General features: G+C 45.2%; 1 protein-coding gene across 1 annotated transcript; it reads left to right on the top strand.

Moving 5' to 3' along the window:
- Window positions 1-227,330: 227,330 nt before the first annotated feature.
- Window positions 227,331-537,833, top strand: LOC147709477 (cysteine-rich secretory protein 2-like). The gene is made up of 7 exons (XM_086925500.1): window positions 227,331-227,390; window positions 229,620-229,733; window positions 289,224-289,314; window positions 381,266-381,414; window positions 484,726-484,811; window positions 495,433-495,521; window positions 537,724-537,833. Exons 1-7 carry the CDS (start codon window positions 227,331-227,333, stop codon window positions 537,831-537,833), a joined length of 699 nt encoding a protein of 232 aa, XP_086781626.1.
- Window positions 537,834-576,716: the final 38,883 nt, after the last annotated feature.

Genomic DNA, 576,716 nt, shown 5'->3' with positions numbered 1-576,716 from the left:
CCTGTTCTATTCTGTTGGCACCTGCACTATTGGGGGTCCTGTCTTTTATCCCAGCCCGTGGTCAGGGTTGGTCTTCACACCATTTAGGTAAATATAAAAGTTGCGGGGGTATGTCATTGTATTGTTTCCCTTTTTTACCCTTCCTATGTTTCAATGCTTAAAGAAAGTTTCGTAATATTATCACATCATCTTGCCTTGATTATATTCCCTCTAACTGAATGCTCTGTAATCAAATTGGTATGGACTCTGATGTTTAAGAATTTACATAGAGAAAGTGCTAAAACTTTCCAGAGTCTGTGGTTATTTTATGAGTGCAAATGTTACTGACTACCTATTTTCTTGCTAACTTCCTTGATCCCTTAACCCCTTCCATGCTCATGACGAGCTCAGCTCGTCATGCAGTACATTTCTCATGTGCTCATGATGAGCTGAGCTCGTCTTGAACAATGGGATTCAAGGGAGGTCAGCATCTGGGATGAATTGCCTTAGCATTAAAGGTTTTAAGACTCTAGGTACCAGTGAGTAGGATTGGTAAGTAAAAGGTATAGGTCCTAAAGAAATTAAAATTCAATCATTGTTTAAGCGTATGTTTACCTGTTTAAAGTGTGTATGTTTTAATGGGCCCAGGTGAGTATGGAAAATCACAAGCAGGTAAGCCCGCGCTTTATCACCCTTCTGCATGTCTCTCAGTGAATGAGCAACCCTGTTCGGCAAAGAAATGTGTAAACTTCGTCCGCATAGCGGTTTCCAAGTGACTCGAAATCTGTCCCCTTTCCATGAGCCATGCACTTTACAACCACAATCTCTTTAAGGCACTGTAAGGCCTCTGAAAGCAACCTCATAAACTCTCCATTCCGGATAGGTGATCCAGACGATGTCATGTAACCTCTCTGGGACACTGTCCGAAGTCATGAACCACACTAAACTTGTACTGGCTGTCAGTGTAAATGGTAATTCGAATCTGGTCTCCTGCTAAGCAGGCACGAGTCAAAGCAATGATCTCAGCCACCTGAGCAGAGTATACTCCTTCCAGGCATACCGCTTCAACTACTCCCATAACGGTACATACAGCAAATGCTGTTCTCAACTGACCAACACTGTCTCTTAAGAATGAACCATCAACAAAGAATATTTCATCGGGGTCAAGCAATGGTTCATCAACAATGTCAGTTCTTGGTTTGGTGCAAAGCTCAGTCACGTCAAGACAATCATGGGCCGCACAATCTTCATCAAGTGTGTTTGGCAACAGCATCAATGTGGCAGGATTCAAAACAGAACACATGCTAAGGGCCACATTCTCACCAGCAATTATAACCTGCTCGTAGCGTGTGAGCCTATTATTGGTCAGATGCTGTGTCTTGGTCCAGGTCATCAATAATTCAACAGTCAATTGGTGACCCATGACAATACTTTCACATCTTTCAATGCAGACACCGTTGCAGCAACGGATTTGAGACATCCGGGCAACGCTGAAGCTACTGGGTCTAAAGTAGTTGAAAAGTAGGCAAATGGTCTACGGACACCTCCATGATCCTGAACCAAAACTGATAGCGCACAACCTTCTTGTTCACAACAGAATAATGAAAAAGGTTTGTTGTAGTCAGGCATCCCCAGTGGTGGACCACTGCAAAGGTCCTCTCGCAACTCCAAGAATGCCTTCATACAGTCATTGTCCCATGGTATCGGATCACTTACATCCTTGTGCGTCAGTCTCTGTAAAGGCTTTGCCTTCAACAAGAAGTTGGCAATCCACAGACGACAGTAGCCAACCATCCCTATAAAAATCCTGAGTTCTTTCTGCTTAGAAGGCACCATCATGCCCATAATTGCCTCAATCTTGTCAGGTGACACCTTCCTCTTGCCTTTTTCTATCCGATGACCCAAATACTGCACCTCATTTAAGCAGTACTGTGGCTTATTTGGCGACACGTTGTGCCCATTCTCTGCCAAATGATTCAGTAAGGCGATGGTATCAACCCTGCATGCATCTTAAGACTCTGATGCAACAAGGAGATCATCTATGTACTGGACGAGAACAGAGTTCTGCGGCAGTACAAGACTCTCAAAGTTCTTTTTCAGGATCTGATTAAAGAAAGTAAAAAAAACAGTTTTCCAGCTTGAAAGCAAAAAGAAATTGGCTCTCCTGGTGCAATGGAATCAAGAAGTACGTCTGACAGAGATCAATCACAGTAAACCACGCTTGACATGGGATCTGAAACAGTATCACAGATGGATTTGGTACCACTGGACAACATGGAACAACTATGTTGTTTACCTTCCTCGGGTCCTGCACAATTCTGAATTTCCCGCTCGGTTTCTGCAAACCCATAATAGGCGAGTTACATGGTCTGCCCATTACCTCCTTCAGAATTCCCTGCTTAATCATGGACTCAATCACAGGTTTTATTCCTGCCACTGTTTCTGGTGTCAAATTGTACTGGTGTGTTCTTGGGAACTCAACATTGTGTTTGATCTGAATCTTAACTGGCTCAACTTCTTTGATCAAGCCTATATCTTCACCAGTAAAGTCCGACACTTCCTGTGAGACAGAATCTCTCAAATTAAGTGGTAGCTCTTCCACTGTCACAACGGGGTACATTTCAATACACAAAGGCTGATTTGTGACCTTAAAAGTAGCATCACCATCATTGGTCTGCAGTTCCACTCCTTTCGGGGTACAGTAGATGGTACAATTAAGTTTACACAGGAGTTCCCTCCCTAGTAAACAAACAGGGCTCGAATCGCACACTACAAACTGATGTCTATCTCTAAACGTTCCTATTTTCACAGGAATCGGCTCAGTCAAAGGGTTTGTCATTTTCTTATTTGCAACACCTACAACTTGGATACATTGTCCCGAGAGGAGTAGGTTGGGTACTACTGCAGATCTCACAGTAGAACGGGTAGCACCAGTATCAACCAGAAAAGTGGTAGGGTGACCATCGACATCAACTTCCACAAATGGTCTACCTCCAAGACTGCCCCAAGAGTGCAGTCTTCCTCCCCCCTTAGGTACCATCATGCCAACGGGTCTAAGTAACAGTCATCACCTTCCTCAAAAAGAGGCATCTGCTGGTAAGTCAGAGTCCCTGTTGGGATCCTCGGAGGCTGGGGAACCTGTACTGGCGGAGCCGAAGTCCCTCTTTTCATTGACCTTGGCCTCATTACTGTCGTTGTCACCTCAGGCGCCTGTACCTGCACTACCTCTTCCTGCTGCTGTATCTGATTTGCAGGATCCAAGGGACACTCGCGTCCCCAGTGTCCGATCTGGTGACAAAGGGGACACGCTGTGGTCTTTTTCAAAGTTGCCAGATCTACTCGTGGTTTGTAATCTTCTGGGTTTCCCTTTCCATTATTCTGACCATTCTGTTTCCTTCCCAGCATTCCTCCACCTGACTGTACTTGGCATCCCTTGTCAGCCGCTTGCATCTGGACCAGCATTAGCTTGTCCTTAAGCTTCTTATTTTTCGAATCTACTTTGTCACTACAGTATCTAGCATACCTCAGTATTTCATCTAGCAGCTTGTTCTGCCGACACATCAAGTGTTGCCTGATCATAAGAAAAATCTCAGGTCTCAACCCTAGAACAAACTGTCCCATATCCTTAAGGTCCATCACATCCAACCCACTGTATTGCTTAAAGACTTGCAACAACCTTTCGTAATACTCATGCACCGTTTCCTTTGGTTCCTGAACAGTCCGATCTATTTTGACCCAATCGATATCTTGTGGTGATATCTTGGATTTCAACCACGTGATCACCTGTTCGTACTTCTCATAACAAGAGGTGACAGACCATTAGAGACAGGGTCTAGAGGTGGGCCATTCAACAGCAACTTTACAAGCTACCCACAAATCACCTGGAACCACAATGTCAAATAATGTATTCAAGTCAATCCACAACACCTTAAAGATCTTGACAAACCTCTCAACCTGTTTGTACTATTCAACTGGGCTTACCCTTAGCTTTGGGAAGTCATTTGTAAATGCAGCCTAATCTCCTTGACTCCAAGGCACGTGCACATTCCCTCTGCTAGGCACCTCTCATAAAGGGTAGTTCCCAATTCCTTGTACCCTCCTCCCAGAGGAGGCGTCTCTGCCACATTTCTCTAGACACTCTTTTTCTTGGACCATCTTTCTTCCCACTTGTCAAGCTTGTTCCATGCTCATATCCTTATCATCAGTTCTCTAATGTGAGTCTTTAGCCCAATGACTCTTTTTTTCGTCCAAACCTTGATCAGTATACTGTACCCTGCAACATTTTTTTTAGACAGATCCACCTCATATCTGTTTGCCAATTCAGTTTGTTTCTTATGTGCCGACCTTGCTTTGTGAGTCACATCCTTCGCTACAAACAGCAACTCATCTGGTTCATAGAGTTCCACTCTCTCTAAAGGCAAATTTCCCTCAACTATCTCATCAAATTCTGCTTTTAACCGCATCACATCCAGCCTTTTTGCCCTTATTGCTGTCTTCAGGGTACCTTGACTAGATGCACCACTACACTCTCTACAGTCACTGTCCTGTTCTCGGCACCTGTTCACTTGAGGTGTTTCTCTGGAAGCCATCCTATTCTCAACACTCCCATTGTCCCAGTCTTCCCTTGGCCTGTCACTCTGGGTCCCTTCAACCGATTCCCATGTTCTCAAATCTGACCTCAATTCTCCCAAACACTTCGGTCTCGGTCATTTCAGATCCATCGGTCCTTTTGACGAATCTGCTGTAGCCGGCAACGGTGTGCTCGACTCTACAGGCCACTGTAATGGAACCAACCCATTCACTACACTGTTCCCTCCAAAGCTGAATTCTCTCCTTCTGACTCTGGATTGTACGGAAGTGGTCTCTCAGATAGCAGCCTTTCTATCAAACTATCATCAGTATCTCTGTCATCATCCTCGGCATCCTTTTTCTACGTTTCCACTGTCTTGACAAACAGTGGGTACAATTTATCCCCCTTGATCATTTGCACTCTCTATCTCTTTTCCAATGCATCCCACCTCTCATCCCGGAATGCCCTAAATTACCTCTTCACTCTTTCCTGTCTCCTGACCCCGTTTCTTTTGTGTGCTGCCCCAATCCACACATGCAATGCCTCGAACTCCGTCAGTCTAGGAAAAGGTCGCAAGGAAGCCTTAATCGATTTCAACTGATATAACACTTCCAATCTGAATGTTCCATAACGGGGAAAGGTCAACTCTTCGTTGCCTTTAGTAATTTTACACCAATTTTCAAGCCAAAGTATGGTATGCAACCCCACATTCGTAGTCATGTAATGAGCAGAAGTATCTTTGGGCGGAGCCTCTTCTCCCCCCAAGATTCTAATTTCTTTTCTCGTTTGAATATATCTCGCAAAACTCTAAAACATTTCATGATGAAACCAACATTTCTCTCTTCGCGGTGCTTTCCTATTTCCAGCGCGGCTTCACACCAACTGCCCTATCACAGCGCGGCACCATCTGATGTCACTCGCCTCATAGTTCCCCTCCTTTACAATTTAACTCTCACTGATTCACACCTCCCATTCACACACTGAAATAATCGCTTGTACATCCAAGCAATCACTTCGCTGACTGTACGTCCCTAGTCGTGTAATTGCCTACCTCAAGTGACAATGGTCTGTCCACGAAACGACCGGACAATCACCTCAACTGATAGGTTATAAACACTCAGCAACCCATGACCAGCGTCAGTAACTCAGGCACTCACACATTCGATCCCGCTATCTCGGTGCAGTGGGCCATCGATGGTACCTCACGATCCCCTTAACAATGGTCGACAATTACTCTGGGTGTCTGCCACACCCTAACTGCTAAAGCTACTCCTTAAACCTAAAACTTTCCCAAACTCTGCACGCTCGCGGCCTGATCTCCTTTCATACAACAGGCATTCCAACTCCGCAAGACATCACAACACAAACACCACAATCTAACAACATATAACCCTGTTCATACTCACTCCCCCACGAACTGCTGCTTTTGCCACACCCTCACTCACAGTCAGTTTCCATGAAATGCTGTCTGCCGCCAATAATCCACTGCGCAATCATCACCTGAATTCTATGGGCCTTGGGAAATGTCTTATCCTACTCTAGATCTCCCCTCCCTCAGAGACAACCATCCTCGGTTGCTACCAACTGGGAACGGCTGGGATTTGGAACTAGATTTTATTTTACCAATCCCTAGAATACACGGTCGACTAAATCTTTTTGTCTGCTAAGAAGTGTAAAGGAAAGATCACTAATTTCATACCTATGACAAATTTCAAATGAATGACTCAATCCAATTTCAAAGGACCACTGACTATGAAATGAATTTTTAAAAAGATTTATTACAAAGCCAAAATTAACTGGACATACAAGCACCTCAGTAAGAGGTTCAGGAAATAAACCGGCACTAATACAAACATGATCCTCCGCAAGAGTCTCAGACAACTCAAGATAAAAATCAACGTAAGTACAAGCATTATTAGGCACACAATTACAGTTCCTGCTTGAATTCTCGACTGCATTTAATCAAAGGAAAGAAAAGGTTAGTCAGTCCCTACACTAACTCTAAGGTGACATCCCTACTTAGTATCCCTCCCACACAAGAATAAAAGGTGTCAACAGTGAAAACTTCCTAAGAAGTACACTCAATTTTCATAGGTAAGTAGCCTAAGCCACAGAGCTCGTTCTCAGATGCTCCTTCCTACACCCCCTCTCCTGCCTGTCTTACTCCAAGCCTACATTCTGTCTCAAGATCTACTCTAAAGTCCGCTCTTCTCTTCTAAGGACTGCTCTCAATCTGCTCTCTGTCTCATCTCTCCTCTACCCTTGGGGCACTATCCCTAATACAAAATCCCGAAAACAGTAAACACGCCCAAAACACACCCCTCTGGGCAGGTGCTTCATCCTAGGTTTTTACCAGCAAGACTTCTATTCCATCCAAAAACTGTTGCTGTGTCCTTGGGTCCCAGGCACCTTCTCTGCCAAATGTTGCATCTCTGCATTCCAGTCAACTCCCTTCTTTCTCACTCCTACCAACCTAACTCCTAAACAATGGATTATTCTACCTAACAAGCTTTGTGTCCTTGCACCTGCAACAGAAACGTATGAGAACAACCTTGCATACACTCCAAGTTACAATCTGAGTTTCAACTGCGAACAGGAGCCTTTTCCAAGGTAAAATTACACATTTCAGTTCTACATTATTAGCTAAGCTAAGAAAAATACAGTTAGGCCTCTGCTGGCTTTTTCATGTCTCAGGCCTTTACACGTTTAAATGCATTTCTAATACTACAACAAAAACATTTAGTTAATCATTCCAAAGCATTACATTTCATTATATTTCTAAGGCATTTTCCTTCTCATGTTAGAGCATCACATGTTTTCATTAATGAGCAACTTACACGTGCAACTTCTAATATGGCACGTTACTCCTAATGCAACATTTTAAACACAAAGCAATAATTGCTGCATTACTTAAAGCATATTCTCGGTTAAAGCATTACTTTAGTGTTCAAATATTATGAGCACATTACTACATATTGCAACAATCTCGGCCTAGTACTACATTTCTAATAATCACATATTAACATGGTCCTCTAAATATGTGGTTGCTGACCCCTACAATGCACCCCTACAATTTTCAGAATAACATGGCGCTCTATCAATCAACTGTCAATCCACCAGCCAGTGATTCTTAGATGTTTATGAATGAACCAGCTATTAAAAAGGTGATGGCATTTTTAAAGTTAATTTTCCAAGTTGAGAGGTCACCCACATTGTAATAGACAATGGTGTCCAGTTCACATCTCATGAGATAGGAATTGTTTATTAAATGAATGGGTATGGAGCACTTAACTGTGGCTTTAGATAGCTCACAAGCAATGAAGCAGTTGAGTAGTCGATCACTTGATGAAGGAGATGATACAACTGCTGCAGACTTCAGGTTTTGATGTCTGCCCAGCACATAGTGACACCATCCGGATGTACCTAACAACAGGGGTCACTAATAGGCCTAGGAGAAATATGAATTACCTAAATGAAATTTGCGTAATTTTGTGAATTACACTTGATACACAAATGTGCCATTTGCAGTAAACATTTACCACAAACTAATGAGAACAATCACACAAGACTGGATGTTGTTCAGGGAGATTTTGTGTTTTACACTTTCTTTGTGCAAAAATCTTTCTTGCATCAAAAAATGATTTACTGATGCATTTAAGGGCCTATTAGGATGGCGGGCCGACTTAGATCCATCCGCCATCATAGTGGGAACGGGACCGCCCGCGAGCCATTCGGCAGTCCCACACCCCTTATCATAATGCGACCGCCGCGGTGGCATTTTAACATTGCAGCATATGTTCTGGCTGCAGCATCCCCCGCAATCGTAAAATGCAATGTTGTGCATTCCCATGCACAACATGGCAGGCACTGGGCGGTGCCTGCCACCTTTTGTATGGACATGTAACAAGTGCACCCTCCCACTCCCCCACCCAGGGGGCCCACATCCGGCCCCCAAAGCAAATTCCAGCTAGCCTTAAAATCGCCACATCCTAATATGGCTGTCGGTGCCAGCTAGGCACTGCCACCATATGTGAGCCCCTGCTCCACCTGGACATCAATCTGGACGATTGCTGACCGGTGGAAAAGTGGCGGATAACCTTTCCGCCAGCCGCGATACCCACCGCCATTGTAATAGGGCATTAGGTAATTCACGTTATGATGGCTTAACGGTCGCCACCGCTGGCCCGTCAGTGGCGATCTTTACACCACCATAATGGGCCCCTTTGTGTTAATATACAGAGCAAAATAACAGCTTTGAATTTTGCACAATTATGTGTAAATTTCACATACTCCTAGTCACAGCATACTTCTTGTTGCTTGGTGAGAGACAGTGTTGTAAACTTTCAACTGGGTGAGGGACTGAAAGGGTACGATCAAATGAATGGTTCACAAATTTATTTAGGTAAAGCCAATGAATATGAAAGTCATAGACAAACTGAGATATGATAAGTTACTTTGCACTTAGAAGGTAGGCTTTGAAATTGTAGACTTCATAAAAAGTGAAGAGGCTATTTACAGTTAGCAAAAGGGTCTTCAAAGTGCCATCCAAGCTCTGTCATTCAGATGTGCAAACATGTTCTGAAAGTGGTGTAAACATATTTCTAATTAATCAAATATATGTTTGTAGTTCTGAATAATTTTACACACTACTGTTTTTCTTTAAATTGGCCACACTTGGCTCAAACTATGCCTCAGCTCCAATTTGAAATTCTGAACAAGACAGTGGGTCCAATTTTAATGTCTGGCGGACTTCCTTCTGCCCGACACAGACTCAGTTCTGTGACCGACCGACACCCGGTCAGCAGTCACGACCGCCTCATTAGGGTGTGACAGAACACGGTTTGGTCGCATTCCTACATTTCCCTATGTGTGTAAACCGGTCATAATGCATGCTCCTGTGGTGAAATGGGAGATGCGGTTCATCCCTACACCCTGTGGCAAGTACCTCAGGGCGACTGCCACAGAGTGCAGGGATCAACAGGCCACCAACCGGAGGCCACACACCCACGGGGGCCCTGCTGGGAGCCCCCAAACATGCTCTATAACACGGTTTCTATGTCGGACAGGTCGGCATGGAAACCATGCCAGAAACTGTGCATCTTAATCTCAAGGGTGGAAAGGCCCGCCCTGGAGATTACAGGCCGCCTTCCGACTGGCTGACAGCAGAAGCAAGACGGAATGACCGGCCAGTTTACTTTCCGACCACCTCCATCACAATGAGGCAATCGGAAAGTAAACTGAGAGGCCCATTACAATGTAGCCCTAAAGGCTTCGACCGTCGGGCGTACCCTTTACGGGCTGCTTCATAATCAGCCCCTGTGTGCTTTTATTTCTTCTTTCTCCAAACGCATCCCACTGTGCACAATTCTTCCTGCCTGAAGCTCTGTGAGGCTACTCATTTCATATGCTTGTCACTGTTTTGTGTATCGACATTTGTACTGTCAGATATTGTTAATTTATGGCATGGTGTTAGGCTTTGTTTACCCTAAGTTGGCAGAGTATGCCCAGACATGGTTTCAGAAGTGGATCCTTTGCTAACGTTTGCCACTGGATTCACGCTAGCCTGCCTGATGAGGGGTGTTACCCCAAAACTGGTGTGAGGATGCTTGTTTCCGGTCCTGGAAAGACCTGGCTTGGCAGTTTGTGCTGGATTGTTCCGGTGAGGAACAGGGTCAAGACTGATTGGCATATGGCTGGGTCTGACCAGGGTTGGTGAAGTGAGCTAAAGAATGATGATGGATTCATCCCAGATCTGTGACTGGGGGTGAGTGTCTGAAAAGTTCCATCGCTCCGTCCATCATCTCCTTATGTTTGATTGTTCACACTAAGTTGGCAGGGGATCCCCAAACATGGGTCCCTTGCTCACTTTGCCACTGGAATCAAACTAGCTAGCTGATGAGGGTTGTTACCCTGAAACCGGTCCCTGGATGCTTGTTTCCGATCCAGGGAAGACCTGGCTTGGAATTTCGGGCTGGACTGTTCCCATAAGGTACAGGGTCAAGACTGATTTGCATTTACTGGGTCTGAACAGGGGTCGCGAAGTGAGCTAAAGAACGATGATTGATTCAACCTATGATTTGTGACAGGAGTGAGTGTCTGAAAAATTTCAGCATCCGTCCATCATCTCCTTGCGTTTGCGTTTTTGCATTTCATTCTGTATTGCGATTTTCTGAGACTATGCAACATTTTGCTCAACTCATGATGACTGTGTGTATTTTACTATATTAGAGGGCTCACTTTGGCAATCAGTTTTTCTTTTATTTTTGGGGAGAAGATCCACATTCTCCAATTGTATTGATGAAAGGCTTAAAGTCTTTTCATACCGCATCCTCCCAATTGACTGAGCTGTTCCTGATTGACTAACTATATTTTTGTCTTCTGCAATCATTGAGGACGTTTAATAAAACTCCTTGGTTTTAAATTTGTTTTTCACTTGAGAAGGCTTATTTCTTTGACTATGCAATCAATTGCACTTTTAGAAGCACATTCCTTATATATTCTTGACGATAGCACTGCCCACAGCCCTGCATAGGTGCTTTATCTTAGATTATCTAATGAGATAGCATTAACAGTTTTGGTGGAGAATGTGGGTAGATCAGCTTTCTTACAAAATAAGATTTACCACCTGATTTAAGATGCACAGTGAAAGAAGAGGCATGGAATTTTACCGGAAAAGAAACTAGATTGATTAAAAGTGCAGTGTCAGTGGGAATGAAAGTGGCACAAAATGCAGTTTGCCATTGTACTCCTCAGTACAATCTTACACAACAAGCAAAGGATGGACTGAAGCCTGTTTTTGAAAAGATGATTGAACGTGTCAGTTTAAGAGATGTACAAGGAAGCCATTTGAACTCCCCATCATTGGCATAACAAATGCTGGTAGAAAATGGAAGGGAGCCCAAAACCTGCATAAAATTAATAATATTGTAGTCCAATGTTGCCCAGTGATACCATATCCTGCTGTGATTTTGTTTCAGATTCTGGCTGATGCAGAATTGTACACAGTCAGTGACTTGTGCCAAGTATTCTTTTCCATTCCTTTTCACTTTTTTTTTTGCATTCAGGTTTTTAAATAAAGTTCTTGTGTGGTAATGTATACCACAGGGGTATACAGAAAGTCCCTCAATTATTAGTCAAATCCTAAAGAAATATAGAAAAATGTGCAGCTGCCCTATAACTCAGTGCTTGTCCAGCATATAGATGATGTGATGATAGCCTCTAAAATAAAAGAAGATTGCAAGTTCGATACAATTGAGGTCGTGAACCATCTTGACAATAATGGGCATAAAGTATCATCTACAAAATTTCAGTATTGTATGAAATAGATTATCTGTGAAGGACATCATGTTGAAGAGGGCAAGAACAGCATTTGAAGAATGCTTTTCTGCACTCCTAAAAATGAATCCACCAAATACCCAATGAGAAGTGATAACGTTTCTGGGAACGGTTGGCTATGGTATACCGTGTATTCCAAACTTTTCCCTTATTGCAAAGCCTTTACTGATACTTACTCACATGGATTTAAGTGATCTGGTGCCCTGGGTTAATGAAAACATGATTGCCTTCCTGAAGCGCAGCAAGAAAACTCTGTTTCTGACTCACTTCATAAATGTCAAATTATGAAAAATATATTTATTTGTTCTGGTGTACATGGTGAAATAAATGGTTTCTGACCTACTTCTCTGCTAAACTGGATAATGTAGCTTCAGCCCTTCTTTGTTGTTTGAAACTCAGCGGAGTGAAGGGATTGTGATGAGTTATGCGTTTATTGTGTTCGTCCATCATTCAGTTGGGATTTTTCTGACTCTTACTCAAACTCAGCATTTGGCAAATCCTGCCTAAAAAATACCAACAAGTGATACTAGCATCTCAGAACATTTCAATCACAAGATGCAACACCCTGAACCCTGCAATACTTTTGCCAATTATAAACAAAGATGATGATGAGGATTAGACTGCGACCATGACTGCATGAATGTGACTGAATTGTGCACCAAACCAAGACCAGCCATACAAGAGGTACCACTGGAACTGGTTGATCTGATTTTGTTTGTAAATGATTCTTGTCTGAGAGATAATCAAGGAATAATAAGGGCAGAGCATGCAGTCTGCACCATATGAAATATTTAGAAAGCATCATACTTATGTAATGTAACTGCAGCACAAATAGAAGAACTGATTGATTTAACAAGAGCATGTTCAGGTGCACTACCGGTGGAAACACACAATCGTTAGTCCACTGCTGAAGAAGCCTTCCTTATACCCCGACAAAACAGAAAACTATAAACCTATTTCTCTGCTTCCGTGTGTACGCAAAATTCTAGAAAAGACGGTCAATAGCCAGCTGCCCAAATTATTGAAATCTCATGATTGGCTACATCCAACACGAACAGGATTTAGATCAGGATACGGGACAAGACAGCCCTTCTAGCAGCCACCAAAGATCTCACAAGAACTTTGGATCAGGGAGCTCAGCTGTGCTCATACATTTAGATCTGAGTGCAGCCTTTGACACTGTTTCCCACTCGATTCTGCAAAGCAGGTCAGAGATGTTAGGATTCAAGGACAAAACACTGAGCTGGTTGGCCTCCTTTCGGTAAAACAGAAGCTTCCAGGTCAGGGTGGGACACTGATTGTGAGAAGTACATCAGCCATCAGCTTAAATACGGAGTTCCCCCGGTCTCATCTCTGAGCCCTACTCCTTCTGATGTATCTATGAGCCCCTTAGCTGACATCATCTGTCTAGCAGGATTTGCAGCAGTCTCATATGCCAACGACACTCAGATTATAGTCTACCTTGCTACAAATATCAGAAAAACTGTTGCCAAGATGATGGAATGCATGAAGGAGGTACAAATGTGGATGTACAGCAGCAACCTTAAATTCGATGGTGATAAAACAGAAGTTTTGTTGGTGGGAAATAACCCCTCCCTCTGGAATAATTTCTCATGGCCTATATGCTTGCGCGATCGTACCACTCCAAAAGATGAGGTTAAAAGCCTGGGAGCATTAGTTGACCACAACCTCACCATGGCAGCACAAGCCAAGAAATTGGCAGGATCATGCTTTGGTCACTTAAGAGCCCTTAGGAAGACTACTAAATGGCTTTGCATCGCCATCCGTTGAATAGTCATTGAAGGACTTATGTCACGTCTAGACTACGTAATTCACCAGAAAACTTCAGGTCACACAAAATGCTGCAGCCAGAGTCCTAAATCTCATTTGGCACGACCGGTGCTGGCAAGCCTTTATTGGCTGCCTGTAAGGCAGAGATTTGAGTTTAAGTCTCTCTGTATAGTCCTTAAAGTAAAGCATGCTCAAAGACAACACATTCTGAAGCATTTTATTGTGTCTTATAAGAATGCACAGGACTTATGATTCAACAATCAATCTCTGCTGGCTATACCAAGAATAAAAGGAGCCGGAAGAGGGGCGCTCCTTTGCCTATCTTACTCCCAGGCACTGGAACTCACTTACAGTTGACTTAAGATCTAACAATAATTTGCACAGCTTTAGGAAGCAGCAGAACAATTATATGCTCCCCTGAATTTTATGCTTGTTCATCTCTCAGGTTGCCTGCTAGCAATATGAAGCCTGTGTTTGGGTAGCCATGTGCTTTATAAGACCCACAAAATGAAATATAATGAAATGCTCTTTAGCTAATGGATTGAGTGTTACGATTTGCACTGACAGCCAATATGATTTTAGTGTGGTCCATGATTTTGGACAATTGTGATCACGAAGGAGTTTTATGACATCTTCAAGTACCCCAAACAGGAATAGCACACACATTTTAGAATTGATGGACGTATTGCAGTTACCCAGTGACATTTCAGTAGTCAAGTGTGCTGCTCCTAATGGTTTAGGTGACATGGTCACTTTAGGAAATAGCTTCACAGATGGGCATTGCAAAGTACTTGTTTGAGTCACAATACATTCAATAGAGCAATATAAATTAAAAAATTAAATTGACAGTGTCATTTGTATCTTGTATAAAAATTTTCAAATATTGAGTGAGCTCAGAGAACTCCAGAATGGTGCGCCTGAAGGTGAGTAAAATGTGGGAAAGAACAGGTATTAGAAAAGAACACAATGATGTGATGCTATTAATAAGTGCTAGTTCAATCCACACTTTAGTACTGTAGCTGACAGTCTGTGTTAACTATGTATTACTTTTCCACAAATTATTGCTGGGAAAAAGACATTAGTAACAATGAGCTACTTAGGGAAGTCTCAGGTCCCATTCACCATAATACCAGATTTCATTCAAATGGTTGTCTGCAATAATCTGAGAAACATTTTAGCCACTCTATGTTTATTCTCAAAGTGGGTTGAGGCTTACCCACCAAGGCGATGTTTATGAAGGGAGTTGATTCCCATATTCAGCATGCAAACTTCCTTACAATCAGATAAACATAGCCACTTTAAGAGTAAGTTAATAAATATGCAGAGACTTACAAAGTGAGCAGAGATTCTATTACAGTTACAGACAGACGCATCAGAAGTAGTGGGGCGAAACAATGGAACATTGAAATCAAAATTAGCAAATGCATGTACCTCAAAATCACTGGGTCTGGTGGCTCAGTGGACTAATGCTCCCATTGCAGGGGCCTGTGTTCGACTTCATGGTCACAAGTTTAAATCCTGGCGGGTCCACTCAGCCTTTCATACATCTGAGGTTGATAAAAGGAGTACCATTGAGTTGGGCAACATTGAACATCTGTTGTTCAGCGCCAAGAGAACTCTGGGTAAACGTGCGCTTTACAAGTACACATGTTATTTTATGAAATGGCCAGAAGCGCTTCTGCCTGTACTGATGAGCCTCATAAATACTTCAAATAAAAAAGTAGGACTTTATCCTCATAAAGTGCTATGGGAGAGCGATGATAATCCCTTATCTACCTTCAGCAACACTTGTGCCTTCAGGAGATGGCATTGTGTTGGACTAGTGTGAGGGCCTGGCAGATATCATACGTTCCATCAGGTGACCTTGGTAACATCATCAACAAAAGAAGAATTGTATTACACTCCTCTGCCTGGTGATTGGGAGCTGGTAACTAAGTATATGAAAACAAGTTACTTACCTGTAACTTTGGTTCCCCAGTGTTGGTAACTTTCATAGATTCCCATGCTTTTGTATCATTCCCCATCGTCGGAATGGGAGTCTCGGTAACAAAAATACCATAGCTGTAGGTACAAAAGAGAAAGGAAAAAGGCCTAGGCCTCATTCCCTTTTGTAGCATATCACCCTCTTTTTTTAAAAGAGGCCAAACTTAGGCATCAGCCAATCAGAAGTGCCTCACCCCTTATAACCCTCCTGAAGGAACCTCAGAGCCTCAGATTTTTGTTGCCGGTGTGTACTTAGACACCATACCTGTTGTAGGCTGAGCTTTCCTCAGGGAGGTGGGTGGGCGCATGGGAATCTATGAAAGTGACCAATACTGGGGAACCAAAGTTACAGGTAAGTAACTTGTTTTCTTACCCCAGTATTGAGACTTTCATAGATTCCCATGCTTTTGGGAAGAGTAGCAAGCAGTTAGCAACAAAACCACATTTTGTGTCCTAAAATTATTGCAATAGCCAACATGACATGAAGATACAAAATGTGTAATATGGTAGGTGGGATAGAAAGGAAAGCTCACCAATTATTGGAAGAGGTTCCTCAGGACAGCCTGTCCTACTGCCGCATCATCTTGTTGTAAGGACTCCAAGCAGTAATGTTTGGTAAAGGTGTGAACGCTGCTCCAGGTAGCAGCTCTGCTAATGTCTTTAATCTGCACCCCCGCGAAGAGGGCTGTTGAAGTTGCCACAGAATTTGTGGAATGTGCTCGAATCCTACCAGTCAGAGGTTTTCCTGCTGCAGTGTGACAATGCAGAATGGCACTTGTGATCCATCTTGAAATACCCTGTTTGGATAGCGGAACGCCCTTGCGTGGACCCCCAAAGGCAACAAATAACTGTGAGGATTTCTGAAATCCCTTAGTACATTCCAAATAGAATTTCAAGCATCGTTGTACATCCAACGAATGCAATGTTCTCTCTGCTGGTGTAGCCGGTTGAGGAAAGAACGCCTTCATGACCGGCTCATTCAAGTGGAAGTCCGAGGGAACCTTAGGCATCAACCTAGGGTTAGTTCTCATGATTACAGTGTTTCTTTTGAATTGGAGGAAAGGTTCTTGGATAGTCAAGTCCTGCAATTCTCCAACATTCCTGGCCGACGTGAGAGCGAGGAGGAGAGCCAATTTCCATGAAAGTTATTTCATGTCAGAACGATGGATTGGTTCAAATGGGCCTTTCATGAGCTGATAAAGGACTAGATTTAAATGCCAAGTAGGAGGAGGCGGTCTCACTGGTGGATAGACTCTGAACAAGCCCTTAAGAAACTGCTTGACAATCCTGGAAGACCACAAAGAAGGCCCAGACCCAGACCTTCTGTACCTCGAAATCGCCGCCAAATGGACTTTAATTGATGAATGGGCTACTCCTGACTTAGCCAAGGACAGCAGATAAGGTAGGAGCTGATGAGGCTTTGAAGCAAAAGGATCAATCTTTTCTCTCCTACACCAGCAACAACATCTTTTCCACTTAAGATGGTAAGTCCTGTTTGTTGGAGGGGCTCTTGCCTGGGAAAGGACTTCCTTAATTTCTCTTGATATGGGGAGATTCATAAACTCTCGCTGCTCAGGAGCCATGCTGTCAGGTGTAATGACTGTGAATCTGGGTGCCAAACTTGTCCTTTGGACATTGTGAGGAGATCTGGTAGAACCCTCAAAGGAAGAGGAGGAGCTAGCGACAACAGATGGAGTTCCATGTACCAGAAATGTCTCGGCCACGCAGGGGCTATCAGGATCATCCTGCACGGCTCCACCTTGATCTTCCTGATGAGCCATGGGATCAGAGGTATGGGGGGAAAGGCGTAGACAAATGTCCTTGACCATGCTATTGAAAGCACATTCCCCAGAGAACCTCGATGGTGAAATCTGCTTGCGTAAGACCGGCATTTCTTGTTGGTCGGTGTGGCAAAGAGAACCACCTCCGGTCTGCCCCACTGGCTGAAGACCTCCTCCAGAACTTGCTGATTCAATTCCCATTTGTGGCTGACTGAGGATGACCTGCTCAGTCTGTCGGCGCTCTTGTTTAGAACCCCTGGCAAGTGTTCTGCCTTCAGCGATATTCCCTGCAGAATCGCCCATTCCTAGATCTGTTGAGCTTCTTGCGACAATGGACGAGATCAGGTTCCTCATTCCTTGTTCACATAGTACATGGCTGTGGTATTGTTCGTCCTGATAAGCACTTGCGAACCTTCCAGGCGAGGAAGAAAAGCTTGCAGATCCAGTCTTATTGCCCTTAGCTATAAAAGGTTGATGTGGAGATGTTTCTCCTGGGGCCACCAATGACCGCTGACATGCAGGTCTTGTATCACTGCTCCCCAACCCTCCAATGATACGTCCGTTGTTACTACTTGTGGGGACGGGTCGCTTACGAAGGATAGACCTTAGGGCAAGTTGTTTTGATCTGTCCACCATAAGGCCGCTTCCCTCATCGTTGGAGTGATGGTCACCTTGTCCTCGAATGAACCGTGGACCTGCTTCCACTGATTGTCTAGTTGTTCCTGCAGAGGACACATTCTTAGTCTGCAATGAGGAATTAGGGGAATACATTATGAAATCACCCCCAGTAGACATTGTAGCGGCGTACGGAAAGACACCTTCTTTCTTGTAGGTCCTGAGCCAAGGTCCGTAATTTCTCCCTCCTTTCCGGAGTAGGGAAGGCTCTTGAGAGCTTTAAATCCAGGGTGGCTCCCAGAAAATGAGCCTTTCTGGACGGGACCAGGAATGACTTTTCGTTGGTTAGAGTGAGTCCCAGATTCTAAAACAAGTTTGTACATGCCTGAACAGCGCCCAGCGCTGCCTCCCTGGACTGAGCTTTCAGCAACCAGTCGTCCAGGTAGGGGAATACTTGGAAATGGTTCCTTCGCAGAAATGCTGCTACTGGCGCCAGCACCTTTGGAAAAATTCTTGGGGCTGAGCGGATTCCAAAGGGTAAAACCCTGAACTGAAAATGGCTCTTGGCTACTGTGAATAGTAGAAACCTTCTGTGTTCTGGGTGAATTGGGACAAAGAAGTACCCATCCTTGAGATTGAGCGTGGCCATGAAATCCCCCGGGCTGATAAGCTTCAAGATGTCCTGGAGAGACACCATCCGGAAGGACAGGGAGATGAGATAGGTGTTGAGCTCCCTGAGGTCTAAAATGGGGGGCCATTTCTCTAGCGTCTTCCTTACCAGGAAGAACCTGGAATAGAATCCTTGTCCCTTTTGATTTGAGGGGACCGGCTCTATCGCTCCCTCCCGGAGCATCTGTCGGACCTCGAGCCGCAGGAGACGCTGGTGTTTCGATGGAATGGCTGCCGGGGGCTTGGGTGGAGGGACTTGCGTACATTCAAGGTATGCTCTTTCCGAATGATGTTGAGCACCCAACGGTCCGATGTTATCCTGGACCCGTTTTGAAGGTATTTGGTTACCCTGCCTCCAACTGATGATTTCTTGGAGGAGGATCCAGTAGGAAGAGCCAGGAGGCAGCTATTGGCGCTTGGACGAATCTCGTCCTCGTCCAGCCTGTTTCCCCTCATTGTAAGGCCTGGAGTAGTTTTTAGACTGTCCCTGTCTCTGCTGGTAAGGCTGACGGTATAGCTGGGAACCTGAGCCCGTGGAGGAATAGCGCTGCTGTTGATAGGATCCCCTGTAATCATTACCTCTGCCTCTGGATCCCTTAAAAGGAGACTTGCGGTATTGAAGGGTCCCCAAGGACCTGGCAGTCTCCGTGTCCTTTTTTATTTCCTGAAGAGTGTCATCAATCAGTTTTCCGAATAATGCTTCACCATCAAAGGGAAGCTCCAGAACCTTGTTTTGGATCTAAGGCCGAAACCATGTAGCCTTCAGCCATCCTTGGCGACGGAGTACTGCCGCCCCAGCGAAGAAACGAAACACTGTTGTTGCAATGTCCATTGCACAGTCAATGATCTCCACTGACGTCGCTTCTCTCTCTTGCAAGATCTTTTTCACCTCTGATATTGACTCCGGAGGTATCTGGTCTAGGTACGGGGTGACATCACACTAAAGCTGGCGGTCGTATCTACCCAAGATCGCCAGGGCATTTGCAGCTCGCACTAGAAGACTCGCCATCGATGAGAATCTTTTCCCCGCATTATCCAATCTCCGCCCTTCCTTGTCCGGAGGAGTTGTTAGGTGGGCAGAGGGGTTAAGGGATTTCCTCTGCACTTCCTGTGAGATAACTGAGTCTGGTCTTGGATGACCCGTCAAGACCGCCGGTCCATCATCGGGTGCCCTGTATTTGTTATCCAGACGCGGTAGCACAGGGACCACCGTCGCTGGGTTCTTCATTGCCTTTAGGCCCTCCTTCCACAGATGATCTACAATAGGAATTGACCTAGTTGTTTTCCTAAAGGGTTCCTTGAAATCATATAGGAAACAATCCGTAGCCACAGCAGGCATGGCCAACTTGAACCTGCCAGCTGCTCTTTCCATCAGCTGATGGAAACCTCCAATGTCCGCAGGCGGGGAATCAACTGGATCTGGAACTGGTGATGAGGGATCTGGAATTATATATTCGTCATATTCAGTAGTATGAACAGAGTCATGATCCGACTGTTGATCCTCATCCGAGGAATCATCATGGGCATCTGCCAGCCCGGAGGAGTCCTGTGAAAAGGATGCTTGAGGCTGAGAAGAAACCTGAGCAGGTAAACCTGGCATCACCGTTGAGGCAGAAATCACTGCAGACGCAGCAGGTGCCGTCGGGGCCAGAATTGGCCTATTCGCCTTAGATTTGTAGTCCTGCAGCATCGTATGCAGATCGTGAAGAAAAGAAGATGGCACTGTAACCATATCCTGCCCAGAATGGTGTTGCGACTGGGCCGTCTGATTATGATCACCATCCTCTTGGTCGTATTCTCCTTCAGAGTCCGTCTCCTGGCATTTGACTAGAAGTTGAGAGGGACTATTGGCATAGCTGTACAAGTCCTGGTCATCCTCCTCTGACTCCCCTTCCTGAAAGAGCAAGTTTGGTAGCAGGGGGGTCACCTCCGGCGAAATTCTTGTTAAAGAAATCGTAATTCTCTTTTCCGAGGACAATACCGTTGACGGTTCCGTCGTTGACGGTTGTACACACGTCGACAAGATCGGGGTCGTCGATGTGGTCGACGATGAAACTGTCGATGATCCAGCTGTCGTCATTGTCAAAGTCGTCGTCGTCGATGCCCTCGTGGACAAGACTGTCGTCGTCGAGGCCGTCGTCACCTTTATCGTCGGCTACGCTGTAACCTTCTGGCATTCCAGCCGTCTTCAGCCCGGCTTGCTTGAATCCAGTGGCAAAGTGAGCAAGGAACTCACGTCTGAGCATACCCTGCCACACTTATGGCGGCCAAAAGTGGTACAAAAGGGGGTGGTGATGGACGGAGCATCTGAATCAATCAAACACTCACACCCAGTCAAATGATCTGGGTTTAATCCATCACCGTTCTTTAGCCCACTCTGCCACCCCAGGTCAGACATGGCTATATGCAAATCAGTCTGACCCTGTGCCTCATGGGAACAGTCCAGCCCGAACTGCCAAGCCATGTCTTCCCTGGACCGGAAACAAGCTTCCGAGGACCGGTTTCTGGCATTCCAGCCGTCTTCAGCCCGGCTTGCTTGAATTCAGTGGCAAAGTGAGCAAGGGACTCACGTCTGTCCTTTTTGAACAACAAGGGACCCCAAAACAATCAGCCAGGGACCTCGGGGAGCAGTTTTCTTAAACAACAATGATCCCGTGCATAGAAGAATTACCAAACAATAAATATAGACGAAATCAAATCCATATTTTAGAAAGACTTATCCAGCCGGACAGGGGTCCTTCAAGTTTACTGAATAAACAATAATTAACAAAGTGAAACAAGGATACCTTCCACAGAACCCCTGTGTGGTACACAAGCCTGTGCCCAACACTCGCGGGGTAATTATCGTTGGTGAAGATAGGAAAGGTTTGAAGGCAAAAACAAACGTTTTTCTGCTTACGAATACAATGCACAGAAAATATCAATAAGCACCATTACACCAATCTATACAATCAAAACATCTGTATATGGTGCATGAGCAGGTCGACGGCGTTTCGGTTCCCCTTAAAGGATTATCGGAACCATCATCAGGACAGACAATAATATTGCCTTTTACAATAAACCTTAATTTGCCTAAAAGAAGGAAAAATACATACTTTTAGAATTGAAGCACTAAGAAACAGTAAAAACAAGGAAAAGTTGTGACTTCTAGTGCACCGTGTAAGATTTGGTGTGCCAGGCGGTTACCGCGAAAGGTAGTGAAGGTTGGACAATAGCCCTCAATATTAACAGGATTCACAATCCTAAATACATAGCATCTTAGCCAGGAATAACAAACAGTGACGGGTGCCGCGTTGTGATTGCGCGATGGGAGGTCTTATGTTAAAGCCGGTTTCTAGTGGGTCTAAATACCGCCTAATAGACAGTGACCATTGCGCTTAATATCCCGCGTGGACTGGTGGTCTAATGGTGTGGTGGTGCCCGTGAGCTCAATTATATATCCAGCGTGTAGAACGGTGGTGGGCTTACCAATGCAATGAAAGGCATATCATTGCGTGAGAGTAGTTACTCAAGTAATTGAGTTCTGCAGCCCTATATAAGGAGAAAAGCTGCATTTTAGAGAAGAGATTCAAAGTGACGCTCTGAGTTACGAGCAGCATGCACAAACTCTTACCTAATGTGGGCGGTAGTTGCCGTGTTACAGAATCGTAACAGGTCGACGCCAGGGGAAGCCTATGTTCAAATAAAAGCACGATTCAGGGATTTCAATTCCACAATCACTATCCCGGGATACTAGTTTAACAGGGCAGTACACTTACCGAGAAATGCGGTCGATATGATCTTCCCTGGCGTGCTGGGGCGCTGTAACCAGGAAGTAGAAAAAGGGGAGGGTGTGTATGTGATTGGGCAGTGCCGGTGAAGGGTTAGGGCATAGAAATAAACAAGGGGCGCATGTTAACGTAGTCATCTTGAATGATGTTATAAGGTGACTTACATGCAAGGTGACAATTTTAAAAAAACATTTTCCATATATTTAGGAAAAGCAGAGTTACAGCCACACATATTTACAAAAAACCAGTTATAAATCAGGACACTCAGTTCACAGATTCCAGGCTCATTATAAATTCTCAGATTAAAGCAGTCCACTCCTCCTGCAGGTTCAAACCTGAGTTCAGGCTGTCTGTCTTCAAGATCCATTTTAGTTCCTCTCTATTAAGCAACCGGGATAAGTCGCCTCCTCTTGGTGGTATGATGACTTGAGTGATGACAGTCCATCAGATCTCATTCTCAGTGTGTCCTTTATTAAGAAAATGTTCAACCAAGGGTGCATTTGGAGTTTGGCACCTAATCCGGCTCCGATGCTGTGATATTCGCAGTTTAATTTTTTGCTTTGTTTGACCAACATATATGAAATTGCATGGGCAAAAGATTGCATAAACAAGATTACTACTATTACAGTTAGTAAAAGTATGTAATACATTCCTTACATTCTTGTATACAAATTCTTTGCTTTCAATTGCAAAGTCACAGACCACACATGAACCGCATTTCGAATGTCCCCGAAGAGGTGGTAGTGACCAGTGGTCGTGTAGTGTGACATTTCTACTAACCGTGGGTGGCAACGCTGCCCTGACCAGTTGGTCTTTGAGGTTTTTACTTTTCTTAAAAGCAAAGAGAGGGGTCTGCCAATTTAGGGGACCGGAATTCAGAATGTGCCAGTTTTTATTTATGCACTGTTTGACACGATTGGATACAGTAGTGAAAGTAGTCACACACACTATTTTATCATTTGTCTGTTTTGGCTTTGGCTCTAGAAGAGTGTCACGGGGACAGTACCAGGCTCTCTTCATAGAGTTTTTTATTAGGCGTTTGGGATAGCCTCTTGACCTTAGCTTTTCGGAGAGGGTGTTCGCCTCAAAGAAGTAATCTACTTTCTTAAAACAGTTCCTCCTAAGTCTGAGGAACTGTGAGTAGGGAAGGCTGTCCCTCAATGCCCTTGGGTGACAGCTATTGTAGCTCAGAAGGGTATTCCTTTCAGTTGGCTTTCGAAACAGTGATGTATATAGGGTTCCCTCATCGTGTTGAATGGATAGGTCTAGGAAGGGAATACTATCCTTACTGTGGGCTAAAGTAAATGTAAGCCCATTACAATTATTATTGAGCCAATGTATTAGTCCTGGAAAATCCTCAACGGAGCCGCCCCAAATCAGGAAGATATCATCTATGTAGCGCCTCCAAGCGTGTATACCCTGATGGAATGGGTTACTACTGGACAAGATAATGTGAGTTTCCAACCAGTCCATGTATAGAATCGACAGGGTAGGGGCGAAAATAGCTCCCATGGAACAACCCCGAGTTTGTTGGTAATATTCTGTATCAAAAAGGAAAAAGTTTTGAGTAAGACAGATCTCTAATAGTTGTGTTATGAACAGAGTGGGTACCCTATGGGGACGTGTCCTGGTGTCTAGTATATTTTTCATTACAAGTAGTGAGTCTTTCTGGGGTATATTTGTATATAAAGACTCTACGTCTAATGTACACAGAGTCTCATGTTCAGGGTCAAAAGCACGGTTCTCAATTAGACTAATCATATGCATGCTATCCCTGATATAGCAGGCAGTGGAAGGCACAAAATCCTTTAGAAAAAAGTTAACGTAGTGGCCCAGAGGTTCTAAAACTGAGCCACAACCCGACAATATTGGTCTACCAGGGGGATTAACCAACCTTTTATGGATCTTGGGTAACGTATAAAGAACAGGAGTTCTAGGGTTAGTGACATTCAAGAAATTGAACTCATGTTGACTTATAATACCATTCTCCTGAGCTTCCATGGTGATGGTTTTAATAAGGGTCTGAATATCTTTGGTGGGGTTGCACAATAATTAACAAAGTTAATTATTGTTTATTCAGTAAACTTGAAGGACCCCTGTCCGGCTGGATAAGTCTTTCTAAAATATGGATTTGATTTCGTCTATATTTATTGTTTGGTAATTCTTCTATGCACGGGATCATTGTTGTTTAAGAAAACTGCTCCCCGAGGTCCCTGGCTGATTGTTTTGGGGTCCCTTGTTGTTCAAAAAGAATATTGTGCGCAATCGATTGATTGCAAGGGCTTTGTCCTCCTTCCCACTTCTCCTAAGTGGTCGCTGGCTTCCCTACCTGTACACAAGCGGTTCTTTACTGCTTCTCACATTTTCTCGCACATCTCTCTATCACTGTGATGTCTGACACAGCCCCTTTGTATTCCCTTGAATACATTAATAAAATCTGTGCAGGACCCTCCTTGTTCACTGACCAGGAAGACATTAATACTACAGGCAGTACCAATCTCTCTGATGAATTAGAAAAGCAAAAGAAGAAATATGTCAGACTAGAACTGATGACTTTAATGCTTACTCAATATTTGAAATCCAATACAATCCCACTTGGCCTTCAGGTCAGAAATATACCAGGAGTGTTTACAGACAATCCGAAATATATAACAGGCTTTAGCAGCATAGGCACTACCTGCTCTAGGCATTGGTTAGTCCTAGGGATAGAAACTGCAAGTGAGGAACTTAAAAAACTCACAGATACGATCAAAGACTTGGAAAGACAGATAGCTGATGATAAGGCAATCACTGATGCAAAGGCCTTACTAGAAAAGATTGATAAAACAGTTGCAGAATTCAACCGTATAGAGCAAAATAAAAAATCTAATAAGGTTAAAAAAGATATCAAACTCTTTACTCTTGAACGTACATACCCATATTTACAGAAAGATTTCTATACGAACCGCAACTTTCATCAACATCAACAAGCCCCTAGACCCTGGGGGCGTTTCAATAATAGAAACACTGTTGTCGGTTTCACTGACTCCTCGGCAGAATCCTCTGATAGCTCTGATCCAGGCGAAGGAGGAAGTGGACCAACACGTAACCAGACTCCTTTTTTATCCAGGGGCAATCCAGAACCCCAAAAGAGAGGGAAAACCAAGCAACAAAAACGATGGCACAACCCCCCGGGGGAGCGCCAGACCAGGCAGAAGTTCTATCAGTGGTAACAAACAATACCAGTCTAGATACAATCCCTATCTTTAACATTTCTAACCACATTTTAACTCCAGATGAGCTATCCATATTGAGCAAGGGTTTATCTTTTGTCCCGACTACCTACCCAAACTTCTTGAATCTGCAATCGGAGTTACTAGGCTTCTTCAGGAAGCTGAGATTGCGTGCATTCTTTGAATTAAATCCATCTGAACCAAAGGATGTCACAACCCCATTTCGCCCACCATCTACCTTTTCCCCTACTTCAAGTATGATCCCAAAAGAAATTATAACTTTTGAGAAGGTCATTCTTAAAGAAGTCACCAATATAGAGAAATCTCACCTCTATGTACCTTACAACATCTCTTTGGACGAAAAGTCAGCAATCAATTCCCTTAGAAATAATACCAACTTGATTATTAAGTCGGCTGACAAGGGAGGCGGGATAGTTCTACAAGACATTGAGAATTACAAAAAAGAGCTCCTACGTCAAGTTACTAATACTGACCATTACTGTAAACTTCCCTGCAACCCCACCAAAGATATTCAGACCCTTATTAAAACCATCACCATGGAAGCTCAGGAGAATGGTATTATAAGTCAACATGAGTTCAATTTCTTGAATGTCACTAACCCTAGAACTCCTGTTCTTTATACGTTACCCAAGATCCATAAAAGGTTGGTTAATCCCCCTGGTAGACCAATATTGTCGGGTTGTGGCTCAGTTTTAGAACCTCTGGGCCACTACGTTAACTTTTTTCTAAAGGATTTTGTGCCTTCCACTGCCTGCTATATCAGGGATAGCATGCATATGATTAGTCTAATTGAGAACCGTGCTTTTGACCCTGAACATGAGACTCTGTGTACATTAGACGTAGAGTCTTTATATACAAATATACCCCAGAAAGACTCACTACTTGTAATGAAAAATATACTAGACACCAGGACACGTCCCCATAGGGTACCCACTCTGTTCATAACACAACTATTAGAGATCTGTCTTACTCAAAACTTTTTCCTTTTTGATACAGAATATTACCAACAAACTCGGGGTTGTTCCATGGGAGCTATTTTCGCCCCTACCCTGGCGATTCTATACATGGACTGGTTGGAAACTCACATTATCTTGTCCAGTAGTAACCCATTCCATCAGGGTATACACGCTTGGAGGCGCTACATAGATGATATCTTCCTGATTTGGGGCGGCTCCGTTGAGGATTTTCCAGGACTAATACATTGGCTCAATAATAATTGTAATGGGCTTACATTTACTTTAGCCCACAGTAAGGATAGTATTCCCTTCCTAGACCTATCCATTCAACACGATGAGGGAACCCTATATACATCACTGTTTCGAAAGCCAACTGAAAGGAATACCCTTCTGAGCTACAATAGCTGTCACCCAAGGGCATTGAGGGACAGCCTTCCCTACTCACAGTTCCTCAGACTTAGGAGGAACTGTTTTAAGAAAGTAGATTACTTCTTTGAGGCGAACACCCTCTCCGAAAAGCTAAGGTCAAGAGGCTATCCCAAACGCCTAATAAAAAACTCTATGAAGAGAGCCTGGTACTGTCCCCGTGACACTCTTCTAGAGCCAAAGCCAAAACAGACAAATGATAAAATAGTGTGTGTGACTACTTTCACTACTGTATCCAATCGTGTCAAACAGTGCATAAATAAAAACTGGCACATTCTGAATTCCGGTCCCCTAAATTGGCAGACCCCTCTCTTTGCTTTTAAGAAAAGTAAAAACCTCAAAGACCAACTGGTCAGGGCAGCGTTGCCACCCACGGTTAGTAGAAATGTCACACTACACGACCACTGGTCACTACCACCTCTTCGGGGACATTCGAAATGCGGTTCATGTGTGGTCTGTGACTTTGCAATTGAAAGCAAAGAATTTGTATACAAGAATGTAAGGAATGTATTACATACTTTTACTAACTGTAATAGTAGTAATCTTGTTTATGCAATCTTTTGCCCATGCAATTTCATATATGTTGGTCAAACAAAGCAAAAAATTAAACTGCGAATATCACAGCATCGGAGCCGGATTAGGTGCCAAACTCCAAATGCACCCTTGGTTGAACATTTTCTTAATAAAGGACACACTGAGAATGAGATCTGATGGACTGTCATCACTCAAGTCATCATACCACCAAGAGGAGGCGACTTATCCCGGTTGCTTAATAGAGAGGAACTAAAATGGATCTTGAAGACAGACAGCCTGAACTCAGGTTTGAACCTGCAGGAGGAGTGGACTGCTTTAATCTGAGAATTTATAATGAGCCTGGAATCTGTGAACTGAGTGTCCTGATTTATAACTGGTTTTTTGTAAATATGTGTGGCTGTAACTCTGCTTTTCCTAAATATATGGAAAATGTTTTTTTAAAATTGTCACCTTGCATGTAAGTCACCTTATAACATCATTCAAGATGACTACGTTAACATGCGCCCCTTGTTTATTTCTATGCCCTAACCCTTCACCGGCACTGCCCAATCACATACACACCCTCCCCTTTTTCTACTTCCTGGTTACAGCGCCCCAGCACGCCAGGGAAGATCATATCGACCGCATTTCTCGGTAAGTGTACTGCCCTGTTAAAGTGAGCAAGGAACTCACGTCTGAGCATACCCTGCCACACTTATGGCAGCCAAAAGCGGTACAAAAGGGGGTGGTGATGGACGGAGCATCTGAATCAATCAAACACTCACACCCAGTCAAATGATCTGGGTTTAATCTATCACCGTTCTTTCGGTAGTTTGGTCTGCCCTGTTCCCATGATGCACTGGGCCAGGGACAGACTAATTTGCATATAGCCAGGTTCTGAGCTGGGATGGTGCAGTGAGCAAAAAAACGGTGTTGGATCAAGCCCTGATCTCTTGACTGGGTGAGAGTATTCTGCTTAATTCAGAAACTCTGTCCATCACCACCCCCTTTTGTTTAATTGTTTCGTCCACCATAAGCGTGGAAGGGTATACTCAGACGTGAGTCCCTTGCTCATTGCACCATCAGGATTCAAGCAATCATGGCCGAAGACGGCTGTAATGCCAGAAACCGGTCCCCGGAAGCTTGTTTCCTTTCCAGTGAAGGAATTGGCTTGGTAGTTTGGTCTGCCCTGTTCCCATGATGCACTGGGCCAGGGACAGACTAATTTGCATATAGCCAGGTTCTGAGCTGGGATGGTGCGGTGAGGAAAAAAACGGTGTTGGATCAAGCCCTGATCTCTTGACTGGGTGAGAGTATTCTGCTTAATTCAGAAACTCTGTCCATCACCAGCCCCTTTTGTTTAATTGTTTTGTCCACCATAAGCGTGGAAGGGTATACTCAGACGTGAGTCCCTTGCTCATTGCACCATCAGGATTCAAGCAAGCCGGGCCGAAGACGGCTGTAATGCCAGAAACCGGTCCCCGGAAGCTTGTTTCCTTTCCAGTGAAGGAATTGGCTTGATAGTTTGGTCTGCCCTGTTCCCATGATGCACTGGGCCAGGGACAGACTAATTTGCATATAGCCAGGTTCTGAGCTGGGATGGTGCAGTGAGCAAAAAAACGGTGTTCGATCAAGCCCTGATCTCTTGACTGGGTGAGAGTATTCTGCTTAATTCAGAAACTCTGTCCATCACCACCCCCTTTTGTTTAATTGTTTTGTCCACCATAAGCGTGGAAGGGTATACTCAGACGTTAGTCCCTTGCTCATTGCACCATGAGGATTCAAGCCGGGCTGAAGACGGCTGTAATGCCAGAAACCGGTCCCCGGAAGCTTGTTTCCTTTCCAGTGAAGGAATTGGCTTGGTAGTTTGGTCTGCTCTGTTCCCATGATGCACTGGGCCAGGGACCGGTCCCCGGAAGCTTGTTTCCTTTCCAGTGAAGGAATTGGCTTGATAGTTTGGTCTGCCCTGTTCCCATGATGCACTGGGCCAGGGACAGACTAATTTGCATATAGCCAGGTTCTGAGCTGGGATGGTGCACTGAGCAAAAAAACGGTGTTGGTTCAAGCCCTGATCTCTTGACTGGGTGAGAGTATTCTGCTTAATTCAGAAACTCTGTCCATCACCACCCCCTTTTGTTTAATTGTAACCTTCGTCGTCGACACCTTCGTCGTCGACACCTTCGTCTTCGGCGCCTTCGTCGTCGACACCTTTGGCGGCAAACCTCCCGTCGACGCTGATGGGCCTGCCGTCGCCGCTTCTTTCATCGACGACGGTTCCTTCGTCAACGAATCCCCGTCGACGAGTTCGTCTGCGATATCAATTTTGATTTTGATTTCTTCGTCGGCGGAACTTCCGCCGTCGACGTCTTTGTCGTCGAGGACTTAGAACACCTTTCAGAAGACTGGGAAGAAGGTTTCTTGAAGGCTGAGGCAGTCTTCTCACCCTTGGAAGGCATAACTGGTCCTACCCTCTCCTTTTTACCTCGGTGAGGAGATTTGCTGGGACCCTGGTTCTCAGACTCACTGGGGGTCTTTTTTGAGGCCTTAGTAGATCGCTCCACAGAAGGAGAAGGGGAACCCCTACCCCTCTTTACTGACCTTCTTGAGGAAGACATCGACGCTGCATCCTCACTGTCACTAGAGACAGTATCCTTCCTGGATTTCACCTTCTGGAGCCATGTCAAAAGTCTACCCTCATGGTCCCGGAGGGTCTTGGTCGAAAAGGTGCAACAGATCTTGCAGCCTTGTGGTCAGGATAGAGGCAATAGATGCAGTCTTTATGCTTATCCTCCACAAAAATCAGACATCCTGGAAGGCAGCTAACAATCCTGAAGAGAATCTGAAAAGATTCTGAAGAAAAAATCCTGAAGAAATTCCTTGAAGAGTAGAAGTTGTGCAAGGCTCAAAGTAGACTCCCTAAGCACAACATGCGGTAGAAAATCTTCAGGAGGGTTCTAAGGGGTGAGGCACTTCTGATTGGCTGATGCCTAAGTTTGGTCTCTTTTACAAAAAGAGGGTGATATGCTACAAAAGGGAATGAGGCATAGGCCTTTTTCCTTTCTCTTTTGTACCTACAGCTATGGTATTTTTGTTACCGAGACTCCCATCCAGATGATGGGGAATGATACAAAAGCATGGGAATCTATGAAAGTTCCAATACTGGGGTAATCATAAGTTGTGTCTGCAGCAATGATGGGAAGCTCTACATCAAGTGATCCTAATGATGAAAACTGCTGTGAAATGTGCAGGCTTGCCACAGTATCCATGCATCTCACACAAGGAGAGTGTAGACTGAAGAGGAAGAAGTAGTAACCGTAACCGCTAACTCATAGTGTCAAACATGAGTTTACAGCATGTATCCAGAATCAGCCGTTGTCGGTAATGGGTGCACCTGCAGGGCGGTGACGTGGGGAGGGGCAGGGTGGGGGGTAGTAATCTATGGATTACGGAGCTTTACAGGTAAGTAAGCATTTAAATAAATAAAATGAATTTCGTTGCCGCACTGCATCGCATATGGGGATGCAGTGCGTGCAACGAAATTCATTGTATTTATTTAATTGTTTACTTACCTGTAAAGCTCCATAATCCATAGTTTACTAGCCCCACCCTGCCCCTCCCCCTCCCCACGTCACCGCCCTGCAGGTAAACCCATTACCGATCGCGGCTGTCCAGAAGGGAGTGTTCAAGAACAGGGAATTTGAGTTCAAGATGATGGGGTGTAACTGAAAATTCGAATTTCAAAAAACACCCCTGAATGCAATCAGTTTGCAGTGAATCAAGCTGTTTCAGCCAATAATGAGAACCAGGTTGCAAGTGAAGACGAATATCCAGTAGTAGTTATAGGGGATTCAAAGATAAAAGTGTGGATTGAGTAGACATGTGGTCTGAGACTGTGAAAGGTAGAAAAAGAGTGCTACAAAGAGTTCAAAGAGCAGTGCCAAACTGAATATATGCAGCTACAGAATGGGCATATCGAACTAACGTTGAACGTATAGTTTTTTTGTGGATTTTATATTCATGTGCATTATTTGCAACGTGCAAAATGTAGATTTGCCACCTAATTCACATGTACAGACTGACATGGTGCTTTTGAATATGAAATACATTTGTTATGACTTATAAAAGTGTGTTTCTTTGGCTTATGTTAACTAGACCGCAATTTAGGGCCTGACGCCATCTTGTTCAAAATGGATGTCATTTCCTTGAATGTTCACTGTTAATCTTTTCTGCAGCAGACGTTGTTCTTGCTGTTCTTGAAGAGAATTTCCAACACTGTCACAGTTGTATTGCATTTTCTAAGGCCCTTCCACTAGCACACTCTACAACATTCATTCACAATAGTTAACTGTTGTTCTAGTTACTGATTTGTCTGGTCATCTCCGGATGACATTAGTATGGAGTAGGAAGGGTCAATATTCATGTAGTGCTTAGATACTTAACTGTAACTACGGTTATCCAGTATTGGTATCTTTCATAGATTCACATGCCTGAATCATTCCCTGTCACCGAGGCGGGAGTCCCACGGTCATAATATATACAAAAGCAGTGCCTTAGAAAATTTTTGTAGTAGGCTGACAACACTATAGGCCTCAAAAGCCCAAAACTTAGCAGCCTATCTACCTCATTATATGAAAAAAACTGAAAAAGGAGTTCCAACCAATCAGCTGTCGGCACCCTCTAGAACCTTCCCAGCAGAGGCAGTTCTCCTCATATATTCCCAGCACAAGTGAGAAGTATGTATCCCTAATAAAGAACTGCTCTGCCAGGGAGGAGAGTGGGTGCATGTGAATCTATGAAAGATACCAATACTGGATAACCGTACTTACAGGTAAGTAACTTGTTTTCTTTTCCAGTATTGGGGTATCTTTCATAGATTCACATGCCTGAATCAGAATAGCAAGTAAAACCATATCTGTTGTTTGCGGAATGAGGGAGACAAAGCGTAATTCTAGATATCCCCCACTCAACCGGAAGGTTATAGAGCACTAGAAATGTAACTATACATATATGCAGAAACCTTCTGAAAGAAAATAATTATATTCAGATAACATAGTTCATATGAAAGACAGAATTTGACAAGCAAAACATTAAAGTATATCATGCATATTCTTATGTCATGAATATAATGTGAGAGATCTTGTAAAAGTCTAACCTTAATGAAGTAGATGCTGCAGCACCGCTGGTCCCAATGCTGTATCATCCTGTGATGCCGACTGCAAGCAGTAATGCTTTGTAAATGTATGGACACTCTTCCATGTAGCAGCTCAGCAAATGTCCTCCAGCGTGACTCCAGCAAATAAGGATGTCGACGCCGACATCATTCTGGTGGAATGTGATTTAACCTATCTGACTAAAGGTCTGTTAGCTTTTTCGTGACAGAACTGTATTCGGGAGGATAACCATCTTGCTATTGTTTCTTTCGTCATGGCCTGTCCCAGCGTGACCTGACCATAAGCAATAAATAACTGGTTAGATATTCTTATGTCTTTAGTATTTTGAAGGTAGAACTTTAGACATCGTTTCACATCAAGAGAGTGCAGGGCCTTTTCTGCCGGTGTGACAGGATCAGGGAAAAAAGTCTTTTACTTTACCGGCTGGATTATATGAAATTGAGATGGTACCTTAGGGATGAACTTCGGATTGGTTCTCAGGGTGACATAGTCCTTAGAGAAATGAAGGAAAGGCTCTGAAATCTTGAAAGCTTGAATCTCACTAACTCTTCAGGCTGAAGTGAGAGCTAGTAAAATAGCCACTTTCCAGGTTAAAAACTTTAGTTCAGCTCTGTGAATAGGTTTGAAGGGCCTCCTCATTAACTGGGACAAAACGATATTGAGATCCCATTCAGGAGGTGGAGGTCAGATTGGAGGAAAAGCCCGAAGTAATCCTTTGAGAAATTGCTTTATCAATGAGGAAGAGCATAGTGATGGCTTGTTTGAACTTTTTCTGAATCTGGATATAGCGGCCAGATGTACTTTGATAGAAGAGAATACTAGACCTGCTTTGGCTAGCGATAGCAAGTAAGGAAGGATATCCTCAGGTGGAGCCTGGAGCGGATGAATATTATTTGCTTCACACCAACCACAGAATCGTCTCCATTTAAAACGGTATGTTCTGATAGTACTCTGAGCACGGGCTTGAGACAGAATCTCTCAACAGTCTGCAGAAATCTTGAGATCCTTAAACTCTAAGAAGTCAGGAGCCAGGCGTGCAAGTGAAGCGATTGAGGATCCGGGTGTAAAATCTGACCGCCTTCCCTTGTCAACATTGAATTTGTCGGTCTGAGAAGAATTGGAGGCTGCTGAGATAGCAGGAGCAGTTCTTGGAACCAGTACTGCCTTGGCCAGCGAGGAGCAATTAGGAGAAGAGTGCAATGTTCCCTCTTCATTTTTTGCAGTATCCTCGGTATTAAAGGAATCGGGGGAAAAGCGTATGCATAGATTCCTGACCATCTCATGGACAGGGCATTTCCTCTTGACCCCCGTTGAGGAAATTTGCTGGCATAGTACAGGCATTTGCTGTTCTGTCACGTCGCAAACAGATCTAGCGTTAGCGTGCCCCATCTCCGAAAGATCCTGTTCACCTGATCCTGTTCTGCTGAGGTTGTCAGCTAGAGAGTTTTGAACCCCCATCACATGCTCCGCTCTGAGGGTTATGCGGTGTTGTATAACCCACTCCCACATTTCCCGAGCCTCCTGCGAGAGGGAAATAGATCTCATCCCCCCTTGCTTGTTGATGTAGAAAATGCTGGTGGCATTGTCCGTACGCACCAGCACTGAGGAATTTGCAATTCTCTGCAGGAACGCCTGCAGAGACAGGAAAATGGCTCTTAACTCTAGACTGTTGAGGTGTCTCTGCTGAAATTAATGAGACCATCGTCCTTCAATCTGGAGGTCCTGGAGATGACGTCTCCAACCCTCCATAGATGCGTCCGTGGTCAGGATGAACTCTGGAAGGGTTTGGAGAAACGTGAGGCCCGGTGACAGATTGTTTTCATTTGACCACCATTGAAGAGCTTACCTCATTCTGGATGTCATCTTTATGCGATCTTCGAAAGACCCTCCTATTTGTCGCCATTGTTGGTGCAATTCTTCTTGCAGTGGCCTCATCCTGAGTCTTGCCAATGGGACCAGACTGATCGCTGAAGAGCACATCCCCAGAAGAGACGCATATGTTCGGACAGAAAGTGACTTTTTTGTTGAGATTAGTTTTGCTAGTTTTTGAAGTTTGTTCTTTCGTTCCTGAGACAAGAACGCCTTGCACTGTTGGGTGTCTAGTGAAGCTCCCAGAAAGGTTAACAGTTGAAGGAGTTGCAGTTGTGATTTCTTTGCATTGAGGGTGAGCCCAAGGTTTGAGAATATATGGAGGGAGCTTTTGACCGCTTGTCTTGTAGCCTGTTTTGATGGTCCTTTAAGCAGCCAGTCGTCGAGGTATGGGAAGACTTGTATTCCCTGCGACCTCAGTGCTGCAGAAACTGGGGCTAAACATTTAGTAAATATTCTTGGTGCCGATTTCAGCCCGAATGGGAGCACCTTGAATTGAAAGTGGATGCCAGCCACTGTGAATCGCAGGTATTTGCGATGTTTGGGGTGTATAGGGAAATGGAAATAAACGTCTTCCAAGTCCAGAGAAGCCATAAAATCTCCTTCGTTGAGACAATTGAGCACAACCGCCAACGTCACAATGCGAAAACTTTGTTTCTTCAAGTATTTGTTGAGTTTACGCAGATCCAAAATCGGGCGCCACTCTCCCGATTTCTTGTTTATGAGGAAGAAGCGAGAGTAGAATCCCTTTCCTTTTTGCGAGATGGGAACATTCTCTATCGCATTCTTGCGAAATATGATTAAGGCTTCTTTGAACAGTAAGTGAAGATGAGGGGGAGGGGGACCCTTGGGGTTGTAGGCGGTTTCTTTAAGAACTCCAGAGTGTGTCCTTTTTCTACTAGGTCGAGGACCCACTGACCTGATGTAATGGTCCGCCATTGCTGGTAAAAGGCAGAGATCTTTGCACCCACAGGGAGGGGAGGATGTTGGACTGGCATCCGGCATAGCTCATTGACATTTGTTGGAATCTCGTTCCTGATTATTTGATCTTCGTCTTCCCCCCTGATGAGAGAAATTGCTGGAGGTAGATTGCCTGTATGAAGACTGGTAATACGGCTGTTTGTACTGAGAGTGGTATTGCCTGTTCTGTTGGTTGTGGTAATTTCCCCTAGAAGAAAAACCACGACCCCTTGCCCCTCTAAAAGAGCCTCTCTTATATTTCAGGATACCAAGTGATTTTGCGGTGTCGGTATCCGTCTTGATGGTAAGTAAGGCGTCATCTATGTGCTTACCGAAGAGTGAATCCCCGTCGTAAGCCATATCTAGGATCTTTGTTTGCACTTCCAGTCTGAAGGAGGTTGCTCTGACCCAGCCTTGTCGTCTGAGGACCGCAGCACCTGATAACTGTCTAAAGTTAGTGTTAGAGATGTCTAGGCCGCAGTCTAATATTTCGGATGCCGCCCTCTCTCCTTCCTTTTTTCAAAACAACAGCGGTCCCATGCAAGGAATTATATGCGAAGCAATAAATAAAGACAAAATCAATTCTATATTTGGAGCGACATGTCTAGCCGGACAGAGGTCTTGAGTTTTTTACTCAATTGAAAGTTACATAAACAGAAAATACCTTCAAAAAATCACCAGTGTGGGGCACAATCAGATCAGTACAGAAGGTTAACAAGAGACAAAACAAGGCTTTTTAGGCAAAAGCAGCGATTTCTGTGTTTATCCAAATGTACAGAAAAATCAGGCAAGCACCATTACATACACATAACATATAAATCAAGTTTTTTGTATAAGGTGCACAACAGGTAGACGGCGTTTCGGTCCCACTACTTAATCATGGGGACCATCATCAGGACATTTATTAAATGCCTTAAGGTTGAAAGCCTCTAATGCCTAAGGAGGGGAAGAAGGGAGAAGGCATATATACATTTAGTTTGGACGTACACATTGCATGGTATATTTGGTGACTTGTGTGAGAACACACTGATTGTGAGAGGTGATTTTAGCTAGAGTCAAAAATCTGCGTAATGAAGGGTGTTTGGTGCCGTGTTGGACAAATTATTTGTGAGTTGGTGGTGTATCTCAGGTACAGAGTGGTTTATGAAGGGTACCAGAGATGTCTACTGTAAGCTTAGAAGTAGCTACTCATTTGTGACTAGATTAGTGCGGTGGCTGCTGATTAGGAAGGGAAAAGTGAGGACATGTGTCTTGTTTGCTTATAAAGACGGTGAATTCTAAGGTCAAGGTGACCATACCGGCGAGTTTACAGGATTCCAGGTAGTGGCAGTAGCGTGTAGTACAACCGGTGCATAAAAGCGGGTTCCGGAGTGCCAAGGAAATAGACAGTGAGGTCGGCGAATTTAATTGGAGAAGGTGTGGTCAGCGAATATAGGAGCAAGCACTAGAGAGGATTCCAGGCCCAGTGAGAAACTCAAAGGAAGGTAGGTTATCCAGGCCTTTGTGCACCTTGGGCAAGGTGTAGATGGTCGCAAGGCGAGGGTGACTTTGATTAAGAAATTTGAACTCCTGCTCAGAGAGGAAACCTTCATCCAGACCTCTCTGAGTTACTTGTAAAATTGCCAGAGCAAGTTCTTTTGAGGGTCACTGTTGATTTTTTTATAGCTAATACCATCTCTTAACTGTCTATAGATTTCTTCTTTATAGGTGTTAACATCCTGAATCACAATTGCCCCGCCTTTATCGGCGGGCTTGATGACTACATCCACGCCCTCCTGTGCGAGAGGTGCGTGGCGTATTTTCTTTAAAAGATTGCCCCATCTGAAAATATGTGTTTTATGTTTCTAAATGACACGGTACCAATAATAGCTAAGACATTGTGCTTTTCAAATCTAATTAATGATATGTCACGAGTCCATCTTTGTCACTTAGTATGAATGATTCTAATCGAATGGAGTTACTATCCCCTGTACCTTTACTATGCCTTGAGGCCCGCGTTAGTCCGCTTTCTATGGCGATTGCTTTAGGACCGTCAACAGAGTTGCCATTAGAAACGACCCGGAACTTCTTTAGTGGTACTCTTTCTTTATATTATTAGCAGGTTTTCCCTACAGCGCGACTACAGAGTGCTTTCTCCCGCGATTGAGAAGCGGATCCCGAGTTAGACGGAATACCTCTACCAGGTATGATACAGTTGCGTATAGTCTATGGTCCAGGGGAGGCTATATTACATTGGGTTAATAATGTTTTCCCCGATGTAGGAAACCACCCGTTTTGGAATGCGACCGAGCACGACTCGGCAACCCGCCCTGATTAGGTATGTGTTTCTTTGACAATGGGTGCGGAGCGGCGGTGGTGATTGGTACTCTCTCGCATTTGGACTCCGAAGAGATTAGTAACTCTCCGCATTTCTGTTTCTCAGGTCTTGCGTTTGTGATAGACCGCAGCTCCATAACTACTATAAGATTATACGCACTTACGTTCTACCTTTTCCAGGTAGGAACCCTGCCATAATATGATCGAATTTAGGGTTTGAATGCACTATAGATTCTTTCCACTTCTGATATAGTGTATTATAGAGTTATCTACAAGAAGATACACTATACTGGTTACACGTGGGATTCTGGTCTTGTGTCACAATATGTATGAGACTTCAGAACTTGTTTCTTAACACTATGTTCAACTGTGAGATGCTGTTTAGAGTCGAAATTTCTGATCTACTATTATGTCAGGAGTGACATATGTATACTAATATAGTTCAACACATGTTGGTGGGTGGTTTGGTATACCTTGGTCTTTTTGGAGAGTCTTCAAGGTATACACGAGCGGCTTTTTGTAATTAATTGGCAATAGTCGACTAGTAATTCATTTACCCTGTTTATAGTTATATTTTTCCAATTTTATGGATGACGATTAAGTGGCATAATACAGCCAATCTGGAACTTTATTTTTATTGTTTCAGATATCGACGATTGGGAAAAGAAAGAAATCATTCCAATAATTTACCACTGTGTGAAATTAATTTCTCCACGCACCATGGTAACATTTTAATTCTTTTGCGGTTTGGATGATGTCATCTCAATTTCTCCCATTTTGATGGAGAACATTGTACTAATATATTATTATTTATTTATATTTCTATAGAAGTCATAGTGAACCCTTGGTTTTACGCTTCTTGTCCTGATGAAGACCCCGATGTAAGGCCTTAAGTACGCCTACAGTTGTAGCGTGGGGTCGAAACGTCGACAGCTCCTCCTTTTCATCTCAGTTGACGCCGCCCCTAATTTTTGGATATAGAATGCCAGCGTCAAATACATGATTCTTGACTAATGTTTGGAAATCTGTGTTTCCTTGTTTTGGCTCAGGGATCTGAAGCCAACTTAGTTTGCAAATGATTAATGATTTTGAAATAATTCCTTGTCACAACTACTATCATTTCATACTTATTTCGTTCTTTCTCACAGCATCACGCTCATTTCCCTCCTTCCCTCCTGTCTTGGGGCACTGTTATCGTATTGCATGTATTGTAGATCTTGCCCATTGTGATTAATTTACAGTGTTTTTTGCTTTAATGTCTTTATTACTGTCGTTGTAAATAAATATGACTAATGTCTAAACGGTTCACTGGTACCCTTTCCTCATATATCATATAGCACCCAGGTCCCCAGTGACTTATTTGGGTAAACCCCCCTCTTCATTTATCTAATCTGAGCAGGTGCATACTTGCGAGGTTTTGTTTAACTTAAAATTGTTCTTAGATTCTATCTGTTTAGACCATGGTGGAAAGTGAACTACTTTCCTATACCGAAGACTATATTAACACACTAATACAGGACCAATCTAACCAATTCTTATCCAACACAGTTTTACACGTTGATGTCACTTTGAATGATAAGGTCACTAGATTAGAGAGGCTTGAGAAGAAACTTATCAGGACACGCCTACATGTATATTTACTAACAAAATATCTACAAGAAAATATTATTCCAGTGGGTTTGCAAATTAAAATTGAACCAGCCATATTCGTTGATGTGCCGAAGTTTAAGGAGGGCTTCAGCTACGTTGCAAACAATTGCTCTCGGCACTGGATGGTGCTGGGGGTGGAAACGGCAGCTGAACAGGTTCAATCCCTCACAAAAGAAATTGCTGCATTAAGAGCTTAAATCCTTGGAGATAATACTCTAACCAATGCTAAATCTGCACTAGAGACCCTGGATGCCACATTAAAAGATGTTGATGTTACTACACGAACTAAGAAACTTGAGAAATTGGCTAAAGATTTGCGAGCATTCGATAAGAAGAACGTCTACCCCTACCTCCAACCGGACTACTACAAACAGGCAATCAGGGTCGTTTTTCGAATCGTGGCAGAGGAGGTTTTAGAGGTAGAAGAACATATACCCCCTTTTCGGATACTTCATATAGCTCGGGAAGCGAATAGGAACAAACTACGCCAGGACCATCATACAATTACCAATACCAAGATTTTGGCTATCCGCAGTATCCACCACCACCTCATTTTTTGGGCCGAGGCTATTGGGCCAAGACTATTATGTCAGGAGTGACATATGTATACTAATATAGTTCAACACGTGTTGGTGGGAGGTTTGGTCTACCTTGGTCTTTTTGGAGGTGCTTTTTATGAGTCTTCAAGGTATACACCAGCGGCTTTTTGTAATTAATTGGCAATAGTCGACTAGTAATTCATTTACCCTGTTTATAGTTATCTTTTTCCAATTTTATGGATGACGATTAAGTGGCATAATACAGCCAATCTGGAACTTTATTTTTATTGTTTCAGATATCGACGATTGGGAAAAGAAAGAAATCATTCCAATAATTTACCACTGTGTGAAATTAATTTCTCCACGCACCATGGTAACATTTTAATTCTTTTGCGGTTTGGATGATGTCATCTCAATTTCTCCCATTTTGATGGAGAACATTGTACTAATATATTATTATTTATTTATATTTCTATAGAATTCATAGTGTACCTTGGTTTAACGCTTCTTGTCCTGATGAAGACCCCGATGTAAGGCCTTAAGTACGCCTACAGTTGTAGAGTGGGGTCGAAACGTCGATGGCTACTCCTTTTCATCTCAGTTGACGCCGCCCCTAATTTTTGGATATAGAATGCCAGCGTCAAATACATGATTCTTGACTAATGTTTGGAAATCTGTGATTCCATGTTTTGGATCAGGGATCTGAAGCTAACTTATTTTGCAAATGATTAATGATTTTGAAATAATTCCTTGTTACAACTACTATCATTTCTTACTTATTTCTTTCTTTCTCACAGCGTCACGCTAATTTCCCTCCTTCCCTCCTGTCTTGGGGCACTGTTATCGTATTTCATGTATTGTAGATCTTGCCCATTTTGATTCATTTACAGTGTTTTTTTCTTTAATGTCTTTATTACTGTTGTTGTAAATAAATATGACTAATGTCTAAACGGTTCACTGGGACCGTTACCGAAGGCACAGCTGGCGTGGATGGTGTAGGCGGGAACCTTTGGCGATAGTCTGCCAACATGGCCTGTAAGTCCTGAACGAAAGAAGGAGGGAGATGACTTATCTCCTTCGAATGTGGAGCTCTTTATGGTTGCCTATAGAAAGGTGTGGACAAATTCTCCTGATAGGAATGCACCTGCTTATCCTCCTCTCTATCCTCTTCCTGATATTTTATTCGTAATTCTGATGGATGGCGTGCAATCCCAAAGGGACCTTCTTCGTCTCCATCATCCTCATCTGATTCCTCCTCCTCTACATATGTTTCCAAAATGTGTGATGGTAGTAGCGGGGAAATATTAGAGTAGTCCTGCCTATGATAGGTCTTCAACTGAAAGTGAGTGTATGCCACTCTTGCAGGTGGCGTCTTGGTAATAACTAGACTCTTCATTGATTCAGACATCTTGATAAGATGCGCTGGAGGCGGCTGGCTCATTGACGGAATTGCCGTAGACGAGCTCGTCGTCGACGAACTCGTTTTCGAGGGGATCGTCGTCGACGGTGGTACTGTCGACGGGACCGCCGTTGACGGGGCTGACGTCGATGGATTCTTCCTCGACGGGACCGTCGCCGACGGGGCTGTCGTCGACGGGGCTGCCGTCGACAGGGCTCTTCATCGACAAGATCTTCGTCGTCGACGGGCTCTTCGTCAACGATGACTTCAACGTCGATGGGGCTTTCATCGACGATGACTTCGACATCGATGGGGCTTTCGTCGACGACAATGAAGTCGTCGTCAATGGAATAGTCGTCAACGATGATTTTGAGGAAATTGAAGAAATGTCCTTAGCCCCAGAAGATTTCTTCGAGGAAACCTTGGATGACACAATAGATGAGGTGATAGAAGACGTAGACACCGTAGCAGAAGAGCTTGAGGTGGTAGAAGTCACAGATACTGTGTGAGAAGACACCAGAGAGACAGTTTTTGCCTGGGCTTTACTCACAATTTTAGATGAAGTACCTGAGGGCAGAGAAGATGGAGATCCAAGAGGAGGAGACGATGACCTCCTTATGGGTTCTGTAGCTCTATGAGAGGATTTGATTTGTTTTTTCCTCTCAGGAGAAGAGCTATCTCTGGATCTGGCCCTTTTAGCTGGAAGTAGAAGCTCTGTCCTCATCATCTGTAGAAGATGATTTGAGCCATAGAAGAACCCTTGCCTCCCTGTCCCTGGTGGTCTTAGCCGGGAAGGTGCAGCAAATCCTGCAATCCTTCACAATGTGAGTGGGATGCAGTCTAAGTGCTGATCATCTATATGGACCCTCTTTGTATTGCAGGTCCTGCAGGCCTTGAAAAGGGCTTTCTTCTCAGACATTCTGAAGAGAGAAGTAGAAAACTGAGTAGGCACTCAGGGAGACTCCCATCCATACGACATGCGGTGAAAATCTGAAGAGAACTGCCTCTGCTGGGAAGGTTCTAGAGGGTGCTGACAGCTGATTAGTTGGAACTCCTTTTTCAGTTTTTTCATATAATGAGGTAGATAGGCTGCTAAGTTTTGGGCCTTTTGAGGCCTATAGTCTTGTCAGCCTACTACAAAATGTTTCTAAGGTGCTTTTGTATATATTATTACCGTGGGACTCACGCCTCGGCGACGGGGAATGATTCAGGCATGTGAATCTATGAAAGATACCCCAATACTGGATAATATGAAGTTTCTTAGAGCTATGCTCTGATTTGCTGGGAGCTAAATTGATTTTCTTATAAGGATGATTTAACAGAAACAGATGATTTCCTATGCAAAAAACTGTGTATAAGACCCCAATTTTGGGGATGAGTCTAGAACTTTTCTGAAGAATTTCCAATAATGCTAGGGATGCTGTCAATTAACTTATTGCTTTTGCTGCTGACTTGGGACCTGGAATTATTCAGATTTTACACATTAATCTGTATGCCCTACCCAATTAGAGCTTTTGGAAAAGTCTTTACGCATTTACATGTATGGTTTCTATACCATACATTTTGAATTGTTAGAATACATCTTTAAACTATATTTCTGTCCTAGAACTCAATTATTGAGTCTGTCCTTAATTAATTGGCTGAGTGTTTTATGTGTTGTAGGGTGCCTTATCTCTTGGACACACTGCTTACTGAAACTGAGGTTTGATACTTTCTCCAGTTCATCCACTCCTAGGCCTGCTGTTAAGGTAATATTTTGGGGTGTCAAATCTTTGGGCTTCTCTACGCACACAACATGTTTGGAATCCGAGGAGGGTTGTGAGATAAGAGTACCTACTTTCTGCTTTAGGGATCTGTGTTTTCTCTGCACTTAGTGTTAGTGGCTTTTCAACTGTGGATATTCCTGTTGGAATACTTGCCTAGTTCCTGACTTGATTTGCTCTTTTCTGAGTAAAAAAGATTGTAAGCATAAATAGGGCAGAATGATTCTTGTTGTTAAGAGTGCTCTGGTGTGTTATTGAGGTATTGTGATAGTGTTGTGTGATGGGCTGTCATGCTGCTTTAGAGGTTTTTGGTTGTGCGATGCTGATTCTTGATTTAATTGGTGGTTTAATCACTGTGGTATTGATGTACTTGTCTTACTTGTAATTTGCTTTAAATATTTTTTTATTTTATTATTGGTTGATTTGGTAATGGGAGATGATGAATTCCAAGATCTCCAGATGTTGTTGAACTTGTCTGCAAAAAAGGTAGTGTGTTTTGCGAGGTGACACATTAATAAAGATAGGAATATTTCAGAATTAATGAGTTTCCTTTCTATGATTGAGTGTCTAATTAGGTTGGTTTTATTTGCTTTTAAGTTCATGGGGTAAATACAATAGCAGGATGTGGACTGGCACTGGCCAAAGTCTACTTTAATGTGAATTGCATTCACTAGTGCTGCTGAGGTACTAGTCTTGTTTCTATTGTTTGAGACAAGATTATTTTGTTTATTAGTGGTTGTTCTTTCAGAAAGGTTGTGCATTTATTTCCCTTTTCATGGTGAATCTGCGTTGTGATTTGTTACTTCGCTGAGGAGTTGTGCTGGGACTGGTGAGACATCACCAGAGAGTTGCGCTGTCATTGGTTGGTTGCTGTCAAAGGCACACTGTGAATGCTTGGTTTTCCGCATAGCAGCATTGGGATTTGTTGTGTTCTACAGTTCTTGGATTATTTTGAAACAGTTAATCCCCTAGCATATCTGCTGTGGAGAAACAAAGTACCTGCAGAGGGTACACCTGCATACGAGATATTAACAGATGTTGGGGCATATATGTGCACATTTATTAATGATTGGCATGAATACAACTCTGGTGACAAGGACTTTCAAATTCCTTTAGAGAGTACATTAACATTAGGAAGCTTGGGGCCCGATGTAGGTGGCCCAATACCGATTGGTAACGGCCGAAAATACCGATTTTCGGCCCTGACCGAGCGGTATGGAGCCATCGGGATGTAGGAGCCAGAAATCCGTCCGAATCGGTATTTTTACCGATTCAGTATAGATACCGAATCGGTAAAAAACCGATTTGGAAATACACCGAATCAGTAAATTAACGAATTGCTAACAAACCGAATCGGACCATTTACCGATTCGGTAGTGTTACCGATTCGGTAAATATTCCGATTCGGACCATCTACCGATTCGGACAGGCTAAAACTCAGATAGAGATGTAGGGAAGCACAGAAATACCGATTTAGGCTCAAAATCGGTATTTCAAAATCGGTATTTACCATGGATTGGAATCAGGTGGTAACCAACTGCAACCTATAAAATTAGACCCAAAATGCAATGCAACTTGCAGGATGGCGGCATTTTATGTCATTGCAAGGCGGCTACGGCTACAGCAGGAAGGAGAGAGGGAATGGCAAAGAGAGGAGCAGGTCTACAGACAGAGGATCACCCTGTTCATGCTCACAGAGGCAGAGATCCTACAGAGATACAGGCTGGACTCAGACACCATTCTGGAGCTCATAAGGGACCTAAAACCACTGTTGGACCAACCCACCCCAAGGGCACACGCCATCCCACCGCACGTGCAGGTGCTATGCAGCCTACACCTGCTTGCGTCTGGCAGCTATCAAAGTGCAGTTGCTGCGGTAGGAGGGGTGACCCAGAGCAGCCTGTCAAGGTTTTTCCACAAATTCCTAGACGCCATGATACAGAGGATGGACCAATACATTTCTTTCCCTGCAACCCATGCGGAACTGGTACAAACAAAAGCAGACTTTTACCAGATGGCACGATTCCCCCACATCATTGGCTGCATTGATGGCACGCACATTCCGATTTGACCCCCTGCTGACACAGAATACATATACCGCAATAGGAAGTCAACGCACACCATCAATGTGCAGGTGATTTGCAATGCTAAGTGCGCCATCACAGACCTGGTTGCAAAATTCCCAGGGAGTACCCACGACTCCTACATTTTCCAAAACAGCGGCATCTATGCACGGCTGACAGCAGGGGAATTTGGTGAAGGATACCTCCTAGGAGAGACACATCATCAGACCCCCATTACAAAAATAGCACAGTGAAGTACATGTATGCATGTGAGTAATGTATTCCCTTTTCCTTCTAGGCGACAGTGCATATGCCCTCCGCTCATTCATACTCACCCCCTACCTCAACCCCTCAACACCCAGTCAAAGGAGGTATAACCAGGCCCACAAAAGCACAAGGAATGTAGTAGAACGGACCTTTGGCATCTGGAAAAGCAGGTTCAGATGCTTGCACAAGAGTGGAGGTGCAAGGCAGTATACCCCATCACCTGCTGTAAGATAATAGCTGTCTGTGCAATGTTGCACAACCTTGCGGTGAAGAAGGGCACTGAGGTGGAGGTGTCAGACTACGAGGACAATGACGACGACGTTGCTGTGCCACAAACACAACCTGCTGGGGTGTCTACACCAAGTGATGGCAGATACAGACGTGAGGAGATAACAGAAAACTATTTCTGAGTGAGTACAGATGCACAGGCAGGTTATGGATGTGAACATTTTTTTTATAATGTTGGCACAACGTTAAAGCACTGATGTGCAACAAATGAAATAATCAAATGAATGGTGGGGACTGGAAATGGGCCGGGTTGCCTCACCCACACTGGCAGAGTCATTTCCTGCTGCGCTTTGCAGAGCCACTGTGATGCTGCTCCCCCCCTTCTGCATGGCCGGCTGCCTCTGCGGAGCGCCTGGTGCTCCGGCGCGGCTCTGACACAGCGCTGGCCGGGCTGCTGCGGCTGCTGCTGTCCCCAGCCTCGGCCACGTCCAGGGCATGATTAACCACTGTGTTAGAAATGATGAGGGCCTCCATGGCACTGGTGATCCTGGCCATGCCCCTGGTCACCGTCCGCAGTGTTTTGTGTGAGGCACTCTTGCATATTTGCCCCTCGGCGGCATAGCTGGGACGTCGCGGCGGCAAGCCGGTTAATTGCCCGGTTTTGGACACAGGCATCCCTGCGCCTTGTGTGCTCATTATTTTACATCTTGGCACACAGCTGTGTGATGGCGGTTGTCATGCGACCCAGTCCTGTGGCAATGTCTCTGTTTGTTTGTGCCACCTCCTTGTTACTTGCCACAAACTCACCAAAGCCCTTTGCCATTTCTACCATCTGCAGGTTGTGTGCACGCAATTGGCGGTGGCATGCCAGGATTGATTTGGCCTGCATCCGCTGGATTCGCACCATGCTCCCCTCAAGCCCTTGGAAGGCGCTGTCCTCTCGTGATGGACATGCACTGCTGGGAGTGCGTGGGCGGCGGCGATTGGTGCTGGCCTGCTGGGTGGACTGCTGTTCCACAGGTGTCGCTGGTGTGGGTGCTGGTGCCTGACACGCAGCTCCCTCCATGATAGTAATTGGGGCCACAATACTCCTCCTGGCTGGAGATGTGGCAGGTGCTGGCTGGGACCGTATGGGGGAGTTCTCTGGTGAGAACTGCAATGGGGGGGATTGTGACAGTTGGGGGAGTGGGGAAATAAGAGGGCATGTACTGGGTCGTCCTCATTGACCATGGCACTGCTGTCCTCCTCCTCCTGCGAGGCATCCATGGTGCTTGGCCCTGCCACCACACTGTCCGCTGTCGCTGGAGCTGTTGCTTGTGCAGCTGATGCTCCACTGCCTGATGGTGCCCCTAGGTATAAAGAAGCATTTGTGAACTGAGTGCAAATGTCTTACAGTCACTACAATAAAAGCATTGCACATGTCACTTTCATTACTCTGATTATTTTTTAAAGTGCATTGCAGATTAATGTGCACTGACATTTGTTCCTACATTAGCTGACTACCTTTCCCATAATGCATTGCTCATGTATGGTGCTAGCAGTACTGGACTGGGATTTGGCTGTACATTGAGGCTAAAGGTGAGGTGTCTGGTTGGGTGTGTCATGCTGCGCATGCTTCTTACCTTTTGCTGTAGCTCTGGCTGAGCTGTCCATGTCCCCTACTCCCACCACACTCTCCGTCTCGATGGTTGTGGCCACCAGTTCCTCCAGGTCAGTCAGGGGGGGGCGCAGGGTTCCTGCCTCCACCGGTAAGACCTGCCTGCTTGTGGAGCTGTGACAATTTCCTCTTGGTGAGGCTCCAGATATCATAAAACCTCTTCTTGAGGTCCTCCAGGCTCCTGGGGGTCACACCAACAGCATTGACCCTCTCACTGATGGCACTCCACAGTTTCATCTTGTTGGACTCAGGGACTGTGAGGGACAACCTCCCAAAGAGCTGCCTGTGGACCCTCACCACCTCCTCCACCAGTACTTGCAGCTCCATGCTGCCGAACTTCACTTTGCGCTTTCTCTCAGCCTTCTGGCTCTCTGAGCTGCTGGCCATTTCCACTGTCTGCAAAATCAGCTACCACTCTCTCTGCTGCTCACTCTCACTGCTCAGCTCTGGCTGCATATCCGGAAAATTCTAATGAGTTGCACCTGCCTGGGTAGCCACTCCCTGCTAGGGTGGGGGAGGGTGGTTCCACCTCATTGGCTGTTTTCATTGGTTTCACTTTTACTTGCTTGCCGATTCCATATTTACCGATTCGGTATTTACCGATTCGGTATTTTCCGAATCGGTATTTGCCGAATCGGTAAATACCGATTCGGTTTTTCCAATGCATTCCTATGTGCCTTTTGGCCCATAGGGTTGTATTGCCATTACCGATTCGGTAATTACCGATTCGGTAATTACCGATTCGGTAAGTATCGAAACACGATACCGATTTTTACCGAATCGGTATTTTACCGATTTTTTTTCTCTACATCTCATTTTCCGATTTCAGAATACCGATTCGGTAAAAATCGGTATTTTAAAATCGGTAAATGACTTATACCTACATCGGGCCCTTGATCTCTAGAGTCAGACATTGAATGAGAAAAAACCATTACCTATGCTTAAATAGTTTGAGGCATTGAATGAATGGGTTTGGGTGGCCACTGCCACAGAGGAGAAGAAGAAAAGGAAAAAAACAGGTGAAGGGTTCTTATAGACAATGTTTAGAAAACAATTGCATTAATAAGAAGAGTTGCTTTAGAGAGATATATTAGAAGGAGTGAGAGTTTTCCCTGTGATAGTATAAGAATCAGCAGATATAAAAAAAGTTGATAAGAGAGGTGGAGAGAATCTGATCCAAGAACAGGATTTGGATGAGAAGGATACGTTTTAAAAAGATCTTTTGAATTACAGGCCTCCTCCTTACACTACCGGGATGCAGAGACAAGTGCAGTTTTCAATGGTACCTGAAATAAGTGCAGCAGGAGATGTCACAAGTAAACAGTCACAGGGATTGAATGCAGTTGCAGTAGTAGGTGCATGAACGAGTGCCCCATCTGAGAATACATTGGTAAACTTGCCAAGAGTTAGCAGAGACACTACTAATGTCTGTCAATTTTCTAATGACATGTCTGCTAAAAGAGGGAAATTAATATTGGATTTCTAAAGACTGAATTTGGAGAAATGATACAAGCAGCAGTTGATCTAAATAGAATGATGTCTTATAATGTGAAATTTGATCTGAGAAAAAGTGAGGTGAGTGAATGAAGCACATAAACTTGCGAAATTAACTGAGGAATGCAAGATGTAAAGAGAAATTATAAAACTGATTTGAGTAAAGAGGAGATGAAAGAATTGAATTTGGTGACTTTATAAAAGACTAACGTCTGAAGAGATTTATAAAGGAAAAAGTGGAATAAGCAAGTCCCAGTCAAGATGGCGGCTGCGTGAACGCTGCTGAAAGCCACTCATCATTGCTCCATGGCTTTAATGGTTTAAACCCTGACTTTTTGAATGATGATCCCCCTGAATACAGATGGTGGAGGGTGCATGTACAAAGGGAGGTCAACGGATGAAATAAGGAGTTTTACTTATCTGCCTGGGTTGCTCTAAGCCGTGGTGAAATCACTACTCCATTTGTGCAGCGGGTGGCTGTGAGCGTGCTCTTCATGGAACGGGATGCCTCCTAAACCTCCGCAGGACCGAGCGGAGAGCGGTGCAGTGGCGGGGAATGTTGTGCGGAATGCGCTCGGGAGTCTATGGGGCCCGCTGGCTCTGCGGAAGACTACGGCCAGAAGAAAGACAGGAGATGTTATTTCCCTAGCTGTCAGCAAGGAGGCGGAGGCAGGCAAAACTCTAACCAAGGATCAGCGCCCAGGGGAAGAGGTGGAACCTGTGAGACAACACAGGATAATTCTTTGGATGTTTGCCAGCCAAGGGAGAGCAAAGGAAAAAGTGGCTGTTGTGGAGAAAGGAGAGATGCCTGTTTTGAATGGAGCGACTTCGACAGCAGTGTCTGAGGAGAACACTGGTCTTGCAGTGGCCAGTGTGAGTACTAGTTTGACAGTATTGGGGGCGTATGATCCTGTGCAGGAGGGTAGCCGGGCACTAGAAGCAGCAATTCCCAATACAGGGGACAATCAATACAGAAGGGAGATAATGATGGCCGGCAGCCCATCAAAAATAAAAAAACTCCCCAAGTTTACTGGTATTATGGGGAAGGCTAGAGGGACCCCCGAATATGGAGAACATTTTTCTCCCTAAATGAGGACTCTGAATTATATAGTACCAGTGAAGGGGAGACCTCAGAATTGGAGAATACAGGCACGGAGACGGATAGTGCCCTCTCTAACCCTAGCACCAAGAAATGCCTGCCCTCACTGACCAAGAGGAGAAGGAGAACTCACAGTGGGAAACAACAGGAAGTCGGGCAATCGGGTTCATATAACAGTAGCTCCATTCAATTAAAATGGGACTACTCGACTACTCAGCCTCTAACTGATGACGCAGATCTGGTAGAAGGCCCCAAGAATCAATCTGACCCCCCTCTCAATGGAGGTAGCATCTTCCCCTTTGATGAGCCTGATATATTCAACTCTAAAACAGATGCAGGGGGAAGCAAGACAAGAACATAAGAAGGCTCACCTTGCTACAAAGAAGCTCCAAGGGGACATCAGAAATGTAAATAAATCATGTACTAAGATCGCTGAGAAAACTACAGCTCTGGAAGAGCCGGTGGTTGTTTTAGAAGCTCAAACAGAAAACTCAGCCCGACAAGCCACAATCAAATGAAACACGGATGGTGGACTTGATGTGGAAGATAGAAGATTTCGAAAATAGCCAGAGGCGTAACAATTTAAGATTACTTGGCATTCTCGAAAATGCGCAGGGGGATATTTGAGGTTATTTTTGCGCCTACGGAAGGGTGGTTTTCCTGAACTTTCGAATTTGGTCTGTGATACTGAGGTGCAACACATACATCGCTTTCCTCTTATGCTCAAGAAAAGGCAGGGACAAAATGAGGCAATGGAAAAACCTAGAGCTATACTGATTTTCTTTGGAAATTTCCTCCTCAGACAATCGGTGTTTGATAAAGCCCGACCTGAATCAATTAATTTCACTGTTTCAAAAGAAAGGCTGGGAAGCCTATATACTCAGTCCAGCATGACTCAAAATCATTTGGAAGGGAAATACCAAAGTATTCTCTTCAGAGATACAGGCTCAAGACTTTCTGTGCGAAATCTCAGAAAACTATGGGTGTAATTGGACTTGAGGGATAACCAGAGATAGTAGCAGGAGGAATAAGGGCTCTTTAGCTTGTTTGTTCTGGTTTTTATTATCACTTGGGGGGTTTACATTTCATTTTGTATGGTGGAATGAGATGAGGGGTGTTGGGAGGCAGCTTTATGTTGGAGACATCACAAGGGTCTATGGACCTTTTCTGCCTAGGGAAAGAGGATAGGGGAGGGGTGGGATAAGGTGTGGGGTGGGGGAGGTGGGGGGAGGGGGATCCAGCCAATTAAATATGATGATTTTGTATTAGTAGGTAACAGGAATTGGAACAGTCAGGATTTGTTGTGGTCTCTGAATGGCATCGATAGCCTCAGTTAATATATGTGGCTTGAATAATCCCTCAAAAAAACGAAGGAATAATGAGAATATGAAATACCTAAAGGCAGATATAGCATGTCTCCAAGAGACCCACCTTGAAGCTGGTAGACAAAAGATTGCTGAGTTAGAGGTATACCAACTGATTTCTGCTACGACCCTGGGGACACGTACAAGAAGGGTTGCGATTATGGCTCGTAAAAAAGGTTTAAAGTTTCTGCGCTCAAAGTCAGACCAGTATGGGAGATGGGTTATCACTCACTGTTGTTTGGATAATTACTCCTTCAGTTTATGTTCTGTTTATGGATCAGTTTTAGATGACCTGGCCTTATTTGACTGTCTGAATGTTGAACTGGTTGGCTGGCCACTACCTATAATCGTGTGTGGGGATCTGAATGTCAATTTAAATAATGAGAATTTAAAACTAGGTGCGTGGTTATATCAGGGCTGTAAACCTAAAATGTTCAGTGCCTTGATTAATATCAGCAATACACATGGTCTTTTCGATGTTTGGACTACATTAGAACCTCAAGATGCAGGATACACATTTTCCTCTGCTCCTCACCAAGCTCATGCAAGGTTAGACTATTTTCTAGTGTCTCAGGAGGTGCTAACAACATTATTAAATTCCCATGGGTAATGTTGGATCACAATCCGCTAGTTTTAGAGATCTCAGTCCATACAATAATCTGCTATGCTCGTGGAGTGGTGTGGCTCACTGGTTAGAGGCGGCAGACCTGGAAGCAGAGGACGGCCCGGGACCAGGGTTCAATTCCCGACGTGGCAGGGTCGTGAACCAGGGTCAGCGGACTCGATAATTCTTGCCTCGGTGCCTACTCTAACCAGGGATCACACTCGGCAACTCTGGGCATTAGCTTGCCTCATCTCCACAACGGCCCCCCACATACGCCGGGGATGCCTGGTTTCACCTTGGAGATACCCAGAAGGGAACATCTCACAGGGAAAGCCAGGACGGGTTCCCCAGCGGTCTATAGCGCCAGGACGCCTCCGGGTAGCAGTGCGCTTTACAAGACACACACATTTACATTTACACATTGGACCTTCAATAGAGCACTTATATGAGGAAGATTATGTCCAGCATATGACGGAATGGATCCCCAAATTCCTAGAGGAGAATAAAGTCAGTGCACCAATAGGTAAAAAATGGGACACACTTAAAGTGGGGATAAGAGGTGAAACATTGAGATACGGTTGGGCCTCACAGGAAAAAGAAAAAAGACATCTCCAAGAACAATACCTGGCATTGAGCGAAGCAGAAACAAAATTAATACAGGCTATTGCAAATAAAGAAGAGGTTGAGCAGGCACAAATTAAGGTGGCTTAGTTAAATCTGCAATTATGGATTTATTGGCCAACCAGGCGGCAGGTAAATACGGCGCGTGGCCATCAAAAATATACAAATGTAATGAGAGGGTGGGCCACCTTTTAGCGGTACGGAGTAGAAAGCGAATAACGCAGGGAGGGATATTAGAAATCGATGACCCCGAGCTAGGGTTAGTCAATCAGCCTTTCAGAAATTTGAGCTGCTTTTCAGCCATTTTATCAGAAGCTTTATATGGAGGATGGCCCCAGTGGGGAGGAAGCTATACAGAGGTATTTAACTTGGGAGTTCGTATGAGAGTCTGTAAATAGAGGAGAGGGATGCGCTCGAATTACCTATAACAGGGATGAAATTCAGGAAGCTATTAGATCTTTAGTAAATGGCAAGGCGTTTGGTAAGGATGCCACACCCGGTGAATTTTATAAAATCTTTGCTTCTCCATTGCAGGAGCTAATAAAAAGGGGTTGTTCTGGAAGCTCAGGTGGGGAGAGATGCTCCTGGATCTTGAGGGTCTGCTAATATTGTTATTTTCCCTAAAAAAGGTAAACCGGTGAAAGAGATGGGGTCTTATCTTCCCATCACTTTAATTAATAACAATGTCAAAATATACGCTAAAATTCTGGCTAACCGACTGATGACAACTATTAAGAAATTGGTCTCCCCAACCCAGCATGGGTTTGTACCCAGTCGAAGTACGACAGATCACATCCAGAGGGTTATCGCTCTGTTTGATGAAGCAGGATTTACAGGGGACCCTATGGGCTCATCCTTCTTGATGCAGAGAAAGCCTTCAATAGGGTCTCCTGGCCATTTTTATGAGCAACCCTAAAAAACAGAGGGTTTGGTGAGGGCTTTATCCCCGCCATTGAAATAATGTATAGAGACCCTGTGACAAGAAACGTTGGATCAGGGTTTGATTAGCAGGGGTACTCATCAGGGATGCTTGTGTTCCCCCTTATTGTTCGGACTATATATAGATCCGCTAGTCAAAAAGATCAAATATAATAATCGGATTTTAGGAGTGCAGAGTAATGGGTGGAGCACCAAGATACTGGCATATGCCGATGATCTGGCAATTATTACTCCAAATCCCATGACGGCATTAACCGAGATTGAAAAAGAAGCTGATATCTTCGGATAATCTCTGGCTCCCGCCTGAATTCAACTAAAACCCAAGTTGTTGTTGGTAAAGGGATACAGATGAATGACTTTTGAGTGCAATTTACTTATGTATAGAAATTTCGGCAGATGTTGCGTAGATTACAGGAGATAGTCTGAATCCGCTGCTCGATAAATTTAAAATGGAGTTCAATAGATTAGAAAGACTCAAACTTACGGTGATAGGGAGATGCAACATTATTAAAATGCTTTTTTGCACAAGATTTTGTATTTTTTAGGGCCATTCCCCTGAATGTATGTAACTCCTGGTTTGTTGCTATGAATCATTTATTTTCTAGGTTTATTTGGGATAATTGCCACCATCGTAGAGCACTAAAATTTTTAACATTACCAAGAGGGGGGTGGGCAGTACCCAATCTTCAGTTTTATCACTGGGCTTCTGTGCTGCATAAGGCAGGGATATTACTTAATGAAAAGGCAGAGGTTACACAGACTGGGCCACCTGAGTCTTTTTTTTGAATTATTAATGGGTGATGAGGCTCGGTGGGGTCTTTTACGACATTAAGTTAAAATGTAACTTTACTCTGTGCTTATAAGGTTTGGACCGCAGTTCACAAAAAGCTTGGCGTCGGGCGCATAAATGACTATACCCCCATATTTAGGAATAGTTATTTCCCAAGAATTTTTTAAAGACAGATACATGAGACAGGTACATGAGGTATTGGTAGATTAAAGTGAGGGTGGTGGGCGATGTTACAAATGGGGCTGAGGTAGAGCTTTTTGAGACAATTAGAAATCGATTTGGGGGTAGATAACCGGCAGTTCTTCAAATATCAACAAATGAGAGATTTTTTAGTCAAGAAAATGGGGGGTGCCGGTGGTTTTTCTGGGATGAAGCTGATGGAGGGATTACTGAATGGTTCTATTACATTGGGAGGGATATATAAAACACTAAATGAGCTCACAGTGGATGATCTGAATAAACATGTTGAGTGTTGGCAGAGTCTTCAGCAGGCGGGACCGGAAGAAATAGAAGACGCATTACACCTAGCCCAGACATCATTTATTGCTGCTAATCTTCAGCTCCAATGCTTTAAAACATGGTTTAATCTTTATATTACACCTGCCAAAATGTTTTAATGGGGTCGGGTAGCAGGTTCAACATGTCCCCGGTGCAATTATCATGCGGCAGATATCATTCATATGTTCGCTGAGTGTCCTGGATTGGATAACTTGAAACAGAATATTAGCAATATGTTGAGAAATATGATGGGTTGTGAAATTGTTTTATCATCTCAACAGATTGTAGTGGGAGTGGAACAACCTGCATCTTCACATCTAAGCCAGACCTTTCTTTTCATTGCCATGACAGTATTGAGGCTATGTCTGGCCACTTATTGGCTGGATCCCACTCCTCCGTCAAGTCAATACTGGCTTGAAAGATTTCTTGCAGTATATAGAATGGAAATTGCTGTTAGTTCTAGAAGAAGTCATAGGGCAAAAGCTAAAGGGCTTGCTATTTGGGCCCCTCTAAGGAATTGGTCTAACTTGAATAGCAAATTGGAATAAGCTAATAGGATACATAAAAGTTTGTGAATTATTTAGCCAATAGATAAAATGGACAAAATATGTGGGCTGGATCTAGGGCAGAGAGGGGGGGAGTGGGGGAGGGACGGGTGGTGGAACAGTTATGACTTCATGATTTGATTGTGCTTCTTACCATGCTGTACAAAAAAAATTGAATAAAGACCTATTTTTAAAAAAAAGAAGGAAGAAGAAAGTCACTACTAACTAAAAAGATACAGCGGTTGGAAAGAAAGCAAAGGTGATTGTTAGTGATTCAGGACCAAAGACAATATAAAGTTTTCCTCTGAGAGTAGTGCATAGATTATCTTAGACTAGAGGTGATCTTTATGCATTTATGACAAATTTCTCAAAATTGCTTGAGGAACCTGATGGTAAACTACCATTACAACGCAACTACTACTTCGACTTACCTTTACAACACATCTTTTTCATCGCAGGTCTCTTTATTATGCATGCTTTTACTACACAAATGCTGTTACAACGACATCGACATTTGTGTGCTCTCTTCTAATTTCCTGGTGCATTAGGGATATTAAAGAATATAAGAAAGAAGGCCAGGAAGTGCACATTCAGGCACAGCAGCACAACCGGGTTGCGGCCAAAACGTGTACTCTTTCCCATCAGGAGCCCAAAGATTCCGCCACTTAATATTTCTCCAATGCCAATGAAGATGCCAGAGAGGCAGATGAGGCTCTTTTCATTAGCCCAAAATCTGTTTGTGGCACTGATGCAGATGCCATACACACCAGATTTGCTCATCACGGGTACATAAACACACTGCTGGCATCCATGCTTCGGCTGACCTCCGAGACTTCATCTTCTGCAGCTGGGCGGAACGAGTCAGGATTTCTGATGATGAAGAGCAGCACCGTCCCCACAAGGCTGATCACAGTTAGTGCAACGAAAAGAGGTTTATACTATGTAGCCGTTAATCAATCAATCAATCAACCAGAATACTTGTAAAGCGCACTACTTACCTGTGAGGGTCTCAAAGCGCTAGGGGAGGTGGGTGCCGCTACTGCTGGAAGAGCCAGGTCTTGAGGAGTCTTCTGAAGGAGAGTAGGTCTTGGGTCTGCCGTAGGTGGGTAGGGAGGGTGTTCCAGGTCTTGGCAGCGAGGTAGGAGAAGGATCTGCCGAGGAGAAGGATCTGCCGCCGGAGGTCGTTCGTTGTTAAAATAACATTGCATGCTTGAACTACGCAAGGAAACGTAGGTAAGTTATGAGTGCACAAATATTATTTCTAATGTTAAAATGGAAATACATAAAAAATGTCAATCCTGTGTCAGTCCTGTGTCCTTTTATTGGGTGGTATGTTCGTTTTGGAAAGAAAGAGTGAGAAGTGAAAGGTTTGGAAGACATGCAGATTTAAAACTCACAAAAAATGTAAAAAAAAGTGTTTGTATATTGACTAATAAAGTAGTAAGGTTAATCAATTTTTTACATGGTAAAATCTGTCTTTTTTCAGGGGTTCATGAAAAAAAAGACGCATGAACGTCAAAACGTAAAAAGGAGGATCGGCGCACACAAGGAGAAGTGGGAAATGAAGACAAGTATACAGGTAAGATGAAATGTTTAATAATTTATATTAATGTACGATGTATAGAAAAATGAAAGTCGAAAAGAGGAGGTAAGTTGAAATGTATATGTAATTATAAAAAGTCACAGTGCAAATTAAAAGTGAGTGTTGATGAAAAAAGAAAGGAAATGAGAAAAGAAACTGTAAAGATATGCGTAAATGTAAGAGAATTGAAAAAGGAAATAAGAAGAGTAATTTAAAAGCGAAATGCAGAAGGAATTTCAGCACTAGCTAAGGAGTAGGTACACATATTTATACTCCCCCAGCCAAATACCCCTATTTCCTATAGATCTTGTCCCAGGAGTTTAGCTTAATTTTTATATTAATATTTAAATATTATCCCAAAATATATATATGTGTAATTGTATACGATGTGTTGAAATATGAAGTAAAAGCATTTTCAATGCATTTCTATTGATTTGCGTAGTAACAGTATGCAAACAAAAAAATCGCGCTGTAATGGTATTTGCGAAATAAATACTTCTTTGTAAAACAATGTGAAGTATTGCTTTTCGTTGTAACATCCTACATTCAACCTGATAAGTGGTACAAGGAGGTTCATCAATTGTTAATTATTTTGAAAATACTTTGGACTGATTTAGATGCATTATTTGAGAATATTCTTCCTAATGATCTATAGGCTGAGTGTAAGGCTACTGTTGCTTGGCTGACAGAAGAACCGGCTGGAGTTGCATCTAACCATTCTCCATCAGAGGTAGTTGCTGACAGATATTGAGCTATGATAGATCATTTAAAAATAAGGTGCCAGAGAAGAAAGTGAGCTGGGCAAAGATCTTGAGAGCTACATAAGAGCCAAAGGAGTCAGTGCATGCATACTATGAGATTTATTGAAAACACAGCTGAGTTGAAGATCCCAGGAAAAAAAGTGTTAGAGGCTTTGTAAGGCTTCTGTTTTAGGTCTGCCTCATAAGCTTAGTCAGATATTCAGCAGAATGTGATTGTGAGAAGCTGGGTGCCTATTTCTGTACCTCCCTAAGTATTGCCTGGTTTTTAATGGAACTTTGACCTATGTGTACTGGGTCACTGCTAACCAAGTTCCCCGTAATAGTGTTCTTTTTCTAAATATTTACCACAATTGGCACCCCTTCAGCTACCTCTGTAAGTCCCTAGTAAATGGTACCCCTGGTACCTAGGACATTAGTACTAAAGAAGATCCTCTGGGGCTGCAGCCCCAGTTGTGCCATTTCAGGGACCCCTCACCAAGGCGATGCCATTGCAGTGTGCGTGTCTTGGTGCAAGAAAATTCGAAAAGTCGACATGGCACACACACTGTGTGCCATGCCTTCCATACACTGCATAAGATACAGATAGGTCGCTCCTACTGCAGGCCTTTAGCCATAAGGCAGTGTGCACTGTATGATATGAGTAGGAAAATCAGCATGAGTTTATATGCCCCTACAATTTCTAGTCTATTCTGGGATGTTGTAAGCGAACAGGGAAGCCATAAAGAGTGCATGGGCTGGATACTTGTCAACACGAGTTTCCTAGCTCCATCATGGCTTCACTGATTTCTAAGGTGATTGGTACCAAACATCTTGCCTTAATAATTCCTCACTGATGTCTGTGTTGGATGTATTAATATATTCACATAGGGGACACTTTTAGAGGATCCCCTTAAAACCTACTAAACACTGGTGTGATTCCTGGCTTGTTTTTGCCAGCCTGCCACTACCAGACATGTTTCTCTACCTCACACAGTGCGAGACAGTGCTCTCAGAGGACAGAAACAAAGCCTGCTCTGGGCAGAGGTGCTTCACACCTCCTCCAGGATAGGATTACCTTCCTGGTTGGGAAGCTTCAAAGGTGATGCAGATTTTGAATTCCAACCCAGGAATTTGCAGATAGTTGGGGAATCCAAACCTCCTATCCTGCTCCATGTTTGGCGGGAGGAAAAGCGAGAACATTTGTTATATTAGGAGGAGGGTCCCCACTTGACCCACACCACCCCTAGGGTGGGGCAGGCAATATGAACTCATCTCCTGAATTTCTACCATCTTGAAATGGTGGAGAAACGTCCAATCAGGACTAAGGTAGTACCCCGTCCCACTGGAAAGGGTCACTAAAGGGTGTAGACACCCTCAGGGCAAGCAGCTCATTGGCTACTACCTGGCTCCCCTTGTAATGCCCCAAAATGTTGTATTCAGGTGATACCCCAAGACCTGAACATCAGCTTCGACAGACAAACGAAGACCAGGACATATAAGACCTGCTGCTGGAGAACTGACGCCCTGTTGCAGGAGTAACTGGTGCCAAACCCGGCCTGCTGCTCCCAGGACTCGACAATTGCTGCTGCTGTATCTTCCCCGGAGCACCGCCAGCCTTCATGAAATTGCCAAGAAGGTCACTTGGAGTGGAGGTATCACTACCCTGCACACCGCAATCACTGATCCCAAGGAGTCCCATTTGTCAAATTAATGCTCCTCAATGATCTTGATGCAGCACCTAAGCAAGAAGAGGTATAGTAGCTCAAGAGGGTCAGATCAGTCTCCTCAAGATGTTTGGAGACACCAGGACCTACCAGAGCCACTGCATACAAATACCTGGGATACCGGACCCCCAACGCCAAACACCAAGAAGAAGAGTCCACTCTGGACTCCCAAAGCACCAAAAGCAAGCACCGTTGAGCGATATTGAGACGCCCAAGATCCACTTACTGAGTGCCCTAACTGTTTCAAGATCACTTCTCAAAGTTGCCTGCTCCTGACCGCAAGGACCTAAAGATGCACAACACCCAGCTGACCTCTTCGCTCTGCATCCGGCCCCACCAGCCCTGGCATCATCTAACTGGCTGTGCTCCCATGGCCCCCAGGCCCTTGCAACCCCCCTCTCAAAGTAGTCCCACAGACTTACCTGTAAGTTCATCTGTGCATTGAGTTTTCAAGTGGCCACCTTCGTCTTTATGCCACAGTTTCAAAGACCTTCAGCACTCTGCTCCCGCCCCATCCGGGATGCTCCCGAACTTCTCCTGCTGGAACTTTGGACCTGGACCCAACATCAACCTAAAACGAGAAGGTAAAATTCTATGCATTTTTTTGTTTTTTTCTCCATTACATCCTATGATGCGCATTTACCCATAAATGTGATACATTTCCAGAACTTGGAAAAATTGTAACTGCAAAAAATGTACCTTAGAACTTAGAACTTCTTTGCCTTAAAATTCTATACAAATCGTTATTATTTTTATAAATTGGTCTTGGATATATTTTTCAGTGTGTGGCTCATTTGTTGCCTCTGTGGAGTGCAAGAAATGCTTAGCCGTACCGTCTTATAAGCTAACTGCTTGCCCACACTACCACAAAAAGAGCATTAGAATTATCTGCTTTTACCACTGTGTACAATTTGAGGATTCACTGGACTCTCTGCACAGTGTACTTCTTTTTAGTGCACTATATAGAGAGCCAGCTTCCAACAGTGAAGTGTTGGCAAACTAAGAGAATCAATGATATCCTGAAATATGCCAAGCATACCAGTGTTTATTTTGATCCATAGCAGAAAAGCATTAAAGAAATGTTGATGAATACAGAAACAAAGCAGATTCAGAGAAATGGTAAAAATTAGATGATGAATTCTCATTTGCTCTTCGTGCGACCTGATAATTTGGAAATGAATGGTACTCATGCAAGGTGAGAGAATGGGAAATGAGACATGCAGGTGCAAGGTCGTGGTAGAGAAGTTGTGAATAATGTTGGAGTGAAAGCAAATATCAGTTCACTGAAGAAGAGCACTGCTTGTTATTTCTGCTGTAAAATCGGGCAATGGAAGAGGGCGTAAAGATCTGAACAGAATCCAGAATGATTTTGTTCCCCATATGCAGCAAAAAGCGATGGTTATGCTATTTTATGCAGTTTTCTCAAGTGCACTATCACCCGGGATGGTATCCTGGTGCTGAGCAGGTGTTATTCGAGGCACACCTAGGGCCCAGTGGTGTTGTGTAGTTCCTACAAATCAATATAGTATCTGCACATTTAGACAACAAAAACTAAGGGATTGGTGTCCAGACTGATTCCAGACACCCCCAAAGGATGTTAGTCTGTGGACCAGCTACCTCACAGTGCCGCTGTGAGCCCCTCTTACCAAGGAGCGAATAGTTTCTGGCAACTACAGAACATGACAACTCTGACCCCTCATGACTCGTGAAAACAGTACAGTACTATTCTCTCAGTCACTCATGCTCACGTGTTCTCAGAGAGATATGCAGAATAAACTATGGGGACGTTTTCAATAAGTATTTATTGACCCGGTATCATTATAGTAAAAAGTATGTGTGCTGGAACAACCAGTACACAGAAACAGATGTATACGGTTATAAGCACAAACAGAGTAAATAAAAGGTAGAATTCTACCATAGTGCTAAAACAGTGAATAAATGCAGATATATAGATACATGACAGTAATAAAGGTGTACTCCAGCGATGCAACCCTAGCTAGATGTACCTAAATGTACCTAGCATGTATGTGTGTGGAAAGCCAAGAATCCCCCTAGGAAAGAGCCATCCCTATTACCGGAGATGAGAGAACAAGGGACCCCATGTTGTTCTCGAGTTGGACACCCCGCGAGGGATATCAGACCACTGCGTGCTGGAGTGTCTGTGTGCAGGAACCTCAGCTTCTCATGTATATGTGTCAGCATGTTAGCTTCTCCTCTGGTTTGCCCAGTGAAGTGGTGATATTTATGTACCCAAAAAGGTACACTCAGGTGCTTTCCATACTGTGGTCATGTCGGCCAAGGATGACGATAGTGATGACCCTTATACAGAGTTATTATGCAGAACATGGTAATCCTGCTGTTATACTAAGAATCCTCATGCATAATAAATGAAGTTAGTTTTTTAGAGAAAACCAAACAGCATTTATTGAGCACTTAATTAGGTAAAAGGTCAGTGCCAGAACCGTTATGTAGAGCAAGGTATTACATATGTAGGTAAAAGTTTGTGAAACTACCTAGGCCTATATTGAGGTACATTTGGGCTCATAACAGTCGGACTACTCAAAAAGTCAAATCTTTAGCATCTTGTGGAATCAAGAAGTGAGGAGGCTCCTATGTGTAGCTTCAAGTAATTTGTTGATGTAGGAGCAATGTATGAGAAGGCCTGACCGCCAGATTTTCCGCATTTGTGGGATTTGCACAAGAGTCCAGACAAGTAGAGGTGTCTGGAAGGTTTGTTAAAGCAGATGCAATTTCAATGGTATGCTGGGCCAGTGTAATTTCGTGTCTTGAAATTGTGGATAAGCAGTTGATCATGCGAAACCAGTTAGTGACCCCAGACCCACCCAGCTCCTGTACACAATGTGCAAAATCAAGGGCATTCGTATGAATATGCCTATAGCTCCAGTGAAGCAGTAAATATGCACATCAAAATGCTTCTCAGTTTAGGATACCAGCATAGTCTATTGATTTGAATAATGATTTTCCTCTGTTTTCCCAATGATGGAGCTTGAGGGTGAGGAGGATGATTGTAGGCTTGGTACAGTCCTAGAGGTAGACCATAGTGGTCTTTATATAGATGGTGAGGAGAATGGACTTCACCACAGTGGCAAGGGAGGTTGGCTGGTCCATCTACTATAAGGGAAGGGAGGTCTTTATGTTAGACAAAGGAAGAAACATGATAAATTCTCCTAGAACTCAAATTACAAGATCAATAAGGGTATACCTCTGCCTAAAACAGCTATGGTGCTCTTCTTGAATAGACACAACCTCTGCACGAGATGGGAACAAGGAAAAATATAAATTATTAGGTTGAGCCCAAACAGTGCTTGCGCTGTCAGGTGATCTGTTGTAGGTATATTTTTGGGTCTGACCCATCCCACCGGTTTGGATTGGCTTAGGTCTATGCCATTCCACAATCATAGCCTGCAAAGGGCTAATGGTCGGTACATGCAAAACCTTTTCATAGAAGTTAATTCCCATTAATTATTGCCTCGGGAATGAGTAGCCACGTGCACACTGCTTGCGTGCCTTTATCTTGTATTTCTAAACTATTCCCAGAGATCGCATTTTTTTGTTGGTTGTGTGGCCTAGATGTTTTTTTTTTTTTTTTTTTTTTTTTTTTTTTTTGTTCCTCATCTCAACCATGGCTGGCCCGTCTGTATCGTGGACAGGGGAAAAAAGAGATGTGGAGAGTAGACATGCTGCCTCAGTGCAGGACTGGTTGGGGTGCGATCGTATTGCGGAACCGACAAGACCCTACAGCTATGCCGTTATCTCACTCAATCTCTGGCCCCTATGCACCCATCGACAGGTGAATGCCATTAACCAGATTCCACTATTGCTGTTACCGCTGATTCGCCTTAAACCAAGGACGACAGTGATATAGCGAAGAGAGTGTGTCATGGTTTCGTAATCATTGGAACTGGGGAAAAAAAAAAAAAAAAAAAAACCCCAGCTCGAGTTATTGGGACCAATCAAGTTTCGACCAAAAAGCTCTTTTATCTGATTTTCCAGCCCTGGAAAGATCCATTTTAGATATTTGTAGCATGGAGGAACACCAGTCATATAAGGTCGGGGAAGAAGCCTCTTTCCAGCGCCTGCAAATCTCACGTCGCGCCGCCAACATTGAGTAGAACAAAAAATTATTGTTAGCATTACGTTTCGTGTCCACTACACCAAAAATTACTAAGCGGAGATCTATGTTCACGATGGAGCCTATTGAAGATGTTAATCTGGTGCCTATTGATTGCCAGTAAGATGTCAGACGTGGGCATTCGTAAAACATATGCGCATCCGAGGCTGCCTCTTGGCCACATCGGGGACAAGCCACTGGTATACCTGGAGAAAATTTAGACAGCCTCAGAGGCGAATAATAAGCCCTGTGGAGAGTAAAAAGGTGATTTCTACGAAGCCAGGCAGGTTTAACGATATCCCAGAGGACATTGCAGGAGGTTAGCCAAAGTTCATGCACGTTTATTGTAGGCAATAGGGAGCCCCAGAGCTGGTCTGGAAGATGGAATTCTCCGTCGATCTCTTCTAAGATTAAATTATAAAAGAAGGAGACCTCCTTAGGTGCTGGTGGCCTATCGAGTAGAGAAGATTCCAGATGGCTGCTTCCTCCTAGAGGTGGTTGTTGTCGAAAAGGTGGCCCTATTTTTTGTGCTTGTGCCCAACTTGAAATTTGTAGGAATTTTAATCTAGAGAGATTGGGACCTACCAGACTGACTAGGTGCTCCCAGGAGAACATATCCCCTTCAAAAAATAAATCTCCCCATGATGATATACCAGCGTCTTTCAGTGGGCTAATCAATGTGTCATTGGTCCAGCCAGGGGGAGCAGGAAGATCCCATATAGGAGATCTGTTAGAATGGTAGCCTATTTTGGTAGCAACTCGAAGGTTATACCAAGTTCTTGCAAGGTCCTGCAATACCTTCAGTTTGATCTTCTTAAAAAATTTAGGATCTCCAAACTTAAATAAAAAACCTGACTGGTTTAGACCCTCACACTGCAATAATGCTGTGAACATGAGCCCGATGCCTTGATGTGCTGGAGTTTTGAGTAACATACGGGCGTGTGTCAACTGAAAGGCCCAAGCATAAATCTGGAGGTCAGGACCAGCCAAACCACCCTTCTCCCTACGTCGCCTCAGTTTGGTCCAAGCAATTCTGGCAGTCTTATTCCTCCAAACAAATGAAGTAATGTCACTCTGCATCTTTGCTATCAGTGTTTTCTCAAAATAAAGTGGCAAACTATTTAAAATAAAAGTCAACCTTGGTAGTATAGACATCTTAACTAAGTTTGACCGACCCAGGAGCGATAAAGGAAGATGTGCCCAGGAGCTCATTAGTTTCCTACATTCTTTAGCCACTAAAGTAAAATTTGTGGAGGCAATCAACTTTATATCCTTTATGATCTTTATGCCGAGATATCTCATATTATCACAGGGTTGCACAGGAAGCCCCACTGCTATGCCATTCCACACCATGACCTCAGTCTTCGTGGCATTAATTTCGTAGCCAGAGACATTGCCAAATTGTTGTGCTAATTTTATGGCTCTCGGAAATGCGGAATTAATGTCAGAGGTAATGATCATAATATCATCCGCATACAGGGATACTTTTTTTGTCCAATCTCTATATCTAAAGGGTGTGATTTTAGTATCTTCCCGTATTTTTTGAGCAAATGGCTCAATATATAGATCGAACAGGAGGGGTGAAAGCGGGCACCCCTGCCGGGTGCCCCTTGTGATGGTAAATGGTTCCGACAGACCCCCATTAACCAGTACCGAGGCCGAAGGGCTATGGTATAGCAATTCCACCGCTCTACGAAAGGCCTGTCCCACGCCGAATTTTTCCAAGGCCCCCGACAGGTATACCCAATTGACCCTGTCAAAGGCCTTGGCTGCGTCCAACGTGAGAATAGCCAGAGGCAACGATGAACTAGTTGCCATGTCGATCGCTCCTATTAGGTCATAAGTCAGCTCAAAGAGCTGGCGGCCTTTAACAAAGCCCTTTTGATTTGAATGTAGGACTGAAGGGGCGACCTGGCCCAACCTTTTAGCTAATAGTGAGGCGAAGATCTTGTAGTCTGCGTTGAGTATTGAGATAGGGCGATACGAGCCGCATGCGGTGGATGCCTTTCCTGGTTTCAATATTAGCGTAATTGATGCTTTATTCCAGGTTATGGGTGGTATATCGCCAACTATCAGGACTTGATTAAATAACCTGGTAAGAAAAGGGGCAATGTCAGGTACAAGATGTTTATAAATCTCTGCCGGGAGACCGTCAGGCCCCGCCGCCTTCCCGTTACTGCTTTTGAGTATGGCTTCTGATACCTCTTCTACCGTTATAGGCTGGTCCAAAGAGGCCGCTTGTTCAATAGTTAATGATGGGAGTGAGATTTTGTTAAGCCAGTTTCTTACATTATCAAAGGAAATGTTGTTGTCTTCACGGTAGATGGCTTGAAAAAAGTCTTTAAAAGCTGACCTAATCTCTGGGTCAGATGATACTGTTCCCAGGCCAGTAGATATCGACTCAATATTGTTACGGGTCTGGTCTGTTCTTGACTTCCAGGCTAAGAGTTTACCCGCCCCTTCGCCAAATTCAAAATTAGCTAACTTGCTAGCTTCCCACCTTTGCAAGATGCGTTGGTTTAGAAGAGAAGCTAACCGCCCTTTAAGCTTTGACAACTCCTCCTGTTTAGCCAAAATGACATGTTCAGGAGCAATGTCAAGACTGTCTAACTCAGTTTGGACAATCGATATATCTGCCTCTATCAGCGCGACCCCTTGGGTATACTGTTTTTTACGAAACGAAGTTTTGTTCTTGATAACACCTCTCAAAAAACATTTGAAGGCGTCCCATACTGTACTAGAGCAAGCGGAACCAATGTTGACTTTAAGGAACTCTTGTGTTTCCACTCTAATATGTTCCAAGTCCTCGGGAGATGTGAGGAGAGACCTATCGATTGCCCATGATCTAATGATGGGTTGGGATTGAAACTGAAGGTCAAGGAGCGCCGCCGAGTGATCCGACAGATGAGATGGTACATAAATGATACTCCTTACTGATTTTTCAAGAGCTCTGGTTATTAGGAAAAAGTCTATCCTTGACCTGTGGCGATACTTATAATTTCGAAAGGAGAAGCCGATTTTCTGCCCTGATCTCGCTCTCCATATATCAATAAATCCATACTGATGCATAGATTTTAGCAAGAACTCTCTGGATTTTGAGAGAGCGAGTTGTCGGGCAGAAGTGGACTTATCCAGTAAAGGGTCAAGCACAATATTAAAATCTCCCGCTATTATCATTGGTTCTGGAAAGTGCAAGAGCTCGGAAAATAGAGAGGCCAGGGCCAGGGCAGAAGGGTCATCCCGATTAGGCCCGTAATATCCAACCAAGGTGATGCGTACACTACCTAACATAACAGCCACAATTACCCATCTACCCAAGGGATCAACCTTCTGTTTCAAGAGTCTCGATGTAATAGTTTTTTTAAATAAGATGGCTACCCCTCTAGTGTTAGTTATTTGAGAGGTGGCAACAATAAAGTCTATCCACCTGTTTTTTTTCACCAAGTCTGATACTTCAGTGTCTACTAAGTGTGTCTCCTGGAGTATAATGACCTGCGCATCAAAATCACGGATGTATTGTAAAATTGTATTAGATCTAGGTTTGGTGCGCAGGCCATTAACATTCCAGGAGAGGAGTTTAATGGTACTCATATTTAATATATCTAATGGAGCAAGGCCCTGCTGACTTACACACCTTAATATTACTTGAAGATACACAATTCGTCCATTTTTCACTTATACAGTTATTAGCCGCCTGTTTAGAGATGAGAAACTTTTTAATTTTTGTAACCCTAACCCTTACCCACAAACCACCCCCCCCCCCACCCATGAGGAACCCCATGTGGATCAACCGGAGTGAACCGGTGTGTGATACCCCTGACCCAGTCTAAGCTAAAGCAAAGCGTTGGTGAAAATAATGTTTAAGGGCTAAATAGATCCGATAGCAATTAGACCTATTATAGTCATAAACTGTGTTAGATTGAGTTACATTGGCTGTAGCTCTAAGAGGGTTTTTAGAGGTATATGTAAAATTTTGAGCACCCTGTGTTATATTTCTCGTGATTTTATTTTATGAAGTTTATATATTTTTTTCATTTTTATCTTTCTTTTTTTTTTTTGTTTTCTTCTTTCCCCTTTTCTCCCACTTTCTGTTCATTTATCTTTTTTCCTTCTTCTTTTTTTTTTTTTTTTACTTTATCTTATCATTATTCCTTTCGATCACCTCCCATTATTTTCCACATTCTTGTGCTTATTTATTTATTTATTTGTTTTTTGTTATTCTAGGATAACTTATTTTCTACTCTACTTCACTTCTGCTACTGAGGTTTATGTCAGCACTCAAACAGCAATAAAATGAAGGGTTATGCAGAAAACACTCGAGGTTATTGGTTACAGCTTAGACTATGATCATTTTTTTTTTTTTGAAGTGCCAATGGTCATTAATAGCTCATCTGCGGCCTGAACTGTGCGGACATTAAACATTTTATTGTTAAGCATGATCTTCAGTGCAGCAGTTTATCTTCGCAATGCCTTCATGCTTTCTCCTGGCACAGCTTTGATGGCTCCACCTCCCCAGTTCAAAGTCGGTAGCTTTCCATCAATCCAGGGTTCAGAAGCCAATGAAAATCAGACAGGCATCTTATACTTGTACTTCTTCCTAGTGCACAGTCTCATATTGCCAGAGTGGGCTGTTTCCTGCACAAATGGGAGACATTTTCCCAATCATGCAGGAAAAAACGACCCCTGGTGGGTTGTGTAAAGTTGGGCGACATTTACCCTTCTGTGCGCAATATTCGTGGTATTGGCGACGCCTGACTCCTTAGGCTCTGCACATCCCACAGTTTCAAATCAGGGTCGTCAATCATTCATAGCGAGAACTCGCTACTTATGATGGCCCTGCTTCATGTTGTTGGCCCGTTCCCATAGAGAATGGACCAATGATGTTGCAAGGGGAAGGCCTGTCATCATTTTATTTTTTTGTTTTGAATAATTGATTACCTCTTGGTGCAGCGGACTCAGAGTGCTGTTGAGTTTGAGAGCGGAGGTGTCAGGAGTGTCAAGAGAAGGCAAGGGCTGGTTGGCCTAACCTGCTTCCTTTGCGTGCGAGTCCATAGGAGCCCAGCAGGTTTATTAAGGTAAGATTAGTATCGACGTATCCACTTCTCCTGCTCTGCCGCTGTCCTCTTATTACCTCTCTTTGTGACGTTCCTGAGATGATAGGGACTTGCAAACATGCCAGTAAGTTTGCAAACTTCATGGTCTCTCTGCTTCATGCACAAGCAACTTTAGAATGTGCTGCCTGCTTTGGGGCCACTCGAATTATGCAGCAATGGAGGACAAGTGTTGACTAAATCATACAGCAAAAAAAGACTGCAGTATTTTGCAGTACATTTCCTGATACTTTATTATTTTGATATTTTTACAAGTATTAACAGTATCTGCAAAGATTTTGCCTCATTAGTACCAGCGTAACATACAAATGCAGCCGTGACAAAGGTGACCAGTCACCCTTTGCATAGGCCTCCCCACTTCGGAGCAACACAAGCCACACCTTTTTTGTAATATTCCATCCATTTGATCGACACTGGGTATGATAAGATTAGTTATCTTGCCATTAAGATCTTTCTATCTTTTGTCAAAAAACGTGAAATATAGTCTCTGACTATTGCGAAGTTCTTGCTCTTTTGTCTTGGAACAAGCTTCACACTATGTAAAACTGCCAAGGTAAAACATTGACTACTGTCAATATGAGATTAGACTTTACTGGTTATTTGTGTTCTCTAATCTCCTACTCCTAGAGTTAAAGCAAATTGTTAAGGTTTGATGTTCAAAAAATATATACCAATCTAGTGGTCTATTGCTGCTTGATCAAATTGTAGGATGCTGGGCAAGTACTGTATTTCACTGAACCTCATGTATTTTAGTTCATTGTCACATACACATGTGCAGGATGTACGCTGTTCAAAGACCTACTGTTTAATTTAATTGCCTATAATGTTGTGCTATATATAGTAAGGATTTATGCTACATATATGTTCCACATGCCTCTTAATTCATTAACAGCATATTTCATCAAGGTGTGGTCAGGAATCTTTCTCAGTTCATGTTTAAAAACATTCAAATTTAATAAATACATCCTGATGCAGTGGTGGTATCAGTATATGTGCTAAAAAAAATGCTTTCACATGTTAAAAAGCACTTTTTGAATTGTCAAAACACCATATCTTATTCTAACATGCTTTGTGTTGCATGATGTATATTGCAAATATTTTCATTGCCTGTTTCTAGCTGGGGTTTCCCGCCTCTATTGTATTGTACGTATATCACTCAGTAAGTTACTGCTTTTAACTAACAGAAGCCTGTCCGCATAGGCTGAGGGGCCACGCCCCCACCTTCTTCCAGGCAAGAAGAGTGTCTATGAGGTTGAATAAAGGCCATAAAGGCCAGCCTGACAGACGCTCTTCATGTTCAGGTCAGGCAGGCAGAAGCTGAACCAAATTCCTCAGTCTGGCAACAGTGCCTCAAGGTCCTCTCCGTTGTGATGTCCTTTTATCTCCTTTTGCTTCGGACCTGGTCGCTTCAATTTTAAGCCCCAAAGTGGCCGGGCAAAGTGTCAATCAGTGGCACCTAGTAACTGAGTGAGGTGGGGTCAGCAGTCTCACAGACCCCATCCCTCTCTGTGACGAGGTTGGGACTGCTGCCTTCCAATCAGCCAATGAGGGACGGCAGTAGTCCTAACCCTCATGGGACCTCTGAGGCTTCCCTCCCATAGAGATCTGCAGTTAAGGTGCATTGATGCGTTTTTTATGTTTCTTGCGTGTATGTACGAATGTATGTGTATCTAGCGAGCGCTATATAAAACTCTCATATAAATAAATGCATACATTTGTTAGTGCTTTGGATGGATGGGTGTGTGTGCGTGCGTGTATGAATGCACAGGTCTGAGTGATGTGTATCTGTGCATGTGTGACTAGCACCCCCTCCCTGGTAAAATGACAGGCTGCCACTGCTTTTAACTCAGAGATCCTTTTGTTGTGTGCTGCTAATATCTCACAATCCTAATATAGCACAGTGAGGTATGACCTGACATCAAGGAGCCGCATGCAAACTGAAAGGCATTACTTTAAAACCTTGTTTTTATTCTCAATATTTTGTAATTCCAATGTTGTTAAAAAGGGTTACTTTGGATAATAAAGATGTATTAACTCACTCAACAACTGCATAGCATTTTAATCCTGACTGTGTGTTTCTGCAGACGAAGTGCTCGCTCCTAATATATAATGCCTACCAGTGTGCATGATATGACTCTCACACGTTGTAGCCCTCATTGTGCACATGCATAGTAGTGTTTTAATTTACAATTGGCATATATACAGCTAACGCTTCATGCGCTCTTTTGGATGTGCATTCAGTCTGAACACCTTAATGACCCAGTGGCAGGCACTATGATAAACCAGTACTGTCTTCAGCCTTGGGACTCTCAATCGTGCCCATCATAAATGTCTACTTGCAATCTGAACTCACCCAGACCTGAAGGTGACTCACTTCACAGTTTGTTCTATAAAAGTATGTTTTTTGAAAATGAAACTAGAGAAACACATCCTCTGGATAAAGGAAATACTCTAGAGAACACTGCATGAAGTAAAACACATGAAAGGTAAACATGGCCTGCTTTACTGACATGGATTACCTTAGGGTGTTTACAGTCATTGCTGAGAATTTGAAGTTAAGAGCATGGATAATTAAAGCCCTGGCTGGGTGATAGGAGTAAAGGAGCCTCATGAGAGGGCCCAAGCCAATGGTGGCATGGGAGTGGGACAGTGCTCATGATGAAGGGATATAGAGTGGGATGGAACACGAACAGCGACGACAGTATCATAGAGTTGACGGAATGTCAGTGTTGAGGGTGTTGCCAGATGTTTTGGGAAAAGAGGTAATTTTCCTTTGTGCTCCAAATGCCTTGCATTCATCTGTACCCCAAACAAACCCATCTGCTGTTTGAAAAGACTAGGGGCCCTATTTATGAAGGCCTTGCGTCAGTTTTGCGCCGCCGGTGCGTCACTTTTTGTGACGCACCAGCGGTGTAAAAAATGCGCCTTGTTGCGCCATATTTAAAAAGTGACGCATCTAGGTAGATGCGTCACTTTTTAAACCCCTGCGCCACATTATACCTGAGTCAGGTATAATGTATGCAGAGGGGGCGTTCCCCCGCAAAAAGCCTCGTAATAGTGACGCAGTGAAATCTATGAGATTTCACTGCGTCACTTTTAGGAAGCTGTTGCGTCAAAATCTTGCGCCTGCCTCACAGCAGGCGTAACACTGACGCAAGCCCTTTCACATGGGGCTTTCCCCATGTGAAAGGACGCATTGCTGGAGTTGCGTCACTTTTGTGACACACTCCAGCAATGCGTCACTTTTGCGCTTACAGATATGTCAGAAATACTGACGTATCTGTAACTCCTTGCGACATGATGCGTCATACATTAAATATGACGCATCAGGAATGTCGTAAGGAGTGCGCACTGAAAAGTGACGCATCGCTGCTTTCACGCAGCGATGCGTCATTTCTCATAAATGAGGCCCTAGGAGCTTTAGTCGAGCGCTTGCTGCAATACAATGGAAACAAAAATTTCCTCTATCCTTTTTAGTGCAGGAGAGTACGTGGAATCAGTCAGGGTAGGTGTTTCTTTTCTGGCCCCTCCTTACATTTCAACGGGAAAAGGTTGGAACTCTTGCCTTACTGCAGCAACCCTCTGTTTTCACACTGTAGCTTCACATTTACGTGCACTTGTTTTGCACGATAGCTGCATGTCAGACTTGCCTGCTGCAATGTTTATTTTTGATGTTGTCCCATTCTGTCATTGTAATGGAGTTCTTTTTGTTGAATATCTTCAGACAAGTACATAAAATGTAAGCCATGCCAAACAGTTGTGCTGCAATGACTTTAATCCAAGGGGATTTTTTTTAACGTGTTGATTACTGTGTGGTGTTAATTCTGCATAACCTCTTCAGTATTTTGTTTTAGAGCTACATTGTTGAAATAGCATTGACATTTCATATATTCATTGACATAAAGGAGTTTACAATCTGCTTTTGTAGAGCTAATTATGTTCGGGTTTTGGCTTTTTTTGTGACAAAACTACAAGATGAAAAGTCAAACTGGGCATTGGTCTTGAATATGAGTAGTTATTAACACAGGTGCCCAGTTAACCTCCTTCCACTATCTGTATATTGAATAGAATTTAAATTCATCCTTAAAATGTTTTCTGAAGACTACTTCAGCAAAAGTTTCGACTTTGGGCTGGTTTTTGGGCTGACACTGTCCTGCGTTGGGCTAAATTTGGGCTTATACTTGAGGTCTTTGGGCTTGGTACAGGTCTCAAAATCTGGCAACACTGACAATGCATTATTGGAAGCTTGCTAAGATTTTGCAAGCTTCTACAGACTAATTACCTACTGTCATAGCTCTGCTAACGTTAAACATTGATGTATTCATACAAGGTGATTGTTATTTACGTAATGTGTTTTCTTTATCAATTCAGGGGGCCACCATCTCGTCCTCCATTCGGTCCCCCCGGAGCATGTCAAGTCTGTTCTGCCAGCAGCCCATCACGTGCTGTGAGCCATGTTTCGCCAGTGCAGCTTCAGGAAATGCTGGCTGGGTTTCGTGAGGCCGTCATTGAACGGGACTAACTGCTTATGGTAGCACTCAGGACACCTGTAGCCAAATCCTTCATTTCGAAACTCGTATTTTCTTTCATGCTTCGAGATTTATATGCAGATGTACTAGTATTGTTAACTGTTCCTATGAATGATGGATTTGCATTCCATTACTTTCATTCGCCCCACCTCCCATTCCTTCTCTAAACAAATGACATTCAGGTGGGCGGTGAGATGCCAGTCACACCTTGTTTGAGGAGAGCCGCCTCATAAATACTCTTCTGTGCTTTTCAAGAGCTGGAATTTTAGGTCATGTTGCGCAATTCTACCTGACTGCACTCTGGCCTATGTGGGTTCACCCTTAGAGTTCACAGAGCCACAGCCTTCCCTCTTGCAGAATAGCAGAAGGCCCCCAGCAGCGGCCAGGCACTTGCACTGATGGTGAGTATGCCCAGCTTTTCGTGTCAGCGATCTGCTTATCTCTGCTACCTACCCACGCCTCCTCTGGGTATAGTGCCTTCTTTTCAGGGCTAGAAATTGCGTTTACATGAGAGATCTGTGGGTGTTAGTCACAGGTGTGTCTTGTCATTAAATGATATAGTGGGTTAAATATGCAGGGGCATAATACAGACTCCAGCTCTACATAGGGCACCCTTCAGATGCCCCCAGAACACCTAAGGCTATATATATATATAACAACAAAATATGGAAGCAGGTTAGGGGGATTCTGTAATGTTGCTTTACAGTAGTTTTAATGCACCTGCTGCAAAGTATGAAGCATACATGAAGCAGGGTTGTGTTATCTGTAAACTGGTCAGTGGGTTACTGTTTTCGTTGTGAATTCCGTGGTGTTACCTTCAGGACACAAATCCCTTTTCTTTGTAATATGAATTATGAACTGGAACTAAGAAGTGGCCTGCATACTACAGGTTTATGTCTACGAACTTCCTCTTCTTTTTCTTAATTATTCATTAAGTGAAGGTTAGACAAAACGATTCCTTTGGGTATTAATATATAATTATTGTAGGTGCTAGGTAAGTGATTATTGGTATAATAATTACTCGTGCATTCAGATATATCTGACATTCTTAGATTGTATGTGTATTTAGATTTACAGTCTATTGAGCAATTGTACAATCATAAAACAAATCATTAGAAGATTAACCATCACTGCTGGAATGCCAATAAAGCTTAACATACTTTGAACAGCTGTTTTACAGTGGCTAATTACAGAAGGTCTAAGCCTCACTGGTGGGGTTGGTTATTAAAGATTAGAATATGATACTGCTCAACTATAGAAAGCATTACTATTCAAATGCAGCACCTAAAAGTTAGATACAACTAAGCATTCATAAAAACTTTACAATTGCAACCATGATTGACTGCTGCGAACTTGATGTTAAAAACTGGAACATAATACTATTAACTTTTAGAAATCATTGTGACCGACCTAAACATGTGTAAAAACTTTACAGTAACAAATATGGTTGAACATGTACAGTTTAAAACTTTACGACCGACAAACAAACCCATCATGGCATAAGATTTAAGATTAGGGAAGGATGTACTTAGAGCTCCGTTGCTCAAATGCTTTATTGGCTGATCATTTTTTTATTGGAAACTTTACACTAGTAGCTAAAATTGGTCATGTGTTCATATGCAACTCAACATTTGCACTGTATTCCTTTTGTTATTTTTTATCATTCTTTTGATGATTGAAAACACGGAAGTAAGCAACTATTATTAACGATACAATGTTGCATTACATGTCAATCATCTTCACATTGCACGCTATGCTTCAAATACAATAAATACGGAATTATCAATAGCATGTGTTGTAATGTCCAATCTCATTGTTCCCGATGCAAAGGCGAATCATCAAATGGCAAGCATACCATTCCTCTGCTTTTATTCCAAGTCCCCCAGATCTTGGTCAACTTTTGGGGACAGCCTCTTCCCTCATACATCACTCTTTCCGCCTGCATGCACCAATCCGTGGCATCTTCCCACTCTCGAAGTCTCCAGGCCAGGCCACCCCCCTTCACGACTTTGCAATGGTAATTTTTGGCACGATAAACCCCAGTGCGATCCAGGTTGTGTCTTTGGATATAAAGTCATTGCTGTCCCAGATATTAAGGAGACATCATCGGGGAGGAACCGTTACTTGTTTACCACACAGTGGTCTAGGTCCACTCTCTCCACGCAGCTCCAGTGTACCGTCTCTTGCCTCCAGACCCTGACCTCCTCCTTGGGAGGTTTGAGATTGCTGCAGCTCCTGCACCTGCTGCCAGGTCCAACTGGGACCAGACTGCCTGCAACCACTGTACCCTTTCTCAGCCGTTTTGTTTCTTAACTTTTCCCTGTTGTGCCACTGTTATTGCGCCACTGCTATTATGCTCATCTGTGTCTTGCTCTAATTCCACCACAGTTTTTATTTTCTCGTGCCTGCCTTTTTCTTTCACCTGTCGGTGCTGCTGCGCCAGCGGGCCCTCCCCCCGGAATTCCCCACCTTCCGCCTCCCAGCCTCTCCTCCCTCCCACCTCCCCTACTTAATGGCGGCCGCACACCACAGTCGCGCAGCAGCACGCCAAAGGCAAGCCCGTCCGTGCCCGCCCGTGACCCACCCACGGCCAGCACCAGGAACCCTGGACTTCCCACTACCCATTGCTACGAAACCACCACCCTCCTTGCACTCTACCATGGGAGACTTAGAGAATGCCAACAGGCCTTGCCGAACATGACCCACGGCCAGTTCTTCTGCCTCCAACACCGCCAACACCAGCACCAGCGACACCCTAAAATGCATCCTCCTCAACGTTCGCTTTGTACAAAAACACGCCATGGAAATCTGTAACTTACTTGACTCTCTCTCGCCGACATCGCCTTCTTTACAGAGACCTGGACCAACGCATCCTCTGCCCCGACATCAGTACCACCATCCCAGATAAATACAAGATCCAGAGGAAAGACCACCCAGGAGGGGGCCTGGCAATCACCCACAAGGACACCCTCTGCCTCACCACCTCCAGTGAAACCTTCCCCTCCGTTGAACACCTGCACTTGCAGATCCAGACCACCCTAAAACCACACTCTGAGGAACCCTCGTCTACAGACCCGATGGCCCCCGAACACCCTTCGCCATCACCATAACAGACTTCAACACACCCTACGCCATCGCCTCAACAAACTACATACTCATTGGAGACCTGAACTTCCACCTCGACAACCCCAGCGTCCCCAAATCCACTATCCTTTGTGACAACCTCGCCAGCATCGGACTTAAACAACTTGTCAACACACCAATCCACAGAGCAGGACACACCCTCAACCCCATCTTCGCGGCAGAAAACAGCATCCAATTGAGCCACACAACGCAGCCAAGGACCGACCACCACTGCATAAACTTCGCCATCAACAAACCCAAGCCACTCAAACCAGCCCCACACCCACCACGAAGGAACTTGAGCAAGGTTACCGACGAGCAACATAACTCCACCCTCACCCGAGACAACCCCACTTGGGCACCTGACGCAAATGACGCAGCAAGATAACTCCACACCTGGTTACCAAATGCGCTGACAAGCTCACCCCGCTACGCAACCCCGACAGACAACACCCCAGGAAAGATGCCTGGTTCACCACCGCTCTCCATGAAGCCAGACGCACCTGCAGATGCCTGGAGAATAACTGGAGAAACACCAAGACAAACAAAAACCACACCACCTACAAGGAAGCCATGACGGACTACCACAGCCCGCTCAGAGCCACCAAGAGGAACTTCATCCAAAACAAAATCTTGGCCAACTCCACAAACTCCAAGGAACCTTTCTGTGTCATTCAAGAATTCACCAATCCACGCAGCAAAGCTACAGACATCACCCCATCCCAAGACCTCTGTGACAAGCTTGGAACCTATTTTCACCACAAGATCAAAAAGCTCTACAACAACTTCATCGACCATCCACCAGGTGCAACAGATGGCTTCCCGCCCCACAGAAACACCAGCCAGCCCACTATCTCCAACTGGACAATGCTCACGGCCAAAGACACCACCTTGACCATGAAACACATCCACTTGGGGGCCCCCACTGACCCCTGCTCCCTTCACATCTACCACAGAGCTGCGTCCACCTTCGCACCCGAACTACAATGCACCATCAACACCACCTTCAAAACAGGCACCTTTCCAGATGACTGGAAGCGGGCAGAAGTCAGACCCCTGCTCAAGAAGCCCAGAGCTGACCCCACTGACCTCAAGAATTATTGGCCCATCTCGCTCCTCCCCTTCACACCCAAAGTTGCAGAAAAAACAGTCAATAGGAACCTGACACCATTCATTGAAGAGAACGCCGTCCTCGACCCGTCCCAATCCGGAATTCAAAGCAACCACAGCACAGAGACCACCCTATTTGCTGCCAAAGATGACATCCACACCCTCCTGGACCAAGGCCACTCTGCAGCCCACATCCTACTTGACCTATAAGCGGCCTTCAACACCGTCTCCCATCACACACTAGTCGCCAGACTACAAGACGCAGACATACAAGGAACAGCCCTGGACTGGATCCGATGATTCCTCAACAGAAGAAGCCAAAGGATCTGACTCCCAACTTTCCTCTCCGACCCCACAAAAATCACCTGCAGAGTCCCACAGGGTTCATCACCGAGCTCCATCCTCTCCAACATCTACATGGCTCTCCTCTCAGCCATCGTCCGACAACATAGCCTCAATATTGTAACCTACGCTGATGACACCCAGCTCATCCTCTCCCTCACCAGAAACCTCACCACTGCCAAACTCAGCTTCCATAAAGGAATGCAAGACGTCACAGTCTAGATGACCAGCAGCTGCCTGAAGCTCAATGCCGAGAAGACAGAAGTCCTCATCCTTGGTACCTCCCCTTCTGCTTTTGACAGCACCTGGTGGCCGACTGCCCGCAGAAGCCCAACTACCCCCTCAGACCACGCCAAGAATCTCGGCATCGGACTAGACTCTTCACTCACAATGAACCGACAGGTCAATGCCGTCACATCCAGCTGCTTCAACACCCTCAGCATCCTCCGCAAGACCTTCAAGTGGATCCCCCCTGAGTCCAGGAAAACAGTCACCCACGCACTGATCACCAGCAAACTTGACTATGGAAACGCACTCTACGTCGGCATCAACAAGTCCCTACTCCAAAAAACTCCAGACAATACAGAACACCGCCCCCAGACTCGTCCTCAGCATCCCCCAACACGAACACATCAGCCAGCACCTAACAAAGTCTCCACTTGCTCCTCGTGGAGAAAAAAGTCACATATAAAATCCTGTGCAGTGAGGGGGACAGGTGAGTTAAGTGTCATGAGTGCAGGTTGAGTAGTGTGCTCGTGTGAATTCGGGGTGAGGTACAGAGTGAACAGCGCTAGTGCACTGTGAGTGCAGAGTGATCACTGTGAGTGGAGGGTAAGTGGGTGAATGGAATGAGTGCCTGGTGATCAGGGTGAGCGGGTGAATTGTGTGCATGCATGGTGATAAGTGTGAGCGCATTGTGATTGCTGTGAGTGCAAAGTGATCACTGTGAGTGGAGGGTAAGTGGGTGAATGGTGTGAGTGCATTGCGATCGCTGTGAGTGGAGTGATTGCTGTGAGTGCAGAGTGATCACTGAGTGCAGAGTGATCACTGTGAGTGGTGGGTAAGTGGGTGAATGGTGTGAGTGCATGGTGATCAGTGTGAGCGCATTGTGATCGCTGTGAGTGCAGAGTGATCACTGTGAGTGGAGGGTAAGTGGGTGAATGCCGCTCTGTGCACGCAAATTCAGGGGGGTACCATAGGTACCCCCCATGTGCACCCCCAACCCCCCCTTCACCCCTGGGTGCCCGCAACGGGCCCCCAAAAAAGAATCCTTATGCCTTTGCACGGCGGACATTCCACCGTGTAAAGGCATTGAAATTCAGACATCGTAATATGGCTGGCGGTGTCTGAGAGACACCGCCACCATATTAGGCCTTTTCCACCGCGGTTGTAAGCCAACCGCGGCGGAAAAGCAGCGGACCTAAACCAGGACCCACCAGCCATCCTAATGTGGCAGTGGATCTTTGGTGGGTCCGCAGAGGATTTTCCGTATCCGCCGGGCCGGAGGTGGCTTCCGCCGGCCCGGAGGATGGGGAAAATCCTCCATCATAATGTGCCCCTAAATGTGTGTACATCTAATATTCAGGAATAGTGATGTGTGTTTTCAGTATGTAACACAACAGCAGTTCACTAATATTACTACAAATAATCTCTGTCACACCCTCCCATTTCTCATATGTGAGGTCCTCTATTGAGCTAAAATAAACTTTTTTAATGGCTGTCGCATGACACAAACACATTTTGTCTGCAAAATGTCTATAATATACTCTTCCACATTAAAAATAAATGATAGTAAAACGTTATTTACAATTTGTGTTTACAAATTATTCAAGATAATGAGGGCATGACTCTGTAGAACAGAGCTGGTTCTTTCTACCCCCCCCCCCCCTTGAAAGGCTGGGGCCCTGGCCTAGAGCCCGCTTTGCCAATGCCTTAGAATTTCTATGGAAACTTTGTCTCCTTTCCGGGAGGAGCTAACTCTCCCACGAGGGGGTTAATTCATACAGCTGAAATGATTCAGCTGCAGTGGGAGGCAAGGGGCCTCCTCTGCTAAAACTGAAAGCATGTCTGTATGTTTGTTTTCTTTCGGTTTTAGTAGAGGAAACTCCTTGCCTCCCACTGCAGCTCGAGCATGTCAGCTACGAATTAGCCCCCTCCTGGGAGAGTTATCAAGACAAAAGAATGGGCCGATTTCCCTCCTCCCCCCTCCAACCATACCGGAGTAAACTCTAAGAAGGCTTGCGACAGATGCAGGAAACAAAGATAAGATGGGAGTAGAGTGCACTCCCCCCTGGGATGGTGTTGCCCGCCTCCCCCCCCACAGATTAAAGAACTCTGCCCTAGATCCATGTCTCCAAGGGTTCTAGCACCAGTGCAAATAATAATGGTGAGAGTAGATATCCCTGGTTCGTCCCCTTTGGAGCTTGAAGATCGTAGATCTTACTCCATTTACTGTAACCTGTGCTAGGGGCCCAGTGTAAAGAAGCCTTACCCGTGACACATATTTCTAACCAAATCCAAGTCTCTCCAAGACTGCAAATAAGAAATGCCATTCAATACTATCAAATGCCTTTTGGGCATCTAGTGATATTATTACTGCTTCTGCGTCAATGTTCCGGGACCTGCCTAGCACTCCGTAGAGTTGCCGTAGGTTGTGCACAGTATTGTACCTGGCATGAAGCCAGATTGATCAGGGTGGATCAACTTGTTTACTTTAGAATGCTTTCTTGAAATTATATAAGTACAGCAATTAGACAAAATGTACAAACACTTCAATTCAATGCCTCCATTAATCAGAGGTGGGCAAAAGTAAAATCTGAATATACAGCCAACAAGGGATAACCATGCATGAACTAATGGATTAAAATAAGCCTTTTACCAACGTAAATGCATTTTAAATTTTCATAAGAAGAAAAGAGAGAGAAAGATGAAGAAGGAAAAACCGCGGGGAAGCGAGGGGAAAAGAGAGAAAACATGTATTAAGCAACAGCAACAATTCTTAAAAAAATAAAATAACGTAAAGAACAGTATTAACCTGTTAAAGTTTATAACATTTATGGTGGTTCATAATTGGTGAAAATGGATGTGGATTGAGCAGACTGTCTGGATAGGAAAGAAGTAAGTGATGACCATAGTAGATACTTTTTAATTAATAAAGAAATAGAGGTGGCATATGCACTATCCAGTTTATGATGATGTCATATTAAATTCCACGAACCAGTAAAATACATTTTCGTGGAATCTTTCCAATTTGTAGTGATAATCTGGAGGGATGGAAAAGGAAAACATATGTAAGAGATCACACATGCGAAAAAGACCAACATTTTGCATTATCTGTCAACTTAAATTTGTGAAGATCTGCAGGGGTGAGAAAAAGCCTATTGTAAAAATAATATAGTGTTTGTGTTGTGCTTGATGAGCAAAATGAGGTATAGATTTTAACCCAAATGGATTCCCATGTCTGGAGAGAGAGCTCCTGATTAAGATTAGTTTCCCATGCATGCTCCACCTTGATTTTAAACCTCAAATCTGAGGGATGAGACGAAATCCTGTAAACACCAGAAGCTTTCATATGAGCGGCAAAATCTAAATAAAGGGCTGGGTATTGGCCTACTGGTACAAGGAGAGAAGCCTAACTGAGGAGAGGAAGAAGAAGAGTCCTAAATCTAAGGTAATGTGTAGAATGAAACAAAGAGATGTCATACTTTTCCTGAATGTCATTAAAATCCTTAAGAGAGCCATCATTAAGTATATGGCCAATGGTAATAATACCTTTGTTAATCCATTCTTTCCAAGAGAGAGCTCAGTTATATAATTTCAAGTGTTTATTGTACCAAATGGGAGTTTGCAAGAAAATATCCACACAGGAGTTAGAAGGGACAATCAGAGGTTTAGCAACAGAGAAAAAAGTCTTAGGAGGTTGAGAGAGTAGAACAGCCTTCTTTAATGAAAATGGTGTACATTGACCAGTTGGCCCCAATAAGTCAATTTTTTTGAGGGGTTAGCCCAAAGGAGGTCCAAAGGCTAAAAAAGATAGTCTAAGATTGGGAACATTGACCCTTCCACTTTCTTTTGACTCTTGCAGACAAACTAATGAGATTTTGGGCTTGCAATTGTTCTATAAGAATTTGATGAGAGAGCAATTATTAATTTTGTATAAAGAAAGTGAGAGGGAAACTGTCAACATAGATAAATAAAAATTAACTATATGTAGCAACATCATCTTAATTGTGGCCAGTCTACCCCACCAGGACAAAATAACGGGGACCAGCTCTGTATCAAAGCTAAGACTTTAGTAATGATTTCATTTAGATTAATTTTAATAGTATCTTTAATGTTATTTGAATATAAAATACCTAAGCATTTTATACTTTTTGAATTCCATTTAAACCCTGTATCTTTGAACATGTCTGGGAGGCAATATTTATTAAGAGGTAGGACCTCTGATTTGTTTACATTACGTTTATACCCAGAAACTATAGAGTACTCCTGTAATAGTGAGAGAAATTCCGGAATAGATATGCTTGGGTTGGTAAGGATAATGAAATATCATCCTCATAAGCAGTGAATTGAATGTCTATGGGGCATATATGCACGGTATAAACAATTAACATAACATAACATATGGGCCAGATGTAGTTAAATTATTTTTTCCGACTCTTAAATACCCACTCATACCGAATCGGTATTTCAGAATCGGAAAACGTGATGTAGGTTAAAAAAAAAAAAAAAAAAACGGTAAAATTTACCAATTCGGTATCACTCGGAATTCAAAATTGTTATTTACCGATTCGGTATTTTCCGAATCGGTAAATACAGATTTGGTAATACCCATTCTTTTCTATGGTCCTTCTGGGCCATAGGAATGAATGGGATTTACCGAATCGGTATTTACCGATTCGGTAAATACCGAATCGGTAAATATCAAATCGGAAATTTGAAAAAAAACATGTGAGCCTGTAAACCAATCAGGAACAGCCACCACACCCCACAACAAAGGTACAGAGGAACCAACCAATCAGATTCAAGCACCCCTCCCCAGTACCTGGGAGTGGCCCCAGACACGCAGGTGCAGAGTAACTGAACAATTTGGAGAGCAGGTGCAAAAACAGAGGAGCAGGCTTCCCTGAGTATACCTGAGCAGCAGAATGGAGACCCAGGATGGCCAGAAGGATGCAGCAGAGCGTAGGAGGAAAATCAAATTCAGACCAGCAGAACTGCAGGTGCTGGTTGAGGAGGTAGTTAAACACCACACCCACATTTTTGGAAAACAGTCTCTGCATGTTGCAGAGTCTGTGAAAGGTACTACCTGGCTTGACATCCAAGCCAAGGTCAATGTCATTGGGGTTACCCACAGGGACATAGATGACCTCAAAAAAAGATGGTACGATCTGCGGATCATCTCTAAGAAAAAAATTGCTGCACACAGAAAAGAAGCTGCAGCCACAGGTGGAGAAAAAAACAGAGCACCACGACTGAAAGACCTTGAGGAGCTGGTTGAATCCACCCTGGAGCCGGAAAGTATCCATGGCATTGGGGATGCTGATCGCTCTGCCAGAGCTGCAAGGAAACAAGGTAAGAAGCATGGACATTAATTCCCTCCCATTTCCCTATCCCCCTTCCCCACTGTGTGTGCCTGCATCACACTCCAGAACAGGTTTTACTTATGTCCAGCAATGCATCATGGGAGACTTAGTCAAAGGTAGATACATCAATGCAGTCACCATATAATTGAGCAAGGCATGCCACACACTACTTCCAGAGGCTGATGAAGACCAGGTAAATGTGTGATAGAAATGTGATTTAATCATGACACACAGGTGAACTACAACACTGACCCGAATGTCCATATCTGTTCACAGGAGAGTCATCGCGCAATACAGCACAGGAGAGGGAGGAGAGGACACCGACAATAGAGAGGAGGGAGAAGACAAGAAAAAGAGCAGGTCACAGCGCTGTTCAACAAGGGAAAAACACAGCGCAGGCAGCCACTACACCTGAGCGACCCACCACACCACAGCCTCAGTCACCTCTGTTGTTTTGGACTCAAGAGGCAGAACCAACAGCACTTTTCCCCACACCAACATCACAGTCACCTGTGCAGGGAAGGGCAAGGAGGCTTGATGTGCCCCCTCTCCAAATTCTTGAAACATCAGAGGAGGAAGATGAGGAGGGTGACATGCCAACCAATCCACCTGTGTCAGACAACGCTGGGCAGCAGCCTACTTCAAGACCTGTGCGGTCCAGTGTCCGAGGCGGAAGGGCACGGGAGAGAGGTGAAGGCCAGGATGGTGAGGGGATCTTCTGCGGTCTTGAGGCCACCATGGTGAAGGTACAGCGCCTGCAGGCAAAGGCAATGTTGGCAGTTCCCAGGCAGGTGCGCAGTATGAATTGCAAGATGGCAAACATCGACCAGGGCATAGGCAACATGACAGTGAGCATGCAGTTGATGGCAAAGGGGATGACAGACATGACCCAGTGCATGAGTGCTCTATGTGACAAATTAGATAGGGACCACTTAGGGAGGCGCAGGGATTGTCTGTGTATGCAGCAACAGACAAAAGCATTGAACCGCTTTGTCACTGCAACCTCCCTGCTGTGCTGCCGTTCTGTTGCTATGCAGGATGCAATTGTGCACTGTTGCACCGATTTGTCAAGGGGGATGGGTAGAGTTACCTCTGCCATGGAGCTGATGCTCACGCAACAGGCAGCCACTGCTGGGGACACAGGTGTGGGGCAAACGGATGAATCCACCAGCAGGAGTGGCTCGAGCACTCCTGTCCCTGAAATGCGTAGGAGCAGCAGGTGCCAATCTGCTGAGCCAGGCACCACCAAAAGCCTTGAGAACCAGCCTTGTGCATCCTGCACTGTACTGCGTGGACGCAAACATTGAAAATGCCCTCAACCCACAGGACAGGTCACTGTGAGGTTAAGTGTGACCTGACCACCCAGTCATTATAATAGACATTATAATACCATGGTGTGGTATAATTTGAATGCCGTAGTGACAATTAAACTACATACTTCATATACTAAGCCTGTCTGTGTCTCATTACTTACTTAGAAATATTGGCGTGTGATGTCTGCCGGTCTGAGTCTCCCATCTGTTGCTGGTGCTGCTCCTGTTGCATAGCGCTCTGCCTGTTCTGTGTCATCATCAATGTCCTCATGATGTGTAATCTCCACTTCTGTGCCTTCCTTGGTGGCAAGATTGTGCAACAAGGCACAGGTCGCTATAATTTTGCAGCACAGGATTGGAGTATACTGGCGTGCACCTCCGCTCTTGTGGAGGCAGCGGAACCTGCTCTTGAGGAGTCCAAATGTGCGTTCCACAATGTTGCGAGTAGATCTGTGAGCCACATTGTAACACCTCTCACTCCTGGTAGATGGATTGAAGTAGGGGATGAGCACAAAGGACCGCAGGGCTTATGCGCTATTGCCTAGGTGGAAAAGAGAATGCCATTAGTTACATAATCATGATACATTCATGTGCTATAACTGTCAGGGTGTGTCAAAGTCATTTACCTAGCAGGTATCCGTCCCCAAAATCTCCAGCGACTAGGCGTGTGTATATCCCACTGTTCTGGAATATGTACGAGTCATGGATACTCCCAGGGAATTTAGCTACAATGTCTGTAATGATGTTGCCAGCGTTGCATATCACCTGCACATTGATGGAGTGCCTTGACTTCCAGTTCCTGTATATGTGTTCTGTGGCTGCCATCTATGCAGCCTATCATGTGTGGGAAGTGTGCCAGTTGATATCAATCTGTCTTGGTCTTTGCAAGTTCCGCAGGTGTGTCAGGGAAACAAATATAGTGATGCATACGCTGCATCATGGCCTCAAGGAACTTCCTAAAGAAACGGGACAGGCAGCTCTGGGACACACCACCTACTGCAGCAATCACACTTTGGTAACTCCCAAAGGCAAGCAGGTGTAGGCTACACAGCACCTGCACATGGGGTGGGATGGCGTGCGCCATTGGTTTTGGGTGCTCCAGGAGTGGGTGCAGGCCCCTGATCAGGTCCATTATGGTTTGGGGGTGTTGCCTGTACCTTTGCAGTATCTCTGGCTCAGTCACTTGGAAAAGTGTTATCATCTGCCTGTACACTTGCTCCTCCCTTATCCATTCTCTCTCTCCTGCTGTCTGTATCCGTTGCTGCCTTGCTATGACATAGAAAGCCACCATTCTGGTTACACTGTTGCATTTTGGGGCCTTATTTTATAGCCTGCACCTGGTTACCACCTGCTTTCAATCCATGGTAAACACCGACTCTTAAATACCGAATTTCATTGAATTCAGTATTTTTTTGGTTTCCTACATTTCCATTGGCATTTTTTACCATTTCTTATTTACCGATTCGGTAAATAAGAATTCGGTAACTGAGGATTCGGTATATTCCGATTCGGGAAAATACCGACTCATTTTCCGATTCTGTAACATTTTTACTCCTACATCTCATTTTCTACATACCGGTCGGTAATGGCCAAAATTACCAATTTTTGGCTGTTACCGACCGGTATTGGGCTACCTACATCTGGCCCTATATCTTTTAATTGGAAACCTGTGAATTGTGAGGAATGACAATTCTTTTCCAAAAAGGGTTCTAGAGATAAAAAAAACAATAATGGGGATAAAGGACAACCTTGTCTAGTCCCCCTGTGGAGAGAGAAGCAACTGGATTGTTGACCATTAATCCAAATCAAAGTAGAAGGTTCTGAATATAATAACTTAATATATTGAAGAATATGGATACTAAAGCCGTTCCATGTTAATGCTCCAAAAATGTATTTTCTGCATCGAGTGTAAAAGCTGCCACAGGGGAATTGAACTTGGATGCCAGATGACTTATGTTAACAAAATTTCTAGAGTTGTCTGTGGTAGAGCGACCCTTGACAAACCCCGATCGAGTGCTAATAGCTTAGCAACACTCTTACAGTCTGTGTTAATCAATTAAATAGATCTGTAGCTGCTGCATTGAGAGGGATCCTTGTCTTTCTTAGGGATCAAACAATCCATGGTTTGAGTGAAAGAGACTTGTGTCCTTCCCATGGTTAAATAATTTGTAATAAGAAGCAACAAATTAGGAATCAGTAATTGTTTGAAATGAAAAAAATAGTTCACAAATCCATCAGGCCCAGGAATTTTGTCCTTTGGAAGATGAATCAAAAAGGATAAATCAATATTATTTTCAAGTGACTTAGGAATAGATTTAAAGAAAGCATCTATCTGGTCCTGTGAAGGGCAGGAGGCCTCAGGGGTATTTAAATTGTTGTACAAATCTGTGAAGCATTCAAGTATTTTAGAGTCACTAACATGCCTAACCCTAGCATTGTCTGTTATAGCAACAATTTTAGTCTTTGCTTTTTAATTTGAAGGTGATTAGCTAGAGATTTTCCAGCCTTATTCCAACCTCCACACATCTTAGCATTTAACTTAAGCAAACATTCACAGGCGTCATCCCAAAACTGCTTGTTGTAGTGCACTTTTGCCTTAACAAGTTTAGACAGTGTCAGTGTGATTTGAAAAAAGTATTTGTGTTTTAAGGATTTGATTTCATCTATATATAGTGATGACTCCTTCCGTCTTTTCCTCTTTTTTTGCAACATATTCTATAATGAATTCCTTGGCCGTTGCTTTAAATGCATCCCAGATAAAATTAATCTATGAGTCTGAGGGGAGGTTATTATAAAAAAATCATGTGCAAATGATGTAAACGTCTCTGTGAATAGATTGTCCAGCAAAATAATATAATTAAATCTCCATCAACGTGAAGTGGGCATATGAGTGGGGTAGTTGATGTCTACTATGACAGTGGCATGATCGGAAATAAGTATTGAACCCATCTCGGCATGCGTCAGAAATTGCAGAGTAGGTTGTGTGAAAAAATATAGTCTATTCTAGAGTGGAATCTATGCACAGGAGAGAAATAGTAGAACTCCAGACCATATGGGTGAGAGGTTCTCCAAACAATCTATAAGCCCTCTAGAGGTGATAGCTTTATGAAAGGTCTTATGCATTTCATTTGGAATAAACTTAGTTTGGGATTTCCGATCTAAAAACGTGTCCATAAATTGGTTATAGTCACCACCTGTAATGGCAGAGTTTTTGGCTCTATTTAGCAGTGATATAGATCTTAGTCTTGCTCACATCTAGGATAGGTATTCTTAGCTTGTGTTGGCCCTTTTAAGCCCTTTCTTCCAGACCTAGAAGAGGATAGCTGCTTAATATGATGATAGATCCCTTATTCTTGACTCTAACCTGTCTATTGCCTATTGGCTTTGACATACTAGACACATTGGTATGGTTTATGTAGGTATTCTGACAGAGCTAAGGGGTATTTCATCCCTTTCAGGCCTACAGGCCTAGAACTAAAGGGACTCCATCTTGAGGGAGCTGAGAGGCTTTTTAGAGTAAAGGTAAAGTTTATAGTTAAAGCTGTTGTTCGCCCTAAGCGAACCGGAGAGAACCGGCCAGAGCTGAATCTAATCAGGAATTGTTCCCGGGCTCAGGTCTCTAGACGAAACAAGCTGACTGGTCACTCTGGGAGCGTCTAGCGCAAGGAGCCTGGTGCATGGGATTGGTGGGAGGAAGCTGCTGGCTGGAACTTTCCATGAGGAAACAGCATTCTATATCAGTGAAGTGCAGAGGCGGAGTCAGGCAGTCGTGTTGAGGTGGAGGAGTGGTAAGCAGTCGAGTGGAGTTGGCAGAGAGAGAGGGTTCAAGCTGGAGAGAGCTGAGTTGAATAGTGAGCTGGAACTGAAGGAAGCAGTCAGAAGCAGTTACTTATCAGGAGGAGGTGTGAATAGCTGGAGTCTGAAGTAATGCCTTTTAGAAGAGACGGAGGAGAGATCGTGGACTAACCTGTGGGAGCAGCTGGAGTTATTTGGACATTGGCACAGAGATCGTACCCAGAATGAACAAGCTAGTGGAATGAACGGTGATCAGAGCGGCAGAAACCATTAGATTGAAGTTGGCAGGTGGAGACAGTTCGTGGGGGAGAGGAGTCCAGTGCAAAGTGATCAGCGCAGAGGTGTATCCAAGAGTGCAGGAGAGAGCGAGAGTCTGAGATGAGCCAAGGCACAGACGAGAGAGGAACCCTGATGACAGCCAGAGCAAGACTTCACACTCCCAAGGTGATTTCGTTCCTTAATCTTGTTCTTATTCCCTAGGCTATTGTATGTCTAATCTTTTCCCTTTCAGCGGTGTGTTAAAGTTACTGCTAGTTATAGAGACCCCATAGTTTTGTATATGTGTACTTTATTATTGTTACAATAAACAACCCCCAGTTTATAGTAAACTGAAATGCGCCTTGTATTCTTGTTCAATCCAGGTAAATGTATCTCCTAGGTGTTTATTATTTACATGAATGGATGAGTAACCCCAATCAGGTAAGTGGTGATCACATAAATAGGGAGCGAGTGGACCTATGATGCCAAGAATAAGAGGTACATTATATTAATTGGCTAACTCCTAATATTGTAGTAGCAAGCCCTTAGTGAATAGGGAGAGAGAGACTTCCCAACATATAACTGAAGGTGTTCATAGGAATGTGGTCGTCGTTGATATACGGCGTTAGTGAGAGCGCTGGGGAGGATGACCAGCGTGTATACCCACAGGATTGTGGCTTGTGTAAGTGAGAGCGCCAGGGGGGATACTGGCGTGTAGGTTTGCCGGATTGTAAACCGTTTGGAAAAGAGAGCATTGGGTTCTGCAGGCCCATGTGTAGACGCACCGGATTGTGTGTCATATCTGCCCTGGGGTAGATTAGTCTGGGTCTGAGTGGCCGCGAGACTATAAGGTATCCTTAGTAATCAGTGAGTATTCTTAGTATCCCTATAGATTTAGTGGTGTTTCTAATAATATGAGCTTGTATATTGCGAGTTCCCATCCTCAGGTAGGTACCCAGGTGCCTGGATAGATGGTCCTGAGGAGGGAGGTGGTTACGTTCTGGCTGGGTTGGAGGGGCCCCTAGGGGCTGATCCCATCTAATCAGAAAACCCGACCATTACACCACCTACAATGAGATTTTCAGATGCATAGGGGGAAAAAAGAGTGGAGAATGGGTTCCAAAATACTAAATCAACACCATTAGAAGCATAAACATTACAGATAAAGAACTGAGCATTATTTATCTTAATCTCTAATAGAAGCCATCTACCGCTGTCATCTTTGGCCTTATTTAGCAAATGAATACATAACGATTTATGAAATAATAATACAACACCTTTCTTATTATTAACAGCAGGGAAACTAAAAACCTTCCCAACCTATTGTTGATGCAAGGAGTTTAAGTCTTGTTCTTTAAGATGTGTTTCTTGTAATAAAAGCTACTTGACATTTCAACCTTGATAAATGAGACAATACTCTTTGTTTTTTGACGGAGTTATGAATAAAATTGTAGAAAAGAATTTAAAATAGAACTTAAGTGTTAATGTGAAAAAACATAGACATCCCCTCCCAGCCATCTAAAAGGGGTAGGGCACCAACAAGACAATGAGTCAAAAAAGTAATACCCTCTTTGGGCAACTTCACAATTCAGCTATCACACATTTATACCAAGGACCAACCAATACACCAATACCACCAAAATCTAAGATCAAATGTAAATATATATATGTGAAGCACTTTGCTATAATTTCTTTTCTAGCGTCATCTCGCCTTTAGACTGATTTGAAATATCCACTTTCATGCTTGGTTTGTTTCATTGTTCACCCGTGCGTCCTGTTTCTTTAGGCGCATGGGCTTTTATTTCTCATAAAATTGCTCTGCCTACTCCTGACGCGTCATGTGACCAAGCTCCGTTTTGCGGAGCAAAACGTGTCAGGGAGGGCACTTGCTCTAACACCAACAAAATAAACTTCTGCACTGCTGGCACTATAATGGTGTATTGGCGTTTTGATTTATTTGTGGAGAGGAGGTCTGCGCCGGCTCATGACCGCAGCAAGAGGCGGTCGGGATTTTCGTGATTATATATATATATATATATATATATATATATATATATATATATATATATATATATATATATGTATGTGTATTTCAGCTGCCCACTCGTCAATGCGTGATTGCCAAACGCGTTTTGAGCTGGTAAGCTCTTGATTGCTGGCTCTCTCCAATGTAGCACAGACAGCGGGTTTGAGTGTTAGCAACTTTATTTAAATGATGATAGTTCCGCCCACATGGGCATCAGCTGAGCGAGGCATGCTGGTATGTGTAATAAGGCCCATCGCAGCTAGACCACAGTTCCATACAAAACCAGGTTGGGTACCACTTGCCTGATTGAAAAGTTCACAAATGTCTGCCCAAGTGGGCTTGAAGAAGCCCTTTTTGAGTTCTACACGTTTGTTTTTCTGCTTTCCTGTGCCTCAGTCTACCGAGGCACAAGATGGCTGCCAACAATTTCTGTTTTGGAGTGTTTACAGACATTGGCAGCCAATCAGCATGCAGCTCGCGCACGCTAAGGTCCACGCACGTGCAAGGACAGTGCAAGAACGGTGCGTGCACGGGCGCGCGCCGTGTCCTGCCTATAGATATATAATTTGAAAAAAGTCAATTTTCTCAACAATTACTGAAGGGATTTTCACCAAATATACAAAAGGCACTTCTGCATACCAGGCTCTACCATTTTGCCAAGTTTGCAGTAATTCCATTCAGCCGTTCGGGCTGTAGCTGTGTCTAAAGGTCCTATGGAAAATTGCATTGGACTCAATTTCACATTCAGTTTTCTCATAAACTACTGGAGGGATTTACACCAAACATACAAAAGGCACTGCTCCATACCAGTCCCTACCATTTTGCCAAATCTGGTGTAATTACGTTCAGCCGTTCGAGCTGTAGCCTTGTCAGAATGTCCCTATAGAAATTAACATGGGGAAAACACGTTTTGGGACCCCCCCCCCCTGTTTTCTCAGCCCCCGCTTGACGAATCCCCCCGAACCTTTCAGGGAAGGAGCGGAGTGGAGCTGGCCAAAATTCTGGAAAATTACACACAGATTCCTCAATCAGCGCCAACGTTATTTCCAATAGAATGTTGAGCGCATATAGATATATAATTTGCTCAAATCAATTTTCTCAACAAGTACTGGAGGGATATTCACTGAATAAAGAAAAGGCACTACTTCATACCTGTCCCTACCAATTTGCCAAATTTGGTGTAATTCTGTTCAGCCGTTCGGGCTGTAGCCGTGTCTAAAGGTCCCATAGAAAATGCCATTTGAAAAATTTCAAATTCAATTTTTTAAAGAACTACTGGAGGGATTTACACCAAACATACAAAAGGCACTGCTGCATACCAGTCCCTACCATTTTGCCAAATCTGGTGTAATTCCGTTCAGCCGTTCGAGCTGTAGCCTTGTCAGAATGTCCCTATGGAAATTAACATGGGGAAAACACGTTTTGGGACCCCCCTTTTTTCTTGGCCCCCACTTGACGAATCCCCCCGAAACTTTCAGGGTAGGAGCGGAGCGCAGCGAGGCAAATTTAAGGAAAATTACAGGCAGATCCCTCAATAGGCGCTAAAGTTATCCCCAATAGAATGTTCAGAATTTCCTATGGTAACTAGGTCCTAACTATATATACCTACAGGCGACCGCCAATAGGTAATATATGTGTGTGTGTGTATATATATATATATATATATATATATATATATATATATATATATATATATATATATACATATATATATATATATATGATGCCTTTTTAATCCCTGGAGCTGTGTCACGCTTTTTCCTTTGGAGAAAGACTGGTTGGATGTTGTTGCCAGCTACCAGAGGCTGGCTCGTGACCGCCTTCTCAGATTAGAGGAATGCGTTTTGCCTGCACCTTTGGTTTTCGCGCAAAAATGCCACGCGTAGCCCCCCCCAGGTGCCCCACATGGTGAAATTTATGCACTGGGGAGAGAGGAGGCAAAATTGGGTTTGCCTGTAGATGGGGAACAGAGAGGCAGACTTTACCTTCTCCAGTGCTGCGGCGTCGAGGGAGTGCAGGCCAACATTGTTTGGTGGTATCACAAGGTGCAATAGTGATCCTGTCACTGAATTGGGCGTTATCGGGACTCCAACGCCCAGAATGCAGTGCAGGAGCAGGACAAGCGCGAGGTGCCTTACAGGAGTGAGGCAGAGGAGGGGTCAGTGATCATGTGATGATGTGATCACGATTTAAACAACAAAGACACTGAAATGGGCACTGAGGAAAGCTGATTTAAGCTGAAACGCTTCTGCCCTGCGTTTCAAGGACCCTTGGATTACCAGTGCTGTTCACATAATTAAAGCTGCCTTTTTGATCCCCAGGAGCTGTGCCATGCTTTTTCCTTTGGAGAAAGACTGGTTGGAGGTGGTTGCCAGCTAGCAGAGGCTGGCTCGTGACCGCCTTCTCAGTTTGGAGCAACGCGTTTTGCCTGCACCTTTGGTTTTCGCACAAAAATGCCGGACGTAGACCCCCTGGTGCCGCACCTGGTGAAATGTATGCACTGGGGAGAGAGGAGGCAAAATTGGGTTTGCTTGTAGAAGGGGGACAGAGAGGCAGACTTTACCTTTTCCAGTGCAGCGGTGACGAGGGAGTGCCGGCCAACATTGTTTGGTGGTATCACATGGTGCAATAGCAATCCAGTCACTGAATTGGGTGCTATCGGGACGTCAACGCCCAGAATGCAGTGCAGGAGCAGGACAAGCATGAGGTACCTTACAGGAGCAAGGGAGAGGAGGGGCCAGTGATCACGTGATGATGTGATCACGATTTAAACAACAAAGTCACTAACCCCTGGGAACAACAAGGCACTGAAATGGGCACTGAGGAAAACTGATTTAGGCTGAAACGTGATTGTCTGCGTTTCAGGGTCCCATGGATTACCAGCACTGTTCACATCATTAAAGCAGCCTTTTTGATCCCCCGGAGCTGTGTCACGCTTTTTCCTTTGGAGAAAGACTGGTTGGATATATAAGAGCCTCTCCTCATTCATATTGGACACTGGCGACTTGTTAGTGAAATTGAAGGGCATACAATGGCAAACTGATTATCTTAAAATTTCCTTAGATGTATCTGCCTTGTATACCAGCATCCACCACCGGGATGGATTGCGAGCAATCAAATATTTTCTCAACAGGAGACTGATGAAATTTCATGAACATAAAAAGATTATTACTGTCAATGATCAGATAGTGTTTGGAGAATAACTTTTTTTATTTTCTAATCAAGTGTTTCAGCAGGTCAGGGGTGTGGCTATAGGGGCCTGTTTCCCCCCAAGTTATGCCTGTTTTCATATGGGTTATTGGGAGGAACAGGTCATCATACCGACATTTCCGTACATTATGTCCAACAACATTGTGAAGTGGTACAGGTTTATTGATTACCTTTTTATTATCTGGAAAGGGACCATGGGGGATGCCATGCTATTCATTAATAACTTAAATGATAATGATTTAAACCTGGAGTTCACTAGTGAGATTAATAATAATGCAATATGTTTTCTCGATGTTGAGATTTTCATTCACGACAATGTACTAAGAACTAGAATGTATCGCAAACCTACCATGGGCAATGCTATACTGCATGCTTCTAGTCACCATCCCGCACTCCTAATCAGGAGCATCCCTTACGGAGAAATGCTCCACATCAGAAGAATTTGAAGCGATGATCAAGATTGTGCAGAGGCCCAGTTTGACTGTAGGGCGAGATTGTTGAGAAGAGGCTATCAACCAGGACTGGTGGATGAGGCAATAAGGAAAGCTAACAAACCTAGAAGAGCTTTGACAAGGGTGAATTCAAAGAACACAAGAGTATTCGTAAAATTGTCAACAAGTATTGGCCTTTAATGGCCAGTGATCTCATTCTGGGACAACAAATGGCACACTCTCCCAGTATTGCATACAAAAAGGCAAAGTCCCTGACCAACCACCTTGTGTCCAGTAGCCCAGAGGTTAGGATTAACAGTTCCTGGCTCAATAGCAGCAAGGGATTCATAAAATGCTCTGTTTGTAAAGCCTGTAGGTTTGGAATAAACCAAACAGAATACATGACCCCCCTTGGTAGCAAACCTACTAACATACAAAGTACACTGGCCTGCAAGACTGAGTATGTGGTATATGTGCTGGAGTGTCCTTGTGGCCGGCGCTATGTGGGAAGCACTAAGCTGCAGGTCCAGAAAAGGATCCTCCAGCACATACGGGCCATTACCAACGGCGATGCCGCATACCCAGTTGCTAGGCATTTTGGGGAACTGCACAACAGAAACACGCCAGGTCTTAAATACTTTGTAATTGATACAGTCCCACCACAGAGAAGGGGTGGTGACCGTGAAGCTCAGCTAAGAAAACTTGAAACTAGGCATATAATTTTGTTGGACTGCAAGGTTCTGAATGGATTGAACACTAGTGAAGATACCTACATTAGATCGTCATTGTTTAACAAAACCGACTAGTTGTTCCCAGTCCTCCTGAGACTAAAATAAATTAATTGTTTTAAAAGTATGTTAAGGAATGTCCTTTTTATATACTTTTTACACAGGGTTCACACTATTTTGCACAATGATACTTTTCATTTATTCCAGATGCTATTTATACATGGCTAAAAGAACCTAATTGGTCAGATTAACATAGGCCCACATGGGCAAAATGTGCTGTGTAACTTGGATAGACCAGCGGAATGCTGGTGGATCGATACAGATACCTAATGGCAGCTTGCTTCACAACATAAAAGGTTCTTATTAAGATTATATTAAATATTTTCTTTTAAAGACTGCTTGTCAACTAGGTGTATTTTAAACAGTAACAGGATTGAAATCACCATGTACCATCTTTATTTTAAAAAAGACAGCAGAACAATGAGTATGAATTTATTGAATCATATTTATTTATTTATATATTTAAATGTGCATGTAAATTATTCCAATATGTATAATATTTATATTATTTATTGTATGAAATGCTGTGTTTACCTATGTGGCATATTAACATAGGAATATAGTATGGCTATTGCATATTATTGTATTTTACAAATATATATGTGAACTCATGTTGGTAACCAATCGATGCTGTTTACACTGTAGTATTTCTTCCATGTTTACTAGCAAAAAGGGAAGTACGTCAGGCACGAGCACTTTAAATACCTGTAACTTCTTTGCACATGTCATGTGATCAAGGCCCCACTCGGGCTGAAATGCATCATGGCGGTGGTGTCGGGCATTTAATTCAATAAAGATTTGCACCATTCATCTGGGTTCGCCTCGTCTACTTACAGAGCGAGATTGTGGCTGGAGGACAAATTTTCTTCATATATATATACATATATATATATATATATATATATAAAAATTATTACCTACCAGTAGCTAGTTATAGTTAGCACCTAGTTATCATAGGAAAATCGCAACATTCTATTCCCAATACCTTTTGCACCGATTGACGGATCGGGGTGATTTGTCAACGGGGGGGGGGGGTAGCGAGAAAAAATGGGGGTCCCAAACGTGTTCTCCCCTTTTCCATAGCAAACGTTAGACACGGCTACAGCCCGAACTGCTGAACGGAATCGCACCACATTTGGCAAAAATGTAGCCCTTGGTTCAGAAAGAGCCCTTTTTGTTAAATGGTGTAAATCCCTTCAGTAGTTTTTTAAATATTAATGGAAAAAGAAATATATATATCTGGGGGGAGCCTAACCACTCTCGTGAGATCTGATTGGCTGTCAGCACTTCATCCAAGAAGTGTTGGCAGCCATCTTGGGACCAATATACATGATAGCACCTCATTAAAAAGCATTGCAGTTAATAGAATGTTTTAAGACTTTAGTTACATTATAAATCATTTGTTGATGGTACCATACTCATTTTAGGAATTGTGGTGTGTTCTAAGGTGATTTTACCATGTGAAAAATCCTTCTGCTGGGATATCATGAATCATGTTTGAGAGAAAACTATTTTCTCATGCTTTTCCCACAGAGGATTGGAAGTTGATCTATAAGCTAAACTGAGAGCATATTTTCAGTAAATTCACATTATCTTATCCTTTATGTTCTACTGCAGCTTCCCAGAATGTTCTAAAGAACAACTAGAGCGCTAACAGTCCTACTTATGACAAATGTATTGCACACCTGAAGCCATCTTGTTTAGAAAGTGGCAACTCTTAAAACATTTAATTTAAAAAGAAACAAAATTAGGGGGTTCATTTAGCCATATGAAGTATAATCAGTGCTGCAGAAAGAACAATTAAGGCACATTTTGAGTGACTTCTTAAAATCCTGTTCTATTTCATTAAAATATTCTGACATGCAGACTGAAACATGCACTTTCAATACCAGCAGCAGACTTCCCTGCTGAGCAGTAGCTTTACTACAGTGATCTAATGAGCAACTAGAGTGCTAACATTTAGAATTTATGGCAAATGTGTGAGACATCCGAATACCTTCTTGATGGAACCAAAGTAAAACACTGAAAGTATTTCCTACTAAGGAGACTGCAGTAAATGAGGAAATTAGGAATCTTCATAACAAATATGTCTCCCAAGATGGCCACCAGAGACAAAAGACCCCAAATGTAGCATAAATATCATCCAGATGTAGTTCACATATAGCTCAATGACAGAATGTCCCAGAGTGTTCTTAAGAACAACTAGAGCGCTTGCTGTCTTACTTATGACAAAAGTATGGCACACCTGAAGCCATCTTGATTGGAATAAACTGGTAACACTTAAAACATTTAATTTAAAAAGGAACTCAATGAGGAGGTTCATTTTGCCATAGGTATTATGATTAGTGCTGAAGAATAACAAATGAGGGCACATTTTGAGTGACTTCTTAAATCCGCTTCTATTTCATTAAAAAATTCAGACATGACGGCTGAAACATGCACGTTTAATACCAGCAGCAGACTTCAGTGGTGAGCAGTAGTTTTACTACAGTTATCTAATGAGCAACTAGAGTGCTAACATTCAGAATTTATGGCAAATGTGTGACATATCTGAATACCTTCTTGATGGAATCAAAGTAAAAAACTGAAAGCATTTCCTACTACTGAGACAGCAGTAAATGAAGAAATTAGGAAAATTCATAACAAATAAATCTCCCAAGATGGCCACCAGAGACAAAAGAGCCCAAATGTAGCACAAATATTACCCAGATGTAGCCCACATGTAGCCCAATGACAGAAGTGGGCAAAATACTTTTTATTTTTTGTGTTTTTGCAGTTTTATATGGTGCAGCCTTGTCAGGTATTCAAGTGCTTTACATGAGCATTGGTTACATCACACAAGCACAAATTCATTTTGGTTGTAGACATGGGGAGATTAAGTGATTTGACCAGAATCACAGAATGCCGAGCTGAAGCAGAAACTCCAACCTGGTTCCCCAGTTGCAAAGTCTGCAGCTCTGGAAGTAACATCACATCCTCCCCCCTAAGTGCAACATTTAATCAAGTGGCCAAGTGGATAATAAAACAAATAGATAACAAATCATTTAAAAGTGCTTTGTCGCTATTTGAAAACTCAGAAAATAGGTCCTCATTTTAGTTTTTTAGAGCGCTAACCATAATGTTGATGCTAATAAGACCCTCTAATATATGTAATTTCTAAAGGAAATGCTCTAGGTATTACAGTTTTGATAACATCAAGATGACGTCAGGCGTTCCACACTTTTGTAATAAATAAAGAATGTTAGCAATCTAGTTGTTCATTGGGATACTGTTGAGAGGCAGAGGCCAGGGGCATGGACTCTGAAAATTGAAGGGTCCAGAGGCAACAATTTGACTACACTGGGCGGGCAGGAAGGGCAGTGACAGCACAACACTGCCCTACAGCACCACAGACTATGGAGGGCAGTAGAGGGCAGTGGAAAGGGGGGCAGGGGCAACAAACCAACAATACAGGACTGGCAAGAGAGGCTGTTGCAATATAATAGACCATTGTGGGCAGAAGGAACAGGCAGTGGTAGTACAACCATACATGCCAGCAGACCCTATTCAGCCAGGAAAAGAACAATGTTTGTAAGCCCAAATGGGCTTTATTTGAACTTTCTCCTGTCTACAATTTCCTCTTTTTCAATGTAAGTCAAAGGGGAAAATCAATACCCGAGGTGTTTTTCAAAATCTCCCTCTTACTAAGTTCAAAATGTTAGCAAGTATGCTACATTGGATCATGCAAGGCAGGAGGAATTGGGGTAGGGACATGCACTCGGATAACAGAGGATAGGAGGGACATGGAGAGGTGCACCAAACTGACCCTACAAGGCAGGCATCAGGGTTTGCAGCAGCACACTACACCACAAAGGGCATGCGGGACGGGAGTGCAGCCCAACAATCCATGGAAAGTAATAGGGAGAGGACAGGACCATGCACATGGACAACAGAGAACAGAGTGGAAAGAGGCAGTGGTAGCTAGCTGACCATAATGGACAGACAGGAGAGAAAGCTGCAGCATAACGGACCATAAAGGGTAGGAGGGACGGAGCAGGGGCATTACAATGGAACAGACAAGCCAGGAGGGAGGGAATAGGGGTCTGCACATGGAAACAGAAGGCTGGGGGCAAGGGGGCAGGGCAGGAGCAGCAAGATGACCATGTAGGTCAGGCAGGATGGGCACTAGAAGCAAGACACACCATGGAGAGCAACAGTGAGACTATAATGGCATAGACACAGACCATAGAGGGAAGGTGGGAGAGGTCAGGGGCAGCTAGCTGACCACACAGGGAAAGTGGGAGGGGCCATGGCAGCACAGAAGACCATGCATGGCAAGCAGGAGGGTTAGTGGCAGCACAATGGCTATGCTGGGCAAGAAGGAGGGTGCAGGGGCATTCACAAAGGACCATGGAGGATAGAAGGGTGGGTCAGGACCTGGGCACAGACAGAGTTTAGGGAAGGGGCCTCACAACAGACCACATTGGGCAGGCAGGAGGAGCAGTTGCAGCACAACAGACCAGGGAGGGCAGAAGGGTGTGGCTGTAATGACCATGGAGGACAGGATGAAGGGGATAGGGGCATGGAATGTGGACAGGCAGGCTGGAGGTGGCAGGGACAGGTTACAGTCATCTGACAATGCTAGGCAGGTGGGAGGGGAGTGGCAGCTCAACAGAACACTCAGAGTAGGTAGAAGTGGCAGGTCCATGGAACATGGTGGGCAAAAAGGAAGGAGCAGGGGCATGCACACAGACATTAGAGGGCAGGGGAAGGAGAATAGGGGCAGCAAGTGGACCTGTGAACTGGTACATCATGCTAAATGGAGGGCAGTGGCAGTACATATGACCATGCATGGCAGGAGGGAGGAGGCTTGTCCATGGATTCAGACAACAGCGGATAGGGAGGAGGTGGATGGGGCAGCAAGCTAACTGTTCAGAGAAGGCGGGAAGGCCAGTGGCAGAACATCGGCCACACAGGGCTGTAAAAAGGGAGCAGGGACATGGACTTGGACAATGGATGGCTAGGAGGAGGGAAGTACTAAAGAGGTTAACTTAGTTATGTAACTGAATTAAGTGCAGGTAACTTAATTATCCTGAGTGAAATTACTTATAAAAGCTTCAAAAAACATATACTTAACTAAACATGACAATACTTAACATTAAGACAAAAACAAATGGACATGTGTATAGGCAAAAAAGTAAATTTTATCAGAATTAGATCATAAAGGGAAAAATACAAAGCATAAGTAATTTGCAAAACAGGAATACAGGATAAATATCACGAAACAAATTAAGAATCTCTGTAAAGCCTGTGAATGGCCTATCCAAAATAAAGGTTTTAGGGAATTTTCTTTTGGATAAAGCTGGGAGTCGACGTTTCGGTCTTTATGGGTGACTCTTCAAGACCATCATCAGGACAGTGGACAATTAATATTGTAAATCCCTTAAATTGATAACCTTAACTCCGCGTGGTGGAGAGAGATGGTATGTGGAGCCGGGGCAGAGGTTAATCTATGGAATTACGAAGAAGTGGGCAGTTGGGGCCAAAGTAGCGAGGGGTAGCAAGAGGTGTCCGCCGTCACTCTGCGGCGGACACCTCTTGCTACCTCTCGCTACTTTGGAACTGTGAAAACCAGAACAGATCGTGCATCCCTGGCGACTTGGCTACCAATTGAAATCCCCTCGATAAGTTTACAAGGATTGACACGGAAAGAGCAGAGCTTTAATTGCTCACAATTCTGCTCTATCTACAGCTTCTACAGATCGTCCAACCCTGACGACCTGAATTCTTTTGCGATTATCTTTATCTAGTGGGTGCAGTTCAACTGTCATGTGCTTATCTAGGTTCCTGATCGATACTGTGACCTTATGCCCCTATTCGGCTATAAAGCCCTTTATTCCCTATATTGGCATAACCGTTCAAGTACGATTTTCTGTAAAGTCATCTCTGGCCTCACACGAGCAGAGCCACAGAGCCACATTCCAGCATGACTCTCTGCTACTTCCTTTGCGACCAATTAGTGCAATGACAGAGCAGCAGTCACTATCTGATATTCCTAGATAACACTCCGAGTTCTTCAACAAGATAAAAACTTAGCAAACCTGGAAATCCCCGCTTGCTATGTTTTGATTAGTAATAGAACTCTAATGAGCAACTGATAGCTGCCACTTCCTAGTGACATCTTTAATTGACGTCTTATGTCCAGCAAACTTGCGTCAAACCCGGCACCTGTCAGGTATAAATATTACCAACGTTGCCTTAAGCGATGCGAAGCTGTGAGCGAAGCTGTGAGCTGTGAGAGCGAAGCTAACTGCTGTTTAGCACTCTGTCGCTGCAGCCTGCTATCCTGTGGTGGTGAAGCTACTGATTACCATTATCGCCGCTACAGCGCGACCTATGGTGCAGTACGCTTGAGGAGCCGTGCAGCCGTCCTCTGCGAAGACATCCAGCCCAGCTGCCCGCGGACGCTGTCACCCCTCCTTCCTCCAGACGCGCTGAGAGAAGCCGCTGCCTTTCTCGTGCAGAGAAATCCAGTCCCGGCGCTTCCGGTTTACCCTCGCGGGTGACTGGGATATCGAGAGAGACCCCTGAAGGAGATACCAATCCTCCATCATTCTATTCAGAGGTATGGTGTTGACTAAACCCTTAGACGAGAATTCTTGAAACAAACCTTGGCAAAACCAACTTAACTTAAGCTACTTACTTACTCCCCTTCTCACGTGTTAGGCTTAGGTCAGGCACACAGGGGTAGGCTTAGTTAGAAGCACCAGTTGAGTATGTTAGCCTAATGTATATATGACTGTATAAATGTTTTATTACTTTTAAACCATTGTATGGCTAAGAAACCATATCAATGCTTTTACAGTTCTATTTTGCTATTCTTATCTTACTGTACGTACTTTTTATAATAACAGTTATTGCAATTGTGGCAATACATTTCTCTTGTATGAGAAGAAAGACTGTTCAATAAATGTCAACCTTTATTGATAAACGCCCGTCTCTCTATTCTCTACATACTGTGAAAGTAAACTGCACTAGACTGACTGAGTGAAATCTGTGTCTATTGTTTCACACGACCCTAGAGATCGACTCTTGATCTGAGGAGCAAAGTTGTCATGTTGCACGGTTGTTGGAAAGCTGAATCCCTTCTTGTCTGTGCCAAGGAAGCTGATCACTTCCTATGCAGAGAAGAAAGTTTCCAGTGACCTCTGAGCTAGTTGGTAACACAACCCAATTAAGTTTAGCATAGTCAGTGGAGGCCTGGAATATAGCCAGTTCCACGTCGATACTACTGTTTATGTTATTCCAATGCGCAGGGCCTAGTGGGAAACTAGTGAATAAAAAAAGCCCCAACTGCCCACTTCTTCGTAATTCCATAGATTAACCTCTGCCCCGGCTCCACATACCATCTCTCTCCACCACGCGGAGTTAAGGTTATCAATTTAAGGGATTTACAATATTAATTGTCCACTGTCCTGATGATGGTCTTGAAGAGTCACCCATAAAGACCGAAACGTCGACTCCCAGCTTTATCCAAAAGAAAATTCCCTAAAACCTTTATTTTGGATAGGCCATTCACAGGCTTTACAGAGATTCTTGATTTGTTTCGTGATATTTATCCTGTATTCCTGTTTTGCAAATTACTTATGCTTTGTATTTTTCCCTTTATGATCTAATTCTGATAAAATTTACTTTTTTTCCTATACACATGTCCATTTGTTTTTGTCTTAATGTTAAGTATTGTCATGTTTAGTTAAGTATATGTTTTTTTAAGCTTTTATAAGTAATTTTACTCAGGATAATTAAGTTACCTGCACTTAATTCAGTTACATAACTAAGTTAACCTCTTTAGTACAACAAACTCCTTTGGAGGCAATTTTACCCATCTTACTACGTTTTTACCCAAGCCCCCAAAGGTTTACTGGGTTGCTCACTTTATCTACCATAGGAGGAGGGAAGGCAAGAGCAGCAAGCTTGGGTGGGGGCAGCACAATGCCAATCCCTGCTTCCAACCCCCCACCATCCATTGTGATATGCATCTTACTTAACATTAAAAAAAACTAGAAATTTGCGAAAAAAACAAAGATTACAGGGACGGTATAGTAAGACTCAGATTTCACTCATACACAACCAGAAAAATTCAGCAGTTATAGTTACCTGAGCTAACTATAACTCATGCCCCTGCAATGTACCGCTAATGACCTCAGACATTACATAATTCATGACGTGGTTAGTTACATCACTCATGACATTCTCAAATGAGCGGTGAATAGAATGGAACTATAATCGCTAGAACATTATTTAGGGATAGGTTGTGTTTCTTTTGTGTAAGAACCATTATAATACGCAACGTGCCCAGATTGATATGGCCAATAGCCTTTCACTTTTAAGTAATGTGTAGTCCATTGTTTATGTTGATGTTTGCCATCCTAAGTATGCTTATTATGAATAAGTCATGTTGACGAACATACAGGTATGGCGGTCACAAGGCAAGATATGCTGAAATTACATTGTGTGCATATTAACACTTGTTTTCTTTTCTTTATTGCATCAATTCCTGAATTTTCACATCGTGACCAGGCCATATGGCCACCAGCTTTTGAATTAAAGTAATATGTAGTCCTTTGTTAATGTTGGCAACTGGAGCCATTTGTACATTTAACTAAGGATGCTCCAATGGCGTCTTGTATCGTTATCAAGGTTCAGATGGGCCGAAGTACGTGGATCACGTCCTTTGCAGATTAAATACTTCCAAACTACAACCAGAGTGCTGATTCCTTCCTTGTAAGAGTGAGAGGAGATTAAATACATATATATATAATTCACTGAAAAAACACAAGTTTCAGGGACATTATAGTTAAAAATTAGCATTTAAAAAACCTCAAAAATTCACTAAAGAAAAACACAGGTTTTATGGACGTCATAGTTAGTTGGACATTTCACTCGTATAAAACAAGTGAAATTCAGCTGTTATAATTAGTTGTGCTAACCATAACTCGCACCCCCACAATGCTCTGCTGATGCCGTCACATATTACATCACTCATGACATGGTCAGTGACATCACTCATGACATCTCAAATGACATCACTGATGATATCATCCATGTGATCATCTGATGCATCTCCTCACACCCTAAAATACAGACTACCATTCTCGAAAGCATAGACACACCAATAATAGTACAGCTACAATATGCTGTGCACTATGCATGCAGACCTCTAATCAGCTATATAACACTGATACAGTATTTTAAATACTCATTTAGTACCTATACAGTCTAGGAGTCCTTCTGTATGTCCCATGAATGTGTCCATTCACCCATCCAGCACTGTGTACGTACACTCAGCCAATACCTAAGCACTTATAAATTTAGCATGCACTCTCTTTGCAGCACTGAAATTACTCCAGTTCTTAGTCATATACTTAAGGAATGGCCTAGCCACTAACCCAAGTACAGGTGCAATGTTTTGTACATTATGCATGTAGATCTCTAACAAGCTACATACTATTAATGCGCTCTTCTAAATATCCAGTTAATACCTATGCAATGTTGGAATCCTTCTGTCTATGCCATATTTTTCTTCAATCACCCATCCAGCACTATCTACAAATCCTATCACTCTGCCAGTACCTGAGCACTTATAAATTCAACATGTACTCTCTTTGCAGCACTGACATTATTCTAGTTACTAGTCATGTACCTAAGGAATGGCCCAGCCAGAAAAACTAGTACAGCTACAATATTCTGTGCACTGAGCATGCTGATCTCTAACCATCTACATAGCATTGATACAATCTTTTAAATACTCAGTTAGTACCTATACAGTCTAGGAATCCTTCTGTCTGTCCCATGCAGTTCTCCATTCATTCGTCCAGCACTATCTACGTATCATATCACTTCACCAATACCTAAGCGCTTATAAATTGAGCATGCACTCTCTTTGCAGCACTGAAATTACACCAGTTATTAGTCATATACTTAAAGAATGGCCTAGCCATTTATACAAGCGCAGGTACCATATTTTGTACACTCTGCATGCAGACCTTTAACCAGCTACATACTATTGATATGCTCTTCTAAATATCCAGTTAGTACCTATGCTGTGTAGGAATACTCCTGTCTGTCCCATGCATTTCTCGAATCACCCATCCAGCACTAGCTACTTATCCTATTACTCCACCAATACCTAAGCACTTATAATAACTGAAAAAAATGTTTAGCATTTTTTGATATGTACTACTGTCAAGGTAAGATTAAGTAATCCAAACACTATCAATGCACAACTACATTCAGCTGTGCACTATATATGTAAACCTCTAAGCAGCTACTTAGTAAAGTACTACCCATGCAACCTAGGAAGCCTCCTGTCTGTCCCATGCACTTCTCTAATCACCCATCCACCACTATCTACATATCGTATGACTCCGCAATACCTAAGCACTTATAACTTCAACATTTACTCTCTTTGCAGAACTGAAATTATTCTAGTTGCTAGTCATGTACCTAAGGAATGCCTAACCAGTAAAACTAGGACAGCTACAATAGTCTGTGGACTATGCATGCAGACCTCTAATCTGCTACAAAAAATTGACAGTATTTTAAATACTTAGTGGCATATCAGCAAGACAATTATTGCCACTTTAGCGGCCGTCTTCGGCCGGAAAGCAGCGATAATTACGTTACCGCACTATTAGCAACGTCACGCTATTAGCAAGGTCACGCTATTGCGTGAGTCCTTGCTTTAGCGTCCTGTCCATGAACGCCCAGCTGTCCATCTCTAATGAAATGCAAAGTGGGCTACCCTGCCAAAGTACCGTGGAGAATGTTGCTAACCGACATATCTCCTATTATCAATGTGAACCCTAACAGTCTTAGCTATCTTAAAAGTAGCACTGACTGCGCATACCTGATTTAGCCATAATATCCAATGGAAGGTCGATATTATAGTCTGGCATGCTCTATTATCAAGGTATCGCAGTTCCCTGTGTGATTATCTCTGGAATACCAGCGATAATCCCACAATTATCAGCTATCTCTGGGTTATTTATCGCTTTTGAGATAAGCGTCGCTGATAGCGCGCTATGTCAGCGATAAATCCCTGCCACAGTTGCCAATAATTATCCTGGCGCTAAGCGCGCTGGGCGATAATTATCACTGGACCTTGATGATATGCCCATCAGTTAGTATGTATGCAGTCTAGGAATCCTTCTGTCTGTCCCATGCACTTCTCCATTCACCCATCCTGCACTATCTAGGTATCCTATCACTCTGCCATTACCTAAGCACTTATAAATTCAGCACGCACTTTCTTTGCAACACTGAAATTACTCCAGTTATTAGTCGTATACCTAAGGAATGGCGTAGTCACTAACACAAGTGCAGGTACAATATTTTGTACACTATGCATGCACACCTCTAACCAGCTACAAACTATTGATACGCTCTTCTAAATACCCAGTTAATACCTATGCAGTGTAGGAATCCTCCTGTCTTTCCCATGCATTTCTCCACTCACCCATCCAGCACTATCTACTTATCCTATTACTCCACCAATGGCTAAGCACTTATAAATTCACTATACACTCTGTTTGTAATTCTGTAATTATTCTAGTTACTAGTCATGAACTTATGGAATGGCCTAGCTATTAACACAAGTACAGCTATAATATTTTGTGCACTATCCAAGCAGACCTCTACCTAGCTACATACTATTGATACACTCTTTTAAATGCCCAGTTAGCACTCATGCAGTGTAGGAATCGTCCAGTCTGTCTCATGCACTTCTTTACCTAGCACTATCTACTTATCCTATCACTCCACCAATACGTAAGCACTTATGAATTAAGTGTTCACTCTGTTTGCAGCACTGTCATCATTCCAGTTACTAGTGGTATTCTTATAAAATGACCTAGGCACCCAAACAAGTACACATAAAATATTCTGTGCATAATCCCTACAAATCTCTAAGCAGATACATACTATTGGTCCACTACATTAAACACTGAAGTAGTACCTATGCAGCGTAGGATTCCTCCTGTCAGTCTCATGTAATTCTTCAATCACCCATCCAGCACTATGTTCTCATTGTTTCAGTCTGCCAATACCTAAGCACTTATGGGGCAGGTTTACAAGCACCCTGCGCCACTAGTATGTCACTTTTTGTAACGTAGTGATGGCGACAGGCACTCATTCATATTTACAAGGAGAGGAAAAGCCACCCTACGTGGTTTTCCCTCTCCTTGTAAATACGACCCCTTCATACACCTTACTTTGCATTGAAGGGGCGTTCCATAGGTGTTGCTGTGGGCGTTCCCACACAACACCCATAGAACAAGACACATCTCCAGATTTATGAGAAATCGCAAATCTGGAGATGTGTGTGAATGCTGCGCCTTCCAAGAGTTGGTGTAGCAAGGCGCAACAAGGGGAATTGTTTTCAGTTCTCCTAATTCTTTCCGCTTTCAATGCATGCTGCATTCCACAGCATACATTGAAAGAGGAAAATGCCTTTACTGATTGTTTTTGTGCAGAAAGGGACACCGTCCGGCACAAAAACAATCTCTGTACGACACAGACATCCTTGCACCATGGTGTAAGGGAGCCTATGTTACCGTATGGATGGAGTTTGTGCAGCAGTGCAGAGGGAAGCACAGAGTTGCAACATATTCATGTACATATGTCACATTCCTGTGCTTCGGAAGTGCAACAGAGCTTGCAGTGTCATGCTGCAGTACTTCCTCATAAATCTTCACCTATAAATTCACCATACACTACTAATGCATTCTTTCAGTCAATCCTGTTATATTCATATATTCAACCAAACTTTCACACATTACCTTGCAATTATAGTTCTTTCTTCAACCAGATAAGGTAGTTCTGATAAGAACTTTTTTTCTTTTACATTTTTTTTTTTAAACAATTTTGTATTTTTTGTTTTTTTTTTCAAAAAAAGAACGAATAAAACAAAAAACTTTTGAAATTACTTATCATTTGTAAAAAAAGAAAAATTAACAACAATGGGCGCGTGGCGCAGCACAAACTGCATCCACCGACTGCTCACTGAAACAAATGTTTCTTACACCTCAAGCAGTGTTGCTCAAGAAAGGCAAATTCTGGCCTAATGTCCATTGCAGGTGTTCCTGAGGATGCTCCAAACATACTTGCCACAGCAGGTGAGGTGTTCAAAGCAGCTCACCTTATTTTCTCCCGAGCAAGATTGAGAGGATGTGTGGTCCGGAGATGCTTGTATATAGAAGCAGAGCCACAAGAGTATTTTTTTTTCACTGCCTCTTGACAGAACTCAGTCACAAATTTTGCACGTCATCTTTCTCACATTTACTTTCTTCTCTCAAGGTGGAAAAGTGAAGAATTTCCACAGAACAGATTCCGGTCTCTGTGGACGTGGTGCCTCCAGCAAGGATTCTTCTTCAGAAGATACTTTCTCCTGCTGCTGATGCTGCTGTCCAGATGCCATTCTGTTTGATATTTCTTGAAAAACACCAAAAAAAGAAGCAAAAAGGGTTCTTGTAGGAAAAGAGATGTCTCTCTAAAGATGCTCCAACAAGAATGATTGAAATGGGTGGGGTCCTTCAATAGTTACAGTGGGAAATGTTGTGAACCAATTAAATCTTTTTTTTTAGGTCACATGGGAACCGCGCACTATAGGCTCACGAAGCACGCACCTGACGCGACTTTGCGAAAATATGTTTAAAAATAATATGTTTATTATAAGTACAAATATATTATTTTTATGTATATCTTAGATATTCTCTTGCCCTAATATGTATATTAAAGAAGTCTGCAACCAGCACGCCCCAGTATGTATATGACGTCACACGGGACCCACCACCGCACAAGCGTCGCGTACCGTAATGCGCATTTGTGTCGTGAATGTGCGTGAGCAGGAGTCGTGGACTGGTCGCATACCAATCGTGCACCTCGCGTAATATTAAATGTATATGATGTAACTGAAAAACACACAGCCGTCGCACACCGTATGCGGATCTTTCTAGACTTTTCTAAAATGGCGGCTAGTATCCGCTTTGCGTGCGTGACTCCGAAATTTTTTTTTAAAAAAAATTATATAAATATACTAAAATAAAAAAATAAAAGAAACAAATTAAACAATATTTCAGTTTGAATTTGTAAAAAAATTCTTTTTTTTGCAATTTTCAGAAAAATATATAATGGTATTTAATGAATAAAATATTTATAAATAAACAGTTAAAAAACTGTAGAAAATCAGTAAAAAAAAGGTATAACTACTATTACACTTAAAAATTAGCATTTAAAAAAAATTGAAATTCACAGAAAAAAACATGGCTTTCAGAGAAGATATAGTTAGAAATTCGCATTTAGAAAAAGCTTTGAAATTCACTGACAAAACCATAGGTTTCAGAGACGTTATAATTAGAAACTAGCATTTAAAAAACCTTAGAAATTCACAGAAAAAACCATAGGTTTCAGGGGTGTTATAGTTTGCTGGACATTTCACTCGTACAAAACCATAGAAATTCCTCCGTTATAGTTAGTTCTGCTAACTATAACTCGCGCGCCCGCAATGCACTGCTGATGATGTCACATATTACATAATTCATGACATGGTCAATGACATCACTGATGACTGATATATATATATACACACACACATATATATACATATATACACCAAACCAACTAATTTTATCTATAGACAATTTAATGAGTGTTCATTAAAATCACAATGCATAACAAATTATTATTTATAAAAACATATTAAGCACTTAATTACATCATAATTAAAACACCAATACACAAAACATAGCAGGAGAGTACATTAGACAATAAATGATGTTGTTAAATGGACACCAATTTGTTACAAATCATTTGTTGAACTGAGGTACTTTTGAGCTTAATTTTCTAGTTCTAACAAATGTTCCAATGATCTCGTGTACAAGGTTGTAAAGCATCAACGCATTTCAGGAGGTTCTTTAATTTCAAAACCACCTTCCCAAGGAAAGAGCGATATCTCCCAACAATGTTATTTTATCTAGACAATATACAGAAACATGAACTAAACACAAATTAAAATATCCTTTACCAACCAAAGATAATATACTGATTATATACACTCTTAAAAATATTTGCATTTTGGTGATATTAAAAGTTCCTACACAGATCCACGCTTTCACCACATCTATCCATGTCACTCTATCGTTTTCATTAGGAGAGTACTCAATAGATCCCCCTTTCATGTAGATACAAAAACAGGAACATTTACTGTTAGAATTGCGTAAGCGGTAAGCGCAGTCTTGCGGCGCGTCCTGGTGCGCGTCCCGGTGAGCGTCCCGTTAGCGCTATTGCCGCGAACGAAAACATCATTGTGACGTATCGCGTAGCCGCGTCCGCGTGATACGCACGGCATAAGCGCACCCGAGCGCATACGATCGCGCTACGTAAGCGCCCCGGGGCGCGCGCGGGTCGGGTCATGTGACCTAAAAATAACACTTTTTATTGGTTCAGGAAAGTTTTGGTTTCCAAATGATGAAAGCCCGGGTCATATGACCTGAAAATAACACTTTTCATTGGTTCAGGACAGTTTTGTTTTCCTAATGATGAAAGCCCCCACCTTTTTTCCTCATTGTCACTTTGTACTTTGAGTGAGGAAGACCTGTTTCCAGAGCTATTAATACCTATTTGTACTGAGAAATGGCTACAGTAGCAGCAGGAGCATCTCAGCCACCACCACCATCACCAACACCACAAGGACCACACAGTGGTGGAGATGAAGAAGAAGAGGAGGAGGAGGAGGAGGAGAGGTGGCGCTACCTGCCAGAAGATACTATCCCCTACAAGCCAAAGGAGCACATTGTGTGGGAATTTTTTAAAATCCCAAGGGGCCTCAAGAAAGTAAATGCGCCAAAGGTGACTTGTCTGATCTGTGGCACTGTACTTTCCAGGGGGAACCCTGCCAAAAAATATTCTTTTGGCAACAACACCATGATTCGCCACATGCAACGCCAGCACCCTAACAAATATAGTGCGGCAGAGGTCAGAGAACTGACCAGAAACCCTCCCCAATCTTCTCCCAGCACCTCCCAAAGTACCCAACCCACTCCATCGGGACCAGAGACAAGGGAGATGGTCCCAAACATCCAAACCCAGTTTGGAAATTTCAAAATAGTTTGCGTATTTTGTGGGCGTACAATTTGCTATGGTGAGCAAAGTGTTAAACTCATCAACCGTGCTGGTGACAACAAGTGCCCAAAGAAATCATAATTTTTTCCTGGTTTTTTTTGCTCCAGTTGAGCCGTTTTCAATTCCCTGGTTTTTGTTTGTCCCAATAAAAATTCCCCCAAAAATATAAAATTGTTCATAAAAGCCAAAAAAGTACAAAATGTTCAAAAAAAACAATAAAAAAATATAAAACAACAACAAGAATAAAAAAGTTCTTTTTAGAACTACCTCCAATTTATAAAAAATGCTAAATTTTTAAAAAACTCTGTCATTCTTTTTTCCCCATGGTACGCTCCCCGGTACGCTCCATGGTACGCGTACCGGGTGCTCCCCCCGCGCAAATCGAAAAAAAAATAATAAATTTGCCCCACGGGCCCTTTTATGACCCCCACATCAAACCTAGGGGGTCAGGGGGGGTCTACCCTGCCCTCTTTTGGTCACTTCCCCCTTTGTTTTTGCCACCTCTTGTGTCTCGATCCTACCGAGACACAAGATGGCGGCAGCTCCGGACTGTTTGGAATGTTGACAGACACCTGAGAGCCAATCAGCTTTCCGCGCGCGAACTCGCGTAGCGTGCTGGTACGCGCCCTGGTGCGCGTACCGGGTTGCGCTTATAGATATATATATTTTTTTGAACCTAAATTACTCAAAATCCACTGGAGCACATATCTTGAGACATAGCAAAGGCACATCGGGCTACCAGTCCCTACAATTTTGCCAAGTTTGGTGGAAATCCATTCAGCCGTTTGGGCTAAAAGTGAGTCCAACCGCCCTATGGAAATTAACATGGGGAAAAACACATTTAGGGACCCCCCTTTTATCTCGGCCCCCGCTTGATGAATCCCCCCCCCAAACTTTCAGGGAAGGAGCGGAGCGCAGCGAGGCACATTTCAGGAAATTTTCAGGCAGATTCCTCAACCGGCGTCAAAGTTATTCCCAATAGAATGTTGCGGATTCCCTATGGAAAACAATCCTAACTATAACTACCTAATGGCGACCGCCAGTAGGTAATATATACACACCAAGGTGTATAGAAGAATGATTGGGTGTACTAGTGTCTGAATAGATGGTTTAGTAGGTGTGTGACTTCCTGCATAAGCGAGTGATTAATTGTGTCCTCCTGAATGCATGTGTTAGTGACTAAACTGTGTGAATGTCTGTACTACTCTGCCAATTGGTTTGAAAGCGGCCGTAGGGGTTGATGAATAGCTACATGACTGTCTATATGGGTTATTGATTGTTTGTCTGAGTGTCTGTATGGGTGTCTGATTGTCTCTGTGGGTGGGGGGTATGTAATTCTGTGCATGGATGTGTGAGTAGGTGATTCACTGGATGTAAGGGTACAAGAGTGCATATGTGAAAGGCTGTATGGGTGGGTGAGTGTGTGTATGGGTGTCTTGGTGAGTGAATGGTTGTCTCCAGGGAGCTTGTCCAGACCTGGGGCCTTATTCGGGAGCAGTTTCTCAATTGCCAGTTCAACCTCCCTGAGTGTAATATGGTCTAAGCTATTAGTGGAAGTCCTGTTATGGACATCCTGTCTCACCATTGGGAATCCAGGGCCCGAGGCCTCCGGCAGTCTACACTCGTGCAGGGGGCCTGGGGCCATGGGGATCTCGGGAGCTTGGTTAGAGGTGTGGTTTTGACAGGGAGAAGTCCCTGAGCCCGGGGCCCCCAGCAGTCGACACTCATGCGGGAGGTCCCGGGCCATGCAGGTGCGTGAAACCGAGATCCCGGGGCCCGAGGCCCCTGGCAGTTGACTCTGGTGCAGGGGGTCTGGGGCCACGGGAATCTCGGGAGCTTGGTTGAAGCTATGATTTGGACAGGGGGAAGTCCCAGAGTGCGGGCCCCCAGCAGTCGACACTCGTGCTGGAGGTCCCGGGCCGAGTAGGTACATGTAACCGAGCTCCCGGGCCCCAGGGCCCCCGGCAGTCGACTCTCGTGCCGGAGGTCCAGTGGCGCACATGCTCGAAGATCCAAAACCAGTTGTGGCAGCTTATCCTGGCCCTGGCACCCAGTTTCCTCCATCTCAGGACTTGTATAAAGTGACTTAAAGTGTGCCTCCCACACTATAGGGGCGATATTCGAGACCCCAGCATCTCTCTCACCTGCCACTGAGGAAGTAACAATTAACCAAAAGGTCTTAGAATCTTTTAGGAGTAGTGCCTGGCTCAAATCATCCCACCTAGATTCCTCCCACTCGCTCTTTGCCTGATGAGCACCTTCTTGTACAGCAGTCTAGATGCTCGAATTTTAAGGATATCCCCAGATTTAATTGCCTTAAGCAGATCTTTCTTTGAATTTTTGCATGCGTGGTTGTGCCAGGGGTGTGTTTTGTTCCGACGCAACTTAGTCCCACTAACCGGATAGAATACGTCCCCTAGACTCTCGACTAACTTTCTGTGGGTCTCTATGGTCTGCCCATGGGAGATGGAATTACGCATATCGCTTATTAGTGGAATAGCTATCTGGTAGATTTTTGCGAGACACGTAGGAGAGTCCAGGCAAGAAGGCCATTTAATTCTTCTCCTATTATTAGTTATGATATGTGGTGGGGCTATCGGGCTGGAACTAAAGTCAGGGTTAGTTAGTCCAAATGCACCGGGTTTGAGCGTTAGGAGCGCATTGTGGTCGCTGTCTGGCTTTGGAACAACCCCAAAATCTTTAAACTTGTCCCAATGTTTGGCTTCCAACATAAGATAATCAATGGTGGAAGTACGATTTATCCTATTATATGTGGGCAGGCCGGAACTTTCGTTATTGCCCCTTCCATTGCATGCCCGCAGAGACATTGCAAGGGTCAAGGCTTTTATTTGTAATACTAACGAGGACCAAGCCTTAACCGGGGCAATTCTTGGGGCTGGAATGTGCCAGAGCAAGTCGACCTCATCCTCCTCACACAGCTCAGATCCACCCAATGGTTCGAACTGACAATTCAGATCGCCACCAAGAATGATCGGAGTTGCGGGATCAAGTGTCTGAAGGAAATGGTCGAGTGCCTTAATAGTACTCGATTCTTTTCCGTTCACGGTTGGCCTAGAGTCGATATTAATAATAGCCAATGTAGATTTACTAACATATGTTAGCAAAACACATTGGATATCTGGGGAGTTTGTATCCACTTGTGTAGCCTGCACGCCTAAGTGTAAACCTACCCATATGGAAGGACCACCCGAAGGGCGGCCTTTCCCCCCGGAAACTGCAGGGATGTCATAGGTTGCAAAGCCGGGGCTGTCGCTCACCTCAAGGGACCAGGTTTCTTGCATCAAGAAAATGTCACGTGTGGTCATAAAAAAGGACCACTCTGGTACGAGTAGCTTGCTCTTCAGGCCTGCGACATTCCACGAGAGGATTTTTATGCTACCTTCCATAACCTTTACTTTATCCTTCTCATCACCTTGTTCTCTAGGTAATACCTGGTCCAGGCTCTGTTCTGCCCTTGTCTCCTCCCGCTTCGATGCATAAGGACAGGGTCCTCGCAACTAACCGGGGATAGTGTCTTTTCCTGTGATACAACACCCTCATCTAAATTACCCTCATTATGTTGTTGTGAGGGCGTACCTGTCTGGGTGAGTCAACCCACCTCCTCGAGGACACTAAACCTGTTCCAATGGGCTTGTAACGGGTAGATCGGGGTGGGTGGAAGAAAACCTTGCCCAAATGGCTGCCAATGATGAATCCTGTTCGGGTGATAGGGGTGATTTCTGATATACTGTGGTCTCCTATGATAAGTCGATTTATGAATTGGGGTAGGATAAAAATAGGACAGGTGCAGAGGAAATATTTGGGACTCTCTGTGGGAAGGGATTCTACAAATGTGATCAACAACAGAAGAGTCCCTAAAATTAATTGTAACAACATCCCCTGCCACTGTTTTAGGGCCCCTTCCAATCCAGTCTACTCTTCTCACTCCCAATATGTGACCTGAAATATTAGGAGGTAAGGGTCTGTTTAGGCTCAGCCACTGTATGCACTTATTGTGTAAGTCTACCTCATGCTCTCTCTTCCCCTCACTAAGGGGCGGAATACCCACTAGGGCAACTACATATGGTTGTGCTTCAGGGGGCAAATTTATTGACGGCAATCGTTTAAAAGTTGCCGTAGATGGGGGAGGTCTCTATGATGGTGCAGCATTATTTGGTGCCGTGTTTTTATCCTCCTTAAAATGTTGACTAGATTTGACAGTTTGGCCCACAGCGACGATATGGTAAGACCTAGTGGGTTAGCTGCTGGTGTAGGAGGGGGTACAAGGTTTGTGGGCTTAGCAGCAGTAATTGCTGGTCCTGGTTTTTTGTTTGATACTACTGAAACGGTGGGCTTTGCTACCTCAGGACAGGGTGCCTTTGTAGAATCACCGGCTAGAACAGGGGGTGCCAAGTTGCCTTGGGAGTTTTGTGGCTTCCTGGTCCCTATAGTCCTATTATTTAAAATGGAAAATAGTCTGTCCAATTTTGAGACCAGAGGTTTCATGTGGGAAGCGATGATTTGGTCTAGACTATTCTGCAGATCTGTCACCATATTGGTGACCCAACATGGTATCCCCGTAGTTGGATGCCGGGGATAATCAGATGGGGTCACCAAGTTATGATTAGGCTGTTTCTTTGTACCTAAATTCTTAGGAAGACTATCCTTTTTTGTCTTAGAGCCCACCCTACCAGGTTTTGATTTTGCCACAGGGGGGTGGGGGGGGGGAGGGTGGGGGGGAGTCAGGATACAAGGTTGATCGTCATTGTTAATAGAGGACTCGACTGAGGCCAATGGTAGATCATCAACTACTGAGGTCTCAGCCGGGAGATGTGCACAGGGCAGCTCCGCATAGGTGGATGTTAAGTAAGAATCCTGAATCGTGGGATCAATGGCGATAACCGAGCAATCTTCGCCATCGTCTTTAGAGCTTATTGTGGGTGGGAAGGATAATCTTCTTTCGTTATTTTCAATTGCGTTGGCAACCACCCCTATGGTTTGTTGTAGCATTTTATCAATGGCCGTCAATGTTGGGAGGGACTGAGGCATTGTGGCCTGAAGTCTAGTATTTGGGCGAGATGCAGGTAGTTTAGTTTTGTTGCCCTGGATACTCATAATTGCTGGGGGGTGCTTCCTTAGTTAACAGCAAAATATGGGAAAAAGTATTTGAAGAAACGAATAGTCCCACACAAGAAAAAATGTATCACTCACACTCTTAAGGGAGGCAACTGGCTCAATGACCCACAGTTAGAAGGCAGGGAAGAGCAGATGACAGTACCTTATTAGAGAGGTCCGAGTGCTTTCTGGTTGGAGTGCCACTGGTAAAGGAGGTGGCCCGTCCCGTCCCCTGTCATTCACGGACGGCCACAGACGGCCCGCCCTCTGCCCGGGCTCCGCCCGGCAAAGCCCGCACGCGTCTCGCGACGCGGGAAGAAGTGCTGGCTGACATACTCCTCCGGGCGGAAGCCGCAGCTGTCCGGCGGCATCCCCGCGAAGCAGGGGACCCTGGGAATTGTAGTCCTTCTGCCCTGCCCCTCTCAGCGGCCGCGGTTGGTCTGCGGCGGCTGGGGCGAGCAGGGTGTGCTCACGACCAGGAAAAGCCACAGGCAAGTAACGGTGGCCCCAAATACGTTTCAAAATGCTCCCCGCTCCCCCGGAGGAAGTGCTGGCTGATATACTCCTCCGGGCAGAAGCCCCAGCTGTCCGGCGGCGTCCCCGCGAAGCAGGGGACGCTGGGAAGTGTAGTCTTTCTGCCCTGCCCCTCTCGGCGGCCGCGGTTGGTCTGCGGTGGCGGGGGCGAGCAGGGTGTGCTGACGACCAGGAAAAGCCACAGGCAAGTAACGGTGGCCCCAAATAGGTTTCAAAATGCTCCCCCCCAAGTCAATCACATTGCTACTAAATCCTCCATTCAGACACTTATACATGCACTCAGTCTTCAAGGCAGATTGCTATTACCCACTGGTGGTCGCCAGTAGGTAGTTATAGTTAGGACCTAGTTTCCATAGGAAATCCACAACATTCTATTTGGAATAACTTTGGCGCCGGTGGATGAATCTTCGCGAATGTCTCCAGGAAAATGGCCTGCTCTGCTCCTTCCCTGAAAGTTTGGGGGTGATTTGTCAAGTGGGGGCCGAGAAAAAAAAGGGGGTCCCAAAACGTGTTTTCCCCATGCAATGTTCCATAGGACCTTTAGCCAGGGCTACAGCCCAAACAGCTGAACGGAATTACACCAAATTTGGAAAAAAGGTAGAGTTTAGTTCGCAGATTGTGCTTTTTGTTAAATGGTTTAAATCCCTCCAGTAGTTCCTGAGAACATCAAAAGTAAAATCATAGTGATATCTAGAGACGAAGTACCGTACACGTACAGTAAGTGTACCGAAAACAGTACAATTATGAGCACGAGCTGCTGGCTGATTGGCTGTAAACTGTCTGTCAACACTGCAAACCAGGAAGTGTTGGCAGCCATCTTGTGCCTCGGTAGAACCGAGTCACAAGAAAGCAGTGAAAGAATTGTAAAAAAGATGCAAAGAGGGCAGGGTAGAAACATCCTAACCCCCAAGGCTTGCTCAGGGGGGTCGCACATGGATTTTTAGACCCTAAAAAATGTTTTTTTTAAATTGCGGCATACGTGGATGGTACGCGTTTTGGGCGAAAAAAAAAACCCCAAAGCCCGCTTTATTGTTAACCTGCTCTCTCTTTCAAGTAGGAAAGCAGATTGCTTTTCGTCAGAGAGAGCAGCATGTGAGCTGCTCTTTCTGATGAAAAGCAATGACGGGTCCCGAAGGACGTGGGGAGCCGGCTGGGACCGTGGGGGCATTGGGGCTCAAAAAAAACAGTTCTTTTCAGAACCAACTTTACTGGTCAAAAAAAGAGCTATATTTTTATGAAAGTATGTTAAACTTTGTTTTCTGCATCAGTTGTACTCTCTACGCATGCGCAGCCTCGTTTCCAAGCTCACGCTTCTTTCTTTTTCTTCAAGCTCGCCAAGTTTCAGGTATTAAATTTGCCAATTTCTTCTTCCGGGCCGTGTGCCTCGTCCGCTGCTACACTTTTGTAATATATTAATAATCGTATTCTATCTATATTATATTATTTTTATTATACCTGCTACTTTCATTTTACCCCTGCCTAACTTGTTTGTGATCCATGAGATTTCCTGCCACAGATACCACGGTGTTTTTCCTTTGCCTCCGATCTAATCAGACTTGGTCAAACGCATACCTAAAAATGAATTTGAAGCACGTAAGCCAGTCATTACACCGTGTGACCGTCACCACAAAGCCATTACCATGCTTATGCCTTTATCGTGCGTGATAAATGTGTACTAGTTGTAAAAGCATGCGTGGTAAAGGCATGCGTGGTAAAGCCGTATTTGTGCTAAATGCTTCGTGGTGACGATCACGCGTGCTTATGACTGCGTTGTAATGGCTGTTTCCCCCCAATGGACACTGCAGCAACCGTGTCTGGGTGTGGTGGACTCCAGGGCACCAGGCGGAGGGCCACGCAGCCCCTCTCACACAATATAGAATTCTCTGGGGGGGGATTGTTTCTGTGGTTTGAAGGCTGTCATTGAGGCCCACAAACTTAATTTTGTAGGGGGGTAGCTTTGCACACGAAAATGATGCAAGAGGTTTGTACATGTGGTACACATTGTTTTGTTTTACTTTGATTTCCTTTCTGTTTTGTAGTCCATCCAGAGAAAATATAACTTATTGTTCAGCCAGTCCTTTTTAACTCTACTCTCAAACATCTTACTATAGTACTTCTAATTATAAATATTATTTTTATTGTGGATCGTCACCCCCCAAAAAAGAAGTATATAGTTTTTTTATTAACTTTTATTAAAACAACAATAATTGTAAACATAACTTAAAGATAATATAATAAACAACTAGAAAAATATCTTTAAAAAAACAACATTATAAACAAATTGTGATGTGGACTCCAAAAGACGTACAATAGGTAATCTGCGAAACAAAAAAGAAAATTAGAGTTTAAAATTTTGTAGATGTGACTAAATAAGGTGAAGCATTACAAGTCAAGGTAACACTAAGATTTTACGTGTGAAGTGTGCCTAGTACATTTCACTTCTGTTATAGTCCCGCATTCAAGTGGTGTCTATATGGAAGTGCCTACTGCTTTACTGACACAAAAGTGGCACAACGGGATTGTAAATACACCAATTTATTTCTAATGCATTGCAATGGAGGCATTTTATATCTAGGGCACTGTGCTTACCTTGCATAAACACTGCGGCCACCAGAGTTCATAACTTCAATTTAACTCTGTTAACATGGATATTAAATAAGTTGAGGAAAATTCCATTGCTGTAGCTCGATATGTAACATTCTATATAACAAAATCAGAAAAGACAGAATTGAAGGAAATGTGGGAAGAGATTTCCAATGAGAAGAGTTTAAGTAACAAAATTATATAGTTACAGTTTGAAGAAGTTATCTCATCGAGAAATTGGAGCGTATGAACGTTTGGATCGCTTATCATCTGCAAGTCTATGCTCCAAATCTAAAAGAATCATTTGGGTGAGTCTAGGTCTTGCTGCAACACGAATTTGAGTTCTTAAATATGTACAAGAAATTGAATATTTAGCTGAAAAAAAGCCACAAAGTACAGATATTGTGAAAACAAATATGTTGAGAACATTTGTCTCTATGAAGTGCTGCAAAACTATATTTTTAAACGGAATAATACAGAAAACTTCAATAATGGTATATATGCTGTGATTGGTTCTGAAGGATGTTTAGTGAAGCAAAGAAAAGGACATTTAATTAATCACTGTAAACTGAGTTGCTAAACCCAAGTAATTATGGAGCAAAGTAGGCCTTAGACTGCTTTAAACCCCTATAGACTATGCTTGCAGTCTTCTATGTACCTGCAAACTTGTCTTTTATATATTCTATTCCCCAGTCTGTATTCTTATACTTTGAGCAAACACTCTGTCATTGCTGATTCAGTATTGTACTGAGCTATTCAGCAGAATGTCCTTATCTATGGAGTGTGCTAAAACTGAAGCTCTTATAAATTTAGTGAGTCACTCTCCTTGCAGAACTGTAATCATCCAGTCAGTACCCAAGTAATCATGGAGCAAAGAGACATAGGCCATGGACTTCTTTAAACCCCTGTAGACTATGCTTGTAGTCTCCTATGTACCTGCAAACCTGCCTTTTATACCTTTAATTTCCCTGTCTATACTGTTACATTTTCACAAAACACTCTCACACTAATGTTTCAGTATTGTAGTGAACCATACAGCAGTATGTAGTTATCTATACACTGTTCTAAAAGTGAAGCAGTTACACATTCAGCTTGACAATGCTTACAGAACTCATCATCCAGTCAGTCCCAAATATTCATGTAGTAAAGTAGGCCTTAGTATATGGACTGCTTCAAACTCCTATTTAGTTTGCATGTACTCTTCTATGCACCTGAAAACTTGTCTTTTAAACTTTTAATTACCCAGTCTCTATCCTTATACTCCCTCCAAACACTTTGCCACCAATGTTTCAATATTGTAGTAAGCCATATAGCAATATATGCTTATCTATACACTGTACCAAAAGTGTAGCAGTTATACATTCAGATCTACACTCTCCTTGGAGAAGTGTAATCATTCTGCCACTACCCAAGTAGTCATGCAGCAAAGTATGCCTAAGGGCATGGACTGTTTCAAACACCTATAGATAATAAATGCAGTTTTTTAAACATCTGCAAACTTGGCTTTTAACCCCTTCCGTGCGGCCGCGATTTTTCCCGTGTGCGGCCGCCGGCCGAACATGGGCGGGCCATGACGAACCCCAGCCGTCATCAGCACACGAGCACTGTAGTGCATGACGGCTGGGGTTCGTCACCAGCATGGAAGGGGTTAAACTTTGAATGGCCCAGTCTGTATCCTGACACTTCCTCCAATCATTTTGCTACTGCTATTTTAGTATTGTAGTGAGTTATACATCAGTATGTTCTTATATAGGCACTGTTCTAAAAGTGAAGGTGCTATATATTCAGCTAGACAATCTATTTGTAGAAGTGTAAGCCTTCAGTCGTTTTCCAAATAGTCATGCACCAAAGTAGGCCTTAGGGTATGGACTGCTTCAAATCCCTATAGAGTATGCATTCATTGTTCTATACACCAGCAAACTTGTATTTTATACCTTCAATTGCCCAGTCTGTATCGTTACACTTTTACCAAACACTCTCACACTACTGTTTCAGTATTGCAGTGAAACATACAGCAGTATGTGCTTATCTATACACTGTTGTAAAAGTAAAGCTGCTATACATTCAGCCACACACTCTCCTTGGAGAAATGTAATCATTCAGCCAGTATTCAAGTACTCATGGTGCAAAGTGGGCCTTAGGGCATGGACTGCTTCAAACTCCTATACACTATGCATGCACTGTTCTGTGCACCTGCAAATTTACCTATTATATGTTCAATTCCCCAGTCTCTATTCTTACACTTCCACCAAACACTCTGCCATTCCTGTTATAGTTTTGTAGTGACTCATTGATCAGTGTCTAGTTATCTATTCACTACATTCAAACAGTAATCAGCAGATGTACAATAATTGTTACATTCCCAGAGATATGCCAGTTATTGTGCACTGTGACATCACCACAATGGATGCACTGTATCTACAATGTGGTGTATTATGGGGCAAAAACGGCACAGATATGTGATGTATTTGTGTTGTGAAGGTGGCGCATTGCTTGACCAGCGTTGCAAGCACAACACAGCTCCAGCAATGCTCTTGGGGCCCTATGCTTACAATGCTGTGTCAATCCTTACACCTGTTTCAAGCAGATGCAGGGTTTTGACGCAGCATACGCCTAAAAGTGACTGAAAGAAATCTTGTAGATTTCACTCACTCACTTTTAGGAGGTGTTCCTGCGAAAGAACACCTCCAACCCCCTCTGCGGAGGAAAAGCCTCCTTCTGGCGCAGGACTTTACAATTAAGTATGGGTGAATTTTGCGTATCTGTGGTCCGCTAATTCGTGCGAAAGTGCTAAAAAGTCTGCTAAATTGCTGATTTTACAGTGAAATCGCGTTTTTATTTGCGATTTCCATCTACTCAACTGGAGTACTTTCTACTGGCTAATCCAGTAAGTGCTACCTCGTTGGTTAAATGATAGTGCTTTTCCTACACTGCAGCTGCGTAGGGCCAGAAGATTTGTCTCCACGGACCATGTGTGCCTGTAACTTTGCCACAGAGCCAAAAGGCGCTGAGGTCCCTTGAGTGAGCTGTCCATCATAGTTGGGAAAGGGCGGGAAGACGTTTGATACCGCTAGTGTATGGTGCGGGGCTTCTATGCATGTTCACATGCCTTTTGCGTATAAAGGGTCAGAGAGCGAGCAGGGCAGCAGGTGAGGAGAAAGCAGCCACCTGGTCACAGGAACGGGGATTGCGCTTGAGAAATTCAGGGATGCAAAGACCTCCCTTGGGTATTACAGCTAATTTTCAACTGCAGATATGGGGTTAAAGCACACTTGCCCAGCCTCGACCGTGCTCACTAATGTTTTGGGCTGATTAAAATGTTACTGAATTTGAGCTTCAACTCGGGCACCTGCTTTATTTATATCTCTGTAAGTGCTTCCTGTTGAGGTTTAATTTTTGTGACAGGAGCCTCGTGCCAGAATGAATCCTGCCCTGCATAGTTATCCACGAAGATGCCACAGTTTTGTGCAATACCTCTACTCAACTGGAGTACTTTCTACTGGCTAATCCAGAAAGTGCTACCTCTATTGTGTAAATGATAGTGCTTTTCCTACACTGCAACTGCTTGGGGCCAGAAGATTTGTCTCCACTGACCATGTGTGCCTGTAACTTTGCCACAGTTCCAAAGGCGCCAAGGTCCCTTGAGTGAGCTGTTCATCACATCATAGTTGGGAAAGGGCGGGAAGACTTTTGATACCGCTAGTGTGTGGTGCGGGGCTTCTATGCCTGTCAAAATGCCTCGTGTATAAAGGGTCAGAGAGCGAGCAGGGCAGCAGTTGAGGAGAAAGCAGCCTCCTGGTCGCAGGAACAGGGATTGCACTCGAGAAACTCAGGGATGCAAAGACGTCCCTCGGGTATTACAGATAATTTTCGACTGCAGATATGGATTTAAAGCACACTTGCCCAGCCCGTGCTCACTTAATGTTTTGGGCTGATTAAAACGTTACTGAATTTGAGCTTCAACTCGGGCAGCTGCTTTATTTATATCTGTAAGTGCTTCCTGTTGAGGTTTCATTTTTGGCCCATAGGAAGCACTTACAGAGTTAGGGCAGGTGTCCGAGTTGAAGCTAACTTTGTAACCATTTTAGAATGGCGGCAGCAAGCACTCTGGCAGCTTGCCGGCGCCATTCTAAAATGGTTACAAAATTAGCTTCAACTCGAACACCTGCCTTAACTGTGCTTCCTGTGGGCCCCAAAAAAAAAAAATCTGCCCCGCTCGCGAATTTGTGAATTTTTCGGCAATTTCGCAAGATTCGCGGATCGCGAAATTGCGGAAAATGTGCAAATTTCACGAGCGGAGTGGATTTTGCGCCCATAGTTATTTACAATGTGATGCACCTTCCATATGCATCACATTGTAAATATCATACACCATGGCAAATCTTTTGAACCACCGCTGCATCGCAAAAGTGACGCAACAGATGTGTAAAAGAGGCACAAGGGGGTTGTAAATCCGCTCCTAACACATACAAATTCACCCAGGCAGTTTCACCAGTAGTGCAGATTGAAGCATAGACTTGTAACATAGTTATATGGATATGTTACATTCAAGTGATTCGGAAGTACTACAGTATACTATAGGTAAACACTTTAGCGACTTATGCTGTAGCACTTCCTTATAGTTCTGCACTTTCACATTCACCATACACTAGTAATGTATTTATTCATTCATTTATGAACTACACATTCATTCTGACAAACTTTTACACACTAACATAGAAATATAGCTCTTTCTTTGACCAGTGAAGGTAGTTCTGAAAAGAACTGTTTTTTTGGTGTTTTTACTTTTCTATTTTGTTGTATTTTTTCAACAAGTTTTTTTTTTTAAACCAAAAAATTGGAACTGGAAACAAAAAACTTTAGAACAGGAACAAAAAATAAAAAAATAAATTATTGTCTTTGACAACGGTGCTCTTCTTTCCTCTTCACAATGAGGTCAATGCACTGCTCTCCGTAACAAAGGAGTTCTCTGCAAAATTTGCAATGAATTGTGAGATCGGCAAACTGTGGGACAATAATAGGATGCGGACTGCTCGGAGGAGGTGGTGGTGCAGTTGAGGTAGAAGGAACTGCAGGTTAAGGATTCTCCTGCAACCTTTGTGTTGCCAACCTTGCATAGTTGTTTGGATGCAAGTTTTTGACATGGCGCACCATGCTGGCAGTCCCGAAAGAGTCCTTTTTAGTGGGGTCACCCCTGGAAAGAGTAACCTCACGGATCTAGGAAGTATTATGAATCAATCAAAACTCTCCTTTTATGGTCACATGGCTTTGAGTACGCTTACGGTGCGCTTACGGTGCTCTTACGATACGAGTACGTCAGATGTACCATCGCGATTTTCGTAATTGCTTTCAAAAGTAATATACGCTGATTAAAAGTAAAAAAAAAATAGTTTCATGATTATCCCAGATAATGTCTTCCCTTAATATGTACATTAAATACATAATATTTGTTTTTGAACAATTAGAAACTTTCACGCCATACGCGTACAGGGCGCCGTACATGACGTCACGTGGAAGCGTTGATGCAACGCCCAACGCCAAAACATATCCGTAAAGTGTGCGCGGGTACGCGCTGAGTACAATTAGCCATACAAAGTATGGGGTGATCACCGCTCGCGTACGGTACGATTACAAAAAAAACACAATGAAAAAGGAAATATATAGAATTTAATTTTCATATATTGAGGGGAAAAAAGTAATTAATAAACAAAAAAACTCAGAATTTAGTTTTGTTATTATTTTACATTCAGAATATGAAATATAACTTAAAAAATAAAATAAACAAATATTTATTCTAAAAATTTAGGAAATTAGTATAAAAAGAAAGAAATATAATAATTAATACGTTTGAAAATTATCATTTACAAAACCTTTGAAATTCACTTAAAAAAACGTAGGTTTTACACACGTTATAGTTAGGAATTAGCATTTAAAAAACCTTGAAAATTCACTGAAAAAACCATAGGTTTCACATGTTCTAGTTAGCTGGACATTTCACGCATACAAAACCATTGAAATTCCCCCGTTATAATTAGTTCACCTAACTATAACTCGCACGCCCGCAATGCACTGCTGATGACGTCACATATTACATCATTCATGACATGGTCAGTGACATCACTCATGACATCTCAAATGACATCACTGATGACATCATCCTTGTGAAAGAGTGGCAGACCTCCTCTCACCCCAATATAACCTTTGATACATACATTCAAAAATATAAACTACAATTTTCAAAAAAATGGAGATACCAATACCAGTTACAACGATCTATTCAGTAATTCCAACATCTACATACACATCCACTCCTTCACCAACAGTTCTATATAGTCACTCATACATGTACTCATACACCTATATATCCTGTTAAACACCGATACTCATCCATGGAGTTACTGACACACATACTCACACATGCAAATAAGCTATCAAACATCCATTTACTCTCATATACAGCTATACACACACCACTACACTTACTTCTACAGAAATGTACACATAGTTACTCTCTTAAACAATCACTTATAGAAACACATACTTATTTATATAGGAACTTGCCCAATCTCTCATTCTCACATATAATCACTTAAATACATCAATACTCACAAATACTAGATTAAAACATATGTAGTTACTCATAAAGATTCTATTGAGACAGTCATTCACTCACATACATACACACACTCATCCACCCATACAGTCCTGCACACATGCTGTCTTCAAAACACATACAAACAGCGAGTCAGTCATTCATGCATCTGTGCACTAAGTAATACCCCCCACGAAACCATACAGACACTCACTCTGATACTCAAAAAAACAACGAAATAACCCATATCGACACTCATGTAGCTACTCACCAACCCATGCAGCCACTTATACACAAAGTGAGACACTGATACAGATATTTAAATATTTAAACATTACTCGCTAATTTATTTATTTATTTTAGAGGTTTTATATAGCGCTGGCTGGACCCGGGATATATCAGAGCGCTTTACATTTTAGAGACAAGAAGGTCAATATAAACAGGGGACATACATAGCATCAATGTATATAAACAACATATAAGTCTCCGCCTGACAGATTTCAAAATGATAAATATGGGAAAAAGGCACAACAAAAAGTGGAAGATCTGATAATCAAAAAATATCAAAAGGCACAAATTGTAGAAAAAGAGTCGGAAAATTGCAGAGTCAGGATAGGGAGGTTAGCGGTCCGTTAAGTTGGTGAGGAAGGGGGAGGGGCAGAAGTGGGGGGGGTTGGAGTGGAAGAGGGCTGAGGGCTGAGGGTGGACAAGGGAAGGGGGGGTGCAAGGAGGAGTGAAGGTGGTAAACAGGGAGGGTGAAGTAACGAGGAGGAAGGGCGAGTAAGGCTGAAAAAGGGAGGGCAGATGCATTTAGGGTCGGACAGATGTAGTCAGAGGAAGAGAACAGATAAGGATTAGGGTCCCCAGTATTTATTGAGGAGATGTAGTTTGAGTTCTTTTTTGAAACTAGAGTAGGAAGGGTTGCAGCGAAGGTCAGTTGGAAGGGCATTCCAAATGCAAGGAGCGTTGCCGGAAAAGGATCGAGACTGGGTGGTTTTCTTTTTTAGAAGGGGGGATAAGAAGGAGGGTGTTAGTACTTCTCAAGGAACGGGAGCAACCGGCTTAGGAGAGTTTGCTCGCGAGGTAGGTCGGTGTATTCTGATGGAGAATTTTGTGAGTAATGCAGGCTGTTTTGTAAGTATATCTACCTTCAATGGGGAGCCATTTAAGGGTTTTAAGTGCAGGGGATATGTGGTCGAATCGCTTGCAGTCTGAGGTAAGCCTAGCTGCAAGGTAAAGCACAGATTTGAGAGGTGCTAGGTGGATCTTGGGAATTCCGGTGAGTATGGCATTGCCATAGTCGATGCGAGAAAGAACAAGGGATTGGACTGCTAGTTTGAAATCATCGCTTGGGATGAAGGGCTTGATTTTCTTAAGGTGGTGGAGAGTGAAGAGGGCTCCTTTGGCAGAATTATTGATGTGTACCTTGAGGGTTAGGAGGTTGTCAAGAGAGATCCCTAGTGATTTGACTGAGGAGGACAAAGATAAGGAGCAGTTGAGGGTGTTAAGGTCAGAGATCCAATTCTGAATGGGGAGCTGGTTATTTTAGGGGAAAAGAGAATAATTTCAGATTTTTTAGGGTTGAGTTTGAGGGGGTTAATGTGGAACCAGGCTTGAATCTTGATGAGAGTGTTGTTGAGGTGAAGGATGTCAGCATGAGTTTTAATCTTATAATAGAGTTGGGTGTCATCGGCATAGAGATGGTAGTTGATCCCGGCTTGTTTAAGAATGAGTGTGAGGGGTTCCATGAAAAGGTTAAAGAGAGTGGGAGAGAGGATGGATCCTTGCGGAACTCCTAAGGAGATGGAGGTAGAGTTAGATAGGCAAATTTTGATTTGTTGAGAACGGTGTTGTAGGTATGAGACGAACCATTTGTGTGTCGTACCATTCAAGCCGAATCGATCTCTAAGAACATTTAGTTGAGCAGAGTGGTTAACAGTATCAAACGCTGCAGAGAGATCAAGGAGGATCAGCAGGCTAGATTCACCATTGTCTAGTGAGTGGTGGATGTCGTCAACAATGTTTAGCATGGCGGTATCAGTGCGGCATCCTTTCCTAAAGCCAGATTGGAAGGTTTCTAGTAAGTTAAAGTGTTCAATGTGTCTATCTAGTTGGAGAAGGACACATTTTTCCAGGGCTTTAGAAAGAAGGGGAAGGTTTGAGATGGGACGAAGGTTATTGAGGTCATTTGGGTCTGCCAAAGGATTTTTGATAATGGGTGTGATTTCTTTGGCCTAGTTGCAATGAAGTGGGAACACAGCCGGTGGCAAGGGAGCTGTTGATAATAGAGGTCCAGGAAGGGGTGATGATGTGTTTGAGGTTTTGGACAGGTTTGGAGGGGAGAGGGTCTTTGGTGTGGGAGGAAGGCTTGAGTTTGGAAATGATGTTAAAGACGTCTCTTTCAGTGACTGGCTGGAAGGTAATCCAAGTGGCATTATTTTTAGTAAGAGAGTTAGGATGGTTGGAGTCCAGGAAAATGGAGGGCAAGGGGGCGAGGGAGATCAGAGTTTTGATGGGCAGTAGTGGGTGTAGGGGGAGTTATGGTGGAGGGTGGGATATGTGGAGAAGTGTGGCTCAAGTGGTTGGAGCGGCAGATCCTGATGTAGAGGTCTGGCCCGGACCAGGGTTCAATTCCCCGCCTCGGCGGGTCTTGGGCTCAAAATGTCCCCAGACCTGACAATTCTTGCCTCGGTGCCTATTCCAATCATGGAGTCCCACTCTGTAACTCTGGGCAATAGCTTGCTTAATCTCCACAACGGCCCCTCGCAGCGGGATGCCTGGCTTTCACCTTGGGGATGCCCAGTAATGGGTTATCTCGCAGGGGAATACCAGAACGGGTTCCCTAAGCAAGCGCTGGGACGCTTTCGGGCAGCCATGCGCTCTACAGATCAAATTTCATTTCATTTCATTAGGAGAGATGTTCGAATTGGTGGAAGAGATCACAGTAGGGAGGAAGGATTGCTCAATTAGTTTAATTTTGTCTGAAAAAAAAGCTATTTCTTCACATCTAGTCGTCGAGGCCAGTGGGACGGGGGAGTGGAAGCAGTTTGATTGCCGACTATGTTGAATAGTTCTCTTGGCCTATTCTGAGCTCGATCTAGTTGTGACCTGAAGAAGGATACAATTACTAAGTCAATTATACAATCAATTTTACAAAAAAAACATCTATTTAGACACTTATTTACCCATTTATTCATCCATCGACCTTTAAATATACATATATAAAAAATATGTATTTTTCAGAAAGAAAAACATTCACTGGATGATGTCATCAGTGATGTCATGAGTGATGTCACTGACCATGTCATGAGTGATGTAAAATGTGACGTAATCAGCAGTGCATTGCGGGTACGCAAGATAAAGTTAGCTGAACTAACTATAACAGGGGAATTTCAATGGTTTTGTATAAGTGAAATGTCCAGCTAACTATAACATGTGTGAAACCTATGGTTTTTTCAGTTAAAATATATAGATATATATATATTCACTAAAAAACATAGGTTTCAGGCACGTTATAGTTGAACATTTGACTCATATAAAACCAGAGAAATTCACCTGTTATAGTTAGTTGAGCTAACTATAACTTGTGCGCCCACAATGCACTGCTGATAATGTCACATATTAAATCACTCATGACATGGTCAGTGACATCTCTGATGACATCAATTATGAAATCTCAAATATTATATGAGTCAAATTTTCCACTAACTATAGTGTCCTGAAACCAATGTTATTTTTAGTGAGTTTCTAAGGTTTTTCATATGCTAATTCCTAACTATAACATGCCTGAAACCTATGTTTTTTCAGTGAATATATATATATATATATTCCTAACAAATGTCCCCGTTGCAGAGGGAACACTTCCTGTTGGTGCCCGCGTTCGAGACCGGGAGCGTGTCTCCAATGAATTCAGAAACAAGAAACCACGCGGCACACTTCTTGGCAGCAGTTATTTTCATTTATTGCAGGTCTAGCGCAAAACTCCTACGCATTTCGAACAAACGTTCTTGAACACTGCCGTGATCAAGAAAAAAGCGTGTTGGGGCAGCAAAAACTGTGATAAAATAAAAGTCCCTAATAGCAAGAGAATGTTCACTATCAAAGGGCCCTTTGATTGTAACACAGAGTTCTGTGTGTACTGCCTCATTTGTCCGTGTTCCAAATATTACATCGGCAGCACAATCCACAAAGCTAAAATGAGAGTGCTTGAACACAAGAGGGCAATCCGCAACAACAACGAACAATATCCTGTCGCCAGACATTTTAAAATCTTTCATGGCCAGAATGATAACTTGTAGTCCTTTGTGGTATTGGATGCGGTGAAACTATCACTAAGGGGTGGAGACAGATTACACCAACTAAGGGTAATGGAGTCAAAATACATCATTGACTTCGAGACTCTACACCCGATAGGGATGAACTCGAACGAGGAATTAGCAGTACACATAACGTAAAAATAATGACTTACGATCTGCAACTTATCTGTGTTCGTTTAATGATGTAAACTGTTTTTAAGTGACATAAGAATGCTTTTAATTGTTATTATGATTGACTATACTCTTTAGTATAGTATAATTTTCACCAAAATTTGCACATTTATGTTTTTTGTAGGACAACGTATTTTCTTAACCCATGGGAACCTATGAAATCTCGTCCTTGAATACATGTTACCTGTATGAACTAACTGACTCAGCCAGAATTCAGCAAGCCATTACATTGCCAGAAATTGACATGCTCGTTGATTATGCCCACTTGGGCGGGACTTTGTGAAATCTAACCAGGCCGGAATGTATAATATGTATATACTTAAATTATGCTGATTCAAGCGGAACCACTATCATTAGACATTTACGTTTCAGTTATTGGTTGAATGACCAATACCAACAAACGCACTTTCTGGCCTGTGAACTGTGTCTTAGGCTAATCAAGGTCTGTGGCTGTTTTACTTCAACTAACTTGTAATGGCAGCGATAAACTGTTACTTGCCCACTTGGGCGGGACTTTAAGACTTTTTAAGCAATGCACACTGATGTGTTACTGTAACATTAGAATGTGTGTAATAATCATACAGAAATTATGAGTTAATCCGAATCAGTACAATAACGATTAATTGTTGTCTTTGATTTGCTTAAAAAACTATTAATTTGTATACTTTTCAAGTTGACTACTACATACCCATGGAATTGACTAGTTCAATATGTCTGCCGTGTAATATTTTGTTGTCCTACTTCACTGTTTAAGCACAAGCATGTAAATAGCACTGGTCACTCTCACAGCTTTACCGTGAACGAGCCGTAACTGGTGAAACGCGTCGATAGGCACTTGCCACTTTTGCCTGAATAAAACATCTTTGAAGCATCCAGAGGTATCCTGTGTTATTTCCTTTTGGAGAGGGAAATTTCATATATATATATATATATATATATATATATATATATATATATATATATATATATATACATATATATATATATATATATATATATATATATATATATATATATATATATTACCTACTGGCAATAGCCAGTAGGTATATATAGTTAGGATTAATTCCCTATGGGATTTCTGAAAATTCTATGTCTAATAACTTTTGCGTTTGTGGACGGAATCGGCTGAAATTTTCAGGAAAATGGCACATTTTGTTTCTGAGCAGCCCCTGAAAATTTGGTGGGGTTTCGTCAAGGGGGGGCTGAGAAAAAAGGGGGGTCCCAAAACGCGTTTTTCCCATTCATTTTTCCATAGGGCGGTTGGACTCACTTTTAGCTCGAACGGCTGAATGGATTTGCACGAAACTTGGCAAAATTGTAGGGACTGTTAGCCCGATGTGCCTTTGCTAGGTCTCAATATATGTGCTTCAGTGGATTTTGAGAAATTAACGTTTAAATCAAGATATATATCTGTAACAGCGCTCCGGGCAGCGATCCGGTCCGCTTACTTTTCGCTTATCGGAACTTTGCGCGCAGAAAGCTGATTGGCTCTCCGGTGTCTGTCAACATTCTAAACAGTCCGGAGCGGACGCCATCTTGTCTCTCGGTAGGATCGAGAGAGAAGAAGAGGTGAAAAACGAAAGGGGAATTTAATGAAAGGGGGCAAGGTATCTCCCTCTTGACCCCCTAGGAATGTTGTTGGGGTTATTAAAGGGTCCCGTGGGGAAAATAAAAAAAAAATGATTTTTCACGGTAGAAGCGCGGCCGCGAACTGGTAGCGAAACAGGAATTCGCCATTTTGTGCTTCGTTAATTAAATTACTAGTTATAAGTGGGTGCGGGAGACGTATCCTAATCCCCTATGTTTCCTGAGGGTGGCTGAGGAGGCTGATATATGTTGGTACATCTCTTCCAGCGGCTGTGCGTGAGCTTTTTTTTTTTTTTGCTGCGTGACAGTCCGGTGCGGCCGCCATCTTGTCTCTCGGTAGGATCGAGAGAGAAGAAAAGGTGAAAAACTAAGGGGGAATTTAATGAAAGGGGGCAAGGTATCCCCCTCTTGACCCCCTAGGAATGTTGTTGGGGTTATTAAAGGGTCCCGTGGGGAAAATAAAAAAAAAATGATTTTTCACGGTAGAAGCGCTTCACGGGCCGCGAACTGGGCCGCAAACTGGTAGCGAAACGGGAATTCGCCATTTTGTGCTTCGTTAATTAAAGTACTAGGTATAAGGGGGTGCGGGAGACGTATCCTAATCCCCTATGTTTCCTGAGGGTGGCTGAGGAGGCTGATATATGTTGATACATCTCTTCCAGCGGCTGCGCCATCTTGCCTTTTTTCGAATGCCACAATTTTGTCGTGCACGGCAGCCATTTTAGATGCCAGGCTGGTCCCAGGCTATCACCTAACCCTGCAGATGTAGTTTATGGCCCCAGCTGTAGAGAATTCAGACATGCCAATCCTCCTGATTCAGGCGTGTGACTACTGATTTCAGTGCTAGTCTCCCGCCTCCCGATTTCTGCAAGCAAAAACCCGGGGGCATATTACGAACAACTAGCGATAATTTTTGTCTCTAACTTGTTTAGAGACAAAAATTATCGCCGCACATCGGCGATTTTTATCGCAGATAAACCTTGCTATTATCGCAGAAAAGTCAGCGATATTCATGTATTATCGACCTAATGCTCTTAGCCATGTTATCCACCTCCCATTGGATAACATGGCTAAGAACTGCTCAGGGCAGGTGTTAGATTTTGGAGATATTCGCGCTTAGCGCGAATATCTCCAAAAGTTGGTAATAGAAGGTAGCGATGTTAGGGACTGTTTCCAGTCGCTAACATCTTGGCACGCCACTTTGCATGTCATTAGTGATAAGTATCACTGACATGCAAAGCGGGGCCCAAGATGGTCGCTATCTCCTTTTAGCTGTCACTAACTGGTGTTAGCGACAGCTTGGTAATAGGGAAATAATTTTATCTCCGCTTTCATGGCTTTTAAAGCCAAAAAAGCGGAGATAAACCCCCTTGATAATATGCCCCACGATTCCTTGGGGGTTTCAGCTGACAGGGCTTGGTATTGTGTTACATGGTAATTTTTCCATGAAACGTCAGAGGGTCGATGCAGGGGTTCTAGAAGAGGTGATAAACCATTTAAGCCTCATGAACAAGCGCATGGTCTTTTAAAGATTTGTGAAGTACTCGGGGCGGCGGTGTGTGTGTGCCCTCTTTCAGGAGCGGGCGGGGGGGGCACTGCCAGCAACTTGCCAGGTCAGGTAGTGTTCAACACGTGCATCACCCTTTCTCTGCCTGCTATTGCGCTCCATGCTTCGGAAAGGTAAGAAAAAGAACGTGCATTTGAGTTTGAAATGTCCGATCCTGCAGCAGCACACTTCCAAAGCCCACACATGACAATAACCCGATTCAAGGCCCCATTCACCCGTTTTTAAAAAAATAGATAACACTCCAACAAAGTAAGGTTATAAAACTTTATTAACTACTAACTTTAACGAACGGAACAAAAACTAAAAACATTTAAACATTTCTCAACACAAAAAGCAACAATGGTTAGAAGCTGTCTTTTGTGCGAATAGTCCCAAGGCAGCACAACGTGCAGAGTTCTGGACGGCACCCAGGTGATGTCGCCTGGGTGCCGCACTGGTTTAGGGATCCTACAATGCTGCTCCGAAAATTGGCGTGGGGCGTCCCGGGTGGGGCGGGGGGAGGCCTCGTCAGTAGCGGTCTGTTGTGCGAATAGTCCCAAGGCAGCACAACGTGCAGAGTTCTGGACGGCACCCAGGTGATGTCGCCTGGGTGCCGCACTGGTTTAGGGATCCTACAATGCAGCACAGAAAAACAGCGTGGGGCGTCCCGGGTGGTGCGGGGGGAGGCCTCGTCAGTAGCGGTCTGTGTCCAGTGTCACATGGCTGACACAACATGTACGACAGGCACCCAGGTGATGTCCAGTAAACTGCTGCACTGGTTTTGGTATCCTACAATGCTGCTCCGAAAATTGGCGTGCGGCGGCCCGGGGGGGGGCGTGGGGGAGCCGGCGTGAACGGGCCTCCCCAGGTGGCGGCCATCTAGCTGAGTTGCGCTCGCTCTTGCGGCCACAGCGTCTCGCTCACCATGTTGTTGAGTTGCTCCCACTCTTGCAGTGCAGCGATAGGCGGCTGCCACATGGCTCTTAAAATGGCGGACAGCTCCTCGGTTTTAGGCCTGGTCCACTGAAATGGCCCTGGGACACTTTGGAACTCGGACGCTTGCCTGCTAGGGCTTGGGCTCCATTCTCGAAAAGCGTCCCCTCAGCCGTGAAGATTGTATAAAATTCTTGGGGACCCCGACTCCCGCAGGCTTCCGGTGGGGAGCGGCTGCCATGATTGCTCGCGGAATGACCACGACGTTGCCACGAGATGGTGGTGCTCTCATGCTGACGCCAGCTTCAGTCTGAATGATCCAGAAACAAGGTGGGGCTTTCATTGTTTGGGAAAAAAAAATGTTCTAAACCAATGAAAAGTGTTATTTTTAGGTCATATGACCAAGCCTTCCATCTTTAGGAAACCAAAAGTAAAATGAACCAATGAAAAGTTTTATAAACAAGTCACATGACCTGTTATGCGGCATAGGGCTACAAAAAGCGTAGAAAATCCGTTGGCACGTGAGGCGGCGTCAGTAGCGGACCGATGTGCGAATAGGCCGAAGGCAGCACAACGGGCCGAGATCCGGATGGTACCGAGGTGGTGTCCAGCAAATTGCCGCACTGGTGTGGCCATCCTACAATGCTGCGCCGAAAGACGGCGTGTCCAGCTGAGTTGCGGTCACTGTTGCGGTACAGTGACTCGAACGCGCCGAGATCCGGATGGCTCCGAGGTGGTGTCCAGCAAATTGCCGCACTGGTGTGGCCATCCTACAATGCTGCGCCGAAAGACGGCGTGTCCAGCTGAATTGCGGTCACTGTTGCGGTACAGTGACTCGAACGCGCCGAGATCCGGATGGCACCGAGGTGGTGTCCAGCAAATTGCCGCACTGGTGTGGCCATCCTACAATGCTGCGCCGAAAGACGGCGTGTCCAGCTGAATTGCGGTCACTGTTGCGGTACAGTGACTCGAACGCGCCGAGATCCGGATGGCACCGAGGTGGTGTCCAGCAAATTGCCGCACTGGTGTGGCCATCCTACAATGCTGCGCCGAAAGACGGCGTGTCCAGCTGAGTTGCGGTCACTGTTGCGGTACAGTGAGTCGAACGCGCCAAGATCTGGATGGCCCCGATGTTGTGTCCAGCAAGTTGCCGCACTGGTGTGGCCATCCTACAATGCTGCGCCGAAAGACGGCGTGTCCAGCTGAGTTGCGGTCACTGTTGCGGTACAGTGACTCGAACGCGCCGAGATCCGGATGGCTCCGAGGTGGTGTCCAGCAAATTGCCGCACTGGTGTGGCCATCCTACAATGCTGCGCCGAAAGACGGCGTGTCCAGCTGAATTGCGGTCACTGTTGCGGTACAGTGACTCGAACGCGCCGAGATCCGGATGGCACCGAGGTGGTGTCCAGCAAATTGCCGCACTGGTGTGGCCATCCTACAATGCTGCGCCGAAAGACGGCGTGTCCAGCTGAATTGCGGTCACTGTTGCGGTACAGTGACTCGAACGCGCCGAGATCCGGATGGCACCGAGGTGGTGTCCAGCAAATTGCCGCACTGGTGTGGCCATCCTACAATGCTGCGCCGAAAGACGGCGTGTCCAGCTGAGTTGCGGTCACTGTTGCGGTACAGTGAGTCGAACGCGCCAAGATCTGGATGGCCCCGATGTTGTGTCCAGCAAGTTGCCGCACTGGTGTGGCCATCCTACAATGCTGCGCTGAAAGTCGGCGTGGGGTGCCCCGTTGGCTTATGAGGTGATGTCAGTAGTGGACCGATGTGTGAATAGGTCGGAACCAGCACAAGGCACCAAGATCCGAATGGCAAGTCCTGGATGTTGAGTGCCTCAGTTGAGAGTTCTGAGCAGTGCTTGTAAGACTGTCTGAAGCTTATTTGCACCTGCTGCAGCTTCACTAGGTCCGGCGGAACTTTTTTCCTTTTCCTTTCTGCTTCTTTTCCTACAATGCGTTTCATCTGAAGACACGACCAGGTCCCTGAATGTGTGCAGGGGGACGCTATTGATTGAATGAAAATGGCGGCTTGACACAAAGCTGACTCAAGCATTACTGTTGGTGCTATACAGACAAAAATTGGTTTTCAGTTTGTACATTCTTCAGGTTTTTTTTTTCCATCCAAGTCTGATTGAGAGTTTGTAGAAAAATGGCTTCAGATTTTCCACATACTACTCTTCAACATTCTTCCTAAATGTAACAATGTGAAACTCACTAGGAGAACGGCTGTTTCTGTTTCCTTTCAAAATGCTGCCACCAATATTTTCTGAATGGAAGACACCATCTTGTAGCATAAAGGGCCGAAAGGGGTTCTGGTCTGGCCGATGGTTGGTGGAGACATTTTGACTATATCTTGGACCTGCCCGGCCTCGCCCAAAATGGCGCCGGTATAAATGGGACTTGTAACTCCTTGCCCGCAAATGTATATCTAGAAAATGTTATTGTAAGTGGCCCTGTCGTATTTTAATTACAAAATGTACGTCCACCGATTCCGCAACTGTTAGACACTTTGTTCTTGTCACCTAATGGCCCGCTCGTTACGTTCTTCTACAGTGTAAATGTCTCCTCATCATATACGATTTCAGTTTGCTCCGTGGCCGGCCCACGTGGTTATAGGCCCGTATTTGTATACTGACATTTTCACAATAAAGGTTTTTAAAACAAAACACGGTAGTAGTATTTACATTTGTAAAGTTTTTACTTTTAGTGACTGTTTTCGAATCAGTAAAAGGCAAGTGAAATAAAGCAGTCCAATTACATGACGGATAAAAGGTATAATATGTAGGAACGCAGTAAAGATAAATGGTCAAGGGCAGTTGTGTTTTTCATGTCTGCAACATAAAGTGATCGATAAGAATCTGATAATCAGGCGTATCGGCGACTAAGACAGCAGGCCGAATCTCTTTTACTCAACGGCTCCGTCATGGAAGGAAGAAACGCCCTTTTTCTCGAAAAAGGAATATATTTTACTTGCAAGACAGTTGTAAATTTTCCGGGAAAGTACATTAGCCTGGAATATTATAACATATGTTTGAAAAAAAAATATTGTTCGAAAATAATAAAAAGCGTAATTTTTAGGACATATGACCAAGCTTTTCATCATTAAATTAACAAAAGTAAAATGAACCAATGAAAAGTTTTATTAACAAGTCACATGACCTGTTATGCTTACGTTACGCGCTGCGCGCCGCGCCTCGGATCACTTCCAGGTGCGCTAACGCGGCGTGTCATAAAACGCATTACGCGACAACGTAGGTCAAGAATATAGTCTAAATGTCTCCACCAACCAGCGTTCAGAACACAACCCCTTTCAGCAGTCCAAAAAGTTCTGTTAAATGACAACAGAGGGGACAGGCAACAAGAACCATCAGTCAAAGAGGGGAGGGCAAGTTCTTCTCTTCCGGGTCATGTTGGGGCGCTACCGGAACTGATCGAATTGGTAGTCTATAGTGTTTCTGGATGTTTCAGACTAAAGCTGGCGTCAGCATGAGACCACTACCATCTCGTAGCTCCGTCGTGGCCATTCCACGAGCAATCATGGCAGCCGCTCCCCACCAGAAGCCTGCGGGAGTCGGAGGCCCCCAAGACTTTTGTAGAATCTTCACGGCTGAGGGGACGCTTTTCGAGAATGGGACCCAAGCCCTAGCAGACAAGCGTCCGAGTTCCAAGGTGTCCCAGGGCCATTTTAGTGGACCAGGCCCAAAACCGAAGAGCCGGCCGCCATTTTGAGAGTCCTGTGGCAGCCGCCTATCGCTGCACCGCAAGAGCGGGCGCATCTCAACTACATGGTGAGTGAGACGCTGTAGTCGCAAGAGCGGGCGGTAAACAGCTGAATGGCGGAAGAGGCACAGTGTAGCAAAAGCGGGCGGAATGGCAACTAAAACGATAAAGGGGCGCCCCACTACAGCTTGTCTTCAGGTCAAACGGATTGTGGGACAAGGTCCAGAATTGAAGAGTCATCAAAAGGCAAAAAGTTCCGCCGGACCCCGGGAGCCGGCCGCCTATGTCGGGGGCGATCTCAGGCTACACCAGTGCTATAGGACTTGGGGAGGGTGTCGGAGCCAAGCGTCTTCTCCGAGTCCATGGCCATCACACCGCCCCTCAGGGGCCTCCGTCAAGCTGTTTAGGAAGGTAACATATCACATTGTTTTCTAATGCAGTCAGGTCCACAAACGACACTCACTTACTTTGAGAAAAGTGAAGCTGCAGTAGGTGGAAATAAGCTTCAGACAGTGTTACAAGCACTGCTCAGAACTCTTAACTATGGCACCCAACATCCAGAACTTATGCTATTTGAGAATGGTAGTGACATCGAAGCATCTCAGGGACCAAAACCATTAACGTACTTTCACGTATGAAAATCTTACTTGGGGAGGGGGCAGGAGCGAAGCGCCCCCTCCCAGTCAGCGCCACCACACCGTATGTTGAAAATCTGAAGCCATCGTTCTACAAAGTCAACCAAACTTGGATTGAAAAATCTAGAAAAATGTACAAACTGAAAACCAGTTTTGGTCTGCATAGCATCAGTAGCAACGCTTGAGTCAGCTTTGTGTCAAGCCGCCATTTTGATTCAACAAAGCACAGGCATTGAAAAAGGCTGAAATTCAGAACTCTAAACTATGGCACCCAACATCCAGGAGCTTGCCATCCGGATCTTGGAGCCTTGTGCTGTTTTCGATCTATTCACACATCGGTCCACTACTGACATCATCTTATAAACCAACGTTATGTAAATAGTTTTTTAATAAAATGTTTTACCCTGTTTCTTTGCTGGTGTGTTGTCTATATTTTTAATATTTGCATAGGGTTTGTCGTTATTTTGTGCGGGATGGGTGATGGAGCCGAGCTGTCTTGCAGCCCTCATGGTGTGGAGCTCAGTTCATCTCACTATTTTCGTATTTCTCATGAAGGGTTGTTCCTAATATTTCTATTTTAGCGAGGTCAAAAAGAGATCCAATTAGTGGCCTACTGATTTTGCTCGATTACTTTTATTTTTTTACACGATTTTTCACTATCTGCAAAGACTAAACAGAGTATTGCGACTTTGTGCTTGTTTGTAAATAGAGAATGATCCAAAGAGAACCAATTCTAAAACAGTAAATGCTTGGACAACAATCAATCAAATGGAGAGACAAGGAGGCACGACGGATTACAACGGGGGTAAAGGCCTGCGTTAACTACCCTTCAGTATCTGCAAAGAGAGAGTACTACTAAGACAAAAGAGGGGAGGGGGGGGGGTGCAGCGTTCAAAGCACATCAGCGTGCATAAATACGAAAATGTTTTTATCTATCACGTACTTGACATTTTAAAGCTTTTCATATTTGCTATTAAAAAACCAATGAAATTCACAGAAAAAACCATAGGTTATAGTGGATATATAGTTAGGAATTTGCATTTACAAAACCTTGAAAATTCAATGAAAAAACCATTGGTTTTAGGCCATATATAGTTAGGAATTAGCATTTACAAAACCTTATTTTACTCGCATAAAACCATTGAAATTCCATATATAGTTAGAAGCGCTAACTATATATCGCGCACCCGCAATCCACTGCTGATGATGTCACATATTACATCATTCATGACATGGTCAGTGACATCACTGATGACATCACTGATGACATCTCAAATGGCATCACTGATGACAACTCAAATGACATCACTGATGACATCTCAAATGACATCACTGATGACATCACTGATGACAACTCAAATGACATCACTGATGACATCTCATTTGTCATCACTGATCACATCACTCATGTGATAATACAATGAACCTCTTCAGACTCTAATATAACCTTACATACACTCAGTATAAACAGACACTCACAGACTGTCACTCATCCATGGAGTTACTCACACACCTAGTCAGTCATGCAAAGAATCAATCACACCTCCATTTCCTCAACTATAAAGTTATACACATCTTACTTATTCAAACATATAATAACAAATATTTATTCTCTTATATAATCCCTGATACAAGCTCACAGTGATCGATACAGCCACTCACACATTCACTGGCTCTTATGTTCAGTTATTTATATATCTCAACTCTCACATGTATTGTGTTTTACATACGTACTTACTTGCACATGTAGCAATGAGAAATCCATTCACTCACCAACACACCCATGCATAGTCAACCGCCCATATAGCTGTTTCCACATGCACTCTTGAACTCATACTCCTAGTGAATCAACTGCTTACACATCTATGCACAGAGTCACGCACCTCCCAGCCACCCACACACACACTCAGCCTCCCATTCAAATACTTGGGCAACCAATCAATAACCCATATGGCCACTCTTATAGCTACTGATCAACACATGCAGCAGCTTACACAACAACAAACATACTGATGCACAAATTAAGACAGTTTAGTCACTAACCCATGCACTCAGTGAGACACATTTAATCACTCACTCATACAGTCAGTCATGCACCTACTAAATTCTTCATCCAGACACTTATACATCCACTCATTCTTCAATATGTGAAACATATTTAAACTTTACAGACACATACAATCACTGGATGTTGTGATCAGTGATGTCATCAGTGATGTCATTTGAGATGTCATCAGTGATGTCATCAGTGATGTCACTGACCATGTCATGAATGATGTAATATGTGACATCATCAGCAGTGGATTGCGGGTGCGCGATATATAGTTAGCGCTTCTAACTATATATGGAATTTCAATGGTTTTATGCGAGTAAAATAAGGTTTTGTAAATGCTAATTCCTAACTATATATGGCCTAAAACCAATGGTTTTTTCATTGAATATATATATATATATATATATATATATATATATATATATATATATATATATATATATATATATATATATATATATATATATATATATATATATATATATAAAATACTTATTTAAATATTGAACCAAACCACATTCACTGGATGATGTCCTCAGTGGTGTCCTTTGAGATGTCATCAGTGATGTCTTTGACCATGTCATGAATGATGTAATATGTGACATCAGCAGTGGATTACGGGCTCGCGAGTTACAGTTAGTACAACTAACTATAACCGGGAAATTTTCAATGGTTTTGTACGAGTGAAATGTCCAACTAGCTATAACACCCGTAAAACCTATGTTTTTTTCAGTATATATATACACACCAGAAAGGGTTTCCCGCACGATGAAGCCACAGAAAACACAGAAGACTCGCACTCCAGGGTCCGTGTTTGGAAAATGTTTATTGGCGACGCGTTTTGAATAATTTATAGTTTGATAAAGTATATTCAAGCTTTTTTTTTATATTCCACAGAAGTCGGGCACCCTACATGCACCATACAAGATGGCTGCGCGCATCTCGCTACTGCAGATTTTAGAAGTTGTGTCGGGGTGCTACTTCAGCGTAATTTGAAAAGTATGAAATATCATTATAGAAATCATCAATACATTTTTTCTGTTATAGTGTTTGACTAACTTACTTTACAAAAATGTTTATAACCAATTTTTTTCAGTGTAATATTGACGATTTGAAATTTAATGACAAAGCAAGGTATGTGCGTACGGCGCTCAACCCCTCCTCGCACCTATTTCCTGGGTCGGTGCTGTGATCGTGCCACTGCCGCGACTTCGGTGTATTTTCAAAGTTTGAAATATTGCTTTTGAACGTTAGAATACCAAATTGAAATAAGAATTTTACTAGTAATATCTCTTTTAAAATATTGTATAAACATTTATTTACATTTTATAATTATGTATGCTATATTTTATGGGTGTGCAATGCTTAAGCGACGGGTGGTCGCACCCTACGTGACTTCATGTCAGCAGGAAAAGAAAGAATTTGATTGGTTTAAATCATTTTCATTCTGTAAGATGGAGTATCCATCCTTGTGATATTCTTCTTATTATTTGGCTTTGTTAGTGACAAGACCAGCTGCTTGTAACTCATCTTTTTTAGGTTTCGCCTATTACCATTCGCTTGCGAATGGAATAGGCGAAAATTCAAGGGCTTGATCGACTAGTGAAACCACTGCAGTTTCTTTACAGTGCATGTGAGGTCACGTGACCAAAAAAGCGGGTCACGTGACCACACAAGCACGAGAATCTCCCTAATCCGCCTGCCTCCCCTCGCTCGCTTTCACGCCCCCCCACCAGGCTCTCCCGCCCCCATCAGGCTTCCCTCCTAATCCGCCTGCCTCCCCTCGCGCATTCACGCCCCCCCACCATTCAAAAACACAGAAATCCCCGCCCCCATCCGGCTTCCCTCCGCGCATCTGCTACTGTGCGCACTACATATGGGTAACGTGTATTTCCTACCACATACTAATTACAATTGTTACCTGCTCACACTATTGTGCAACTCACCCCTTACCCTCTCCCAAAAAAACACGGTGACTCGGTCTCCCCAATGACATTTAAAAATCACACAGAGATCGCGCGCAAAAAAAAATTAAACTCGATAATTTTGAGACGCTCTGCTTGTTCAGAGCCGTGAGAAAGCAGGTCAGCGGCTGCCGAGGGAGCGGCCGCTGCTGCCTCAGCCCCACACTCTGCTGTTTACTTTTGCGCTTTCATTGAAGGCACCCCTCACTGTGCCCAGGCCGAAGGGGATGTCCGAGGCTCACTTGCAGCTTACTCTAGAACCAGCGTTGTCACAAGGAAGAGAGCCGAGGAGGGTGGCAGTGCAAGCGTCAGCGATGCCTCTGTGTGCATGGTTTTATCATCGGAGAACAAACGCTGCTCTTGCAACATCTGCTTGGGGAAAATCTATCAAATGCCAGGATGATGCCTTTAGACATCTTTTAAAGTAACCCTTGTGCCAGAGACCATGCACACCCTGACAGATAGCACATAACTGGCGGCAGCGCCTCGTGGCTTCCTTCTAGTGTACTGGGACTTATTTTATCTGCACCCAGAGAATGAACGGACTAGTAATGTTCAGGGCATGCGTAAATTTGTAGAGCAATCCATCAACCCACTGAGTTATCTCTTTACACTTACACAAGCGTCGAATTCCACAGAACAGCACGGCAGTGGCAGGATACAGAAGCGTGAAAGGAATCCACATAACGGCAGAAAAGACCAGAAAGAAAGCCTAACTGGAATGATAAATGCTTAAAATTGAAGTTTAAAAAAAGATTTTGAAAAAGGAAGAAGATGAATCAAGAAGTGGGAATAAAAAAAAATATAGCGATGGACGAAAGGTTCAACAGAACCCCCCCCCATCCGGCTTCCCTTCGCGCATCTGCCTGCCACACTTCTCCTCCCCTCGTTCGCATTACCGCCCCCCCCCCCCTCACCAGGCTCTCCCGCCCCCATCCGGCTTCCCTTGTACCCTTTTAAGCCTTAAGTCACAGACCTTACTACAGCTGCCACTATGCATCCGTTTGACAAATGAAACTCGGGAATGCGTGGGGTCTCTGTGGCATGCTTTTCACACTAGATTTACTGTGCGCACTACATATGGGTAACGTGTATTTCCTACCACACACTAATTACAATTGTTACCTGCTCACACTATTGTGCAACTCACCCCTTACCCTCTCCCAAAAAAACACGATGACTCTCGGTCTCCCCAATGACATTTAAAAATCACACAGAGATCGCGCGCAAAAAAAAGTAAACTCGATAATTCGAGACGCTCTGCTTGTTCAGAGCCGTGAGAAAGCAGGTCAGCGGCTGCCGAGGGAGCGGCCGCTGCTGCCTCAGCCCCACACTCTGCTGTTTACTTTTGCGCTTTCATTGAAGGCACCCCTCACTGTGCCCAGGCCGAAGGGGATGTCCGAGGCTCACTTGCAGCTTACTCTAGAACCAGCGTTGTCACAACAAGGAAGAGAGCCCAGGAGGGTGGCAGTGCAAGCGTCAGCGATGCCTCTGTGTGCATGGTTTTATCATCGGAGAACAAACGCTGCTCTTGCAACATCTGCTTGGGGAAAATCTATCAAATGCCAGGATGATGCCTTTAGACATCTTTTAAAGTAACCCTCGTGCCAGAGACCATGCACACCCTGACAGATAGCACATAACTGGCGGCAGCGCCTCGTGGCTTCCTTCTAGTGTACTGGGACTTATTTTATCTGCACAGAGAATGAACGGACTAGTAATGTTCAGGGCATGCGTAAATTTGTAGAGCAATCCATCAACCCACTGAGTTATCTCTTTACACTTACACAAGCGTCGAATTCCACAGAACAGCACGGCAGTGGCAGAATACAGAAGTGTGAAAGGAATCCACATAACGGCAGAAAAGACCAGAAAGAAAGCCTAACTGGAATGATAAATGCTTAAAATGTAAGTTTAAAAAAAGATTTTGAAAAAGGAAGAAGATGAATCAAGAAGTGGGAATAAAAAAATAATTGCAATGTACGAAAGGTTCAAATTGTTTAAGTAAAACAAAGTTACAAGAGGACAAACAATTATAAAACGCTATGAAACACAATTAAAATTATCAGAAAAGTAAAAGTAACAAATAAAGGGAAGAAGTGAAAAGAAAAAAAAAATAGGAAAAACAGGAACATCTTTATTTATGTATTTCTATGGGTTTTTTTTGTTTTCGGCTATAGAAGAGGTACTCTCTAAAAATAGAAAAGTGGGCACTAAAAGTACAGTTGGCACCAGATGCTTTATTTCTGGAAAACTGCCTTTGTAAATCACTGCAGGCTATGGAGTAGACATGCTAGATTTATCTGTAACAGCTTCCCAACCGTGAGCAGTTCAAACCAGAACAAGCACTGGCGTTGCCAATAAGTTTCGCATTTGGAAAGTTGGAGCTATTGGTTTTGTAAATGACGTTTATATTTATATATTGTTATTGACAATGCCAATAACGATATATAAATATAAAATGTCATTTACAAAACCAATAGCTCCAACTTTCCAAATGCGAAACCTATTGGCAACGCCAATGCTGGTTTCAAATTGTGCTTGTTTCTGATTTTTTTTTCAACACTATGGCTTCTAGTCAGCAAGATATAAACCCCTTCAATGTGGAGGAAGAAGAAATTATTGAACCAGTGAAGAAGATGAAGGAAAGTATTGTATGAGCCTTCTTTTCAGTACCAGAGGGCGAGAAAAAAGTGAATGCCCATAAGGTCACTTGCACAATCTGCCAATGCATTTTATTCAGAGGGTCAGAAAAAAAATACTCATGCGGATCCAGTAGCATGAAAAAGCACCTGGAAACTCTGCACCCAGTTCACCTAGCTAGAGAGGAGAGGAGGAAAGAACTTAATGAGGTGGCACAAGACCCAAACACCACTTCTACCTCTTCGCAGCAGGTTCCTCCTGCAAGGGTAGTACCTGGGAAATTGAAGGAGTGAATGAGTAGTGTGTAAGTGATTGGGCAGTGCACAGGTGTTTGTAGAAAAGCATGGTTAGTTCCTGGGTCACTGTATTACTAAATGGGTACTGACTCAATGATTAGCGTTCTGCAAGGAGAGTGCATGGTGAATTTATAAGTGCTTGGTTATTAGCGGAGTGATTAGATAAGTACATAGTACTGTCTGGGTGATTGTAGGAGTGCATGGGTAGTGACAGGGTGATTGCTGGACTGCATGGGTAGTACCTGGGAAATGGAAGGACAGAATTAGTAGTGTGTAGGTGATTAGTGAACTGCATGGGTGGTGCGCAGGGAATTGTAGCAGTGCATGTATTAGTGTCTGGGTCATCACATGAGTACATGGGTACTGACTGAATGATTAGATTACTGCAAGGAGAGTGCATGGTGAATTTATAAGTGCTTGGTTTACTGCATGACTACATGGGTAGTGCTTGCCTGATTGGGAGAGTGTATTGGTGGTGCCTGGGTGATTTCAGAAATGGTTAGGTAGTGGCAGAGTGATTTCATGACTGCTTGGATACTAACTAGATCATTGCACAATATGGAATCAGTCAATCATTACTCAAGTAGCTTGAAATTCACCTACTCACTACCTTTGCCTCCTCTAGTCGTTCAGGCACCTTTCAATAGTTCACTAAGCATACATATAACTGTATAAATACAATCTGAACACATAGATCAGCCATTACATATTATCTAGTTAAGTAGGTAAGAACACCATGCAAGGCTAATATGTGGCTGTTTACGTTTGAGCTACATCTTGACCATTATATCCACAAATATGTGACATCATTAAAGTATAACTCTCAACAGACTTAAGAAGGAAGGGTAATTAACAACACCTTTTATGAGCATTTTTAAAACCACACTTTTATTCTACATCTTCACCTTTGCATCTAAAATTATTTGGCATCATTCAACTATACCTTTGTTCAGACTACAAAAATAAGCCTAATTTACAGCACCTTATTTCACCATTCAATCTTAAAATATGTGGCATCATTTAACTTTACCTTTGTACAAACTAATCAAAGAAATGTAATTATTAACACCTTATATGATAATCTTTTATAGCATGAGTACATTAGTACTGACTGAATTATTTGAGTACTGCAAGGAGACTGCATTGTGAAAAGTACTTGGGAATTGGCGGAGTGATTGGATAAGTACCTAATAGTGGCTGGGTGATTGGAGCAGTGCATGGGGAGTGGCAGGGTGATTTCTGGACTGTATGGGTACTACCTGGGGAATTGCAGGAACAAATGAGCAGTGTGTAGTTGGTTATAGGACATCATGTTTAGTGTACAGAGGATTGTAGCAGTGCATGTGTTAGTGCCTGGGTCATTGTATAAGTACATGGGTACTGACTGAATGATTTGAGTACTGCAAGGAGAGTGCATGGTGAATTTATAAGTGCTTGGAAATTGGCAGAGTGATTGGAAGAGGACAAAGTACTGGCTATATCAAAGACAAGAGAAGAAAATTCCTTAAGATAACACTCCACTGAATGTGCATTAATCATTCAAATTCACGCAGATGTCTATGATCATTCAAGTGTAGAAGTATGGAATGAATATAGGGTCAGTGTTTCCCCCTACGTCCCTACTGCTCAGGTTCTTTGACTTGAGTCACAGGGTGCAACCATACCAATTTTACTCCGGGTGGCACCGACACTACAACAGAGACACATCCATTAGTTACTTCCTTGTCCAGCCTGGGACTTAACCACGCCCAGAGCCCCGGGGTCATTGTTCACAACCCTATGCTGGACTTGCATATGCCCAGCCAGCCCACTTCGCTTACGCTTACCGAGAGGGAACTACAATGCTACATGTCCCAGGTCTTCCCTGTAGTGATCTCCCGATCACAGGTCTAGTTGCAGCATGCAACAGCCACTCCCTAATGGCTGATTTAAACCCACACCACACCCATCCAGCACAGCATCACAGGACAAGTGACCCTGCCAATGAAAAGGACCAGATGCACATGCTTGATGCCATTTCCACTCTCTATCCGGGTGTGTCCGTGTTGATATTATTCATGCATGACGGCATAGGGACCTACCACCTCACATTCCCCACTGACGGTGGTGACATGATGGCGTCCGCACCATGATATTTAATCATAAAGGGCCCATGAGTTGAGGTGCACAAAGTTGGTGGCAGCCAAAACACTTTGGCCGACACGGGCTCCCGCCACGTGGTGATGACTTGAAGTGCACAAAGTTAGTGGCAAACGAGGCATTTTGGCCGACATGGGCTTCCCGTCATGTGGCGATGACTTGAGCTGCACTGAGTTAGTAGTGCCACCAGAGCTGTGCAGGTTTGGAACCTGCGATGGTGCGTAGGCCTCAATATGCTATCTTGACAATCAAGACCCGATTTGAATTGTGAGCTCAGCTGGACTGCATGTACACCAAAGGCAGCAGCCTGTACAAACAAGACTCCTCTGCACGAAGCAACAGGATGCACTGGGGCCTATTGCACGCAATTCAGTGGCGGCTGAGGAGGTTGCTCCAGCACATGGTGGGCCGTCTTAGAGACATGCCGGTGGCAGCAGGTGAGCATTGAGGTCAGGGTGCACAGGGTCGGGAATTCATCGCTGGGGGTGGATCAGTCTGGGGACTAGGGCTAGGGTGCTTGGAAAGATGAATAATCATGTACACTGCATGGTATGTTTGCGACAACATTAGTGTACAGGCCCCGGTGGTCCAGTTTTGCCTACACATTGTTAGAATGCGTGTGGTTTCTGTTGCGGTGATTGTGTGCCGTGTCGGCAGGGGGCTCAAGTAGTACATGTGTGCAATCAATTGCCCCCAACATGTGTGGGAAACCTGCTATGGCGTGGTTACCTTGCTTAGTCTCCAGCTGTTCCTGCGCAATGTGGGTGAAGTAGTGAAGCTGCCGGTATATCAAGCTGAAACGAACCGTGATGCTTACAGGTATGATAAATCCTGCATAATGAGACTGTAACAGAAAATCATGTGGCCGGAACCTTCCTTTTCTTTCCTACGAAGGTTACGCCCACACAAACATATATTATGCTCTTTTTGTGCAGGATTGATCATACCTGTAAGCATTCTGGTTTGTCCAAGTGCAATCAATTGTACTAGATTGCGTTTGTGACCATACTAACGCTCTACCATTGTCACCATATATGCAACAGGTTTCTGAATACGGACTTCCAGAATTGTATTGGGATTTCCAGGATGATCTGCATTTATATGGACCCACAAGTTGCTGTGATGATGTTCCCCGTTGAGAATGTTACTCGTTGTTTGATGTTTTTGTGTTGTTAATTTATGTTTTTGTTATAAAGTACTGTTTTTCCACTACTGTTCACTACTGGACTTCATAAACTGGCACACACCCATTTCTGAAACCACATTCTTGGATCCAGAGAACAGAGGCGCAAGGCAATGGCTGGGGTTGGGGTTGGTTGTGCAGGAATACTACGAATTGGGACGAGCGTGTGGTGCATATATAGGGGCACGCCGTTGCTTTTGTGAACATGCATCCAAGACATGTGTGAGAAAGTTTAACAGGGCTGGCTGTGAGACTCCCCCGACTCTGGCAGTTGTTGGTTGGAAAGTACCAGAGGCCAACAGGTGCAACACAGCCAGCAGCTTTGTCTTCAGGGGGATGTTAGTTGCCTGCTGTGTTGGTACTGTCAGCCTGTGGGCAATGGGTCAGTGTGCAACAACTTGAGAATGGGGTGATAATTTTTTCCCAGTTTTGCTGCGCTAAAGTGCTGATAACTCCACGATAAATCCTCACTTTTGGGTTATAGGGTGGCTCTAAAACAAGCCCCTGTGTTTATTAGGAGTTTGTTGTAGCTACATGCAAATCAGAAGATTCGCATGATCCTGACCCCCTAGGCCTGCTCAGGGGATCCCACAAGGCCCCCCAGGACCATAAAAAAGCATTTTTATTTTTTAAGTGGATGGGTGCGCGAATCCGGACAAAAGAAAAGAAAAAACAAAGGGGCGAATTCTCAAGGACATATCGCCGAGTTATCGGCACTTTAGCGCAGCAAAAGTGGCAAAAGAATTATCGTCCCATTCTCAACCTGGTGCAAACTGTCGATATCGGCATTTTTCCAGCAATAGCGTCCGCAAAAACCATTGCTACAGATGAGAGCGAAGATTAACGTTAATGATATGCAGAGTAGGCGTTCCCAGTTTCCCAGGCTATTGTTCGTATGGAGCCTAAAACAGGAAAGCTGCCTCCATCAGATTTACAGAGAGGCTCAAAAGGAAAAGTTGTGTATTTACCTTTAGATTTTAAAAAATAATCTTAAAACTGTTGGTGTAGAGAAAGAGGTAACTGAACCTGTAGTTATTCTAGTTAATGGTGTTCCTACAAAGAATGGGAAAATATGGCAAGAATTAGTAGATGTCAGCAAAGTGGAAAAGGCTACGTTATATCTCACGAAAAACAATGTTTATTCCAAAAACGTGTATGTGGAAGAAGAAGAAATCAATTGAGTTGATGATAGTGAAATTTCAAGTGGTCAAATTGAAAAAGTGGACATCTCCAACAGTGAAGAAATGTATTAACAATATAGCTTTGACTGATTAACTTTATAGTGTAGATCCTTTACATTCAAAGGCAGTGATTGGAAATACTATTGAATTATTCCAAATGAAGAAAGCGAAGGGAACTCCCATGAGTGTTTGGGCCACACAATTCAGATAGGGAACTATCAAACTAATGTTGTAAGAGTGTACTAATAGCGATTAGTGTTGATAATGTTTCGCAGAGGGCAAACTGCGCTAGTCAGGGTGATTTTCAGATGTTCAAGGTGGAACAGACAAGAGATTTGTTTTTACTTTAGTGTTCGTAAAATATTGCTTATGCAAAGGTTAATTGTGATGGAGAGTTAGCCACTGCGATGTGCTGCATTCCACGTCTTTACCTGCCACACTAGTATTGGTTGGTTGGTGGTGTATGTGCTGCACTGGTATTGGTCATATAATCAGCATGTGCTGCGCTGTGAAAAACTACAGACTTTCAAAAAATTAATTCGACACCACCATTAAGGGCCCTGGCAGCATCATACAACAATGAAAGCCAAGTTGGACTTAGGGCACAACCTTACCTCAATTGCACAGTAGGGAAGCTTGCCTGACCAAAATCTTGGCAGTAAGGATGCTGACATTACAAATCAAAGACTTTAATCCTAACTGGCAACTGCTTTCTAAAGTAGTTAAGTGTAGACTATGTAGCTACAAATCGGAAACTCTTTTACATCTATTGTGCAGCTGTCTGATGTTGCTCGACTCCTGCGGATCCTTATTAAAGCCACTCTTCTTAATTGATGGTATAAGAACATGGAATGAACTGGATTTTTAGCATCATGCTCCCCCTCAAATTGGCAAGAATTGGCAAGAACTGGCAAATTTTTCAAAGCAGTGCAGGACTTCTTTAAAAACTCACAACAAAGCACTGAGATGATCATGAACCGTTAACTCTTAGCTTTTGGATCACGGACATTAATGCATTGTCGAGTTTGGCCATGCTGTAATTGAGTTTTTTCTTAGTTGAAACACTTAATGCATTTTATGGTGGATTTTTAACTCATTTTTATTCATTATTTCCATAAAAGATAAGGGAAAGGGGGAATTTCTTTTTTCGGGCATAACATGCCATCTACACTATATGGTCTTGCAAGGAACCATTATTCTCGTCTGCCTCTGTATAACATGTTTCTTCTTTTTAAATGTCGAGGTCAAGAATATCGTTGGACAGAATATCGACCCTAAGATAAGTAATATCGATTTTTTTTTATATATCCATTTAAGTAATATCGAAGTTACTAATATCGATATTTGTATTATTGTTATGTATTTTATTATGTATGTGCAATATTTTTTTTGTAAAGTATTTTACTTGTTTTAAATTATATGCAAATTATTTTTATATATTAATGTTATTTTAAGGTAAATTTTATGTTTTAGTACCAGGGTGGGTTATGGGTTTATAGGGGAATAGGGTGGGAAGTAATTTAAATATACTAAATTTATTATTAATTTTTAGGAATTATAAATTAATTTTAATTAATATTTATGTTCATTTCTGTAGCGGGTTGTGGGTTTATAGGGGAATAAGGTGGGAAGGAATTTAATTACAATTAATTAATGATTTATTTTTATGTATTGGAATGGGTAAATATTTTATTTTTAAATATTAATTAATTGGTAATTAATTATTTTATTTGATAATTATTTTTTTAATTGGTGATTAATGTTTTTATTTGGTAAATAAGTGCTTTAATTGGTAAGAATTTTTTTAAATTGGAAATAATTTTTTTTATTTGGTAATTAATATTTTTAATTGGCAAATTTTTTAATTGGTAATTAATTTTTTATTTGGTAATGACTTGTTAATTGGTAATCAATGTTTCATATTGGTAATTTTTTTTATTAATTGGAAATTATTTTTAATACAGTGGTAATCAATGTTTCATAAAAAGTATTATTTGGTATGAAAAATCATTTTATTGTTTAGTATTTTTTAATTGTGGATTAATTTTAAATAATTTAAAAAAATGTGAAAAAAAGATGTTATTGTTCAATATTTATTATTTGGTGACTAATTAATTAATTAATATTTATTGGTATTTATTGTTAATTTATTGTTAATTAATTATTCAATTGTAATGTTTTTAATAATTATTAATGGGTATTTGTAATTAATGTAGAGTTATTAAAATATTAAATTATGTATTATTTTAAATACAATTATTTTTTTTAAGTATGTTATATTGAAATTCTACGCTATCCAATGTTGTCCCTACTGTTTCACTCTCTGGAGTTGGAATAGTAATTTTTTCCCCTACGCTATCCAACGCTTTCCCTACTGTTGCAGTCTGTGGAGTTGGAATAGTAATTCTAACCCCTACCCTATCCAATGCTTTCCCTACTGTAGCACCCTTTGGAGTTGGAATAGTCATTTTCACCCCTACTCTATCCAATGTTTTCCCTACTGTAGCACCCTCTGGAGATAGAATAATAATTTTTACCCCTACGCTATCCAGCGCTTTCCCTACTGTAGCACCCTCTGGAATTTGAATAGCAATTTTTACCCCTACGCTATCCAACGCTTTCCCTACTGTTGCCCCCTCTGGAGTTGGAATAGTATTTTTTACCCTTACGCTATCCAACGTATCCCCTACTGTTGAACCCTCTGGAGTGGGTATAGTAATTTTTACCCCTACGCTATCCAACGCTTTCCCTACTGTAGCACCCTTTGGAGTTGGAATAGTAATTTTTACCCCTACGCTATCCAACGCTTTCCCTAATGTAGTACCCTCTGGAGTTGGAATAGTAATTTTTACCCCTACGCTATCCAATGGTTTCCCTACTGTTGCCCCCTCTGGAGTTGGAATGGTCATTTTTACCTCTAAGCTATCCAACACTATCCCTACTTACCCCCTCTGGAGTTGGAATAGTAATTTTTACCCCTACGCTATCCAACGCTTTCAATCAATCAATCAATTAATCAAAGACATTTATAGAGCGCACTACTTACCCGTAGGGTCTCAAGGCGCTTGGGGGGGGGGGGGTGCCGTTACTGCTCGAACAGCCAGGTCTTGAGCTTCTTCCTGAAGGAGAGGTGGTCTTGGGTCAGGAGCAGGTCGGGAGGGAGGGAGTTCAAGGTCTTGGCGGCCAGGTAGGAGAAGGACCTTCCTCCTGTTGTTGCTCTTCGGATGCGGGGGACGGCGGCGAGGGCGTGGCTGGCTGATCGGAGGTGGCGTTTGGGAGCGTAGAAGTTGATGCGGTTGTTGAGGTAGCTCGGGCCTTGATCGTGTAGGGCTTTGTGTGCGTGGGTGAGGAGACGGAAGGTGATTCTTTTGTTGACGGGGAGCCAATGCAGGTCTCTCAGAGGTCCGGAGATGTGGCTCTTTCGTGGGATGTCGAGGATGAGTCTGGCTGAGGCGTTCTGGATCCGCTGGAGTCTCTTCTGGAGCTTGGCGGTAGTTCCGGCGTAGAGGGCGTTGCCGTAGAACAGTCGGCTGGTGACGAGGGCCTGGGTGACAGTCTTCCTGGTCTCGCTGGGGATCCACCGGAAGATCTTCGGTGGCATGCGCAGGATGTTGAAGCACGACGAGGAGACGGCGTTGACTTGTCTGGTCATGGAGAGGGAGGAGTCCAGGATGAAGCCCAGGTTGCGTGCGTGGTCCGTCGGTTTGGGTGCGGTGCCCAGGGCGGGGGGCCACCAGGAGTCGTCCCAGGCGGAGGGCGAGGAGCCTAGGATGAGGACCTCCGTCTTGTCTGAGTTCAGTTTCAGGCGGCTGGTCGTCATCCACTCGGCTACATCTTTCATCCCTTCGTGAAGGTTGGCTCTGGCGGCGGCGGGTTCGTTGGTCAGGGAGAGGATCAGCTGGGTATCGTCGGCGTAGGAGATGATGTTGAGGTTGTGTTGGCGTGCGATGGCCGTGAGGGGGCTTTCCCCATTTTCCTACTGTTGCCCGCTCTAGAGTTGGAAGAGTCATTTTTACATCTACGCTATCCAACGCTTAACTTTTTATTTATGCTATTTTTTATGTGTTTAGATGTATTTGTAATTACAATAGGTTTAATAATTTATAAGTTATTAATAATTATAATATTAATATTAATAATAATAATAATAATAATAATAATAATAATAATAAAAACATTTATTAAGCGCCTGAATAAACTAAAAACAGTGCGTCTCCACGCTAGGATGCATTCCAACACAACTAAGGAATCAAGATCAGACCATGGAAAGAAGAGGGGAAAGGAAAGAGAAACCCTAGGTTTAAACTAATCTTCAGGAAATAGATAGGCCTTCAGCTTCTGCCGGAACCTGATTAAAATAATTATTAAAACATATTATAAGGTAAGTATATATTATGTTTTATGTATATGTATAATTAATGTTATATTATTGTATATGTATTATTTATTAATTTTAAACATTATGAAATATTTTAACTGTTTATTTGGTTTATAAGTATTATTTACATTAATTTACACTTTTTATTTAAAAAAATCAATATTTTTTAATTACGATATTTTTGGCTTCGATATTTTTTTCTCGATATTTTTGTGCTTACCATGTTGTAGATAGGCTGTCGATATTCTTGCTTCCGATATTCGGTCGATTTTTGTGTAGGTCGATATTTTTTCCGTCGATATTGTGTCAGTGATCGTCTATTAACACATTGGTGGGTGCACAAGGTGGTCTTGAGGGAACTCACACAAGTAGAGGACAGCTTGGGTCCACCAAAGCAGGCAGCTGTGCAAGATGTAAATATCATGTCTCAATTGCAAATTGGCCTATGCTGAACTTCTCGAACGATTCCGGGTATAGACTATTGTGCATATTTCCAAAGAACGCACACAGTAGCAAACAAATCAGATACACTACTCGCCATGCTGATTAAATCTCATCATTTCAATACACAGACTGCACCACAGTACTGTTGAGATGCAATTGGAAATCAATATGTCATTCCTAGATTACTATACTGACTTATATAGCGCTCCGCCTCCCTCCTAACTGGCTGAAATAACCTTGTTCTTAAGTGACAGAGAGGCACTTCATTCTTCCATTTCTGCCAATGAGATACCTTGTGCCTTCAAAGAGCTTGCTCGTAATAAAACGCCAGGCTCAGATGGGCTGCTAGTGAAATGTTATTCCACTTATGGTATGCGACTGATCCCTCACCTCAAAATATTGCATAATGCTTCCCTAGAGGGAGAGATGCTTCTCCATTTGACATGGGAGGCATTGGTGACCTCTCTCCTCAACCCACACAACGACATGTTGTCCTATAAGCCCCTGTCATTATTGACCACGGAAGATTAGACCTTTAGTAAGGTTCTAGCTCGCTCACTACTTCAACCACTCTTCCGCTTATTATAAGTGGATCAATGTGACTTTGTCCCCCTTCACAGTACTCCCTTAAATATATGCTGTTTATTCCACATAATGGATGCAGTAGAAGAGATCTACCCATTCGCCGGCTGCCTCTCCCTCAATATCCTACAAGTACTTGACACCATTAGCTGGGAATTTATGCTGGCGGCTCTTATGGCATTTGGGATACACCTATCATACGTTTTCTTGTTGTGGCTGCTGTACTCAGATTCTACGGTGAGAGCCAGGATGGAACAATACGTTTTGGCCCAATACCGGGTATCACATGGGCATGACAGGGCTGCCCACTGTCACCACTACAGTTTGTTTTAGCAGTGGAACCTCTTGCACCGTGTGTCTGCCAGGAGGCCAGGGGTTGGGAATCTCTATTGATTGTGTGGTCTATTAAAAAACGCTTATGTAGACTATATACTCCTATACTTCAAAGACCTCTGGGGTGAACTGGGAGGTGAGGCCCAGCTGATGGCTAAGTTCGGCAACCTATCTGGTCTCCGGATTAAAGCAAGAAATTTTATGCAATTTCCTTTAATCACACCTACTGAGAACCATTCGGTACCATGGACCGGTGGACATATTAGAAGGTTATCATCTGTGGGTGGTCGCTGCGATCCAATCACAGGTGGGCTTCTGGTCCACGTTGCCCCTTTCTGTAGCCGCGTATTTGGCTCTGGCTAAAATGGTTACCTTGCCTACTATACTATTTTGTAAACCTACCGATCCTAGTGATGGTACAGGTGTTTCACACACTAAATACATTGCTAATTGATCTGATCTGGGGTAATGGTCACCAGTAGGTTAGTCTGGTTAAGCTGCAATTACCAACGGGCAGTGGCAGTATGACCTTAGTGCCTATTGAATGGCTGAAAAGCTACAGTGGCTGGCATGTTGGCTGGCCAGTCAAAACTTGGAAGAAATTTGGGTACACACCAGAGTGCATGGTAGAGGACAGATGCATAAGCTGCTTGGCCCTGGTCTCCCTATGATCTCAGCAGGGTCCCTTTTGCTACGTACTGTCCCCCCTTATTGTAAGATTGCTGTGAGATATACTACATCTCCGATGCCTTATGCCCCTAACGGCTGGGATGCTATGCCCCTGGGAGCAGGAAGGGGTAATGTCCTTAAGCTTTCTAAGCGGGAATGTATTATTAATGCCACCCTTTGTTTTTAACGCATGTAATATTCTTGGCTATGTTTGCCGACACTGGGCACCAGATGGAAAGGAGCCTGAAACACATGAGCTACCACAGGCGTTACACACCATGGGACACAGTAGACACCTGATCCGATAGCTGTATCGGGGGAGACGCACTCATCCTATGCCACCATTGAATCCAGTTGGTTTCTCAACTTGAGCAATCCCGACCATCTGCGACCGCCCGCGTTGAGAAATCCGACCGGCCACATTGAGAAACCCGCTGGGAGGTAGATTTTCCTCGCTCTTGCGCTGGCAAGTGGGGAAAAAGCTCTGCTTGCTACATGGAGCAGAGTGTTTCAGAACTCGATGTGCTCCACAGAGTGTGGAAAACTCCACAAACGGACCGGAGATTACCACCCAGGCCTACTATTGGAGCGATGTTAAGGCAACACTGTTGGAGCTGACAAGTGCAGACCTTTGGCGTACACTAGAACAGTATATACTAGACTTATACCCCAGACCTAAGTGATCTAAAGTGACTTCTCGGTTTGTAGATTTAGCTCTACTGTTAGAAAAACACCTGCTGACTAGACATTGGATGTCCCCGCGGGTCTCCCCAAACGTTTGTTGGTAAGAAGAGGTGACTAGGGTTTAGTGGAGAGTGGCGCAATTCAACGTGAGGAATACAAAGGGTTGCAAAAGAGGCAAATTTCAATAGAATGGGATGCCCTACTGGAGGAATTCCTGGTGCGGGCCATGGAGAACGACAGTGAGCACTGACTGAATGCAGCTACCACGTATCTGACGAGTGCAACAGCTGGGGTTATCCTTCTCCCCCTCCCCGGCATTTGATCAGTTTTAGATACTTGCTCTTCCCATGGTCCATGTGAGATAGGTTGTTGGCACCAATATCAAAACAATTCCAGGCTCCAGCGAGCTGGAGAAGTCACCCCACAGGTTTTATACAATATTCTTGGATCTGAATGACCACTACCTCACACCATTTACATTTACTCTTAGGTGATAACAGATTGTAGTTGCGGGGGTAAGTTTACAATTGCAGGGTTTGATATTAAGATGAACAATGTCACTGTTTAGTTCCTGATACTGGAAGTTTAATGTTTAAAATCAATGTCACATAAGGTATTGCATTCCTCGCGGACGATGGTGAGATATGTATGAAAAATACACTGCAATAAAATTTGTGTTAAAAAAAGTACGCAAAGTGGTGCTGCTGTACCTCATCCTCTGAGTGTTACTTAATTTGTACAAAAAGGAGCACAAACCAAGTTAGGTGGGATGTCAACAGGAGGTGGAACCAGTGAGTGATTGGTGATAGCCCTAGAGCACTAGCTGCAGCAATACTTCTAGATGTTGCTAGGCTAGTTGTAGAACAGGATGAGTTTATCAAGGGAAATTTGAATGCGGCCTATAGAGATGGATACCAGGTAGAGGAACTTGTTTTCCTATGTTTAGAAGTTACCAAATGTGCTGTTGAACCCTATGCAAGGAGACACTTGGGTGCTGCTAACTTTGATTTTGACTTATCTAAGACTTTGCAAAAGAACTTCAGGGTGCATATAGAGGAAGATATTTTAACTGACAGGAGGACCACTGGGTTGATGGCACATATGAAAGAGTGATTAGTAAGCAGAAATGTAGTAATATGAAATAAATCAAGGACAAGTAGATTCAGAGGAGTAAGAGCAAGAAAGAAAAGGAACATGCGGCGACTGTTGAAAAGAGGTGTACAGAACAATTCTGAAGTTGGAGTTTTCCCCCTAATGAAGGTGCATGAAGCAGATATTTGCATGTGCCCTGAGTCAAGGCGATCTTGCTGCATTTACAAACCAATTTCCAAAATCAAGAGAAATTCCTGATTTGTGGAACACTCAAATTCAGCAGTTCTTGAAACTTCCAAAGGTGTTATGGGAGGATTTGAAAACTTTTTCTGACATTATGGTTCCTATTGATTTGTATTCCAAATGTAAAGTAGTCTAACAATGGCCAAATGCAGCACACCCTGGGGAAATTCATACAAAATGCTCCATTTCCTGAAGTCAGGTTGAAGTATGACTAAGTAATACATTTCCTGAAAGGTAAGGTTCTGCAGAAAGGCATAGATTGGCTTAAGATAAAACAAACTACACAGAAAGCTAAGAATCAGTCCATGCCTATTTTGAACGCCTCATGTGGGTATTCGGACAGCATAGAGGTATGGAAATCCCTCACAGAAGAAATTTGATAAAGTTTGTGTCCCAGTTTGTTCTTGGGTTGCATCCAAAGATCAGTTCACATATTCAACAGAATGTTATTTGTTGGTAAGGTAAACCTCTGGATGTAATACTTTGTTATTTTGGTGATGAATTGGAAATGCAACAAAAAAAGATTAAGGCAAAATTCATTAGGGCCCAGACAGAGTAACGCAGAAAGAATTTCAGAATGTTCAGTACATGAGAAGTACAGGTTACAATAAGGGTGTTGGTGGGGGTTGCAGGAAATCGGGATCCAAAGAGGAAGACCGATGACGCGTAATGGGAATGGTGGCCAACAAGGTAGAGGTAATTATGCACTGATTGATCCAAAATCGGAGTAGATATTGCACCTCCTAAATGGTCTAAGCCATGACAATATTGTAATAAGTTGGGACACTGGAAAAGGGAGTGCCCGCTTAATTCGGACAGGTTGTCAGGTGATGGTCAAATGCTAAATGTAACTTTGAAGCAGGCACAAAATAATCAGATGCAGAGACCTCAGAACCCTCATATGTCTGCAGGCATAAAGATGCAGCGGCCTCAAGTCCCAATGGCGCGACAAAGCATGAGTAATTCAAGGCTCAATGCAAACCCATCTCTTGGAGCTAACCCAAATGTATTTAAGAATCATATCAGTTTCCAACAGTCACCAGTCTTTGACATTTCCAGAGAATATGGATTCTATCAATCACAATGATGGGGCCTGAGAGGGGAAGAAAATTGTGTACTTGGCACAGACTTAGTATCAGACCAGAGTGGTCTATTGTCAAGTACCCCACAAGACTCACCTGGGCTTGTGAGGCGATCCCGCAGAGACGACAGAAACCACCGCCCCTGATCCCACCAAACCCTCACGGGGAAGACGCCCGACAAGGATGAGATGGATCCAGGAATGGGGGCCAAAAGGAACCAAGGAAGTGGTTTTGGTGGTAGGGACGCTGGGACGGGTCTTGGCACAGCTGAGGGAACAAGACACAGATTAGGGCAAGGTACTACGCGCGTGCTGGACAACACCCCACAAGACACATGCAGACAGGAGACCCTGTTGCTGACACTCACCACTTATTAATGTTCTTGTTGTCGTAAAGAAGAGGCCAGTGCAGTGTCATCCAGGAGCCTCACATCCGTGGCTAGGGAAACGAAGAATGAGTCACTCCTGCGCCAGGACCACCAAGGAACCAATAGTACGTAAAGAAAAGCACTTCTGCGCTGAAAAGCAGGCAAGGACAAGAACTCCAGGGTAAGCGCTATAGCGCGGCCCAAATGAACAATGCTCCTACGCTTCCTGCGTGTAGGAGCCAAGCAGTAGCGCTCCTGGGCCACCACCAAGGCAAACGTCTGTTCAAAGGAAAAGAAAGGTAAGCGCTCCTGCGCCTCAGGCAAAATAACAAAGGAACAAGAAGGCAAAGTGCACCTGCACTTCGAAATCAAACAGGCAGTAATGCTCCTGCGCCACTGCCAGCAAAACGAACCAAGGCTGGGAAGAAGCAGCGTGTCTTTGCAGCTGCTTCGTGTGAGTTGTATCAGCTGCGCTCCTGCGCGGCGGACACCAAAGAATACAGACAGAAGCAGTCACGTAACGCGTGAGGCAAGGCAGCGTTACCGTGACATGAAGAAACCCTCGGCGTCAGCTGGGCTTCAAAGCGTCTGTCGGGTAGGATTAGAAGCACCGTTCCGGCGGCTTCACGCACTTTTAAATGTGCTGGCCCGGAAGTGCTACTGCGGTGGAGGACTGCCACGGAAGACCACTTCTGGCCGGAAGCGGGTCTCCCAATGTCTGTGGTGGAGGACTAGACCGGGACACCACCTCTGGCCGGAAGTGAGTGTCCCGATGTCTGCATGTATCCTGCGGCGTCCGGGACCACTGAAAGCCGCCACACGACAGTACCCCCTCCACAAAACAGAACCCCCCCCCCCCCGGGAGTCAGAGAAAGGAAGCAGGGCGCGGGCTCAGAGGGTGGCTCAGATGGAAAGCGCGGACCAGGACAGGGGCATGACGAACATGGGAACGGGGTTCCCAGGACCGTTCCTCAGGACCGTAACCCTTCCAGTCAATGAGGTAGAACAACCGCCCCTTGGTACGACGGGAACCCAGAATGGCCCTGACCTCATATTCCACATGGTCCTCCACTACCACCGGAGAAGGAGGAGAGGATACAGTGCAGTCAGGATGGACCGCACGCAAAAGAGAGACATGGAAAACCGGGTGTATCTTCATGTGAGCAGGGAGCGCCAGTCTCATGGCCACAGGGTTTATCACCTTCTCGATTTCAAAAGGACCCACGAACCGAGGCAGCAACTTCTTGGGACCATGCACGTTGAGATGCCGAATGGAGAGCCACACCTTGTCGCCGGTGCGATACTCGGGTTCCAGTTGTCTGTGAGCGTCAGCGTGTGACTTGTAGGTGTCCTTTGCTTTGGCTAGCTCGAACCTGGCCTGTTGCCAGAGTTGACACAGTGTCTTGTGATAAGCCCGAACTCTGGGCAATGGACTCTCTGCTGGACCGTCCCACGCCGAGGTGCGGGGGTGTTTCCCTTGTAGGCAGAAAAAGGGGGACATCCCTATGGCAGAGTGTTTGCTGTTGTTGTAGGCGTACTCTGCCATCCATAGCACATCGGACCATTCCTTCTCGACAGTGAGCAACAAACTTCGTAGGTATTGTTCCATGGTGTGATTGGTTCGTTCCGCCTGCCCGTCTGTCTGGGGATGGTAAGCAGAAGACAGACGAACCTCCATCTCCATGAGTTTTCACACTGCCTTCCAAAAACGGGAGACGAACTGCGACCCCCGATCCGTTATCACCACTTCCGGAATGCCATGGAGGCGAACCACGTTGTTCACGAATACCAATGCCAGTTCCGCCGCCGTGGGGATCTTGGGCAGCGGTACGAAATGAGCCATCTTGGTGAGGTGGTCCACCACGGTCAGTACCGTGGTATGGCCGGTTTTGGTTAGTGGTAGCTCCACCACGAAATCCATAGAAATGGTGTGCCAAGGATAGGGCGGCACAGGGATGGGACGGAGATGGCCCACTGGGGGCTCTGATCTGTTTTTGCCCAGCATGCATATGGTACAACGGGAGACATGGTTTCTTGTGTCGGTTTCTACTGTTGGCCACCAAAACTGTCGTATCAGATCAAGCGTTTTGTGGTAGCCCGGATGGCCAGCGATGACATGGTCATGACACAACCGGATCGCTCGTTGTTGACAGGGTTCCCTCGGTAGATACAACTTGTTCCCTTTGACCAGGAATCCTTTGTGTCCCTGCGCTAGAGCTGCTGGATCTATTCCGTCTGTATCCTTCCGTAACTGGGTCATGAAGTCCGTGGAAGCCACTACTCCCTGGAAGTGGTCCTCCGAAATAACGGGAATAGGTTCCGTGTCTTCAGTGGTATCCTCGGACTCGTCCAATCTCGAGAGAGCATCTGCCTTGACGTTGTCCTTTCCAGGTCGGTATGTGATGGTAAAGTTATATTCGTTAAAGAACAGGGTCCATCGTAACTGTCGGGCGGTCAGGGCGCGTGCTGAGCGTAGGAACTGCAGGTTCCTGTGGTCCGTGTAGATGGTGACCGTATGTTTTGCGTCCTTCAGGTAATGACGCTATTCCTCGAATGCCGTCTTGATGGCCAGGAGCTCCCTGTCTGACACCGTGTAGTTCTTTTCTGCTGGCTGTAATTTCTTGGAATAAAAGGCCACCGGATGTAGTTGTTCGGTGTTGGCATCCCTTTGTGACAACACGCCTCCCAAGGCTTCTTTCGAGGCGTCCGCCTCTACCACGAACGGCTGTTCGGCGTCTGGATGTATCAGCACCGGTGCTGTAGTGAACCGCCTCTTCAGTTCGTGGAACGCGTCGTCTGCTTTCTGGTCCCAACAAAAACGCTGTCCTTTGCGCAACAATCACGAGATAGGCGCCACCATCCCGGAGAATCCAGTGATAAAACGGCGGTAGTAGTTGGCAAACCCTAAGAACCGTTGCACCCCTTTCACAGAGTCCGGCGTGGGCCAAAGAAGAATGGCCTCCACTTTCTTGTTGTCCATCTGAATACCGGCGGGGGTGATTACATGACCCAGGAATTCCACGGAGGTAATGTGGAATGCACTTTTCTCCAGTTTCACGTATAGTCTGTGTTTTCCTAGTTGTCGTTGGACCGATCGTACGTGTTGTACGTGCTCGGTAATGGTCTGGGAGAAGATCAAGATATCGTCTATGTATACGATACAGAAGATGTCGAGGAACTCCCTCAAAACCTCATTGATGAAGTACTGGAACGCTGCGGGGGCGTTGCAGAGTCCGAAAGGCATGACCTGGTACTCGAAGAGGCCGAACTTGGTCCGGAAGGCGGTTTTCCATTCGTCGCCCTTCCGAACCCTGACCAGATGGTAGGCACCCCGCAAATCCAGTTTTGTATATACTGAGGCGTTCTTGACTTGGTCCAGTAAGTTGGAGATCAGCGGAAGCGGGTATCGTTTTTTTACCGTAATGGTGTTCATCGCCCTAAAGTCAATGCAGGTCCTCAGGTCCCCTTCCTTCTTCGAAACAAAGAAAAGGGGAGAGGACACCGGGGACCTGGAGTGGCGGATGAACCCGTTTTCCAAGTACTCATCTAGATAGGAACGTAGATGAGCGTTCTCCTTTTCGGTAAGGGAATAGATCCGGCTACAGGGCAATGTAGAGCCGGGTATCAGATCTATCCGACAATCGAAGGAACGATGCAGTGGTAAGGTATTGGCTCCTTTTTTATCGAACACTTCTGCCAGATCCTGATAGTCCACTGGTACATCGGCCTGGGACACCATCCCCATGCCTGGTCCTGGTAACGACCGTGCTTGTATGGAACGGATACCATGCCTGTTGTCCTCTTCGTAGCAGGTGCTACAGCAGTGTTCAGAAGCCAAAGTGATCACCTGAGTTCTCCAGTCGATTCGGGGATTGTGTTTTACTAGCCATGGCAGTCGCAGGATGACCTTGAACTGGGGTGCGTCTATGACGTCAAAGCTGATGGTTTTGGCATGCTTGTTCGTGAAGCACATAGTCAAGGCTTTGGTCTGATGCCTGATGAGGCCGGAGGTCAGATCCGTACCATCGACGGCTTTTACTGTTTCTGGTTGTTTTTTAGACACCATGCTCATTCCCAGGGTTTGTGAATAGGCGGTGTCGATGAAGTTGCCGGTGGCTCCGGAATCAAACATCGCGACAATATTCCAGGTGGAGCCTTGTTGGTTCTGCAAGGTTACGTCCATTCCTATGTGATGGTTGCCATCGAAGACTGCAGGGATCGCGGTGGTACAGGAAGAAAAACCCAGAGGACGGACCCCCATGTCTACTGGGTTGTCTCGTTTCCCGCCTTGTTTCCTTTGTCGATGGGCAAGGCGTAAGGCCGTTTGTTCCGTGTGCGGTTGGGTTTCACCGGGCACTCCCTGACGAAGTGGCCGCTCTTACCGCAATAGAGGCACTGGTTCTGTTTCCTCCTTTTCTCTCTCTCTTGGCTGGTTAGGGCCACTCCGATGCCGCCTATCTGCATTGGTTCATGGGTGTCGCTAGGCGAGGAGGCATCCTCCTTGCCTTTGTCCGAGGCCTTTTCTGTGATAGGGAGGAAACGGTTGTCGCTGTGTTTCCCTTTTTCGGTTTTCCTCTCTTGCAACCGGAAGTTCATCTTGACCACCATGTCGATGAACGGTCCTATCATGTCTGGTGGGTCGGGGTGTTGGGCGATAAGGTCCTTCAAGTCGTCCTGCAACCCTCGGTAAAACACCGACACCTTTTTGTCCTCAGGCCATTGTGCCTCGATAACCAGGCGACTGAAGGTCGTGATATAGTGCAGTAGGTCACTATTTCCTTGCTTTAACCCAAGCAATTGGTTGTCGGCGGCTTGTACAAACGTGTGACGAGCGAACATCCGTCGCATGGTCTCTTTAAACGTGGGCAAGTGTTTTAGCATGGGATCGTCGTTTTCAACCAGCGAGATGGACCATTGCGCTGCGTCCCCGCCCATGTAGGACAGTATGAATGCCACCTTTGATGCATCATCAGGGAAAGCAGCTGTTCTGGCCATGAAATGCAATTGGCATTGGTGGATAAAGACCCCATACTAGGTGCTGTCGCCATAGAAGCGTTCGGGTGGTGCCAGTTGCACCGGGTGGGGCGTGATGACCTGGATAGCCGTATCCTGACCGGTGGCAGAGGAGGATCCACCAAAGGAGAACGTAGGTGGTCTAAGCAACCCTTCTGTTCTGGTTCTGGGACTAGGAGTGGCACCCCAGGGGTTGGTGACGCCTGCCGCCACTTGGCCCTGTAGGGCCGTCATGTCTTGACGTAAGCTTAGGTTCTCTGCCTGCATGGCAGCCAGCAAAGCTGCCATGTCCTGCAGGGTTACCTCCGGTTCTATAATGTCGTCTGGGCAGGATATATGAACGTGGGCTTCTAATTCTGTCAAGTACCCCACAAGACTCACCTGGGCTTGTGAGGCGATCCCGCAGAGACAAAGTAACACGTTGTGTCTCTAGTGAAGCACCAGGGACATCCCCTTGGGCACTCCTTTATCTCCTCCCTTGTAGTCAGAGGATTCCACACAATTTGTATTTCTTTACTTTGATATTTTATTGGATATTTTCAATGTTTTATCTTGAATTCATTCATTCATTAGTTTCTCATTATTTCAACATCAGTGACAAGTAATTCTTAATATTCCAATGCATTTCGGGCGATATCATTACGCCCTTCATCAGGGAATCAATACTATGAAAAAAACAAAAAATATGAAAAAACGTCACTACCTAGATAAATGTAATGAGTCTTATCAAAACAAAGCATCATTATTAAAAAAGCATGACTGTGCATTCCTACATAAGAGAATGAAACGTCTACATTTGGGTACAACATAGTAGAAGACTATTGTCCTTATCTAGGTTGCATGCATACACTCACGTGTCACTGTTCTTCTCTTAGGAGGGTATATCTGGAAAAATATAGTAAAATGACGGGTGTAAGCTTAATGTTCTAACAGCACTATTCTTAAAAACTCAATACAGTCATGACCGATAGTTCATAGGACTCACTGACCTCGTAATCACAATCTCAGCGTTTAGTTCAGGAAAACCTCTCAGACTCCATTATCAAACGGTTGCCAAGGATACGAACAAGCTGAAATACTATTAGATGCTGCTCCGCTCACGTGACACGGAGCGTCATCTCAAACACGAAGCTCAATGTCGGCTCGGGAACATCCTCTAAACTGTGCTTAAACGTGAAGACAATGCATCAGTCCTAGTTAGTGCTGTATAGAGTTCGATTGTCATTAAACTTACCCATTTTAGAAATAAATCGGAAAAAATTATTATAAGTATCCCTACTGGGATTCGAACCTCTTATGCCCAGCAAAACAAAACTAACCTCGATCGCGGTGTGCTATCGTGGAACACATTTACAGTGAAAGAAAAAGACAGAAAAGTGGAGAAAAAGTAAATATGCACTGAATAATCAGTCAGTAAACGGTAAACTATAACAAAATGAACATCACAGTAAATATTATCACAGGTGTCCAGTCCCGGGTGAGGACGGGCAGGCATACAATGATGCACGTTCAATTAGAGGTAACATGACAGTTCGCTCCGTTCGTTGAGCCCATTCGGGCTTTGCGTGCACAGTTTATGTATCCAATAGTTCTCACGTTGTAGTAGGTGTTTAGTATTGTCTCTTCCTTCTATTTTTTCTGCTATTTCCAACACCATGTATTGTAATTGCGAGATGTTATGTTTTGCCTCAGTGAAGTGGGCGGCTATGGTGGACTTTACACTTTTGAGCCTAATGTTCGATTTATGTTCCGTCAGTCGTGTTCTTATGCTTCTTTCCGTTTTTCCCACATATAGTTTTCCGCACGGGCATTTCAGTGCGTAAATGACATTTTTGGTATTGCATGTGGCATTAACATTGACTTTGATGTTATATCCCTTCATCGGATGATTAATGGTGTTGCCTTTAATGATATTGTTTCAGCTTCCACAACTTAGACAGGGTTTAGTTCCTTTGAATGATTTGGTTTGGGGTTTGCGCTGCTTGAGGATTTCCCCCATGTTTTGAGCTCTAGTATGTGCGAATATAGGAACTTGATCAAAATCATGTTGGAAGTCAGGTTCTGACCTCAGCATATTCCAGTGTTTGGTGATGATTCTTTTAAAGTTATGACTTTGGGTGGAGAATTTCGACACCGCTACTATGCGAGCTTCCTCATGCTTTTCGGACGGTTTTAGTAGGTCCTTTCTATCCATCACATCCACTCTTTTTCTCGCTTTATCTATCACCTCAGTTGGATACCCTCTATTAGCAAATCTTGTGGCCATTTCATCCAAAGAAGTTTTCGCCTGTATGCTGTCCGATGTTATTCTCTTGACTCTTGTCATTTGTGAATAGGGCAAATGTTGTTTTAGGCTTGGTTGGTGGAAGCTGGTATAATGTAGCATGTTATTCCTGTCCGTTTCCTTTCGGTATATTGTTGTTTCAAAGCCTTTGTTAGTTAAGTTAATTCTCATGTCCAAAAATGTTATTGAAGACTCTGATGTTTCCCAAGTGAGTTGTATGCGGCTGTCTTCCTGATTAAATTCACATAGTGCTGTTTCTAGCAATGTTTTGGAAGATTTCCATAAGATGAAAATATCATCTATATAGCGAACCATGAATTTCAGATTGTCCTTCCAGATTGGTTTAGAGAACATGTTGAGTTCTTCATAGCTTTGCATAAAAATATTAGCGTACACAGGGGCCGCCGAATTTCCCATGGCTGTTCCTGTCAGTTGCTGATACCATTGTTCGCCATATTTGAAGTAACTTTGGTGTAACGTGAATGTCATTAGTTCCATAAGGAAAACCTGAAAATCCTGTTTCAGATCTGTATTTACTAGAGCTCTTTCAACAGCTTCCAATCCAAGGTTATGCGGTATTGAGGTGTACAGCGACCGTACGTCTGCTGTGCACATAAGCAATTTTTCACTCAGTTCAAAATGAATTTCATCCAATTTTTTTAAAAAGTCAGTTGAATCTTTGACAAATGTCCTCATGTTTCTTACTGTGGGTTGAAGATGCTTGTCAATTAATTGACCAATTGGTTCATGAAGGCTTCCTTTCGTTGATACGATAGGTCGTAGAGGAGGGTCCATCAAGTTTTTGTGTATTTTGGGTATCATGTAGAATACCGGGCTTTTTGGATTAGGATTCATTAGAAACTTCTTGGTTTTGATGTTGATGGTGCCCATTTCGTATGATTTTCAGATGTTCAAGGTGGAACAGACAAGAGATTTGTTTTTACTTTAGTGTTCGTAAAATATTGCTTATGCAAAGGTTAATTGTGATGGAGAGTTAGCCACTGCGATGTGCTGCATTCCACGTCTTTACCTGCCACACTAGTATTGGTTGGTTGGTGGTGTATGTGCTGCACTGGTATTGGTCATATAATCAGCATGTGCTGCGCTGTGAAAAACTACAGACTTTCAAAAAATTAATTCGACACCACCATTAAGGGCCCTGGCAGCATCATACAACAATGAAAGCCAAGTTGGACTTAGGGCACAACCTTACCTCAATTGCACAGTAGGGAAGCTTGCCTGACCAAAATCTTGGCAGTAAGGATGCTGACATTACAAATCAAAGACTTTAATCCTAACTGGCAACTGCTTTCTAAAGTAGTTAAGTGTAGACTATGTAGCTACAAATCGGAAACTCTTTTACATCTATTGTGCAGCTGTCTGATGTTGCTCGACTCCTGCGGATCCTTATTAAAGCCACTCTTCTTAATTGATGGTATAAGAACATGGAATGAACTGGATTTTTAGCATCATGCTCCCCCTCAAATTGGCAAGAATTGGCAAGAACTGGCAAATTTTTCAAAGCAGTGCAGGACTTCTTTAAAAACTCACAACAAAGCACTGAGATGATCATGAACCGTTAACTCTTAGCTTTTGGATCACGGACATTAATGCATTGTCGAGTTTGGCCATGCTGTAATTGAGTTTTTTCTTAGTTGAAACACTTAATGCATTTTATGGTGGATTTTTAACTCATTTTTATTCATTATTTCCATAAAAGATAAGGGAAAGGGGGAATTTCTTTTTTCGGGCATAACATGCCATCTACACTATATGGTCTTGCAAGGAACCATTATTCTCGTCTGCCTCTGTATAACATGTTTCTTCTTTTTAAATGTCGAGGTCAAGAATATCGTTGGACAGAATATCGACCCTAAGATAAGTAATATCGATTTTTTTTTATATATCCATTTAAGTAATATCGAAGTTACTAATATCGATATTTGTATTATTGTTATGTATTTTATTATGTATGTGCAATATTTTTTTTGTAAAGTATTTTACTTGTTTTAAATTATATGCAAATTATTTTTATATATTAATGTTATTTTAAGGTAAATTTTATGTTTTAGTACCAGGGTGGGTTATGGGTTTATAGGGGAATAGGGTGGGAAGTAATTTAAATATACTAAATTTATTATTAATTTTTAGGAATTATAAATTAATTTTAATTAATATTTATGTTCATTTCTGTAGCGGGTTGTGGGTTTATAGGGGAATTAGGTGGGAAGGAGTTTAATTACAATTAATTAATGATTTATTTTTATGTATTGGAATGGGTAAATATTTTATTTTTAAATATTAATTAATTGGTAATTAATTATTTTATTTGATAATTATTTTTTTAATTGGTGATTAATGTTTTTATTTGGTAAATAAGTGCTTTAATTGGTAAGAATTTTTTTAAATTGGAAATTATTTTTTTTTTGGTAATTAATATTTTTAATTGGCAAATAATTATTTTAATTGGTAATTAATTTTTTATTTGGTAATGACTTGTTAATTGGTAATCAATGTTTCATATTGGTAATTTTTTTTATTAATTGGAAATTATTTGTAATACAGTGGTAATCAATGTTTCATAAAAAGTATTATTTGGTATGAAAAATCATTTTATTGTTTAGTATTTTTTAATTGTGGATTAATTTTAAATAATTTAAAAAAAAATGTGAAAAAAAGATGTTATTGTTCAATATTTATTATTTGGTGACTAATTAATTAATTAATATTTATTGGTATTTATTGTTAATTTATTGTTAATTAATTATTCAATTGTAATGTTTTTAATAATTATTAATGGGTATTTGTAATTAATGTAGAGTTATTAAAATATTAAATTATGTATTATTTTAAATACAATAATTTTTTTTAAGTATGTTATATTGAAATTCTACGCTATCCAATGTTGTCCCTACTGTTTCACTCTCTGGAGTTGGAATAGTAATTTTTTCCCCTACGCTATCCAACGCTTTCCCTACTGTTGCAGTCTGTGGAGTTGGAATAGTAATTCTAACCCCTACCCTATCCAATGCTTTCCCTACTGTAGCACCCTTTGGAGTTGGAATAGTCATTTTCACCCCTACTCTATCCAATGTTTTCCCTACTGTAGCACCCTCTGGAGATAGAATAATAATTTTTACCCCTACGCTATCCAGCGCTTTCCCTACTGTAGCACCCTCTGGAATTTGAATAGCAATTTTTACCCCTACGCTATCCAACGCTTTCCCTACTGTTGCCCCCTCTGGAGTTGGAATAGTATTTTTTACCCTTACGCTATCCAACGTATCCCCTACTGTTGAACCCTCTGGAGTGGGTATAGTAATTTTTACCCCTACGCTATCCAACGCTTTCCCTACTGTAGCACCCTTTGGAGTTGGAATAGTAATTTTTACCCCTACGCTATCCAACGCTTTCCCTAATGTAGTACCCTCTGGAGTTGGAATAGTAATTTTTACCCCTACGCTATCCAATGGTTTCCCTACTGTTGCCCCCTCTGGAGTTGGAATGGTCATTTTTACCTCTAAGCTATCCAACACTATCCCTACTTACCCCCTCTGGAGTTGGAATAGTAATTTTTACCCCTACGCTATCCAACGCTTTCAATCAATCAATCAATTAATCAAAGACATTTATAGAGCGCACTACTTACCCGTAGGGTCTCAAGGCGCTTGGGGGGGGGGGGGTGCCGTTACTGCTCGAACAGCCAGGTCTTGAGCTTCTTCCTGAAGGAGAGGTGGTCTTGGGTCAGGAGCAGGTCGGGAGGGAGGGAGTTCAAGGTCTTGGCGGCCAGGTAGGAGAAGGACCTTCCTCCTGTTGTTGCTCTTCGGATGCGGGGGACGGCGGCGAGGGCGTGGCTGGCTGATCGGAGGTGGCGTTTGGGAGCGTAGAAGTTGATGCGGTTGTTGAGGTAGCTCGGGCCTTGATCGTGTAGGGCTTTGTGTGCGTGGGTGAGGAGACGGAAGGTGATTCTTTTGTTGACGGGGAGCCAATGCAGGTCTCTCAGAGGTCCGGAGATGTGGCTCTTTCGTGGGATGTCGAGGATGAGTCTGGCTGAGGCGTTCTGGATCCGCTGGAGTCTCTTCTGGAGCTTGGCGGTAGTTCCGGCGTAGAGGGCGTTGCCGTAGAACAGTCGGCTGGTGACGAGGGCCTGGGTGACAGTCTTCCTGGTCTCGCTGGGGATCCACCGGAAGATCTTCGGTGGCATGCGCAGGATGTTGAAGCACAACGAGGAGACGGCGTTGACTTGTCTGGTCATGGAGAGGGAGGAGTCCAGGATGAAGCCCAGGTTGCGTGCGTGGTCCGTCGGTTTGGGTGCGGTGCCCAGGGCGGGGGGCCACCAGGAGTCGTCCCAGGCGGAGGGCGAGGAGCCTAGGATGAGGACCTCCGTCTTGTCTGAGTTCAGTTTCAGGCGGCTGGTCGTCATCCACTCGGCTACATCTTTCATCCCTTCGTGAAGGTTGGCTCTGGCGGCGGCGGGTTCGTTGGTCAGGGAGAGGATCAGCTGGGTATCGTCGGCGTAGGAGATGATGTTGAGGTTGTGTTGGCGTGCGATGGCCGTGAGGGGGCTTTCCCCATTTTCCTACTGTTGCCCCCTCTAGAGTTGGAAGAGTCATTTTTACATCTATGCTATCCAACGCTTAACTTTTTATTTATGCTATTTTTTATGTGTTTAGATGTATTTGTAATTACAATAGGTTTAATAATTTATAAGTTATTAATAATTATAATATTAATATTAATAATAATAATAATAATAATAATAATAAAAACATTTATTAAGCGCCTGAATAAACTAAAAACAGTGCGTCTCCACGCTAGGATGCATTCCAACACAACTAAGGAATCAAGATCAGACCATGGAAAGAAGAGGGGAAAGGAAAGAGAAACCCTAGGTTTAAACTAATCTTCAGGAAATAGATAGGCCTTCAGCTTCTGCCGGAACCTGATTAAAATAATTATTAAAACATATTATAAGGTAAGTATATATTATGTTTTATGTATATGTATAATTAATGTTATATTATTGTATATGTATTATTTATTAATTTTAAACATTATGAAATATTTTAACTGTTTATTTGGTTTATAAGTATTATTTACATTAATTTACACTTTTTATTTAAAAAAATCAATATTTTTTAATTACGATATTTTTGGCTTCGATATTTTTTTCTCGATATTTTTGTGCTTACCATGTTGTAGATAGGCTGTCGATATTCTTGCTTCCGATATTCGGTCGATTTTTGTGTAGGTCGATATTTTTTCCGTCGATATTGTGTCAGTGATCGTCTATTAACACATTGGTGGGTGCACAAGGTGGTCTTGAGGGAACTCACACAAGTAGAGGACAGCTTGGGTCCACCAAAGCAGGCAGCTGTGCAAGATGTAAATATCATGTCTCAATTGCAAATTGGCCTATGCTGAACTTCTCGAACGATTCCGGGTATAGACTATTGTGCATATTTCCAAAGAACGCACACAGTAGCAAACAAATCAGATACACTACTCGCCATGCTGATTAAATCTCATCATTTCAATACACAGACTGCACCACAGTACTGTTGAGATGCAATTGGAAATCAATATGTCATTCCTAGATTACTATACTGACTTATATAGCGCTCCGCCTCCCTCCTAACTGGCTGAAATAACCTTGTTCTTAAGTGACAGAGAGGCACTTCATTCTTCCATTTCTGCCAATGAGATACCTTGTGCCTTCAAAGAGCTTGCTCGTAATAAAACGCCAGGCTCAGATGGGCTGCTAGTGAAATGTTATTCCACTTATAGTATGCGACTGATCCCTCACCTCAAAATATTGCATAATGCTTCCCTAGAGGGAGAGATGCTTCTCCATTTGACATGGGAGGCATTGGTGACCTCTCTCCTCAACCCACACAACGACATGTTGTCCTATAAGCCCCTGTCATTATTGACCACGGAAGATTAGACCTTTAGTAAGGTTCTAGCTCGCTCACTACTTCAACCACTCTTCCGCTTATTATAAGTGGATCAATGTGACTTTGTCCCCCTTCACAGTACTCCCTTAAATATATGCTGTTTATTCCACATAATGGATGCAGTAGAAGAGATCTACCCATTCGCCGGCTGCCTCTCCCTCAATATCCTACAAGTACTTGACACCATTAGCTGGGAATTTATGCTGGCGGCTCTTATGGCATTTGGGATACACCTATCATACGTTTTCTTGTTGTGGCTGCTGTACTCAGATTCTACGGTGAGAGCCAGGATGGAACAATACGTTTTGGCCCAATACCGGGTATCACATGGGCATGACAGGGCTGCCCACTGTCACCACTACAGTTTGTTTTAGCAGTGGAACCTCTTGCACCGTGTGTCTGCCAGGAGGCCAGGGGTTGGGAATCTCTATTGATTGTGTGGTCTATTAAAAAACGCTTATGTAGACTATATACTCCTATACTTCAAAGACCTCTGGGGTGAACTGGGAGGTGAGGCCCAGCTGATGGCTAAGTTCGGCAACCTATCTGGTCTCCGGATTAAAGCAAGAAATTTTATGCAATTTCCTTTAATCACACCTACTGAGAACCATTCGGTACCATGGACCGGTGGACATATTAGAAGGTTATCATCTGTGGGTGGTCGCTGCGATCCAATCACAGGTGGGCTTCTGGTCCACGTTGCCCCTTTCTGTAGCCGCGTATTTGGCTCTGGCTAAAATGGTTACCTTGCCTACTATACTATTTTGTAAACCTACCGATCCTAGTGATGGTACAGGTGTTTCACACACTAAATACATTGCTAATTGATCTGATCTGGGGTAATGGTCACCAGTAGGTTAGTCTGGTTAAGCTGCAATTACCAACGGGCAGTGGCAGTATGACCTTAGTGCCTATTGAATGGCTGAAAAGCTACAGTGGCTGGCATGTTGGCTGGCCAGTCAAAACTTGGAAGAAATTTGGGTACACACCAGAGTGCATGGTAGAGGACAGATGCATAAGCTGCTTGGCCCTGGTCTCCCTATGATCTCAGCAGGGTCCCTTTTGCTACGTACTGTCCCCCCTTATTGTAAGATTGCTGTGAGATATACTGCATCTCCGATGCCTTATGCCCCTAACGGCTGGGATGCTATGCCCCTGGGAGCAGGAAGGGGTAATGTCCTTAAGCTTTCTAAGCGGGAATGTATTATTAATGCCACCCTTTGTTTTTAACGCATGTAATATTCTTGGCTATGTTTGCCGACACTGGGCACCAGATGGAAAGGAGCCTGAAACACATGAGCTACCACAGGCGTTACACACCATGGGACACAGTAGACACCTGATCCGATAGCTGTATCGGGGGAGACGCACTCATCCTATGCCACCATTGAATCCAGTTGGTTTCTCAACTTGAGCAATCCCGACCATCTGCGACCGCCCGCGTTGAGAAATCCGACCGGCCACATTGAGAAACCCGCTGGGAGGTAGATTTTCCTCGCTCTTGCGCTGGCAAGTGGGGAAAAAGCTCTGCTTGCTACATGGAGCAGAGTGTTTCAGAACTCGATGTGCTCCACAGAGTGTGGAAAACTCCACAAACGGACCGGAGATTACCACCCAGGCCTACTATTGGAGCGATGTTAAGGCAACACTGTTGGAGCTGACAAGTGCAGACCTTTGGCGTACACTAGAACAGTATATACTAGATTTATACCCCAGACCTAAGTGATCTAAAGTGACTTCTCGGTTTGTAGATTTAGCTCTACTGTTAGAAAAACACCTGCTGACTAGACATTGGATGTCCCCGCGGGTCTCCCCAAACGTTTGTTGGTAAGAAGAGGTGACTAGGGTTTAGTGGAGAGTGGCGCAATTCAACGTGAGGAATACAAAGGGTTGCAAAAGAGGCAAATTTCAATAGAATGGGATGCCCTACTGGAGGAATTCCTGGTGCGGGCCATGGAGAACGACAGTGAGCACTGACTGAATGCAGCTACCACGTATCTGACGAGTGCAACAGCTGGGGTTATCCTTCTCCCCCTCCCCGGCATTTGATCAGTTTTAGATACTTGCTCTTCCCATGGTCCATGTGAGATAGGTTGTTGGCACCAATATCAAAACAATTCCAGGCTCCAGCGAGCTGGAGAAGTCACCCCACAGGTTTTATACAATATTCTTGGATCTGAATGACCACTACCTCACACCATTTACATTTACTCTTAGGTGATAACAGATTGTAGTTGCGGGGGTAAGTTTACAATTGCAGGGTTTGATATTAAGATGAACAATGTCACTGTTTAGTTCCTGATACTGGAAGTTTAATGTTTAAAATCAATGTCACATAAGGTATTGCATTCCTCGCGGACGATGGTGAGATATGTATGAAAAATACACTGCAATAAAATTTGTGTTAAAAAAAGTACGCAAAGTGGTGCTGCTGTACCTCATCCTCTGAGTGTTACTTAATTTGTACAAAAAGGAGCACAAACCAAGTTAGGTGGGATGTCAACAGGAGGTGGAACCAGTGAGTGATTGGTGATAGCCCTAGAGCACTAGCTGCAGCAATACTTCTAGATGTTGCTAGGCTAGTTGTAGAACAGGATGAGTTTATCAAGGGAAATTTGAATGCGGCCTATAGAGATGGATACCAGGTAGAGGAACTTGTTTTCCTATGTTTAGAAGTTACCAAATGTGCTGTTGAACCCTATGCAAGGAGACACTTGGGTGCTGCTAACTTTGATTTTGACTTATCTAAGACTTTGCAAAAGAACTTCAGGGTGCATATAGAGGAAGATATTTTAACTGACAGGAGGACCACTGGGTTGATGGCACATATGAAAGAGTGATTAGTAAGCAGAAATGTAGTAATATGAAATAAATCAAGGACAAGTAGATTCAGAGGAGTAAGAGCAAGAAAGAAAAGGAACATGCGGCGACTGTTGAAAAGAGGTGTACAGAACAATTCTGAAGTTGGAGTTTTCCCCCTAATGAAGGTGCATGAAGCAGATATTTGCATGTGCCCTGAGTCAAGGCGATCTTGCTGCATTTACAAACCAATTTCCAAAATCAAGAGAAATTCCTGATTTGTGGAACACTCAAATTCAGCAGTTCTTGAAACTTCCAAAGGTGTTATGGGAGGATTTGAAAACTTTTTCTGACATTATGGTTCCTATTGATTTGTATTCCAAATGTAAAGTAGTCTAACAATGGCCAAATGCAGCACACCCTGGGGAAATTCATACAAAATGCTCCATTTCCTGAAGTCAGGTTGAAGTATGACTAAGTAATACATTTCCTGAAAGGTAAGGTTCTGCAGAAAGGCATAGATTGGCTTAAGATAAAACAAACTACACAGAAAGCTAAGAATCAGTCCATGCCTATTTTGAACGCCTCATGTGGGTATTCGGACAGCATAGAGGTATGGAAATCCCTCACAGAAGAAATTTGATAAAGTTTGTGTCCCAGTTTGTTCTTGGGTTGCATCCAAAGATCAGTTCACATATTCAACAGAATGTTATTTGTTGGTAAGGTAAACCTCTGGATGTAATACTTTGTTATTTTGGTGATGAATTGGAAATGCAACAAAAAAAGATTAAGGCAAAATTCATTAGGGCCCAGACAGAGTAACGCAGAAAGAATTTCAGAATGTTCAGTACATGAGAAGTACAGGTTACAATAAGGGTGTTGGTGGGGGTTGCAGGAAATCGGGATCCAAAGAGGAAGACCGATGACGCGTAATGGGAATGGTGGCCAACAAGGTAGAGGTAATTATGCACTGATTGATCCAAAATCGGAGTAGATATTGCACCTCCTAAATGGTCTAAGCCATGACAATATTGTAATAAGTTGGGACACTGGAAAAGGGAGTGCCCGCTTAATTCGGACAGGTTGTCAGGTGATGGTCAAATGCTAAATGTAACTTTGAAGCAGGCACAAAATAATCAGATGCAGAGACCTCAGAACCCTCATATGTCTGCAGGCATAAAGATGCAGCGGCCTCAAGTCCCAATGGCGCGACAAAGCATGAGTAATTCAAGGCTCAATGCAAACCCATCTCTTGGAGCTAACCCAAATGTATTTAAGAATCATATCAGTTTCCAACAGTCACCAGTCTTTGACATTTCCAGAGAATATGGATTCTATCAATCACAATGATGGGGCCTGAGAGGGGAAGAAAATTGTGTACTTGGCACAGACTTAGTATCAGACCAGAGTGGTCTATTGTCAAGTACCCCACAAGACTCACCTGGGCTTGTGAGGCGATCCCGCAGAGACGACAGAAACCACCGCCCCTGATCCCACCAAACCCTCACGGGGAAGACGCCCGACAAGGATGAGATGGATCCAGGAATGGGGGCCAAAAGGAACCAAGGAAGTGGTTTTGGTGGTAGGGACGCTGGGACGGGTCTTGGCACAGCTGAGGGAACAAGACACAGATTAGGGCAAGGTACTACGCGCGTGCTGGACAACACCCCACAAGACACATGCAGACAGGAGACCCTGTTGCTGACACTCACCACTTATTAATGTTCTTGTTGTCGTAAAGAAGAGGCCAGTGCAGTGTCATCCAGGAGCCTCACATCCGTGGCTAGGGAAACGAAGAATGAGTCACTCCTGCGCCAGGACCACCAAGGAACCAATAGTACGTAAAGAAAAGCACTTCTGCGCTGAAAAGCAGGCAAGGACAAGAACTCCAGGGTAAGCGCTATAGCGCGGCCCAAATGAACAATGCTCCTACGCTTCCTGCGTGTAGGAGCCAAGCAGTAGCGCTCCTGGGCCACCACCAAGGCAAACGTCTGTTCAAAGGAAAAGAAAGGTAAGCGCTCCTGCGCCTCAGGCAAAATAACAAAGGAACAAGAAGGCAAAGTGCACCTGCACTTCGAAATCAAACAGGCAGTAATGCTCCTGCGCCACTGCCAGCAAAACGAACCAAGGCTGGGAAGAAGCAGCGTGTCTTTGCAGCTGCTTTGTGTGAGTTGTATCAGCTGCGCTCCTGCGCGGCGGACACCAAAGAATACAGACAGAAGCAGTCACGTAACGCGTGAGGCAAGGCAGCGTTACCGTGACATGAAGAAACCCTCGGCGTCAGCTGGGCTTCAAAGCGTCTGTCGGGTAGGATTAGAAGCACCGTTCCGGCGGCTTCACGCACTTTTAAATGTGCTGGCCCGGAAGTGCTACTGCGGTGGAGGACTGCCACGGAAGACCACTTCTGGCCGGAAGCGGGTCTCCCAATGTCTGTGGTGGAGGACTAGACCGGGACACCACCTCTGGCCGGAAGTGAGTGTCCCGATGTCTGCATGTATCCTGCGGCGTCCGGGACCACTGAAAGCCGCCACACGACAGTACCCCCTCCACAAAACAGAACCCCCCCCCCCCCCGGGAGTCAGAGAAAGGAAGCAGGGCGCGGGCTCAGAGGGTGGCTCAGATGGAAAGCGCGGACCAGGACAGGGGCATGACGAACATGGGAACGGGGTTCCCAGGACCGTTCCTCAGGACCGTAACCCTTCCAGTCAATGAGGTAGAACAACCGCCCCTTGGTACGACGGGAACCCAGAATGGCCCTGACCTCATATTCCACATGGTCCTCCACTACCATCGGAGAAGGAGGAGAGGATACAGTGCAGTCAGGATGGACCGCACGCAAAAGAGAGACATGGAAAACCGGGTGTATCTTCATGTGAGCAGGGAGCGCCAGTCTCATGGCCACAGGGTTTATCACCTTCTCGATTTCAAAAGGACCCACGAACCGAGGCAGCAACTTCTTGGGACCATGCACGTTGAGATGCCGAATGGAGAGCCACACCTTGTCGCCGGTGCGATACTCGGGTTCCAGTTGTCTGTGAGCGTCAGCGTGTGACTTGTAGGTGTCCTTTGCTTTGGCTAGCTCGAACCTGGCCTGTTGCCAGAGTTGACACAGTGTCTTGTGATAAGCCCGAACTCTGGGCAATGGACTCTCTGCTGGACCGTCCCACGCCGAGGTGCGGGGGTGTTTCCCTTGTAGGCAGAAAAAGGGGGACATCCCTATGGCAAAGTGTTTGCTGTTGTTGTAGGCGTACTCTGCCATCCATAGCACATCGGACCATTCCTTCTCGACAGTGAGCAACAAACTTCGTAGGTATTGTTCCATGGTGTGATTGGTTCGTTCCGCCTGCCCGTCTGTCTGGGGATGGTAAGCAGAAGACAGACGAACCTCCATCTCCATGAGTTTTCACACTGCCTTCCAAAAACGGGAGACGAACTGCGACCCCCGATCCGTTATCACCACTTCCGGAATGCCATGGAGGCGAACCACGTTGTTCACAAATACCAATGCCAGTTCCGCCGCCGTGGGGATCTTGGGCAGCGGTACGAAATGAGCCATCTTGGTGAGGTGGTCCACCACGGTCAGTACCGTGGTATGGCCGGTTTTGGTTAGTGGTAGCTCCACCACGAAATCCATAGAAATGGTGTGCCAAGGATAGGGCGGCACAGGGATGGGACGGAGATGGCCCACTGGGGGCTCTGATCTGTTTTTGCCCAGCATGCATATGGTACAACGGGAGACATGGTTTCTTGTGTCGGTTTCTACTGTTGGCCACCAAAACTGTCGTATCAGATCAAGCGTTTTGTGGTAGCCCGGATGGCCAGCGATGACATGGTCATGACACAACCGGATCGCTCGTTGTTGACAGGGTTCCCTCGGTAGATACAACTTGTTCCCTTTGACCAGGAATCCTTTGTGTCCCTGCGCTAGAGCTGCTGGATCTATTCCGTCTGTATCCTTCCGTAACTGGGTCATGAAGTCCGTGGAAGCCACTACTCCCTGGAAGTGGTCCTCCGAAATAACGGGAATAGGTTCCGTGTCTTCAGTGGTATCCTCGGACTCGTCCAATCTCGAGAGAGCATCTGCCTTGACGTTGTCCTTTCCAGGTCGGTATGTGATGGTAAAGTTATATTCGTTAAAGAACAGGGTCCATCGTAACTGTCGGGCGGTCAGGGCGCGTGCTGAGCGTAGGAACTGCAGGTTCCTGTGGTCCGTGTAGATGGTGACCGTATGTTTTGCGTCCTTCAGGTAATGACGCTATTCCTCGAATGCCGTCTTGATGGCCAGGAGCTCCTTGTCTGACACCGTGTAGTTCTTTTCTGCTGGCTGTAATTTCTTGGAATAAAAGGCCACCGGATGTAGTTGTCCGGTGTTGGCATCCCTTTGTGACAACACGCCTCCCAAGGCTTCTTTCGAGGCGTCCGCCTCTACCACGAACGGCTGTTCGGCGTCTGGATGTATCAGCACCGGTGCTGTAGTGAACCGCCTCTTCAGTTCGTGGAACGCGTCGTCTGCTTTCTGGTCCCAACAAAAACGCTGTCCTTTGCGCAACAATCACGAGATAGGCGCCACCATCCCGGAGAATCCAGTGATAAAACGGCGGTAGTAGTTGGCAAACCCTAAGAACCGTTGCACCCCTTTCACAGAGTCCGGCGTGGGCCAAAGAAGAATGGCCTCCACTTTCTTGTTGTCCATCTGAATACCGGCGGGGGTGATTACATGACCCAGGAATTCCACGGAGGTAATGTGGAATGCACTTTTCTCCAGTTTCACGTATAGTCTGTGTTTTCCTAGTTGTCGTTGGACCGATCGTACGTGTTGTACGTGCTCGGTAATGGTCTGGGAGAAGATCAAGATATCGTCTATGTATACGATACAGAAGATGTCGAGGAACTCCCTCAAAACCTCATTGATGAAGTACTGGAACGCTGCGGGGGCGTTGCAGAGTCCGAAAGGCATGACCTGGTACTCGAAGAGGCCGAACTTGGTCCGGAAGGCGGTTTTCCATTCGTCGCCCTTCCGAACCCTGACCAGATGGTAGGCACCCCGCAAATCCAGTTTTGTATATACTGAGGCGTTCTTGACTTGGTCCAGTAAGTTGGAGATCAGCGGAAGCGGGTATCGTTTTTTTACCGTAATGGTGTTCATCGCCCTAAAGTCAATGCAGGTCCTCAGGTCCCCTTCCTTCTTCGAAACAAAGAAAAGGGGAGAGGACACCGGGGACCTGGAGTGGCGGATGAACCCGTTTTCCAAGTACTCATCTAGATAGGAACGTAGATGAGCGTTCTCCTTTTCGGTAAGGGAATAGATCCGGCTACATGGCAATGTAGAGCCGGGTATCAGATCTATCCGACAATCGAAGGAACGATGCAGTGGTAAGGTATTGGCTCCTTTTTTATCGAACACTTCTGCCAGATCCTGATAGTCCACTGGTACATCGGCCTGGGACACCATCCCCATGCCTGGTCCTGGTAACGACCGTGCTTGTATGGAACGGATACCATGCCTGTTGTCCTCTTCGTAGCAGGTGCTACAGCAGTGTTCAGAAGCCAAAGTGATCACCTGAGTTCTCCAGTCGATTCGGGGATTGTGTTTTACTAGCCATGGCAGTCGCAGGATGACCTTGAACTGGGGTGCGTCTATGACGTCAAAGCTGATGGTTTCGGCATGCTTGTTCGTGAAGCACATAGTCAAGGCTTTGGTCTGATGCCTGATGAGGCCGGAGGTCAGATCCGTACCATCGACGGCTTTTACTGTTTCTGGTTGTTTTTTAGACACCATGCTCATTCCCAGGGTTTGTGAATAGGCGGTGTCGATGAAGTTGCCGGTGGCTCCGGAATCAAACATCGCGACAATATTCCAGGTGGAGCGTTGTTGGTTCTGCAAGGTTACGTCCATTCCTATGTGATGGTTGCCATCGAAGACTGCAGGGATCGCGGTGGTACAGGAAGAAAAACCCAGAGGACGGACCCCCATGTCTACTGGGTTGTCTCGTTTCCCGCCTTGTTTCCTTTGTCGATGGGCAAGGCGTAAGGCCGTTTGTTCCGTGTGCGGTTGGGTTTCACCGGGCACTCCCTGACGAAGTGGCCGCTCTTACCGCAATAGAGGCACTGGTTCTGTTTCCTCCTTTTCTCTCTCTCTTGGCTGGTTAGGGCCACTCCGATGCCGCCTATCTGCATTGGTTCATGGGTGTCGCTAGGCGAGGAGGCATCCTCCTTGCCTTTGTCCGAGGCCTTTTCTGTGATAGGGAGGAAACGGTTGTCGCTGTGTTTCCCTTTTTCGGTTTTCCTCTCTTGCAACCGGAAGTTCATCTTGACCACCATGTCGATGAACGGTCCTATCATGTCTGGTGGGTCGGGGTGTTGGGCGATAAGGTCCTTCAAGTCGTCCTGCAACCCTCGGTAAAACAGCGACACCTTTTTGTCCTCAGGCCATTGTGCCTCGATAACCAGGCGACTGAAGGTCGTGATATAGTGCAGTAGGTCACTATTTCCTTGCTTTAACCCAAGCAATTGGTTGTCGGCGGCTTGTACAAACGTGTGACGAGCGAACATCCGTCGCATGGTCTCTTTAAACGTGGGCAAGTGTTTTAGCATGGGATCGTCGTTTTCAACCAGCGAGATGGACCATTGCGCTGCGTCCCCGCCCATGTAGGACAGTATGAATGCCACCTTTGATGCATCATCAGGGAAAGCAGCTGTTCTGGCCATGAAATGCAATTGGCATTGGTGGATAAAGACCCCATACTAGGTGCTGTCGCCATAGAAGCGTTCGGGTGGTGCCAGTTGCACCGGGTGGGGCGTGATGACCTGGATAGCCGTATCCTGACCGGTGGCAGAGGAGGATCCACCAAAGGAGAACGTAGGTGGTCTAAGCAACCCTTCTGTTCTGGTTCTGGGACTAGGAGTGGCACCCCAGGGGTTGGTGACGCCTGCCGCCACTTGGCCCTGTAGGGCCGTCATGTCTTGACGTAAGCTTAGGTTCTCTGCCTGCATGGCAGCCAGCAAAGCTGCCATGTCCTGCAGGGTTACCTCCGGTTCTATAATGTCGTCTGGGCAGGATATATGAACGTGGGCTTCTAATTCTGTCAAGTACCCCACAAGACTCACCTGGGCTTGTGAGGCGATCCCGCAGAGACAAAGTAACACGTTGTGTCTCTAGTGAAGCACTAGGGACATCCCCTTGGGCACTCCTTTATCTCCTCCCTTGTAGTCAGAGGATTCCACACAATTTGTATTTCTTTACTTTGATATTTTATTGGATATTTTCAATGTTTTATCTTGAATTCATTCATTCATTAGTTTCTCATTATTTCAACATCAGTGACAAGTAATTCTTAATATTCCAATGCATTTCGGGCGATATCATTACGCCCTTCATCAGGGAATCAATACTATGAAAAAAACAAAAAATATGAAAAAACGTCACTACCTAGATAAATGTAATGAGTCTTATCAAAACAAAGCATCATTATTAAAAAAGCATGACTGTGCATTCCTACATAAGAGAATGAAACGTCTACATTTGGGTACAACATAGTAGAAGACTATTGTCCTTATCTAGGTTGCATGCATACACTCACGTGTCACTGTTCTTCTCTTAGGAGGGTATATCTGGAAAAATATAGTAAAATGACGGGTGTAAGCTTAATGTTCTAACAGCACTATTCTTAAAAACTCAATACAGTCATGACCGATAGTTCATAGGACTCACTGACCTCGTAATCACAATCTCAGCGTTTAGTTCAGGAAAACCTCTCCGACTCCATTATCAAACGGTTGCCAAGGATACGAACAAGCTGAAATACTATTAGATGCTGCTCCGCTCACGTGACACGGAGCGTCATCTCAAACACGAAGCTCAATGTCGGCTCGGGAACATCCTCTAAACTGTGCTTAAACGTGAAGACAATGCATCAGTCCTAGTTAGTGCTGTATAGAGTTCGATTGTCATTAAACTTACCCATTTTAGAAATAAATCGGAAAAAATTATTATAAGTATCCCTACTGGGATTCGAACCTCTTATGCCCAGCAAAACAAAACTAACCTCGATCGCGGTGTGCTATCGTGGAACACATTTACAGTGAAAGAAAAAGACAGAAAAGTGGAGAAAAAGTAAATATGCACTGAATAATCAGTCAGTAAACGGTAAACTATAACAAAATGAACATCACAGTAAATATTATCACAGGTGTCCAGTCCCGGGTGAGGACGGGCAGGCATACAATGATGCACGTTCAATTAGAGGTAACATGACAGTTCGCTCCGTTCGTTGAGCCCATTCGGGCTTTGCGTGCACAGTTTATGTATCCAATAGTTCTCACGTTGTAGTAGGTGTTTAGTATTGTCTCTTCCTTCTATTTTTTCTGCTATTTCCAACACCATGTATTGTAATTGCGAGATGTTATGTTTTGCCTCAGTGAAGTGGGCGGCTACGGTGGACTTTACACTTTTGAGCCTAATGTTCGATTTATGTTCCGTCAGTCGTGTTCTTATGCTTCTTTCCGTTTTTCCCACATATAGTTTTCCGCACGGGCATTTCAGTGCGTAAATGACATTTTTGGTATTGCATGTGGCATTAACATTGACTTTGATGTTATATCCCTTCATCGGATGATTAATGGTGTTGCCTTTAATGATATTGTTTCAGCTTCCACAACTTAGACAGGGTTTAGTTCCTTTGAATGATTTGGTTTGGGGTTTGCGCTGCTTGAGGATTTCCCCCATGTTTTGAGCTCTAGTATGTGCGAATATAGGAACTTGATCAAAATCATGTTGGAAGTCAGGTTCTGACCTCAGCATATTCCAGTGTTTGGTGATGATTCTTTTAAAGTTATGACTTTGGGTGGAGAATTTCGACACCGCTACTATGCGAGCTTCCTCATGCTTTTCGGACGGTTTTAGTAGGTCCTTTCTATCCATCACATCCACTCTTTTTCTCGCTTTATCTATCACCTCAGTTGGATACCCTCTATTAGCAAATCTTGTGGCCATTTCATCCAAAGAAGTTTTCGCCTGTATGCTGTCCGATGTTATTCTCTTGACTCTTGTCATTTGTGAATAGGGCAAATGTTGTTTTAGGCTTGGTTGGTGGAAGCTGGTATAATGTAGCATGTTATTCCTGTCCGTTTCCTTTCGGTATATTGTTGTTTCAAAGCCTTTGTTAGTTAAGTTAATTCTCATGTCCAAAAATGTTATTGAAGACTCTGATGTTTCCCAAGTGAGTTGTATGCGGCTGTCTTCCTGATTAAATTCACATAGTGCTGTTTCTAGCAATGTTTTGGAAGATTTCCATAAGATGAAAATATCATCTATATAGCGAACCATGAATTTCAGATTGTCCTTCCAGATTGGTTTAGAGAACATGTTGAGTTCTTCATAGCTTTGCATAAAAATATTAGCGTACACAGGGGCCGCCGAATTTCCCATGGCTGTTCCTGTCAGTTGCTGATACCATTGTTCGCCATATTTGAAGTAACTTTGGTGTAACGTGAATGTCATTAGTTCCATAAGGAAAACCTGAAAATCCTGTTTCAGATCTGTATTTACTAGAGCTCTTTCAACAGCTTCCAATCCAAGGTTATGCGGTATTGAGGTGTACAGCGACCGTACGTCTGCTGTGCACATAAGCAATTTTTCACTCAGTTCAAAATGAATTTCATCCAATTTTTTTAAAAAGTCAGTTGAATCTTTGACAAATGTCCTCATGTTTCTTACTGTGGGTTGAAGATGCTTGTCAATTAATTGACCAATTGGTTCATGAAGGCTTCCTTTCGTTGATACGATAGGTCGTAGAGGAGGGTCCATCAAGTTTTTGTGTATTTTGGGTATCATGTAGAATACCGGGCTTTTTGGATTAGGATTCATTAGAAACTTCTTGGTTTTGATGTTGATGGTGCCCATTTCGTATGCTTTATTTACAATGCTGTCTAGATTTTTGGAAAAATCGCTGGTAGGATTCACATCAAGTAATAGGTAGGTGTTATTGTCTGACAGGTGTTCGAGAACCTTCTCTTCATACATGGAGTTGTTCATAATAACAAGGGCACCTCCCTTGTCTGCTTTAGTGAATCTTATGTCTGTTTTGTTAGCCAGTTTCTTTAGGGTATCCATATCTTTCCGTGTCATATTTCTTTTTTACTTTTTTTCGCAATTCAGTTGGGCTAGATCCTGTTTCACCATTTTCTCATACAAGTCCAAAGTTTTGTGGCTTGTCGGTGCTTGAAAATTGCTAGAAGTCCTTAGTCCACACAGCTGGTCTTCAGTTTCTTTGTTTGTTTGAGGAAGTACATGGTCAAAGTAATATCGAAGTCTGAGTTTGCGCATGAGTTTATAAAAACTTACTTCTAGTTCTAATGTGCTAGTATTGGTTGTGGGAACATAGGAAGTGCCACGTTGTAGTAAACTGAGTTCATATTCACTTGGTTTGAAGTTGCTGATGTTGATAACCAATTGATTCACGTCACTGTTTTCTTCTTGTCTTTGTCTTTCTTTGGGATCGTGGTGCTCCTCGTGTTGGGGTGTTCCTTCTCTTTGTCCTTTTCTTTTGCCTTTTCCTCTCCGGGGTCGCCTTTTTGGGCCTGACCTTGCTCTAAAAAAGGATTCACTGTTGTTGGTTTGCTTGTCATAGGTTGTTCGGTTTGGGTGTCGTCTTGTGACCTCTCTCCTGATTGAGCTCTTGGTTCAGCCCGTGCTTGTTCTCGCTGACTTGAACTTGGTTGGTGTCTTTGAGATCTTTGGGAAGTATCACTGCCTGTGGAGGATGTATCAGTATTAGGAGTATATGGTCGATTCCTTCTTTTTTGGGCGTAAATATCTGCCCATGTATATACCTCCCCCAACTTGTAGTCGAGGGTGTCCCTTTTAAATTTCTGAATTTTTCTCTCATTGATTTCTTTAGTATGTTTTTCCATCTGTGCTTTAATGTCATTCAGTATCTGTGATAGTTCGTCCTCAGTTAGCATTTTAGATAACTCATTTGAAACTTCTCCTATTTCTTTTGTTAGTTCATCCAAGATTCCTGATAGTTCCTCAATTATCAGTAGGATGAGGTCCAGTGAACACTTATTGAGGATTGCAAACCATTTATCCTGGAATTGCTTAGAGTTCTTGCAAAGCGAAGGTTTTAGGGAGATTCTTAGGCCTCTCGGAATGCGCTGTGCTCGATGATACTTTATCAGTGTGCTCGCATGGAGCTTTTGGTTTATTTGTCTTTTAGTTAAGTAAATTAATTGTTTGACGTTTTGTTCCTTACCCCGGGTTGAGGGTTCCTGTGATAATTCTTCCCTTATTAGCGAATATATTCGGTCTGCTTCTGTCTCTTTAAAAGCAAAAGTCTCTGCCCTGGCATCTGTACTTTTCGTTATATCATCATAGTTGCTCATGGTTCTTTGGTGTGCTACTCCTTCCGGGGGGACTCACTTAATTGAATATCTGTATTGTGGAATGAGTGCACAACCTGTGTATGACACTGTTCGTTCCTTTTTGGGTGCTCCGTGGGTGGCGGCCAACGTCCCTGGGCGCCTGATAGACAAAGTAACACGTTGTGTCTCTAGTGAAGCACTAGGGACATCCCCTTGGGCACTCCTTTATCTCCTCCCTTGTAGTCAGAGGATTCCACACAATTTGTATTTCTTTACTTTGATATTTTATTGGATATTTTCAATGTTTTATCTTGAATTCATTCATTCATTAGTTTCTCATTATTTCAACATCAGTGACAAGTAATTCTTAATATTCCAATGCATTTCGGGCGATATCATTACGCCCTTCATCAGGAAATCAATACTATGAAAAAAACAAAAAATATGAAAAAACGTCACTACCTAGATAAATGTAATGAGTCTTATCAAAACAAAGCATCATTATTAAAAAAGCATGACTGTGCATTCCTACATAAGAGAATGAAACGTCTACATTTGGGTACAACATAGTAGAAGACTATTGTCCTTATCTAGGTTGCATGCATACACTCACGTGTCACTGTTCTTCTCTTAGGAGGGTATGTCTGGAAAAATATAGTAAAATGACGGGTGTAAGCTTAATGTTCTAACAGCACTATTCTTAAAAACTCAATACAGTCATGACCGATAGTTCATAGGACTCACTGACCTCGTAATCACAATCTCAGCGTTTAGTTCAGCAAAACCTCTCCGACTCCATTATCAAACGGTTGCCAAGGATACGAACAAGCTGAAATACTATTAGATGCTGCTCCGCTCACGTGACACGGAGCGTCATCTCAAACACGAAGCTCAATGTCGGCTCGGGAACATCCTCTAAACTGTGCTTAAACGTGAAGACAATGCATCAGTCCTAGTTAGTGCTGTATAGAGTTCGATTGTCATTAAACTTACCCATTTTAGAAATAAATCGGAAAAAATTATTATAAGTATCCCTACTGGGATTCGAACCTCTTATGCCCAGCAAAACAAAACTAACCTCGATCGCGGTGTGCTATCGTGGAACACATTTACAGTGAAAGAAAAAGACAGAAAAGTGGAGAAAAAGTAAATATGCACTGAATAATCAGTCAGTAAACGGTAAACTATAACAAAATGAACATCACAGTAAATATTATCACAGGTGTCCAGTCCCGGGTGAGGACGGGCAGGCATACAATGATGCACGTTCAATTAGAGGTAACATGACAGTTCGCTCCGTTCGTTGAGCCCATTCGGGCTTTGCGTGCACAGTTTATGTATCCAATAGTTCTCACGTTGTAGTAGGTGTTTAGTATTGTCTCTTCCTTCTATTTTTTCTGCTATTTCCAACACCATGTATTGTAATTGCGAGATGTTATGTTTTGCCTCAGTGAAGTGGGCGGCTACGGTGGACTTTACACTTTTGAGCCTAATGTTCGATTTATGTTCCGTCAGTCGTGTTCTTATGCTTCTTTCCGTTTTTCCCACATATAGTTTTCCGCACGGGCATTTCAGTGCGTAAATGACATTTTTGGTATTGCATGTGGCATTAACATTGACTTTGATGTTATATCCCTTCATCGGATGATTAATGGTGTTGCCTTTAATGATATTGTTGCAGCTTCCACAACTTAGACAGGGTTTAGTTCCTTTGAATGATTTGGTTTGGGGTTTGCGCTGCTTGAGGATTTCCCCCATGTTTTGAGCTCCACAATACAGAGATCCCGCAGAGACGACAGAAACCACCGCCCCTGATCCCACCAAACCCTCACGGGGAAGACGCCCGACAAGGATGAGATGGATCCAGGAATGGGGGCCAAAAGGAACCAAGGAAGTGGTTTTGGTGGTAGGGACGCTGGGACGGGTCTTGGCACAGCCGAGGGAACAAGACACAGATTAGGGCAAGGTACTATGCGCGTGCTGGACAACACCCCACAAGACACATGCAGACAGGAGCCCCTGTTGCTGACACTCACCACTTATTAATGTTCTTGTTGTCGTAAAGAAGAGGCCAGTGCAGTGTCATCCAGGAGCCTCACATCCGTGGCTAGGGAAATGAAGAATGAGTCACTCCTGCGCCAGGACCACCAAGGAACCAATAGTACGTAAAGAAAAGCGCTTCTGCGCTGAAAAGCAGGCAAGGACAAGAACTCCAGCTATAGCGCGGCCCAAATGATCAATGCTCCTACGCTTCCTGCGTGTAGGAGCCAAGCAGTAGCGCTCCTGGGCCACCACCAAGGCAAACGTCCTTTCAAAGGAAAAGAAAGGTAAGCGCTCCTGCGCCTCAGGCAAAATAACAAAGGAACAAGAAGGCAAAGTGCACCTGCACTTCGAAATCAAACAGGCAGTAACGCTCCTGCGCCACTGCCAGCAAAACGAACCAAGGCTGGGAAGAAGCAGCGTGTCTTTGCAGCTGCTTCATGTGAGTTGCATCAGCTGCGCGCCTGCGCGGCGGACACCAAAGAATACAGACAGAAGCAGTCACGTAACGCGTGAGGCAAGGCAGCGTTACCGTGACATGAAGAAACCCTCGGCGTCAGCTGGGCTTCAAAGCGTCTGTCATGTAGGATTAGAAGCACCGTTCCGGCGGCTTCACGCACTTTTAAATGTGCTGGCCCGGAAGTACTACTGCGGTGGAGGACTGCCACGGAACACCACTTCCGGCCGGAAGCGGGTCTCCCAATGTCTGTGGTGGAGGACTAGACCGGGACACCACCTGCGGCCGGAAGTGAGTGTCCCTATGTCTGCATGTACCTGGGGCGTCCGGGACCACTGAAAGCCGCCACACGACATCTATTCACGGTAAGTGAGGTAAATGGTCATTATGTATCATTTTTGATTGACACTGGAGCTACCTGTTTCACTTTTAGGATGGTAGAACTCCCAAACCTTTCCCCCAAGAGAAAAAAAGTCAAAGTTGGAGGTGTTGCCAATGAAGATATCATGAACCCTTGGTCAGCAACCGTGCCTGTAAAGATTGAGTTCTTTGTAGAGGGTTTTCAGTGTGTAGTGTGCACATACGGCATGGACTTACTCTGCAAGTTAAATTGCATAATTTACTGTACAGAGGAGGGTGTTGAGTTTCAGAACCATGATGAGAATGCTAATTTTAAATTGGTCAAGCAGGCCATTGGATTGTTTCCCATGATGACTAAAGACAATTTGCACTCTGATCTGAAATATTATGTAAAACCTGAAGTCTGGGACTTCTCAAGCAATAATACTGGCCTTATAAAAGGTGTAGGGCCAGTACGAATAACTATTAAACCAAGTGCAGAGTATGTCTAAACACCCCAGTTCAATCTCTCACCAGAGAAGGTGACTAGACTTGCCCCAGTTATTCGGTCCATGATACAACAAGGAATTCTGTAAGAGATCTCAGGGAGTCCATGTAATTCCCCAATTTTGGGCTTGCAAAAACCTAACAGAAAGTACAGGATTCAAGAAACATTAAAAATATGTTTTTTATTCCATATTGTCCTATGGTGCTGAATCCTGTTGTAATACTGTTTCAATACCCTTTGAAGCTGAAAGGTTCACAGTGCTCAATTTGTGTCAAGCATTCTTTTCCATTCCACTGCACACAGAGATCAGAGTTCTCTTCGTATTCTGGTTTCAAAACAGAATTCTTGAAAAGCGTAAGAAAGGTGATGCAGGAAGAATGTCTGACATTCTGAAAATGAACCCTCACACTACGCTGCAAGAGGTCAGGATGTTTCTGGGAATGGTGGGTTACTGTTGTCAACGGATACCCATCTTTCCCTAGTGGCAAAGCCTCTACAGAGGCTAACACAAAGATGTGCCTAATACCTTGAGAGAATAAAAACATGAATGCCTTCCTCTAACTGAGCGAAAGTCTTTATAGCTCCCCAGCTCTATGAATGCCAAATTGCACTAAAGATTCCATTTTGTATTGCAGATACAGAGAAGGGTGCGATCTCTCAGAGCTCATGCAAATTCATGGTGTTTCCAGAAGACCAGTTGTGTTTTTTTCCTCCATGCTTGACCCACTAGCCGCAGAGTTGTCAGGTTGTCTGAAGTCGACCTTGGCAGTGAACTCCACTTTGTGGAGTTTTCTGGTACTCCCCAGAGCAAGCAGAGTTCTGAAAAACTTCCACAGTGGGGTTTTTTCCTCGCTCGCCAACGTTACGTGGAGGAGCTTGAACTGGGAAAATCCAATGCTAGTCCTCTTCTCAGCGAAATTTATCAACGTGACTGCTCGCATTGAGAAACCATTTGTTCGCGTTGAGGAAGCTGCCGCTCAAGTAGAAAATCTACTTGAGTGGTAGAAAGAAGCAGCAGCCTCTTGCACTGCACATGGTGCTAATCGTGTTGGAACCAACACACAGAGCTAAACATCAGCTTAAAAGGCATGACCTAACGCACTCCGCTGCTTGTGGAACTCTGTGTAGTGCAGCTGAGATTTTTGGTCCACCAGTTGCATATCAGATGTTAAAGGGAACGTTCCCCTTCAGTGGAACACTTTGTCAAGTTAAACCGCTCCACTAGAGATATGAAATGGTGGGTAATCGATGTAATAATGCCAACCACTAGCTCTAACAACACTGAGCGCATGCTAGCAATTCATGAAAACAATTAGATCTGGAGGGTATTAGTGTAGTAAGGGACGTAAACATTGTCGTGGAATGTCCAACACTAACATTATGATTTAGCTTTCAGATTTCATTTCACATTCATTTTTTCAGCTTTACACTTTAAGGGATGATGTATTGTATGTATTCCGAGACTAAATACAGTAGATAAAAATGTAAAGTATGGTTACTCTCACTGTGAAGCACTTTCACTGTACTTTTCATCATATTAATGACTGTGCAATTTTACAAATTTCATATGAATTTGACATTGTGCGCCGAAGAAGTTCTATATCACCACATATATATGTTTTGTTATTGTGTTATGACTTTTAATTCAAAAATAGACTGCAGTCATGAACTCACCAATCAACTCCACCTTAGATGTTTTGTTGTATTCTGCAGGCTCATTAATTGAAAACTGACAAATGAACATGCTCCTTGTATAATGTTTCTCATATTCTGTTGTTAATTGCTGAAATAAGAAATGCACAATTAAGATTTATGAATTGCAATTAATATGGCCACCGCCATACTTGACATGCAGATTTTTTTTAACACAATTCACTTATAAGATGACCACCCTCTTTCAAAAACTACAATATTTGATGGTCTTACCAAATAATTTTGTATCTGAATTTTACAAGCTTTGACATCATTCTGTTAAATATCGCCACTTGTAGAGTTGTTTGAGCTCCCACACAATGTTGAAATTTCTGAATTATCTAAACCTATTTGTTCACTCACTAGCTTCGGATTTTCACATCCAATATGGTCACCAAATGTGAAAGTCTAGGTATTGATTAACAAGGTAAACTCTTGCCCATCACAGTTAAATTAGTAATGTGATTGCACCTTGCAGCAAATCTTTTTCAGCAATAGTAGGTGATTATATCCATTCAACTTCTACAATTTTACATTATATTAATTTATACCATTTTACACATACAGATGTGTTCCATACCCCCTTTTCCATGTCAATATGACCACCATAGCTTATGGTCTGTAGTGGTGTGTATATTAGAGCATTGTGAATTTTCTAGTACCCAACAGACTCCTCAGAAGTGATTGGGTGTGGTTAAGAAATGTATGATGTAATGCGTTTGGTTAACAGGTACACTCAGAAGAATAATTAAATGTAATCCCACGCACCGTGTGTTCCGCGATCATTTGCACGTACCCGGGCTGGGGAGTATGCTACAACTGGTGACGAGATAGATGATTACGTAAATTCCACACCCAGACGAACTGAAAGTGCTCTCCTAGCGAGTTTGACATGGTCCAGCAAACTGCTTCTGCATACCATTTGTACCTCAGTTGTGGCGAAAAACCCGATGGTTGGCATATGTTAATGTTAATGTTATTTATAAAGCGCAATGCTACCCAAGGGTGTCCTGTCGCTATTAAAGATGTCCACCTAAAACCTGGTCACGGAGGAGTCAAGGTTGTGCCTTAGGCGTTGAACAACCAGATTTTCAAAGCCTTCCTAAAAATCAATTAATTTTGTTATGCCTCTGAGAGTAAGTGGAAGGGCATTCCATGCTTTGGTGTTGCCCACCAAAAAGCTCTTGCCACCCCAATTGACTTTTTGTTGCCAACGGTACACAGACTAGTTTGGCTTCTGATGAGCGCAGAGATCTTCTTGGGACATACCAATTGAAGTGTTGGATCAGATGATTTGGTCCAATGCCATGGAGTGATTTATGGACCACTAATAGGGCCTTGAACAGAACACGCTTCCTAACAGGTAACCAGTGTAACTTTTTAATTTCTGCCGAAATTGAGTCATATTTTGAGGTACCTGAAAGCAGTCTAGATGCTGCATTCTGTACGAGTTGGAGTTTTTTTATGAGACCTTCCTGAACGTTTACATACAGGCTATTGCAATAGTCTAATTTGGACATAGCCAAAGCTGTGGTGACTGTTTTTTTACTTTCTTTAGGGAGATAAGAGTATTTTTTAGCATGATTTCATAATATATGAAGTGGCCAAAACAACTGAATTGACTTGTTCTTTATGGGAAAGCCTATTATCAATTAAGAACCCTAAGTTTTGCACCTACCTTACAGGTGTTGGAAGGGGGCCAAGAGAATCTGCCCACCATGCCGGGGTCCAAAACTGAGGGTTATTCCCACCTCTGCCTTTTTTAGAATTAAGCTTCAAGCAGTTTAGGGCCATCCTGTCACCCACCGCTGTCATGCAATCGTGAAAGCGGGTGCTTGCTCCTGAATTTCATCTGGAAGCAGAGTGACAACAATCTGCATATCATCTGCGTATGAAGTCAGTTTGAACCCGAAGGATTCAATGAGAGGAGCCAGTTATGAGACATAAACATTAAAAAGAGAAGGACTCATAGATAACCCCTGCGGGACTCCACAAGGGAGGGAGAATGATTTAGCAGCAACATTTCCAAGAGCAAATGTCTGCACCCTATTGGACAAGAATGAATTATTCAGTTTCCATGCCTTACCTTTGACACCAATCTCATGCAGCTGGTCCATCAATAAAACATGATGGACCACGTCAAATGCCGCAAAGAGATCCAACAGAATCAGGGCTGCATTCCCTCACTGATCCAGAATGGCCCTTATTTCAGTGGACTTGAGGAGAGCCGACTCTGTGCTGTGACCCCCCTCAAAACCATACTGAGTAGGTACCAGCATGTGTTCCTCATTCAAAAATCAACTGAGTTGGGTATTCATTATTTTTTCAGTAATTTTAGCAGGGAGCGGCACCCTAGATATGAGTCTGAAATTGTTTGAGTCCATCGGATTGTGGTAAATAAATTAATTACCCTGTCATAATTTCTATACATTAATAAGGATAACTCATATAATGAGAGGCAGAGTCCGTGGTATCCGATTCAGAAGGGCTTTAATACAGTTACTGGAGAATCGGGTTCCATCACCACTAGGGATCAGGAAGGATCGTCATCTAAATCTTTATTCACAGAACACATATATATAGTTAAAACATACATTAACTTGGATAGAGAAGGCGGAGCGTTCCAGGCGGAGCAAGTGAAAAAGAGATAAGAGCACATGGGCGTAAAAAGAGGGTGTGTAGGAAGGCGTACACGTGGGTGTTCACTTGATGAGTCATAGGTGTGTCATAGGTGGGTGGATACATGGAGAGGGTCTGCATGGTCAGCAGAAACCTTTACCCTACTTGTGCACGCAAATTGGTCATGACGTGGAATTGACGTGTAACTGGGGGAAGCTGGGGGGAGCTGACTTTTCGTACTAGTAGAGGAGTCTTGGATGTCAAAACGACCTGTACCTCTGACATTATCTGATATCGTGTGTTTGAAGGATGTATTGTCTGATTTAAAGGTCGCTGGAGTAAAGGCTGCTCATCACTAAATGCTAGTGTGTGCCTATAATTCTTTGTGCATTGCGTGGGGCCATGGGCCTTCTATGGATGCAGGTTCAGTAAATTACTTGAATGGAGACAGAAAGGCTAGGCCCTATCTTCTGCAGGCGGAATATGTTTACCCTTTTCATTGGACAGGAATGTGTTTCTATGGAACGGAGCAGATAACTGTAGGCAAAATACTGTCTTTGGCAGGCCAGGCTGGGCACCTCTCGTCTGAGCAGGAAGTAAGTGAGAGGTCAGGGATAAATAACTATTCTGCAACTTTCAGAGTTACAGGAGGCTTGGAGCCTGAATTAGGGCCCTGGCTCGGCTGAGCCAGAAAACGAGTTCATCTCGACTTTTAAACGTGTACTATGTAAATGCATTGGCAACGGAGGCCTCAGTGCAGAATTAATGTTTCATTCATGGAGGGCCTGATAACTGACATGCTAACATTGGACGGAAATGCAGAGGCATTATTATTACAGGCAAGAGAAGGGAATCGCATGATGACATGGACATACACGGGGTATAAGTACATACATAGGGTGCATGTAGGGGATACACTGGCCACGTAAAATTTCTATTTCCTCATTCCCTCCTTGTCCCCTACTGTGCCCTTCAGGACACATCTATATTCATGATACCATATATCTGATCATACAGCATCATTTGCTCGTCTTTTTTCTTTTGTACACGTGGACGTGAATGGGGAATACAGGCAGTGGCACACAAGCCGCAAATCACTGGGCCACATTGCAGACAGAGACAGCAACTGAATATTACAAGCAGTATCAGTCCTAGCAAGGACAACACTGTCCAACCCCATCCTGATATTATACTCCAGAGCCAACCGGACCAAGTCCATGTGCCTGGATTTTGGTGTATCTCGTGAGCTATCTTATGGAGTCTTGTTATTGCTGCGTATACGGATGGTGCGTTATTAGGAATAAACACACAACAACTGGAGCCGATCACTCTAAAAGCCCCGCCCCTATCTGCCAGGATGACGTCAAGAACAAGGCGGTTCTGAAGAACAACAAGTCTCATAGCAGACTGCTCCTCGGTCAAGTTACCTAAAGCAGAGGTAGTCTCATTCACTACTGCTTCCAGAGTGCTTGTTAACCTACATATGAGTTTACTGTTTTGGACGGGACCTATGAAGAAAAAGAATCCTTTATTGAAATCTGAATATTGCTCCCAAGTTGTCTCAGTCTGATCGACAAGCGGGGAATCGGTCTCCCTCTTGTGTCTGACATGTACTAGTTGTGAGTCTCGATGATAATGAGATGGGGCTAGAAAAACAGGTGGCAATAGGAACGCTATATAACACGTCCCACCCCAATCTAAAGGCAGACGTACATAGGCTGTCTGACCGCAAATGAAATAAGAATGGTGGGAGGCTTTGAAAGCAGACTTTCCTTTATCATTGAACTCAACCACAGTATTACAATCACTGTGTCCTAAATGCACTGAGCCTTTCTTTCTGACGCATAATTCTCCTTTTACTGGTAAGACTGTTATGAACGGTGAACCTGTATTTGTCTCAGACTGGACATTCAGAATCATAAGGTTAAGGGAAACATTTCCTTGTTCGTACACCTCATTTTCTAGATCAGTTCCTTTCCTTTGGGGAAAACCATCTTTGTCTGGGAAACATGTCTTATTCATTACTATATTCAAATCTCCCCAAATCCATTCACTCTGGGAATCTGTGAACTTTCTGTCTTGTGATAACATTAAAGCAAACCATGCTCCACACGAACCATTGTGCGAAAACGGAAAAGGAAAGAGAGGCAGAACTCCCTTCATTTTCTGATAGGGTGGGAGTCTGCCACATACCCAACAATTCGTTACATTGCTGGTCTGATGAGAATGGTGCAACATGCTAATAAAGGTGTTGTTGCGCAGTGCTAGTCGATATGACAATTCATGGGGTGGCAGATCACTGAATGTGTGCTCTACAGTGTCGTTAAAAGTAGAATGTATATGTGAACCAAGAGGAGGAAAGAAAACAGGTAGCGTCAAGCTTATACATATCACCAATATACTTAGAAGAAACATAATGATCAGAGTTACTATGCATCTGCGGCGTAGGTTTTTGCAGTATTTCTCTTTCCTATCTCTCTGTCTATTTTTCGGGTCTACGATCTTATACATGTCAGGAACCTGTCTAACCGATTCACCACAGGGTGGACTTAAACAATTAAACGCTGTCTGACTTACTAGACCGTAGCTTTAGCTTATACTCCTGTTGCAGAGTTTTTTCTAACAAAGGGAGTTTTGAGTCACTGGTTTCTGGGCAGTCCTTAGTTTTGATAACAGTTTCGTGTCCATGGAATCTTTTAACATGCTGGGCATGGATCCAGCCCTTCCTTCCCTCGACCTTGACGGCGGTCCTCGTCGTGAGCAGTACTAACTTCGGTGCTCGCCAGCGGGGCTCAAGAGGACTTGAACGATCAAAGTTCCGTATTAGTACAGTATCACCAGGAACGATGCAATGTTCTTTAACTTCGGTGTTGTCAGGGAAGGCGGCTGCAACCTGTGAACGACAAGAGAGGAGTGCAGACATCAAGGAAGCCAGGTAATCTGTCAGCATATTACTGTCAACATCGGTTATTTTCTTTGGCATAGGCGTACCCCACATATTCGGTGGTCTACCAAAAACCACCTCGTAAGGGGACAGTCCTGTTCTGGAATGGGCTACCATACGCATGTAAAAGAGGGCAACCGGCAAGGCTACCATCCAATCCACGCCTTTATCTGCACAGACTTTCGCTAATTTTGTCTTAAGTGTTTGATTATGTCTCTCAACGAGTCCGGCTGCCTCTGGGTGTCGTACACAATGGAACTTCCACTGGTACCCTAACAGAAGAGATACTTGTTTCATTAATTCAGAGGAGAATGGCTGACCGTTATCTGAGTACACGACACGGGGCAAGCCGTACCGCGGAAAGAATTCTCGAACCAACTGCCTGGCAGTGGTCACAGCAGTGTAATCTGGGACTGGGTACGCTTCTGTCCATCTAGATAGTGCACATACGACTACGAGGACATATTTGTATCCTCGACATCTGTCCATCTGGATATAATCCATCTGGAGGACTTCAAAAGGGTGGTCAGGAGGATGAAATCCACCTTGTTCCACTGGAATGCCTTTGCCTGGATTGAACTGGCAACAGACCATGCAGGTACGTACTTTCTGTTTTGCTGCTGCACGCAGGTGCTTGTTGAACCAAATATTCTGTAAACTGTCTAGCATAGCCTTTTCTCCTAAGTGTGCAGGACTATGTGCTGTATTTATGATGACTTGTACCATGGAGTCAGGAAGAAACCATGTACCTTTGCCTTTTGTCATCCAACTCTGGTTAGTCTGGATCCCTCCTTGTTCAGTCCATTTCTTTATTTCGTCTGGAGTGGCATGTGTCTGTATGTCAAGTACATCTTGTGAGGGATCTCAGACGGTCATGCAATTTGTCAGTGATGGTACTTTTGTCTTTGTCGTGTCTGTTGGAGTCTGGGCTGTAAGTTTAGCTGTTCGATCTGCCAGGTCGTTACCCTGAGAAATGGTGTCAGTGACTTTAGTATGTGCTTTGCACTTCATGATAGCTATGGCTGTAGGCAAGTGTATTGCATCTAACAGTGCCTGAATAAGGGGACCATGCTGTATTTTGGCCCCATGAGAGGTCAGGAAACCTCTCTCCTGCCATAATACTCCGAAGTCGTGAACGACTCCGAAGGCGTACTGTGAATCTGTGTATATATTTACTTTCAAGTTCTTGGCTCGTATGCAGGCTTGCGTCAGAGCGATGAGCTCTGCTGCTTGGGCTGACAGTGTGTCAATTCGATGTGTCTCTATGACTTCAGTATCAGTGGTCACTGCATAGGCGGCCACTAACTCTCCTGTGCTTGTTCTCATGCATGAACCATCCACATAAAGTGTCAGGTCTGGGTTTGGTAGTGCAATGTCTGTCAAGTCTTGTCTTGGCTTCGTCACCGTATTAATTACTTCCACACAGTCATGTGGTGGAGTGTCTGCTGTGCTTGAGGGCAAGAGTGTAGCAGGGTTCAGAATATTGCATCGTCTGATCTCTATGTGTGGCTGAAATAAAGTCAGTTCATATCCTGTCAGTCTTGCTACAGTCAGATGTTGTGTCTGAGTCCTGTTTAAGAGAACTTCCACTGAGTGTGGAACCTGTACTGTCAGGGGGTGTCCTAACACTATAAAATCACTCTGCCTTATTGCTAGGGCTGTTGCTGCAACTGATTTCAGGCACGCAGGCAGAGCCTGGGCCACTGGATCCAATGTACTAGAAAAATAAGCACAAGGCTTGTGTTTGCCTGCTTGATCTTGTGTAAGAACAGATAATGCTGTACCTTCTCGTTCAGTGACAAAAAGTGCAAAAGGCTTGCTGTAACAAGGAGTCGCTAAAACTGGTGCTTGACATAGGGCTTTTTTCAATTCTTCAAATGCAAGTGTATGTTCTTGTGTCCAAGGGAGGACAGTCGAAGACGCTGCCTCCTGTGTTGTTAACTGTATGAGTGGCTTGGCTAGATATGCATACTGGGGAATCCATTGTCTGCAGTAAGAAGTGAGGCCAATGAAGGCCCATACTTCCTTTTGTGTCTTGGGCTGTGAAAGATTTGCAATTAACTGAATGCGGTCTTGTGTCAGCTGTCTACCCCTCTTGGACAGCAAGTGTCCAAGGTACACCACTTGCTGTGCACAGAATTGCAACTTTGAAGGGGACACCTTGTGCCCTTTGTCTGCCAGAAAATATAAGACTATCAGTGATGCATGTTCGCAGTCTACTTCTGCTCGTGCTGTGATCAGGATATCGTCCACGTATTGGAGCAATGCGGTGTTGGCAGGCATGTGAATACTGTCTAGTTGTCTTTTTAATGCTTGGCTGTAAATACTAGGACTTTCTGTGAATCCTTGAGGAGCCCTCGTAAATTTAAAGCTGCGTCCATTTAAACAGAATCCGAAGAGGTACTGGCTTTCTGGATGTATTGGGACACTAAAGAAGGCGTTCTTTAAATCGATTACAGTAAAGAACGTCGCTTCGGAATCAATTGCCGTCAATAACGAAGAAATGTCTGGAACCACTGGGTACTGGGGTATTATGCATTTGTTCAGTTCCCGAAGGTCAATAACTAGTCTGTAGACTGGTGGTGCATTTGGCTCTGTTCGTTTAAGAATAGGAATGATAGGCGAATTACATACATTTGAGTCAGTTTCTACTACCACTCCTTGTGCAATGAGTTCGTCAACAATTTTCAGTAATGCTACTACAGCATCAGGTGGTAACTTGTATTGTCGGATTCGTGGCAATACCACCCCTGGTTTGAGAGTGACACGGTGTGGCGTAATGTGCATGTAACCTACATCAGTCGGACCTTGCGCCCATAAATGCTGTGGTACATTCTGGAGTCTGGGATCAAAATCTCTCAACACATAATGTCCTTTGAAATCACGTAAAAACAATCGCACTCCTTCCGGAGAACAACAAATAACTGCTCCTAGTTCTTTCAATGTCTTTATACCAAGCAAATTTTCTGGACATGACTTAGTAAGTAACAAGTCTGTGGTACGGGACAATGGACCGACTCCTAAGGAAACTGGCTCTGACACTTCGTTAACAATAGGCTTTCCTGAAAATCCCAGGGAAATATTCTGTGAGCCTGAGAGGGGTGCCCCTGGAACCTCGTCATGACTGATGGTAGTTCTGCTCGCCCCTGTGTCAATCAGAAATTTTCTGTCTTTTCCCAATACACGACTATATGCATAGGGACCCTCTTGATCTACAGGAACCTCAATAAGGGGCAAGCCAACCTCCCTCTCTAGGCTGTTTCATGAGTACTGTTGATATTCTGGATAGTCTGACTGTGCGTACTGGTACATTTGTTGTGTGACATGTTGTGTGGCAGCTATTGGTTGCGGTGTAGCTACTGTCTGTTGCGTGTTCTGTGGCGTTTGCGTGTTCTGCGGGGTGCTATTCTGTCTGGAAGGATGCGGTCTCTCTTTTGTCTTGCCTGTGGCTATATTGTGTTTCAGGACAGCACATTCATTTACATAGTGACCTGGTTGCTTGCAATAATTACAGTTCCCTTTAACAGGTGCCATGCCCTTTTTATTCCCATTAGCTGGTACTGATTGTGCAACTAGTACTTTCATTTTCATATCTTTCATGCGTCTCTTTTCATGTTCCTGTTCCTCTCTAATTCTGTTCTGGTGGTATTGTAACATTTGCAACATTTGGGAAGGGCTATTTGCTTGCCAGGTACTCTCAACCTTCAGTACTCTGTTTTTGATCGGGGGTAAAGAATTGTCTACTAATTTGCTCACAAAAAGATGTGGGTACGATTCACTACTTGGTTTAAGGCCACTATTAATGGTAAAACATTTCTCGAATCTAGAATACAAATCACTGGTGTCTTCGTCTTGTTTCTGTTTACAGGCTGAAATAGCATCCCAATCTTCCTTTTTAGTAACCAATAATCTCGGCAGGACCTGTATCAATAGTTCAGGTAGTGCTTTAGCTTTGTCCCCAAGACCAACACCAGGGCCTCGGAGTTTATCCTCATCTTCTAATTCTGCCCAATTTATCTTTTTCTCTCCCACCTCCCAGTCTTTCTCTTTAAGCTTTTCATAAATACCAGCTGGCAACAGTACCTTTAATAATTTAATGATGTCGGCGTATGTGTAATCCCCTATACGGAGAATGTCTTTTAATTCACGGTGGAATCCCCCTGGGTCTTTATCATGGCAGGGCAACATCTTTTTCATTTCCAGTATTTCTATTTTCGTTAAGGGTGTGTAAACATACACTCGTTGAAGCTCATTCGTTGCATTTCTAACGGGATGCACCTCTCGTAGGGGGTTCTGTCTGTCTATATGTAAGATCTTTCTGTCGTGGTGTGGGACAGGAATCAGGTGAGTGGTCAGAAAAGTCAAGTACTTATGTCGTTGGTCTAGAATGATATTAATTAATTCATTACCTAGGCCTATCCATCTCTCTAGGAGTATATCATCCATTAATTTATATAAGGGACCGGGATCTGCACGTTGACTCTTGTACAACGTGATCAGATGTTGAACCATGTAAATACCAGCCAAACGCTGTTCTTCCGGGGGAAGGCTCAAAAAGGTCTGAGCCACTATGTCACTGTTATATATGTTAGAATTAGAAGCCCATTGGATGGCTGACCGGGCTAGTTCCTGTTCGTTTATGGTGTGTGGTCTATCGCACTCTACTCGTCTTTTCAGTGCGTTCTCAGTAGCTTGGAATAGATGTTCGAGAGAATATCTTTCTGGTATGGGAAGTCCATGTTTGCTGTAATCGAGGCCCTTAGGCCTGTCAAACTGTCTTGCTCTACCTACATAATTCATTTTACCCATTTCCTCTGTTTCGGACTCAGCATCATCAGATGCTAGGTCGTCTTCTTTCTCTTCTGGCTCGTTCCTGTGTAAGTTTAGAATTTCTTTACGAATTTTCCTGTACATGCATTCTATCTTTGACATTGTATCATGTTTACAAGCAGCTATATTGTCACTCCACTCTACCATACCTTTAGTTACTCCTTTATCTGGCTGGTCTCGTTCCCTGATCAGACAATTAACTATAAAACGTAAAAGTGCGCGTTGAACCTCCACTTTTCTTTGTGCCATGGCCTCATGTATACTCTCGGGACCCTCTCCCGTTCTAATGAAGTGGTATATTCTGTCTAAATTGTCCTTCATGCCTGGTAATGTGATCAAATAGTCTGCAACACGTCTTAATCGTAGTGAAGACATGAGCATTGGACCTACACCTGGTACCGGATCGTATATACAATGGGAAATCGTTACATTTTGTTTATGAGGTGATGCTGTCATTTTTGGCGTTCGTTGTAATGCTAATTGTTGTAGTGCTCGTGAGGAGAGTGCGAACAAACTCAAACAAGGGGAGAAGGAACACACCAGAGCCAACAAGAGAGCTAGGGCCACAGACACCACCGGCCGAAAAACAGCCCATGTGGAAGCACAGGATCAACAGGCCCCCCCAAAGGGAAAAAAGCCAGAGTCCCGGACCCAAGGCAAAGCCAACCGCAACCCAAAAGCGGACCGAGAGCAGGAAGCAACAAAGCGGCCTACGTACCAGGGGAGGCAGACACCCAACACCCACAAGAAGGGAAAGGGCACTGTAGTCAGGGCAGGGCACAGGATCCAGGAACATGAAGAACAAGGGGACACCCAAGGCAGAGGCCAAGGGAAGCCAATGGCCACCAGCCACCACAGGAGGCAAAAGAAACCGCAGGCGAGAAGGCAAGCCCAACAAGCCAACACCCAACACCAGCCAAAACCCATCAGGGCCCCAACCAGCACTGCCCGGAGCCAACAGCTCAACAAGGCTAAGCGACATCCAGAAGCGAGGAAGGACACAACAGCCCCCCACCCCGTAAAACAGGGGGGAGGACTCAGCATACCAGCTGAAGACACCCCAAACATGGGGTAAGCCAAGAGCACCCGGAAGGATGCAAGAAGCACCCAACAGCAGAAACTGCAGGTTGCAGGCCCGCAGACAGGCACGCACCAGGTCCGATCCCACAGAAGAGCAGGAACCAACAGACGGAAGGGCCGCAGGCAGCCAAAGGAAGCCCAAGAACCACAAGGCACCAGGACATGAAAATGGCAAAACGCCCGACAAGCAGCCAGGGTTGACCAGAACAGGCTACAGCAACAACCCCAATCCAGGCACCAACCAGGGCCGAAGGAACCAATTCGGACCCGGCCAAACTACAGGGCAGGCAGCAGGCGCAACAGAAGCCAAGGCCGCAGCCCAGCACATGCAAGCAAGAAGCCGCCAGGCAGCAGGCACCACAGGGACAGGCTGACAGGAGACCCACAGGGACCAACACCCAGCCCAGACGACAACCAGCAACAAGCACCGAGCAAGTGAAAAGCCAAAAGGCTAGGGAACACACAACCCACAGAGGAAGCCCCGAAGGACCCCCAGAACCACCGGAAAAAGGCAGCAACCCAGGGGAAACCAAGGCCCAAGACAGTACAGCGAAGGCAGGGATGCCAACGTCGCAGGCAGCATAAGAAGCCAAAGGACAGCCAAGACCCCGGGAGAAGGGGGCAGTAAGGGGCAGCAGAGGCAGCGAACCAGGCCAGAGACACCAAGGGCCCAGGACTGAGACAGCAAGCAGACCACGCCACATGCAACCAGCAAAGCACAGAAGGCCAGAACGCAGGAATCCACCAGCACCAGGAGAGACGTGAAGCTAACTGGTTGCAACACAGCACCTGAAAGAAAGCAAGAAACCCAGACAGCAAGACCCAGGGAGACCAGCGGAGGCCAGTACAAAGATAAAGGGTGCAAGAAACACAAGCAGGAGGCCTCAGGACCAAACCCCGGCACCACTCATAGGCCCAGGCGTACAATGCAGCAATGACCAGAAGGCCAAGCAGGCAGCAACCCAAACACCTGAAGAGGGCAAGGGGAAGAGACACCACCCAGGGCTGCAAGCAAACCTCATGGGAAGCAGAAACCGAATGAACCCAGAAAACCCAGGTGAAAAAGAAAAGAGTGTCGCAGCAGGGAGCGAAACCACAAGTGCGTGCAACAAAGCCACAGGAACGAAGGCAGCATTGCTGACCCCGTCAATCAGCCCATGTCCGAAACTGCAAAACCAGAAACAGCAGCATTTGTCACTGCAAAGGAAGCCACATCAAAGGGACACGTATAGGAGCTCCACATAACATATCTGTAGGAGAGTAGGGTCTGCTATCCTATGGTCACCCCAAATTTTTGCTTTTTACTTCACTGGTTTATGACTTAATGTGGCTGTGGGCCTGCTAATCAGACCCACAGCCTGCTGTTCTCTCTCTAAATTACTGCCAATGCACTTTAGGTGCATTAAGAATTGGAACGGGTTCACCTCATCAGCCCCTGTAACAGTGTACACTAGGTACCCAGGGCATAGGTGTTTCCAAGGCTTACCAGGGGCTGCAGCATGTATTGTGCCACCCCTGGCCTGGCCTCCATATTTGACACAACTGGCTGATCACTCAGCTGGGGTAAGTTGGTGTAATCACCTCTTACTTAGGTACAGTATGCCTGTGCCTAACCCTAAACTGGACACATATGTTCCTATCAGCCACTCCTATGGAAGGCCCCATCAATCCTGGAGGCAGAGTGCTTGGAAATATGTGAGATGGTGCTCTAGCGTGAGCTGAGCCTGTCTGCAGCTGTCGGGAACCACTCCCTAAGCTGTTCCGGGATATTGCCATACCATATACTCTTAAGTGCATTATAATCCTCGCGGTTAAATGCTATCTTTGGTTTGGCTTTATCAAAACATGTCGAGTAAGGTGTCATACGAATTGGAATACTATCCCCTCGACAGTTCTGTCAACGGGGATAGCATTCCACCCTTCTAGAGGGACACGACATGTGTGTAGCCTTAACCCCGGTTAAAGTTAACCAGAGCCTCAGCATCACAAAATGGATGCTGCCACCACAGACACGAGTCTGGCCTCCTGCTGCTGACCGAAACTCGGCAGATGGTGGCCTGGACAAAGGGTTTCCTGCCTTGCGAGGTGCGAGCACCACCCCAGACAGGGTTTTGTATATTGGGTAGGACAGGGCTGAATAGAATCAGACATGCCCGGGGCACACAAGGTGTCCCCGTGCATAGGCCAGTCCAAACCGGTCCTGGGACTTTCCAGACCCAGGCCTGACGAGGAGCTGGACAAAGGAAAGGGGGTGTAACCGCCCCCCTTCCTGGTTCCTCCCAGAGGAGGGACCTAGTAGGTGATCCACCCCTCAGATTGGGAATAAGAATGGGAGCAGTGCCATTGCACAGCAGATCATCCTGAATCAACTTGAAATAAAGAAGAAGACTGGACTTCGACATTCTGCTGCACAGAAGACTGAAGAGAATCTTCCTTGTGGCCTAGGAGTGGCCACCCTGTGAATACAGGCACCAACCAGCAACTCGATGTCTGCTTTGCCGCCGCCTCCCGCCGGAGCCCGAGCCCAGAGCCCGACAAGAACCAGACTCCCAGACCTCTCAGAGCCCGATCCACAGTCTCTGCAAAGAAGGGACCAGTGGAGGCACCGAGTGACGTGGGACCGGACCTCTTGGAAGACACTTGAAAAGCTGACTGCGCAGCATCTGAGGCATCCTCGACGTTGTGCTTTGGGGACTGAGAACCCCCACCACCGAGCAGCCCTTGCACCGAATTAGAGCCCTCCAGCATCTCCACGATCTGCGTGGGGCCCTTTTGCATTGTGCCACTTGATGCGCCATCCCGGCCACTAGCCACGTGGTCAGCGGCCATCTTGGCGACAAAACCGACGAACTACACAGCGGGTCTGGTTGCTCAAGACTCACCCAAGCTCCTGTGAAAACGAGCACTCGCTCTGACCTTGCTGGTCTGAGTGTTAAGCATCTTTCGATTTCTGCGTGGCTTGCATTAGCCAAGACCTGTTTGCTTCGATCAGGTCGCCGACACCGCCAACAGCGAGAAGCCTGCGTGGGACAGCTCGTGACCGACTCCTGGACGTCCTCGACCCCCGGTGTCCACGTGGCTGCAGAGAGAAGCTACCCGACAACGCCTGTTTGCACCCGACATCGCCTGGTTCCAATCTAGTTCCACGGTAGTCACTGGCTAGTGACTTTGAACATTGTCCCCTCTGCTTTCAGGTCTTCACATCTTCAGATCCACCCTTGGATCCACCGGAACTCTTCACATCGAGCCGCCTGCAGCATCTTCAGCTCCAAGCACCATCGACCAGCGTGACGAAACCCGACACTACTTCGACTCTGTGCACCCGCTTCCTGTGGGTGAGGTAACTCAGCTCCGCCGGTGTTCCTACACTGGTACACATCTCAAGGGCCTGTGTCTTAAGTTTCAGCGTTCTAGGTCACTCGGAATGTTCCTAACTATCTAACTTTGTACTTTTTACGCACCATAGACTTTACATTGGAAAGTGCGTGCACTTTGAACACTGCACCCGAGTCCCGCGGGCCTTTTCCGACTTAGTCACTGCTAGTCTCGAATAGCTCCAGCGATTCCCAAGGCCCTAGGCCTGTTCCCTTTCCCATTGGTATCTCTTATACCACTTTCTTAGTATATGGTTTAGGTGGCCCCTAGGGCTCATCCATATTGTGCAACTTTTGTGTATTTTAAACTGTCTTGTGATTTAACGCTTGTACTTCTGTGCTCATAAAGAGTCCAGGGGATTTTATAGTTAATAAATCAATATATATTTTCAATATATATCTGTGTGGTGTCCCTTTCATTTGGTATTCAAGGGGGTTGTGTATGGTAATACAGCTGGCTTCACATGCCTTTCAGAGTTTAGCCTAAGACTGCTTTGTCCACGTTACCACTAGGATAACTGGTCTACAAGGTTGAATTACAACCAATCATCATATGGGTTGCTTGGCATGGTACAAAGTGATCACTAGAATTAGTGAGCATTATATACCAGGCCAACTTCTCACATTGGTGAGCAGTGGATTGGGATCTGACATTGCTGTTGTTTTACCATTACAATCTTTGAGATTATCATTTGAAAGATCATACAGGTACCTGCTAGGTACATATAAAACAAGACTAGTATACTTAAGTTCTACTGAACTTAGTTGTTGTAGAGCAAAGGGAGTAGCACGCCCTGACTACAACTACTAGATAGGTTTAGTAGGTAAACACCAGTGTAGGTAGATTGCAACACATCCACCCACACTAGAGCAATGTCTGGAGCAGAGGGTTCCACTGGGAACATCCCTGTTGAGAGTGACCCTCCAAGGGCACCATCCAGATTTTCTATTTTTTCCTTTAAGGAACTAAGGCAGCTTTGTGCCTTAAGGGGTCTGAAGACAGGGCCTTCCCCTACTACAGACCACCTTAGAGAGATCTTGGATCAGTCTGAGACTCTAAAGTCATCCAAGGCAAACCCCACAGGGGATGCTGAAGGAGGCCATCCTTCAGAGGATGACACTGTAGACACCCCTGTCCCTATCATCCTGGTAGATGAGGAAGCCCCCATCACTGGAGCTCCTCAGGTAGACCCAGAGGAGGAAGAGGAAGAAGAGACAGAAGAGGGGGGGGCAGTGAGTCAGATGATGACAGAAATAGTCAGATGCTGGTCAGCAGACTGAACCAGGCTAACTTAAGCCTATTTGGGACTGAATCAGGTAACAACCATTCAGACCCCCAGGTGGACTCAACCAGAAGCCTAGGAGGAGAAGGACCTACTCAGGTGACTCTAACAACTCCCATGCTTCTAGAGGCTCTCATGGTCACTCCAGAAAGGAGATGACTAGCCCTCAGAGAAGGGAACATGAGGCCAAGATGAGAGAGGCTGAGCTTAGGATTCAGAGGCAAGAGTTAGAGGTTGCCCTGGCCCAAGAGAAACTTGCTAGAGCAAGACAGCCTAGAGAGAGTGGGGTAATAGAACCCACTGGTGGCAGCAATATCCACAAGGATAAAGAGAGGTCTTTTGATAACAGAAACCTGAGTAAGATTGTGCCCCCCTACAAAGCTGGGGATGACATCCATAAATGGATAACTGCAATGGAGAGAGCCTGCAGAGTACAGCAGATCCCTCAGGAGCAGTGGGCAGCAATCTTGTGGCTCTCCTTTGAAGGAAGAGGCCGAGACAGACTCCTCACAGTTAGTGATGGGGATTCTAGAAACTACCTGGTCCTGAAGAGTGCTCTGATTGATGTGTTAGGCTTAACCACTGAACAGTACAAGTTAATGTTCAGAGATACCCAGAAGACACAGACTCAGGACTGGTCTGAATTTGTTGAGTGTGCCACTAAGGCTCTGGAGGGATGGTTGCTGTGAAGCAAGGTTACAGACTATGAAGGATTGTATAATTTGCTGATGAGAGAACAAATTTTAAATAATTGTCAGAACCAGCAGTTGCATCAACATTTGGTTGACTCAGATTTGACCTCTCCCCAAGAATTGGGAAAGAGGGCGGATAAATGGGTAAGAACCAGAGTTAAGCAAAAGAACCAGAACCAGGGTGGTGACCAGAAGAAAACAGACCAGAAGGGTGGGGAGCAGAAATCTAAAGACCAGAAGTCTTCAACAGGGCCCCAAACTGAGACAGAGGGTGGGTCCCAAACTTCCAAGAAGAAGAAGAAAGAAGGTCAGAAGAAACCCTGGTGTAAAACTTGTAAGAACACCTCTCACTGGACAAGTGAGTGTAAAAAGGGTGGAGCCCCCAGCACTGCAGCCCCTAAGGCAACTGCACCCACTAGTACAGCTAGCAGTGCTGGTCCCCAAGCCAAGGGGGTAGTGGGTATCACTTTGGGAACTGAAGGAGATTCTGACCTAGTCAGAACCCTTACACAGGCTGTTCTGATTTGTGAAGGGGACATAGATTTGACCCCTGACATAAGCCCCAGTAACCTGGGCAAATACAGACAGACACCTTTGATTAATAACAAAGTGGCTCAAGCTTACAGGGACACATGTGCCAGTGTCACTATGGTGACACCTACCTTTGTGGACCCTGGACAATACATGCCAGGGGATAATTATCTGGTGACCAATGCCAGCAATGTCACTACTACACATAGTGTGGCACTTGTTAACTTTTCCTGGGGAGGGGTAACTGGCCTAAAAAGAGTTGTGGTTAGTGCTGATCTCCCAGTAGAATGTTTGTTGGGCAATGACCTGGAGAACTCTCTATGGTCAGAAGTTGAGTACAGGACTCATGCAGAGATGTTAGGGATATCATCACATGTCCTTGCTGTGACCAGGTCACAGGCCAAAAAGTGCCTCTCTGAACCTCAGGTCTTGGATCCTGGAACAATGGACCAAGCACCTTCCAAGAAGAAGAACAGGAAGGTTAAGGCTGTGCCTTCCCAACTGCCTGCAAGTGAGGATCAAGCTTCACAGGAAGCTGGTCTAGAGACCCCTGAAGGAACTGTCTCTGAAGAACTTGAACCTGATCAGGTTGAGTTTCTGGGGACAGGGGGACCTTCTAGGGCAGGCTTGGGGCAGGCTCAGTTAACCTGTCCTTCTCTTGAACCCCTCAGACAGCAGGCTGCTGCTGAGGCTGCTGGGAATGCTCAAGGTGCCCATAAAGTTTATTGGGATGAAGGACTCCTTTACACAGAGGGTAGAGACCCCAAGCCTGGTGCAACCAGGAGGTTGGTTATACCTCTGCAATTTAGGGGTTTCCTTCTCACCTTGGCCCATGATATTCCTTTAGCAGGACACCTCAGAACAAGACCTGGGACAGGCTTGTCCCTCACTTTCACTGGCCTCACATGTCTGAAGACACCAAGGAGTTTTGTCGCTCCTGTGAAACCTGCCAAGCCAGTGGTAAAGCAGGTGGAACAACAAAGGCCCCCCTAATACCACTACCTGTGGTGGGGGTTCCCTTTGAAAGAGTGGGGATTGATATTGTTGGTCCAATGGATCCCCCTACAGCATCTGGGCACAGATTCATACTGGTGGTAGTGGATCATGCCACCAGGTACCCAGAGGCAATTCCACTTAGGACCACAACAGCTCCTGTTGTGGCCAGTGCCTTACTTGGAGTTTTCTCCAGAGTGGGGTTTCCGAAGGAGGTAATATCTGATAGAGGTGCCAACTTCATGTCAGGATATTTGACAGCTATGTGGAAGGAATGTGGTGTCAGCTACAAGTTCACCACTCCTTATCACCCACAATGCAATGGGCTTGTTGAGAGATTTAACAAGACCCTAAAGGGCATGATTAAAGCATTACCTGAAAAGCTCAGGCAAAGATGGGACATCCTACTGCCCTGCCTTTTGTTTGCTTACAGAGAGGTCCCTCAAAAGGGGGTTGGTTTCAGCCCCTTTGAATTGTTGTTTGGGCACCCTGTAAGAGGACCCCTGTGACTGGTGAAGGAAGGATGGGAGTTACCTCTCAAAAAGCCTAAGCAAGACATAGTGGACTATGTACTTGGTCTCCGCTCCAGGATGGCAGAGTACATGGAAAAGGCATCCAAAAACCTTGAGGCTAGCCAAGAATTACAGAAAGCTTGGCATGACCAAAAGGCTGTCCTTGTTGAGTTTCAGCCTGGACAGAAGGTATGGGTGTTGGAGCCAGTGGCCCCAGCAGCACTCCAAGACAAATGGTCTGGACCCCATACAATTCTGGAGAAGAAGGGAGAGGTTACCTACTTGGTGGACCTAGGAACTCCCAGGAGCTCCCACAGGGTGCTCCATGTCAACAGATTGAAGGCATATGTCAGCAGGGAAGACATGGGCTTGCTCATGGCTACAGATGAGGGACAGGAGGAAGAGAGTGACCCTCTCCCGGGCCTGCTCACTCAGAACCCTGAGGATGGCTCAGTTGATGGTGTGGCCTTAGGTGGCAGCCTCACTGAACATCAACAACATGACTGCCGACAAGTTCTACAGGCATACAGGCATATGCTCTCATTGACACCCAGTCAGACTAACTGGTGTACCCATGTGGTGGACACTGGTGACAGTCTTCCTGTAAAGAGCAAGATTTACAGGCAACCTGACCACGTCAGAGACTGTATAAAGAAGACTGAAGTGCAAAAGATGCTGGAATTAGGTGTCATTGAGCCTTCAGAGAGCCCCTGGGCTAGCTCAGTGGTTCTGGTCCCCAAACCTCACACCAAAGATGGCAAGAGAGAGATGAGGTTCTGTGTGGATTACAGAGGACTCAATGCTGTCACCAGGACAGATGCACACCCTATTCCAAGGGCAGATGAGCTCATTGACAAGTTGGCTTCTGCCAAATATTTGAGCACATTTGACTTGACAGCTGGCTACTGGCAAATCAGGTTAGCTGAGGAGTCTAAAGCCAAGACAGCATTTTCTACCCCTAGTGGGCATTATCAGTTTGTGGTGATGCCCTTTGGTTTGAAAAATGCACCTGCCACCTTCCAAAGGTTGGTGAATCAAGTCCTCACTGGGTTGGATGACTTTTGTGCAGCTTATCTGGATGATATTGCTGTCTTTAGCTCCACCTGGGAGGATCACCTGGTCCACCTGAAGGAAGTGCTTGAGGCTCTGCAGAAGGCAGGCCTCACTATCAAGGCAACAAAGTGCCAGATAGGGCAGAGTAAGGTTGTATACCTGGGACACCTTGTAGGTGGAGGCCAAGTTCAACCACTGGAGAGTAAGATCCAGACCATCAAGGACTGGTCCCCTCCAACCACCCAGACTCAGGTCAGAGCTTTCTTGGGCCTGACTGGGTACTACAGGAAGTTTGTTAAGAACTATGGGTCCATTGTGACTCCTCTTAATGATCTGACATCCAAGAAGATGCCCAAAAAGGTTCAGTGGACAGAAATCTGTCAAAAGGCATTTGATGACCTGAAGAAGGCCATGTGCTCTGCACCTATCCTGAAGAGTCCTGACTACTCAAGAGAGTTCATTGTCCAAACAGATGCTTCTGAGTTGGGAGTGGGAGCAGTGCTTTCACAGCTTAATGTAGATGGCCAGGACCAGCCCATTGCTTTTATTAGCAGAAGGCTGACCCCCAGAGAGAAACGTTGGTCAGCTATAGAGAGGGAGGCCTTTGCTGTGGTGTGGGCCCTGAAGAAGTTAAGACCATACTTATTTGGCACTCACTTCAAGATTCAGACCGACCATAAGCCCCTCTTATGGCTTAATCAGATGAAGGGTGAAAACCCCAAACTACTCAGGTGGTCCATTTACCTACAGGGGATGGACTTTACAGTGGAGCACCGCCCAGGGACTGACCATGGCAACGCAGATGGTCTCTCCAGGTACTTCCACTTAGAATATGAAGACACAACTGGTCAAGGTTAGTCTAATGTCCCTGCGTTTGAGGGGGGGGGGGGGGTTATGTAGGAGAGTAGGGTCTGCTATCCTATGGTCACCCCAAATTTTTGCTTTTTGCTTCACTGGTTTATGACTTAATGTGGTTGTGGGCCTGCTAATCAGACCCACAGCCTGCTGTTCTCTCTCTAAATTACTGCCAATGCACTTTAGGTGCATTAAGAATTGGAACTGGTTCACCTTATCAGCCCCTGTAACAGTGTACCCTAGGTATCCAGGGCATAGGTGTTTCCAAGGCTTACCAGGGGCTGCAGCATGTATTGTGCCACCCCTGGCCTGGCCTCCATATTTGAGACAACTGGCTGATCACTCAGCTGGGGTAAGTTGGTGTAATCACCTCTTACTTAGGTACAGTATGCCTGTGCCTAACCCTAAACTGGACACATATGTTCCTATCAGCCACTCCTATGGAAGGCCTCATCAATCCTGGAGGCAGAGTGCTTGGAAATATGTGAGATGGTGCTCTAGCGTGAGCTGAGCCTGTCTGCAGCTGTCGGGAACAACTCCCTAAGCTGTTCCGGGATATTGCCATACCATATACTCTTAAGTGCATTATAATCCTCGCGGTTAAATGCTATCTTTGGTTTGGCTTTATCAAAACATGTCGAGTAAGGTGTCATACGAATTGGAATACTATCCCCTCGACAGTTCTGTCGACGGGGATAGCATTCCACCCTTCTAGAGGGACACGACATGTGTGTAGCCTTAACCCCGGTTAAAGTTAACCAGAGCCTCAGCATCACAAAATGGATGCTGCCACCACAGACACGAGTCTGGCCTCCTGCTGCTGACCGAAACTCGGCAGATGGTGGCCTGGACAAAGGGTTTCCTGCCTTGGGAGGTGCGAGCACCACCCCAGACAGGGTTTTGTGTATTGGGTAGGACAGGGCTGAATAGAATCAGACATGCCCGGGGCACACAAGGTGTCCCCGTGCATAGGCCAGTCCAACCGGTCCTGGGACTTTCCAGACCCAGGCCTGGCGAGGAGCTGGACAAAGGAAAGGGGGTGTAACCACCCCCCTTTCTGGTTCCTCCCAGAGGAGGGACCTAGTAGGTGATCCACCCCTCAGATTGGGAATAAGAGTGGGAGCAGTGCCATTGCACAGCAGATCATCCTGAATCAACTTGAAATAAAGAAAAAGACTGGACTTCGACATTCTGCTGCACAGAAGACTGAAGAGAATCTCCCTTGTGGCCTAGAAGTGGCCACCCTGTGAATACAGGCACCAACCAGCAACTCGACGTCTGCTTTGCTGCTGCCTCGCGCCAGAGCCCAACAAGAACCAGACTCCCAGACCTCTCAGAGCCTGATCCACAGTCCCTGCAAAGAAGGGACCCGTGGAGGCACCGAGTGACGTGGGACCGGACCTCTTGGAAGACACTTGAAAAGCTGACTGCGCAGCATCTGAGGCATCCTTGACGTTGTGCTTTGGGGACTAAGAACCCCCACCACCGAGCAGCCTTTGCACCGAAGAAGAGCCCTCCAGCATCTCCACGATCTGCGTGGGGCCCTTTTGCATTGTGCCACTCGACGCGCCATCCCGGCCACTAGCCACGTGGTCAGCGGCCATCTTGGCGACGAAACCGACAAACTACACAGCGGGTCTGGTTGCTCCAGACTCACCCAAGCTCCTGTGAAAGGGAGCTCTCGCTCTGACCTTGCTGGTCCGAGTGTTAAGCATCTTTCGATTCCTGCGTGGCTTGCATTAGCCAAGACCTGTTTGCTCCGATCAGGTCGCCGACACCGCCAACAGCGAGAAGCCTGCGTGGGGCAGCTCGTGACCGACTCCTAGACGTCCTTGACCCCCGGTGTCCACGTGGCTGCAGAGAGAAGCTACTTGACAACGCCTGTTTGCACCCGACATCGCCTGCTTCCAATCTGGTTCCACGGTAGTCACTGGCTAGTGACTTTGAACATTGTCCCCTCTGCTTTCAGGTCTTCACATCTTCAGATCCACCCTTGGATCCACCGGAACTCTTCACATCGAGCCGCCTGCAGCATCTTCAGCTCCAAGCACCATCGACCAGCGTGACGAAACCCGACACTACTTCGACCCTGTGCACCAGCTTCCTGTGGGTGAGGTAACTCAGCTCCACCGGTGTTCCTACACTGGTACACATCTCAAGGGCCTGTGTATTAAGTTTCAGCGTTCTAGGTCACTCGGAAGGTTCCTAACTATCTAACTTTGTACTTTTTACGCACCATAGACTTTACATTGGAAAGTGCGTGCACTTTGAACACTGCACCCGAGTCCCGCGGGCCTTTCCCGACTTAGTTACTGCTAGTCTCGAATAGCTCCAGCAATTCCCAAGGCCCTAGGCCTGTTCCCTTTCCCATTGGTATCTCTTATACCACTTTCTTAGTATATGGTTTAGGTGGCCCCTAGGGCTCATCCATATTGTGCAACTTTTGTGTATTTTAAACTGTCTTGTGATTTGACGCTTGTGCTTCTGTGCTCATAAAGAGTTCAGGGGATTTTATGGTTAATAAATCAATATATATTTTCAATATATATCTGTGTGGTGTCCCTTTCATTTGGTATTCAAGGGGGTTGTGTATGGTAATACAGCTGGCTTCACATGCCTTTCAGAGTTTAGCCTAAGACTGCTTTGTCCACATTACCACTAGGATAACTGGTCTACAAGGTTGAATTACAACCAATCATCATAAGGGTTGCTTGGCATGGTACAAAGTGATCACTAGAATTAGTGAGCATTATATACCAGGCCAACTTCTCACAATATCCATATCACAAAAACGTGAGTCACAGCACACAAGGAAGGGAACAAGTATGGAAACACAGGATGTGGAGCGGAAGCCCAGCCCAAAGCCGCCGACAGGCTCAAAAGTTGGCAACTCCAGCCTCACGCCACAACCATGCCCCCTGACAAGAATCAGGAAGGCAAGGCCAGAGGAGATGCGGGTGAGGGTAGAAGTTGGGAAGAAGCCCAGTGAAAGAGCACCTGTACTGCATGCATGGGGCCCCGGGTACAAACTCCAGCATATCCAGGAGACCCTGCCCCCCCTCCATGCAGCACCCAGAAGGAGGGCAGGCCAACATATCCCCAAAATAAGGATAATAAAGGGACCGCTACGCCGTACTCCCCAAGGGGGCAGGAAGGGCGCACCACAAGCCCACTCCCCCCAAAAACCAGCCCAGGTGCGCACCAGGAACCAGCGCCGGGAGGAGAAGCCCACCAAAAGTGGCCTCTCAGTCCATAGCAAGGCCTGCCCCTGCATCGACTCAATCAAGCAGCAGGGGCAGCACGAAAAAGAGGAGGCAGGCAGGACCTCAAACGCCAGGCAGGAGGCCCAGGAGCAGTGCCCAGCAGAGCCCCAGGACCCACTAAACAGCAGCAGCAGTGAGTCCCCTACATCAGCCAAGCCACAGGGAGACGCACACTGCAACCCTGAAGAGACCGGTCTGCAATCAACGCGTCTCCTGGCAAGCCCGGCAGGCCAGGAGAATGAGGAAGAGGACGGCAAGGACAGCCCAGTAGCCCCGACAAGACGTCCAGTGAAGAATCCATCAGGTAAGTCCAGACACGTCCTAATCTTACTGAAGACAGAAAAAAAGAACAGGCTGCATGCTGGGCTGGTAACGCTTATGTACTCCCAGTGGGAGGGAGTGGGTTGGGTATCCCAGCATGCTCCTTTTCTTTTTTTCTGTCGCGGAGATAGTCATCTCCACTTAGTTAAGGAATGGGACGAGGACAGGAGGGACCTTAGGGTAATTAAACACATCATAATACACCTTGTGCAACATGCAAACCTTCAAGAACTCTTCTTTTGCTTTTATTTATTTATTTATTTATTTTGAATTTTGTAGAGCGCGCAGCTACCTCCGACGGAGGTGTCCCGGCGCTGAAGACATAGTCTCAGGAGGGTCGGGGGGAAGTACAGAGGGGTCTTAGATCTGTGAAAATAACCAGGTCTTTAGTTTTTTTCTAAATAGGGGTTCAGACGTCAGGAATCTTAGTTCAGTGGGTAGCTGATTCCATAGTTTGGTGGTTGTTACTGCCAGGGCCCTTCCCCCTGTACGTGTGAGGCGAAAGCGGGGGCATATCATGAGGCGAAGATGATTAGATCTCAGGTTTCTTGGTGCTTGTGAAAACCTCATTCTGTGACGTAGGTAGGATGGGCCTCTGTCATTGAGCGCTCTGAAGGCCAGTGTTAAGGCCTTGAATTGGATACAGAGTTTTATTGGTAGCCAGTGAAGTTTGATTAGATGGGGTGTGATGGAATGGCGATAGGGGACATTGCAGACAAGCCTGGCCGCCGCATTCTGGACTTTTTGAAGTTGGAGGATGAGGTAAGTGGGGGCGCCTACGTATAGGCTGTTGGCATAGTCCAGATGAGCGGTAATCAGGGCATGGACCACCGTTTTGCGGGACTCCAGTGGGAGGTATGGGATGATTTTTTTTATCATTCGGAGTTTGCCGAAGCAGGCTGAGGTGACTTTGTTGACTTGAGTTTTGCAGGAGAGGGAGGTGTTGAATTGAAAGCCAAGGTTGCGTGCGGTTTGAACTGGTTCTGGGGGGGGTTGAGTTCAGACGGCCAACAGAGGTTGGAGGGTATAGGCGATGTTTGATTGAAGAACAGTACCTCGGTTTTGTCTGTATTGAGTTTCAGGTTGTTGGCGGACATCCAGACTGGGATGTTGAGCATACAGAGGCGGAAGTTGGTAAAAGATTTTTCAGTGTTATCGTTATTGCATTTCTTATATAGCGCCAGAATCGACCCCCGAAGGGGTATCTCCGCGCTTGCCTTGGGAACCCGTCCTGGTTTTTCCCTGTGAGATAGCCCCTATAGGGCATCCCCAAGGTGAAAGCCAGGCATCCCGCCGCAGGGGGGCCGTTGTGGAGATTAAGCAAGCTTAATGCCCAGAGTTGCATAGTGTGAACCCATGATTAGGTCAGGCACCGAAGCGAGAATTATCGAGTCCGTGGACATTTGAGCTCATCACCCTGCCGCGTCGGGAATCGAACCCTGGTCCCGGGTCTGACCTCTGCTTCAGGGTCTGCCTGCTCTAACCAGTGAGCCACACTTCTCCACAGTGTGTTCTTTGAAGGAGAACACCAGTTGGGTGTCGTCAGCGTAGAAGGTTACTTTGACGCCCCAGGATTCTACACCTTTGGCCAAAGGTTTGAGGTATACATTGAAAAGGAGCGGGCTGATCAACTGTTTTTTGGAGGAGAGAAAAGGTCCTAGCATCACTTGCTGTATTCTGTTTGCGAGAAAGGATTTTACCCATGCAAGTGGGGGTCCGCTAATACCAACTTCTTGTAGGCGGATCAGGAGTTTTTCGTGCGAGATGGTATCGAACGCTGCGGATAGGTCGAGGAGGACTAGCATGGCCTCCTCTCCCTTGTCCGTGCATTCGCGGATCGATTCAGATACCTCGAGTAGCGCCGACTCGGTACTGTAGTCCGGTCTGAAACCTGACTGGGTGTCGTGGAATAGGGAGTTGGATTCCAAGTAGTGTGACAGTTGTTTTTGGACAGCTTTTTCCAGAACTTTTGCGGGTTTGGGTAGAAGTGATATTGGCCTGTAGTTATTTAGACTGGAAGGGTCGACGCCGTTTTTTTTTGGAGAGGGATCAGCATGGCGTGTTTCCAGGCTGCGGGAACAACCCCAGTGAGTAGTGAGGAGTTCCAGATGCCAAGTAGGGGGTTAATGATGATGGGGGAAATTTCGTTCATGATAAGAGCTGGGGCTGGGTCCAGAGGTGACCCAGATTTACATTCCAGAAATAGTTTTAGAGCAAGTTCTTTGCTAAGTGGTTGGAATGAGGTAAACGCATGAGTGCTATTGGGGATTGGGTCTTTGGTGGTATCGGAATCTTTCTGAAGGATTGCTGCCGCTATGTTGGCAATTTTTTCTTCGAAAAACTTGGATAAGTTTTCACATAGTGTCTGTGACATGGGCACAGGGGTCCAGAGTGCGCTGGGGTGAGTGAATTCTTTCACTATATTGAATAGGGCTTTGGTAGAGTTTTTTGCTTTGTCGATTGTTTCAGAAAAGTAAGTGCTCATGGTTTGGCGTTTGACTTTACGAAACTCTTTAAGGCTTTGACGATAGAGGGCTTTAGCTCCGGTATCGTAGTTCTGTCTCCATTGTCGTTCTAGCTTTTTGCACATGCTTCTGTGTGCCCGTAGTTTTTCCGTAAACCAAGGGGCTGATGGTTGTTTTCTACGGGAGGACAGGCTTTGAAGAGGCGCTACTTTCTCGATGGCGGACGTGAGGTCGCTATTTAGCGTGCTCACAGCTTTGTTGAGGTCGTCCGGGAGAGGGCTAAGACTGTTGTGGTAATTTGGTTCTAGGGTAGCAAGTGTAAGTTTGTGCCATTTTCTGCCCTGAGATCTGATGGAGGACTCTTGTTTTGTAGCTAGAGTCAGGGGTAGCTCGAAGGGTATAAGAAAATGGTCGGTCCATGGTAGGGGAAGTGAAGGGAGGATTTGGAGTTTCTCGCTGTTCGAGAAAATAAGGTCAAGGGTATGGCCTGCTTTGTGAGTAGGGCCTTTCACTTTTTGCGTAAGATTGATGTTTTGCATGGATTCGAGGAGTTGGGAGGCGCGGTTACAGCTACTTACATCAACGTGGTGGTTGAAGTCTCCCAGAACCATGAAGTGGGGATGTTTGAGGGAGAGATCTGCTGTTGCAGCCAACAGCTCTTGGACAGCCCATTGAGAGGTGTTCGGGGGATTATAGACCAAGATCCCTGAGCAGACAGCCGTGGAGGAGTCAGTGATAGAGAAGTACATAGCTTCAATGGGGTTCATATTAGAGATTTTTCTTGAGGTGATTTTCAGGTGCTTCTTTAGAATCACCGCGATTCCTCCTCCTGTTTTGGAGCCTTCACGGCTGAGTCCCGTGAAACTGTAATCAGTGGGTAGAGCTAGAGCGATGTCAGGGTTGGAGGAGTCTTTAATCCATGTCTCTGTTAGGAACAGTGCGTCCCAGGCTAAGGTCGACAGTAGAAGCCAGATGTAATTGGCGTGACTGGGTAGAGAGCGACAGTTCACCAAACCCATGGAGTAGGTGTTGGTGGGGGGGGGGTTGTTTGGTAGTTGGTGTACTATTCCTAGTACGAGTCCAGTCGGACAGAGGGAGAAAGGACAGTTGGGGCATTTGTGCCGGAAGGAGCAGGGTAGGGGAAAGCTACAGGCGATGGGAGACGGGCAGGATGGTCATGTGTCAACCTTTATGTCGATGTCAAATTTTGTTGCTGATGAAAAACTCCCCAAAAATTCCCCTCCTTAATGCCACTGTCTTGCTTTCAGCAAGACAGTTTTTAAAACTGCCTTAATTAAGGCACCATTGGGCACATTTACTTTTTGCTCCATTTCCCATATTTGCACCAGGAGACACTCAGGACCTCATTTACAAGAAAGTACTGAGCACAGCACTGGCAAGTACTTTGGCTGAGCCACGCTCTGGCACAAAGCACAGTGATGCGTCATATATACAACAATGCGATGCATCCATGTACGTTCCCCTGTGCTGGCGCACAATCTGCTGCCATGCGCCAAGCAGGCACCCTTGTGCCATGGTGCAAGGGTGGCTGAGCTGTGGGTAATTGTTGCTGTGCAAGAAATGGTACCTTCCTGCACAAAAACAATAACAAAAACAATAAAAAGAGGTGTATTTCTCTTCCTATGTGTGCTGCAGAATGTAGCACCCCTAGAAAGCGGAAAAAACGAGGAGAAATGTAAACTTTTTTTCCTCATTGGGTCTCGCTACACCGCCCCTGCGGTGGAGTAGCATTCTGACACATTTCCACGTTTTCGAATTCTCATCAATCTGGAAATGTGGCAGAATACATGGGTGTTTTGCATGGGAACACCTGCAGCAGCACCAATGTCACTCCCCTTTCAAGCAAAGTGTTGCGTGAGAAGGGGCCATATTTACAAGGACAGGAAAAGCCATGCAGGGTGGCTTTACATGTCTTTGTAAATATGGTGCAGGAGGTTGCACCAGCAGTGCATCACAAAAAGCATAAATCAACCCTGAAGTATAAATGTAAGAACCTTGAGTCAATTACGTTTCCAGTGATACAAATATGAAGTGCTTAACTTATGTGACCCTTTACTAACTCTCACTTGGAGAAGCTAGAAATTTCTTGTATCTTATTTTCATGATACCCACAAAGTTAGGTTGAATGCACCAGACTAGCCATATGCAGGAGCCGAAAGCAGGGGCATTTGTTCCAGGAGTCATCCATTTACAAATTTGCATGTTTCACAAAGTCCTTTTCTCCTTGAAATAAAATAATTTAAACACCATAGGGCAGTATGATATAGCATGATCACCACCAAGAGTTTATTGAAAACCAAGGACTGTATGCCATAAAGTGAGAAGTCAAAGTGCTAAAAAAACACACAGTTTTCCAAAAAATGTGACCGGTGTCTGATGCCTAAATAGTTAAAGAGCTGGAACAGAGCTACTGTATCAACTTGGACAGTTGTAAGTGACAAACATCTACATAACACATCACCACCACAGTGAAATGGCACACAACGAGCATGCGCATACATTCTTATCAAACCCACCAACTCTGGAAACCTGCTTTAATAATACAGTGGTAAAAGGTGCTTACACAAAGCAGTGCCTTGTCTTACCACAAAGGACATAAAATAGTGAAAGTGACAGATTTGTGTGACACAAGTACAGCAGTATTATTTAAGAAATGTTGCTGCCACAGTTTTGGAATGACTGGTTGCTTTAAGAGCTGGAGACCTGGAATAGTGGTATTTTAGCAGCTTCAGACTGTGGTAAATGGCTGCGTGTCACTGGAACTTTAAAAAATGTCCTACTTGTGGCTGGAAGTGTAACAGCATTGTTGGGATCTATAAAGTGATTACAGACCACCTAGAACCAATTCATATATCCATACTAATATAATAAAGAGAGAGCCCAAACCTTTGAGGCGGGTAATCTCAGGAACCACAGCACCAATCACAACACCCAATACAGCGTTGGAAAGGGCAGTTGCAGCAGAAGGACATAGGCTATGCAGACGCCCACCATATACATTTAAAAGGTAAAAGAACCGTGCCAGCACAGTAGACCCCTGTGGGCGTGAGCTGGGGCCGTGACAAACGCTGGGGGCGTGTGGTACTTTCCGCCCTTCATGCCATGTCTCATATCGTGTGCTAATCCCACCCTGCTCCCTTGAAATACCCCAACACCCTTAAACACTAACCCATCTTAACCCTATAAATATGCCCTGTACCCCAAAACCCAAACCCAAACCTATCCCTAAAACCTAAAAATACCCCTGTACCCCAAAACCCAAACCTAGCCCTGAACCCTATAAACACCCCTGTACCTCAAAACCCAAACCTACCCCTGAACCCTAAAAATACCCCTGTACCCCAAAACCCAAACCTAGCCCTGAACCCTAAAAATACCACTGCACTCCAAAATCCAAACCTAGCCCTGAACGCTAAAATACCCCTGTACACCAAAGCCCAAACCTAGCCCTGAACGCTAAAAATATACCTGTACCCCAAAACCCAAACCTAGCCCTGAACCCTAAAAATAACCCTGTACCCCAAAACCCAAACCTACCCCTGAACCCTAAAATACCCCTGTACCCTAAAACCCGAACCTACCCCTGAACCCTAAAAATACCCCTGTACCCCAAAACCGAAACGTAGCCCTGAACCGTAAAAATACCCCTGTACCCCAAACCTAGCCCTGAACCCTTAAAATACCCCTGTACCCCAAAACCCATACCTATCCCTAAACCCTAAAACTACCCCTGTACCCCATGACCCAAAACTATATCTGAACCCTTAAAATACCCAAACACCCCAAAATATATACCTCAGTACCCCAAAACATATACCCCTATACCCATACTTACCTTATCCAAACATTAAAAAAACATGCCTTTACCATTCATGCATTTACAAAGAATTTCACTGTAAATGTATGTGTGGTAAAAGTATATAAAATGTAATGCCATGCGTTATAATGGCATTGCGGAGTCATGGTACTTTCGTAATGAAAGTATGCAGAGTGATGGTATGCGGAAAGAAAGTTGCGGAATAATGGGTGTTTACCCTCCCCCGGTAAGTACATTGGTGGCACGGCGGCCCATATCTCCAGCAACATACTCATATTTTTTCACCACCGATTTGAAAATGCACAGGTTTCTCTCTTTGATGGCCAGCACCGACATACACTTTTAGACACACCTCCCGCCACAAGTTCTAGAATTGCGAACTTTAGAGCTGGGGAGCTACGTTCGAATCTCGGCATCAGCTCAACAAACTGTGATTCTAGGCAAATCGCTTTGTCTCCCTGTGCCTACCACAAAGGAATGTGTTCTTCTGTAATGTAAATTGTGCTCATGCCATGTTGTCGAGTTATATAATATTGCACGGAAAAATAAAGAGGGAAACTCGAGTTCACACACTACTGAACGCGCACTCTTAAGTGCATCAGCAGTGCACTGTGAATCGGAGCATTTCACAGGCCTGTCACAGATAAGAAATGCTATCAAAACGAAATCCTACAAAACAATATACAACTGGCAGGCAGCAATTCATACCCGGACAACGTCGGGACGGGCTGCTAGTAAAATATAAATAATACAAATAATAACGATAGTAATACCAATACTAATAAAACGAATACCAATAATAGTAACCCTAATACTACTAGTAACACTACTACTATTTCTACAGCTAATAATAATAATACCAACAACAATAATGAGAACTTTGAAAAACAACATGTTATATTAGCAGCAGAACCCAAGGCAATCTATGAAAGGCACTGACGTCTCGGACCATTTCTAGATGCTCCTGTGACAAGATCTAAACTAAAAATGGATGTGAATTATGCAGCAAGGTGTGAAAAGAACTTTTGAGAAATATTTTCCGAGAGGAGGCTAACTTGTTTATGAAATATTGTGATTTATACTCTAAAGTTATTGAGAGGTATCTTTGAATTAGTATTGATACATTTCATTTCAGACACGTGCATAGTTAGTCCAAGAGCACACATAGGGCCCTATTCACATGCAAAGACAGAAAAGGAAGGACAGAGATTCAGGTCTCTGCTTGAGTGTATTTTTCAATGTTTTACCTATTTATAAATATTCACAGAAGTAATCCCGGAAAGCTGATCTATCTGCATATTTCCAGCTGTATACCAGGAAGGTCAAGTGACTGCTACCCTTATGTAGAACTCTCCATTGAAAAGAGGATTCAGTCCTGTGGGTAAAATCACACATTTGGTCCTCTGCAGGGTAAATGCCCCCTCGTGGAGAATGCTCTTCCCCTCAACTTCCAAAAAATGTTGGGCTAATCTGTGCTCCTTACCTTCCTGGAAGGGGTATTGTGTCAGCCCCAAGTTGGACACAATCTTTAACCATTTCTGGGGTAGAAAGGAGTCTGACTGACGTTTGGGAATGAACACAAATGTAAATATGTGTGTGCATCCTACACTTTTAAGGTAAACAGAAAGATCAAACTGCAAACAGCGCTGTCTGTGTTTTGTGATGCTGCTGATGTAATTATCAGGCGCTCTGAACTGTATGTTGGTAGAAGTTTGCATAACCTTAAGCCTTGTTAAAATGTAAGAGTCGAGGCATTTTGTGTTGTCTGTGATTCGCTGCAAATGCAGAGCTGGAGTCTTAGGAGGGACAGCAGACAGCTGTCCCTGTTTTCACATTTTCTGCCAGGCAACAAAATTGTTAGAAGCACAACCTGTGGGGCCATGATAGAGGTCGGGGGAGTGACAGAATCAGAACTTCAAAAACTATGGGGTAATGTCACCAGTTTAAATTCCAACAACATTAAGGGCACTTGGGGGGGATTCCCTTACTATGCTGCAGGTAGTTGTTAAACCTGCTGCCCTCAAAAGAAACCTACACCTAGGGTATATATAACACCAAGAAAACTAGCTAAGACAACGGGCCTATAATACCATTGCCCTAGGTGTAATCCCCCGGCCGCGGACGATTTCCATATGTTCCTGTATTGCCCGGGGATAATAAATTATTGGATTAAGATACAGGAATTTTTGGAGGATGTGCTCCATCAACAAGTGGAGGTCACCCCGGGGACTATTTTTCTCGGACTCAGGACAGATTACCACCTGAATGAACCGGCCTCTACATTCGTCTTTTATGCTATTATTCAGGCAAGGCGCGAGATATGTAGGGCCTGGAAAGATGTAAATGCCCCGACTTTTTCGGAGTGCCTGAAACATTTAATTCTTACAAGTGAATCTAATATGGCAGGTGACAGCACAAGTTATGATGAGATCTGGGCGGCCCTTGTGACTTGGCGTAACAGGTAACGGTGTTCCAATGATTTTGCCCGGGCACTGTTGGTTCTTTGCCTCCAAAGTAACACAGGGTCTTTCTGGTGGAGTGAAATGGAGAGGACTAAGAAAACAGTATTGGCTTGAGGGATTTACATCTTTCTCTCTGCATAGGTCTTAAACACCAGGGTCCGAACAGGTTGGCGGATGGAGAGGGGATATGTTGTTTCCCGTCAAGAATGCCCATCACTGTGTATGAGGACACAAAAAAAAATAGTAGAAGCACAGCCTGTGTCCCTTTAAAGAACAGGATCTGGTTTCAATAAACAATTTCTTAAATAGATAAGACATCTGGGATACTATGTGACTCTCGTAGAGGGAGATGCCTCACTGACATCAGTTCTTATTTGCAATTCAGAAAGGATTGTAAAATTTGTATTGTCAGTTCGTAAACACTGGCTCTTGAATAGGCAGGCCTAGAGCCTCCAGCACAGATTCAAATTGTAATACCTGTAGGTGTGTCATCTTTATCTGCATCAGCAATATGCAAGCCACTCAAGGGGTGAAGTGTGGCTCAATGGTTAGAGCGGCAGACCCTGATGCAGAGGTCTAGCCCGGGACCAGGGATCAATTCCCCGCCTCAGCGGGTCTTGGGCTCAAAATTCCACGGACCTGATAATTCTCGCCTCGGTGCCTATTCCAATCATGGGTCCCACTCTGCAACTCTGGGCAATAGCTTGCTTAATCTCCACAACGGCCCCCACAACGCTAAGGATGCCTGGCCTCCACCTTGGGGGTGCCCAGGAGTGGGCTCCTCACAGGGAAAGTCAGGATGGGTTCCACAGCGGTATTCGTACAAGCGCCTTGAGACCCTTGCGGGTGAGTAGTGCGCTATACAAGTATCAATTTACAATTTTTATACAAGTATCAATTTACAGGGGCAAGAAGGGCCTCACCAGTCGGAGTGCAGTCAAGGATTCAAGCTCGTCCTTGCATTGGATCTCAAGGGCACTATACAAAGCTGTAATGCATTGAAATAACCCATCACACGGTCAGAGTGGGGCATGGAGACCACAATTCGCTATGGGCACACATGCTCACTTAAGTAGTGTGTATATGTGTGCTACAACTAGGATGTATTGTATGCTCAGTCAGGAGTTTGCACCTCGTGGAGGTCTATGGTATTGCTAGGTATTACATTTCTAAAAGTGGCGTAAACCATGCACATTAATGGCCCAACAGAACAAACATTAAACATGTAAACTTGATGATCTTTAAATAATAAACAAAATGTTGCTCTCATTTGCAGAAATGGATTTGCTACTGCTAGCAGTGATTCTGGCTTTGGGACTGCATTGCTCTACTGTACAGGTAAGAAAAATAAATAGTATATGAAGGTGTGATCAAAGAAAAGGAAATGCTTCAGCGTATATACACTCACTGATCTAGTCACAAAGCTACAGCTATGCAGAGCCCTGTGTTGTATAGGAATATATCTGGAGTTTCTCGTTTTCAGACTTAGCATGTCAGATAAAACAACCCCAAATTATAGTCTTATACTTTTGGAGTAAGCGAGCTAGTGAGAAAGGGAGAAGAGGGAGGCACTCCTATCTCTTCTCTTCTCATGTAAAGAAAGTTTATGTGGCTGCAGAATTATGCACTTTGCTTTTTTAAATTGTACAGTGTGCACCACAAATTATGACAGTATTTCTGACAGTATTCTGGTGTGATTAAAATGCTGACTTTGGTGTGATTTAAATGCTACTAAACAAAATTAAATTAAAGAATGCACCACAGCACGAACTTGGAATATCAATTTTGGTGCACCCTGAGGCCTGTAGGAAGTCGTATCAGGCCATGTGACCACAAGGATCTAAATGCACTCACCTGTAACCAAGGCAATTTCACCTAAACGCGTAAGGATTAAAATAGTGTCTAATCCATGAACTGTAAAATCTTAAATATTATAACTGAGCTTCTTTTTGAGGATCCTGGCCTTTAGGGTCGCTTTACTCGAGGTATCAACTCTTTACTTCCTTGAACCCTTACACCTAACCCTGTGCAGTCTTCGGTAGCAACCTGAAAACATATCCTGGAGTACCCTGCAAGAAGCACTTATCTTCATTTCTGCAGCGTTAATCTCCTGTCCATCTTTATAGGAAGCCTATTTCAGATATAAATAATATATGAAACATATTTCATATAACCTGCCTCTCCCTGAATATTTTAAAGTCATCTAATTTAGTAGCTTTCCTGGAAATACCTTACCTGGGCTTCCCAGGGTATTTTACTTCTAATATTAGACAAACCGGAGACCTCTTCTTCATAGGCTCAATCAACAAGCAAGGACTTGTGGCCATTTAAAAAACAAACCTGAAATAAATCAAGCGGTACATCTTATTCTATTAGCAGATGAATGGAAGACAGGATGAGTGACTGCACAAATAAATTGCTGGGAAAAGGAAACCATGTTGTGAAGACTATTGGACAGACGTTGATGAACCAATAAATACTCTCTCTCTCTATGCCGATCAATGTAACCCAATGAAACCAGCGCACACCCCTCCTTCCTCAGGTTAAACCCATGGATTCTGCTTACAGCATCCATACACTAAAGTGATAACATCAAGACTGCCTTAAAACACTTCTGTTACTAGTGGCTGCACAATCAAGATGGGCTTGACAGTTGCACTCGTACTTCTTAATGCGCCTAGTCATGTTTCAGTTTTAAATGGGCCTACAAAACATAAACAGATACAGAAATCGATGTACAAATACCCAAATCAATAAATCTAATAGACATCTTTCAAATGAGGGAGTATGCCACATTATAAACTATCATGCAAACCACGCTTGTGTTAAGTAGGTTAGGCCTTGCCAAAACACTGAATGTAAAAGGGATTGCACTGACAGAGTGGATGCCCCCAAATCTACCATTATCTTATTTTGATTGGACCAGTTTTTGAGCCTGATGTCTTTCACTAACTATGAATATAGCCTTATAGCCCGCCGTAGAGGGCTATAACGGCTATTAAAGGCCCTCTCCAGCGTTAAAGGCCCGAGCCGAAGGGTGAGGGAGTTTATTAGCCGGTACAGCCCAGCTACGAAGGGCTATAAGGCTATTGGAATAATCTGCCACTTAAGGGCAGCATGTTCCAACAAAAAAAAAACAAAGCCTTATGGGAGTGCGAGGGGATTGAAATCCCCTCAGGCTCCCTGAAGCCTTTGTTCACAGCCAGAGCTGTGAACAAAGAAACATTGGAATGTTGGAGCTCCAGGCTTATACCAGCCATTATAAGCCCGGAGCACTCCATTGTTTTAAATGGAGCTCCTAACATTCCAAGGTTCTAATGTACGTTAAAGGTCCAAACCAGTTGGTAATGTCACAATAGTTCTCAAAGTGCAAGCCAGCACCAAACAAAAGAATGCTCTGAAATGCCTATTGTTGGTGATTGTCCAAGATGGAGGACTTGGTAAAGAGAACTCAATTTTTTCGGTACACTTGATATGGTTGATGTAACCTCACCTTAGCACACTACACTTTACCCATATGGTTCTGACAGCATCAGGTTTTTTAATTACATTGCTTATATTTTTCAGAGCTTAGATCCTAAACTGGTAACTGATAATGCTGACGTTCAAAGGGCGATTTGCGACAAACACAATGAATTGAGGCGAAGCGTCAAGCCAACTGCCAGCGACATGCAAAAAGTGGTGAGATACATTTTACACTGCTATTTAAATTAAACAATTAGGGAAGAAATGTCAATTTCATGGATGTTAAGAAAAATGTATTTGCCATTAGTATTTCTAACATTATATCTAAGAGAATTCAAAATGCCTCCAATGCAAATCTCTCTAGGAGTCAGTAATATCTACATTGTGGACAGTATACGTTTACATGGATACCTGGGCATGCCTGTTCATCTCTTGTCCTAAGTATACAAAACCTGTTCCTAGGAATACAGCAACCAGTAAAGACTAATTTAGAGATGGGTAATGGAAAAACATTTGTTTTGTTGGAAGTGCCAAATTCTCTCTCTGAAGATTCTCCTCTTGTGAAAAATCCACCACCATAATTTAAATATGCCAAACCTGTCTTCTAGCATATTCTACACCAGATGAGAATCTTCTCTTACCACCAAATCCAATTCAGGTCCTTCTTAGCTATCTAAAGTGATTTCCCCAGATTTCAATCATATTGGTAGATGAGTCACACTTCAATTGACCCTCTGCTGATAAGTACTGTGTCTGATGGTCGGAAATACGCACTTGACTAATGCTTGCAGTGTGGGCCTTGAGGAACACCCATTGAAGGGCCTCAGTTCATCTCTGGACAGCAATGTTTTCCAGTAGGCATAGTTTGCAGCTTCCCAATGAAGTAAGTCTTGAATAGGCAGTCCTCAATGTGTGTATATATATATATATATATACATACATACACATACATACATACATACATACATACATACATACATACATATATATATATATATATATATATATATATATATATATATATATATATATATCTATATGCAAAGTGATCCTTCAGCCCTCTGGACGCGCTCAGCAGTGTGTGCTCTGCCTAGGGGTCGGATCCTGACCCAAGCAATTTTTGGAAAACAAAGGAGGCGGCACAATCAGGATGTCTTTGTTAAGCCTTATTTATTTCAAGACTTTCACCCCACCAACGCGTTTCAGCCTTACACGGCCTTGCTCAGGGTTGGTTAGTCCCTCTACAGTGTTTCTATTTAAACTGGCCCATAGTTATCCATTTATGAGGCATTATGGGATATGTGGTTTTTGTTACATTTCAGTGAGAAAAATATTTTTAAAAAGAAAAGAAAGACTTGGCATGCTTATTAATATCAGCATTTAGGTAACATTAGTGTAATGTTCATAATTCTGGGTATAGTACCCTAGTCTTTACATGATGTTCACTGATTTATCTGTGAGAATTCAGGGTGTAGTACCCAATTTACTTCTGAGGTTGATTAATCCAGGTGAATGTGCAGGTCCTCTCCAAAGTTCATCCCCTTTGGGTGCTTGGTCTGGAGTCTGATGATCATCCGCGACTCCATTTGTCGTAGTCTTCGGACCACATCTCCTCCTCGTTCCATTTTGTCCAAAACTTTTGCGCCAAAGAAATGCATTTGCCTCCAATCTCCATTCTGGCATATGCTCATATGTTTGGCAGTGGCATATTGCATGTTGGAGTTTTTTACTGCCCTTATATGTTCTAAAATTCTTTTCTTCAACATGCAGGTTGTGCTCCCCACGTACTTCATTCCACACTTACATTGAATTATGTAAACAACGTTTTTAGAGCTGCATGAAATTTGTTGTTCTATTTTCATGGACTTGCCATATATATATATATATATACACACACACACATACACAGGGGGTCCCAAAACGTGTTTTCCCATTGCAATTTGCCATAGGGACATTTAGACACGGCCACAGTCCGAACTGCTGAACGGAATTACACCTAATTTGGCACAATGGTAGAGTTTGGTTTGCAGATTCCACTTTTTGTTAAATGGTGTAAATCTGTTCAGTATTTACTGAGAAAATCAAAAGTACAATCATAGATATATCTATAGATGAAGCACCATACCTGTATCCTCCCGAGCACGAGGTTTATGCTGATTGGCTGTCAACACTCCAAACCAGGAAGTGTTGGCAGTCATCTTGTGCCTCAGTAGAACCGAGGCACATGAAAACAGAAAAAAACAAGAAAAGGGGGCAGAGTAGAAACACCCTGACCCCCTAGGCCTGATAAGGGGTCCCACAAGGTCCCCCAAGTCCAAACAAATATATATATACATTTTATTTAATCACGGGATGCCAATCCCCCAAAAAAACGAAGCGCAGGCTCCTGTGCTTTCATGTTAACAAGGCCCCGGGGGGAGCAAATCTCAGGGGCTTTTTAAAAATACAGTGTGGTAGGGGCCAATCCCCCCCACACTGCCCTGGGGACTGCCACCCCCGGGCAAAGTACGTTTTATAGCAGGGGGGCACATGGCCCCCCGCAGCCCCGGGGACCACCACCCCCGGGGCTTAAATGTATAATGGGGGGCCTCCAAGGCCCCCGGAGCCTCGGGGACCGCCACCCCCGGGGCTTTAACATGTGGTATGCGGGGGGCTCATGGCCCCCCCCCGCAGCCCTGGGGACCCCCACTCCCTTGGGCGTATTTTTAAAAAACAAAAAAAATTAACAAACCTGTGTGGGAGGCTCAAGTCCCCCCACACGCCCCAGGGACCGCCACCTCCCCGTGGCACTACATATTTAAATTGGGGCGTCCGTGACGGACCCCCGGGGACCACCACCCCCCGGGGCTTTTAAATGTTGGGAGCGGGGCGTGCTGCCCTCCTCCTGGAGACTTGTGGTGGCCCTGAGCACCACCATCCCCCATGGTTGGCCCCTGCAGTGTCCCGGGGTGCATACCCCCGGGACACTGCTGTTTGCTATGGTAGGGAGGGAGCCTTGCAGGATGTGGGGAGCCAGCAATGATAGTGGGGGCTTGGGGACCCCCCCACGGTCCCCAACAGAGAGGGCCAGGCCCTGGGGGATGTGGTCCCCAGGGCCAGAAGTGGCCCAGGAGGGGGGCCACACGGCCCCCCTCCCCAAATAATAAAACATTTTTAAAAACATTTTTAAAAAGGAGGCAGGCCGGCCCCGGGGGATAGGGTCCCCCTACTTAAATTTGTTTTAAAATTTTGGCCATGCCCCGTGGGGATGGGGTCCCCTGGGCCTGGAATTAGCCATGGGAGGGGGGCCACGGGGCCCCCTTTCCGTTTAAAAAAATAAATTAAATGGTTGGGGGTCAGGCCCTGGGGGATGGGGTCTCCAGGACCCATAAAAAAATAAATAAAATGGTTGGGGGTCAGGCCCTGGGGGATGGGGTCCCCAGGACCCCAAAAAAAGAAGAAGGGGGGTTACAGAGCCCCCCTTCTTTAAAAAAAAAAAAAATTAAATTTAAACTGGACTCTGCAAACGCGCCCCCTGGCGCGTTTGCAGAGGGCGTTTGCAGAGGGGTAAGTAGTTCCCCTTGAATACTGTGGGTCCCTGGGGGGCAAGTAGCCCACCAGGAACCTCCAGTATGCGCCGGGGGGCTGGATTGCAGAGAGGTGTAATGAGGCCACGCCCCTTTTTACACCTCTCTGCAACGCAGCCCCTTGGCACATACTGGAGGTTCCTGGAGGGCTAGTTGGACCCCAGGGACCCCCAGTATTCAAGGGGACTTAATCCCCAACTTAGAACGCGCTACGGGGTGCGTTTGCACAGTGGTGAAGGTAGGGGGCGGGGCTTGAAGTGATATGTGTGCAACATGCCCTGTGGCGCATTTTAAGTTGGAGAATTAATTCCTCTTCAATCCGGAGGTCCCCTAGGGGCGAACTAGCCCAACAGGTACTTCCAGTAAGCACCACGGAGCTGCGTTGCAGAAAGTTGGAAAAAGGGGGCTTGGCCTCTGAACACCTCTCTGCATCGCAGCTCCCTGGCGCATACTGGAGGTACCTGGTGGGCTAGTTGGCACACAGGGGACCTCAGGATTGAAGAGGAATGAATCCCCCAACTTAAAACGTGCCACAGGGTGTGTTTGCACACATGTCACATGAGGATTCTCCCCCTTCCTTCACTATTGAGCAAAATATTCCTCTAAAATCAGCCGAACTATGAATTCTGATTTACTCACCTGTTATCATGAGAAACGTCAGTGCTGCATCTTTGAGCCCAGTACAGACCCTGAAAAGTAAATCTAAGTGTACTTACCAGTAAGTTGTACTTCCTTCCATAGGAATCTATTGTGTGGTTTTCACCAGAAAAGTTTGTGTGTCTATTTTTGAATCGTACAAATATTCCTCTAAAATCACCTGAACTACGAATTCCGATTTACTCACCTGTTATCAGGAGAGACCTCAGTGCTGCATCTTTCAGCCCACTACTGATTCTGAAAAGTAATTCTAACCATACTTACAGTAACTTGAATTTCCTTCCACAGGATATCATTGCCTGCTATATAAAATATATATAAATTAACAAAAATATAAAATGAAAAAAATTATATTACAATTTCAATATTTTTTAAAACATTTTTTTCCAATTTATATTAAAAATATGTAATGTAATTTTTTAAAAAAATCTAAAAATAAATACTTTAAAACAATGTAGTAAATCAGTATATAAAAAATATAACAATTAATACATATAAAAATGATCATTTACAAAACCTTTGAAATTCACTGAAAAAACTATAGGTTTCAGCCACGTAATAGTTAGGAATTAGCATTTGAAAAACCTTAGAAATTCACTGAAAAAACCATAGCTTTCACACGTTATAGTTAGCTGGATATTTCACTCATACAAAACCATTGAAATTCTCCCGTTATAGTTAGTTCAGCTCACTATAACTTGCGCGCCCGCAATGCACTGCTGGTGACGTCACATATTACATCACTCATGACATGGTCAGTGACATCACTCATGACATCACTGATGACATCATCCAGTGAATGTGTTTCCTTCTGAAAAATGAATATTTTTATGACTAAAACATGTTAGGACTGCTGTTGCTGTGCTTTTATAAATCAAAGGTTGTCATCTTTGCCGCTATTTCTCTTCGAAGGGGGAGAGTTGTTTGATGTCTAGCGGTTTGGTTCTGCCGCAAGCGACGTACCACCAGCAAGAGCACCATGTTTGCCTAAGTGGAACCAATTCTGTGTGCTCGTAAGGGCGATAATGGGCAACTGACAGCCACCAAAGACGAACTTCGGTATGGTTCTCAGCAGACTTAAGAATAGGACTGTTAAGGCACAGCAATAAAATTGCAACAGCAAATTGAATATAAAATGTTGGCACTACCAATGGAGGGATAAAAAGCAGGGGCAGTGAACCACAAGTACCACCATGCACCAGTTTGACCGATTTGGGCGACCTCTAGGGGGCAAATATTATAAATTGATGCAATGTTTTTGTGAGGTTCCAAGGCGAACTTGTGAAAAAAGCCAAGTGTGGCCGAAACATGTTAGGACCGCAGTTGCTGTGCTTTAATAAATGAAATATTCTCTTCGTTGTGGATTGCGGCTATTTCTCTTTTAAGAGAGAGAGTTGTTTGATGCTAGCGGCTTGGTTCTGCCGCAGGCGCCGCACCACCAGCAAGAGTGCTGTGTTTGCCAGAGTCGAACCAATTCTGTGTGCTTGTGAAGGCGAAAATGGGCAGCGGGCAGCCGCTGAAGGCGAACTTCGTAATGGTTCTCAGCAACCTTAAGAATAGGACTGTTAAGGCACAACGATAAAATTGCAACAGCAAATTGAATAAAAAAAGTTTGCCACCACCCACTGGTGGGATAAAAAGCAAGGGGCAGGAAATTGCAAGTACCAGCATGCAACAGTTTGACCCATTTGGGCATCCAATAGGGAGCGAATATTATACATACCCACAAGCGAAAGTGAGGCAGAATCAATGACCAGTGGCAGCAATAAAGATATTCGTTTTTTACGCGGATCAAAAGAGGGAACAGGGACCAGTCAAAACGACAGGCAAATACATCAAAAAGAGGAAAGAGAGGAGGGACAAGAGGGAGACAAGAGAGGCATGAGATTGAGATCATGGAACAAACAGATTTAGACAACAGTCAAACTAAAGGGGTGGAAGTGATTAATGGACAGAAGGACAAAATCCTTGCTTTGATTCCGGAGAAAAATAAGGACTGGGCGGCGCGCTCCTGTGTGAGTACCCTCTGCATAATTGGTGTCCCAGAATACACCAACATAGCTCGCATGGAGGACTACGTGGAGCAACTGGTCAAGGAACTCTTCAGCGATGTACTTTCCACAGTCTTCATTGTTGAATGAGCACACCGCTCCCTTGGTCCACGCCCCGGTCCCAGACTACATCCACATGCTATCATTGCAAAAATTTTAAACTTCCGAGATCGGGCCGCTATTTTTTGTGCTGCGAGAGACATGGGCAAAATAAACCATCAAGGAAACTCACGCTCGTTCTTTCTGGACTATACGCTGACTGTACAGGCTGCTAGACGTGAATTCCTCCCCGCATAGCGAATTCTGCAAAAACACGAGGTATCCTACTCTTTGGCGTACCCAGCAAAACTGAGAGTTCGACAGGGCGCTAAAACACTGGTATTCCCTGATCCCAGGGAGGCTCTCGCATTTGCAAAGAAACTCGACAAATCAACCCGCTCCTAACCATCCATCTCTCAGCCAGCTGACGCTGATCTCCTGAGTGACTGGTTGTAATGCTTGGGTCCACGACTTACTGAACGTTGTCTTAAGTTCTGGATGCTTAGCCACCCTGCTTTATTGCAAGGGTATCCGCCGAGCCCTGCAAGGCCCTACCGGGATAATTCCCAATCTTCTACTGGTTTCCCCACCTCCAAGTTTTGGGTTCCTGGGGTGGGAAATGGAGGTCTCTTAGCCTAATTGGGGAGTTGAGTGGGTGGGTTAGTGGAGGGTTTTCTGGGGTCCGTTTTGGGGGTGGGTGCCAGGTATTGTGTCATCTTGTCGCTACTGTTGGTCCTGTTGGGATGGAATAGTTGGGTTGAGGACGCAACATCGACATTATTCTGGGGTTGGTTTTTGATCTGTGCTCAAGTGGGGTATGTTGGTTAGGGGGGTTATAGGTTTTTAAATTTAGTTTGCTTCATGCTTGTTCTTTTAGGTCGGAATACATCTTCGCACTGTGCTCCTTGTCCTCCATTGCAGGGATGACATGCATGACATTATCCCCTTTCCACACTGAATGGCTTCTTCCCCCTCCCTCTGGACTGTCTGCACACAGGGCCTCTGCGAATGTGGAGCCTCCTCTGCTGCTTGACCTGCCCATGCGCTCTGCCCCATCTGTTGCATGTCATCTGTGGGGGCAGTTTTCTGGCTCCTCTTCCTGGGGGATACAGTACTGCTGCATGCCTTCAGTGGTCCTTCCAAGTCGCACTATGTCACATTCCACCTAGGTATAAAACAACATGACTGATACCGTATGCTGGACCTGGAATATACGTGGTCTTAACGATCACCACAAAGCCAGGGCTCATTCATTCTCACTTGCAGCGACACAGGGTGGACATATGTCTCTTGCAGGAGAAGCACTTATTGCCGGGGTCTGCCTCCAGACGCGCCACTAGGGGGAGGTACACTCCTCATTCTATTACTCTCACGCAAGGGTGATCTCAATCCTGATAAGTAGGGGTCTTCCCTGGCGTACTATTCAGGCGATCACAGATCCCGACGGTAGATGTATAATTTTGCATGGCCTCCTGCTATCTCAGCTAGTTACAGTTGCTGCGGTATATGGTCCTAATTCAGACGATCCTGACTTCTTCTATCACGTATGGCATCTTTTCTCATCCTTTGGCCCAGCGGCGATTCTCTGGGGAGAGCTTCTAATGTCACACTTTCAGCGGCATTGGACCACCCTGGTCCTCGCTCTTTACATCCATGCGCCACCACATCACTTCAGTCCATACTCACCGATAATTCGTTTTTTGATGCCTGGTGTCATTTGTGGCCTGCTTCTCGTGAGGGCACTTGCGTAACCAGATCACGGGATGCTCGTCCCGCATTGATCTATGGCTTGCCTCCCCAGACGTCATCACTTGGCTCACATCTGCAACACATAAAGCGCACACCTTTTCAGATCACGCACAGGTCCAAATCTGCCTTCGCTTCCCTGCTTCCCCACAGCGAGCATTCACATGGCGGCTCCCTCCGAATACGCTCCGTGACACAGTATTCTGTGATGAAATTCAAACAGCAATCGTCAATTATATTGACCTAAATGTGGGCTCCGTAGATTCTCCTTCCATTCTTTGGGAAGGATTTAAAACAGTAAGAAGAGGTGAATGTATTTCGAAACAGGCTGGTGTCCTCCGTTCCATTCGTACCACTTTGGCTAAATTGGAAACTGGGATTAGGGCTTTGGATGCTTCCCAGGCAGCACACACCAGTCCTGAGTACCTGGCGCTCTTGAGGCAAAAGCACAATGACTTTTCTGAGGAGGCTGAGAGAGAACTCGCCTTTTTGGGCAGGGAGGCCGAGCTCACCGTTTCGGGGAGGGCGATCGGCCTGGAAGGACCTTAGCCAACCTCTTATGCCCTCCACATGCCACGTCATATATTACAGCCCTCAGCGACAGGGGCCCCGCTAGAACCACCTCTCCGGTAGACATCAAGAGCTGTACACTGCTGGCTCCCCCCCTCTCATGAAGACTTCAAACAATACTTCAAGACTATTGCACTGGTATGGCTGGAATATCACCACTGGAAATTTCTGGATGAGCCCTTCACTAGGGAGGAAATATTTGCCGCCATCAGCAGTTTGCCGGGGAACAAGGCTCCCGGACTGGACGGTCTTCCTGCCTCTTTTTATAAAACTTATGCATCGTTGTTAGAAATGTATCTGGCAGCTATGTACAATGATTCCTTCGATAATGGCCTATTTCCTCAGTCCCCCCAGGAGGCAATGATAACGTTGCTACTTAAGCCCGATAAGCCAGCCGACTGTTGTGATTCCTATCGCCCCCTTTCTCTTATGAAGACTGACAACGAAATCTTCGCTAAATTAATCACCCCTCACCTTCTTCTTCTTATGCCCTGCATTGCCCTCCCAGACCAGTCTGGTTTGATTCCTGGACAGGCCACCTCACATAATCTCCGGACCATATTCTCGGTCCTTCCCCAGTCTCTCCGCAGTGGCCCCCCTTTTGGACGCAACTAAGGCGTTCAATACGCTCGAATGGCTCTTTCTATTCCATCTCTTACCTCGCATTGGTTGCAGCACCATGTTTATACATCCGGATTAATTGGCAAATAACAGAGCCCATATGTGTTGGACGTGGCACTCGGCAGGGGTGCCTCTGTCAGCTATGTTCTTTGCCACTGCGATGGAGCCCCTCTCTGCTAGACTCCGGAAACATCATACCCAGGGGTATAGGGTTTACGGCAAGCTCTCTCCTGGTTTCTACGTATTCGGACGATATTACTCTGTATGTTCACCACCCCCAGGACAATCTTAGTCCTCTTGTATGTGAGAGCATTCGTTTAGATGGACTGTCGGGCATTCAGGTTAACTGGAGTAAGTCTGTGTCATTACCTCTTACGGATTCCATCAGACTATTCACGCCGGACTTCCCTTTTACATGGGCCACTGGCCCTACCCGGGACCTGGGTATCTGGCTGAATAGGGACCTTGATGATCTCTGGAGACCTAACTTCGGGAGGGCGGTGGATTGGCGGTGGATTGGCTGGAATCCAAAATTCCAAATTGGAGTCGGCTTCCATTGTCTCTGGCCGGCCTCATCGCCATTGCTAAGATGGTGGTGTTGCTGAAATTCCTCTACCTTTTCCTGAACATTCCAATCCTCCTTACTGCTCATTTCTTTCACAAACTCTGTTCCTTGATCATTTCCATAGTCTGGGCGGGCAAACATCCCAGAGTGGAGAAGTGTGGCTCAACGGTTAGCGGCGGCAGACCCGGAGGCAGAGGTCGGCCCGGGACCAGGGTTCAACTCCCGACACGGCCGGGTGCAGGACCAATGTCAACGGGCCCAATAAATCTCGCCTCGTGCCACTCTAACCATGGGGTCCCACGCTGCAACTCTGGGCAATAGCTTGCTTTATCTCCACTCTGGCCCCATCACCGCCGGGGATGCCTGGCTGCACCTTGGGGATGCCCAGTAAAGGGACCATCTCACAGGGAAAGCCAGGACGGGTTCCCCAGTGGTACAGAGCTGGGACGCCCCAGGGTAACCACACGCTCTATAAATCCAACATTAATTCATTAATTAATTCAGTAGTGTATGACATCCTCACTCCTAATTTTAAGCTTTATGCTTTATGTGCACAGGCCAGCTTTCTGCACTTTTGGATTCACTCTGCCCTTATCAACCACAGGTGGCTGTGGAGACCGATATTGCATCACCCTGGCCGCTGACCACTGCCCTTTTTGCCCCGGCGTGTCATCCGCGGGCGGAGGTGGACAGGGTGGAGACATTGCGGTGGGCCTGGTCCGGTCAGCCGTATTTCCAATCTTCCTGTGTTGTCGGCAAATGCAATACCAATCGTGCGTCATCCTGCCTTTCCCTCTCTCCAGCCTTCCGGCATGTCCAAACATGCATCACAGCTGGGCCTGCTGACATTGGCAGATTTATCCCCAGGCAACACATTCTACTCTCTCCCTGCCTCTTCTGGCCCGCTGGACACTCTCCTGTTTTATCAGTTACGTGCTATATGCCGGGTGATACATCCTACGTTCCCCCAGATATACACATCCCCGACACCACACAAAATAGTAACTAAACTATATGCCCTCACGTTGGCATCCACTTCCATCTCTACCGAACGTTGCGTGGGGCGTAGACCTGGACATGGACATCAGCCAGGTAGACTGGCTGTACTGCTGCAATCAGACAAAGAAGCTGTCACCAAATTAACCGCTTCGTCTCATCCATTTTAAGTATCTACATAGACTATACCGCACTCCTGCCCAGCTTCACAAACTCGGTCTCATGCCTAGTGTCTGTTGCTTGCACTGCGCTTCGCCCCGCTACAGTTTTTGCCCATTTAGCATGGCTATGCCCCAAGGTGTCAGACTTTTAGCGGCAGGTATGCGCTGCTATCTCTGAGATAACTTCCGCAATGGAACAGTCCGACCCTCTGCTCTGTCTGCTGGGCTTTGTAAAGTTTTGCCCGGATGCCTCCCACCGCTTGATTGCAATGCTTCTTGTGTTGGCTAGGCGTAAGGTGGCCATGTGCTGGGGCCATAGGACTGTGACTAAATTTGCCCATTGGCTTGAGTACGCATCTAGATGCCAGACCTGGCTTTCGGAATTCTGGGACTTGCCTGTGAGGTCTCGCCCAGTAGACATATGGGGTCCCTTGGTGACATATCTCCATTCCCGAAGTCCCTCGAGCCATGCTGCCTCTCCCGCGATCCCCACCGGCGCCCTGTCCGCGGCGGACGCCGGTGCTGGTCAGTAATAGCCTCCTACACTCCACTGTCCCCCCCGTTTGATACACTTGCCATTCGTATTGCTGTGGTGCCCACACCTCCTCCCGGGTGATGATATTCATGTTCACTCTATTGTCATCATAATAGCACTTGGTCTGTGATAATCGTATTTGGGAAATGTCTTTGCATGTTACAATAAAGAGATCCTATCACAATTGGGGGATCAGAAATATTATGAGAAACTAAGGGACAATCCCATTCAACCCCTTACTCAGCTGATCAACACACATCTAAGAGAATGGCTTTACAAGGGTCTAATTGACCAAGACAAATGATTCTATCTCAAAGTGGATACACCCCCAGATATCCCTGCATATACACCCTGCCCAAGATGCACAAACAGGAAGGATTCCCACCCTGTAGACCCATTATCTTTAACATTGGAGGACCTACTGAGAAACCTTCTCAATACGTGGACGCATTTATGCAACCCATGGTCAAAAACCTGCCACCTTATATAAGAGACATAAAACACATCCTTAGTGTTCTAGCAGACATAATTTGGGAAGATGGGATGCTTTTAGCAAAATTAGACGTCACCGATCTGTACACTCATATTAGAACTAAACTGGGAATCCAAGAAGTGCGGAGATTTTTAAACAGGAGACTGGCTAGCCAATGGGAACATGTAGAGATGCTTATATCCGTGATTGAACTAATTCTAAAACACAATGTTTTTCTTTTTGAAACACACTGGTACAAACAGGTACAGGGAATTGCTATGGGCTCCAGGTTCTCTCTTTCGTATGCCAACCTATTCATGGGTTGGTTTGAGGAGGAGTGGATCTGGGATTCAAAGGGAACCAAGTGGAGTGAATCAATTATCTATTGTGGCAGATACATTGATGATTGTATTATGATTTGGTCAGGTTAAATGCACAACTTGGTTTTGTGAATTCCTAAACTCTAATGATATGGGAATCCACTTTACTTACAATCTCAGCCATACCAAATTGAATTATTAGATGTGACCCTATTTATAGAGAATAACCAAATTCAGAGCAGACTCAATCTCAAGTCCACCTCTTGTAATGCAGTACTGCAGAAAAGAGGATAACACAAACTAATAGAGCTGACACTCTTAGAGATGGACCACAAAAAGTTAAGATGTCCCCTAAAGTCAGACTTGTAACAGACTACAATGAAGTAGCATTGACCCTCAGAAAGAGTATGAAAAGACATTGGCAAGTTCTCAGGACTATTATGGGTGGGTTTTCTTTAATTACACTGCTACATTGTTTCCTTGGTATTCCTGTTGTGCTCTTAGCACCTAAAATACTACCATACTCTCTCTTCTAATTTACAGATGTTCTTGACACATCAGCCACCCAGTTGAGCGATAACTAAATGGGAGAATAGAAAATATAAGGTACCTTCATGAGATACACAACATTTGTCTATCAATTCACACTCCTATCACCCAGTGTGTCAGATATTCACACTATCTTTTCTTTTCTGTTCTTTTCTTTTCTAGAGAATCTTTACACCACTAAGTCCCATGCCTGAACTGAATATTGGTCAGCACTTCCCATTGTATTCTTCCCCCAGTCTACCACTGGCACTTTGACGTCGTTGGGTGCAGTGGCTGAGGTGGGGTGTAGGGACTTGGCATCCATCGTACCACTCCTGCGGAACTGTAAGTAACCTTGGTGCGGGCTTACTAAGCACTGCTGGGTGACCACCCTGGGGACACATTGTTAGAGGCCTCCCTACTACTGAAGACCTCAATTGGACTCTCCCATTCCTAAGAGAAGCTACTCCGGGGGACCTTCTGTGTTGGTGCGGAGACACTGCTCACACACTAGGAGGCCCGAGGGGCCTGCAGGAAGAGGGGAGAAACATCAGAAACATTTGCCTGCCGAGCTGGGAGGCGAGGCCCTAGACTCTTGGTGAGCACCCTGACTTTTAAAGAAAACAGCACAAAGGTGGGAGTGCTGCTGTTGCCGGAGAGGTTGACCATGGCGACTGATGCATAGAGGACTGACAGGGGACTCTCCCTATCCTTCTTTACTGGCCAAAGAGATGGCAGTGCCTGTTGGGGTATCTGGGGGATCACGTGGGGCTTGCAGCCTGGGCAGTCTCTGTGTCAGCTGCTGTTTTGCACCTCATCGCTGGCCCTGCTGCTAGATGGTAAGGCCTCTTGGGGCTGGACTGAGAGAACGGCAGGTAGGGTTGCATGCTGCCAAGCGAGACATGAGCCGAACTTCCTAGACAATCCCTTCCCCCCTTCCTTCTTTCTCTGTGACAGACTACATGAGAGGCCCAGTTGTTGGGGAGCCGGTGACCTGCTTATCATACCGGACACCCAAAAGGTTAGTTCAGATGACCCTGCATTTGAGAAGGAGCCCTAGAAAGGGGCTGTTGGATCGGGTCTTGCGCTACTGACTGAACAATGGGTGCTCTGGGGTCAAGCTATCGATGCAAGGATGGGCAAAGATAAGTCGGCTTGCACCTCCGCTCCCAACACGATCACCCTGTACACCACCAAGTGCCTACCTACCCAGCGCATACCTGACAGACGGGTCCTGATGCTTATAGTAACACTGCTGGCGAGCCTTCTCGGGCAGAGGTCCTGGCAGCCATACAGGGGTCCTGAACCGCTCTGGAGAAGCAGATCAAAACGGTCTCAAGCAACGTGAACCTGCTGAGAGCAGACCTACGTAAAGTAGCAGATAAAGTCTTGATGGCTGTTGGGGACATTGTGCAGCTAAAAGCAGAGGTGGCTTTGCTAAAGCAGCAGATGACACAGCTGTCCAATGCTACAGGATTGTCGGAGCGCAGGGCTGAGGAGGCGGAGGGCCACGCCCACTATAGTAACATCAGGGTCCTGGGAATTCCAGAAAGTTTAGATGAGGGTAGGACAGAATCCTTTTTGGAGCATTGGATACGAGTTAAACTCTGTGCCAGGAGGCTCTCGAACAAGTTTGTGGTGGCGAGGGTGCATCAGGCCTTGGCTTAACACCCCCTCCCCCACGGCAATAATTGCAAAAATCCTGAACTATTAAGATAAAGACTTCCACCTGCGGGCAGCGAGGGAGGCCCCAGACGTATGCTAAGACAACAGCAACGTATCCATTTCCCCTGATAATCCCAGAGACGTTCAGGAGCAATGAAAAGCTTTCCTCGGAATCAAGCAGAAGCTCAGGGAACTGCACTTACAGTAAATGTTACTCTACCCAGCCAAGTTGAAGGTGATGACGCAGGGGAAGGCCCCCTTCCTTGAGACCTCTAATGAGGTCTGGCAGTGGCTGGAGATCTGGGGGGGGGAGCATCCCTCCAGGAAAGTTCAGAGGGGGTGGGGAACCCAGACACACCAGGGGACGTGGGGCGCTCGCGGCAGGAATCGTTCTGCAGACAAAGACCCTTGAGTCAGCAGAGAATCACCTTGGCGAAGGATGGAACCATGCAGGTGGAGGCCCGGGAGATAACAGTCTCCCAATCACTGTCTGTAGTGCAGGAAACGGAATCCGCCCCTGCTCCAGTGGCGCTTAACTTCTCGGAAGAAGTGATTCCTGAAACAATCCTGGACACAGCTCTAACCCTGCATGACACTGGATGAAAATATGAACTCAAATATAGCATGGTCTTAATTTGGGGGGCTATTTAGGACAAACACATTACGGCTTGGAGGGGTGAGGGAGGGGGGGGAATCTCTCTGAAGTGGGAGGGAGCTTATGTTGACTTGCATCCGAGTAAGGGATATTAGAAATCATAGCTATACACAAGGGGGCTAGAACCCTGAGGAGCATAGGCCCAACTTAGCGGGCGCCTCCAGGTTTTGATGTCTTGAGCTATTGGTCGGGCTAGGCCATGAGGCTGTACTCTTTGGAGAAGTTGCATGGCCCCGTTTGGGCGGAAAGGGAGGCTGTGTATGTCCTGGCACAATCACAGGGAAGGCTTAACCCTATGCACTGTTGCAAGTCATTTGTCCGTGGGAGGGGGAGGGAGACAGTGGGACTTGTTTACGTTGAATGTTCTCATTTGTGTTATACAGCATGGAATGGTTAGGAAGACTCTGCATGACATGGGGTCACAGGGCATGAGGGCAGATTACCATCATGACCATGGGGACTAAGTTAATGAGCTGGCATGTAAGGGAGCTCGGCACTTGCACTAATCGATATAGGGTTCTCTCATTTCTCCTGAGGCATCGCATATCTATTGCAAGTCTCCAGGAAACTCACGTGGACAACGCTGGAGCCCAGAGGCTGTCGAGAAATTGGAGGGGACAGATTTTCCACTCATCATACTCTACCGATGCCAGCGGAGTGCTTGTGAGGGTTGCACCAGGGACACCGTTTTCAATGTGCTACATAATGGCTGACATTAATAGTAGATATATATTGTTGAGAGCTAAGATAGATGGGCGTGACATAGTAATATTAAACATTTACGTCCCGAATGTAGACAACCCTGCCTTCTACCAATCCCTCCAGGAGGTGCTGGAGTCGGATTTGGGTGTTTGTTTCTGTTGGTCGAAGACTTTAATAGTGTTCTGGACCCAGAGTTGGATAGGCAACCCCCCTGCCGAGGTACGGACGCCCGAATGACAGAGACACTCCGGGAGGTAATGGGGTACTTGGGTGCTCTAGACAAAAGGAGGATTGGACACCCCACTCAGGAGGTATACACTTGCTACCAAGATAGAGTCTTGGTTGCAAACCCAGACACTGACTTAGATGTTGAGGTGACCAATCAGGTCAGATTCCTTTCCCATCACTCTCTGGTCGCTTGTACGGTCCGTTGGGGGCCCCCCGAGCACCTCCCAAGTGTATGGCGGATGCAGTCAGACATACTGGAAGATGCAGATGGAAGGCAGCATATAGAGGGGGAACTGAGAAATTATATGACAATTAACTGGGAAGGGGCGGATATTACCAGGGCTACAAAATGGGAGGCTTTGAAAGCAATGGTAAGAGGGGCCTGCTTGAGACTAACGTGTGGGGTTCATAGGAAATTGCTGTGAGAGGTGGGGGTGGAGGAAGCGACGTTGACCGAGGTACAAACCCAAGACCGAGTCGATCCAAATGACACTGCCTGAGAATGGGAAATCCGGACACGCATTAGCGTCATTTGGGACAGGCTCAACAAGTACACACTCAGTCAGTAACGACAATACTTACACAGGGAGGGAGACAAGTCGGGACTTCTACTGGCCTGGATCCTTTATATAGAAAAACAGAAACAACCCCGGCCCCAATAGTGGAAGGCGCGCACCTACTGGCGCAGTGGTACACACCATAGCTGCAATCTTACAAGAGCTGCAGCGCTATCTTCAGACCGCATATACAGCAGACCCAACGATACGGGCATACTCTTATCTTCCATATTCACATGACACGCTGCTAAATAAGCTCCCAATACAAGCCAAAGAGGAACTTGAGGCCCCGCAATACGGGCTGCACTAGTAATGCTACCAGCTTCTAAGTCTCCAGTGGGTGATGGATTCTTACCCGTGTTGTCAAGGGCATACGCCGACACGCTGGCCCGGCCACTCCCATAGGTATATCAGGAGGCTTTTGACAAAGGAATCCTCCATCCCACCATGAGGCAGGGTGAAATATGCATGATCCTGAAGCCAGGTGGGGACAGCTGTGAACCTTTATCTTACCAACCAATCATCATGATCAATACGGACGCTAAACTACTATGCAAGGTCCTTGCTTCCCGCTTGGGAGCCCAGATGCAGCACCTCGTGCATGAGGATCAATATGGCTTCATCCCGGGCTGCAACACTGTGATGAACTTGAATCGTTTAACGCACGTCATGCTGAAAGTGAAACGCAAGAGGAGAGGAGAGGGTACTTGTGTCAATAGATCTAGCAAAAGATCATCGCTAAGCCCCACGCTCTTCAACATCTACATGGCCTGTCTTGCCACCATCGTCAGACAGCATGGGTTCAGCATAGTATCCTACGCCGACACCCAGCTCATCTTATCTCTCACGAAGAACCCCGAAGACACCAGACTCAGCCTCCAAGAAGGAATGAAAGATGTTGCAGCCTGGATGAGCAACAGCTGCCGAAAACTGAACTTGGAAATGACTGAGGTTCTTTGACCCTCTCCCACTGCGTGAGACAGCTCTGGGTGGCCCCCTGCCCTCGGAAACCCACCCACCCGGACAAACCACGCCCAGAACCTCTGCATCATTCTAGACTCCTCCCTCACCTTACCCTGCCAGATCAACGCTGTTGCCTCCAGCTGTTTCAACTCCCTACGCATCCTCCACAAGACCTTCAAGTGGATCCCCCCAAATGCAGAAGGACCGTCAACCACACACTTATAACCAGCAGACTGGACTACGGCAACGCTCTCTATGCCGGAATCAACAAAACCCTGCTACACAAGCTCCAAACCATACAGAACACCGCAGCCAGACTCGTCCTCGGAACCCCATGACACGAGCATATGACCCAGTACCTACGAGACCTCCACTGGCTCCCAATCGAGAAGAGAGCTACTCACCCATGCCTACAAATACCTCTACAACATCGGGCCCAAATACCTCAACGAAAGAGTCTCCTTCCACGTACCCAAAAGAAATCTCCGCTCCGCCAACCTTGCCCTGGCAGAGACCCCACGCATCTGCAGCACCAGAGCAGGCAGAAGAGCCTTCTTCTACATCGCAGCAAAGACCTGGAACGAGCTCTCTGTGAACATCAGACACTCCCCCACCCTGCACACCTTCAGGAAGTACCTCTGGAGTTGCACCCCCAGCACATTGAGACCCTCACGGGTGAGCAGCACACTTTATAAACCCCCCGATTGATAGCAAAGGCATTCAATCCAATAAATTGTGGATACCTCCTACAGGTTCTCAGAGCCATGGGGTTTGGATCCCGGTTCTGCCGTTCGGTCAAAATACTGTACACATAGCGTCATGAATGGGTGGGACTGGGATGGGCATCTAGAGCGAGGCACCCGTCAGGGGTGCCTCCTCTCGCCCCTCCTTTTTGCCCTGGCCATCAAGCCCCTGGTGGTGCGGATTAGAGCCGAAATGGAACAGTGGGGTATCTGCGTAGGAAACAAGACCCATATTGTTTCCCTGTACACAGACAATGCTCTTTTTTACCTAACATATCCCCGAGTGGCCGTACCTAAACTCCTCCAGCACCTGGAGCACTACGGGGAGGTCTCTGGCCTGCGACTCAACTGAGACAAATTGCTGATATTACCCTTTGTGGGTATGGCCCTAGCCCTTTGGACGGGCTCCCAGACTTGGAATTCAGATGGGAACAAGCTCACTTCTGGTACCTCGGGGTCCAGATTGCATTGGACAGTTAATAGCCCTAAACCTCAACAGGGTCCTGATGGCCCTCAGACCCTCAGTGACTTTTTGGAACACTTTACCGCTGTCCCTGATGGGTAGACTCGCAGTGTCCAAAATGGGGTTGCTACCCAGGTGCCTATATACACTGCAGAACTCACACTGCCAGGTTCGGGCACAAATCTTCAAGCAGTTAAATAGGATTGTTAAATCATTACTGTGGGCTGGATGGTATAGCAGTGTAGTTCTCATTACACTGATGCGCAGATACAAAGAAGGGGGACTAGAGGCCCCACGCTATGATCTATACTACTTTGTGGCCCAGCTCCAGCACGCGTCCCAGTGCTTGGCGGAAGGGGACAACTGGGAAAATCGGCTCCTAACGGGCCGAGTAGATCCAGAGGCCCTCCCAGTAGCGCCGACGACTGTAGGGCAGTAGAGGGAGACTTGCCATACCTGGTGTATCAAACTGCGAATATATGGCAGCAATATGTAGAAAAGGTGCTGCGACATGCGCCTTTCCACAGAGATCTTCCCATTTAGATATTGGCCCCTTTTAGAGACATGAGTGACCACATTTCCTTTCAAGTTTAGAGGGAGAGCGAATGTGAGGTCATTGTGGATCTCTATCTACGTTAGACGTTCATAATGTATGAACAAGCCACTAAAAGCTTTTCGCTCAGGCAGGGTCACTACTTACAGTACAGGGGGATCCAGGAAGTAGCAAAAGTTACCTGGCCTCAATACCCAGATGTCCTGCAGCCGACAAACACTCTGGCTCTGCTCCTTACATGCGGTTCTGGGCGCAGAATGATACCGCTCCTATTCAAGGGCATTAGGTGAGACTTGGCTGCCCAGCCCCCATCATCACAGGCAGCATGGGAGAGGGACCTAAATATGCAAATAGAGGACGGGACTTGAATGTCCATCTGCAAACTTACACACACAGTCTCCTGCAATGCCAGGTTTAAATTGATCCACTATAACTTCCTCACCGTACCTACCTCACCCGGGCGAAACTACGATGTATTTCACAAAATAATGATGTCAGGTGCTCCAGGTGTGGGGTAGAGGAAGCAGACTTTCTGCACCTGGCATGGGAGTGCCCCCGAGCGGCGGCAGTCCTGTGCACAGGTGGTAGAAAAGGTGCGAACTAGCACAGGTCTCTCCATAACAGAACAAATCCAATGTTTGCTAGCCGCGGACGCAAACTCATAAAAACAAAAAATAGTATACAAACTGTTGCAGCTCATGGTGGTCCTGGCCAGATGTAGAATAGCTATAACAAAAACAACAAATGCCCCTGCTCTAGGAAAATATCATGAAGGCTTAGTAAGTCTTGGTTATGGTACAGTAGTATATTGCGCACATCAATAGTGTTTCAGAATCAAATAGCAAGAAAGTTCAAAGAGGTAGAATCCTTGTTATGGAATACAAATTTATTGTTCCTCTTGTTCTGGCCAACACGTGTTTCATCGCAGGGAAACAGACTGCGAATCTTCAGGGCCTTTGGAAAGAAAAGCCGGAAGTAGTGCAATGGCCACGAGTATTGTTATTGCGTTAGAAAGCGTAGTCTGGTGATTCCTTGAAGAGTTTTATAGGAAAAACATTGCCCGGGAGGAGAAGAGTTCTCCCTCCTGTAGTTCCCGGTGCCGTCGTTCGAACGACGGCACCGGGAACTACAGGAGGGAGAACGAATCTGCTCAGGTGTACCCGCCTGAATATCAGTTTTCTAGCGTAACAGCTTAAAACTCTTCTCCTCCCGGGCAATGTTTTTCCTATAAAACTCTTCAAGGAATCACCAGACTACGTATTCCATAACAAGGATTCTACCTCTTTGAACTTTCTTGCTATTTGATTCTGAAACACTATTGATGTGCGCAATATACTACTGTACCATAACCAAGACTTACTAAGCCTTCATGATATTTTCCTAGAGCAGGGGCATTTGTTGTTTTTGTACAAACTAGTGTGGATCTGTAATCCACCTTTGAGCGGTTACCAGGGATTACCGCCCGCCCCCTTGCCTGGAGTCTGACACTCTGTGACACGATACTGTGCGGTTACTAAGGAGTGCGCCTGTCCTAATTCTGGAAAACCTCAAACCCTCCCAGTTTATCAGTAGAATAGCTATAAATTGGATGGGGCAGAGAAGCCTGGATATAGCAACATGGATACAGGATGTCAGGGAATGGGCCCTAGCGGAAGAAATACACATGAAATTAAATTGCAACGATGATAACCTCCAGGCAGGTCTCATTGGAGTGGCATGAGCTGTGGCCTTCAACTTAGGGGTGAAGATGAGCGAGCAGAAAGACATTGCATACAGGGGGAACAGATCAGATGTGGTTGAAGACCAGGGAGGGGAGGACCCAAGGGGTCAAGTGCAATGAATGCCTCTCCATTGCATACAGTGAACCATAATGACACCTATAATGTGTCTCTCATTGTCAAGTATATCACTACTTTAATTTAGGATGGTGCCCTAGGTACTCCAGCGGTTATGCACAAGATACCTATGATACATTCTATGCTGTAATGTTGGTTATTTAAACAATTACAGAAGAAAAATAACTTTAAAAAAAAAGAAAGGCATCTGACTAGCGTTGGTGATGGAGAAACAGCAGCAGTCAGGGGTTCTTCACTTGCCCTTTAAGACCCAGTCTCTACAATGACAAAATTGCCTGACAAGCAATGAGCCACGTGTCAGAAATGGGACGAATCTCACATAATGGACTTCCCAGTGCATTAGGCAGTCACCATGTGTCATTTGCTGGTCACAATGTGAAATGGGTCTGCATCAAAAGGAGCATCAAACTTTTGTTTTGTCTGCTGGCGAACAGGCTCTCGATCTCCTCTAGTGAACGTGACATCTGTTGCATGTCGAAGTTTGTATGCATAGGCCTTAATTTTCCTCTTACATTCCAAGTCTTTCATGAGTGTTTCTTCCTCTTTATTTGTTCCTCTGGCTTCTCCTGAACATCAAGGTTGCAGGACTTTCACCTGTGGTTGAGTGAGCGGTAGGCTCGAAGAGTGGAAGTTAAGACAGCTTGATGGTCAAGCTTTTCTAGTTGAGCCGGCAGGACTGCTACCTTTAGAGTACTAATAAAATGTTTGGTAAAGCTATTGACCTGTGGCCAAATAGGTGTGCTCTTCTGATGCTTCTCATTAAGATGACAGAGGAAGTCTCTGAATTATAGACAGTTGAAAGGTTGGCTGTTGTCAGACTATAAGATCACAGGAACACTCCAAGTCGTGAAAATGCTATCTAATCTCTTAAGGGCACATTCTTGAGTGATAGATGAGAGATCTTTGATCAGTAGAAAACAGGAATATTCACCAAAAATCACCATCAGACAATATCAAGGGACTGAAGAAATCCACAGTAATTTTTTCCCATGCATGCAGTGGCAACTCTGACATGTTTAACAGCTGTTGAGTAGATTTCGATTACAGGCAGTTGCATAGATGATAGGCCTATAAGTCCCTTTAATCGTTCTATTCTAAATGTGGAAACAAGACTCGGTCTCTGTAGGAGGCTGCCTTAGTATAGGGTGCACACTTATTCAAGTGGTACACCTTGCACTAATCAAGGCAACCCTTATGGTGATTTCAGTGGTCTTTGATAACCATAGAAAGCTCTCAAACTGCCTCCTGTAGAGAGCAGCCTTCAGGCTTATCTTGAAGGAGTGTTTTTATCTTGTTTTACCAATTTAATCTTTTGTGAAAGTAATATGAAAAAGAAACCACACGGTTATTAGTAAAAATAATTCTATTTATTTCAACACAATCACTAACCACATTGGTAGAGCTCCTACCCGGAGATATCATACACAATACATAAGAATTCTTAAAAAGAAGCAGGTATGTAGCATACAATACAGTGGTTACCCGGGGGAGACCAAACCAATCAACAAACTTCCAAGTCAGCCTTAAAAAACCCTCAGATATCCAGGGAACAATGTGAAAAATGTGCCTCCTTCTTCAATGACAAAATCACAAAGCTAGAGCTCTCCCTCAATCTCAACCAGCAACCCCAACGGGGAACTCCCCCCTTCTCACTCCATTTCCCCAGTAGCAATGAGCACCCCACAGGACATCATCGACTATATTCAAACCCTAGGGTCCCACAGAAACCAGAGAAGCTGGTGGTTTTCAATTCACTCACAGAGGCAGACATAACTTCCCTGCTGGCTACGTCCAAACCCTCCTTCCACCTTGAGGACCCCCTCCCAGCCTCCCTAGCCCAAAAACAAAATCACGCCCTAGCATTCCTCTGGACAGCTCCCTGAAAATTGCAGTGATGCCAGACTGTCTCAAACTCGGTCAACTCACACCAATAATAAAAATAAAACGGGAGAAGACCCGAACGACCTCAATAACTTCAGCCCACTCTCCAATCTCCCCTTTCTAGCCAAAACTCTGGAGAGATGTATTCTTGTACAACTTAATCATCTCATCGAAAACAATAATCTCCTTGACCCTCACCAATCGGGCTTCAGAAAACAATGCAGAACGGAAACAGCCATCCTGAACATAATAGATGATTTGCACAAGTCCCTGGATAAGGACCAATGCTGTCTACTAGCTGTCTCCTAGACCTATCAGTGGCTTTCGACACAGTTAACAACAAGCTTCTCTTGGATTCCCTCCAAAAAAGGAGTGATGCTGAGGTGGGGTCCTGCGCTGTTTTTTCTCCTTTCTACATAACAGCGCCCAGTAATAAAAATAAACAATTAGACCTCTGGCATAACAGCAATCTGTTATATTGTGTCTTAGTCTGTTTTCTCCTTATACCTTATGGGTCATGTATCTTCTTGAAATGTGGGATCTATGACATACTTTTGTTCTGTATTATATTCTAGGTGGTGCACTCCAATTTTAACACTTTATTTCTAATTTATATTAAGGGTGCTGCAGCCAAGCACGTGCTGTCGACACTTGCAGACCTGAACTCTGAATTGTAGCAAGTACTGAGACTCGTTGTGCTGCGCACTGTTCACTACTTTGGTTCTGTGTCAGTTAAGAACTGCTGCCTCTGCTGTATACATGGGGTTCCTTTGCTCCAATAAACTTCACCTCAAATGTTCCTGATGTTCCTGATTCTTCCTTTGAAGTTGATTACTTCATTTTGCTGACAGGATGAGATGTACCCTGTTTCACCAGTGAGCTTTCTAATTTCCCTGGACCCTGGATCTGATTAGAGAAACCCTGTGTACTGCTGATTCACCTGTGTCTTCAGTGCGGTAGGGCCGCTTAATTTCCTACCTTTTGTCTGCCATCCTGCTCTCATACTACAGTCTCCTTCTACATCTATACCCTGCCTTCCCTCTGCTTTATTGCTGCCAGCTGCCCCGTTTACTATTGTGCACTGCACAAACGCTTCTCCTGAACTGACTTCTCTGTTGCCTGCCTTGCGTCTCAACCAGGCGTGCAACACCCATTGGACTCACCGGGCTTCAGCCCCCCCCCCATCGTGTGTGGAAGCCCGGGATGAGACAGATCCCGGGCACACACAGAGCCGCACCCAAATGTTTCACAGGTCTTTAAAAGACCATTTGAATGTTAATTATGCCTTGTAGTTGTTTCATCCCCTTCCAAGAGCCCCTGCAGCTCCACTCTGCCTACTGATTAAAGGTTCAGCCCCCCCAAAAAAAATTTCTTAGCCCCCCCCCCCGCTCCCGAAATTCGGCTCTAGTTGCGCCTCTGGTCTCAACTACCTTTCAAACTTATTTCTCAGCCTCCGTGTGTGCTTTAACATTTTTTTTTATCTTTAAGCGTATTGGTTTTGTTTTTTCTTGCGCGCTTGCCTTCAACTGCTTTCCAAGGCTCGTGCCCGCTGCTGCCACGTTACTTCACGAGCTCCGCTTTTCAACTTCCACGTGCCACCCAGCCTTGCCTGTGAGGCATTCTTCCGTTTAGCGCACACTCTCCATTGTTTCAGACATTGCGTCTTGTGACCAGCACGTTTTTTATCCCATATCGCTCTGCCTCCGTAGCGAGTGCACCGTTGTCTTTCACCCAAATAAGTTCTATGGACACACACAGGCAGCAAAGTCTTGCTCACCTCCTCCTGTTCCCTCCTTCTCCTGTAGTGATTCTGCTTCGTCAATGGTAATACTATAGAGAGTATCATAGATAGTCTTCGACATAATCACTCTCTTGCCTGTTTATTGCCACCTTGGGGTCATCATTGGCATTTCAACCTCAAGCAGGAAAATTAACTTGCGTCCTTTTGCAGTTTTACTTATTTCTGCAGTTCATCAATTTATTGGACTCTTCAACAAGGTTATCAGTGTCTTCACCCTGCAAACTAAACACCTTGTTAATCTGTTTGTTTGTACCTTTCCATACCATAATGAGTATTAACAAGGCTGTTGTTCCTCCTCCATCTTTTCTCATGTTGCAAGGTGATACACCCATTGAATGGGAAACCTTTGAAAATTACATTGTTGCTTTGGGTGGTTCTAATTTCTCTCCCATAAGAAAGCAAGCTTTTTTGATTGTTGTCTGGGCACTGAAGGGCACTATGTTTTCAAATACTTACTGGAAGTGAAGATAATGGAAATTTTATGGAGGTTGTTTATAAAGAGGATAAATTACGATTGCATAAACAGTTTTCCAAAATTTTGAACATTGTTATGCATCGTGTCAAGTTTTATACTCAACCTCAAAGACCTAATGAGACTATAGATTAATTTGTGGAAGGGTATACTCAGACGTGAGTCCCTTGCTCATTGCACCATCAGGATTCAAGCAAGCCGGGCCGACGACGACTGAAATGCCAGAAACTGGTCCCCGGAAGCTTGTTTCCTTCCCAGTGTAAGAATTGGCTTGGTAGTTTGGTTTGCCCTGTTCCCATCATGCACTGGGACAGGAACAGACTAATTTGCATATAGCCAGGTTCTGAGTTGGGATGGTGCAGTGAGCTAAAAAACGGTGTTGGATCTAGCCCTGATCTCTTGACTGGGCGAGAGTATTCTGCTTAATTCAGAAACTCTGTCCATCACCACGCCTTGTTGTTAAATATTTTGTCCACCCTAAGCGTGGAAGGGTATACTCAGACGTGAGTCCCTTGCTCATTGCACCATCAGGATTCAAGCAAGCCGGGCCGACGACGGCTGAAATGCCAGAAACCGGTCCCCGGAAGATTGTTTCCTTCCCAGTGTAAGAATTGGCTTGGTAGTTTGGTTTGCCCTGTTCCCATCATGCACTGGGACAGGAACAGACTAATTTGCATATAGCCAGGTTCTGAGCTGGGATGGTGCAGTGAGCTAAAAAACAGTGTTGGATCTAGCCCTGATCTCTTGACTGGGTGAGAGTATTCTGCTTAATTTAGAAACTCTGTCCATCACCACCCCTTGTTGTTAAATAGATTAATTTGTGGCACGGCTAAGAGAGATGGCAGTTAAATGCAAATGTGGTCCTATGACAGAAGAACTCATTTGTGACAAATTCATTGTTCAATGTAGTAAAAAAAAGATTCAGGAGCGGTTATGGGCAGCGGCAGATCCTAACTTAAAGGAATCCATTAAATTGGCTAAAGTGGTGGGAGAAACCCAGAAGTGCATGAAAGAGATGCAAAAAATGAGCATTAAGGAGTCTAGTGAAGTTTCAGAGATTGATCGCGATACTGATTCTGTGAACTTCGTTAAGCGGAATCCTACCACTTCTGTGCCAAATTGTAATCCTTTGTCTAGACCATCAGTATCCTCTCAGATCAGATCCAACACTCGTGTGTATTTTCGTTGTGGCAGTTATCTCCATCTTGCTAATTCAAAGTTGTGTTTTGCACTGGCACAAATTTGTCGTCTGTGTGGCAGAAAAGGACACTATGCCCACATGTGCAATGCCAACAAACCCAAAACTGGTCAACATAAAGTGATGATGGTTAATTCAGAAACTGCAACTTTCCTGGAACAGGAGGATTCAGATGACTTCAAGAGACATTCTCGTTCCAAAGCAGACTTTCTTATTGATGGAAACTCAGTTACATTGATGGTTATTTCTGGATTGTTATACTATCATTTCTAAACAACGTTTTGATACAGTTTGGCTTAGCAGAATAGTGTATGAGACAAACGTTGTACTCAAAGGTTATCAGGGCTCTAATATAGGTTTAATTGAATAGTTTGAAGCTCTAACATTTCCTTTCAGGAACGTCATACAAAAGGGAAGATTTATTTTGCTGTTGAGGGTCCATCCATTTTAGTGTGGTCTCATCAGTATGATTTGCATATTGTTGTAAACCCCAGGTCTGCTGAACAGGTAATGGTTGTAGGTGAAGACGATGTTAACCAAGTACTTCAACAATTTGCTTCAGTTTTTGATAGCATGCTAGGTGTTGCCAAATATTATCCACATACGATTATTTTAAAGAAAGATGCCATTCTTGTTAGACATTCTTCCCGGAACGTTTCTATTGCCATGAGGGAACAAGTTAAGAAGATTATTGATCAAATGGTCTTAGATAAGGTCATTGAACCTGTAAAAGCCACTCAGTGGTTATCTCCAGTGGTAATCACTAAAACGGCTGATGGTTCCTAAAGATTTTGTGTGGACCTTCGCAGTCTAAATGAGAATGTAGTGATGGATCGCTTTCCCCTCCCTAACATCACAGAGTTAGTGTTTCTTTTGGCGGGAGGGAAGTTCTTTTCTAAATTAGACCTCAAAAGCGCTTATCACCAGGTCATGCTACACCCTGACTCTAAACATTTCACTGCCTTTGTTACCGCCAAAGGGGTTTTCCAAATTTAACAGATTACCCTTTGGTTTGTCATCCTCGGCCAGCGTTTTTCAGAGGTTCATCACTAATGTTCTGACTGGTGTTAAAAATGTAATCTTCTTTCAAGATGACATTTTAATTTTTGGTGACACTATTGAATCCCACAATGACACCCTTAGCACTGTTCTTAACAAATTGTTAGAAGCTGGGCTCACTTTGCGCAAAGAAAAGTGCAAATTCTTAGTTACTGAAGTTGAATATCTGGGTTACTGTATTTCTAGTGGAGGTGTTAGACCCAAACTCAACCTTGTCAAGGCATAGTCAGTGCCCAAACACCTACTGACAAGGATATGTTACGTTCCTTCATGGGGATGGTCGAATATTATTAAAAATTTGTGAAAGATTTTGCCACGAAGTCTGAATCATTACGAGTTTTGCTCAGGAAAGGGCAAAAATGTGTTTGGGGTGTGTCTTAGGAAAAATGCTTATTGTGCTATTTAGAATGAAATTTCTAATGCAAACATTTGGGCCCCTTTTCAATGCAATTTGGAAACCATCCTCACTGTAGATGCCATTGCTGTTGGTATCAGTGCAGTTCTTTCTCAAGTACATTCTGGCATTGAATATACAGTGGCTTTTGCGTCCCACTCTCTTTCTGGCACAGCGAGGAAGTATTCTGTTATAAAGTGGGAAGCCTTAGCTGCCATTTGGGCTACCCCTCATTTTTTGTTCGTTTCATTTGGGGCTCTAGAGTCATCTTGAGAACTTACCACAAACACTTATTAAGGGTCCTTGCACCCAATAGTTTCAAGAATAGCTTGGCTCGTCTTGCTAGACTTGCCGTTAAATTGCAAGAGTGTGACTTTTCTATTGAATATCTGCCTGGTTGGAAAAACAAGGTAGCTGATTGTCTTTCTAGACTTCCTGACAAAATGTGCGAAGGAGGGGAGGTGTCCACAGAAGAGGTTGTTGCAAGCATGGATGAAATGTTTACTGGTGTACATGCTTCCATCTCTAAATGTCAATGGTTGAACGCTTCTGACAAAGATTGTTAATTCAATGCTGTTCATAAGATGATTGTTCAAGGCGCAATGAGAGAGAGTGGGTATCCTGATGAGGTCAGACCTTACTCCAAAATGATTGAAGAATTGTCTGTGAATCATGATAACATTATAGTCAGGGGTGAGCGTTTTATTCCTCCTGTCTCATTAAGATCTAAATGAATCGCCTTGGCTCATGAGGGTCACTTGGGCCAAACTTTTACATAAAAAAGGGTCAAGGAAAACCTTTGGTGGCCCAAGATGGACGCAGATACCAAAATGTGGGTTGAGAATTGTACTGCCTCTAAGAACTTGGAGAAAAGGTTGAGACTGGGTGGTGGTTCTACCATAGACTTGTCCTTTCACATGATTGAGGATGACTCTGTTTGGGAGAAAGTTTGCCTTGATTTTATTGGTCCCTTTATGTTTTTACCAGAACAAGACCGCTTTGCAGCTGTCCTAGTAGATGCAAAGTCACAATGGTTTGAAGTGGTCTTCATAAGGAACATTTCAACTAAGTCCACTATTACTTTATTGGAGGATATTTTGAAAGGGAAGGCATTCCTCTTAAGTTGCTCACTGATAATGGTACACAGTTAGTGTCCTCTGAGATGGAATTATTTTTGACTCATTTGGGGGTGAAGCATATTTGCACATCTCCCTTGACATACTGGTCCCTCCCAGCCACAATATTGTCAGACAAGACTGTGTCAAGAAAATAGGAGGTGGCAAAGCCTGCATCTTCTGCAACTCTCTCACAGCAAAACAATCCTCCTCAGCTAATCTCTCTTCCTGTGAATACTTAGGAATAGACATCACTAGTGCACACAGACCCTTATGCTCCCTTCACATATTCTACCACCCTCCTGGTGATAACCTCCCTCTAATTTAACAAACTATGGAAATCATCTCTTCCAACCTGGGCTGACACTGCCCACAGATCTTCCTTGATGACTTCAATCTCCACTCGAATGACCCGCATGATCAGGTGGTTAACACTCTCAAGAACTTCCTAACAGACCTCTCTCTATCTCAATTCTGCGACAACCCCACACACAACTTAGGCTCGACACTTAACCTAATCATTTCCAACCCCAACACCATTTATCTCAAATCTATTCTTCCCTGTGACTGGTCCGACCATCGCTATATCAACTTCCTTATGCTTGAAAGCTGGATTCCCAATAGATCACAACCACTAAAACTAAAACATGGGAAAATATTGCTTCACAAAACTAGCGCTAATGAGCTCATAGCGCTCTGCAATGACTCCCTTCCGCCGCCTGCAAACATGATCGACGTGCACGACCTCACTGAGCACTATACCAATGCCATGCTCTTGGCGCTGAATGCTATGGCCCCCCTACAACTAAAAAGAATACCCGCCAAGGATTCCAAACCTTGGTTCAACAACAGCCTAAACGCGGACAGACGCAGCCTTAGACTAGCTGAACGCACTTGGAGATCCAATCCCTCCAGGGATCTTCTAAAAATCCTAAGACTCAAAAGAAGTAGATACAACAAACTAATTAGAGCCACAAAACTTTCCTTCTTCAAAGCCTAACATGACAAAGCAAGAAATCGCCCAAAACAACTTTTTGAGCTGATTAAAACACAATCCAACAACGCACTCACCCAATCTCAGCACTTCCCGCATTCGCAGCCAAACTGCGAATAGGTTGATAACTTCTTCCTAGAAAAGTCGAACAAGCTCGAATCTGATCTAAGGTCTGCGGCACTCTTGCTCTCACCCCCTCCTGCCTCTTCCCTCTCCACGCCCCCTCCCAGCCCACCTGGTTTTTCTCTCAAAAACAATGCCTCTTGGAGTCAATTCACACCCCTCGATGACATTACCACCCTCAACACTCTCTCGACCATTAAACCCTCAAATCACTTCAATGACCCCCTCCCCCCAACTTCTATAAAGAAATGATAGGCTCATTAGCGCTACTCTGGTCCAAGATCATCAATGCGTGGAGAAGTGTGGCTCAATGGTTAGAGCGGCAGACCCCGATGCAGAGGTCTAGCCTGGGACCAGGGTTCAATTCCCCGCTTCGGCAGGTCTTGGGCTCAAAATTCCACAGACCTAATAATTCTCGCCTCGGTGCCTATTCTAATCATAGAGTCCCACTCTGCAACTCTGGGCAATAGCTTGCTTAATCTCCACAACAGCCCCCACAACGCTAACGATGCCTGGCCTTCACCCTGGGGGTGCCCAGGAGTGGACGCCTCACAGGGAAAGCCAGAACGGGTTCAACAGCGGTATTCGTACAAGCGCCTTGAGACCCTTGCGGGTGAGTAGTGCGCTATACAAGTATCAATTTACATTTACAATTTACATGCCTCTCTTCGTCAAGGCGAGATCCCAGACTGCCTGAAGGAGGGCCTAGTGCTCCCCATCCTTAAAAAACCCTCGGCTGACCCTGAAGACCTGAAGAATTACAGACCAATCATAAACATTCCTACCCTGGCTAAACTACTGGGAAAATGTGTTCATGACCAACTGCACATACACATTGAACAATTCCAGCTCCTCGACCAATTCCAATCGGGTTTCGGCACTGGCCACAGTACCAAAATGGCCATCACTCACATAGTGGACGACGCTCTCACTTTACTGGACCAGAATGAAGCCTGCCTATTAATTCTTCTCGATATCTCAACTGCATTCGACACTGTCAAGCATGACAATCTTCTCCACCTCCTTGAATGCAGAATGGGACTCTCAGGCACAGTCCTTAAATGGTTTGCCTCTTTCCTCAACAATAGAACTCAAAGAGTCAAATCCAATCAGACTCTATCCAACCCCAGTCACTGCATGCTTTGTGTTCCAGAAGTGTTTCACTCTCCCCCACACTTTTTAAACTTTTCCTGGAACGACTGATGGTAATTCTTAAAGCCTCCAGCATCCAATATCACATGTACGTTGATGACACCCAACAATACATGAAAATATCCTCCCCTGAAGACATCAATGCTCTCAACGGAACCCTTCTCAAAACCCTAAACTGGCTTACCTCCAACCACCTCAAACTAAACGTCCTCAAGACGGAATTCCTCCTCATTGCACCGGCTAGGCAAATCCCCACTGTTTTGAAATATCTCTCTAATCTCACCGTGCTCAACTGCACACCACATCTCACTGACTCCACAAAATCACTTGGAATTCTGCTTGATAAAAACCTAAACATGCAAGAGCACATCAGAGCATCTACCAAAGGAGCGAACTACCACCTGTGCATCCTAAGAAAAATCAAACCCTACTTTCCCCATGAGGATTCCAAATCGGCAGTGCAAGCACTGGTCATCTCCAGACTAGAATATGGCAGTGCTACTTTATGCGGACTGCCGAAACTCAGTTTAGCCCCCATCAGAGCTTCTCTAAATGCGGCTACGAGACTCATCACGGGTTCCAAGAAGACAAACCACATCTTGACGGACCTGAAATCACTCAACTGGCTTCCTTTTGAGGCAAGGATCCAATTAAAGATTGCTTGTATGACCCACAGAGCTCATTACTTTAATACCCCACTCTACTTGGCAAATAAGCTGGAACTTTCTGGGGGCTCCCGGTCCACAAGGAGCACCGGCACCTTGCTGCTCAAGCCAAAGAAATTCAATAAGCTTAAAACCTACAATCGTGGAATGCCCTTCCAGTGGAGAGAAGGCTTATTCCATCCACATTTGCCTTCAAAAGGGCAGTGAAAGCACTACTAATGAACAATGCGCTGATCTAGAAGCTTTGCTCCTCTTACCTCGAGACTTTTTGGCTATCCTAACTATTACATGTCATTTGTTATGACCTACTGTTGCCTGCCATATTGTCCCTCTTGTTCTTGATGTATATTGTCCTAATTTTCTTTCTACCCTAGCCTTCCCCCTATTTTGCACCATTATGTCATTTTTACTCTTTTTGCACATTGACATACTTGTACCTTGATTTGTCTCCTTGAGCTGTGTTCCTATGTTTTCTTCAACCTTATGTAAAGCGCTCTGATACCCACTTGGGTCATGTTTGCGCTACACAAAACTTATAAATAAATAAATCTCTTTACAACCCACAAGGTAACGGGCAAGTTGAAAGAATAAATAGATTAAACAAAGGTACCAGGAAATTGGCCAACAGAGCTGGACAGAATGTACAGTCTGCTGTTAGAGACATGTTGTGGGCATACCGCTCCACACCCAACATTGCTACGGGGAAAACTCCTTTCGAGACAATGAGAGGTAGGAAACCATCCACCAAGTTATGTCCTTCTTGGTTGTGGAACGTCCCTTCTTCCTTAAAGGACAGTGATTGTTCACCCAAGATTTCTTTCTTTAAAGTGGGTGACTTAGCAAAAGTCGAACCTGGTGGTATCAAAGCTGGCATTTAGAAATTTGGGGGTCCTTACAAAGTCATTCTGGTAGTTCACAATTGGGTAAAATTGGAGAATATGCAAGTTTGGAATATGAGAAGAGTTGCTTTGTTTCAAAGGGGTGGTAAAGCTCCTTCTTCTTCTATTTCGGATTTGCCTTTGTCAACTGAAGTGCCAAAATTTTTTAGGGTTTCTCCCCATGAAATGCTTACTGACAAGAAATGTTGTAACAAAACTGCTGTGATGTCTTAGAGAAAAAGAAGATGTATTTCTTCTCCTAAAAGGTTCAATGATTTTGTAACTTGTTGATTTATTCTCTTTTGCTCTTCGTTCATCCGTTCCTGTTTGTGAGGGGTGGGTGGTGTGTCTTGTCTTGGGGTTTCCTTTTGTGTGTGTCTTTGCCTTTTATGTTGTTTACCTCCTTGTTGTGTTTTGATAGAAGGGAGATGTGTTATATTTTGTCTTGGTCTGTTTTCTCCCCATATCTCTTCTTGGAATGTGGGATCTATGACATACTTTGGTTTTGTGTCAGTTATGAACTGCCGCCTCTGCTGTGTACATGGAGTTCCTTTGCTCCAATAAACTTCACTTCAAATGTTCCTGATGTTCCTGATTCTTCCTTTGCAGTTGATTACTTCACAATCCTCTGGTCCCACAAGGCTCTGTCCTTTCATCACCACTATTCAATACCTACATGGAACCTCTCACCGCCATCCAGAACCTAGCAAAAATCCCCTTCCATTTATAAGCAGATGACACCCAGCTATACACGAAAATTTCCTCGCTAGAAGACATCCACAACGGGTGCCGCTTCGTTGTTTGTTGTTGGTGGAGCCTGTTACTGCGGGGCAGAAGGACTTTATTGTGAAGGGACTCGAAGTCCCAGGAGCTCATCAACTGACTGCACCTGTGCCGCTGTGCTCCAGAGACCCGCCCACAGCCGCCGCCTTATAGCTCCTCGCCGCACCCGCTGCGCGGTACGTATAAGCCCGTTGTAGCCCGAGGGAGACCAGACCGGGCCCCCCCCCTCTAACATCCAGCGTATGTTACAACGAAGGTTCCCTAACCGTTTGTGAGTAAGTTTTTTGTACTCGGACTTGATAATGGCTGGGCGCGAAGCTAGGGGGAAAAAAGTGATGACAGGAGGGTATGTCGCTGGAACATTAGACCAATTCATTACGAGTTTTGAATCATGAGATAGCCATAACAGAGCGTAGGCTGTCCCAGGACCCCGTTTTCACCAAAAGGTCTTCGATAGGAGTTCTGTTAAATGCCCGTACAATGGAAAGGCGCCAGCAAAGGGTTGCTGCTGTTGGGGTTCAGAGTGGGACTAATATACAGCCACTCCAAGAAATGAACGGTATACCCCTGATTGGAGAATCATTTCAACCGGCATTAATGACTGATAATTTATTAACTAGTCCTGATATATATATAGTAGTATGTAGTCCTGAAGGCCCTGGTACTCCCCCACAGTCACATGGATGTCATGAGGGGGCCATTCCCAAAAGGAAGAGGGCGGGAGTTGTTATGCGGGGTAGAAAGCCCAAGGTGCCAAAGCTCAATAATAAAAGGGGCCCGCCATTGTGGAGCCAGAAGCCTCTGACGACCTACAGGAGACTTCGCCTGCACTAAATCCCTCTGATGTGGCGAATAAGGCTAAAATACCATCCTTCACAGAAGATCTACTCTTGGCCAAACTGGGCACTCTAATTCTATTATCATTGCAGTCCCTTGAGGGAAGACTGTCATTAATAGAGCAAAGGCTTACCAAAATTGAAGACCTCTCCAGGTCGAGTTTGGAACATATCAAGGGTAAAAAGGCAAACCAGAGCATCCATTAGTAAAGCATGTCCCTGAAGGGGTACAGCCCACCACTTCAATATTCATTCCTAGTTGCCCTACAAACTCTGTGGAAACCTCAACCTGCTCAACTACTAGTGTATGTCCAGATGGTTGTGCGCCCCCGGCCAGTAAACCCAAAAATCACCCAAAGCCCTACAACATTCAGGAGAGGAAGACTGGAAAATTGTAGACAGAAGGCGGAAAAGGAAAATTAACTCTGAAGATTGGGGGACTAACCTTCCACATATTGATCTACCCCCTGAAAGCATACCCTATGTAGTCATTTTGACAGGGGTTCCTAAACTGGGTGAAAATGTAACTGAGTCTTACATAGAACTAAAAAATAAATCAATCCATTGGTTGAATCAAAATAGACCACTCCCCAGAAATGTGAAATGCCAAATCCTATTTGCCTGAAGAGTGGGATGGGTGGGTCGCAGACCTAAAGATGTGGAGGGGGACGGCATTGTTATTAATTTTAAGGACAGTAGGGTGGTTGAACATGTTTGTATGGGGCTCATTCAAAATTCCCAAACGTCAATCCAGTCCTTAGATCTAAGTTATTTCTACCCTCCCCCTAACTACAGCATGAACCAAGATTACCAAGGAACCAATAGGGGGTGGCGAGCCCAATATGCTGCCCAGAGCTATAGAGAGGAAATGGGTGGAAATCAGCATCTCTTAGATTTCCCAGTGAGTAATAGATTTAGTGTACTCGACTTGATCGATTGAGTACCACCTACTATTAAATCTACAGTCATACCACCTAAAAGGCAGAGGGCAATAAACACAGGAGGGACTCCTACTGGGAAGAATTGGGTCTCTTCGACCAATGAGGTAATAGGGTCTAGTGATCGTAGAAAAACACCCACAGTTGACATGGATTTAGAGCCTGGGAATCAGGTTACAAGGATGGATGTATATACTCTACCTTGTGAAGCTTCACCATCCCCTGAAGTTGTACCTTCCCCCAGCCTCTATATTAGTCCCTCTGGCTCATTAGATTGTCCAGGGTCTGAGGTAAATGTCGGGAGCAATGTGGAGGGCCCCACTGGCGGCCTAAAAATGTTGTCTTGGAACATCGCAGGCCTTGTTGCCAAATTTGACCTGCAGAGTTGGGAAAACATCATAAATTCGCACAGGATTTGCCTCCTTCAAGAGACCTGGGATGTAAGCCCTGTCCATAGAGTCGGGTTTGTGACATATTGCAAGCCTGATGTTAATGGCCCTAGAGGTAGACCATCGGGGGGTTTATGTATACGGGTGGGAACGCACCTTGGATGTGAGGTGAAAAGAGTGGATACCCACTCTCCTGATATAACTTGTATTCTTATAATCCATAAAAAAGTACCAAAACTGGCACTCATTAATATCTGCTCTCGGCCAGTCCAGCATGGTGGGATATCCCTGACACTAGATTCCCTGGTGAGCCTTTGAATTCTCTTACAGGTGACGTGTCCTTTTTGATTGGTGGGGATTTCAATTGCCAATATGAACCCTTGAGTGGTTCCACGAAACCTATTACTAGTGATGAGGATGCACTTTGGTTAATTCCACCGCCAAATACATACCCGATAAAGGGGTGGACCCCATTAGTCCTCCAAATTACATCGCTTACACTTACCTTTTCCCTGAGGGCCAGTAATGGGCGATTTCTGAGAGATAATCCAGGGCACTCAACTTTTGAGAGGGTAGGTCAGGCTTCTGTTATTGACTATTTTTTAATTAGCCTTGAAATTTGGCATAAAGTGGCAGACTTTAGTGTCGAACCGCGCAAGGAAAATGTTCAGAATCCTTTGGTCATTATGCTGGATTTTGTTATGATTGAAATTGATCAAGGAATTGTAATTTCCCCTAGAAGCAATCTTAGAATAGTGGGTGGAGGTAGGCATATTCGCTGGGCCACAATAACTCAATCCCCGGAATCAATGTCAAGAATGTATAACAGTATTATCTCCATTCTAAAAAAGGAAAGCATTGCTTCCGGAAAAAAACATAATGCTGGCCATTGTGATGACCCAGGGAAAATTCACCAGGAACTGGTTGTTACCCTGGGGGATTATTTTTTTACCAGCAGGCCAATCTTGCACAAACCATGTGGGGGAAAAAACCCCTGGTTTAGTAGGGGCTGTACGGTGGCAAAGCGAATCCTCTTATCAGCCCTCAAGGGGGGCGATCGTCTATGTATAAAGGAAGCTAGGCTAGATTTTAAGACAATTGTTTTTAATAGTAAATCAGAATGGGAAGCAGATAGATGGCAGTCTATTACGACTGCCCTAGAGGCAAAAGATGTGAGGTCCTTTTGGAATCTGGTCCATACAGGGAAGCCAGAGGGTACCACTTTTGTTGTCACTCTGTTTTTAATTCTCCTTCCGCCCCGGTCCGTCACAGCTTTCAGTGCCGATTGTACGGAGGGCAGAGAAGGCAGGAGGAGTGTTTCCATCCTCCATGCTCTGGGCCAATCAGCGGGCTAGTTGGAGGTGGGAGGGGACCTTAAAAGAGCAAACCTGGCACAGCGCGCTGCGGCAACAAGCAGGCAGTGGCAGAGTCTGCTAGGACCCGCTTTTCGCGGTATTACCTGCAGGAAGCTCCATATCGCGCTGATTCCTTTTAAGAATGTTAAAATATTTTGCTTGTATACTGTACCACTTTTGTTGTCACTCTGTTTTTAATTCTCCTTCCGCCCCGGTCCGTCACAGCTTTCAGTGCCGATTGTACGGAGGGCAGAAAAGGCAGGAGGAGTGTTTCCGGCCTCCGCGCTCTGGGCCAATCAGCGGGCTAGTTGGAGGTGGGAGGAGACCTTAAAAGATCACACCTGGCACAGCGCGCTGCGGCAAAAAGCAGACAGTGGCAGAGTCTGCTAGGCCCCGCTTTTCGCGGTATTACCTGCAGGAAGCTCCATATCGCGCTGATTGCTTTTAAGAATTTTAAAGTATTTTGCTTGTATACTGTACCACTTTTGTTGTCACTCTGTTTTAAATTCTCCTTCCGCCCCGGTCCGTCACGGCTTTCAGTGCCGATTGTACGGAGGGTAGAGAAGGCAGGAGGGGTGTTTCCGGCCTCCACGCTCTGGGCCAATCAGTGGGCTAGTCGGAGGTGGGAGGGGACCTTAAAAGAGCACACCTGGCACAGCGCGCTGCGGCAAAAAGCAGACAGTGGCAGAGACTGCTAGGACCCGCTTTTTGCGGTATTACCTGCAGGAAGCTCCATATCGCGCTGATTGCTTTTAAGAATTTTAAAGTATTTTGCTTGTGTACTGTACCACTTTTGTTGTCACTCTGTTTTTAATTCTCCTTCTGCCCCAGTCCGTCACGGCTTTCAGTGCCGATTGTACGGAGGACAGAGAAGGCAGGAGGAGTGTTTCCGGCCTCCACGCTCTGGGCCAATCAGCGGGCTAGTTGGAGGTGGGAGGGGACCTTAAAAGAGTATGGGGGGGAGGATGCGCAGCGGATGCGCGCAGCGGGCACGCCGCTGGCACGCTGAAAGCGTGCCTAAGGCAAGCCCGTCTGCGTCCGTCTGCGCCTGGACGACGCCTGACGCCAGACCCTCCGATGGTTTGGAAAGAGGAGTGTTGGCCTACTCCAGAGAGCACCTGCTGTCCCTTGGTTCCCAGTCCCACCCCCGCTGTATGTGTTTAGTAGAGGAAATGGAAGGGCCTTTTTGCTGCCGCTATTGTGGCTTTGACGCCTGCCCCTACGATTCCCCCTACCCCCTGCCCCTGTAATACCTACCCTAAAAATCCTCCTACTTAATGTCCGCTCCATGGTGAGACACTATATGGAAATTTACGATCTTATTGAAGATGAGGCTCCCGATGTGCTCTTTATCACAGAGTCTTGGATATCCGATGACACGGTGGCTGAGCCCGGCCTTGCTCTTCCTCCTGAGTACAGCATTTTAACTGTGAATAGGGCAGCGAGGGGGGGCTTAGCCGTCAACTTTAGGTCTAGGCTCCCTTGTTCTTTGGTTAGAGAGCCCGTAGCAGGGTGTGAATGCGCTAATTTAGTTTTTTCCCCTAGCGCTCACTTCTCCCTCGCTGGCCTCTTAGTTTACCGCCCTCCTGGTCCCACCACTGAATTTAAATCCGCCATTGTCGAGGCGGTAAGCTCCCTAGCCTTGACCTCGGCAAATTTCACTCTACTCGGAGATCTTAAGTTATATTTCGATCTCCCCGCAGACCCTGAAATTGGCAGTTTACTTGCCGACTTTACTGCCTGCCAATTAAGTAAACTAGTGGTGGGGGCCACTCACAATGCTGGACATCTGCTAGATCCGGTCTTTTCAAACCTTCAGGGCCTTACTGCTAAGACACCCAGCCCAGTGTGCTGGTCAGATCCTTTTTTAGTGTCCCTCTCCCTTCCGCTTCCTAACTTATCTCCCAGAGCTAATCTTAAATCTACGCTTAGACGTTGTTGGCACAAACTTAGGTTGGAGGACCTTTTCGTCGCCCTAGAGGCCTGCCATCCAACACTAAGCATGGATCCGGAACAAGCCTACAAAGCATTCACCGATTGGCTTATATGTGCTTTAGATTCCCTCATCCCGGCAAAGCAGTCTGTTGGTCGCTGCACTAGCTCTAACCCCTGGTACAATAACGCCCTTGCTAGTTTGCGTAGCACTTGCAAAATACTTGAACGGGTCTGGAGAAAGAACTATAACCCGGAGGCAAAAAAGTGGTATCAGGATGGGATCAAAGTCTACCATAAAGGGATACATTTGGCATGTGCCGCCCACCTCACTAATGAAATTAAGGCTAGCAAAAACCCTGTCAAATGCTTTTTTTAAATTTTGAGTGATTTTAAAAACAGGAAAAAAAACCCTCCCCACACATTCACCTCGGGTGAGCAGTGTGAAGTACTGGCCACATTTCTTGTCCAGAAAGTGGAAGCTATTTATAAATCTTTCCCCAGCTGCCCTTCAGATCAGGTAGCCGCTGCGGCCCCTTGGCCTGCTAGTACTTTATCGGTTATACCCACCATCACTCAGGATGAGCTCTTCGATCTAAGCACTAGGGTCAAATCCAGGTCCCCTTTAGACCCTATGCGGCTGGATCTCTTTAAGGACTGTCTTCCGGTCCTTCTCGACCCTTTTTGTCAAGTGATTAATTCCTTCTTTACTTCGGCGGTGGTACCTCAGGCCTGGAAACCAGCTAGGGTGGTCCCCCTGTTGGAAAAACCCTCCCTTGACCCTAATAAGCCTGAAAACTTAAGGCCTATATCCCTTCTTCCCTGGGCCGCCAAAGTGGCAGAGGCCCATGCTAACAACATCCTCTCTAACTTCTTGAACAGCAACAACATATTGGACCCCTCACAGACGGGCTTTCGCCCCGGGCATAGCACAGAGACTGCTCTCTTGGCGGTATGCGAACACCTGCGGTCCATCCTGGATGAGGGTCGAACAGCGGCGCTGATCTTGCTTGATCTCAGCGCCGCGTTTGATACCGTCTCCCATCAGATCCTTCTGCGCCGCCTGGAGGAGGCTCGGGTAGTTGGTCTGGCCTTGAACTGGTTCCGTTCTTTCCTTTTGGACAGGACGTTTCAGGTCACAGCACCCCCCTTCCTCTCCCATGTTCATCTTAGTGAGCGGGGGTCCCCCAAGGCTCTGCCTTAAGCCCTTGCTTGTTCAATCTTTACGTCCTGCCTCTGGCGAGAGTAGCACGGGACTATGGCTTGACCTTGGTTTCATACGTCAACGATACACAACTGGTGGTGGCCCTCTCGGACGGTGGTGACCTGGGCCCAGTGGGGTTTCGAACCGGGCTCGAGGCAATTGCCAAGTGGATGACCACTAATTGTTTACAACTTAAGTCAGTGGTAAAAAATCTTGGGATCTGGCTCGATTCCACCCTTGGGTTCCAGGAACACACAAAAAAGGTGGCTGGCACCTGTTTCAGGCTCCTACGTGACCTTAGACCTATCTTGGGGTTTATTGATCCGGCCACACGCCAGCTGATCGTTCAGGCTACCATTCTGTCTCGCGTAGACTACGCTAATTCACTTTTTTTAGGGGCTATCAAGGCGGATGTGAACCGCTTGCAGAGAGTCCAAAATGCTGCTGCACAGGTCTTGCTTAGGCTCCCTAGAGCTTGCCCTACGTCGGACGCCATTAGGCGACTCCATTGGCTGCCCGTACCGAGAAGGATTGGGTTTAAAGCACTTTGCTTAGCTTTGAAAATATTTAAACTATCATCCCCTGAAATTTTATTCAAACTACTGATCCCATATGTTCCCAACCGCCAATTACGTTCTGCGGAGCAACTGTTGGCTGTGGTCCCTCGTGTAAAACGCGCTAGAGCTGGGTGGAGGTCTTTTGGCCATTTGGCCGCTAAGCTGTGGAACTCTCTTCCTGCACAGATTCGCCGTCTGGATGGGCTTCTTCCCTTCCGTAGGGCCATCAAAACGTTTTTGTTCCTAATATGATAGTCTTGTTGCCTCTGCTTTTTTGCCTCCAGCGCCGGGACAACCCCTTTGCTGGGGCAGCTGTGCGCTCTACAAAATTACTTAATAATAATAATAATAATAAGTTTTTTATTATTATATTTGATTTTATTCTCCACTGAGAACCACAAATATTAGATATACAATATTCAAAAGCAGTTTTGTTTAAAAGTTTAATTCTAATAAAATTTAAAAAGGGTTTTAAAAATTTGTAAAAATTGTAACATACAAATTCGTTTGGCGAGCTTTACATAAAATAATCAGTTCCTGTACTGAGTTGATTCTACATTTGGAATAAACTGGTTGTAAAAATCTTTGCCTTGCCTGTACCACTATCACATTTGGGCAGGTAGACAATAAATGCTCTAAGTCCTGCTCTCCACCATTACACAAATTATAAATAGGAATTTCTTTTAGGTACCACCTAGATGTAATGGTTTTTACAGGAAGTATTCCGAATCGGAGCAGAACAATCGATATCCTGACCACATGGTTTAGGTTAAAATTAATATACTGCTGAGGTTTCTTATACTCTATAGATTCAGTAAGATTTTTATATAAAGACAATTTAAAACAATTCTGAGAGTCAAGGTTAAAACTTAGTCTTGGGGTAAAGTGCTTTAAGAAAAGTTTCATCTGGGCAGGAGTCCAAGATAGTAAGAGCTTAATGTTAACCTCTGATAACTTGAAAGCAGATAGGACATTCCTTGAGAATACATGATTCGATGATTCACATTCAAATGTTTCTATTTTTAGCAGGGATCGGAGGGAGGAGATTATACGCCCAACTGATGATATTGGCGATTCCTCGGGCATAGGAGCTGGTTAATGAAAACTCAAGGCGGAGAGCTTGCACTGATACCGCCTGGGGCAACTTTGTTAATTTCCGTAGGATCTTTCCTTCTTTTAAGTCTAAAAAGCTCCATTGACTTATCGGTATACATTCCGGCGCATATGACAGTACTGGTGGAACCTTGGCACTATATACCTTAAGCATAGCAGAGAAATGTCTTTGTCCGGATGCAGCATATAACCGTAAGAGTGCTCCCACATGCACATCAGATTTCCGGGTCAAATTCAGAGTATGGGGCTTATTTTGTATATTCATTTACCGTTTCCAACGTTTTTCCCCCTAGGGACCAGGTGAATTTAGTGCTCCTTTTCCTTCCAGAGAACGGTACTATTTTTGTTTTCGAGATGTTCGGTATTAGATAATTTTCCTCTGTATAGTTATGAAGTGCCCGAAGGCTTCTTTGCGGACCAAATGGAGTTAGATCTAAAATAATAACATCATCTGCATACAGCAAAGTATGTATTTTGTGGGAAGCAATTACTGGTGGGAAGTTGCATATCTGCTGGAAACATTGGGGCAAGTCGCTGAGATAAAGGGAAAACAATAAAGGAGCGAGAAGGCATCCTTGCCTAAGGCCATTTGGGGTCGGGATAGGACTAGTAAGACCCTTTTCCCTCCCCATTTGAACCTGGCACCAGGTGTCTGTATGTAGTGATGATAATATATGTAGAAGTTTGTCCGGGATACCCATTTTGCTGAGTTTTCTCCAGAGTGTTGCTCTGTCCACTCTATCGAATGCGGTGGAAAAGACGATAAAAGCAGCATAAACAACCTGAGATTTTTGTGTAACGTATTTATCTAAGATGGTTTGCAGGACAGCGATATTGTCGGTGACTGAATGCTTTGGTCTCAATCCAGCCTGGTACAGGGGAATTTGTCCAGATGAAAAGGCCCAGTCCTTAAGATGATCTATTACTGTTGCTGTAAAGACCTTTCCTGTTGCGTCCAGAAGGGCTATCTGTCTATAATTGCCAGGATGCAGCCTTGTACCCTTTTTATGTATGGGTATTATAATGCTCCCCTTCCAATATTTGGGGATGTCCCCAGTAATGAAAATGTAGTTAAAAATGGGGGGATAACATCTTACTCCATTCCTTGGGGTTGCATTGGAGGACCTAAATCGGAATTTGGTCCGGACCTGTTGCTCCTGTTGTTCTCGCCTTTCTTATATGTAGCTCAATAGAGAATGGTCTGGAAACTCCACTGTCTAAGGGTTTTATTTCTGGGTTCCTAGCAAAGTGGTGGCTCATTTCTGCGTTAGTATTTAGTTTATATAAATTGGCAAGATAGGGGGGCATATTATCAAGGGGGTTTATCTCCGCTTTTTTGGCTTTAAAAGCCAAGAAAGCGATGATAAAATTATCTCCCTATTACTTAGCTGTCGCTAACACCAGTTAGCGACAGCTAGTAGGAGATAGCGACCATCTTGGGCCCCGCTTTGCATGTCAGTGATATTTATCACTAATGACATGCAAAGTGGGCGTGCCAAGATGTTAGCGACTGGAAACCGTCGCTAACATCGCTATCTCCTATTACCAACTTTTGGAGATATTCGGGCTAAGGGCGAATATCTCCAAAAGCTAACACCTGCCCCTGAGCAGTTCTTGGCCATGTTATCCAATGGTAGGTGGATAACATGGCTAAGAGCATTACCTTGGTAATGCATGAATATCGTTGACTTTTCAGCGATATTCATGCATTTTGGCCGATTTTTATCGCTTAGGAGATAAACCTTGATAATAGCAAGGTTCCTAAGCGATAAAAATGCCCGCAGCTCGGCGATAAAAATATCCCTGCTAAACCAACATAGCGATAATTATCGCTAGTTGTTGGTAATATGCCCCAGAGTTCCTATTCTGATGGAGGCACCGGGATAGCTTGTTGTGCTTTTTTCGTACCCATTTCTTTAGCGATTATATTCCAATAGGTACGTTGGTTATTTTGTTTCGCTGCTATCTGCAGGTCTAACCAATTTTTGTCTTGGGTTATTCTTTTGTTTTTTTCTTTTTCTCTCCCGCGTTGATTTTTCAATTTGTTGATTTCTAACTGTCTAGCTGGTAATTTTTCTAAAAACTGTGCTCTTTTCAGTTTATTTAGATGATTTGCATTGGTAACTAACTTTTTTGTTTTGATTCTTTGTTGGTTGCATCAACTTTTCCTGTAATTTTGTGTTAGCTTTTTAATAACTATTTCAATTTTTTTTATCGGATTTGCTGAATGCATTACTTGCAGAAGTTGCGTTGAGTCGATTATGGTGATTATTTTAGTAAGAGTAGCTGAATTCCAAAGAATCCGTCTTTGGATTGGGTTTACCAAACTGTACTGTGGCTATACATACTTTGATTTGACTGGGACAGTTGTGTTTTCCACTCGGTGCTGAGTTGTAGAATCGCATGGTCACTACCATGAGCAAAATTAATTTTAAGTTGTGAGACTGATCCAAACAGATCGTAGCTACAGATCATGTAGTCCAGTAGTGAAGAATTACAATTTCCCTGTCTTGTATTTGAGGCAGGGATGTCTCCTTCTACGTTGCCATTTAGTATTATTCCATTTAACATGGGTAATGATGCTATTAGGATATTCCCTCTTTTGTCCGCCTTGTTTTCTTTCGGAAGAAGTGGAATAGAGAGTCCCAGGGCCACTTCTGTGAGCCAGTTTGCCCATTTTAATAGTACCTCATTAGATATTTTCCCATTAAAATCACCCATAATGAGAAGTGATGGATAACCATGGTTTTCTATTGTTTGTTCGATGTCCTTTAGGATTTCTATAGTAAGTACATCCATTTTTACTCCAGGGAGGATATAGATGTTATAAATTAATAGGTCTTTTAAAGTTTCTGGAGGGTTTGTCTCACACTTAATCTTGAGACGTTGGTGATTATTTGAGTTAGTTGGAATTATTTCTTGGGCCCATTTGTAATCTTCATTTAATAAGATCGCTATCCCACCTTTCGCGTGTTCCCGATCGACCTGTTCTGCAGGCAGGGATATCATATGCAAAATATTTCTCCTGATTGAAGTTTTGTGTAGACCAAGTTTCTTGGAGGGCCACTATTGATGGAGAGTTTTTTATTATTTCAGCCATTTTTTCTTTAGTTTTCCCCCATATGTTCCAAGAGGAGATCGTCAAGCCTGTGCTAAACAGAAAATGTGTTATCCTTAATATGTTTATTACTGTTCAGGGTTTCCGAAATCCAGGACCAGGAATGATCTCTCTTTGTTGTCTCCATGCTGGGGGTATTTTTACTCCATATTTCTCTTTCGCCATTCTTTATGGACACAAATATATTTTCTGCAACATGTTCTGGGGGGTTGATCATGGGATTGAAAGATTGCTTCAATCGCTGCGTTTTGAGAGATACTTCTGCTGTATGACTCTTTTGAGGTTCATGCTTTAATACTGGGGTCAGATCATAACCATATTTGTGTAGAGCCTCACTCTCCTGCAGTACAATTCCTGGTATTACTGGAGACCAAAATTCAACAATCGCTGTTGTCGTTTTTGTTTTTTCCGGAAACATAACTAGTTTTATTTCGTTTTGCGCTAAGAATTGTAATGGCTGCTTTTTTTGTAGCAGGCTAATAATTCGGTCGCGGTTAAGTGGAGCTTCATCGGAAGGGAATAAGTCTGTGATTTCCAGATAATTAGACCTGGTCTCTTCTGCTTGTGGATCCTTTTTCTGAATAGAGAAAGTTCCTTTTAGGATCTCTTCTAATGCCGGACTTGTCGGACTGCGTCCTGCTGGTAAGAAATGTGTTGCCTTTGGGTTTAATTTACTCAGTTGGTTAAAGTTGTCTCCTTGAGTTTTCGCCGGCGGCTTCTGCTCCTTTATCTTCGTGGTCTGGGGCATTTCTGCACTTTCCTCCTTATCAATTAAAAGAGGGGGATTATTCCGAATCTTATTTTACGAGCTTTCTTTTTCTTAATTCTTCTTAGCGCCTTTCTCCTTTTCAGTTTAATCGTCTTTTGATTTCTTTTGTCATTAACGTTTTCTGGGCCCTGTGTGTCATCATTAGATAGCTCAGTCTCAACATTTGGTTTAAGATTAGATATTACAGGACTGTTCAAAATGGAGTTAGGTTTTCTTTTGGTGAAGATTGGATAGTAAGCTACAGGCTGTTGGGGAGACACTGATTTGGTTTCCTCCTTAGAAAGGTTTCTGAGGGAGTATTTCAGGTTAGAATCCTGTTTATTCTTAGATTCCGTAATTAGTTTCCTTCCGGTTTGGGTTGAAGTTTCTTTTTTTTGAGGAAGAGGCGTTTTTATTATTTCAACTTTTGAGTTATAAGAATATTCCCCTTTACATTTGCCACAAACTCCTGTTATTGTTGTTGAATTTATTTGCTCTTTCTTCCTTTTTTTCTCAACTATAAATTTTAGTATTCCTATTTGGGTATCAAGTGTTTGGTCAGAATTTTCCAATATGTTCCCTAGATGAATGAGAACCGTTTCCAGGATATTTTGCAGTGTAAACAAGGATTTGGATATTGGGGTATAATCATTAGAAAGACATGAACTTCAAAAGTGATTAGAGATCTGGTGATTTTTCAAGGAATCTCTCTAGGTCTGATGATTTTTGTGGAGTACTCTTCTGGATATACTGGGTTTCCTTTTGCGGTCCCATATGATATATTAAGTCTTTCATATTAATATCTGGACAGGTAATATTATATTCTTGAGATTGTTGTATGTTGGATGATTCCTGTATTATTGATCCTGATACAGTAGAGGTCGGAATTAACTCCTCCGGATCAATCAGGATACTTTTTTGAGAGACTTCAGGTGTCTTTGGATTTTGAATTTGAGTTTGATGTGTTCCATCCTTTCCAACCTCCTTATTCTCTTTTTTTTCCTTAACTGTCTGATCTTTTTGTATATGTCCCTGTTCATCTGGGTTTAATTTTGCAAAATACTTTTTAATCCCAGGAATTACTGCAGACTTTCCGGCTCTAAACATCTTGCCCGTGCTCTTTCTAATTGCCTGTTCTGTTCCCATCCTCTTCATAAAGATGGTTCTCGATCTTAGTTTTTTATAGGCCATTACAGTGTAGTAAATCACTTAGTATTGTTTTAGTTTTAATTTTAGCCGTACTGTTTGTACCAACAATATGTTACCTGGTCTATCTTGGCCGCCCGTATGGGTAATATGCTCTTCCCTGCTGCCCACTACTTTTGATCCAGCATTAAAGTAGGTGCGTTAGCCAAAGTCCAATCGACACTGCCAGAGAGGTAAAGCTCCAAAGTGCCAGTACACAGGTGCGCCGCTGATGCCACACCAAAACTAGCACCCAGTTCCCGCTCCCTGGCTCCTGTTTCTTGTGAGGTTATGAAATTTTCATGCACATCAAACATTAGTTACCAGTCATTCATTAGTTGGGTCTTGTGATATTAGTACCTCTGGTTACCCCTGCTGCGAGGAAATCCTATTAGTTTAGTTTAAGGTCTGCTTCCCAGAGAGGGTTTTTAGTTCAGATCCCAAATCTTATTAGACTGTATGTTAAATACGAATGGCCACTTAGGTAAGATTGTAAAGCCAATGCTCACTTAAAGATGGTTATAAAGGAGCCCCTTACAGTAATTTCACACTTCTTATTCTGCCGCACTCAAAAGGAAGTGATTGCAGTTCCACAAGAAAAGCCCTTGCGGTGTCCCCCACGTACCTGGCACCTCTCGTGGGACCTGCCGCGTTCTAGGGACTTTTGCAGCCGAAATCCTGCTCACAGCTCCTTGCAGCTCCTGCTGCACCTGCGGAGCCCTCGCGGTTTAGCCGCACTCGGGACACAGTTCGCAGCTCCTCACAGCTCCTGGTGCGTCCGGGGAGCCCTCGCGGCTGAACCGCACCCGGGACACCACTCGCGGCTTCTGCCGCGTCCGGGGGGCTCTCGCGGCTCCGGCCGCACCCAGGACACCACTCATGATTACCACAGATTTTTCAGAAGCCAAAGTCTTGACTGCTGTTGTAAGACACAGCCACAGGCACACCACTCACGGCTGCTGCCGCATCCAGGGGGCTCTTGCGGCTCCGGCCGCACTCAGAATGCCACTCACGGCTGCTGCCGCATCCAGGGGGCTCTCGCGGCTCCGGCCGCACTCAGAATGTCACTCTCGGCTGCTGCCACATCCAGGAGGCTTTCGCGGCTCCAGTCGCAGACGGGACACCACTCACGGCTGTTGCCGCGTTCGGGGGGCGCGCTCGCAAATTCAACCGCACCCGGGACACAGCACGGATTTCTGACGTGTCCGGGATATTTCGGCTCTCGCGGCTCCGGCCGCACTCAGAACGCTACTCGGCAGGGGGACGGCCTCAGGCAGCGGCCGGGTGCTGCAGCCGGTGTCTTCCTCGCCTCGTTCGTTCCTCTCCTCTCCTCACAGTCACTCGACAGCACCCTCTCTGTCCAGCCAAGGCACACAGTAGAGTCGGATCATAATAATAATAATAATAAGACTACCATTGAACCAAATAATGCTGAGGAAGCCTGGCGTCTCTACTTTAAGGAACTATATTCAATACCGTCAATTGAACCAAGTGAGACGCCGGCTTGCCTCCAAACCTCTGATCCCTCGTGGAACATACCAGCTTTCACCAAGGCCGAGGTTAAACTAGCTCTGGAAAAGCTTCAATTGAATAAAGCACCAGGACTAGATAGGATCCCGGGAGACCTGTATAAAAATAAACAGGTAGTGTGGGTACCCTATTTCTAACTACTCTTTAACGCAATCCTTCAGGGCCTCCAGGCTCCTAGCAAGTGGGCAGGGGCCGAGATCATCCCCATCTATAAAAAGGAGTCCCCCATGGAGCCGGTCAAATTAGGCCAATTAGCCTAATCAATGTTTCCCAAAAAATATATGCAAGGGTGCTACTAGAAAGACTGCAGGAATGGATTTGAGACCATGATATTTTGACCCCATTGCAAGCAGGTTTTAGGGCCAAAACCTCTACTATAGATCGGCTATTTAGGCTCCAGCTTATTTACTGGAAGCACGTAGTATTGGAAGGAGGGAGCTTATATCTTACCTTCGTGGATCTGAAATCTGCATTTGATATGGTGGACCGTAACCATCTATGGAGTATTTTGTTGGCTATGGGAGTTCCGCCATATCTATGCTTTCAGTTTATTCAACTCCACGAAGACACTTTTGCTAGAGTAAGATATGGCAAGAATGGTCAATTAACGGCTCCGTTCCCCGAAATTGGCTCTTTGTAGATTTCCCGCATTAATGTTTGCGGACGATACCCTGCTGCTTTCGAAGTTGGCAATGGGTATGCAGCGTGTGCTAAATGTATTTAGTCAGTTCTGCAAAAAGAGGAACCTTGTGGTCAATATTAGCAAAACTAAGTACATGGTCTTTAAGGCTAATACTATTAACTGCCCGCGCCCGGTGATGGAGGGTAGACCCCTCGAAAGGGTACATACTTTTGACTATTTGGGGCTCACATTGAATGACAAAATGGGGTGGGGCCCCCAAATGGATAAGGCTAATCTAAAATTGAAGGATCAAAATCAAGGGTTAGGGAGTGAAGAGGTAGTGCTTGCAAGAGTACTATGGTGGATGCATCCTCCTCAATGCAATGGTTTAGAAAACAAAGAGATCCACCTCAAAGTGGTTTGAGTATGTCTAGAGGTAAAAGGCATATACTGTATTTGTTAAAATACCCCTCACACACCAAAAGGGCCCCTGGTGTCATGCTTCATCATTGGGGTCTTCCCGCCCCGCTTCTGGACGGGGCGTGCTGCGACTGGCGACTACGCTGGAGCACTTGGTTTTTGTAAGTGCTACGTGAGGTGTATTTGTAGTGAGTGAAGTAGGGTCAGGGGTGAGTGAAAAAGTGATGCTAAAAGATACCGGGCCTTATGGGTACAAAACAACTTTATTTGGTCATAGGCTGGTACCGTTAAAAAGGTGGGTCGGAGAGATCATGCTAGTAATGTGCTGAATCTCCAGGGGGTGTCAACATGTTTCGAAGCTGTGAAAGCTTCTTCCGTCAGGACAGAGTAAGATCCCTCTGTCACTCACTATGTTGCTTGCAATATGTGAAAAAATTTAAAGATATATACAAGTGATCTAAAAATACAATACCTATGTGGTACGAGTATATGATTTGTAAAGCTATGTCAGTATTTCTGAGAATAGGTTAGGAACGTAAGGTGTCAATGCCCCATGAGCCTTTGGGACGAGAGGTGAAAATGAAACTTTCATATGAAGTAGTGCAGTGCTCGCTTCCTCTAACCACACGTGAGAGGAAGCGAGCACTGCACTACTTCATATGAAAGTTTCATTTTCACCTCTCGACCCGAAGGCTAATGGGGCATTGACTCCTTACGATTTCGTACTAATGACGGCATTAACAAGGCATACAATCTCCGCACGCTCTTCAGCTCTGGCAGCCATGAGGACTCACTTCTGACTAAGAGTTTCTCTTAGCATTCATCATCTGAACAAATCTGATAAGCATCCATCAATCATTCTGAGGCATATAGCTTTCTCAACAATAAATTGATTGCAATTACAGTGTTTGATGAGTGTATCCAATCTCTCAACAAATGTGTTGCAAGTCTCACCGACTTCGGACATTCTTGACTGAAGGTGTACCTTTCGTAATCCACACTTGGCATTGGATTGATCTTGAGATTCAAGGCTGCTTTGATTTGACTGTATGTAATTTCATCAGCTCACAGCATTTTCTTTATGACGTCTTTTACACCTTCATCAGCAGGATTCTTAAGGTACTTGATAATCTTTTTGTTGTCTGCTTCTTCAATTGCATCAATGTAATCATTAAACGTCTCTATTCAGGCAGTGCATGTGTCACCAATATTCGACTTTTTGGTAGTATTGAATGGCAGCGTGTTTCAAAAAGACAGCAGCATTTAAATGATTTATGAGATTGACTGACACTAAAGGTGGAGTTCTTTCTGACACAGTCTTCTGTCCGCTAGGACCTGTTTCAGCCATACCATCTCTAATGCCCTGTGCTGTGCTGGACTATGGGTCAATTTGGATAGCCCATGGAACCTTGAAATCCCTCTAGGTCTCCATGGGAGTCCTTTGCATTCAGGAGACCTTGGGGGTTGTGCTAAACATCACCCAGCAGCTTTGGTGCTGGGCCAGTTCGGTTCTGGACAGCTCCCCAAGCACAACTCCGGCTGCTTCCTCTGGGGTTACTTCCCCAAGCACAGTGGCACACTGGCACTCTTTGCTCAGGTCTGGTAAGCAGATGATTTTTTTTAGTATTGGAATGTCGTTGCTTATCAGCATCTCTTTGTGCCATCTGACAACTGGTTGATCTCTGCCTTGCAGCGCAATGTTGGCAGTGCTATCACTCCATAAGATGTATGGCTTTTAAGTTGTGTAGTAGCACAGTACCTTTCTTTGCAGCCTTCCCAGCAGGTTCTCAGCCACCGATGTTTAGACTTCTCATTTAAGCTTTCATTATCTTCAAAGCTTTACACGGAACTTGGGCTGCGCTTTGACTTCACTAATGCCAAACGTCGATTCTGCACTTCAACGGTAGAACACGTGGCACGCACAAGCAGTTTGTTGGACCTCGGCAACCTCTCTGGGAGAAGACTGTCATTTTTTGAGTTACTAGTCCCCTATCTCGTCGCCAGTTGTAGTGTGCTACCCTCGCCAATGACCATGGTACACATGGAACTTAGAATAACATTTCTTTATACTTCTGCGTGTGACCGCAAACTCAACATTCTAAACCTGTATTGAATCACTATGCTCTAATGCTTATGTCACAGTTCTATGGCGTCCATCAGGAGCCACAAAGATTCAGTCAATACAACATATGACACTAAAGTGTGAATGCAGAGAACAATACGAGATGGCTCTGAAACCTCAGTGACAAGAAAGTGATGTGCTGTTTCCCATACGTTCCTTGGTGTCCCTGTGTACAAAAAACATAAAAAGATCATTATAATTCCTTACCTTCGAAATATACACTCCAGGAACTCTATCTTTCCACCCAAACAAGAACAGACTCCAGTTCACCGGTTGGCAAGATCATTTGATTGGGTGCTCATATTGGTGTATGTTAAACTCCCACTAGGAGAAAACAATTCTAGATCCTATCAAAGACATTAGACCCCTTTAGACATTTCAGAATGCTGTATATTGTCCAATACATAAATGCACTCTCAGAGGAAAGCAACCATACTGGTCTTTAGCAGACTTCCATGAGTGCATCTACGTATGTGACACCCAGGCTATGCTTCTCTATCCTTCTTTTGATCACACGAGTCTACGAGGTGACTCGTCTCTTTGTAACAGTGGTATCACAAGAGTATTCTCCTGGCTGTAGAAGCGTAAAGATCAGTGTTGTGTAGATCACTACCGGTACGATGGATCATTGAGCCAATGCGCTGCCCAGCCAATTAATGGACTGCCACAACTCTCTCTCTCTCGAACCATTACCACTCTGGCCCCACCTGCAAAAGGGGTCCTATGGTACAACACCAAATGCAGGCAAAGATAGGGGACTGTTTAGGGGCTCCCACACACTCACAGCATTGGTGGTGCTAATGGTAACCCATTTGTGTTGCCATCTTACTTTTCCATTTTGGCATAGGATTTAGGTATGTCTATGACATCTGGACATCTGTAGATCAGATCACTAGAGGGATCCCAGGATAAAATATCCATGGCCCTATTTATCAGGCACACTGCACACCTCTCAGCCCACCTGGATAATTACACACTGCTTTGTTCACCTCAAATATGTCTTCTGTTGTAAGAAGTGATCATTGTTTTCATCTTGATTCATATATTTTGATCTGTGTATTAAAGTAGTCCGCCTATCATGTCTTGCTGGTTGGTTCTTAGTATGAATTTTAATTCCGCTTGCTAGTATAAAATCTACCGAAACCGTCAGAGAATCTTGGGAATCTATGTCCAGGCTGCAATTTCTTCGAACCCTAATCATCTTCTTAATATGGGACAGAGCTCATGCGTGGTGAGGACTACTATTTACCAGTGAGCACTTCCTGCTTCTTTTCTTTAAAGTATGCCTATCCAGGTTTAAATGCCTTCACAGGTGTATTATAAACACATTATTCAATTAATGCAGATAGACTAGTTAGTAGTCAGTGCTGGGTTTGAGCTGCTGGTTGCAGGTGACACCCACCAGCACTCATTTGTGGGGACCTGTACTTATTTTCCTTCATCAGACTTTGACCAAGAGCAAGAAGAGAGAAAAACAAACCGGGGGGAAAGATAAAGGAAGAAAAAGATGGCATCAAATGTGACAAACGGTCAAAGCAGGAACCTTTGAGAGTTAGATAAAGAGGAGTGGAGTGTTTCATGGTGGGCTAAAGAGGCATGAGGTGGAATCAAGACTATGCAGCCTTGGTATCTGACAATCCGATATTCAATAGTGCCACGGATGGGCTTTTCAGCAAAACCTTAGGCCCCAGCACTTATTCTTTTACAAACTAAGCACTGCACATAGTGTACACTATTGCACAATACATTTGTTCTTTGTACATTGCTTACATTTACAGCACAAATTTAATTGATGGACTCATACAGAAATGATTGAATTATCATCCCTAGTGTTATTTTCTACTTGTGGCTAGATATGTGGTTCCTCTCCAGATTACTAGGTTTCTAGACCATCAGTTTTTCGTATTTTCATAACAGGCACATAGGGGCAGATTTACGTTTCCTGACGCATCCCTGCAAATCATCAGGGATGCGCCAGGAAAGATGCGTCACGCAAGTTTACCCTTGCTCCACCACAGATGCACCGCATTTACAATGCGGCGCATCATGGCACAAGGATAAACAGATGCGTGTTGCATCTGTCGGTGTAAGGTTGGCGTAGTGCTGAAGTTGCGTCGCGTCAACTCCAGCACTGTTCCAACCCTGCCTATGTCCAAAATAGTGCTATCAAGCCTTACGCCTGCTTCAAGCAGATGCAAGGTTTTGACGCAGCGGGGTCGGATAATTGACTGAGTGAAATCTTGTAGATTTCACTCAGCCACTTTTGCAAGGTGTTCCTGCGCCGGAAAGCGCCCCCTTGCCCTGGAACACTCACATGAAACCTGACGCAGGTTTCATGTGGCGCTGGGCTTTACAACATGACGCATCTCCCCAGATGCGTCACGTAAATACCCCATAGCATGGCGCTGGCTTTACGTCACTGTCACAAAAAGTGACGCAACGGTGATGCAAAAATGGCGTATGGGGCTTGAAATCTGCCCCTAAGTCTTCCTTTCCAGTAATTGGGAGGTAGCCAGAATGATACCTTAATCTGTCATTTTGTATAAAAATTAATGGTACTTCACCATAGTGACTTGAGCGGCATCTAAAATATGTTCCTGGCCAGGCCATTGGGGGAAAGGGAAGGTACAGAACTTCCCAAGCCCACTGTGAGACAATATATAATGTTGAGCGCACCACCATTTTCTGCTGACCAAATTCAGATTTAATTTTATTCACTGGTTTTTATCTTTTCCTAGATGATTTTTCAAAGTCAGGTGTTTTAAAGCCCTGTCCTTGATATCATTTTACAGAGCAGGACACCTTACATTTTACATTTTTCTGTGACTTTTATAGTTTCTTACGGACATTTTTTCTTCTTCTGTTGGTAAGAAATTGTAATTTCGAACAAGTGGGACCTGCCTTGATCTATTTATAAAAGCTGTCTTCCTCCATGATTTGCTTCGGAGTAGCAAGCTATTTTTTCCCGGAGCCTTTATACACAAGAAGAAGCTGTTTAAGGATTAGGAAGCTCCTATTTGACTCTGTGTCTAGATGTATTATGCACGCATTTATTAATTGTGGTATGTTTTACAGACGGTTTTTGACGTCATCATTTCTGTGCCTGCACTGTCACATTCGCACTTTACTTGACCTATTTTTATACTTTTGCGGCCACATGCATCAACCTATTTAGGAAGTGCAAACGGTGCGAATCGGTAAATTCGGCCGTTTGCGATTCCTAAATAAGTTTTGGGGATGCATCATGCATTTTTGTGAAATTCGCTATTTTTAGCGATTTCCAAAAATACGATTGCTTTTAAGGAATCGCATATTTGCGATTCCTTAAAAGCAATGCATGATTGTTTTTTAAATTGCGAATTCGCAATTAGGGGGTGCAAATTACCACGAGGGTGAACCTCGTGGTAATTTGCGAAAAAGTATTAAAATGCTCAAAATAGCATTTTAAACGCTGTCATGTTACAGACACACATGTCCTTAGGACATGTGTGTGTGAAACATGCACTTTAAAATACATTTCAGGGGTGCAGGGGGGTCCTTTGGACCCCCCCCTGCACCCATGGAATGCATTAACATTTTGCGAATCGCTAATTGAAATTCGCAAAATGTCAATGCCTTCCCATTGAGGCCCATAGGAATCAATGGGAATTGCGAAATCGCAAATTAGAATTCGCATAATATTTGCAATTCGATAAAAATTGCGATTTTTACCGAATCACAGATATTATGCGATTAAAATCAGGCATACCATTTTGCGATTCCTTATTTGCGATTCCCTAAAAATCGCAAATAAGGAATAGCAAAACCTTACAATGATGCATGTGGCCGTTGATTCCATATCTTCGAGTTTTAGGCCTAATGTTATGTTTTAACTGACCCCTTTACTGAAGCTTTTAGCTGGTATCAAATTGGATATGTACATGTATTATTGGTCTGCTTTTAAATATTAATGTCATAAACTTGATTTTAGGTACAAATGTTTTATTTAATGTGCTTCTATAGTCTCCAATGGCCCAATAAAGATGTATTGATTGATGGAATGGTATTTGTATATAGGGACAGTAACTTAATGAAATGCTAAACTTCTTGCTCTCGTTTGAAAGCTTGCTTATCTCAGTTTGGAGCCAGGGTGCTGATTTTAGCCAAAACATTATTAATTCCACTCTCAGTATCATTGTTTCTAAGATCAATATCTACTCCTCTGTCAGTCAATAATCATAACAAACAACAGCTTCTGCTCCTATGTGTGCTGTAAAATATTTTAGATGGTCACAGACTCAAACTTGCTATATTGTGAGTCACTAAAAGTAGGGTCCAAATTGAAGGTATGAAGATTATTTCGAATTTAAGATGTACATTAGTGATGTTAAGATTCACGGGCACCTTTTACTCTATTTGTCAGTGTTCTCTGATCTCCGAGGAAGAGCACACATTTGCACCAGATGTGCTAGTTACAAAATGTAATGTTGACTGATTTTTTAATAGTTCATAATTTACCATTGAAGTAAACTTTATCGAAATACATATGTGCAATGCACCAGTATGTTAGGATTAGAGTAAGCTCTGCATTGTTATAACATAGTCCGAATTTAATTTTTTTCTTTCATGAAGATTTTATTTTGACAGTCAAATTGCAGTCCCTTTTCTGTGTCTCTGATCTGTCCCAGATCTCGGCTTTCGGAATCTCGTCACTTTAGTTGTGTGGTGTGTTATACGATGGTAGACAAGAGGTCTGCCAGTGGTTAAACATAAACATGTTCACTGCTATTAAATACAATTGTACCAGAATAAAGATCTCTGCGCCATATCTGTACTCACATGTTCTTCCTTCTGATTTCTGCTTCGGTTACATAGAACCAGCTTTCAAAATCCATCAGTACCATTGTTAGAAATGGGGTAACCAATTCCACGGGGGTAGCATGGTGCAGAGCGGGCAGGCCAAACTCCTGAGGACATGTGTGAAGCATCCACGCAGTACACACAGACGACACACCAGGCACACCACAAAAAGAGACACAACACCAGTTTTGGTGAAAAAGAATAACTTATGTATTGTCTCAAATCTGCAACAGAAAACAAAGTAGTCACAATGCTGCGCCAACTGGCGCCAGGGCAATATATACACAGGGATTATTTACAGGGTAAATGAAAAAGGAGAAAAAGGTAAGTCCATCCGTGTCAGGGCTGTAATAAGGAACCAAAGCATTATCATTTCATGGAAAACATTAGGCCTAATAGCATTATCCACAACCATAAACATGTGGGCCTCAATCACCTTAGTTTAGGCATAACCTTAGCATAATCACCTTAGCAAGGGGCATTAGACACATGGTGCAGGGCATAACACAGGGCCTAGAACCTTAGGATGCGTAATCAAGTGGCCATTGGCATCCAGATTAGGCACACTGGTGCAGATGCAACATTCCCATGAACCTAGCACATTAGGCCTAAAAGGGTAACATGAAAACACTAGGCAGAAAAACATCCGGTTAGGCAGTAATCCTGAGTACATCGCCCGAGCCGCCCCTTGGACATATCAAGGGACCTACATAACCCTTTGCCGCGACCTTGGTAGTAGTCACATTAGACCTGAACAGATTGACAGGGGCAACATCTACATCAACCTGAAAGCGGATCTACAGGCACATGATGCCCTCGGACAGGCTGGAGGTATGTTAGCAGTAGGGCATCACACCTGACCTCAGGGGGGCACAAATTGTATTACTTAGATTCAAGACCCCAAAGGTGTAACCAGGAAGGGGGGCCCCAAGTTACAGACCCAGTGAAAGCCCCTCTCCCTCGAGGACTCTCCAAGCAACAATTAGGGGGCCCTCATAGTCCCGACATGCTGGGGGTCCCCTCCTGGGACCTGAGGCTGGAAGAAAAATGCCTCACGTTGCAGCTGCCCACTGCCAAGTGGGGCAGCTGTAAAGTCACTCTAGCACCAAGGGGGAGGCGAGCACCAACAGTGTGCCCCGTAATCCTCTCCACCCCAAGCTTCTCAAAGGCTTTAGGCAGTTCCCCACACAGCCCCACTCACCGGCTGCCCCCGGGCTCTTCTTCTGTGCACAGACCGGCAGGGGCGGCCTCTGGGCGTCTCCTACTCTCCTCCTCGGTCTCCTCTGGGCATGCGGGGTTCTCCTCTTCCACGGAGGAGCCCCGCCAGCAGCAGCACCTTCCAGGTGGCCTTCTCCGAGGTTGGCTGCGCTCCGCTCCTCGTACGGGTCTTCTGGCTGTCTTCCAGGTCAGCAGCCAATCCTTGGGCGTCTCTGGCAGGGGCGCGGCAGCCTCCGCCAATGGCTGTGCCTCTTCTAAAGGGCTGGGCCCAAGAGCCAATAAGGTGGCGGCTTCCGGTGGGTGCAGCCACAGGGACCAATGGGGCCGCGCCTGCCCCCCAGACACGGCCGATGACGCTGGCCTTTAAGAATGCTCAGGGACCTGGTTCCGCCTTTCTTGAATACCGCTGCAGTCCACCCCTTCCTACGGGGCCACGGCGGCGATCTCCAGGGGCGCTTCTTCTCCCCTTAGCGCGGCAGCACCCGCGCAGCTGCTCTCCTGTCTCCTGGGCCGCAGCGGTGATGGCGGTAAGGTTTCTTCCTCTTCCGGGCCCCGGGGTGATTTCCAGGGACAATGAGGGGTAGGCTCTCTCTCGATAGAAGCGCACTTGCGGGGTAGGCTTCCGCCTAATTTTAAAATATGTAGAGCACTGCCTTTGCACGGGGTGGGCACCTGCTCTCCAAGACAGCCCAGATGCGGCCATGTAGCGCTTAGAGGACAGCGCAGTAGTTTAAGACAGCATAGCGTCCACCCGTGGGGTAGGCTCCCGTTATAGGTTTACATACACAGCTCTCCCCAGCCTCACACACTGCAGGGCCCACGCTCCTCACCTCCTTTGGGTCTTGAAATATAGCGCTTAACAGGTGCTCGGCAGCCCCACCAGCTTCAGTGGCCGTCAACCAGCGCCTCTCACCTCCTGGCACTCCACCTACAGCACTCCCGAGGCGCTAGGGGGCCAGGGCACACCAGCAAATTCCAGTCTGGTGCTCCTTTCTTCTCCTGGGCAGCACAGACACAGCGCTCTTCCTTTCCGGGCGCTGGGTAGCAGAGCAGCAGGCACTACTGGGCTAGGTCAGCAGTCAGTGGGAACTCATCAGTACAGGACAGCAGCTCCCCGGAACCATCATCCCCTGTAACGTGTCACTCCTCCTGGTACAGCAGCTTGAACTCCAGCAGCGGGCTCTCACTGGCCCTGTGGACAGTGGAGGGGTACAGATGGGCTCAGGGGCCAGCACACAGGTCCATGCGGCGGCACCCACTGGCAGCAGGTCCCCTCACTCTCAAGTCCACGCTCTGACTGAGCTTATGGTATCTCTACTGCTCTACATATACACCCTTCCTCCCGCCTACCAGAAAGGGCTGAAAGTGTCTAGAATGTCCCTAGCAGTACCATCCTCACTGTCACTGTGGGGGAAGTGTAGAGCACCTTGTCACTTCAAATACTAGACCGCCAACCCACCTCAGGCAGGCGGCACAAAGCACACAGCAATGGAGTCTATTTTAAATGAGACATTTCTCCACAGCAGCTCAAATAAATCTGCGCACACCATTGCACAGCATGTGTCACTGCATCTCACACCACACATGGCCTATACATTTCTCTACCATGGGGGAGACATCCTAAAACGGAGGGGGGAAGCGAAACATTTTGGGGAAAAGGGCCAAGTCCAACAAACATTGTAATCCTTTAATTACTCATTTTTCTGAAATATGTGTCATTTAGTTTTCAGTACTCAGGCTGCACAAAATGTGAAGTGGAAGGCAATATCCACTTTTTATCCTATTTATTTATAAAATTATTCTACTTATTTTTACAGAAAAATGACAAGAAATTGTTTTATCTTTCACTGCAGGAGTGGAGCAACGAAGCCACAGCGAATGCTAAAAAGGTTGCTGCGAAATGCATTTTCAAACACAGTTCTAAAGATGAAAGAACAATTAGCAGTAAGTCCAAAATGATGACATCATACAGTATATTCCTATTTTATTGCATTTAACATTTTAAGAGACCTATGCATGCCAGAGTAGCTGCTTTTTGTAGTTTGCTAAATTACTGTCATAATATGTTAGAGTGGGCTGCAGAGAAGTTGAAAAAAAGGAAACATATGGCTAAACATGTTCTCATGGAGTGATATTATATTTTTAAGATGTTTCCCTAAATTTGACTAGCCCAGTAGGTTTCCTAGGCTACAAGATGTCTATCCTCAAGGGCAAGGCCTTGATTGTAGAGATATTTCCTTCGCAGGCGCAGTTTCTTATAGGTTGAGGTGAGTCAATGTTGCCGGTTCTCTGACAGCAAGGGGGCTAGACTGGTATTTTGTGCTTCGTAAATTCTTGCAAATGTTATTTTCCAGATTACTTTGTGGGCTGATGTCTTTTCTTGCTTGAAATTCGAGACCAAAGACTCTCATTCTCTTAACCAGTCATGTTCATTGCTTCCAAACTAGGTAATAGTTGGCGGGGATTTTAAAGACAAGCTTTTCCAATTAGTAGGTTCCAGGAGAGTAAGACCACATTTCTCACGGATCCCTTGAGTAAACAGTCGTTCTCTTGGAAATGTAAGACTAATTTGCTTCTAAGACACTCATTGGACGGAATAGGGTCAGTCATTTATTACATCTGATAAATCCCTTTACCCCCACAGAAGTCCCCCTAATCGTAGTACTAATGTGTGAGGCCGTCCTGTGTGAATAAAAAATTACTTCGCCGTTTTTTTAATTTAAATTCTATATATAATCCCTCCCCTTAACTCCTACTTTCTGTTCCTGTCCCAAGTACGGACCCCTTGCTTCATCACTGGAACAAAGGTAAAGATACTCACAAGAGGGAGAAAGGGATCAGCTGTAGCCGTCCTGTTTTAGTGCCAACAATTCATAGGCTTCCTGTTCCGGGGCTGCCGCTGGGGTGGAAGCTACTTCCTCATCCGGTTTGTGTCGTAAGCTGTACTATTTTTTTCAGCTCGCTGGCATGTTGGCGATCACAGTAGCATGAGCATGCGCGTCAGGAAGGCGTTCATGCATCATGTTTACCTTCTCGCGAAATGGTAACTAGTTACCGGGCCACCTATTTGAACATGGGTCGGGTTGTTGCCTTTAGCAAGTGCTTAATTTAAAAAAAAATAAGTTTTGGGGCCCTCGTCAAGAGGCCCCTGCTGCATGCATTACTTACTGCCCCTATACGTGCTGCCAATGACAGAATCAATACAACTACTAATCAACACTGCCTACAACTACGACATTTCAGACTATTTCATACCCTGAGTTACAATATTGGTATGGGCAGCAGATATTTGCCATGTTTAATGTTCTTTGAAACAATTATCGTGTTAATCTCTAATTTTGATAAACAGTACAAACGCTCATAAGTGCCAGTGTTGATAATTAAGTTCAAAAAGAATTTTATTAGTAAAAAAAAACAGGGTGTCAATACAGAGTACAAGAATAATTCCAAAGCAATTCAAGAGAAAAAGAAAAAAGAAAGTGATAACAATCCATTAGGGCAATATAGCAAAAGCAATAATAAAAGGTAATCACGGGCTTTAAAGCGAAACAAAGAAAATACAATGATTATAAAAATACAACTATGCAAAATTAGAAATATGTAAGATAATAATGAAGAAACAGAGAATGTCAAGGGTGATTATCGGGGCTTGGAGACTTCTTGTTGAGCAGGCTGTAAATGAAATGAACGGTTAGCACATACATCAAGGTACATAGTGATAGGAAGCCATAAGTCCATGCGTTTCGCCGCCATATGGATAGGAAAAACAAAAGCAGTATCTAATCTATGATTGTGACATACATTGTACCACCATGATTTAAAAGAGATGTTTGAAGAATTTTTCCACTTGATTGTGATCTGTTGAAACGCAACAGCCAACAGCAAATCGATAATTTGAAATTTAAGTTCAACATCCTCCCAACAGGGAGAGAGGCTCCCCAAGAAGATGTGAATATGAGAAAAAGGAATGTGTGTGTGAAAAATTACATTAATTTGAGCCCATACCTGTATCCAGAAGTCATGAACAGATTTACAGACGAACTACATGTGAAATAAGATGGCGTGTGGAGAGGAGCAAGACCAGCATATGTCTGGGGTTACGGGAAACCGCCTATTAAGGTCAAATGGAGTAAAAAGAAGTCTTTTATAGATGAAGAACAGAGACTGCGTCAAGGTCGCTGCTCTAGAAGATTTGCGAATCTTGGTCCATATCCTGTCCCATAAACATAACAACCAAGATACAGCAAAGTCACATTCCCATTGATCCTCCACCTTATATTTAGGCCTAAGAGACTCTTTGGGATGAAGGTACTTGTAAATAGCAGAAGTTTTGGAAGTGGATCGCAAAAAAGAGTGGAGTTGCGAAGTGGGGGTGGGAGACGCAGGAGGGGCAAGTGCTTGTGAAAGTCGAATGTAAGTCACCATCACTGCCTTTTTGAGTAGAAGATATTTCCGGGCAAATGAAGTGGGTAAGTCGTAGGAAGAACAGAGAGTTGAGAAAGGTAGGAGAGTAGAATGTGAGAATAATTGTGAAATCCAGATTAGTCCTTTTTACATCCAGGACTTGCAGTAAAAAAGTTTATTGTGAATTAGTAGGTTCATATTGTGCCAAATGGTTGAGTTGAGGAAATCATCAACTGTAGTGGGGAGAGAAGGAGTAGAGGATAGAAGTAATTTAGTAGTAAATTTGTGAATGGGAGTGGAAATTGAAGGGGGTTTGCGTGAAAAGGAAATATATTCAGCAAAGGAAAAATGGAAAAGAAAGAGACGCTCAACCTTGGCCCATAGAGGACAGGGAGAAACAGGGTCTTGTAACCAAAAAGAAGCTTGTCGCAGTAGAAATGCTTTTTGATAGGACGGAAAGTCTGGGAAATTGACTCCGCCTTCCGATTTTGGGCATATTAGCCTAGCGAGGGACATCCTAGGCTTTTTGTTGTTCCAGAGAAAGGATGACAAAACCGTATTAATTTTCCTGAAAAATTTAGAAGGGATGGGTACTGGGATGTTAGAAATCGTGTAAAGAATGATAGGAGATAACATCATCATAATGGTGTCAAGGCGGCCACACCATGACAAATAGAGGGGATGCCATCTGGCCATTAAATCTGATACTTTTTGGATGCATTTGTTCAAGCAGAGAGAAACTGTTTCGGAGACGGAGGGGGTAACGTGCAAACCTAAGTATTTAATATGTGAAGAGCTCCATGTGAAATTGGAAGCGTTAAAATCAGGTTTAAAAGTAAACTTTGTCAGGGGCAAGATCTCACACTTATCATTATTGAGTTTATAACCAGATATCAAGGAATATTCCCGTACTTCATCGAGGAAAGCGGGAATGGATTCAGAGGGATTAGATATAAAAAGTAAAATATCGTCAGCATATGCAGCAAGCTTGATATGAGATTGCATGGCTGAAAATCATGAATGTTAGGGTTTTGACGGAGTTTGGACAGGAAAGGCTCTAAGGCCAAGTTAAAAAGAAATGGGGACAAGGGACATCCTTGACGGACACCTCTACCGAGATCAAAAAGGAGGAGATCAAGCCATTGGCGCATACTGCTGTGCGTGGGTTAGAGTATAGTAGGTAAATCTGGGACCGAAACCAAACCATTCGAGGGCATGAAAGAGATAGGACCATTCAACCCTGTCAAATGCCCTTTTGGCATCTAAGGCAATCGCTGCAAGGGGATGTTGCAAGCGTGAGGATTTCAATAGGACGTTAAACAAAAGTCTAGTGTTATCGGTAATAAAACGGCCCTTGACGAATCCAGACTGCTCCTCACCCAATAGGTCGGGGAGTATAAGGTCCAGTCGTGCTGCAAGCGATTTAGCAAATATTTTATAGTCGATATTAACCAGAGAGATGGGCCTGTAATTTTTGCAATATTTGGTATCCTTCCCTTCTTCGGGTATTAGGCAGATATGAGCGTCAGAGAAGGAGCCTGAGGAGCTACCTACGGCAACAAATGTGTCTATGAGAGAGTTTAATTTCGGGATAAGTAGTTTTCAAAAATGGAGGTAAAATTCAACTGTGAAACCATCTGGTCCAGGGGCTTTGTCTTTTTTGAGATGTTAAAGTGCAGTAAGCAGTTCTTTTTGTGATATGTCTGATTCTAAATGAGAAAGATCAAGGGGAAAATGTTGGAGTTTCTGTATGGTAGAAAAGAAGTGTGCTAAAGATTGGGGGAGGGATGAGTTTCAGAGGAATAGAGGTTTTTGTAGAAAAGAGAAAATTCAGTAAGAATGTCGGCATCTTTATGCTTAAGATCGGAGTTGGTATCATAGATGGATTTAATATTCAACTTATTATATTTGATTTTCAAATAGTTGGCAAGAGTTTTCCCAGCCTTATTTCTGCCCCCATAAAACTTTGCACTTGATTTCAATAAATACAAGGAAGCATCTTCTGTGGATTTTTTGTTGAATTTCATTTTAGTGGCAACAAGGGCTGTCAGACTATCTTGTGAATGTGAGGTGAAATAGGCATGCTCCAATCTCTTGATATCCTGAAGGAGATCTCTAGTAAACTTGCGAGCCATGTTTCATTTTTTTCGCCACATACCCAATTATAAAATCTCTCGCAGCAGCTTTAGAAGCATCCCAAATGGTATGCTTAGGGATAGAATGGGATGGAATGGGTATCATTATACGAAAACAACTCGTCAAAAAATTCAGTGAAGGAGGCAGTGAACTTGGGATCTAGGAGAAGGGTGTTATTAAAACGCCATCTTTTGGGTCCAGCAACTTTAGGCAAAATGTCAATATTAATTAGAACAGGGGCATGATCTGATAATAAAATTGGACCAATTTCCACATTAATAGGAGTTTGGGCAATGTTATGGGTGACAAAAATATAGTTAATCCGTGACTGGGAATGGTTGGAAGGGGAATAAAAAGTGAACTCTTTTGCCGACGGATTACATAGGCGCCAAGCTTCAATGAGTTTATGTTGCGATATAGCTTGGGCAAAAAGCTTGTGAGATTTGTTTGGAATATAAGGAGCGTTGAAATTTCTGTCTAAGAAGGGGTCAAGAGGTTGATTACAATGATATTATCATCAACAAATTGAGTGATGTGTTGAGATACCGCATGCCAAAAAGTAGGGTCACCACCAGTAGGGGCATAAACATTAAGGAGAGAGATTGGAACACCCCTAAGAGACAATCTGACATGTATCCATCTACCTTCAGCATCCGACTCTTGAGTTATCAAAGAGTGAGAAAGGGATTTGCTTCACAAAATTGCTACCCCGTTACGTTTACCATCGCCTGGAGAATAATAAACTTCGCCCACCCAGCCCCTCTTAAGTTTTGCAGATTCTGCATCAGAAAGGTGGGTTTCTTGTAGAAATGCAAAATCGACATTTAATTTGGCCAGGTGAGATAAAATTCTTTGTCGTTTGATTGGGGAATTGATACCCTTAACATTCCATGTGATTATTCCCATTGACATAAGATACAAAACAAATTATGATAGACAAATTGAATGAATTCAATGGAAAAGCCCATGAAAAAAAAGCGAGCGAATGAGGAGTAGATGTTTGTGAGAGATAGAAGAGAAGGAGAAAGAGAGCAAAGCAATAGGGCAGAGTTCAAGGGAGGAAGAAGCAGAGAAACTGTGAATAAAAGAAAGGAGAAAAGCGAGAAAAAACAAGTGTATGCTGGGAAGGAAGAAACATAATGAGAGCAAAAAAAGGAGTGCTTGAGCATATTTTGAACAGGTAACATCAACACCCATGAACAAATAGAAAAGAAGAAATTTGAAAAGGAGAGAAGGACAAGACACAATGAAGGACACAGGGAAGAAACAAGGGAACAACATACCTACATAAGAAGAAAAAGAGGAGGAATGGAGGGGGGATGGGACCACATAGGTAAGGCAGCACATCCAGGGTCAGCCGAGCGGGGAGCCGGGGAGACATCATTTAACAAGGGAAAGAATCCTGTGAGGAAGGAGAAGAACAGGAAATTAGGATACAGACTAAGGTAGAACAGTGAATACAAACAGCAGTAAGCAATACAACTCTAACAAAATGAACATCTAAATATTCAAACTAGAGCAAAAAAGACAAAATGTAGCAAACATTATAGAAGCAAACAGCATTATAAGTCATCCAGGAAATGAAGATGAAAAAGCAGATGAGTCCATGGTAGAAGTCTTATGTGAGTTGATAAAACCTTGTAAGAGCGTCGGATCTTCATAAGTAGTCGTTCTATTGTTGTAGGTAACTTTAAACAAACAGGTATGATAAAGGCCATATCTTGCTCCCATCGAACAAAGATCTTCTCTCAAATTTAGAAAGGCCTTTCGACGGTTGGCAGTGGCTTTAGCATAGTCTTGATCGAAGAACAGAGAAGAACCGGACCTTGTTAGTCTTGAGAAGACTTAACTGCTGCTAGAACCTTCAGGAGATCAGTGTACTCCAAGAAGTAAAGAATGACGCCTCTTGGTCTTTGTGAAGGTGAAGCAAAAGTAGAAGGGCGACCCAGTCGATGATCTTGTTGGATGTTAAGAACTGTGCCTTCTGGTAGATGGAGCAACTTAGGAAGAAACGATTTGAAGAAGGTCAGTGGGTCAGAGCCTTCAAGTCCTTCTACTAATCCGTAAATGCAGAGATTATTGAGCCTGTTTCGGTTTTCCAAATCCTCCACCTGCTTCTGGAGAGAAGATACTTGAGAGTTCAGATGAGATACTGTGGAGCAGGTTTCAGTAAGGGACGCAACAGAATGTTCAACTGAAGATACCCTCGTTTCAAGTTGTGACCAGTTGTCAGTAAGAGCCTGAAGTTTAATGTTGGTTTCTTCCATAAAAGGACGGAGGGCTCTGATTTCCTCCAGCAGTAGCTCCATAGAGACAGGTGAGGGTTGCTTAAGTGGTGAGGGGGGATCCTTTTTTAGTCTTTTAGTGTTAGTTTTCCCCGACGAAGGTTAAGAGGGTTACATTGTTGCGTCTGAGATTGATAGAGTCAAAGAATCTTCTAGTTTGGAAAAGGCTGAGAAGATCTTGGAGTTTTTCACAAAGACACTCTTTGTTGTGCGAGGTAAATGTGAGAAAGGTTTGAGTCTGCCTATTAATATATATCACATGGCATTTATTCCAATATACACATGAGACAAGTCACAACCTTGTAGAGGAAGTCGTCGCAGGTTGAAGATTATTTCCCTGAATGAAAATATGACAATAAAAAGCGCTGAAAAGACTTGAGAGTTAGGAGCGCAGAAAATTGTTAGTACATGAGTCAGTTACCGTTGGACAAATTGAATATGGGAAACAAAGCTCATGCCAGACATCTAAGCTGGTAGGAAACAGGCGTGGTGAGGTAAAGGCAATTGTCAACAGCTCAATTTAATGCCACATAACAAAGTTCATTATATAGGTCTTGCCTGCCAGGAGGAGGAACATAGGGAAGCCAAAGGACGCATCTCTCACTGAAAAACAGGACAACCAAGTCGCACAAAGAAGGTGAGGAAGCGCATGATAATTACGGACCTCAGTGCCCGTGCTTGCAAAATGGCCACTTCCCCTCAGGTAGTAACAAGAAGGCGCAATAGACACATGCTGTGAGGGAGAGGATAAGGACATCAGCAGTAGCAAGAGCCTCTAAACGGAGCGTAATAAACGCAAAGAAGGCAGGTTCTCCGTTGAAGACCACCTTAAGCCCCACATAAGTAAAGATGAAGAGACAGGTGAAGCGTCGCAAAATGGCAGCCGCGCTGGTGACGGGAAACTTACTGCGGCATAATGTTTCGGTTGTGAAGTATAGGGAAAGCGTCCAAGTGTCTAGAAAGTCTCTTGGTATGGTCCGGCGCGATCACATGTCAACCAAACAGGAGAGGACGGTCGCTGAGCCTCAGGTCCCCGGAGCCGCCGCAGAGCCTCACTCCGTCGCTGCCATTACCCTTGGGCACCAAGCCACGCCTCCCCAGTGTTGATAATTAAGTTCTGGTGCTTAGCACCCGAAACAACTGGCTCTAATTAAGCGTAACTTCAGTCAAACTTTCCATGTTCCTTTTCAAACGCCAACTTCTGGAGGCACATCAAGTAAAGTACCCACCTGTTCCTAAAGTAAATACCATTTTAGCCAGTAAGTCACAAGAAAAGGCTTCTTTGTACGACTAAATAGATGAGAAGATTGAGGGTTTTTTGAAACTTTCTTATGCAGCACCACATTTTGGAAGATGTGCAGTGGTATATATGACTTCTTTCTCTCAGACTCTTTTATTGCTCTCAAGAGCAGAAAGGCGCCACAGATATTGTAGCAAATATGGAACTGCTGGTTGAACTTCTTTTGGATATTTCATTTGGTTTCTTTTGGCCTTCTACTTCAGCAGGGGCTTCAATTCCTGCTTGGCATCTGTTGCGGCTAAAGATGTGAAATTTAGACCAGGCTAGAAAGTCTCAACTTCTACGACTTGCCTTTGCAGGAGATAAACTCTTCTCCGCACAATTGGTTGAGCTGGTAAAGAAGGCTGTGTGTAGGAAGCTGGATCTGTATATGGTATACCTCTAGGTGGTTATAATTTGCAGAATACAGAGATTCCCCCAGAAGTGTACAGAGCTCAATGCAAACCAAGTTGCTCTATTAGTGGTAGTGTGGGTAAGCAGCCTTAGGCCTAAATCAGAGGAGTGTAAGAAATGTATTGCACAGCATTGAGCAATAAGGGACAAACAACGCAAAAAAGAGATCCACACCAATTTTATTAAAATAAGTTTGTTTGAGTTTTATGTGAGAACAAGATCTTCACAATAAGGTAAGTACGTTTTGCAGGAAAAATACTAAAGACTTTCAAAAGTTGACAATGCAATTTTCAAAGAGTTCAATGGTATCCTATGTAGGAAGACAATAATGCAGTTATACAGGTAAGTTCGGCACAATGCGTTTCAATGCAGACTATGGTGCTCAAAGCCACACTGCATGCAGGTAAGTAGATCAGTAGAAAGGGCCAAGCTTTTGGGGGTTAGAGCAAGCACAGGGAAGGATACAAGACAGCATTAAACATACACCACCAACGGCACAGGGTTGGCCGGGTGCAGGGTGCAATTACACCATCGACTACCCAATGCTTTTCAATAGAGAACTTGCTTTGGACAAACAGGCTGCAGTTGTCACACCGGAGGCTGCAGGAGAAAGACCAGTGACAGCAGGGGTAGGTAGAAATGTAGGGGGTCGTAGGGGCATAATGGGTTTAGCTCACCAAGGCCCAGGGATTTCAAGTGCAGGGATGTCCTTAAATGTCAGATTCTTCGTATCAGAGCCGGTCGTGGTCTGGGGAGCCACTGAATTCAGGCTGCAGGTGCAGGAGTGGTCAGCCAATGCTTAACTTGGGTCGGGATCACTGGAGAACCTGTTCTGAATCAGTGGTCCACCTGGACACGTGCCAGAGGCTTCGGTGCAAAGTGGAGAGGACTTACGGTTCAGGAAGGCAACAGAGTCCTTTGTGTAGGTCTTTTTAGGGACAGATCTGCTGTCTTCAGGAGTCTTTGGTCTCTGTCGAAGAGCTGGCAGTCTTCCTTGCCTTCTGGAAGTTGCTGGCTGCAGGGCAGGCGTTGTCTTCTTTTGGAGGGTCTTTGCAGCTGGAGACAGGCCGGTGGGGCTTATACCAAATCAGTGGTCATCTTCAGGCTTCGCTGCACGGCGTCTTCTTCGTCCTTCTTCTTAAGTCGACAGGAACTAGTTTGCCAAGTCTGGGGGAGCCACCTAAATGCAACATTTAGGAGCCTTTTAGGAGAGTAGCAGTTGGGGCCAATAGGCACCTTACCTGGGTTGACTCCACCCTCAATTATACCACCCTCCAGTGGGAGGAGCATAGACCTACCCCTGATTGGAAGGGACACTCCATCTTCAAAATGGCGGGGACTGAAAGATGTACTTTACCTCACCTCCCCCACCTTAGGAGTGGAGGTGGCAGAGGAGGGCACACCTCCTATTCTTCCTAGATTTCCAGACAATTGTCCTACCCAAAGTGGGGTTGTAAACTGGGGCTGCCATCTGCTGCTAGCATCAGAGGCTGGGCTCGCATTACAAAGGTGGCAGGACTTTAAAGCTTCCCTCTTGATCACTGTGCCCATCCTGGGGATGGAGGTGTGACACCTCCACCCAGGATGTGCATTGTTTCAGGTCCCAGCGAGCAGAGGTTCTCAATCCAGGGCTCTAGAAACATGTTTGGTCGTGGCAGGCTGCCTAGACAGACTGTGACCACACCAGGGTTGGCAGGTTTTCAGGGGGTACCTCTGAGGTGCCCTCTGGGTACATGGTCCAATAAATCTGACTCAGGCATCCGTGTGGGTTTATTGCAAGGAGTAATTTAGTACCAACACTCATGTGTTCAGTGAAGCCATCAGTGCTGTGGAACTCGAGTTGTTGAGTTTCCAGCCTATGCACTCTCCATGACTTCCCTGGCCCTTACAACATTAAGGAATAGACCCTAATATTGCAGGGGCATGTTAGCTCATGCAGATATTCCCCCATCTGTTATATAGTGTGACCTGCCTGAGGACTGGTAAGACCTGCTAGATGGGTGACTTATCTATATCTTAGGCAGTGCTAGCTGGCGTGTCACACAGGCATTGTGTCACATTGACTTTGTCATTTTGTCTGCACCATGCAATGCATGGTGCAGTGGTAGTATGTCTGGTCTAGGCGAGTGGTCTCTAGGGGGCCTTCTTCAGTCCAATGCCCCAAGTGTCCAGGTAACAATTACTATGGATTTACAGGGGGCCTGAAAGGCCAATTGTGGAATAGTGTTTAGGGAAGAAGCACTGGCCCAGGGGACCTGGTTGGCAGATAGCCTGTGTGCTACAATCGAAACCATTTCAAATACCAGGCAAAAAGTGTGGGATAACCATGTCAAAAGAGGCACTCTCTCACACTGTGGAAGAGAATAAGTTGCTTCAGCCATTCAAACTTCTTAGGAATAAGCACACATTTGTGAACAAGTGTTTTAATCAGGCACACCACAATTAACTGCCTTTTCATGGCCGGGCTTGAGGTTGGGGAGCCATGAAAGCTAGAAAATCATGACCACAGCAAGTTTGGGGGATTCAGCGGTCTAAACCAAAACAATCACAATTACTCTTCGATGGTGAAAGGAAGAATAAGCCGCTTACAGATCGTGGCAAGAACTTTTCTCTTACTAATGGGGGCTGATGGTGATGGATCATGGTTAAACACACAAGATGATGGACGGAATGTTGCACAATGGCAAAACATTCACCCCCAGTCACAGATCTGGGTTTAATTAATTGTTATTTTGCTCACCAAGCCACCCCAGTTCAGGCATGGTCATATGCTAATCAGGCTTGACGCTTTGCCTCATGGGAAGAGTCCAGCCCAAATTGCCAAGCCATGTCTTCCCTGGACCGAAATCAAGCATCCTAGGACCGGTTTCTGGCTATCAGCTGTCTTCAGCCAGGATAGCTTGACTCCAGTGGCTTAGTGAGCAAGGGACCCACGTCTGGGCATACCCTTCCCACATAGGGTGAACAGCAAAACACACAAGATGGACGGAATGTTGCACAATGGCAAAACATTCACCCCCAGTCACAGATCTGGGTTTAATCCATCGGAATTTTGCTCACCAAGCCACCCCAGTTCAGGCATGGCCATATGCTAATCAGTCTTGACCCTGTGCCTCATGGGAACAGTCCAGCCCAAATTGCCAAGCCATGTCTTCCCTGGACTGAAATCAAGCATCCTAGGACCGGTTTCTGGCTATCAGCCGTCTTCAGCCAGGATAGCTTGACTCCAGTGGCTTAGTGAGCAAGGGACCCACGTCTGGGCATACCCTTCCCACATAGGGTGAACAGCAAAACACACAAGATGATGGATGGAATGTTGCACAATGGCAAAACATTCACCCCCAGTCACAGTTCTGGGTTTAATCCATTTTTATTTTGCTCACCAAGCCACCCCAGTTCAGACATAGCCATATGCAAATCAGTCTTGACCCTGTGCCACATGGGAACAGTCCAGCCCAAATTGCCAAGCCATGTCTTCCCTGGACCAGAATCAAGCATCCTAGGTATGCCCAGACGTGGGTCCCGTGCTCACTAAGCCACTGGAGTCAAGCTATCCTGGCAGAAGACGGCTGATAGCCAGAAACCGGTCCTAGGATGCTTGATTCCGGTCCAGGGAAGACATGGCTTGGCAGTTCGGGCTGGACTGTTCCCATGAGGCACAGGGTCAAGACTGATTTGCATATGGCCATGTCTGAACTGGGATGGCTTGGTGAGCAAAATAACGATGGATTAAACCCAGATCTGTGACTGGGGGTGAATGTTTTGCCATTGTGCAACATTCCGTCCATCATCTTGTGTGTTTTGATTGATCATGGTTACCATTAGAACTCCAGTCTCGTCCACCTGATCCCGTTTTTTGTGCAAATGCCAATGTCCAAGAAACTAGTAAAAAGACAAGGAGTGCTTCAAGGGGTCTATTCTCTTTGGTGAAAGGAAGAAATAGTGCCAGTTTCCCAAGTCAGAAAGGACAACAGGATATGGGTATGGCCAGACGTGGGTCTCTTGCTCACTGTGCAACTGGATTCAAGCTAGCCTGGCTGATGAAGGGTAATACCCAGAAACCGGTCCCAGGATGCTTGTTTGCGGTCCAGAAAGGACCTGGCTTGGCAGTTCGGTCTAGACTGTTCCCATGAGGCAGAGTGCCAAGACTGATTTGCATATGGCTGGGTCTAAACTGGGGTGGCATGGTGAGCAAAAGAACAATGGATTTAACCCAGATCTCTTGACTGGAGGTGAATGTATGATTTATTCAGCATTCCTTCCATCATTTGCTTGCATAGCACTTTTAACCCTAAGTGGGATGGGTATGCCCAGATGTGGGTCCCTTGCTCACTGTGCCACTGGATTCAAGCTAGCCTGGCTGATAAAGGGTAATACTCAGAAACTGGTCCCAGGATGCTTTTTTCCGGTCCAGGAGGACCTGGCTTTGCAGTTTGGTCTGGACTGTTCCCATGAGGCACAGGGTCAAGACTGATTTTCATATGGCTGGGTCTAAACTGGGGTGGCATGGTGAGCAAAAGAACAATGGATTTAACACAGATCTCTTAAGTGTTTGTGCCGTGCAAATGATACTGTTTATTGTGTATGCACTCAAGTAGTATGTCTTGATTAGTAATGTGTAGTTACTTACCGGTAATCTTCATTACGCCAGTTGAAGGTCCTCTTCCTTCCATAATTGAGGCGCTCCCTCCTCCCGTCAGGCCATTTAGAATGCTGGCATTGGTTTTAATTTTCCTATACAAACCCCTCCCACCACCATGCCTGTTAATAATAAGACAAGACACAACTATAGCAGGAGGAATGGGAGTGAACAGGATTGGGAAGAGGAGGACCTTAATCAGGGTAATGAAGATTACCGGTAAGTAACAGCACATTACCCACTCATTTGTCCTCCTCATTCCAGTTCGTACATAAGTGAGGACCCCACTAGCAAAAACACCAAGAAATAGCATGACACCAAGGATACATGCAGTATACAAAGTTTTATCAAAAACAAGATTAAGACAAAGCAGCTTTTATAACGCAAACAGCAGAATTGTCCACAGAGGCATATAAGACTTTGAGACAATAATGCATGATATTAGTGTGATTAAAAACACTCACTGTGTCATAAAGACAATGTTCCAGCATTCCAACAGCACGTCAGTTGGACAGAAAAAAAACAGCAATGCCGGTGGGTGGGAGGGGTTTATTTAGTGAACAAAAATATACTAGCGTTCTAGATGGTCTGTCGGGCAGCGGGGTCACCTCACTTATGTAAACACTGGGGCAAGGATGACATATGAGGGAGTATAAGTGCTTTATGGCATGTTAAGGCTAGCTGTTATGTTATTTAATATAGCACAACTTTTCACCTATAGTGGTTTCAAGGAGCTGTTTGTATTTTTCATTTTTATGTTTTTTGAGCAAAACAAAAATATACATAGTCTTAAAAACTTTTCAATGTCCCCAGGCAGGTGTAGACATAGCAAACTCTCGTCCCAAAGCAAACCCCACAATGCACACAAACATACTTTTATTTACAGCTTACACCCATGTTGAAAGCAACAAGGTCAGTTGTTGTTACAGTATTAAGGTTGATTGTGACGAGAAGAACGGCCATCTTTGAGCTGAAGCACTACAAACGAGTGTTGACAATGAAACAGAGCCAATGTACTTTATAAATTAAAGTGCCCGTTTGGTAAAACATTAAAAAAAAAAATGTATTTAAGTTGGACAACAGGAGACAATATCTCAAGACTTGTTATGAATCAAATTCAGGGGCATATTACCAACGAGTAGCGATATTTATCACTAACGAGGCTTTGCAACGATTTTTTTATCGCTAAGCATCGCCGGAAATTATCGCTGAGATAACTTGCTATTAGCAACGTTTATCTCAGAAGTGATAAAAATCCTCACGCTAACTGCCAAATGAGAGATTATCGCTTGAAAACCAACGATAATCTCTCGAAGTTTGGCGTTAGCTTGATGATATGGGCTCACAAACTCAGCCATGATATCCACCTTCCTTAGGATATCATGGCTAAGTCAGGAAAATACCAGGTGTAAAAAAAGCAGCGCTAACCGCGGTTAGCTCTGCTTTTTTTATCTCTAACAGGGTTAGCGATATCCTTGATAATAGGAGAAATGTCGCTTAACAACATTTCTCCTTTTATTTTTCTCTGGAACGCCCCCTTTGCATCTCATTAGAGATGCAAGGGGAAGCGTAGAGAAAAAGGTTGTAACATGCGAATTTGCGTGTTAGCACCCTGTTGCTGATAGGGAGATAATTGTATCTCCGCTTTCTTGGCTTTTAAAGCCAAATATGCCCCTCAGTTTTAAAATATCTCTTTCTTTAGCTTTTAGCACAATTACACATGCAAGTGCTTAGTAGTTTGTGCGTCTTGCTTGTTCAAGAAATCTACCTACTTTTATATCATCTAGTTAAGTACTTACTGGTGCGAGGAATTTGAAAGAGTTGATTTATTAACCAATTCAATTACAGCTATGTGCTCTTGGTGCCATTCCTATTCTGCCTCTTAATCCACTCGTCTGGGTTGTGGCACAGGGGCTATAGTTTATCCGAGGAGAAAACAGTGCACCGTTACGTGGTATCCTAGATAAAATCAACAGGATTTAGTCTGGTAATTTGCTACTTTTATGAAAGCTCTCGTCCTCTTTAGTAATAAGATGCACAACGTTTAATATTTTTTTTACTTAAAAAAAGATGAATAAATATCTCTTGAGGGGTGAAATTTAAAGTAGAGGAAATTAAAAAAATATTTTTGCATGTCATACCTTCTACACACGATTTGTTAATGTTGCTAGATGCTCGGAGGGTGGGGGAAGAGCTCATAACGTAAATCAGAAGGAGGATGGCAAAAAAAAAAGCAGCGATGGGCGGAGAACAATGATTTAAAAAAACAAGAAAGAGTTCTCCCAAACCAAAGATAAGAAACGCAAGTGAAAGTACATTGTGAGGTATTGGATGTGTGAAGGACTTAGGAGGCGGCAAAGAAAAGAGAAGAAGAAGTTGAACCAATGGTAAGCAGCAGGCGGTAATAGAGTCATAATGTTGATAACAGCAGGTCTTGCAGATAGCGCATGTGCGCTGGTTAGGCTCGACCTAAAAAGCTTTGTGAATTTCGGCTCAGAATGCGTCATCAAGTGAAGACATGCTTTGGCATGAAATGACTTTAAAAGCCTTAACGTTCCCATGTACCTGACTAAATATGTAGAGGAACATTGTTTTAGTCCTGCTGCCATATGTTTTAGACCTAGGGCAGGCCTAGGATGCATTCTTTTTCTTTCCATGGACTTGTTTTTTATATTTGAAATGGTATGTAGATTGTGAACATTGATTTGAATTGCATTATCATCACAGTATTCACTCTCTTAAGGTAAGTGGTTCATTGTTCACATAGGTACATCTGGGAAGAGAGTCTGGTCCGAAATCAATTTATTGTTGTTTCATTAAGCAGTCTTTGTGTACCTTGATATAAGCACAAATTTGGAAGCTGTAGAATGTAAACTGATAAATATTCAGAAGTTTGCCGCTTGGTCAAGGATGACTTATTGATATTTATGTAAAGGGCATTACAATAATCAAGTTGTGAGGAAATTAGGGCTAGAAAACTACTTTGCGTGCTGACTCTGGATGTAAGGGAAGACTTTATGGAGAATCCTGATGATGTTAAAGCATGTAGATTAGTTTAGATTAACCTGCAGATCAAAAGCGGGATGTTGGTCCACAAACCACCTAATTTCTTTGCTGAATTGGTGGGTGCAGGCAGGATTCCCAACGATATTCCACCAGTCATTATTCCAAATAGAGGGTTGGCCTTCAAAAAGGATGACTTCCGTCTTGTCTGCATTTACTTTAGATAATGTCTGTTTGGTATACCGGATAACTTCATCCATTAGCTACAGGTTATTCAAAGCTCTCTGGCCAGATTGATTCTCAACCTCCTTCACTTTGTCAGTTTCAACACACATCAACAAACTTCATTGATTCCACGTTGTGGCGTTGGGCCCTAGGCCCACATTATGGTAATAAGAGAGACGCTCACACAGTGGTAGTCTGTGGTTAATGGGCCAAGAGCATGTGCGCTCCACCCTCTTTATTGACTGGGTCACGTGACTTGTGACACCAGTGGTGGGTGGGTGTAAAGTGTGGGATTACATAGCACAACAACTAGAACATGTCCAGCAGGACACTACATTCCTCCCCAACTTAATAAAAAGTTGAGAAAAAACAAAATTCCGAACCAGTGGGAGGAAAAACACAAAATATGCAATCTCCGAACTTTAGGAGGAGTCTCTTCAGGTGCTTGCTAGATGACGACTGAGGAGACTTCCAGCTGAAATGTTTGTTCTCTTTGGCTCGGCGTCCTGGTCCTCGGTGGGCGTGCTCTGCTGAACTTGCGCCATGGCAGTATGTTCTTCAGTCCCTTGAGAACTTGCTTTTGGGGTGACGCCGAATAGGACGACCAGGGGGTGGACTTGATGGAGGTTGTCTTACACTGGTCCGTCGGGTTTCTTCACTGTAGGCAGGATGGTTTCATATTGCAAAGGAGGGAGAGGTTGAAAGGCACCCCTCTCACTGGGATGCCCCTCTCGCGGGTTGTCTCCTGCCACAAGATGTCCCGGAGACCCTCTTCTTCAGGTTTCCGCTGGGCAGGGTGTTCTTTGCAGCGTTGCTCCAACTCCACAAGCTGGTGTGAATGGAGGAGGCGATGAGATTACTACCATGCATCCGTAGCTCCACCTGGAGGGTGGCTGTTGACTCTTTCCTTTGCGCACAAGTTCCTCTTTTCCTGGGACGTGCAGGGTAGACGGCGACGGATACATCTCTCGTGTTGGGACCCTCTGCCACCGGTGTCCCTGAGGCCTTTGCCCCTTGGATATCCACGGGCTGATGTGGAGTGGTCAGTTTTCCTTCTGCCGGACATCTGAGTGCTCTCCTCATCCAGGCTTCCACTCAATCCCAAAGGTGGGTGTTGCCAATAGTGCCACTTGTTCCTTCCTGCAGTCGACGGGTTGTCAGAGGACTTGTAGGTAGAGGCCTGTTCCTTGCCTAGTGCTACCGATGATCCCTTTGACTTGTAAGCCCTTGTATTCGATGTTGTGTCGCATGTCACCTCCTCTTTTGGTGGGTATGCAGACGTGTCGCACCTTTCCTCACCTTTCTGGGTGTTGCTGTCCTTGATGGCGTCGTGCCACATGACTCCTTTCTTCTTCTCTTTCCTTCATGTCGTCGTGCCCTTCTCCTCTGTTTACCTGTTTGCGACGTGGTCTGGTCATCTCGCTGCTCTTGTCCTCCTGACCAGGCTTCTCCGAGGGGCGTGCACTCCGCCTGTTTCCCTCTGGTCTTGTCCTGGCTCTAGGACACTGTCTTCTTTTCCACTCTGTGACTGGACCAGTCGCCGCGACCTTCTCCTGTTAATGGTTATACTTCTGGTTCTTGAGGGTGTCGAAGTTCGTTGGTTCCTTGGTCGCGGACCACGTCTTACTTGAACTTCTTGCCAGTCCACACTGCCGGTCTCTGGCAGTGGTGTTGATTGGCGCTGGGGTGATGGTGGTTGCCAGTCATGTAGAGACTCGGGATGATAGGTGTTGGTGATTTGCTGGGAGTGATGGATGTCCGGAGAGATTTGGCAGCCATGTGCCTCTGGTTTGTTGATGTTGACCTTAGGTGGCAGCTTGACACGTAGAGTGTACAGTTCCTCTCTTGCCTGTTGTGGGGCCACTGCTGACTTTATCTTGAGGCGGTGAGAGGGAGGCCGCTCAGTGCTGATCTTCGCCCGTGGCATCTGCGGATGGGAGGAGGGATGCCGACTGACTCAGACTGCCGACGCTCGGGGATGGACGGTCGCCTGGGGGAGCGTTGGGATGAGACGTGGACTGCGCTTGCTGCGGCTTATGTTTGGTTCATCCATGGGGCTGTATCCTGGGATGTCGGTCCGCCTTGGTGGCTGTCTGGCATGTCAGGGTGTGTTTCTTGGCTGGCTGTGAGTCCTCGGCCTTCTCCCTTTGTTGGCTTGTTCAGCCCGCCTGTGCTCAGGGTCTTCGGGGTGACAGACCTGTCACTCTTCTTCTTTTCTTCGAGGGCGTTGCGCTTGGACATCGAGGCGGCGCTGTCGTGGCACCGGCTTCTGCCTTTGCTCTGGCATGCTTGTCTGGACTAGTCACTTGGTGAGGCGCTCCTTGCTTGCTGGGCGACATGGCGTCCGGCCTTGTGTCGCTGTCCGTTGGAACGCATGGTGCTGTGGCGGCCTGCCACGTGGTGTGTGTGATTCCTCTCTTGCCGATCGTGGCTGACTTCCTCTTGAGGCAGTGCGAGGGAGGACACCGTGGGTGGTCTTCGGCCTGTTGCAGGGCTTCGCTGTGGCGGTGGAGATATGTGTGCTCTCCAACCTGCGTGAAGCAGTGCTCCTGTGTGGAGAGCTTTTCTGGGTGCTGACTGTGCAGTCAGGCTCACTTGCGTGACCTCCTGCGCGTTTCTGGCTTAGCGTGTCCTTTGAGTGCTTGGTCTCATTTGCGGACACTCTCTTCTGGCACTTGGGGTGCCTGCATTGTAGCTTGCGGTTGCTGTTGCTTTGGCGCGCTTTTGTCCGCGCTCTTCGGGTGCTTTACTGTGTCCGGAGGGTTGCGCCACCGCTCCAGTGACTTTCGCTGGTGTTCCCGTGTGGGGTACCGGCTGTGGTGTCGGTGTAGTGCTTCAGGAAGGTTGCGTCACCGTTCCACTGACCTTTCCTGGTCTTTCCTTTTCCCCTTGATGGCTGTGTAGTGGTCTGGCGCCACTCGGGCGAGGTAGTGTTTTCTTGGATGTGGCAGGCTGTACAGTCTCTGTGTTGCTGTGCACATTGCTGCGTAGTGCCTTTTTGTCTTCAAAACCGGGTGGTGGCCTGGCACTGTTCTGGCATATCTGTATGCCTCACATCGTGTTGGGGGAAAGACGTAATGCTTCTCTTGATCCGCTTTAGCACTGTTTTGTGGCAGGCTGCTGTGATCTCTCACTTCTTCCGTTGCAGTGTTTTTGCGTTGGCGCTTGCATTGCACGTCCTTGTGCGTGGAGTTTCTTCACTCCTGGCGCGTTCCTGCACACTCACTTGTCGGTAGTTAAGTGCCTCTCTGTGTGGCATCTCGGAGTCAGTTTTGTGCAGCTGTGAGCTTTGTCTTGTCTCTTTTCTCTTTGGGCGCAGCCACTCGCCAGCAGGTGGCTCTCCGTCAGTGTCTGAGTATTTACTGTGCTCTGCAGTCATTGATTCTCTGGGTGGCAGCTGTCCTTTAGTTGCCTTCCTTCCCTGGGTCGTCCTATGCTCGTTTGTTCCTGTGTCTTTGTATGGCGCATTACCAGTGAAAGGCCACTAGATGGCAGGGCAGGGTACATTGTAGAACTTTCAATTTCAATTTTAATTTGCTTTATTTGAGAATAAACTCATAAAAGCTTTACAAACAACATTAAAAAGCCATTAACAACATTTAAATTGATTACAAATAATGCTAGAAAGTTAATAAAAATGCATCAGTTACATTATCACATAAAATTTTACAAGTAAAATATAATATAAACACTCTGATAATGACCTCTTCTTAATTCATCTGTCTAAAAACTTTTGTCTAATGGACCATGACCAGCCGAGAAATTTAGAAGTGGCTGTTAACATAAAAAGTGAAGAACTAGTACAGATAATTCTTAAAGCCACACCACTGCTGGTCGAACCTAAGACCGCCCGGACTCGCTCCTGACCGGTTGCTCCCTCCTTGCTCCTCTCCCAGTACTGCTGCTGTCTGCCTGGGGATCTTCGCACTGCTGACTGACATCACGGTATCGCCTGCATTTAGTATAATAGCGGTATCTCCTGCATTTAGCCAATTTGCGCTGTGTTTTCTGAAACTGCTCATTGTAACGCTGTCCCCGCATGGTAACTGACCGGCTCATAGCGCATGTGATTGTAGCGCCGCCCTGCATTGCATTTAGCTGTGTTTAGCTGTGTTTGCCCACTTCTGCAGATCTGCCAGCAACGTGTAATATTGTGTTAATCTACTTTTCGCTTTCCCAGGCGACCTACTGCCCCTGCCTCGCCTCCCCTCTGAACTCCATTTTGTTTGCTGTTGTTGTTTTCCCTGCCCCTCCTCCCCGCTACCGCCTCCCAGCTGCTGACCCTCCCACCCACGTTCACAGAGCCTACCTCGTCCTCTCAGCTGGTAGGAAACAGGCGTGGTGAGGTAAAGGCAATTGTCAACAGCTCAATTTAATGCCACATAACAAAGTTCATTATATAGGTCTTGCCTGCCAGGAGGAGGAACATAGGGAAGCCAAAGGACGCATCTCTCACTGAAAAACAGGACAACCAAGTCGCACAAAGAAGGTGAGGAAGCGCATGATAATTACGGACCTCAGTGCCCGTGCTTGCAAAATGGCCACTTCCCCTCAGGTAGTAACAAGAAGGCGCAATAGACACATGCTGTGAGGGAGAGGATAAGGACATCAGCAGTAGCAAGAGCCTCTAAACGGAGCGTAATAAACGCAAAGAAGGCAGGTTCTCCGTTGAAGACCACCTTAAGCCCCACATAAGTAAAGATGAAGAGACAGGTGAAGCGTCGCAAAATGGCAGCCGCGCTGGTGACGGGAAACTTACTGCGGCATAATGTTTCGGTTGTGAAGTATAGGGAAAGCGTCCAAGTGTCTAGAAAGTCTCTTGGTATGGTCCGGCGCGATCACATGTCAACCAAACAGGAGAGGACGGTCGCTGAGCCTCAGGTCCCCGGAGCCGCCGCAGAGCCTCACTCCGTCGCTGCCATTACCCTTGGGCACCAAGCCACGCCTCCCCAGTGTTGATAATTAAGTTCTGGTGCTTAGCACCCGAAACAACTGGCTCTAATTAAGCGTAACTTCAGTCAAACTTTCCATGTTCCTTTTCAAACGCCAACTTCTGGAGGCACATCAAGTAAAGTACCCACCTGTTCCTAAAGTAAATACCATTTTAGCCAGTAAGTCACAAGAAAAGGCTTCTTTGTACGACTAAATAGATGAGAAGATTGAGGGTTTTTTGAAACTTTCTTATGCAGCACCACATTTTGGAAGATGTGCAGTGGTATATATGACTTCTTTCTCTCAGACTCTTTTATTGCTCTCAAGAGCAGAAAGGCGCCACAGATATTGTAGCAAATATGGAACTGCTGGTTGAACTTCTTTTGGATATTTCATTTGGTTTCTTTTGGCCTTCTACTTCAGCAGGGGCTTCAATTCCTGCTTGGCATCTGTTGCGGCTAAAGATGTGAAATTTAGACCAGGCTAGAAAGTCTCAACTTCTACGACTTGCCTTTGCAGGAGATAAACTCTTCTCCGCACAATTGGTTGAGCTGGTAAAGAAGGCTGTGTGTAGGAAGCTGGATCTGTATATGGTATACCTCTAGGTGGTTATAATTTGCAGAATACAGAGATTCCCCCAGAAGTGTACAGAGCTCAATGCAAACCAAGTTGCTCTATTAGTGGTAGTGTGGGTAAGCAGCCTTAGGCCTAAATCAGAGGAGTGTAAGAAATGTATTGCACAGCATTGAGCAATAAGGGACAAACAACGCAAAAAAGAGATCCACACCAATTTTATTAAAATAAGTTTGTTTGAGTTTTATGTGAGAACAAGATCTTCACAATAAGGTAAGTACGTTTTGCAGGAAAAATACTAAAGACTTTCAAAAGTTGACAATGCAATTTTCAAAGAGTTCAATGGTATCCTATGTAGGAAGACAATAATGCAGTTATACAGGTAAGTTCGGCACAATGCGTTTCAATGCAGACTATGGTGCTCAAAGCCACACTGCATGCAGGTAAGTAGATCAGTAGAAAGGGCCAAGCTTTTGGGGGTTAGAGCAAGCACAGGGAAGGATACAAGACAGCATTAAACATACACCACCAACGGCACAGGGTTGGCCGGGTGCAGGGTGCAATTACACCATCGACTACCCAATGCTTTTCAATAGAGAACTTGCTTTGGACAAACAGGCTGCAGTTGTCACACCGGAGGCTGCAGGAGAAAGACCAGTGACAGCAGGGGTAGGTAGAAATGTAGGGGGTCGTAGGGGCATAATGGGTTTAGCTCACCAAGGCCCAGGGATTTCAAGTGCAGGGATGTCCTTAAATGTCAGATTCTTCGTATCAGAGCCGGTCGTGGTCTGGGGAGCCACTGAATTCAGGCTGCAGGTGCAGGAGTGGTCAGCCAATGCTTAACTTGGGTCGGGATCACTGGAGAACCTGTTCTGAATCAGTGGTCCACCTGGACACGTGCCAGAGGCTTCGGTGCAAAGTGGAGAGGACTTACGGTTCAGGAAGGCAACAGAGTCCTTTGTGTAGGTCTTTTTAGGGACAGATCTGCTGTCTTCAGGAGTCTTTGGTCTCTGTCGAAGAGCTGGCAGTCTTCCTTGCCTTCTGGAAGTTGCTGGCTGCAGGGCAGGCGTTGTCTTCTTTTGGAGGGTCTTTGCAGCTGGAGACAGGCCGGTGGGGCTTATACCAAATCAGTGGTCATCTTCAGGCTTCGCTGCACGGCGTCTTCTTCGTCCTTCTTCTTAAGTCGACAGGAACTAGTTTGCCAAGTCTGGGGGAGCCACCTAAATGCAACATTTAGGAGCCTTTTAGGAGAGTAGCAGTTGGGGCCAATAGGCACCTTACCTGGGTTGACTCCACCCTCAATTATACCACCCTCCAGTGGGAGGAGCATAGACCTACCCCTGATTGGAAGGGACACTCCATCTTCAAAATGGCGGGGACTGAAAGATGTACTTTACCTCACCTCCCCCACCTTAGGAGTGGAGGTGGCAGAGGAGGGCACACCTCCTATTCTTCCTAGATTTCCAGACAATTGTCCTACCCAAAGTGGGGTTGTAAACTGGGGCTGCCATCTGCTGCTAGCATCAGAGGCTGGGCTCGCATTACAAAGGTGGCAGGACTTTAAAGCTTCCCTCTTGATCACTGTGCCCATCCTGGGGATGGAGGTGTGACACCTCCACCCAGGATGTGCATTGTTTCAGGTCCCAGCGAGCAGAGGTTCTCAATCCAGGGCTCTAGAAACATGTTTGGTCGTGGCAGGCTGCCTAGACAGACTGTGACCACACCAGGGTTGGCAGGTTTTCAGGGGGTACCTCTGAGGTGCCCTCTGGGTACATGGTCCAATAAATCTGACTCAGGCATCCGTGTGGGTTTATTGCAAGGAGTAATTTAGTACCAACACTCATGTGTTCAGTGAAGCCATCAGTGCTGTGGAACTCGAGTTGTTGAGTTTCCAGCCTATGCACTCTCCATGACTTCCCTGGCCCTTACAACATTAAGGAATAGACCCTAATATTGCAGGGGCATGTTAGCTCATGCAGATATTCCCCCATCTGTTATATAGTGTGACCTGCCTGAGGACTGGTAAGACCTGCTAGATGGGTGACTTATCTATATCTTAGGCAGTGCTAGCTGGCGTGTCACACAGGCATTGTGTCACATCGACTTTGTCATTTTGTCTGCACCATGCAATGCATGGTGCAGTGGTAGTATGTCTGGTCTAGGCGAGTGGTCTCTAGGGGGCCTTCTTCAGTCCAATGCCCCAAGTGTCCAGGTAACAATTACTATGGATTTACAGGGGGCCTGAAAGGCCAATTGTGGAATAGTGTTTAGGGAAGAAGCACTGGCCCAGGGGACCTGGTTGGCAGATAGCCTGTGTGCTACAATCGAAACCATTTCAAATACCAGGCAAAAAGTGTGGGATAACCATGTCAAAAGAGGCACTCTCTCACACTGTGGAAGAGAATAAGTTGCTTCAGCCATTCAAACTTCTTAGGAATAAGCACACATTTGTGAACAAGTGTTTTAATCAGGCACACCACAATTAACTGCCTTTTCATGGCCGGGCTTGAGGTTGGGGAGCCATGAAAGCTAGAAAATCATGACCACAGCAAGTTTGGGGGATTCAGCGGTCTAAACCAAAACAATCACAATTACTCTTCGATGGTGAAAGGAAGAATAAGCCGCTTACAGATCGTGGCAAGAACTTTTCTCTTACTAATGGGGGCTGATGGTGATGGATCATGGTTAAACACACAAGATGATGGACGGAATGTTGCACAATGGCAAAACATTCACCCCCAGTCACAGATCTGGGTTTAATTAATTGTTATTTTGCTCACCAAGCCACCCCAGTTCAGGCATGGTCATATGCTAATCAGGCTTGACCCTTTGCCTCATGGGAAGAGTCCAGCCCAAATTGCCAAGCCATGTCTTCCCTGGACCGAAATCAAGCATCCTAGGACCGGTTTCTGGCTATCAGCTGTCTTCAGCCAGGATAGCTTGACTCCAGTGGCTTAGTGAGCAAGGGACCCACGTCTGGGCATACCCTTCCCACATAGGGTGAACAGCAAAACACACAAGATGGACGGAATGTTGCACAATGGCAAAACATTCACCCCCAGTCACAGATCTGGGTTTAATCCATCGGAATTTTGCTCACCAAGCCACCCCAGTTCAGGCATGGCCATATGCTAATCAGTCTTGACCCTGTGCCTCATGGGAACAGTCCAGCCCAAATTGCCAAGCCATGTCTTCCCTGGACTGAAATCAAGCATCCTAGGACCGGTTTCTGGCTATCAGCCGTCTTCAGCCAGGATAGCTTGACTCCAGTGGCTTAGTGAGCAAGGGACCCACGTCTGGGCATACCCTTCCCACATAGGGTGAACAGCAAAACACACAAGATGATGGATGGAATGTTGCACAATGGCAAAACATTCACCCCCAGTCACAGTTCTGGGTTTAATCCATTTTTATTTTGCTCACCAAGCCACCCCAGTTCAGACATAGCCATATGCAAATCAGTCTTGACCCTGTGCCACATGGGAACAGTCCAGCCCAAATTGCCAAGCCATGTCTTCCCTGGACCAGAATCAAGCATCCTAGGTATGCCCAGACGTGGGTCCCGTGCTCACTAAGCCACTGGAGTCAAGCTATCCTGGCAGAAGACGGCTGATAGCCAGAAACCGGTCCTAGGATGCTTGATTCCGGTCCAGGGAAGACATGGCTTGGCAGTTCGGGCTGGACTGTTCCCATGAGGCACAGGGTCAAGACTGATTTGCATATGGCCATGTCTGAACTGGGATGGCTTGGTGAGCAAAATAACGATGGATTAAACCCAGATCTGTGACTGGGGGTGAATGTTTTGCCATTGTGCAACATTCCGTCCATCATCTTGTGTGTTTTGATTGATCATGGTTACCATTAGAACTCCAGTCTCGTCCACCTGATCCCGTTTTTTGTGCAAATGCCAATGTCCAAGAAACTAGTAAAAAGACAAGGAGTGCTTCAAGGGGTCTATTCTCTTTGGTGAAAGGAAGAAATAGTGCCAGTTTCCCAAGTCAGAAAGGACAACAGGATATGGGTATGGCCAGACGTGGGTCTCTTGCTCACTGTGCAACTGGATTCAAGCTAGCCTGGCTGATGAAGGGTAATACCCAGAAACCGGTCCCAGGATGCTTGTTTGCGGTCCAGAAAGGACCTGGCTTGGCAGTTCGGTCTAGACTGTTCCCATGAGGCAGAGTGCCAAGACTGATTTGCATATGGCTGGGTCTAAACTGGGGTGGCATGGTGAGCAAAAGAACAATGGATTTAACCCAGATCTCTTGACTGGAGGTGAATGTATGATTTATTCAGCATTCCTTCCATCATTTGCTTGCATAGCACTTTTAACCCTAAGTGGGATGGGTATGCCCAGATGTGGGTCCCTTGCTCACTGTGCCACTGGATTCAAGCTAGCCTGGCTGATAAAGGGTAATACTCAGAAACTGGTCCCAGGATGCTTTTTTCCGGTCCAGGAGGACCTGGCTTTGCAGTTTGGTCTGGACTGTTCCCATGAGGCACAGGGTCAAGACTGATTTTCATATGGCTGGGTCTAAACTGGGGTGGCATGGTGAGCAAAAGAACAATGGATTTAACACAGATCTCTTAAGTGTTTGTGCCGTGCAAATGATACTGTTTATTGTGTATGCACTCAAGTAGTATGTCTTGATTAGTAATGTGTAGTTACTTACCGGTAATCTTCATTACGCCAGTTGAAGGTCCTCTTCCTTCCATAATTGAGGCGCTCCCTCCTCCCGTCAGGCCATTTAGAATGCTGGCATTGGTTTTAATTTTCCTATACAAACCCCTCCCACCACCATGCCTGTTAATAATAAGACAAGACACAACTATAGCAGGAGGAATGGGAGTGAACAGGATTGGGAAGAGGAGGACCTTAATCAGGGTAATGAAGATTACCGGTAAGTAACAGCACATTACCCACTCATTTGTCCTCCTCATTCCAGTTCGTACATAAGTGAGGACCCCACTAGCAAAAACACCAAGAAATAGCATGACACCAAGGATACATGCAGTATACAAAGTTTTATCAAAAACAAGATTAAGACAAAGCAGCTTTTATAACGCAAACAGCAGAATTGTCCACAGAGGCATATAAGACTTTGAGACAATAATGCATGATATTAGTGTGATTAAAAACACTCACTGTGTCATAAAGACAATGTTCCAGCATTCCAACAGCACGTCAGTTGGACAGAAAAAAAACAGCAATGCCGGTGGGTGGGAGGGGTTTATTTAGTGAACAAAAATATACTAGCGTTCTAGATGGTCTGTCGGGCAGCGGGGTCACCTCACTTATGTAAACACTGGGGCAAGGATGACATATGAGGGAGTATAAGTGCTTTATGGCATGTTAAGGCTAGCTGTTATGTTATTTAATATAGCACAACTTTTCACCTATAGTGGTTTCAAGGAGCTGTTTGTATTTTTCATTTTTATGTTTTTTGAGCAAAACAAAAATATACATAGTCTTAAAAACTTTTCAATGTCCCCAGGCAGGTGTAGACATAGCAAACTCTCGTCCCAAAGCAAACCCCACAATGCACACAAACATACTTTTATTTACAGCTTACACCCATGTTGAAAGCAACAAGGTCAGTTGTTGTTACAGTATTAAGGTTGATTGTGACGAGAAGAACGGCCATCTTTGAGCTGAAGCACTACAAACGAGTGTTGACAATGAAACAGAGCCAATGTACTTTATAAATTAAAGTGCCCGTTTGGTAAAACATTAAAAAAAAAAATGTATTTAAGTTGGACAACAGGAGACAATATCTCAAGACTTGTTATGAATCAAATTCAGGGGCATATTACCAACGAGTAGCGATATTTATCACTAACGAGGCTTTGCAACGATTTTTTTATCGCTAAGCATCGCCGGAAATTATCGCTGAGATAACTTGCTATTAGCAACGTTTATCTCAGAAGTGATAAAAATCCTCACGCTAACTGCCAAATGAGAGATTATCGCTTGAAAACCAACGATAATCTCTCGAAGTTTGGCGTTAGCTTGATGATATGGGCTCACAAACTCAGCCATGATATCCACCTTCCTTAGGATATCATGGCTAAGTCAGGAAAATACCAGGTGTAAAAAAAGCAGCGCTAACCGCGGTTAGCTCTGCTTTTTTTATCTCTAACAGGGTTAGCGATATCCTTGATAATAGGAGAAATGTCGCTTAACAACATTTCTCCTTTTATTTTTCTCTGGAACGCCCCCTTTGCATCTCATTAGAGATGCAAGGGGAAGCGTAGAGAAAAAGGTTGTAACATGCGAATTTGCGTGTTAGCACCCTGTTGCTGATAGGGAGATAATTGTATCTCCGCTTTCTTGGCTTTTAAAGCCAAATATGCCCCTCAGTTTTAAAATATCTCTTTCTTTAGCTTTTAGCACAATTACACATGCAAGTGCTTAGTAGTTTGTGCGTCTTGCTTGTTCAAGAAATCTACCTACTTTTATATCATCTAGTTAAGTACTTACTGGTGCGAGGAATTTGAAAGAGTTGATTTATTAACCAATTCAATTACAGCTATGTGCTCTTGGTGCCATTCCTATTCTGCCTCTTAATCCACTCGTCTGGGTTGTGGCACAGGGGCTATAGTTTATCCGAGGAGAAAACAGTGCACCGTTACGTGGTATCCTAGATAAAATCAACAGGATTTAGTCTGGTAATTTGCTACTTTTATGAAAGCTCTCGTCCTCTTTAGTAATAAGATGCACAACGTTTAATATTTTTTTTACTTAAAAAAAGATGAATAAATATCTCTTGAGGGGTGAAATTTAAAGTAGAGGAAATTAAAAAAATATTTTTGCATGTCATACCTTCTACACACGATTTGTTAATGTTGCTAGATGCTCGGAGGGTGGGGGAAGAGCTCATAACGTAAATCAGAAGGAGGATGGCAAAAAAAAAAGCAGCGATGGGCGGAGAACAATGATTTAAAAAAACAAGAAAGAGTTCTCCCAAACCAAAGATAAGAAACGCAAGTGAAAGTACATTGTGAGGTATTGGATGTGTGAAGGACTTAGGAGGCGGCAAAGAAAAGAGAAGAAGAAGTTGAACCAATGGTAAGCAGCAGGCGGTAATAGAGTCATAATGTTGATAACAGCAGGTCTTGCAGATAGCGCATGTGCGCTGGTTAGGCTCGACCTAAAAAGCTTTGTGAATTTCGGCTCAGAATGCGTCATCAAGTGAAGACATGCTTTGGCATGAAATGACTTTAAAAGCCTTAACGTTCCCATGTACCTGACTAAATATGTAGAGGAACATTGTTTTAGTCCTGCTGCCATATGTTTTAGACCTAGGGCAGGCCTAGGATGCATTCTTTTTCTTTCCATGGACTTGTTTTTTATATTTAAAATGGTATGTAGATTGTGAACATTGATTTGAATTGCATTATCATCACAGTATTCACTCTCTTAAGGTAAGTGGTTCATTGTTCACATAGGTACATCTGGGAAGAGAGTCTGGTCCGAAATCAATTTATTGTTGTTTCATTAAGCAGTCTTTGTGTACCTTGATATAAGCACAAATTTGGAAGCTGTAGAATGTAAACTGATAAATATTCAGAAGTTTGCCGCTTGGTCAAGGATGACTTATTGATATTTATGTAAAGGGCATTACAATAATCAAGTTGTGAGGAAATTAGGGCTAGAAAACTACTTTGCGTGCTGACTCTGGATGTAAGGGAAGACTTTATGGAGAATCCTGATGATGTTAAAGCATGTAGATTAGTTTAGATTAACCTGCAGATCAAAAGCGGGATGTTGGTCCACAAACCACCTAATTTCTTTGCTGAATTGGTGGGTGCAGGCAGGATTCCCAACGATATTCCACCAGTCATTATTCCAAATAGAGGGTTGGCCTTCAAAAAGGATGACTTCCGTCTTGTCTGCATTTACTTTAGATAATGTCTGTTTGGTATACCGGATAACTTCATCCATTAGCTACAGGTTATTCAAAGCTCTCTGGCCAGATTGATTCTCAACCTCCTTCACTTTGTCAGTTTCAACACACATCAACAAACTTCATTGATTCCACGTTGTGGCGTTGGGCCCTAGGCCCACATTATGGTAATAAGAGAGACGCTCACACAGTGGTAGTCTGTGGTTAATGGGCCAAGAGCATGTGCGCTCCACCCTCTTTATTGACTGGGTCACGTGACTTGTGACACCAGTGGTGGGTGGGTGTAAAGTGTGGGATTACATAGCACAACAACTAGAACATGTCCAGCAGGACACTACATTCCTCCCCAACTTAATAAAAAGTTGAGAAAAAACAAAATTCCGAACCAGTGGGAGGAAAAACACAAAATATGCAATCTCCGAACTTTAGGAGGAGTCTCTTCAGGTGCTTGCTAGATGACGACTGAGGAGACTTCCAGCTGAAATGTTTGTTCTCTTTGGCTCGGCGTCCTGGTCCTCGGTGGGCGTGCTCTGCTGAACTTGCGCCATGGCAGTATGTTCTTCAGTCCCTTGAGAACTTGCTTTTGGGGTGACGCCGAATAGGACGACCAGGGGGTGGACTTGATGGAGGTTGTCTTACACTGGTCCGTCGGGTTTCTTCACTGTAGGCAGGATGGTTTCATATTGCAAAGGAGGGAGAGGTTGAAAGGCACCCCTCTCACTGGGATGCCCCTCTCGCGGGTTGTCTCCTGCCACAAGATGTCCCGGAGACCCTCTTCTTCAGGTTTCCGCTGGGCAGGGTGTTCTTTGCAGCGTTGCTCCAACTCCACAAGCTGGTGTGAATGGAGGAGGCGATGAGATTACTACCATGCATCCGTAGCTCCACCTGGAGGGTGGCTGTTGACTCTTTCCTTTGCGCACAAGTTCCTCTTTTCCTGGGACGTGCAGGGTAGACGGCGACGGATACATCTCTCGTGTTGGGACCCTCTGCCACCGGTGTCCCTGAGGCCTTTGCCCCTTGGATATCCACGGGCTGATGTGGAGTGGTCAGTTTTCCTTCTGCCGGACATCTGAGTGCTCTCCTCATCCAGGCTTCCACTCAATCCCAAAGGTGGGTGTTGCCAATAGTGCCACTTGTTCCTTCCTGCAGTCGACGGGTTGTCAGAGGACTTGTAGGTAGAGGCCTGTTCCTTGCCTAGTGCTACCGATGATCCCTTTGACTTGTAAGCCCTTGTATTCGATGTTGTGTCGCATGTCACCTCCTCTTTTGGTGGGTATGCAGACGTGTCGCACCTTTCCTCACCTTTCTGGGTGTTGCTGTCCTTGATGGCGTCGTGCCACATGACTCCTTTCTTCTTCTCTTTCCTTCATGTCGTCGTGCCCTTCTCCTCTGTTTACCTGTTTGCGACGTGGTCTGGTCATCTCGCTGCTCTTGTCCTCCTGACCAGGCTTCTCCGAGGGGCGTGCACTCCGCCTGTTTCCCTCTGGTCTTGTCCTGGCTCTAGGACACTGTCTTCTTTTCCACTCTGTGACTGGACCAGTCGCCGCGACCTTCTCCTGTTAATGGTTATACTTCTGGTTCTTGAGGGTGTCGAAGTTCGTTGGTTCCTTGGTCGCGGACCACGTCTTACTTGAACTTCTTGCCAGTCCACACTGCCGGTCTCTGGCAGTGGTGTTGATTGGCGCTGGGGTGATGGTGGTTGCCAGTCATGTAGAGACTCGGGATGATAGGTGTTGGTGATTTGCTGGGAGTGATGGATGTCCGGAGAGATTTGGCAGCCATGTGCCTCTGGTTTGTTGATGTTGACCTTAGGTGGCAGCTTGACACGTAGAGTGTACAGTTCCTCTCTTGCCTGTTGTGGGGCCACTGCTGACTTTATCTTGAGGCGGTGAGAGGGAGGCCGCTCAGTGCTGATCTTCGCCCGTGGCATCTGCGGATGGGAGGAGGGATGCCGACTGACTCAGACTGCCGACGCTCGGGGATGGACGGTCGCCTGGGGGAGCGTTGGGATGAGACGTGGACTGCGCTTGCTGCGGCTTATGTTTGGTTCATCCATGGGGCTGTATCCTGGGATGTCGGTCCGCCTTGGTGGCTGTCTGGCATGTCAGGGTGTGTTTCTTGGCTGGCTGTGAGTCCTCGGCCTTCTCCCTTTGTTGGCTTGTTCAGCCCGCCTGTGCTCAGGGTCTTCGGGGTGACAGACCTGTCACTCTTCTTCTTTTCTTCGAGGGCGTTGCGCTTGGACATCGAGGCGGCGCTGTCGTGGCACCGGCTTCTGCCTTTGCTCTGGCATGCTTGTCTGGACTAGTCACTTGGTGAGGCGCTCCTTGCTTGCTGGGCGACATGGCGTCCGGCCTTGTGTCGCTGTCCGTTGGAACGCATGGTGCTGTGGCGGCCTGCCACGTGGTGTGTGTGATTCCTCTCTTGCCGATCGTGGCTGACTTCCTCTTGAGGCAGTGCGAGGGAGGACACCGTGGGTGGTCTTCGGCCTGTTGCAGGGCTTCGCTGTGGCGGTGGAGATATGTGTGCTCTCCAACCTGCGTGAAGCAGTGCTCCTGTGTGGAGAGCTTTTCTGGGTGCTGACTGTGCAGTCAGGCTCACTTGCGTGACCTCCTGCGCGTTTCTGGCTTAGCGTGTCCTTTGAGTGCTTGGTCTCATTTGCGGACACTCTCTTCTGGCACTTGGGGTGCCTGCATTGTAGCTTGCGGTTGCTGTTGCTTTGGCGCGCTTTTGTCCGCGCTCTTCGGGTGCTTTACTGTGTCCGGAGGGTTGCGCCACCGCTCCAGTGACTTTCGCTGGTGTTCCCGTGTGGGGTACCGGCTGTGGTGTCGGTGTAGTGCTTCAGGAAGGTTGCGTCACCGTTCCACTGACCTTTCCTGGTCTTTCCTTTTCCCCTTGATGGCTGTGTAGTGGTCTGGCGCCACTCGGGCGAGGTAGTGTTTTCTTGGATGTGGCAGGCTGTACAGTCTCTGTGTTGCTGTGCACATTGCTGCGTAGTGCCTTTTTGTCTTCAAAACCGGGTGGTGGCCTGGCACTGTTCTGGCATATCTGTATGCCTCACATCGTGTTGGGGGAAAGACGTAATGCTTCTCTTGATCCGCTTTAGCACTGTTTTGTGGCAGGCTGCTGTGATCTCTCACTTCTTCCGTTGCAGTGTTTTTGCGTTGGCGCTTGCATTGCACGTCCTTGTGCGTGGAGTTTCTTCACTCCTGGCGCGTTCCTGCACACTCACTTGTCGGTAGTTAAGTGCCTCTCTGTGTGGCATCTCGGAGTCAGTTTTGTGCAGCTGTGAGCTTTGTCTTGTCTCTTTTCTCTTTGGGCGCAGCCACTCGCCAGCAGGTGGCTCTCCGTCAGTGTCTGAGTATTTACTGTGCTCTGCAGTCATTGATTCTCTGGGTGGCAGCTGTCCTTTAGTTGCCTTCCTTCCCTGGGTCGTCCTATGCTCGTTTGTTCCTGTGTCTTTGTATGGCGCATTACCAGTGAAAGGCCACTAGATGGCAGGGCAGGGTACATTGTAGAACTTTCAATTTCAATTTTAATTTGCTTTATTTGAGAATAAACTCATAAAAGCTTTACAAACAACATTAAAAAGCCATTAACAACATTTAAATTGATTACAAATAATGCTAGAAAGTTAATAAAAATGCATCAGTTACATTATCACATAAAATTTTACAAGTAAAATATAATATAAACACTCTGATAATGACCTCTTCTTAATTCATCTGTCTAAAAACTTTTGTCTAATGGACCATGACCAGCCGAGAAATTTAGAAGTGGCTGTTAACATAAAAAGTGAAGAACTAGTACAGATAATTCTTAAAGCCACACCACTGCTGGTCGAACCTAAGACCGCCCGGACTCGCTCCTGACCGGTTGCTCCCTCCTTGCTCCTCTCCCAGTACTGCTGCTGTCTGCCTGGGGATCTTCGCACTGCTGACTGACATCACGGTATCGCCTGCATTTAGTATAATAGCGGTATCTCCTGCATTTAGCCAATTTGCGCTGTGTTTTCTGAAACTGCTCATTGTAACGCTGTCCCCGCATGGTAACTGACCGGCTCATAGCGCATGTGATTGTAGCGCCGCCCTGCATTGCATTTAGCTGTGTTTAGCTGTGTTTGCCCACTTCTGCAGATCTGCCAGCAACGTGTAATATTGTGTTAATCTACTTTTCGCTTTCCCAGGCGACCTACTGCCCCTGCCTCGCCTCCCCTCTGAACTCCATTTTGTTTGCTGTTGTTGTTTTCCCTGCCCCTCCTCCCCGCTACCGCCTCCCAGCTGCTGACCCTCCCACCCACGTTCACAGAGCCTACCTCGTCCTCTCAGCCCCTGTGACCGCCCGGACTCGCTCCTGACCGGTTGCTCCCTCCTTGCTCCTCTCCCAGTACTGCTGCTGTCTGCCTGGGGATCTTCGCACTGCTGACTGACATCACGGTATCGCCTGCATTTAGTATAATAGCGGTATCGCCTGCATTTAGCCAATTTGCGCTGTGTTTTCTGAAACTGCTCATTGTAACGCTGTCCCCGCATGGTAACTGACCGGCTCATAGCGCATGTGATTGTAGCGCCGCCCTGCATTGCATTTAGCTGTGTTTAGCTGTGTTTGCCCACTTCTGCAGATCTGCCAGCAACGTGTAATATTGTGTTAATCTACTTTTCGCTGTCCCAGGCGACCTACTGCCCCTGCCTCGCCTCCCCTCTGAACTCCATTTTGTTTGCTGTTGTTGTTTTCCCTGCCCCTCCTCCCCGCTACCGCCTCCCAGCTGCTGACCCTCCCACGCTCCGCCTTCTCCACCATCCACTTATGGCCAATGCCCCCACGCGCAGCACCGACAACATCTCCGCTACGACCACAACACAGATTCCCGACCCCAACCACCTACAGTGCATCCTTCTCAACACTCGATCGGTCCACAGACACGCCATTGACCTATGGAATCTACTAGACACCATCTCTCCAGACCTCGCCTTCCTAACGGAAACATGGATGAATGCTTCCTCCGCACCAGACATCACCATTGCCATCCCTGAAGACTATAAGATCACACGCAAGGACCGCACCGACCACACAGGAGGAGGAATCGCTATCGTCCATAAGAAATCAATCCGCATCTCAACCAGCTCTGACGCCAACCTCGCCAACTCCGAACACCTCCACTTCCAGATCCACATCGACCCCAAGACCACACTCAGAGGCACCCTCCTCTACAGACCACCAGGACCCCGCGCAAAATTCAGTGAAGACATCACGGACTTCATCACCCCACACGCGCTCCCGTCCAAAGACTACATCCTTCTGGGAGACCTCAACTTTCACCTTGAAAAGATCAACGACAGCAACTCCGCCACCCTCTTAGACAACCTCGCCAACCTCCGACTTAAACAACTAGTCACTTCCCCCACCCACATCGCAGGTCACACACTCGACCCCATCTTCACCTCCAGCAATCATGTCTCCTTCAGCCACACTACGGATCTCCTCTGGACTGACCACAGCTGCGTTCACTTCACCTACAACAAACCAAAACCTACCAACCACCTCCAACCAACTCTGCAAAGAAACTGGAACAAAATCACCACGGACCAGATCTCCGCGTCGCTCCTTCTAAACACCCCAGCCCACTCTTCTAACGCAAACGAAGCCGCCGCCAACCTCACCCTATGGTTATCCAACACCGCCGACACCTTAGCACCACTGACAAAACGTCAAAGCAAACCTGGCAGCAAAAAGGCCTCATGGTTCAACGATGATCTTAAGAAGTCCAAGAAACTCTGCCGCTCCCTTGAAAAGGCCTGGAAAAAAGACCCAACCACTAGCTCCAAGGACGCCTTCAAAAACGCCACCCGCACTCACCACCAACTAATCCGAAAGGCCAAGAAAACAGCATTCAAGGATCGACTTGACAACAACGCCCACAACAGCAAGGAACTTTTCAACATCGTCAAGGAATTTTCCAATCCCTCGGCCAACTCCAACGACATCACCCCCTCTCAAGCCCTCTGCGACTCCCTAGCCTCATTCTTCCACAACAAGATTGCAGACATCCACAACAACTTCGACAACCAACCCGCCCAACCATATGCTGAACATTCTCCCCCCGTGAACACCCTTAACGACTGGAACCCAATCTCCACTGAGGACACCATCCGCCTGATGAACTCCATCCACTCAGGATCCCCCACAGACCCATGTCCTCACCACATCTTCAACAAAGCAGACTCCGTCATAGCACCGCACCTCCGAGACGTCATCAACTGCTCCTTCAACTCCGCAACCTTCCCTGAGAGCTGGAAACACGCTGAACTCACCGCCCTTCTGAAAAAACCCACAGCGGACCCCACCGAACTCAAAAATTACCGCCCCATCTCGCTCCTTCCATTCCCCGCCAAAGTCATCGAGAAAGCTGTCGACAACCAGCTCGCCGCCTTCCTCGAAGCCAACAAATCCCTCGACTCCTCACAATCTGGCTTCCGAGCAAAACACAGCACTGAGACCGCCCTCATCGCAGCAACAGACGACATTCGAACTCTACTGGACAATGGAGACACAGTCGCCCTCATCCTCCTCGACCTCTCTGCAGCATTCGACACAGTCTGCCACAGCACCCTCCTACATCGCCTCAATAACATCGGAATCCAAGGAAAAGCACTTGAATGAATCACCTCGTCCCTCACCGGAAGAACCCAGAGAGTCCGCCTCCCACCATTCAAGTCCGAAGCCACTGAAGTCATCTGTGGCGTACCACAAGGATCCTCACTCAGCCCCACCCTCTTCAACGTATACATGAGCCCCCTCGTGGCCATCGCCCGCCAACACAACCTCAACATCATCTCTCACGCGGATGACACTCAACTAATCCTTTCTCTCACCAATGACCCCAGCACCGCCAAAACTAACCTACACGAAGGAATGAAAGAAGTTGCCGAATGGATGAAACAAAGCCGTCTGAAACTTAACTCAGACAAAACTGAAGTCCTCATCTTAGGTACATCCCCCTCTGCATGGGACGACTCCTGGTGACCGGAAGCCCTCGGAAAAGCACCCATCCCGACAGACCACGCACGGAACCTAGGCGTCATCCTGGATTCTTCACTCTCAATGAACAGACAAGTCAGCGCCCTATCCTCTTCCTGCTTCAACATTCTTCGCATGCTCAGAAAAACATTTCGCTGGATTCCCACCGATACAAGGAAAACAGTCACCCATGCTCTGGTCACAAGCCGACTGGACTACGGAAACACCCTCTACGCAGGCACTACCGCTAAACTCCAGAAAAAACTCCAACGAATCCAAAACGCCTCAGCCAGGATCATATTAGACATCCCACGCAATGAACACATCTCTGGTCACCTTAATGACCTCCACTGGCTACCCGTCAATAAGAGGATCACTTTCCGACTGCTAACCCACGCACACAAATCACTCTACGACATCGGACCAGAATGCCTCAACTCACGACTGTCCTTCTACACCCCCTCCCGCCAACTACGTTCTTCCAGCCAAGCCCTCGCCACTGTATCTCGCATCAACAAGACCACCATGGGAGGCAGATCCTTCTCATACCTGGGTGCTAAAACATGGAACTCACTCCCCGCTTACCTTCGCCTTACCCAGAACCACCTAGCATTCAGAAAGCAACTTAAAACGTGGATATTTGACAAGTAATACTCCTCCCATTTCTAAGCGCCTTGAGACCCTCTGGGTATGTAGTGCGCTATATAAATTCTCTGACTTGACTTGACTTGACTAAGTTCTTACACGTGGGAGTAAGCCAGATGGATCCGGGCTCTACATAGGATTTGCATGCAAATAAAAAGTGTCCGATTGTTTTATCATGCACTCCACAGGATGGACAAGAACTATTTGATGGGCCTCCCCACCTGCCTGTTAGAGATCTGAGGGGGAGAGAACCTGCTCTAATCTGGAAAAGCAACTTCCTATCCCTCTGGCTAGTGATGGTGTCCCAGTACAGTTCGAGGGTAGGGAGTAACTTTGCTTGCAGGAATTTTCCCGCCATAGTCTCCGGGTTAGTTTCGTTCCAGGTTCGTTCTGCCACCTTCTCCCAATAGATCTCTTTAAGATTGGTCTTTGTTGGAAAAGAGGCAGCCTCTGGATTTTCCCATTCGTGTAAAGGCCTAGTACACCCAACATTTTTCTAAGTTCTTTTAGCCATCCTATTTTGTGGAACACATCTGCCTTAATTATGTCCATAAATCCCTCGGCATAGTGTAAGAGTTCAGGTGTAGTCCAAAGTCTACGTCAATACATGATAGGTCTCAGTCTTGCTAGGTCAGTTAATGCCTTCCTGCCTAGATCATACCTAAGTGGCAGCAGAGGGGTGCCCTTGGGAAGGCTAGTAATAAGTCGAAAGAACTTTTTTTCCAAAGTTTGTGATTTCCCAAGGTTCTCGTAGCCCCACAGCCCCGCCCCATAAAGTGATGATCCTAGGGCGTTGGCCTCATAGACCTGGAGCACAGGTTTTACTGGTTTTGCTAGGGATTTTCTGTGCTCAGAACCAAGTGCACCAGCTATTTGCCTGTGTCTTATAGTTGCAGTGTCTATGTGTTTGGTCCATCTTAGGTCATTTGATGTATGAATTCCCAAATATGTAAAAGCATTAACATAATGGGTGGTCATTCATAACAATATGAGATCTATGGCCTTGAGATGAGTTCAAAACCATTGACTTTGTTTTAGACGCATTAATTTCTAGTCCATGGTCTTTACAAAATTGATCAAAAATTGTTAAGGCACGTTGTAGACCACTCGGGGTCTTGGATAGAATCAGAGTGTCGTCGGCGAACATTAAAATCGGTATCTTGGTACCAGCCAGTGACGGGGCGTCCACATTTTCAGCCAACATGCAGGAAACAACTCCATTGTTATACAGTGTGAACAACGTGGGGGCCATTGAGCATCCTTGGCGTACCCCACGCTCCACAGGGAAATCAGGGGTGACCATAATATGCCCTCCCCACTGGATCCTCGCAAAATTTGCCTCATGAAGCCTCATTAACATTGTTAAAAGTTCTTCTGGAAGGCCCAGGTTCTTCAACACTTGCCACAGTTTAGGCCTTGGGACAAGCTCGAAGGCAGCCCATAAATCTACAAAAGCTGCATACAGGCTACCCTTCCTCAGTAGCACGGTTTTCCATTGTAGAAGGGTAGATTTTCGGAAGCCTGCTTGAAATGGCGGCAAGGCATTGTTTTCCTCGGCCCAATCCAAAAGTATATTAACAACCACCCTACCTATCACCTTTTGGATGGTGTCAATTAGGCTTATGGGCCTATAGTTTCCTGGTTGTGATTTGTCTCCTTTCTTCTAGATAGGAATTATAACTGCACATTGCCATGACGCTGGTATATTAGCGCCCTGGGCAACCGCATTCAGTAGGAGAAGGATGTATTTGCACCAGCGCTCCTTGTTATTGATGAAAAGATCCGCCGGCACCCCATCTAGTCCCGGGGCACTGCCATTAGAAACTGTGCTCAAGGCCATCATAACTTCACTGTTGCAGAATAAATTGTCTTTATAAAAAGAAGGCCTGTAGTCAGTCATCAGATTATTGGTCTGAGTATCTGCATACTGAGGCTTGAAATAGTTAATCCAGTCCTCCTGGGATACATTATTGTCTGGAGGCTCTGGTGAACCCCCCTTGCCCCTTTTAACAATGTTCCAGAATAGCCTAGAGTCTTTTTTATCACTGGCCCCCTTTAGCTCTTGCCAATGCAGCTCGTCCCACAGTTTCTTCGCATTGGTTATGCTTTTTCTATATGCAGTTCTGGCAAGGCGAATAGACACCATATCCCTCCCCCTGATTGCGGCTCCTAAAGCTGCTCTAGTCTGCCTACACTCAGCGTTATACCACTTCGCTGGTTTGGCGTTTCTTATGTTAGCTTTCTTTGCAGGTTTCTGGAAATAATCCCTAATAGCTCTGAAGAGGTTCTCATGAATTCTGGTTGCTTTATCGCTGCCTAAATCATTTAGGTTTGCTTGTTCAAGAAGTTTTACCGCTTCGTCAACCTGAGTATTAATGCTATTTATAGTTTGCTGGTTAGCCTTAACGTGTACCCATTTCAGCCTGCACATGTCGTTGGTTGGGACAGTCAAAGGGGCATTAACTACCTCATGTGTTATGTTATGTTATGTTATGTTAGAACTGTATTTCTTGAGCGCACGGCTACCCAGAACGGGTGTCCCGGCGCTTTGGCAGAGAGTCCTGAACACAACCAAGAAAAAACCCAGCGGCAGAAACACTGTAGGCCCACTGGTTAGGTGGAGAATAGGAGCGTCTTGAGCTCCTTTCTAAAGGCCAGAAGATTATTAGCCTTGCGGAGTGATAGAGGGAGCTCATTCCACAACCTGGCCGCCATAAACTGGAAAGACCGGCCTCCCATCCGCACGCGTTTGATCACTGGTATCTCCACTTTAGCCAGGTCAGCAGATCTTAAACTCCTCCGAGGAACGTAGCGAACAATCCGCTTCCTGAGGTACGCTGGGCCGATGCAGTGGAGGGCTTTAAACGCCAACGTAAGGACTTTGAAACTAATTCTGCTGGGAATAGACAGCCAATGCAGTTTTCCACGCAGTAGAGAGGCACTGGCTCTCCGTGGAAGGCCAAAGATGGCTCTGGCCGCCGAGTTTTGGACCACTTGCAATCTGGATACCAGATATTTAGGCAGACCAGCGAAGAGTGCGTTAGCGTAATCTAGACGCGAACCCACGAGTGCTTGCACAATGTTCTTGCGATATTGAAGGGAAAGCAGTGGGAGAAATTTCCTCACCATCCTCAGGATACCAAAACATTTTCCCGCCAGGCCCGTGATGTGGGGACGAAAGGAAAGACTGTCGTCGAATACCACACCCAGATTTTTTACTTGGGCAACTGGTTTCTCAGGGGGGAACATGTCGGAAGGCCACCACGATTTCCAGCCAGGGTCTTCAGCACAGCCAAAAAAGAGCAACTCGGACTTATCCGAGTTACACTTCATGTTCTGGTGCTGAAACCATGCAAAAACAGCACTTAGGCAGTCTCTGATTCTGTCGCCATTAAAAACCTCTCCCTTCCTACAGGTGAACAGGAGCTGGGTGTCGTCAGCGTATGAAATGACCCGGGCTCCAAATGCCTCCGCGACCTTCGCCAAAGGGGCCACATAAATGTTAAAAATGGTGGGGCTCAGGATGGATCCTTGAGGCACCCCCACCTCTAGCGAAGGCATTTCCGCGGAGAACGGAGGAGCCCAGATCACCTGCCGACGGTCGGTTAAGAAGGATTGAAACCAGTCCAACACCGTCCCCCGCAGACCGACCTCCCAGAGTCTTCGGAGGAGGCCGGCGTGTGGGACGGTGTCGAATGCCGCCGACAGGTCCAGCAAGACCAACATGGCCTTTCCCCCAAGATCAAGCGTCTCCCTGATGGCGTCGGTCACCTCCACAAGAGCTGTCTCCGTACTATAGTTAGCACGGAAACCAGATTGGGAGTCATGCAGCAGATTGTTATTCTCTATAAAGGTGGTAAGAGTGTGCTGAACATGTTTCTCCGCCACCTTCGCCAGAGCAGGGAGGAGGGAGATTGGTCTATAGTTGGCCCACTGTAAAGGGTCGAGCAGAGGCTTCTTAATGAGCGGGAGAATAAGAGCATGCTTCCATTCTTTAGGGACCACTCCAGAACTCAGAGACATGTTGAGCAAGGGGTTCAGCAAGTTGTTAATAGCTGGTGCCACCGAGCTCAGGCATTTGGCCGGACACGCATCCAAGGGGGATCCAGATTTCAACCGGGAAAGCAGCTCCAGAGAGGACTCGCAGGATAACGGGGGGAACGTCGAAAGAGTGGGCACCTGCTCGGCTGCAGCGGATGGAAGGACCTTCAGATCACTTTCCACAGCTGCGTCCACTTCCAGGGACTCCACCCGATCGAAAGAGTCCTGAATCCTACGGATCTTGTCAACAAAGAAGTCAGCAAGCTGCTTGATCCACTCCTCAGTATGGGAGTGAACCCTAGCGGCCGCTACCGGTTCTGTGAATTCCTTCACAATTCGGAATAGTTCCCGGCTCGTGTTATCAGCCTGGTCTATTCTATGCTCGAAGTAGATCTTTTTAGCTTCGGCAATCTGTCTGTGGTAAGATTTTATCGCACCCTTGTACTTCAGTTTCTCCTCAGGCGCGTAACTGCGCCTCCAGAGCCTTTCAGACCTTTTGCAGTCCTGGCGTGTTTTCCGCAAAGTAGCGGTAAACCAAGGAGCGGAATCCGGGCAGGGGGCTGTCCTGACCGGTTTCCGAGGGGCGAGCTCCTCGAATCTTGTCCGAAGCCAGTCCTGGACTAGCGGCAGGTCGACTTCTAAGTTCCCAGTCGTAATGCAAGGGTGTGCATGGAGTGCATCAGCGAGCATATCCGCTGACACCAAGTGAAAGGCTCTCGCTTGACGAGACCCATCCTTGTAAGCTCTTTGGCACGTCTGGAGCTCAGCTAACAACACGAAGTTAATTAAATAATGGTCGGACCATAGAACCGGCAAAGGGGAGGACACCTTAATTGGCACAGTGGAAAAGATTAGATCCAATGTATGCCCTTTCACGTGCGTTGGACTATCGATGAAAGAGGTCAGTCCGAGCATCTCGGTAATGTCCCGTAGTTTAGATGCATCGGCGTCAGTTGACAGGTCCATGTGAAGATTTAAGTCGCCCAACAGTACACAGTGAGCCGATCGCACACAGGGTACTGACAGTGCCACCTGTAAATCCTCGAAGAACGAGCCTAAAGGCCCTGGCGGTCTATAGATCAGAATTCCTGTGCAGGTATGTGAAGCCGATAACTGGAGACTAAAGCCCAGAGCTTCACAGCCAGCGATATTATCTACAGGATAAGAGGTGCAGACAAGGGACTTGTCAACAACTAAGGCCACCCCACCACCTCTGCCTCCAATTCTATCCCTCCTTAAGATGGTAAAGTTGGGGGGAAGGGCACTAGCGATGTCCGGTTCAGAGCCAGCCCCCAACCAAGTCTCTGTCAAAAAAAGACAGGAGAGTTTCGAAAGCGTAAGGAGGTCCCAAATTTCCATGGAATGACGCGCCAAGGATCTGGTATTTAACAAGGCGCACTGACATTCCAAGGGGAGGGAGAGGGGAGCGCGAGATGGAGATGATAAGGGACGCCAAGAACAACCAGGGCACCCTTTAGCCAGATGTCGACCTCCAGGGAAAAGACAGATACAGCCACTTTTGGGGGGACGGAGCGCACATAAAGCGGCCGCACTATACCTAATCATCCCACACACCTACCCTAGATGCCAGAGTCCCGCCTCGGCCGTCTCCGAGACGCTGACGAGCGCAGACGGGCAGGACTCTGGCACGACTCAGGCGCAGTGAGGGCGCCACCGCTGCGCGAACCGCTGCGCGATTTCAAGCGAGCTTTAAATAGCGTGCTCTCCGCGTCCCAGCTCACCTGGACGCTCCAAGATGGCGCTCACACTCCACTCCACTACCCAAGGCAAGATGTCCGCCGTCAACCACAACCTCCCCAGAACCGGACCCGCCAAACAGCGGTGGTTGTTCCAGAAATTATGTGCAAGGTAGGGGGCAAGAGGGGAGCTAAAAACGAGGGATAATGCAAATGAAAATAAAAATAAATGCCAAAAAACGGGGCTTTAAAATGCAGCAGTGCAATGCACAGGAAACGCGACCAGCGCGACCAACAGCGAGGCGCCAAGTGAATTCTCAGCCTCAGGATACCTTACCAGGTAATCCCCTCGTGATGCTCGCCCTAAATAGCGTGCTCTCCGCGTCCCAGCTCACCTGGACGCTCCAAGATGGCGCTCACACTCCACTCCACTACCCATGCTGTTTGGAACCCACCATTTAAGTTTGACACATAACGGATTGTGATAGATTTCTATTCTAGTTTTTACCTCCATATCGATCACTTGTCCCCAGAGCTTTAAACTACATAAAACGTAGTCTATTCGGCTACTGTGTCTCCCGTTATCAAAGGTGTTTGCCCCTGAGTTATCACTCAAGGTCCTTCCGTTTAATGCCCTCAAGCTACTTTCGTAGCATATTGCATTTAGGGAGATGATATCCTCAGACCAACGAGTGACAGGTTTCAGATGTAAATTAGGGACGCCCCATTGCCTATCCTCCTCATCTCCAGCCCAGTCATCTTGGATAGCCAGGGGTTCAAAAGTTCTATTTAAATCACCCGCTATCACAACACTGCTGTCCAGTGAGTGGGTTTCAAGGAGGGAACCCAAAGCCGCACAAACTTCTGACCTTCCTCCCCTGTTACCCCTGGCATAAACATTATAAATGTCAAGGCAGCCCTGAGAACCCAAGTCGATTCTAATAAGTTGAATGTCTCTGCTTCTGGTGTCAATTACTTTAATAGTAAGCGCTAGACATTGGCGTACCCAAATAGTAAGACAACTAATTGGTCGCCCCTTAACACCTTTTATTGCTGGGATGTGATAATTCAGGAAGCCTTCATTAAAACATGGCTCACAGAGCCAGGTCTCCTGGAAGATAAACACATCATAGGTATTTACAAAACTTCTCCATTCCTGTGAATCTTGTTTGGATCCTAACCCCGCTATATTCCAGGAGACTAGCATGCCATTATCTCCCCCTATGTCTTCCGATATTCCGTTAAGTCAAGGTACAACCGGGGTAGCAGGCGAACCCGGCTCTCTTACATCAACAGATCTTCCCTTTGGGCCAATCGCAAAAATATCCCCACAGATTACACCTGGCTCTATGTTACGTTTCGGAGGATAATCAGCACCTAGGTCAGTGGTATCCCCTGTTTCTGGGGTCCCTGTTATTTTTATATCATTCACGATCTCCTCAATGACCCCAATCCCTTCAGTTGGGTATGTTTGATGTCAATCATTGCTATCCAGTCCTGAGCAGTTTCTCTCGTAAACTCCACCCATAACTTGAGAAAACTGCTCTTGGAGCTGGGGTCAAGATTTTCGTAGCTGGATCTTAGATTGTGCAGGGACACTAGTCCTGAATTCTAGGCCAAAGAGGTTTTCAGCAAGAGAACCATGCTTCATTGTGAGCTCTATGGAGTCATATTTATAATTTGGGGCGCTAATCCATTTTGCCTGCAAAATATCTTCCCTTATCACTGACCGACAGCCTCTCACATGTCGCAGCCAATGAATGGCTTTGTTTGTGAGAGAATCAGGGTTCTCCATATTCCCTTTAGTCAGTTTGGGGACACTGGTCATATAGATTTTATTAGGGGAGTGGCCTTTGTTAACATAGCCAATCCCTCTTTTCCCCTGGGTACTAGCAGTTGTTATGTTATTCTTTTTGGAGACTCCAGGCATTATGGTTGGTCCTTCTTTCGTGTTTCTCAACTTCTGTTGGGTTTTTTGGACATTCACTATGGCTCTAATTGGTGGTGGAGCGTTAGATGTAAGTACTTCTTGTGGTCTTGTCTGTATAGTAGGTCCAGTCTTACTAGGGTCGGTGGGGTGCGGTACAATTAAGTCACTACCATTGGCCTTAACTGTGGCTTGATGGGTATTACGTTTGAGGGGAAGGAATCTTGCAGACTTATTATTGAGTTTGCTTGAGTTTTTCTTCCTCCCTCGCCCCTAACTAGTATGCTTTGGTTCTTTACTAGGGATTTTAGTGACTCTATTTCATCACGAAGAAGAATTACAAGATTTGTTAAGTTGGTTACTTCTTCACTCACTGCTGCACCCTTTCTGCTGCTGGGGTTAAAGGCAGCATCCAAATTGGCTAACTGGCCTTCAGCTGAGGTAGTATCTATTTCTAACGACAATAGTTGATGAACAGGGGGCTCATTATGAATATCAGCCCAAACTGTAAACCTATTATGACAGGGTATCAATGGAACAGCAGCCGTTGGTAAAATGTCACTAGTCGTGTGTTTCAGTTTATCCTCGGCTGCATGGTCCTGGTCGTTGTTTTGTATGATCAAACAGTCCCTATTTTCTATGTCATTAGCGGCCATTATTTTAGTTTTTCTTTTAGCCCGGAACATTGCTGGTATTATAGGTAAAGTATTGGTGACTTCTTGTAATTCTTGTGTATCTCCCCCCTTCTCACTTGTGACCTCCCCACTACACTGACCCTAATCAGAATCGAGGATCTCCCTACACTCGTCGACAAGAACATTAATTCGCTCTATAACATCTTCGGATGCATGACTGACCGCTTTTCTAGATTTCTTTCCCTTCCTTTTTTGGGGGGGTTTGCCATCCCCTCCCCTGGCCTCCATTGATTTTCGTCTCCCCATGGCGCAGGTTTATATACCGGTACACCTGTAGTCAATAAGCTTATGTTGGCAGTGGGCAAATTTTATCCGATATCGCCCAGTTCAACTATTTAAGCATAGTCCTGCACTCAATCCTTAAATAGGGAACAGTCCTACGGTAGATGTAGAGTTGTCAATGTTAGGGATATGGCCCTGCCCTGCCTCGGCCTGCCCCAGCCCGGCGCCGCCCGCGCGAGTCCCGCGAAGCGGGGAACGCTGCTCGCTCTTATGCGCCTCCGGGGGCGTCAGTCTGTCGCGGCTGTGGGCGTCCCCGAGTGCCAGCAGGGGACGCTGGGCAATGTGGTTCTATCAGCGCTCCCCCCTCTCTGCGGCCGCGATGTCAGGAGCGGCGGCGGGGGAGAGTGGGACAGAAGTGCAGGGTGTCCGTTGTAATCCTCAGGTGAGGGCTGAATCGTATCCCCCCCAGCAAGCTTAGGCCCCCGCTCTGCCAAGAACGCTGCTCGCTCTTATGCGCCTCCGGACGCGTCAGTCTGTCGCGGCTGTGGGCGTCCGTGTGCCTGCAGGGGATGCTGGGCAATGTGGTTCTATCAGCGCTCCCCCGTCTCGGCGGCCGCGATGTCAGGAGCGGCGGCGGGGGAGAGCGGGACAGAAGTGCAGGGTGTCCGTTGTAATCCTCAGGTGAGGGCTGAATCGTATGCCCCCAGCAAGCTTGTGGAACTTTCATTCAAGGATCTTCCTCGCTGCTGGTTCCGGCTGCTCACTCCTCACACAGGAGGGGCTCTGTCCAGGGATGAATGCAATACTAGGTGTAAACAGGCCACCCTCTGGAGCTTCGTTTGAGAGGTGGTGAGTGTCAGTCTGTTTGTTTATTCTTTCCTTCTGTATCTCAGCTGGGTGTGCGTGTAGTGGAGCGCGCGCTCTGCTCTGTTGAGAGCAGGTGCTGGCGCAGTAACCTGCTCTCTGGCTGTGTTTAGGGGGTGGGGGCTTGTGTCCACAGTTGCGGGTGGGCTCCGCTGTGCCCAATGTGGCCCGGCAGCTTTCCTCACGCTGCGGGCTTTGCTTTCGGCTCTGGTTCCTCCATGGCTGGTAGCTAGTTCTTCTTGCCCCTCCCCTCGGTTGGCTCGCTCTTCCCTGCCACGCGGGGTGACGGGGGGGGGTCAGCGTGGCTCTCGGGTCTGCCTCCAATATCACGGCCACAGTCTGCTTCATTATGCGGGTGGGCTCCACTTGCAGGGACAGTGCCTGGTAGCTCTTCTCACACTGCGGGCACATTCACCCCGCCACCGCAGCCTCGGGATCACACGCTGCGCGGCGGGGGTGTCAGTGTAGGCTTCGGCGTGGTTCAGCGAGGTGGGCTCTCACTAGCCTCATTGCGCTTGGGGGTTCTACTCTCGCGCCTGGCTCGCCTTCGGCCGACTGGCCTTCCTCCTCCACGCGGGTGGGTCCGCGGAGGTCGCCTCACTGTTGGGGCAGTCGCGGTCGACGCGGGTGGGCTCCGGTCGATCCGTATTGTCACAGTCTCAATTGCGGCCGGTACAGGTGGGCTCTGGCCGGTCCGCTTCTTCCGGTTGGGCACCTGGTTGCGTCCACCGCGAGTGGGCTCTGCGTGGTCAGCACTTCCTCATCAGGCACTGACTTCCTCACCAGGCCCGGGCGCATGAGGTGTGGAGAAGGCTCCCGGTCACCTCGACATCATCGCATGGGCCCGGGGCACATCACATGCCCCTCGGGCCTCTCAGCGGCTGGGCCGATCGTTGTAGGGGAGTGGCCTCAGGCAGGCAGCATTATCTCCCTTTTTTTTCTCGAAATCTTTTAAGCTGAGGCACCTGAGGCACAGATCCCACCTTCGTCGCCAATGTGGTGTTGGGTACTAGGCCCACATTATGGTAATAAGAGAGACGCTCACACAGTGGTAATCTGGTGGTTAATGGGCCAAGAGCACGTGCGCTCCGCCCTCTTTATTGACTGGGTCATGTGACTCGTGACACCAGTGGTGGGTGGGTGTAAAGTGTGGGGTTACATAGCACGACAACTAGAACGTCTCTAGCGGGACACTACACACGTGAAAAAGAACTATAACATTCTAAGTATTGTGTTTCACCCACTGTGCCATCTATAACTCAGGACCCATCCATCTCAGAAAGAAATTCAGATTGTAGCACTCCACCCACAAGCCTGGTTCTGCTGCTTCCAAAACTGAGATGGTTCATTTGAGTAAAAAGGCCCAGTAAGGTAACCACCTTTTAGTATCTTGCTTACATTCTCTGGAACCGCCTCTCACTTACACTTATGAGCACATCAAATTTTACCCAATTCATGTAAAATTTAATAGCCTAATCCACAGATCTTTGCAACCCATTTATGTTGTTATACTTTTCTTTCTTCATCTCACATTTTAGTATCAGTGCTCTCTCTTTAGTATTTGCATGCTTATAAATACATAACATAACATGATCTAGCACATCTGCTCCAATTTGCCAAAAGAAGGTTTGTCGAATAAAACATAGTGGAAGAATCCTTAGTGGAAGAACCCTATGGAGAACCATAGAACTATAGTGGAAGAACCCTATGAGAGTAAATATGGTACAGGATGAGGACTATAATAACAACATATTCATGCCCGCTCTAAAGACTGTGTTATAGGAAAGCATTCATACTTCATAGTGATTGCAGACCATCAACTTTTCATACATAAAGCATCAAGCCTGCCAAGCCAGCATAGCACATATCCAAAACATTGGACCCTAGCATTCTGTCACCCAAAATGATTGCTGCTCATTGAGGCTGATGCCAACTACCCTGAGCAACAACACAGTCCTGGGTCACCAAACAGCCCACACTCAAGAGTGAAAATGAATATAAATGGAAATATTCCAATTGCATAGATTTCTGTGCACATTCATCTGTTTTTTGTAACTCTTCTCATAGTTGAAAGTACTCAGCACATTTTCACAGATGGAGTCGTTGAGCAAAGTTAGTTACTCGGAGAGAAGTGCTTCAGCTTAGGTAAAGAAGGTGTATAGGATACATATATAGTATGAATGTTTCAACTTCTTTAGGCTACATTAGTGTCTCAATTGGAATTCTGAAATCCAGAAATCATAGCTTTGCAGTTCACAGGGGTCTCATAAAATTGCTAATTTCAAGCACTTCTTAATACCAGCTCCGGCACCAGAACCCTGGCACACAAGAACTAGACTCCTGTATTGATAAATGCAAGCACTCCCAATTCTGGCCAGACTTACAATGCAGAACATGCCTTAGTGGGGTCGAAAATGTAACAAAGCTGTTCTGCGCAAGCGACATTCATCAGCAAAAAGGTGTTTCAGAGTATTTGTCGCCTTTGTTGCCACATCATGAATCAGGATAAATAGATCTGCGTTCCCATGTAGATATATGCATAACCTGCATAAGACCACTTATGGCCTGAATCTCAAAGCGCCTAAGCACTGAAGGCTGAAGTTTTAAAGTAGTGGCAAGGGTCCCGCACTCATGGCAGCACATCCACACGGTAGTTTGCAGAGGTCTTGCCACCAGTAGCAGCTGCTATCATGGAGTAGTGAACGGGTGGGTGGCAGGATGGAGGGTTAAAAAAAAAAAAGAAAACAAAAATACACTTATCTTTCTGGCAGCCGGCTCTGCTTCGTCCTCTTCGTCCACGACGCAGGAACAGGAAGCCCCGGCTCCCCTGGCCAATCACAACGCTGCTTTACAGCAGTATTGTGATTGGTCTTAACACCAATGGTAGGCGCTCGGACAGGCCCAGGAGCCTGGGAACATGCAAAGTGCGCATGACTGTTTGGCCTGCCCAAGAAGGCCGGTCAAACAGTCATGCGCACTGGTTTACTGACATAATATCGAGGGACATAATATCGACTATCAAAAATATCGTTGACAAAATATCGACAGACAGAATATCGAGTTTATATCTACAAACAGGTAAGTACAAAAATATTGAGTAAAAAATATTGTTTACTAAAATATAGTTGATAAAAATATCGACTTTATTAAAACCAATGTTAAATTAAATTAATATTAAAAATTAATTACTAAAATATACTTAAACATACTTGAATTAACTTATAATAATTAAATAATTAATGAAAGTTATAAAAAAAATGTAACTCATATTTGTTAAAACATATATCAATAGTAACATAATATAATTAAATAATATCCAATATTGTTACCGTACAATAGCGGAAGTGTAAAAATTACTATTCCCACTCCAGAGAATGCAACAGTAGGGAAAGCGTTGGATAGCGTAGGGATAGAAATTACTATTCCCACTCCAGTGAGTCCAACAGTAGGGAAAGCGTTGGAGAGCATAGGGGTAAAAATTACTATTCCCACTCCAGTGGGTGCAACAGTAGGGAAAGCGTTGGATAGCGTAGGGGTAAAAATTACTATTCCCACTCCAAAGAGTGCAACAGTAGGGAAAGCGTTGGATAGCGTAGGGGTAAAAATTACTATTCCCACTCCAGTGAGTGCAACAGTAGGGAAAGCGTTGGATAGCGTAGGGATAAAAATTACTATTCCCACTCCAGAGAGTGCAACATTAAGGAAAGTAAACACTTCATATATTATTTAAAAAAATATAAATTAATATCTATAAAAAAAATTTAAAAGTAATTACCAATTTAATAGAATATAATAATTAATCAATTAAAATTACTAATTAACATTAATTATTACAATTAGTTACCTATTAATACAAATTAATTACAAATTAACAATTAATTATTTAAGAATTAAAAATTAATTAACAATTAATTCAATTTAAATACAATTACATTATTTTAAATATTTAATTAATTATAAATAAATTACTTCCCACCCTATTCCCCTATAAACCCACAACCCGCTACAGAAAGAAATTAGTAAAATTAACATAATTAGCAATTAATCAATTAAATTAAATTAATTGGCAATTAAAATGTTATTAATTACCCATAAAAACTTAATTAAATTAATTCTAAATAAATACCAATAAATAATTTTACATATTTAATTAATTATAATTAAATTACTTCCCACCCAATTCCCCTATAAACCCACAACCCGCTACAGAAAATAGATTAGTAAAATTAACATAATTATCATTCAATCAATTAATTAAAATTATTTACCTATTAAAATATAATTAATTACCAAATATAAATTAATTAACAATTAATTAAAAATGAATACCAATAAATACATTTACATATTTAAATAATTATAATTACATTACTTCCCACCCTATTCCCCTATAAACCCACAACCCGCTACAGAATTAAATTACGCAAAAATTAAAAAAACAAAATTCATTAATTAAAATAATTATAACATAAATACACACTTTTCACACATATAATAACATAAAAACACTATAAAAAATTCGATATTATTAAAAAATCGATAATTTTAATAACCTATATTATATACTTCGATATTTTAACTTTCTATATTTTTAACATTCAATATTACATTACTTACCTTAAAAACGATATTTTTGATATCTATATTCTGTCCATTCAATATTTTGTCCATTCTATATTTGAAACTCGATATTATGTCCATTCGATATTTTGGACTCGATATTTTGACTGTTCACCATGCGCACTTTAGAGTGTGCTCTAAACACCTCCCCTGCTCTGGGGCCAGCAAAGCTGCTCCCCGCCTGCACCTTTACAGGGCCAGACAATAGTGAAAAATAAGATGATAATAACATTGTTATTATCATTTTATTTTTCCAGTGGGGCGACGCTCCTGCGCCATGATTGCAGGGCCTCAGCCACGAGCACAGAGGACCTTAGGGGACAAGCACACATTAAATGGCAGTGTAACCCCTAACTGCTAAATGATTGTAGTCCAGGGGCAGCACAAGAGTGTGCTTGATGTCATGCAGTGATTGCAAACTCGCCACCTTGTCTCTTGCTCTGCAGCTGCAGTGCCCAGTTTTGGGCTTTTGTTAAAAATTGGACCCCTGGTTGACTAGGTTACAAGCCCTGGCCGTCAAGCTGTAACCACACTCCTAGTCAGGGTAAATCACAAATACACCCTACTTTAACCTGTTCTCACCTTTGGTAGCTTGGCACAGAGCGGCGAGGCTTACTTTTAGAGGAATTGTGTTAAGTATTAGTGCTACACTTCAAACGGTAAAACAGTAAAAATCTCACACTAAAAATCCCACGTGGTTAGAATAATATAGCCTAATTTAATGAACCAATTTAAAGATCAAAATGTGAAAATCTAATAAGTAGAACTTGAGTTATGAATTTTTAAAGATAAAACCGCAAAATAGTGCTTAAAAGCATAAAGTGCCAGACGGGGATATCTGGTCATCCTACAACAGGTCTAATCCAAAAGGTGAGTCCGTCTTCGTGGGTTAGATACAGTCTCAGATAAGTCCCACTGAAGTTTTACCTTCTCGAGAATTGTGCGAAGACTCCTGTTCACGGGGAAGAAGTTCGCCAGGAGCAAGGATAGTGGGGCTGGCAGTGACGGTGGATGCAAAAAGCTGACTATGCATCCCTGACGTGTGGGCTGGAGCCTTGCGGTCGGGAGCATTGATACTTGCTATGCAAAGATACGAACTTGCGGCGGCTTGCGCTGATTCATCTGGTGAGCGGCATGGTTCCAGTGCAAGTGGGTCCATCGTGAAGTGGCTGAAAGCTTGATTTTAAGAGCCACAGATTTATTCAAGGGCCCAAATACCTGAGAGGCGTCTCTTGGGGGTCAGGAACTCATTGAATATAGGCCCTTGGGCAGTAGTGAGCCTGTCCTGTTCCTGATCCTCAGATCAGGAGGCCAGCAGACTAGCCCTTGGAGTCCACTCTGAGGTCCTAGGTTCAAGATGGGTTCCTGGTCCAGTTCTTCGTCCTCACACAAGACAGCAACAGGTCATCACAACAAGGCAGCAGATCTTCCAGAGCAGTAGCCACGCAGAATGACAGTTCATTTAGTAGCACAGCAGTCTTTCTTCCTGGCCAAGTATCCACAGGTACAGAAGTGTACTGAAGTGTGGGGTCTGAGGTCCAGGTCTTATACCCAGTTGTGCTTTTAAGTGGGGGACACTACAAAGAGATGCCTTTGAAGTGTTCAGAGTCCCTGAACTTCCTGCCCTGGCTCCAGACTCACTACATGTGGTTATTCCACCCTTCTACAGGACCAGAGCGGGTGGAAGGTCCTTCACCTATCTTGCAGCCATGATCTGGAATGACCTCCCCCTCCACCACTGGCAAAGCCCTACATTGCTCCAGTTCAGGAAAGACCTCAAGACCTGTCTCTTCAGATGACCCCGACGGAGCCGCCCCCTACCCAGCCCCCCAGCCCTTTGAGACCCTGATGGGTGACTAGTGCACCTTTCAAGTCCCTGATTGATTGATTGATTGATTGATTGATTGATTGAGTGGGGACAAGGCACAGCCTACTTATGAGGCAGTGTCCAGTTCCTCCCTCCCATCCTGGTAAAATGGCTTACCAAGGCCCATTAAGTCACACCTAAGCACCCATTGTGTGTGGATGCCTAGAGGGAATACACAAAGTCCAGCTATCACCCACCTCAAATATGTGATCAGAGACAGGTAGCAGGCACCACATGGATAAGGCCAGAAAAAGCCAACTTTCTAAAACTAGTAGTAACAACAAAATACCTTGGCTGCTTATTATTTGTGATTACTTGGTTGCACCTTAGTCAAGAAATGTAATTACATTGACTTTATTTATTTAAAACCCCGATGATTTATGCAAATTGTATACATTTAATTACATTCTTATATCATGAACATTGGATAACAAAAACAAAAAGTTGTGTGGGCCATCTAACCCTGACTGATCAAATTAAAAAGTGATATTTTTTCATGCACAAAAGAGACAGTTTTTTGTGCAAATAAACCTTGACATCAGACATAAATCAGACAAACGTTACACTCTAATTACATCAAAACTGGCTGAGATAATAGACCCAACCCCCATTGTTTAGATGAACTTTCTAACAATAGCATTTTCAGAACTGTAATTTAAAATCAAACTTCACCATAAGTTAGGATTTTAAATTAGAAGTCCAGAGACACCAAATATGGACCACTTATATCTTCCATGTGGATATTATGCTTAATCCTAATGCTATCCTGTTGGGATATAGACCTTGGAGTAGTGGAAAAACTATTTAAGAGTTTTTCACTACCAGGACATGCAAAACCTGAAAGTACATGTTCAACCTTTTTAATACATTGTATCCTGCCCTCTAGGCTGTCCGGGGCTTACCCTAGGGCTGATTGATTTACATGTATTAAAAAGGAAGGTTTAGGCCTGGCAAGAGGTTTAACTTGCATGGTCGACTTAGCAATTGAAAGCTGCACACACAGGCACTGCAATGGCAGGCCTAAACATGTTTAAAGGGCTACTTAAGTGGGCGGCACAATCAGTGCGACAGGTCCACATGTAGCATTTAATCTACAGGCCCTAGGTGCATGTAGTGCATTTTACTAGGAACTTATAAGTACATTTAAATATGGGAACTGTGCATAAGCCAATGTGACCACCAGTCATGGCCCATCAATTGGGGCTGAGGGGCTCCCCCCTCACTTTTCTCCCATCAAGAACCAATGGTCAGCCTGACAGACACTCTTCATTTTCAGGCCAGCCAGGCAGGAGCTGGACATGCGCTAAATGCGCAGACTCCAGGCTTCCTGAGCTGAACATCTCTGGGCTGAGGATGTCAAAGCTCCTGTGGGCATGACCTCCTCAACTCAGTAAAGGTCTCTAGTCCCTCCCCCTCATGACATGGAGGAGCATCACCCATTGCCTTGGATCTGGGTGCTTCTGTTTTAAGCCCTGAAGTACCCAGGGCCTGAGTGTCAATCAGTGACACCTTGTCACGTTGTGGGGTGGGGTCAGTAGTCTCATTGATCCCCATCCCACTCTATGACCAGGTTCTGACTGCTGCCTTCCCTCATTGGCTGACCTATGGTCGACCAATGAGGGTAGGCAGCAGTCTCAACCCTCCTGTAACCTACAAGGCAGAGCTGTGGGTAAGCGTGATTTTTATTTTAATTAATGTTTGGTGCGTGCATGTATGTTTGAATATTTGGCAATGAGTGTTATGAATGGATGTGTGTGTGTGTGCACGTGTGTGTGACTGCATGGGTGTGAGTGAATGTGTATATGAGTGTGTGTGTCGGGTCAACCCCCTCCCTAGCCGCCACTGCTTACCACATTTTAGGGACGGAGCACATGCACTTTAGCACTTGTTAGCAGTGGTAAAGTGCTCAGAATCCTAAAGCCAACAAAAACGAATTCAGCACAAAGAGGAGGAGGAGGAAGGCAACAGGTTTGGTGGTGATCCTGTAGAAAGGGCAATTTCCAACAGCTTTGGTTTCCTTAAATCAGAAAATTCAAATTGCTGAAGGTTTGATGAAAATGCATACTCTATCTTTGCATGTTCAGTAATAGTCGGTATATTATCCATAAATGACAAAATACAAATAAGCTAGAGAACATTGTTAGAATATGGCACAGGATACCAAGGCAGTAGAGTAAGAGTATTTATTGTCCCCAGCGATAACACAAGAGAAGCAGGAACGTATGAAATAATGTATTTATTTTATTTATTTATTTAATTTATATAGCGCAAATCAGCTACCCACCAAAGGGTTTCCCGGCGCTTGATAATTCAGAAGTGCGTTCTAGTGCCAAGCAATATTAGATGTTAAATAGCCAGGTTTTTAAGGCCTTTCTAAATTTCACGTGGCTCATCTCCGTACGTAATGCATATGCCATCGCATTCTAGAGAGATGGACCCAGAAAAACAAAAGATTTCCCACCCATCCGTGACAGTTTAATTTTAGGGATCACAAAGTTATTGGCTGTTGCTGACCTAAGGGTTCTAGATGGTTGGTAAGGACGGACAAGTTTCTGCAAGTATTTTGGGGCAGTGCCAGTTGAGATTTTATGCATGAAGCACAAGGATTTAAACTTAATCCTATTTTCGACTTTCAGCCAATGTAGGTCACGAATGTATTTATAAGTAGAGCAAGACATAGGAATTTTGAATAAGAGTCTCGCCGCTGCATTTTGCACCATTTGCATCCTTATGATCGTAGTTTTCTTTGCCCCTAAATATAGCACATTGCTATAATCAAGCCTTGAAGTTACCAAAGCATTAATAACTGTTTTTTTTGTACAATCAGGTAGCATCCAACAGATTTTTTTAAGCCATTTTAAGACTGCAAAACAGGTGGCTGAAGTCTTAACGGCTTGCTGGTGCATATTCAAAGATTCATCAAAGATGACACCTACATTTCGAGCCTGTAGGACTGGCATCGGAAGAGGGCCCATTTCAGATGGCCAGTGCTGGGGTCCCCATAGTTCTTTATTTCTTCCTAGAACGATTAGCTCTGTTTTCTCGCCATTTAATTTTAAAAAATTAGCTTACATCCATCCCGCGATCTTACCCAGTCCTAGTTTTAACGTGGAAGGATGATTGCTTTCTGCTGAAGAGAGAGAGAAAAGGAGCTGAGAATCGTCAGCATAGGAAAACATATTTAAACCTGCCTCTTCTACTATTCTGGCAAGTGGACTCATATATAAGTTAAAAAGCAATGGGCTTGGAATTGAACCTTGCGGTACTCCATGCTTAAGAGTTAAAGTCTCTGAGCAGGCAGAATGGGAGAAGACATGAAACGTACGATTGCTTAGCAGGGACTTAATCCAGTTTATAGCAGCGCCATGAATACCTATAGATGAGAGTGTTCGTAAAAGTACTGCGTGTGACACCGTATCAAACACGGCACTAAGGTCTAATAATACGAGTGCAACCATTTCTCCTCTATCCATCATGGCACAGATGTTCTCTGTCACTCCAAGCAACGTAGTCTCAGTTGAAAAGCCTACGCGGAAACCAGATTGTTGCGGGGGCAAGAGATCGTGTGTCCTTATAAACTCAGTGAGGGACTGATGAACATGTTTTTCTAAAATTTTGGAAAAAATAGATAGAAGAGAAATTGGCCTAAAATTTGAGGGCATGTTTGGATCAGCTCCAACTTTCTTCAACAATGGATGAACCATTGCATGCTTCCATTCTGCTGGAACATGTTCTTCCTGAAGGGAAGCATTTAGAAGGTCCGTGATCGTAGTCATGGCGTTCCTATTTAATTGCTTTAGAATAGAACATGGTAGAGGGTCTTTGGTGAGCCAGATTTGATCGTGTTTAGTAAGTCGATGACAGAATCAACACTCAGCAAAGGCCAGCTTTCTAGTGTAGCGTGCATGTTAACAGTGACACGTGAATCTGATACATTAATATTATTGCATAAGACCTCGGTTGGGCTACTAAGGATAGTCGTGATCGACTGATTTTGGTCCTTTTGTATACGTTCAATACCCTGGTAAATTTTATCAACTTTATTTACAAAAAAGGAAGCTAATTGGTCACATTGGATTTTGTTTAAATCAGGAGGTGTTTGAACGGTATTTGACCCAGCGAGTTCCTTAACGATATTGAACAATGTTTTGGATTGGTTAAGAGCATCCGTAATCGTTAAACAAACATATTCTGTTTTTGCTTTCCTGCACAGCATCTGGTAGTATGTCAGTTTAGTTTTATATTCTTGTTTGGCTTCAAGGGAATACGTTTTTCTCCAGTTGCGCTCAGCGCTTTTACATTTGGTTTTCTCTTTTTTCAAAATATCACTGAACCAGGGGGCGGAGGGGTGATGGACGTGACGTCTTAATTTCGTTTTGGGCAGGCACGTATCAATGGCTGTCATGAGCCATTTCTGTACTAGTGGGGAACGATTTTTAACCTCTGTCTTCGTGCATGGGGTATGTGCTTCAAGGAATGCATTTAGAGCATCAATATCTAACTTTTTCCACTTCCTAATGTATTGATTAGTGTTCAAAGTTTTTCATTTTGTCCCGTATTTATTTGAATGGAGAATTTAATAAAAAAATGGTCAGACCAAGGAATAGGTAGGGCGGGGAACATAATCATGTCTGTAATATTGGAAAAGACAAGATCCAATAGGTGACCAGCACGATGTGTGGGTCCGGTATTTCTCAAATTTAGGTTAAGGGAACCTAAATCGGCAATAAGATCAATAGCAGTTATACAATCCTCTTTGTCCAAGTGTACATTTAAGTCGCCAATGATTGTGAAATTTGCCGCCTTCATTACCGAAGGGCTGAGCAGGTCTGAAAAGGTGGTTTGCCACTTAGATACTGCACCAGGCGGTCGATAGACAAGGACACCTAAAAAGGTGTAGTTGGGAGCAAGTATAAGCTTAAAAATAGCACCTTCACAACCAGAGCATGGAAGTGTGCTAAATTCACAATTATAGTTTTTCTTCAAAATAATAGCTAGACCTCCACCTAGTTTCAATGGTCTATCCTGTCTGACAATCGCATATGAGCCCGAGAGAGCTGCTGCAATGTCAGGACCAGAACTGTCCTGAAGCCAAGTTTCTGTCAAAAATAAGGCATCAGGTGCCTCATCAAGTCACAAATTAAAAATCTCTGTCTTATGTCCAGGAAGAGAACGACAATTCAAACTTAGAAAGGAAAAAGACTGAGATGTATTCTCAGAGGATGTTTTACAAGCTCTGACTTCACTAGTTTTAGTTCCCACTGGATTAGTAGTGATATTACAATTTTGGCAAACATCTCTTTTTCCTAATTCTAGTAGTGTGCAAAGAGGTGACCTAGGGATTCTTAACGATCGTATATATTCCCATGTATATGTAATACCAATATTAGGAGTTTTCTCCGCCTCATGTAATACCTGTGAAGGATCCTTACTAATAGGTGTTGGTAGAACCATAGCCCTATGGCACGTCCGAGGCGCGGACGGGCACAGACGGGCTGACTCAGGCGTGACTCCGGCGCTGATCGATGCGCTTCCGCAAACGCGCGTCCGCTAGCGCGGAGAACGACTGTTTCCTTAAGTACTGGAGACTAGACCGCTCTCACCGCTGTCGCCTCCCATCCAAGATGGCCGCCGTTGGGGATGTTATCCCTAAGGCTCGGTTTACAGCCCTAAGATCGGCTGAGACCGTGTGAAATGCGGCGAAAATAGGTGCAGGCAGCTAATGAATATGCTGTGTGCAAACAGAGTGGAAAATACAATTTTTTTAAATTCGGCGATTAAAATAGTAATAGCACACAATCTAAATTCCTAAATTCAGCTAGAGTGAGCAGCGCCTCAGAGAGGACAAGTAAAGTGCTGGCAAACGCTGGCAAACGCTTAGAATCTCGCGTCTGCTTTCCCTGGGGCTCCTTAAGTACTGGAGACTAGAGCGCTCTCACCGCTGTCGCCTCCCACCCAAGATGGCCGCCGTTGGGGATGTTATCCCTAAGGCTCAGTTTACAGCCCTAAGATCCGCTGAGACCGTGTGAAATGCGTCGAAAATAGGTGCAGGCAGCTAATGAATATGCTGTGTGCAAACAGAGTGGAAAATACCATTTTTTTAAATTCGGCGATTAAAATAGTAATAGCACACAATCTAAATTCCTAAATTCAGCTAGAGTGAGCAGCGCCTCAGAGAGGACAAGTAAAGTGCTGGCAAACGCTGGCAAACGCTTAGAATCTATGACATAAAGATGGCTCGTAGAGTGCTTATATACAAGAGACACACAGCTTCTCGATATGCAAAAGTATTCTGATAGACCATAGTCCAAATGTACGCCTCTTAAGGTTGTGAGAAATGTTGGTCGACGACTACGACCCAGTTGCAATTTTGATGTCTCATAAGGACAAATCAGGATAAGGGGCACCTAAGTAGGATGGTCAGGACAAAAAGTGATGACCTATGGATACAGAAGAGAGACATGAGAATGGCTAGACTAGAGCTATACACAAGATATCTGTATATGGTTGAAAAGGGTATTGTTTATTTCACTGACTCCTGGGTTTAGTCAAGAATAAATGCCTCAATAAAAATAAGGAAAACCCACCAGTAAGGGCTTGATCATGAGTCTTTTAATCATTGTGAAATGCAAAATAATATATTGAATGAGGCTGTTACTCTTTCCTTAATACTACCAATCCTTCCCCTCTCGAACATAAGACATTGTCTCACCTACTCAATACCCAGTGTTTTAAATCATTGTATTACTTCTGCTAAATCTTTTTCAATTTTACTTTATTTGTGCTTTCAACAGAAGAACATGATATAAATGTTCAAACATATCAACACCATATCATCACACAACTGTAGTTCTATATAGTCAGAACTACCACGGATGGCAGATTGTGCCACATCCTCAGATATCATGCCATGTCTCTGAGTTCCTTCTTTGAGCCCCATGCTTTGTCAAGTTCCCGCTGACAGCCCCGGGCCATATACCTTGTGCATTCAGGTTGCATACACCAATCAGCGGCTACTAGGTAGGCGTTTCGCTACTCCCCCACAGCCAAGCTATGTCTTTAGTGGCAACAATGAGAACCACTTTGCAAAACAACAATGGGGTATATTCTCAAGGACCTATTGCCGAGTTATCAGCACTATATCACAGCCTAATTGGAGATAAATTCCTCGCCCCTTTCACAACCCGGTGCTAACAGCCCATATCACCAGTTTACCTGCGATAGCAGACACAAAAAACATAGCTTCAGATGACCCTAGCAACTAACTCTAATGAGATGCAGAGTAGGCGTTCCCGTGCAAAAAACAGCAAACACAGCACTTCGCAACATTCTCAACGACCAGCAAAATTGGCGATAAGAACACAAAACAGGTGATAAGGCATGTTAGCAGCAGGAATCTCACACCTGCTCTGACCTGGTGTAAAGTCGAACGTCAACCTGCACCATGAAAGGGAGCCCAGCCCAGCCCAGAGCCACACCTGAAGAACAACAGATGCCATGGAGCAAACGATCATGCAGCTCGGACACCCACCCCAACTCCCCCAGGCCCGCAACCCCCGACAAAGATATGTGACATCAACTTTACGAAGTCATGAACAAAACACCTTGCCTGATGTCGCACAATTACAACTAAAATCAAAACAACTATTTGGAAGAGCCATGGTGAGTCATCTCTGGACAATCTGTAAGTCACAAACTGCAAGACAAAATTCAAGATAAGGTGTATCATGCGCTCATCAAAGGACAGAGAGAGAGAAAGAGAGAGAAAGAGAGAGAGTGAGGGAGAAAGAGTAAGAGAGAAAGAGAGAGAGTGAGAAAAAGAGAGGGGGAAAGTAAGAGAGAAAGAGAGCGCGAGAGAGTGAGAGAAAGAGAGAGAGGGTGCATGAGAGACAAAGATAGGGAGGGAGAGTGAGAGTAAGAGAGAGAGGTAAAGTGAGAGAGAAAGAGAGGGAGAGAGGGAGAGAACAAGAGAGAGGGAGAGTGAGAGAGAAAGAGCAAGAGAGGGAGAGAGAGTGAGAGAGAAAGAGAGGGAGAGAGAGAGAAAGAGAGAGAGAGACAGAGAAAGGAAGAGAGGGAGAGAGAGAGAGAGAGAGTGCTGACACTGCGGACCCAGGCCTCACTGCTCACCTGCTGCCACCGGTGTGTCTCCAACCACGTGCCGGTACACACTGCCGTCCACCAGGTCCCTTATCTGAAACAAAGTCCTCTCTGGCCTACACTGTGGTCCAGCAGGGCACGCAAATCATGAGCAGTCTGGACCACCAGGACGGGGCATCATCGCCGGCTGCACACCCGCTCAGCATTGAAGGTGCCCCTACCTCAGTGCACCGAAAGTCACTGTCCTGTTGTGGTGTGCCTGTGCCGGCCGCAATACCCTCTATGATTGGGTATTGTGGTGTGGGCTCCATCATGTAACTTCTGTCCCTGTGGCATGTGCTGTGGTGGGACCCTAAGCCCTCATGCATAAATAATATGCACACGGACACACCCAGATAGAGAGTGAAAATGGCTTCCAGCCTGTGCGCCAGGGTCTTTTTATTGGCAGGGTCACATGTCCTGTGACGCCTGTGCTAGTTGGGTGTGGTGTGTTTGTATGCCAGCCGTGAGGGATTGGCTGTGGCATGCTGACAACTAGACCTTGAAATAATTAAACAACAGGGGATGGTGATGGACAGTGTTTCTGAATTAAGCAGAATACTCTCACCCAGTCAAGAGATCAGGGCTTAATCCAACACCGTTTTTTAGCTCACTGCACCATCCCAGCTCAGAACCTGGCTATATGCAAATTAGTCTGTCCCTGGCCCAGTGCATCACGGGAACAGTGCAGACCAAACTACCAAGCCAATTCTTTCACTGGGAAGGAAACAAGCTTCCGGGGACCGGTTTCTGGCATTATAGTCTTCTTCGGCCTGGCTTGCTTGAATCCTGATGGTGCAATGAGCAAGGGACTCACGTCTGAGTATACCCTTCCACGCTTATGGTGGACAAAATAATTAAACAACAGGGGGTGGTGATGGACAGAGTTTCTGAATTAAGAAGAATAATCTCACCCAGTCAAGAGATCAGGGCTTAATCCAACACCGTTTTTTAGCTCACTGCACCATCCCAGCTCAGAACCTGGCTATATGCAAATTAGTCTGTCCCTGGCCCAGTGCATCATGGGAACAGGGCAGACCAAACTACCAAGCCAATTCTTTCACTGGGAAGGAAACAAGCTTCCGGGGACCGGTTTCTGGCATTACAGCCTTCTTCGGCCCGGCTTGCTTGAATCCTGATGGTGCAATGAGCAAGGGACTCACGTCTGAGTATACCCTTCCACGCTTATGGTGGACAAAATAATTAAACAACAGGGGGTGGTGATGGACAGAGTTTCTGAATAAAGCAGAATACTCTCACCCAGTCAAGAGATCAGGGCTTAATCCAACACCGTTTTTTAGCTCACTGCACCATCCCAGCTCAGAACCTGGCTATATGCAAATTAGTCTGTCCCTGGCCCAGTGCATCATGGGAACAAGGCAGACCAAACTACCAAGCCAATTCTTTCACTGGGAAGGAAACAAGCTTCCGGGGACCGGTTTCTGGCATACCAGAAGCTCCGTCCATCACCAACCCCTTTTGTACCGCTTTTGGCCACCATAAGTGTGGCAGGGAATACTCAGACGTGAGTCCCTTGCTCACTTCGCCACTAGATTCAAGCAAGCCGGGCTGAAGAAGGCTGGAATGCCAGAAACCGGTCCTCGGAAGCTTGTTTCCGGTCCAGGGAAGACATGGCTTGGCAGTTCGGGCTGCACTGTTCCCATGAGGCACAGGGTCAGACTGATTTGCATATAGCCATGTCTGAACTGGGGTGGCAGAGTGGGCTAAAGAACGGTGATGGATTAAACCCAGATCTCTTGACTGGATATGAGTGTCTGATTGATTCAGAAGCTCCGTCCATCACCAACCCCTTTTGTACCGCTTTTGGCCACCATAAGTGTGGCAGGGTATACTCAGACGTGAGTCCCTTGCTCACTTTGCCACTGGATTCAAGCAAGCCGGGCTGAAGAAGGCTGGAATGCCAGAAACCGGTCCTCGGAAGCTTGTTTCCGGTCCAGGGAAGACATGGCTTGGCAGTTCGGGCTGCACTGTTCCCATGAGGCACAGGGTCAGACTGATTTGCATATAGCCATGTCTGAACTGGGGTGGCAGAGTGGGCTAAAGAACGGTGATGGATTAAACCCAGATCTCTTGACTGGATGTGAGTGTCTGATTGATTCAGAAGCCCCGTCCATCACCAACCCCTTTTGTACCGACAACTAGACCTTGGCCAGCCCTGTAAGCGTAAGCAGAGTGAGCTGGCCTGGCATGTGCCAGTCCTGCGTAAGGGCGTGAACAATAACGCCGGGGCTCTGGGCGTAGTCCCGTCCCGGGCTGGACAAGGAAGTAACTAATGCGTGTGTCCCTGTTGTGGTGCCGGTGCCACCCGGACCACAATCTGCAATGTGTCACCCTGTGACCGAAGTCCCACAACATGAGCAACATGGACGTAAGGGGGAGTCACTGACCCTACATTCATCCAAACGTCCACACTTGAAAGATCTTAGCCATGACATAATGAATGAATGGATAAGAATGGAGTAAATGGGAGTCCCATTTGCAGGTGGAGGTGTGCACAAAGTTAACAAGACCTCAGTGGTCTATTGCTAATTCTTTCACCATTTATATCATAAAGAATCTTGATTACTTCCAATTTTGATTATCTCATCATTATTTATTTATTTTCTTCATTTTCAAAAAATCCGTTTGAATTAATTCATTCATTCAAAACAGTTTACTGCTCAAACATTTAACTCCTACCCAATGCATTTCGGGTCAAGGGTGACCCTTCTTCGGGGGTCTGTGAGGAAAACAAAGAATTACATGAGTGTTACTGCTACTCTCAATTTCTCACATTGATCAGTTTCTAACACTTCATTATCTTAGTGACAACTCCATATCAATACTGTAACAACGTAACAAAAATACATGAAAGATACTTTAGTTCGGTTGTCCTCGTAAATATTCACAAATAAGGCATGAATTGCACCCTGTACCACGATCAAGTGTATACACGTTCTCTATCCATTTACCAAAATAAACGATGTATAGGCAATAACCCAATGTCACCTTCCTTCAGCATCAAGCTAAACAGATTTATCAACAAACATTTCTATTCTTCGTGCAAAGCAGCTCTAAAACGAGCGTTCCGTTCTTACTCACAGTTAAATATCAAGCTTCGCGCGCCATATTCGTTCTGCCAATCGCTATGCGTCAAACATTTACCATTGTATTTTAACTCGTGATCACGCTCGTGATTGGTTCTAGTCCCGGTCACATGATCGCAACGCGATCTCTAGCGAGTTGTTTCTTTTAAGAAAAATAAATTGTGATCATCATAAAATGCTGTGAGGCATGGTGGCAACATCTAAACAATTGTTTATGTGTACCTCCTTATTTACGCGGTCAGCGCAAGCAATTATTGGCAAAAACTTATTACGAAGATCTTACTCAATAAGCTATTTTACCAAATAACTGTGGGTTACCCTGTTCATAAATAAAGTATTTAACTGAAGAACAAAAGACAACATCAACGTTAAACATTTAGACATGACATTATGTGTCGGCCATCTTGGAATGGGATCATGTTTCATGCAATATGCTATGTACAGGAATATAGTAAAGCCTTTCTAAAATGTTCATAAGAAACAGGATAGTTCTATCCTGTCATTTAATCCATGAGGATATAAACTTCCCAGTCTATGAATCCAAAAGTATTCGGATCTTAATCTCTGTTTTTGTGTGTCCTGATCTGTTCTTGGTTTAATCACCTCCAATATGGTGAAACGTAACTGTGCTATGTTATGACCTGATTCTGCCCAATGAGTTGCCAGTGTTGATTTAACATTCTTCAAGCGAATATTGCTTTTATGTTCCGTGATCCTTATTTTGATTTTGCGTTCAGTTTGTCCGATATATAGTTTCCCACATGGGCATTTGATCCCATACACTACTCCTTTGGTGTCACAAGTGCTTGAATGTCTTAATGAAATCGTTTTTCCAGACATGGGATGTGTGAATGTCCTTCCCACCATTACATTGTTGCAATGCATACAATTTTCGCATTTCTGCATGCCTTTATGCATTACTTCCAAATCCTCAGGTGTTTTCTTTTTCATTAATTCCTTCATATTCTTAGATCGATGGTTTGCAAATGTGATGTTTTTGGAAAACAATGTTTGCAGATCTGGCTCTTCCGTGATCAAACTCCAATGTTGTCGCATGATATTAGCAATTTTCACTGATTGCATAGAATGTTTCGGTACACATACTGTTGGTTGTTTATCCGACTTTTCTTTAGAGTGCAGTAGTGTTTCTCTATTCATAGCTATTACTTTGTTCTTGGAATCTTCCAACAAAGGCTCTGGGTATCCTCGTTTCAAGTATTTTTGGATCTGTTTTTCGAACGTGGCTGCTAAATTAGTGGGGTCAGATGTAATCCTCTTTTGTCGGATGAATTGAGATAGTGGTAAATGCTTCTTGAGCGAATAGGGATGAAAACTGGTATAATGTAAACAACTATTTCTGTCTGTTTCTTTTGTGAATACACTTGTGTTGATCTTTCCTTGTTCGATATTTATCAGCACATCCAGAAATGGTAATTCATTTTGATCCATTTGGTAGGTAAATTTCAATCTCTCATGTTGTGAATTCAAAATCTGAATATTCTCCATAAGTTTCTCTTTAGTACCACGCCAGATTATGAAGATATTATCGATATATCTTTTGAATGTGATCAGACTTTGTGTCCAGTCTGGGTTGTTCAAAATGTGGTCATACTCAAACTTTGCCATGAAGGTGTTCGTGTAGGACGGTGCCCCCGCAAACCCCATGGATGTTCCGCTACATTGTCCGTAAAATTCCCCTTCCCATTGGAGATAACTGTGTAGCAATGCGAATTGTAGTATCTCAAGTAAGAACACTCTTTCTGATCCAACAATCTCATTTTCTAGTAGGCACCATTCCATTGCTTCAATTCCCTCGTTATGAGGGATAGATGTGTACAATGCTGTCACATCGATTGTACATAGCCACACTTCCTGGTTGGATAGAATGTCAAGTGTCCTCAATAGATTCAAGAAAGAAGTAGTATCCTTAATATGAGTGCTCCATTTCTGTACAATGGGTTGTAGAAACCAATCTAGGTATTGACCCAGTGGTTCTGATAGTGAGCCACATGCTGACACTATTGGTCTGAAGGGTGGTTTGTTGGCATTCTTATGAATTTTAGGCAACATGTAGAACTGTGGCCTTCTGGGATATTTACTGTTCAGGAATTGATATGTTTTTGTCGATATCCATTTCATCTCTAAAGCTCTATCAAGAATGGTTTTTAGAGTACTGGAGAATGTGTTGGTTGGATCTTCTTCCATTTTCTGATATGTGTTAGTGTCTTCAAGGTGAGCCCGTACACTCTCATTGTAAAATTCAGTGTTCATTACTACAATCGCTCCCCCTTTGTCAGCTTTTTGTATTGTGATTTCTGTCATTTCTGTTAAAGATTTCAAAGTTTGCCATTCCTTTCTTGAAAAATTGCTTCTGGATCCACTACAATAATTAATCTTTTTCATCTCGCTAGTGATCACTCTTTCATAGGCATCTATAGTTTTGTGTGATGTTGGTGCACAAAATGTGCTTTTAATCCTGAATTCTTTAAGGTCACTTGTTGGTCCTTCTGTAGGTTGTACATTACTGAAGAAGTTTTTTAGCCTTAGTACGCGAAGAAATTTGAAAACAGATATTTCGGTTTCCTGAGCATTCGATCTGTAGATTGGGACAAAAGTTAAACCTTTGTTTAACACATTCGTTTGTGCCTTGGTTAGTTGTCTGTCAGATATGTTTATGACAAGGTTGGTTTCTTTTTCTTCGATCTCAATTCTCGTTCTGCTTCTGATTCCTTTGCTTTTTCTTTTTCCCCTCCTGGTTTTGATGGTTCTCCTGTTGGTACACTCGTGGACGGGGCATTGTTTGCCGCTGGACTTATATCTAAAAAAGCCGTTTTCTCCAATTGTTCTCTTTGTTCCCTTTGTGTTGGTTTATTCATCGGTTTTCTGTTTTGGGTTGTTTCAGAGTCAGATACCACACTCTCTTGTGATGAGCTTTTATTGGTTGAGGGTTGTTTCCACTTTCTTTGATTATAAACTTCTGCCCAACTATAAACTTCTTCCAGCTTATAATCAATGGTATCTCTTTTATACTTTTTGATTTTCCTTTCTTCAATTTCTTTCGCATATTTCTCCAGTTTTTTGTTAGTTTCCTCAAGTAATTCTGTTAAATCTTCATGTTGGTTTAATTCTTGTTTGATGCCATTGAGTTCCTCTTCTACTAGTTTTAGTTCTTTCGAGAGCTCCTCCACGATCAGAAGAATTAGATCCAAACTGCATTTGTTTAAGATTTGGTACCATCTGTTTAGAAAAGCTTTATTGTTCCTGCGTAGCATAGGTTTTAAGGCAATTCTTAGTCCCTTTGGGATTCTTTTATTTCTATGATAGTGTATCAATGTTGTGGCGTGTAAACGCTGATTTATTTCCCGTTTACTGATGTATTCAAGTTGTTTCAGTAACTGATTTGCTGTGCTTGTTTGTGTGCTGAACACTCTAGTTTCCTTGATTAGCCCATAGATCTCTTCGGCTTCTTCAACTGTGTAGGCTAAAGTCTCTGCTTTCTTTGTTGTTATTTGAGCTATATCCTCCAAATTCATCTCTTTAAATTGTTGGTGCCCGGACGTGGGGTAGACTGTACTTGAATAACTCTTAATTATGTTACGTCTGGCACTCTAGTTTAATCTGTTCACCAATATTTCACCGTTCATTTGTGTGCTACTCTCTCCTTTAGTGCTTTGTCTAAGGGCACTGTTTCTTCAATGGATAAGAATGGAGTAAATGGGTGTCCCATTTGCAGGTGGAGGTGTGCACAAAGTTAACAAGACCTCAGTGGTCTATTGCTAATTCTTTCACCATTTATATCATAAAGAATCCTGATTACTTCCAATTTTGATTATCTCATCATTATTTATTTATTTTCTTCATTTTCAAAAAATCCGTTTGAATTAATTCATTCATTCAAAACAGTTTACTGCTCAAACATTTAACTCCTACCCAATGCATTTCGGGTCAAGGGTGACCCTTCTTCGGGGGTCTGTGAGGAAAACAAAGAATTACATGAGTGTTACTGCTACTCTCAATTTCTCACATTGATCAGTTTCTAACACTTCATTATCTTAGTGACAACTCCATATCAATACTGTAACAACGTAACAAAAATACATGAAAGATACTTTAGTTCGGTTGTCCTCGTAAATATTCACAAATAAGGCATGAATTGCACCCTGTACCACGATCAAGTGTATACACGTTCTCTATCCATTTACCAAAATAAACGATGTATAGGCAATAACCCAATGTCACCTTCCTTCAGCATCAAGCTAAACAGATTTATCAACAAACATTTCTATTCTTCGTGCAAAGCAGCTCTAAAACGAGCGTTCCGTTCTTACTCACAGTTAAATATCAAGCTTCGCGCGCCGTATTCGTTCTGCCAATCGCTATGCGTCAAACATTTACCATTGTATTTTAACTCGTGATCACGCTCGTGATTGGTTCTAGTCCCGGTCACATGATCGCAACGCGATCTCTAGCGAGTTGTTTCTTTTAAGAAAAATAAATTGTGATCATCATAAAATGCTGTGAGGCATGGTGGCAACATCTAAACAATTGTTTATGTGTACCCCCTTATTTACGCGGTCAGCGCAAGCAATTATTGGCAAAAACTTATTACGAAGATCTTACTCAATAAGCTATTTTACCAAATAACTGTGGGTTACCCTGTTCATAAATAAAGTATTTAACTGAAGAACAAAAGACAACATCAACGTTAAACATTTAGACATGACATTATGTGTCGGCCATCTTGGAATGGGATCATGTTTCATGCAATATGCTATGTACAGCAATATAGTAAAGCCTTTCCAAAATGTTCATAAGAAACAGGATAGTTCTATCCTGTCATTTAATCCATGAGGATATAAACTTCCCAGTCTATGAATCCAAAAGTATTCGGATCTTAATCTCTGTTTGTGTGTGTCCTGATCTGTTCTTGGTTTAATCACCTCCAATATGGTGAAACGTAACTGTGCTATGTTATGACCTGATTCTGCCCAATGAGTTGCCAGTGTTGATTTAACATTCTTCAAGCGAATATTGCTTTTATGTTCCGTGATCCTTATTTTGATTTTGCGTTCAGTTTGTCCGATATATAGTTTCCCACATGGGCATTTGATCCCATACACTACTCCTTTGGTGTCACAAGTGCTTGAATGTCTTAATGAAATCGTTTTTCCAGACATGGGATGTTTGAATGTCCTTCCCACCATTACATTGTTCCAATGCATACAATTTTCGCATTTCTGCATGCCTTTATGCATTACTTCCAAATCCTCAGGTGTTTTCTTTTTCATTAATTCCTTCATATTCTTAGATCGATGGTATGCAAATGTGATGTTTTTGGAAAACAATGTTTGCAGATCTGGCTCTTCCGTGATCAAACTCCAATGTTGTCGCATGATATTAGCAATTTTCACTGATTGCATAGAATGTTTCAGTACACATACTGTTGGTTGTTTATCCGGCTTTTCCTTAGAGTGCAGTAGTGTTTCTCTATTCATAGCTATTACTTTGTTCTTGGAATCTTCCAACAAAGGCTCTGGGTATCCTCGTTTCAAGTATTTTTGGATCTGTTTTTCGAACGTGGCTGCTAAATTAGTGGGGTCAGATGTAATCCTCTTTTGTCGGATGAATTGAGATAGTGGTAAATGCTTCTTGAGCGAATAGGGATGAAAACTGGTATAATGTAAACAACTATTTCTGTCTGTTTCTTTTGTGAATACACTTGTGTTGATCTTTCCTTGTTCGATATTTATCAGCACATCCAGAAATGGTAATTCATTTTGATCCATTTGGGAGGTAAATTTCAATCTCTCATGTTGTGAATTCAAAATCTGAATATTCTCCATAAGTTTCTCTTTAGTACCATGCCAGATTATGAAGATATCATCGATATATCTTTTGAATGTGATCAGACTTTGTGTCCAGTCTGGGTTGTTCAAAATGTGGTCATACTCAAACTTTGCCATGAAGGTGTTCGCGTAGGACGGTGCCCCCGCAAACCCCATGGATGTTCCGCTACATTGTCCGTAAAATTCCCCTTCCCATTGGAGATAACTGTGTAGCAATGCGAATTGTAGTATCTCAAGTAAGAACACTCTTTCTGATCCAACAATCTCATTTTCTAGTAGGCACCATTCCATTGCTTCAATTCCCTCGTTATGAGGGATAGATGTGTACAATGCTGTCACATCGATTGTACATAGCCACACTTCCTGGTTGGATAGAATGTCAAGTGTCCTCAATAGATTCAAGAAAGAAGTAGTATCCTTAATATGAGTGCTCCATTTCTGTACAATGGGTTGTAGAAACCAATCTAGGTATTGACCCAGTGGTTCTGATAGTGATCCAACCAACGCTGCAGGAGGGTGTCGGGGTCAAAGGTGTGGTCGTCCTCTTCATCATCAGAGAAGAGAGGTTTAGCCTGCAGAGAGGCGTTGGACTCCTGCCACCGTCTCCCCACTGATGGCTGTGGATACCATTTCCCTCATCTCGTCCAGCTCCTCCTGTGGCGCTGGACTCCCACCTCTGGTCTGCATTGCTGCCTTTCGGTTGTTGCCGAGTATGTGCTTGTTTTTGCGCTTGACATCATTCCAGCGCCTCTTGACCTTTTTTATTGTCCTCTTCAACCTTCCGACTGCATGCACCTTGTCCACGATGGACTGCCATATTAAATTTTTTGTTGCCAATGACACAGTGGAGGTGACAATCAGTTGTTGATGGTGTTCTACCATCTCCTTTATCAGGATCCTGTTTTCCTGTGGACTGAACTGCTTCTCCTTACTCTTCTTGTCCTTGCCCTTCCCTGACCCCGAGGTCCCAGGCCGGTCCTCCGGGGGGCTTGTGGGGTTATGGTTGAGCTCTGTACTTGCTCTGGCTACCTCCATAGTGCTTCGCTGTTTTTTTGGCTTTTGTGTGTTTTTATTTTTTTACTTTTATAGTGATTTTTCCCGCCTTTCGTGTGTGAATTGCAGGCCTGGGGAAGATGGTCGCGTTTTTTTTTATCACAGTTGGGCCCATCGCAACTTATTTCGCGTTGGAGTTTGCTTTATTATCCCCGTCCCCATGACTTTATCGGGGACGTTTGGCATGTTATCGTGAGACTATCGCAGGGTACCACCGTGTTGGGAATACAACGTTGACACAGGGTTATTTTCCATCGATAGACTGCGATGTGAAGAGTTGCATTAAGCAAATTTTGCAATGATTATTACACGTTCTTGTGAATATCCCCCAATGTGTATTTAGGCAGTATGGCTAATTTTAGGCCTATTACTAGGTTTCTATTCCATGACATCTGAAATACATCGGTGAACCTTCGTCCAGTATAACTATAGCCTACAGCAGTCCCATAAGATGTGTAGTTGTGTCCCTTGTTTACTAAATCTCTGCAAACGTTTGTCATTGACAGACATCCCCATGCAGAATAAACCTGTTCTGGGTATGCTCGGGCAGTAGTTTTATTTTCACCAGTGTAAACCCTGCTCTTATAGCACCGCTCTCAGATGACGACATGCCACCCTCAAATCTTCATCTGCTAGTCTCCCCAGATCACATTCCCATGTGTCCTGCAGTACACCAAGAGGGGCTGGCTATTAGTCAGTAATGTCCAGTAAGACTTGAGGAGTAAAACAGAACAAGGCAATGCAAAGTGCATAAAGAAACAGTAAGACTTGAGGAGTAAAAAGGAAAAGGTATGAACGCAAAAGTAGACAGCAGTCCCATAAGATGTGTAGTTGTGTCCCTTGTTTACTAAATCTCTGCAAACGTTTGTCATTGACAGACATCCCCATGCAGAATAAACCTGTTCTGGGTATGCTCGGGCGTAGTTTTATTTTCACCAGTGTAAACCCTGCTCTTATAGCACCGCTCTCAGATGACGACATGCCACCCTCAAATCTTCATCTGCTAGTCTCCCCAGATCACATTCCCATGTGTCCTGCAGTACACCAAGAGGGGCTGGCTATTAGTCAGTAATGCATAAGTGCATAAAGAAACAGTAAGACTTGAGGAGTAAAAAGGAAAAGGTATGAACACAAAAGTAGATACTATTCTTCCCTTTTCCATAAAACAATGAGAAAAAGAGAATACACAGATAAACCCAAGAACTACACCAGACACACTAACCAACCGGAACAGTATGAAAGGAGACAGGTATTGAGTAAATTACAATAGTAAACAGATAAGCAGAGTAAAGAACAACAAGAGATCGTTCATAGAACCATGTAAACATAGCAATTAAAATATAATTCAGACACTTTGAATATTGAGCAATGCAATTCAGCAGAAATGTACGGAGTAATTGAGAGTGTAAAATTCCTATAGACACGACCTCGTAAAAGGTCACACATTGAAAACTTGATGAGTGTAACCTCACAAAATAGTGATATACAGAAAAAGCATTAAAAAATTGAGAGGGATAAACCCCTATATCGAAAACCTGAAAGGTCAAACATTGAAAACATTGAAATTGATGAAAGGCTGTAACAACATTTTACAACCTCATGACCGTCCTGTGCTTCACAGACGCGGCCGCTCCTCCTCGCTGCTCCCCAACCTGACTCCAGCCTGGTATCGTTACTCCACGCAGCAGCTTATGCTCATTACTATCTGTTGAGAAGGCGCATTACAGGACTGCTGAAATTATTGACTTCGCTATATGTAATTTTAATTATTTCAGATATATAGCTGGTGCGCTTTGCGGTAAAATCACTGTCGCCTGATAGCGATAACCTGCTTAATTGCTGCTTGTACGTCCCTGCGTTGCCCTGACTGCCCTTTCGTTCTGGTATTCTAGCACTTTGATCTGTACTGTGGCTGCCAGCTCCGCTTCGCGCTGCCGGCCATTTTAGCGTTAAGGTTGTTGTTGTTTGTGTCGCCACGCCCGAGGCTGCACCCCGCCTTCCCAGCTGACCCTCCCTCGCCCCTCCCCTTCCACCATCCACATATGACAGCTGCTTTGGCGCGCAGCGGTCACGCGCAGCGGTCGCGCCCCATTCGCGCCGAAGGTGCGCCAAAGGTAAGCCTGTCTACCCCCGTCCGCGCCTGGACCGCGCCCAGCGCCAGACCCCCTGGTCCACGCAATGCCCAGCCCTCCCGCATTACTTACAACGCCTCCACCCTCCTAGCCCTTAACCCTGGCCGTCTCTCCAACTGCGCCCAAGCCGCTCCTGGACACACCCATGGCCCCTTCTCATGCTACTCCTGCAAGTTCGACGGCACCAAGAAAAACTCCTCATCCACGATCACACAACAGATAATTGACTCCAACCACCTAAAATGCATCCTGCTCAACACCCGCTCAGTCCACAGACACGCCATCGAACTCTGGAATCTACTAGACACCATCTCTCCCGACGTCGCCTTCCTAACAGAAACATGGATGAACGCCTCATCAGCACCAGACATCACCATTGCCATCCCGGAAGGATACAAGATCATCTGTAAGGACCGCACCGACCATACAGGAGGAGGCATCGCCATCGTCCATAAGAACTCCATCCGCATCTCAACCAGCTCAGACGCCAACCTTACCAACGCCGAACACCTTCACTTCCAGATCCACACCGACCCCAAGACCACACTCAGAGGCACACTCCTCTACCGACCTCCAGGAACCTGTGCACAATTCAGCGACATTATCACTGACTCTATCACCCCACACGCCCTCCCCTCCGAGGAATACATTCTGCTGGGAGACCTCAACTTTCACCTGGAAAAGAGCAATGACAGCAACGCCACCTCCCTCCTGGACAATCTCGCCAACCTCGGACTCAAACAACTCGTCACCACGCCCACCCACATCGCAGGTCACACACTCGACCCTCTCTTCACCTCCAGCAAGCATGTCTCCTTCAGTCACACCACTACTCTCCACTGGACGGACCACAGCTGCGTACACTTTATATACAATAAGACCACAACTCACAACCATACTCATCCTACTCTGCGAAGAAACTGGAACAAAATCACCATCGACCAGATCTCCTCATCGCTTCTTCAAAAACCCCCGGCCCAATCCTCAAACCCCGACCAAGCAGCCATTAACCTCACCCAATGGCTTTCCAACAGCGCCGACATCCTAGCACCGCTGAAAAAACGCCAAATCAAACTAGGCAGCAAAAACGCCTCCTGGTTCAACGATGATCTTAAGAAATCGAAGAAACTCTGCCGCTCCCTCAAGAAGGCCTGGAAAAAAGACCCAAACACCAGCACCAGGGACGCCTTCAAAAACGCCACCCGCATACACCACCAACTAATCCGATCTGCTAAGAAAGCCGCATTCAAAGACCGACTAGATAACAACGCCCACAACAGCAAGGAATTATTCAACATCGTCAAAGAATTTACCAACCCCTCAGCCAACTCCAACGACATCACACCCTCTCAGACCCTTTGCGACTCCCTAGCTTCGTTCTTCCACAGCAAAATCGCAGATATCCACAACCGCTTCGACAACCGACCCGGAGACCAACCCACCCAACCTTCTGCAGGACCTTCACCCCCCCTGAATATCCTTAATGACTGGAACCCAATCTCCACTGAGGACACCATCCGCCTGATGAACTCCATCCACTCAGGATCCCCCACAGACCCCTGCCCCCACCACATCTTCAACAAAGCAGACTCCATCATAGCACCACACTTCCGAGACGTCATCAACTGCTCCCTCAACTCCCCAGAAAGCTGGAAACACGCAGAACTTAGCGCCCTTCTGAAAAAACCCACAGCGGACCCCACCGAACTCAAAAACTACCGCCCCATCTCGCTCCTTCCATTCCCGGCCAAAGTCATCGAGAAAGCCGTCAACAACCAGTTCGCCACCTTCCTCGAAACCAACAAATCCCTCGACTCCTCTCAGTCCGGCTTCCGTGCCAAACACAGCACGGAGACCGCCCTCATCGCAGCAACAGACGACATTCGAACTCTATTGGACAATGGAGACACAGTCGCCCTCATCCTCCTCGACCTCTCCGCAGCCTTCGACACAGTCTGCCATAGCACCCTCATACAACGCCTCAGCAACATCGGAATCCAAGGAAAAGCACTGGAATGGATCACCTCGTTCCTCACAGGAAGAACCCAGAGAGTCCGCCTCCCACCATTCAACTCAGAGGCCACTGAAGTCATCTGCGGCGTACCCCAAGGGTCCTCACTCAGTCCCACCCTCTTCAACGTATACATGAGCCCCCTTGCGGCCATCGCACGCCAACACAACCTCAACATCATCTCCTACGCGGATGACACTCAACTGATCCTATCACTCACCACAGACCCAAACACCGCCAAAACCAACCTACATACAGGAATGAAAGAAGTAGCCGAGTGGATGAAGCACAGCCGTCTGAAACCGAACTCAGACAAAACAGAAGTCCTTATCTTAGGTACCTCCCCCTCCGCCTGGGATGACTCTTGGTGGCCAGAGGCCCTCGGAAAAGCACCCATCCCGACGGACCACGCACGGAACCTGGGCATCATCCTGGACTCCTCACTCTCTATGAACAGACAAGTCAACGCCGTTTCATCATCCTGCTTCAACATTCTTCGCATGCTCAAAAAAACATTTCGCTGGATCCCCACCGACACTAGAAAAACAGTCACCCATGCTCTAGTTACAAGCCGCCTGGACTACGGAAACACCCTATACGCCGGTATCACCGCAAAACTCCAAAAAAAACTCCAACGCATCCAGAACGCATCAGCCAGACTCATACTAGACATCCCGCGTAATGACCACATCTCTAGTCACCTGAAAAACCTCCACTGGCTCCCTGTCAATAAGAGGATTACTTTCCGCCTCCTAACCCACGCACATAAAGCACTCTACGAACTTGGACCCGAATGCCTCAACACACGACTTTCCTTCTACACCCCCTCCCGCCAGCTACGATCCTCCAACCAAGCCCTTGCTACCGTACCTCGCATCAATAAAACCACCATGGGAGGTAGATCCTTCTCCTACCTCGCAGCTAAAACCTGGAACTCACTCCCCACTCGCCTTCGTCTCACTCAGAACCATCTAGCATTCAGAAAACAACTTAAAACTTGGATATTCGACAAGTAACTCCCCACCCCTCTTCAAGCGCCTTGAGACCCTCCGGGTATGTAGCGCGCTATATAAATCTCTCTGACTTGACTTGACTTGACATGAAGGTCACACATTGAAAAACTTGAGAAATTGAACAATTGAGAGTGACCATTTGAAACTGTGAGTACAGTGACGAGTACAACACAATGTAATCCCAACAAGGGAATACTACTGGTATGCATGCACATTGATAAGTAAAAATTGCTACACATCCCCCACAAAGGAATACTGCACGTATGCATTTACATTGATATAATTGAGTAATTGAAACTAAGTTCAAATTGAAATAATTTGACAGATATGTGCAATACCTAAAGAGAAAACTGCACGTGTGCAAGTGTCAACTGGGCAAACCTAAGCAGAGATAACATGACATGCACAGTTTGAAAAATAAAGAAAATTGAGTAATTGAACTTGAACCTTTTGAACATGTAACCTGGAAAAACTTGGTATAAAAGTCACTTGTCACTAGATGGCAGCAAAGCATTGAAAACATAAATTCATGAAAGCAAGAAAGTACATTTTTAAACATAAAAACGCTAACATCAGGCAAGAAAATTCATTAAATATGTCACCTTTAAAAAACGAGTCACTTAATGTTGCCAAACTTACAGTTGTTATGATTGTATCTGTGGCAACGATCGTGTCAAAATCGTTCTACCACCTGTGCTGACCTGAATTTGGACTGAAGAAAAACTTTATTGTTATAGCAATGTTAAGCATGTTACTAGAGATCTCGCCAAATCTAAAATGTCGGAACGAACAGGAGACGTACACCAAGTGGTTCACGGCGCGCTCCTGCTACCATAACCCATACGCAGCATCAACAACCATGAAAGACTCAGACGTCATAGAAGCTTGAAGAAAGACTAGGCGATGCATTCCTCAAGGTATTTACCGCAAGCCTATTTTGAATTTCAAACCAGTGCACAACTATCGATTTTACTGCCCTCCGAGTCTTGAAGACGAAAATTGTACATTTAGATGAAAATAAAGATATACACTTTGACCAACGAGAAGGTCTTAGGTCAAAAATGTGGACAAAAGACATTGCACAACCAGAGTTGCACAAGCATGAGGGTGTTGAGCCTGAATTGCGTACGCATGTAGACTTGAACAGTAAAAGGAGCTGGTACTTCAGCATAGATAAAGACTTGAAAATCCATGCTTCTTGCATGAAGGGACATAAACTAGATAATGAGACGTCTGCAGTGCTGCCTGCATTGAAAGGATAGTCTTGAGAAAACACACTGCTTCACCAGGCAGTGTGTAGGCATGTTGATGAAAATATTGTGCTGCACAATGAAACTATATTGATGAAACTATATCCTTGTACTGGATAAGGTTTGATAATGTTGCCCCGAAACACTTGAAAACACCGCTCCAGTACTGAAACAAATTCTTGCCCACGCTGCACAGGTAGTGAACCAATGACCTTGCTCACGCTGGTCCGCTACTGAGCCAACCACTTGCCCACGCTACTCTGGTACTGAGATAATGATTCTGCTGGCAGAACACAGCATATCCCAAAATATTGTGCAGCACATCATTTCACCAGTAACGGAGGAGTTCCCGCTGACATATTATGAAAACACAGTGAAGCAGCATACACATAGGTTGAAACAAGCTTGAAAGGCGTATTGAGGAAAAGCGTTGAATAGAAAACCTTTACCTTGCATCTTGAGATAGTGTAAATGTAGCAGGAAAAGTACCAGCAGGGCAGGCAGCAGCAACTGGAAGGCACTAGATACTGACACTGGATGAGGTTGAAATTGATATGCATAGAACTTGAATGCCTTCCTTGTTGAAGTGCTGCTTTTGTAGTGTTGAGTTTAAAGTAGATAATTTCCCTTGAACTTGAAGATGTTGAGAACAAACTTGAATTGATGAATAAAAAATAGATCTGACATGTGCAGTTCGAGGCACAATTGTTGCTTTGATATTGAAAGGCGCTTGAAGACAGATAATCCATAGAGCCAAACTGTTCTTGTGCAGTGGTTGAAAAGTCCATTTATTATCAGACTTGTGAAGTTGGGGGCGACCGGTGTAATGGTCACTGGTGGGGATTGGTGCCAGAGTCTTTGTTTGAAGTTGAAAGATTGATGAAGATTTTGAAAGACTTGCCTTCTTGAAGCTTGATTTCTTGAGTAGAACACGTAGAAGGTAAGATCAAATCGTCGCCATAAAAATGTAGGATACACATTCCATCCTCGTCGCCATAAAAATGTAGTAATCGACTCCAGACTCGTTGAGGTATTTGATGATAATTTATTGTATGTTGTTAAGTAGCCTGGAACAAGCCCCACCAGGAGCAGGCAGCAGGCAGCTCAGCCCCATCATAACTGTGGCTTATCTTCAACCAGCACCCAATATTCCATGGTGCATCACAGTGCAGAGGCATTCCACTAGAAGGCATGAAGTTGGTAAAGACATACATAGGAATATGCAATAAGTAGAATACAACATATTGCCTACTTAATAATTGAGAACAAAGGTATCCAATTTAAGATCAGTGGGCAGTCTCCTCTCTGACTTAGCCTTATACAACATGTTGCTTGGTGGTTCCCATACTGGTCTTCCCACACGTTTAATGATATCGGGGTGAGGGGGAGATGATGCGCCCAGGAGATTTTGCCCTCTTTAGTTGGTGAATTGCTTCCCACATCTCTTACACCCTTATTTGCCTATCTTGCAATATTGAATACTCCTGACTAAGCGCTGGTGTAGGTATCTCTCTCACAGATTCCTGCAGTCCAGCCATCGACGTCCCCATTTAAGGGAGATACCAATTTGCAAGATGAGCTGCAAAGGCCTTGGCTATTTCCTTTGGCGAGTATACTACCTTCATCTTCTTGATCAGTACTATGTGGATCCAGGGATTCCCCTCCTAAATATTGTTGATCCATGGGGTGTGTTTCCACATGTCCATCCATCCTATAGTTGTGGTAAAAGTCTACAATCGGGGTCCGCTCCTGACTGTTGTCCACCTCTGATAAGTCTGTCAAGGTTACTCTTCATGGTGAAGTTCGGGTCGTCCCCACAATATTGTTACCATGTCTGGCACCACACCAGCCAGTCACCCATTTTCTGAAGCTTTGAGGGTACGAGTCTGGGAGGGAAATACCAGAAGGCTACTTTCATAACCTCCATATTCCACCACCACCCAAATCGCTGCATGGCACACTCCCGGGTTCACCCTAGTCTTGATGAGTGTTAGTTGGAGCAATTTGCGGACCAATATGCCCAACCCCTGAATCTCATGGTGAATCCCGCAGATGCCAGGACCTTGTAGTGGCCTCTCCACACAAAGGCATTGTTATTAACAACGAGATGGGTCTTCTGCAATTTAATTATGTCTGGGCCATTTACTAGTAAGAAGCGGGACATTATCACTCTCTTCAATCTATTTCCTTGTTTGTTGATGTTCCAGGAGAGGATTGTGAGCCATTGTCATTCGGTCTCAGGTCCCTCTCTTGTACACATTCCGAAGATTGGTGTGTGTCTTCTCAGGAGTGCCTATGTCTGCCTCCCAGTCTGTGTGTGTGTTTGCCAAGGGTGTTGGTGACTTTACTTATGAGGACCCATTGGTACCATAACTCCCATCTTCCCAACTAATTTCCCTATGCCGTACTACCTCATGATACAGCCATAAAAATAGTTGCTAGCCTAATGTCTGAGGTGTCTGTTGCCCCCTATAACCCCCATCAAACCTTAAACTTTGGTTGTCTCCACAGTGAGTCTCTGCATAGAGACCTCTCTGGGCGGTAAGAGTGGGGCTGTAGTGGTGTAACAAAGAGCACTGTGTTCCTCCATCTCATTCTCCCCGCGTTTCAAGGTCAAGTAGCATTGCAGCAGATCTACTTTGACCCCCATGTGTCCTCTTCCGCTGGTTCTGGAACTGGCTCCTCCCCCACCCTCCAGCAGCATCTCCCTTCACACTATCCTAGGTTTGCCAAGTAGGAGTTAAGCTTAAGACGTCTGAAGTAATGGAGGACGCCAACAGGTAAGAGTTATGCTTTATTCAAGATACAAAGAAGAACACCTCCAATTGCCAGTCCCTCAGAACACAGTCTGACAGGGCTCACACAACATTCTAAAGCAACTCAAACTGGAAGTTCTATGGACGAGTCTAAGGGTGAGGCAAGCAGAGGGGAGAGGTGGAATGGAGAGACTCACTAGGATACAACAAAGTCCTCTCAGAATTTTGTTTTGTTTCAGGAAAACAAACTATCAAATCAGGGGCTTGTTTTCAATGCACAAGAATCAAATGGCCCCGAAGCACATGTAGTTTGTTCTCAATGCATGTCAGAGTCATTCTACATGTTCCCTGCCTGTGTCATGGTTGACATTGGCAGGGAAACTGACTGCTCACCTTTCTCCTCCCTATTGGGCAGAGCAGTGCCCTTATAACCCGGTTGGGGATTGGACAGAATATGTGCCCCTGTTGGGTGACCTCCAGCAGAATGCATAGGACTGTTACCACCCTCACTATGGAACAAATACATGGCAGTGAAAGTAGTGAGGAGAGCTGAAGCTCCTCTCCCTGGACGGGCAGTCCCTAGTTACCATCCCTTCTCCTCCAGTGTGGGGAGGTAGTAATCTGTTGCCTCTTTTTTTCCTCCACTGTTGGTGCTGCCCTTAGAACTTACTCTCATACCTGCTCAAGCCATTGGCATCCACCCCACTGTGTGCACCATAACACGGGGTGAGGGACATCACCAATCTCCATGGTCCAACTGACATGGTGCAGTTGAATGACATATGGATTATATGCATTATTCACTCATCACATAGCAACCCTGTAAAGAGTCACTATAACACGATGAGCTGGAAACCCTGCACAGAATAGGTTTCCTGCTTAGGTATGAAAGCTCTGCATAACTGGACTCCAACCTCTCCAGGACATGAGAGATTTCTCCAGATGATTCCATTCAGAGCATGGGAGTCCAAGTCCCCACTCTCCATGGAACTGCCCCATTCTCCCATTTGTATCACATGCTGAAAACTATTCTAAGGTTTGTGCTTGGGCTCTTTTTAATATGCTCCCTGCTGCACCCCTGCTGCCCCATGCACCCGGAATCACAGCTGCCAGAGACCAGAAAACCAGAGTAACAGTGGCTGAGGCGTAAGCAGACAAAAGAAACTTACAACAAAGTGATGACAAAAGGAACAAAGACATTGTAGAGAGGTCTACATCATGGAAAAGGATGACACAAACTTAAAAGAAAAAACAAGAATGAATACAATCAGACCCAGGCTGGCTCTATCAGGCACAGAGCAGTGGCCTGGGGAGTTGTGGGGGTAGTTTCTTGCTAGGTGCCGGGTGGGCCGGATGTATTTGCTGCAAGCCGGGCTGCAGCACAAAAAAACAGTGCCCAATCAGGCCAATCTTGCTTCAAAACACATTGTTTTTCAATTTGTATGGTTCCTGCAATGTCACCAGAAGCAGGGCTGACTTTCAGGGGGCATTCATGGTGAAGAGAGGGCGGGGGGCTCAGAGAGTCCAGTGCATAGGTCTCACAAAAAGACAAAGAAGAGGAGGGCATTTGAATAGTGATCACCGGGGGTGGTGGGCAGTGAATGACAGTATGCTCGATGGTTCTTAGGGGGACTGGGATTTCCTTATGCAGACTAAGTAGCCTCTCTGAGATATCTCCAGCAGATCCACCATATGGCCTAAGGATTTGTCGAAACAGCAGCCAAGCAGCCTTTCCATGGTCCTGAGCTGTGAAGTTTTACAGCATGTAAAGGGGTGGAGTAGTAATGATTCCTGGTCAGACCAAGGAAAAGGTCTCTTTAGAAATGTTTCACCTGTCTGTGGTACCATACCCGCCCATTGTACTGGATAATAAGCTGGTCAGGGAGACTGTTTCCTCTGGCATCAACCATCCCTTTATAGCTTCAGTGGCACAAGGCACATGACTGGCTACAGCACCCATCAGTAAGCCACCTGAAAGGGGCAGGATTCGCAAAGCGGTTGAGGGCTGTGCCACGAGTGATACAGATCTCCTTGGCAGGGCCTATTTGACCAGTAATGCCACAACATTAATTGAGGACAGCGCTGGTATGTGTATGACACACAAGGAGCTCCCGAAGCAGGGTGAAAGGTTCTTCTCTCTTACGGAAGGCTCTTATTCCTCTTGCTTGAAAGAGCTGCATTCAGCATTGCCGTCTGACCATGCGTCAAGTGGGTCCTCAGAAGAGTTGCGCAATTCTACAATATCTAGGCAGGTAAAGCAGCACAGGAGATCGAAAAACCCAGGTGACAGGTAATGCCGAGAAATTGGGAAACCTGGCTATCCAGAGCCCCATGTTGTCTGCAACCCTAGCAGGTTCGGCTGAAAAGCTGCTATTGGGGCTTATATATCGCTCCATTAAGCACCAGGAAGAAACTCATTCTGATGAATAAAAAGCAAGGATCGCAACAAAGTATCTCTAAGGGAGCAATGAGACAGTGAAAACCAGGACCTCATTGCTAGAGTCAGACCTGAAGGGTCTCAAGGATCAACCAGAGGCCCAAGAATCATGGATTTCGGACATCCAATGGAAGCTCAAGGATTTTGAGAATAGATAAGTTCAAAATATTCTGCTTATTTTGGGCCTTGAAGAGGAGGTCGAGGGCAATGATACCAAGTCCTTTGTGGTCCAGCTATTTAAGGGAGCCTTCCCCGAACTGGAGTCTTGGAACTGGAAACAGAAGGTGCAGAGAGTCCATCGGTTCCCCCTCATGCCTGCAAAACAACCTCAATCACAGGGAGGTGGGACTCCCAGGCCTGGGGTAATTATTGTGTATTTCAGAAATGTTCTACAGAGACAGACCATCTTTGAGAAGACGAGCCCGGATGCAAGACAAAGCTTTAAGGGTGCTCTTTTTTCATAAGGCCGGACTTTTGCAATGTCACAGTTGAACGCCAATGAAGATTGGGGCAACTCATAAAGATATTTCAGGATAACAGTGCCAAGGCCTACTTATTGACCATTGCATGGCTCAAAGTTATCTCCAAGAACCAGACTTGTATGTTCACCTCGGAAATTAAGGCTAAAGACTTTCTAGATGGCCTTAGGCTGTAATGTTGAATGTCGAAGTTTAATGGGTGGTTCCACAAGAGAGGGGCTGCTTGGGTACAGTCAAGGTTTAGTTGTGGGGGAAGACCTCCTCAGGATCCCTTTTTCCTTTTCTCTCTCTCTTTTTGGTTTCTCTACTTCTTGATAGCAATGTCAATGAGTATATTGCACATGATCGTTTCTGTGGGAACAATCTTTGTGAATTCTTAGCTTCTTTGTTTTTCATTCTGAGAGAGGGACCTGTAATGATTGATATGTATGTTTGGGAGGGAGGGACAGCACATGAGCCATCACTCAGACTTCAATCTGATTGCCTTGTTTAGAAGGGTTGGGAGGGGGAAGGGGAGCCTTTTGGGGGGGCTGGGTGTTTTGGGCTGGGGACAGGGGAAGAAGACATTGGGGTTGTAAAAGAAGGAGAAGTGAAGAGGGATGAGGGGTTTACCAAACTTTAGGTTTGTGGCTAACAATTGGTCGCCGTGAGTTTGCAGTCTGATTGGGGCTTAAAGATGAGTCTGTGGGGGTTGAAACATCTTAATTTGTCTAGATGGCTTGAGCAGCTCATGTAGGCATTGCGACTATCAATATATATTGGCACAATGATCACTTAAGAATTGTAGCTGACAGTCTGAAACTGATACGGGCTGATTTAGTCTGTCTCCAAGAAACTCATATAGAGGGGGCCGGGAAAAATCTGCAGGAAATTCTGGGATATATTCTCTTGGGACACACTACAAAGGACACAAATACACATGCGCTAGTAATTTTGGCCACATGGAAATGTTTGTGGGTTGGTTTGTAGCACCTCCGATAAATTTGGAAGGTGGGTCAGAGCCAAATGTCAGTTTGATGAGGGGATAGCCATGCTCTGCTCCATTTATGGCTGTAATTTGGATGACTCTTCCGCCCTAGATTACATGAATACCGAGCTGGTGCTGTAGCCAACACCGATTATTGTCTGCGGGGATCTAAACATAAACTTGGGTATCAGACAAGAGGGGTCAGACTGGGGGCATTACTCTGGCAGGAAGCCCAGGGTTTATCAGGCACTCCAGCCTCTGAAATTGAACCAGTGCCTGGTGGATATCTGGCAGAAGTTTAAGGCCCCAGATCCTGGGTACACATTTTTCTCTGCTTAGCACAAGAAGCATGTCAGATTGGATGATTATTTTTTTCCTTCTGCAAGTCTGATCAGTGGGATGCAAATTGAAAAATATCCACGGATTCTGTTGGATCACTACCCGCTGGTGATTGAAATATCTTCTCTCTGTTGTTAAAGGTCTCCACAGGGCATATTTTCAATATATTAGCACAGGGCAGCGCCGCAAGCCGTCTAGCTGCGCTGCCCTACGTCAAAGGAAAAGGGCAGGAATGCACCATACCTACAAGACACAGCACATTTCTGCCAGCACTGGTGCACAAACTGCAGCTGAGCGCCAACACAGGCACCCTTGCGCCATAGTGCAGGTGGGTCTGTATTGTTGGCATGGGTAATTTTATGCAGGAGAGGACACCTTACTGCACAAAAACAAATAAAGGAGACATTTTCCTCATTCTATGTGTGCTGCAGAAAGTAGCACACGTGGAAAGACGCAAAAGCAAAGAACAATCTAAACATTTCTCCATGTTACACTTGCTTTGGGAAGGTATTAGTGTTGGCGCTGCCCCAGATATACGCTATGTTGTACGTCTGGGCAGAGTAGTTTCATCTGGTCTTATAGTAAGGCAGAAAGGGCTTTAAAGTATGTGATGCTTCCAAAGGTTAGAGGAGGAAGGCTGTTCCAATTATTTTGTTCTGTCAGTGGGATGCCGCTGTAAAATATATGAATATCTTAGTTGGGGGCCAGCAAACTGACTACTATGCGATGGAAACAACACTTTCCATTTATGAATTGCTACTAGGTGATGAGGCTAAGGCCCTTTTCCTAAAAATGGTAGAACCGAGATACTACAAAAAGGTGACAAGACTCGACAGATGGCCTTTAAGACTTGAGGGCGGGAAGTGGTCAGGAAGAAGTTCGACATTGGGAGATTTAATTTGTATACCCCCATTTGGTGGTCCCCGCTCTTACCTATGATCTCCCATGGTGCTTATTGTGCTAGATGGAAAGCTTAAGCGATAGAGAAACTAGACGACCTTTTGGATAACAATAATGTATTTTGGGGAGCTACTACTGGAGTTTGGCCTTGAAAAGAAAGACTTTTTAAGATACCTAAAATTCAGGATTTTATTGGTTAGAAAGTGTGGCAGAGATATTGGATTCAGCAAGGAAACACTACATGAGCCACTACCCTATTCCGTGGGCGGCTAGATATCTCAGATATATGGGCATCTGTGGGGCAGTATGCCTGATGTCCTTGAGAAGCAGTCAGTCAACTGGCTAAGATGATTAGGGGCCACAGATGGCAGCTTTTTGGAGTCATTAGAACCTGGGCATAGGTTGATATCCGTGGGTCTGCAGGCAAAGCATTTAAAAACTATCTTTAGTTTGTATTATACTCATGCCAACATAGTGAGCTGGGGAGGGACACTGATTTTTTTTCCCCCGCGATGTCAGAGTTTGGAGGAAGATTTAATCCACAGGTTTTTTTAACTGTGAGAACCTAGACTCTAAAACAAGAGATTTCCTGCTTTTAGTGGATTGTCTTACACATAGAAGTGGTATTAATGGCCCAACTAATGCTTTTGGGAGTTCATGACAATGCAGGTGGGAGTGAGGGGCAGTTCTTTGTGTTTATCAATGGTGGTAGCCTGTGTCTGCATTGCTACAGCTTGGTTTGAGTCTGATACTCCCACATTTCATCAGTGGTTGGCTAGACTGCTCTCAATGTTTCATCCAGAGACAATACCTATATACCCAAAAGAGCAGAAAGGCTAGGAAGAAGGGGAAGACAATCTGAGCCTCTCTAGATGATTGGTCACGAGGATGGCTTAATTAGTATTGCAAGGGGTTTTCAATTCTTCTCATCCGCTTCCTCTGGACAATTTAAATTATTTCTGGCATTGTTTGTTGAAGTGATTTATAGAAATGGCATACATGTTCAAGTTGAACTCCTGGGCTCCTATTGCTTTACCAATGTTGATTTTTTATATGGGCAGTATGATAATGTACTATTTGGCAATCAGTTAATCTGATATTATGAATTGACTATCGGATGTTGGTTCTTTAGCCAAATGTAGATAGATGTATGGTGTTGTATGTTCTCTCTCAGTTTCTGGTTTACTGAAATTAATTCTAAATAATTATGACTTCTCTTGCAAAAATCTATAAAAATATTGTTTTAAAAGAGTAATTGTCTAGGATCACACAATAAGGTCAAGTGGAAGCTGGGATCAATGCAAGGTTTTTTCCTGGTTTCACTTTGTGCAATTGATTCGTTCCATTGTTCTTTCGTTCTCTTTTCCATTTTAGATCAAATCATAATGCTTTGTGTTAAATATAGCTGGATTTTGTATGTTAGAAATAGATTGGAGATGGTAGTGTGTACCGAGGCTGGTATTTTAATGAAGAAGCAAGAATGAAAACCAGATAATGCACCGTTCGTCAGTGCATTGAGACCGCTCACAAAGCTTAAAATGTTTATTCTTTGTCATTCATTCTTTACTGAATTCATGCTCCTCGTCCACACAACTATTCATTCATTCATTATACCATGCAGCCAGGCCACCACTCTCCATCCAATCAAAAATTGGCATGGTCCTATAATGAAAGATGTGTTTTAAAACGTATTCTTATTTGTATTATGATTAAAAAAGTGTATTAGTGGTGGAACACCCACCTCTCCAAACTCCCTTACAGTGGTCAGGCTTGTTTGCTGCGCGCTGTATGAGGGCTGTGTCAGTGCTTAATTTGAGCTGGTGGTTGCCGGTGGAGCTGACCGGAACTTAGTCTTGGGGATCAGCACCTATTTGTTGCTCAACAGACTTTAACCCTGAGCAATAGGGAGAATGATAAAAATGGGGTAAACAAGGATGAAGGGAAGCAGGGGAAAACAGAGAAAAAGAAAGAAAGCAGGTTTGAAAAAGAACCCTAAAAGTGTGTAAATATATATTTTTTACTACTCAATAAAAAATTACGGAAATAAAAATAAAAGAGGCATGAAGTGGAATCAAAACTACATAGTCAGCCGCAGACTTCTCAGCAAAACGTTGGGCCCCCTCACTTATTCTCTTACAAGTTAAGCACTGGCAGATCTGACAAATTGAGTCAGTGTTGCTTTTGATTCCGAGGGGCATATTTACAAGTCCTTTCGTCACAGGAACATCACTTTTTATGACGTACCTATGGCGATAGGGTCTTCGTCTCACTTACAAGGCAGCGTTAAGCTTAACATGGCTTAACGTCACCTTGTAAATAAGGCCCCCTTTCACGCTTCACTTAGCCTAAAAGGGGTGGGCAATGAATTTTGCGGTGGGCGTTGCGCCGCAACAACCATTGGTTTTGACACTGCCCCCTATTTACAAACTGACATAAATAAAAGACAGTGCCAAAATTAAGACCAGGGTAAACCTGGTCTTACCCTGGCGAAACTAGGAGGCATGCTTTATTTCTCCTCGTTTTTCCTGTTTCTATGTGTGCTGCATTATATATAATGGAATAATCTATAGAATAGCTGTGCGCGTTACAAGTGCCATTTGATTTGATCTGATTGCTTTATTCGTGTGTTCTGATTCATAGAAAGGGCTGCCATAGACAGAGAGACCATGTTTTACTATACACGAGACAAACAAGACATCATCCTGCAAGTGGAAGACATGCTTTTGATTCCCATCTTGCCAATCATACACTGGCTTTTAGCTATGCAAGGCTTGGTAACCACAACTACAACAAACTGTTCGCTTGTTCACATGCCTTTGAACTGTGCAACAGACGCAGTCAATGAGGGTCTGGCCTTTCGTGAAGTCTGGCAGGACCATATGGGCCATCTTGAAAAGACCAGTGTGTGCAGGGGCGACTTCCCCACTAAGCCGGATGAGCGTTGCCCCACTGCTTATAGGAAGAAGATGAAAAATAAAGTGATAATAAAACCCTTTTTTTTTATTGACTTGGCTGAGTTTGCAGAGTCTGCGAGACTGTGGCGGGATGGGGCCAGGTCTCAGTCATCAGCAGGGGGAGGAGGCGCTGTGGGCACTGAAAGTGCACATGTCTGCATGCGCACTTGGGTATCCCCAGGCTATTCCTTTGAGGTACCTGCAGGGCTCTGGAGCACAGTCTCCCAGTCCCTGCTGGAGCATCAAACAGTCCCGCTCTGCCCAATCCCAGCACTTCTCTCGGGCTGGGAGTAATGGCATGAGAGAAGCGATGGGATTGTGTGGGGTGCTGGGAGCATGTGCTCATGGGAACAACTGCAGTTCTGGGAGCAGAGCTCGGTGCTGGAGAAGAAGGCAAGAGTATGTTTATTTTTTATTTATTTGACCAACACTGCCACCCCCATTTAGAAATCAGGAGCAACCGACATTGAGTGTTTTTTTTTTTGGTCCCATCACAGCCCACACTGGCCCTTTCAAGGTGGCCTATCTGGCAGTGGAGAGACTGACAGAGTGGCTGAAATATGAGTCCAATACTGGTTAGTCGGGTCCGGACTTGCCATAATGGGCGTCGGACATTTCACCGGAAGGCTGGAAAGGTGAGGGCCATTTTCTCAGCGGTGGTGGGTTTTGTTACTGGGGCAGTTTTGCAGTGGTGCTGAAATATTGGCCCCAGAAACAAAAGCAGCAGTGTACACTTGCTCATTCTCCACCCCCCCCCCCCCCCCCACACCCCAGCCCTCCGCGTGGTTTCCCATTCTAGCCCTGGTTGTAGTGGTGGAAGAGGCTGCACTAGTGATTTGTCTAACCTAGCTATCAGCTCTATGTGTGACATTTCTTAGAGAAGCTCTGAAGCCACTGAACTTATCGTCTGATACCGTTTTTAACTGGCATACCTGTTGGCAGGGCCGGACTGGAAACCAAAACCGGCCCTGGCAAAGTGCTCGGCCGCCCCCCTGGGGGGGTTTGGGGGTGCGACCGAGCTCTTTGCTGGGGCCGGTTTTTGGCCGATTTTGTTACAGGGCCGATTTTGCAGCTATGCTGCAAAAACGGCCCTGTAACAAAAACGGCCCCCCAGGGGCCAAAACCGGCCCCCACCCTTGCGGCCCACCGGGGGATTGCCCGGTGCCCACAACGGCCAGTCCGGGCCTGCCTGTTGGTGACTTCCCATTTCTTTTTGCTGGACCATATTTGGCCTTTTTGACTTTTTGCATGTGTATTTGTTCATTTCTAAACTACTGACTAGTATGTTGCTTTTAGAGCATCACTAGCACTTTGTCTGTGATCCCATTGCACTGGCTATTTCATAAAGTAGAACCAGCGGGGCGGCTGTGGTTTCTCCAGCTTTGAATTTGATTAGTTGTCCTTAACCAAAATAAATAGTGCTCCTTTTTTAAGAATCGCCTCATTGCACCTTACTAACAACAAAATCATTTTATTGACTATTTTGTCTGAATTTTTTCTGCACTTGGCACTTTAGTGGACTAAGTTCGCATGGGAGTTGAGAGCTGCTTGTGGTATTGATTCATTGTGTTGTACTATGATTTTAGAGCAGTGGTATTGGCTTTTTCAAAAATATTGTTATGGTTTTAAATAACGACACCATAAAGACTATCTATCTATCTATCTATCTATCTTGGGGGCCATTTTGCCCAATCAATCAATCAATCAATCAATCAAAGCATTTATATAGCGCGCTACTCACCCGGAGGGTCTCAAGGCGCTAGGGGAGTGGGGTACGCTACTGCTCGAACAGCCAGGTCTTGAGCTGCTTCCTGAAGGCGAGGTGGTCCTGGGTCAGGCGGAGGTGGGTCGGGAGGGAGTTCCAAGTCTTGGCGGCGAGGTAGTTGAAGGACCTTCCCCCTGATGTGGCTCTTCGGATGCGGGGGATGGCGGCGAGGGCGTGGCCGGTCGATCGAAGCTGGCGTTTGGGAGCGTAGAAGTTGAGGCGGCTGTTGAGGTATCCTGGACCTTGGTTGTGTAGGGCTTTGTGTGCGTGGGTGAGGAGACGGAAGGTGATTCTCTTGCTGACCGGGAACCAGTGCAGTTCTCTCAGGTGTCCGGAGATGTGGTTGCGGCGGGGGATGTCCAGGATGAGTCGTGCTGAGGCGTTCTGGATCCGCTGGAGTCTCTTCTGGAGTTTGGCGGTGGTTCTGGCGTAGAGGGAGTTGCCGTAGTCCAGACGGCTGATGACGAGGGCCTGGGTGACCGTCTTCCTGGTCTCGGTGGGGATCCGCCGGAAGATCTTCCGTAGCATGCGCAGGATGTTGAAGCACGACGAGGAGACGGCGTTGACTTGTCTGGTCATGGAGAGGGAGGAGTCCAGGATGAAGCCCAGGTTGCGTGCGTGGTCTGATGGTTTGGTTTGGGTGCGCTGCCTAAGGCGGGGGGCCACCAGGAGTCTTCCCAGGCGGAGGGTGAAGATCCCAGGATGAGGACTTCCGTCTTGTCCGAGTTCAGTTTCAGGCGGCTCATCTTCATCCATTCGGCTACCTCTTTCATCCCTTCGTGTAGGTTGGCTCTGGCAGTGGCGGGCTCGTTGGTGAGGGAGAGGATCAGCTGGGTGCCGTCGGCGTAGGAGATGATGTTGAGGTTGTGCTGGCGTGCGATGGCTGCGAGGGGGCTCATGTAGATGTTGAAGAGGGTAGGGCTGAGCGAGGAGCCTTGAGGAACGCCGCAGATGACTTCAGTGGCTTCTGATCTGAACGGGGGGAGGCGGACTCTCTGTGTCCTTCTGGCGAGGAAGGAGATGATCCACTCCAGTGCCTTCTCCTGGATTCCGACGTTGCTGAGGCGCTGCACTAGAAAGTATATTGAAATACACAGAGATCAGGAAAATGTAGAAATAAGGTCCAAGCTTTGAGGTGATTGCGAGAAGGCACAGGCTGTGACGTATGGATCCCTACCCATAAGAGTCATGTTTCAGCCCAATATGACCGCCCCTCCCTGATCCTCTAAGGCTTATACTATGCCACCTATGTTGAACAACGCATTGTATACATTAAATTCACTCCGGATTATGAATGGAAATGTACACTGGTGGTAGCAGAGGTCAACCTTGCGTGCTTTTGATGAACATTGTCTTGTTTTCAGCTTCCGCCTGTGGGGAGAACCTCGCTAAGGCAGGCGGAGTATCTTTGTCGTGGGACGCTTGTATCCAAGTGTGGTTCGACGAGAACAAGGACTTCAAGTACGGCACTGGTGCAACACGAGAAGGGGCAACGGTTGGCCATTACACCCAGGTAATGTGTTTCACCAGCCCTATATTCTGTATTTCATTAGAAGCACACCAATATACAATATAAAAATAGATATGATAGGGTTTAAGGAACAAAGGGGCATATTTACAAGCCCGTGTCACCACAGGAGCAACTTTTAGTGACGTTCCTGTGGCGATATGTGCTCCGGCTTATTTACAAGGCAGCTCTAAGCCACTTAACGCTGCCTTGTAAATAAGGCCCCCTTTCACGCTGTAAGTAGCATGAAAGGGGAGGGCAATGGGTGTTGTGGTGGGCGTTCCACTGCACCACCCATTGATTTTGACACTGCCCCCTATTTACAAGGGCAGTGTAAATAGGAGGCAGCTGCAAAAGTAAGACCAGGGAAAACCTGGTCTTAAACAGGCAAAACGAGGAAAAATGTATCATCTCTCCTTGTTTTTGCTGTTTTCATGTATGCTTTATTGTGCCGCACACATAGAAATAGCAAAAGCCCATTGATTGTTTCAGTGCAGGGAGGTGTCCCTTCCTGCACAAAAACAATCTTCCTCTCAATGCAGACACTCACGCACTATGGTGCAAGTGTGCCTGCGTTGACGCTAGGCTCCTAAATTTAGGGAGAAACATAGGGCTGAACCATATTGTTGTAAATATGGAACAGCCCTGTGTTTCAGAACTGGCGTAGGGTGGCGTTAAACCAGGAAGGCTAACACAACACTCCGCCCCTTCATTGTGAATACGCCCCAAAGTTTTAGACCTCATGTAGAACTTTGGGTGTGTCAGTGCATATTACTGAGGAACAGCACACCATTGATGGATAGACTTTTCTTAATTAAAAACCACTCCAAGCTAATGTATGGAAAATGTGCATGTGTAAGCAGTCCAATAAAAAGTGTACAAAAATGTTTCCGTGTTAGAGCTAATATTCGTTTTTAATAGATGCTCCCAGGTCAGATCAGAGGTTAGTTAATCTAATTTATAATGAACACTGGCATACAGCACCAAATTTCCAACACTGCAGTCACCTGTGTGGAGCAGTCTTCTTTGACAATAATGACTGTACTCTGACATCTAATTAGAACATAAACCAGCTAGAAACAAATGTGTACCGATCACCCTGCCGCCACATGTTACAACCAGGTGTTAGTCAGAGCATCAAGTAGGTGTTCCAAGGGGAAACATCATTTACCACGAAGGCATTACCACTACTCACGTTTACCACGTGACACTTACCACGCAGGGTGCCTTCCACGCAGGGTACCTTCCACGACGTCTTTACCACGGGCTAGGGGGAGACGTGGTATTCCTTGAAGTCGATCTGCGTGGGCATGAGGGGGCAGAGGGAGGGGGGGGGCTCGGAGGGGGGCTGGGGGGGGTCTCCCCCCCCAAAAATAACAAGCAGGTTACTTTAACAAAAAAACGAACATAAATTTAAAAGAAAGAGGAAAGAGCCTCCCCCAAAGACGTGCCGTGTACGTCAAAAAAGCAGTCCTTTTTTTATTTTGGTATACGTGTTTTGACGCTTGTTTCAAAGGAGGATGGAAGTAAGGGCTCGTGGAGAAAGACGTGAAGGTAAGACGTTTCTACTCGTAGTACAATGCTACGTTGTAAATACCAGCGTGGTAAAGCCACTTGCGAGGTAAAATTCGCGTGGTAAAGCCATGCGTGGTAACTGAAATCGTGGTATAATCATATATTCGTTCCAAGGCCAGTATACTCACTGCATGTTAAATGCCAAACTAAATGTCAGAAAGGCCATGAAATATGAGAATAAACATTCATTCACTTGACATATTTATTGTTGATATCCTGAAGTGGGAGGGGGCAGAGGTGTCATTACAGTGGTGGCTGGCATCTACAGGGAGGTGGGGGAGGGCACACACGTGCAAAAAAAAAGTACAAATGTATAAAAATAAATGGGAGGGCACAAATACAATTCAAATATGTTAAAATGAATTTATCTCACTACAGGACCGCCTCACTCCAGATCTCGTCACAACTGTTGTGCAGGCCCCAGCAAATCCCTTGACCAATCATGGCGCTTCTCTCACCAGCGTGAGATCAGACCCTTGAGTGGAGGGAGCAGCCTGTCTCGGCGCTCCACAGTGCTCTGGCAGCGTGCACTTGCACTAACCCAGCTGTCTTTAGACTTCAGGGTTTTGAGGTTTCAAAGGGCGCATGTCTGGCTGTCTGTCACATGACAGCCAGCCAAAGGTGCACTTTGAAAAGTGCACATACAGCCCACCCTCCTTCCTGCTGCTGCTCACACTAAGCACAGCCCTGGCCTGACTCTCTGTTTGGGACAGCAGGCTGAAAAATCAAATGGTAATGACTTATTTTTTATCTCGTGGCTCGGAGGCATTTAAGTGGGGTGACGCTCCTCCGCTCCAACAGAGGAGCTTCCCCTGTGTCATTAGTCCCAAGGCCTGTGCTTTGGGCCCGCACCTGTGCTGTAAAGGTTTATTTATAGATTTTCAGGCAAAGTTGCACTATTTATTAATGACAAGCCGGCTAACATGGTTAATACCACAAGATGACACCAGAAGCTGCATCTCCTTTTACTTTCCCAGTAGGACATTTTTAAGTCAGGCATTACAAAATTCCTTTTGATTTTACTAAAATGAAATGAATAATATACTTTCTGCCCTCTTTCAGCCAGACCTCTCCACCCATTGGTCTATTGTTGTGTCATTCACATTTTTCTATTACAGCATACAGCGTGGGCCAATGGGTGAGCCCAATTCAGCCACTGCATAACTTCACTGTGAGTGACTAAATTCTGTCCTATCACAAGGAGCAAATCGACACACAACGTAGCTTCATTCGATGACTTTTAGCCCGTTTTTTGTTTCTTTTTTAGATTGATGACGGCTGGTAGCTTCCCCAACAAGGAAGGTTTGCAATAACTATGACAAAACACAATTAGCATTGCTAAAGCCAGAAGGCAGGCATCCAAGGCCTGACTTATTGGTTTTGTCAATGCTTCTTTTGTTTTAGGTCTGACCTTTTGATTTCAATAAAATTATATGTATAATATGATCACTTAAAAGGCCTTTCATCTAGACCTCATCATCTATTGATCTGCTATTGTGCCATTCACATTTCTCTTCTGGCCACTAGAGCCACAGGGGATGGGGCACTGGTTCAGAACACTTCAGCCACTGGCTTGCTTCATTGTGAGCAATGATATTCTGCCTCTCAGAAGGACACATACACACACAAAGTACTTATCTTAAGACTACTATGGCAGTATGTTCTCTTAACTCTTCCCCTGCTGGTGACGGAACCACTCCGTCATCAGCCGTGGTCGAGCTGTGCTGATGACGGAGCGGTTCCATCACGGCCTGCTCGGCACCCCTGCGCGGCACAGATTCCGCGCCTGCGCTGAGCATTCCATTGAGCAGGCGGGGCCGTGACCGAACCGCTCTGTCATGAGCACAGCGCAACCGCGGCTGGTGACGGAGCGGTTCCGTCACCAGCATGGGTGCGCCGCGCGGCCCCCCGCCCCCTTAGCACTGCGGCGGAATAGCCGCCGCAGTGAAGGGGTTAAAGACAAAACATACTTTTACTTTTACACAGTTTTTTTTTTTAGATTGATACGGGCCCAGCAGCTTTCTCAACAATGAAGTTTTGCAATAACTATGTCTAAACAAAACAAGCAATTACAAAGCCAAAAGGCTGACACCCAGTGCACAAACGCATTGGCTTCGCCAATGCTTGTTTTATTCTTGTTTTATGTTAGGTCTAGTGTTAGCCAAGAAATGTACTTTTTAAAAATGTTTCATTTATATGTTTACTTAGAGGGACATTTATACATCCCTTTTCATCCATTGGTCTGTTATTGTGTCACTCACATCTTCCACTAACTTCGGCATAATGTATGAGGCAGTGGTTGAGTCCACTTCAGCCACTGGGTAGGTTAACTCTTAGGGCCTGATTCTGATGCGGTTAAGAAATCTTCCAGATCTAATCGGTTTGGAAATGGCTCCCGACCAACTGTGATCAGGAGAGTCCGACCGACCAAGTATGATGCATCCGGATGCTTCTAGATACGATTTGGTTGGACTCCCATTCACTTCTATGGAAGCATATCTTTCTAACCGCATAGTAATCTGGCCATTGTTCGGGAAGACACGTTCCCGATCCAATTTGGAAGGAGCAAATGCCGTTAGGATGCCTTTCTAACCACATTGTAATCGGGCCCTAGGTGGGAATGCTTACCTAAACAGATCAGAATCAGGCCCTATGCGTGAGAAACTAATCCTTTTGGCACTGATCTACCCCATTTATTTTGACCGATACTGGTGGTAATTAATACTGACCATGCCCTGGGTTCTGCTAACAAGACCCAGGGCCAGTGCTCCGATAAAATATATATGCTAATTAGGTTTAATTAGAATGGGTACTGACAACCTACCTGTAAGTCCCTAGTATATGGCAGGGCATGTAGGTTTAGAGGCCCAGTAGATTTAATTCACTAAAGTGTGCACTGCTGTGTTGCCTGCTGTAATTTTAAAAGTCAGCCCGGCTTTGCAAGCTGCTTTTAAATTAAAATTGTATGCAAATTCGACTTTGAATTTAAAGGTTCTTCCAAAGTATTAATGTAATGTAATGTGTCTTGTAAAGCGCACTGCTGCCCTGAGGCGTCGTGGCGCCGTAGATCACTGGGGAACCCGTCCTGGCTATCCGTGTGAGATGGTCCCTACTGGGTATCTCCAAGGTGAAACCAGGCATCCCCGGCGAATGTGGGGGGCCGTTGTAGAGATGAGGCAAGCTAATGCCCAGAGTTGCTGAGTGTGATCCCTGGTTAGAGTAGGCACCGAGGCAAGAATTATCGAGTCCGCTGATCCTGGTCCACAACCCTGCCGCATCGGGAATTGAACCCTGGTCCCAGGCCGTTCTTCGCTTCCAGGTCTGCCGCCTCTAACCAGTGAGCCACACCACTCCACTTCAGCGAAGTCCTTTTGTGAAGTACAACAATCTAACTCCGCACACTTGAATGCCGGTGGAGAAGGGGAGTTGATGAAAAAACTGGACTGGTTCGGTTGAAAGGATGGCCACTTTCATTGATGGAGAGAATGGCCTGGTATACTGTTTAATTACCTTATTTTACATATATGTCCCCCCTAAGGTCTACCAGAGGTGCCCACAGGGTAGAGTCCCTTGTAAAAATAAGCAGCAACATTTTAAAAGATGTTTTAAGGGTCCCATGTCAAAATAAGCAGCAACACTTTAAAAGATGTTTTATATGCCCTGGTGAGGGGAAAACTACCAATTTTGATTTTGCCCATTGTATCTTTTTAGCTCCATACGCTAACGTGGGAATACTGTAATAAAGTATAACTATTGACATGATTGAGCTAAAATATTATTTCAAGGACTTAAAAGTAGGTCTGGGCGAAGCTGGCATAGTTGCTCTATGCGGAGCTACACGGAGTTGGGCAAAAACTCCACTTCTCCACCCCCCTCAATAAATATTTTTAAAATTAAAATGAAGGTAAAAATTAAACACACCTACCTTTATCGCGGCGTCTCCAGGCTGCCCTCCTCCTCCTCGCCGCGCTCTCTTTTGCAAACTGAAACCCCTATGTCAGATGTACGTTGTGCGCAGTCCTACCATGACGTACGTCTGGCATAGGGGATTCTCCAGGATAGACCACGAGGAGGAGGAGGAGGGCAGCCCGGAGACACAGCGATAAAGGTAAGTGTGTTTTTACCTTCATTTTTCTTTTTCTTTTAAAAATATTTATTGAGGCGGGTGGAGACGGAGGGGGTCCGGGGCTGAACTCCACTCCGGAGTCGGAGTTTTGCATAAACTTCAAGTTCTCAGCGGAACGCGGTGTATGTGAAAATCTGCAATCTCCGCCAGCGGAGAAGAGTTCTCTGCCCACACCAACTTAAAAGATAAGTAATGATAAATTCAACTTGCCATTTGTGAATTTATCATAACTAGTGTAGGAAATGTATAGAACTTTCTTTTCTGTCAGCTAAAATCTAGCCTTCTAGCAGCCTCTCCTGATTGGCCAGCCCTTGACAGGATTTTCCAAATTTATCTGATGAGCTGATAAGTGGCCTGCATATAGACAAGGGATCTCTGGTGGGGTAGAGCTGCAGCAGCAAAGAGCGGGCCAGGAAGGGGGCTGGGTAAATAACTGGTCTTCAAAATGAGCAGGACAGTGAGGATGAAAGCCAGGCCTATCCCCTATTTCTATAACTTTCAGATCGATGGTAGCCCCAGGAAAGGAATTCGTGGAGGTCAGTTTTGGGAGTGTTAAGGGAAATGAGCCACACCAGTAGGTTGGTTTAGCCAGATCTTAACCCCAAGGAGAAAGTATTTCCATCTTGAATTTTACTGTGTAGTGCTTTTTGGGAAAAGAATATGCTATCACCCCACAACACTCGATAAATATGGGAGAGCTGCATAGCAACTCAGATTTCCTGCCTGAAAATACAAGAAGTAGGACTGCCCTGTTGGAGCCCTGGCCTACACCAATAGAACTGCACTCTGAATTTAATTTTATTTATTTTTGACATTTATACAGCGCTCTGTTACCCGTAGGTGTCCTGGCGCTAAATATCACTCCTTGGACAATGTTGGGTCGGAAATTAATTGGTAAACAGCCAAGTCTTCAGCGCCCTTTTAAAGGGCATAAAGTCAGTAAACACTCTAAGAGCCAGGGCAGGGCATTCCAGACCTTGGTAGCGCCCAGAACGAAACTTCTGCCTCCACAGCGTGCTCTCCTAATGCGAGGTACTGCAATCAACCTTACATCAGCAGATCTGACCTTTTGATTTCAATAAAATTATATGTATAATATGATCACTTAAAAGGCCTTTCATCTAGACCTCATCATCTATTGATCTGCTATTGTGCCATTCACATTTATCTTCTGGCCACTAGAGCCACAGGGGATGGGGCACTGGTTCAGAACACTTCAGCCACTGGCTTGCTTCATTGTGAGCAATGATATTCTGCCTCTCAGAAGGACACATACACACACAAAGTAGTTATCTTAAGACTACTATGGCAGTATGTTCTCTTAACTCTTCCCCTGCTGGTGACGGAAACACTCCGTCATCAGCCGTGGTCGAGCTGTGCTGATGACGGAGCGGTTCCATCACGGCCTGCTCGGCACACCTGCGCGGCACAGATTCCGCGCCTGCGCTGAGCGTTCCATTGAGCAGGCGGGGCCGTGACCGAACCGCTCTGTCATGAGCACAGCACAACCGCGGCTGGTGACAGAGCGGTTCCGTCACCAGCATGGGTGCGCCGCGCGCCCCCCCCCGCCCCCTTAGCACTGCGGCGGAATAGCCGCCGCAGTGAAGGGGTTAAAGACAAAACATACTTTTACTTTTACACAGTTTTTTTTTTTAGATTGATACGGGCCCAGCAGCTTTCTCAACAATGAAGTTTTGCAATAACTATGTCTAAACAAAACAAGCAATTACAAAGCCAAAAGGCTGACACCCAGTGCACAAACGCATTGGCTTCGCCAATGCTTGTTTTATTCTTGTTTTATGTTAGGTCTAGTGTTAGCCAAGAAATGTACTTTTTAAAAATGTTTCATTTATATGTTTACTTAGAGGGACATTTATACATCCCTTTTCATCCATTGGTCTGTTATTGTGTCACTCACATCTTCCACTAACTTCGGCATAATGTATGAGGCAGTGGTTGAGTCCACTTCAGCCACTGGGTAGGTTAACTCTTAGGGCCTGATTCTGATGCGGTTAAGAAATCTTCCAGATCTAATCGGTTTGGAAATGGCTCCCGACCAACTGTGATCAGGAGAGTCCGACCGACCAAGTATGATGCATCCGGATGCTTCTAGATACGATTTGGTTGGACTCCCATTCACTTCTATGGAAGCATATCTTTCTAACCGCATAGTAATCTGGCCATTGTTTGGGAAGACACGTTCCCGATCCAATTTGGAAGGAGCAAATGCCGTTAGGATGCCTTTCTAACCACATTGTAATCGGGCCCTAGGTGGGAATGCTTACCTAAACAGATCAGAATCAGGCCCTATGTGTGAGAAACGAATCCTTTTGGCACTGATCTACCCCATTTATTTTGACCGATACTGGTGGTAATTAATACTGACCATGCCCTGGGTTCTGCTAACAAGACCCAGGGCCAGTGCTCCGATAAAATATATATGCTAATTAGGTTTAATTAGAATGGGTACTGACAACCTACCTGTAAGTCCCTAGTATATGGCAGGGCATGTAGGTTTAGAGGCCCAGTAGATTTAATACACTAAAGTGTGCACTGATGTGTTGCCTGCTGTAATTTTAAAAGTCAGCCCGGCTTTGCAAGCTGCTTTTAAATTAAAATTGTATGCAAATTCGACTTTGAATTTAAAGGTTCTTCCAAAGTATTAATGTAATGTAATGTGTCTTGTAAAGCGCACTGCTGCCCTGAGGCGTCGTAGATCACTGGGGAACCCGTCCTGGCTATCCGTGTGAGATGGTCCCTACTGGGTATCTCCAAGGTGAAACCAGGCATCCCCGGCGAATGTGGGGGGCCGTTGTAGAGATGAGGCAAGCTAATGCCCAGAGTTGCCGAGTGTGATCCCTGGTTAGAGTATGCACCGAGGCAAGAATTATCGAGTCCGCTGACCCTGGTCCACAACCCTGCCGCATCGGGAATTGAACCCTGGTCCCAGGCCGTTCTTCGCTTCCAGGTCTGCCGCCTCTAACCAGTGAGCCACACCACTCCACTTCAGCGAAGTCCTTTTGTGAAGTACAACAATCTAACTCCGCACACTTGAATGCCCGTGGAGAAGGGGAGTTGATGAAAAAACTGGACTGGTTCGGTTGAATGGATGGCCACTTTCATTGATGGAGAGAATGGCCTGGTATACTGTTTAATTACCTTATTTTACATATATGTCCCCCCTAAGGTCTACCAGAGGTGCCCACAGGGTAGAGTCCCTTGTAAAAATAAGCAGCAACATTTTAAAAGATGTTTTAAGGGTCCCATGTCAAAATAAGCAGCAACACTTTAAAAGATGTTTTATATGCCCTGGTGAGGGGAAAACTACCAATTTTGATTTTGCCCATTGTATCTTTTTAGCTCCATACGCTAACGTGGGAATACTGTAATAAAGTATAACTATTGACATGATTGAGCTAAAATAATATTTCAAGGACTTAAAAGTAGGTCTGAGCGAAGCTGGCATAGTTGCTCTATGCGGAGCTACACGGAGTTGGGCAAAAACTCCACTTCTCCACCCCCCTCAATAAATATTTTTAAAATTAAAATGAAGGAAAAAATTAAACACACCTACCTTTATCGCGGCGTCTCCAGGCTGCCCTCCTCCTCCTTGCCGCGCTCTCTTTTGCAAACTGAAACCCCTATGTCAGATGTACGTTGTGCGCAGTCCTACCATGACGTACGTCTGGCATAGGGGATTCTCCAGGATAGACCACGAGGAGGAGGAGGAGGGCAGCCCGGAGACACAGCGATAAAGGTAAGTGTGTTTTTACCTTCATTTTTCTTTTTCTTTTAAAAATATTTATTGAGGCGGGTGGAGACGGAGGGGGTCCGGGGCTGAACTCCACTCCGGAGTCGGAGTTTGCATAAACTTCAAGTTCTCAGCGGAACGCGGTGTATGTGAAAATCTGCAATCTCCGCCAGCGGAGAAGAGTTCTCTGCCCACACCAACTTAAAAGATAAGTAATGATAAATTCAACTTGCCATTTGTGAATTTATCATAACTAGTGCAGAAAATGTATAGAACTTTCTTTTCTGTCAGCTAAAATTCAGCCTTCTAGCAGCCTCTCCTGATTGGCCAGCCCTTGACAGGATTTTCCAAATTTATCTGATGAGCTGATAAGTGGCCTGCATATAGACAAGGGATATCTGGTGGGCTAGAGCTTCAGCTGCAAAGAGCGGGCCAGGAAGGGGCTGGGTAAATAACTGGTCTTCAAAATGAGCAGGACAGTGAGGATGAAAGCCAGGCCTATCCCCTATTTCTATAACTTTCAGATCGATGGTAGCCCCAGGAAAGGAATTCGTGGAGGTCAGTTTTGGGAGTGTTAAGGGAAATGAGCCACACCAGTAGGATGGTTTAGCCAGATCTTAACCCCAAGGAGAAAGTATTTCTATCTTGAATTTTACAGTGTAGTGCTTTTTGGGAAAAGAATATGCTATCACCCCACAACACTCGAAAAATATGGGAGAGCTGCATAGCAACTCAGATTTCATGCCTGAAAATACAAGAAGTAGGACTGCCCTGTTGGAGCCCTAGTCTACACCAATAGAACTGCACTCTGAATTTTATTTTATTTATTTATTTTTGACATTTATACAGCGCTCTGTTACCCGTAGGTGTCCTGGCGCTAAATATCACTCCTTGGGCAATGTCGGGTCGAAAATTAATTGGTAAACAGCCAAGTCTTCAGCGCCCTTCTAAAGGACATAAGGTCAGTAATCATTCTAAGAGCCAGGGCAGGGCATTCCAGACCTTGGTAGCGCCCAGAACGAAACTTCTGCCTCCACAGCGTGCTCTCCTAATGCGAGGTACTGCAATCAACCCTACATCAGCAGATCTGATTGGGCGATACCAATAGAAGTGCTGCCAAAGGAATGATGGCCCTAGGCCTCGTAAGGCCTTGAATACCAGGCACAGTGCTTTAAACAAGATCCGCTTTCACACCGAGAGCCAATGAAGTTTGGCCAACTCCTGGGACATGGGGACGTATTTTGGGAGGTCCAGAATAAGCCGGGCTGCAGCATTCTGCAGAACCTGCAATTTGTTTAATATGCCCTGTTGGGCGTTAAGAAACAGACTGTTGCAATAATCAAGCCGCTCCAAGACCAGAGTAGTAACCACTGTTTTTCTGCCATTTCCTGGGATAAATGGCAGAATCTTACAAATGCAGAAAAGCAATGGAGGAGGACAGCGCGTTGACCTGGGATCGAAAGGTAAGCTGATCATCGATCAACACCCCCAAGTTTTTAACTTTGGATACGGGGGTGGGACCATTACCCATTCGCACCGGCCACCAGTTTCGACTCCAGAAGTTCACATTTGAGCCAAACACTATGACTTCTGTTTTGGCTGAATTCAATTTAAGACAGTTTACAGCCATCCAGTTTCCGGCGCCAGCATGCAGTCCTGAAATTTCCTGTCTACTCCTTCTTTCTCAGGTAACAAGGACACCACAATCTGGGTGTCATCAGCATAGGAGGTAAGATCAAAGCCGGAAGCCTGGATTACTGGGGCCAATGAGCTAACATATATATTAAATAGCGTGGGGCTCAAGGAGGAGCCCTGCGGAACCCCACATGGTAAGACGAAGGGTTTCGATTCAAATTCGCCTAAGGCCACACTCTGAACTCTGCTGGAAAGGAATGCTTTGAATATGTTGAGCACATTTCCTTGTACTCCGCATGCCTTCAAGCGGTCGAGCAAAATCACATGGTGGACCATGTCGAAGGCCGCGGAGAGGTCCAAAAACAATAGCGCGGCCCTGCCTCCCGCATCGGTCACCGCTCTAATCTCCTCCGTTGTTTTGATTAGGGCGGAATCCGTGCTATGGCTAGCTCTGAAACCGTGTTGGGAGGGATACAGTGCATGAGTGGCCATGAGAAACAAGCTCAATTGGGTGTTCATCACTTTTTTCTATTAATTTGGCTGGTACAGGGAGCCTCGCTATGGGGCGATAATTGTTTGGATCCCTGAAGTCCAAATTTGATTTTTTTAATAAGGGCAGAATTGAGGCATGTTTCCAGCAGGACAGAAAGCCTCCTGTCAAGAACATATTATTAAACACAGTCACCAATGATGTAGCTATTGGACCTGGAGCCAGTTTAATCACAGCAACTGGGCAAGGATCTGATGGGGAACCTGATCTTGCCTCTTGAAGTAAACGCATAATTTCATCAACATTTACCTGGGAAAAACACTCCAGTTTTACCCCTGCGGTAACCTCTGCTGTGTTTTCTGGCGTGTTCGCCGGGCAGATTGGCATATCTAAACCGGAGAAAGCTTTAAAAACTGTCTCTACTTTACCTAAGAAGAATTTGGCTAGTTCCTCACATAGTGCAGGGTTGGCGGGTGTAACTGCAGGTAAAGGGGCGGCCAAAGTGGAAACCGTTATAAGCAATTCCTTCGCTGAGTTCTTGGCGAGTTTTATGGGATTAGTGTAATAGTCGTGTTTTGACATGGGGCGAGAGTGGCACAGGCCTTTTCAACCCAGCTTGTATATGCAAGGGCCGCCGCCTCAACCTCTAATGGGAGTGGATCTTTAGAAGAGAGCAGGAGATCCTCAAGCGCTCGCCCCTCAACCTTATTCCAGGCCCTACAGGGCATGGCAGATTTGGACGGACATCCTCTGCTTTGAGGCTTCAGCACTGAAATAGCGAATAACACTACCATGTGGCCCGACCAAGTGACCGGAATTGTTTTTGTGAACTCTAAGGTTGGATGGTTAGAGAAAATACCATCCAAAGTATGGCCTGCATTGTGCGTGGGTCCCTTCACCAATTGTGTCAGGTCAGCGCCATCCATCAATTCAATAAGTGCTTTAGTATCAGCATCCATGAGGTTTTCCAAGTGGAAGTTAAGGTCCCCCAAGACCGTAAAGGCCTTAGAGCAGAGACCTTCCTCCAATATACTTCCCACAGAACTAAGGAAGATATTTTTAGGACCTGGTGGTCTGTAGACCAAGCATCCTCTGAAAGAATGGTGATTAAAAAGGGTAAAATTAAACGCTAGAGCTTCAAACCCTTCCACAATTAAGGGTTGAAAGAAGAAATTGAGGGAGTTATGATATATTACTGCAAGTCCCCCCCCTTTTCTCAATGGTCTATCCCTCGTATAGCTGTGGTAGCCTGGCGGGGTAGCCTTAACTAAGTCTGGGCCAGAGGCCGCATCCGTCCATGATTCTGTCATAAAAGCAATTTTAATATTTCCATCCTGGATTAGTAAGGCACATTCCAAACTGTGTTTTACCAGAGACCTGGCATTCAGAAGGAGGCAATTAAGGTTTACCACTCCTTCCTTACCATTCCCAAGGTTTATTTTAGATAAGGCCTAAAGCGAAGACATTAGAAAAGGAGGGATCGAACTCTTGCAGCTTGGGCAAGCACATGGGATTGTTGCAAATCTCTTCTCCATATTCATTACAATGCAGTTGCTTTTTCTCTCTGCCACATTTAATTTTTTGAGTGAGTCAGCATCATAGGTGATGTTGGATAATTTCCAGCTCGTGTAGCTGGCAGGGGTCCTGGCGCTAGGTGCGGGCCAGGCGTGGACGGGCTTGCCTTTGGCGCGCCTTCGGCACACCACCGGCGCGCCCGCTGCGCATGTCCGCTGCGCGTTCGCACCTGCCCTGTTTATGACCATCTCTGGAGGGGGAAGTCTAGAGCGCTAACCCTGGGCCGCTTCAAAAATGGCACCCGTCCGAGTCGCTACTCCGATGTGTTCGCTTCCCTTTCAACATCAGCAGCTCCACAGGACTCCCTTTGTGACCCCAGCACCAGGTAAAATAAATGTTAAAAATACTTCTTTTTCTTTCTCTCTCTTTCTTTTTCTTTTCTTTTCTCCTCCTACTTTCTTCTTCCCATCTCTTCCTTTTCTCACATTCTCCGAACCAACTCTCCTTTTCATCTCCTTCTCCTTGTCTTTTCACATTGGTTCTGATTTTTTGTATACTGTTATATTATGCTGTACTCTTTCTTAAACAAAATAAAACTTTCTTAAACTGAAAAAAATACACTTCTGCAGCTAGGTATAATGGATGCGCAATTTAAAATATAGTATCACAATCCTTCTTAGATGGGAAGTGCAGGTTAGTGCAAAATACGCAAGATTAAAAGACAGGCAGCGATCAACTCACTCTCCTCTCCCGGCTCACGCCTCAGGAGTATACCTGCTCCTGCTGCACACTAAGGAACTATAGCCCTAAGGACTTTGCATTTCTTCCAAAAGAGGAGTGGAACACTTGAAAGTAACAGGTTAAAATTGATCTGCACCTGCATCTTCTCCAGCAAGAAGAACATAGCTGACTACCTTCAGCCGGCCAGGTGCATTGTAGGAACTGTAGTTCCAACTTCTGAGGAGCAACTCAGAGACTCTGGAACCTTGGATTTTGTGTGTGGACACTTTGAACCCCCTCAAGAAACTTTAGGAGCACCTTCTGAGTTTGGAGAACTTTTGTAAAAAAGCTCCATAAGGTGCATAACCCAATATCGAGAGTCAAGAGGACTATGTTGAACCGCGACCCGGCTTGGATTTTAGGTTTGTCCAGCTGAACGCTCTGGAGCTCAAGAGTTCCAGGAGTTGACCAGCGGCTCCCTCTGAAACAACTCTACCCCTAAACATCAGGCAGAGCCCCTCCCTCCTTCACTTCCGCAAGCTCTTAAAAACTTGGCTGTTCGATCAATGATTTTCTTTCCCCTCGCCTCCCATCACAAATAACTGGTTTTATCAGCGCCAAGACGCCCGAGGGTATATGCTGCGCTTTATAAATAAATAATAAATAAATAAATGACGCCGCTGTGAATCCAGCCTGCTGGAGAGGCCTGCTCGACATCGAGAGAAAATCCTCCAGAAAAGTTTCTAAGTGCGATGGTAAAATTTTTACTGAAGCCTCCCACTTAGTGTATCCGACCATGTTTCCATCGCGGTCTGCCTCGAACTTTGACTAGATGCCACAATTTGGCGCTATTGTGTTTTTAAGCACTAGAAAGTGTTTATTATTTAGAAATTCATATCTCTTGTTCCCTATATTGGATATTTGTCATATTGGTGTTATTTTATAGATACAAATATAGCCTATTTTTATATATGTTGTGTCTTACTTATTTACTATATTGGTGTTTTTAAATGGTTTACACAACTGTCTTCCAAGTTAAGCCTGCCTACTCGCTGCCAGCTTCCAAGGGCTGAGCAAGAGAATAATGTATTGAGATCTTGACTGGGCCTTATATTGTGTTGGTGGGCTTATTGCTAGTGGTGTGTGCAAACGTATCCCTACTAATAATCATCCTTCCAACAGTTATTGATGGCATTATGCCCTTTCACAAGGAGCACATCCATACACAAAGTATTTGTTCAAAATCCAAGGGACTACTGTGGTAATGTGTGCTTTTTAAAACTGAAAAATATTTTCACTTCTAGACAATGTTTCAACTAAAAAATAAAGGTTTGGAAATACCATAGTGAAACTAAACAAGCACTGACAAAGCCAAAAATCTGATGGCCAATAATGACCTATTGATGTTTTCTTCGTCATTTTTTCGATTAGCAAGATTTTCAAAAATTGTTGTCCTGTACCTACATCTGACATAGCAAGAAAAATTCAAATTTGAAGATATTTGAAAAAAATCTTGCTTGCCTAGTCTATACTTCTCCTGTAGGTCTGAGAATGCTAGCAGATGACCTTGATCAAACAGATCCCCTAAACAACATATACCTTTTAGGCCCCATCTGATTGTTACTAAATCCCGAAAAATTATGGGCAGTGTCCCAGAAGCCGTAAAAGGGGTAAAAACATTCAGATTTAAGATCTGTAACTTTCATTTAACTTGCTTCCAGACCATATATGCTGCCTTGAGTATCTTAAACTTTGTTTTTCTATAAGAGCTAGGTTCCATTGTCTTCACTAAGCAGCCGTTCACCTCTTCTCCCAGCCCAAATTCATAAATGGATAGTCTATGACAAAAGGGAATCTCAGCTTTACCCCTAAAAACTAAAGGCCCCATAAATTGCAGCATAGCTGCTCAATAATACATTACAAAATGTGATATGCCCCAGCCCCCCCGATGTCTAGGTAGAACCATTTTTTTATATGCCCTTCTCGGTTTTCGATACCCCCACAAAAATCTAGAGCAAATCCTCTCTAATTTTAAAAAACAATGAGGAGAACTCTAAAGGGATTGTTCTAACATATATAAAAATTTCGGAAGAACCAACATTTTTAATACTTTACATCTACCATGGAGGGATAGATAAAGATGATCTAACCGTTCCAGAGTTGCATTCACCTTCTCCATCACAGGGAGAATATTCAAATCAGGGATCTTATCCACCACAGATGTAATTTTCACTCCCAAATATGTTGTTCAGGAATAATTGACACATCCATCGGGGATCCTTACCTGAATATGGCACATGAGTTTTTTCTATATTCAGTTTATATCCAGAAAAGCAGCCAAACTGCACAGCTAGTGAATTTATTGCAGGAAGAGCAGTAACAATATCGCTAGAGACTACAGCTATATCATCAGCATACGCTAATGCTCTGTACTCAATATTGCAAAGACTAACTGGTTTAATACCTATGTGCTGATTTAACTTATTCAAAAATAAATCAATATATAATGCAAATAAAAGAGGGGAGCACGGGCACCCCTGCCTTGTGCCTCTGCTGATATTAAATAAGTCGGATTCTAGACCAGATATACGTATAGAGGCTACCGGACTTATGTATAGGGTCTTAACTGCTTGTATAAACTGAGAGCAGAAACCTTTCCATCGCAAGACCTCCCACATATATTTTCAGGAGCCCCTGTTGAACGCCTTCTCGGCGTCCAAAAGGATCACCCCCAATACATATTCAGTTGCTTGAGCTCAGTCCAGGAGAGCTATCACCCGTCTCACGTGATAAGCAGTATCCCTACCTAGGATTAACCTGTGCTGAACATTGGATACTAGAGGAGTGATGACTGCCCCTAGACGCTGAGCAATGATTTTTGAGAAGATCTTGCTAACTGAATTGATCAGTGAGATCGGTCTGTATGAGTAAGGACAAATAATGGTGGTTTTTCACCATGAATCTGGTGCTATACCGCATTGAGCAGATTTGCCTCCAAAGGAGTTTGTTTTGACAATTAAATTTAGTTAATTGTGTAAATAAATTAAATTCAGGTAACTTAATAATCCTGGGTAAAGTTAATTTCAATGAATCAGATGAACACACATATACTTAAGACTGAGTAAACATGACAATACTTAACATTGAAACAATGAAACAATAACCAATGGACATGTGTACAGGCAAAATAGTAGATTTTATCAAATTTGAATCATAAAGGGAAAAAATACAATACAGAAAAATATATATACAAAACAGGAATACAGGACAAGTATCAGAAGACAAATCAGAATCTCTGTAAAGCCTGTAAACCGCCTATCCAAAATACAGATGCATAAATTCTCCTTTGGATAAAGCTGAAAGTCGACGTTTCGGTCTTTATGGGCAACTCTTTAAGACCATCATCAGGACAGAAGAAAGTTAATATTGTAACTCCCCACAAAAGAAGATCACTGAGGTATTGTGTGCCTTGAGCTCTGTTGGCATCAGTAGTAATACTTTATACCGGATCTTAATTCGATAACCATCAATCGATGTCATGAAACGGAGATGATTTGTAAGAGGACTCAGAGGTTAATCTTAGGAATAGCTTGCAGAGTGACGGCTGATACACCCCGCTATCAGAACTCTCAGGATTCCTACAGATCGTACATTTTTGACGATTTTGAAACACATTGTGATCCCTTTGACGAGTGTGTGAGGCGCGACTAACCAGGAGGAGAGCTTTAATTGCCTACCTTTTCGCTATTCCTAAGATTAACCTCTGAGTCCTCTTACAAATCATCTCCGTTTCATCACATCGATTGATGGTTATCGAATTAAGATCCGGTAAAAAGTATTCAGCTTTATCCAAAGGAGAATTTATGCATCTGTATTTTGGATAGGCGGTTTACAGGCTTTACAGAGATTCTGATTTGTCTTCTGATACTTGTCCTGTATTCCTGTTTTGTATATATATTTTTCTGTATTGTATTTTTTCCCTTTATGATTCAAATGTGATAAAATCTACTATTTTGCCTATACACATGTCCATTGGTTATTGTTTCATTGTTTCAATGTTAAGTATTGTCATGTTTACTCAGTCTTAAGTATATGTGTGTTCATCTGATTCATTGAAATTAACTTTACCCAGGATTATTAAGTTACCTGAATTTAATTTATTTACACAATTAACTAAATTTAATTGTCAAAACAAACTCCTTTGGAGGCAAATCTACCCATCCTATTACGTTTTACCCAAGCCCCCAAAGGTTTATTGGGTCGCTCACTCTATCTACTATACCGCATTGAGCAGCAAGAAATAATGTCATAAGTTCCAGTCTTAAAACGTGGCAAAATGTTCTATAAAATTCTAACGGGATACCATCTAGACCTACAGCTTTGCCCATGGCTAGTGACACCATTTTTCCCTCCACTTCCTCCCAAGTGATATCTACTTCTAATTCCTCATTTTGGTGTTGTGAAACTTTATTAGTTGCAATAGCAGAACTCAGGGGCATATTACCAAGGGTGGCGATAGAAAATTATCGCCGGTTTAACGGCCGTTTACGGCCGCTAAGCGGCGATAATTCTATCGCTCTATTAGCAAGCTGTCGCTAACTAATGTTAGCGACAGCTTTTAGGCGATAGCGAGCGGTTTGGGGCCCGCTTTGCATGTCAGCGATATTTATCGCTAATGACATGCAAAGTGGGCGTACCCAACCAGTTAGCGACTGCAAGCAGTCGCTAACATCGCTATCACCTATTAGCAAGGCAGGCGTAGCGATGGAAATATTCCCGCTTTCGCCAAAAACTAACGCCTGCTCAGACCAGTTCTTAGCCATGTTATCTAATAGGAGGTGGATAACATGGCTAAGAGCATTTCGTCGCTAATGTATGAATATCGCTGTGTTCTCAGCGATATTCACTCATTTCAATGCTATCGCTGGATATTTTGGCACAATGGAGAAAAACGTTGCTAATAGCATGTTTTCTCCGCTAACATATCCAGCGATAGGCAGCAATAAAAAAAATATTGCTATTCCTTAGTAATATGACCCTGAATTCCTTCATTTTCACTTCTGTAACTACTATTTCATCCTCTGTATAAAGGTTGATATAAACTTTAAGAAAAACATTCAAGACTTTGCCCGGGGATTCCTGTATCTGATTGAAATGGTCCTGTATCCTATAGATTCTGTAAGATATTTCCAATTGCTTTAATCTCTCCGCTAAGATCCTACCAGTGTCTTCCCCCGCTTTATAAACCTGAGCCCTGTTCATAGACATTTTTGTTGCAATCCTCGTTGCAAAAGGCCGATGAATTTTCATTTTTAATATTGCAATGGCCTTTAGAGTTTTATCCATGTTTTGTTGACAGATTACTTGAACTATATATTTTTTTTCTAATAACCTTAGCTGCTCATCCCATCCTTGATTTCTGCCAGAGTTTTATGTTGTTTAAGTATCGAGTAACTTAGTGTTTCCCCCGCAACTGGCTTTAATTGTATCCCAAACAATAGAATCTGAAGCAGTTCCCCGATTCATTTTAAAGAATTCAGTAATCCAGTCACACATCTGTCTACAATATTCAGGATCTAATAAAAAGTTTGCTTTCAAAAGTCCATGCCTTTGGTTGGGCACTCAAAGCGGTACAAAAGGGGATGGTGATGGATGGAGCACCTGAACCAATCAAACACTCACACCCAGTCAACAGATCTGGGTTTAATCCATCACCGTTCTTTAGCCCACTCTGCCACCCCAGTTCAGACATGGCCATATGCAAATCAGTCTGACACTGTGCCTCATGGGAACAGTCCAGCCGAACTGCCAAGCCATGCCTTCCCTGGACCGGAAACAAGCTTCCTAGGACCGGTTTCTGGCATTACAGCCGTCTTCAGCCAGGCTTGCATCAATCCAGTGACAAAGTGAGGAAGGGACTCACGTCTGAGCATACCCTGCCAATTTATGGCGAATAAAGCAGTACAAAAGGGGGTGGTGATGGACGGAGCACCTGAACCAATCAAGCAATCACACCCAGTCAACAGATCTGGGTTTAATCCATCACCGTTCTATAGCCCACTCTGCCACCCCAGTTCAGACATGGCCATATGCAAATCAGTCTGACCCTATGCCTCATGGGAACAGTCCAGCCCTAACTGCCAAGCCATGCCTTCCCTGGACCGGAAACAAGCTTCCTAGGACTGGTTTCTGGCATTACAGCCGTCTTCAGCCAGGCTTGCTTGAATCCAGTGACAAAGTGAGCAAGGGACTCACGTCTGAGCATACCCTGCCAACTTATGGCGAACAAAGCGGTACAAAAGGGGGTGGTGATGGGCGGAGCAGCTAAACCAATCAAACACTCACACCTAGTCAACAGATCTGAGTTTAATCCATCACCGTTCTTTAGCCCACTCTGCCACCGGAGTTCAGACATGGCCATATGCAAACCAGTCTGACCCTGTGCCTCATGGGAACAGTCCAGCCCGAACTGCCAAGCCATGCCTTCCCTGGACCGGAAACAAGCTTCCTAGGACCGGATTCTGGCATTGCAGCCGTCTTCAGCCAGGCTTGCTTGAATCCAGTGGCAAAGTGAGCAAGGGACTCACATCTGAGCATACCCTACCAACTTATAGTGAACAAAGCGGTTCAAAAGGGGGTGGTGATGGACGGAGCATCTGAACCAATCAAACACTCACACCCAGTCAACAGATCTGGGTTTAATCCATCACCGTTCTTTAGCCCACTCTGCCTCCCCAGTTCAGACATGGCCATATGCAAATCAGTCTGACCCTGTGCCTCATGGGAACAGTCCAGCCCGAACTGCCAAGCCATGCCTTCCCAGGACAGGAAACAAGCTTCCTAAGACCGGTTTCTGGCACTGCACCATCTTCAGCCAGGCTTGCTTAAATCCAGTGGCAAAGTGAGCAAGGGACTCAAGTCTGAGCATACCCTGCCAACTAATGGCGAACAAAGCGGTACAAAAGGGGGTGGTGATGGACGGAGCATCTGAATCAATCAAACACTCACACCCAGTCAACACATCTGGGTTTAATTCATCACCGTTCTTTAGCCCACTCCGCCACCCCAGTTCAGACAAGGCCATATGCAAATCAGTCTGACCCTTTGCCTCATGGGAACAGTCCAGCCCGAACTGCCAAGCCATGACTTCCCTGGACCGGAAACAAGCTTCTTAGGACTGGTTTCTAGCATTGCAGCCGTCTTCAGCCAGGTTTGCTTGAATCCAGTGGCAAAGTGAGCAAGGGACTCACGTCTGAGCATACCCTTCCAACTTATGGCGAACAAAGCAGTACAAAAGGGGGTGGTGATGGACGGAGCATCTAAACCAATCGAACACTCACACCCAGTCAACAGATCTGGGTTTAATTCATCACCTTTCTTTAGCCCACTTTGCCACCCCAGTTCAGACATGGCCATATAAAAATCAGTCTGACCCTGTGCCTCATGGGAACAGTCCAGCCCGAACTGTCATGCCATGCTTTCCCTGGACCGGAAACAAGCTTCCTAAGACCGGTTTCTGGCATTGCAGCCGTCTTCAGCCAAGCTTGCTTGAATCCAGTGGCAACGTGAGCAAGGAACTAACTTCTGAGCATACCCTGGCAACTTATGGCGAACAAAGCAGTACAAAAGGGGGTGGTGATGGACGGAGCATCTGAACTAATGAAACACTCACACCCAGTCAACAGATCTGGGTTTAATCCATCACTGTTCTTTAGCCCACTCTGCCACCCGAAGTCTGACATGGCCATATGCAAATCAGTCTGAACCTGTGCCTCATGGGAATAGTCCAGCCCGAACTGCCAAGCCATGACTCCCCTGGACCGGAAATAAGCTTGCTAGGACCGGTTTCTAGCATTGCAGCCATCTTCAGCCAGGCTTGCTTGAATCCAGGGGCAAAGTGAGCAAGGGACTCACGTCTGAGCATACCCTGCCAACTTATGGCAAACAAAGAGGTATAAAAGGGGGTGGTGATGGACGGAGCATCTGAATCAATCAAACACTCACACCCAGTCAACAGATCTGGGTTTAATCCATCACCGTTCTTTAGCCCACTCTGCCACCACAGTTCAGACATGGCCATATGCAATTCAGTCTAACCCTGTGCCTCATGGGAACAGTCCAGCCCAAACTACCAAGCCATGCCTTTCCTGGACCGGAAACAAGCTTCCTAGGACCGGTTTCTGGCATTGCAGCCGTCTTCAGCCAGGCTTGCTTGAAGCCAGTGGCAAAGTGTGCAAGGGACTCACGTCTGAGCATACCTTGCCAACTTATGGCGAACAAAGCGGTACAAAAGGGGGTGGTGATGGACAGAGCAACTGAACCAATCAAACATTCACACCCAGTCAACAGATCTGGGTTTAATTCATCACCGTTCTTTAGCCCACTCTCCCACCCCAGTTCAGACATGACCATATGCCAATCAGTCTGACCCTGTGCCTCATCTGAACAGTCCAGCCCGAACTGCCAAGCCATGCCTTCCCAGGACCGGAAACAAGCTTCCTAGGTCGGTTTCTGGCATTGCGCCATCTTCAGCCAGGCTTGCTTGAATCCAGTGGCAAAGTGAGCAAGGGACTCACGTCTGAGCATACCATGCCAACTAATGGCGAACAAAGCGGTACAAAAGGGGGTGGTGATGGATGGAGCATCTGAATCAATCAAACACTCACACCCAGTCAACACATTTGGGTTTAATTCATCACCGTTCTTTAGCCCTCTCCGCCATCCCAGTTCAGACAAGGCCATATGCAAATCAGTCTGACCCTGTGCCTCATGGGAACAGTCCAGCCCGAACTGCCAAGCAATGCCTTCCCTGGACCGGAAACAAGCTTCCTAGGACTAGTTTCTAGCATTGCAGCCGTCTTCAGCTACGCTTGCTTGAATCCAGTGGCAAAGTGAGCAAGGGACTCACGTCTGAGCATACCCTTCAAATTTATGGCGAACAAAGCGGTACAAAAGGGGGTGGTGATGGACAGAGCATCTAAACCAATCAAACACTCACACCCAGTCAACAGATCTGGGTTTAATTCATCACCTTTCTTTAGCCCACTCTGCCACCCCAGTTCAGACATGGCCATATAAAAATCAGTCTGACCCTGTGCCTCATGGGAACAGTCCAGACCGAACTGTCATGCCACGCTTTCCCTGGACCGGAAACAAGCTTCCTAAGACCGGTTTCTAACATTGCAGCCGTCTTCAGCCAAGCTTGCTTGAATCCAGTGGCAACGTGAGCAAGGAACTCACTTCTGAGCATACCCTGGCAACTTATGGCGAACAAAGCGGTACAAAAGGGGATGGTGATGGACGGAGCATCTGAACCAATCAAACACTCACACCCAGTCAAAAGATCTGGGTTTAATCCATCACTGTTCTTTATTCCACTCTGCCACCCGAAGTCTGACATGGCCATATGCAAATCAGTCTCACCCTGTGCCTCATGGGAACAGTCCAGCCCGAACTGCCAAGCCATGCCTCCCCTGGCTCGGAAATAAGCTTGCTAGGACCGGTTTCTAGCATTGCAGCCATCTTCAGCCAGGCTTGCTTGAATCCAGTGGCAAAGTGAGCAAGGGACTCACGTCTGAGCATACCCTGCCAACTTATGGCAAACAAAGAGGTATAAAAGGGGGTGGTGATGGACGGAGCATCTGAATCAATCAAACACTCACACCCAAGCAACAGATCTGGGTTTAATCCATCACCGTTCTTTAGCCCACTCTGCCACCACAGTTCAGACATGGCCATATGCAATTCAATCTGACCCTGTGCCTCATGGGAACAGTCCAGCCCAAATTGCCAAGCCATGCCTTTCCTGGACCGGAAACAAGCTTCCTAGGACCGGTTTCTTGCATTGCAGCCGTCTTCAGCCAGGCTTGCTTGAATCCAGTGGCAAAGTGTGCAAGGGACTCACGTCTGAGCATACCCTGCCAACTAATGGCGAACAAAGCGGTACAAAAGGGGGTGGTGATGGACGGAGCATCTGAACCAATCAAACATTCACACCCAGTCAACAGATCTGGGTTTAATTCATCACCTTTCTTTAGCCCACTCTCCCACCCCAGTTCAGACATGACCATATGCCAATCAGTCTGACCCTGTGCCTCATGGGAACAGTCCAGCCCGAACTGCCAAGCCATGCCTTCCCAGGACCGGAAACAAGCTTCCTAGGACCGGTTTCTGGCATTGTGCCATCTTCAGCCAGGTTTGCTTGAATCCAGTGACAAAGTGAGCAAGGGACTCACGTCTGAGCATACCCTGCCAACTATTGGCGAACAAAGCGGTACAAAAGGGGGTGGTGATGGACGGAGCATCTGCATCAATCAAACACTCACACCCAGTCAACACATCTGGGTTTCATTCATCACTGTTCTTTAGCCCACTCCGCCACCCCAGTTCAGACAAGGCCATATGCAAATCAGTCTGACCTCGTGCCTCATGGGAACAGTCCAGCCCGAACTGCCAAGCCATGCCTTCCCTGGACCGGAAACAAGCTTCCTAGGACTGGTTTCTAGCATTGCAGCCGTCTTCAGCTAGGCTTGCTTGAGTCCAGTGGCAAAGTGAGCAAGGGACTCACGTCTGAGCATACCCTTCCAACTTATGGCGAACAAAGCGGTACAAAAGGGGGTGGTGATGGACGGAGCATCTAAACCAATCAAACACTCACACCCAGTCAACAGATCTGGGTTTAATTCATCACCTTTCTTTAGCCCACTCTGCCACCCCAGTTCAGACATGGCCATATAAAAATCAGTCTGACCCTGTGCCTCATGGGAACAGTCCAGCCCGAACTGTCATGCCACGCTTTCCCTGGACCGGAAACAAACTTCCTAAGACCGGTTTCTGGCATTGCAGCCGTCTTCAGCCAAGCTTGCTTGAATCCAGTGGCAACGTGAGCAAGGACCTTATTTCTGAGCATACCCTGGCAACTTATGGCGAACAACGCGGTACAAAAGGGGATGGTGATGGACGGAGCATCCGAACCAATCAAACACTCACACCCAGTCAACAGATCTGGGTTTAATCCATCACTGTTCTTTAGCCCACTCTGCCACCCGAAGTCTGACATGGCCATATGAAAATCAGTCTGACCCTGTGCCTCATGGGAACAGTCCAGACCGAACTGCCAAGCCATGCCTCCCCTGGACCGGAAATAAGCTTGCTAGGACCGGTTTCTAGCATTGCAGCCATCTTCAGCCAGGCTTGCTTGAATCCAGTGGCAATCTTGGCGGCCATATTGGGTGTGGGCCAGGCGAATCGCGCGCTCTAGCAGCGCTATAAAAAGGAATTAGGGACTATTCTTCCAGTGATAACCAACAGAAGGACCCTTTTCCCTCCTGAGGCGGAAGCCGGGAGGTCTCTCTCTTTCACTTTGCTTGACACCTTAGGAATTGTTGTTTTTACTTTGTTTTTGCTCGTGCTTGATTAAAAAGCACTTTTAAAACTTGCATTTCTCTAGTGTGCTCTTTAGCGCTTGATTAAAAAGCGCTTTAGAATAGAGACCCCTCAGCGCTCCTAAGCGCTCTGTGCCCCTCCCCTACCCCGGACCGCCTTTGGCTGAGCATCGACGCCGAGGGCTGGGATTCGATCTTGGCGGCCATATTGGGTGTGGGCCAGGCGAATCGCGCGCTCTAGCAGCGCTATAAAAAGAACGGTCATGACTCCGCGCAGCGGATGCGCCGGACCTGCGCCGGAGTCGTGCCAGAGTCCTGCCCGTTTGCGCCCGTTCGCGCCCAGTCGGGCCCACGGCCCTGGACCCCTGATACACCAGCCCCATGCCCCCTAACATACTCTCGCCTGACACTTCTTTCGCTTAAAGGGGAACTCCCATCTTCCTGCAGCCATTCGGTGGACCTTGGACTCGGTGGCTTCTCTTGCAATCACTGCTCCTTTAGGGCTAGGGAGACCACCACCAACACTACACAAAGTCCTAAAAATAGTACAGCTGAGACCGCTTTAAAGATGGCATTGGTTAATTGCCGTTCCTTACCAAAGCACGCCACGGAAATCGCCCTACTAATTGAAGATTTGAACGTGGACATTCTGTTTTTAACAGAAACGTGGCTCGGATTGTCCTCCGGCCCCGACATTGTCCGAGCCCTACCCCCTGAATACTTGATCCAACATAGGGATCGAGAACTTAAAGTTGGTGGAGGGATCGCCATTTTATACAGGGAACATTTAGTTTGTCGCTTGATCGACAGCACCATCCCAGACTGTGAGAGTACACAATTTTCCATCACCCAATCCTCAGAATTGTCAATCTCCGGTCTCTTAATTTACCGTCCACCTGGCCTGATAGGTCAATTTGTAGAAGGGTTAATTGAAACTATTCTGGAATCAGCCAGTATGGTCTCTAATTTCATAGTGCTAGGAGACTTGAACCTCCATTTTAACAATCCTTTGGATACCATTGCCTCGGAATTAACCAAAGATTTAGCTGCCTGCCAACTTAATTTGATTGTTCGGCACCCTACTCACTCTAAAGGGAATCTCTTAGACCCCATATTCTCCAACGTTGCAGAATTGTCCACAGCTGAACCATATCCTATCCCTTGGTCAGACCATATGGTAATCCCCTTTCCATGGAAAATCAATAGACCTAGCACCAAACAACCTTCCCATAAAACCTTAGGTAGGCGCTGGACAAAATTAGAACCCAGCGACTGGATAGAATCATTGAAGCAGAACGAACCTCTGGCCAATCAGAATATCGAGAGGGCCAATACAGACTTCAACCAATGGATAGAGCAATCATTGGATAGTGTGCTCCCAAAAAAATGTATTGCAAATAAAAAAGGTCCGAATAAACAGCCTTGGTTCAACTCAGACCTAAGGTCCCTTAAACAGGAATGTAAACGAGAGGAAAGACAATGGTGAAAACACTTCGACGTGGAGAAGAAAATCAAATATAAACTTACAATAAAGAAATATAAATCTGCCCTCAATACAGCCAAATCCACCTTCTATGCTGATAAAATTGAAAAATCCACTAATGCTCCCAGAGAGATGTTCAGAATAGTAAAAACTTTGGTAAGGGCCCCCGATCCCCCCTCATCTGAACTATCATCCGAGGAATCTGGTGCTCGTTGCAATGAACTAGCAAGCTTCTTTGCCACAAAAATCGAAAAGATTCTCCTCTCTCTTCCTCCTCTTCCCGTAGTTGAATCCAACCCTCCCTTGAGGGATGACATTAATTCTATCTTACCTCACCTCGCATCCTTCCATCCGCTTAGCGATTAACTTTTCCCTTCCCTTTTCAACTCCATAAAAAGCGGTTCTCCACTTGATCGCGCTTCCATGTCCATTTTGAAACTGGCCCTACCCTATGTTAGCAAACACATCATCGATCTTGTCAACACCTCCCTGGAATCTGGCATAGTACCTCAAGACTGGAAACTAGCCATGGTAAAGGCCCTGTTAAAAAAGCCAAATCTCAACCCTGATGATTTTTCCAACTACCGCCCCATCTCTCTCCTTCCTGGCATCAGTAAGCTTACTAAAAAATGGGTGAATAAACAACTAGCATCTTATTTGGAGACCTATGACTTGCTACACCCCACCCAAACAGTATTCCGGAAGGGACAGGGAACCGAAACAGCTTTGATGAGGGTGGTTGAGGCTTCCAGGAGGATTCTGGACGCAGGTGGCAGCGCGGCCATTATCCTCCTGGACCTCAGTGCCGCCTTTGACACGGTTAACCACCGTGTCCTCTTAGCCCGCCTAGAGAGAATCGGAGTCACAGGCAAGGCCCTTGAGTGGCTCGGGTCCTTCCTTGGCAACAGATTCTTTAAGGTCTTCTCGGAAACCAACTGCTCCCTCCCAGTGCCATTACAGTGAGGGGTACCACAGGGCTCCTCCCTCAGCCCCACACTGTTTAATGTGTACATGGTACCTTTAGCAGAGGTAGTAGACCCCTTTGGAATCCAGATGGTAAGCTACGCTGATGATACCCAGCTAGTAGTCTCCCTAAACCAGCTGGCGTCCCCCCCGACTAATCTTTGCAGCTGCCTGGGAGCGGTTGCAGAGTGGATGGATGCGTCCCACCTAAAACTGAATGGGGGAAAAACTGAGCTGATGCTGCTTGGAAGGAAGGCCACTTTTAAAACCTCTTCTATGTGGCCTCCTTGTATGGGGCCTGGGCCATCCCAAAATCCGAGATAAAAAGCCTCGGGTTCTGGCTCGACACGGAACTGTCTTTCAAAATCCAGGCAAGAAAGACAGTGGCTACTTGCTTTGGTTTAATGAAAACAGTCCGTAAAATTCTCCCCCAGTTACCCGAAACCGCTAAGAAAACAATAGTCCAGTCCCTCATTCTATCAAGGCTGGACTATGGGAATGCACTCTACCTAGGAACCCCCACTTCGGTCACCCGACAACTTCAGATTGCCCAAAATTCCGCAGCAAGGCTACTCACTGGTACCAGCCATCGTACTTCAGCGGCACCTTCATTAAGGACCCTACACTGGCTCCCGATAAAGGAGCGGGTCCATTTCAAAACCCTCTGTTTGGTCCATAAAACTCTCTATGGGAATGGCCCTCCCATCTTAAATGATATGGTCAGACCATATAAACCATCTAGGGATCTTCGCTCAAAACAGCAAAACCTTCTCATAATCCCCAGGACCAACAGAGCTCGATCAGGGGACCGTCTCTTCTCGCGAAATGCAGCCAGGCTGTGGAATGCCCTCCCTCTCCTACTTCGCCAAGAACCCAGCCTGCTCGCATTTCGAAAAAACTAAAAACAGCACTGTTCCCCAAGACATAGATAAGATGGCTCCCTATATTTCAGTTGCCTTGTCAACTCCTTTTGCTCAATATCAAGCGCTGGGATGCTTCCGAGTAGCCATGCGCTATAGAAGAACCTCTAAAAAAAAAAAAAAAGGTGAGCAAGGGACTCACGTCTGAGCATACCCTGCCAACTTATGGCAAACAAAGAGGTACAAAAAGGGGTGGTGATGGACGGAGCATCTGAATCAATCAAACACTCACACCCAGTCAAGAGATCTGGGTTTAATTCATCACCGTTCTTTAGCCCACTCTGCCACCACAGTTCAGACATGGCCATATGCAATTCAGTCTGGCCCTGTGCCTCATGGGAACAGTCCAGCCCAAACTGCCAAGCCATGCCTTCCCTGGACCGGAAACAAGCTTCCTAGGACCGGTTTCTGGCATTGCAGCCGTATTCAGCCAGGCTTGCTTGAATCCAGTGGCAAAGTGTGCAGGGGACTCACGTCTGAGCATACCCTGAAAACTTATGGCGAACAATGCGGTACAAAAGGGGGTGGTGATGGACGGAGCATCTGAACCAATCAAACATTCACACCCAGTCAACAGATCTGGGTTTAATTCATCAGCGTTCTTTAGCCCACTCTCCCACCCCAGTTCAGACATGACCATATGCCAATCAGTCGGACCCTGTGCCTCATGGGAACAGTCCAGCCCGAACTGCCAAGCCATGCCTCCCCTGGACCGGAAACAAGCTTCCCAGGACCAGTTTCTGGCATTGCAGCCGTTTTTAGCCAGGCTTGCTTGAATCCAGTGGCAAATTGAGCAAGGGACTTACGTCTGAGCATACCCTGCCAACTTATGGCAAACAAAGAGGTACAAAAGGGGGCGGTGATGGATGGAGCATCTGAACTAATCAAACACTCACACCCAGTCAACAGATCTGGGTTTAATCCATCACCGTTCTTTAGCCCACTCTGCCACCCGAAGTCTGACATGACCATATGCAAATCAGTCTGACCCTGTGCCTCATGGGAACAGTCCAGCCCGAACTGCCAAGCCATGCCTTCCCTGGCCTGGAAACAAGCTTGCTAGGACCGGTTTCTGGCATTGCAGCCGTATTCAGCCAGGCTTGCTTGAATCCAGTGGCAAAGTGTGCAAGGGACTCACGTCTGAGCATACCCTGCCAACTTATGGCGAACAAAGCGGTACAAAAGGGGGTGGTGATGGACGGAGCAAATGAACCAATCAAACATTCACACCCAGTCAACAGATCTGGGTTTAATTCATCACCGTTCTTTAGCCCACTCTCCCACCCCAGTTCAGACATGACCATATGCCAATCAGTCTGACCCTGTGCCTCATGGGAACAGTCCAGCCCGAACTGCCAAGACATGCCTTCCCTGGCCTGGAAACAAGCTTGCTAGGACCGGTTTCTGGCATTGCAGCCGTATTCAGCCAGGCTTGCTTGAATCCAGTGGCAAAGTGTGCAAGGGACTCACGTCTGAGCATACCCTGCCAACTTATGGCGAACAAAGCGGTACAAAAGGGGGTGGTGATGGACGGAGCAAATGAACCAATCAAACATTCACATCCAGTCAACAGATCTGGGTTTAATTCATCACCGTTCTTTAGCCCACTCTCCCACCCCAGTTCAGACATGACCATATGCCAATCAGTCTGACCCTGTACCTCATGGGAACAGTCCAGCCCGAACTGCCAAGCCATGCCTCCCCTGGACCGGAAACAAGCTTCCTAGGACCGGTTTCTGGCATTGCAGCCGTTTTTAGCCAGGCTTGTTTGAATCCAGTGGCAAAGTGAGCAAGGGACTCACGTCTGAGCATACCCTGCCAACTTATGGCAAACAAAGAGGTACAAAAGGGGGCGGTGATGGACGGAGCATCTGAACTAATCAAACACTCACACCCAGTCAACAGATCTGGGTTTAATCCATCACCGTTCTTTAGCCCACTCTGCCACCCGTAGTCTGACATGACCATATGCAAATCAGTCTGACCCTGTGCCTCATGGGAACAGTCCAGCCCAAACTGCCAAGCCATGCCCTCCTTGGACCGCAAATAAGCTTGCTAGGACCAGTTTCTAGCATTGCAGCCATCTTCAGCCAGGCTTGCTTGAATCCAGTGGCAAAGTGAGCAAGGGACTCACGTCTGAGCATACCCTGCCAACTTATGGCAAACAAAGAGGTACAAAAGGGGGTGGTGATGGACGGAGCATCTAAACCAATCAAACACTCACACCCAGTCAACAGATCTGGGTTTAATCCATCACCGTTCTTTAGCCCACTCTGCCACCCGTAGTCTGACATGACCATATGCAAATCAGTCTGACCCTGTGCCTCATGGGAACAGTTCAGCCCGAACTGCCAAGCCATGCCTTCCCAGGATCGGAAACAAGCTTCCTAAGACCGGTTTCTGGCATTGCGCCATCTTCAGCCAGGCTTGCTTAAATCCAGTGGCAAAGTGAGCAAGGGACTCACGTCTGAGCATACCCTGCCAACTAATGGCGAACAAAGCGGTACAAAAGGGGGTGGTGATGGACGGAGCATCTGAATCAATCAAACACTCACACCCAGTCAACACATCTGGGTTTAATTCATCACCGTTCTTTAGCCCACTCCGTCACCCCAGTTCAGACAAGGCCATATGCAAATCAGTCTGACCCTGTGCCTCATGGGAACAGTCCAGCCCGAACTGCCAAGCCATATCTTCCCTGGACCGGAAACAAGCTTCCTAGGACTGGTTTCCAGCATTGCAGCCGTCTTCAGCCAGGCTTGCTTGAATCCAGTGGCAAAGTGAGCAAGGGACTCACGTCTGAGCATACCCTTCCAACTTATGGCGAACAAAGCGGTACAAAAGGGGATGGTGATGGACGGAGCATCTAAACCAATCAAACACTCACACCCAGTCAACAGATCTGGGTTTAATTCATCACCTTTCTTTAGTCCACTCTGCCACCCCAGTTCAGACATGGCCATATAAAAATCAGTCTGACCTTGTGCCTCATGGGAACAGTCCAGCCCGAACTGTCATGCCATGCTTTCCCTGGACCGGAAACAAGCCTTCTAAGACCGGTTTCTGGCATTGCAGCCGTCTTCAGCCAAGCTTGCTTGAATCCAGTGGCAACGTGAGCAAGGAACTAACTTCTGAGCATACCCTGGCAACTTATGGCGAACAAAGCGGTACAAAAGGGGGTGGTGATGGACGGAGCATCTGAACCAATCAAACACTCACACCCAGTCAACAGATCTGGGTTTAATCCATCACCGTTCTTTAGCCCACTCTGCCACCACAGTTCAGACATGGCCATATGCAAATCAGTCTGACCCTGTGCCTCATGGGAATAGTCCAGCCCAAACTGCCAAGCCATGCCTTCCATGGACCGGAAACAAGCTTTCTTGGACCGGTTTCTGGCATTGCAGCCGTCTTCAGCCAGGCTTGCTTGAATCCATTGGCAAAGTGAGCAAGGGACTCACGTCTGAGCATACCCTGCCAATTTAATCCGAACAGAGCGGTACAAAAGGGGGTGGTGATGGACGGAGCATCTGAACCAATCAAACACTCACACCCAGTCACCAGATCTGGGTTTAATTCATCACCGTTCTCTAGCCCACTCTCCCACCCCAGTTCAGACATGGCCATATGCCAATCAGTCTGACCCTGTGCCTCATGGGAACAGTCCAGCCCGAACTGCCAAGACATGCCTTCCCTGGCCTGGAAACAAGCTTGCTAGGACCGGTTTCTGGCATTGCAGCCGTATTCAGCCAGGCTTGCTTGAATCCAGTGGCAAAGTGTGCAAGGGACTCACGTCTGAGCATACCCTGCCAACTTATGGCGAACAAAGCGGTACAAAAGGGGGTGGTGATGGACGGAGCAAATGAACCAATCAAACATTCACATCCAGTCAACAGATCTGGGTTTAATTCATCACCGTTCTTTAGCCCACTCTCCCACCCCAGTTCAGACATGACCATATGCCAATCAGTCTGACCCTGTACCTCATGGGAACAGTCCAGCCCGAACTGCCAAGCCATGCCTCCCCTGGACCGGAAACAAGCTTCCTAGGACCGGTTTCTGGCATTGCAGCCGTTTTTAGCCAGGCTTGTTTGAATCCAGTGGCAAAGTGAGCAAGGGACTCACGTCTGAGCATACCCTGCCAACTTATGGCAAACAAAGAGGTACAAAAGGGGGCGGTGATGGACGGAGCATCTGAACTAATCAAACACTCACACCCAGTCAACAGATCTGGGTTTAATCCATCACCGTTCTTTAGCCCACTCTGCCACCCGTAGTCTGACATGACCATATGCAAATCAGTCTGACCCTGTGCCTCATGGGAACAGTCCAGCCCAAACTGCCAAGCCATGCCCTCCTTGGACCGCAAATAAGCTTGCTAGGACCAGTTTCTAGCATTGCAGCCATCTTCAGCCAGGCTTGCTTGAATCCAGTGGCAAAGTGAGCAAGGGACTCACGTCTGAGCATACCCTGCCAACTTATGGCAAACAAAGAGGTACAAAAGGGGGTGGTGATGGACGGAGCATCTAAACCAATCAAACACTCACACCCAGTCAACAGATCTGGGTTTAATCCATCACCGTTCTTTAGCCCACTCTGCCACCCGTAGTCTGACATGACCATATGCAAATCAGTCTGACCCTGTGCCTCATGGGAACAGTTCAGCCCGAACTGCCAAGCCATGCCTTCCCAGGATCGGAAACAAGCTTCCTAAGACCGGTTTCTGGCATTGCGCCATCTTCAGCCAGGCTTGCTTAAATCCAGTGGCAAAGTGAGCAAGGGACTCACGTCTGAGCATACCCTGCCAACTAATGGCGAACAAAGCGGTACAAAAGGGGGTGGTGATGGACGGAGCATCTGAATCAATCAAACACTCACACCCAGTCAACACATCTGGGTTTAATTCATCACCGTTCTTTAGCCCACTCCGTCACCCCAGTTCAGACAAGGCCATATGCAAATCAGTCTGACCCTGTGCCTCATGGGAACAGTCCAGCCCGAACTGCCAAGCCATATCTTCCCTGGACCGGAAACAAGCTTCCTAGGACTGGTTTCCAGCATTGCAGCCGTCTTCAGCCAGGCTTGCTTGAATCCAGTGGCAAAGTGAGCAAGGGACTCACGTCTGAGCATACCCTTCCAACTTATGGCGAACAAAGCGGTACAAAAGGGGATGGTGATGGACGGAGCATCTAAACCAATCAAACACTCACACCCAGTCAACAGATCTGGGTTTAATTCATCACCTTTCTTTAGTCCACTCTGCCACCCCAGTTCAGACATGGCCATATAAAAATCAGTCTGACCTTGTGCCTCATGGGAACAGTCCAGCCCGAACTGTCATGCCATGCTTTCCCTGGACCGGAAACAAGCCTTCTAAGACCGGTTTCTGGCATTGCAGCCGTCTTCAGCCAAGCTTGCTTGAATCCAGTGGCAACGTGAGCAAGGAACTAACTTCTGAGCATACCCTGGCAACTTATGGCGAACAAAGCGGTACAAAAGGGGGTGGTGATGGACGGAGCATCTGAACCAATCAAACACTCACACCCAGTCAACAGATCTGGGTTTAATCCATCACCGTTCTTTAGCCCACTCTGCCACCACAGTTCAGACATGGCCATATGCAAATCAGTCTGACCCTGTGCCTCATGGGAATAGTCCAGCCCAAACTGCCAAGCCATGCCTTCCATGGACCGGAAACAAGCTTTCTTGGACCGGTTTCTGGCATTGCAGCCGTCTTCAGCCAGGCTTGCTTGAATCCATTGGCAAAGTGAGCAAGGGACTCACGTCTGAGCATACCCTGCCAATTTAATCCGAACAGAGCGGTACAAAAGGGGGTGGTGATGGACGGAGCATCTGAACCAATCAAACACTCACACCCAGTCACCAGATCTGGGTTTAATTCATCACCGTTCTCTAGCCCACTCTCCCACCCCAGTTCAGACATGGCCATATGCAAATCAGTCTGACCCTGTGCCTCATGGGAACAGTTCAGCCCGAACTGCCAAGCCATGCCTTCCCAGGACCGGAAACAAGCTTCCTAAGACCGGTTTCTGGCATTGCGCCATCTTCAGCCAGGCTTGCTTAAATCCAGTGGCAAAGTGAGCAAGGGACTCACGTCTGAGCATACCCTGCCAACTAATGGCGAACAAAGCGGTACAAAAGGGGGTGGTGATGGACGGAGCATCTGAATCAGTCAAACACTCACACCCAGTCAACACATCTGGGTTTAATTCATCACCGTTCTTTAGCCCACTCCGCCACCCCAGTTCAGACAAGGCCATATGCAAATCAGTCTGACCCTGTGCCTCATGGGAACAGTCCAGCCCGAACTGCCAAGCCATATCTTCCCTGGACCGGAAACAAGCTTCCTAGGACTGGTTTCCAGCATTGCAGCCGTCTTCAGCCAGGCTTGTTTGAATCCAGTGGCAAAGTGAGCAAGGGACTCACGTCTGAGCATACCCTGCCAACTTATGGCAAACAAAGAGGTACAAAAGGGGGCGGTGATGGACGGAGCATCTGAACTAATCAAACACTCACACCCAGTCAACAGATCTGGGTTTAATCCATCACCGTTCTTTAGCCCACTCTGCCACCCGTAGTCTGACATGACCATATGCAAATCAGTCTGACCCTGTGCCTCATGGGAACAGTCCAGCCCAAACTGCCAAGCCATGCCCTCCTTGGACCGCAAATAAGCTTGCTAGGACCAGTTTCTAGCATTGCAGCCATCTTCAGCCAGGCTTGCTTGAATCCAGTGGCAAAGTGAGCAAGGGACTCACGTCTGAGCATACCCTGCCAACTTATGGCAAACAAAGAGGTACAAAAGGGGGTGGTGATGGACGGAGCATCTAAACCAATCAAACACTCACACCCAGTCAACAGATCTGGGTTTAATCCATCACCGTTCTTTAGCCGACTCTGCCACCCGTAGTCTGACATGACCATATGCAAATCAGTCTGACCCTGTGCCTCATGGGAACAGTTCAGCCCGAACTGCCAAGCCATGCCTTCCCAGGACCGGAAACAAGCTTCCTAAGACCGGTTTCTGGCATTGCGCCATCTTCAGCCAGGCTTGCTTAAATCCAGTGGCAAAGTGAGCAAGGGACTCACGTCTGAGCATACCCTGCCAACTAATGGCGAACAAAGCGGTACAAAAGGGGGTGGTGATGGATGGAGCATCTGAATCAATCAAACACTCACACCCAGTCAACAGATCTGGGTTTAATCCATCACCGTTCTTTAGCCCACTCTGCCACCACAGTTCAGACATGGCCATATGCAAATCAGTCTGACCCTGTGCCTCATGGGAATAGTCCAGCCCAAACTGCCAAGCCATGCCTTCCCTGGACCGGAAACAAGCTTTCTTGGACCGGTTTCTGGCATTGCAGCCGTCTTCAGCCAGGCTTGCTTGAATCCATTGGCAAAGTGAGCAAGGGACTCACGTCTGAGCATACCCTGCCAATTTAATCCGAACAGAGCGGTACAAAAGGGGGTGGTGATGGACGGAGCATCTGAACCAATCAAACACTCACACCCAGTCACCAGATCTGGGTTTAATTCATCACCGTTCTCTAGCCCACTCTCCCACCCCAGTTCAGACAAGGCCATATGCAAATCAGTCTGACCCTGTGCCTCATGGGAACAGTCCAGCCCGAACTGCCAAGCCATGCCTTCATTGGACCGGAAACAAGCTTTCTAGGACTGGTTTCTAGCATTGCAGCCGTCTTCAGCTAGGCTTGCTTGAATCCAGTGGCAAAGTGAGCAAGGGACTCACGTCTCAGCATACCCTTCCAATTTATGGCGAACAAAGTGGTACTAAAGGGGGTGGTGATTGACGGAGCATCTAAACCAATCAAACACTCACACCCAGTCAACAGATCTGGGTTTAATTAATCACCTTTCTTTAGCCCACTCTGCCACCCCAGTTCAGACAAGGCCATATGCAAATCAGTCTGACCCTGTGCCTCATGGGAACAGTCCAGCCCGAACTGTCATGCCACGCTTTCCCTGGACCGGAAACAAGCTTCCTAAGACTGGTTTCTGGCATTGCAGCCGTCTTCAGCCAAGCTTGCTTGAATCCAGTGGCAACGTGAGCAAGTAACTCACTTCTGAGCATACCCTGGCTACTTATGGCGAACAAAGCGGTACAAAAGGGGGTGGTGATGGACGGAGCATCTGAACCAATCAAACACTCCCACCCAGTCAACAGATCTGGGTTTAATCCATCACTGTTCTTTAGCCCACTCTGCCACCCGAAGTCTGACATGGCCATATGCAAATCAGTCTGACCCGGTGCCTCATGGGAACAGTCCAGCCTGAACTGCCAAGCCATGCCTCCCCTGGACCGGAAATAAGCTTGCTAGGACCGGTTTCTAGCATTGCAGCCATCTTCAGCCAGGCTTGCTTGAATCCAGTGGCAAAGTGAGCAAGGGACTCACGTCTGAGCATACCCTGCCAACTTATGGCAAATAAAGAGGTACAAAAGGGGGTGGTGATGGATGGAGCATCTGAATCAATCAAACACTCACACCCAGTTAACAGATATGGGTTTAATCCATCACCGTTCTTTAGCCCACTCTGCCACCACAGTTCAGACATGGCCATATGCAATTCAGTCTGGCCATATGCCTCATGGGAATAGTCCAGCCCAAACTGCCAAGCCATGCCTTCCCTGGACCGGAAACAAGCTTTCTTGGACCGGTTTCTGGCATTGCAGCCGTCTTCAGCCAGGCTTGCTTGAATCCAGTGGCAAAGTGAGCAAGGGACTCACGTCTGAGCATACCCTGCCAATTTAATCCAAACAGACCGGTACAAAAGGGGGTGGTGATGGACGGAGCATCTGAACCAATCAAACACTCACACCCAGTCACCAGATCTGGGTTTAATTCATCACCGTTCTCTAGCCCACTCTCCCACCCCAGTTCAGACATGGCCATATGCAAATCAGTCTGACCCTGTGCCTCATGGGAACAGTTCAGCCCGAACTTCCAAGCCATGCCTTCCCAGGACCGGAAACAAGCTTCCTAAGACCGGTTTCTGGCATTGCGCCATCTTCAGCCAGGCTTGCTTAAATCCAGTGGCAAAGTGAGCAAGGGACTCACGTCTGAGCATACCCTGCCAACTAATGGCGAACAAAGCGGTACAAAAGGGGGTGGTGATGGACGGAGCATCTGAATCAGTCAAACACTCACACCCAGTCAACACATCTGGGTATAATTCATCACCGTTCTTTAGCCCACTCCGCCACCCCAGTTCAGACAAGGCCATATGCAAATCAGTCTGACCCTGTGCCTCATGGGAACAGTCCAGCCCGAACTGCCAAGGCATATCTTCCCTGGACCGGAAACAAGCTTCCTAGGACTGGTTTCCAGCATTGCAGCCGTCTTCAGCCATGCTTGCTTGAATCCAGTGACAAAGTGAGCAAGGGTACTCACGTCTGAGCATACCCTTCCAACTTATGGCGAACAAAGCGGTACAAAAGGGGGTGGTGATGGACGGAGCCTCTAAACCAATCAAACACTCACACCCAGTCAACAGATCTGGGTTTAATCCATCACCGTTCTTTAGCCCACTCTGCCACCCGAAGTCTGACATGGCCATATGCAAATCAGTCTGACCCTGTGCCTCATGGGAACAGTCCAGCCTGAACTGCCAAGCCATGACTCCCCTTGACCTGAAATAAGCTTGCTAGGACCGGTTTCTAGCATTGCAGCCATCTTCAGCCAGGCTTGCTTGAATCCAGTGGCAAAGTGAGCAAGGGACTCACGTCTGAGCATACCCTGCCAACTTATGGCAAACAATGAGGTACAAAAGGCATTATTGATGGACAGAGCATTCTGAATCAATCAAACACTCACACCCAGTCAACAGATCTGGGTTTAATCCATCACCGTTCTTTAGCCCATTCTGCCACCACAGTTCAGATATGGCCATATGCAATTCAATCTGACCCTGTGCCTCATGGGAACAGTCCAGCTCAAATTGCCAAGCCATGCCTTTCCTGGACCGGAAACAAGCTTCCTAGGACCGGTTTCTTGCATTGCAGCCGTCTTCAGCCAGGCTTGCTTGAATCCAGTGGCAAAGTGTGCAAGGGACTCACGTCTGAGCATACCCTGCCAACTAATGGCGAACAAAGCGGTACAAAAGGGGGTGGTGATGGACGGAGCATCTGAACCAATCAAACATTCACACCCAGTCAACAGATCTGGGTTTAATTCATCACCTTTCTTTAGCCCACTCTCCCACCCCAGTTCAGACATGACCATATGCCAATCAGTCTGACCCTGTGCCTCATGGGAACAGTCCAGCCCGAACTGCCAAGCCATGCCTTCATTGGACCGGAAACAAGCTTTCTAGGACTGGTTTCTAGCATTGCAGCCATCTTCAGCTAGGCTTGCTTGAATCCAGTGGCAAAGTGAGCAAGGGACTCACGTCTCAGCATACCCTTCCAACTTATGGCGAACAAAGTGGTACTAAAGGGGGTGGTGATGGACGGAGCATCTAAACCAATCAAACACTCACACCCAGTCAACAGATCTGGGTTTAATTCATCACCTTTCTTTAGCCCACTCTGCCACCCCAGTTCAGACAAGGCCATATGCAAATCAGTCTGACCCTGTGCCTCATGGGAACAGTCCAGCCCGAACTGTCATGCCACGCTTTCCCTGGACCGGAAACAAGCTTCCTAAGACCGGTTTCTGGCATTGCAGCCGTCTTCAGCCAAGCTTGCTTGAATCCAGTGGCAACGTGAGCAAGTAACTCACTTCTGAGCATACCCTGGCTACTTATGGCGAACAAAGCGGTACAAAAGGGGGTGGTGATGGACGGAGCATCTGAACCAATCAAACACTCCCACCCAGTCAACAGATCTGGGTTTAATCCATCACTGTTCTTTAGCCCACTCTGCCACCCGAAGTCTGACATGGCCATATGCAAATCAGTCTGACCCTGTGCCTCATGGGAACAGTCCAGCCTGAACTGCCAAGCCATGCCTCCCCTGGACCGGAAATAAGCTTGCTAGGACCGGTTTCTAGCATTGCAGCCATCTTCAGCCAGGCTTGCTTGAATCCAGTGGCAAAGTGAGCAAGGGACTCACGTCTGAGCATACCCTGCCAACTTATGGCAAATAAAGAGGTACAAAAGGGGGTGGTGATGGATGGAGCATCTGAATCAATCAAACACTCACACCCAGTCAACAGATATGGGTTTAATCCATCACCGTTCTTTAGCCCACTCTGCCACCACAGTTCAGACATGGCCATATGCAATTCAGTCTGGCCGTGTGCCTCATGGGAATAGTCCAGCCCAAACTGCCAAGCCATGCCTTCCCTGGACCGGAAACAAGCTTTCTTGGACCGGTTTCTGGCATTGCAGCCGTCTTCAGCCAGGCTTGCTTGAATCCAGTAGCAAAGTGAGCAAGGGACTCACGTCTGAGCATACCCTGCCAATTTAATCCAAACAGAGCGGTACAAAAGGGGGTGGTGATGGACGGAGCATCTGAACCAATCAAACACTCACACCCAGTCACCAGATCTGGGTTTAATTCATCACCGTTCTCTAGCCCACTCTCCCACCCCAGTTCAGACATGGCCATATGCAAATCAGTCTGACCCTGTGCCTCATGGGAACAGTTCAGCCCGAACTGCCAAGCCATGCCTTCCCAGGACCGGAAACAAGCTTCCTAAGACCGGTTTCTGGCATTGCGCCATCTTCAGCCAGGCTTGCTTAAATCCAGTGGCAAAGTGAGCAAGGGACTCACGTCTGAGCATACCCTGCCAACTAATGGCGAACAAAGCGGTACAAAAGGGGGTGGTGATGGACGGAGCATCTGAATCAGTCAAACACTCACACCCAGTCAACACATCTGGGTTTAATTCATCACCGTTCTTTAGCCCACTCCGCCACCCCAGTTCAGACAAGGCCATATGCAAATCAGTCTGACCCTGTGCCTCATGGGAACAGTCCAGCCCGAACTGCCAAGCCATATCTTCCCTGGACCGGAAACAAGCTTCCTAGGACTGGTTTCCAGCATTGCAGCCGTCTTCAGCCAGGCTTGCTTGAATCCAGTGGCAAAGTGAGCAAGGGTACTCACGTCTGAGCATACCCTTCCAACTTATGGCGAACAAAGCGGTACAAAAGGGGGTGGTGATGGACGGAGCATCTAAACCAATCAAACACTCACACCCAGTCAACAGATCTGGGTTTAACTCATCACCTTTATTTAGCCCACTCTGCCACCCCAGTTCAGACATGGCCATATAAAAATCAGTCTGACCCTGTGCCTCATGGGAACAGTATAGCCCGAACTGTCATGCCATGCTTTTCCTGGACCGGAAACAAGCCTTCTAAGACCGGTTTCTGGCATTGCAGTCGTCTTCAGCCAAGCTTGCTTGAATCCAGTGGCAACGTGAGCAAGGAACTAACTTCTGAGCATACCCTGGCAACTTATGGCGAACAAAGCGGTACAAAAGGGGGTGGTGATGGACGGAGCATCTAAACCAATCAAACACTCACACCCAGTCAACAGATCTGGGTTTAATCCATCACCGTTCTTTAGCCCACTCTGCCACCACAGTTCAGACATGGCCATATGCAAATCAGTCTGACCCTGTGCCTCATGGGAATAGTCCAGCCCAAACTGCCAAGCCATGCCTTCCCTGGACCGGAAACAAGCTTTCTTGAACCGGTTTCTGGCATTGCAGCCGTCTTCAGCCAGGCTTGCTTGAATCCAGTGACAAAGTGAGCAAGGGACTCAGGTCTGAGCATACCCTGCCAATTTAATCCAAACAGAGCGGTACAAAAGGGGGTGGTGATGGACGGAGCATCTGAACCAATCAAACACTCACACCCAGTCACCAGATCTGGGTTTAATTCATCACCGTTCTCTAGCCCACTCTCCCACCCCAGTTCAGACATGGCTATATGCAAATCAGTCTGACCCTGTGCCTCATGGGAACAGTTCAGCCCGAACTGCCAAGCCATGCCTTCCCAGGACCGGAAACAAGCTTCCTAAGACCGGTTTCTGGCATTGCGCCATCTTCAGCCAGGCTTGCTTAAATCCAGTGGCAAAGTGAGCAAGGGACTCACGTCTGAGCATACCCTGCCAACTAATGGCGAACAAAGCGGTACAAAAGGGGGTGGTGATGGACGGAGCATCTGAATCAATCAAACACTCACACCCAGTCAACACATCTGTGTTTAATTCAACACCGTTCTTTAGCCCACTCCGCCACCCCAGTTCAGACAAGGCCATATGCAAATCAGTCTGACCCTGTGCCTCATGGGAACAGTCCAGCCCGAACTGCCAAGCCATATCTTCCCTGGACCAGAAACAAGCTTCCTAGGACTGGTTTCCAGCATTGCAGCCGTCTTCAGCCAGGCTTGCTTGAATCCAGTGGCAAAGTGAGCAAGGGACTCACGTCTGAGCATACCCTTCCAACTTATGGCGAACAAAGCGGTACAAAAGGGGGTGGTGATGGACGGAGCATCTAAACCAATCAAACACTCACATCCAGTCAACAGATCTGGGTTTAATCCATCACCGTTCTTTAGCCCACTCTGCCACCCGAAGTCTGACATGGCCATATGCAAATCAGTCTGACCCTGTGCCTCATGGGAACAGTCCAGCCCGAACTGCCAAGCCATGACTCCCCTTGACCGGAAATAAGCTTGCTAGGACCGGTTTCTAGCATTGCAGCCATCTTCAGCCAGGCTTGCTTGAATCCAGTGGCAAAGTGAGCAAGGGACTCACGTCTGAGCATACCCTGCCAACTTATGGCAAACAAAGAGGTACTAAAGGCATTATTGATGGACGGAGCATCTGAATCAATCAAACACTCACACCCAGTCAACAGATCTGGGTTTAATCCATCACCGTTCTTTAGCCCACTCTGCCACCACAGTTCAGATATGGCCATATGCAATTCAATCTGACCCTGTGCCTCATGGGAACAGTCCAGCCCAAATTGCCAAGCCATGCCTTTCCTGGACCGGAAACAAGCTTCCTAGGACCGGTTTCTTGCATTGCAGCCGTCTTCAGCCCGGCTTGCTTGAATTCAGTGGCAAAGTGTGCAAGGGACTCACGTCTGAGCATACCCTGCCAACTAATGGCGAACAAAGCGGTACAAAAGGGGGTGGTGATGGACGGAGCATCTGAACCAATCAAACATTCACACCCAGTCAACAGATCTGGGTTTAATTCATCACCGTTCTTTAGCCCACTCTCCCACCCCAGTTCAGACATGACCATATGCCAATCAGTCTGACCCTGTGCCTCATGGTAACAGTCCAGCCCGAACTGCCAAGCCATGCCTTCCCTGGACCCGAAACAAGCTTCCTAGGACCGGTTTCTGGCATTGCGCCATCTTCAGCCAGGCTTGCTTGAATCCAGTGGCAAAGTGAGCAAGGGACTCACGTCTGAGCATGCCCTGCCAACTAATGGCGAACAAAGCGGTACAAAAGGGGGTGGTGATGGACGGAGCATCTGAATCAATCAAACACTCACACCCAGTCAACACATCTGGGTTTAATTCATCACCGTTCTTTAGCCCACTCCCCCACCCCAGGTCAGACAAGGCCATATGCAAATCAGTCTGACCCTGTGCCTCATGGGAACAGTCCAGCCCGAACTGCCAAGCCATGCCTTCATTGGACCGGAAACAAGCTTTCTAGGACTGGTTTCTAGCATTGCAGCCGTCTTCAGCTAGGCTTGCTTGAATCCAGTGGCAAAGATAGCAAGGGACTCACGTCTCAGCATACCCTTCCAACTTATGGCGAACAAAGTGGTACTAAAGGGGGTGGTGATGGACAGAGCATCTAAACCAATCAAACACTCACACCCAGTCAACAGATCTGAATTTAATTCATCACCTTTCTTTAGCCCACTCTGCCACCCGAAGTCTGACATGGCCATATGCAAATCAGTCTGACCCTGTGCCTCATGGGAACAGTCCAGCCTGAACTGCTAAGCCATGCCTCCCCTGGACCCGAAATAAGCTTGCTAGGACCGGTTTCTAGCATTGCAGCCATCTTCAGCCAGGCTTGCTTGAATCCAGTGGCAAAGTGAGCAAGGGACTCACGTCTGAGCATACCCTGCCAACTTATGGCAAATAAAGAGGTACAAAAGGGGGTGGTGATGGACGGAGCATCTGAATCAATCAAACACTCACACCCAGTCACCAGATCTGGGTTTAATTCATCACTGTTCTCGAGCCCACTCTCCCACCCCAGTTCAGACATGGCTATATGCAAATCAGTCTGACCCTGTGCCTCATGGGAACAGTTCAGCCCGAACTGCCAAGCCATGCCTTCCCAGGACCGGAAACAAGCTTCCTAAGACCGGTTTCTGGCATTGCGCCATCTTCAGCCAGGCTTGCCTAAATCCAGTGGCAAAGTGAGCAAGGGACTCACGTCTGAGCATACCCTGCCAACTAATGGCGAACAAAGAGGTACAAAAGGGGGTGGTGATGGACGGAGCATCTGAATCAATCAAACACTCACACCCAGTCAACACATCTGTGTTTAATTCAACACCGTTCTTTAGCCCACTCTGCCACCCGAAGTCTGACATGGCCATATGCAAATCAGTCTGACCCTGTGCCTCATGGGAACAGTCCAGCCCGAACTGCCAAGCCATGACTCCCCTTGACCGGAAATAAGCTTGCTAGGACCGGTTTCTAGCATTGCAGCCATCTTCAGCCAGGCTTGCTTGAATCCAGTGGCAAAGTGAGCAAGGGACTCACGTCTGAGCATACCCTGCCAACTTATGGCAAACAAAGAGGTACAAAAGGCATTATTGATGGACGGAGCATCTGAATCAATCAAACACTCACACCCAGTCAACAGATCTGGGTTTAATCCATCACCGTTCTTTAGCCCAATCTGCCACCACAGTTCAGATATGGCCATATGCAATTCAATCTGACCCTGTGCCTCATGGGAACAGTCCAGCCCAAATTGCCAAGCCATGCCTTTCCTGGACCGGAAACAAGCTTCCTAGGACCGGTTTCTTGCATTGCAGCCGTCTTCAGCCCGGCTTGCTTGAATTCAGTGGCAAAGTGTGCAAGGGACTCACGTCTGAGCATACCCTGCCAACTAATGGCGAACAAAGCGGTACAAAAGGGGGTGGTGATGGACGGAGCATCTGAACCAATCAAACATTCACACCCAGTCAACAGATCTGGGTTTAATTCATCACCGTTCTTTAGCCCACTCTCCCACCCCAGTTCAGACATGACCATATGCCAATCAGTCTGACCCTGTGCCTCATGGGAACAGTCCAGCCCGAACTGCCAAGCCATGCCTTCCCTGGACCCGAAACAAGCTTCCTAGGACCGGTTTCTGGCATTGCGCCATCTTCAGCCAGGCTTGCTTGAATCCAGTGGCAAAGTGAGCAAGGGACTCACGTCTGAGCATGCCCTGCCAACTAATGGCGAACAAAGCGGTACAAAAGGGGGTGGTGATGGACGGAGCATCTGAATCAATCAAACACTCACACCCAGTCAACACATCTGGGTTTAATTCATCTCCGTTCTTTAGCCCACTCCCCCACCCCAGGTCAGACAAGGCCATATGCAAATCAGTCTGACCCTGTGCCTCATGGGAACAGTCCAGCCCGAACTGCCAAGCCAGGCCTTCATTGGACCGGAAACAAGCTTTCTAGGACTGGTTTCTAGCATTGCAGCCGTCTTCAGCTAGGCTTGCTTGAATCCAGTGGCAAAGTGAGCAAGGGACTCACGTCTCAGCATACCCTTCCAACTTATGGCGAACAAAGTGGTACTAAAGGGGGTGGTGATGGACGGAGCATCTAAACCAATCAAACACTCACACCCAGTCAACAGATCTGGGTTTAATTCATCACCTTTCTTTAGCCCACTCTGCCACCCCAGTTCAGACAAGGCCATATGCAAATCAGTCTGACCCTGTGCCTCATGGGAACAGTCCAGCCCGAACTGTCATGCCACGCTTTCCCTGGACCGGAAACAAGCTTCCTAAGACCGGTTTCTGGCATTGCAGCCGTCATCAGCCAAGCTTGCTTGAATCCAGTGGCAACGTGAGCAAGTAACTCACTTCTGAGCATACCCTGGCTACTTATGGCGAACAAAGCGGTACAAAAGGGGGTGGTGATGGACGGAGCATCTGAACCAATCAAACACTCCCACCCAGTCAACAGATCTGGGTTTAATCCATCACTGTTCTTTAGCCCACTCTGCCACCCGAAGTCTGACATGGCCATATGCAAATCAGTCTGACCCTGTGCCTCATGGGAACAGTCCAGCCCGAACTGCTAAGCCATGACTCCCCTTGACCGGAAATAAGCTTGCTAGGACCGGTTTCTAGCATTGCAGCCATCTTCAGCCAGGCTTGCTTGAATCCAGTGGCAAAGTGAGCAAGGGACTCACATCTGAGCATACCCTGCCAACTAATGGCGAACAAAGCGGTACAAAAGGGGGTGGTGATGGACGGAGCATCTGAATCAATCAAACACTCACACCCAGTCAACACATCTGGGTTTAATTCATCACCGTTCTTTTGCCCACTCCGCCACCCCAGTTCAGACAAGGCCATATGCAAATCAGTCTGACCCTGTGCCTCATGGGAACAGTCCAGCCCGAACTGTCATGCCATGCTTTCCCTGGACCGGAAACAAGCCTTCTAAGACCGGTTTCTGGCATTGCAGCCGTCTTCAGCCAAGCTTGCTTGAATCCAGTGGCAACGTGAGCAAGGAACTAACTTCTGAGCATACCCTGGCAACTTATGGCGAACAAAGCGGTACAAAAGGGGGTGGTGATGGACGGAGCATCTGAACCAATCAAACACTCACACCCAGTCAACAGATCTGGGTTTAATCCATCACCGTTCTTTAGCCCACTCTGCCACCACAGTTCAGACATGGCCATATGCAAATCAGTCTGACCCTGTGCCTCATGGGAATAGTCCAGCCCAAACTGCCAAGCCATGCCTTCCCTGGACCGGAAACAAGCTTTCTTGGACCGGTTTCTGGCATTGCAGCCGTCTTCAGCCAGGCTTGCTTGAATCCAGTGGCAAAGTGAGCAAGGGACTCACGTCTGAGCATACCCTTCCAACTCATGGCAAACAAAGCGGTACAAAAGGGGATGGTGATGGACGGAGCATCTAAACCAATCAAACACTCACACCCAGTCAACAGATCTGGGTTTAATCCATCACCGTTCTTTAGCCCACTCTGCCACCACAGTTCAGACATGGCCATATGCAAATCAGTCTGACCCTGTGCCTCATGGGAACAGTTCAGCCCGAACTGCCAAGCCATGCCTTCCCAGGACCGGAAACAAGCTTCCTAAGACCGGTTTCTGGCATTGCGCCATCTTCAGCCAGGCTTGCTTAAATCCAGTGGCAAAGTGAGCAAGGGACTCACGTCTGAGCATACCCTGCCAACTAATGGCGAACAAAGCGGTACAAAAGGGGGTGGTGATGGACGGAGCATCTGAATCAGTCAAACACTCACACCCAGTCAACACATCTGGGTTTAATTCATCACCGTTCTTTAGCCCACTCCGCCACCCCAGTTCAGACAAGGCCATATGCAAATCAGTCTGACCCTGTGCCTCATGGGAACAGTCCAGCCCGAACTGCCAAGCCATATCTTCCCTGGACCGGAAACAAGCTTCCTAGGACTGGTTTCCAGCATTGCAGCCGTCTTCAGCCAGGCTTGTTTGAATCCAGTGGCAAAGTGAGCAAGGGACTCACGTCTGAGCATACCCTGCCAACTTATGGCAAACAAAGAGGTACAAAAGGGGGCGGTGATGGACGGAGCATCTGAACTAATCAAACACTCACACCCAGTCAACAGATCTGGGTTTAATCCATCACCGTTCTTTAGCCCACTCTGCCACCCGTAGTCTGACATGACCATATGCAAATCAGTCTGACCCTGTGCCTCATGGGAACAGTCCAGCCCAAACTGCCAAGCCATGCCCTCCTTGGACCGCAAATAAGCTTGCTAGGACCAGTTTCTAGCATTGCAGCCATCTTCAGCCAGGCTTGCTTGAATCCAGTGGCAAAGTGAGCAAGGGACTCACGTCTGAGCATACCCTGCCAACTTATGGCAAACAAAGAGGTACAAAAGGGGGTGGTGATGGACGGAGCATCTAAACCAATCAAACACTCACACCCAGTCAACAGATCTGGGTTTAATCCATCACCGTTCTTTAGCCGACTCTGCCACCCGTAGTCTGACATGACCATATGCAAATCAGTCTGACCCTGTGCCTCATGGGAACAGTTCAGCCCGAACTGCCAAGCCATGCCTTCCCAGGACCGGAAACAAGCTTCCTAAGACCGGTTTCTGGCATTGCGCCATCTTCAGCCAGGCTTGCTTAAATCCAGTGGCAAAGTGAGCAAGGGACTCACGTCTGAGCATACCCTGCCAACTAATGGCGAACAAAGCGGTACAAAAGGGGGTGGTGATGGACGGAGCATCTGAATCAATCAAACACTCACACCCAGTCAACAGATCTGGGTTTAATCCATCACCGTTCTTTAGCCCACTCTGCCACCACAGTTCAGACATGGCCATATGCAAATCAGTCTGACCCTGTGCCTCATGGGAATAGTCCAGCCCAAACTGCCAAGCCATGCCTTCCCTGGACCGGAAACAAGCTTTCTTGGACCGGTTTCTGGCATTGCAGCCGTCTTCAGCCAGGCTTGCTTGAATCCATTGGCAAAGTGAGCAAGGGACTCACGTCTGAGCATACCCTGCCAATTTAATCCGAACAGAGCGGTACAAAAGGGGGTGGTGATGGACGGAGCATCTGAACCAATCAAACACTCACACCCAGTCACCAGATCTGGGTTTAATTCATCACCGTTCTCTAGCCCACTCTCCCACCCCAGTTCAGACAAGGCCATATGCAAATCAGTCTGACCCTGTGCCTCATGGGAACAGTCCAGCCCGAACTGCCAAGCCATGCCTTCATTGGACCGGAAACAAGCTTTCTAGGACTGGTTTCTAGCATTGCAGCCGTCTTCAGCTAGGCTTGCTTGAATCCAGTGGCAAAGTGAGCAAGGGACTCACGTCTCAGCATACCCTTCCAATTTATGGCGAACAAAGTGGTACTAAAGGGGGTGGTGATTGACGGAGCATCTAAACCAATCAAACACTCACACCCAGTCAACAGATCTGGGTTTAATTAATCACCTTTCTTTAGCCCACTCTGCCACCCCAGTTCAGACAAGGCCATATGCAAATCAGTCTGACCCTGTGCCTCATGGGAACAGTCCAGCCCGAACTGTCATGCCACGCTTTCCCTGGACCGGAAACAAGCTTCCTAAGACTGGTTTCTGGCATTGCAGCCGTCTTCAGCCAAGCTTGCTTGAATCCAGTGGCAACGTGAGCAAGTAACTCACTTCTGAGCATACCCTGGCTACTTATGGCGAACAAAGCGGTACAAAAGGGGGTGGTGATGGACGGAGCATCTGAACCAATCAAACACTCCCACCCAGTCAACAGATCTGGGTTTAATCCATCACTGTTCTTTAGCCCACTCTGCCACCCGAAGTCTGACATGGCCATATGCAAATCAGTCTGACCCGGTGCCTCATGGGAACAGTCCAGCCTGAACTGCCAAGCCATGCCTCCCCTGGACCGGAAATAAGCTTGCTAGGACCGGTTTCTAGCATTGCAGCCATCTTCAGCCAGGCTTGCTTGAATCCAGTGGCAAAGTGAGCAAGGGACTCACGTCTGAGCATACCCTGCCAACTTATGGCAAATAAAGAGGTACAAAAGGGGGTGGTGATGGATGGAGCATCTGAATCAATCAAACACTCACACCCAGTTAACAGATATGGGTTTAATCCATCACCGTTCTTTAGCCCACTCTGCCACCACAGTTCAGACATGGCCATATGCAATTCAGTCTGGCCATATGCCTCATGGGAATAGTCCAGCCCAAACTGCCAAGCCATGCCTTCCCTGGACCGGAAACAAGCTTTCTTGGACCGGTTTCTGGCATTGCAGCCGTCTTCAGCCAGGCTTGCTTGAATCCAGTGGCAAAGTGAGCAAGGGACTCACGTCTGAGCATACCCTGCCAATTTAATCCAAACAGACCGGTACAAAAGGGGGTGGTGATGGACGGAGCATCTGAACCAATCAAACACTCACACCCAGTCACCAGATCTGGGTTTAATTCATCACCGTTCTCTAGCCCACTCTCCCACCCCAGTTCAGACATGGCCATATGCAAATCAGTCTGACCCTGTGCCTCATGGGAACAGTTCAGCCCGAACTTCCAAGCCATGCCTTCCCAGGACCGGAAACAAGCTTCCTAAGACCGGTTTCTGGCATTGCGCCATCTTCAGCCAGGCTTGCTTAAATCCAGTGGCAAAGTGAGCAAGGGACTCACGTCTGAGCATACCCTGCCAACTAATGGCGAACAAAGCGGTACAAAAGGGGGTGGTGATGGACGGAGCATCTGAATCAGTCAAACACTCACACCCAGTCAACACATCTGGGTTTAATTCATCACCGTTCTTTAGCCCACTCCGCCACCCCAGTTCAGACAAGGCCATATGCAAATCAGTCTGACCCTGTGCCTCATGGGAACAGTCCAGCCCGAACTGCCAAGGCATATCTTCCCTGGACCGGAAACAAGCTTCCTAGGACTGGTTTCCAGCATTGCAGCCGTCTTCAGCCATGCTTGCTTGAATCCAGTGACAAAGTGAGCAAGGGTACTCACGTCTGAGCATACCCTTCCAACTTATGGCGAACAAAGCGGTACAAAAGGGGGTGGTGATGGACGGAGCCTCTAAACCAATCAAACACTCACACCCAGTCAACAGATCTGGGTTTAATCCATCACCGTTCTTTAGCCCACTCTGCCACCCGAAGTCTGACATGGCCATATGCAAATCAGTCTGACCCTGTGCCTCATGGGAACAGTCCAGCCTGAACTGCCAAGCCATGACTCCCCTTGACCTGAAATAAGCTTGCTAGGACCGGTTTCTAGCATTGCAGCCATCTTCAGCCAGGCTTGCTTGAATCCAGTGGCAAAGTGAGCAAGGGACTCACGTCTGAGCATACCCTGCCAACTTATGGCAAACAATGAGGTACAAAAGGCATTATTGATGGACAGAGCATTCTGAATCAATCAAACACTCACACCCAGTCAACAGATCTGGGTTTAATCCATCACCGTTCTTTAGCCCATTCTGCCACCACAGTTCAGATATGGCCATATGCAATTCAATCTGACCCTGTGCCTCATGGGAACAGTCCAGCTCAAATTGCCAAGCCATGCCTTTCCTGGACCGGAAACAAGCTTCCTAGGACCGGTTTCTTGCATTGCAGCCGTCTTCAGCCAGGCTTGCTTGAATCCAGTGGCAAAGTGTGCAAGGGACTCACGTCTGAGCATACCCTGCCAACTAATGGCGAACAAAGCGGTACAAAAGGGGGTGGTGATGGACGGAGCATCTGAACCAATCAAACATTCACACCCAGTCAACAGATCTGGGTTTAATTCATCACCTTTCTTTAGCCCACTCTCCCACCCCAGTTCAGACATGACCATATGCCAATCAGTCTGACCCTGTGCCTCATGGGAACAGTCCAGCCCGAACTGCCAAGCCATGCCTTCATTGGACCGGAAACAAGCTTTCTAGGACTGGTTTCTAGCATTGCAGCCATCTTCAGCTAGGCTTGCTTGAATCCAGTGGCAAAGTGAGCAAGGGACTCACGTCTCAGCATACCCTTCCAACTTATGGCGAACAAAGTGGTACTAAAGGGGGTGGTGATGGACGGAGCATCTAAACCAATCAAACACTCACACCCAGTCAACAGATCTGGGTTTAATTCATCACCTTTCTTTAGCCCACTCTGCCACCCCAGTTCAGACAAGGCCATATGCAAATCAGTCTGACCCTGTGCCTCATGGGAACAGTCCAGCCCGAACTGTCATGCCACGCTTTCCCTGGACCGGAAACAAGCTTCCTAAGACCGGTTTCTGGCATTGCAGCCGTCTTCAGCCAAGCTTGCTTGAATCCAGTGGCAACGTGAGCAAGTAACTCACTTCTGAGCATACCCTGGCTACTTATGGCGAACAAAGCGGTACAAAAGGGGGTGGTGATGGACGGAGCATCTGAACCAATCAAACACTCCCACCCAGTCAACAGATCTGGGTTTAATCCATCACTGTTCTTTAGCCCACTCTGCCACCCGAAGTCTGACATGGCCATATGCAAATCAGTCTGACCCTGTGCCTCATGGGAACAGTCCAGCCTGAACTGCCAAGCCATGCCTCCCCTGGACCGGAAATAAGCTTGCTAGGACCGGTTTCTAGCATTGCAGCCATCTTCAGCCAGGCTTGCTTGAATCCAGTGGCAAAGTGAGCAAGGGACTCACGTCTGAGCATACCCTGCCAACTTATGGCAAATAAAGAGGTACAAAAGGGGGTGGTGATGGATGGAGCATCTGAATCAATCAAACACTCACACCCAGTCAACAGATATGGGTTTAATCCATCACCGTTCTTTAGCCCACTCTGCCACCACAGTTCAGACATGGCCATATGCAATTCAGTCTGGCCGTGTGCCTCATGGGAATAGTCCAGCCCAAACTGCCAAGCCATGCCTTCCCTGGACCGGAAACAAGCTTTCTTGGACCGGTTTCTGGCATTGCAGCCGTCTTCAGCCAGGCTTGCTTGAATCCAGTAGCAAAGTGAGCAAGGGACTCACGTCTGAGCATACCCTGCCAATTTAATCCAAACAGAGCGGTACAAAAGGGGGTGGTGATGGACGGAGCATCTGAACCAATCAAACACTCACACCCAGTCACCAGATCTGGGTTTAATTCATCACCGTTCTCTAGCCCACTCTCCCACCCCAGTTCAGACATGGCCATATGCAAATCAGTCTGACCCTGTGCCTCATGGGAACAGTTCAGCCCGAACTGCCAAGCCATGCCTTCCCAGGACCGGAAACAAGCTTCCTAAGACCGGTTTCTGGCATTGCGCCATCTTCAGCCAGGCTTGCTTAAATCCAGTGGCAAAGTGAGCAAGGGACTCACGTCTGAGCATACCCTGCCAACTAATGGCGAACAAAGCGGTACAAAAGGGGGTGGTGATGGACGGAGCATCTGAATCAGTCAAACACTCACACCCAGTCAACACATCTGGGTTTAATTCATCACCGTTCTTTAGCCCACTCCGCCACCCCAGTTCAGACAAGGCCATATGCAAATCAGTCTGACCCTGTGCCTCATGGGAACAGTCCAGCCCGAACTGCCAAGCCATATCTTCCCTGGACCGGAAACAAGCTTCCTAGGACTGGTTTCCAGCATTGCAGCCGTCTTCAGCCAGGCTTGCTTGAATCCAGTGGCAAAGTGAGCAAGGGTACTCACGTCTGAGCATACCCTTCCAACTTATGGCGAACAAAGCGGTACAAAAGGGGGTGGTGATGGACGGAGCATCTAAACCAATCAAACACTCACACCCAGTCAACAGATCTGGGTTTAACTCATCACCTTTATTTAGCCCACTCTGCCACCCCAGTTCAGACATGGCCATATAAAAATCAGTCTGACCCTGTGCCTCATGGGAACAGTATAGCCCGAACTGTCATGCCATGCTTTTCCTGGACCGGAAACAAGCCTTCTAAGACCGGTTTCTGGCATTGCAGTCGTCTTCAGCCAAGCTTGCTTGAATCCAGTGGCAACGTGAGCAAGGAACTAACTTCTGAGCATACCCTGGCAACTTATGGCGAACAAAGCGGTACAAAAGGGGGTGGTGATGGACGGAGCATCTAAACCAATCAAACACTCACACCCAGTCAACAGATCTGGGTTTAATCCATCACCGTTCTTTAGCCCACTCTGCCACCACAGTTCAGACATGGCCATATGCAAATCAGTCTGACCCTGTGCCTCATGGGAATAGTCCAGCCCAAACTGCCAAGCCATGCCTTCCCTGGACCGGAAACAAGCTTTCTTGAACCGGTTTCTGGCATTGCAGCCGTCTTCAGCCAGGCTTGCTTGAATCCAGTGACAAAGTGAGCAAGGGACTCAGGTCTGAGCATACCCTGCCAATTTAATCCAAACAGAGCGGTACAAAAGGGGGTGGTGATGGACGGAGCATCTGAACCAATCAAACACTCACACCCAGTCACCAGATCTGGGTTTAATTCATCACCGTTCTCTAGCCCACTCTCCCACCCCAGTTCAGACATGGCTATATGCAAATCAGTCTGACCCTGTGCCTCATGGGAACAGTTCAGCCCGAACTGCCAAGCCATGCCTTCCCAGGACCGGAAACAAGCTTCCTAAGACCGGTTTCTGGCATTGCGCCATCTTCAGCCAGGCTTGCTTAAATCCAGTGGCAAAGTGAGCAAGGGACTCACGTCTGAGCATACCCTGCCAACTAATGGCGAACAAAGCGGTACAAAAGGGGGTGGTGATGGACGGAGCATCTGAATCAATCAAACACTCACACCCAGTCAACACATCTGTGTTTAATTCAACACCGTTCTTTAGCCCACTCCGCCACCCCAGTTCAGACAAGGCCATATGCAAATCAGTCTGACCCTGTGCCTCATGGGAACAGTCCAGCCCGAACTGCCAAGCCATATCTTCCCTGGACCAGAAACAAGCTTCCTAGGACTGGTTTCCAGCATTGCAGCCGTCTTCAGCCAGGCTTGCTTGAATCCAGTGGCAAAGTGAGCAAGGGACTCACGTCTGAGCATACCCTTCCAACTTATGGCGAACAAAGCGGTACAAAAGGGGGTGGTGATGGACGGAGCATCTAAACCAATCAAACACTCACATCCAGTCAACAGATCTGGGTTTAATCCATCACCGTTCTTTAGCCCACTCTGCCACCCGAAGTCTGACATGGCCATATGCAAATCAGTCTGACCCTGTGCCTCATGGGAACAGTCCAGCCCGAACTGCCAAGCCATGACTCCCCTTGACCGGAAATAAGCTTGCTAGGACCGGTTTCTAGCATTGCAGCCATCTTCAGCCAGGCTTGCTTGAATCCAGTGGCAAAGTGAGCAAGGGACTCACGTCTGAGCATACCCTGCCAACTTATGGCAAACAAAGAGGTACTAAAGGCATTATTGATGGACGGAGCATCTGAATCAATCAAACACTCACACCCAGTCAACAGATCTGGGTTTAATCCATCACCGTTCTTTAGCCCACTCTGCCACCACAGTTCAGATATGGCCATATGCAATTCAATCTGACCCTGTGCCTCATGGGAACAGTCCAGCCCAAATTGCCAAGCCATGCCTTTCCTGGACCGGAAACAAGCTTCCTAGGACCGGTTTCTTGCATTGCAGCCGTCTTCAGCCCGGCTTGCTTGAATTCAGTGGCAAAGTGTGCAAGGGACTCACGTCTGAGCATACCCTGCCAACTAATGGCGAACAAAGCGGTACAAAAGGGGGTGGTGATGGACGGAGCATCTGAACCAATCAAACATTCACACCCAGTCAACAGATCTGGGTTTAATTCATCACCGTTCTTTAGCCCACTCTCCCACCCCAGTTCAGACATGACCATATGCCAATCAGTCTGACCCTGTGCCTCATGGTAACAGTCCAGCCCGAACTGCCAAGCCATGCCTTCCCTGGACCCGAAACAAGCTTCCTAGGACCGGTTTCTGGCATTGCGCCATCTTCAGCCAGGCTTGCTTGAATCCAGTGGCAAAGTGAGCAAGGGACTCACGTCTGAGCATGCCCTGCCAACTAATGGCGAACAAAGCGGTACAAAAGGGGGTGGTGATGGACGGAGCATCTGAATCAATCAAACACTCACACCCAGTCAACACATCTGGGTTTAATTCATCACCGTTCTTTAGCCCACTCCCCCACCCCAGGTCAGACAAGGCCATATGCAAATCAGTCTGACCCTGTGCCTCATGGGAACAGTCCAGCCCGAACTGCCAAGCCATGCCTTCATTGGACCGGAAACAAGCTTTCTAGGACTGGTTTCTAGCATTGCAGCCGTCTTCAGCTAGGCTTGCTTGAATCCAGTGGCAAAGATAGCAAGGGACTCACGTCTCAGCATACCCTTCCAACTTATGGCGAACAAAGTGGTACTAAAGGGGGTGGTGATGGACAGAGCATCTAAACCAATCAAACACTCACACCCAGTCAACAGATCTGAATTTAATTCATCACCTTTCTTTAGCCCACTCTGCCACCCGAAGTCTGACATGGCCATATGCAAATCAGTCTGACCCTGTGCCTCATGGGAACAGTCCAGCCTGAACTGCTAAGCCATGCCTCCCCTGGACCCGAAATAAGCTTGCTAGGACCGGTTTCTAGCATTGCAGCCATCTTCAGCCAGGCTTGCTTGAATCCAGTGGCAAAGTGAGCAAGGGACTCACGTCTGAGCATACCCTGCCAACTTATGGCAAATAAAGAGGTACAAAAGGGGGTGGTGATGGACGGAGCATCTGAATCAATCAAACACTCACACCCAGTCACCAGATCTGGGTTTAATTCATCACTGTTCTCGAGCCCACTCTCCCACCCCAGTTCAGACATGGCTATATGCAAATCAGTCTGACCCTGTGCCTCATGGGAACAGTTCAGCCCGAACTGCCAAGCCATGCCTTCCCAGGACCGGAAACAAGCTTCCTAAGACCGGTTTCTGGCATTGCGCCATCTTCAGCCAGGCTTGCCTAAATCCAGTGGCAAAGTGAGCAAGGGACTCACGTCTGAGCATACCCTGCCAACTAATGGCGAACAAAGAGGTACAAAAGGGGGTGGTGATGGACGGAGCATCTGAATCAATCAAACACTCACACCCAGTCAACACATCTGTGTTTAATTCAACACCGTTCTTTAGCCCACTCTGCCACCCGAAGTCTGACATGGCCATATGCAAATCAGTCTGACCCTGTGCCTCATGGGAACAGTCCAGCCCGAACTGCCAAGCCATGACTCCCCTTGACCGGAAATAAGCTTGCTAGGACCGGTTTCTAGCATTGCAGCCATCTTCAGCCAGGCTTGCTTGAATCCAGTGGCAAAGTGAGCAAGGGACTCACGTCTGAGCATACCCTGCCAACTTATGGCAAACAAAGAGGTACAAAAGGCATTATTGATGGACGGAGCATCTGAATCAATCAAACACTCACACCCAGTCAACAGATCTGGGTTTAATCCATCACCGTTCTTTAGCCCAATCTGCCACCACAGTTCAGATATGGCCATATGCAATTCAATCTGACCCTGTGCCTCATGGGAACAGTCCAGCCCAAATTGCCAAGCCATGCCTTTCCTGGACCGGAAACAAGCTTCCTAGGACCGGTTTCTTGCATTGCAGCCGTCTTCAGCCCGGCTTGCTTGAATTCAGTGGCAAAGTGTGCAAGGGACTCACGTCTGAGCATACCCTGCCAACTAATGGCGAACAAAGCGGTACAAAAGGGGGTGGTGATGGACGGAGCATCTGAACCAATCAAACATTCACACCCAGTCAACAGATCTGGGTTTAATTCATCACCGTTCTTTAGCCCACTCTCCCACCCCAGTTCAGACATGACCATATGCCAATCAGTCTGACCCTGTGCCTCATGGGAACAGTCCAGCCCGAACTGCCAAGCCATGCCTTCCCTGGACCCGAAACAAGCTTCCTAGGACCGGTTTCTGGCATTGCGCCATCTTCAGCCAGGCTTGCTTGAATCCAGTGGCAAAGTGAGCAAGGGACTCACGTCTGAGCATGCCCTGCCAACTAATGGCGAACAAAGCGGTACAAAAGGGGGTGGTGATGGACGGAGCATCTGAATCAATCAAACACTCACACCCAGTCAACACATCTGGGTTTAATTCATCTCCGTTCTTTAGCCCACTCCCCCACCCCAGGTCAGACAAGGCCATATGCAAATCAGTCTGACCCTGTGCCTCATGGGAACAGTCCAGCCCGAACTGCCAAGCCAGGCCTTCATTGGACCGGAAACAAGCTTTCTAGGACTGGTTTCTAGCATTGCAGCCGTCTTCAGCTAGGCTTGCTTGAATCCAGTGGCAAAGTGAGCAAGGGACTCACGTCTCAGCATACCCTTCCAACTTATGGCGAACAAAGTGGTACTAAAGGGGGTGGTGATGGACGGAGCATCTAAACCAATCAAACACTCACACCCAGTCAACAGATCTGGGTTTAATTCATCACCTTTCTTTAGCCCACTCTGCCACCCCAGTTCAGACAAGGCCATATGCAAATCAGTCTGACCCTGTGCCTCATGGGAACAGTCCAGCCCGAACTGTCATGCCACGCTTTCCCTGGACCGGAAACAGGCTTCCTAAGACCGGTTTCTGGCATTGCAGCCGTCATCAGCCAAGCTTGCTTGAATCCAGTGGCAACGTGAGCAAGTAACTCACTTCTGAGCATACCCTGGCTACTTATGGCGAACAAAGCGGTACAAAAGGGGGTGGTGATGGACGGAGCATCTGAACCAATCAAACACTCCCACCCAGTCAACAGATCTGGGTTTAATCCATCACTGTTCTTTAGCCCACTCTGCCACCCGAAGTCTGACATGGCCATATGCAAATCAGTCTGACCCTGTGCCTCATGGGAACAGTCCAGCCCGAAGTGCTAAGCCATGACTCCCCTTGACCGGAAATAAGCTTGCTAGGACCGGTTTCTAGCATTGCAGCCATCTTCAGCCAGGCTTGCTTGAATCCAGTGGCAAAGTGAGCAAGGGACTCACATCTGAGCATACCCTGCCAACTAATGGCGAACAAAGCGGTACAAAAGGGGGTGGTGATGGACGGAGCATCTGAATCAATCAAACACTCACACCCAGTCAACACATCTGGGTTTAATTCATCACCGTTCTTTTGCCCACTCCGCCACCCCAGTTCAGACAAGGCCATATGCAAATCAGTCTGACCCTGTGCCTCATGGGAACAGTCCAGCCCGAACTGTCATGCCATGCTTTCCCTGGACCGGAAACAAGCCTTCTAAGACCGGTTTCTGGCATTGCAGCCGTCTTCAGCCAAGCTTGCTTGAATCCAGTGGCAACGTGAGCAAGGAACTAACTTCTGAGCATACCCTGGCAACTTATGGCGAACAAAGCGGTACAAAAGGGGGTGGTGATGGACGGAGCATCTGAACCAATCAAACACTCACACCCAGTCAACAGATCTGGGTTTAATCCATCACCGTTCTTTAGCCCACTCTGCCACCACAGTTCAGACATGGCCATATGCAAATCAGTCTGACCCTGTGCCTCATGGGAATAGTCCAGCCCAAACTGCCAAGCCATGCCTTCCCTGGACCGGAAACAAGCTTTCTTGGACCGGTTTCTGGCATTGCAGCCGTCTTCAGCCAGACTTGCTTGAATCCAGTGGCAAAGTGAGCAAGGGACTCACGTCTGAGCATACCCTTCCAACTCATGGCAAACAAAGCGGTACAAAAGGGGATGGTGATGGACGGAGCATCTAAACCAATCAAACACTCACACCCAGTCAACAGATCTGGGTTTAATCCATCACCGTTCTTTAGCCCACTCTGCCACCACAGTTCAGACATGGCCATATGCAAATCAGTCTGACCCTGTGCCTCATGGGAACAGTTCAGCCCGAACTGCCAAGCCATGCCTTCCCAGGACCGGAAACAAGCTTCCTAAGACCGGTTTCTGGCATTGCGCCATCTTCAGCCAGGCTTGCTTAAATCCAGTGGCAAAGTGAGCAAGGGACTCACGTCTGAGCATACCCTGCCAACTAATGGCGAACAAAGTGGTACAAAAGGGGGTGGTGATGGACGGAGCATCTGAATCAATCAAACACTCACACCCAGTAAACACATCTGGGTTTAATTCATCACCGTTCTTTAGCCCACTCCGCCACCCCAGTTCAGACAAGACCATATGCAAATCAGTCTGACCCTGTGCCTCATGGGAACAGTCCAGCCAGAACTGCCAAGCCATATCTTCCCTGGACCGGAAACAAGCTTCCTAGGACTGGTTTCCAGCATTGCAGCCGTCTTCAGCCAGGCTTGCTTGAATCCAGTGGCAAAGTGAGCAAGGGACTCACGTCTGGGCATACCCTTCCAACTTATGGCGAACAAAGCAGTACAAAAGGGGGTGGTGATGGACGGAGCATCTAAACCAATCAAACACTCACACCCAGTCAACAGATCTGGGTTTAATTCATCACCTTTCTTTAGCCCACTCTGCCACCCCAGTTCAGACATGGCCATATAAAAATCAGTCTGACCCTTTGCCTCATGGGAACAGTCCAGCCCGAACTGTCATGCCATGCTTTCCCTGGACCGGAAACAACCCTTCTAAGAACGGTTTCTGGCATTGCAGCCGTCTTCAGCCAAGCTTGCTTGAATCCAGTGGCAACGTGAGCAAGGAACTAACTTGTGAGCATACCCTGGCAACTTATGGCGAACAAAGCGGTACAAAAGGGGGTGGTGATGGACGGAGCATCTGAACCAATCAAACACTCACACCCAGTCAACAGATCTGGGTTTAATCCATCACCGTTCTTTAGCCCACTCTGCCACCACAGTTCAGACATGGCCATATGCAAATCAGTCTGACCCTGTGCCTCATGGGAATAGTCCAGCCCAAACTGCCAAGCCATGCCTTCCCTGGACCGGAAACAAGCTTTCTTGGACCGGTTTCTGGCATTGCAGCCGTCTTCAGCCAGGCTTGCTTGAATCCAGTGGCAAAGTGAGCAAGGGAGTCACGTCTGAGCATACCCTGCCAATTTAATCCGAACAGAGCGGTACAAAAGGGGGTGGTGATGGACGGAGCATCTGAACCAATCAAACACTCACACCCAGTCACCAGATCTGGGTTTAATTCATCACCGTTCTCTAGCCCACTCTCCCACCCCAGTTCAGACATGGCCATATGCAAATCAGTCTGACCCTGTGCCTCATGGGAACAGTTCAGCCCGAACTGCCAAGCTATGCCTTCCCAGGACCGGAAACAAGCTTCCTAAGACCGGTTTCTGGCATTGCGCCATCTTCAGCCAGGCTTGCTTAAATCCAGTGGCAAAGTGAGCAAGGGACTCACGTCTGAGCATACCCTGCCAACTAATGGCGAACAAAGCGGTACAAAAGGGGGTGGTGATGGACGGAGCATCTGAATCAATCAAACACTCACACCCAGTCAACACATCTGGGTTTAATTCATCACAGTTCTTTAGCCCACTCCCCCACCCCAGGTCCGACAAGGCCATATGCAAATCAGTCTGACCCTGTGCCTCATGGGAACAGTCCAGCCCGAACTGCCAAGCCATGCCTTCATTGGACCGGAAACAAGCTTTCTAGGACTGGTTTCTAGCATTGCAGCCGTCTTCAGCTAGGCTTGCTTGAATCCAGTGGCAAAGTGAGCAAGGGACTCACGTCTCAGCATACCCTTCCAACTTATGGCGAACAAAGTGGTACTAAAAGGGGGTGGTGATGGACGGAGCATCTAAACCAATCAAACACTCACACCCAGTCAACAGATCTGGGTTTAATTCATCACCTTTCTTTAGCCCACTCTGCCACCCCAGTTCAGACAAGGCCATATGCAAATCAGTCTGACCCTGTGCCTCATGGGAACAGTCCAGCCCGAACTGTCATGCCACGCTTTCCCTGGACCGGAAACAAGCTTCCTAAGACCGGTTTCTGGCATTGCAGCCGTCTTCAGCCAAGCTTGCTTGAATCCAGTGGCAACGTGAGCAAGTAACTCACTTCTGAGCATACCCTGGCTACTTATGGCGAACAAAGCGGTACAAAAGGGGGTGGTGATGGACGGAGCATCTGAACCAATCAAACACTCCCACCCAGTCAACAGATCTGGGTTTAATCCATCACTGTTCTTTAGCCCACTCTGCCACCCGAAGTCTGACATGGCCATATGCAAATCAGTCTGACCCTGTGCCTCATGGGAACAGTCCAGCCTGAACTGCCAAGCCATGCCTCCCCTGGACCGGAAATAAGCTTGCTAGGACCGGTTTCTAGCATTGCAGCCATCTTCAGCCAGGCTTGCTTGAATCCAGTGGCAAAGTGAGCAAGGGACTCACGTCTGAGCATACCCTGCCAACTTATGGCAAATAAAGAGGTACAAAAGGGGGTGGTGATGGATGGAGCATCTGAATCAATCAAACACTCACACCCAGTTAACAGATATGGGTTTAATCCATCACCGTTCTTTAGCCCACTCTGCCACCACAGTTCAGACATGGCCATATGCAATTCAGTCTGGCCATATGCCTCATGGGAATAGTCCAGCCCAAACTGCCAAGCCATGCCTTCCCTGGACCGGAAACAAGCTTTCTTGGACCGGTTTCTGGCATTGCAGCCGTCTTCAGCCAGGCTTGCTTGAATCCAGTGGCAAAGTGAGCAAGGGACTCACGTCTGAGCATACCCTGCCAATTTAATCCGAACAGACCGGTACAAAAGGGGGTGGTGATGGACGGAGCATCTGAACCAATCAAACACTCACACCCAGTCACCAGATCTGGGTTTAATTCATCACCGTTCTCTAGCCCACTCTCCCACCCCAGTTCAGACATGGCCATATGCAAATCAGTCTGACCCTGTGCCTCATGGGAACAGTTCAGCCCGAACTTCCAAGCCATGCCTTCCCAGGACCGGAAACAAGCTTCCTAAGACCGGTTTCTGGCATTGCGCCATCTTCAGCCAGGCTTGCTTAAATCCAGTGGCAAAGTGAGCAAGGGACTCACGTCTGAGCATACCCTGCCAACTAATGGCGAACAAAGCGGTACAGAAGGGGGTGGTGATGGACGGAGCATCTGAATCAGTCAAACACTCACACCCAGTCAACACATCTGGGTTTAATTCATCATTGTTCTTTAGCCCACTCCGCCACCCCAGTTCAGACAAGGCCATATGCAAATCAGTCTGACCCTGTGCCTCATGGGAACAGTCCAGCCCGAACTGCCAAGCCATATCTTCCCTGGACCGGAAACAAGCTTCCTAGGACTGGTTTCCAGCATTGCAGCCGTCTTCAGCCAGGCTTGCTTGAATCCAGTGGCAAAGTGAGCAAGGGTACTCACGTCTGAGCATACCCTTCCAACTTATGGCGAACAAAGCGGTACAAAAGGGGGTGGTGATGGACGGAGCCTCTAAACCAATCAAACACTCACACCCAGTCAACAGATCTGGGTTTAATCCATCACCGTTCTTTAGCCCACTCTGCCACCCAAAGTCTGACATGGCCATATGCAAATCAGTCTGACCCTGTGCCTCATGGGAACAGTCCAGCCCGAACTGCTAAGCCATGACTCCCCTTGACCGGAAATAAGCTTGCTAGGACCAGTTTCTGGCATTGCAGCCATCTTCAGCCATGCTTGCTTGAATCCAGTGGCAAAGTGAGCAAGGGACTTACGTCTGAGCATACCCTGCCAACTTATGGCAAACAAAGAGGTACAAAAGGCATTATTGATGGACGGAGCATTCTGAATCAATCAAACACTCACACCCAGTCAACAGATCTGGGTTTAATCCATCACCGTTCTTTAGCCCACTCTGCCACCACAGTTCAGATATGGCCATATGCAATTCAATCTGACCCTGTGCCTCATGGGAACAGTCCAGCCCAAATTGCCAAGCCATGCCTTTCCTGGACCGGAAACAAGCTTCCTAGGACCGGTTTCTTGCATTGCAGCCGTCTTCAGCCAGGCTTGTTTGAATCCAGTGGCAAAGTGTGCAAGGGACTCACGTCTGAGCATACCCTGCCAACTAATGGCGAACAAAGCGGTACAAAAGGGGGTGGTGATGGACGGAGCATCTGAACCAATCAAACATTCACACCCAGTCAACAGATCTGGGTTTAATTCATCACCGTTCTTTAGCCCACTCTCCCACCCCAATTCAGACATGACCATATGCCAATCAGTCTGACCCTGTGCCTCATGGGAACAGTCCAGCCCGAACTGCCAAGCCATGCCTTCATTGGACCGGAAACAAGCTTTCTAGGACTGGTTTCTAGCATTGCAGCCATCTTCAGCTAGGCTTGCTTGAATCCAGTGGCAAAGTGAGCAAGGGACTCACGTCTCAGCATACCCTTCCAACTTATGGCGAACAAAGTGGTACTAAAGAGGGTGGTGATGGACGGAGCATCTAAACCAATCAAACACTCACACCCAGTCAACAGATCTGGGTTTAATTCATCACCTTTCTTTAGCCCACTCTGCCACCCCAGTTCAGACAAGGCCATATGCAAATCAGTCTGACCCTGTGCCTCATGTGAACAGTCCAGCCCGAACTGTCATGCCACGCTTTCCCTGGACCGGAAACAAGCTTCCTAAGACCGGTTTCTGGCATTGCAGCCGTCTTCAGCCAAGCTTGCTTGAATCCAGTGGCAACGTGAGCAAGTAACTCACTTCTGAGCATACCCTGGCTACTTATGGCGAACAAAGCGGTACAAAAGGGGGTGGTGATGGACGGAGCATCTGAACCAATCAAACACTCCCACCCAATCAACAGATCTGGGTTTAATCCATCACTGTTCTTTAGCCCACTCTGCCACCCGAAGTCTGACATGGCCATATGCAAATCAGTCTGACCCTGTGCCTCATGGGAACAGTCCAGCCTGAACTGCCAAGCCATGCCTCCCCTGGACCGGAAATAAGCTTGCTAGGACCGGTTTCTAGCATTGCAGCCATCTTCAGCCAGGCTTGCTTGAATCCAGTGGCAAAGTGAGCAAGGGACTCACGTCTGAGCATACCCTGCCAACTTATGGCAAATAAAGAGGTACAAAAGGGGGTGGTGATGGATGGAGCATCTGAATCAATCAAACACTCACACCCAGTCAACAGATATGGGTTTAATCCATCACCGTTCTTTAGCCCACTCTGCCACCACAGTTCAGACATGGCCATATGCAATTCAGTCTGGCCGTGTGCCTCATGGGAATAGTCCAGCCCAAACTGCCAAGCCATGCCTTCCCTGGACCGGAAACAAGATTTCTTGGACCGGTTTCTGGCATTGCAGCCGTCTTCAGCCAGGCTTGCTTGAATCCAGTAGCAAAGTGAGCAAGGGACTCACGTCTGAGCATACCCTGCCAATTTAATCCGAACAGAGCGGTACAAAAGGGGGTGGTGATGGACGGAGCATCTGAACCAATCAAACACTCACACCCAGTCACCAGATCTGGGTTTAATTCATCACCATTCTCTAGCCCACTCTCCCACCCCAGTTCAGACATGGCCATATGCAAATCAGTCTAACCCTGTGCCTCATGGGAACAGTTCAGCCCGAACTGCCAAGCCATGCCTTCCCAGGACCGGAAACAAGCTTCCTAAGACCGGTTTCTGGCATTGCGCCATCTTCAGCCAGGCTTGCTTAAATCCAGTGGCAAAGTGAGCAAGGGACTCACGTCTGAGCATACCCTGCCAACTAATGGCGAACAAAGCGGTACAAAAGGGGGTGGTGATGGACGGAGCATCTGAATCAGTCAAACACTCACACCCAGTCAACACATCTGGGTTTAATTCATCACCGTTCTTTAGCCCACTCCGCCACCCCAGTTCAGACAAGGCCATATGCAAATCAGTCTGACCCTGTGCCTCATGGGAACAGTCCAGCCCGAACTGCCAAGCCATATCTTCCCTGGACCGGAAACAAGCTTCCTAGGACTGGTTTCCAGCATTGCAGCCGTCTTCAGCCAGGCTTGCTTGAATCCAGTGGCAAAGTGAGCAAGGGTACTCACGTCTGAGCATACCCTTCCAACTTATGGCGAACAAAGCGGTACAAAAGGGGGTGGTGATGGACGGAGCATCTAAACCAATCAAACACTCACACCCAGTCAACAGATCTGGGTTTAACTCATCACCTTTATTTAGCCCACTCTGCCACCCCAGTTCAGACATGGCCATATAAAAATCAGTCTGACCCTGTGCCTCATGGGAACAGTATAGCCCGAACTGTCATGCCATGCTTTTCCTGGACCGGAAACAAGCCTTCTAAGACCGGTTTCTGGCATTGCAGTCGTCTTCAGCCAAGCTTGCTTGAATCCAGTGGCAACGTGAGCAAGGAACTAACTTCTGAGCATACCCTGGCAACTTATGGCGAACAAAGCGGTACAAAAGGGGGTGGTGATGGACGGAGCATCTAAACCAATCAAACACTCACACCCAGTCAACAGATCTGGGTTTAATCCATCACCGTTCTTTAGCCCACTCTGCCACCACAGTTCAGACATGGCCATATGCAAATCAGTCTGACCCTGTGCCTCATGGGAATAGTCCAGCCCAAACTGCCAAGCCATGCCTTCCCTGGACCGGAAACAAGCTTTCTTGAACCGGTTTCTGGCATTGCAGCCGTCTTCAGCCAGGCTTGCTTGAATCCAGTGACAAAGTGAGCAAGGGACTCAGGTCTGAGCATACCCTGCCAATTTAATCCAAACAGAGCGGTACAAAAGGGGGTGGTGATGGACGGAGCATCTGAACCAATCAAACACTCACACCCATTCACCAGATCTGGGTTTAATTCATCACCGTTCTTTAGCCCACTCCGCCACCCCAGTTCAGACAAGGCCATATGCAAATCAGTCTGACCCTGTGCCTCATGGGAACAGTCCAGCCCGAACTGCCAAGCCATATCTTCCCTGGACCAGAAACAAGCTTCCTAGGACTGGTTTCCAGCATTGCAGCCGTCTTCAGCCAGGCTTGCTTGAATCCAGTGGCAAAGTGAGCAAGGGACTCACGTCTGAGCATACCCTTCCAACTTATGGCGAACAAAGCGGTACAAAAGGGGGTGGTGATGGACGGAGCATCTAAACCAATCAAACACTCACATCCAGTCAACAGATCTGGGTTTAATCCATCACCGTTCTTTAGCCCACTCTGCCACCCGAAGTCTGACATGGCCATATGCAAATCAGTCTGACCCTGTGCCTCATGGGAACAGTCCAGCCCGAACTGCCAAGCCATGACTCCCCTTGACCGGAAATAAGCTTGCTAGGACCGGTTTCTAGCATTGCAGCCATCTTCAGCCAGGCTTGCTTGAATCCAGTGGCAAAGTGAGCAAGGGACTCACGTCTGAGCATACCCTGCCAACTTATGGCAAACAAAGAGGTACTAAAGGCATTATTGATGGACGGAGCATCTGAATCAATCAAACACTCACACCCAGTCAACAGATCTGGGTTTAATCCATCACCGTTCTTTAGCCCACTCTGCCACCACAGTTCAGATATGGCCATATGCAATTCAATCTGACCCTGTGCCTCATGGGAACAGTCCAGCCCAAATTGCCAAGCCATGCCTTTCCTGGACCGGAAACAAGCTTCCTAGGACCGGTTTCTTGCATTGCAGCCGTCTTCAGCCCGGCTTGCTTGAATTCAGTGGCAAAGTGTGCAAGGGACTCACGTCTGAGCATACCCTGCCAACTAATGGCGAACAAAGCGGTACAAAAGGGGGTGGTGATGGACGGAGCATCTGAACCAATCAAACATTCACACCCAGTCAACAGATCTGGGTTTAATTCATCACCGTTCTTTAGCCCACTCTCCCACCCCAGTTCAGACATGACCATATGCCAATCAGTCTGACCCTGTGCCTCATGGTAACAGTCCAGCCCGAACTGCCAAGCCATGCCTTCCCTGGACCCGAAACAAGCTTCCTAGGACCGGTTTCTGGCATTGCGCCATCTTCAGCCAGGCTTGCTTGAATCCAGTGGCAAAGTGAGCAAGGGACTCACGTCTGAGCATGCCCTGCCAACTAATGGCGAACAAAGCGGTACAAAAGGGGGTGGTGATGGACGGAGCATCTGAATCAATCAAACACTCACACCCAGTCAACACATCTGGGTTTAATTCATCACCGTTCTTTAGCCCACTCCCCCACCCCAGGTCAGACAAGGCCATATGCAAACAGTCTGACCCTGTGCCTCATGGGAACAGTCCAGCCCGAACTGCCAAGCCATGCCTTCATTGGACCGGAAACAAGCTTTCTAGGACTGGTTTCTAGCATTGCAGCCGTCTTCAGCTAGGCTTGCTTGAATCCAGTGGCAAAGATAGCAAGGGACTCACGTCTCAGCATACCCTTCCAACTTATGGCGAACAAAGTGGTACTAAAGGGGGTGGTGATGGACAGAGCATCTAAACCAATCAAACACTCACACCCAGTCAACAGATCTGAATTTAATTCATCACCTTTCTTTAGCCCACTCTGCCACCCGAAGTCTGACATGGCCATATGCAAATCAGTCTGACCCTGTGCCTCATGGGAACAGTCCAGCCTGAACTGCTAAGCCATGCCTCCCCTGGACCCGAAATAAGCTTGCTAGGACCGGTTTCTAGCATTGCAGCCATCTTCAGCCAGGCTTGCTTGAATCCAGTGGCAAAGTGAGCAAGGGACTCACGTCTGAGCATACCCTGCCAACTTATGGCAAATAAAGAGGTACAAAAGGGGGTGGTGATGGACGGAGCATCTGAATCAATCAAACACTCACACCCAGTCAACAGATATGGGTTTAATCCATCACCGTTCTTTAGCCCACTCTGCCACCACAGTTCAGACATGGCCATATGCAATTCAGTCTGGCCGTGTGCCTCATATGGGAACAGTCCAGCCCAAACTGCCAAGCCATGCCTTCCCTGGACCGGAAACAAGCTTCCTAGGACCGGTTTCTGGCATTGCAGCCGTATTCAGGCAGGCTTGCTTGAATCCAGTGGCAAAGTGTGCAAGGGACTCACGTCTGAGCATACCCTGCCAACTTATGGCGAACAAAGCAGTACAAAGGGGGGTGGTGATGGACGGAGCATCTGAACCAATCAAACATTCACACCCAGTCAACAGATCTGGGTTTAATTCATCACTGTTCTTTAGCCCACTCTCCCATCCCAGTTCAGACATGACCATATGCCATTCAGTCTGACCCTGTGCCTCATGGGAACAGTCCAGCCCGAACTGCCAAGCCATGCCTCCCCTGGACCGGAAACAAGCTTCCTAGGACCGGTTTCTGGCATTGCAGCCGTTTTTAGCCAGGCTTGCTTGAATCCAGTGGCAAAGTGAGCAAGGGACTCACGTCTGAGCATACCCTTCCAACTTATGGCGAACAAAGCGGTACATAAGGGGATGGTGATGGACGGAGCATCTAAACCAATCAAACACTCACACCCAGTCAACAGATCTGGGTTTAATTCATCACCTTTCTTTAGTCCACTCTGCCACCCCAGTTCAGACATGGCCATATAAAAATCAGTCTGACCTTGTGCCTCATGGGAACAGTCCAGCCCGAACTTTCATGCCATGCTTTCTCTGGACCGGAAACAAGCCTTCTAAGACCGGTTTCTGGCATTGCAGCCGTCTTCAGCCAAGCTTGCTTGAATCCAGTGGCAACGTGAGCAAGGAACTAACTTCTGAGCATACCCTGGCAACTTATGACGAACAAAGCGGTACAAAAGGGGGTGGTGATGGACGGAGCATCTGAACCAATCAAACACTCACACCCAGTCAACAGATCTGGGTTTAATCCATCACCGTTCTTTAGCCCACTCTGCCACCACAGTTCAGACATGGCCATATGCAAATCAGTCTGACCCTGTGCCTCATGGGAATAGTCCAGCCCAAACTGCCAAGCCATGCCTTCCCTGGACCGGAAACAAGCTTTCTTGGACCGGTTTCTGGCATTGCAGCCGTCTTCAGCCAGGCTTGCTTGAATCCATTGGCAAAGTGAGCAAGGGACTCACGTCTGAGCATACCCTGCCAATTTAATCCGAACAGAGCGGTACAAAAGGGGGTGGTGATGGACGGAGCATCTGAACCAATCAAACACTCACACCCAGTCACCAGATCTGGGTTTAATTCATCACCGTTCTCTAGCCCACTCTCCCACCCCAGTTCAGACATGGCCATATGCAAATCAGTCTGACCCTGTGCCTCATGGGAACAGTTCAGCCCGAACTGCCAAGCCATGCCTTCCCAGGACCGGAAACAAGCTTCCTAAGACCGGTTTCTGGCATTGCGCCATCTTCAGCCAGGCTTGCTTAAATCCAGTGGCAAAGTGAGCAAGGGACTCACATCTGAGCATACCCTGCCAACTAATGGCGAACAAAGCGGTACAAAAGGGGGTGGTGATGGACGGAGCATCTGAATCAATCAAACACTCACACCCAGTCAACACATCTGGGTTTAATTCATCACCGTTCTTTAGCCCACTCCGCCACCCCAGTTCAGACAAGACCATATGCAAATCAGTCTGACCCTGTGCCTCATGGGAACAGTCCAGCCAGAACTGCCAAGCCATATCTTCCCTGGACCGGAAACAAGCTTCCTAGGACTGGTTTCCAGCATTGCAGCCGTCTTCAGCCAGGCTTGCTTGAATCCAGTGGCAAAGTGAGCAAGGGACTCACGTCTGAGCACACCCTTCCAACTTATGGCGAACAAAGTAGTACAAAAGGGGGTGGTGATGGACGGAGCATCTAAACCAATCAAACACTCACACCCAGTCAACAGATCTGGGTTTAAGTCATCACCTTTCTTTAGCCCACTCTGCCACCCCAGTTCAGACATGGCCATATAAAAATCAGTCTGACCCTTTGCCTCATGGGAACAGTCCAGCCCGAACTGTCATGCAATGCTTTCCCTTGACCGGAAACAACCCTTCTAAGACCGGTTTCTGGCATTGCAGCCGTCTTCAGCCAAGCTTGCTTGAATCCAGTGGCAACGTGAGCAAGGAACTAACTTTTGAGCATACCCTGGCAACTTATGGCGAACAAAGCGGTACAAAAGGGGGTGGTGATGGACGGAGCATCTGAACCAATCAAACACTCACACCCAGTCAACAGATCTGGGTTTAATCCATCACCGTTCTTTAGCCCACTCTGCCACCACAGTTCAGACATGGCCATATGCAAATCAGTCTGACCCTGTGCCTCATGGGAATAGTCCAGCCCAAACTGCCAAGCCATGCCTTCCCTGGACCGGAAACAAGCTTTCTTGGACCGGTTTCTGGCATTGCAGCCGTCTTCAGCCAGGCTTGCTTGAATCCAGTGGCAAAGTGAGCAAGGGACTCACGTCTGAGCATACCCTGCCAATTTAATCCGAACAGAGCGGTACAAAAGGGGGTGGTGATGGACGGAGCATCTAAACCAATCAAACACTCAAAACCTAGTCAACAGATCTGGGTTTAATTCATCACCTTTCTTTAGCCCACTCTGCCACCCCAGTTCAGACAAGGCCATATGCAAATCAGTCTGACCCCTGTGCCTCATGGGAACAGTCCAGCCCGAACTGTCATGCCACGCTTTCCCTGGACCGGAAACAAGCTTCCTAAGACCGGTTTCTGGCATTGCAGCCGTCTTCAGCCAAGCTTGCTTGAATCCAGTGGCAACGTGAGCAAGTAACTCACTTCTGAGCATACCCTGGCTACTTATGGCGAACAAAGCGGTACAAAAGGGGGTGGTGATGGACGGAGCATCTGAACCAATCAAACACTCCCACCCAGTCAACAGATCTGGGTTTAATCCATCACTGTTCTTTAGCCCACTCTGCCACCCGAAGTCTGACATGGCCATCTGCAAATCAGTCTGACCCTGTGCCTCATGGGAACAGTCCAGCCTGAACTGCCAAGCCATGCCTCCCCTGGACCGGAAATAAGCTTGCTAGGACCGGTTTCTAGCATTGCAGCCATCTTCAGCCAGGCTTGCTTGAATCCAGTGGCAAAGTGAGCAAGGGACTCACGTCTGAGCATACCCTGCCAACTTATGGCAAATAAAGAGGTACAAAAGGGGGTGGTGATGGATGGAGCATCTGAATCAATCAAACACTCACACCCAGTTAACAGATATGGGTTTAATCCATCACCGTTCTTTAGCCCACTCTGCCACCACAGTTCAGACATGGCCATATGCAATTCAGTCTGGCCATATGCCTCATGGGAATAGTCCAGCCCAAACTGCCAAGCCATGCCTTCCCTGGACCGGAAACAAGCTTTCTTGGACCGTTTTCTGGCATTGCAGCCGTCTTCAGCCAGGCTTGCTTGAATCCAGTGGCAAAGTGAGCAAGGGACTCACGTCTGAGCATACCCTGCCAATTTGATCCGAACAGACCGGTACAAAAGGGGGTGGTGATGGACGGAGCATCTGAACCAATCAAACACTCACACCCAGTCACCAGATCTGGGTTTAATTCATCAGCGTTCTCTAGCCCACTCTCCCACCCCAGTTCAGACATGGCCATATGCAAATCAGTCTGACCCTGTGCCTCATGGGAACAGTTCAGCCCGAACTTCCAAGTCATGCCTTCCCAGGACCGGAAACAAGCTTCCTAAGACCGGTTTCTGGCATTGCGCCATCTTCAGCCAGGCTTGCTTAAATCCAGTGGCAAAGTGAGCAAGGGACTCACGTCTGAGCATACCCTGCCAACTAATGGCGAACAAAGCGGTACAAAAGGGGGTGGTGATGGACGGAGCATCTGAATCAGTCAAACACTCACACCCAGTCAACACATCTGGGTTTAATTCATCACCGTTCTTTAGCCCACTCCGCCACCCCAGTTCAGACAAGGCCATATGCAAATCAGTCTGACCCTGTGCCTCATGGGAACAGTCCAGCCCGAACTGCCAAGCCATATCTTCCCTGGACCGGAAACAAGCTTCCTAGGACTGGTTTCCAGCATTGCAGCCGTCTTCAGCCAGTCTTGCTTGAATCCAGTGGCAAAGTGAGCAAGGGTACTCACGTCTGAGCATACCCTTCCAACTTATGGCGAACAAAGCGGTACAAAAGGGGGTGGTGATGGACGGAGCCTCTAAACCAATCAAACACTCACACCCAGTCAACAGATCTGGGTTTAATCCATCACCGTTCTTTAGCCCACTCTGCCACCCGAAGTCTGACATGGCCATATGCAAATCCGTCTGACCCTGTGCCTCATGGGAACAGTCCAGCCCGAACTGCCAAGCCATGACTCCCCTTGACCGGAAATAAGCTTGCTAGGACCGGTTTCTAGCATTGCAGCCATCTTCAGCCAGGCTTGCTTGAATCCAGTGGCAAAGTGAGCAAGGGACTCACGTCTGAGCATACCCTGCCAACTTATGGCAAACAAAGAGGTACAAAAGGCATTATTGATGGACGGAGCATTCTGAATCAATCAAACACTCACACCCAGTCAACAGATCTGGGTTTAATCCATCACCGTTCTTTAGCCCACTCTGCCACCACAGTTCAGATATGGCCATATGCAATTCAATCTGACCCTGTGCCTCATGGGAACAATCCAGCCCAAATTGCCAAGCCATGCCTTTCCTGGACCGGAAACAAGCTTCCTAGGACCGGTTTCTTGCATTGCAGCCGTCTTCAGCCAGGCTTGCTTGAATCCAGTGGCAAAGTGTGCAAGGGACTCACGTCTGAGCATACCCTGCCAACTAATGGCGAACAAAGCGGTACAAAAGGGGATGGTGATGGACGGAGCATCTGAACCAATCAAACATTCACACCCAGTCAACAGATCTGGGTTTAATTCATCACCGTTCTTTAGCCCACTCTCCCACCCCAGTTCAGACATGACCATATGCCAATCAGTCTGGCCGTGTGCCTCATGGGAATAGTCCAGCCCAAACTGCCAAGCCATGCCTTCCCTGGACCGGAAACAAGCTTTCTTGGACCGGTTTCTGGCATTGCAGCCGTCTTCAGCCAGGCTTGCTTGAATCCAGTAGCAAAGTGAGCAAGGGACTCACGTCTGAGCATACCCTGCCAATTTAATCCGAACAGAGCGGTACAAAAGGGGGTGGTGATGGACGGAGCATCTGAACCAATCAAACACTCACACCCAGTCACCAGATCTGGGTTTAATTCATCACCTTTCTCTAGCCCACTCTCCCACCCCAGTTTAGACATGGCCATATGCAAATCAGTCTGACCCTGTGCCTCATGGGAACAGTTCAGCCCGAACTGCCAAGCCATGCCTTCCCAGGACCGGAAACAAGCTTCCTAAGACCGGTTTCTGGCATTGCGCCATCTTCAGCCAGGCTTGCTTAAATCCAGTGGCAAAGTGAGCAAGGGACTCACGTCTGAGCATACCCTGCCAACTAATGACGAACAAAGCGATACAAAAGGGGGTGGTGATGGACGGAGCATCTGAATCAGTCAAACACTCACACCCAGTCAACACATCTGGGTTTAATTCATCACCGTTCTTTAGCCCACTCCGCCACCCCAGTTCAGACAAGGCCATATGCAAATCAGTCTGACCCTGTGCCTCATGGGAACAATCCAGCCCGAAATGCCAAGCCATATCTTCCCTGGACCGGAAACAAGCTTCCTAGGACTGGTTTCCAGCATTGCAGCCGTCTTCAGCCAGGCTTGCTTGAATCCAGTGGCAAAGTGAGCAAGGGTACTCACGTCTGAGCATACCCTTCCAACTTATGGCGAACAAAGCGGTACAAAAGGGGGTGGTGATGGACGGAGCATCTAAACCAATCAAACACTCACACCCAGTCAACAGATCTGGGTTTAACTCATCACCTTTATTTAGCCCACTCTGCCACCCCAGTTCAGACATGGCCATATAAAAATCAGTCTGACCCTGTGCCTCATGGGAACAGTCCAGACCGAACTGTCATGCCATGCTTTTCCTGGACCGGAAACAAGCCTTCTAAGACCGGTTTCTGGCATTGCAGTCGTCTTCAGCCAAGCTTGCTTGAATCCAGTGGCAACGTGAGCAAGGAACTAACTTCTGAGCATACCCTGGCAACTTATGGCGAACAAAGCGGTACAAAAGGGGGTGGTGATGGACGGAGCATCTAAACCAATCAAACACTCACACCCAGTCAACAGATCTGGGTTTAATCCATCACCGTTCTTTAGCCCACTCTGCCACCACAGTTCAGACATGGCCATATGCAAATCAGTCTGACCGTGTGCCTCATGGGAATAGTCCAGCCCAAACTGCCAAGCCATGCCTTCCCTGGACCGGAAACAAGCTTTCTTGAACCGGTTTCTGGCATTGCAGCCGTCTTCAGCCAGGCTTGCTTGAATCCAGTGACAAAGTGAGCAAGGGACTCAGGTCTGAGCATACCCTGCCAATTTAATCCAAACAGAGCGGTACAAAAGGGGGTGGTGATGGACGGAGCATCTGAACCAATCAAACACTCACACCCAGTCACCAGATCTGGGTTTAATTCATCACCGTTCTCTAGCCCACTCTCCCACCCCAGTTCAGACATGGCTATATGCAAATGAGTCTGACCCTGTGCCTCATGGGAACAGTTCAGCCCGAACTGCCAAGCCATGCCTTCCCAGGACCGGAAACAAGCTTCCTAAGACCGGTTTCTGGCATTGCGCCATCTTCAGCCAGGCTTGCTTAAATCCAGTGGCAAAGTGAGCAAGGGACTCACGTCTGAGCATACCCTGCCAACTAATGGCGAACAAAACGGTACAAAAGGGGGTGGTGATGGACGGAGCATCTGAATCAATCCTACACTCACACCCAGTCAACACATCTGTGTTTAATTCAACACCGTTCTTTAGCCCACTCCGCCACCCCAGTTCAGACAAGGCCATATGCAAATCAGTCTGACCCTGTGCCTCATGGGAACAGTCCAGCCTAAACTGCCAAGCCATATCTTCCCTGGACCGGAAACAAGCTTCCTAGGACTGGTTTCCAGCATTGCAGCCGTCTTCAGCCAGGCTTGCTTGAATCCAGTGGCAAAGTGAGCAAGGGACTCACGTCTGAGCATACCCTTCCAACTTATGGCGAACAAAGCGGTACAAAAGGGGGTGGTGATGGACGGAGCATCTAAACCAATCAAACACTCACATCCAGTCAACAGATCTGGGTTTAATCCATCACCGTTCTTTAGCCCACTCTGCCACCCGAAGTCTGACATGGCCATATGCAAATCAGTCTGACCCTGTGCCTCATGGGAACAGTCCAGCCCGAACTGCCAAGCCATGACTCCCCTTGAACGGAAATAAGCTTGCTAGGACCGGTTTCTAGCATGGCAGCCATCTTCAGCCAGGCTTGCTTGAATCCAGTGGCAAAGTGAGCAAGGGACTCACGTCTGAGCATACCCTGCCAACTTATGGCAAACAAAGAGGTACAAAAGGCATTATTGATGGACGGAGCATCTGAATCAATCAAACACTCACACCCAGTCAACAGATCTGGGTTTAATCCATCACCGTTCTTTAGCCCACTCTGCCACCACAGTTCAGATATGGCCATATGCAATTCAATCTGACCCTGTGCCTCATGGGAACAGTCCAGCCCAAATTGCCAAGCCATGCCTTTCCTGGACCGGAAACAAGCTTCCTAGGACCGGTTTCTTGCATTGCAGCCGTCTTCAGCCCGGCTTGCTTGAATTCAGTGGCAAAGTGTGCAAGGGACTCACGTCTGAGCATACCCTGCCAACTAATGGCGAACAAAGCGGTACAAAAGGGGGTGGTCTTGGACGAAGCATCTGAACCAATCAAACATTCACACCCAGTCAACAGATCTGGGTTTAATTCATCACCGTTCTTTAGCCCACTCTCCCACCCCAGTTCAGACATGACCATATGCCAATCAGTCTGACCCTGTGCCTCATGGGAACAGTCCAGCCCGAACTGCCAAGCCATGCCTTCCCTGGACCCGAAACAAGCTTCCTAGGACCGGTTTCTGGCATTGCGCCATCTTCAGCCAGGCTTGCTTGAATCCAGTGGCAAAGTGAGCAAGGGACTCACGTCTGAGCATGCCCTGCCAACTAATGGCGAACAAAGCGGTACAAAAGGGGGTGGTGATGACCGGAGCATCTGAATCAATCAAACACTCACACCCAGTCAACACATCTGGGTTTAATTCATCACCGTTCTTTAGCCCACTCCCCCACCCCAGGTCAGACAAGGCCATATGCAAATCAGTCTGACCCTGTGCCTCATGGGAACAGTCCAGCCCGAACTGCCAAGCCATGCCTTCATTGGACCGGAAACAAGCTTTCTAGGACTGGTTTCTAGCATTGCAGCCGTCTTCAGCTAGGCTTGCTTGAATCCAGTGGCAAAGTGAGCAAGGGACTCACGTCTCAGCATACCCTTCCAACTTATGGCGAACAAAGTGGTACTAAAGGGGGTGGTGATGGACGGAGCATCTAAACCAATCAAACACTCACACCCAGTCAACAGATCTGGGTTTAATTCATCACCTTTCTTTAGCCCTTTCTGCCACCCGAAGTCTGACATGGCCATATGCAAATCAGTCTGACCCTGTGTGTCATGGGAACAGTCCAGCCTGAACTGCCAAGCCATGCCTCCCCTGGACCGGAAATAAGCTTGCTAGGACCGGTTTCTAGCATTGCAGCCATCTTCAGCCAGGCTTGCTTGAATCCAGTGGCAAAGTGAGCAAGGGACTCACGTCTGAGCATACCCTGCCAACTTATGGCAAATAAAGAGGTACAAAAGTGGGTGGTGATGGACGGAGCATCTGAATCAATCAAACACTCACACCCAGTCAACAGATATGGGTTTAATCCATCACCGTTCTTTAGCCCACTCTGCCACCACAGTTCAGACATGGCCATATGCAATTCAGTCTGGCCGTGTGCCTCATATGGGAACAGTCCAGCTCAAACTGCCAAGCCATGCCTTCCCTGGACCGGAAACAAGCTTCCTAGGACCGGTTTCTTGCATTGCAGCCGTCTTCAGCCCGGCTTGCTTGAATTCAGTGGCAAAGTGTGCAAGGGACTCACTTCTGAGCATACCCTGCCAACTAATGGCGAACAAAGCGGTACAAAAGGGGGTGGTCTTGGACGGAGCATCTGAACCAATCAAACATTCACACCCAGTCAACAGATCTGGGTTTAATTCATCACCGTTCTTTAGCCCACTCTCCCACCCCAGTTCAGACATGACCATATGCCAATCAGTCTGACCCTGTGCCTCATGGGAACAGTCCAGCCCGAACTGCCAAGCCATGCCTTCCCTGGACCCGAAACAAGCTTCCTAGGACCGGTTTCTGGCATTGCGCCATCTTCAGCCAGGCTTGCTTGAATCCAGTGGCAAAGTGAGCAAGGGACTCACGTCTGAGCATGCCCTGCCAACTAATGGCGAACAAAGCGGTACAAAAGGGGGTGGTGATGACCGGAGCATCTGAATCAATCAAACACTCACACCCAGTCAACACATCTGGGTTTAATTCATCACCGTTCTTTAGCCCACTCCCCCACCCCAGGTCAGACAAGGCCATATGCAAATCAGTCTGACCCTGTGCCTCATGGGAACAGTCCAGCCCGAACTGCCAAGCCATGCCTTCATTGGACCGGAAACAAGCTTTCTAGGACTGGTTTCTAGCATTGCAGCCGTCTTCAGCTAGGCTTGCTTGAATCCAGTGGCAAAGTGAGCAAGGGACTCACGTCTCAGCATACCCTTCCAACTTATGGCGAACAAAGTGGTACTAAAGGGGGTGGTGATGGACGGAGCATCTAAACCAATCAAACACTCACACCCAGTCAACAGATCTGGGTTTAATTCATCACCTTTCTTTAGCCCTTTCTGCCACCCGAAGTCTGACATGGCCATATGCAAATCAGTCTGACCCTGTGTGTCATGGGAACAGTCCAGCCTGAACTGCCAAGCCATGCCTCCCCTGGACCGGAAATAAGCTTGCTAGGACCGGTTTCTAGCATTGCAGCCATCTTCAGCCAGGCTTGCTTGAATCCAGTGGCAAAGTGAGCAAGGGACTCACGTCTGAGCATACCCTGCCAACTTATGGCAAATAAAGAGGTACAAAAGTGGGTGGTGATGGACGGAGCATCTGAATCAATCAAACACTCACACCCAGTCAACAGATATGGGTTTAATCCATCACCGTTCTTTAGCCCACTCTGCCACCACAGTTCAGACATGGCCATATGCAATTCAGTCTGGCCGTGTGCCTCATATGGGAACAGTCCAGCCCAAACTGCCAAGCCATGCCTTCCCTGGACCGGAAACAAGCTTCCTAGGACCGGTTTCTGGCATTGCAGCCGTATTCAGCCAGGCTTGCTTGAATCCAGTGGCAAAGTGTGCAAGGGACTCACGTCTGAGCATACCCTGCCAACTTATGGCGAACAAAGCAGTACAAAGGGGGGTGGTGATGGACGGAGCATCTGAACCAATCAAACATTCACACCCAGTCAACAGATCTGGGTTTAATTCATCACTGTTCTTTAGCCCACTCTCCCATCCCAGTTCAGACATGACCATATGCCAATCAGTCTGACCCTGTGCCTCATGGGAACAGTCCAGCCCGAACTGCCATGCCATGCCTCCCCTGGACCGGAAACAAGCTTCCTAGGACCGGTTTCTGGCATTGCAGCCGTTTTTAGCCAGGCTTGCTTGAATCCAGTGGCAAAGTGAGCAAGGGACTCACGTCTGAGCATACCCTGCCAACTTATGGCAAACAAAGAGGTACAAAAGGGGGCGGTGATGGACGGAGCATCTGAACTAATCAAACACTCACACCCAGTCAAAAGATCTGGGTTTAATCCATCACCGTTCTTTAGCCCACTCTGCCACCCGAAGTCTGACATGACCATATGCAAATCAGTCTGACCCTGTGCCTCATGGGAACAGTCCAGCCCGAACTGCCAAGCCATGCCTTCCCTGGACCGCAAATGAGCTTGCTAGGACCAGTTTCTAGCATCGCAGCCATCTTCAGCCAGGCTTGCTTGAATCCAGTCCCACACCCAGTCAACAGATCTGGGTTTAATTCATCACCGTTCTCTAGCCCACTCTCCCACCCCAGTTCAGACATGGCCATATGCAAATCAGTCTGACCCTGTGCCTCATGGGAACAGTCCAGCCCGAACTGCCAAGCCATGCCTCCCCTGGAACGGAAACAAGCTTCCTAGGACCGGTTTCTGGCATTGCAGCCGTCTTTAGCCAGGCTTGCTTGAATCCAGTGGCAAAGTGAGCAAGGGACTCACGTCTGAGCATACCCTGCTGACTTATGGCAAACAAAGAGGTACAAAAGGGGGTGGTGATGGACGGAGCATCTGAACCAATCAAACACTCACACCCAGTCAACAGATCTGGGTTTAATCCATCACCGTTCTTTAGCCCACTCTGCCACCACAGTTCAGACATGGCCATATGCAAATCAGTCTGACCCTGTGCCTCATGGGAACAGTCCGGGGGATGTGCTTGCTTCAGTATCCACTGGTGCCTTACCTTTTCCCACTTGTTTTTTAAAGAAACCAGGTACTGTTTGTGGTTTTTGCACCATGCCGCCCTTCTGCACACAGTGGGGAGAGAGAGAGGAGCCGCTACCTTCTTGGCATGCTCCGGCGTCCCAGCTTCGGTGTCATAAAGAAGGCTGACATCCGGTAAGGTTAACTCTTGGTTTATTTAGAAATCAACCTCAGCTGCACACCCAAGCAGAGACACAAGTGTATCTTAAGCCAGGACAGGATCAACTGTCTTTAATAGAACATACAAACACAAAGGCTCTCCCACTTGGAACACTAGGAACATAAGATTCCAGATGTAAAACACAATAAGCAGAGGTAAATACAATAAGTAACTACTACATATGTTTTCCCTTTAGGAAACAAAAGGCTTCAACTAAAAAAGAAAAGGTTGTAGAAAAGAAAAGGAGAGAAAAAGGTAAGAAGAAGAGGAAAGAAATAAAGAGATGCAGAAACAAGAACAATAAAGATTAAACCCTATATCTATCGGAAGTTGATAAACATGTGAACTGCGCCTTAGGACCACCTGTCCTGTACAATCTTTATCAATGATTTTTGTTGAACCTTTACATGAATTGTCAAATTGACGACTTTTCACCAAACAACATTTGTTCCACCAATGCCCATCAATAAGTTTAACAGAGTTACCTCTTACTTCACTTACTTGGACAGGTGAAGTAAACTTAGAGAATCCATTTTTAACATTAATGGGCTCTTAATGGAGACATAATCACCAGGGTGTATGTCCACGACTTTGACATTTTTCTTCTGATCAAAATATGTTTTTTGTTTACTCTGTACAATCTCTACTTGATGTCTGACATCCTCATCACTCCACTGTTTCCCTTTTATCCATTTACTCATCCATTCTGGACAAGACAAAGTGGAAGCTCTTCGACCTCGCAGTAATTCGAAAGGCGAAACAACTGTTGTAGAATGGGTTGTGGTTCGGTAGAACCAAAGCATGCTTCTACCAGAACTACTAACAACAAATTTATTAGAAAGAGCCCACTGGATACACTCACCCAGAACCCTGTTAATCCGTTCTACCAAACCATTTGTTTGGGGATGGTATTAAGAACTCTTTAGATGTTTTATGCTACATTTTGACAAATAATCTTCAACTTCTGAAGAAACAAATTGCGTTCCATTGTCTGTTACTAAAAATTCTGGAACCCCTTCTTTTAACAAGACATCACTGAGGAATTCAACCACAGTTTTAGCAGAAACCTCTCTCACAAATTTTATTTAAGGCCACTTAGAATAATAATCCATAAGGACCAAAGTAAATCTCGAAGACAAATCTAGCGCATGAAACGGCCCAACAATATCTAAACCTAGCTTGACCCATGGTGCAGAAGGTAATTCTATTGGCGTCAAAGGTGGAGTACTCACTTTAACAATTTTGTCACAACTTGAGCAGATGACACAAGACTTAACAAAATAATCAATTTCTTTGTCCATTGAAGGCCACCAAAAAGAAAGCCTCACTCTTTTTTTTTTGTTAAGGTGGAACCTAAATGTCCCTCATGTGCACATTTTACTAATTTGTTTCTCAAAGAAGATGGGTGAACTAACTTATCACCTCTTAGTATCATTTTTTTTTTTTTAAGTATTTTTATTGGGTTTTTTCCCCCATTTTTATATGGGTACATAGCACATCAATGAAAAAAAGAATATACATACAGGATATTAGAAGTTAACATCCAAATCGATAAAGGAATATAAACAAAAAAAAACCAACTAATAATAACGCAAAATACTATCAGATCCAGATTTAGATGGTCCACACGTATGTACAATTTGAAAACTTAAACATTCATACTATAATCCCTTATATTTTCATTTAAACATAAAGACATAATTAAATCATATACCTTAGACAGATAAATCAATCAAGGATTCACAGCTTTAATAATACCTACCCTGGATCTATATCTCTCCATCTTTGAATAGGATCCCATATTTCCTTACCAATTTTCTTACTGGTTGCCCCTTTCCTAGCATAAATAGCTTTTTCAAGATTGTATATATTCAAAAGCCTCATTACCCATTGGTGGAATGTAGGAGGTACGCGATCCAGCCAAGCTGAGGTAATACACAATCTCAAAACGGCCATAGCTACAAATATAAAGTATTCATAAGCTGCACTGGAAGCATTTTGATTAATTCCAAGCATCACCATTGCTGGAGTAAGTATGATTTCTATCCTCAATGTATTATTAAGAAATGTTTCTATTTCCTCACAGGTGGTTTTCAAATGAGTGCAGCTCGCAAGCATATGGATGAGGTCAGCTTCGTCGCTATCACACCTTGGACATGTAATCCCATTTGTACCACCCCACTGTGCTATCCTGGCTGGCGTATGATATAAGAAATAGAGAGTCTTATAATGTTGGGCTTGCAGTGGTGCAGAACATAGGAGTCTCTGACCTAATTCCAGTGATCTATAAAAGTAGTTCTTATCAACTCCCAGTTTCTGTATCCATTTATTCTCAAATTTAATCAGATCATCAGCCTGGTGTTCTATCAGCTCCGAGTAAAATCTTCTTATTGAACCCTCCGTTCCATTTTCTATAATATCCATAATTCGATTTAAACTAAACCCCTCCACCCCTCCAGTTTTTGTCCTGATAAAGCTTCTTATTTGCAGATACTTAAAAAAGTGTGTTGTATCCAATCCATATATTGCCTGTAAGTCACCAAATTGCATTACCCCCTGCGGTCCCATAATATCCCCCACCTTTGTGATCCCGTGACTTAGCCAATCATTAAAGACCGCCCCTGCAAATATTTCATCAGGTAGATTGGGATTCCCTCTAAACCTAGTATAGGCATTGTACCTTCCTAATCCAAATTTTTTAGCAAATGACGTCCATATTCTATGCGCTGCTATAATCGTTTTAAATTTAGTCCTCTTAAAATAGCCATGATCAGTAATTTTCAAGAACAGGTTTTCAGCTTGTTCTACCAGAGCCAATGTATATATTGCTAAGGTTCCTAGCTGATTTTGTCCTTCTTTTTCTCCCCCTCCTAACAGTACTGCCATCCATTGCAGAGATGCCGCCCAGTAATATATTTTTAAATCTGGCAGGGCCCATCCTCCACGCTCCCTAGGTAAAGCCATAAATCTTAATGCCCTTCGGGTCTTTCCATGGGCCCAAACAAATCTATTCATCATATGTTCAAGTATTTTAAACCATTTTGGTTCAAATAATAGAGGTATAGCTCTGAATATATACAAAAACTTTGGTAAAAAAATCATTTTAATTATATTTGTTCGCCCAACTATTGAGAAATGTATGTTATGCAGCCTGTCTAATTCCTTTTTCGCTTTACTTATTATAGGTGCAATATTTAACTCCACCAATTTATCTAGCTCTGCTGTGATTTTTACCCCTAAATAAACTCCACTTTCTACCACCCTATTATCTAGACAATGTGTTTTACAGTTTTTAATAATCTGCGTTTTACTAGTATTGAGAGCATAACCAGACACTTCTCCAAATCGTTCGGCTTCAATCTCTACCATTGCCATTGCTTCAGTGGGTTTAGTAGTCACAATTGCCACGTCATCCGCGTAGGCTAGAATTTTACATTGAGTTCCATAGGTCTCTACTGGACAGATATTATTATTTAATTGTATACGACGTATATAGGGGTCCATATATAAAGCAAATAAGAGAGGGGAGCAGGGGCAACCCTGCCGCGTTCCCCTCTTTATTTTAAATGGGAGTGTATACCCTGCATTTACTCTTATGCGAGCAGTTGGATTCTCATACAACACTTGAATTGCTTTCACCATACCTTCTCCAAAGCCCAGCCTTCTCAATATGAACCATAAAAAGTCCCAGGAGACCCGATCGAAAGCTTTCTCGGCATCCAATAGCATAATTGCCATCGGGTCTCCTGATACCTCTGCAACATCAAGAAGGGTAATCGCTTTTCGTATATGGTGAATAGTGCCTCTCCCTGGTATAAACCCGTGTTGATTAATGCTGACAAGTCTGTTGATTACTTTTGCTATTCTAAGAGCTAACGCTTTTGAATATATTTTTGTGTCCGCATTCATTAATGTTATAGGTCTATATGATCCAGGTTGTTCAGTTGGCTTATCCTTCTTCAAAATTATAACGATATCGGCACCTGCCCAGCTTTTCGGGATAGATGTCCCTCCCTGAGCCTGCTGTAGTGTATGTGTAAAATCCTGTTTGATTATGTCCCAAAAAATCTTAAAGAATTCAACTGGAATCTGATCAGGACCAGCAGCCTTCCCGGATGGCAAGCTGGTCAAGGCAATAAAAATTTCTTCAGGGGTCAAGGGCTCCTCTAATCCTTTTACCTCATTCTCCAATAGCTTTGTTAATGGCACTTCTCTAAGATAATCACCTATCCTAGAAGTATCAGTTTGCGTTTCTTGATCATATAATGAGGTATAGTATTTTCTAAATACTTCTCTAATACCCTCTGTTTCTGAGATTACTCTTCCAGCTTCATCCTGTACTCCTCGCACTTGCACTATAGATGCATTCTGCCTGGTCCTTATAGCTAAAGTGCGCCCCACTGATTCATTAAACTCGTAGCATCTCTCTCTGTTCGCTAAGTATATTTTCGCAGCTTTGTTGGCTACACTCTCCTGTGCCTCCATCTTTGCCTTGGCTATTTTTATTAATACCTGGTCAAGAGGAGCCCCCCTTGTAACGGTATCTGTTAGCTCATCCTCTGCTTCTATTACCCTTTTAATAAGTTCCTCCTCTTTTTGTCTTTCTTTCCTCCTCCTCGCTGCACTATAACTTAGTGTCTCCCCCCGAATGGCTGCCTTGAATGCATCCCAGACATTCCCAACTTCCGTGCTGCCCCTGTTGATATTTAAAAACTCAATGATCCACTCTTTCATATGTGCTACATATGCCTCATCCTTCAGCAGTCCCCTCTCAAATGTCCAAGTACGTTCCGGTCTCCTACTACCAAGATTTACTGTTAAAACTAGAGGGTTATGATCAGACATTATTCGTGGTAGCTTTTCAATTTTTACTTTTGACTGAAGTGAGTTTGATACCAGAAAGTAATCAAGCCTAGCACAGACCCTATGGGGCGCTGAATAATAAGTAAACCCTTGTTTATCTGGATAGATTGTCCCCCACAGATCTATCAGTGCATTGTTCCTTACAAGGTTACATAATGAGGACCAAACTCTCCTTTTTCTACCCTGGTAACCCAGACCAAGCCCTCCTGCCCCATTAATATTTAAATCTCCGGCCAGGATTACAATTGGTGACCATGTGGCCAATTCCAAGTCCAGAAAGTCAAAAATGTCCGGATCATCTTCTGTTGAGCCATAAACACACACTAGAGTAACCCACTCTTCCTTCATTTTGACCTCTATAATGACCCACCTCCCCCATTGATCTTCAAGTTTTTTCCTTATAATAAGGTCTCTTTGCTTGGACAAAACTGCCACCCCTCTGTTCCTTGCACCCTGCTTAGTATGGGCTAGTACTTGATATCCCAGCTGGTCTAAGAGATAAGCCTGACCCCCCTCTATATGAGTTTCCTGTAGGCACACAAAATCCACATTTAGAGTTCTTAACCACATTGCCACTCGCTGCCTCTTAACCCGATCATTTAACCCACACACATTTACCGTGATTATATGTGTACCCATTAATGTACATCAGTTATCTGTCCCAACAAGTTACCATTTTTCCTACACCGTTCTTTATTAACATCTCTTGAAATTAAACTCCTCAATCCTTGTATTTTACATATTTTACATATTTCTTGAACTCTTTCCTGTATATATATATTCAAACAAAAGTCCTCCAAGTGCCATGTACCTCTCCCCCACCCCCCACCCACCCCCCACCCCCCCCTTACAGGCAAATAGGTCAGTCCTGACCTATACGTGACAGCTGTCATCCCAGGTGTCAATCGCTACTCCCCCCCGCCCCCCTGCTCTGGTTACCGTCTAGATCCTTATGCCATTCTACCATTTGTTATCTTAATTCACACGTGGATTTTTTTTTTTTTTTTTAAAGCCTTTCCCACTATTTTCAAGCATTAAGAGAGTACATATTTTGCTATTAGGGTTTCTTTGTCCTGATTAGTGCAACCGCCATGTTATTTGCACTTTCTTTTCTTTTCTTAATCTCCTCGAGATATTCCTGTGCTTTTATCTCAGAAAAAAAGATTTTAGTTTGTCCCTTGTCTATTACCTTTAACCGAGATGGGAACATGAGATATGCTTCGCATCCCAGATTTTGGAAGGGAGTTATCAATTTCCTCATACGCCACCTCCTTTCCACTGTGGTGTGGCAGAAGTCGGGGCGGGCGAAAAATGTTACACCATTATATGTTCGTCTTGCTTCGGGCTTTGCTTTGTCCATAATTTCCTGTCTTAAAAGAAAATTCCCTACGAAAATCAAAATAGCCCTGGGCTTATCTGTAGGTGGTGCTCTTTTTTGAAACATAGGAAACCTGTGTGCTCTTTGTACCTCCTTCTCCCATTCCCAGCCTGTTAACTCTGGAAAAGCCCCCTTAAGCAGCTCAATAACAAAGGCCCGCACATCCTGCCGTTCCCTCCCTTCTTCCACTCCCAGTAATCTTATATTATTGTGCCGTTGGCGGTTCTCATAATCCTCTAGCTTCCATTGTACATCAGTTGTCAACTGTTCTTGTTCCTTCCGATACTCATTCCAGCTCCCTACCTCTTCCTCCAATTTCTCAATTCTTGATTCTACCTCAGTAACCCTTGATGCCATGTCCGTATATAACTTATTAACTTTACGTAAAGATGCTTGTATCTTTTGATTGGCGTGTTTTGCTCTCCGAGACTCCATTCTCGCTTCTCCCTGCATTTGTTTCAATGTTGAATACAACATATCCATCGTTGTGGCTTGCGTTTGTGCCTGTGCAGAGGTATTACTTTGCGTCTGTGTACTTGGTGCTACTACTGGCGCTGCTGCCCCTTCTTGATAGAGTTGTGACGTTGCTGCATAATCCCAGTCCAATCTTTTAGAGACATCTGTATGTGACATAGTCATACTAATTCCTGACATACTGCGGGATCTGCGAGATCTGTTTCTTAAACTTTTCTCTCTTTTTTTTGTATTCACTTTCCGATTTACCTCACTATCCGAGGTTGTGACTTCAGACTCTAGTTCAGATGCTGTCTCTGAGTTCCCCACTTCACTCTCTGATATGGAGTCCTCACTCTCATTATTGCCCTCCTCACCCTCCTCATCATTGACTGAAAAGAAGCATTCGTCACTGGGGGACCCCAGATTTGTAGAGGGGCCTAGAGGGGACTGAATAATAGATACTGGTCCGCCTTCTTTCCCTGAAGACACCAGACTCCGCCTATCATCATTCTGTAAGTTCTGTTGTAGAGCCGGGGAACCCCCCTCTATTATAGCATTAGAGTCAAGGGGAGAGACCACCTTTAGCCCATCTCTCAGTGGTTCATCACTCATAGATTCATTCAGGGCCACAACCACTGTCTCTGCCTCTACCACCGACGCACTCAGAGCTGTAATCCAACCGTCTGCTCCATCTACTCTCCCCTCATATTCCAGCGTCTGAGTCTGAGTCTTGCCACTGTGCACGTTAAAGCTTTTGTCACCACCCTCTCTTCCCACCTTACCGGCAGCCAGATCGTAAGGATTAGTGTGGTGTCCCTCGGGGTATTTCGTTACTTCTTGGGCTTCCAGTGCGGCGGCAGCTTGTTGATTCTCCTGCACGTCACTACCTTGACTCACCACACTTCCATTTTCCAGCGTCCCCGATGTGCAGGAGCCTTCTGTTATTGTCCGACCGTCAGTTTCCACTGCCTTCCCCGTACGATCCTCTCCAGACTCTGTGTTTGATTCTGGCAGCTCCAACCCCAGCGCAGCTCCACGCACCTCGTCAATTCCGTCAGGTCCTGTGCCTGCCTGTAGTGAGGCGGGTGCTGCTTCCGATGTCGACTCTGTGCGTACTTCATTCCTGATGGTAGAGGGGTGAATCGTAACCGGCACTGCAAAAGATTCTTTAAGGGTAGGCTGGCGCATGTTCCCTTCTTTACACAGCATTTTGCCAACAGTCTCGTTATTTACTCTTTTCATCGTTTTCTTTGTTGACTGACCCTTTTCTTTTTCTTTTTTATCCTTTGCTTTCAATTTTAAACTGGTTTGCATTTTCTCGAGCGGGTCAAATACATCCTCGTGTCCCGCCTTCTCTGCATTTTCTTTTGTCAGATTTCTCCGTGTCCGGGTCTGTGCTGCTGCTTTTTGAAAATTAGGGCTTGAGACCCCCGGGTCGCTCAAGGTCGCAGCATCCTTCTCCTTCTCTTTCTGAGGTCTTGGTCCGCGTGGAGCCATCTTTTGATTCAGGTGGCGCCGTGGAGACCCCAACCAGGAGAGAATAGTCTGCAAATCCGGAGTACTTTTTAAAAGCCAATTACGAAGTCGGCTCAAAAGGCTTGCAGAAAGCAGCAGCATACTAAATGCAAACCATCAGTAGATATCCACAAAGCAGTTATCGGCATTTTTTCCCCCTTCTTTCTACATCACCAGGCAGGAGCATAGGTGGGTAGCGACCGACTCCTACGGTCTGTCAGCGGCCATCTTGCCCCCACCTCTTAGTATCAAACCACTATCAATTGTGAGTTCATCAGCTACTTGGAGAAAAGTTTTAAACTCAAAATTCAGATTTCTTTCTTAAGGCCACCCATCTTTGATGAATGTGGTATTTTTTTGTAAAGATACATCATTGAGTAAAGCTTGACACCATTCATTCTCAGACACCGCACACAATTGGGGAAGATCAATGGCAGCTACAAGGTATTCATCCTTATCTTCTTCATCCATGTTACTAACTTTCTCAATCATGTCAGAAGAACGAGAAAGAAAGTCAGCACAACCATTTTTACTTCCGGAATGTACTCAACAGAAAAATCAAACTGTAGTAATTTTGATGATAAACGTGCAATTCTTGGTGGAACCCTCTCACAATTTTCCCACTAAGGATAAAAATTAAAGGTTTGTGATCAGTTTTGAGACAGAATTTCCTTCCCCAAAGAAAATTCCTAAATTTCATTATGGCCCACCAGCAAGCCAAAAGCTCTTTCTCAACTACAGAGTATCTCATTTCAGAAGATGACAATACTCTAGAGGCAAAACCTATTATGTTTAACTCCCCTCCCTTATTTTGAGAGAGAATAGCACCCAAGCGCACATTGCTTGCATCCACGGTCAGGGTACACATCAATAAGGGATCAAAATGCTTTAAGACGGATGGAGAACTTAAATGCTGTTTCACCCAATCGAAAACTTCCTGACACTCCTTGTTCCACTCAAAAATACAACCCTTCACCAACTTACGTGAAAGTGGTCTAAGTTTAGTTGCAAAATTTTGAATAAATCTCGAGTAGAATTCACATAATCCCAAGAAGGATTTCAAAGTACTTTTGTCAGAGGGGGGTTTTGCATTGACAATGGATTTAACAAGACTAGATTTAGGAAGAATCCCTTTCTTGTTAACTAAATGCCCCAAATAATCAACCTCACTTGTAGCAAAAACACATTTGTCTCTGCGTAAAACTACTCCATTACTTTGGAACCTGCCTAACACTTCCTTCAATACTGCATCATGTGAGCTTCTATCAGGAGCATGAATGAGTACATCGTCCTGAAAAACAGAAAGGAAATGAATTCCCTTCAACATGTTTGACATAACCCTTTGGAAAACGGAGGCCGCTGAGGCGAGCCCAAACGGCATACGCAGATATTGGAAAGTTCCAAATGGGGAAACAAAAGCAGTGAACGGTCTGGATTCTGGTGTCAATTCTACCTGGTGATAGGCAGATGCCAAATCTAATTTTGTGAAGACCTTCGAATCCTTTAAATTAGACAACAGTTGATTTATGTTCCGAAGGGGATGGGAATCGACCCATATTTCTTTGTTGAGACAGCGAAGGTCCACACAAACCCTTAACTCGCCATTCTGTTTTCTTACAACAACCATTGGAGACAACCACAAGGATGACTCATCTGGCTCTATGATTCCCATAGCACACAACATGTCCAAGTTATTTTTCCAAATCATGTCTTATACTAAAAGGAACATTTCTGAGCTCATGCTTCACAGGACAAGCACCATCTTTTACAATGATCTTATGTTGGAAATTACTTATCTTACCCAACTCACCAGAAAAAACATGTTGGTAATCAATGATGAGATTCTAGAATTCAGGGCTGTCTCTCACTGCAACTACTTGGTTCCTTGTACCAGGCCTGAGAACCATACCAAATAAACCTTGGTGGAACCACCCTAGAATGTTTAACCCTTTTTGAGCCACATAGACCTTACCAAATATTTTCCTTGCTTGGAATTCCATAATTTCTTCAATGTATCCAGACACATTTATTTCTCGTCCCTCATAAGAGACAGCCTTGCGATCTGGAGGAAGGAGTACTCTGTTCAGCCATGTTGCATGATAGAGTTCAAGTGTGATCATGGAGATTTGTGCGCCTGAATCAACCAAAAGATTAAGTACACGATCACCTGCTTGAATATTAACATAAGGATCAACACATAGGTCAGGGTCACCTGTGACAACCCCGTCATCTTGAACAACCACTACCATGTTACTTAGATCTTTAGTAATAAATTCCTCACCTACACATGAAGTATCCTGGTCAACAACACATTTAACAGGAGCAGGTTTTTGACTGAATCTATTTTTACCTGTCTGACATACCTTCGCAAAATGTCCTACCTTGTTGCAATTTTTACATGTCACAAATTTTGCAGGACATTTACTATTTACACCATGTGGTTTATAACCGCACCTAAAACAAATATCAGTTTTAGAAAAAAATGAATTATATTTGTCAAATGACCGTTGTCCTTCAGATGCCTTGTTGTAGGCCATTTTAGTATCTTTTACTTTTACAGCCAAAATATTTTCATTCTTCTTTTCCTCCAATTCTTTTACTGAGATCTGCGATGTTTCAATACTTTTCGCTACCCTAATTGTTTCTTCAAGGGTAGGATTTCCTAATGTTAACAGCTTTTGTTTTATGGTTTTATCCGTACACTTAGCGATGAATTGATCTCGGACAAGCTGATCAGCAAAATTCTCAAATTGACAGTCTGAAACAGGACTTCTTAAAGCTGTAATAAAATTGTCGACATCTTCACCAGTGTTCTGGGTACGTAAGAAGAATTTATGTCGAAGAACATCTAAACTAGGTTGAACATCAAATCTATTTTGAAGTTTTTTGATTGTTTCTTGATACTCATCAAGAATCTCACCCTCGACAAGTGATGGATTTGGAAGATGTAATAAGATTTCTCGCCCTTCATACCTCAAGGATTGCAACATTATATACTTCTTTCTTTCTGCACGAAACCTCATGGCACCAATCGCACCAAGATAAGTCTCAAATCCATCAGTCCACTTTCGCCATTTAATAGGGGGATCACCTGGACTTCCTAAAAATGGTGTGGGAGGTGAAACTGCTTGCATGGTCATTAGAGGGTTATAAATAAAAAATATAAGGTAAATAAAATGACTAAAAGGAAATGTTTTCTCCAAGTAGTTGTTGAAAATCTCCTTTTCTTATACTGAAACTCCCAATGATATGTATAATAATAATGCTCAGATGTATTACTAGAAACGTCCATTAGATGGCAGCATAGCCATGGACTTTCCTATATTGAAGAAAATGTATTTCCCTCCGTTTCTTATGTTGCTCGCTTAGTTTATAAATGGATGATAAAGGCCAAAGACTAAATCAGGACAAACACTATTATGACGTTAATGTGCTTCTCCAGTGAGACAATCCCCTTTATGACGATAATCCTTGGAACGTTCGTTCGTTCTCTTCTGTGTAGAGGAGACTCTTTATGACGTCAGTGGCAGCTTAGTTTCTAATTGTTAGACCTGTCAGCCTAGGGTGGTATTTTTTTTGCCCTTGCCTCATTTTTCCACCTACTTTCCGTTGGCTTTAGGACTCTGGGCACCCTCCCATTGCTAATCAATGCCAGGGTGCAGGTGCTCTCTTCCCCCAACATGGCTGCCACTGACCCCTGCTACTGCAGCGTGGTCTGTATAGTCACACTCTAGTAGCCAGGAGTTGGCTGGAACCCTTAAACAATGTTGCCATACCTGCCTGCTCATAGCTAGAATGAGGGAAGCTCCTGGAACCTTCCAGAACAGGGGAGGTGAAACCAACTGCCACTGCCAACTGCCAACTGACGCTATATAAGGAAAGGGAGGGAAACTTTCTAGTCAGTTGGGGCATCACTTACCTGGGGAACCCACGCAGGAGTTTTAGGCGGGAGGGCCTAGTGAGGAACCTATACTACTAGGAGTGACAGGATTTAGGTGCTGCCTCTTAAGCTGGCTGTGGTGTCCTAAGCTAGCCCCCTGATCTGGCCCAGTGGTAGGGAACCCCAGGGTCCATCTGCAGTGACTGAGGAAAAACTCTTCAAGCCTTCAGCTCAACCCCCCCCCCCCTCTCAGCAACTTCAAGAAAGAAACACCCAAGGGCACAGAACCAAGCGCCAAGAAGATTGCTTGCCTTTGACCAGAGACTGCTGGGGGATCGACCAGGTACTGGACTGTGCTGCCCTGCGCAACCCCCCTGCCTGCAGTGGGCCCTCCTTGCCCCACTGGTCTCCCCCTGACTGAACTGCTCTGCTCTGCTGTCCCTGTGGAACGGTGTGAAAAACGCTTTATCCTGAAGCCCCCTGGTCAGCGCTGTGGGTGAGACTGTCCTGTCAGGAGGCTAGAGGTCGCCTTCCCTCCTGCAGACCCAATCTGCTGAGTGACTGAGAGAGAAACGCTCTATTCTGACCCCCCTCTGCTCAGTGCTGTGTCCCAGATTGTCCCTCGGCCCCCCCCCCCCGGGTGACCCGCACTGTGAAGCCTCACGCGCTTCCTGGGACTGGCGGTCGCGCTGTACCTTGGCGCCCTGAGGCCCTTGAGGAGAGTGGCATCAGCGCCGCCCAAAGGATGCCTCAGAGGCGCTGCTGGCCTGTCCTGTGGCCGCTTGCCCCGCGCTGTGACTAGCGCCGACATTGAGCCCCCTCGGCGGCCCCCGGTGCCAGAAGAGGGCCGCCGCATCGAGATCGTCGGGCCGCGTTAGGCCTGAAGCCTACCTGGGCCCCGTCACGTGAGCGGGAGCGCCGCCGCGTCATCGGCCGCGCCCCCGCCCAAGCTGCATCACCATTGGCTGTTACCGCCGGGCCCTGCTGACAAGGCCCGGCGCTTGGGTAAGCCGCGTCTCACCTCGGAGGAGGGCCGCAGAGCCAGAGAGCCCCCTCCGGTAGTGCCCCAACGCTGATCTTGATCCATCCCCGGCGCTGGTGCCCCAAAGTCACCCCTGCAAGGCGCCGGGACGAGTGAGGCCCTAGAAGGGTCGAACACCCCTCCCCGTTACCGGTGACTGCGCAAGGGCCCCGGAGGGCCGAAAGTACAAGGTAACCCCCGGGGAGGAGGGCGGTAGGCCGAGTAAGGCCAGAGGTCGCCCCTCCCCAGGGGTGAACTGAGACAGGGCCCCGTTGGCCCCCCTTTTATGTGCCTCGAGAACTATTAGGTGTGGGGATAGACACTTTCCCCCCTATATTGTTTTGCATGCAGGTATCCAGCCTGAAATGTTCATGGTTACACCCTATTTACAAGCCTATTAATGGAAGGGGGATTTACTTCATTGTTCTGAATTCCTTACAGGGGCGGGCTTCTACAGCTCCTGAAGGGATCAAACTGCGATGTGTATTGATTCATTCTAATGGTATTCTGATGATCTGATTTTGGGTCGCAAACCGATCAGTATTCACAAGAAGAAATGTTTGTGGCTGTGTTCTTTGAAGTTATCTGTTGTACTGAAAGTACTTGCTGAAATGTTGTATCACTTCCTATGAAGTACAGTTTAGGAGGCATCCACAGGAGGTTTATTGTGGTACTTTAAGGCAATGCTATGGTCGCTTCTTGTAGGATCCTCCAGGTTTATGGAAGTACCCTCTTTGCCTGCGGAAGAGTATGATGCGGCAGGCTATGTTATTTAATGTTTCACTACTTAGATGAGCTGGTTATTATTTTAATGACAAGTCTTACTGCAACTGCCTAGTGAAATGCTTAAATGAAATACTAATGAGTAGTTAAATGCATTACTTGCTTGATCCAAAGTCTATGTAAAAGAACTTGATTTTCAAATACAACTACTGGTGTGGTCTCCATTATTGCGCCCACTGTGTGTCATTGGATGAGTGTGTTAAGTGGCTGCTTTACACCCAAGCCCCTGGCTGCCTTCCTGCTCGAGCCATGCTCCCCCCTGGAGAGCTGGTGGCCCCAGTTCTTACACTAATGCTTCCTCCAATGGAACGCATACGTGCGTTTCACTTGGGATTAGACACACGTTCCTTTACGCTTTTAACAGTTGCTGGAACGCATCTCTGACTTTTGCGTTCCAGCGCCGGTGAAACCCTTTCTTTGTGCTCTGCTCCCAAATATTTTGCCCTTATGAGATTAAACCTCCCCGAAAGCATACACGGTTTACCGGGATGAAACAGGAGAATCACTAATGTTGTAATCGCTTCAATGGTGACATTTACCTCAGCGATGCACATCCAAAGAATATTTTCGAGGTTCTTGCCACTTTGTAACACTGCTCAAGTTCGAGGAAGGTTTTAAAAATTTTCCCAGACAAGAAATTGGGCATAGGATTCTTCGTAATCCTCTTTCTTCGTTTACTGATGAACAACTCGCAGCTGCTTCGTGGGTTCTTTTTGTGGATGCTCAGCTCCTGTCGGCAAAAACGATGTCATAAAGAAGGTTGACATCTGGTAAGGTTAACTCTTGGGGGCATATTATCAAGGGGGTTTATCTCCGCTTTTTTGGCTTTAAAAGCCAAGAAAGCGGACATAAAAATATCTCCCTATTACCAAGCTCTCGCTAACACCAGTTAGTGACAGCTAATAGGAGATAGCGACCATCTTGGGCCCCGCTTTGCAAGTCAGTGATATTTATCACTAATGACATGCAAAGTGGGCGTGCCAAGATGTTAGCGACTGGAAACAGTCCCTAACATCGCTATCTCCTATTACCAACTTTTGGAGATATTCGCTCTAAGCGCGAATATCTCCAAAAGCTAACACCTGCCCTGACCAGTTCTTAGCCATGTTATCCAATGGGAGGTGGATAACATGGCTAAGAGCATTTGCTCGATAATGCATGAATATCGCTGACTTTTCAGCGATATTCATGCATTGCGGCCGTTTTTTATCGCATTTGCGATAAACCTTGCTAATAGCAAGGTTTATCTGCGATAAAAATCGCCGATGTGCGGCGATAATGTTTGTCTCTAAACAAGTTAGAGACAAAAATTATCGCTAGTTGTTGGTAATATGCCCCTGGGTTTTTTAGAAATCAACCTCAGCTGAACGCCCAAGCAGAGACACAAGTGTATCTTAAGCCAGGACAGGATCAACTGTCTTTACTAGAACATACAAACACAAAGGCTCTCCCACCTGGAACACTAGGAACATAAGATTCCAGATGTAAAACACAATAAGCAGAGGTAAATACAATAAGTAACTACTACATTCGGCCGACCAGCTTGTTTCCTTTCTCCATGAGTAAGTAAGTAAGTAAGTAAAGTTTATTGCACAGTTAATTAAAACTCACAATTTAAAATACATTGTTTAAAAGAAAGGGTGGTTACTAACAAGAATAAAAGAGTAAGTATCAAAAGTTAAAATGTTTCAGTGGTTCAACTTCTTCAGCAGTCTGACCAAAAGTTCAAAAGATACCCCAGAACATGTTTCCGGCTATTGGGCAGTTGCTTCTTTTTGTGCCTCCTTGATTCTCTTTGCCACTGCATCAAGAAATTGTGTGGTTCTGCAGTTTAGTTGGATCTCGCTTGGGTTGAAGCACAGTTTAACTGCCTGACGGCATGACCTGACCCCCTCCTGGTTCCATTTTGCACGTAATAGTGTTCTCATTATGTCCATTAAACTGGGACAAATGCATATTATGTGGGTTATGTCTTCAGGTCCTGCCCCACAAAGACGGCAGGTTAGATCTTTATGGTTCCTTTCCCATGGCGCCAGATGGGGGAGGATCGGTAGTACGCCTAGTCGGAATTGTAAGAATTTTTCCTTTGTCTTCTGCTTGAAGCCTTGGTCTAGATATGCTTGTGGTTTGAGGGTTTTATAGTCATTTAGTACTATCCAGCCGTGGGCTCTTTTCGCCAGGGTTACTTTATCTTCAAGTAGCGATACTATTTTCCTTGTTTTAGTTACTTGCTTTTTAAAGCTTTTATGATCTACTGAGCTATTCCATGAGGGAAGAAGCAGGAGATGCCAGGATTACAGACGCAGCCTCAAACGTTACTACTGCGGCCTTTTCCGGGTCTTAGCGCACTTGCTCCCTTTCTTCGGAGCCATTACGATCTCTGATATCCGCACTGCGAGTTCGTCCATCCTCCGTCGCCGGAGCCTCCACTGAACTAGATACCGGTGAAAGTTTGGGGTGGGAAACCGCAATCTACTGCAGTCGATGTATGCAGCACTCGGCCAAGTCCGGAGCAGATACTGCCACAACATCACATGCTCAAGGTGTCCATTTGCACGGGTAAGGAACAGAGGGGGCATTCTCGTGAGGGTTCTGGGAGGAGCTTTCGCAAGCCACTCACTCAGCCACCATTGCGACCGCCTTCTTGCTCGATTCCACTCAGGGCTTCTATTTTGGTATTTTGTACTGATTTAGAGTTTATAATGTGCTATTCTTCTACAAATCATATGTTTTAGCATTAGTATCATAATGAGTAATACTTCCAATAGTGAAAATATGTCAAGGAGTGAAATTAAATACACCCCAAACGTGGTTTATCACACATGCCTAACCTATTAGGTTATTACCTGCAACTTGAAAGATGTGACTTATTAGCAAACATAAATATTCTTTTCACTTAAAAATAAAACCGCATGACTCACGTTAATTGAGACCTTTATTCATGGCCTAACACATAACTCATGCATTAAGTCCACATGCAACTTTATCAAATGTAGTAAAAGCATGCTCACGCATATCATGCAGTCTTGACTGAAACTTGGCATCACCCCAATCTATTAGGCACCTTTACAGTTCAGAAAGTAATTATTGAAATGTGCTGATCCATATTTATAATATTAGTGAAATAGACTAAAGTGTATGACCTTTACTAGGTTCAAAAATCAATATGGACCTGGCATCTGTAATTAACGAGGGGCTCAGACTAATCATTTCTTCTTGGCGCTATACTTTCCAATTATTGAACATCAGGCTGTGTCCTGCTTTGCAGACCTGCATATATTGTTTGAGTGAGAGAACTCTCCACAAAAAGACGTTTGCACTATAATATCTACATTCCTAGAATGGTCATAACTAGAATTTGTTTCAGGCCATTAAGTTCATTATTTGACACTCAGTTCATGTACTCCATTTCATGGTCTGTCACAAGTGTACCATCATAAAAGAAATAGGAAAACGTGTTTGCAGACAACAGGACATCATCAAATCCCTCAGACTTACTGCCACAATGCTCATGACACAGACAGTATCCTCAAACTGGAAAATGACTGCTATGATCTATTGTTCTGTCTCTTAGCAGAGAACCAATGGATGTGGGATAATCACCTTAAACTCAACTCTTAAAAAGGAATGACTGTCAGAAAATTAAGGAACCTTTGGGTGACCATAAATTGTTATCCTCCATTTTTCTCCAGCTAACTTGGGTTACCAGATGTTCGCAATTCAGATTAAGGATTGTGTATCATATATTTTCACATGCCTTCATCCACCCTCAGAGTTCAAGCGAACTTCACTATAGTTCTCACATGCTTAGATAAGGTCAACAGGATATACTTTGGGACATGTGTGTCTGACTTCCAAGTCAGACAGATTCTGCACCTCCAGAAGCATGACAATGTCACAGTTGCACTTCAAGCTAGCCGCTGGCTCCCAGCTTCAAGGCAACTGCAACCCACATTCTGCCACCCACAATGATCTCATTGCAGCACAAACCCTACAACTACCACCTACCTTTGATATATGGCAACAAAGCCCTAGAATATGCAACATTCCTAAGAGTTACCTTTTCCATACTAATGATGTATTTAACATTAACATATAGAGCTTCTCTACCACAAGGAAATATATGATGTGCATGGAGCAGGATGTTGAGCCAGGATGGCTCTTTCAAATACATTATGAATTATGAAGTAAGTGAAGTGAGCAATTACAAACTGCACATAACAAAAAAAGCAAGACATCAAAATGAGGGGCGGGGAACAAGAAGAACACACAAGGGGGAACCTGTCATTTAGAGGGAGAAGGAATTTTGGGAGTCTGTAATACTAGGAAGAATTTACATTTATAGACAGAATTTAAATAGATGTGTTTAATATAGAGGAGTTATCTATATACACCTATGTTTTTCAAGCAAACAGTTGCAAAGAAGAAATGGAGCCCCTGCACTCAAGTGGGCTTTGGGTTTTTAGTAATTCCTGAGTTTTCTAGGGAGGACACAGGCATTAAGATTGATGATGGAAACCTCAGAACGTATTTCTAGCTAACTTGAATTTGAATCTGGCTTCTTGGGGATTTGGACTTTGGGGCTTCCTGGAGACCAGCTGCTGAAATCAAAGGCAGAAAAAGTCAAATGAATGCCCTGCCATGCACATGCATATGGCGCCAGGCTTCATTATTGGCTGTGGAAAATTGCCTAAAGTTAGAAAGGCCAGAAAACCAGAAGTTGTCACATTTTGTTGGTATTTTTCTATACTGACCTGCTTGTTATTGTGCTTTCAAACTGTATGTACTGTGTTCTGTAATGTTTTAGGTGCGCCATGTGCATAGGGTGGGAGATGTGTATCAAGCTCATTCACTACATGCAGAGTGCAGTGAACTTCAGTGAAATGACAGGGTTGCAAGTCTGGCACCGCTGTACCACGCCTCGTAGCCTCTGCTATGAATTCATGCTCTCTTTTGGAACACTGCTGTTAACGTCTTAATGGAGACGTTTGGTATGTCCAGGCATCCTCCCCTTAAGCACGGAAAAATACGCTTTTGAAACATCCATGCACTGTGTGGAAGAAACTATTCAGCGCCTGCCACAAAATGCTTGGATGTTTCGGGGCGCACCACATGTGCCCCCCCCAGGGACCACAGCATAAACCCAGGAGGGACAGGGGCCCTGGTAGGGACCCCCACGGTCCCTTCCCATCTGCCTTTCTATGGCTTTGGGCCTGCCATAGAAAGGTGCCTTTCTATGGCTTTGGGCCTGCCATAGAAAGGCAGACAGAAAGAGACTTCGTAATCCCAATGGTGGTTCCTGAGCAAGCACCGCCCCTATTGTTGGGATTACGGTCCGTCAGAATGGCTCCTTGGGCCCATCGGAAAGTGTGGGTCAGTCCCTCCGCCTTCTGCCTCCGATCGCAAGCATCGTAGTGTGGCAGTTGGACCGCAGCAACAGATGTTGGACGGACCACCACTGATGAGCTGTCAAATGGCCTTCCGCCCGACATCGTAATAGGCCCCTAAGTGTCTCCTCGAATAACGATTCTCGACATATATACTGTATAACATTTGCCCACTTTATACTAACCTATTTCACTATCACTGTGCAGTTGTGTCGTTGGGAGTGCCATTTTGTCTTTAAAAGACTTATGTCACTTTGCTTTTGTTTTTGCTAATAAGTAATTGAATACAATTGTTTCTTCTTTTACAAAACCAATCATTGAAGCTTATGAATCATTACATAGAAAATTGAGGTTCACACATCCCCCCCGAAGGGACCATTGTCTCCATGTATCATTGTATTTCCCAGTGTTACTTGGTTGCCCCATATTCTTTATACGCTAGAAAAATAGTGAGGTAGGATGCTTTGCTGGATGCAAATTCACATATTTGTTAAACAATGTGGGCTATTCAAAATGCATAGCTCTCATAATCTGAAAACATCTTTAGGACAATTCAGGGGAATGTGGTCGGCAACTTGTGCCACTTTTCAATCATTAAATGCTGAAAACTTGGGAATACCAGACAGAATCAGCAGTCCTATAGCGTCTGTATAAATAAATCCAAAGAATTAATCTACTTTACTTTTCCACTGAACTAATTTATTGCAGAGGCTGATGTAAAGGGTCTTATAAGTCTCAGGCTGATGGTGACAGACATCATGCCTGTTTTGAGGGGAAACATCTTTTTAAAGAAGGCTTTACAACAAAAAGCCTTAACTACGAAACCGGCACCACAACGGGGTCATTACTACGCCCCCCCCCCCTTACTCTGAATCTTTCACGAGTACGAATGGCATCGCAGCGCATGACATCTATCGTTGTAGTTGATGATAGCCTTTACGACAACCTATTTGGTGAAATACAACTCCTACACATACAAATATGCTAAATATAAAGGCTGCATATTTTATAATACTGAGAGCCACCTGCCTTTTTCAAATAATGTTCAGCGCTAGACAAGTGGCAGTTGTTAAAAGAAGCTGGCCATGCCCCCGGGGTATTAAAGAGCGCAGTGTCTTACCAGAGGTTGGGAAATCTGCTTTTTACAAACTTGTGAATATTCGCAGTTATGGCAGCAAGTATTGCCAAAGCTGTGTGCCACTCTGTTGAGGTGTAAAAAGCCTGCTCTGGAGGGCACTGCGGTATGTTCAAGTTATGTCCCTATCCCCCCATGAGCTCTGCACCCTTCAGGCTCTTCCTAGGAAGTGAATAAACAGGCAGGATAGGATCACAGTTAGTTTGGTTGATAACAACTTGACACAAGAAGATAATATAACACACCGGCATGTCCATTAGCACCTTAGCAGCAGTCAGCTGTGTACTGAGGAGGATGGTATCACAATGTGGTCAAACCAACATAGCTGTTTTGCTTTGGAAAACGTTAGAGAATATTAGTGAACAGTAAGGTAAGACTACAGGTTCATTAACATACTGCGCCTTGTGCTGAAACATCACAATAGTGTTTTTAACAAATGTATGCATTTCCCGACTGCGGTTACATTGATTGGCTTATCCCCAAACTCCGTGCATGTAAACTGGTAAGTGAAATGTATTTTTTTGTTATACATGCCTTTTGAATTTTTTTGCTGTTTATTACATTTGCCGTTGTAATGGCAATCGAAGTAGATGTCTGCATTGTTTCTGTATTTGAAATGCTTCCCTATGTGACGCCATGATATTGATTGGTAATGCCATCCTTGTTGTTTCGCTTTTGTTGTAAAGCCTTCAGTGTTAAGGCTTTTGCTGTTGCGACATGATCCAAAATGGTCTGTGATAAAATGAAATGAAAATATAAGGTAACTGGGAAAAGAGAGACAACCTGCTATGTGAGAATTAGTATATACGGAAGAAGATATTTGGACCATAGCCTCCTACTACATTGCCTCCAGGAAATAGGCGTTGCTGGTGCCGCCCTACCCCTGTTTAATTCCTTCCTCTCGGACTGCGAACAATTTGTGGAGATGGACGGCCTTAGCTCCCAGAGTTTCAATCTTTCTTGTGGGGTTCCACAGGGCTCGTCCTTAAGCTCGACTCATTTTAATCTCTATGTGGTGCCCCTAGCCAGGCTTATCAAATCCTATGGATTTGCTATGGTGTCATATGCTGATGATACCCAGATTATAATGTCCATCTCAGAGGACTCTCAAACCATAGTCTATAACTTTCATGCCTGTATGAGACAGGTGTGTAGATGGATGTCAGAGAAGTGTCTTAAGTTGAACCCAAATAAGACAGAGGTTCTTCTTTGTGGTAGAGACGTTTCCCTCTGGTCCTCGGACTGATGGCCCATGGAGCTAGGTCCTCTCCCCATTCCAGTCTCCAAGGCAAAAGATCTGGGAGGCATCTTTGACACCACCCTGTCCTTTTCCCACCATGTGAATGTGATTACCTCAGCTCCCTGCTATTCTCTGATGGTCCTGAGGAAAATTCTCCCTTTCATACCACTGGACCTGTAAAAAAACAGTGGTCTCAGCACTAGTCCTATTGAGTCTGGACTACTGCAATAGCCTTCTGATTGGAATTAACAAAGCCCTCCTTGTCAAACTGCAGGTTATACAGAATTTGGCAGCCGATCTGCTCTTTAGAATCCCAAAATACTCTTTTGCAAAGGCGGCCCTCGATACCCTACACTAGCTTCCAGTGGAAAACCGATCAATTTTAAAGCACCTTGCCTTTAGAGCATTGCACAACCAGGGCCCTGCATATCTGATTGACCAATTTTGTTGTTACACACAAACCAGAATGCTGCGGCCCTCTTCACATATGTTGGTGGAGGTCCCCAAAGGATGACTTTCTAACTGGGGTGGCAAAAGGTTTTTGAATATCACTGCCAGATTGTGGAGTCAGTTGACATATACACTTAAAACCTCACCTAACCTGATCTCTTTCAGGAAGGGTCAGAAGACATGGCTTTTTAAGGCAAAACTTTGGTTATATTTTACATTTTTTAATATTTCAGCACTTTTTTACCTCTTGGCTGGCAGGATGTTGGATGACAATGGCCTAGAAGCCTTAGGGTATTAGTTGTGCTATATAAATAAATAATTAAGAACTATGTTTTCAATGCTCTCTGGTATTTTGCAGCTAAGCCAAACAAGTGAGATATTTTATTGGTTCTGACTGCTCCTAAGTTGACCCATGTACATTTGGGGTTTTACTGACTCAGTCAGTGGAGGCTTGAAACATGAAAATATGGTGGGGCGTGATGCCAAAAAACTCACCATATATGCTGCGCCTATTTCGGTGTGTCTCCACTCTCCCTCTGGGATCCTGGTCACGACAAGCAGGAAAGGGAAGGACTTCCTTCCTGCCCAGTGGAATGCAAATCCAACCAATCCTGGACCTGCTCTCATGTCTTTTTCAGCATGGGTGCAGCTCTAGGATTGGTTGGAGCAGGCTTACCCAGTGCTTATTTTGAGGCTAGGGGCATGTGCCAGCAATCTCCTGGTTGTTTCACATATTGGGCTGGCCGTTGCAGTATAGCCTGCCAATCAAACATGCACACTGGTAGGAAAAGCAGTCACCCTCAAATCACTGGAATCACACTTGTGATGTACACAGTGTGAGCTGGCAGAAAAGTAAAATGGTATTGCCATTCCATTTTGTTTATTTGTGTTTACCTGCTGTGCTCGCAGCAGGTGGGGGGAAGCTCTTCCGCCCTTTAGGAGGAAGCGCCCATGGACTCAGTGCCACTTGTATCTTTTATGGAGTCAAGAAAAATGGGATTGATTCAGTTAAGGACCAAGAGGCTGGAATCAATTAAACAAGACAAGACAAAAAAAACAGATACCTCTTGGACCATGAATGCTACAACCTATTTTAAACCTCAGATTATCTTTCATCTGCAGGTAAATTTGGTTAGTTAGGTAATTTAATGCATTTGTCAGTAACATATATTAGAGCCATTATACATACGTCTATTTTTGAACACCAAAACTCACAGTGTGAATCGTAGGAATGTCAGCCTTAATTTACTTTGCATACATTTGTTCAAACGCTGCCCCTGATAATCAAAGTGGGAGTAACTGTAATGCATATTTCTATTTCAAAAACTTTTGCAAAGATAACAGAAACTGTAGTTGAGCATATAATTGGTTCAATAATAATTATTTATCTTTAAATGTAAAGGTCGTCTGGAGTAAAACGGCCCGTATTGGATGCGCTGTTCAGCAATGTCCAGATTTTGTCCTGTATGTTTGCCATTATGCTCCTGAGTAAGTACTGTTTTTTTAACTTAAATCAATTTATTCTTTTAATGTTGCCACCTGATGATTGCGATAAGTTCATCTTAACATTATGCTGAATTTATGATTTTATGTTCTTATGATTATTCCTATCTATTAGCCTGAAAGCTAAGGTTTAAGCTTATGGTTTTGTATATTGCTGACGCACCATTTTATGTTGGCCTTCCATGTGCTCTAATTATGCCATCTCTATGTTATGTTATGTTATGTTATATATGATTTGTAGCGCGCACAACTACTCAGGAGTATCCTGGCGCGGATGGACAGAGGCCGAGAGAGCACAAATGACATTAAATGAGGGGGTTGAAAAGATGAGTTTCGAGAAGTTTCTTGAAAATACAGAGGTCCTGAGTATGTCTCAAAAGGCCAGGAAGGCTGTTCCATAGAATGGCCACTTTTACTGACCACGATTGGCTGCCCATCCTAGAGTGGCGAAACCGAGGAATGGCCAGTAGGCGAAGAGAGGAGGAGCGGAACGAGCGGCCAGGCTTGTAAAAGGCCATGCGCTTCCTAATGTACAAAGGTCCAGAGTCATGCAAGGCTTTATGGGCCATGGTCAGGATTTTAAATTGGACCCGCTGGGCCACAGGTAACCAATGAAGGTCACGTAGAAGTAGCCTTGCACTGGATTGTTTGGCGATGTTGAATAGGAGTCTGGCCACCGCATTTTGAATCTGTTGGAGTTTATTCATGAGATAGCCAGGGATGCCAATAAATAGGGCATTGGCGTAATCAAGCCTGGAAAGGATAAGTGCCCGAGCCACCATTTCCTTGTTGTGGTAGCAAAGGGAAGAACTTCCTAAAGATCTTAAGAGTGCCGAAGCAGATATCAGTGAGTTTTCTTAATATGCTCGGTGAACCGGAAATCTTCCCCAAACCATATCCCCAAGTTCTTGGCCGGGCTACCCACTGACCGTGGGCAAGGGAAGTCCGGTGGATACCAGGCCTCTCTAAACTGCGGGGGGAAATTGCCATACAGCAGTATCTCTGATTTTTCTTCATTACACTTGAGATGCGCCTTGCCAACCAGGTAAACACAGCAGATAAACACCTCTGCGCATCCCCAGTGCCCAATTCAGAACCTTTCCATGTAAATAGAAGCTGTGTATCATCGGCATATGCCATGATTCTGGCACCCAGCCCCTCTGCCAGGGCAACCAAAGGGGTCATATAGATATTAAAAAGTAGCGGGCTCAAAGTAGAGCCCTGTGGGACTCCCGTTGATAACTTCCTGGCAGAGGAAGAAAAAGGAGGCATCCAGACCTGTTGGGAGCGCTCCTCCAAAAAGGTTCTCAGCCAAGCCCACACTGCCCCAGAGATGCCGATGGCAGAGAGCCGATCCAAGAGAAGCTGGCGGGGTACCATATCGAAGGCGGCAGAGAGGTCCAATAAAATCAGAGCCACTCTGCCGCCCCCGTTCAGGCACTCCCTGATGGCTTCCGCTACCTCAACCAATGCCATCTCCGTGCTGAAAGATGTTCTACAACCAGACTGGGCTGGATAGAGCGCCCCAGATGTTTCAACAAAAGCCTCAAGTTGACGAAATACCAGCTTTTCACAAACTTTGGCCAGTGCCGGCAATAAGGAGATAGGCCGGTAGTTAGAAGGCAGCAAGGGATCAGCAGTTGCTTTTTTGAGAAGCAGGATAAGTTTAGCCTGTTTCCTTTGGGTGGGAACCTTTGCAGAGTGAAGTGAGCGGTTTATAATGGAAGTGACTTCAAGATAAACACTCCCCGCTACCCCCGCTAAGACTCTAGCTGGGCATGGGTCCGATGGAGAGCCCGACTTTAGAGATTTGAGGATGGCAAGAATGTCAGAGTCTTCTGCTGGCAAAAACTGGGAGAAAAGGGGGCGGGTAGAAATGTTAGACTGGAAAGCTGTAGGTGATGAGGTTGGCAGTTCCCTTACATCGACCCTAAGCTGTCTTGAATAGATTGGATTTTGCTGATAAAAAAGGAAGAGAGCTCCTCACACCACTATGAGGAGGCTGGAACAGGTTTTTGTTCAGCACTTGGAGACATAAAACTTCTTACGATTGAAAAAATCTCCTTACTATTATTATTAGCTTTCAGAATTCGCTCTGCATAGAAATCACTTTTAGCTTTCTTGACAGCGGCATAGTAAACCCTCTGAGCTGCCCAAAGCACCAATTTACCCACTGGACAGTAGGCAACGCGCCACTGGCGTTTCAGTTTCTTACAGCCCAATTTTAACTCTTTTAGGTGCCCAGAGAACCATGGATTCGAGGGGGACAATCTATGATGACAAGTAGCTGAGAGTTTAGAGGAGGATTCAACCCCCTGACCAATCCAGATGTTAAAACAATACACCGCCTCTCCAAGGTCATCTGCAGGAACCAATGGGGTGTTAAGCAAGGCCTTGGAAAAGGCTGGAATGTTATTCCTCCGCCTAGCAGGGACGAAGGATGAAGGTAGGGTGGAAGAAGATGACCCCATATCCCAAGAAAACCTAATAAAACAAGTATCGGACCATGTCACAGGTAGGGGGTCCCGGATATGCAAATCAAAATTCGAGCAAACCAAATCGATCAAATGGCCGCCCAAATTAATGGTCCCTCTACCCACTGGGTCAGTTGCATGAGGTCAAGTAGATCCAACAAAGCCTGTTGCATTACATGCCTTTGTTGAAGGCACTTACATACAGAGTACCTGATAGTTCTTGGAAATTTCCTTTAACTAACAATTCCTGCAGTTGTGATTTTGTAGGATTTTACGGATTTAAATGCATATCCCACCAGAAGTTGTGGAGAAATAAAAGAACATCATTCATAATGAACTGTATTATAAAAGAAAAATGTTACCAAAATGTAATCATAGTCACGAAGGGATAAAAACTGTAATGGTTACCTAATGGTGAACCTGTGGGTAGGTATTGCATAAGTATATTTAAATAACTAATTATTAATATGCACCGTGTTATCACAAGTATAAAATATATTATTGTATTAAATTGAGCATTGTAAACATACAATAAATTGTTCAGCATCAGTTATAGAAGTCATTATCTAAGTTGTACTATTTGCTAACTATGACCAAAGAAACAAGACTTGATTTGTCCTACCGTTGTGAAGCTTACAGCATGTCACTAGTATGTTGCATGGGTTGTATTGCATTATAATAATTTCATGTCCACTTCAACAACCTAACCACTACATCACTAGGTATGTCTATCTATGTATAGATGTGGCGCTACTACCCTATGTTATAGTACTAGGGTTTATGTAGTGAATACAAGCTTTCATAAGTGTAAAATCCCATTCAAGGAATCAGGAATCATGGAGTTGTGGGCATGTAAGTCGGGTTTTTCCAATGCAGAAGAATTTCCACATGACCAAAATAGCTCACCGTGTCATTTGTGGATGCTCCACAGCGGGTCCACCTGAAACAGCTGGTAATACGTTTGTGAGTATTTACAAACAATTAGCAGGTAGTTCTCTTTTTTGGAACGAGTCATAGCTTTAAGTATGAAAAGGTATAAATATGTTTTTAAAATAGGCATGGGAAGGGGACACCACTAAAAATGTTGGTGATATAAGCAGAGCAGTACGACTAAAGGAACACAAGTCAAAATGCTCTGTGGCTTCATATTTCCAAATGTAAAAATTTGCATTCCTTTGAGTGCAATTGGGGACACACGTGGGTGCTCCTGAGAATTTGTCACATTTGCTCCTGCACCATGCACTGCTTATCACTTGTGGTATGATAAATAACCAGGGAACCCCAGAACCACAGCTGTGGGCTGGAAGAGTCTCTCACTTGAGTGTTTTTGCTTGTGCTTTTGGGTTCTCGGCTGCTACACCTTCTCTCTTCAACTCCAAAATGACTATCACCTGCCTGAGGATTTGTAGCTGAGTTTTGAGGTTACTCCTGCAACTATCCAGTTCATGTTTTCGTAATTTTCTCTTTTCCCTTTCCATCATGGCTGTACCTACTTTTTTTCTTCATGACTTTCCCAATCCATTATGGTTTTTGGCATGTGGTGTTTGATGTAATTTCCTTTTTCTGTTCTTTTACTATTTAAAGGCCTCAGTCTGGTTGGAGGGTGTGTCACAAAAAAAGCCATTTCCTTTGCTTGTTCTTCACTTCCTGTAAATGCTGAACCTGACTATTTGCTCTTAGAACTTCCTCCCCTAGATGCCTGACTCCTGGTTGTCTCTAAACTTGTGAAGTCTTTATCAGTAAAGGTATATTGTTTTAATTATTTGCCATTTTACTCATGCCAAGTTGGCAGATTTCTTGAGGGCAACTCCTGACTACATATTTCACTGTTTTGAGACAATATGGCCTCCGGAAACAGTTGATCTTACCTCAGACAGTGGAAAACCCCGATCTGTATTATGGGCCTGAAGAGATTGCTCTGCCAAAAACTACTGACTATTTTTGGCATGGATCCTGGTATTGGCCTGGCCTCTGTCCTTCAGCAACAAACTCTGGAATTGGACTAGTTGAGGACAGAGAATGTTGTCCTTCATAAAGGTATCCATGCCATCAGCCCCTCAACATCAAAGGATTGTGAAGATCGAAAGTAATTGAAAGAGTTTTTGGATGACCCAGTTGCTTTGCCTTTCAACATGGACAATGTTCCTCTGACTGTTCCAAAGTGGGACATCTGATTGGTTCCCTGCATACAACTCTGACTTGGGCAACTACTCTAGTTGTTGCTGAAGACCCTTTCCTGAATAATTAGCCAAATTTCTTTTGGCAAAGTTCAAAAAGATATTTAAGATACCAGATCCTAAAGCCTTTGCCTATTTCACTCAGGTTCACTAGTCGTCTGCTGAAACCACCTGGGGTGGAAGTCACTTAGATGACTTTATTCTGCGAAGGGTTACTGGTGGAGTTAGAGGGTGAGCTGGTAGTTTTCTGAACTTCTAGACCAGGTTCTCCTGATTGAAAATCGAGGAGAATGGAAAAACTGAGAAGTCCGAGATTAACTTCTACTCCTTCATTCCGAATCTTTATGTAAACTGAGCCAATTGCAAAGCCAGTTGTTCTTTCTTCCAAGGTGCCTGATGAGCCAGTGTAGTTTGGATCCACTAGAAGTCCTTTGTACAATGCTGAAATGTAACAGACACTTAACAGACATTTGTGTCTCTAATGGGAGAGTCCTAAGCTTCAGCTTCAGAATTTTACTTATCAGCCCTCTACGCCACAGGCAACTGCCAGGTTCCGTCTTTTTCGTGAGGCACAAAGGAGCGGGAAATTTCACTCTCACTAAAGTTTTTAGTTTCGCTCGAAGGATCAACTCGAACACAAAAAAAGTGTTAATTGGATCCCCAAGGCCCTCCTTGCCAGTCAGCTTCTGTTACTGCACTGTGAGATTCCAGTGCCTTCGTCATGTACCTCGACTTGAAGTGTGCCAAGATACTCCACATTTTGTTCACAGGATCATCTCCAGATCACGTCCAAACAATCAACATTTTCCCTTTAACTTCAGGTCTCATGATCTCTATCACAGTTTCACACTTAGAGTTGTTATAAGGAGATGGTTGCTTTTGATCTAATCTTGTGTCTGAACTTTGCAGTAGTGCTTAGGATACTTTGGATGGAAGAGCACAACCCCTATGTTAATTCTTGGGGAATTGGCATGGTCCTAGCTTTGTCATCACGGTTCTGAAGTGGTAACTGTTTCTAGAAAACAATGTTTTTGGACTCATGTGGTACAAAAACTATCTCAAGGCCAGTCTCAGTATGCAATCACCCAGACTCTGTCCATTACTTGTCTTACTACTAATGTTATTGTCTTTCAGAAGCCTATATCTGTTCTGCCTCTGTGTCTCTCCCTGCTCATAGAGGATTGGAATGCGCTCTCCTAAACATACCTGTAGATATAATTCCTGATGACAGAATGCATCTCTGTCCCAGCAAGCAAAACAATTTCTGAAGGAATATTTGGTGTCCCTTCCTGCACATAAACAATCCAAAATTGCAATTTGTACTAGCTATGTGTGCATTGTGCAGCACACACAGTAGTTGCAAATCGTCATTTTGTAAATGATTCTTTATGTGCAAGAAGAGACGCCTTCCTGCACATAAATGATCATTCATGGCAATTTGCTGTTTCAATGTGTGCTGCACTATGCAGCACACATTGAAACAGCAAAAACAAGGAGAAATTATACATTTCTCCTCGTTTTGCCACGGTAAGACCAGGTTTTCCCCGGTCTTATTTTGGTGCTGTCTCCTATTTACACCCTCCTTGTCACTAGTGAGCAGCGTCAAAATTAATGGGTGTTGTGGCAGAACACCCATCTCAACACTTATTGCCCGCCCATTTCACGCTAAATGTAGCATGAAAGGGGCCTTGTTTACTAAGCGGTGTTAAGCCACATTAAGTGGCTTTACGCTGCCTTGTAAATAAGGCAAAGGGTTTATCATCACAGGAACATCATAAACAGTGTCGTTCCTGTGGCGATAGGAGCGTGTAAATATGCCCCTATGTTTTTGCAAAAGGCTTTAGCTCTACGCCACAACCTACTGAGAAACATGCCTATGCCACCCATAATAGGTTGGGTCATCCTTTTCCTGGTTTTAACATGCACTACTGTTTGCACCTGCTACTTTACTTGTAGGTCAACCATGTATTATATAACATCAACCTGCACAATTCCCATCCTCTTCAATCACACTTGCATTCGGAGTAATTCTATGGAATATAAGACTGTAAGCCCTTAACTATATGCTTTCGTTTTCAAAATCAAATTAGAGTTTATTGAGTAATATGAACAGTAGTGTTATGGATAATGTCCTCAGTGATGTATTCAATGATGTCATTTATAATGTCATTAGTGATGAAGTATGTGAGTTCATAAGCAATGCATGATGGGGCCCCATGTTATAGTTAGTTACCAAAATTATACATGGCAAATGTTGGTGTTTTTTTTTGTTTTCAAACAATAATCATTCTGTCACCTAACTTTAATGTCACTTCGTCTTTATCTGTGAATATCTGATATTTATTTTTATAACATACATCACGATACCTGAGTACAACACTACTTTAACCTTTGGTTTTTGGGTCAAGGATTTTGCATGGATTTTTGTAATCATTTTATAAATTTAGGGTATGAAACACTTTGTTCAGACAATCTACCCCATTGTGCATGGACTACAGCCATGCAGTGACTGTTGGGTGCAGTCCTGGTTTCCAATTTAAGCTGTGCACCCACTCTCTGCAAGAATCCAACTTGATGCTCTAGTTGTGTGCCCAGGAGAAATTAAGTAAAGGTTTATTTATGATTGATTACTTAAAATCATTACATGATAAGTCATAAAACAGTTACAAAAACACATACACAATCAGTCTTACATATAGCTTACTGAGCAACAGTTTAGTCACTCACCATTATTTTACTTTCCACCAACATCAGAACTTTTACAAAATGGGCATTTAAGATTGGGTCTGTAGGATTTAGAGTGATAATTATGACCTGTTGTAACGTTCTTATATGTCTTTGATTAAACTGTTTTCTAAGAAGTTTTCTCCTTTCTGATAATAGGACTAGGCAAATGCAGACCACATGAATTCATGTTTCTTCTGATTGTTTACAAAGTCTTCATATTTTACCTCCCCTTAATGATTCTCCCCTCGGGGCATGGTCAAGGGTGGATAGACAGAGAAAATAGAAAAACCAAAATGTATGTTTTATGGAACTTGAGTATCTGGTTGAGAAGTGTTCTTGAGCATGCCAATTGGCAGAGCTATTAATTACCATCCAAGCGTGTCAGCATTTTTTCTGTATCTGTAAATCCTGACAACGTGATACGTTCCTCATATTTTTATTAAGAAGTTTTAAAAAAATTATTAAAGTGACTGGCGCTTTCCATAAGTTTTCTGCTTGAACATTAGTCAGGGCATCTTCCATATAACGATGTGCAGGAAAGTTTGTGCCACTGCTAGCTAGTTCATACCATAATAATTTACTGAGTTTAAAAACATATTTTAGAAAGGCTCTTTGACATGCAGTTTCTTGCTTTATAACCCCAAACTCAAAGTAAACTTGTGCCAGAGATGCTGATTTTGCCATACGAATTAAATATTTAGAACATTGCGTGACTATTTTATCCAGGGTAAGTGCATCCTACCCATGAAGGCTTCACAGCCATAACTAACTGTAGGAAGCAACCTGGCATCTATAAACTTCAATATTGGATCCAGTATAGGGCCCTTTAAAGTTTTGTTTGAAGAAATAAAAGCCAACATCAGAGCACATGCTTTTGCCCATAGCTGTTGTAAATGAATATGGGATGATTCACAGGAGTTTATGGTTATGCCCAGATATTTGTACGCCAAGACTTTCTACACCAGTTCGTTATGTAGATACCATGCACCATTCTTTTTATCTCTTCATTAACAACATTTGTTTTGGTTTTGTTTAAGTATATATCCAGTTTATTGCACTGTTATATACACTTTGGTGTTTGTGAAGTCTTTGAAAACCAATTTGCGATTTATTGACTAAAACCACATTGTCGGTATATAGTCGGTGTGATAATAATTGCTGCCCAACTTTGATGTGTTGGAATTTGTCTGCTCCAACACAATAGAGAGGTGTGATAAATATAATTTAAATAATTGTGGGGCACATACACAGCCCTGCTTTAGTCCTATGGATGTTATAATTTTAAGTGATGTGCGTTTTCCATCTCTAATCTTCACTCTAATCCATGTATTGCTATATAAAATGTGTGCAGCTTTTATTAGATAATCTGGAATATCCTAATTTACCAGCTTTGCCCTTTGAGTAAACTTCTGAGCATGCTCTCAAATCCTGATTGAAGTCCACAAAACTTAAATACAGCAAGACATTTGACAGAGGTTTTTTACCAATGATGAACAAGAAGGCAAGCATATTTGTTACTGAGCCTTGGCAAAAACTTGTTTGATGCAAAGGAATTAGCTCGGATGATCTTTCCCAGTTATTTTTTAATGTGTATAGGAGAGATGCAAAATGCTTGGCATCGTTATGCAAAAGAGTGATTTGTCGATAATTTAACAATTGGGTGCAGGAATCCTCCATGAGTCTAGGATTGTCTCATTAACCAGTGTGAACTTGTACAGCTGAACTAAATTTGGGTGTGGGTGCCGTCTTTATGACTTTTACGAGGAATAATGGTGATTTGATGGGCCAAGAGCTCAATTGGTTTTTCTAAGCTAACCTTTTGAGCTGTAAGTATTCAATCTGCCTTCCTTGAACACTATCTGTTTTGATTTCTGCTGGTGAGAAGGAGCTTAGCCCAAAAGTTCTCTTCCTGCTGTTTGAGACTTTTCTAGCATATTTTACAGTGGTTAGTAGAATGCCATTTTCCCGGTTCAGCCTGACCTTGCTTTGTGCACGATTCATGTTTCTCTTACACAATCTGATGGCCCTTGTTTGAAAGCATCTCATATTTCTCTTAGGGCCGAGTTGCTTAAAGTAATTATTTGGAAACTGATCCAGAAATTCCTTAATTAAATTTTCCCAGCTTGATGAAAAAAAATGTTCTCGTGATTATTTCAGAACATTTTCCACTCCTTACATAGACTTTTCAGACTTCTATTTTAATCTCCTGGGGATGGTAGACCTATGTTCATCTCGATAGACAGAGGATCCCGTTCGAATCGAGTGACAATCTGAAAGTGTTGAATAAATCTCCATAAATCAAAACTTATAAGTGCTTTTAAAGTGGGTCTCAGCTTTAGATTGATCTGCTTAATGTCTTCCATTAGGCATTGTTGTCCAACCTGAGAACCTAAGGTAATCTCAAGGATTTTTAATTGGGGCCACCTGTTCTAGTATATTCCACATAAACTCTTGCTCCAGGAGTTGATCGACATCATACATTTCAAATAGATTAATATTCAAATCTCATATTAACATTATGTGGGATGCAGGACGATCTTGCTTTATCTCCATTTAGATCACGATTAAACTGGACATGGAAAAAACTAAGATTAGGAAGTTCATTGTGAATGGAAAAATCATTGAGAAGGTGCCCAATGTTACCAATTTAGGTAATGTTTTTAACAACAAATTGAGTTGGGATAAACTAATTATGGCAAGGGCCCAACAGACCAGTAAAATAACAGAGGGGCTGTTTTGTTTTGCCTGTAAATTGGGACATAAACCGGTCACAGAAATGATAATTTTATATGAATCCAAATGTTTATCTGTAACTACTTTTGGAGCCGGAGTATGGGGTTATCATCAAAGTTATCAGATTCAGGTTCTAGAGAACACATTTTTAAAAAGGCTTTTAATGATTCAGAATTACAATGGTCCTAACGTGTAGAAACAGCTTCTTTGCATATATTATGATTGAATTATGCTATACATATATATTGTGGGAGCTATAGTACTGCACTAAAATAATATTATTGAACAATTTACTATTTCCTTCTTCCCATGTTAAATTGGAATCTTTGGCATCCTATAATGTGTTGCTTAGTGCACTACCTGCCTGGTGGAAATACTGCTCTCTTTCTCCTTTGCTAACAGTAATCTATAATTATACTTATATTTATGTGCAGCACAATACAAAACTACGTAAAACTGAATAATAGATTTAAATTTCTTTTTATACTGTTGCAGGGGAAACGTTGGTAAGGTTATCACTAAACCATACGAACAAGGTACCCCATGCAGCAAATGTCCAAACAATTGTGAAAACAAGCTTTGCAGTAAGTACACTTAAATTACTTTTTCAACATTCCAGATATGAATATTTAAAAATATGTCAAATATGTCTGCACTAATGAAGGAATCCAGGCGAAGGGTTAATACAGCAAACAGGCTGGACTATTAACTCATGCCTACTTTTTGCTAGTGTGACATTCTGTATTTTTAATACAAAATGTTTTACAAATCCTTTTTTCTCTCACCTAAGTAATGTTTGTACCCACTGACTTTTTTTTGCAAATGTATTTTAACAGGAATAACATTTAAGTCTGTGTAGGCTTCTATCAGGCACTTGTACGCTGTCCTTACTCCCATGCAGGTGCTTTATATAATAGCAAACTATGATTTCAAAATTATGCTTCATTGAAATTGGATTTAAGAATTCTTTTTTTAGCAATGTAATGAAATGCTACCCCCCATGGATTCAACCTTTTATATTAACGGTCCATAGAAAACAGGGTTTCTAGTTGGATAAATGTATTAATGTCAGTGAAAAATATAGGTCCCGATTAAGTAATAGAAATCTCAGACCAGAGGTCTCTACAAAAGGGGGCCTGATTCACAAACTGCATTTTGTAGTATGTAAATTAGTACTACAAAACTATTACTTACTTAGTAGAAAGTAGTATTCGGAAACGTACGGGTGTCAAACTGAACCTCCACATTTCTCTTTTCTTTGTTGTGGAGCATCCAAGAGAATTTCTTTATTAGCCAATGTTAGGGGTATAGATAGACCTTTAAGAGTCTCATTGTGAGGTAATTTGTTTAAAGGCATTAGTGAAGCCACCTCAATTTGTGTCAATGTGAAGCTGTTTTATTTCTACAGCACAGTGTCTAAAGAGGAAGAGAGCCACTTACCCTTTCTTGACCTGTCCAATTGCAAATAGTTGTCTCGGGAACCACTGAGATTGGAGTCTGTGGCAGAACTGGTAGAGGAGATGTGTTTTTTGTATGATTTCTTCTCCCATTTCCTTTGAAAGGTAAAGGGTAGCATGGTGTTTTGATAGCAAGTTAAGGCCTTTGAAATTTAAGCTAACAACCATCATCACTTCTGGTGGGACAGTTTGTTGGCTTTGATTAGGAGACTAGGATAATGTAACATGTTTTGATGTTAAGGGCAGTTTGGGATACTGCATTTGTTGTGGGGAAGCCCCTCTACCAACAGTGAAAAAACTTTAACACAACATGAAAAAAATTAACTCTGTAAGTAACATGCCAAAAGTGTGAACAATCTTACTACTATAAGATTGTCCAGCTATCTATGCAAACATATCTTTTGAAGATGACCTTCCACCCCACCACACAGCACACCTTACAATTACTTAAGGAATATGATGGGGGGAGCCATATTCTTAGGATTCTTCCTTTGTGTTCTGCAGCTGCTACCCTTTTGTGACATGTCCTCTCTGAAGCGCCGGTTTAAATTCCCTGTTGTCAGAGCTTTGCTGTAGGGATTTGCTATTCTCCTGCTGCATCTTTGAGATCCCTTGGTACTTTTTTTTCCAGCTATTCCTTTGTTTTTTTGGGACAGGCCTGGGTTGTGCTCGCAGATTGTTAGTCGCTCCATCTAGTGAGAGTTTGATCCCCACTAAAACTTTTGCTTTAGTTAAAGAGCAGGTGTGTGTTGTATGTGCTCCTGCTCTTTCGACTGCGTCTCGAGGGGATGGAGTGTTGACTGAGGAATCTACCCTAAGGTTCTACGGAGACACGACATTCCTGGAGAGGCAGTTGGTAAGAATAGCAGGCTAGGATCCCCGTCCTGTTGGAGAGCTATGAAATAAATACTTACTTCAACTTACCTGATCACCTCCTCCGTATTTATCTTCAACATTTTGGCAACAATTGCCTGCTCCAGCTCTCAACCAGCAGCAAATGATTTCACACGTATGCTGTGTTTCTTCTACTGACTTCCATATATGAGCGCAACGATGGACATCTTACGGTGGACTCCAGTCGCCCAACCTTTCCTGATGGACATGTTGTGAGTGGCGCTATCACCCCATTAAGGTACTGTTTGATTTTTTCCATTAATTCTCTTCTTGGTGAACTTTGCTGCGCTCGAGCCGTTCATGCTCGCGCTTCCTCGCTGCGTTACCTGGTTACGCTGTTGCCACCTCGACCTTCAAGATTTCTTCATTTACGTCAACACACCCACGCCGGCGTGATGCCATCTTGGATTCCAATCATTTTCGCTTATTACTGCAGTCATTGTCAACAGCGTTAATGATTGTGTTTACACTGTGAAAGTCAACGTCAAGACATTTTTCTTCTGAATAATAAATATTCATGCTGTGATGGTGGTCAGCACTTTCTTCTTATTCTCGATCTGAACAGCGTTAAACTGTGATTGTCTACAACAGTTTGTTTGTCTTGTCAGCTGATTACGGTGATCTGCACACCTTATTAGCAGATCTTACATTTTTTAAAGCTGCTCATTTTTATTACTGTGCAGATTCTACACAGTGATTTGCACATCTAAATTGCAGATCATATATTAGCAGCTATTATTATTCCTTTTCACAAAATGTACACGGTGATCTGCACACCTTATTAGCAAGTCATATTTTCGCTTATTCAAATTGTACATGGTGGTTTGCACACCTGATTTGCAAATCATACTTTAGCAGATGTTATTATTTCTTCCACAACATTTTTTCTTTCTTTTTTTTCTTTCTTATCTTTACAAAATTTATAGAGTGATTTGTACTTTTGTCTGATCACATTCTCATCTGTTGCTGAATTATTTTTAGTCTCAATCTAGTATGCTGCAAATCAAACCATTTCTCTTCCACCACCATTTTTACCTGATGGAGATACACCTTCCATTGAATGGGAGGAATAGATTGGTATTTTTCGAAAATTATTTAGAAGCCATTGATGGTTTTAGGCTCCAAGCATCCAGGAAGAGAGCTATTTTATTAAATTCATTAGGGAAAGCTGGTCAACATCAAAGTTCTTTCTGAAATCATCGGTGCGGGTGGTGAGCCTATTGACAAACGATATATTGAGGTCAAACAAAGCCTGGCTAAGTATTTTGGTAAGCAGGTTAATATCATTATGCAACATCACAAGTTTTACACAGTACCTCAGAAAGATAAAGAAACTGTGGATCAAATGGTTACCCGTCTAAGAGAACTTGTCTTGAAATGTGATTTTGGCACCATGACTGATCAATTAATTAGAGACCAACTAATTGTACAGTGCAAAAATAAAAGAATGCAAGAAAAACTATGGGAAGCTAAAACATCCATACACACCAAGAGGGGTAGAGAGGAAAACGAGACTGGACAAAACATGCGGGACACAAATAATGTTAGTAAAACTGCCCTCACTCACACACAAGTCTGTGTGTGACATGCTTCATCATCTGGCCTGCTTACAAAACACCCTGGAGTAGCCACGCACAGGATGGAGCATATGGGTGAGTGCAAGGTGCTACCAACCCTGACTGGGAACAGTGATAGAAATAAGTGCAGTGAGAAATAAATGTAAAACTGCCTCGTGGGTACACTATCGATTTTTTATTTCAGTGTCCCACTGACAGGATTAAAAACTGAAAAGGATGGGCTTATTTGCGAGAGGATTAAGAACTCACATCAACTCTCCTAAGACTGCCAAAGTCAACATGTTTCGACCGGGGTTAGTGTGCCCACATTATTGGGTCACACCGGTCTTCTTCAGGACTCCTGTCAGTCCCAGTCAAACCCCCTGTTACCTTATTCTGGTTAATACCCAGGGTTCATACATGCAGCATTCCTGGCGTGTGGAGGTAATTCCCTTGACATGGAATACATGTACAAGTTTAGTGGTGTTACGAGCTTGAAGTGGAGGTGGGCAAGGAGAACCCCTAATGACACAACTGCCCCGTAGGTGATTCCCGCCCAGTTGGCTTGCCACGGTCCCGCCTGTAGTCCAAAAAATCCAACACTACTTGATGATATCACCATTGCTAAAGTGGTTGAGGAATCTGATAAGTGTATGCAAGAAATGCATTCGTTGGAACTCAAAAAAGATGATACAGTAAATGTGGTTTTGAAGAAAGATACTCCTTTGAATAGTGATGGCAAGAGTAAACAATTTCCGAAAGCTAAACGAAGAGCACCCGTCGACCACAGAAAATTCACAAGTTGCTATAGATGCGGCAGTGTTAATCATGCTGCAGACTTTGCCGAGTGTTATGCTAGAGATAAGTCACGTAGAAATTATGGTAAAAGAGGTCACTTGAGCTCTGTCTGTAACAAGTTCAAAAGAAATAGAGTTGCTTTTGTTGACGATGAGAGTGTCTAGCCTGAAATGTCCTTGTGCATTGAGGATGATATTTCAGGTATTCTACAGAGACCTAAAGCAACTTTTATTTGCTTATGGTTGATCCAGGCTCCATGCTTACAAATATTCTGTTTCGAATATTCAAAGAATATTGGCCTGATGTTACTTTGTCTAATAGTGATGTTTCTCCAAAGGGATATAGTGGTAAGGCTATTGACATCAAAGGTGTCATGGAGACAAAATTTCAATTTAAATGTAGAAGTGCTACTGAGAAAGTATATGTCTCTAATGATGGCCCAGCAATTCTTGGTTGGGTACAACAACACGATTTACGTGTCATTATTGATCCTAGATCTTCAGAGCACGTATTAGTAATTGAAGATTAACCAAGTCTTGATTCTGTGTTGTCTAAATTTGAGAATATTTTTTGCCTTCATTTTGGAAAGTTAATGAGGTACACACATGGAATTAAACTTAAGAAGGATACCATTCCTATTAGACATCCACTAAGGAAAATATGCATTTCTGTTTTTGATGAGGTCAAAGAAGTGTTAAATGACATGCAAAAGCAAGATATTATTGAACATATCAAGGTCTCGGAGTGGCTTACTCCGATAGTCGCCACAAAAAAAAGGATGGCAAACTTTGTTTTTGTGTGTACCTCAGGAATTTAATTTAAAACATCATCGTAGATAGTTTTCCCCTCCCAAATATTTCCGAGATGGTCATGTTAATGGATAAAGCAAAGTATTTTACCAAACTTGACTTAATATCAGCCTATCATCAGGTTGATTGCATCCCAATTTTAGGAAATTAACAGCTTTTCTTACTATGGAGGGAGTGTTTCAATTTAATAGACTTCCCTTCGGCTTGGCTTCAGCCGCCAGTGTGTTCCAACGCATGATGCATCAACTACTCAAAGGTATCACCAATGTTCATTATTTTCAAGATGACATTGTTATTACTGGGAAAAATCAGGCAGAAAACAATGTCACATTAGACAGGGTGTTAGGTTTGTTACAGAATGCTGGTCTCACAGTGCGAAAAGATAAATGTTTATTTCTAGTGAAAAAGTAGATTATTTAGGGTACACTATCTCTGAAGGGGGTGTGCAACCTAAGGAGGATTTGTTAAAAGCCATCAGAGGTGCAGCCACACCATCCACAAAGGAACAGTTGAAGTCTTTTATATGAGACTAATAAAATATTATTCTAAGTTTGTAAATAACGCTGCACATAAAACAGAGGCTCTGCGGCAGTTGTTGAGGAAAGGTGTACCATTTTCTTGGGAGACTCCGCAAGACCATGTTTTTCAAAACATAAAAAATGAAATTATAGATGCCGGTATTCTCACAACATTTGAATCATGAGCTAATAATAACAGTCCAGAAATTTTTTCCATTGTCAAGAGCTTTCTCTCCCCGTGTGCTGAACAAACATCGGCGAAACCCTCTACTGAATGGTGTGAGAATCTTTCCTCTTTTTTTCTAACAAAAATTGCTACAATACAGCAAAGTCTTAGAACGGTCAGTGGTGTGAGTAGGACTGCTGAAAATGTTAGATTTATAATACCGCCTACTTATACTATGGAGAGATTTACTCCCCCCTCAGTGGAAGACACCTTGTCTGCAATTAAATCTATGAGATCTGGTGCCCCTGGTGATACATGCCCGGCCCGGTTGTTGGCTGAAGTGGCAGAATCAGTGGCATTGGAGGTTTCACAAATAATGGGTCTATCCTTTGAAACTTCCAAGGTTCCTGCGGAATGGAACAGGCAAAGCTGCTTCCCTTGTTGAAGAAAATGGGTGCTGATCCTGCTATGCCGGGCAATTACAGACCCATTTCCCTGCTTCCAGCCATGGCAAAAATTGGAGAGAAACTTGCCTTTAGTCAGTTGAATACCTTTGTGGAATCATCGAAAGCTCTCCACCCTGCTCAGTCTGGCTTCCGTGCAGCACACAACACGGAGTCAGCCTTGGTGGAGATCACAGAGGCGATTAGGGAGTGTTTGGACAGTGGCGGCAGAGCGTCTCTAATTTTATCGGACCTCTCTGCCGCGTTCGATACTGTCCCGCACTCACTTCTCCTGACTCGATTGGCTGAGATTGGTGTGCTGGGCTCAGCACTGGAATGGGTGAAATCTTTTTTGTCCGACAGGTCCCAGCAAGTATGGATCCCACCTTTTTCTTCCTCGGCCAAGCCTCTTACTACCGGGGTACCTCAGGGGTCTACATTAAGCCCATTGCTTTTTAATGTATACCTTACCCCACTTATAGTGTTGGCCGAACAAATGGGGGCTAAAATTATAGCGTATGCTGATGATACGCAACTTTTATTTACATGGCCAGATACAGCACTTAATACTGAGGTCACTCGTTCTTGTCTTTCTGTGGTGTTCAATTGGTTAGCAGTGGCACGGCTAAAATGTAACGAAGACAAAACAGAGATTTTGCTGTACGGCCAATTTCCGCCCAATTTTAGAGAACTTTTGTGGCCTCCTGATTTTCCCCAGCCAAGTTCAGTCACCATCCCGGCAAAGAACCTGGGAGTATGGTTTGGGGAGGATCTGAGATTTGAGGCACACATAAAAAAACTTACAGGGGTTTGCTTCGGATCTCTCAAAGCTATGCAGAAGTTCTTTCCATATCTTCCATCTTCAGCAAGAGAGTCGGTTGCGAGGGCACTAATACTATCACGGATCGATTATGCCAACTCTCTTCTTAGCGGAACTCCAGCCTTCTTAGTCGCCAGACTACAGATTATTCAAAATGCGACGGCGAGACTTCTGTGCAATGTGCCCAGTAGAGAGAGTGTGCGAATCCATTTGAAGGAGCTACATTGGCTTCCGGTGACTCAAAGGATTACTTTTAAAATCCTAACACTAGCATTTAAAGCAGTCAATGATCTTGGGCCTTTCTATCTGAGGAAAAGATTCAGCAGATACACTCCCACTCGTTCTTTACGTTCAGCTGGTTGCAATTTTCTGAATGTTCCCCGTTTTCGGCGAGTGTGCCTTGGAGGCCAGTCAATTGCCGTTCTTGCGGCTTCGGCCTGGAACACTCTGCTTCTATTCTTGAGATTGATCCAGAATTTTGTACCTTTTAAGAAGGCACTGAAGACTCATCTTTTCAGATCTGCTTATTAGACTTTTGTTAATTTTCTCCTGTTTCCTTCTGGCCACCTGCTTGTTTTTTACTTTTCGCGCCAGGATACTCTGGAGTAACAGAGCGCGTTATAAAACAGCTAAAATAAATAAATAAAAATAAATAAATAAATCTGGCAGGGACACATTTATCACAGTAGATGCCAGTGCTCATGGTCTTGGGGCTGTCTTATCACAAATTAAATTTGGTGTAGTAAAACCTGTAGCTTTTGCGTCAAGCACGCTCAATAGTTCTGAGCTAAATTATGCTGTTATCGAGCGTGAGGCTTTAGCTGCAGCATGGGGTGTACACTATTTTCGTACATATGTGTGCGGAAATCAGTTCACTCTCTGAACTGACCACAAACCGCTGAATAGAATTCTTAGTCCAGGTGGTGCCAATAAGGGTTCACCTCTTTTGATGAAGATGTTAGACTTTGGGTGGAAAGTTGTTCTCTATGTAGAGAGAGTGAAAAACGATTGAAGATTAGCTTGAAAGGCATGGGTTCTATTTCTGGTAGTAGTGGTGGTTCACCTTGTGCAAAAGTTTGTTGTGGTTCTATTGGGCCTTTGGATTTTATTCCTGGTGATAAACGTTTTGCCATGGTGATAGTGGATGTTTTTTCCAGATGGCTTGAGGTGGAATTTTTACCACCTTTACTGTTATTGAAAGTCTGTGTTCTGTTTTCAAGAGAGAAGGTTTTCCACACACTTTGGTCACAGATAACGGAACACAACTAACCTCTCATATTATGCATAGCTTTCTCTTGAATAATGGCATAAGGCATATGTGTACTTCCTTGTACAACCTTCAGGGAAATTGTATGGTGGAGCATATGAATAGGGTTGTTAAGGGTGCTATTCAATTGGCTATACAAGGAGGACAGAATGTTCAGAAGTGCGTGCAAGCTATGGTGTGGGCTCACAATAGCACAGTGCATAGCATCACCAACGAGATACCTTTTACAAGGATGAGAGGGAGGTCACCTAAAACTAAATTAACACCTTATTGGATGCAAGATAAAGGCACAATCACTGCTAAAACAGAACAATTTGGTAATATTGAAGTTGGAGATTTAATCAAGGTTAAGTGTGGAAGGAAAGAGCACTTCCCGAATATGTTTTCTGACCCCAAGAAGGTAAAAGAAGTTCATAAATGGCATGTCATCTTAGAGAATGGGCAAAAATTGAATTTTAGGAGATTAGCTCTGTATAAGAAAAAAAATGATAATTTTGACTCAAAGGTTGTTTCACCATCTGTTGTTAAGGAAAAGGGTGTGGGTGGTTGTTGCCAAGAAGATTTAAAGATTTTGTTATGACTTGAAATATTGTATTTTGTAATTTTGTTTTCTCATGTACGGAAAATCTATTGATTGTGCATGATTTACAAGTCACGTTTTTACTTGTTTATATCCATTGCTATTTTTGGTTGCTATTAGTGCTTTGTTCTTTATTATTTTCATTCTTAGTATTGTTGTTACGTATACTAATGTATTGATGTTCTATTTTTTGTTATAATGAAAGAAGATATGTTGTATGTGCTTCTGCTCTTTCTACTGTGTCTCACAGGGGTGGAGTGTTCACCGTGGAATCTCCATGAGGTTCCACGGAGACACAACATTCCTGGAGAGGCAGTTGGTGAGAATAAAAGGCTGGGATCCCCGTCCTGTTGGAGAGCTCTGAAATAAGTACTTACTTTAGCTTACCTGATTGCCTCCTCTGTATTTATCTTCAACATTTTAGGAGTGTTTACCGTGAATGTACCTTGAGGTTCTACAGAGACACAACATTCCTGGAGAGGCAGTTGGTGAGAATAGCAGGCTGGGATCCCCATCCTGTTGGAGAGCTATGAAATAAATATTTACTTCAACTTACCTGATTGCCTCCTCTGTATTTATCTTCAACAGTGTGCGCCGCTTTGCCTTGCCATTGGAACATTAGTCTGAAAGGATGTGTCCAACAGATGGAGATAGCCTGGGCTCTTATTATGTCTTTCTTTGGTTTGTTGTCTCTGTGTTTCTGTAAAGGCAAATATGACAGTTCCTGAAAATGTGTATTTTAGTTTCCTAATGCATAATTTTTTTTTCATGCAAGTGATATCGGGGGAAAATTGTACATTGTTTAACTGACAAGTGGGTGTATGTAATCTATCTATTTCAGTGGTGCGCAGCATGTGAGGATTGAGAATACTGCAGGTCCCTAATGAATTTCTCAAATATGTTTTCTTTTATGCTGTAAAACCCCTTGTCTCAAACACCCAAAGTTTTTTTTTGTTCCGTCAGCCTCTACATTCCAGATCTTACAACTGCCCTTGAAGAGCAAGGTTTTGTTCATGTAGAATGAAGATATCTTGTTTGATGAAGTCCTGTTCATCATCTCCAGTGTCTCTGTGCTCCGACAGGGTAAATACCCTCTCCCTCAGGTCCATGATGACATTCTTTATGTTGCACATTTCTTTCCTTAGACCATCTTTTAGTTGGTTTGGGCTTCTGATTCTTTGTTTAAGAGTGACCTTAGCTGGCCACAGTGAGGCCTGGCTGAGATTAGTATCACTGGTGTTGATGGGTATATAAGGTCCAATCTTTGTAAGAAGGTTCATGCCTATATTTTGTGTTTCAATTTCAGTTGAAAGGTTGGAGACCACCAATTTGTCACTGGTAGAGCTCGTCAGGAATGTCAGCCATCAGACTTGGTTACAGTTATTGATGCTAGGTCACCTTCAGGCATGCTTTGGTACAATCCAGACCTTGTGACAAGGAGTATGTGCGTTCAGAATAGCATCTGGCTGCCTTTGGAAGGTTTCATCCCCATGTTCAGCGTGAATGGGGCTGGGCCTCTTCCTTGCCTTCCTCTCCAGTGGCAGGAACGCCCTTTGAAATTGCTGGCAAAAGGAGAAAGCGTGCTTGAAGCCCCACACCACATGAAAGGCCCCGGTAAGCCAATAGAATGTCCCACAGATCTGCTCATTCTTCTGTAACTCTTGCAGGTGATTGTGGTCAAGAAGAGGATGCAGAAGGTCATCAAAAAGGCCCAACGAGCCGCTTCAGGACTGGTCGCCTTCTCCTTTAAGACCAGCTCTTACGATCTCCTCATCGAGGAGGAAATAGGCAGGGAACAGTAAGTTTTTTTTTAGGAATTAGGTAAGGATAGTGATAAGTGGTAGTAAGTGGATAATGGGGTTCAGAGATTGTTAGCGTTAAAGGGTACTTAGGGGGTTTTTAGTATTTATGGATGGGTGGCATTAAGCTGTGGTCAGGGTATTTTGGTTTACTAAAGTGTATTAGGTGCACAGACATAATATCGAGTCCAAAATATCGTTTGGACATAATATCGAGTAAATAATATAGACTGGACAAAATATCGACTGGACAGAATATCGACTACAAAAAAATCGTTTTTAAGGTAAGTGAAGTAATATCGACTGTATAAAATATAGATAGCAAAAATATCGAATTTTTAATAATATATAATATTTTATAGTGTATTTTTATGTAATAATATGTGTGAAAAGTGTGTATTAATGTTATAAATAATTGTATTAAATGAATTTTGTTTTTATAATAATTGCGTAATGTAATTCTGTAGCGGGTTGTGGGTTTATAGGGGAATAGGGTGGGAAGTAATTTAATTATAATTAATTAAATATGTAAATTAATTAATTGATATTAATTTAAAAATAATTGTTAATTAATTTATATGTGTTAATTAATTTAATAGTAATTGCAAAATAATTAATAATAATTGATTAATTGGTAAATATGTAAATTTTACTAATTTAATGCAGTAGCGGGTTGTGGGATTATAGGGGAATAGGGTGGGAAGTAATTTAATTAATAATAATTAAATATGTTAATATATTTATTGATAGTAATTAGTAAATAATTGATAATTAATTTATATGTGTTAATTAATTTAATAGTAATTGTTAATAATTTTATAATAATTGATTAATTGGTTAATATGTGATTTTTACTAATTTAATTATTACAACTACGCTTTCCAACGCTTTCCTTACTGTTGCACCCACTGGAGTGGGAATAGTAATTTTAACCCCTACGCTATCCAACGCTTTCCCTACTGTTGCACCCACTGGAGTTGGAATAGTAATTTTAACCCCTACGCTATCCAACGCTTTCCCTACTGTTGCACCCACTGGAGTGGGAATAGTAATTTTAACCCCTACGCTATCCAACTCTTTCCCTACTGTTGCACCCACTGGAGTGGGAATAGTAATTTTAACCACTACGCTATCCAACGCTTTCCCTACTGTTGCACCCACTGGAGTTGGAATAGTAATTTTAACCCCTACGCTATCCAACGCTTTCCCTACTGTTGCACCCACTGGAGTGGGAATAGTAATTTTAACCCCTATGCTATCCAACTCTTTCCCTACTGTTGCACCCACTGGAGTGGGAATAGTAATTTTAACCCCTACGCTATACAACGCTTTCCCTACTGTTGCACCCACTGGAGTTGGAATAGTAATTTTAACCACTACGCTATCCAACGCTTTCCCTACTGTTGCACCCACTGGAGTGGGAATAGTAATTTTAACCCCCACGCTATCCAACGCTTTCCCTACTGTTGCACCCACTGGAGTGGGAATAGTAATTTTAACCCCTACGCTATCCAAAACTTTCCCTACTGTTGCACCCACTGGAGTGGGAATAGTAATTTTAACCCCTACGCTATCCAACGCTTTCCCTACTGTTGCACCCACTGGAGTGGGAATAGTAATTTTTACTCTATTGTTATTGTACATTAATAATATTGGCTATTATTTAATTATATTTTGTTACTATATATATATGTTTTAAGAAATATGATAAAATATTTTTTTTGTACTTTCATTAATTATTTAATTATCATTAGTTAATTTAAGTATTCTTAAGTATATTTTAGTACTTAGTTTTTAATATTAATTTAATTTAATAGTGTTTTTAGTAAAGTCGATATTTTTTACAACTATATTTTAGTAAACGATATTTTAAACTCGATATTTTTGTACTTACCTGTTTGTACATAGAAACTCGATATTTTGTCAGTCGATATTTTTGACACAATATTCTTGCAGGTCGATATTTTGGAATTCGATATTATTTCAGTGATCCGTGTATTATTATGGGATGGTTCAGGTTTTTAGGGTGCAGGGATGTGTAGTGAAAATGGGTAGTAAGAGATTGGTCGAGTTCAGGGAAGGGTAGTGTTAAGGGTTAATAAGGGATTGTAGACTTCAGGGAAGGATAGCCATAAGAGAAAGTAAGGTATTTTTAGTTCCATGGAAGGGTAGTTGAAGAAGGCATGTGAAACAGAGGAAAGGATGTTGCAGGCAGAACTGGTAAAAAGCAGAAACTGACTGCTATTAATTAACACTCTGAACAGAAACGGATTAGAACAGGCCTCACGCTACTCACGAGGTAAGAGTAGAATAGAATACAACATCCTCACGCTAACACAAGATAGGTTAATTACAACAAGTTATAAAATAGAATCAGAGAAATCACACACCTCCTCCCCTTAATAAACTATAATAATAATAATATTAATAATAACAGTAACAACAGCAGGAAGACATTAAGCCACAACAAGATAACATCAAAAGTAAATTAAAACTAAATAAAATCATCAACGTGTTTAAAAATACATTTATTTCTTTTAGGCTATTTTACATTAGAGTCAATATCCTCCTACAGGGCTCAATTATGGAATCAGGAGTGATTCAACTGGCATTTTCACCTGACTCATCTGATCTTCAAGATCCAACTCATCAGCATAAGCCTCATTAGACTCAGAGACAAACGGACTTTTAGAGGCAGCAACTTTTTTAGAAGTATGTCCATCGATCCTTTAATCAGACCTTTAGTCCTGGCATAATTGGCGTGGGTTTCACCTGTATTTTTTGCCTTTGCCAGTATTTTTACTGTGTGATGGATTTTGTTTTGCTGGTTTAGATGCTTTGGGGACTTTGCCACTGCTGTTCAGTGCCAAAGTGCAAGTGCTCCTTTTGTAAATTGTTATTATGGATTAGTGATTCCATGGTTGGCATATTTGATTTACCAGTTAGTCCCCAGAGCCTGTAAATCAAATGCTGCTAGTACGCTTGCAGCACAAATTGTGCCGCCTGCACAAGCAGCTTGCAACAAGGTCCCAGACCTGCCATTGCGGAGCCTGTGTGCAGTCTATTACTGCTATGTCAACCTGCAAGTGCACCCACTTGCCAGGCCTTAACCTTTCCTTTACCTACATGCAGGTCACCCCTAAGATAGGCCCACAGTACCCCTATGGGCAGGGTGCAGTGTATGTGAAAGGCAGGACATGTCCTTATGTGTGTGGCAAATTAATTTTTCACTATTGTAAGGCTATCTGTCCCATAGTATAGAATGGGGAGTTTGCTCATAACATCTAATGAACATTACTGCCCATGAGAACAAGATGGAAAAATAAAGTTTGATATGCCTCAACTCAGAATGTTAGGATGCATCTTTTATTGAGGGTGATTTTTACATTCTGGGTTTGAAAATACAAATTTTAGAAAGTAGGTATTTTCTTGCCTAACCATCCAGTGTGCCTCTGCTATTGACTGTCTGGCGTTGAAGTGACAGGGGCTGGGGATGGGCATTCTGTTCAAACAGCCACTTGGGGGAGGTTAGGTGTGTCCTTCCGTTCCAGGGTGAGTCAGGGCTGGGCTGAATGGACCGGGACTGCATTCAGAGTAGGGGGAGGAGATTTCTTTCAAACATGAATGAACTTGGTCTGCAAAGGACAATGTTGTCTCTATCTCCTGCCAGGAAGCAGCACCAACTGGTTTTGGCTGGGTAAAGAGCTTCTCTGACACAGAGAACAGAGGATTTTGTATTATAAAAAGAGGGGCCCAGACCCCAGACTTTCAGACCACTTCTGTGAATAAAGAGGAACATTTGCCAAGAAGAAGAGCTGGAGAAACTGAGGAGGAGTACTGCCCCTTTGTTATTTGCTGGCCTGCAGTGGCTACTTTCTGCCAAGGAAAGGAGAAGGACTTAGATTTGTGCTGTGTCCCCTGCTTGAGGAAGATCTCCAAGAGATTAAAAAAGAGCTTGCCCTACTGTTCTAAAGTCTCAGGGACACAAAGACTTCACCCCCAGTACCCCCTGAATTCCTTTGTTGGGAGTTCTGATCTGCTGAGAGGTGTCTGCCAGAGTTCTAGACCTCTGGAGATGTTTTTGGGATTGGAAACTACAAGAACTGGGAAAATCAATGCATCACCTGTTTCCAACGCATCGCAGCTGTGGAAGAAGAATTTTCCGTCGCATCGCCGCCGCCGAAGAATCCACGCAGTGCCTGCTCACGGCTGAAGTGTCTGCCGTGGAACGAATCCTGTGCTCTGATCTCGAAGATCACTGCACCAATACTGATGCAGGCCCTGTTGAGGAAGAACCAATGCATCGAGGGGTCGTGGCTGAAATCATCCAGCGCATCCCAAGTCTTCACGTATTGCATCATACTGGATTGTCACGCATCCCTTCGAAGAGTCAAGTTTGTCGTACCATTGGTTGGCCCTACGAGAAACGGTCATATCACCTTCAACGCAGTAAGAAACCAAAGCATAGCCTCCTCTCCGGTAAGTAACCGACACATAGCCTTCCCCGGAGCAAGAAACCAGCGCATCACGTTCCCTGCAACCCTTTTTGCTTGCGTTTTTCAACGCATCCAAAGTACTTTGTGCAAAAATGTTGCATCCAAATTTTCTTAGAACAGAACAATTTCTACCTTTTAATAATCATATTTTTAGTATTGTATTGTGGATTTTTGTTGTTTTAGTCTTGTTTTGGTTTAGTTAAAGATTACTTATTTTTCTAAACTGGTTGTTGTGCCTTACTTTTCTCTTACAGGATGACATCACCTATGTTCTAGTTCTAGTCTGCATCACTGTGTGCATCATATAGAGTGTTGGGAGTAGTAGGTTCTGTATTCAGCATTCTCTATCTGGTGGTTGCTGAGGCAAGACTGAAATCCTTACTTGTATTGCCAATTTCATAAATAAAGAAGACTGCACTTATCTTTGGTCTCCTGGTCGTAACTCCAATCACAACATTCTTGGCGACGATCCTAGTTCATCTCGTCCTTCAGTTCAGGGCTGCAAAAACGCGGTGAGACGGTGACTGCTGACACGGTGTCTGCTCCGGAGACGCGGCGCTGGTGCGGACCATCGACTCTACGGCCTGTGCAGGTTCGCTTCAAAATCGGATGGAAAATCGGATTTTCCAGAAGGTACAATTTTATTAACATTAATCGGCTTGTGCTCATGGGCTCGCACTAGAGGCAACAAGAGGGATTGTGCGCGTGCAACCATGAGTCGCGTTTCATCCTAACTTTGGCTCACGTCACGTGTGGCATTAGCTCATTGCGCACAGCGTGGCGGCCATCTTAACATTTACTCGTTTTTGCCAACCACGCATTGAGTCTGCATTGTGTTTTTGCCAACCACGTTTTTCCGATCTGCAATAACGAAGACTTTCTTTGTTTTCATATACTTTCATTGTCAATCAACAAGTTGTGAAGTTCAATATAACGTGAAGCCTTCATTATCACAGTGTGTGTGAACATTTATTGTCTATTTAAAAAAAAAAACTTCTTTTTCACATGATATCATAATTATTACTGCCTGCCTCAGTCTAATTCCGCAAAGCCTTTTAAATACTACTGGCAACTACGGCCAATCATACTATTTCTCCTCCCCCTGCATTTCTCATTGAAGGAGAAATTCCTACCACTGAATGGGAGGAGTGGTTGGGTTTTTTTGAAAATTACCTGGAAGCCATCGACAGTCTTAGATTTCCTGCTTCAAGAAAAAAGGCTATTCTTTTGAATTCCTTAGGTAAAGCAGGACAACATGTCTTTAAATTTCTGCCGGAACTTCAAAATGCAGATGGTGAACCAGTAGACAATCCTTACAATGAAGCGAAGTTACGACTGGAAAAGTACTTCGGAAAGCATGTGAACATTGTCATGCAGAGACATAAATTCCATACTGTCCCGCAGAAAGGAAAAGAGACTGTAGATCAAATGGTTGCTCGTCTAAGGGAACTTTCTTTAAAATGTGATTTTGGTGCTATGGCTGATCAAATGATCAGAGATCAGTCAAATAGTGCAATGTAGGAACAAGAGGATGCAACAAAAGCTTTGGGCGGCTTAGAACCCTACACTCATGGAAGCTATCGCCATCCCTAAGGTCGTGGAGGAGTCTGGCAAGTGCATGGAGGAAATGCGTATTCTAGAGCTTGAAAAAGAAGAGACAGTTATTGTCATCAACAAAGTTGATAAGGATTCTTCTTCCTCTGACAGTAAATCTCCTGATGTTAAACCCAAAGTTTTTTTCCAGAAACCTAAATTCTTTACTGGTGCTTCCGGAGGGAGGGGTAAATTTGTGGGTTGTTTCCATTGTGGTAGCATGTCCCATGCTGCTGATTTTCAAGGATGCTTTGCCCGAGATAAAACTTGTCGTAAGTGTGGTAAAAGAGGTCATATTAGCAAAGCTTGTAAATTTCCATCTTTTAATAGAGTGAATTTTGTTGAAGATGATGTTATTCCTCCAGACATGCCTTTATGTGTTGAAAGTGATATTGAAGATGATGAACATATTGTTTTGCAGAGACCCAAAGCTTCTTTTATTGTAAATGGTGTTTCTGTTACTCTTTTAGTTGATCCTGGCTCCATGTTTTCTATTATTCCTTATAGTATGTATAAAGAATATTGACCGTCTACTTCACTCCGGCATAGTGATATTATGCCTAAAGGTTATAAACTGAAAGGAGTCATGGATGCTTCTTTTGAGTTTAAAGGGAGGTCGGCAGTGGGGAAGGTTTATATCTCTGATGATGGTCCAGCCATCTTAGGTTGGGTACAGCAGTATGATCTACATATTATTCTTGATCCGAGATCGGATGGCATGGTATTAGTGATTGATGATTTTAATAATGTTGACACTGTTCTTTTTAAATTTAGTGATGTTTTCCGCCCCAGTCTTGGTAAGTTAAAGGGTTATGTGCATGAAATTAAAGTTAAGGAGAATGCTATTCCAGTTAGGCATTCTCTTAGGAGGATCCCAATTGCTGTAAGGAAAGAGGTCAAAGAAATGCTTGATGATATGCAGAAACAAGACATAATTGAGCCAGTGGAGGACTCGGAATGGCTTTCGCCAGTAGTCGTCACGCAAAAAAAGGATGGCAAGCTCCGTTTTTGTATTGACCTTCGATCATTAAATCAGAACATCATTGTAGATAAGTTTCCTTTGCCGAATATTTCAGAAATGGTACTTTTGATGGATAAAGTCAAGATCTTTAGTAAGTTAGACCTAAGATCTGCTTACCATCGAGTAGAGTCACATCCTAATTCCAGGAAATGAACTGCCTTTGTGACGATTGATGGTGTGTTTCAGTTCAAGAGATTGCCGTTCGATCTCGCCTTTGCGGCCAGCGTATTCCAGCGAATTATGCATTCTTTATTTAAAGATTTGAAGCATGTGCACTTCTTTCAGGATGACATTTTGATTACGGGGTGGATGAACTTGAGCACAATTGTAATTTATCTAAGGTCCTTCAGATTCTATCCAGTGCAGGTATTACTTTGAGGAGGGACAAATGTCAATTACTCTTAACTGAAATTGATTATTTGGGGTACACTATTTCTCAGGCTGGTGTAAAACCTAAAGAGGATTTGTTAAAGGCTATTAGGTGTGCTCCGGTTCCCTCCACCAAAGATCAGTTAAAATCCTTTTCAGGGTTGGTGGAGTATTACTCCAAATTCATGTCAAATTGTGCACATAGAACGGAGCCTTTGCAGTTATTGCTTAGTAAGGGAGTGCAATTTACTTGGGAAGCTCCGCAATCACAAGCTTTTGAGGAGGTCAAAAATGAAATTATTAATGCTGGTATTCTCACTACTTTCAAGCCAGAAAGAGACATGTTTGTCACAGTTGATGCTGGTGCCTATGGCATTGGCGCGGGGTTGTCTCAGAAGAAGGGGGGGTTGAGAGATTGGTAGCTTTTGCTTCTAGCTGCCTTAGTTCTTCTGAGCGCAATTATGCTGTCATTGAGCCAGAGGATCTGGCTGCTGTGTGGGGTGTTTCACATTTCCGCACTTACTTGTGGGGTGTGCATTTTTCTTTGAGGACTGGCCATAAGCCTCTCATCAAAATCTTGTCACCTGGTGGGGCTAATAATGGTTCTCCTCGCTTAATGAAATTTGCAGCAAAATTACAATAGTACATTTATAGGATGGAACATGTTTCAGGTTGGAGGAATACCCAAGCTGACTGTTTGTCACGCTTGCCCATTGCATCTGGGACAGTAGTTGATGACTTTGGGTATGAAAGTGTGTGTGTGATTGCTAGTTTTGAGGATGCTTGTGCGGGGGATTTTTGTTCAATCTCCAAGGAGGAGTGGCATCAAGCAGTTATTGAATATCCTGATTTTGTTGAACTTGTTAATGCTATACGATTAGGTTGGAAAAGAGAAGGTGAAGTGAAACCTTCTTTACGTTCTTTTGTCAAATTGCAAGGGGAGCTTAGCCTAGGATCTTCAAATGACCTTGTGTTACGGGGTGAAAGATTTATTCCACCTAACTCTCTCAGAAAGAATCTTTTTGGTCTTGCCCATGAAGGCCATCTAGGGCAAAATATGACTCTTAAACGTCTTAAGAAATTTTTGGGTGGCCTGGAGTTGATGATGATGTTCGGAGGTGGGTAGAATTGTGTTTGCTATGTAAAGAGAGTGAGAAGAGGTTGAAAATTGTTACCCCTACTCAGGGTTCAATTGTTAGCACGAATGATTTGCCATGGGATAAAGTTTGTTTGGACTTCATTGGTCCTATGGATTCTTTATCAAGTGATTGTAAATTTTCTATGATCCTAGTGGATGTGTGTTCACGGTGGTTGTGCATTGAATTCATGAGAAATATCACTACTGATACTGTAATAAGACAGTTAAGATCAATTTTCTTGAAGGAAAGTTTTCCAAAGATCTTAATCACAGACAATGGGACTCAACTAGCCTCATTGGCAATGCATTCTTTCCTAGCTAATCACGGTATTAAACATATGTGCGCATCATTATACAACCAACAGGGTAATGGGATGGTGGAGCAGATGAATCGTTTAGTGAAAGGTACTATACAGATGTCTGTGCAGGGTCACTGCGATGTACGTAGAGCAGTGGAAGACATGGTATGGTCATATAACACTACTACCCATGGGGTTACGGATGCAGTTCCTTTTGAGCGTATGCGTGGCAGACTTCCTAAAACTAAGTTGGTTCCGCAGAGGTTGTTGGAGAGCAGAGTTTTTGCAAGCAGTATTGTTTCAGATAAAACTGGAAGGGTTGAGGTTGGAGATTTGGTTAAAATCAAGTTGGGTCGGAGAGAGCATGGTTTGAATAAGTTCTCAGATCCGATGAAAGTTAAGGAGGTTCATAGGTGGCATGTTGTTTTGGAGAATGGGCAGAGCTGGAATTTCCGTATTATTGCCTTGTATTCTAAAGGGAGTGTGACGGGGAAAAATGTGAGTGAGCGGTTGGAAGAGAGTTCTCCCCAAGGCTCTCTACTAACACCCAAAGTGTCTTCAAATCCTTTAAAAAATACTCAAGTTTTGGGACGGGAAGCTTCAGGTAGAATTTCTTGTGTTCCTAAAAAATATGATGATTTTCTTAGGTATTGAAGTTTATTGAATGTGTACTCATGAAAAATGTTTTTTTTTTCCCTATGTTCATGTTATTCTTTTTGTTTTATAAGGGAAGTAGATATGTTGTGCCTTACTTTTCTCTTACAGGATGACATCACCTATGTTCGAGTTCTAGTCTGCATCAGATAGTCCAATGCCTGAATTAGATATTCCGTATTTGTGGCCATATAACGTCCTGCAATAAACCCGGTCTGGTCATAATGGATTACTTCCTGAGCTGCCAGAACAAATCTTTCTGCCCATATCTTCATAAAAATTTTATAATCAGAGTTCAAAAGGCTGATTGGCCTATTGAATTTACATCATCCTTACTTGTATTGCCAATTTCATAAATACAGAAGACTGCACTTATCTTTGGTATCTTGGCCGTAACTCCAAACACAACACTGGTCTTTTGTCCATTTTTAGAGTTTTCTCTGTATTACTGTATATGTGCACACATGCTTTACACACTGCATCTGAGATAAGCCTATCTGATTGTGCCAAGCTACCAAGAGGGTGAGCAGGGGTTATTTTAGGAGCTTTTCCCCCTTACCCTGACTAGTAAGAAAGGTCCCTATTTGAACAAAGGTACCTACTTGTGCCAACAAGAGACCCCCATTTCTAAAATAGACTAACATAGACTTTGTACAGTCAGCTGAAAAATAAGAGAATTTTGAGATAGGCGCAGGATTACCAAGTAGAACATCCACATCTACATCCTGCAGACACAATTTATCATGACCCTACCTACTTCCAAACCTTTGCTAATCTGTTTAAACTCCACCAAGATTAATATTGAGTTTGGCTGAAGATTTGTACGTTCTGACAATTCTGAAAACTTTCGAGTTCTAGTCTGCATCACTGTGTGCATCATATAGAGTGTTGGGAGTAGTAGGTTCTGTATTCAGCATTCTCTATCTGGTGGTTGCTGAGGCAGGACAGAAATCCTTACTTTTTTTTTTTTTTTATAAATTTTTTATTGAACATAGCAATGGATGATCAATGGTACAACGCATCTTTTCAATTTTCTTTTTCAATAATCATTTCAATGGTTAAACAGGCTTAAAAAACATTAAAAAAAAAAAGAAAGAAATCTATATACATATATATATATATCAGACATGAGAATTAGGAAAGGGGGAAGAGATTCATCAAGCACAAAAAAGGAATACAAACAACAATTTTATCAAGAAGGGTCTGTGCAAAATCCGCAATTTATAAAGTGGCACTGCAAAGAAGTGCAAAAACCTGCAATAAAGTGCTACTGCATGTGCAAAAAACTATGATAAAGTGATATCCAAAAAAGTGCTAGTGCAGTCAAATGTATTGACCCATTCCTTATCTTCATCCTTCTTTTGCTGCTCATCCCTCCTTCAGTTGTTCCAAATCCCCAAAATATTTCCAATTCCTTTCAAACCTCCTAATAGAACCTACTCTGCCCGCATATGCTTTTTCAAAGAGACAGGTTCTCCTCATCTTATTAAACCATTTTATCAGTGATGGAATTTCCCTTGATTTCCAGTTTTGTAGTATTAAAGAGCGAGCGACCGCACATGATATAAATATAAATACCTCTTCCGATTTATTGATATTGCTTCTATCCTTGCTTATGCCAAACAAGGCTACTTCTACCGTAGGCGGAAATGATTTTCCAATGGCCAATTAAATTTCCGCAAATATCTCTTTCCAGAAAGACTCCAACATCGGGCAGGCAAAAAAGATATGATACCATCCTCCCTGGCCGTGTGCTAAGCATCTAAAACACTTGTTTTCTGTTCCAGGAAACATTCTTTCCATAGCCTCAGGCGTATAATAGGCTAGCCAACGAGACAGGAAGGCCATCCTCTTATAGTTGGCAGCGCGCAAGGATTTGTTTCCCAGTAAACAGAGAGCCTCCCAATCTTTCAAGGAAAAAAAGCACTGGGTCGAGAGACTTACTTTATTCAAATGTTTAACAATGAGTGGGGATTGACCAGAGCAATGGAGCAATTTATACCACTGCCCTATCCCGCTGCTCTTCCTTCCATAAAGGGTATTTAGTAAGTTATTAGGGGTATTCAACAGACCACTTACTTCCTTTTTAATAAAATGAATAACCTGAAGATATTCAAAAAAGGACGGTCGCCTTAAAATGTTGGTTCTAGTTGTCACCTCTTGCCAACTAATAACCCTATTTTGGACTAACAAGTCTCTCAATTCCCGAAACCCACACAAATCCCATTTTTTAATCTTCGACAAACTTAACGGAAGGCCTATTTTACTACATTCGGATAAACTTAAATATGGGGAACCATCAGAACCATGTTTTTTAAAAAGCAGCAATAAGCGCGTTGTATATTCTTTCAACGTCTTATACCTCGATTTTTTGGGAAGTTTGCGGTCTTTAAAAAAATTGGGATTTGAGAACCTGCTTCTTGAACCATCTTCTCAAAAAAAAATTGTCTCTTGTCTGATACACCCTCAAAAGACCTGCCACTATATCAAAAAAAGCAGCTTCGTAGTATGTTTTTAAGTGGGGTAACGCTAACCCTCCCTGATCTATTGAGAGTTGTACCGCCGGAGGCTTAATTCTAGGAGTTTTATTACCCCAGATAAATCCTCTTAACATTGTTTCTAATTCTTTAAAAAAAAACAGATTAATTTTTATCGGTACATTAGTGAACAAAAATATAAGTAAAGGCAAAACTGACATTTTAACCATTGACACCCTACCAATCACTGTTAAAGGTAGCAAGAGCCATTTATCTAACATATGCTTGATTTTATTTTTCATTCTAATGTAATTCAGATCTAAAAGCATATCATACTCTGCAGTTACAAAAATACCCAGATATCTTATTGGGTCTCTTCTCGCAGCTTGGACTTGCAAGAAATTAGGGAGAAATCCTGTATCTGTATTTAAAGCAAGGACTTCAGTTTTTTTAGCATTTATCTTATATCCCCTAATCTTTTCATAGGCTTTAAACTCTTTCAGTAAGTTCTCAACTACCTCCCTTTCAGGAGCAAGATAAAGAATAATGTCGTCGGCAAATAGTTTTAGTTTAGACATGCCGATGATGGGGGGCATGATAGCTGCATTATCCCTAATCCTTGCCACCAAGGGCTCAATAAAAAAGGTAAAAAGCAAGGGAGATAAGGGACAGCCCTGCCTAGTGCCCCTAGTTACGTTGATCCTCCCGGCCTGTTGTGCATTAATTATTACCTGAGCAGGGCTCCAGAATACATCCGGGAATCCAAATTGGCCGAGAGAATAAAATAGGGCGTCCCAGTTCACTAAGTCGAATGCCTTTTCGGCATCGACCATTAAAATACAAGCTGGCACCAAATTGGTATTCAGATAGTCCAATGCCTGAATTAGATATTCCGTATTTGTGGCCATATAACGTCCTGCAATAAACCCGGTCTGGTCATAATGGATTACTTCCTGAGCTGCCAGAACAAATCTTTCTGCCCATATCTTCATAAAAATTTTATAATCAGAGTTCAAAAGGCTGATTGGCCTATTGAATTTACATCATCCTTACTTGTATTGCCAATTTCATAAATACAGAAGACTGCACTTATCTTTGGTATCTTGGCCGTAACTCCAAACACAACACTGGTCTTTTGTCCATTTTTAGAGTTTTCTCTGTATTACTGTATATGTGCACACATGCTTTACACACTGCATCTGAGATAAGCCTATCTGATTGTGCCAAGCTACCAAGAGGGTGAGCAGGGGTTATTTTAGGAGCTTTTCCCCCTTACCCTGACTAGTAAGAAAGGTCCCTATTTGAACAAAGGTACCTACTTGTGCCAACAAGAGACCCCCATTTCTAAAATAGACTAACATAGACTTTGTACAGTCAGCTGAAAAATAAGAGAATTTTGAGATAGGCGCAGGATTACCAAGTAGAACATCCACATCTACATCCTGCAGACACAATTTATCATGACCCTACCTACTTCCAAACCTTTGCTAATCTGTTTAAACTCCACCAAGATTTAATATTGAGTTTGGCTGAAGATTTGTACGTTCTGACAATTCTGAAAACTTTCAAAAATTTGGATTCTCCTTTCTTAACCTGAAAAGGCAATCTGATTTTAAAAATCACTCTGACACAGTCTAAGGCTGCTACTTGTGGAACACTCCTTCTTAGAGGCTTAATTAACTTGTTTGGAACATACATTTTCATGGGCCTTATTATACATATCCTTAATATTGATAATGGGTAACTTTTACCTAATTCATGAAGGCATACAACTTGACTGTGGAATCCTCCCTTTCAACAATGAAAATGGAGAAAACCTGTGAAGGAATGAGGAGAATAATAATACAGCCAAATATTTTCAACAACAAAATTCATCACCTGGACTCTATTAGCTAAAGAAGCCTGAATGGACTCACCAATGACTATTGAATCTCTCACCAAGACCATTTATATTGGAAGCATACAACGCTGTTCTTGTTATACTTAATGCCGCTGGTTCTTAAAAAATTTCATATACCTAGGAGGTAAAACTATACTTCATTGCCAGAAACAATGGAATCTGTTACCCTCTCTTCTGAAAACATTATTTCAAAAGCTCAATGACCACTTTGGTAGTAGGTTGAGAAATCCACTAACTCTCTACTCACTTTGAAAAATAATCAATCAACACCAAAACATGCATTTACTCGTACTGAAATATTTTCAAAGGGAACAAGTAAATCCACAGCCAACTTTCCACAAAGGTATTCCTGGAAATTGACAATAACTTAATTTAACCCTATTGGTAATCAAGTGTAGCATTCCTCTTCAAAAGACATCATTTCTATGCACGGCACCAAAAGAATTTTCTAAATCTTTTTTTTTTGTCTCACCTAAATGGCCTTCATAGCACAATGCAACAATGATATGTCAAGGACTTTTAGGTTAAATAACACACATACCTTTCATTACAATACTGTCACAAATAGAAATGACACGTTTAACTTTCCAAAAGACTTGAATTCAGGGAGGTTAACAGTTTCTCCTGTATTTCAACTTTTTTTTAGTAAACTCCATTACTTGCAGCAGCTGCTTGTCTTGTGAACACCTTCCGTCCAGCATTCTTCAGAAAATTTTTCATTCCACACTTCCAGAACATCAACAGACGCAAAAACACACTTCTCAACAATAGGACAGGATTTAGGTAATCTCAACAAACAATCAGCTACTACATTACATAATTCAGGAATATAATTAGCTGAAAAATTATATTAATACATTTTAGATAAAATTCTTACTGGATAAGCAGAAGCTTTACCTGTGCTGTTACCAATAATCAAAGCTAAAAGTGGCTTGTGATCAGTTTTTAAACTATAACTCTTCATAAGTCTTAAAGTGTTCTACACCCCATGCACAAGCCAAAGTGTCATGCTCTATGGTAGAGTATTTACCTACAGCCAAAGAAAATGGTGTGGATGCATATGCAATTGTTTTTTTTAATATTGTGATCTTTCTGATTCAATATTGCTCCCAACCTATCCAAGCTAGCATCAACATATAAAACACAAATATGTTATCAGTCAAATGGAGAAGGAGGAGCAGTTTTCAAATGCAAGCTGATGTATTTGCAACCAAATAAGCCTTTCACCTTTCTTGAGCAAAAATGTAAGCTGAGCAGAAAGATGTGAGAACTTGGCCACAAAATTAGAGTAGAACTCACATAACCCAAAAAATGATATCAACTGATCTTTATCAAATTGGACAAGGCATGGACTCAAAGGACTGCAGCAAACTGTGTTTATGACATATACCTTTGCTAGATACAACATGACCCAAACTTTCCACTTCCTGAGTTAAAAAGTACACTTCTCCATTTGTAAGATCCTACCTTCATCATGTAGAATCTAGAGAACACAAGATCATTTAGCATTGTGTGTTTCAACACTATCTGCTAAAATAATCATGTCATCCTGAAAACCAAAGAGTTAAAACACACATTTTTGAAAAACAGATGCAGCCAACACTAGGTCAAACAGCATTGTAAGTAGTTAAATGTCTGGAATCCTCTTTCAATTCTATCTGATAAGCAGACTTCAGATCAAGAGAAGTAAAACATTTTGTTTCACTATCTGCAAGTAACTCTGGAATCTTTGGGAGAGTATGACAGGCCACAACAATCTGTTTATAAGGAGATCTTAAGTCCACACACACACTTAAGGAGACAGATTTTTTTTAACTAAAACTGTGGCTGAAAACCGACACAGAGGCATCAACTGCTTCAATAACACCATTGTATTGTAGTTATTGAGTAATAAACTGAACTCTTTCCTGGCACTTATAGAAACATCCCTAAAGTATGCCTAACAGTAGATGAACCATACTCGAGTTTAATCTTGTGTGTGAATCCCCTCACAACTGCCAAATCTTTATGAAGCACTTGAAATTGTTAAACTCTGATGGATGCTCATACAGTAAACCAGTCACTACAAAATATCCTAGGATATTTATAATGGAATTTTCATAACCTAAGTCCTTGATGTCCTTATTTTACAATTTCTTGTCCATTCACACTTTTTTGACGAGCCCGTCAGAAATCAAGCAAAAAGGAGAACCAGAGTGAACCAATAAAATAGTCTTAACTCCATTGATGGCGACTTCACAAGATGAGGTTTTACAAGGCTCCTTATCAATGGCAGAATACGATTCTGCACTAGCATTCTCCACAACAAGAAACTGTGTTCTTTCTCTCTCAATTTTCTCAGAGAGACTTTTGAAATATACTCTCTTAGATAACATGAATGATGCATTCCTATTTGCACATGTTAGAAAAGTGTCTGACTTAACCACACTTAAAGCAGTCCTTTTTAATGACCTGACATGCAGACTTGTTTGAAAAAACATTGGAACCACATTTGTAATAGTTTGCTTTACTCCATCACAATAATATATGCTTGTGTTGAATTGCAAAGTATTGCTAAATTAACATGACTATCTTTCTCTTCGGTAAACACCTTAAATGATCTGACAGATCTCTCAATACCCTTGGAAACCTCAATTACGTCCGCAACAGATGGATTTCTATGTCTGAGAAGTTGTTCCTGAATTGTTTTATTGTAGCAATGCATGATAACTTGGTATCGCAAATAGTGGTCTGTGATGACTCCAAAGCTGCTATTTCCGTGCAAAACACACAAAGCTGCCACATAATTCTCAATGGGTTCCATTGATATCTGATATCTCAAATAAAAGTTACTTTGGGCCAGATGTAAGACCTGCCAAATAGCATTTGCGAATCGCAATTTGCAAGGCGCTATTTGGCATGTACAACAGTGTGTTTAACACTGTTTGCAATTCCCAATGGGGTCGCAAATTGCAGGGCTCATGAATATTAATGAGCCTCTTGCAATTTGTGAGCCAATTGGGAATGACAGGCCATCCCAGGGATGGTGACCTGCTGGGCTCAGCAGACCACTGTGTCTGGAACTGCTTTTAAATAAAGCAGCTTTTTTTTTTAATGCAGCCCATTTTAAGGGCAGGCAGTGGTCCCTGAAAACACTGACTGCCATTAAAAAATAATATTGCATGCATTTTCAAAGGGAAGGGTTCCCCTGGGGACCCATTCCCATTTGCGAATGCATTACCACATACTTGATGTAGGTGGTAATTTGCAAGTGTTTTGTCACAGCAATTGCGTTTGCAAAACATTGGTTCATAACTTTGCGGTTGCTATTAGGCAGGGATCGCCCCTTCCTAATAGCGAGTCGCAAAACAGTATTTTATTTGCAAGTTGCATAATACTGTTTGTACATGGGCCCATGCTTTTTAGCGTGCGCAAATGGGCCTAAGAACCGTTTGTGCATGCTAAAAAGCATTGAACATCTGGCCGCACATTCCATAACCATGTGTGGTTCAATTGAGAAATCAATCAATCAATCAATCAGAGAATTTGTAAAGCGCGCTATTTACCCGTGAGGGTCTCAAGGCTCTGAGAGGGGGGCAGGGTGCTACTACTGCTCGAAGAGCCAGGTCTTGAGGAGCCTTCTGAAGGTGAGCAGGTCTTGGGTCTGCCGTAGGTGGGTGGGGAGGGTGCTCCAGGTCTTGGCAGCGAGGAAGGAGAAGGATCTGCCGCCGGAGGTCGTTCGCTGGATGTGCAGGACGGCGACAAGGGCGAGGCTGGCGGAGCGAAGCTGGTGTGTGGGAGTGTAGAAGTTGAGTCTGTCGTATAGGTAGGCTGGTCCGGTGTTGTGGAGTGCTTTGTATGCGTGGTTGAGGAGTTTGAAGGTGATCCTCTTGTTGACGGGGAGCCAGTGCAGGTCTCTTTGGTGGGAAGTGATGCGGCTGCGGAGGGGGACTTTGAGGATCAGTCTGGCTGTAATCTAATGTAATCTAAGTCCATCCAAAGCCTTATTAAACTCATCATTCTCTTGTGCTCCTTGAGATGTAGGTAAAACCGGGAGATGATCAAAAGGTTCTTGTGCCTCAGTACCAATTGAATTTACCAACGGGCCTTTCTTTCTGGCAGGAGGAAAGGAACTCCCATCAATAGCTACTATACAACTATTAAATTACCCCAACCACTCACCCCACTTCATGGGTTGATCAACCAGATTCAGTAGTAGTGCGGGTGGAGGAATATGACACTGCTGCATCTTTTTCTTTTTCTCAATAATTTTTCTTGAAGATTTAAATCATCCAAACACATTAAAAATACAATTATGACAGAATTCCCAATACAGTGCAGTCTAGCAGAGCAATCATACAGTATAGTCACAGCAGGTTCCACGTATATCAAAAAAATTATATTCAAGGAAAGAAGAGAGATAATTGTGAAAGGAAACAATACCGTCCTGTCCAGAAGGAGTATATGAACAGCGGATAACACTTCTGCATATTGAGAAATATGTATAGGTTGAAAGACCATAAAACAAGAATAATTATTGACCACAGCACCTGAAAAGATGCAAAATTAACTGGATGAAGCATAGTATGTCATGGAAGTGCTTTGGCAGGAAAGTGAAACCCTAAGGGACAGCTGATAGTTAAAGGCAAACACTGTAGATACTCTAAAATGAAACTATTATCAACATCAGATAGGGTTTGTATAGGATCTGATTGACTGGCAGTGTCAGAAGCTTTGGAGCTAGAAGTCTGGGTTAACTTAAGATGGTGGCACGTTGGAACATTGGAACCGGATGGCTCATGGCAGTAGAAGGCATGCAAGAGCTGCCGTAGGGAGGCAGCAGGACGTTTCAAGGTGAGGAGCGAGTCAGAACAGAAATTGCAGCAGGGTTCAGTGGATGCTCGAACAAAAGTTGACAAAAGTGTAATGTAGCAGAAAAGCAAGATGCATACTGTGCACAAGCTCAGAGCTTACAGTCATGACACGGAGCCATAAGAGAAAGCAGACTGATGAAGTATTCCTCTGCAGTGAGGAAATTCCAAGGGCTGGGGACCAGTTTTCCTCATCGCCAAATTGTAGAAGACAAGGTGAAACAGAGGAAACTTTCAATAACTTAATTTTCATAAAAAGCCCCCAGGAGCAGAGGACGTGGCAGCCAGTACAGGAAAGAAGCAGAAACGTACTCCTATTCAAAATTCAGCTCACTAAACAGAATCGGAACTGAACTGCCTTGCGCTACTCACGAGGTAAGAGTAGAATAGAATACAACACCAAGGTAGGTAACGTATAAAAACGTATAAACGATTATAAGTGGGGGGGCACTAGAGAGCCGGCTAGCAAGATGGCTGCGCTTCGGTGAGGCTCCTGGTGCCAGGGGAAACAATCCACTATAATCCTGCCACACAAGGCTGCTGAGACGAGCAAAAAGCATAGCCGTGGTAATGGCATACTCTGCACTAACCATTTGGAGGACAAAATAATTGCTGGGGGGATTGATAGGCACAACGATCGTATGACTGGATTTGAGTCGCACGGCGGAGGCAAAATGGCAGCAGTATGTGGAAAATAAGCTCCGTCATGAGCATAGAACGGGTTAAGCAGCATGTGGCGCAACCTCGTGCATCTCCAGGGGCAGTGGACAGAATGAACATTAATTCAACGGCCCACCAAAATGAAGAGTGGCGATGACTGCACACAGAATCAACAAGTGCCATTGTAAGGGATTGCAGGTGCATGGTACTAAACAGCCTCCGCTTTTATTGAGTAGCACAGAGAACAGTGCCCAGCCGTACAAAATAGCGTTGTGTTATCAAAAAGTGTGTCGTGTGTGAATACATCTAACTGGCAACCCTAATATGGGGCTAACAGAGGGAATACAGGCAAAACTACCCTTTGAACCGTGCAAAACTCCTAGAGGCGTGGAAGGAGATGCAGTCTCATCGGCGGAGGAGGGCTCCCAACTAGAGGACTCAGATGTCCACTCTTTGCTAATACCAATGAAACAAAGCCTCAGCTCTATCGAGTCCAAAATGAATGCGCTGAAGTACATCACATCACTCAAAGGCTGGAGACATGACGGATGGATCAGCTAAACCGAGCAAAGAACTTTGCACTGGTGGACATCACAACCTCTGGCGGGGAGAAGATTCAAACCATGGAGCGCCTACTGGAGATGTTTTTAATAGAGTTGTTTTGTGATCTGGTGTGCATGATGATATGAGTGAGATATTAATAATGGGCTAAGTTACTGTATTAACTATTATAATTAAAAACATATTTTGTAATTTTGGAAAAAAACAGTATTTTTAATTGGTTTGTCTCTTCTTTTCTTTTGTTTCATTACTATTCACTTAAAATGGTTACAATTTATTGTTGCCTTAAGTCTTTACATTGAGTTATTGATCCCTACCGTAAGAAACTTTCACCCTAACAGCAGGCGGCCTCCACTACTTTACACTGACTGCTTCTTTTACCTGCATGAACTGAATCATGAGCATTATGTTCTATACATTTTATAATTGTTTTGTGGGGGTGTTTCATGCCGGCAGGTTAAATAGTCCTATAAGTGAATTAATGTATGAATATTGACTTTCTCCTCTCATTTTCTGAGACTGTATTGTCGAGCGCGGGCCTAGATGGTGCCGAAGCTCTGGTTACCCCGGGCACCCCCATGTAAACGGGGAGGACCGCCAGGCTCGCCTGTATACACCCACTATGGAAAGTGCTCTAAGGCTAGTTGCCATTAGATTATGGTGTTTATGTTTACTTAGGATATAGCTCTGCCTGCATGGCATACATTTCTGTTGGCTAGAATGTCCTGTGTTAGTAGACACTAGTTAGGTATTTGCTGAATGCGATCTATCCTGGTTGGTAATGTATCAAAGATGCTGGACCTTTCTGTTAACAATCGATGGATTAAGTTCATAGGTGGGGATTCATATTTGCCTGTGGGATTGGGCTTTAGGTGTAGGAAGTGGCAGGGGGGGGGGTCTTTTTTATTTGAAGTTTGTTGCAGCAGTGATTGTGCAGGTAGAACAAGCTATGCTGGCAGACAGCACAGACATACATAATGGGTGATATGATCACCATATCATTAGAAATATGGACACACAGATTACACAACACAAACACATAAATGGGGATCCCTAAAACCTTTACTGAACAAGCTATCCGGCTGCTGACTTAGAACGTGCGGGGATTGCGAGACCCCAGCAAAAGTTAGCACAAGCTTAATTATCTAGATAATCACCATGTCCAAAAAGCAGTGACACAGGAGACCCATTTTTATCCTGGCTCACTGCCGGTAATCGCTGGCATGTCGGCGGCGCATAGAAGCTTCACTTCATATTCAACCTACTCGAGCGGCACTGCCATATTAACCAGAACGAGGGTCAGCTATTGTCTCATAGGCGCGCTGACTGATCCCCCAAGGAAGATACTGCATGATGTGGGGCCGATTGTCTGGACAGTCTGTTACGCTTGTTAACTGCAACGCACCGAATGAAGATGATGCACAGTTTGTCTATGCTTTGTGGGGCCGCATATTATAGATCGGGTCGACACACATGGTGTGGGGGATGACTTTAACTTGGCACTTAATCCCGAAATGGACTGATCATATGGCACCATGGAGCCCCACGCTAGGGCATGAACATGCTTAAACAACATAATAACTGAACAACATATGTTAGATACTTGGAAAGACTTAGGTAGGGCAAGTTTTACTCCTCAGTACATGCAGGCTGATGAAGAGTAGACTATCCGCCTGATTCATGAAGCAAAATTGCGCCCGCAATCACTGTGAAAACGCAATTTCCGGCGCAATATCCGTAATCGGCATTCAACATGAAAATAGCGAATTCGCAAACACATAATAGCGAATTCGCAATTATATTCACAGAATACCGGTAGGAGAGCATTAGCGAATCGGAAAATGCGACAATCCACGGATTCTGCAAAATAAATAGCATATTCCCAATACAATCGCAATCGGCATTCATGAAAAATCGCAATTAGCGAAAAACCTAAAAATCGCTGTTTGCGCGGGGCAAATTAAGGACAACTCAAAGCATGTGGTAACCATAAAAGCCATTAAAAATTTTCTTTTAAAAAACCGTTGGCCAATCAGTAACAGGTTCAGGCCTGACCAATCACACATAAGGACAATCAGCAGCAGCATTAGGAGTTCCACAATGCCAGGAATGTACATGGTGGTCATGCGTCGAAGGCTACAGCGAGCAGCACGGAGGAGACGCAGGATCCAGGACAGGATTTTCCGCCAGCGGTTCACCTTGCTGGGCCAAACCAGAGAGCAGATATATGCAAAATACAGGCTGAATGGGGAAATGATACAGGACAGCTAATACAGGACCTTGACCCCCTGATGCAGCAGCCAACAAGGCATACCAATGCAGTGCCTACACATGTGCAGGTATTGTGTAGCCTGCACCTCCTGGCCTCCGGGAGCTTCCAGGGGATAGTAGCGGCTGCTGGGGGGATATCCCAGCCAACCATGTCACGCTGCCTCCAGACTTTTGTTGACGCTATGCTCTCCCAGCTACACCGTCACATCAAATTTCCCACCAGCCAACAGGATTTGGACTTGACCAAGCTACAATTCTACAATGTAGCCCATTTTCCACATGTACTCGGATGCATAGACTGTACCCACATCGCCATCTGCCCACCAGCTGCCACAGAGTATATGTTCCGCAATCGCAAGTCCTACCACTCCCTCAACATACAGATGGTCTGCAATGCTAAGACATACATCACTGACATTGTGGCCCAGTACCCAGGGAGTAGCCATCACTCCTTCATATTCCGGCACAGCGGCCTCCACACACGACTGGCCAGGGGAGACTTTGGGGAAGGACACCTACTTGGTAAGTACACTTTGTCGACAATGTCACATTGCTATTAGGTAGCAGCGCAGCACAGGCAATCACCCTCTGCTCCTCTCATTCAGGTGGCAGTGGCTATGCCCTCCGTGAATACCTCCTCACCCAATACCTCAACCCTGCTACACCCCAGCAACGGCGCTACAATCTTGCACACATACGGACAAGGAATTGCATAGAAAGGACATTTGGCCTGCTCAAGAGCAGGTTCCGCATACTGCACAAGACAGGTGGGGCCATGTATTACAGTCCTGCAGTGTGCTGCCGCATTGTGGCTGTCTGCGCAATACTACATAACATTGCAACCAAGCGCCGGACACCTGTCGACATCTCTGGCAGTGAATCTGAAGGGGACGACCGGCCACCTGCACATGCGCGCCATGCACGCGGGGAGAACCCAGCTGAAGGCCACTGACGTCGCAACCACATCACAGTGAACAGTTTCTAGTGCACCCTCTTCCCTCACCCCACAAATCACAAATGCATGCAAAATGTAATAATGACACAACGCTAATGTGTGCTGCAAAAATAAATATAATTGTTTCAATCACAATAATGGTACCACTTCAACTTTCTTCTTTACTAACAGTATTACTGCATACTGCTGTGTCAAAGGACAGGGCAGGCTTATACGCAGCCTGTGCCTGTAATAGTCATATGTAGTCAATTGCGCCTGCTGCGCGTACCACCCAAGCGCCTCTGAGGCTCATCCTCTTCCGGGGCACGTGTACCTGCCGTGGGACTGGTGCTGCGCCTGAGTGGCCCTACTTGATTGGCAGAGTGGCTGCTCATGCTGGATGTACCCTCACTGACATCATCACCCCCAACAGTGGCAGGTAGAGCTGGAGTGTGTAGTGCTGTCACCGCCATGGCCAGGTGCTCCAGGACCCTGGTCATATCCTCACAGCACTGGATGACTTGGTCTAGTGTGCCCCCTGCGTCTGGTGCGCCAGACGCAGGGGGACACTAGTCGTGGGCCTGGCTGCGGCTGTAGTTGGTCCGCCATACGCAGGGGGAACACTAGTCGTGGGCCTGGCTGCGGCTGTAGTTGGTGCGCCAGACGCAGGGGGAACACTGCTGGTGGACCTGGCTGCGACTGTAGTTGGTGCGCCAGACGCAGGGGGAACACTGCTGGTGGACCTGGCTGCGGCTGTAGTTGGTGCGCCAGACGCAGGGGGCACACTGCTGGTGGACCTGGCTGCTGGTGTTGTTGCTGCGGCAGGGGCTGGTGCCTGTGTTTGTGGCGGCACCTCCTCCTCCTCCTGGGCCTCCTCATCTATTAGCAGCCTTTCGCTGTCGCTGCTTTCAGCGCCACCTGTGAGGGTAAGTGGACGATCATTAGTTGCATGTATCTGTCAGACGTGCAGTTGCTACATGCATGCTGGGTGACATTCCCTGACTGGCTGTGGCTTTGCGTACTTTGGAACTTGTCTGGCTGCATTGTGGTACTACTACATTGTGGCCACACTACATGTCCCACAATGCTTCAGGGCATTCCCTGATGTGCAACAATGGCATGACTATGGAACATTATGGCGGCCTATATGGTCATGGACATTCATAGGGGACATGGTCACAGTCGCATGCCACTTACCTTGGGTGTCTTGGGTGGGGCGGGATGAGTCCAGACGTGTGAATCCAATGCACGTCTCCCTCTCAAGCGTGTCTTCCACTTGGTCCTCCAAGGCTGTGTTTGGAGGGACTGTAGGTCCTCCCCCTCCAGTGCCCGATGCCTCTCCAAGGCGCTCCGCCACCTTCTCTTTGGCACGACCTCGGAGGTCGTACCATCTTTTTTTAAGTTCGTCGAGTGACCTATCGGCCACACCCACGGAGTTGACGGTGGACGCTATTCCCTGCCAGATCCTCCTTTTTTCCTGCTCCGGCACCCTCCTGGAGTCTTTGCCAAACAGTTTGGAGTGGTTGGCCACCACCCCTTCTATCAAATGCTCCAGCTCCTGTTCTGAAAATTTCAGCTTCCTCTTCCGCCCTGTGGTGTTGCTGGGGCCAGGAACAGCTTCCTCAGACATGGCAGCAATGTTGTTGCAGAGTAGGAATCAACAGTAGAATAGCAGGAGCTCTCCCACTTGCTCACTCGAGGTCTGCCTCACTGTGGTGAATGGGGGTGGGAACTGGCTGCTTCCTGGTTGTGATGTCATCACTGTGCTCGAAATGCGACTTTCCGTTTTCCCGATCTCGCGATTTGCGATCTCGCAATTAGCGATATCGCTATTTGCGATATCGCAATCCCGACACGATGTAGCCGGAAATAGCGATTTTTCTGCGATTTTCGTTAATCGCAAACGGAATTTGCGGCCGCGTGCGAATCGCATTTTATTATTGCTAAACATCATGAATTCCGATTTGCGATTTCTCAATAGCGATTCGCAATTTTTCGCTATTTGAGAATCGCAAATCCCGTTTTTCATAAATCAGGCTGTATTTGTTACTCTCGGCTGGGATGTTTGCATGGCTCAAAGAGGAAAGGCATTTTGCAAGAATTTACTCAGACCATTCTATGCCCCTCTGCCATCTCCATAATCTCTCACGGAGGCTCCAACCCACTACCCTACTGGATACTGCATTCCGGGAGTAGTTAAGACAAGAAATCCAAGATTTCTTCCCATGTCCGTTGGCAGCATGCATACGCTGGCTAGCATACAGGAGAGCTTCAAGGTAACCATCAGGGGACTGTGCATATAAAAAAAGTGGTGGTATACTGCGAGACATTAGAAACACTCTGTACAAACTGGAACAGAAAATTAAGGCAACTGAGAAAGCAATAGCTGAGGCTCCCACCGCACCACTACATGCACAGCTAAAGGAACAGTTAATAGAGTACACAGACACAACAGAGAGAGAAATCCTCTTGAGATGTAAATATGCTTGAGCCTGGGTGTACGGGAAAGGCGAGAGGCATGGCAAGGCTCTAGCAGAGACAATCAGAACTCCCCGATTCACGAACAGCATATTTGGTATGGAGGATGGGGACGGTGTATCGCACGCTGACCCCGCAATAATCCTCAATATCTTTGCATCCCACTACCAGCGGCTGTACAGCACGCACAGAACTGGTCAGATTGATGTGGCAGCATACATTGCAGACACAGCACTTGGGTAGATAAATGACAGCCGAAGGGAATTCCTGGCTGTGGACATCGAGGAAGATGAGGTACGGGAGGCCATAATGCAACTGAGGTCAGGCAGGGACCCTGGCCCTGATGGGCTACCAGACAATTTTTATAAATGTTACATCATTGAAGTGGTCCCCATACTTAAAAAGGTATTTGAGAAGGCCAGTGAAAACTGTATTCTCCTGCAATCGATGCGGCAAGCCCTGATAATATCTCTCCTCAAACTAGGCAAAGATGCCAGCAAATGTGACTTTTATAGACCACTATCCTTGATAAACTGCAATTCTATAATTCTAGCTAAAATACTAGCTAATAGACGTAGCCTGCTGATGGTGAGTCTGGTGCTGCCTGACCAGGCAGGGTTCATTCCTGGAAGGGCAACTCCCCACAACTAGCCTTTGTAAAACTGCAAGATATTGATCCAGAGCCAAATACAGAGGCAGTGCCCGTAGATGCCACCAAGGCATTTGACTCTCTGGGGTGGGACTACCTGCTTGCTATCGTGGTAAGAATGGGATTTCCAAAACCATATCAGAATTTGATAGCTCTGCTATATAATGAACCCACTGCTGTGGTACAGGTGAATGGGCTACAATTTGATCCTCTCCAGATCTCTAGGGGCACTCAACAGGGGTGCACTTTGTTGCCCCTGGTCTTTTCCCTTGCTATCGAACACTTAGCAGCCAAACTACAGCAGCACCATAGAGAATATGCCAACCATTTCCCACATGACATATTCTAGTCTTGCTTTATGCTGACAACATTACTCTCTACATTTGCGGGCCGAGCATTAGCCTTAATCCTATCCTCAGAGAATGTATCAGATTCAGAGACATCTCGGGAATACATATCAACTGGAGCAAATCCGAGATATTTCCCCTGACTCCATCCACTCCTGAGATATCACTTGATTTTCCGCGAACATGGTGCGACCCGGACATAAAATATCTGGGGGTGAGAATTCTTCGGAACAGGAAAGAGACACTGAAAGCAAACTATGGAACAGCTCTGGACACTATCACTGACTCGATCACTCGATGGATATCACTGCCGCACTCATTGGCCGGCAGGAACTCCCTGATGGAAATGGTAGTGCTGCTGAAACTACTCTATTTGTGCATCAATATACCCTACCACCCAGGTCGCCCTTTCTTCAGGGAAGTCAAATCCCAACTCATTAGACTAGCTTGGGGGGGGGGAGCAGCCCCGAATAAGCTGGCAGACATTGACACTCCCATTCTCATGTGGGGGTTTTGAGGCGCCCGATATTGAATTGTACTTCTTATGTGCTCAAGCGCATCACGCCATACACTTGCTCCACACTCCATCCTTCATGCCTCATTTTGCCATTGAACAATGGTATATGACCCCTCTCCCTTCCACTGCCTTCCTTGGGGCACTCATTCCGGAATGTAGCACTGCATACTCGACGGTGTTGTGCACTAACCTAGCATCGAAAAGATTGACTAAAAGGGCAGGGACGTCTCTGTTGTACTCTCTGTTAGTTCCTCTCCTGTACTTATACCTTGCCCCAGTCACTCAGGAAACAGCATGCAGAAGAATGCTTAGAAGGCGTAACCTGACCACTATGGGAGAGCTCTACCAAGACGGATTGTTTAAGGATAGTCATACACTGCTGGGAGAAGATGGTGGCACTCCCTTAGAAACTTTCCTTTACATCAGACTGCAACATGAGATCAAGGCAAACACCCCTGCATTTCCACAAGAACTAAGCAAATGTGACACATTACCTACTCTTCTCCAAATGAATGGGGCAGCACATGTGGTGTCTAGGCTATACGGGTCGGTCTCACTTGAACGTCCATACACACATCAGGAGTCTAAAAGAGGATGGGAATTGGAATTAGACACAATACCAAATAAAGGGTAGATGTTCCAACGATAGGGGTGCTAAAAGTCACCCACTCACCGGAAGTAGAAGAAATAAAGTGGTGATGGGAGAGTCCTAGGTCTAGAACCCAGTATTCAGAGGCAAGCACATGTCTTGTCTCTTGTTGCCTTCACACACCCCGAAGGATGTCATGCTTCATCATTGGGCAATTGCTCCTCATCAGGCCGGTGCTGCAATGCCCTACGGGTCCCCGGAAAGGTCACTTTGGTGGAGATCTTTTGTTATAACAGCTGTCAGATAAGTGCAGGTGTGTTGAGGGGAGGAGAGTCCTAAGTGGAGGGTGAGAGGGTGCGTAACAAGTTAAAACTGGCTAAGGGATACCAGGAGTCGGTTCATTTATTGTGAAGGTACCCTTGTCAAAATAAAAGACCCCAAAGATCGTGAGTTACTCCAACAGGCGTAATGAACCACAGTAACTAAAAGGTCAACATGTTTCACACTTCACTGGTCATGAAGATCCAACCAAAAAAGCTGTGGTGTGACAGTAAAAGTGAGTGAAGGGGTTGGGAAACCCTACTAAATCAGGGCGCGCCAAATTTGTGAATATCTACAGTCAGGATCAAACTAAATAGTTAAACCACTCCTGAAGGAACCTAGGATCGAAAGAGTAAGACACAAAAACAAAAGACTAACATGAAACACATAGGAGGAGTCATTGTGAGCCTCCACAAAGTGCATCAGTCAGCGCACATTGAATATAGAAACAACATTGAGGCCGACTATACAGAACTCAAAGAGCCCAACAGCTTCTTCATGGGTGTCAACATTCTCAATGGGAATTGAAGAAGAGAGACAAAAGTCTCTTATTGGGTTCTTGCTCGAAGAGGATTGGCTATCAGCAAAGTTAACTGTTTTATTATGAGGGCTTCTGCTCGAGGCAAGTCCACCCTGACTCAGGGTGCTTGAAGACTCCGGTATCCGGGTAATGCTGTATGGCTGTCTTATACTAGGTATTGGTACTCATAGCAGTGCCAACTTTGCGACAGTTCAGTGAGCATAGCCTGACTCATTTGTTGGCTCTATGATGAAGCACTTAGAGGCTTGAAGTTTAAAATTCAGGAAAATATGCATGTAAGTTGGCAATGCAAACTGTAGGCTTCCATAGGGTTAGCCTAATGGAAACACACAAAGGGGGATAGAAAGAATGGTTGCAATAAGTGTAACCACTGGTAATTGATTGTAGTAGCATCTCAACCAATTGTTCTTTTGCTCACCATGCACCTCATTTCTGACCCAGTCATATACAAATCACCCTCAGCCCTGACCCTTCCATTAAAATTATTACATTTGAGTGTAGAAATGTTCACTGCGACTTCGTCTAGCATCTCCCAACAATTTTGTGATAATTCTTCTGTGTCTAAAGGTAAGTACCAACTGAGCCCAATTCATTTCCTGTATCTGACCTGTGCTCCATCGCAGTTGGCAATGTTTTTTTTATCTTTGACCTGGTCTCACACGACTAGATGTCCACAGTGGGCTATTTGGCCCTTAAGGCACGTCTTTTTAGTCACAATTGAGAAAATTAATGAGTCTAATACTACTGATTGAAATTTTGTCATTTGCTGTAAAATAAATCATTAAAATGTACTCTCTTCTTCTAAATTGGTGTTGGATTTTTCTTGTGTTGTGTTTTTCACGTCATTACTACTGAGTGCTGCATCAATACTTAACACATTGGCTCCAAGGTTATCCTGACTGCTTATTGTGCCACACTACACAGGGTTAAGCACACGTTAATTTAGTGACATTTTGTGGTACACTCTGCCTGGGATTGCAGCTGTTGCTTGACCAGGGCTAACACCAACAACCCAATCAACAAGGACAACCAACCAAATTTTTCACAGAACTCAAGACTGGTTTTGTCCATAATTAGGGCTCATCAGCGAGTAAAAGAAACACACGTCTGGTTGGACAAATTGCAACCATTCCTCCCAATACTTTTGTGTGCTTTCTCTAATGGAACCCATTCTCCTTTCTTAGTCCCACTGATTCTAGCTCCCTCTCATCTACAGAGTACTCAGACTTCCCAGGGCAAGTTCTTCCTGGAAGAGAAACAAAATATTTTGGTAAAAAACAAGACATGAAACTTTGATCAAGTTTTAGGGGCATATTTAAGAGAGAAAAATACTTGAGGGAGTCAGGGATACCTCTCCCTAAAGGCATTTGTCAGCCAGACAGGAATCATAAGGCAAGTATGGACTTTGGATGTCATGTAAATTCCCCAAACCTCCTTTTTCTATGCAATATTATTCAATTGGTTCTGTCTGGTGCGTAATATTTCTTCAAATTATTAGCGGTATTCAAACACTTATTAAAAAATAGACGAGGGAGAGAAAGAGTTGGCCAGAACTGCAGAATATGTCAAGTAATTCTGGGGACTGAATAAATAAGTCTCTTCACAGAATGCTCTAGCTGGTCCAAGTAATGTAGTATTGACGTTTCAACCTTGGATCTGCACAGTTAGTGGGTCAATGCGGGTCTTCATCAGGACTAGGGTAGTGGGTTAACAGCCTACGCAGGCCTTCGAGGGCTCACCAGAGCTAGCACGAAAAGTGTCACTTTCAAGGATGTTGTTGGAGGATACCAGTAGTTCCCTTCATTCGGTGGTACTTAAATACCAAAGGAGGCCATTCTGCATTATAATTTGCTGTCAGGTTATTCCCAAGGTGCTCAAACGCTGGTGTGGAAAACTTCAAAACTAGTCTCTAATCTCTTAAATCAAGGTCATATTCTATTCGGGTCGCAGGGATCAATCGGTATTTAATTCCTTTTTACCGCCGCCGTGCTCGTAATTGTAGATTAGATTGAGTGATAGGGCAATTCAAACACTGACAGATGGTGGGAGCTCACCAGAAAATAAAGGCAAATGCCCAATTTAGAGGTGAGGAAATGAATGGCTCCTGTGAGGAAACCTCATGACATAATGAAACATCTAAACCTGGCCCACCAGGTCAAGGTGACAATTGTCCTGCTTAATTTGGGGCTTGGTAAGCATCTCTGATTTTTCTGCCAAGGCTCGTGATGAAAGTGTACCCACCATATCAGCAGACACTTTTAGTCAAAAGGTAGGGGGTCACTAAAGACAGTAGGTGATCCTCCTACAGAGTTTAAATGGCATGGCAGGCTGATGGGCTGAAGGAATGCCCTGCAGCGGCTAAATAACCTATTGGCCCCACTGACCCTTGTATAGAGCCTCTTCTTGGTTTTACTTTGACACTTTTGTAAACTCTCTGTTGTGTGTTCGTGTTTTTATAAGTATGATCATTTATTTTTGATTTTTAGAACTGGAGCCATGGATGAGACTTTTAACATATTTAACAAACAATTGAAATAGTAATTAAAACTTAACAAACATTCAAATAATAATGATGAAGAATAGATATTATCCCAATAATATTCTAATAGTCTATCAAATCATTATGAATAAAAAAGAGGCAGCAAGAGAATGACTAAGAAAGAGAACAAAGACTGCATTTTGCCTGAGCCTTGATCTGCCTCTATAAATGAACAAGGCTTCCCCACCTTGTTAGCTTCTTGTGCTCGATGACATAATGCAAAATAATGGCACCCTCATGTCCTGCATAATATGGTGAGGAGCACCTAGAGCTGCCATATCTCACAGATATTCATAAGGCTTGAGCTAAAATGTGGAGCACATGTAGGGGCGGGGGCGCTTATGATGTAGTGACCTGCATTATCCCTCTGCCTACGCTGCACAAATATGTACATGCATTGTCTTGTATCATCAATGAAAGAATTTTTCTTCTCACGTTTCTCTTGTTGACAACTGTGTGATCTGTTTTTTTTCAGCCAATCCCTGCTTATACCTGGACAGCAATCCTGATTGCCCTACCTATAAACAACATTGCTCGCAAGCATCTGTGTCTTCTGTATGCCATGCAACATGCAGATGTGGCTAATGCTCTACACTGTAGGAATGTAAGAGGTGCACAGGCAGGAGTAAAATAAGTCACAACGCCATTTTTCATATTTAGCATCATGTACTAATTTCTTCTACAATCCTCACTAGGCTACTATAGTGATTGTTATGGTGTGGTTTACATCTTTGTGGTGCACTGCTGAGTATTATGCTGGTTGTTAATGACCTTATTCCCAATTACTGGAGTGATCTGCAGGTGCGGATTTGTGATGAAGAAATGGCTATTTAAGGACCAATATAGCCAATCAAAAAGGATATACCACTATGACATTTGTGTACCCATTGAGGGAAGAATGTTCTAAATTGAGCAGGAATGGACATAATATAAACATTAAATGTTTACTAAACTGCCTCCAGCAGACATTAATCATCCTCTACTACTTTATTGACTGACAAAGCCACCAACATTCAAATTTTCGAATAAGATTATTCTAACACTGAAATATTTTGCACTGTACATTCTACCTTATACTGGCTCTCAGTTTCCAGCACCCCTTGTTGCACTGCAGGCTGCATTTAATAGTACCTTTGATTTTCTTGGCAACTGTCTCAAGTGAAAGGTCTTTTAGAGCATTGGACTGTTGATACCTCCATTGTAGACAATAAAGTGACTCAGGCCTAATAATGCATATTAGATCATTGGACTGTTGAGACTTCCATTGTTGACAATGAAGTGACCCAGTGCTAATAATGGATATTAGATCATTGGACTGTTGAGACCTCCGTTGTTGACCATGATACGGGTCAGGTCTTATAATGGATATTAGAATATTGGACTGTTGAGACCTCCATTGTAGACAATTATGCTGGTCAGGCCTAATAATGAATATTAGAAAATTGACTGTTGGGCCCTCCATATTAGACAATGAAGTGTCTCGGCTTAATAATGGGTATTAGAACATTGGACTACTGAGACCTCCATTGTAGACAATGATGCGGGTCAGGTCTTAAAATGGATATTTGAACATTGGACTGTTGAGATCTCCATTGTACACAATGAAGTGGCTCGGCTTAATAATGGCTATTAGAACATTGGAATGTTGAGACCTCCGTTGTAGACAATGAAGCGGGTCAGGCCTAATAATGGGTAATATAGCCCTTTTGCTCCAGCATTCCAAAGCTTCCTGTTTTTTCATTTAGATAATTCTGTCTTCAGTGGGTGAAATGTTCTAACAGCATTAGAATCCTTCTGTTTAGGGCTATAATAGTTGTTAAAGGTCCTCTCCCTCGTTATACCAACACATAATATATCACAAGGTCAAATGTTTTGAAAAAAAGAGATTAGAATGTTTTTTGGGTGTTTGCAGAGGGATGGGGTCAGGGCTTGAACAAATGCCAGCACGGTACATAACACCTGCAGAAAATGCTAACTAAGCCTCACTGCACAGTGTCCTCAGTTTTGTTGTCTAAATACAATTGGTGATGTCAATAATGATGTCTTTTAGCATGTCCCAAATGATATAATATGTGTAGTCATAAGCAGTGCATGATGGGTTGCAATTAATATAGTTATTTGACTAACCTGTAAGTGGTGTATTTCAGTGTTTTTTTTTTTAACGTTAGCTCCTGTCTCATTCCAACATATAACTATAACATCGCTTTAACCTTTGTTTTGACAGTGAACTTCTGGTTTTTAACATAAGTTTATGTCTTAGATCCTAACCTAACTATGCCACCTCACATTTTTCTTCTGTGAATATATATATATGGGACTACATGCACCAGCATGCTTAGCGAACACTGCTTGCAAAGGAAAATCTTTGGCCTGTGATTGGGTGCATCGGCACCAATGGGAACATCAGAAACACTAGTTAAAGTCCCAAACTGTAACAACATGGTTTTAGAACACGGAGCTGGCAATGAATAAGGCACACGCCGAAACGCGTCTGCCAGGTGTTTTTAATCCTACTTGTCAAGATGGTGGCGAAATAAATCTCCCGACCCCTCCAAAACGCATGTGTCGGTCCCGGTTCTTGTCAAGAAGCGGGAGTGGTGGTGGATATATATATATATAAATATATATATATATATGTCCAAAGGTCGTAGTCAAATTCTGCTTAACGCAAAAACAACGAAAGAAGCGAAGACCACAAAGTAAGTGCAGTTTCTCAGCGTGGTTTATTCAGTGCAAAAAATCCAAGCCTGCAATGTCGCCATGACGCGTTTCACCTCGTAAAGAGGCTTGCTCACACAAAGTGTCATGAACACAAACGAGGGTTTATAAAGTGCAAATACATGATTCAACACACCTGTGCAAGTTGCATTTTTTTCTCAAATCCTGACAGTTCATGGAAAGTGAAGACAAACTTCATGTTTTTTTAAGTTTTGATAAAGGGCATAGTGCCCAAGGGTTTCAAATGTGCAAAAACGCAATGTTTTAGAATGGTCATACTTACTATATAAATATATAAACAAATAGATTGCATTATATATACATATGTACAAAGCTACAAAAATATATATGTAGAAGTATTTCATATATGTACACAATGATCAAGACAGAAGTCTCTTGAAAACCAAAAATGTCAAACTAAAACGACCATATTTTCATATATATACATCCACATAATTTTTTCAGTATATATGGCACATTTAGTATGGAGAACCCTTTACTAAATATGTTCGTCTTCATTCCCAAAAAGAACATGTAAAAGAAAGAAATTGTGCCCGAGTGGGCATAATTAAAGCAATATCACAAGGTGTTTAGATTTGAAAACATGCACTCTATGACAACCTCTTTTAGTCACTGTATAGCAGGAAAAATGTTTGTAAAGTGAAATTAGTGAATCTATACTAATGGTTAAAAACATATTACAGTTGACAGCAGGTAGCAGAGTCAGTTAAAAGAAAACCAGGAATTGGTACAGGGGGAAATTACTATTTACATCCAGACAACACTGAGTATATATACATTTTAGGAAAAGGTTGTATTTCAGTTAATTAGAGGCAGGTGTAAAGATCCTCGCTATTGTTAAGACCTCCCGGGCTTTTGGTGTTAAATTCAAGAATGAATCTGGTTTCCAGGAGGCGCAGTTTTGCGTCCCGGTTACCCCCTCTTTTCAGAGGCAACACTGTATCTACCAGGAAGTACTGTAGGCTACTGGGATCGCTTCCATGCACAGCCTCAAAGTGCCTGGCCACTGGGTAGGCCTGATCCTTCCCGGAAATTGCCCTTAAATGTTGTAAAATGCGCTTGTGCGCAGGTGGGCGAGTACTTCCCACATACTGCAATCCACAAGGGCACTGCAAGATATAAACAACATATTCTGTCTTGCAGGTTAGTCGTTTGTTGATGATAAAGGGTTTATTCGAGAAAGGACGTTGGACCTGGGTTTTGTTAATCCCGTGGCGACAAGCCTTACATGTGTGACACTTTTTGAAGCCAGTGATGTTATCTATCCAGGACTTAGTGGGCTCTAACATGTTATTGACTAGTGCACTAGCAAGGCTGGGGGATTTGCGAAACGTTATACTTGGTTTGTTCGGTACCAGGTCTCCTATAATAGGGTCACCCTTAACCAGGTTCCAATTTTTGCTCAGGATCTTTCTAATCTGGGAGTGTTGGTTGCTATAGGTTACAATGGCTCTAGATGTAATACGCTCATTTTTATCCCCTTCCGCATTAAGTTTAGTCTTGGGCATGAGTGCATCTGATCTTAAGATGTCCCTGGTACGTCTGATAGCTCCTTCTATCAGAGTACTGCTATATCCCCTCTGTAGGAATCTCACTTTGCTAGCTTGTTGGGCCACATTGCACTCCAGATCAGTACTGCAAATTCTCCGCAGTCTTAGCATCTCCCCGTAGGGGATGCTGCGTATCAGATGTTGGGGATGCTGACTGCTGGCATGTAGAACCGTATTTCCGGCAGTCTCCTTTCTATGCAATCTAGTGTGTAGGGCTCCCTCTTTAATGTACACCTCCACATCAAGGAAAGTGACCTTTTCCTTATCGATGTGTGATGTAAATTTTAGGTTCAGATCATTTACATTCAATAAGTTCGCAAATTCAGTAGCCTCATCATGTGTGCCCCTCCAAATAAAATCTTTGGCCTGTGATTGGGTGCATCGGCACCAATGGGAACATCAGAAACACTAGTTAAAGTCCCAAACTGTAACAACATGGTTTTAGAACACGGAGCTGGCAATGAATAAGGCACACGCCGAAACGCGTCTGCCAGGTGTTTTTAATCCTACTTGTCAAGATGGTGGCGAAATAAATCTCCCGACCCCTCCAAAACGCATGTGTCGGTCCCGGTTCTTGTCAAGAAGCGGGAGTGGTGGTGGATATATATATATATAAATATATATATATATATATATATATATATATATATATATATATATATATATATATATATATATATATATATATATATGTTTATCTGTCATGTGAAGAACTGGAATTTTAAAAAATGATTCACACTTCTGAGACCAAATGTCCAAATCAGCATTTTGGCTGAGCATTGTCAAGTGAGTTGTTGCAAGCTGGATGTTATAGTATTTTGAGCAATACATTAAAGATTCTTGCATTTTTCTTGGCCTATCATCAGAGTGAGAGCTCCATTCTAGAATATTTAGAATTTATAAAATGTATTGGAATATCGGTTGTGATTTCATAAACTGAAACATATTTTCATTATTCATTTTAATAAATATGTGTTTCTCAACTGATTCAGTCGACACGTGGTTTTGTGTATATGGTAACAGAACATTAAAACAGAGTCTTGTGGCATTGTCATTCTCATCTATAAATAAATATTTTTAAAAATTGTTTTTTATAAGACTAGTAAAGAATTATATACTATGACTTTAAGATGCATTTGCCATTCTCACAAACTTCAATCATATCCTTTTGACAGCATGTTACAAGACAGTGGAAAGAGTTAATGAGCCTCCACCATTTTCTAAATATGAGACACAATACTGCCAATAGTACCTGATCTAACTTGGCACATATTTCATTGGAAGGAATAAAGGTTAATTTACCTATACAGAGCTTTGAACATGAGACTTGTATATCGCACACAGACTTCAGCAGTGTGTTTTATGTTATGGTATGTCATGTCATACCATGTTATGTGTATTGGTAGAGCGCGCTGCTATCCATGAGGGTATTCTAGCACTGAGCCAGTGTGTGTGCCTAGCCCCACATATGGTAGGTTGATTAATCAAAAAGTCAGGCCTCCAGCTTCATGTGAATTTCAAAGAGAGGAGGAGGCTCTCAATGGAGAAGTAGGCTGTTTCATTCTTTAGGAGCGATGTAAGAGAATGCTCGTCCTTCTGATCTGGTTTTGTAAATGTGCGATATGTTGGTGAGTAGGAGTCCTGCAGAGTGGATGTGTCTGGATGGTTGGTTAAAGGAGATGCAACTTTTCAAGTAGGTGGGCCCTGAGTTGTGGAGTGCCTTGAATGAGTGTGTGAGGAGTTTGAATAATGTGCATTTGTGTTTTAGAAGCCAGTGTAGTTCCCTGAGGTGTGGTCTAATGTGAGTTATATGTGGGAGGCTGATGATGAGTCTGATTACAAAGTTCTGGATAGTATGCAGTCTTCGGGAGAGTGGCTTAGTGATTCTGGCATACAGGGTGTCCCCATAGTCCACTGGTGACCAGGGCTTGAGTGCAAGTTTTTCATGTGCTGCTTGGGAGCCATTTGCAGATCTTCTTCAGCATCTTCAGGGTGTGGAAGCAGGATGCAGTGATGGCTTTGACTTGTGCAGTCATATCCAGTTTGCTATCAATAAATATTCCAAGATTCCTGGAGTGGTTTTTGTGGGTGGGTGTGGGTCCAGTTTATTAGTTTCTCTTAGTTCTTTGCCGGGTATGGCAAGAGGGAGATGGGTCTGTAGTTGGAAATCATGTCTGGGTCAAAGGATGGTTTCTTGAGCAAGGGCAGAACAGTTGCATATTTTGAAGTGTCAAGGAAAATGGCAGTGTTAATGGAGGCATTAAAGATGGGTGTTAGTGCTTCACTGATTGGTAGGAGTCATTTTTTGATGGTGTGGTGAGGGCAAGGATCAGCTGGAGCCCCCAAGTGGATAGTGTTCAGGGAGCAGTGATTTCTCCAGTGGTGATGGTGCCCAAAAGGTCAGGATTCGTTCATCGTCAATGATGGAAAGTTGAGTTGCAACGGTAAAGGGATGTGGCTGAGCTTTGAAGCTGCTGTATATGCATGTGAATTTGTTCGATAAGCATTTTGAGAGGTTTTTGCAAACTTCTTGTGATGGGGTGATGTTGGAAGCAGCATGAGGTGTGATGAACCAACGCAACGCAATTTGATGCTGGCAAAGATTTACTTGCTGCTGTTAGTGCTGATTGATCTGCAAGAGGTGTGCGCTTGATGTTCCATATCTGCCGATAGTAGCATCTATTGGCTGCTTTGAAGATGTCTTCATACACAGTGAGCTTTATGGATACGTGTGCAAGGATTCAATGCTGCAATCTAACACAGAAAGTCATAGGAAAAATATCTCCCTGAAAAAGTAGTGTCGAAGCTCTTAAAATGAGTAGTATTAGACTGTGTAAGACTTGGATATAAACCGATTAAATATGGATATGATAGGTCTGACATCACCACACTTCCTATGGCATTGCTTGCTGTAAAGACATCATGAACTGTGTGTGCTAATTAGCCTCCCCACTTACTTTATTAGAACTTGTGCCAGGGTTTAAATTATTTGAAAATATACAGCCTGATTCATAAAGCAAAATTGCGCTCGCAAAAGCTGCGAAAATGCTATCGCGGGCGCAATTCCCATAATCGGAATTCACCATGAAAATTGCCAATTCGCAAACACAGATTTGCGAATTCGCAAGAATATTCGCAGAATCCTGGCAGGAGACCATTTGCGAATCGGAAATAGCGAGAATTCACGGATCCTGCGAAAATAATTGCAAAATCGCACATTACTCGCAATCGGTATTCATGAAAAATCGCAAATAGCGAAAAAAAACAAAATCGCATTTTGCGAGGCGCAATTTAAGGACAACCCAAAGCAGGTGGTAACCATCAAACCCATAGTAAAATAAAATTTGAAAAACCGTTGGCAAATCAGTAACTGGTGCAGGCCTGACCAAACACACTTAAGGAGAAGCAGCATCAGCAGAAGGAGTCTCACAATGCCAGGAATGTACATGGTAGTCAGGCGGCGAAGGCTACAGCGAGCAGCAAGGAGGAGACGCAGAATCCAGGACAGGATATTCCGCCAGCGGGTCACCCTGCTGGGCCAAACCAGAGAGCAAATATACGCAAAGTACCGGCTGAATGGGGCTATGATCATCAAGCTAATACAGGACCTTGACCCCCTGATGCAGCACCCAACAAGGCGGACCAATGCCGTCCCAACACATGTCCAGGTATTGTGTAGCCTGCACCTCCTGGCCTCTGGGAGCTTCCAGGGGATAGTTGCGGTAGCTGGGGGGATATCCCAGCCCACCATGTCCCGCTGCCTAGGTAGTTTCCTTGACGCAATGCTGACCCAGCTACACCACCACATCAAATTTCCCACCAGCCAACAGGAATTGGATGAGACCAAGCTACAATTCTACAATGTCGCCCGTTTCCCACACGTGATAGGATGCATTGACTGTACCCACGCCCACATTTGCCCACCTGCTGCAACGGAGTACATGTACCGCAATCGCAAGTCCTACCACTCCCTCATTACCCAGATGGTCTGCAATGCAAAGACATACATCACGGACATAGTGGCACAGTACCCGGGGAGTACACATGACTCATTCATATTCCGGCACAGCGGCCTCCACACACGACTTGTCAGGGGAGACTTTGGGGAAGGACACCTACTTGGTAAGTACACTTTGCCCACAATGTCACATTGCGATTAAGTAGCTGCGCTGCACAGGCACTCACCCTCTGCTCCTCTCATTCAGGTGACAGTGGCTACGCCCTGCGTGAATACCTCCTCACCCCATACCTCAACCCTGCTACACCACAGCAACGCGTTACAACGTATCACACATACGCACAAGGAAGTGCATAGAGAGAACTTTTGGCCTACTGAAGAGCAGATTCTGCATACTTCACAAGACAGGTGGGGCCATGTACTACAGTCCTGAAGTGTGCTGCCGCATTGTGGCTGTGTGTGCTATCCTACACAACATTGCTACCAAGCGCCGGATACCTGTCGACATCTCTGGCAGTGAATCGGAAGGGGATGACCGGCCGCCTGCACATGCGCGCCATGCACGCGGGGAGAACCCAGCTGAAGGCCACAGACGTCGCAACCACATCACACTGAACAGTTTCTAGTGCACCCTCTACCCTCACCCCACAAATCACAATTGCATGCAAAATTTAATAATGACACAACGCCAATGTGTGATGCTAAATTAAATATTATTGTTTGATTCACAATAATGGTACCAGTTTCAATCTTGCCATTGCTAACAGTATTTCTGCATACTGCTGTGTCCAATACACAGGGCAGGCTTATGCTCAGCCTGTGCCTGTACAAGTCCTATTAAGTCATGTGCGCCTCCGGCGCGAACCACCCAAGCGCCTCTGCGGCTCATCCTCATCCAAGGCACGTGTTCCTGCAGTGGGCCTGGTTCTGCGTGTGAGTGCCCCTACGTGTGAGGCAGAGTGGCTGCTCACACTCGATGTCCCCTCACTGGCATCATCACCCCCAACAGTGGCAGGTAGAGCAGGGTGAAGTGCTGTCACGGCAGTGGTCAGGTGCTCGAGTACCCTGGCCACATCCTCGCAGCACTGGATGAGCTGCTGCTGCTGCGCAAGGGACAAGCGATAGCTGGGAGGTGGCATTGCCTATGACATAATTGGACCGGGTGTAGGCCGTCAGCCGGGTCAGTAGCTGACGGTGGCAGCGGCGGGCTGCGTTGCGCTGCGATGTCATTGCAGCAGTGTTGGCCTCCATGGCTGCAGTCATGCGGGCCATTCCCTCCCCCACACCTGCCATGGCTGCCGTCATGCGATCCATCCGGTCCCCCACACCGGCCACATTGCGGCCAATGTTGTATAGCTGAAGCTGTATGGCACCTTGCCGGCGTGCCTGCAGCTGATGAATACGGAGCATGCGTCGTTCCACACTCATTCTCGCCAGCCGCTGTCCATTCCCCCTCCTGGTGATAGGTGCATTGGTCTGCAGGCGAGACCTGCCACGCCAAATCTGCTGGCCTGACACAGTGGGTGGCCGCTGTGTTCCCGCTGCCGCGGGACCTGATGTTGAAGCACCAGCTGCTGGTGGTGTCACGGTAGGCGTTGCTGGTGCAGCAGAGCCTGGGGGCACACTGGTAGTGGGCCTGGCTGGGGGAGTTGTTGCTGCGGCAGGGGCTGGAGGCATACTGGTGGTGGACCTGGCTGCAGGGGTTGTTGCTGCACAGTGAACCAGTGAAGGTTTCGGATCCTACATCTACCCAGCCCGGATCTCTACAACATGAAAAACAGAACAGGGTGGCTGGACAGGGCAGTTTAACAAAGAAATTTTGCAGACACGCAGTCTATATGTAACACGTGACAACTGGATTTATATTCCAAAACACATTTATTTTCTTTTTTTCAGATTCTTAAAGTTTCAAAAAACACGGGCACAAACAAAAAAAACATCAAAACAGTAGGTTCATGTACACAGTATCTACAAAAAATACAAATTTACAAATGTACACTATTTACAACAATCGAGTCAAACGAGACAAATAATAACACACCAAGACAATAAAACATAAAGTGATTCAATTCAATTGCAGATTAAACAATGCAATACTGATGCATAAAACAAGGAGGAAAACCAGTCCTTAGAACTATGAAACCAAGGGACAGGCGGGATAAAGATGGAAATGGGTGCCTGCCTGTCTGCCAAGACCTGTGGTCAAATATTTAAATGGGGTTGCACTACTAGGGTCCAATAGAATTGAATTAGTTGTATCCTAGCGGCACCCTTTGAAGTTGCCACAGGCTGGGGTGTCGACGCGTTTCGAACCTGGATGTTATAGGTTCTCTTCAGGACAGGGACTGAGGGTAATGAATCTGTAAAGACATACAGAATTGGTGTCAGGTTTGTATATCATAGTACCATGAAGGTCTACTCTGGCTCCAAAAGAAAAAAGGAAATAATTACCTGCACAAGGGCACAAGCGTTGCTGTAGTGTGGCCAATTCTCAAAAAGCAATCAGTTCTGAAAAAACATACAAGGAAAACTCAGCACGACCAGTAACTCATTTTATGTGGGATATTCGAGCAATCGTAAATTACATGCGCCCTTCGGGGATGTGAGTCATACCTGTGATTCATACGATGATGAACTGAAAACGTGATGTCCGCCTTGCGGTACACACTCAGAGTAGATGAACAGCTCACATTTTTTTGCTGGCCCGGTGTAGTTGGCTAGGTGAGCACCAAAGAGAAATTAAATGAAAAAGATTCCCCAGGTCAATACGGTTGCTGGTTGTGAAAACCGAGTTAAGCCAACAGATCACAGGCAGGGAGCACAGGAAAACATTCCTACCTTAAAACCAGAGTATCGGTAATAGGGGCGCCTGGACAAAAGAACCCAATTCAAGCCGGCAGGCGGTGTCAATTTCACCGGAGCCCGCTGCAATAAGGAATGAGAGCGGTAGCGTGTTAGTCTCAGAGTTTGAAACTCGACAATCTAATGGCACAAAAACACGCTAGCGGTTCGCGTGAAACACTTACTCGTGCGGGAGAAGTCAATCCGTCAATTCCAAACGAAGTTCCATTTGTGAAGTAGGCGCGGCGCCTTACAGGGATATTTTAAACAACAGGGTCATGAGGCTGGTGGGTGTGTCCAGTAAGGGCCCCTATGGAATGCTGGACGTTGTAGTGTAACTCTGACATGGGGGTCGCGTGACTAATACTCACAGCGAAACTCGAAAACACAGTACTAACCATCTCGGACCCTCTGGCATCTTTCATAAGAATTGGAATTACACGTAATTAACACAGCAAAACGTATGTATAAAAATCCAGTTCAATTGTGTGGTTACATATTTTCAACACCTGCAATACTATACGATGTGATTCACAAATGCTTGACATAAGCATATTCACAACCCAAATTTTTAGCATGCAGCTCGTTGTAGTGTAACTCTGACATGCTCACAGCGAAACTCGAAAACACGGTATTAACCATCTGGGACCCTCTGACATCCTTCATAAGAATTGAAATTACTCGTAATTAACACAACAAAACGCACGTATCGAAATACAGTTTGGTTGTATGGTTACACATTTTCAACACTTACAATACAATACGATGTGATTCACAAAAGCATGACATGCGCATATTCACAACCCAAATTTTTAGCATGCAACTGTTGCAGGTACAAGGGCTGAAAAGACTGCTCACCAATCCCATTACCATACAAAGAACGACCAAGCAGTTTAGAAATTGAGAGAGAGGAAAGATATGCAGCACAGCCAAGCTCAACAGCAACGATTGAAAAGTATTCACAAACTGGCAGTTTCGGACATTTCATTCAGCCCGGAGTTGGATGTGTCAAATTTCAATATAAGGTACGCCTCTTTTTGGGAAAGGCGATGATCTGGGTCCCCATTGCCACCTCTGATGACAGCTAGAACAGTCCATCTTATATCATGACTAGAGTGTTTTTGTTGCAGAAAATGGGAGACCAGAGGTGATGTCATGTTTTTGTTGTTGATCCTTGAACGATGTTGGATAATTCTTTGGTGAACCTCCTGTGTGGTTTTTCCGATATACAGCTTCTTGCACGGACATTGTATGGCATACACAGTGTACTTGGTCTTGCAGTTCGTGTGTTCATCGTGACGCCAAAACTTGTTTCCATCTGTGAATAGTGAGCCTTCTATTGTGAGGTCGCAGACAGAGCATGTCCCGCATTTTCGGTGCCCTTTGACTGGATTAGCTCCAAAGATCGTACTTTGAGAGTCCCTTTTAGGAGGTGGTCTGGTAGATGTGATCATTTCACCGATACTCCTATTCTTTTTAAGATCAGTGGTCACGTGGTACATATAGACTGCGTGTCTGCAAAATTTCTTTGTTAAACTGCCCTGTCCAGCCACCCTGTTCTGTTTTTCGGGGTTGTTGCTGCGGCAGGGGCTGGAGGCACACTGGTGGTGGACCTGGCAGCAGGAGTTTTTGCTGCGGCAGGGGCTGGAGGCACACTGGTGGTGGACCTGGCAGCAGGAGTTGCTGCTGCGCCAGACGCAGGAGACTGTGTATTAAGCATGGGCGAATTTTGCGAATCTCGCGTTCGCGAATTTTGCGGATTTGCGAATTGGCAATCCGCAAAATCCGCGAATTCTCGCGAATTTGCGGATTTTTTTTTGTGTGTTCGCAAGTGTTTCTACCAGTTCGCGAGGATTTGGTACTAGTTCGCAATTGCGAACTTACTTGTCGGCTCGCAACGGTCGCGACTATGTTGTTTCTACGTCTGGTTCATCATCACAGCCTCCCAGTACCCTCTGTTTCACCACTGGCACCCTCTCTTTGACCCATGCCACCCTCTGTTACATCAATGCCACCCTCTGGTTCATCATCACTGTAGAAGATGGGGGGGGGAAAGCAAGCCCACCTGCCTTGCTTGAACTGACATGAATTAATTTGGGGTTAGTTTATTAACAACACCTGCCCTGCCCCAACTGACAATAATGAATTAGGGGCTAATTAATGTGTCACTGAAAGAATTTCAAGTTCCAGCCTGGCACCTGCTTGTCTGCTCCTTTAGCTGTAAATCAGGACCTTTGTGGCATACAGTTAAGGTCAGAGCAGGGTCACAAAATAGTTGCAAGCAGGCAACCGAATTCTGGAGGGCCCCCTCAGGAAGCACTACAGAGAATCGTTACAAATCATGAGGTTGACCTTTTGCACCTGCTCATTGCTTTTGCTTTTGCTGAAATCGTTTTTCGTTTTTTTCGCGCTATTCGCGGGGCGCGGCGTCGTGCGAAACCGACCGCGGAAGCCGCCAATTCGTGCGAATGAGCATTTTATTTTTTTGCGGCTTGTTGTTTCGCGAGTTTTTTTGCAGTATTCGCGAGCCGCTTGCAGCGCAACACGCGAATTTACCCCAAGGTCGAGTACGGGCGCGGCCATTTTGTTTGCGTGACGTATTTCCGTTTCCGCCCGCTATGTATAATCTCGCGCAGTAAGCGCATTGCGAGTAGAGGTTCGCACGAGATCGCGCGGGAAATCTAGAGGTTCGCACGAGATCGCAAGGAAAATCTTGCGCAAACTTACTTTCGCGCTCGTGAACGGGCACCGGCCATCTTGTTTTTCATTCATTTCCTGTGTCTGGGCATGGTGTTTAATTCTCTTGGTATCTTTGCCATCCTTTGCTTGTTTTCAGTTTTTTTTTTACGATTTTGCTTCTTATCTATCCCTCTCTTTTCCTAGCTGTATATTTTTGTCTTTTCTGCTATTTTTCTTTACTTTTAAACTACTTTTTTAAACTCTTTTCTTTTCTTCTTCCCTATCCTATTCTTTCTTAATTTTCTACTTCTTCCTACCTTACCTGCCCAGACCATGGTCAAGCCAGGCGCCGTGAAGCTGCCCAGGCACTTGAGGGCCGCAGCGGCGGCGGGGAGTAGTGCTGGACCCAGTGCCAGGACAGCATGCGGGAGATTGAGGGGGGAGCAGGTGACGCGACGGGAGATATTCAGCCCGGAGGAAGTGGGCGCGCTGGTCTACTTCGTCCAGCGCCGCCTGCCCAGGACCATCGCGGGAGGGGGCAGGATCGCGGCCGGCGGCTACAACATGCGGGAGCGCCGGAAGCGGTGGGAGAAGGTGTGCTGGGCCATATCCCACCTCTACGGGGTCCAGCGCACCTACAGCCAGGTCACCCATCGCTGGACGGACCTCCTGGACCGCGAGCGCGACCTGCTGGACCAGCTCGGCTTGGAGATCCCCGGGCTTGGTGAGTAGTAGTAGCCATTTAATCACTCACTACTATGATGTTTTCTCCTGCTCTGTGTTGTTGTATTGCAAATATTTGTTTTTTACATGGAGCAAGCCAATAATGCCGCTGATGACGATTACATTGTAGTTAAATTATATTTCAAAATCTTCTGTGCATTTCCGGTGCACTGCTCTCCTTCTCAGTGGCGTTGCTACTATGCTTATTTGTTTTCTATTTCGTGGTCTCATTGGCCTGAGTAACTATTATGTATGAGTGTACTTTACAGAACTGCGTAATGCTAGACACTAGGGGGCAGATTACATTTACAAGCCCCTTGCGCCACGTTTACGTTGCCTTGCGTGACGCAACAGCGGCGTAAACGTGCCGCATCCCTGCGAGTCATTTACGACATGACGCATCTAGGGAGATGCGTCACGTTATAAAGCCATGGGCCTGCACCACAATGGGTGCGTTCCTAGTACGCAGGGTGGGCGGTCCGGCGGCTGTGCGCCTCGCAAAATTGCCTGCGTGAAATCTACAAGATTTAACGCAGGCACTTCTGCGACGCTGCTACGTCAATTCAATTCCTTATGTCTGCTCGAAGCAGGCGAAAGGACTGACACAGCATGTTAAGTATTGGGTGGCCCTGAGCATTACTGGAGTTGCATTGCGTTGGCGACGTGACTCCAGCGATGCGCCGCTCTTACGTGACGAGATGCGTCACGCAAGTGCCTACCCTTGCGCCAGGGTGCGCCGCATTGTAAATGAGGCGCATCTGCCGTGTCGCAAGGGTAGTTTTGATGACGCATTTGATCTGGCGCATCTCTGGAGATGCGCCAGAACGCGTAAGTAAGTATGCCCCTAAGGGGCAGAATTGCAATTACCGTCGCATCCCTGCAAAGTAGCAGGGATGCGCCATTAATTGTGCGGCCCGCTACCACCACCAAACATAGTGCGCCGTATTTGCAATGCGGCGCACCATGGGCCCAAAAGGTCACCGAAGCTTTACTGCTGGAGTTGCGTCGCAACGATGGCGCAGCTCCAGCAATGCTCTGGGGTACCCTATCTCCCCAATGCTGGGTCAAGCCGTACGTCTGCTTCAAGCAGGTGCAGGGTTTGTGTGACGCATCATTGTCCTAAAGGTGACTGATTGAAATTTTGTAGATTTCCCTCAGCCACTATTAGGATGTGTTCCAGCGCAGGAATGCCCTCCCTTGCGCCGGAACGCCCCCTGATGGCGCAGGGCTTTATAACGGGATGCATCTCCCAAATGCGTCAGGTTGTTATAATATTATACGCCGCACCATGGCGCCCTTTTTTGTTTAGCTGCTGCGTCACAAAAGTCACGCAAGAACGGCGCAAAAGAGCCGCAAGGGGCTTAAATCTGCCCCTTCCTTTGTACCCCTGACAATAAGAAAAATAGTGGCGGTGGATTGATAGTTTGACTATTTAAATGACTGGTAATGCAGCAGGCAACTGTTAGTGTTGTCACTGATCTGACTGAAATCACAATGGAGTTTGTCTGTCACTTTGCGTCTTGCCTGCGGACTGCTGCCTGCCAGTCCTAGGTGAACGTTTCAGTACTTTGTTTAGTGAGTTACGTGACTTTCGAAGTCACAGGTCCGCAAATAAATGAAAACTAACCCTAATCAATATAATTTCGCGGAAATATTTTGTTATTGTTCTTTTGAAATGTTTGATTTGGTTGACATTGACAAGCAACAATCATCCATGTTTTCTGTTCTTTCTTTCATGTTGTACGTCAGCTCCCCCCAGGGGTGAGAGGAGGACACAGGAGCAGCAGGCGGCGGATGCTGTTCAACAGGGCCAGGATCGGGCAGGCGAGGGCTCCTCTGCTGGCCCCAGTAAGTTTTCATTTTAGACTAGTACCTATTTTTCCTAGCGTTCCTCATTTGACTTTTTTCAAAATTGTCTTTGCTCTTCTTGTAGACTGTATCTAAATTCTTATCCTGCCTCTACTATGACTCCCTGTGGTATTACTAGATTATTCTTATTAGTCTGTCTGTGTAGCTAACTAAGATTGCACGGTTGGCGAAACTCCCATGATTCTAGTCAGCAATAGCTCTATCAACTTAGTGCAGTCCTCTGGGATTGTCCATAATGTCTTTTGAAGTGTTCTATCTGGACTCATGCTTGCAAAAATTGCAAAACCTTTCGCTCAGTCACTCTAGTCTGGACCAAAATACACAGATTGTATTTAAGTTTCAAAGCTTTATTAAAAGTAAACACATTTATTAAAATGAAGTCATAATAAAACTAAACGTTTAACTGATAATGGAAAAGTGGTTAGTGCTGACGATTAATTGAAGACATTTCTTGTGGTCGAGCCGAGCTCTCACCTGGTTTCAACTTGATCTTGTTGTTAGAAGTCCATCTTCTGTCTGTGTGGAGAAAAATGGTGCGTGTTAAAAAAACAGCCTTCATCAGTTGTGCCAAAAAGTGCAGCAAGACAACCTTCCCTGGAAAAAGGGACATTTTTAACGTAGACAGTCACAAATTACATTGTTTTCACATGTCTTCATTCCTAGACCAAAGACTAGTGAGTGCTTTATTCTAACATTCTTAAATGTACTTTGTAGGTGGAACATCTGGTGGCGGGGCCAGTGTGGAGGTGGTGGTGCTCGACACGGAGGCGGAGGGCGATTCTTCAGGGGAGGAGGCGGCGGCTGTGAGAGTTGAGACGGTGGTGGTGGCGGCCAGAGGTAAGCTCTTATATATTCCTTACTTATTGAGATTGAAGACTAGCTGGGAAGGCAAGAATATGAGATGCATTGCTGGGTGAATGATGAAGCAATGATGGGTGGAAGGACAACAGCCTGGGTGGGTGACACAGAAACTGTATGTGTCCATATACCTGGATCATGCTACTATCTGACTCTTAGATAGCATATGTGTATCTAGAGCAGGGGTACTCATAGTACGGCCCGCGGGCCGGTGGTGGCCCGGCAAGCCTTCCTTGGCGGTGCGCAGACCTTGCAGACAATCACTGCTCCCCCGGCCCCCACAGAGCAGAGGCTTTTTTGTATTTCACCTGTTAGCGCCCCTGCATCTCCACTCTGACAATCACTGCTCCCCCGGCCCCCACAGAGCAGAGTGGAGATGCAAGGCCACAAAGAGGTGAAATAGAACAAAGCCTCTGCTCTGTGGGGCCGGGCAAGCAGTGATTGTCAGAGTGGAGAAGCAGGGGCGCTACAACAAACAAAGCCTCAATAATATGTTAATGGTCTTTTAAAGACCTGTTAAGTACTTTGGTGTTGTTGTCTGTGTGTGCGCGTTGAGGAAGCGGTCTCAACCCGGGCTGAAGGCTGACACAGATAGACACACACACAGTGAGATGACAGAGGAGGAGGTAGAGGGAGGGCAGGAGGGAGAGAGAGATGGAGAGGGAGGGCAGGAGGGAGAGCAGGAGGGAGAGAGATGTATGTAAATGCTGAGTCTGGTGGCTCAGTGGGTGAGGGCATCTGCTGCAGGGACCTGTGTGCAACCTCATGGTCACAAGTTATCGTTTTGCTTTAGCCCCGCCCCCTCTGACTCCGCCCCCACCAGTGCGGCCCTCGGCCCCAAACTACACTGTAAATGAAGCCCCTGAGAGAAAGTTTGTGAGTACCCATGATCTAGAGAGAGAAGATGGTCAGTGGATGAACTAAGTGTAACTTTGAAGAGCATGTAACACTGCACCCGCACGTCCGTTCCAGTGTAGGAAAGGCAAGGAAAAGAACTTTTAATTTTGTCCAAATACTACCATCAATAGTAGCAGTAGTTTGTATTGCAAGCACTGCATAGATCCGGTTATTACGGTGGCCACTCCCTACCTCTCTTAATAAGTTTAGTAGTACTCAGTCATTCATGTGTGGATGTATCACTGGTCACTCAATAAAAAGCAAAGCACCTAAAGTCATCCCATATATAAGCAAAAACATCCCATGTGAAGTGATAGATAATCAGATTATTTATCTTCTTCAATTTTCCATTTCTAGTACTCATTTCCACTGTAGGGTGAAAGTTAAATTAATTAAGCAGTAGCCCTTGAGTTGTAACAGAGTATTCTCAGTGCCACCCGTAATAGAAAAGTAAGAGCTTCACCACCTGCATGTACTGGACGGGTACAGTAACGCAACGCAAGTCTAGGTCACTCCTCATGGCGTGCGTCTCTTTTTCTCGGGTGCAAGTTTACTGCGCTGGCATTATGCCGGCTTGCAGAAGATAACGTACCAATTTTCCATAACAAGAGACAAGAAGAAGAATAAGACTGGTGTACTTTCATAGTCGACTCCAATGGAAGTCCATAGTGCTCGTAGAATTTGTTCCTTAAACTCCCACTAATGTTAGAGCAAGGATGAAGAAGTGTGAGGTTAGATAGATACTGGCCTCAATAGTTATGTAATGCGTTTGCAAGTTGCTAGTTGTAGTGCAACACAAATTTCTGCTGAATGAATGAGTTACTCTTAAGGAGCATTGGTTACAGACTATGTCTTTCTTTCTTCATATAGGTTCTCCTTCCAAACGAACAAGGAGGAAGGAGCTGGCTAGAGCGGCCCGGCAACGGAGGATAGATGCCACTGTGGCCGAATATCGGCGGCTGGTGGCCCTAGAGGACGAAGAAAGTGTGCAGTCGACCACAACAACTACGTCGTCTGCATCGGCCTCCGTTCCCCCACGGGCTGCCAGTGCCACCCAGCACAGTGGTCCACCCAGACTGAGCCGGGCTGCCAAAGCCAAACTCCACCGCCGAGTAGCAAGGACAACAGCTACAGCTTCCTCTCACAGCCGTTGCACCTACAAGGCATTGAAGGCACGCCTGCGCCGCAGTACCCTGATGGTGTCCCGCCTCCAGCAGGAGCTCCACCACTTTTCCAACCAGTTGGAGGGGCTCCGCGTAGAGCACGCCTTGCTCCGCCAGGAGCATGATGCCCTGGCCCAAAAAGTTGACAGCATCCACCCATAGTGTCCCTTGCCCCTTTTTTAGAGACTTTTGGGGGGTGGGAATTGGGAGTTGGGTTTTTGGGGACTTTTCAAGGACAATCGTTGGGGTTAGGGAGGGTCTTGCGGGAGATTATTTTGTTAGGGATATAAATATACTTTTTCAAACTTTATCTGAGCATACCCGTTTCTTACTGCTTGCCTGGTGGGTGGGGGTTTAACGTTGACTTTGTTTTCCTGAAAGTTTAGTTCCATTTTCTTCCTTTAAGTGTAGATGCCCAAATGTTTTCAACACTAAGTGCCTCTCACAGGCTAAGTGAAGTGAATCCAAGAGTCCTAGGACTTTAGTAGTACTACCTTCAGTCTCTCGTCTCTCGTACTAATACTCCATTATACCCCCAAACCACCAAACGCTCATCTTACCTGTAATTTGTGTTTGAAAGTAGGGCTAGACCCAGGGCTGGCTCCACAGGAAACAACGAATATGGTTGGCAATCTTGGTCGGATAAAATTTCCTCATAGCGGTGGTACTAGTGGTGTGACACAGTGGCAGTTGCATGCCTATGAAAAAAAAGAAAATGAAATCTGGTTTGTCCTCCTGAGCAATTCAACGGTACAACTGAGAATATAGCAGGTGACAGAAGTACAGTAGAACAGTGCCACATTGTAGCCTAACAAATGGTAAAGTATAACTACTAATTCGGTTGAAGTTCTTTCACATTAGCAATGGTTCTTTGTCAAGCAGAGTAAGAATATATCCTCGGATTTCTTCACCAGCCTGTTGCTATCACCTTATCCTCCCCAGCAAGTGTGTGGATTTATTGCTGTCATTTAGTCACACATCAATCAAAACCACACAGCCCGGGGGAAGAGGGTTAGGGTTTGAAAAATGGATGGGTACGGGGGTTTTTGGGAAAGGTTTTGGGAGACAAGAAAAAATAGCACAGCATAGACAAACAATTGTGAACATAAACAAATCTTTGGGTACAAACCTATCCATCAATCTTTGAAAGTGCATGCACTACTGCATACATGTCAGTGAAAAGTAAGTAGTACATTCGACAACTGTGGAAGAAAGAATGCGACAGTACAGGGCCTGTGTGGAATTATTGATAACGATATTCAACATAAGGTCTCTGTAGCCAGATACCCGAGAGCCTCGCTGGTCACTATAAATCCATTCACAACAACACTCAGTGGGGTTGGTCTGGAAGGTATAGTAGATAGAAAAGGAGAAATTGCTTTTTTTCTAGGTGTCCCCTCACTCACCAGGGTTGCCCCTTGGTGACATGCTTCATCATTGGGGCCATCCCAGTCCTCTACGGCCTGGGGCGTGCTGCGACTTGCGAATTACGTAGGAGCACTTACAAATGACTATGTGTGGTGCAGATGTGATAGTGGAGTGGACTAAGTGATGTGTTAAGGGATCAATTTCGAAGCAGAGAGAGATCCAAGAAATGCAGTCACAGTCAGAGAAAAAGGCAAGGGATACTGTATCTATGTGGTTTTAGTGGTCCTGTTGGAAGTGGTAAGTAAGTTGCCTGCAGAAAAAAAATCCTCCTATTAGCGGCACTCCTCCATTGCAGCCGACGCTTCGTCCATCGATGTTGGTCACCAGAAGACACCCTGTAAAAAAAGCACAGCATAGACAAACAATGGAACATAAACAATTCTTTGGGTACAAACCTATCCATCAATCTTTGAAAGTGCATGCACTACTGCATGCATGTCAGTGAAAAGTAAGTAGTACATTCGACAACTGTGGAAGAAAGAATGCGACAGTACAGGGCCTGTGTGGAATTATTGATAACGATATTCAACATAAGGTCTCTGTACTTAGCCAGATACCCGAGAGCCTTGCTGGTCACTATAAATCCATTCACAACAACACTCAGTGGGGTTGGTCTGGAAGGTATAGTAGATAGAAAAGGAGAAATTGCTTTTTTTCTAGGTGTCCCCTCACTCACCAGGGTTGCCCCTTGGTGACATGCTTCATCATTGGGGCCATCCCAGTCCTCTACGGCCTGGGGCGTGCTGCGACTTGCGAATTACGTAGGAGCACTTACAAATGACTATGTGTGGTGCAGATGTGATAGTGGAGTGGACTAAGTGATGTGTTAAGGGATCAATTTCGAAGCAGAGAGAGATCCAAGAAATGCAGTCACAGTCAGAGAAAAAGGCAAGGGATACTGTATCTATGTGGTTTTAGTGGTCCTGTTGGAAGTGGTAAGTAAGTTGCCTGCAGAAAAAAAATCCTCCTATTAGCGGCACTCCTCAATTGCAGCCGACGCTTCGTCCATCGATGTTGGTCACCAGAAGACACCCTGTCCACTGTCTGCCTGATGCTGAATTGTGGCTCGCTACTGTGAAGCCTGACTCCATCCTTTTTTCCCCATTGCAGAGACTGAAACCCGGCCTGTAATTATTCAACGAAAAACAGGAAGTGATATAATATTACAACACCACTGATAAATAAATATAAGGTATGTAGGCTGTGGAGTGCAAAAAGTCACAATTTGATTTCCTAGTAGACAGTACAATATTTTTGAAAGTGCGTACTCTGAGTCACCTTTTGAAGGATAAATAAGTATGGGCACATTAATGTAGCGGATCTTGCCCCTCAAGCTAGGTGTACTGTAAACTGTGTTTTAGAACAAAATTAGATCTTCCTAGAAGTGCTCCCACCCAGACCCTTACTAAAGCCAGTCTCAAAAATGTAGAAGACCCCCAATCAAATCTCAAAAAACGAGGCCTAGCAGAAAACTGGTGACAAAACTTACTTTGAAATTAAAAGTAGGCCGAAGTACCCCCTTCCTAATTACCCCTTACCCACCGTGGATTGCATTCAAACCACTTGCAAGCAACCAAGCAAAAGTAGCCATAGCCAGCATCGCTCCAAGACTCGAAATCCCCCCCACTCAAACACATGCAATAGAAATACTGCTAACCCTAACGAACCCTAAGTTAAGAATAGTGGCAAAGGCTTTCTTTAACTATGCCAAATCCCCCCTTTCCCACCATGGATTTTCTTCAAATGACTTGCAACCAAAATTACACATTCTCACGAGTGCTCTAAGACCCCAGAACTCAGTTGCAAAAATCTAGAACACCCCGAAACACATGCAATCCTGCTGCTAGGGCTAACCCTAACGAACCCTAAGTTACAAAAAGTGCCAAAAGGCTTTTCCGCGAGGATTTTGTCCCAACCACTTCTACCCGGTATTAGACCTTCCCAGGAATGCCCCAAGACACGCCAACCCACTCGCCAAGAAGCATAACACCCCCAAACAGGCCAAAAGCATAATCTCATACTTGCAATATTTCTCGGCCTTCGGTCCAAACGCGCTGCGTAGCTAGGCCATAAGTCGGGGTTGCCACCACGGATTTCCTGAAAAGCAAATGCAATCAAGATTAGAGTGTCCCAGCAGTGCTCCCAGACCACGAAACTCACCCACAAACACCAGGAAGCCCCCCAAACAGGCCCCCGAAAACGCTACATTGAGCAAAATTTCAGAAATAGCCAAAAAAAAATCGGCCTGGATTTTGTCCCAACCACTTCTACCCGGTATTAGACCTTCCCAGGAATGCCCCAAGACACGCCAACCCACCCGCCAAGAAGCATAACACCCCCAAACAGGCCAAAAGCAAAATCTCATACTTGCAATATTTCTCGGCCTTCGGTCCAAACGCACTGCGTAGCTAGGCCATAAGTCGGGGTTGCCACGACGGATTTCCTGAAAAGCAAATGCAATCAAGATTAGAGTGTCCCAGCAGTGCTCTCAGACCACGAAACTCACCCACAAACAGACGGAACCCCCCCTAAGAGCACCTCAAAGGCAAGCAAGTCATCAAAAACACAAAAAGATTTCCGCCTGGGATTTGGTCCAAAACACTTTTATCCGGTATTAGAGCTTCCCAGCAATGGCCCCAGAGCCGTCAACCCAGGAGAAAACGAGTAGAAGACCCCCAAACAGCCAAAGAGCAAAAGTACAAAAATGGGGACTTAGTCAATTTTTCACAAATTTCCCAAATCACTCCGCGCGCGCTCTGCAGCTAGGCCCTAACTCCCCTCTGCCACCATGGATTTGCTTCAAACCTCTTGCAAAGTAAAGTATATATAGCCAGCAGTGCTCCCAGACCACGAAACTCACCCACAAACACCAGGAAGCCCCCCAAACAGGCCCCCAAAAACGCTACATAGAGCAAAATGTCAGAAATAGCCAAAAAAAATCGGCCTGGATTTTGTCCCAACCACTTCTACCCGGTATTAGACCTTCCCAGGAATGCCCCAAGACCCGCCAACCCACCCGCCAAGAAGCATAACATCCCCCAAACAGGCCAAAAGCAAAATCTCATACTTGCAATATTTCTCGGCCTTCGGTCCAAACGCACTGCGTAGCTAGGCCATAAGTCGGGGTTGCCACAACGGATTTCCTGAAAAGCAAATGCAATCAAGATTAGAGTGTCCCAGCAGTGCTCCCAGACCACGAAACTCACCCACAAACAGACGGAACTCCCCCTAAGAGCACCTCAAAGGCAAGCAAGTCATCAAAAACACAAAAAATTTTCCGCCTGGGATTTGGTCCAAAACACTTTTATCCGGTATTAGAGCTTCCCAGCAATGGCCCCAGAGCCGTCAACCCAGGAGAAAACGAGTAGAAGACCCCCAAACAGCCAAAGAGCAAAAGTACAAAAATGGGGACTTAGTCAATTTTTCACAAATTTCCAAAATCACTCCGCGCGCGCTCTGCAGCTAGGCCCTAACTCCCCTCTGCCACCATGGATTTGCTTCAAACCTCTTGCAAAGTAAAGTATATATAGCCAGCAGTGCGCCCAGACCACGAAACTCACCCACAAACACCAGGAAGCCCCCCAAACAGGCCCCCGAAAACGCTACATTGAGCAAAATTTCAGAAATAGCCCAAAAAAAATCGGCCTGGATTTTGTCCCAACCACTTCTACCCGGTATTAGACCTTCCCAGGAATGCCCCAAGACCCGCCAACCCACCCGCCAAGAAGCATAACACCCCCAAACAGGCCAAAAGCAAAATCTCATACTTGCAATATTTCTCGGCCTTCGGTCCAAACGCGCTGCGTAGCTAGGCCATAAGTCGGGGTTGCCACGACGGATTTCCTGAAAAGCAAATGCAATCAAGATTAGAGTGTCCCAGCAGTGCTCCCAGACCACGAAACTCACCCACAAACAGACGGAACCCCCCCTAAGAGCACCTCAAAGGCAAGCAAGTCATCAAAAACACAAAAAATTCTCCGCCTGGGATTTGGTCCAAAACACTTTTATCCGGTATTAGAGCTTCCCAGCAATGGCCCCAGAGCCGTCAACTCACCTGCAAAGAGGTACAACAACACCCCCACAAGTGCTGAGTCTTTCTTCATTGGGCGTAAACCAGCCCTCTGGTTTGATGGAAATAGGAGTCTGGAGGAGGAGGATAGAGGAGCATGTTCTTCTGAAATTGTGAACCTGAGGAATGCAGACTGCGGCAACTTCAAATTAATTAGCAAACCAGTGAAGACAGTTCTGCTGATGGGCTTGATTTTGTGATTATCTGATTAAAGTTTGAAATATATTAACTGTGCACAACAAAGAAAGACAGACAGACAGGAATAAAAGTGAATAGGGACGAAAAAGAAAGTTATTGATTCGTTGTCTCATTTTCAGGGCTCGGTATCACGGTCCAGGAATAAGAATAAGGCTTCGTCATCATACTCTGCGAATTCAGGCAGGGTGAGCTCAGTGTCACCTGACAGAGTAGAAATTCCCTCATCTATGTTGCTGGCCACCTCCTCTTCATCCGGCACGCTTTCTCGTACTCTGAAATCTGGTGGTATGAGGTGCTGATTCATCTTGATCATTGTTAACCTCTCCACATTTTTGGGCGAGCTGCGGCTCCGTTTGGGAGTTACAATGCCACCAGCAGCACTGAAAACCCGTTCAGAAGACACGCTTGCGAGTGGGCAAGACAAGTAGTTTAAAGCCAGGTTGGTGAGCTGTGGCCACAATTCTTTTTTCCCATGCCAATACGCCAATGGGTCAGAATTAACATAGACCTCTGTTGAGTCATTCAGATAGTCCTTCACCATCGACTCAAGGTCCTCTTCCAAGGTTCCTCCACTTTGCTTAGCTCTTGCTGTGCCTCTGACCTTTTGAGAACCAAACCCACGCAGAGCTAGCCAATCCTCTTCAGCCTCCAATGTTTCTGTTGTGTCTCGTGCAGATGATCCGGTTGCCGGTGTCTTTAACGGCTGAGAGGTCACTTGTGCCACAGCCACAGGTGCAGAAGTGGATTGTTTTGACTGGGGATGGCCTGCTGATGTACTCCCATTTCCTTCAATTTTCAGCCGTTCTGTTTCAAACCTCTTGGCTGACAAGGCTAGCCAACGTTTGTACTTTGGAACATGTTCATCATCAAAAGGAAAGAATGCTTGGCCTGCCAGCGCCTTTTTGTAGCGTGGATCCAGAATAGTAGCACAAATGTAATGCTGTTCTGAGTGGATCTTTTTAAGACGTTCATCACCTTGTAGGAGCTCTAATAATTGCTCAGCCAGAAGCAAAGAGTCTTGGTTTTTGTCATCTTTTTCAAACACAGAACACACCTCCTTCAGTTGGTCCTCCAGCATGTACAACAATGGGATAGCTTTTCCCAAATTAGAGTCCTCCTTGCTGACTGCACGCGTGAAGAACTCAAAAGGACGAAGCATGCGTGTCAGGCCTTGAACTATGTTCCATTGCGGCCCACCCATCCTCAGCTCCTCTGTACCCTCTGTAAGGAAATATTGATTGAGTTCCATATACTGCTCATACAGACGCTCAAGCATGTAGAAGGTTGAGTTCCAACGTGTTACGACCTCCTGGATGAGTGCTTTCACTGGCATTTTACGTTGATATAGCAGGCTCCTCAGCTGCTTCCGGGCCTTAAAAGAATGGCTGAAATGCTTGCACATTTTTCGGCAGGTGTCCAATACACTGTACGCTGCACTGGCTTTATTAGCCAAGAATTTTTGGACAACCAGGTTTATACAGTGCGCCAAACACGGCACTCTGAAATAGTAACCGTCCCTCATGGCCTTAACTATATTGGTGCCATTGTCCGTGGAAACATAACCAACCCGGCGTTTTAGTGGGGACAGCCAGTTAAGGACCTTTGTGTTAAAGACATCCAAAATGTTTTTTGCTGTGTGACGTTTCTCCAAACCAAACATGGCTATTGTTGCATGTTTCCGAGCAGCTTTAAAAACAATGTCCGTGTCAACACCTGCGTTTAGCTTTGCTTTAGCCCCTGAAAAAGAGACCCAGTGTGCAGTGATGCACATGTAATCAGCGCCTGCGCCACTGGTCCACATGTCTGTTGTCAGATGTATAGTGTGAACAGCACTCTTCTGCAAAGCTGCCCCAATCACCTTCAGAACATCTTCATGTAGTGCTGGAACCGCAACTCGGGCAAAATAGAACCAGCTAGGAACCTTCCATTTAGGGCAGAGCGCTGCCACTAATTCTAGAAAACCAACCCCTTCTACAAAAGAAAAAGGGAGAAGGTCCAGAGCTAGCATTTTAGCCAGCTTACTGTTATACAGACGCGTCAGTGGGTGGTTGCGTTCATATTGCGTTTCTGTAAACAACATCTTTTTAATGTTGCCCTGGACCAAGGATTTACGGGATGATGATGATATCTTCGACCCAGTTACGCTCGCTGATGAACTTTTCCGCATTGATGTCTCACTCTCTCCCACACTCTTAGCTGACAGGGGTACTGGGTGTAAGTGAAGTGTTTGAATCGTCTTCTTCCTCCTCGTCATCATCAGATGAAAAATCAACGCTTTCATTACGTGCAATTCTGGCTTGCATAAACGCCTTTAGGTGCGGAAACCATTGGACAGGGTGCGCTCTCCTAAGATGACCTCTCTGGCCTCCGGTACCATAGTTAGAACCAAGCTTACCACGACCAACTCGAACCTTACAAAGGCTACAAATGGCTACGTTTTCCATTTTTGGGCAAACACAAAAGAAGTCCCAAACTGGAGACTTGAAATGTCTTTGGGGGCCGGAGGAGGCGGCGATACTGGTGGTGGTGGTCCTGCTGCTAATGCCAGATGAAGTGGAGGATGTGGATTGCCGAACTTCAGTACGTTTTGCACTTTCACAACCACGAATTGAGGTCGAGGTGGGTACCTTCTTGCGAGGAAGAAATATGGAAGCGGTAGGTTTTGGTGTACTACTTAACTCCAAATCTAATGATTCCATTTCCATTGCCTCCTCGTCGACATCATCATCACGCTCAGCAGCTTCTCGGGATAGGGTCAAAATGTCTCTTTGCTGCATGCCCGGTGGGGCTGCAGTGACCATTGTGATGACTGGCTCGTCGTCATCGTGAGAGGCTTCATCACCAGCAGTATCTGTCACTTCTTGTTGAGCCTCATCACACTCCATTGGTATGAGTTTTTCGACGACCTTCCTTTTACGCTTAGGTACCGGTGTCAGATCATGGTGTGCCTCACTGTCAGACCGCAGTTGTGGTTCCCAAGCTGGATCTGTATCATCAGAAGGAGGTGGGCTTGAAGAAGATGTAGACACCCCCCTTGATCTTTTCCTTGCTAGGGATGTGGAAGACAATGAATGATCATCAGGAGGAGTGGCTTCCAATGATACCTCGGCTTCATTGTCGATTTCCTGATGTGCCCCTACTTCGGGAGGAACAACTATTGTGGGCACTTGTGAACCTCCATGCACCTTTGCTTGCACATCTCCTTTTGCTGCCTCTCCTTCCACATGTACTTGGGCGTGTACTTGCACATGGTGTTGTTGTTGCGGCTGTGGTTGTTCAACACTTGTCAGATGAGTTACAACAACCTGTGTTGATTCAGGGACATTGCTGCTACTTTCTTGCGATGAGCCAACATCACTGGTCGATGGTGATTGGAGAAGTACACTGACTGCCTCTGAAGCACTCAAGGGCTTTGACTTAAGTTGGCGTGGTGGTGGAGGCACTGAACCCAATGGAGCAGGGGTGCTGCTCCCAGCTTGGTCCCCAGCAGATCCTGCTGCTGCAGGCGTACTTTTTTTTTTCTCCCAAAAAACGTGGCGGGTGGCACACCAGCCTCCTTGGTAACTTGCTTCTTCTGCTCCTTACTAGCAACTTTCTTGCTAGAGGAGCTACGGAGACCTTTTTTTGGGGCCATCTTCTTCAGAGCAGGTCAGACAGCAGGCCGCAGTTGCACGAATTGTAGAGTTGTCTGAGGCCAGACGTGACGTCGCGTGACGTTATGCTGCACACACACACCGCTGCAGGACTTCTTCCTGGCACTGGTGGTTCTCTTGAGTCTTGTGCACCTAAAAACAATGGAAGACAGAGGAACATCAGTTCAGTTATACAGCACAAAAAAAATCGAAAACCACTGCTAAATCAGCACAATCCCATTCCATCCATGCCCTCCATGATGTTTAAGTTCAAGACAACCCACAGAAAGACTAGGCCCATGCAAGACTCACTACCCCTGGGCATAAATAAAGGTTGAAAAGTAGGCAAAATGGTTGGAGGCCTAACAACAAAGCCTGCATTCAAAATGGCCACTTGCCTGCCAGCACATGGCCAGTGCCTGTAGCTGCACTCAAAATGGCCACCAGCCACATGGCCTGTCCCTCCCCATGAACACCCCCAAAAATCGAAAAACACTGCAAAATCAGCACAATCCCATTCCATCCATGCCCTCCATGATGTTTAAGTTCAAGACAGCCCACAGAAAGACTAGGCCCATGCTAGACTCAAATACCCCTGGTGAAAAGGCCACAAGTACAGGCCCAAAAAACGAAAATCACTGAAAAATCAGCACAATCCCATTCCATCCATGGCCTCCATGATGTTTAAATTCAAGACAACCCACAGAAAGACTAGGCCCATGCAAGACTCACTACCCCTGGGCATAAATAAAGGTTGAAAAGTAGGCAAAATGGTTGGAGGCCTAACAACAAAGCCTGCATTCAAAATGGCCACTTGCCTGCCAGCACATGGCCAGTGCCTGTAGCTGCACTCAAAATGGCCACCAGCCACATGGCCTGTCCCTCCCCATGAACACCCCCAAAAATCGAAAAACACTGCAAAATCAGCACAATCCCATTCCATCCATGCCCTCCATGATGTTTAAGTTCAAGACAGCCCACAGAAAGACTAGGCCCATGCTAGACTCAAATACCCCTGGTGAAAAGGCCACAAGTACAGGCCCAAAAAACATAAATCACTGAAAAATCAGCACAATCCCATTCCATCCATGGCCTCCATGATGTTTAAATTCAAGACAACCCACTGAAAGACTAGGCCCATGCAAGACTCACTACCCCTGGGCATAAATAAAGGTTGAAAAGTAGGCAAAATGGTTGGAGGCCTAACAACAAAGCCTGCATTCAAAATGGCCACTTGCCTGCCAGCACATGGCCAGTGCCTGTAGCTGCACTCAAAATGGCCACCAGCCACATGGCCTGTCCCTCCCCATGAACACCCCCAAAAATCGAAAAACACTGCAAAATCAGCACAATCCCATTCCATCCATGCCCTTCATGATGTTTAAGTTCAAGACAGCCCACAGAAAGACTAGGCCCATGCTAGACTCAAATACCCCTGGTGAAAAGGCCACAAGTACAGGCCCAAAAAACGAAAATCACTGAAAAATCAGCACAATCCCATTCCATCCATGGCCTCCATGATGTTTAAATTCAAGACAACCCACAGAAAGACTAGGCCCATGCAAGACTCACTACCCCTGGGCATAAATTACGGTTGAAAAGTAGGCAAAATGGTTGGAGGCCTAACAACAAAGCCTGCATTCAAAATGGCCACTTGCCTGCCAGCACATGGCCAGTGCCTGTAGCTGCACTCAAAATGGCCACCAGCCACATGGCCTGTCCCTCCCCATGAAAACCCCCAAAAATCGAAAAACACTGCAAAATCAGCACAATCCCATTCCATCCATGCCCTCCATGATGTTTAAGTTCAAGACAACCCACAGAAAGACTAGGCCCATGCAAGACTCACTAACCCTGGGCAGAAATAAAGGTTGAAAAGTAGGCAAAATTGTTGGAGGCCTAACAACAAAGCCTGCATTCAAAATGGCCACTTGCCTGCCAGCCACATGGCCTGTCCCTCCCCATGAACACCCCCAAAAATCGAAAAACACTGCAAAATCAGCACAATCCCATTCCATCCATGCCCTCCATGATGTTTAAATTCAAGACAACCTACAGAAAGACTAGGCCCATGCTAGACTCAAATACCCCTGGTGAAAAGGCCACAAGTACAGGCCCAAAAAACGAAAATCACTGAAAAATCAGCACAATCCCAATCCATCCATGGCCTCCATGATGTTTAAGTTCAAGACAACCCACAGAAAGACTCAGTCCACCCACCACTGAGTACCCCTGGACAAAAGGCCCCAAAACAGCCTAAAAATCGAAAATTCCAAAATTTTAGTTGCAGCAACTGTAATGCCCCAAACAAACTTACTTGTAAAATTTTTAATCCAACAGTGATCCAAAGAAAGTCAAAAAGGCCTCAAATCCAAATATCCAGCAGCATCCACAAAAAGTAATCCTTCCAGCTCCAGACCCAAATGAAAAGTGACCAGGAGATGGACAAAGCACTGGGAGGAGCCTGCTGAACAGGAACAGGAAGTTGAAGACTGTGGGGCACTTCCTTCCTCCCACCCCCCTGCCCCCCTCCCCAAAATGGACTCCTCGCTAAAAAAGTGCAGGCAAATGTCAAACTAAGGAGTTATTCAGATAAAAATCATCATTTCTAGAAGGTTTATGCTGCTTGCTGGTGGATTTCTTGTGCAGAATTGCAAATTTTATATTTTCGCTCGCCGCATCTCAAATCTCGCAATTGCGAAGTACCGCGAGACGTGATCTCGCCGTACTCGCGTTGACAAACTATCGCTGGCAAGCCGCGATGACGTAATCGGGCTCGCCAATTCCCGCGGGATCACACAGCAAGATCCAAAATGGCGCAGCACTCGCAAACTATCGAGAAAAACAACTCGGCAAACGATGATAAACGCCGCGCGCCGCAAAAATTGTATCACCAACGCCGCGCGCCGCAGAAAAAATCCGCTGCGTGCGAATTTGCGGATTTTGCGGGAAATTCGCAAATCTCGCGGATTGCGAATTTCCCAAAAATCCGCAAAATCCGCGAGCGTAACGGATTTTCCGCCCATGCTTACTGTGTATGTGACGGCACCTCCTCCTCATCCTGTGCTTCCTCATCTATTTGCAGGCTCTCGCTGTTGCTGTTGTCTGCGCCACCTGTGAGGGGAAGTGGATGTTCATTAGTTGCATGTATCTGTCACACGTGCAGTTGCTACATGCCCTGACTGCCTATGGCTTTGCGTACTTTGGAACCTGTCTGGCTGCATTGGGGTACTTCTACATTGTGGCCACACTACATGTCCCACAATGCTTTAGGGCATTACCTGATGTGCACCGATGGCATGACTATGGAACATTATGGGAGGCTATATGGTTATGGCCATTCATAGGGGACAGGGTCGCGGTCGCATGCCACTTACCTTGGATGTCTTGGGTGGGGCGGGATGAGTCCAGACGGGTCACTCCGATGCACGCCTCAGCCTCCAGCGTGTCTTCAACTCGATCCTCCAAGGGGGTGTTTGGAGGGACTGTAGGTCCTCCCCCTCCAGTGCCCAGGGACTCTCCAAGCCTCTCAGCTACCTTCTCTTTGGCACGACCTCGGAGGTCATACCAACGTTTTTTAAGTTCATCCAGTGACCTGTCGGCCACACCCATGAAGTTCACCGCGGATGCTATGCCCACCCAGATCCTGCGTTTCTCCTGCTCGGGCACCCTCCTTGAGTCCTTCCCGAACAGTTTGGAGTGGTTGTCCACCACCCCTTCAATTAAGTGCTCCAACTCCTGCTCGGAGAACTTGAGCTTTCTCGTCCGCCCTGTGGTGTTGCTGGGCCCAGGTACTGCCTCCTCAGACATAGCTGCAGTGTAGTTTGTAAGTAGTAATCCAAGGTGGATTGCAGGAGCTCTCCCAGTTGCTGACTCGAGGTCTGCCTCACTGTGGTGAATGGGGGTGGGAACTGGCTGCTTCCTGGTTGTGATGTCATCACTGTGCTCGAAATGCAACTTCCCGTTTTCCCGATCTCGCGATTTTGCGATCTCGCTTTTTGCGATCTTGCAATTAGCGATATCGCTATTTGCGATATCGCAAATCCGACACGGATGTAGCCAGAAATAGCTATTTTTCTGCGATTATCGATAATCGCAAACGGCTTTTGCGGCCGCGTGCGAATCGATTTTTTTTATCGCAAAACATCATGAATACCGTTCTGCGATTTCTCAATTGCGATTCGCAGTTAATTGCTAATTGAGAATCGCAGAATACGTTTTTCATGAATCAGGCTGATAGTGTCAGAACTCGCAGAGAATTACTCTGGAGTTACATACTCAGTGAGATTCTGCAGAGTTCTGCCCATCTCTAGTTTTGCCTATTTAGCAGCACTATTTCTACAAAAGTGAGTGCCATTTACTTGGGGGAATACGTCACGTAATGTGCTCTTCAAAGGTGAAAAGGCATGGAAATAAGAAGTAAATGTCCTACCGCTTTTGTGAAGCTAACTCCAGCCTGGACTCCCTGCTAGAGGGCACAGAAGGATAAAGATGGAGAGACTGACCAACACACTTTATCACAGAGCTAGCCCTGCATGTAAATTAATTTACTTTCCCCAACTCATCTGTGTGGGTATAGAGGTAAAGTAAAGTAAAACCTTTATTTAGCGCGCAATAGCGGGAAATCTCCAAAAGGCCGGATCATACTCAGAGACGTTATATAGAAAAGGATGAAAAAAACTAGTTTTGAGCTGTTTCCTAAAGCATGGAAGACTATCCTGAGATCTTAGTGCCAGTGGCAGGGAGTTCTGTGTATAATGACAAAAACAAATCACTGTAGCACTGCGGTGTGCGGGCTTGTTGCCACCTCCTGGTAAAATGAAAGTGCGCGTTGGTTAACCTTCTACTGCTGATACTTCAGTATAGTGCAGTAAGTGAGCCCAACAACAGAATAACTTCTACCTGTTGTAGTGTCATGCCTGAAGGGTGAACATCACACAGTTCTGGTTTTACAGCTGAAAGTACAATAAATACTAGAACTCGCAAGTCACACAGCCCATAGACTATCCCTATTCGGCAGTTCACAGTACATTGAGCCCCTCATATGAATAACTCACAGTAAGCCCTCTGTCTTCTGCGTTTCCCTCACATACCCCAATATCCCAACAACGGAAGGCATACAGGCAAGGCACATTTGCCTTACCCACCTTGTCATTGATCCTAAGAGGATTGTCCAGCTCCGTACAAATATTGGACACCAGAGAGACAAGCTTGAGTTTCAGTAATTCTTCCTGTGCAATAGCCGCCATTCTTCTGATAAAGTCTCACTCTCCAACGAGTGGAAACATGGTATGAGGAGGGCGAAATGTGGGACTTTTTGGGGTTGTCAAAAAAGACACATACCAATACACAGCATGTGCCGCGACATTCCACTCACCCCTAGCAGTATCCACAATTGTTCTCAGGGTGAACTCACAAGCCAACCCTAGATTAACATGTGCTCAACCCTCAGGTAGCTTGCCGCAAAGCAATCTGGCTTAACGCAGAGTCAAAGTGTAAAGTATTTGTGCAACACTTTAAACAGTAACACACTAAAAATACCACTAAAGGAGTCCACTACCGAATTAGAAAAAATTTGTAATTTATAATGAGTACAACATGACCAAAGCAACAAAAATTCAATGAGTAGAACCACAGATATTGAATTTAAAGCTTTTTAGAGAAAATAGCGGCCAAAGACGTAGAGCTCCAACTGTGGATATCTAGTTGCACCAAACTCGGACAAAGTCACAATTTTAGGCTTACCACAATGGTGCACGGGACAGCTACAAGCACCCAGTTAGGCCAGCTGAACAAAATATCTTTAATCCTGGTTTGCAGAGGGTTGCAAGGATCAGCGTTGAGGATGCATAGGTTGTTTGGTATGGTGCAAGGGGCTGTTGTGTCGATGTCAAAGTTTTTGTCGGCGAGGGATTGTGATGCTAGGTCCAGTGTCTGGAAAGCATCACGCAGTTGGGGTGATGCGACGGTTCTGAGAAGCTGTGGGCTGCGTTGCTAAGTCCAGCGGCATCATCAAGGCTGCTATCGACAAAAGATTTGAGAGCCTGCACTGACAATGCAGCGCACATCGGCAATCAGCAGCAGAGATGTGTTGTTTCTGCTAGAATTTCTGCTGCACACCAGAGGAGATGTGTCAGTTACACTGCATCCACAGAGGCTTGCAAAGCACCTTAAGCCCAAGGACTTACAAGGGTCCAGGACTGGAGTGCCACCATTTGGCAGGGTAGACTCACGAAGGAGGAGTCCAGGTGCAGGTGCAAGGTTGTTGGAAACCTCTTATGTCCTTGAGGCATAAGAACAGAAGTCCAGCCAACTGGCCCATGGAGCCACTCTGGGTTTTGGTTTGAAGAAATGCAGGTTCCCTCCTTCTCATCCAGGCAGAGGGCAGCAGGCAGCAGTTTAACAGTACAGGGTCTTTTCAGCCCAGCAGCCCAGCAGAGCTACACAGCAGTCCTTCTTCCTGGCAGAGTACCCACAGGTGCAGAGTGTACTGAAGAATTGCTGTCTGAGGTTCCATCTCTATACCCTGGTGCCATGGTTCACAGTATCTTCGTAGTGCATAGAATCTCCTGCCTACCCTACCTGCCCTGGCTCCTAGCTCACTGCAGTAACAGTGTGGGGTCGTTAGGCCCTTTGTGTGGAGGCAGAGTACAGGCTATTCATTTGTAAGTGGGGCTGTGCTCAGCTCCGCCCCTTCATTGTGCCAGCAGATGGCCCATTCTGGCACACCTATTCCCTCTACTGTGTGACTGTCTGGGAGGTACTCACAAAGCCTCCCCATCATTTATATCCAGTAAAGTGACCAAAGGCGGGCTACAGGCACAAGAGGGCTAAGGGCAGGAAAATGCCAACTTTCTAAAAATGGCTTTTTCAAAATTGTACTAAAAAACCAAACTTTACCCTTAAAGAGGGTTTGGCATTAAAATTTCATTAACACCAAACATGATATAGCCACCTGTTGCCAAATGGAAATGACATCTTATTACATATAATAAGAAATTTCCAATGTTATTCTAAGTGAGGGGTAGGCATAATAGTAGTGAAAAATGAATTTAGGAATTTTCCACTACAAGGACATGAATAACTTAAACGCACATGTCCAAGCTTTTAATTACACAGCACCCTGCACTATGGGTTGCTTAGGCCCTACCTTATATGTGATAAAAGGTGAGTTTTAGGCTTGCAAAGGGGGGTTAAATGCCAAGTTGACATGGTAGTATACAACTTAATTCAAGCTGCAGTGGCAGGGCAAGTTTTAAGGTTCAACTTAAATGAGTGGCACTAAAAGTGCTGCAGGTCCACTAGTAGCATTTACTTTACAGGGCCTGAGAATATGGTATACCACTCTGAAAGGGAACTAACAGTCAATTACATATGCCAATTGGGTATAAGCTAATCTAACATGTTTTATAGACAGAGCACAAGCACTTTTAGCACTGGTTATTAGTGGAAAAGTACACTGGGTCCTAGGACCAACAAAAAAGTATTCCGGAAACACAAGGGAGGGGTAAGGCAAAACGTCTGGGGATGACCCTCCGGAAAGGGCCAGGTTCAACACAATAAAGAAATAAAATACAAAACAAATGCTTAAGACTACCAGAAACCATATGAATGTGCAAACCTTGTGTGCTTAGGTGTTAGTGAATTTAGAGAATAGTTTATTTGAAGAATGTTATACTATGTAGGTTTGACTCCATACTTGAGTTATTCAAATACTACAGTCATATAGTATTTAAGTAGAGTACCATATTTAATCTGTGTTATTAGTTAAACTGATAACTAATAATCTGCAGGTCGGGTGCCGTAGCATGCAGCCGACCAAGATGGCCACGCACTGAGCAAACTCAGCAAGTTGACAGTGCGAAGCCCCTGCCAAATATCTGAAATTACCTGTAGGCTATCATGTAGTTGACCGGGCTATCTGGAAAGAGTCTTCTGGGTGTCGGGAAAGTCTTCTCCGGGGCTTAGGAATGTCTCAGAGAGACGTTAATCCCGAGGGCCAGTAACGCAAGCAGCCAAAGAAACTGAAACGAATTCCCCTGGGGAAACAGAGTGACGGGGAAGAGTAGCATAGCTCTGGTGTGTTCGGCTCAAAACCAGACCGGGCTCTGGCTGGGGGAGACTAACAGGTAGATGCATCAAGCATTTTTGCGAGCGAAAACGGTGCAAATCGCAAAATTCGGCCGTTTATGCCCGCAAAAATGGCACTTGAGATGCATAAAGGGTTCATGCACTCGCAATTTAAGAATTCGCAAATAATTGCGAGTTCTCAAATTGCGATTGCATTTAAGGAATCGTAATTTGCGATTCCTTAAATGCAATGCATGAACCATTCCTAGATTGCGATTTCGCAATCTGGGGCCGCTATTTACGGCGAAGTCAAACTACGTGGTAAATAGCAAAAATGTAGAAAAATGCACTTTAGTGCATTTTTCTAAGTTGTATGTTACACACACACATGTCCTTGGGACATGTGTGTGCACAATGCCAGTGAACATTACCATTTGTCGAACCGTAAAGGATACACTGGTTTGGCCCCCTCAGGAACAGAAGCTTATTCCTCAGTCCCCCTCAAGCCAAGACCAGAGACCGCTAGATAATACAGTCTCTAGTCCCAGCCCGCCTGTCGGGACTGGCAGCAGCGCAAGGAACATAAACGCCACTAACCTTACTACTTGTCCCAGCAGAGACGATGATAGATGCTAGAACCCAGACTCCCTGCTCGCACAACCCCCAACAGAGAAAAGATATACCTCTGTCTGACTTTGTGCAAAGAAGGGAAAAAAGGAGAGAAGAAGCAGATGTGGAAACGTAGAGATGGATGTACTTCTCTGCGTTTCTTCTCAGAAATGGACTGGGTCTAAAGGACAGCTCTGTAACACCGTCACGGGTATCTGAAAGCTGAACAAACACACTATTACCCTTCAGGTTCAAACTATACTTAATTCTACTATCAAGTGAGATTATGGTATCACTCACCACAATTCCTATTGAAAGGGCTTCTAATGGAAGGTTTCAAATAAACTCCTTTCCTCATCAAAGTGTCCTTTTTATACATAGGATAATTCCCAAAGTCTCGGACCGTCAGCTCCACAATAATATATTTACTTGACTAAGCAAAAATCATAAACAAACGATGCTTCTAATCTTCTGCTCTCCTGTAGTTGTTTAGCAGCACAACTTGGACTCCGTTTCCCAAAAGGCAGTTCAAAGTACATAAATCATCTGTCTTGGAACTCGAGTTCAACTTTCCCTCTATCGGGCTAAATACAGGTACATTCCTAGCGCAGCCGCGCAGGATCTCAAAAGGTTCTCTTTGTACTTTTAGCCTGTTACCGGCACGCGTTAAATAGACACGCGCGCGCGACAAACAAAGGCTAGATTACTCGCGTGTCACTGTAGCGCTGATGCGCACTAAAACGACTCCGCGGCTACACTTAATATGCACAACTCCTCTCAGAGTCCAGGACAACAATTCTCCAAATCAGAAGGAGGCGAGCCCGCGCTCCTTCTCGTTATCTCAAAAATACCGCTTGGTGAATCTCCGCTTCCCCACACAGTCTCCAAACACGATTCCTCTGCTAAGCGCTGAACTTCTTCTCGCTGGAATCCGGCGGGGATCACCATCCGCCCATCCCTCGACTCGAACTGCAGGAACAATTGACAAGCACCTTTCTCTGGGGAAGGAGGGGCTTAGTACTTACAAGACTCCCCCACGGTAGTCTGGGAGTCGTAGTTTTTTGCCACATGCCCGTTTTCACCACATAGCAGGAATTCAACCCTTTCATCTTCGCAATCGCCACAGAACCCCCTCTCGAGGACAGCCGTCCCGGCGGTCGCCCAGGCTTACCAGGATACAGTTCATGAAAACGAGCAACCAACTCAGGACAATGGAGGTTACGCACCGGCTCCCAAGTCCGCTCCTCAGGGCCAAACCCTTTCCACTCTACCAAGTACTGAATCCGCCCCCGCACCATACGGGAGTCCAAAATCGAATGGACCTCATACTCCTCCTGACCATCAACCTCAACTGGAAGGGGCCTATCCGACAACCTAGTACTCGCAGGACAGGGTTGGAGCAGAGAAACGTGAAAGACGGGATGGATCCTCCAAGTATCAGGGAGCGTCAGTCGAACAACCACAGGGTTAATGACCCTCTCAATAGTATAAGGCCCCACATATCTAGGCTTCAACTTGTTCTCTCCCTTCAGATGTAAATGTTTTGTGGAAAGCCACACCCTATCCCCCACCACATACACGGGAGCAGAAGATCTCCTACTATCAGCATAACGCTTCTGAGAAGACTGAGCGTCCACTAAACTGTGTCGTGCCTCAACTAACACCGCCCTGAGATGTGCATGATGTTCGTGAATGCTTGGCACCGGGGAGTGAACAGGCACCTCAAAAGGCAGAGCATTAGGGTGATAGCCATACAGACAGAAGAAAGGGGAACAGCCCAACGTGGAATGAATGGCATTGTTGTACGCAAATTCCGCCATCCATATCAAGGTAGTCCATTCAGTATCGTTCTGCAAAGCAAAGCAGCGAAGATATTGCTCCAACATCTGATTCTGGCGTTCCGTTTTTCCGTCCGTCTGAGGGTGATAGGACGAAGAGAGTCTAGCATCGACATCCAGGATTTTACAGAGGGCTTTCCAAAAATGAGAGGTAAATTGAGTACCTCGATCGGTGATGATCACACAAGGGATCCCATGGGCACGAACTATGTGTTGCAAGAACACATGCGCCAATTCTACAGAGGTAGGCAAGCCTTTCAGGGGAATGAAATGTCCCATCTTTGTTAAATGGTCTATGACCACTAAGATCACGGTTTTCTCCTCACAGGGTGGCATTTCTACGATGA

Source organism: Lissotriton vulgaris, chromosome 6 (genome assembly GCF_964263255.1).
Source record: "Lissotriton vulgaris chromosome 6, aLisVul1.2, whole genome shotgun sequence".
NCBI lineage: Eukaryota > Metazoa > Chordata > Amphibia > Caudata > Salamandridae > Lissotriton > Lissotriton vulgaris.
This window is presented reverse-complemented; position numbering and strand designations above follow the sequence as displayed.

Excerpts from the sequence above, each read along its gene's own strand:
- LOC147709477 (XM_086925500.1), top strand. The coding sequence starts at position 227,331 with ATGGATTTGCTACTGCTAGCAGTGATTCTGGCTTTGGGACTGCATTGC. Across the intron at positions 484,812-495,432 it reads GTTTGCCATTATGCTCCTGA|GGGAAACGTTGGTAAGGTTA; the intron begins GTAAGTACTGTT and ends ATACTGTTGCAG. Across the intron at positions 495,522-537,723 it reads TTGTGAAAACAAGCTTTGCA|CCAATCCCTGCTTATACCTG; the intron begins GTAAGTACACTT and ends GTTTTTTTTCAG.